General features: G+C 37.8%; 59 protein-coding genes and 4 non-coding genes across 89 annotated transcripts; 35 read left to right on the forward strand and 28 right to left on the reverse strand.

Moving 5' to 3' along the window:
• The first annotated feature begins 9,063 nt into the window (after window positions 1-9,063).
• On the forward strand, window positions 9,064-11,193 carry LOC6651602. The gene has a single exon (XM_002073250.3). It carries the CDS (start codon window positions 9,176-9,178, stop codon window positions 11,129-11,131), a length of 1,956 nt encoding a protein of 651 aa, XP_002073286.1. The 5' UTR covers window positions 9,064-9,175; the 3' UTR covers window positions 11,132-11,193.
• A 6,350-nt stretch (window positions 11,194-17,543) lies between these two features.
• On the reverse strand, window positions 17,544-36,116 carry LOC6651603 (pair-rule protein odd-paired). Its single transcript, XM_002073251.4, has 3 exons — window positions 34,981-36,116; window positions 18,753-18,922; window positions 17,544-18,622 (listed from the first exon to the last, which is right to left on the reverse strand). The coding sequence occupies exons 1-3, from the start codon at window positions 36,068-36,070 to the stop codon at window positions 17,858-17,860; spliced, it is 2,025 nt and encodes a 674-aa protein (XP_002073287.1). The 5' UTR covers window positions 36,071-36,116; the 3' UTR covers window positions 17,544-17,857.
• A 17,490-nt stretch (window positions 36,117-53,606) lies between these two features.
• LOC6651604 lies at window positions 53,607-54,222 on the forward strand. The gene has a single exon (XM_023180629.2). It carries the CDS (start codon window positions 53,716-53,718, stop codon window positions 54,094-54,096), a length of 381 nt encoding a protein of 126 aa, XP_023036397.1. The 5' UTR covers window positions 53,607-53,715; the 3' UTR covers window positions 54,097-54,222.
• Window positions 54,223-54,404: 182 nt separating this feature from the next.
• LOC6651605 lies at window positions 54,405-55,116 on the forward strand. Its single transcript, XM_023180587.2, has one exon. It carries the CDS (start codon window positions 54,510-54,512, stop codon window positions 54,999-55,001), a length of 492 nt encoding a protein of 163 aa, XP_023036355.1. The 5' UTR covers window positions 54,405-54,509; the 3' UTR covers window positions 55,002-55,116.
• Window positions 55,117-67,982: 12,866 nt separating this feature from the next.
• LOC6651606 lies at window positions 67,983-73,778 on the reverse strand. Its single transcript, XM_002073254.4, has 4 exons — window positions 73,454-73,778; window positions 71,966-72,063; window positions 68,626-69,017; window positions 67,983-68,560 (listed from the first exon to the last, which is right to left on the reverse strand). The coding sequence occupies exons 1-4, from the start codon at window positions 73,509-73,511 to the stop codon at window positions 68,443-68,445; spliced, it is 666 nt and encodes a 221-aa protein (XP_002073290.1). The 5' UTR covers window positions 73,512-73,778; the 3' UTR covers window positions 67,983-68,442.
• A 106-nt stretch (window positions 73,779-73,884) lies between these two features.
• Window positions 73,885-79,188, reverse strand: LOC6651607 (mitochondrial import inner membrane translocase subunit TIM44). Of its 3 annotated transcripts, XM_023180770.2 has the most exons (4): window positions 78,990-79,188; window positions 76,351-76,434; window positions 75,729-76,266; window positions 73,885-75,672 (listed from the first exon to the last, which is right to left on the reverse strand). In XM_023180770.2, the coding sequence occupies exons 1-4, from the start codon at window positions 79,074-79,076 to the stop codon at window positions 75,008-75,010; spliced, it is 1,374 nt and encodes a 457-aa protein (XP_023036538.1). In that variant the 5' UTR covers window positions 79,077-79,188; the 3' UTR covers window positions 73,885-75,007. The 3 variants fall into 3 exon arrangements, with proteins under 3 accessions (XP_023036538.1, XP_023036537.1, XP_015032099.1); XM_023180769.2 differs by having other exon boundaries at window positions 75,729-76,434; XM_015176613.3 differs by lacking the exon at window positions 78,990-79,188 and adding an exon at window positions 76,570-76,897 and having other exon boundaries at window positions 75,729-76,434.
• Window positions 77,014-79,624, forward strand: LOC6651608 (protein nanos). Its single transcript, XM_002073256.3, has 4 exons — window positions 77,014-77,333; window positions 77,409-77,853; window positions 77,981-78,378; window positions 78,436-79,624. The coding sequence occupies exons 1-4, from the start codon at window positions 77,277-77,279 to the stop codon at window positions 78,697-78,699; spliced, it is 1,164 nt and encodes a 387-aa protein (XP_002073292.2). The 5' UTR covers window positions 77,014-77,276; the 3' UTR covers window positions 78,700-79,624.
• On the reverse strand, window positions 79,522-81,647 carry LOC6651609 (28S rRNA (cytosine-C(5))-methyltransferase). Its single transcript, XM_002073257.4, has 4 exons — window positions 81,482-81,647; window positions 81,168-81,417; window positions 80,166-80,663; window positions 79,522-80,100 (listed from the first exon to the last, which is right to left on the reverse strand). The coding sequence occupies exons 1-4, from the start codon at window positions 81,602-81,604 to the stop codon at window positions 79,670-79,672; spliced, it is 1,302 nt and encodes a 433-aa protein (XP_002073293.2). The 5' UTR covers window positions 81,605-81,647; the 3' UTR covers window positions 79,522-79,669.
• On the reverse strand, window positions 80,688-81,174 carry LOC26529101. Its single transcript, XM_015176614.2, has one exon. The coding sequence runs from the start codon at window positions 81,117-81,119 to the stop codon at window positions 80,751-80,753; it is 369 nt and encodes a 122-aa protein (XP_015032100.1). The 5' UTR covers window positions 81,120-81,174; the 3' UTR covers window positions 80,688-80,750.
• A 466-nt stretch (window positions 81,648-82,113) lies between the features above and the next one.
• On the reverse strand, window positions 82,114-92,154 carry LOC6651682 (protein Skeletor, isoforms B/C). 2 transcript variants are annotated; one of them, XM_023180164.2, is made up of 8 exons: window positions 91,868-92,154; window positions 88,479-88,982; window positions 88,135-88,394; window positions 87,155-87,254; window positions 85,300-86,091; window positions 85,045-85,238; window positions 84,592-84,984; window positions 84,349-84,458 (listed from the first exon to the last, which is right to left on the reverse strand). In XM_023180164.2, exons 1-8 carry the CDS (start codon window positions 91,929-91,931, stop codon window positions 84,417-84,419), a joined length of 2,349 nt encoding a protein of 782 aa, XP_023035932.1. In that variant the 5' UTR covers window positions 91,932-92,154; the 3' UTR covers window positions 84,349-84,416. The 2 variants fall into 2 exon arrangements, with proteins under 2 accessions (XP_002073295.3, XP_023035932.1); XM_002073259.4 differs by having other exon boundaries at window positions 82,114-84,984; window positions 91,868-92,152.
• Window positions 92,155-99,301: 7,147 nt separating this feature from the next.
• LOC6651683 lies at window positions 99,302-100,174 on the reverse strand. The gene is made up of 2 exons (XM_002073260.3): window positions 100,061-100,174; window positions 99,302-100,003 (listed from the first exon to the last, which is right to left on the reverse strand). Exons 1-2 carry the CDS (start codon window positions 100,172-100,174, stop codon window positions 99,470-99,472), a joined length of 648 nt encoding a protein of 215 aa, XP_002073296.1. The 3' UTR covers window positions 99,302-99,469.
• Window positions 100,175-108,188: 8,014 nt separating this feature from the next.
• LOC6651685 (G protein-activated inward rectifier potassium channel 3) lies at window positions 108,189-129,434 on the forward strand. 5 transcript variants are annotated; one of them, XM_015176616.3, is made up of 6 exons: window positions 108,189-108,399; window positions 110,362-111,019; window positions 126,689-126,803; window positions 127,002-127,722; window positions 127,780-128,016; window positions 128,079-129,434. In XM_015176616.3, exons 2-6 carry the CDS (start codon window positions 110,610-110,612, stop codon window positions 128,561-128,563), a joined length of 1,968 nt encoding a protein of 655 aa, XP_015032102.1. In that variant the 5' UTR covers window positions 108,189-108,399; window positions 110,362-110,609; the 3' UTR covers window positions 128,564-129,434. The 5 variants fall into 5 exon arrangements, with proteins under 5 accessions (XP_015032102.1, XP_023036543.1, XP_015032101.1 ...); XM_023180775.2 differs by lacking the exons at window positions 108,189-108,399; window positions 110,362-111,019 and adding an exon at window positions 116,820-117,202; XM_015176615.3 differs by lacking the exons at window positions 108,189-108,399; window positions 110,362-111,019 and adding an exon at window positions 116,820-117,196.
• A 3,895-nt stretch (window positions 129,435-133,329) lies between these two features.
• On the reverse strand, window positions 133,330-167,034 carry LOC6651686 (segmentation protein cap'n'collar). Of its 2 annotated transcripts, XM_023180232.2 has the most exons (10): window positions 166,887-167,034; window positions 163,994-165,568; window positions 155,827-156,084; window positions 155,517-155,604; window positions 144,384-144,460; window positions 143,764-144,306; window positions 138,689-139,144; window positions 138,535-138,622; window positions 134,199-135,436; window positions 133,330-134,128 (listed from the first exon to the last, which is right to left on the reverse strand). In XM_023180232.2, exons 2-10 carry the CDS (start codon window positions 165,113-165,115, stop codon window positions 133,721-133,723), a joined length of 4,278 nt encoding a protein of 1,425 aa, XP_023036000.1. In that variant the 5' UTR covers window positions 165,116-165,568; window positions 166,887-167,034; the 3' UTR covers window positions 133,330-133,720. The 2 variants fall into 2 exon arrangements, with proteins under 2 accessions (XP_023036000.1, XP_023036001.1); XM_023180233.2 differs by lacking the exons at window positions 138,535-138,622; window positions 138,689-139,144; window positions 143,764-144,306; ... (3 more) ...; window positions 163,994-165,568; window positions 166,887-167,034 and adding an exon at window positions 137,103-137,521.
• LOC124460292 (transmembrane GTPase fzo) lies at window positions 148,316-150,596 on the reverse strand. Its single transcript, XM_047010824.1, has one exon. The coding sequence runs from the start codon at window positions 150,566-150,568 to the stop codon at window positions 148,442-148,444; it is 2,127 nt and encodes a 708-aa protein (XP_046866780.1). The 5' UTR covers window positions 150,569-150,596; the 3' UTR covers window positions 148,316-148,441.
• An 11,047-nt stretch (window positions 167,035-178,081) lies between the features above and the next one.
• On the reverse strand, window positions 178,082-196,863 carry LOC6651688 (endoplasmic reticulum aminopeptidase 2). Of its 3 annotated transcripts, XM_002073265.4 has the most exons (13): window positions 189,728-189,897; window positions 186,590-186,836; window positions 186,249-186,389; window positions 181,868-182,056; window positions 181,682-181,764; window positions 181,369-181,577; window positions 181,133-181,313; window positions 179,669-181,028; window positions 179,456-179,598; window positions 179,118-179,380; window positions 178,935-179,064; window positions 178,502-178,873; window positions 178,082-178,306 (listed from the first exon to the last, which is right to left on the reverse strand). In XM_002073265.4, the coding sequence occupies exons 2-13, from the start codon at window positions 186,630-186,632 to the stop codon at window positions 178,154-178,156; spliced, it is 3,267 nt and encodes a 1,088-aa protein (XP_002073301.1). In that variant the 5' UTR covers window positions 186,633-186,836; window positions 189,728-189,897; the 3' UTR covers window positions 178,082-178,153. The 3 variants fall into 3 exon arrangements, with proteins under 3 accessions (XP_002073301.1, XP_023036278.1, XP_015032104.1); XM_023180510.2 differs by lacking the exons at window positions 186,590-186,836; window positions 189,728-189,897 and adding an exon at window positions 196,467-196,863 and having other exon boundaries at window positions 181,868-182,008; XM_015176618.3 differs by lacking the exons at window positions 186,590-186,836; window positions 189,728-189,897 and adding an exon at window positions 196,467-196,863.
• Window positions 196,864-201,760: 4,897 nt separating this feature from the next.
• LOC6651689 (uncharacterized protein CG4449) lies at window positions 201,761-203,606 on the reverse strand. Of its 2 annotated transcripts, XM_002073266.4 has the most exons (6): window positions 203,400-203,606; window positions 202,775-203,322; window positions 202,605-202,711; window positions 202,348-202,526; window positions 202,047-202,281; window positions 201,761-201,966 (listed from the first exon to the last, which is right to left on the reverse strand). In XM_002073266.4, exons 1-6 carry the CDS (start codon window positions 203,458-203,460, stop codon window positions 201,876-201,878), a joined length of 1,221 nt encoding a protein of 406 aa, XP_002073302.1. In that variant the 5' UTR covers window positions 203,461-203,606; the 3' UTR covers window positions 201,761-201,875. The 2 variants fall into 2 exon arrangements, with proteins under 2 accessions (XP_002073302.1, XP_046865306.1); XM_047009350.1 differs by lacking the exons at window positions 201,761-201,966; window positions 202,047-202,281 and having other exon boundaries at window positions 202,356-202,526; window positions 202,609-202,711; window positions 203,400-203,605.
• Window positions 203,607-204,338: 732 nt separating this feature from the next.
• Window positions 204,339-207,640, forward strand: LOC6650767 (transcription elongation factor B polypeptide 3). Its single transcript, XM_002073267.4, has 6 exons — window positions 204,339-204,722; window positions 204,986-206,041; window positions 206,116-206,345; window positions 206,407-206,501; window positions 206,555-207,046; window positions 207,115-207,640. Exons 1-6 carry the CDS (start codon window positions 204,642-204,644, stop codon window positions 207,189-207,191), a joined length of 2,031 nt encoding a protein of 676 aa, XP_002073303.1. The 5' UTR covers window positions 204,339-204,641; the 3' UTR covers window positions 207,192-207,640.
• A 215-nt stretch (window positions 207,641-207,855) lies between these two features.
• On the reverse strand, window positions 207,856-210,593 carry LOC6650768 (transcription initiation factor TFIID subunit 5). The gene is made up of 5 exons (XM_002073268.4): window positions 210,316-210,593; window positions 208,942-210,248; window positions 208,574-208,874; window positions 208,168-208,514; window positions 207,856-208,110 (listed from the first exon to the last, which is right to left on the reverse strand). The coding sequence occupies exons 1-5, from the start codon at window positions 210,397-210,399 to the stop codon at window positions 207,966-207,968; spliced, it is 2,184 nt and encodes a 727-aa protein (XP_002073304.1). The 5' UTR covers window positions 210,400-210,593; the 3' UTR covers window positions 207,856-207,965.
• Window positions 210,594-210,693: 100 nt separating this feature from the next.
• Window positions 210,694-214,558, forward strand: LOC111519496 (activin receptor type-1-like). 2 transcript variants are annotated; one of them, XM_023180683.2, is made up of 3 exons: window positions 210,694-210,712; window positions 213,926-214,151; window positions 214,220-214,552. In XM_023180683.2, exons 1-3 carry the CDS (start codon window positions 210,705-210,707, stop codon window positions 214,367-214,369), a joined length of 384 nt encoding a protein of 127 aa, XP_023036451.2. In that variant the 5' UTR covers window positions 210,694-210,704; the 3' UTR covers window positions 214,370-214,552. The 2 variants fall into 2 exon arrangements, with proteins under 2 accessions (XP_023036451.2, XP_046866788.1); XM_047010832.1 differs by lacking the exon at window positions 210,694-210,712 and adding an exon at window positions 213,686-213,843 and having other exon boundaries at window positions 214,220-214,558.
• LOC6650769 lies at window positions 212,305-213,518 on the reverse strand. Its single transcript, XM_002073269.4, has 3 exons — window positions 213,403-213,518; window positions 213,113-213,334; window positions 212,305-213,052 (listed from the first exon to the last, which is right to left on the reverse strand). Exons 1-3 carry the CDS (start codon window positions 213,405-213,407, stop codon window positions 212,482-212,484), a joined length of 798 nt encoding a protein of 265 aa, XP_002073305.3. The 5' UTR covers window positions 213,408-213,518; the 3' UTR covers window positions 212,305-212,481.
• A 5,263-nt stretch (window positions 214,559-219,821) lies between the features above and the next one.
• Window positions 219,822-226,993, forward strand: LOC6650774 (bifunctional methylenetetrahydrofolate dehydrogenase/cyclohydrolase, mitochondrial). Of its 2 annotated transcripts, none has more exons than XM_002073274.4 (4): window positions 219,822-219,864; window positions 225,697-226,293; window positions 226,360-226,550; window positions 226,617-226,993. In XM_002073274.4, the coding sequence occupies exons 1-4, from the start codon at window positions 219,851-219,853 to the stop codon at window positions 226,745-226,747; spliced, it is 933 nt and encodes a 310-aa protein (XP_002073310.2). In that variant the 5' UTR covers window positions 219,822-219,850; the 3' UTR covers window positions 226,748-226,993. The 2 variants fall into 2 exon arrangements, with proteins under 2 accessions (XP_002073310.2, XP_046866794.1); XM_047010838.1 differs by lacking the exon at window positions 219,822-219,864 and adding an exon at window positions 220,568-220,645.
• Window positions 221,956-225,439, forward strand: LOC6650773 (nuclear factor NF-kappa-B p110 subunit). Its single transcript, XM_002073273.4, has 2 exons — window positions 221,956-223,125; window positions 223,193-225,439. Exons 1-2 carry the CDS (start codon window positions 222,274-222,276, stop codon window positions 225,128-225,130), a joined length of 2,790 nt encoding a protein of 929 aa, XP_002073309.1. The 5' UTR covers window positions 221,956-222,273; the 3' UTR covers window positions 225,131-225,439.
• Window positions 226,994-231,311: 4,318 nt separating the features above from the next.
• On the forward strand, window positions 231,312-232,390 carry LOC124459776. The gene is made up of 3 exons (XM_047009389.1): window positions 231,312-231,451; window positions 231,670-231,828; window positions 232,269-232,390. Exons 1-3 carry the CDS (start codon window positions 231,394-231,396, stop codon window positions 232,388-232,390), a joined length of 339 nt encoding a protein of 112 aa, XP_046865345.1. The 5' UTR covers window positions 231,312-231,393.
• Window positions 232,391-232,558: 168 nt separating this feature from the next.
• LOC6651659 (general transcriptional corepressor trfA) lies at window positions 232,559-240,110 on the forward strand. 5 transcript variants are annotated; one of them, XM_002073276.4, is made up of 9 exons: window positions 232,570-232,861; window positions 233,881-234,708; window positions 234,787-235,960; window positions 236,311-236,819; window positions 236,887-237,264; window positions 237,555-237,849; window positions 237,932-238,048; window positions 238,132-239,113; window positions 239,179-240,110. In XM_002073276.4, exons 2-9 carry the CDS (start codon window positions 234,006-234,008, stop codon window positions 239,734-239,736), a joined length of 4,716 nt encoding a protein of 1,571 aa, XP_002073312.1. In that variant the 5' UTR covers window positions 232,570-232,861; window positions 233,881-234,005; the 3' UTR covers window positions 239,737-240,110. The 5 variants fall into 5 exon arrangements, with proteins under 5 accessions (XP_023036249.1, XP_002073312.1, XP_046866799.1 ...); XM_047010843.1 differs by having other exon boundaries at window positions 236,887-237,204; XM_023180480.2 differs by having other exon boundaries at window positions 232,571-232,861; window positions 236,887-237,198.
• A 976-nt stretch (window positions 240,111-241,086) lies between these two features.
• LOC111519467 (ficolin-3) lies at window positions 241,087-242,311 on the forward strand. Its single transcript, XM_023180518.2, has 3 exons — window positions 241,087-241,098; window positions 241,167-241,530; window positions 241,596-242,311. The coding sequence occupies exons 1-3, from the start codon at window positions 241,093-241,095 to the stop codon at window positions 242,261-242,263; spliced, it is 1,038 nt and encodes a 345-aa protein (XP_023036286.2). The 5' UTR covers window positions 241,087-241,092; the 3' UTR covers window positions 242,264-242,311.
• Window positions 242,312-243,123: 812 nt separating this feature from the next.
• Window positions 243,124-252,818, forward strand: LOC6651661 (serine/threonine-protein kinase PAK 2). Its single transcript, XM_002073278.4, has 2 exons — window positions 243,124-245,876; window positions 252,699-252,818. The coding sequence occupies exon 1, from the start codon at window positions 243,936-243,938 to the stop codon at window positions 245,661-245,663; it is 1,728 nt and encodes a 575-aa protein (XP_002073314.3). The 5' UTR covers window positions 243,124-243,935; the 3' UTR covers window positions 245,664-245,876; window positions 252,699-252,818.
• Window positions 252,819-255,076: 2,258 nt separating this feature from the next.
• On the reverse strand, window positions 255,077-256,976 carry LOC6651662 (methionine synthase reductase). Of its 2 annotated transcripts, none has more exons than XM_047010857.1 (2): window positions 256,796-256,976; window positions 255,077-256,736 (listed from the first exon to the last, which is right to left on the reverse strand). In XM_047010857.1, exons 1-2 carry the CDS (start codon window positions 256,910-256,912, stop codon window positions 255,468-255,470), a joined length of 1,386 nt encoding a protein of 461 aa, XP_046866813.1. In that variant the 5' UTR covers window positions 256,913-256,976; the 3' UTR covers window positions 255,077-255,467. The 2 variants fall into 2 exon arrangements, with proteins under 2 accessions (XP_046866813.1, XP_023035958.1); XM_023180190.2 differs by having other exon boundaries at window positions 255,077-256,739.
• A 72-nt stretch (window positions 256,977-257,048) lies between these two features.
• On the forward strand, window positions 257,049-258,129 carry LOC6651663 (tetratricopeptide repeat protein 1). Its single transcript, XM_002073280.4, has 2 exons — window positions 257,049-257,660; window positions 257,730-258,129. The coding sequence occupies exons 1-2, from the start codon at window positions 257,116-257,118 to the stop codon at window positions 258,016-258,018; spliced, it is 834 nt and encodes a 277-aa protein (XP_002073316.1). The 5' UTR covers window positions 257,049-257,115; the 3' UTR covers window positions 258,019-258,129.
• Window positions 258,130-258,409: 280 nt separating this feature from the next.
• On the forward strand, window positions 258,410-262,926 carry LOC6651664 (protein CLEC16A homolog). 2 transcript variants are annotated; one of them, XM_023180843.2, is made up of 11 exons: window positions 258,410-258,711; window positions 258,799-258,938; window positions 259,011-259,302; window positions 259,366-259,452; window positions 259,523-260,307; window positions 260,783-260,785; window positions 260,879-260,995; window positions 261,059-261,520; window positions 261,577-262,147; window positions 262,215-262,418; window positions 262,473-262,926. In XM_023180843.2, the coding sequence occupies exons 1-11, from the start codon at window positions 258,506-258,508 to the stop codon at window positions 262,786-262,788; spliced, it is 3,183 nt and encodes a 1,060-aa protein (XP_023036611.1). In that variant the 5' UTR covers window positions 258,410-258,505; the 3' UTR covers window positions 262,789-262,926. The 2 variants fall into 2 exon arrangements, with proteins under 2 accessions (XP_023036611.1, XP_002073317.1); XM_002073281.4 differs by lacking the exon at window positions 260,783-260,785.
• Window positions 262,927-262,986: 60 nt separating this feature from the next.
• Window positions 262,987-263,516, forward strand: LOC6651665 (28S ribosomal protein S33, mitochondrial). Its single transcript, XM_002073282.3, has 2 exons — window positions 262,987-263,199; window positions 263,266-263,516. The coding sequence occupies exons 1-2, from the start codon at window positions 263,077-263,079 to the stop codon at window positions 263,485-263,487; spliced, it is 345 nt and encodes a 114-aa protein (XP_002073318.1). The 5' UTR covers window positions 262,987-263,076; the 3' UTR covers window positions 263,488-263,516.
• Window positions 263,485-264,691, reverse strand: LOC6651542. The gene is made up of 4 exons (XM_002073283.4): window positions 264,493-264,691; window positions 264,265-264,432; window positions 263,998-264,203; window positions 263,485-263,918 (listed from the first exon to the last, which is right to left on the reverse strand). The coding sequence occupies exons 1-4, from the start codon at window positions 264,599-264,601 to the stop codon at window positions 263,511-263,513; spliced, it is 891 nt and encodes a 296-aa protein (XP_002073319.2). The 5' UTR covers window positions 264,602-264,691; the 3' UTR covers window positions 263,485-263,510.
• A 57-nt stretch (window positions 264,692-264,748) lies between these two features.
• On the reverse strand, window positions 264,749-266,613 carry LOC6651543 (protein farnesyltransferase subunit beta). The gene is made up of 5 exons (XM_002073284.4): window positions 266,561-266,613; window positions 266,232-266,346; window positions 265,884-266,140; window positions 265,153-265,812; window positions 264,749-265,089 (listed from the first exon to the last, which is right to left on the reverse strand). The coding sequence occupies exons 2-5, from the start codon at window positions 266,328-266,330 to the stop codon at window positions 264,846-264,848; spliced, it is 1,260 nt and encodes a 419-aa protein (XP_002073320.1). The 5' UTR covers window positions 266,331-266,346; window positions 266,561-266,613; the 3' UTR covers window positions 264,749-264,845.
• Window positions 266,614-266,921: 308 nt separating this feature from the next.
• Window positions 266,922-270,398, forward strand: LOC6651544 (transcription termination factor 2). The gene is made up of 5 exons (XM_023179877.2): window positions 266,922-267,026; window positions 267,249-267,446; window positions 267,510-267,676; window positions 267,742-269,097; window positions 269,160-270,398. Exons 1-5 carry the CDS (start codon window positions 266,999-267,001, stop codon window positions 270,180-270,182), a joined length of 2,772 nt encoding a protein of 923 aa, XP_023035645.1. The 5' UTR covers window positions 266,922-266,998; the 3' UTR covers window positions 270,183-270,398.
• Window positions 270,399-270,443: 45 nt separating this feature from the next.
• Window positions 270,444-275,035, reverse strand: LOC6651545 (transketolase-like protein 2). The gene is made up of 4 exons (XM_002073286.3): window positions 274,987-275,035; window positions 274,070-274,472; window positions 270,853-272,451; window positions 270,444-270,794 (listed from the first exon to the last, which is right to left on the reverse strand). Exons 2-4 carry the CDS (start codon window positions 274,171-274,173, stop codon window positions 270,617-270,619), a joined length of 1,881 nt encoding a protein of 626 aa, XP_002073322.1. The 5' UTR covers window positions 274,174-274,472; window positions 274,987-275,035; the 3' UTR covers window positions 270,444-270,616.
• Trnay-gua lies at window positions 274,827-274,920 on the forward strand. The gene is made up of 2 exons: window positions 274,827-274,863; window positions 274,885-274,920. It is a non-coding gene; the product is annotated as a tRNA-Tyr (tRNA).
• A 297-nt stretch (window positions 275,036-275,332) lies between the features above and the next one.
• Window positions 275,333-275,426, reverse strand: Trnay-gua. Its single transcript has 2 exons — window positions 275,390-275,426; window positions 275,333-275,368 (listed from the first exon to the last, which is right to left on the reverse strand). It is a non-coding gene; the product is annotated as a tRNA-Tyr (tRNA).
• A 385-nt stretch (window positions 275,427-275,811) lies between these two features.
• Trnay-gua lies at window positions 275,812-275,905 on the forward strand. Its single transcript has 2 exons — window positions 275,812-275,848; window positions 275,870-275,905. It is a non-coding gene; the product is annotated as a tRNA-Tyr (tRNA).
• A 496-nt stretch (window positions 275,906-276,401) lies between these two features.
• LOC6651549 (peroxisomal N(1)-acetyl-spermine/spermidine oxidase) lies at window positions 276,402-279,675 on the reverse strand. The gene is made up of 6 exons (XM_002073287.4): window positions 279,265-279,675; window positions 277,974-278,379; window positions 277,406-277,904; window positions 277,063-277,344; window positions 276,877-276,997; window positions 276,402-276,818 (listed from the first exon to the last, which is right to left on the reverse strand). The coding sequence occupies exons 1-6, from the start codon at window positions 279,532-279,534 to the stop codon at window positions 276,636-276,638; spliced, it is 1,761 nt and encodes a 586-aa protein (XP_002073323.1). The 5' UTR covers window positions 279,535-279,675; the 3' UTR covers window positions 276,402-276,635.
• A 510-nt stretch (window positions 279,676-280,185) lies between these two features.
• Window positions 280,186-283,363, forward strand: LOC6651550 (Hermansky-Pudlak syndrome 5 protein homolog). The gene is made up of 4 exons (XM_002073288.4): window positions 280,186-280,618; window positions 280,692-281,189; window positions 281,255-282,753; window positions 282,815-283,363. The coding sequence occupies exons 1-4, from the start codon at window positions 280,535-280,537 to the stop codon at window positions 283,245-283,247; spliced, it is 2,514 nt and encodes an 837-aa protein (XP_002073324.1). The 5' UTR covers window positions 280,186-280,534; the 3' UTR covers window positions 283,248-283,363.
• A 242-nt stretch (window positions 283,364-283,605) lies between these two features.
• LOC6651551 (ATP-dependent RNA helicase bel) lies at window positions 283,606-288,837 on the forward strand. 2 transcript variants are annotated; one of them, XM_015176620.3, is made up of 5 exons: window positions 283,606-283,869; window positions 284,197-284,660; window positions 285,833-286,187; window positions 286,261-288,147; window positions 288,233-288,453. In XM_015176620.3, the coding sequence occupies exons 2-5, from the start codon at window positions 284,619-284,621 to the stop codon at window positions 288,364-288,366; spliced, it is 2,418 nt and encodes an 805-aa protein (XP_015032106.1). In that variant the 5' UTR covers window positions 283,606-283,869; window positions 284,197-284,618; the 3' UTR covers window positions 288,367-288,453. The 2 variants fall into 2 exon arrangements, with proteins under 2 accessions (XP_015032106.1, XP_002073325.1); XM_002073289.4 differs by having other exon boundaries at window positions 283,608-283,869; window positions 286,261-288,138; window positions 288,233-288,837.
• Window positions 288,838-289,795: 958 nt separating this feature from the next.
• On the forward strand, window positions 289,796-290,499 carry LOC26529062. The gene has a single exon (XM_015176621.3). The coding sequence runs from the start codon at window positions 290,257-290,259 to the stop codon at window positions 290,497-290,499; it is 243 nt and encodes an 80-aa protein (XP_015032107.1). The 5' UTR covers window positions 289,796-290,256.
• LOC6650983 (protein SYS1 homolog) lies at window positions 290,452-291,444 on the reverse strand. 2 transcript variants are annotated; one of them, XM_002073290.4, is made up of 4 exons: window positions 291,421-291,444; window positions 291,071-291,255; window positions 290,893-291,014; window positions 290,452-290,832 (listed from the first exon to the last, which is right to left on the reverse strand). In XM_002073290.4, the coding sequence occupies exons 2-4, from the start codon at window positions 291,233-291,235 to the stop codon at window positions 290,637-290,639; spliced, it is 483 nt and encodes a 160-aa protein (XP_002073326.1). In that variant the 5' UTR covers window positions 291,236-291,255; window positions 291,421-291,444; the 3' UTR covers window positions 290,452-290,636. The 2 variants fall into 2 exon arrangements, with proteins under 2 accessions (XP_002073326.1, XP_046866842.1); XM_047010886.1 differs by lacking the exon at window positions 291,421-291,444 and adding an exon at window positions 291,357-291,413.
• Window positions 291,445-291,486: 42 nt separating this feature from the next.
• Window positions 291,487-293,067, forward strand: LOC6650984 (dihydroorotate dehydrogenase (quinone), mitochondrial). The gene is made up of 3 exons (XM_002073291.4): window positions 291,487-291,614; window positions 291,711-291,798; window positions 291,857-293,067. The coding sequence occupies exons 2-3, from the start codon at window positions 291,775-291,777 to the stop codon at window positions 293,024-293,026; spliced, it is 1,194 nt and encodes a 397-aa protein (XP_002073327.1). The 5' UTR covers window positions 291,487-291,614; window positions 291,711-291,774; the 3' UTR covers window positions 293,027-293,067.
• On the reverse strand, window positions 293,058-293,499 carry LOC6650985 (SRA stem-loop-interacting RNA-binding protein, mitochondrial). The gene has a single exon (XM_002073292.4). The coding sequence runs from the start codon at window positions 293,373-293,375 to the stop codon at window positions 293,106-293,108; it is 270 nt and encodes an 89-aa protein (XP_002073328.1). The 5' UTR covers window positions 293,376-293,499; the 3' UTR covers window positions 293,058-293,105.
• A 179-nt stretch (window positions 293,500-293,678) lies between these two features.
• Window positions 293,679-296,288, forward strand: LOC6650986 (dual specificity mitogen-activated protein kinase kinase 4). The gene is made up of 5 exons (XM_002073293.4): window positions 293,679-294,010; window positions 294,223-295,070; window positions 295,140-295,280; window positions 295,358-295,443; window positions 295,571-296,288. The coding sequence occupies exons 1-5, from the start codon at window positions 293,980-293,982 to the stop codon at window positions 295,743-295,745; spliced, it is 1,281 nt and encodes a 426-aa protein (XP_002073329.1). The 5' UTR covers window positions 293,679-293,979; the 3' UTR covers window positions 295,746-296,288.
• Window positions 296,289-299,351: 3,063 nt separating this feature from the next.
• On the forward strand, window positions 299,352-301,301 carry LOC6650987 (probable cytochrome P450 313b1). Its single transcript, XM_002073294.4, has 7 exons — window positions 299,352-299,530; window positions 299,601-299,798; window positions 299,854-300,045; window positions 300,105-300,174; window positions 300,244-300,370; window positions 300,423-300,596; window positions 300,658-301,301. Exons 1-7 carry the CDS (start codon window positions 299,380-299,382, stop codon window positions 301,243-301,245), a joined length of 1,500 nt encoding a protein of 499 aa, XP_002073330.1. The 5' UTR covers window positions 299,352-299,379; the 3' UTR covers window positions 301,246-301,301.
• Window positions 301,302-302,026: 725 nt separating this feature from the next.
• Window positions 302,027-302,120, forward strand: Trnay-gua. The gene is made up of 2 exons: window positions 302,027-302,063; window positions 302,085-302,120. It is a non-coding gene; the product is annotated as a tRNA-Tyr (tRNA).
• A 7,460-nt stretch (window positions 302,121-309,580) lies between these two features.
• On the forward strand, window positions 309,581-311,134 carry LOC6650989 (putative odorant receptor 85e). The gene is made up of 3 exons (XM_002073295.2): window positions 309,581-310,368; window positions 310,433-310,973; window positions 311,035-311,134. Exons 1-3 carry the CDS (start codon window positions 309,581-309,583, stop codon window positions 311,107-311,109), a joined length of 1,404 nt encoding a protein of 467 aa, XP_002073331.1. The 3' UTR covers window positions 311,110-311,134.
• A 7,710-nt stretch (window positions 311,135-318,844) lies between these two features.
• LOC6650990 (serine-rich adhesin for platelets) lies at window positions 318,845-356,292 on the reverse strand. The gene is made up of 6 exons (XM_002073296.4): window positions 355,716-356,292; window positions 328,950-329,182; window positions 328,646-328,874; window positions 324,326-324,464; window positions 323,894-324,250; window positions 318,845-320,896 (listed from the first exon to the last, which is right to left on the reverse strand). Exons 1-6 carry the CDS (start codon window positions 356,173-356,175, stop codon window positions 319,504-319,506), a joined length of 2,811 nt encoding a protein of 936 aa, XP_002073332.3. The 5' UTR covers window positions 356,176-356,292; the 3' UTR covers window positions 318,845-319,503.
• Window positions 356,293-376,011: 19,719 nt separating this feature from the next.
• LOC6651264 lies at window positions 376,012-380,984 on the reverse strand. Its single transcript, XM_047010895.1, has 8 exons — window positions 380,866-380,984; window positions 380,315-380,807; window positions 378,881-380,260; window positions 377,573-378,824; window positions 376,915-377,508; window positions 376,710-376,852; window positions 376,529-376,637; window positions 376,012-376,465 (listed from the first exon to the last, which is right to left on the reverse strand). Coding segments are annotated over exons 1-8 (4,038 nt in total). The 5' UTR covers window positions 380,868-380,984; the 3' UTR covers window positions 376,012-376,400.
• A 270-nt stretch (window positions 380,985-381,254) lies between these two features.
• Window positions 381,255-384,610, forward strand: LOC6651265 (kinectin). Its single transcript, XM_002073300.4, has 3 exons — window positions 381,255-381,500; window positions 381,556-383,424; window positions 383,483-384,610. The coding sequence occupies exons 1-3, from the start codon at window positions 381,378-381,380 to the stop codon at window positions 384,503-384,505; spliced, it is 3,015 nt and encodes a 1,004-aa protein (XP_002073336.2). The 5' UTR covers window positions 381,255-381,377; the 3' UTR covers window positions 384,506-384,610.
• Window positions 384,611-384,839: 229 nt separating this feature from the next.
• On the forward strand, window positions 384,840-386,420 carry LOC6651266 (CCA tRNA nucleotidyltransferase 1, mitochondrial). The gene is made up of 2 exons (XM_002073301.4): window positions 384,840-386,008; window positions 386,064-386,420. Exons 1-2 carry the CDS (start codon window positions 384,908-384,910, stop codon window positions 386,394-386,396), a joined length of 1,434 nt encoding a protein of 477 aa, XP_002073337.1. The 5' UTR covers window positions 384,840-384,907; the 3' UTR covers window positions 386,397-386,420.
• A 26-nt stretch (window positions 386,421-386,446) lies between these two features.
• On the reverse strand, window positions 386,447-387,696 carry LOC6651267 (probable RNA methyltransferase CG1239). The gene is made up of 2 exons (XM_002073302.4): window positions 386,735-387,696; window positions 386,447-386,676 (listed from the first exon to the last, which is right to left on the reverse strand). Exons 1-2 carry the CDS (start codon window positions 387,482-387,484, stop codon window positions 386,494-386,496), a joined length of 933 nt encoding a protein of 310 aa, XP_002073338.1. The 5' UTR covers window positions 387,485-387,696; the 3' UTR covers window positions 386,447-386,493.
• Window positions 387,697-402,194: 14,498 nt separating this feature from the next.
• Window positions 402,195-405,363, forward strand: LOC6651268 (transcription factor castor). Its single transcript, XM_023180623.2, has 4 exons — window positions 402,195-403,178; window positions 403,534-404,227; window positions 404,302-404,687; window positions 404,752-405,363. The coding sequence occupies exons 1-4, from the start codon at window positions 402,246-402,248 to the stop codon at window positions 405,148-405,150; spliced, it is 2,412 nt and encodes an 803-aa protein (XP_023036391.1). The 5' UTR covers window positions 402,195-402,245; the 3' UTR covers window positions 405,151-405,363.
• A 1,175-nt stretch (window positions 405,364-406,538) lies between these two features.
• On the reverse strand, window positions 406,539-432,068 carry LOC6651269 (TBC1 domain family member 4). Of its 5 annotated transcripts, XM_015176622.3 has the most exons (10): window positions 431,974-432,068; window positions 431,019-431,318; window positions 422,081-422,599; window positions 411,166-411,941; window positions 410,924-411,070; window positions 409,731-410,618; window positions 409,518-409,660; window positions 408,850-409,442; window positions 408,212-408,781; window positions 406,539-408,146 (listed from the first exon to the last, which is right to left on the reverse strand). In XM_015176622.3, the coding sequence occupies exons 2-10, from the start codon at window positions 431,136-431,138 to the stop codon at window positions 407,067-407,069; spliced, it is 4,836 nt and encodes a 1,611-aa protein (XP_015032108.1). In that variant the 5' UTR covers window positions 431,139-431,318; window positions 431,974-432,068; the 3' UTR covers window positions 406,539-407,066. The 5 variants fall into 5 exon arrangements, with proteins under 5 accessions (XP_015032108.1, XP_023036624.1, XP_002073340.2 ...); XM_023180856.2 differs by lacking the exons at window positions 410,924-411,070; window positions 431,974-432,068; XM_002073304.4 differs by lacking the exons at window positions 422,081-422,599; window positions 431,019-431,318; window positions 431,974-432,068 and adding an exon at window positions 416,717-416,812 and having other exon boundaries at window positions 406,540-408,146.
• On the forward strand, window positions 426,296-427,925 carry LOC6651271 (serine/threonine-protein phosphatase 2A activator). The gene has a single exon (XM_002073306.4). It carries the CDS (start codon window positions 426,387-426,389, stop codon window positions 427,806-427,808), a length of 1,422 nt encoding a protein of 473 aa, XP_002073342.2. The 5' UTR covers window positions 426,296-426,386; the 3' UTR covers window positions 427,809-427,925.
• Window positions 432,069-435,942: 3,874 nt separating the features above from the next.
• Window positions 435,943-438,219, forward strand: LOC6651516 (ras-related protein Rab-23). Its single transcript, XM_002073307.4, has 3 exons — window positions 435,943-436,390; window positions 436,597-437,019; window positions 437,107-438,219. The coding sequence occupies exons 1-3, from the start codon at window positions 436,277-436,279 to the stop codon at window positions 437,386-437,388; spliced, it is 819 nt and encodes a 272-aa protein (XP_002073343.1). The 5' UTR covers window positions 435,943-436,276; the 3' UTR covers window positions 437,389-438,219.
• A 3,699-nt stretch (window positions 438,220-441,918) lies between these two features.
• LOC6651517 (RB1-inducible coiled-coil protein 1) lies at window positions 441,919-450,213 on the reverse strand. Of its 2 annotated transcripts, none has more exons than XM_002073308.4 (5): window positions 449,447-450,213; window positions 443,571-446,724; window positions 443,163-443,511; window positions 442,999-443,098; window positions 441,919-442,814 (listed from the first exon to the last, which is right to left on the reverse strand). In XM_002073308.4, the coding sequence occupies exons 2-5, from the start codon at window positions 446,501-446,503 to the stop codon at window positions 442,009-442,011; spliced, it is 4,188 nt and encodes a 1,395-aa protein (XP_002073344.2). In that variant the 5' UTR covers window positions 446,504-446,724; window positions 449,447-450,213; the 3' UTR covers window positions 441,919-442,008. The 2 variants fall into 2 exon arrangements, with proteins under 2 accessions (XP_002073344.2, XP_046866860.1); XM_047010904.1 differs by lacking the exon at window positions 449,447-450,213 and adding an exon at window positions 447,404-447,458.
• Window positions 450,214-450,387: 174 nt separating this feature from the next.
• Window positions 450,388-451,088, forward strand: LOC6651518 (coiled-coil domain-containing protein 12). The gene is made up of 2 exons (XM_002073309.3): window positions 450,388-450,601; window positions 450,677-451,088. The coding sequence occupies exons 1-2, from the start codon at window positions 450,468-450,470 to the stop codon at window positions 451,023-451,025; spliced, it is 483 nt and encodes a 160-aa protein (XP_002073345.1). The 5' UTR covers window positions 450,388-450,467; the 3' UTR covers window positions 451,026-451,088.
• On the reverse strand, window positions 451,016-452,747 carry LOC6651519 (spindle assembly abnormal protein 6 homolog). The gene is made up of 4 exons (XM_002073310.3): window positions 452,518-452,747; window positions 451,609-452,460; window positions 451,216-451,549; window positions 451,016-451,156 (listed from the first exon to the last, which is right to left on the reverse strand). Exons 1-4 carry the CDS (start codon window positions 452,686-452,688, stop codon window positions 451,104-451,106), a joined length of 1,410 nt encoding a protein of 469 aa, XP_002073346.1. The 5' UTR covers window positions 452,689-452,747; the 3' UTR covers window positions 451,016-451,103.
• Window positions 452,748-452,859: 112 nt separating this feature from the next.
• On the forward strand, window positions 452,860-454,851 carry LOC6651520 (hornerin). Its single transcript, XM_002073311.4, has 4 exons — window positions 452,860-452,902; window positions 452,977-454,007; window positions 454,069-454,317; window positions 454,377-454,851. The coding sequence occupies exons 1-4, from the start codon at window positions 452,897-452,899 to the stop codon at window positions 454,432-454,434; spliced, it is 1,344 nt and encodes a 447-aa protein (XP_002073347.1). The 5' UTR covers window positions 452,860-452,896; the 3' UTR covers window positions 454,435-454,851.
• A 200-nt stretch (window positions 454,852-455,051) lies between these two features.
• Window positions 455,052-457,382, forward strand: LOC6651521 (prostatic acid phosphatase). The gene is made up of 5 exons (XM_002073312.4): window positions 455,052-455,187; window positions 455,289-455,472; window positions 455,595-456,383; window positions 456,453-456,711; window positions 456,780-457,382. The coding sequence occupies exons 2-5, from the start codon at window positions 455,326-455,328 to the stop codon at window positions 456,887-456,889; spliced, it is 1,305 nt and encodes a 434-aa protein (XP_002073348.1). The 5' UTR covers window positions 455,052-455,187; window positions 455,289-455,325; the 3' UTR covers window positions 456,890-457,382.
• Window positions 457,383-457,626: 244 nt separating this feature from the next.
• LOC6651522 (protein artichoke) lies at window positions 457,627-466,032 on the reverse strand. Its single transcript, XM_002073313.3, has 7 exons — window positions 465,869-466,032; window positions 462,328-462,469; window positions 461,997-462,156; window positions 461,574-461,937; window positions 461,219-461,508; window positions 461,008-461,154; window positions 457,627-460,946 (listed from the first exon to the last, which is right to left on the reverse strand). Exons 2-7 carry the CDS (start codon window positions 462,462-462,464, stop codon window positions 457,851-457,853), a joined length of 4,194 nt encoding a protein of 1,397 aa, XP_002073349.1. The 5' UTR covers window positions 462,465-462,469; window positions 465,869-466,032; the 3' UTR covers window positions 457,627-457,850.
• Between the last annotated feature and the right edge of the window lie 22,318 nt (window positions 466,033-488,350).

Consider the following 488,350-nt stretch of genomic DNA (forward strand, 5'->3'; position numbering starts at 1 on the left):
CAATTGCAGCCCGCATCTTGTCAACCAGACTTCAACCTGACCTTTTCTCTGAAGTGGGCCGAGTGGAGGGTTTATCAAAGACCATGTGCTAATGACAACATAATTATGAGGTTCATGGTACGGTCAGGCAAAGTGAATTGAAGCAACGCCCACATAGTTATGACAGTGACAAGGACAGAACTTATCTATACATACATAAATATATATATCCTTATATCCTTGCTATAGAAAAGTATTCAAAAAAGAGGGTTGCTAATCAGGAGTGGAGAATGTCGTTTGCCAATTTTCGATGGTTGTTGGCTACCCTTGGCAAAAACTTTACGCATAATAAATTTTTCATTCGTTGTCATTAAATCATTGCAGCAGGACTTTTACAGAAGAAAGACGAAAAGGAATTTCCACCAAAAAAAAAGTGTGAGGGGATGAGAATAGAGGATGGAGGGGAAGGAGGAGACATAATGACAGGCAACATGCTGCAAATGTCAGAGCAGACAACGGAAACGGAAACGTATTGGCGCAGGAAAGTTGCGCCAAAGGATGTTGAAGAGAATTCCTAGCTAAGCTTCTCTTTTCTTTTCGGTTTTTGTCCATCTCACACTCTCTCTCCGCTCTTCTCTGTCTCTTTTCATATATAGTTTTGGCCAAGGAAACGGATGCGGGTGCGGCGGACAACTTAAAGATGAATGCCAAAAATGAAAAAAAATTATGAAAACTGCGACAAAAGTGTTGGGTGTTGGTATCGTAAATTATGCAAATCAAATATGTAAAATTTTCGCTTGTAGGTACAAGAATTTATTTATAAATTTGATTAAAAATGATAAATGCCAAAATGTTGGAAAACTGTCGCAGTAAACGGTGGCAAATGGAAAAATCAAAGGCAAATCACTTGCAGCAAATCATAAAAATGTTTCATTACGCCCAAATTTCAAATGCAGGAATCTCCCCCACCTAAGCCACGTGTCCTGTATTCCTTCTGCCACACGCCACACTTCATAAATTTTGCTACCGTTATGATTGCCCTATGGATGTTGACTTCCAAACAACAAGAACAACAACGAGGCGGATGTCCGCCCGCAACCCACCAAAAACGGAAGCTAAGCCTTGGCAAACGTAAAGAGAAAGAGGAAAAAAGCAAATACAAACATTATGGCAAAGAGAAATGCTACTGGAGGGTGATATTCCTTTCAGTGTGCTGAAGACATGGGACCCATAGACACATTGTAGCCAAAAACGATTCAGAGAATGAAATGGACTGGTGTATGGTGAATCCTGCGCATGCCGCAATCAAATCATCTGCCAAGTTTTATGATTTATTTAACTTTTTTAATTGACTTTTTCCGACACAGCCAAAGAAAAACCTGAGCGAGTGCCGCATTCACCCCTGCGTGTGAAAGGATAATGGTAGGTCTTCAAAGGAAGAAAACTTCACTTGCAGTCAGGAAGTGCGTCATTTTGATGATGGGTGTGCGGTGTGTGTGTTGGGTGTTCGGTGTTCGGTCTACGTGTGGCCATTGCCGGGTTGCGGAGATGTGGTGGGTGTGTTGCTTATGATGTTTTGGCGGGTGTTTGTTGCAAATCCGGTTTTAGTCTATTTATTTGAATGCCTATTTTTATGCTCATCCGGACGCTGACGCGTTTCACTTTCATTTTTTGAAAACAGGCAAAATATGTGTATGTACTTATGAATATACTTTTGATTTATGTTACGGTAATTGCTGATATAATGTTAGCTTGGGGATTTAAGTTGGGTGTTGTTTGTGAAAAAACCCAACGCATTGACTGTGAACTTACTATAAGCGGTTGGTTAAGTAACTTCTCCGCTAGGACTACCACTTATTGTTAGAGAAATGGTGTGAGAGGGGGGGAGGAAGGATATGGGAGTATTTTGTTTTTGGGAGTTTCTTATTTAGTTGGGAAATGCAAAACTTATTTACCCATTGCAAAGCACTTTCGTCGTGACAACTTACCTTTTAGTATCTTGTTAGATTGAAATAGCTTTGATAGTAGAGTCTTCATCTTTCGGATTCAAATAAATCCAAAATATGAGTCAGAGCCATAATTTTACCATTCATAATGGCTTATATCCACATCGCTTGAATGTATACCGTGAAGCAGGACTAATTTGACAGGTAACTAGCGCCAGACGTACAAAAAAACAGCAAACCAACGAAGGGAAAAAATAAAATAAAGGACCCATCACAAAGATCCACAAACTCACTTGTCAGTCTGTTGGGTCAAAACTTTCAATTTCTTAAGCACAATTCAAGACTGTTTGCAAAATATAATTTATGGGCCCAACAAAACCATTTGATGTATACATTTTGAACTTTGTTGAGACACAAAAATGATATTGATGGACATTTAACAAAACGACACCAGCTAAAAATTCTTCCCAGCACCATCCACACAGGTCCAGATCCTTCATTCAGGTGAGTCTGGATGCCCATGATGATTTGAGAGAGAGAGAGACAGAGGGAGAGAAAGAGGTAAAGAAACGCAATCTCAAATATACGACATTTTTCATATTTTATTTATTATTTAGAAAGGGTAAGCAGCATAAATCAAAAAACCGAAATGAGTACGACATAACAACACTAAAAACTTGACTCCAAGTCCACTCAACATCCACATCCATGTTGTCCAATGCAACAGCAGCCACAGCCACCAGCATAAAAAACCCAAAAAAAAAGACCAAAAACCAAAAAAATAAAACAGATTGAAACGAAAACAAACCTCAAAAAGTTCCCACATGTTCACAATTTTGTACATATTACGTTTTATGGCAACTGGGCAAAGGAGTAAAAAAAAAGTATATAAAAATGGGAAATATTGAAACCAACAAAAAAACCAAAGGCCAACAGATTTGCAACTAAAGCATAAAAATATCATTCATTGAACATAATACGTAGGGAATCGAAGTTGTTTTGAGGCGTTTTCTGCACTCGAAGAAAGTTTCCAAATTAACTATAATAATATTAATTCCAAGGACACTTTTTTAAAGTTAAGAAACAAACTTAAATTGAATTGAATGATTGAAATAATGTGCCGCTAATAATGGGAATATGACAAAAATTGTATACTTGAACACTTCGTCTGAGTCTATTCACATTTAATAAACTTTTAAATTGGCTTATCCTAATTCAATAACTTCCTTTTATCTTTAAAAGACTTTTTATAATGTATAATATTTAAACATTCATTTAAGATTTACCTGAAAATATTACTTGTGTCTTATTTTCCTTATTTCCTAAATGTATCTCAGTTTAAGTATCTAAAGTTGCTTTACTCAGTTCTTTATCAATTTACTTTGAATCTGAATTTCTTAGTTGCTGAAAATATTTACAAACAAATAAAGTTTCTTTAGGAATCAAAACCTTCTTCAGAGGAATCTAACAAACAAATAACCACAAATTTTAAAAATTATTCTTTAATTAACACTCTTTTTTTTCTTTCAGTGTTCTCAGCTAAATGACATAGAAGGGTACAAACAGGCGAAACAGTCAAATGTTGTGTTTGGTATTTTTTGCGTCACGCGGTTGTTCCACCTTGTTGTTACTGTTGTTGTTGTTGGTGGTGCTGGTGCTGGTGCTGGTGGTTATATTGGTGGTGTTTCACCAAGGATTGCGCCTGAGCACACGCCTGAATTGAATGCGATGTGGTTAGTGATCGAGAGATATCAGTGAAATGATCGCAATCTCAACACACAAAATTTGTGTTTGGCGCAGACATTTTTACTGTCCTCTGCCTTTGCCCTGGTCTCTTTGCTCCTGCTCCAGCTCCAGCTCCAGCTCCTTGCTGCTCCTGCTGCCCCATGACTCAGACGGTTGAGGGGGGGTTAAAAAAAATATATATAAAAGATGATGAAGATGAAGCAGCAGCAAATCTGCAAGCAATGCGACCCTCCCTCAACTCGCTTCCCCCTTCGGTCCTCTGTCTGGGCCAACGTCGTGTTGTCATAATGAATGGTGCAGCTTAAGTCATTTTATTTGGAAGCCGGAGAACTGGACTTGAGGATGGTTTGTCTTTTTCTTATATCTGTTTGGCTTTTTTCTTGTATTTTTTTTATAGTGCTGCTGGCGCCATGAAATATTAAATTACGCGCTGCTGTTTGTTTGTTTTTTTTTGTTGTTTTACCTCCAACTTGTGGTCAGTTTCAGTTTTACCCTCTCTCCGCATCACTCATTAGAGAGTGAGACACATTCCACATACGACATGTAGGTTCTGCGAAAATTAATAACTTCAAAATGTTTTTGGGTCATTAAAAAAGGGAATTCTTTCATTGATACGAAGTTCCAAAATTGTCAGAATCCAATTTTGGAAATTTTTAGAAAAATTAATAAGTTAATTATGCACAAACGACCTGTGATATGGAAATATTCGTTTTGGGCGCCAAAGCACTCTATGTGGCCGCTTTTATGACCCTTAGCTAATTATCAATGGGAAGGAGCAGGGTTTTATATGCCTCTTGGGGGCAAGCCCATTAAACAAGATTAAAGTTGATGACATTGTGTGTGGAAAAGGGACCACTTGAGATTTATACTTTGAGCTCTAGTTAACATTTATGGCTGCAATTGGTAAGTACATAAATACATACATATACATATGAAAATTATTATGCATAAACTTTTCCCTTATAAATATCAATAAAAAATCATCACACGAATATAATAATTCGTAGAAATGCCAAAAGTCTCAAAAAGAAAAAAAAGAGATGAAAAATATGAGCTTTACCCTTCTTTTTTTTTTGTATTTTGTTGTTTGCCATTATGAAATTTATAGTTGTGGTCTCTCGGCCTAGACCGCAGCTTTAGCAGCAGCAGGAGCAGCAAGCCTCTCCTCTGAGACCGAGTCGTGTGAGAATGTTGGCCATATGTGCCTTCAGTCAGTGTCCTCCTGATCTGGCGCGGCTTTCTGGCCCTGAGTTCAACTGCCAAAAACAAAACAACAAATAAAATAACAAACTCAACTACTACTACTACTGGCCAACTCTAATGCCGCCTGGCCAAACTTTTTGGTTTTGGTTTCTGTTTCTTTTTTATGCGAGCAACTTCCCTGGAAGTGGTTTAGGCCAAAAGCGATGAAAATATTTCTATATTCAAGTACAACGAGTTGTAGAGAGGGCACAACTTATCGCCAAACAAGATCAATATGCACGATATCAATAAGGCTTTTGGTGTTGTGCCAGCTGAACATAGCCAACCAGAACAATCATCATAAGAAGACCAACCAAACTTGGTACAGGACTTAACAAGAAAAAACATCAACTCGTGGATACCTACTTAATCAAGAAAGTATTTTTAAAGGGTTATAAATTCTGTGTTTAATCATTAACTTATACATAAACAGACTAAATAAATATAGAATTTAGGCGGTACTTCAATATTCGTTTTCGTTCGAAGTAAAAACAGGAAGTAGCTGATTACAATTTAAAAGTGTTTGGTCATTATTAATAATAAATCCATTTTTTATCTTTTTTATCTGCCAAATTAACAATAGGGGAAGTTTCTTCAGATTTTTCTGTTGATAGTTTAAACTTCTGGGATTCCCCTATTTACTCAGCAGACACGAAAAACGTTGGCTTCCAAAAATCGATTAATTTTTGATAAATTTTCACTATATGCGAATTGATTGTATAGAGATCGAAAATGTATAAAGTGACTTGATAGAGGCGTGTCTTTAAACTACAATTATTTTATACACACGCAGGTACACTATAAAGATATAAATCTGGTTTCAGTGTGAACAAATTTTATCGTCACATTAAACATTAGCTTAAGTCCACCCATAAGGTAACCCTTTATCCTCTCCACCTCAACCAGTTAACCTTACTTAATGGTAATAAGCCTTGCCACAGCTGTGCTTCAAGCTTGCCCCATTTTATGGCCGCACTCCTCCACACATGCTGTCATTTGTGGATGGCTCTGTGGGTTTTCGACTAATCGGCAAACAATTTGCCCAGAGAACAACAACAATAACTGTCTGTCAGTGCTAAGATTTGTCCCGCTTGTCAATATGATTAACCAGCTTTAATTTTGGTATTTCTTCTTTTTTTTTTCGCTTGGCGCGCGTTGCCAATATTAAAATTCGCAGAATTGAAGAAAACAAAACGAAAACAGTCGAAATGGGGGGAAGAAAAAAATGCAATGAGCTGCTACACAAAAATTTTGAATGCGAAACGATAAGGCAAGGAACGAGAACGCGGTGATGCCATAGGACGATTGGATTCGATTGGTTTCTGGCTTGCTTTTGGTTGGGCTTAGGTTGGCATTTGCATATTCGCGCGCGACTTGCACGTTTTACAACTGGCTAAAATGTTATCGATGAGCTGAGGAGCTATAGAGTCTCGAAGTCATGTTGACGACCTTTGTTTGTGTCTGTTTTGAATTGTTTTGTTTTTTTTTTCCTTCTTCATAGTTTTGTTGTCAAACAATTGTCACAACGTGTTGGCATTCACACGAACTTTATGTTAGCTGCAACACCTTAAGTACCCATACCATACAACCGGCCAAAGGGTTAAAGTTTGAGCGATTTTTAAATGCTGATTGGCTGCGCCCTACCGCATCGTTTCCCAGACTCATGTGTATGTAGTAATATAACAACAGTTGAAAGTCCTTTTGTGCAAAAAAGTAAACACTCATCAGGTTGAAGGGTCCTTCAATAACCAAGTTAATAATAATAATGATAATAATGAGCGCATCGTCTCCTCTGATCCCCAGCACAGCGGTTTCCATTGTTGTATTGTATTGCGTGTATGTGTGTGTGTGTGTGTGTGTGTGTGTGTGTGTGGAAGAGGAGACCCCTCTTTTTTTTCCAATACGTAACGCATTTATTGTATTCGTATTTATGGCACAGTTTTGTGTCTGTGTCTGGTTTCCTTTGACAAGCGGAATATCTTTTTTCTCGCGATCGGCGATCGGGCAATCGTTCTTATTGAATAGATCACTCAAGCGTAATGAATTATTGATGGACAGCAGCAAAGTATCATAAAGAAGGGGGCAAAGAGCCAATGATCCAAAGAGCACTGTAATCAGAGCTTTTTCTTTTGCCAGTTTGACTTAATGTGGCAGTATATAGTAGTCAATACTGCCAATGCAGTCAGCATTCTCTCCTCCACATCAAAGTTTTCGTTTTTATTTGGATTTTGTCAATGTCTGTGATATATTGTTTCGGTAGCATTTTGTTAAACGTGATCAATTTTTAATTACCCATCATCATCATCATCATCCATCGATACGTCGATCGATCCATCGAATCGATCGATTCGCCGTTGCGTATCAATCGAACCGCACTGCTAAAATGTAACCTGCAGACGTTTGTCGCATGTCATTCAACGATTTATGCCCCTGAGCGACTTTAATAAATGTGTCTTGCCGCTTTTGGCCTTTTTGTACTCCGGAGGCCCCCCTGGTTACTGCCGATTGAGGCTACTTTTGTCACTGGGCCGTGGCTCGGTCACTACCAACTTCGACTCGGTCTCTCGTTGCTGACTTGGTTAATATGGCGCCGGCTTTTTTCTCTCTGCCCTCCCTGTTTGTGTGTGTTGTGTGTGTGTGCGTAAAATGTTTAATTAGTTTTGTCTAATTAACACTTGACAACATGGTCACAACATGGGCATCAAGAAAGAAGCGTGCCACCAAAGGCGTGAAGATCAAAAGGTTGCGAATCGTCAAGAGGAATGTTCAAAATGTTTGGCTAAAAAGGGGAAACATTGTGAATTCATAAAAAAGGAAGAACTATGCATTGGAGTTGTAATAATTCTAATCGTAGTAGAATGTTAATTGGAGTTCTTTGATAATATTGAGAAAAACAGAGAAAATTAGCTAGTTAAAGATTATGATATATAGAGATAGAAATATGTCTATATTTTTCTTTCTAAATATCAGACTATATTTGATAAGTGACAGATATTATACATAAGTATTTCTGTGTATATGTATATATAGAGTATACTCTATCGATTAGTCACTGTATAACAGTGTTTTTGTCTACACATCCATTTACAAAAATTTGTATAAATTAAATATGTTGTTTTGAGATCTGTTAATGGGAATAGAAAAGTTTAAAGGTGTACATTTTCATGTAATTTGAAGACTTCTTAACTAATATTCAAAATATCAACGCAAATTTACAGGTTTTTTACAGGAATTTTTTTTTCGATTTGATAAATTTTAAATGTAATCCCCAAAAATATTGAAAAACTTTGTATTTTTAATGGCTTGATCATTTCTTTTGAAGCGCATCCTTATTTGGTAGCCACCCATGTTGAGTTTAACCAACAAAATGCTTGCCTGGCTTTGGTTTCGGCCCTGCCAAGAACAACATAATTTCCAGCAGCATCAGACAACTTAGACGCCCATTTTGCCACCAGAGTTAGTTAGGTCTGAGCACAGCCTAAGGGCTCTCTACTCTACTCTACTCTTAACTCTTTTGAGCCCTGAGAAGTTTTAAAGTCAACGCCCACAGCACACGCCAAAAAGAACCGAAAGAACAACGCGAAAAGAGGAGTATCAGCAGGCACGGCAACGGCAATAAGAGCAGCCAAGCTGGCTGCCAAAACTTGGCCACTTGAGTTCTTGCCACTGCTCCTCCTTTAGCTTCTCCGTCTCCATTCGCTCCTCCACCTTCTTCTCCTTCCTCGACTTCTTTTGGTTTTGGGGCCTTTATTTATTTTGGTACGCGCCCAGGCAACAAATTAAAAAGTAATTCACAAGCGCAGCATAATTAGCTGCTAAATGACACTAATGGAGGTGGGGCTCAGCCCCTCAGTTCCTTCAGTTCCTTGGATTCATGGCCCCAATTGAATGGCACTTGAATGCACTTCTTCTAGGCACTCGTTGTGTGTGGGCAACTTCACTTTACAGTTTCTTTTCTTTTGGTTTTGGGCTAATTGAGTTTTGGTGTTGGTTGTGGTTTCTTTTTTCTTCGTTTTTCTGGTAGTCCACATGGCTCCCTTGTGGCTGCCAAGATTTTCGAGTTGGAAAATTGATGGGCTTGATGAAAGCAAAAGGTCATTATTGTGATGAAAACTAAAAGAGCAATTTAGTTAGCCAAGTTATTTATGTCAAAATACACACACATACAAACACAAAATCATATAAAAAAGGCGAGTTGATTGGAAAAACGAATCGATAATTATACATGTCATACTTAATATTTACGCCAACAGAACAACATTATGAGCTCTTACTCAACAAAATCCTCCAAAAAGGAGTCTCATCTACAAAAATTTGCACGACTTGAAGGTCTTCAGGTGTCATCAAAATCTGAAAATTCAATACAATCTACGGAATCGGATAACCACGCTGACTGTGAAGACTATGAAGAAGATGCCCAAGATGATCCCTCAGTTGATTCAAAACTAATGCAATTGTGTTGGCAACGGGCTGATGATTTGGTTAGCAAGTTTCTGTCTTCCCGCAACGAGGAGAATTCGAGAAGTAGCAAAAGTAAATCGGCACCAAGAGTTTCCAGCGGCTCATCCAAGAACTCACATTCTACAGATGCCTCGAAGACCTACAGTGAAATCTATAGCGAAATCTACGAAGAATCGAGAGCACGTCAAGAGAAGGCCGAGAGCGTCTGTAAGTTTTACAACTTGCATAAAGAAGATCGAACTGAACGTTGGGTCAAGCAATTGGGTCAACCAGATCGAAATGATGACGAATTGTCTTCAGGTACAACTTCTTATAGTTCAAGTCATTTGACAGTTAACAAATCCGAATTGGATTTCGAAGAAGATATTGAGCAAGATGTTTTTAAAAAGAATAAAACGGCAACCATCTCGAAATCGGATTTAACAGAAGAAGAAGAAGTGGAAGTAATATCGAATTTTAAAATTGCATCAGAAGAGGAGTTAGAAGTTGTATCCCCAAAACAAGAGACAGCATCCAAAGTTCCCAATTCAGAATCGGATATTGAACTAGAATCTTTAATAGAAGAGGAAATGGAGGATGCATCCAAAAATGAAGAGACTACAGCCGACTTGGAGTCGGATTTTGAAGAAGAGATCGATGAGAATGCTTTGACAGAAAATGAAATGGATATTATTTGGAAATATGAACAAGCAGCATCCGATTCTGGTTCGGATTTCGAAAAAGAGCTCGATAGGGGAGCTTTAATAGACGAAGAAGTGGAAATTATAGCTCAATATAAAAGTATGCGGTCGACAAATGAGAGTAAAAAGTCCCGTTTCGAAACAGATTTTGAAAAACTTGAAGAAGCTGTGATAGAAGAAGAACTGGAAATTATGTCTCAATATAAAGATAATCCGATTTCCAGTAAAAGTTCTCATTGTCAAGAAATGAATCAAAGTTCTAAGTTCAGTTCAAGTGAATCATCTAATAGAACTTCGAACTATGCCAAGTCTAACCAGACTAACAACTATTGTTCGGACTCTATTTCCAATTGGAAGACTACCAAAACCTATCAAGATCGTGCTAATAGTCCTATCAGTTTTCGAAAAGAAACTAAAAATAAGTGTGATCAGACTTCTCTTGGAAAATCAACTGGAAATGTTGGTATACAATATCCCAGCGATAATGAATTATATAATCAAACAAAAATAACGAACAATCCATTGGGTTTAAGAATTCATAATGCCGATGAAGCTCTAATTGGTGTAACTCCTAATTATTTCAATGAGTCCATGATAATCCTGGATGATGATGCCGATTTCCTGAACCTAAGTCTAACCGATGATGAGAGTCAAATACATTGCAAATTAATGGCAGCCGCTTTAAGCAATAAGAAAAGTTCCACTAGTATAACGGGCAAATCTATAGATTCGAATGAATCAATCTCGACAGCCTCTATTGTGGCCAGCTATACACCAAGCGTATATTTCCATCGTCGATCCGACTCGGATTTGGCTGAAGAAAAAGAAAAGGGAAGCCCTACACCTGAAAAGGATTATGTGGCCTATTTGGCCGAAGCATCTTTAAGGGCTTGTTCAAAAGGGAGCTACAGCGACGAGGTCAGAATAAGGCCACGACTAAAACGTGAGGCAACTAAAAAGGCCGAAGAGTTATACACTTCAGAGATGCAATTACCCGCCGATCGTCAGAGTTTGGTCAAGGACTTTAATATGAAGCTAGAACGTCAGTTGAAAATTCTCAATGAGAGTTTTCAATGAGAACCACCATACTACATAATATGTAAATATATTTTCTATGCGACATTTCTCGCAAACAATAATAATTTGTTTATTGCACATGATTTTCAAACAATGGCGCAAAAACCACCAACGGGGAAGAGAAGAAAATAGGGTGAAGGCAAAGTCAATTGCATAAAGCGTTGTTTAAATTTATGGTCTACAGTTGGATGATTTAAATGCAGGTCGGCTGCAACCTCTTGAGGCTTTCAGCAGACTCTTGGCCCATAATCAGCTGCAGCAGCATCAGCAGCAACAGCAGCCGCCTTACAGTCTGGTCTGGTTGCGTCTATTCGAAGAGTATAAATCACATTTTACCATATTCCAAGTGTCTTGCTGAAGTCAGTCGGTCTCTGCCCCGTATTTTCGTCTTTCTTGTTGGCAATTCAAGTGGTTCTTTTGGTTCGGTTGTGGGCTGTGGGTTCTAGCATAATTAGCCTATTGGCTACTGTAGGTCTATCTCACTCTCGGCACTGCACATTCATTTTCTTCACACATACTAAAATATGCAGCGTGGTTTGCCCTTCCATTCTCTCCTCCCCTCCTTATATTTTGTTTACATAATCGATCAGCCTCAGAGAGATCAGCCTTAGCTTTGCCTTCTCGTCCACATTTATGCTTTGGTCCAATTGTGCAGTCTCGGGATGCATTTAATTGCTAACTAAACAACTATTTTATACAACAATTTCTTCTACAATTTCCCCAATTGGGTGAGAGCTGTACGCAAATATTGTTTTAAGGCACATCAACATATTTCACCTTTCTAACGAGCGAGCGAGAGAGGTAAACTTTTCTACCAGAAAGAAACAGAAATACAAGAACTAACTAGATTTTTTCTTTTCTTTTTCGTTTTGCCTTTTTTTATAATGAAGTGCGTCTGGATATGTTTATAATTTACGATATATCTACATGTACGTGATGCCAGAGAATGTGAAATACTCCATACATCTCGCTTTTTTCCTACAGTATCTCTGGTCGATTCTATGTATATGGATTGGGCAATATGTTGTTTGACCTTAATAGAGATTGGGTATAAATTATCTTTGTACAATTTATAGCCTAATAATGTGTCTAGTCAACATTTTAAAGACATCACATAGTTAATTTGATCTGACGGGCTTGTCATATTATCCGAGAAGAAAATCACATAGCTGGGAAGAACAATTTTCACTAGTCTTTAGGCGATCAGAGTAAAATAGTTACTATTTTACTTATAAAGTTCAATTTTGTGATCTTGCTTAACATATTCGAGTATGGGGAGGGAGCATTCCTTGATCCTCATTCATCCATCGATCAATTAGGGGGGAAAAAAAACCATTAAGTCGGTCAATCAAAGTCGGTATCTTTTAACACCTAGAATACAAAAGATGTGTGGTAAATTAAAAAGCCACGCAACTTAACTCTTCATTTATTTTAAAGAAAACAATAAACTGCTCCAACTTGCTCATCGCCAGACTTATTGGCACCTCACACACACATCGTCGATACTTAATGATCAGTTTTACACTTGGCTAATAGTTTTTTAATCAAAAATTTAACGCCACACACAAATTACAATAGACACAACACACCTTCCCATCATATGGTATGTTCCCTGATTGGGGATATTCGGGGGGAAGGCCACACGCAAAACCTTAATTACTTCTCCAAGTGCAATCCAAAAGAGAGAAAGATGATAAATCGTCACAGTGGAAAGTGCGTCTGCCGATTCCAAACTGTCTGGGGCATCATCTGCCTATAACTCTATATTGAGTTACGATCATTAACATTATCATATGTAGACGCATGAGTAAGGAAAGCCTAAACTACTACAACTTCCCAAGAAATTCCCTAGGACAACAACGGCAAGCAGAAAGGATTCTTTTGTAATTTCAATATTCAGCAGCAGCAGAAAATAAAATGGACAAACTAAATTAGCTCGATGAAGAGCATTTTAAGATGGGGATGGGAATCGGTAGACCAGATCGAGATGCAAATTTCACAGGAATCAAAAAGAGCAACAACAATCCCAAATACAAATAATAATAAAAAATAAAGTTTTATCCCAAGCTTAAAAGTCGTTGCGACCATTGTGACTTATGGACTGAGCATGAGGCCGAATGGAGTCTCTGTGGAGAATGTAGGGATTTTGTTTGGCCTTATGGTTACACTTGAAGAAAATTATCATCCATAAATATATCAAATAGAAATTTGAAAAAGTGTTTCTAAAATATTGAGATATTTTGTGAGAAAACAAACCTTGTTGTCTATGTTTGACAGTAATAAAAGCTCCGCGAGATAATCCAATACCATATAATAAACAGCATGGCCGTTTCAACGATTACCTTTTAGTCCAATTTATTTCAGTGTATCGTATTCCTCTGCTCTGGTGTGTCTTGTTTCGTTTGGCCCATGTGCAGACAGTTGTGAAATTATATTTGCGCATCGTCATGGCCATTGTATTATGGTGTAGGGGGGCCAAAAGGAGTGGGATGTGTGAGAGACATAGAGAAGGGATGAGCTTAAAAGAAGAGGACTGCATCTTCTGCATCTTCTCTCGATTTGTCAGGTCAGACGAATAGCTTAACTGGCCAAAAGGAGTCTGAGTTTGGTGCTGCTTTGGAGCAGGTTGTTGTTGCTGAATGTTGTTGGAAAAGGGCCTAGTCGCATGATACCAAAAATACCCATCGCATTGCCAACCATCATCGTCATCGTGCTATTCAAACAAATGATTTACAAAATGTTAAATGAATTATGCATTTTGCATATGGGCCTTTGCAAGTTCAGGCAATTTTTCATATTCATATTCTCGGCTTTCGAATACACATATATATATACATATATATTCCTTGTTGGTTTGGTTTGCTTGCTATGTTCCTTGGTTCGAACTGAGAGGCGATGGGCAGCAGACAATGTTGGCCCAGACCAACAAGCCGATTTTCCCTGGTGTTGGCTTTAATAAATTGGCGTGGGGTGCGCCTCGAGCTGTTGTTGTCGCAGTCTTGTTTAGTCCCCATCGACCATGTCCAATGTCAATGTCTGTGACTTAAGCAAATACAGCTAAAGGAAAGCAAAAACAAAACCACGCAAATATAATCAAGTCATATAAATTGAGTGCATTTTTCATAATAAATGAAGGGAATTGTCTAAATTATGCCTTGACGAGAAGGGGAAAACGAATAGGCAAAACAAGTATGGGACTTGATTTTGATTTGCAATAGATAAGTCGTGAGAAAATTCATATCTTGGCTTACATTTTGTTATTTCTAAGCCTATTTCCACCTTTTTCTCTTCTAAGAATTTTTAGGGCCAAGATACATTCACAAATTTGTATTCCATCTTCCATATAATAAGTCGATAGATAATATAAAAGTTATCGATCCAAAAGCGATTGATTTTGCAGATCTTTATCGCTTTTTCTGTTACCTATGTCAAAATTGGAGAAAAACTAAGTCGAGGCACCTTTAAACAAATCAAGCCACGACCACACATAACAAACTCAACAACTGACAACAGCAACAAAATGGCCAAAACGCCACAAAACAACAGCAACAACAACAAGAAACAAGAAAAGAGAGAAAGAAAAAACTTGTTGACACAAAACCTCTATACACCCCTTTGTCGCCTGTCTATCTGTTTGACTGTCTGTGTGTGTGTGTGTGTGTCTCTCCTGTCCTATTGAAACTCTCACAGTCTCTCTCGTTCTCTCGTGCGGCAGCATCTATTCTCCATGCCTCATGCCCCCTTACCCCACCCAATTCCCATTGCCCATTCACTTTGTGTATGTCGGCACAATTTAAGTTTCAATGAGCGACTATTTGTTGCAATTTAAACTGAACGCGTTTATAAATTGACGACGGAAACTGCTGTCGAGAGTCAAACTGCCAACTGCAAATGGAAATGGAGAATAGTGAATGGTGAATGGTGGTGGTGCTAGGTGGGCCACAAGAGGTGGATTGTGGTGGGTTTAGTTAGTTTTAAATTGGAACATACATACACACACACACACACACACACACACACGCTCGTGGCCCATTCTTCGTGAACTATTTAACTATGTAGTTTTGTGGGCTTGACATTTAAATTACATGAATTAATTTTGGTGGGCTTAATTCATTTTATTATTACAATTGCGGCTTTTGTGGTCTAACTAATTTTTGTGGTTGGCAGTTTATAATTGAACTTTTTCATAATTACAAAATCTGTTGGCCTGGAAATGAAAGTTGACTTCTAGTTGTACCTTTCCCCTATGAAGAACTAAAGCTTAGTCCACATATTGTACGATGATATCATCTCCAGTTGAGGAACCAGTTTTCTTTTCCTTTTTTTTAGCAAGGAAAATGCGAAATACAATTTAATTGCATGCCACAACATTTTTCTGACTGCTTTTCCTTACCTTACTAAAATTCAATTCCAGAAGAGAGATTCAGACCCCAAAAGATGTAGTTAAACCAAAGCCGAAAGCTGCTCCCCGACGCAAAGAAGCAAATTTTTTGGTTTTTTCTTTTTTTCTTTCCACATTTCTGTTTTCGTTCGACAGGCCTGAACAGGCAATATAATTTCTTTCGATTAATCCAATCGATTTCTATTCAATAAATCAAAATATGAATTCGTTATGCTCACACATATCTCCAGCTTGACTAGATTCTGTCTATGTGTGTGTGTGTGTGTGCTGGTGAGTTTGAGGCACGTAACAAATTGTTGGGTTAATTAAAAAAACATAAATCGTTTGATTTTTCTCCCCCCACTACTCCATCCAGCCATTGACAGGGCTATGTGTGTGTGTGTTAGTCTTGGTGTGTGGTGTGTTACAGGGAGGGGGGAAACACCCTTTCATCAACTAACTGAAATTTTCACATTTCGCCAAAACCCTTCCTACTGTTATGCTAATCTTAATTAACATCGCTTAGCCAAATTGAAACCTGATATGGAAAAAACTAAATATTTCGCCTGCCTCCGCATCAAAACCCATCAAAACAAATTAACAACAAACAAACCAAAAACAAAATAAAGGAAACTTTAAATATTCATGACGGAATTCCATCAAATCGACACACGAATCAACCAAAATCAACTCTAAATTTTATAATTAACAGATTAAAGTTGCAATTTTATTTGAATTTCAATTTGAAATGGCATTTCATTAGTGCCTTAATAGAATGGTAATTTAATTTTTAAGTCGGGTGGGGGTGTGGGAAACATTCACCGAAAAAGGAATTAAGGTCAAGGTTCGGATTTCGATTTTCAGTGAAGGTTTTTAAATAAATAAGGAAATTGCAACCGTTTTCCTTATTATTTCATAGCTAATCTTTCTGACTTAGTTCTTCGTACAATCATATTAAGTGACTTTTATCAATAATGAGATTGCCATTTAACTCTCATTACTTGGGAACCCCACCGAAAACCAGGTTCAATTTGCAATATTTATTCGCTAAGAACATTATATGTATTTTACCAATATTACCAATATTAAATAATATCTCAATAGACCCTTTAAGTCAATATTTTCTACTGAGAAAACAATTATAACTTTTGCCTTAAAAAGAAAGATTTTTCTTGACTATTCTTTCTATCTCTCTCTCTCTTTCTCTCTCTCTCTCTCTCTCTCTCTCTCTCTCTATGTCTCTCTTTCTTCATTTGAAGTAAATGTGATGCGCTGAGAAGTTACATCTTTATAAAGAAAATATCAATTCAAAATTTGGGTTTCTTTTTCATAGTTTTCAAATTTTATTTTTGTTTTCGTTTTTTTTGTGAGTTTTTTATTTTTGTTGTTGCTTTGCTTTTTATAGAGTGTATGTGTGGTGTGTGTTTGTTGTGTGTGTAAGTATACTTAAGCTTGAGAATTCTAAGGCCGAAATTGTATGGTACGTATATGAGTTGTTAATTTTAGTTTTTTCGTTTAAATTTAGCTTCATTTTAAGCCAATTTTTGTGTTTTTTTTTGTACTTGAAAGCTTTTTAGAGAATTTTTTCAATTTTTTAGGGTTTTTCTTTTTTGGTTTTTGGTTGTGTCCGTGTGTGTGTGTGTTGGTTTAAAAGTGAAGCAGCATTTTGAAAAAATTTGCTAAATCTTAATATTTAAATAGGCTTAAGTAAAATATGTTTACACTTATAATTCTTTAATGAATATTTTATACATTTATTTTGTAGTTTACAATTATAATTGTTGGGGTGTTCCTTTTCTTGTTTTATGTTTTAGTTATTTTACTGCATTTTAGTAATTACTTTTAACACTAAACAAAATACTAACATTTAAATAGCAAAAAAATTAGGCAATTTTGTTGTTAAATCTGAATTATTATATATTTTTTAAATACATCTTCATAATGATCGCAAGAAAAATTAATTGTTATTTAAAGTTTTTCGCTTTTGTTTTTAAGTTATGTTTATTTTTTAGTTGTTATTTTCTTCTTTTTTTTTCGTTTTTTACATTAACAGCAATTTTTCAATTATCAGGTAAAAAGTTTAAAGTATTTTCTTCAACTTTGAGAAATATTTGGTTTTCACATTGCGCCACTAGCGCCAAATTCTGCAGACGCTGACAGCAGAACCAATCCAATGAGGCGGAATCCTCGAGAGCAGGCGGCGGCGGCGGCTGATGAGGCGGAGGTGCTGCTGGGACAAGCGGCTGCGTTTGAGATGGCAGTGCTGATAGTGGTGGTGGGGGAGGAGGAGGCGGTGGTGGTGGGGGAAGTGGCGGCTCGGCTTCGGGCCACCAGTTCTCCCACTCTCAATATGCCGTCGCCGCACCAGGATGCATCAAATGATGATGATGATGATGGTGACCAAAGTGATTCAATGGATTCATGGCTGCTTCGGCGGCAGAGGTGGTTGGCGCCGCCGTGTGATACCAATCGCTGGGTGGATGATGCTGGGCCGCCGGATGATAGAGCAAATGATGATTGTGATGCAGCATCGAGGCAGAGGCTGCTGCTGCTGCTCCCGGTGAAGTGGCAGCTGCTGCTGCTGCTGCCGCCTGATGATGATGGTGATGATGATGATGATGCGAGGGCGGTGGTCCCAAGGGCGGTGGCAAATAGGCCGACGAGGCGGCCATTAGCTGCAAGGCAGGTGATGATTTCGATTCGCTTTGATGGGAAGGTAAATGCTGATGTTGTTGCTGATGCTGTTGTTGTTGTTGAAGCTGTTGCTGCTGCTGTTGTTGTTGCTGCTGCTGTTGCTGCTGCTGCTGTTGCTGTTGTTGCAGCAAGTGCGAAGCACTACTACTGGCCGTACTGCTGCTACCACTACTCGAGGCCCCCAAGTGTACACTATGCATGGGATTTGGTTCTGATTTAATGGAGTGCGGCGACGATTTAATGCCACTGCCACCACTGAGGCTGCTGACGCCACTGCTGCTGCCGGCACTGCCATCCAGGCGATTCGACGAAGGCGGCGTCTGGGCACCGCCGGTAATGATACTCGAACTGGAGCTTTCCTCTCCCTCACTATCATAGCCATGGGATGGTGATTTCTCATCAATGTTGCCATGCACCTGAAGAAAACGAAGCAAAAATAGGAGAGAAAAAGATTGTTTTATTGAAATGTTGGCAGATTTAAGTTGCATTCGCAGAAGACTTTCTATTTAAAGGTATGTGTGAAGATGATATTCGTTTTCAACCTACCTTCATATGCTTGCGCAGCGATGAGGGATGTGTATAGGACTTATCACAGCCATTGATGCGACAGTTGTAGGGCTTATCCGATGTGTGTACATGCGAATGCTTCTTGCGATCCGATGAATTGGCAAATCGACGATCGCAGCCTTCATGCTCGCACTTAAAGGGTTTCTCGCCTACAAAAAAAGAAGAAAACAAAATGGTTAAAAAACATAATACTATAACATCTCCTCCCTTCGTCTCACCTATAAACAATCTCTCTCACACACACACAAGAATCAATGGCTATAAACGAGATTATTTATGTGCCATGCATAAAATATATATAACAAACAACTAACAGGCCAAGAGAGATGCAGGGATATGGTGAGGGCAGGGCAACGAAATATAAAAGATGACCATTTATGCTCTTACAATATTATTTTTTATGAACTGCCCTGCCCCATACACACACGCAAACTCACACACACACACACTTTAATAAAGGTGGGAAAATGTCTAGGCTCGTTTTTATAGTGAAAAAAACGAAAATAGTCGTATAAATTATGCGGGATCAAGTCGTCCCCATTGTTTTCGAAATCGAACAAAGATCGGCATGGGGAACGCTCAAACAGAACACAAAATTCACCTGTGTCCCCCGAACCGAATGTTGATTGTCCTTTTTTGTTTTCCAAAAAGGTTAAAGTGTGTGCGTAACACCTTTTTGACCAACCAACAATAAAGGCCAACAGCAACAACAACCTTCCATGGGTTAAATATTAAAGGTTAAGGCCATTTGAAGTGATATTTTATGGCTTATTAGAAAATTATTTGTTAAGCCAAAGGGTGCCCATGCAGTCGGTAAAATCCTTGTTTTCAGATGTAAAGAGATAATATCCAAAAGAGATAAAACATAAATTATCTATATAAATATGTGAAGCAAAGGAATCTCAGATTAACCTATAATTTGCCAAAGAAAAAGGATATGAAAAACCAAATATTTATGGAAACTTCTTTAAGAAAATTACGCTTAGCCGAAAAACTGAACAAGTTCTACAAGTTCCCACAAAATAAAAACGAAAAGAAAATAAAAATCCGCCATCAATTTCAATAACCGACACTGCAAAAGCCATTCAAAACTTCTTTTCACAAAACGAAAAGCGGAGAAATATCTTGAGTTAAGTCCATTTAGCATATGGCATTTATGTCGCAGATAAGCCTCCATTATATACACCATGGCACACATTCACATCTTTATGACAATTGCGACTAAGCGGCTCAGTGGTAGATGGGACAACAGTCAACAGCCAACAGAAAACAGGCAACAGGCAGGCAGTGGCAACCCACACAACAAGCCAGACCAAAACTGACAACGACCAAAATGATCATAATCACGATCATGCTTGCTGATCATGATCATCATGACAATAATCGAACATTTTCACACCTCGAGCTTAAAGAGAGAGAAAAGCTATAGCATCAGAGGGGGGCTTTTGTATATATACAAATATACTTATATATACATACATATCAAGAAAAGACATACAGACAGCGCTTAACAAGTTTCATGCTATTCTATATACACACATATATGTAATTTAATACTAATTTATGTGCTTTATTATCATCATATTTGAATAAGGTTTTTGTTTGCCTTGTTTTTTTTTTGTTTCTCTTCTGTAAGTAATAACTCAAACAATATTCGATTTTCTATTAATTTGTCAAAAACGAACTCATAAATATGCATTATAGCTCCACAGTGAAGTGTGTGTGAAAGACAAGAGACAGACCCCAGAGACAGAGGCATTCTCAATTATTTTGACAAGGGGAATTATTTTTGAACGCAAAACAAGCGAAACGAATTCATTTCGGTATGCTATGAATTTGTTGTATTTTTTTTTTCTTCAATTTTTCGAATTTATTTTTCGATTGCTAGGTGGGGAGAAGTTTTGCTAGTACACTACACGTCAAGGTGTCAGCTTATCGCTTGATATTGTATGATAATCAAAGATAAATCATAAAGCGGCGCCAAAAATCTACATGGTGCGAGTGTCTGGCGTGTCGAAAGGTTAAAACCAATCGCTCATTAGTTACTTAAAGAGGCAAAGGTCAGACGACAAATGTGAAGAAGCAATCAAGCAATGGTTCGTTTGACTCTAGCAATTCTATATTTTAATTATTTTCGTAGCTCTTTAAAGGCTAATTAGTTGTTAGGCAGCTGATAAACATATATTTTGTTGCTCACATCATGTGGCCGACCTGATCAGACCTGGCGCTGGGTTTTATCCAGGCGGCGTCTTATCATTCTTATCATTCTGGCGGCAGGAGCAGCTTGTTTTTATGACAATACTACCTTGTATTTCTCCTCTCTCTACCGATCTAGCTCTCTCCCTTTTCTGTGCTCTATGGATACCTATGTGTGTATATGTATGTATCCCACATACCACATATCCACACATCCATCTACAAACATGCATCTCCATCTCCCAGGGCGTTGCGGTCTAAACTCAGCGGGACAAAAAGCAACAACAACATCGGCGACGCGGCACGCGCTGTGGCACAGTCAGAGACCAACCGACAAAAAGCAAAAAAAAAACAAAAAATACAAAAAATATCACAAGAGACACAACCATAAAGGGTTTGTGTCCTAACTAAAATGCACTAAAGCACATGGAAAAAAAGGACATGCATAATTTTCACATTTTAAATTTTTGTAAACGAAAAAAAATGTTTTATTGCTTTAAGTTTTATGTGTTTTTTTTTCTTTTGACCCAAGAAAATGTTTCTAGCCCATTTATAAAATGTCAATTTCAGTTGAACACCCCCACCCAAAAAAAAAAACGATAGAAAAAAACATAAGGCAACATAAAAGACATCCAGGGCTTCGGATTCTGCCATTGGCATATACATACATACATACATATACCCTTTTTACCCTGGCAAGTCGCCACCATAAGACCTTCCTGCTACACTTTACTCCTTCTCCACATCGTTCACTCTCTGCCTTTTGCACAAATCCCATTTAGGCTGTGCGAATCGACAAACTTATTTAAATATTTCAATAAAGTAAATCCCAGGACCTCTCTCATCGTCGTTCCTTGGAAGTATATAAAAAGTTTCAAGGCAAAGACGGCACACGAGAAGCTTTCAAAATAGGCATTTGCATAAATTTGAGAAACGTTTGGTTTTTTTTCCAATGATTTTTTTTGTTTAAAGCCTAAAATAATTGTTAATTTTGAAACGTTTTGGAATTGAAACAGTAGTATGCGAGCAACTGTCATGGCGGCTGGTCTGGTCTGTGTAGGGTGGTTCTTAGTATACTTTTGGGGGTTGTTGGTGTGGTTGGCATTGCTTTGTAATCTGTTTTCTCTATGTTTTTGATGTGCGTGGGCTACAGCCAAGAAAGTTGTATGTACATAGGTCTTAATATATACCAAAGTTTATTTATATATACATATATATATATGTATACTTGCGTATATATACAAGTTTTGGCTTTTTATGTAACTCTGGTCTCGTTCTCTCCCTTAAGCTCTTTTTCTCTCTCTCTCTCTCTCTCTTAGTAAAGCTTGCTGTCATTTGCAGACAACACGGTCGAGTCGAGTGTCGAGCCGATGATGCCGCCGACGGGTTTTTTTTTCTTCTCTATATTGTTACGGGGTCTCCAACATTTGTCGTTGTCCTTTCGTCCGTATCGTCGTCTGTGAATGTTTGTATTTGTTGTATTTTTGGGTGGTTATTTTGGGGCGTTGTTTGATTATTTTTTTCTACTTTCCTTTTGGCGGGTGTAAGGTAAAGGGACTTTGGCAAATATTTCTCTTTTTGGGCGTATCCTCTCCTCTTACAAATACAAAATTTGAGTCTACTACATATTTCATAAGTGCTTCAGCTGAGAAGGGAGGGGAAGATGATGAGGAGTTTATATACATATGCAATATGTTTTTTGTTTATTATCAGGCCATGTCAAAGAGGATTTAGAAAGTGGTAATTAAATAGAGTTAGGCTCAAAAATATAATATACTTGAGGAGAAATACCCAATTTTAAATGTTTTAAGCGAGTTTGAAGGCCAAACATTATATTACGAAGTATTCCAAGTACCATGGTAGGCAACGAATTAAGTATGGCTTTTTGCTTTAGTATAAACCAAAACCAAAATGGAAGGATCTGACCAAAAAGTAAATTGCATTTTTGAAGCCAACTCTGGACAAGGAAGCAACAGCAGAGCTTTATCATGTCTACTCTTTTTCACCCGTTTACTCACTCCTTATGGGTTCGTTCATTCTGTCTTTGTGCTGGATCTGAAACGCAAATTAAGCATCCATTGACAGTCGCTGATTAATTGAACTGAATCAGGTTTTTAATTTTCAGCCAGCAGAAAAAAATCACACACACACACTCACAGCAAAAGAAGCAGAAAAAAACATATTTTATATGGCAATGTCGCTGAATGACAGTGGCATATTAAATGCATTTTAAAAATGGAATAAAAATGAAATTATTAAAAGACATTCGCGCCTTTGTTAGCAGAGAGAAACCGAGAGAGAGAGAGAGGGAGAGGAATACCTATAGAAAGAGAAGCACAGAAGAAGGAAGAGAGAGATGGAATACGCTTGAATGATTTAATTGCTGCTAAATAATTACCCTGCTAAATATTTATTGCCCGCTTGAGAGGACAAACTCGCCCTTAGCCCTCAGCAAGGACAAATGAATAGTGAGAGAAAGAAAGAAAAAGAAAGAGATGAAATGAGAGGGAAGCAAAATGGGGATGAGGATGAGCGGATGAGACTGTAGCAGGGGCATCATCATCGCTCATGTGTCAACAACATGCAATGCGATATGATTATTATTATCTAACAATACAATAACAAACAGCAGCTACTTTTTGCCTGCCTGCCTCACTCACTCTCTCCCCGTCTGTCTGTCTGTCTGTCTATCCTTCTCTTTCACTCTTTTGGCTTGTCGGCACTCTCGAAAAATCCTGAACTAAAACCAAAACTGCATGGCATTGTATCTATATCTGTGACTGTGTCTGTTTGTTTGCTATACTTTTTGTCGCTTCTTCCCATTGAGTTCTTTTGAGTCCTTTTGTTCCACGATTGCATGAAGTAAAGCCGGAAAAAAGCCAAACCCCGATTTCCTGGCGGTTTACATTTCAATGGGCAATTTTTGTCTCTCTCCCCTTAGGGTATTGGTTTTTTCCTTTTTCTTTTCCCTCTTGCTTGCAAATAGAGGGGGCAGTGACTGCTCTTGATGATAGGTAAACCATCGGTGAGACAGTAAAAAGCAGGTGAAGGTATTATAAGAAGGTCACGTGACAGTTTTGAAGATTAGCCAACAGCAATACAAAATAGGAAATGCCTATAGAAAGATTTTTATTTTTATATATAAAAAAAGAATTTTTGATACCTTAATGATTGTTTAATTTTAATAAATTGAAATGAATACTTAGAAAACAAAATGCATAAACTGTGGAGATTCTTTGTTTATTAATGCTTACTAATAATGTACAGTTAGGTAAAATTTTCTGTTAATTTGTATCTTTTATCACCTATGCCCAATTTTTCCTTTTTACAATATTCCAAAGTAGTTCCCTGAAATCTTTTTCAGTTTTGCCTTTGAATATTTATAACGTTTGTCTGCATTTGATGACCAAATTAATGGCAGACAACTTCTTCTCCATCATCTACATTGACTGCAACTGGCATCATAATAAGAATAATAATAATAACAATAATGATAATAAAATAATAATTTAAATGCAATGAATTCTGCTTGTCAACAGCAAAAGCAACTCTCAGTCCCCGGCCAGAGTCAGCTTCAGCATTATCCTCATCATCATAATCATCGTCGTCGTTCTCATCGTCAGTTTTGAGAATTTTGCACCCCTTAAAAAAAGGAATGGTTACCTATTTTGGGTCGCCTTTCTATTATTCATTGTTTTGTATTTGTTTTTGTTTGACAAAAACCATCGTTGAGTGAATTGCGCAACGACGTTTTGTGATGATTTATGATTTTTGCATCCCTCCCCTAGAAAGATGATGATGATGTTGATGATGCTGACCCATACCCCTCAACGAAATTCACAGTCCCAGTCATTGCCCTGACACAATCTTCACATAATTTTTGCTATTTGTTTGCCAGCTCTGGCACTCCGTTTTGCGCCTGTCAAGTGATACGTTAATAATTGACATTGGGGTCAGTTTTTCAAAGTCTGCGGTTTATTGTAGCCAAAATATTTAAGTAGCGAACCGTCTTTATGTATATATATCTACCTCAAATTGTATATAGATATATGACAATACAGTAAACCAAATTTTACACTTGACTGAAGTTTGCGTTTCTAGGGTTTGAGTTGGATTTGTGAGGCTAATGAGTTTGCCAGCGAAGGAATGGCTGTAAGTGATGATCAAATGGGACAAAGAGTCAGTTAAACGGATTTTAAAACCATTCATTTTAAGCTCCGTTTATAGCTTTAAAAATCGTAAAAACCTTTCTATAATATGAATTATTCTTCTGTTTATTCCTTTAGAACCTCCAACATCATCTTGCTTATGCCGCACATGGCGTATACGCAATATACCACATACATATCAATATAGTAATGCTCGGTGTGTATGTATCTACACACAGACAACTAGCAGAGCTATTAGTAAAACAATGACAGCAACAGCCTTGCTGTACATGAATACAAGATCCATACATGGAGCCCAGTTTTGTCTGCTAGCTCTATGCATTTTGCTATGCTGTGTGTGTGTTTTTTTTATGTGTTCCTTTTTTTTGCCCCATTCCGCCACCTCCACCTCATTTGTACAAATTTTTCGACAAGTTTGCCAGGCCAACGTACAACTAACGCCTTTAACATATTCGAGGTGTGTTTGTATATACAAACTCGTACATTTTCTCTACCTACATGAGAGAACTCAAGCCAACGACTTGCATTCAAATTGCATTTACTGCCAAGCAGAGAAAAACTTTTCCAGACTACGACGACGATGACGACGACTACAAGGACTGACAAGGGAAACCCAGTTAGAGTCTGATTCAGACTGGTAACATGTATGTAAATCTGATGTACATTAGTAAGGGTTGGGCTTAGTTATGAATGTTTGTTTAAAACATCAAATTTGCTGAACCAATCATTAACATTAACTATATGATTTTTATTGGCATTAAAATAACGATAAAAGTAGAGTTTTAAACTTTACACATTATTTCGTTGGGTATTAATCTATTAAAAGTTTTCAAAGTAAAAAGAAAACTGATAGGAATTAGCATAGTCATGTGTATGTTAATTGATTAGTTAGTGGCAAGAATCGAAGTATATGGAATACATTTTTCCAAAACGCACTCGAATGACAAACGAAGCGTAGACAATAAGTAAAAGTAGGATTAAGCCTATTGTCTAGACCCAAAATGCATACAAACAAGGCATTGGCGTTGGATGGGTGAGGGGAAAAATGTTGTAACTGTAGCTCTAAGGATTAGCCAAAAGACCTTAGCTCAGAGAGCAGCTGAGAACCTCATGAATGAACGAAGTTCTTGTAGGAATTGCAAACACTTCTCTTTTTTTCTTTGCCCTAGTAGAAGGCCAGGCCAATCCACAACAAAGCCGTTAGGGCCGGCATTGGGATTGTTGGTGTTGTTTGTCATAGTTGTTTGTCGGCCTACACTCTCAAAGAGGTGTTGCTTTGTGATATGAAAGGGAACAGCAGATATAGATATTTGTAGGTATTGTAAGAAACACATGTATCTACATACATCTTGCCCATTGAGGCATTCACACTGATTTTTTGCTTTTTAGCGCTCCTTAAGATTTTAATCTGTCCCCTCTTATCTGAAGGAGGTTGCCGCTTGTCGATCATTCCGTATTTTTCACCGATTTCGCTGAGTTCTATCATGTAGAAAATCTTCTCGGTTGTTTGTCAGGAAATTAAAATGTCATCAAGATTGTCATCATTTGGTTATACGATGTGACAACAACCGAAATTGAGATTCGGTTTGACTTTGTCTTTCTCTCTTATCTCAAATGGCTTGTTCATGCTTAAATGTTGTCAAATTTAACAAGATTTTGATGGTTTAATGATAAATATCTTTCCGATAGTTGAGAGTGAGTGAAATTCTATAACTTGTGATTAAAATGATTAGGATCTTGTACTTAAAAAATATTGCCTAATGAACACATCAAAATATCTAACAAAAATTGCATTTATGTAAATACAAGCTATGAAACAAAAAAGTATCAATTTTAAATATACATATTTATCACACCCTGAGAACATGGAGAGTAAAAGTATCACATCTCCCATATTTGTATGTATAAGTGTATGATTTGGTCTTTATATCGATTTACAGTTGAATAAACCCTCCAGCCAAAACAGTTCGTTTTCTTGGTTTGATTTTGGTGCGAAATTTGAGCATGCTGAGAAAATGAGTGGAAGTGGAACGCGTGTATCCAAAGGAGACACAATACAAAGTACACGGTAGCTGGCCAAAACGAGGCTATGCGTCATAGGGCCTCTCACCCGCCATCTCTATGTCTCTTTATGTGTCTGTGTGTAATTTTAGCCAAATAAAAACTTACATAGTTGGCCGCAACTGTCACCGCATTTGACAGCCGCTTGTCATCTATGGCAACTACAATGTGCCTCTAATTACTTTCGACAATGTTTTTACAATAAATTGCGTTTGCCATTTGGGTTAAAATCACAATCACAATTTTATGCTTAAATAAATGCCGAGGCGTTGGTGTGTTACAAATTTATCCAGCCAAATGCAAAAGCAAAGGCAAAAAAAAAACGCAACCAAAAAGAACAACAACATCAACAACAACAACAGAAAAGATACAGATACATAAGCTGATTTGACAAGCACACGCTTATAGATGGGGGATCATACAACCGATCATATATTATTATATATCTCTCTTTCACTCTCTGTCTTTTCTGTTTTGTTTTTGGCCTTAAATATTTTTAATATGAATGATGAAAACATTCTGGTTTCTGCTCAAAAATATTTATATACGCTTTGATATACAAAGAGTTTGTTGACTATGGTTATAGATTTTGCATAATTATAATGCTTAAATTGCTTTATAATTACTAAATAAATACATTTTTAATATACATAAAGTTAGTCAAAAGAGTCTTAAAGGTAAAACGAATCCATGAACTTTGGTTTACTCAGAGTTCTGTTTGGATAGAATATCATCTTTTGTCTTGTAAATAAGTTTGTCATAAAAGATTAATCTACATATGAAAGTTATACCAAATATTTTAAGCAAACTCATTTTTCTCGTGTAATTTGTGCTTAAATCTTGATTATTTTATCTATTAAAGAGCATTCCCTGTTCACTTTTCATTCTTTATATGGCATTCCTGTTTCTGAGAGTCTTTAATTTTATTTCTGTTTCTGTTTTTTTTCTGCTTTATGTCGTTGTCTTTTTACGCTTCTTTTTGGCTGTTTAACATTTTTGCCCATATGAATAATGATTTCATTTTTCCCATAAGCTAATTTATACAAGTGGGGCAAAATGCTGGACACTGGCAGAGTTGGGGCCCTTGCCGCGATTTAGAGGATTAGTCTCAGGCCTTGGCTTTTCATAATTCTCAAAAAAATACAAAAAAAAACAGAAAAACAGAGAAACTGAGAAAAAAAACAGTCAGAAGACGACCCAGAGCTCTGGGTCTACCCCGAAGACCAGAAACTTGCTCCTATCTACCTGTGAGTCGCCTCTCCAGGCTGGGGCATCGTGCATATAAAAAATATGCAAGATGACAGTTTAATTTTATGGTTTGTCTGCTGCTGATCAGTTCTTTATGCGTTGAAATTTTATTTTATATATGTATGTATCCCCTCTGCCCCCTGCTCCATTCGCCAGTTTCCTCTGTCTCCATTGCTCTCCTCAGTTCACACTCGTTTTGCTCCTTTTTTTGTTTGGAGGATATCAAAGGAATTTTTTCGAGAACGTGGCTACTTTTTCTGTGTTGGAGTTAAGGAATTTAATTAATTTAACCGCGACGACTCCTATGACAAATGGGGCGTGGCCTAAGCGCTTAGGAATTGAAAATTGCCGAATTGTGTTTTTTTTTTTTGCCACAAAAATATTTCAAATGTGTGCTAACGGAAAGAAGCAAGTAAAAACAAGAGAACCAAAAAAAAAAAAGAATGGCTGATATAAACCATTCATTTATTTAAAGCAGCTTATGTCATAGAGAGAAAAAGAGCAGGAGGGAGAGATCCCCGATCCCTGTTCCATATCCATCAGTTCTTGTATTATGCAACAACTAAACAAAATGGCTACACTTAGCTAATAGATCCACTTGGCTGAAGCTACGCCACAGAAAAGGGTTGTGTCAAAACTAACCCCTGCAGTGTTTCCTACTTTTTTTCTTCTTGTTATAAAATGAAATGAAATTATAATACCTCACACACACACACACACATACTTATAGTACACTCTGTGTATATAAAATTGTTTTGACATTTTTCAAAATGCATGACATAGTTTTTTTTGTGAATAGAACGAAAGAGAATGCAATCAACCCCTCGTTTAGTTTAAGTAGCGTAACGCTACGTAACGGGTGGATTTTATCTATTATGTAGAAGGACTTACTTAGACAGGAACCGCGACAGGGTGAAACAGTGAGAAAGAGAGCGAAGGAAGGGTGCTATAGTTCTCTAAACTGGAGGGTGGGCACTCTAATTATAATGGGTGCATTTGCTAGATTATTAATGAATATGCATATGGATAGACACATATGTATGGGTGGGACTCTGGTAAGGAGTGTGGGGAAGCTATACACGATGTTAGAATGAATATCCAGCTTAAAATTCATAATTTAAAATACAAAATTCAAGAAACTTAATATGCTAAATGAGTAATTAGAACTAATAGCATTGTGTTGATAAAGCCTTATATTTAATCAAATGTGTTATTAAAGTTTTGAGTTCATTTTTTTAAAGAGTTTATGAAATTTAACACAAAGAACTAAATAATATGCAATAATTCTAGAAGAATAGTGCCTTTTTAATATTTAAGAAATTAAATAAAAGTTTAAAATGGAAAATTGTAAGTTTTTGCACTTCAACGAGTTCTACATTACTTTATTCTCATTCACATTTCACTTGCAGCACTTCTATAGGTAAAAGTTCAACAAATCCAGAGCAACTTTGAGCAAGTATTGGGCCCCCTGGGCCAATAAATTTTGCAACCACATTTAAGCTGTCAAATACTTTTGGTGGGGAACTTTTTTTCTTTCTTACTTTTGGTCACGCAATAAATCTGCAATCATATATTTTTACATTTTTTGCACTTTTTTCTTGTACCTTAAGTGAGTGTGACGAATGCAGAACATCATGTTCGAAAATTCCATCAAAATTTTGTGTTTTTTTTTTTGACAAACAAGCCCACACGACGGGGCAGGCTAATTAAAATGACACCAAAAATTTCCACAATTTTAATGTTAAAATGTATTTGTCATTAGCATCTCAGTTAAGGCGAATAGATATGGCCAACAGATAGACAGAGAGCAACAAACAAACAAAAAGAGAGATAGAGAGAGAGAGAGAGAGCGAAAGGGAACGAACGAGAACTGTGAGCGTAACTAATTGATTTTCAGTTTGGAAGGAGAGCACACACCACATGAGGCATCTCGCCAGGACGAGGACACAGCTACGACCAGGACCCGATACCCAGGACCAGTGTTAGTACTGATGTGCTCAGGTAGTATAGGTAATCAGTTTGAACACATCGCAGGTTTTTTTTCTTTTTTGCTTCTACCCCATTGTTCTGGCCAATACAAATTCTGAGAAGTAAACAGTCAAACAAAAAGTTATTTTTGTTCGACTGTCTCAGTTCAATTTTGTTGTTTTCGCTGTTTGAAAATCGTTGAACCCGCAATAAAGTCATCAATCATTGACATTTTGCCAAAAAAAAAAAAGGAAAACAACCCAAAAACAACTCACACATTTCTCAATGTTTGAGTTCTGGTATTTTGAAAAATTATGCTTTTGGCGCCAAGTTAGCAACACGATGAATGCTAATATGAGATATTAAAAAACTTTTTTTAATAGTAGTACTTAAAATATTTCTAATGTCATCGTGGAATTTACCACATTGCAGTTGAGTTTCTAACGAGAACTCATGAATGCTTCTTGTGGATATTGGGAAATATTAAACCCATCTTCACTAGGCTAGACATTATAATGAGGAAATATCAGATGTATACACTCAGTTAGCTGTTAACTAAGAAGCATCAGTCTTGGTAACTGTAAACTAACCATAAGCAGATATGTGTTTAGCCAAAAGAAACAACATTAAATCATCTAGAAAATGAGTACAAAAAAAAGGAGTCGAGAAATGCTATAAAACGTGACGCTCTAGGAAGTGGAAGAAGTGAATCAGAGTCCATAAAAGACTCATTAAAAAAACACTTGCACCCAATTAAACCAAGTAGAGAGAAGTGGGAATAAAATGGCATAGCTCTTGGTAAGTACAGCAAGCTAATCAAACACGGCTCCTCCGCCGCCGCCATCATCATCATCATCATCGTTGTCGTCGTGGTCGACCCCAGGACACAATGTTGAATGCTGAACTTTACCCGAGCATAATTGCACAACAACAACAGCAGCAGCAGCAGCAGGAGTAGGAGCAACAACAAAAAAAGCAAAAGTGGCAACGAGTGGCCGTTTCTGCTGCACTTGTTTCTCTAGCCAACGAAAGGAGCAACATAAACATAATGAGGCATGCTCCGCAAAGTATTCACCGACTGAAAACTAACCACAAAGTTGTTGCCAACAGCAGCAGCAGTCACATCCTCCATTTTGTTTTTACTGGACTTTGTGGCCTGTGTTGTAGGTGTTAATGAATAAAGTTGTTTGTGGTCTCTAGCCAAAGTGAAAAAAAAGACAAAAACATAAAGTGTAGAAACCAACAATAACCACATACAATGATAAACGCCATTCATCCACAGCATGGACGACAGCGGCAACAACAACAACAACAGCAGCAAATAAACTGAGCCTGGTCATCCAGGCAAAGTGTCATCATCTGAATCCCCAACAGCACGAAGCATGCAACAGCAACAGCAGAGGCAACAACAACAACAATGAAGCAGACAAACGTTGATTGTATTTTGTGTACATGAAGCTCTCCATTGAAGAGACATTCTGGTTTATTGCAGACTAACATTTTTTTTTATATCAAAAGCAGGAAACAAGTGCAAAAGTTAATACAGAAAATAAAGACAGGACTAGAGATAGGAATAAAGGTAAAAGTTTTAAAAGAAAATGTTAGCTTTCAACAATTGTTTGAGGTCACTTCAATCACTCTCCCATTCATGGACCGCCTTTTCACCCCACAGGGAAAACTTGTGAATGAAAAAATTTGGCATAAAAAAATAAGCTGCATATTAATGATAATGATGCGTTCTTTTATGGTTTAATAGCTCATCCATGCTTGGCTCATTAAGAACCGGAATGGGCAAACATTAAAATCAATTAAACCGACAGCAACCAACAGCAACATCATCAACAAAACAAGACATAATAATTGCTTTAAAATTGCTCTACTCGTTTTAATAAAAAAAAGCTTTCAAAAAACGACAGGCCAAAACAATTGAAGAGCTAACAAAATGAGAAAGACCACAACAGAATTGAGTTGGCCCCTGTACAACAGGGCGTATGATTTGTGGCGGGAGCCAGAAGGCAGAAGGAGAGAAGAGCCATTATCCTGGTTTGGCAGGCCTTCGTTTATTAAAAGCCATAGCCAGCGAATGGACAAGTATCAGGAGCGCAAAACAGAAGCAGGAGGAGAAGAAGAATCTATGCTAGACAGCACGTACTACGCATCATAATAAAAAGAGAGAGATAGATAAATGAAAAGAGGAAGAGAAAGAGATAGCACGAGAGTGTAAGCCAATTCACAAAATGGCGTTTTTGGTATATTTTACGCATTTTGTTTTGCTTTAATTTTAGCTTTCCATTTTCCGCTTTTCCTCCCTATCTCTCCATGTCTCTCCGTCCTTCGCTCTGTTGTTATTTTTTCCTGCGTGGGCTTTAACAAGTTTTTCATTTTGTTGCTGCTGCTGTTGTCGTTGTTGTTGTTGTTGTTGGGGATTTGTGGCATAGCCGTAAATAGTCGTATTTTATATAAATTGAATTAAAATGTTTGAGTTGCTTTTTAGTCAAAAGCTGTTTAAAATGTTTAATAACACAGCCAGCAGAATTTACATTACGTTAAGCCGCACTTTCAATACCCTCTTGAATACCAAGCTATTATAGATTATTAATAGCTAGTATTTTATTTTATGAAACACAAATTAACATGCTCATAAACAAATATATTCTCTCCCACTCGAAGTTTTAAAAAATACTCATTCTTCAAATGTTTTTTGTATATACATCTCTAGAATGAAATTCTGATTATATTTTGGTCTTTAATGAGCTTGAAATTTCTTTTGCCTACTCATTGAATGGTAATTAAAATGTTTCAATGTATTTCTTTTTTTTCCTATTTTTCTTTTTGGCAGCCGCCATTTTTGACTAATTTCATTTGTTTTGTTCTCTTTGGTTGTTTTTGTGTTGCTTAGATTTGTTGTTCATTGGAATGATAAGGCAAAAATATGATTTTTGATTGGTCGATTTACAAATTACAAGACTCGGAGATGAGATTTTGGTTTCTTTATGTGAAATGTTTTCTTCCTTTTTTTGAACTAACCGACGATGCGAACTACACAACTTCATTAGAGTTTCGGGCCTTTAACCTCTGCCAACCACTTGACTTGAGCTCCTTCCCTTGCCCTGGTTGCCCTTTCGTTCCTTCTGAGGGGGTTTTTCCACTTATATAAATCAAAATTCAATCAGCATCCTCTCTCTAGTTGGGTGTTTATTTTTGTTTTTCTCTATTACATTGACACAAACACACAACACATACTCTTAAGCACACTCACACACACACACATACCCAGTGTGTTGACACGTGTCAAAACTTCCGTTTGTAATCGCACGGAAATACTTCTTGCCACTTCGTGAATTGCACTCCAAAAATCCTCAGAAAATCAAAAACTGGGGTAAAATCAAAACCAAAAAAACAAACCCAAATCGAAAAACAACCAACAGAGCAAAAGGGACAGAAAGGCCAAGAGACTGAAAGAGAAAGAGTGGCAATGAGATCTGGATCTAAGCCATGGTACATTAAACTTTTGATTTAGTTTATGCAAAAATCGTTGGGTTTGCTTATGCGCAAGTTATTTATGAGCTGGTTTCGGTATTTCGGGTGTTTAGATAGATAGGCCATTAAGAGGACGAGATGGCAATGAAGTTGGGATGAGAATGGAGTTTAAGCTGGAGAGTTTCGGTGGGAGCCAAAAACAGAAACCAGAATTGTTTTTATGGGTTGACAAGGTGAGAGTAAAAGTGTATATAAAAGATTTAAATGTATCTCAAAATTGGCTCATTTTTCAAATGTTTTCTTACTTAGAAAGAAGGAGATCCTAACTAATTTGGACAACAGTTTTAATATAAAAACATTTGCAAACTATCTACATAAATATATTACATTTTTATTTATTTATATATACCGAAATATGTATATAACGAAATTTCTGATATGATAATGCCCAGATTCTAGTTTTATATATTTATTTCGTAAAAAAATATATGGGGAAGAAATTCTGGTATTCTATATGTATTATTTACCCAATTTAGACATTTTATAGTTTATAACAAAACCTTAATTAAGATTTAAATTAAGAGGAAAGAACATAATTTTCATAGTTTTTGAGTTTTGAAAATGGTGTTATAATTGGAATTGAAGATATTCCTTATTCTGGATTGAAAATATTTAATTTAGAGTACAACAAAAATACTTGTTAGGATATTCCAAATACTTTTATAACATATTTTATGTTGTATAGGATAAACTCTAGTACAAAGAACATAAAGTTAAGAGAGATTTGTGTTATCCAAAAGTCAAAGACGAAGTTAAAGTCAAGCTGGAGTTAAGTCTTAGGGCTAGGACAAATAACTTTAAAGAGATTATGCTGGACAACTGTTTGAAAGGGTTTTCACAGATGATGTCAGGTAAGCGGCTAAGCCAGGTATACAAGGTGCGTAGCGTGGGTGTGGACATGGCTGGGCGTTGCACCGACTTTGGCAGCTCCCGCCTCTTTTTCAGGGATTTACCCGAAAACAATGAAGGGTTAAACCCAATTCCATATCGACTGACTGTTCTGTGGATGTAACTGACTGACTTACCCGTATGCGTTCGCTTGTGTATTTTAAGATTCTCGCTGCGTGCAAACACCTTGCCGCAACCGGGATGTGGACAGGCAAACGGTTTCTCTCCGGTATGGACGCGTATGTGATTGACCAATTTGTATTTGGCCTTGAACGGACGACCATTGCGCGAGCAACCAATCCAGAAGCAAGCATGAGTGGTGCATTCGGGTCCACCGACATGCTCCACCGTCAAATGGGTGACAATCTCATGCATGGAGTGAAAGATTTTATTGCAAGTCTTGCGACTGGCCGTCTGTATCAAGCCCGGCTGATCGGGATCGATCCACAGACACTGCATTTCCTGTTTAATGCCCGACGAGGCGGAGGCCGGCTGATGACGCATATATCGCAGAAAGGCACCAGCACCAGCTGGATGCATTGCGGCTGCCGCTGACATGGCATGATGCGGATGATGTGCCGCTGCAGCGGCGGCCACGTGATGGTGGGCAGCAGCCGCATGTACCGACGGGAAGTTGGTATGATGTTGATACGGATGTGTGGCATAATCGTGGGCCATACCCATGCGCATCTGATGCTGATGATGATGCGCTGCAGCCGCCGCATGATGATGACTATGAAACGGATGTTGGCCAAAAGTCGAACTCAATTCGGCTGCCTGTGTGGGAAAGCTGGAGAAGAGCATAGAATCGGCAGCCGCAGCAGCGGCGGCAGCATTTGTCGGCTGAGTTCCGCCAGTTACGGCGGCAGCAGCAGCAGTATAGTCCGTATCCCGTCGACCCAGAAGGAAATCCCGTGAGGCGTAGGAATTGAAGTGACCATAGGTGGAGTTCTGATAAGCGGCAGATGAGGACAGGACTGTGGAATCGGAGATCCCGGTGACCTCCAGTTGGCTTTGGGTTTGTTGCTGCTGTTGCTGTTGTTGTTGCTGCTGCTGTTGTTGCTGTTGCTGCTGCTGCTGTTGTTGCTGTTGTTGTTGCTGCTGCTGTTGCTGTTGCTGCTGGTCATTGCCATTCAATTCATGTTGCTGCTGATGATTGGGCGACATGCGTAGCCCATAGCTGGCCAAATGATGCTGCGTTGGCTCTATAAAGGCATTCATCATCATTTTGGAAAATTGGTTTGAAGTTTTTCAAGTTTTTTGTTTGGATTAGAAGTTTTTATTTTTGGAATTTATATAACTTTTGTTTGTTTTAGGCCAAAGCCCATCACCACTTCACGTCACTAAGCTTCTTCAATGATTTTTCTTTTTCTCTGTTGATATATTACAAATATTTTTGTATGTTATAATATTTAATATGTTAGAATTTTTCTATATAATTTTTAATTTGTTTGGACACACGCGCGCGCTTTTCCGTCGTTAGTTTTTCCCTACTTTAGTCTTTGACTCCCGCACAGCAAGACTTTACGTTCCAAGATGCGCAGCAGGACTGAAAATTGTTCGAAATTTCAATCAAGCAGCTCAAGCGTCAAGCAGCAAGCAGCGGGCGCTCCTGAAATTCTAACTTCGATCGGTTGTTTGTGTGTGTGCGTGTGTGTATGGCAGTGTTCACATATCCACCTTCTTTCCCTGTTACCGGCGGACTGAATTGCCCAAGTGAGAACGAGTCGGCTATCTGGGCATACCTCGAGAAATTCACCTCACTGTGGTGTATTCCTCTTACCCACACGATTGGGCTCTATCTATGTGAATTTCACATAAGTGCAACAGAGCTGGCCTATAGAAAATGGCTGCCCTCGTGCCATCTCTACGCTAAGTGTGAGCAGAACAGCTAGTGTTTGGCTTGTGGAAATCCAATTGGATTTCGATGGAAACCGGTTTTGTTTCAATTTCGTATACGAATTATTTTTTTTGTCTTGTTTCCCTTGGTATTGGTGGTGGGCGTCATGCGCCTGTGCCTTGTGGCCCGAAAGCCCTCATTGGATGTTGGTTTTCCGTTTTGGTTTTATTTTTCTTCGTTTTAACCAACCAAATTGAAAGAGCTTTTTCGCTTGCTACTCGAAAATGCACAAATTTTTCATAGTCACTTTTGTTGATTTCTGTGTTTGTTTTACATTTTTCTCGCCTTCCCATTTTCATGTTGGCTGTCAGTTTTATCAAATTAGTTGTTTATTTTATTGATTTTAATGATATTAGCCATGCCTTTTGGTTTTGGCTCATTGTTTATTTGATTTGAAATGAAAAACGTTTGCGTAATGAAGACATAAATTTTCATTAACCTCTGCTCTCGGCTTTATTGGGAATATGTTTTCTATTCAATTTATGGAATTTGAAATAATCAAAACAATAGGGAAACTGATTGGCATCATGTGGGAATTAATCGAATTGTCTTAAAATATTAGCATTGCAATGGTTTCAAAGTTGTTTATAATTCCAAATCTGCATAGGCATAAGCAATTTAATAACTACTTTGTTAAAACCTATTTATATGGATCATACGGAATCATATTAAAGTCGAAAAGAGAATAGATCTTGTATAGATTTTCACTAAAGGTTTAATAGTTTGTCATAAAACAATATGAATTTATTTAAACATTTCAAATTCAACCCACAATTAATATATCAAGCTTTTAATATCTTTCAATGAGTCCATATACATAGATGAGAACTCATAATATTGGGAACAGCAACTAAATTGTTGGCAATTTTAAAATGCAATTAAAAATTGTGACATTAAAGTGTCAATGGCCAATGGCCATCGGAATAAAACAAGTTGCAATCGAGAGAGACTATTAAAATGTCAAAACAACCCGGCCCCGGGTCTGCCATTTTGGGAATTGGCCAAAGAACCATAAAAAACCAAATTGTTGCCCATCCCGCAGAGCATCAACAACAAATGTCATTCGAAATGAAGCCATTGCTCCACATAGCCAGGAGGGGAGTCGGAATCTGGTCGGTGCTGGAGATGGAGACAAAGTTGGAGTTGGTTGTTTGCTGTTTGGAGTAGCCAGCTTTCGCCACATGATCAAAATGCTGATGATAATGATGGCAATGAGGATGATGATGGAGATGCCAAGTGGATTTCTAGCACATCGCATAAATAATGCATTCGAGAGGCACTTGAGAAAAATTAGAAAAACTGCAAAGAATACTTTTCTTCCATTCTCCTGCAGATTCCCCCCGCTTCCGCAAACAACAAGCAACAAATTAGAAATGTAAAATCAGAAAATAAACATTAGAAAGATGGCCCAGCAGGTTACTTAACTGAAAAACTAAAACAGATGCATACTGGTCTAATCGACCAAAATATGCCAGAGGAATATGGCCAAGACATGAGGTTAATCAGAGTGGGCGTGTACCATTGCCCGCCCATAATGGACTCGTGTCAAAGTCGAACCTAGAACCTGGAATGCTACCTTGCCTCGCTTTGCCTCGTCTTTGGCACATGCCGTGCTCACAGCGGTGGACAGGTCTGCGCCTGGGGTTTTGCTCAAGTGTCGCTTTGGGTATACACGAAACCAACCAAACGACCGACCAACCAACCAACCAACCAACCTAATACACAAAATGAATATGAATCAAGTGAATGAGAGAAAGAGAAGTAAAAGCGTGGGAGTATTTCGGCAACAAGTAAGTGTAATTGATCTAAACAGTGCGCGCCTTAACTATGAGAAATTGTCTAGAATGTTAACATTATTTCGACGACTATTCCCATCAAACATCAACAAAATTCTTTACTTGGAAATGATCGTAGTAATTTAATAAAGAAGTAGAAGAATCTACAGAAGATCTTCTACTAACTCTTTTGGATTTTTATTTAAAATACATTTTGTTAGGGTTGGCTGATTGTGAATTCAATGAATTATTTAATAAAAAACTATGTAACTCGTATAAAATTGTTCATGACTTGAAGCAAACATGAATTTAACTGAAACAGGTAACGGCCAAAAAGTCAACCTTGCAAATTTTAACCATAATTGAGAAAGCCACAAGCAAAAAATATATACAAAGGGAAATTGCATATATTTAAGTGCTAATCCGGGGCGTGATAATACGCAACAGTGCCGGAAAATGTGAGGATTGCAAAACGCAGCTTATAAAGTCAATTTTTTTATGACCATCATTGGCAACCGGAACAGCACGGACATCGGGACAGAAGAACACGCACGTTGCGCACACACAGAGCAAGGATCGGGCCCAAATACAGGAATTTCACGGCAATGGTTGAAAAGGAAAAAAACATTTTGGGAAAATTATATGCATCATAAACATTTTGCTGGAGTTTTTCCTAGCAAAATGACAAAAGGCATTCATATACGATTTCCTTTTTCTCTTCTGTACCTTTTTTTTCAAACGAATCATAAACCCAAAAAAAAAAGTGTGTGGGCGAACGAGAAAGAGGGAGTGAGGCAGGATGAGAGACAAGGTCGTGGCAATCATAAATATTGACATGTCATAAAAATCAAGGTGAAGATACAACACCAGCAACTAACATCCTCACATCCTTTTTCCGCAAAGCACTTTTCCATTGAATATCCTCTCGCCTCGTATATCGTTGTATATCTCTCTAAAGGGACCTTGAAAGTTTTATGACGAGCAGTTAGTAGAGATATCGGCTGATTTTTGCAGGTATATCACAGAGTCAAGCCGTTTGGCCAAGTCAGTCAACTTTTCTTCATCTTCGATATGTGTTGTTCTTGTTGTTGTTGGTTTTTTCTCTCGTTTTTGGGCACTGGTTTGATTTATGAGCTGTTAGTCCAACCGATTCAGTTTTCATTCGAATTTCTGACTGCAACGAACTGTTCAAACTGTTCGAACTGTGACTGTGGCATTCTCGTTTTTCTTTCTATTCTCGGATTGTAAATTATGCAGATGCCCCTTAGGTGACGTCCTCAATATCTCTCGAGTCAAGTTGTTTTTGTGGGCGTTTCATGTCCAGAGATTCACCTCTGTGTTTACCTGCGTTTACTATGCCCAGGTAGAGTGGCCGGGGGCGTAACAGTTCTTTGCCCTAAAACTGCACTTTAACTCTTTTGAGACCAATTATATGCCTATGTTTGACCACTTCTGGTTAAATAGTTTAGTTTTCATTACACAGCCATATGACTGTGACTTTTTACCCGAAAAAAATAAACAAACCTAAAGAGAGCGAGAGAGAGAGAGAGAGAGAAAGAGCGACCAAGGTAAAGGATTCTCTAACAAATGGCTAATATTTTTATGCTCCGAATTCCCAGCAAATTGTAGCAAAAAAAAAATCATTGCCTTCAAAATAATTACAACAAACTTTGGGTTTATTTATAGTTCCATAAAAAACATTTCATATTTCTAGGTCCACATATTCAAGGTAAAATTTAGAAGCCACATGACTTACATGACTTACAATGATTACTTAAAGATGCATTGCATTTAGTTAGATTGGGAGAGGGAAGTTTCCCCCATTTCTCTTCCCATGCTAATAATGAGCATTAGGAGTAAAAACAACAAAAACTACAACAACTGAGAGCCATTATACAAAATATTCGTTTTAACCTTTACCTTAAGTTGACTCCCTTTTGTAAAAATCTTCAATGTCCTTCACTCTACAACCCTGAAAACAGTTCTAAAAAAACTCCCGTGTGAGATTCTATGAAACAAAACCTGCTACAAATTATGAATGCTTATTTTTGATTTTAATGAATTTCAAAATTCCATAAATTTAAAAAGATTTTGGTTTTTTGTACATTTTTTTAACTAGTAACAAGGCGAATTTCGAATATAAATGTTTGCTATAATTGATATTCAACATTTGCAAAGTAAATAATATATAATAATTGAATAACTGATGTACAACATTTGCAGGGTAAATAATATGCAATTTGTGTCTACATTTATGGCCACCAATTTCTATAAATCTTTTTGTTTAATGTATTTGCAGAAATGTAAATTTATGTGCAAGGTCGTGGATGGCTGGCAGCAAATTTTGTTCTCTATGTGGCGCTACTTTTAATTAATTGTTAATTATGGAGTCCTCCCTTCCTTTTTGGCTAGATGAACGCAAAAAAGAGCTCTGGCTCCCAGTCCTTCTCTGCTCTGCCCCTTTGCCACCGTTGTGCAGTTGCCGCCACCGCCCACCCAGTCCCCGCTGGGCATGGTTACATGTACACAGAAGCGTTAATTAAATTTCTGTTTGGCTTTGGTCTTTTCTTTTCGCTTGTTCGTTGGTTGGTTGGTTGGTTGGTTCGTTCGTTGGTTCATTTTATTATTATTATTATTATTATTTTCGCAAAAATGCAACGAAACGTCGCAGTAATCGTAGTACGTAGTAAATAAATACTCATTTAATTTATGGTTTTAATTTTTATGGCTACAACACACACACATACACACACACACAGGGAGAGAACTTGAAGAAGGAGAAGCCGGAGAGGAGTTTGGAGTTGGAGTCGAAGTTATAGTCGGGTGGAGAGCAGACAATTTAGTAGTTTGGCATAGCCGTCCATGGGATGGGAAATTTAATAACTTTGTTTATGCGCAACACTAAATCATAACTAATGAGCGCGACTTTTCGACTGGGAACTGGCAAACATTTCGAGCTTCTACAAGGAGCTGGTGGCACTGGCGCTGAAGCAGGAGTAGGAGCGGAAGATAAAAATGGATTCCGAGTTGCAGTTGGCTGAATGCAGCTGCTGCTGCTGTTGCCTAACCTCAATGACAAGCCAAAACTATTTGATTTACCACGGGGCAACAAAAGGCACAAGCCACTAATTTGAGTTGAACACCTACAAGGACATGGACAGGATGAGCAAGAATGCCCGAAACAAAAATGAGTGCTAGATCCATAAAATAAAGTTGAAAACTCTATGTTGAGCTGAAAACACGGACCCGAAACAGACCACCAACTGATTTGCTGAAGGCAAATTGCATTCGCTCTGCAGGAGGGAGACACAAAGAAGACACACATTCAGAGGGAAAGAGAGAGAGAGAGAGAGAGTGAGAGTAATAGAAAGGTCCTTTGCCATGCTTCACTTTGATTCAGCATATCATTGCCAACGTCTCATTGTTGACAGCACTACATGATCCCCAATGATAAGAATCCATATTGATTTGGTTTCCCCCTTGCTTTCCCTAAGGAAAACCTTTTTGAATCCACCGCTAGCCAACAAAAATTATGCTTTAAACTTATCTCCGATTACATCTCGTATTATCTATCAACCTCAATCTCTGGCGGCTAAGACAAAGCTAAGAAAAATCAAATGCACATTCTTGTCCAGCAGACAAAATGTCATAGAACCTACAAAATTTACATAATATTCAATCCTGCCCTCCCTCTAACATAACAATAAAGGCCATGATAAATGTTATGACCAATTAATAATTTGGTAACTCTGCTTAGCAACTCGCATTTAGTGGCGACACAAAAAGGGTTAAACAAAAAGGGTTAAACAAAAATTTTAAGAGACAGAAAAATGATTAAAAATTGGCCTATGAATTTTCTACTTGATTTATAAAACGAAGTGGTAGTTTACAAAAGATCGAAAGAATGAAATATACATATGTATATATGAACACTGTAATGAAAATTACCAATTTCTTGAAGTTGTTAAGTTGTTTTACCAACAGTTCTAGTCCGAATTGTCATCAGCAAATGTCTTGGCTAATAAAATGGTTAGAGAGATAAACACCTTAAGATATTGTGACATGGATACTGGGATTATTGGGAGACATAATTTGTAATCAATAAAACATGATTGGATGGCTAAAGGTGGAGATTAGCCCTTTAAGATAGCGGGCTCAGCTGCAGTAATCAAAAATCAACTTTAACCACAAGAACAACAACCAGCGGCAAGTGTAAACACGTGGATAAACTGAAACTGAAACTGAGGTCGAGGTCGAGACCGAGACCGAGACGGAGAATGAGGATGAGTTTGAGGTCTTATCAGGAACAAAATAAAACCAACAAAATGTAAAACAAGAAGGAAAAAGGTCTCCTGGTCTCTTGGTCTCTCGGGGTGTTTATCCAGCGGCACTCCCAGTGGGAGACTGAAAGACTGACCTGGCCTGGCCATCTCTCCTTCTCTTTCTCCGTAACCATGTCAGTCATTCCCATTTACGGTTCTCGTACTCGAAAATCCAACTAATTAAGTTTTAACGGCACTTGCTAAATGGCTCTTTCTAGTTTTCGGCCTTCACTTGTTCTTGTATTTGGACGTATGTATGTGTGTTTGGGTCCTTAGGGGCGTGTGCAAAAACAGTTTGCTATGTTTGATTTCAAAATAGGATTAAATTGATTTCTCGCTACTCGACAAACAGTTGTTCCCCGTAGCAATTGTTACCTGGATATGTTTATGTTTACAGGATAAGGGTCTTTTGTAGGTGTGATGAGGTCAGCAGTTTTCCCATAGATCAATGTCAATAGATTGAAATGTTCCATGAAATGAGTTAAATTTAAAATAATGTAATTGAAATTGGCTACAACTGAACATTATCCACAACAACTACTTTTGGTTCTCCTAATATTAGAAGGCAAAAAGTGCAGGATTAGAAATGTAGAGTTATACGCACTTGAAAGACTCAGAAAGGACGAAAACTTAAAATAACTCATTGAACTCATTCAAAGATATTAATGAACACCCCTCTTATAGAGAATGTCTTAAGAGTCCTTGAAAAACGACATTTGTATACGAGATCAATAGATATTCTTGAAAAATATAGATACTTTTTAAAATTATTCCTCAGTTCAGTATATAAAGAATATGCGCAACTCCTTCGAACCGTTTTGGTTTCTGATCATCTTACTTCTCTCTACTTACCATCCATTTGACCAAAGTTCATGGGCTTGCAGCAATTTTTTACTTCATTGCCTAAATATTTATGCGCTTTTAAAAATGCTTAACTTTTGTATTTTTATTTTCAATTTTAGTTTGGTATTTTTTTTTGCTAGCAAATATTTTTGAAAAAGTACAATGGAAAAGAGCGAAGCAAAATGTGTCAATGGCAGCAGAGTGTAGAAGGAAGGACCCTCATTAGTGTAAGAACTGAGCAAAGAACAAGGAAAAGGACTTCAAAAAGAAGAAGAAGAACAAGCTATTCAACAATGCCCCTCTATTCTTGGTCCAGGGGCGTGTCAACTCACTGAACAATTACGCATAAAGTAAGAAATGAGGGCATGGCAAAGGTAAAACGGGGAGGTTGGGTGGGTTAGGTAAAGAAGGACTTTTCTTCAAGTCAAAAGGTCCTTATACACACACACACACACACACAAACACAAATACAAGATGCTGACATTTACTTGACTTTTATGAACGCGAAATGGAAATTTGATATTTGGCCGGAAGTTGGACAACAATTGGCTGCAAGCGGGACCCTACATACATCTATCCAAAAAGCAAGGGCAACTCCTCCTTCTCCTCCTTCAACAATGAAGGAGTCGAAGGTGTGTAATTATTGCGGTGCTGCATTTCGACTTCGAAGTCAGAAGAAGCCAAAAAGAGTCCAAGTCAACCGGCGACAACTTCTGTTTGAAAAGCGCGCCAGAAACTTTCTCACGCTCCATTTGACTCGGATTCTGCCGTGTTCATAATTATATAGGAATACAATATTGAAGACTTTTCGACTGCGACAGGCAGTTGGCAGCAGCTTTTCAGTGGCAAATGCGCAATTTTTGCCGTTGCACATTTCTTATCGACTGAATTTGTTGTGCATTTTCATTGAAAAGTGTTCAAGTGGAAGTCGTTAGGCTTTTCTACAAAATTGTACAAAAAAGAAACCCATTCGAAAAAACGCTCCATCAAGCTCAAGAGGCCGACAAACGCTTTTGCCTTTAACACTTTCCGTTCGCTGAAGTGTCGAAAAGGGCTACGAATCAGAACAAAAAAGAAGTTACAACATTTCAAGTTGGCTTTCAAGGATCTTCGAAACTCATTGCCATTCTTCTCAGAACAAGGAGCCAAAAAAAAAAAGTATCAACAGACATAAACATACAATTTTGGTTACACGAATAAAACTATTTTTCATTTATCTTAAATTTGAAATTATCTATTATTAAAGACCTAAAATGTTAATTAAAATCGTGTTTTTGTTTGTCTTTGAAGAATGTAATCATAGCATAGTAGTTCCATGCGGATATCAGCAATGTTTTTGGAAAATTTTGAGTTATTGGCTTAAAATAAAAATAAGAATTTTGAATTAATGTTTGGTCAATGTTTTAATATTCTAAGTCCTGGTATTCTGCGTATTTTCAACCGATTTTAAAATGCTATTACAAATTTTTGAGGAAAATTAATAATGTATCCATCAGGGTTTTTTTCGACAAGTGCCCAAAATTGACTTTTTTGTATGTTTTAAAGCAAGTTAAAAGATTAGATCAGATTTTCCAATAGAATGTAAAGATATAAATTTGAAAAATGGTAGTTTGGTGACTTGGAATTTTAACAAAAATAGTTCGGAAAAAAATAAGTTTTGGCGAGTTGAATACGTAATATATCAGTAATATTATTAGATATTTATAGTTGTAAATTTGACTTGGTTTATAGTAAATATTGGGATTTTCATAAAATAATTTAGAATTTGCTTTGCTGACAATTTTTTTGAGAAACTTGATATTAAATTTATCAAAAGTTAATTTTTATTAATATAATAAAGTATTAATATTTCTTTTCTTTCATTTTGAGCGAAAAGTCAACCATATGTTTGTCACAGGATAATTAGGAGATTCCATAAATGTTAGTGACTGACTGACATCAATACCAATAAATGTTTTCGTCCTCCCAGATGAGGAAATGTGTCATAAATTAATAATAAAATTGTATAATCACATAGTGCGTAAAATGTATATAAATTTGTGTGTAATCGTAATTCCATCTAATAGAATTTAATTTTCCCAACACACACAGAGACACACATTCACACCCTCAACAATTTGAGGTGGCAAAAGGGCCAAAGTGTGCTCTAAGTAAATGCTATTAGGGCAAAAGCATATGGCACTTGAATGATTTTTATTGTTTTAACGCATTAGAGAAGCAGCCTCTGCTGCTGATGATGCTGATAATGATGATGATGATGATAATGATGATGATGATGATGTTGCGGCTGCTTGTAGACAAACCCCAAAATGCCCTTTGGCATACAAAGGCCACCCACTTAAGTGCGAACAACAACAATTTATATTAGATGTGTATGGGGAAATCCACCCTCAAAATGGGCCAAAAAGGGAAATGGGAAATGGCAATGAATTGAAATTGATACACCCCCAAAATTTTAACGCCGCATTGAGAGAATCAACGGGGGAGCAAGAGCAACAGCAGCAACAGCAAAAGCAACAGCAACATGATGTCGTGTGTCGTTGTCGTGGGTGCCGAACATATCCGTGCCAAGAGATGTTGCCTTGCAATTGGTCCTTTTTGTGGGAGTAAAGGACTCCCCGCTTGGTCTAGGCGTCAGCATCATCATTGGCGGCATTTAACCCACCGAAAGAGAGACAGAGAGTGAGAAAGCGACAGAGAGAGAAAGACAGAGTTTAATTCAATCAAATTCAATTGTGGAGTAGAAAGGGAGCCCATAGCCTCATCTCATGTTCTATCGTTGGCTACAGTGCGTCATCTTTCGTATCAATATGGCCCGACAGGAAATTTAATTACCTCCCCGCCTCAGCCCCTTCGCCCTTTTAACCAGGCTCACAGTTTTCCTATGTTGTCGACAGAAAGCCTTTTTAAAATCCAATAAAGTGTCACACAATTAAGTGACACGGATATCCTGCAGAGGCAGAGAATATCCTGCAGTTCGTTCCATTGAGGGTGACGGAATTATCTGTTTGCCTTTCAGCTTTTATCTCCTTTACGCATTTCATGGAATTTCGTTTGTTGAAACTCAATTAGTTGGCAATGTTGTTTTCATTATTGCAAATTAAACACGACTGATACCAATTGAGGAAATGAGTAAAAGGGATTAAGGCAGAAGTCCACGAACTAATGGAAAATGTTGGAATAATCCACAAAATTAAGAAACAAACTAAAAGAAGAGACTAATTCCTAAGTGAATCACCCTTTTTGTTACGATTAAGGATTCTTTGTAATAACCTATTTCTCAAATGATCATAATGAAATATTTGTTAACCATAAATTGATTTCAAACAATGCCCGAACAATTACAAAAACCCATCGGATGACTTTACGCCCCATCGAAAGAAGAAGGAATACATAGGCCAACCGACAGACAAATAGATGATAAACAGGTGTTTTTCAATTCACACAATTCCTGATAAATGTATTATTGGCCAACAAACATTTTTCAAACTGCACAAAGACTTCCACTTCATGTGTGCCAGGATGAAGTCTGTTAATTAATTTTTGAAAAGAAAAACGTTACCCACGTACAAGCCAGACCAGGCAACAGCAGCAGCCGAAACGACGAGGATCATCACTGTGGATGGGAACACATTTTAGGATGAGGGAGCTGCCTCTTATTTTTTTATTTTTGTTAAATGGTAGGCAATATTTTAAACTTAATTAATCAAGCGTGGCCAGCAGCTAAAAAGTTAACTGCCACGCCCCATGATTGATGTGCCAGCGAGCCAAGAGTTGTTTGCCGAGTTAAAAGTCTTGGGCCATGTTTTCTCAGTGTGGTCATGTTCATGCGGCAAGGTGCCAAACGGAGGGCGGACAGTTTGTTGGTTTTAGGGCAACTTGTAGGTAGCTTTATTAGTCCAACGAAAAAGGGCGGCGGCGTCTTATCAATTACAACTTTGTTAGGGTCTAATTGCTACCCTCATACAAGGAGTAAAAAACAAACTCTCTAAATGCTGACAAGATAAGGCAACAAATTGCCTAAAGATAGCACGAGAATAATCAAAGGTAATGGGGGTTCCGGTTTTGTAATGTGACACCTTCGTGTGAAAATTTATAGCAATCTAGACGGAAAGAGAGAGAGAGACGGACAGAAAGAGATGGAGAGTGAAAGAGAGTTTCTACAATATGGCAAATTACTTTAATTCATCAAATTGAGAAAAAACGAAATGAAAACTCACTCGCCCGCCCCCCACACACACACACCCATACAAACACACAGACATATGAGTAAAGAAATAAACAATCTATTAGACAACCCGTCGTTATTGACGTATTACAAGGCGTCATGCAAGCCCGGACCCCAGTTCCCAGTTCTCAGTTTCCAGTTGCCCGTTCCCAGTTACTGCAGAGAGACACAGAGACTCGTGCCTTCTCAAGGGATAATACTCGTAGTTAAAGCTCTTGTCTTATGTAAATGCCACATCCAGATATGAATGTAAGTAGTTGGAAAACAAAAAAGAACCAACTCAATGGACAAATGAACCATGGCAAATTTTTTTTTATTTGTTTTTCTTGTGTTGCTCTTTTTCATATTGCGTTTTTTTTCTCATTTTTGTTTTTGTTTTGGAGTTGATTAAGTGGCCAAAGCTGATGACAAATTGGGTCTGTTTTTATTATGTCTTTTTTTTTTAAATTGGTCTTGTAGACCACTTGAACTCGGCTCTTGATGTGCTTAACCCAATAAGTGGGTGGGATGTGTGTATAATACTTGCATAAATATTAGAGTGAAAATTGTAGGGAATTTAAACATTCTTAAGACATTTTCTAAACGAGAAAACGTAGATACATTATTCCTTAGTTTTGTAATTAACTATGAAAAGTTCGAAAATAAAAAATTAATTTTAAAGCATTTCTTAGTTAAAAGAAGATGGAATAAATATTCTTTCTGTGTTTTCGGAAACATTTCCAAAATTTTAGAGTAATATTTATTTTAGAAGTAAAATAAATGAAACGTGGACAAAGTATTAGCCTTTCATATCCCATTCCAAGTAGCGTATCACCTTAACCCTTATAGCCAATTTCAATTTCAATTACTTTTTGCCCATATTGCAATTTTATCCCCTCCTAGTCCCCAAAATGCCACAAAACGCAATCAAAAGGCCACCCTCATTTTGACTAATTTATTTGATTTTGTTGACATGGAGAACAGAGGACTCACAGAGTGGGAAAGAGATGATTGTCCCATTGCTACTTTTTGTTTAATCAAAAGCAATTGTTCATTTCAAGTTTGATTGCAATTGTGGTTTTTGCGGTTACTTTGGTTACATTGAGAGCTAAACAGAACCATGTGTAACCATGATAGAATTTCAAATTGGTTTGAGTTTAGTATGGTAATTTTTGATTGTGATTTTGGGGGTAAAACCTATTAAATGCTCTAAACTACTTCATTAATATTTTCATCATTAAGAACTGAGTTCCCTCTCAAGCGAACCAAACTGAAATCAGTTTTATCATAACACTTAAGCTGACCTAAAGACATGACAAAAAATGGATAAAACCGAGACAAGACATGAACAGAGAAGATGAGAGAAAAAAAAAACGAAAATTATGATTAATAAAAGAGACGATGAGGGTTTTAGGAACAGCTTTGAGGAGTTTTAATTACGATAATCGAATACTCTTACAAACCAAGGAAACCTCAAAAACCCAAATTAAACAATTTTCTAAATTACCTTACCTTTTCTTAATATTTTGTTGAGTTTCTTAATATGCAGTAATCCCGATTCAAATTTCAAAATTATTTCCAAAGCAAAACTTCCTTAAATGACATTATACCCGATTGCATTTTGTTAGAGCATCTTTAGGCCTCTTCAAAAACCCTAAATGAACAAATCAAAAGAGGAAAAAAAGGTTCGAAAAAAACGTTGTCATTAATTTACGCATAAAATTTTATAATTTATGACAATATGAGGTGTAGCTGGAGCGCCAGGGCAACAAATTCAAAAATGAACTCAAACTGGAACTGGTTGAAGTTGGAGTCGGAGTTGGAGCTGAAGCTGAAGCTGGACACTTGGGGCAGATTGGGAGAGATGAAAAATATGAAATTGGTATCAAGGGAATACATGTTTGCATTTGTATTGGAAATTCTCTTGCCGGAGCGACTTTTATAATTATGTCTACGCATAAAAATCACATAAATTTGTGCATAAATGCAACAATAGCAACAATAACAAGATCTATATACATATATAATATATGATGGCGCTTAACATTTTCAACATCTCTCAGTGTAGAGGCAGGAGACGATAAAGATCGTTATTTGAAATATTATAAACCTGATCAAGTGCTCGGCTTATGAATGAAATTAATGCATTTATCTGAAATTTTCGTTTTTGTTAATACATTTTTAATGCAACTTTGTTTTTTTTTTTTTTTGTGGGCCCGTTGAGTTTAAATCTGTTAGCGTCATTAATTAAATTCCTACATATTTTGTCTTTTGGTGTTTTTATTATTTATTATATATGTCGGCGCCATATAGCGCCAGTAAGTGAGTTAGTTTTATTTTTTTCCTTTGGTTGCAGCTAAAAAGAACAAGAGTTTGTTAAATAAAAGAGGGGAAACTCGTTTAAAAAATACCCCATAATAAGATGGGATAATATATAGCTTGAGTTTAAGTTTCTTAATCCTAATACACACTTTTTTTAGAGCCCACAAAAAACAAAAAGATTAATCAGACTTAAGTAGAGTACAAGCAAAGATTGAAATGGGAATATGGATTATTTCTGTCATTAATACTAGAACTTAACATTCTTTAACTCTACTAACCAAACAAAAAAGACTTTTTTACCATTCTCTGTTGTTGTTGTTGTTTTCTTCAGTTTGAGTAAAGTTATTTATCATTTCGGCTGTATAATTTTTCATGCCGTGAAACTTTCAGCCACACGCACCAGAAATGAAGAGCCAGCCCTTTGGGGCAAGAATATATATATTTTTGCTTTGCTTTTTGACATTTATTTTACTCTGGGAAAAAAGAGCCAAAAAACAATAAAAAACAAAAAATAAAACAGAAAACAAAAATATGTGTAGCACAAACACCAAGAGCAAAACCAACACATGAACGTGCGATATTATTAATTTTATTCGTTCATTTGAGCGTCTGAGCGCATTCGCATGTGTGTAGGAGTGGAAAGGAAAGGCTACAAAGGAAGAGGGGAGGACGGGGACCAAGAGGATGTTTTGGGCCACCTTTGCGTGTCCATTGGTTATAACTCAAGTTATGCATTGAGGAGTCGCCCGACAGACTATGCTGCACGTTGAAATAAATATAAATGTCATAACTTGGCGGAGAAGAGCATGGAAGTGCTGGACTCTTTGTTTTATATCTTTTTGTTTTGTTTTGTGAATCTGAAATCAAATGAATCATCATCATCATCAGATGAGAATGCGCCGGCATACTGGGTGGCAAATATTCGTTTAGTTTGTTTAGCGTCCATTCTTTTGCAAAAATTACTTAAAAGTTCTATTCAAGGAAAATTTGCCTAATTGTCGGACTCCTAAGATTTTAAATCATCTTACAACAATGGATATGGAATGGAATATATGGTACGATATCTTAAAAACGTAATACAAAAGTCTTTCTAATTGTTTTGCACCTTTCAAAAAAAGGATAATTTGAGCGCCCTGAAGTATGCTACAGTTATGTGTAATTTCAGGTCTAACCATCTGCTTCACCAAAGAAACCAAATTCAATATTTCCTATTTAAAATTTAATTTAGAAAGATTGACCCTCCCACTCCTATCCCCCTTTACCTCTTTTCCCTCCCAATTTTTGCTCTCACTCTCGCAGCGGGCAGCCTGCAACTGCGGAAATGCTGAAACAGCGAAATTTCACGCCTTCTTTAACAGAATATATTAAAAATGAAGAAGAGAAACAAATAATACAGTATTACAAAAGTAGTTTCAAATCTCTATGAAAACATGGCAACGCCACACACCCAGAAAAAAAAATAACCGAAAAATTTGAAGCGGGGCAAAAGTAAAAACTGTGAAGTGAAGAGTCAAATCAAAGACCAGCCATGGGGGGTCAAAGAGCAGAGCAGAGGGCGCGAGTGCAGGCTTAGACTCAATCACAAACACACACACACACACACACAGGCACACATCTGTGATACTTTTTAGGCCGCTGACAAACCGACAACAGCAACAAATGCCATAATAATAGTTGCCAAAAGCAATTAGACAAACTAATAAAAGGGAAAACCCCACAAAAAAAATACAAAAGCCGCATGCAACATAATGAAAGCATACAAGAGCAAGCAGGATGGGATGATGGGAATGCATATAAAGGTCTCGGCTCAATGCCAAACCCCCAATGGCGTTTTGATTCCGAAAACCAATGGTGCAAGCGAGATAGCTATATGGTGCTGTGTCTGTGTGTGTGTGTGTGTGGTGAACTGCAGTTTGTTCTGTTTCACCTGGTGAGAGAGAAGTCAATCCTACGAAGTTGCGCCCTTTCGGCAATGAAAAAGTGTTGCTTTGTTGAGTCTTGGGCATATCGAAAGCATTCATATGACTGGTCTGGTAATTGCGTTTAGAAGTGCGTGTACTTCAGATACTTACTTTTGTTTGTCGGCCTTTTTTTTTGCTGCTTTTTTTTGGCCGTTACAAATATGTTTTCAAAGCAAAGTCATGCCCAACTATTCCATTCATACATCTCATATTAAGGTCTTGTTTTGCTTGAACCTTTCTAATGTCGAACAACAAAAAGAAAGAATATGAGTTTCTTTTCAAGAGGCTATTTCGAGGCCTAAATTGATATGCCTCAGTTGGCACTGAAGAGAGTGGAAATATTTGAACTGAAAAAAAGAGTTTAGTTAATGGGGGGTCCGCACAAATCTAAATATGAAAGAGAAATTGTAGGTATGCCATTAATAAAACAAAATCATTTTCAAGCTTGGACAAATACATTTTCAAACAAAATTTTCAAAACCTATTTGTGAAAACCCATGATAGCAGTCCTGTAAACAAATTTAGCCTGATGTCCAAAGAGGAGTTAAATTTTTACTTCAATCTGTCTGTAATTATAATTTTTAATTGAATTAAAAGCAGAAAGAAAAAGGTTGGTTGGAGTACCACCAAACAAAAGGGCAACAATAAAAGGAATAATAATAAAAATGACATGGAAATGAGTTGCAAACAAATTACATCGCAAAAATGAGCTCCAGCGGTGACAAATTACAAGGAAAACAACGGTCGCGATGAGAAATGATGACAGCAAAAAGTAAATGCCAGTAAGATGGCGAATGAGTGAGGAAGAAGGGATAGCGGTGGCAAAACAAAAGGACTACACACGAATTTATTTAAAAAGGAAAGCTGCAAAAAATACTGCTCGACATTTTTGCAATACATCCAGCTGAGTTCACCAAATAACTTTGATTGCATAATTGTGAATGAAAGTGAGCAGAAACCAGATGACACTTCCGTCTCTCCATTTGCACCTTGGCACGAGCTGTTGTGTTGCTGCCCATTATCTCAGTCCTTCCTTTCTAGTTCTTCCTCCTTGTAGGCACACTTTAAAGCCCAAAAGGAGGAATATTTGCCAACTGTTTTCACTTCCGTTGTTATAAACATCCAACAAATTTGGTCTATTTGCTGCTGATGCATTCATTCATCGTAGTCATATACTTGACCTATGGCATCCTATGCCCCCGCTGTCAGTTCCACACTCCTGCGGTGCTTTTTTTTTTGTTGCCTTTTGTTGGACCATTTTGGTTATTGGGTTTTACGCTCGGCTTTGCATCTGTTTGCATTTTCAACACAAAATGGACGATATGTTTTCCATTTGATTATTGCGCATTAGCAGGATATTTTGTTAGGGGTTTGTGATTTTCCCAAACGGACTCTGTTAATAAAGACATTTTGCACCCAAATGAACTAAGTAACGTTGGAGTTTGTATGTAACAAACAACATCAAATTTACTTACGGGAATAGCTTAGTAAAATATTTTGATAAAATATAAAATATAAGTATATAAATCCCCGTTGGCTATTATGTCGCCTTTGCATAAGATGTGGAGTCCCTCCACACCAAAGAAAAGATATTCAACTCCGATTCTACCGCTTTGCATACATCAAGGATTCATTCCACCATGCGAGGAGAAGGAGGAGAGTGCAAATATGACCCTTATTCTGGCCTGGGAGTATGGACGAAATTGGTTGCAGCAACGAGATGAGTTTCTACGGAACAAAAAGCATATCGAATCCAAGAAGTATGTTCAGCCAGATATAGCTTGGTGGTTGAGGCAAAGAAAACGTACCTCCTTCAATCCACGTGAGAAATATTTAGAAGAGAAGAAATTAAATTTCAATAAAAATATGAATTTAAGCTCCTTTGCGGAATCCAAAAAAAGGCGTGCTCTACAAGGCTCTTAAGGATGATAATAATTAATTGATTTATTGGTTCTACATTTGTATATGTATATTTATGGGTAAAGTTTTTAACTTACCTTTCCAATGTATAAATATTTGATGAATAATTATAATATATGTATATTTGAATGTTTAATATGTTAGCTTTATAATATAAGGATTCTATTAGGGTTTGGGACGTCGAATCTTTTGGGAGGTTCACAATCGATAAATAATAGCGAATATAAAATAAAGATACCTTCATTTTAATAATCTAATATCTTATATTCAATGAAAGCATTGATAAAAATTTTAATCAAAGTAACTTCACAATTACTGTCAAATACATATACTACATATCTACACTATCAACTACTCAAACTTAAAACCGAAGAAAAAAAAAAAAAAAAAAAACAACATACTTTTAAAGCCTAAATATGCAGGATCGTAGAGTATGGACTAAGAGCACTCCATTCAAACACTCACCCATTGGAATATTTCCCAAAAACCCAAGGCGATATTTTCTTGGACCCTCCTGTGACAAAGACGAAGCCAGAATTGGACTGCTTCTCGGCTGGGAATATGGTAACCAATGGTTACGCAACCGGAATGAATTCCTTTCGAAATTATCGAAAAGCACGGAAGAAACTTTTATCAAGCCTGATTTTAACTGGTGGTTAAAAAACCGGAAAAGCACGAAAGAAACTTTTATCAAGCCTGATTTTAAATGGTGGTTAAAAAACCGGCATCTAGGACAAAATCATTGGCAAAGGAATATTACCATTCATATATCATCGCATCACAAAAATATGTGTTTGTCAGCATTCGATGAGGCTCGAAAAAGACGTCAATTGGCCATGCAGAGGAAAAGTGAATTCAATTTTTTTCTAAGAAGTATTCCAGAAACTTACGAATTATTAAGGAGATAACTTATACATATGTTACTATTCAATTCCTTTTTAAAACTACCTTAGTTGTACCTATTATAGATTGTACGACTATCTGAATAGTAGATAAATATATGGTGGGATATCTAAATAATAAGCTCGAATAAGTGTGTCTTTTCCGTGGCATTAAAATCTTTTAAACAAAAACTTACATATATTAATGTATTTGTCAATATTTTTAAGTGAAATTAGATTGGAATTGCTTCCCTTGTTATGTTGTGACCTTTTCTGATATAGTTCTAAGATCGCTTTATTCATTATTGTACTTTTGAATAACTCATTCCTTATTTTAGAATCGAGAATATTTTTGTGATCGAATGGACTTAGAAGTACTTGGAATCCAATGAACTGCAAATTATACCCAACCAAACAACTTTGATCATTTGTTTTCTGTTGTTTTTTACATACTCTGTAATAAAAACACTAAGAGAAGGGTATATGCGTTTTCAAATAGTATTTGTGATAACTTTAGGTTCGTTATAGCCAGCTAGAATTCCAAATAAATTGTTGGAAAAGCAAACAATTTTTTAACCATAGGTCATAAATTAGTTTTACTATTTAAGTGAAGATTTGCTTTTGTTATAGGGTAAATTGAGGTCGACTTAGGATAGTAATACCCTACCGAATGCTCTGTTGTTCTTTGTTTTGTATTTCGCACTCTAAAGAGGGGATGGAAACAAAGAGTGAGAGAGAGAGAGAGGTCCTAGTAAGATCCTTCTATCAAGTTAAACAAACAAAAGCGCAGCAAGCCTGCGTTTAGGCAAATACCAAATATGTCATGCGATTTTAAACAATGGAACCAATAACCAACCCAAGTCATATAGCACATGAGTTTGTTCTGTTCATTCCTCGTCATAGTTGACGTTTTCCAAAGTCATCATCATCATCAATGTCGTCCGCCGTCGTCCGTAGAGTCGTTCGGAAACCGTATAAGTGAACAATTGGCCTGGCCCCGACTCGATGGCAAAGCCCTGTGGTTATTTTTCTTTTAATATGCACTTCCGCTTCATTAACTAAATCAAATAACGCGTTATGACTACTACATATATGAGTAGGTATATACATACACACATATACATATGTACATAGTAGTATTATTAAATTTCTGCGTTTGGCTTTTTTTCGGCTTTCGGTTGTGCAATTTGGCGCGCAATTTGAAAAAAAGGGGCGTTACTTTTAGGCCTGCTGCAAATTGCGCAGTTCAGACAATATTTCTTCTTTTTATAGAGTTTTTGTTTGTATAACAAACTTTTACCTTTGGCCCCGTTTACTTGGCGTTTTTTTCCATTACAAAAATTACAAAAACTCATTAGTGTTAATTTTTGTGTGGTTTTGTTTATATGTGAACCCTTTTTTCTTGAATCGGTTTCATAATTTATGGCCATTTGTTAAACGTTTGCCACATCACACAGTGAGAATGGGTCCCCAGTGGATAGGCATGAGTTTCAATTTCCATTCATAATTTCTTTGAAAGCTTGAATTTAATTAAAAGATGATAAAAGTATCCCTAGTCGGATATGAGGAACACTTTAAAGCAATTTAATTCATTAAAGTTTTTTATTCTTCGATTATTGTGTTCTTGCTAACTTTAAGTTTTATTGCCAATTTTATTACTTTCACCACTTATAAAAGAAAATGACGAAAATTATTATTTTTATGCGCAATTTTTTGATTATTTATTACCTTTTCTCCATATGACGCGCGGCCATCAACATTATAATTGTTAATAATATTTTCCACTTATTATATGCCATTAATTTTGCCCTCTCCCTCTCTCTCTCGCTCTCTCTCCTTCTCTTTTCTTGTAGTTAACTAGAAAATTCACTCTACAGTTTTTCCTTCACAGTTTGAGTTGCTTTTTCTTCTGTGCATAAATTAATACACTTAATATAATAAAAGAAAACCAAAAAAACAATGGAAAATATGGAGTGTGGAGAAAGGGTTTCCGCTGTGATGTGTACAATTTATGATTAAACATTAAAAATAGGTGGCATGAAAATAGTTTGGAAAAGCGTTGCAAATTGCCAGTTAGCGCCAAAATGAATTGTGGAGAGCCCAATTCAATGATTAATAAACTAAGATTTTAATTAATTCTGGGTGACAAATCGCTAACCACTGTATTCTAATCATTGACAAACGTATAAAACTGCATTTTACTGCCCAAATTTAGAGCCATGAGGACTCGAATGTGACCGCAAAATTAATTGCGTTTGCTGGTTGAAATGCAAACCAAAATGGCTGCCTACAACTAAAAGGGAAAACGGAAATGAGATTTTGTGTTTGTGTGTGTGTGTGTGTGCTGAATAAAACCAGATGCTGATTATATAGATAATTAATAATGCTAATGAATCGTGCAACTTGCATTCGAATCCAAAACTTCATAATGCAGCAGCAGCCGCAACAGCAAAAAAAAAAGGTAAAATTTCAACGGCTCCTGATACATAAAAGCCAATTAATTATTTTTATGGCTGAACGAAAAAAAAAGCAGCAACAACAACAAAATAAATAAATAAATATGTACAACAAATATTGCCAACAGAAGCTGCAGACTCTTTGGGAATTGAAGTTGCAAGTTGGAGACTGGATAATAAAAAATTATGGCCACGATTTGGCGCACTAACCAGACACTGACCAAAAGGAAATTACTCGTACATACATACACTAAAGTCCATCGCTTCCACAAAATGCACAAGGAACAACACGTGGGGAGGGGAGGGAGAGGTTCCAGGGCCCCAAAAAGATGGCGCCTTGCTGTGTACAAAATTGATCAGTGGATTCCCTGCCGTTTGAACTATGACGCGATATGTCATCATATTTCCTCATTGCAGTTCTGTATGCTGTCCTCTGGCAAAAGAACAGAAATCGAAGGTAGATATTATTGCTTGTCTCTTGCAAAATTTCCCACTTTGTCAAAGACGTTTTACATACATTCTGCGCATGTTTGCTGCAATTCTGCATAAAGGCACAAAAAATTCGCATTCTTTTTCATATTTGGAAGCCAAAATTGTGTGTGTAATCTACTCTGATCCCTACACACAATGGCCACATAACTTTTATTAGGCTGCTGCATGTGTTGAGTTTTTATTTTTGGACTGGCGCCCATTTGCCCCAATGGGACTTAATTTATGCCTCTGGCTGTGTGTTTGTGACCATTTCGTTGAGCATTTTTTATTGGGCATCTCATATTTATGAAATATGGCGGCTATTTTGGCTGCCGTCAGATATTTGGAGCCCTTTTGTTACTAACAAATTCTCCAAATAATTAAACAAACCACAAGAAATACTTGAGACAACTAGTCACTCAACTTGCTTATAGATTGTAGCTGCAAATCTTATAATTAGTTAGATTTAAGGCAAATAAATCTTTGCTTAGCTCTCTTCATTTCTCTCTTCTTTGCTCTCTCTTTCTTTCATTAAAATGGCTTAGTTCATTAAAAAAAAAGAACTTTATTACCCTCATAGCACAGAGTAAATCAATTTTGATTTACCTCAAGCACCAAACAATATATCAATACGTTGAACTACTATACCCTCCTCCCACTTGCTGCCACTGCCACCAAATGGGGCATGTACATACATATATGTTTCTACTGGCCCTGCCATAGTTGACCAACGAATCGTTCCATCATTCTAAAAAGTGTTGATGATGGAAAATGTCCCACTGCGAGCAAAACCCCGAAACAACAGCAAACACTATATAGAAGAGAAATACAAAAATTCGGAAAATAAATGAAAGAATGGGGAGCAGGGGGGTTTGAACATAAAAGCATATAGAATAGAAGAAAGAGCCCACAACAACAATAAACGCTAATAATGCTTAATCAATGTTACACTTTACAATAAAGAAACAAAATGGAAGTGTCTGTCTGTGAAGGGCCCCCCCGCAACAAGACAAAGCAACACAAAAAACTTCAACTTCAACTTCATTTGTGCAATGATTTATGATTCTTTCATTACCGAAAAGAGAAACAAAATTTAACCGAAAGAAAAAACAATTCACACCTGTGAAATTGAGTTGAGGCCAAATGTAATTGTAATTGAAATTTCGAATTGTTTTTGTTATATATGTAGTATCTCAATATGTTTAAGTGTTGCAAGCAACAAAATCGATTTCTAAAGTTCCAACTTATTGAACGAATCGCTGAAAAGGGGCAAAACAATGCGCGGAATTTGTTTCGTACAAATTTGTTTTCATTTATAGAAAAGATTTTGGTACAATAATCATTTATCTTATTGGTTTTCATTTTGATTGTAAACATTTAATTTTTTTTTTTTTTTTGGGAAGTTCATAAATTTTCCACATATCAAAAGATGTGCGAGTTGGTTCATTACGATTGAATACCTTTTAATGGGCAACACATGGAGAGAAATGCTCTAATGATTATATAACTGACAAATATAAACTTTAAACCATAAATAATTTAAAACTTTCTGCAATTACTTCTGACAGTTTTTGTATTAAAACCAAAAATTATAAATTATTTAAATCTGAGTAATGTTTTGACATTTACGAAGAAACTAATTTTTTAACCAATTTTTAAGAAAATCGTAATGTATATTCATATATTCATCATCAATAATTTGACAAAAAAAAACCGATTTTTAGCCTTTAAAAGTTTTTAATCCTATGATGAAAATAAGTCACTGCTTTTGAAATCCTTTGAAGAATGATCCAGAAAGAACAGCCACTTTGCCAAAAGTCTCAAACAAATCTCTCATAAATTCAACTAAATAATTCTTAAAAGTATAACTCTGAGAATATGTAGTTAGGGATTTTAAACAATTTTAAAAATCTATGTTATTTTAATCTTTCTGAAATGAGATATTTAAATTTGCATTAACAGTTTTACTAATTGTTAACTTAACTTGCGAAAAGAATTTTAATGCATACATCATCCGAACTGTCCAAAATCTAGTCGAATTTGTTTTTTAAATTTTTCAATGTTTTGACAGCAGTTTGAAAATCTGTTTCAAATCGGTTAAAAATTGTCCAAAGTTTGATAAAATCAAGAACTTTGACCAAAACTATATATATTTCAATAATGGTAAGTGTGAAAAAGTATTCATAAACAAGTCTTTGAAATTATAAGTTGACTTTAAAAAACAATGATAGGTAAATTTTTAATCATTAAGCTGTTTTTAAATCTGGAATCACATGTGGTGAAGGCCTTTTCTTATATTTCTAATGTGGAAGGGGAAAGATTTTGGCATTCTTCATTTTTTGAATAGTTTCTTGGTAATGATTTCTTTATTGAAGGACATTTGATTATGGAAAAGCATTGTTATCCCATGTCTTTTGTTTCGTCTCGCACACGACGCACTTCTTGACAACAAAAAGCGTTTTCATCACCATGCCACATGTCAATCCACAGGCTCTCAGAGACTCACTCGTTGGCCTTTGGAGATCGCGGCTGTTGGCTATTGGCATGATTTTTGTGAGTGAAAGAAGTGCGCCCAGCACGAGTTAAAATTTAATTTAGTGAAAATAATTTGCTTAGTTGTGCTGCTGAATTTCATAATTGTCAAAATGAGTTCTACACTTAACCACACATCTACACTCTAATGAGCCGCCGCAGCGCCAAAAAAGAAAGAGAGATGAACAAAAAAAAATTATAACCGAAAACTCAGCCAACACATTTGCATATTGGAAAATTATAGCCCTCGATCCTTGACTTTGACTTTGGGCTTCTGCTTCTGCCTCAAATTCCAGATCCAGATGCTTCTGCGGTTGCGCGCGGCCTATGGTGCATGGTGAGGGCGCAATGGGAGGGCCCAAACCAAACCATTGACGATGTCGATGACGACGACGACGACCGACCCCCAAGCGACCTCCAGCCGTGAGGACCTCAACTTGTAACTGGCAGGCAAATAAAAAAAAAAATGAAAAAATTAAACCAAATACAACCAAGCAAACAAAAAAAAAAAGAGTGCATGAACAAAATGCATTGGTCGGTCTCATGATGAGCTGTAAAACACGCGTTTTCATAATGTTATTAAAAGGCAGCGAAGGAGTTGCAATAGGGTGAGGAGAAGTGGCCCAACCAGCCGACCAACTACCATTTGACATGCCAAAAAACACTTCTGTCACAGCAGCCAAATCACTAGGGGGTGGGATAGTCGACCGCAAAAAGCGTGCCTGAAACTGGGACTGCTCCTGCTTGAGCTCTTGCCACATCGCTGTGTAATTGTAGTAGGTACATAGTATATACATACATACATACATACATACATATATAATGCCACCAAGGTAATCTTCTCGTAAATTCATAAGCTGCCCTTCACACCGTATGCACTGTGGCACTTTTTTTAACTTCGAGAGTAAAACCTGATACTTATTTCAAATCAAGATTAGCTAAACGGTAGCTGGGACAATGGCATTTATGAATATACAATTTCAATTTATAAGTTAGATCTAATCTTTGGTTGGAATAGGATAATAAAAGTGTTATTAAAATATATATCACTTGAGTTTGCACATTGAAACTGGATTTGTTTAAATTTATAGTAACAAATTGCAAATTTATAGCATTTCAAATCGACCAAACACAATTTTCCTCTGTTTTGAGTTTAGTATAAGTGACAAATATTTTTGGGTAGACCTATTTATTACTTTTAAATGTTTGTTTATTAATCGTTTAACGCTTCCAATTATAATCAGAACTTTACTCTACAATGCTAATTTTTAAATTTGGCGCGTTGTAAAAAAAAATATGGGGCAAAAGTCGATATGCAATCCGAGCAAAAGTCGATAAGTTATTGGCGCAACCGCCAAGTTGTTATCGATTAACATGGAAAACTATCGACTATTCGATAATTTAAAAATTTACCCGCACAAAAGTATGCTACACACTTCGCCTGGAGTTTTATATTTTTCAGCCGTTCAAATTTTATGTCTTTGCTTTTATCCAGGTGAATGGTTGCTGCCCTGGCTAAATTGAGATTTTATGACGTGTATCCCAACGTGAACAGCATAGTTTTCAATGATTTTTTTGACATGTGTTTGGAAAACTTAATTATTTCTGTTTTTTAAATTTTTATTCTCTCTGTATGTTTTTATGATCATTATAATAAAATACTTTTATATTTCTATCTATATTATTATTGTTTTGTATTATTGTATTATGTTCATCAAAGCATAAATTAGTTCAGCTAAAAGGTAACACGACATTCTTTGACTGTTAGGCGTTACGAAGTTCGTCGGGTTTGCTAGTATTACGGATGAAAAGTCTACAAATAGCTGTGAGAAAATGTGTGGCGAAATTATCTTAGAGTTCTTCGTTTATGAACAATCATATGGCCACAATCAGAGGATATTGACCACTAAATACATAGTGAACGAAAGGAACATTTTGGAATACTGCACCAAATGTTTTACAGAGGGACATTGGGAAATGTAATTGTGGCTGAGATGTTGATAGGACTGACAGCTTAAGCGTTCTCGGTATATCATTTTCTCTAAACAATGTGAAGAGAATTAAGTTAATGTTACATGAAGTAAGCGATTTAACCCTTTTGGAATTGAGGTAGTAAAACGAGAATCTTAAAATCAACACTCATCTATAGCTCAGGAAACAAAACTTGAGTTACAACCAAATTTAAAGGAGTAGACGAAGTAAAAGTTCTATAATACTGCGCCAAATATTTGCAGAGTGATATTTGGTGGCCACTTTAGATCCATGGAAATAAAAAAGGGCAAACTTGATTATGTCTCATGTGGAAAGCTTAAGTGATCACACATTAATCCAGTCGGATGATCCACAACGACCGTTGGTCAATTTGATTACTGATCTTCAATGTTAAATATAGTAGTCATTACAAAAAATCTGGCAAGGACATGCTTGGAACTTAATAAATCGATGGCTGGCCAAGACATTAGAGGCCTCAGTAGCCATGGCTACAAACTGTTGGCTTAAACTTTGTAAGTTTAAGTTAACTCTACAAATAAATAAATAAAATTAGAATTGTTTTAGGAAAAAAATTCTAAACAATTTAGTTTGTTGACTTTCGTCGTGATCCTAATAATATCTAGTAGTTAGTTGAAGGTAGTTAGCAAAAATCAATTAAAATTATTTAAAAACAAGTGTATTAAAATGTATAATTCAAGAAAGAAAATTTTAGTTTCAATACTAAAGATCTCATATAGAACTATGAGAGACTTTATTGTGCCCAGAGAAGTCTATATGACTTTCAGTAGTAAAAACCAAGCAAAAGACGCATCTATTATGAAGTAAGCGATTTTACCCTTTTGGAATTAAGGAACTTATACCAGAAACATAGAATCAACACTCATCTATAGTTCAGAAAATAAAACGTGTGTTATGTAATTGTGGCTGACATGTTGATAGGACTGACAGCTCAGGTGTTATCCATATTTTTTCCTCTGACTAATGTGGACAAATTTGAACAATCATACCATTAAGTCTAGGAGCAGTAGCAACAAACTAGTAGCCACTTTAGATCCATGGAAATAAAAAAGTGCAAACTTGATTATGTCTCATGTGGAAAGCTTAAGTGATCACACATTAATGGCTGGCCAAGACATTAGAGTCGGCGCAGTTGGGATTAATAGAAATAAAAAAGAATCAACACTCATCTATAGCTCAGGAAAAAAAAATTTAGGTACAACCAAATTTAAACGAGTAGACGAAGTAAAACTTCTAGAATACTGCGACAAATGTTTTGCCGAGTGACATTTAGAAATGTAATTGTGGCTGACATGTTGATTGGACTGGCAGCTCAATTATTTATGTAAAAAAATTAATATATATGCACCGAAAACCATATTACCGAAGACTTTGACCAGTACAATAATCCAAAATATGGTTATTGGGGATTGCATACATGTATCAAGTTATAAAGAAATGGAAGTATAATGAATAAGTAAAATATTTTATTCGCCAGGCGTTCAAATGCCGATGTCAGTCACATCTCCAATTTAGAATTCAATATATTATTATTGGAATTTGAGAACTTTAATGTAAAAAATAGGGAATAGGTTTATTCATTTAAGTCCCAATAAGTAGTCACAATTAGACGTTGTGTGGGAAAATAAGGAAAATTGTTTAAACGAAGAACGTTTAAAAAGCTTATGGCGCTGTTGGAATGTGGACTGAAGGGAGTTAAAACGTTAATGTGTTAAAGTGGGGAATAAGAAAAAAAGGAAAAATAAATGATCCTATCCAAACGATTTTGAGAAATAGAATGAGCGTTAGCTCTCCATGAGCCTCCATTTATACCCGTTTTAAGAGGTAAATGTCAGAGCTAACTAGGTTTTATTGTCAGGGTGGCATTTTTCGTTTATCGATTATATACCAATCGATAAAAACTTGTGAATTATCGCAGTGTTGTAAAAGACAAATTGCATCGGTTTGAAGTTTACTTTGCAACACTTTCAATTCCAATATCGTTGGAAGCAGCATAAATAGAGCTTATAAACACCACTCTTTGCAGTCCTCGGTAGATGAGTTGTCTAAGTGGCCCTGTCATTTAGTAACTGAACAACGAGGATCCGGGTTCGAATCCCAGGCTAGTGTATGGATGTAGTTTTCGTCTAATTTTAAGCCGAAGGCCGTAGTTGCAGTGCTTGTAAAATATAGTTAGGTTGATAGTTTACAACTATATCCTATACTTTAATAATAATAATAATAAAACACACCTCAATTTAAAGAACTTTAGACCAACTAGTCTGTCTCCTTATAATGGAATCAGATTTTAAAATTCTAAATGCGAATTGCTGAAAAGTTTATCGTGTTTTTATTTTTCAACTGCCGCCATTTGATGAACAAAAATCCCGAAATTTCAAATGAAGTCGGGACTTATCGTGCGTCGAGTTTTTTTTGCCGCCAGCAGGTTAAATTTGTTGGTCGAGAAGTGTTTGAACAGTTTCCGTTTTCAACTGATATTTGTTTTAAAAAGCTTCAAAAAACAGGTTCCCAAACAAGAATACCTCCTTAATTTAGTGTTACAATTGTAACGTCTAATATTAAATGGATGGTCTTCCAGTAGATTTCGTAGATTTTTTCTATAATATCATTCAGGTCGAAATGCCACATATAATTGGCCTGATAAATTTGCGATGAATGGAAGCTTTTTAAAGGCTCTTTATTGTAGAAAATAGTTCTTGATCAAAAAGAACTACATACCTTAGAAATACCTTTTCTGATTATTTTCATTGACTTATTAAACAATATTCAATACGAAAAATGTGGTTTTAAGATTTTTTGTAGAAAACTAATTTATTTTTTCTTAATTGTTAAAACATTATTTGGTTTGCCAAATAATACTTAATGTTTTAGTTTATGCTTCTAAAAAGCGCTGGTTTCTGCTCCATTTTATTTTTCACAATTTGAAGAACAACTTTGCATTGAGTGAGTGAGCTGGAGTCCTTTAACCCTTTATTGCCTTTATATGTTACAGTGAAATATTATTTTTAAAGTAGTGTTTTTATTAATTTGGAATTACCAACTAAACGTCTTTTTTCTTGTGTATTAATACATATTTATTAATATCTATGTCTATATCTACTAATCTACTTTCTCTTTACCATATTCTGACAGATAAATGTCAAAGCCAACAGAATCGCTACAACCAATAAGATTGGCGCTATATACAGTTTGGCAAAAAAGTGTTTCCACTCAGGGAAAACATTTCAATTTTTTACTTTAAAGCGAAAAAAAACAGTAAGAATGTATTTATCCAATTTTTATACCATACACCCATAGGGTGAAATGGTATATTAAAGTCGCCAAAATGTATGTAACAGGCAGAAGGAAGCTTCTCCGACCCCACAAGGTATATATATTCTTGATCAGGATGAACAACCGAGTCGATCTAGCCATGTCCGTCTGTCCGTCCGTCTGTCCGTCTGTCCGTCCGTCCGTCTGTCCGTCTGTCCGTATGAACACCTAGATCTCGGAGACTATAAGAGCTAGAGCCACCAAATTTGGTATGTAGACTCGTGTAGTATGTAGAGTGATCAAGTTTATTTCAAATTTTTGCCACGCCCCTTTCCGCCCCCGCAATTTAAAAAAAGCGTTTATCTCAAAAACTATTCCAGCTAGAGCCACCATATTTGGTATGTATATTCGCTTAGTAAATGCACACTTTTTGTATGTATGAAAATTTTGCCACGCCCTTTTCCGCCCCCGTAATTTCAAAAACTTGATTATCTCCCGTATTTTTTTACCTTATGCAACCAAATTTGGCACACTTAAATCATCAAAATCGGACAAAAAACAGTCGATTTATGCATATAAACGTTTTTCCATAAGGCCGGAGTTGGCCCTTGGCTGGTGTTGGCGCTAGGGTGCTCGTATGATTGAGTGAGCGAGATACTAAGATATGCTTCTAAGAAGCATGTGAAAATGCATTTGTTTAATATATTTTAAATACTTGCTTTACTGGTGTATGGTATACCAAAGTCGGCGAGACGACTTACTACCTTCATTTTTTAATGAAAATAGGTAAACTAAACTAAAAACTAAAAAAAATAAACAAAATATGTTTCCATTCACAAAAGAAATTAACAAAAACAAACTGCCAAGAAAGTGTTTACACATCTAGATCGAAAGCTATGACAGCTTCAATTTTTTGCATGATTTCATTGTTAGTTGGTACAATTACTTCCGTAATAGGAATATTTCCCAAAAATAAGAATGCCAGGCATACGGCTACCATTTGATATGACCCAGTCGGTTATTACAATCACACATTGGGTAAAATTGCCACAGAGATTGACAAAATGTTTTTGATTTCTCGGAAAACTGTATATAATATACTAAACCGTGCCAAAAAAGATAGAAGAATTGAGCGGATTGTGCTAAGAAAAATTGACAAAAAACCAACCAAAAACCAATACAAAATGAAGTAAGTAAGTCGTCTCGCCGACTTAGGTATACCATACACCAGTAAAGCAAGTATTTAAAATATATTAAACAAATGCATTTTCACATAACTCGACTGTTTTTTGTCCGATTTGGTATTTTGCTGGATATACAAATGTAGGTATCAAATTTAAGTGTGCCAAATTTGATTGTATAAGGTAGAAAAATACGGGATATAATCGAGTTTTTCAAATTAAACGGGGGCGAAAAGAGGCGTGGCAAATTCTTTTTACATACATACACCAAATATGGTGTCTTTAGCTAGTAAAGTTTTTGAGATAAACGCTTTTTTTAAATTGCGGGAGCGGAAAGGGGCGTGGCAAAAATTTGAAATAAACTTGATCACTCTACATACTACACGAGTCTACATACCAAATTTGGTCGTTCTAGGTGTTATAGTCTCCGAGATCTAGGTGTTCATAAGGACAGACGGATGGGCGGACAGACGGACTTCGCTAGATCGACTCGGTTGTTCATCCTGATCAAGAATATATATACTTCGGAGAAGCTTCCTTCTGCCTGTTACATACATTTTGACGACTTTAATATACCATTACACCCTATGGGTGATTGGTATAAAAAAATTGTGTTCTCATCGAATGTGCTTCCCAAAACTAAACAACAAGAAGCAGCCTTATGTTTGAACATTGCCACCCATTCTGCAATTTCACAAATTGATCACTTGGGTATATTGTGCGCCACAAAATTCGATGCAGATAAAATTAAAGTGCACGAATATAATAAAAAATGTTTTGGGACCATGTTTTCTGGAAGTTGATGTCAGTGTTTGCAAGTCTCTTGTTAAGTTAAAAAGAAAATTTAGTTCCTTAAAATTTGTATATGTGTTTTCTAGTATAACTAATCTGTATTGTGTTTGTCCAGTCTTGTTTGTAGTCTTATCTTACTTTGCGATCTCGTTTCTCTATTTTCCATCACTTTTTATCATATTTAAGGCACCTCTTAAAATTCCACAATTCTGCGAAACACGATGGCTATCCATTGAATCTGCACTTTCCAGAATTTTGCATCAGTGGATTGAACTTAAGCTACACTTTAGTCTTGCAGCAACAAAAGAAAAATGTTTCAAGGCGCAAAGCTTGCATAATATATTTTTCATAATACTTGGCACCATTCAAATGTCAAATCTTGGCTCTTTTCATACAAAAAAAAAGAATCTCTAGAGCAATATCACAGAAACTTAAAAACTAAATTGGCTTTGTCAATTACACATCTAGTTGTAGACTATAATATACGTTATATATGTAATATGACCTTTTGTTGTGTGGTTAGTGTGCATTATGTAGTTAATTGGGAATGCACTTGAATCCGACAGATCAGATCAGCACAGGTAGCTGATGATCGTGTCTGGAATTGTGTAAAATTTATGGCATTCATTAGATGAACTCATTCATTCAATCAATATGCGCTAAATTAACGGTTTTGTCAAGTGCAATTCTAAGTGAACTTAAGCGTAATTGTATCTCCTTCGCTCCTGTCACTGCCATCTGCTCTCCTCTCTTACTCCTCCGCCACTTAACCCACTACGCACGCGTCGTTGTTGGTGTTGTGGTTGGGGCGTACACGTGATAATCGGTATCGTCAATACCCTCTTCATCCACATCTCGATTGACCAGTCTCTCGCGCATACCATATCGTTGTCTGAAAGCGATGAAATGATTATTTAATTAGCAATTTTTTCACTTGCTAAGTAAAATAAAACTCACTCTAAATGCGAACGCCAAATAACCAAACCAGCATACAGGCCAACCGATGCCAAGGCCAAGACCACCAAAATAATGCTGAGCAACATGTGGCTTTCGCTAATTGCACTAGAATCAACGTCCAGAGGTGTCATTTCAATATTCTCCGCCGTAAAGCTCTCAGTTTCTAGTTCCTGAAGACCATGACCCTTGAAGCGCTCTTCCATCTCCTCGGAATCCTTGCTTTCGTCACTATCTTCGTCACCGGATTCCAGAATTTCGACATCATATTTATAGTTTTGGGCCAGCACTAAATTCGTGGCAGTATTTAATTGATCCTCATCGCGATGTGGATAGGCATGTTGTGGTTGCAATTCAGTTGAACTGGAAGCAATATCTGAAACCGAGTCAATATCCTGTAACGGAAATAAAAATACAATTTCAAATTGCAATTAGTCACGTAATGAGAAAGCGACGGCCAAACCGTTATTACTTATTAACTAACACAACGCATGTCATCGAAAACCGCTTTTTATAATTATATTTAGTTTGGCACGTGATTATAGAAACACTCATCTGTATTTGTACATATATTCGTTGCTTTATTATGGATTTTACACATTCTCTAGCGTGGGGGGAGCTAAATTAGATGATTGTTTGCAAAAACTTTTTTTAAATGATCTTTTGGCTTACAATATTATTAACCCATACCGAATTAAGATCTATGTATGTATGTACATGGATGAGTCAGATAATTTTGAATTACTTCAACTGAAACTGCTAAATTGCATTACGCATGGTGCGAACGAAAAGTAGGGGAGAGGGCCCAGTTGTGACTCAGGCCCAGTTGTGACATTCCCAAATATTTTTGAAATGCGGTATTGAATGACAGTTTGAGCCCTGTAAATCATGTTTGTTAGACGTTCTGCAGTTTTTGGACAGACCCCAACGTTAATAATCGTATTGTATATACGCGTACCAAACATCGTTTTGAAAATCGTGCGAAAAAGTTGTTTTCCATTTTTTTCAAAGTACCAAAATTTTGTGAAATCAACAGTGAAAAGGTGAGTGCAATGCATCAAAGTATTGTATTTGCCGTATATTTTGTGATTCTATAAAAATTTATGTGATTATGTAGTGTATATAAAAAATATAGATATAAACTTTAAACTATAAAAAGGCCCGGTTATGACTTAGCTGGGGTGCCCAGTTATGTCCCATTTTTTTTTGCACTCGGATTATGTAAAATTGTCAAATTCCAACATTTTTGTTGTTGTTTAACAACAAGGAAAGGAAATTTACATATTGAGACCAGTTTGTCCAAGAATATTCTGGAAGATCTCCATCGGGAATGTTCATTCGAAGTGCGCTAATATGCAAGCAAGTTATTTCACTTGCAAAAACTGCGAAAGTCACATGGACGACGAGGGCTTAAAATCGTTCTCATTTATGGCCATTTTCTTTTGGGTTTTTCATTGTTTTTGGCTTTGAAGCCCTTCATAATAAGTAAACCATTAAATCACAACAATTCGTGTGACATTCCTTTCATATTTTCTTATTTTCAGTGAATTTCTTAAGTTGAGTCATAACTGGGCCACTTTTTTTTAAAGTTAAAAAAAGTTATCCAAATTAAATCTGTTTCAAAATTTTTTGAGTAACTCAAATAAACATACATTCTTTGGAAAAAAGTTGCGTTTGGTTAATATTTAAATGTTAAATTTCTTAATTTTTCATTTTCCCGAACTGAAGAAAAAATTTCGAGGTTTTTCAAAACCCGGGTCATAACTGGGCCCTCTCCCCTACCTATATAGTCAAACTTATATAGATAAGTCAATATAGATTGATTTCTATGTGTTCATCGTATTCTTAAAAATTTCGCTTTAATGCGGTTTTTACGGTGCATATCTTCTTACTGTAACTCATGGAATGCCGAGGGAAACACCCAAGATTAGGGAAAACCCCAGAAATTAAAGATAACCAAAGAATGAGAAGAAGACAACTGTTCGACTAGATCTTGATATACTTTAAAATTTTGTTAAGAGTAAAGTAACTAACTAAAATAATTCCTTAATTCAAATCTTAATTCTGACTTCACCATATCTTTAACTTCAAATAATGTTTACAAAAGTAATTGAAAAAAATATAAACTTTTTAGGAACAGCATTTTTCGAAATGATTTGGCTGGTCCGACTTAACCCGACGTTCTCAGTGCATATTTCGATAAACGAAAAAATAAACAAAAGAGATTATTTTAATCTTGAACGGTCAATTACTGTTTACACTAAATTAATCCGTTGTTTAATTTTTTATATAAGTATTTAAAAACGGATTACTAACCCACATCTGCCACTAATCAGCATTTTGTTAAGCAAGCACTCGTTGTAAAATGGCTTAAATGGCATGAAAAACATTTAGCTTTCATTATTATTATAATTATTATTATTATTATTATTGTTGTTTGCTCTTCTTATCCGAAGCAGACAACGAGAGCAAGGTCGGAAACTTGAATTGCATAATGCCCAGTAAAGTATTTTCTGGAAATGCAAATAAGCTTTAGTGAAATCTGATTTGTAAACCTTTTGACTTGGACTCTAATTTGAACTGATCTCAACTGAACTGAACTGAACTCAACTGTATAGCATATATACATATGTAGTATTTCTGAAAGGCATTATAGTAATTAAATACAGCTACCTTTTCGCTTTTGTCTAATTGAAAGCAAAACAGATCTCGAGTGTATGGAATCTCGACATTGAGACGTCACAGTTTAAGAAATTACCTAGAACTCCAACTGACTCATCGTACCACCCATAACCCAATCTGATCACTTAAAACCTCCCCCTCCAACCAGTTGTTGTTCTTGTTGTCTCTCTCAGTTATAAGACCGATTTTTTTTATGGAATTTCGTGACTAAGCTGCTTAAAAACCCTCGCTTGGGGTTTCTTTTTTCATTTTCATTTTTAGTTAATTTTTTATGCAAATGTTTTTAGGGGGCACTACTGAAAATTTTATTGCGTGAGTTTGGTAGCCTTAAAAGGTAAAACTCTGCGCGTGTCTTTCTTGCGTTTTTGCATTTAATCAAAGTGAAAATAAATAAATTTGAAAATTTCCGGTTCTGTTTTAAAAATAAACGAAAAACTGCATTTTGACGACGCCAGACAACGGATCGTTTTGAAGCGTTGAGGCGCGGGGTGAGCTGAGCTGAAGATGGTGTGAGGTGGTGCGGTTCAGAAACTTGACTTTCGTCTTGTCTTGGACTGTTGTTGGCTCATATTTCATTACTTAGTGCGTCAGAGTTGTCAAGCCGGGCTTTGTCCGTTGTCCCAGTTTGGTTTACCCTTCTCTTTGAAAGTACATTACTTACCTCCTTCAACTTCTCGACAGCTGTTTTATTCGCAACGGCATTCAAATCACTTAACTCCGTATCAATTTTATCCAAATCCTTAAGGGGATTGGCATGAGCTACAAGAGAGAGGAAGAGAAAAAACGAGAATAACAAAATTAAGCCAATTAAGCAGAAATTTAGTCTTGCTACATAATTTCGCTGGAAAGATAAGATTTCTTTACAAATATTTATTTAAGAATTTTCAACTACCACCTAAAAAACAAAAGGGGAAGCTCAACAAAAGGCCAATGACAATATTTATCTTCTAGCGATAAGTTTAATTATTTCTTTCACGGAATCTGTGAAACTCAGACAACTGAAAAGTCTGTGCTGGCTGTAGGAGAGACTTATCAGACAAAACAAACCGCAAAACCAGTTCATCAGATACAGATACAGAGACAGAGATACATATGTACATATATACATACATATATACTGATGCTTGGCCAAACACTAAACACATTTCTAATGCCAAAAGCTTATTGCCATGCGTCGCACATAAAAATTGGAATTTTTTTCTGCTTTTGTTTTTGTTTTTTTCGTTGTCAGCCAAAAATTCCATTTCAGCTTTAAGGTTGTCCTATAAACCCACCGTCATTAAGTCATTGCCTGCTGTCTTGCATTTCATTGCAATTTGACATTCAATAAGTCAGTCAAGATTCATTCACTACGTGTTGACAGGGAGAAAGAGATTGGGGAGACCAAACATTAAGCCTGGCAACAAAAGACGGGTATTAGAAGCCACTGACATGTGCCAAAAGTTTTGCTTATCAGAGAAATAAAAACCCGCACACGCAGTGATATCAAATTTAATCATATCTTTGACATTGCTTTTGGTGACCAAAATCTTATCGGTTGAAGGTATGAATTCGTATATATGAAGATAGATACATTCGGCGCACATCTTATGCGAACCTTGGGCTGTCATTATAGAAAACACATATTTATGCGTCATAAAGTTGGTTAACAAACCGGACAGGTCCATCTGGACCTCTCGCTGACCAGGCCAGGTCCAAGCCAGGCCACTTAACATTTAAACAGTTAAGGCAAAAGGTAAGGGTAAACTGCCTATCCAAGTGGTTGTCTGTCCATCAGTCAGTCTCTCCTCTTGGTCTTCTCCAGCTGCGTTCGAAACTAGTTTCGCCCGCCATCAGTGGTAATGTCTCTACGTAGAAAAATAAATATTGAGACGCGGCTTTGCTTGGCTTTTGTACCCTGTACTTAAAAAAATTAAAGGAATATCAAAGTCTTGGAAATAAAACACCTAGGATATGTTCTAGATATTTCTAGTATTCTGACCTCTTTAAAGACGTAGTTTCCACCTTTTATGCCGCTCCCATAAAAACCTAGTCTAATCCATCTCTCTCTATACACGATGTTGTTTTGTGTGTGTTTCAATAGTAGTTGTTGTTTTCATTGAATTGTTTTCTAGATGTCATTGTTGTTGTTTTTATTGTAGATACTTACTGCATATAACCAGAAGCAGCATAAAGCCAAAGATTTGTATACTTTTGCTAGTACGCATTTTTACAAAAAATAATTTTCCTTTGCTTATCACAATTATCACTCCTTATCACTAGCGGAAATTTAAACTTTAATGTCGACTACCTCGTCAGTAGATACGATATATATTTGATGAATAAGCGTTGGGAATTTACTATCACTTCGGAATTCTAAAAAAGTTAGCGGCTTTATAATATAAAAACCAAACGATCCGCTTGGCACTTGTGTTTGCGACGAGCTTTGCTTTCAGACTGAACTGAGTCAACGGCGCACACATCGAAGTAAGTTATCCGAAAAGCTTTGCATTTGGTTAAGAATAAACAAAAAAATTACGATCAAGTCAAACAATGTGATTTAACTATAACAATTAATTACAGGAATGTAAAAGTAATTGCTTAATTTACAGTTTTCCTCATGAAAAATTTAATTTTAAATACAATTTGGAATAATTACACAAAGAACAATATAATTTTTAAATCGTTTGGAGTTGCCGCTTTCTTTACCAACAGTTTGTTAACTGGTTCTGTTAAAGCTTTTCGTTAAACTCTTATACAAATTGTCTGTTAACAATATGTCGTTAGCTAAAACAAAAACAATGCCGTATTTCAACAATTTTGAATATTATCTTAATAGTTAACCAATTTGTGTTTATAACTGACTGATTTTTCCATGTTGGGGGGTTTTACATTTTCAAAAAATTTCTTTGTTTTTTAAAATAATTTTTATTTGCATGTAGCATTTTGGATTGTGGTCATCGTAAATGTATGTAAATGAGTGATTTTGTTTTTATTGTAGGCCAGTGTCTTAATTGTTGTGTATGTGTGTGTACAGTAAATTTGCCATGGCCCAAGCTTCGCTCTAACAATTTACGTATTTACAATTGAATCTTAAGTTTTTATCTAAACACCAACTTTATACTCAACAATTTATCTTAAGTGATATACTAATTATGTTTATAGATAGATATATGTTTGCATTCAAAGCTTCAACATTTAAATTTGGGCCAAAACTCAAGAACGGCCCACAAAACACCAAAATTGCCATGCCAAAAAGCGAGCACCGCCTGATCCGTGTCATGCGTAAACACATATACTCACAGCTTACAAAGTAGGTAAAAATATACAACATATCGTATATATGTACATATACAAAGATGACGGATGAACGAAGTGCGTTTGGAATTGGGCATGGCGGTGAGTAACCTGGCAACCGAATCAGCGAATCCCCAGTGGAAGTCAGTCAGACAGTCTTAGCTGCTGCATCACAGATGAGCAAGAGAAACCGACCAGCAGCTTCGCTTCGGACTGACACCGCACTGTGGATGCGCCACCACTAGTATGTGACTAGCAATTGATAAAAACATTCAAGAATAAGTAGCGTGAGGCAGCGAAACTTTCTGTACACAACGGAAAAACCTACGCAAGGGTCGAGAATCGTTGGGTGAATTGTATGCGTGTGTATATGTGTGTGAGATGAAAAACTTAAACATACATTGATTCAATTGGTATGCAGGGCGATCTAAACGAATTGTTCTTGACTGTTGGCCGATAGCTCCATCAGACGCCATGCAGCCTTGGGATTTAGTTCGTTCCGATCGCGACACAATACCCACACATAATGCACTCGCATCACTTTCTCCGGATCGCCCTCGACCACTTGGGCTTTCTGGTCGCGTACACACATTATCTGCTGAGCCTGGAACGTGATAATCAGCACAGGTCCTTGTTCCATAACCTTGCCCATGGCCAATTCAATATTCTCAATATCAAGAATTTTTGAGTCCAAATATAGGCCGGTCTTTTTCGCATTCAATATGGGCGTGGAAATGATGCTGTATGTGCTCTCAAAACACCAATCCTTGAGGATATCCAAATCGCCTCGTACAATCGCCTCCAAGATGTTTGGTATGATGTCCGTTTCGCAATCGTGTAAAAACTCCTTTTGATCGAAGTTTGGATCGATTTTCACCAGCTCCGTCATCGTTTCGGACAATTCTGTCTTTGAAAAGATGCCGCCCATCACGTCCGACACCTTCTCGGTGAGGAGGCGGGATGCGCGTATCACTGGATTCTCAGACTCATCGTATTTAAGTTTCCAGTCCATTACTTTGTTCACGTACGTATTGTTGTTCTTGAAGTTCTCCCACGACTGATAAAACTTGGAGTCCTTATGCAGCTCCATGCCTGCGAATAGAGATTAGTAAAAATGATTTTGTTTTTTAACTGCACGTGCCACTTACCAGTCGCTTCTGTGTTTGCTTCCACTACTCGGTCACAGTCCGTCATATCGACCTGAACCCGCTTTCGCAGCTTCGCTGGCGCCCGATACACACGATTATCTATGCTCGTCGTATCCATTTCCTTCTTAATCAATTTCGTTGTGTCCGAAATGGCTTGGAATGCACCGGACTGCCCCAGTTTGCCGCCCGTGTCTGATATGGTGTCGCTAACTCCCTTAGCAGTCTTTGACAGCTCCTCACTGACCTTTTTGGCCAAATCCGATTTGGAAGCATCGTCGATGACATCGCCCACCTTCTCCTTGATGGCTCCCAATTGCTCCTTCAGCAAGCTAGATGACTTTTGAGCTTCGGATTCCACTATATTAAACTTTTGCCGCGCCGATTTCAGGGCATCTGACTGCTCCAGCTTTTGAGCCTCCTCCCGGAACTTCTTGATGCTCTCCTTCATCTCTTTGTTTTTGTCCATTTCCGTTCGTACATTGTCAATGAATTGTGAGAAGAACCCGGGCCTGCGTCCAGGCGTGCTGTAATAGCGTTGCTGCGGGTTGGAGAGGCAGTGTTGGTGCAGTTGATGAGGATGATGGGGATCAAGCCGAATTAGCCAAAGAAGACGCAGGCTTACCGGCTGCTGTTGGGGCACGTTATACGTCGCATATTGGCACGTAAAGAGGCAGGCTCGCTCTCGCGCAAAGGCAGCCAATTTGTACTGAAATAGACGAGATGGAAACAAGTGAGCGGCGGGGGCCAAAATTTAACCTCTAAGCAAATGCAAACACAAGCACGTGAATTCCTATCTGTTAACCCATCGTTGTCGGCGCAGTGTATGCATGAATGAACATACCATTGTAAGGATTTTACACGTTAAGAGGATATTTCTTCGGTCTTTTGCTGCAGTCGTTTGCCTGAAAAACTCGCGTCAGAAGCTTTGAAATTTATGTAATTCCTTTGCTGCTGCTTGCTGCTCGCTCTTGGACCACGCACGTCAGCCACGGTCAGCTGTTCGCGGAGTATATGTGTAGTGCTGGTAGGCGGCCGCTTTTTTCAGTGGTGGTTAAGGCATGTGGCTGTGAGCGCGCAATTCGAATTCGAGTAATTGTAATGCGTGTTTATTGATGGGGGCGGGAGCGTTATTTATAATGTGCAGGATGATGTCAACAACAAGTGAGCTGTATTTTCTGTTCGTATTTATTTACTAATTGAAAAAAAGTTGCCAGCCTGCTCAGGAATTTAGCAAAGCAACTGTCTGGCAACACCCAGAGAAAACGAAGTTGAACCGTTACTCGGAATTATTGACGAAGTTCATTTCAATTCCATAACTTTAGTAGCTGTCAATCAGTTGGTCGTATTTCTTGGAATTTTGTGTCTGCAATTTGGCGTCCTTGAAATTAAGTTTTGTAAATTTGTGTTCAACCCAAAGAAGTAACGCTAATACTTCAGAAACTCCCCCAATCCCATTTCCACTTGATTTTGAGGAGCGCTTTTACAAATTGCGCAGCACAAAGTCAGACGCGCAGTAACGGGACTTTTTTTGATAAATTTCTCTTTGAAATGTTTCGCAGCAGTAGCAGCAGCCTGGAAGGCAACGCAGCCGCAACAACAACAAGCGTAAGTTGACCGCCATTACAAAATTTCCCAATTCGGGGAAATCTATTTTTTTTATCGCCTTTTTTAATATTTTAGGACAATTTTGGCGCCTCAGCGACGGGTTTTAATGCTAGAAACGGTGGTGCTGGAGGTAATCTCAACTTGTTGGGCCTACAAGACATGTATTTGGACACGGTCGGTGGTAATATACCAATTGTGCCAACACCGCCGCCCACCCCTTTAACCCCAGAGTCTCCAGCTCCATTCGGATCGCAGGCTGCAACTCAGTTTCCCTTGCTGACGGATAATGCCAATGTTAATGCGATGAATGCTGCCACTGCAGCCAACACACTGTTATTTCAACGCCAATATCATTACCATTTACTGATTCAACAGCAACAACAACAATTGGCCTTGGCGCAGCATCAGTTGGCCCTTGCTGCTTCGGCGGCAGCGGCCAATGCTGCAACGAATCATCAGCAAAAAGACGAGATAGCACGCTCTTTAAAGATATTCGCTCAGCTGACAACGAACACGGCAGGTGAGTGTGAGTGGGAGAGAAGATGTTAGTGGGAGAACAAAGAAAGAAAAACCGTTACTTCAGTACAGTCGACAGAAACTTGAGGGCGCAAAGGTCAATGACATATTTCGTTACTCTTTTATTACAGAGCATGCCGCTGGTTCTACCCAGGATGTAATGCAAGAGTTTGCATTGAATGGATATGTCAGCGATGATTTAAATCGCTTTCAATCGGTCCAGTCTCCCCAATTGCAACAGCGGCATTTGACGCCCACCTTTACAGCCGCATCAGGCAGTGCCGGAGCCAATATGGCTGCTGCCACAGCAAATGCATTTCCTATGACAACTGCCAATTGGCTATACAACTACCGTGAGCAGTTGAACAGTGTGTGGCGCAACATGTCCTATATGCCAGCAGCTACAATGGCTGCCGTGCAGAACCAGGTGAATGCCGTACAGGGTGCTTTGAATGTGCCTATTCAACTGTCGGAGCCAATGCGCAATCCCAATCCTACCAAGATGAACAAGCGTTATAAAACCAAAGAGGTGAGTGAAAATTATAGAAGAATTTGCAGATTTTATGGCACTGAGAAACCTTTACAGATTAGCCGCCATTGCGTCTTCTGTGAGAACAACAATGAACCCGAGGCAGTGATCTACAGTCATACTGTGCGCGATAGTTTTAATCGTGTGCTATGCCCCAAATTGCGCACATACGTGTGCCCCATATGTGGGGCATCAGGTGATTCTGCGCATACCATTAAATACTGCCCAAAGAAACCTATTATAACCATGGAAGATGCCATCAAAGCGGAGTCCTTTCGTCTGGCCAAAAGCAGCTACTACAATCAACAAATGAAAGTATAAGAGGCAATCTCAAGAAAAGCGAGACCAAGACTCTGGCAGTCTCATCTCGATTACTTCCAACTGAATTTTTTTTTTTTTTTTAATTTAAAGACCTTATATATGCGCCTTATAGCGCCCGGCGCGTTCGATTTGATCAAGTTTTCGAAACTTGTCTAAGCAAGTCAATCGGAGTGAATTGATTCAGTTCACTTAAACTTAAATTTCATATAATATTGATATATATATGTATGTGTTCACCTCGTCTCTTTTGGGTAAGAAACTATGTAATATTTTGATCGAGGAATACTTACAATATCGTAATACTTGTATAGTCGTTGTGGCCTATTCAAACATCTTATAATCCGAAAATATTTTGGTGTACAAAATTTCGCCAACATATTTTTTTTTTTTTGAAACAATAAGCCAAAAAAAAATTTCCACTGGCCTTTTTATATATATCCCACTGATGTATTTAACAATGATATAATTTCTGTTTATTTATATATACATATATAAATATGTATATGTATGATTTTTTTTAGTATTTAATTTAATATTTTTTTTTTTCGAAAATAACACTGAATTTGTAATTTAGTTTGAAATTTTGCTAAAGGAAAGAGCAAAGAACACTTTCGAGGGCAACAAATTCTTTGTACAAGTTTTTAAATATTTGACATTCGTTATCAAGAAACAAACAATCAAGCAAAAATGTTAATAAACCAATCGGATTTTTTTTTTAATTCGTGTATATTTTGATAATATACAATTTTTATTATATTTATTTAATCATTTTCATTCAAACACATTCCAAGTAAATCAAAAATGTTCATTTTATTACATTAGTTCATTTTGTATTATTTTTTTTATTTAAACGCAAAAATTATGAAGTTGAAAAAATGCAATCGATACAAAAAGTTCGAAATAAAGATATAATTTCCAAATCTTATATAGATAATGTTGTTTTGTATTTAAATTGAAAAATGACAAATTTTTAATCTTCATCGCCTTCCCGACGTTTTTCAAAGAGGGCCAAAAAGATGCCGTCTGTAAGATCTGAATCGGGTCGGCAATATAAACATTTTTTGCCAATGTTAGCAATCTCACTGTCGCCGACACTTTGCCACTTGTTGCGCAAGGCCTTCTTGCCGCTAAGCAATTTAAAGGATGGATTCACTTGCAGGCAAAATTGGACTACTTTCTCGTTCTCCTCCTGCCACAATGAGCAAGTGCAGTATGCAATGCGTTTAACATTGGGAAAAGCCCTCATGGCATGTGAAAGAATCTTGGCCTGCAGTCCGGCTAGTTTGAACAAACGATCATCATCCTTCTGCTCATCAACGACACTAATGCGATTTTGCATGCCATTGCCAGAGCAGCTGGGATCGACCAGTATATACTCAACATCAGGACAAGAATTGGAATCTAAAGGAACAGTGTATAAATCTATCAAACAAGTGGGTTCAATGGCCATTTCAAATTTTACTTACCCATGGTCAAAGCATCACCCAAGATAGGAGTTACTATCTTACAGCCAGCCGCATCTGTAATGTTACACAATGTTTTGTATCGGTCCCCTGACTGTTCCACTGCATAAATGCGTCCCTTATTTTCCATTACATTGCACAAGTGGACAGTTTTCATGCCCGGAGCAGCACACATATCCAGTACCGTAGAACCAGGTGGCGGGTCTAGCAACTCGGCCGCCAGGCATGTGCCTTTGCTTTGCAAGATAAACTTCTTCGAGCGTACAAAATCCTGGGATGCCCAATAGTAAGCAGTTTTCGGGTGGAATATTAAAACACTTGCAACATTTATGTCTGTCATAAACTCATCCTCTTCCAATGACTTAATGGCTGCTAAGAAATCGGGATAGCTTGCGTCCGCTGGCAACTCCTTACGCCGCCATTGCTCACTGGCCAAGTACTCCAATGCGTCAGCGATGCTGAGCAGATTCGTGTTGATGCGCACATAACGAGGTTTGAAAACTACAATGAAATGAAAGATTTCGGTTTAACAGAGTCTCTGAGAAATTTGTCATTTTATTCTTGTTTTTCTGCTCTTAAATAACTAAATTATTGTTCCTTCTTAGACTCATCCTGCTCTCCTTCCAATGGAGGAGGATCTTTTTCGCGAATGGCTTTAAATACATACATTGCCACTATGGCGTTGGCGACCAGAACGGCCGTCAGCACTGAATAACAATTCACTTCGAAAACTGTCAAATTTGGAAAAGATTCTTGTAGCCAATTCTGTACACCGTAGAATCCAAGGAACGGCAGTGTGAACATTAACACACTGTAAGCCAGCAGCCAGAGAAATACCTCAAAACTATTGTCCTCAGCTTGTGGCTGGGGCTGAGCGACATAAGTGTCTGCTACCTCATTTTCCTTCTCCAACAAGGAATTTTCTGCTTGCTGTTTCTTATTTTTGTTTTTGCCCATTCTATATTTGACAATTACTCTTCTAACCGGCTAATACTGTAAACCTGCCTTCTTCCTTGGTGAGTGCTCCAGTAAGGGCTTGCTGCAGTTTCTCCTTGAAGCGGCGCACTGTCTGTACGGGTTTGCTCTCGCCGTTTAGCTGCTTGCGTCCAAAGATTAGCTCAGTCACTAGAACTTTTGCAAGCGATGGGTCCAAATTGGGATTCTCTGTCAGTAGACCGGTGTCTTCAATGGCCTGGTCTACGGCACCCCGATTATCGCTGTAATGTTTCAGAACCGCTTGCAGACTTCGAACACGCTGCATGACGTAGAGATAGAATAAACATAGGGTTTCTTTCATACTTGTGGTTTTTTAAGCTTACCGCATGCCTTTCCTCGAATATCAAAGATTTGATGGACTTTTGTTTCTCCAATGCAGTTCTCAATATTTTTGCAGTGGCCCGGTATTGGGTTGGAACTTTTACAGAATGATTAAATTTACTCATAATGCGTCACGTGTGTTTGAATTAGAGCTGGGAAATAAATGGAACCAGTGCTGTTGGTTTAGCAATTTAGTTGGTAGATCTAGCCAATTTTACAAAAGCCACAAATCTATCATTTGTAAAAAATTGCTAAAAAATGTATTTCCAAAACGTTTCTGTTGCATGCTATGCATATTAAATATTTAATTAAGTACATTTATTTGTTTAAGATCAAATAATAAATGTATGAGCAAATATTTAAACAATTCTAGCATATATTTTATTTAAAATATATTTTTTATAAAGAAAAATATAGCTAAATTGGCAACAATAACCAAATTTAGGCATCTCTGAATGGAACTAGTGAATTGCGATAAGCCGATAGAAATTTTTAGGTATCGATAGATCGAATGTTTGTTTCGATTAACGAAATTTCAATGAATTTGAAATGACCGTTACATAGTTTTATTTGTGTTAAAAATCGAAATTAAAGGAACCAATGTTCCTACAATAAATAGTTCACTGCAAAGATATAAAAATAATTTTGTCACATTTCATGTTGGTTTTATTTCGATCGACAACTACTAAAATGCATTTTAAACATAAGTACATATGGTATGATTTTATCTTATCTAATATATATTGAAAAACACACAATTTAAGAAGCCTACAGACTAATTGTAAAATACAGAATTTAATTGATGATGATGTGATTATATGTAGAGATGGTGACGGTGAGTTCACTTTGATTATCAGTTAGTTACTCGCTCGCTGGCTTGCTGACTTACATGCTATTTGAATAATTGAGCTATTCACGTGCCTCTGTTAATGTTGTCGGATGTGAGCAAATGCAACTTGGTCGAAATGGGTCGCAGTGATGATGACGATGACGAGTAGAGCGGCAATGGTGATGAGTGAGTGGTTCTTCCGCTGATGCTAGTGGTACTACTGGTGCTGGTGCTAGTGCTGCTGCTGCCTATGGTTCGGCTAAAGGGCACTGGATTGGAATATTCTGTCACTGGCGGTCCTGTTTTTTCTGTGGTTAAGAACTCCTCGGGCAATTCGCCACGATAGGCCCCAAATTGCGGTGTAGTCCGTATCAACTGCTCCAACGGCGAGATGCCATAGTTTGTGTGACGCAGTAGCTCCGAGTCGCGGGCATCCAACTTTGGTGGTAGAACTAGACTGCTATCGACTACAGATTTGCCATCGAACGTGTATACGGCTCCGCTGGGCAGGCTGGCATGGGGAATTTTACGATTATCCGGCGGGAGGTAATATGTATCGATACGTTCTGCAGCTGCGGCTACTTTATCATCCGTTTCCATGTCATCTCCAATTGCAGAATCCTTTCCCATTAGATCGTCTTCGTCTTCAAATAGGCTAGCAATTTCATCATCATACTCGAGGGATGACACTTTCTGTGTAGATGACGATGTGGGTACTTTTACAGTGCTTTGCGTTTCATCTTGGACATCTATTTCAAGACGGTGCTCCAATTCATCCTCCGCCTCGTCGTCAAATAATTCCTCAAGTGTGGGCTTTCGTAATTCGGCTGCTGAAGGCAAAGCATGCTCCAATGCCGAAGAGGGTAATCTAAGCGCTGAGGCCGTGGCGTCTCCTATCTTCTCCTGTTGACCCACCTGTTTTATAATTACACCTGTGCTATTGGTGCTATCCAAGGGTGAAGGAATGAACATGGGTTCGAAGCTCTGCGGCTCGCCACCTTGCTGGGCGGTGAGGAAAAGTGTATCTGTCTCCATGACTTCATCTATTTCTGTGCCTGGATCTTCCCGTCTATGAGCCACTTGTTTGATCACCTCCGGTGGCAGCTGGACACCATCATTGCGCATAATTGGACGAAAACCGCTCTCCACAACAACGGAATCGGGTTTGAACCCATGATTAATAGCCGGCTGCATACTGGCAATATCCTGCAATGATGGCTCACTTTGCAAAGGACGTTTTATAATCAGCGGCAACGCTGTTGTTGTTGTCGTTGTTGGTGACTTGAGTTCTGAATTAGAATGAGACTTGGAATAGCTGGTACTCTGCAGAGAGCCTTGAGGCTCCAGATCCACATAAGGAACTGGTACTGGGACGGGCTTGGGTTTTCTCTCTCGTTCGGCCATATCTGTCTTTCGTTGACCCGCTGATCCCAGTTCTGTGGGTTGGCCAAGCAGCAACACCGATGCGGCTATAGGTTGAATGGGAAAGGGTTTCTCCTTGAGGAAAGGCTTCAGCAAACTGGGAACTGGTTTGCGATAGTGATTGACTATCAACGAGGACGACGGAAGAATGGGCCCTGGTACAATGGGATGGCGTACATTCGGATGTGGATGTTGCTGGGGCAGAATTGGGCGCGAGGCGGGCACCTTCTTGATGGGTCCTGGATAGGGACGACGACCTGGTAGCTTTACCGGGTGAAAGATGGGGGCATTTTGGGGCGGGCGCAAATAGTCGGAAAGTCCAATCGTTTTCTGAGCAAGCTGGGCTGGAAGATTGCTAGTTAGATTGTGATTGTGATGTTGGTGATGATGGTGCAATGCATAAGTGAAATGTGGATGGTGCAAGTGGGGGCGATTTAAGCGCAAATGAGAATTAAGATTGGTGTCAAGAGGTGCTGCGAATATGGGTAGTTTCGGATGAATGGATGATGTGGATGATGCGGATGCGGATGCAAGTGATTTATGCGAATGTGTTTCGCCATGCAAAATCTCTGGAGGTGGCCTGGCGTTGGCCAGCAGTGGTTTAGTCGGTATGCGAGAGCCATTGTTGTTGTTGTTGCGGTTGATCTGGTTATCTTTTGGACCTGGACTCGACTGCGATTGGTTCCTTAGTATGCTCTCCTCGAGAGCCTCAGCAGCGCGGATGCCATCTGAAATCAGTTTGGTTATTTCCGAAGATTTTGTTATTTCAAAACTCAGTTTAGGCGGTGTTCCATTCATATTGTGATTCTTAATCAAATCGGTTTGGTGCTTCAATAAAAAACTATTATCGTTGGGGCTGACCTTGGTTTCGTGGCGTATCGTTTCGGCGGCATAATTCTCGTTGACCGGCGCCGGCTCAGCTCCAGCCAGGCGTACCTCATGCCGCTCGGAAGCAGCTGCAGCATTGTCGCCATCGCACGAGTCGTGCACATGGATCTTCCAGCCCAGGTAGCGATGTGTAAAGCAATGATAGTAAACTGTATCCGGTGTATTCCGATCCGGTGTCCAACTAATCACACCCGGCTCACCGGCATCGCATTTAAGGGTCAGAGTACGTTGATAAGCTCCAAAGGATTGATAATCATCGGCCGGTGGTCCTTCAACATCGGGTGTCCAGTTACAGAGACGACCAACACCAGTTGGGGTCACCTGTCCGGAACGAGATCGATGCACACCGGCAAAGATGCGAACGGCCTACAACAAATCAAATGGAGTATTTCACAACTTATATCATTGGATCAGTGTCCTCCTCACCTTCTTCTCTTCTTCACGTTTATGCTCGTAGCCACCGACTGGATCATCGCTAATGTAGAATGGATGATATTTGGCTGGTATATCGGGATTATTGCCACCCTCCACTACAAAGGTGTAGGTCTTGCCACGCACAACATGAAGCTCGGGAATGAGCAGACCATTGATGTACCACGAAATACCCCAACCGACGTGACCTGCCGTCAAGGGAAATTTGTGAATTTGTAATGTCTATGCCTTACATCATACAAAACTTACCAGTGATGGCTGGATATCCATGCTTGCCTCCAGTTGGGCCCATCTGAGCATAGAATACTCCATCTTCGGGCTCATGGCATTGGATGGCTGGAATATCCCAGGCGCCATCGCTGTTAACTGGCTTTGGTGTTGGCACAGGACGACGTTGGGTGATAATAGCCGTCTCTTGACGTTTCTGGGGAGCGGGGGGTTGGGGAGTTCGATGCAAAGCTTGTGGACGATTATCATAGAATTCCTCTTCGGGCTCAGCAGAGCTGGGACGTCCTGCAGGTGGATATCCTGCACCACCTGTAGAGCTCTGCTGCTGTGGAGCATCATCCTCATCTTCAGCCGAATTACCACTCGACTTGGCACCCTCTGGTAGTGGGCAATTCCATTTGGGTTGGCGGCCAAACTCAATCTGATGCAAATGCTTATTATAGAACGAATGGAACGAGACCTCACGATAATCATTAAGTGGCCCAATAGCCCAGACCACAGATTCCGGTTCGTTCACAGAAATGGGCAAGTCAAGACGATCAGTGGCGGCTAGAGATCGCTGATAGGTGACAATAGAGTAGCCATTCACCATGGCGGCGTTGAGCAAACGTATCGAATTAGTCTTCTCTGCTATTTTGGTATCCGGACAAGCACCTCTTCCACCCGAGCATTGAGCTTTGCCATCCAAATAGTAGTCCTGGGCAAAGCCATTTCCAGTCTCGGGATCCACCCAGGCAACAACAGCATCGGCTCCTATCATCTGGCTAATGTTCTTGTTTGGCGAGATGCCAAAGGACATGTAGTTATTGGGTTCTGCGATGGAGGCGGGCAAAAGGAGACGCATGAGGAGGAGAATGGAGTTATAGAAGGAATGCAGTAAACAGAAATTCCACACACAGTAATCAACGAAAGTTGCTCGACCCATTTCTAGACATGTTAACCCCAAAATGGGTGGTGAGTAAACGGGTTATCATAGCATTTTTTTTTTTTTGTTGTTGTTTCAGATGAAGAATGTGTGCCGGTGCCAGCACGAACCCGACCGAACCAGCCTCGGCCAGTGGCTGTTGGCATTCTTAGCGGTTAGCAAGCAAATTGGCAGCCACAAACGCGTGCTCTTAGATGGCCATGCCTAAGATGCCCATGCACCATGATTGCTGAAGATGATTGCAGCAGAAGATGGTACAGCAGCCGGCACACATTGTCCGTAATTGCGCTCTTGGTCTGCGAGTTGCGCAATAAACCAGTCGTCATCATAATTCGCAACTTGTTATTCTGCTAACGATGCCGATGCTGATCGGTCAATTTGGCTGCTAACTGGATTTTAAAGCGAGTGTCTCTGATTGTGGTGTGTGTGAGTGTGTGTCTCTCTCTCTACTCCTTAATTATTATTATAAACTGTATTCGATAAAATGTCAAAGCATTATAAATCAATATAAAATCTACCGATCATTGCAACCAACTCAAATTTGAAGTATTTCCAGATGACTAGAGAACTTGTTCTCTCAACTAAGTCAACCAAGTTGCCTATAAATATATTATGTTATACAGATAAACAACTATATAGAAAAAGATCAGAAAAACAAAATGAAATCGTTCTAAGAGACTATGGAACTTCTTTTCATAACTATTTCATAAAGCAGATCTTTTAGATCAAAAAGGATGATAAAATTTCTAATTTCAATTCGTTTATTACCCTAATTGATATCGTGAACTTCCCCTACAATTAACTAATCAACTTTTTGGTCTTGATCTATCAATAATTTAAGTTTTGACATTAATTTTAGTTAACACCTTTGTCTAAAATCACACATTTGCACAACGCTAAGTGGAATTAGTGGACGGCTTCCGCACAAAATTAGCGTTTTGAGGAACTTACCCAATTTGGCCACCAATTGCACCACAATACTCTCACCGGCCACTGCCCAGCGTACCTCAAAAGCCAGATCATCGTAGAGCACCTCACAGTTAAGTTTGGACTGAAAAACAATTGTTGTTTGGGGGGAGTTGGTTTTTGAAAATTGGATAAGGTGTTGTATTTGGAAAGGGTATACGGATGCATGTATATGTCAGTGTGTGTGGGTGTGTGTATGTTGGTGTATTTGTGTATGTGTGTGTTTGTGATAGGGGTTAATTATATATTAAGCCAAAAAGTAAAATTTTATTTTTGTAATACCCAAAATGTTGAAATTTTGTTCTGTTTTGCTGTAATCGAAAATTTTGCCTTTATTTGGAAAAGTAATTTTTTATGGTTTTCTTGTATGAATCATATACAAAATGAAAATGTTTTTTTCAAAATTTATTGGAACCAAAGTAGATTGTTAGTTTTATTCAGGATAGTTGTATGTTTCATGTGTGTGTATGTTTGTGCATGTGTGTTTGTTTATGTGTGTGTATGTGTGTTTATGTGTGTGTGTGTGAAAGGATTGCTTATTGGATTTTGTGTATGGTTTCTTTTTGTGGCAGGATATCGTATTAGGCTTGGGATATCATTGGGAATTGTTTTTGTGGGGCCCCGTTGAAGAATATTTGCACACATTTCATTTTGTATAGACTAAATTTGAATAGAGAGCATAAAGCAATTTTCAAAGACAACAAAACACAAAACTCAAAACGAGGTGAGTAGATTACAAACAAAATTATATTTAAATTCGAAGAAAATTCGCAATTTATTCTTAGTGTCTAAATAGTGATATCAGAGAGAAAGAGAGATAAATATTTGTTGTGGCTTAGTTTGGTTTAGTCCAGCCCACAAAATAAATAATTAATCGTTTTTTGTTTTTGGGTAACACAATATATATAAATAAAAATGATTTAGCGTTGTAGTTCGCTTAGAATATGATTTAGCGGCTTCTTTACCTGTGGACTAATGCCCAGCATTTTCAATGAGGGTGGCACATTGAGATCTGCCGGCAGGCTAACATGTCCAAAATCAACAGTGAATGCCTCACACCAAACACCAAAATGCCCAATATCAAAAATGGTCAAATCCTCTGGCAATGTGAGCACAATTGTTTTGCGATCATAACGACGCAATGGATTCTCTTTGCCATTCTCATCGGGAATGCGTAGGCCTTCGGGTGTTGGACGTTGTCCACGACCCACCCAGAATTTGGCATCTATTCAAGTCAGAGAACGAGAGAGAAAGAGAGAGAGAGATGGTAGATAGAATGCAAATGATTACTTTTGCATTGTATACCCACCTGGTGCCTGGCCATCGTAACTGAAATTTGGCACCAACAATGTCTGAGCATCCACTATGACAATGTTATCCGAAGACACACCATGAACACCTCTCAAGCCGTTAATCTTTTGGGGACGTGGAAAATCCAAATTACTGGGTATGGAGACATCACCAAAATTAACAGCGAATTCATCGCACCACACTGAAAACCATTTAATGTCTCGCAAAGTTTTGCCCTCTGGCAGCGAGAGTGTCACATCCTTGTTCCGATAGCGACGTGTCAATGATGCAGTGCCACCGCGTTCGTCCCTCAGGCGTAGACCACCCTCGTTGCTTGGCTTGCCTGTGCTACCCACATAGAAATAGGCAGCCGGGGCTTCACCATCGTAGTTGAATTTCTTAATAAAAATCGTGCGCGAATCGACGGCATAGACATCGCCGGAAACACCATGATGCAGACGTGTCAGTGAGCCAATCTTAGTGCCATAATATGGATACGCTGCCTGGCAATGTGACTGCAGTGCTGTGGGAGAGTCAACGGGTGAGTGAGCAAATAGCATGTAGTTTAAATCTTAGCAAAAAACAAAAAAAAAAACAATAACAAAAACAAAAGACTTAGGCAACAAACTTGACTCATTGTCAGAGGCAAGATCAAGTAATAAAAAGAGAAACAAATCTCCAAGCACCACTTAAGTAGCCCCCAAGCCACTTAATTATTTATTCGCATACAATTTACATACACTCGAAAACAAAATCAACAACAACAATAACAAAAAATACAATCACATCACGTCATATTCTTTCGATGATTTCCAAAATCTAATCTTTGCCTTTTAATCATTACGAAAAATTTGATCAGAACTTTAGTTTTTAGCTCTTCCAAACAAACAGGAAGTTTATTTCGGACGGAAAACCAAATTGTGCTTAATAAACACAAAGAACTTCTGGTCCAAATACAATAACAATTAAAAGTTTGTGAAGCATGTAATCCAAAAAAAAAAACAAAATAAACAAAATAAACAAAGGCTAACATCAAATGTGCCAATGCTTATTTTCTATACAAAAAAAAAGAGATAAGCTGATCAACATTTAAAAAGAATTAAGCAATAAAAAAAAACTAAAGCATACATAATCATAATACTCTGCATTTGCCATTCTAAACAAACTGGTTTGTTTTTTTTTTCTTTCTAAACTCCATTTGTAGCCAAAAGTTGTCAAATTTGACAAGAGCTCTGCATTATTTTTAAATTTGCTCTCCTTTTTGGCTTCATAATTATGTGATTTGATTTACATTCAATAAAAAAGCATTCACCGGTTCTCATCCATTATTATTTAATAAGGTCATATTGAAATTTGTCAACATCTAGATCAAGTTAAGTCATGGATTGTGGTTAAAATAGATTTGCAGAGAAGTTATAACCAATAAAGGCATCTTTTTTTTAGCCTTTTTTCAATAGAATAAATTTGTTTGTTGTGTATTTTGAATTGAATTTGTCTTATAGTTTGAATCATCTATTTAACTTAAATAAGTCTCTATTCTCCTTGATCTTGGCCTTTTCCCGTGAGGGAATAAAACAAATTTATAATTTAAAAAATAAAAAGGCAAGAAAATACTAAGAAAACTTTTTATAACTGCTATTTTGAGATTTCTTTATATTTTTTAAAGCATTGAATACATACATAAATACATTCAAAAGCCCAATATGATTCATTCGGGTTTTGAAAGGTCTGACAACTCACTTAACTTATTTGAACGAGTTCCTAAAACAAAGTATTTCATATTCGGGAAACGAATAGAATTACTTCTTAGATTTGTAGGTGGTGAGTCTATGAATTCTCACGACTCAATGAAACTAGGACGAGTTGTGCTTGGCATTCTTTTTTCACATTGAATACATATGCACCGATAACACTAAATAGACGGATATGAGTATAAAGTCTCGGATTGAGTCTGAGTTATGTTATTTCCTAAATTCCAATTGTCTAGCAAATTTAATAAGGTCCTCTGCTCTCTGTGATATTTTCTGTAGGTACTACACATAAATATGTAGATATAGATATAGACCAATTTGAATTTAATATTCAAACTTGAGATAGGAAAACGTCCGTCAGTTAAATAAATTACAACTCCAAATCTTTAACTAACATATACTCAAAATATTTCTGTGGATTACCATCTATATAAAAATCCCTTGGGCGTTATTATTTAAATTTTATAGATTATTTAAAGTCAGCAAAAAAAAAAAAAGGTTCAATTGGCCACTACTTCACCTTCGGCACTAAAAACAAATAATAAAAAAAAGCAAATTTGTTCAAATTCAATTAATTTTTTTTTGTTTTATTTTTATTAGTTTTTTTATGCAGAGGCCATAAACACGTTTAGGCGGCTGCCATGGCCTGCAATTTTTCGGGCTATGTGTGTTGGCCATGGCTGTTGCTGCTCCAAATATTGGACAACGAGTCTTTCTTGTCTACGGATACGCATATTCATTGAGTTTAGACAAAAATACATATATAATATGTGTACTACATATATTTGCCAAACGTTTTTACAAAAGAATTTCCGTTTGCCGGCTGTGTTGGCGTTTGAATTGAACAATTGTTGACTTTTGAGAAATGCAAACCAGCTGATGTGTGTGTTTTTTTTTGTATTTTATTTTAAAACTGAATTAACTAACCAAGTAAATAAATTGTGATGGCATGCAAAATGCCAAAGGTGTAATTAAAACCTAACAGATTCAACAGGCAAAGTCGGATAGAGACAGTCACAATCGTGTGTCTTATTAATGATGATCGGGCTAAAAGTCATTAGGTGAGGCGAACTGGTTGGCAAATCAATACGATAGATGGATTGATAGACTGATAGCTGGGTATATAGTGAAGCCTAGTTGTTTGGTATTTTGTTATTTTTGCAAAAAAAAAAAGTCTTCAACCTACAGACCTACTTTCACGGTGCCAAGGAAAAACGAAGAAACAACTAACTGACGATACGGCCAAACAGATTTTCCATTCCACATTTCGTATCATCAAGGAAACAGCTGCAGTCGGTTCACACAAAATTTATGCTAATCTGTAATGGAAATGCTAATGCAGTCAGTCAAACAGTCAAACAGTCAAACATTCAGTCAGTCAGTTGGTCAGTTCAACGTTGGATAGTTCAACGGTCAGAGCAAATCATAAACTGCTGAATATTCATTTGGCTTACTCCACATTCAACATTAACAAAAGATGATATATATTCGGTATGTCATTGAACGCGCGGGGGACTCATATTGTTTGCCACTAATCTAGTTTCTAGTTTTTGCTGTTGTCTTTTTCTGTCTCTATTTTGGCCCTCTTCGATTTGCATCACAATGGGCCGCCCAGACTCATAAATCTTGGCCAAGTTGCGTTTTCTATGGTACTTACAGCATAAAGCGGCCAATAGGCCAAATAGCAGCAGCCAAGGTTTATCCTTCAATGGCAGCGACATTGCTGGCAATTTGCTTTGCTATACAGAGATGTAAATATATTTTCTATTTCTGTTAGGACACTAGGGAGATGACGAACTTCACTACACCAAAAATCATCCGCAACACTCGACACACACTCTCCAAGCACAAACACGCGTCTCTCGCAATTACAATACAATAATATTTGGTTTAAAAGTTTTTCAATCGTTAAATTTATATTTGGTGGGTGTTTTTTCGTTTTCTTTATTTATTTTTTTTCTTAACGCTTTCAACCAAACGCACCGACTACCAAAACCGCACTGAACGACAATAAAGCTGCGTCTGCGCCTTGTGCCCAAGAGTTGGAAGAGTTGAAAACTTTGACGTCGACGCCAGCTGCGCATTGGGGCTGGTTTTTCAGTTTGTTTGCTGTTTGGACTTGTTGTTGTTGCTATGGCTTTTGGCTTATAAGTGTTCAATTGTTGTTGTTGATGTTGTTGTTGCTGCTGTTTCTATTGCTTGAAGCCCGTCTCATCAGCGTCGGCAATAATTATCATCATAGTCACAGCCGCCGCCGCCGCAGCAGCAGCAGCACCCAAAGAGTCATTAAATGTTATGCTAAAATTTTTTTCTTTTCTTGTTTTTTGCACATCTTTTTACCTACATATGTGGTTTATATACATATATAAATCTTTGGTAATATTTGCGTAGCTCTGGACATATATGTATGTACATTTTCAAAATGATTTATCAAACTATCCAATGGTAACTAAGCAAGAAATAGTTATAAGTTCTAAGCAAAGAATAAAAACTAGCCAACAACTATAATTTGTTTTTAATTTTGGCCATCTTTTAAGCTACATTTCCACACGACAGCTAATAACAATTATTTTATAATTTTCGTTATTAAAGTCCTTAGAATGGAGAGGGAAGAGAAAGAAATTGTCCTTATTGCCACTATTCTAATTATCTTAGTGATCTTCAACAAAAATATATCCACAAATATCATTATTATTTACCACAAAAAAGGTAAGCTAACTTATGGCAACGAGTTCAATTTACTAAACGACTTTATTAACTTATACATTTTTTTTTTAAATAGTAAAAGAGAACAATATTTAAAAAGTATTAGCTGATAGTGAGATCAACAAAAATGTATCCACAAAGTACAGTAAAGTAAGATAAAAAGAAAGAGTATTTAAAGCCAATTTCAAGTCAATGAAATGATTAGAATTAATTTCTTAATTTCTTGCTTACATTTTTTCAAATCTTTATTTTTGAAAAATGGTCTTTTGGAAACATTTTTAACTATGTAAACTAAAGGAGGTTGAGTTAATTGGATTTGTTTTTGACAATTTTCCCAACTTATGAACGTAAAAAGCGTAGATATATAGCTTGATCGAGTTGGTTTTAAACTAAAGTCTGACCTCAATTTAGATTTCTGTTTGTATGACCTAGTATTTCAAAAGCATCTGATAAGCAATTTACTTCCTGCAAGGGAATATACCTTATGGGTACCCTAACACCAAGCAACAAATAGGTAAAAGACTTAGACCATTATCTCATTTGCTTCATTTGAGGCCCTTCAATCTAAATAATTGTTTTTTGCTATCCCTGCGATTCGATAACCCAATCGAGGGTCAATTAATTTGATGTGATAGATGGATGGATGGATGGTTGGATGGAGGTGAAAGAAAGCAGCTCTGATTTGGCAATTCGTGATCGGTTTCCAAGTTCACTGCTGGTGGTCGTGTTGCCCTGCGGCCCTGGCTGCAACATCTACTGCAATACATAACTTTCTCGTGAATGGACAGAAAAACAAACCAAAAAAAGAAAGAAACAAAGGGTTGTCAAAAGGTCAGGTAACAACTAACTGTTAACTATTTTGTTGGCTAGTTTAGCTTACATAATTCAATTAAATTGAAACATTATGAATGATACACAAATTGTGTATGTTGGATAAAAAAACACACATACCCCTTTCCACTCAGGGGTTAATTTAGGGGACATGCTTTTGTTCTGGGGCCTTGAAACTTCCTATATATGATTTGTTGACTTTTTTTTTGGGGGGGTATTGTGTGTATCATATAATCTTTCTTTTCAAACACCTACAAAAGCCAAGTAGAGACAATGGTAAATGTTGATGATGATTTTGTTTTCATTTTTTTGTTTTTTTGCGCATTCAAATTAAGTTTCAGTTTCAACAGATATTTGCGCATTGCTTAAATGGTCGTAAAATTGACGTTTATATACCCTATAGGTTTAGAGTATATTAATGCCATCAGTGTGTATGTAACTTACAAAGACTTTAATGTGGAAAGATGTTCCATTTTTGAATGAAACTCGAAAATAAAACAATTAAAAGTTAATTAGATCGAATGAGATGACATTCCCTTTACAAAGAATTCGTTTCAGTTTGAATAAAAAATAATTTGATTTTGGCTACGAAGTATCTTCAATGTCGGCGATTGCTTATTTAATATTTTCTTCGTGCTTTTGCATTTTATCTCCTTATGTTGGACGTCATCAGTCATGTAATTAACTATAAAGGAAAAACGCACATTTCATATATTTATGTACGTATGTATATATATAAATTGCAGAAAGTCATCATATTTTTTCAGCTCTCTTTTTCCCCAGGTTGCTTGCTGGCTTCTTTCACTTTGACTTTTAGCCATGACAAGGCAATGTTTCTTTTTATGAAATGCTTTCATAATCAACTACACTCACATACCTGCAAGCAATTTGTTGCTTTTGTCGGTGATGGCGACCACATTGCGTCCACATTGTGTCCATTGCGTGTGCTGACCACCACCGACCGGGTGGGCAAGATGGTGATGGGGTGCTCCCACTATATATGCTAACTCCTCCTCCTCCTCCTCCCCCCCCAATGTGCATTAAATTAGTTTTTAATTTTTCTCGGCTTTGACATTGAAGCAACTAGTTAGTTACCAACACTAATGGTAATATACAGACATTAATTAAATTTTAGACACAAGACTACTAGATTTGGTTGACCTGTTTGGGTTTTGATTGCGGTTCGACTTTTTGTTTTGGGTTTGGTCACTTTCGCATATATGCATCACTGGCTTTTTGTCTCTGGGGGCCATTAGATTTATGGCCCAAATGAGAGACGCATGCAAATGACGAGTTTTTTCTTTGTGTTTTGGGTAAGTTGATTGATCTGAAAATTATGCGCAGATCCCCCCACAACTTCATGATGAAGTTTTAACTCTGAAATAAGTCGTAAAAAGTCTTTATTATGTGAATACGTCTGACTTTGAGTATCTGAGTGCCGAGTCTTTCTGGGGGCGATTCTTGGGAAAGTATTTTAAAAACTATTAATGTCAAACTAATGGAGAGAATATAAACTTGAATTGAAATGATCTTCGTAGCGAAAGTTGTTTACGGGTCATTACAATGTTACAGCAATCAATGTAATTTCCTTTTCCTGTCTGGCGCACTTGCCTTTTGGTGTTATATGTATGTACATATGTATTTACTACAAAAAGTTACTACTATTTTCTTTCCTCTCACTTGAACTTATGCAGTTTGCATACATAAATTCATCAAGGTGGCATGTTTGGCTTTCAAACTTTCAAGACTTGTGTGTGTATTCGATGCTCTTTTTTTATTTTTCCTTACCCGCCTTAGCAATCAATTCTCATTCGCAATGCGTTAAGGTCAAATATATTGCACAAATCGCAAGAAAGGCCGGTCATAAAACTACACAAATAAAAAACCATCAGATTATATTTTATGACAAATAACTATTAAAAACCATAAGACCGAAATAAAACCAAGTAGAGGGTTTGGCTAAGTTTGAACAAACTAATATATTTATACCCTCAAAGATCTTATTGGCTTAAAGAAGAAGTTATTATAATTACTACACATATGGGTAGAATCTAGTTACATTAGCACCGACAGTTAATAATTGATTAAAAACTAAAGCATTCACTAGATAGAAATAAGAATAGGTTTGAGTTTTATTTGAATTTTGAAACTTGTGGCTTTTAAGATTAAATCATTTTACAAAAAAACTTGTTTATATAAAAGTTTACTTAAGGAAAGATTTGAGGAATACGTGGAATACCTTAGACAAAAAGAAAGTGATAGATTATAAAAGAATCTTCTATTATCTACCTAAAGATTACATTTCCACTCTATAGTTCTAAGTTTTGAGCTACGAGTTAATACACAAATTGAATGTACCTCTTTTCTGTTAGGGCATCAAAATTGGAAAGGCAACTTTGGCATAATTTATGACCGCAATGATCAAGCATCTTCTAATCACTTTGGGTTCCATCAGTAGCAGTTAAATTAAATTAAGATTCTACACAAAGCAAAACACAGTCAAAATGTTATCAGGTTGTTGTTCTTGTTGATTTCGCATGCTTTAAATTTTAATGAATTTAATTAGACACACACACACATACATTGTATACAAAAAAATGAGAAAAAAAGAAGAATGCTGATTTGGAAGAACCAAAGAGATGACCTTGGCCAGCGGCAGCAACTCTTTATGGGGGCGTCTTTGGTTGCACATTGTTTAAGACTTTATTGTTCAGTTAGCCGACTGGCTAACACCTCCAACTCCAACATTGGTTTTGGTCTTCAACATTAGATTCTTCGTCTTCATCTTTAGCTTCTTGCCTCTTGTCTCTTGCCTGTTGCATTTCAAGGGCATTGAATGAGCTTTGGCTGAGAGCTGATGGAATTGAATGGCCAATACTGACTATGTTAAGGCAGAAGTTGTTGTTGATGCTGATGCTGATGTCTGTTTGCCTGTGCAATGGTTTCCACTTAATTTGAATTTTCCACTCGGTTTTATGCTATATGCATTTGCAAATAATACCTGCCGTGTTTGCCTTATTTATGACCTATGCGCGTGTAATTAATCTTCACTAGAAGTTGTAATAAATGCGAATGCTAATACACACACACACACAAACACACACAAAACTGGCAAACAATTTGCCACATGCCATTAGTATTTTTTTTTTTGTGTGTTTTTTTGTTTTTAGCTAAGTGGCATAAATTTTTTGTTGTGGGTGGATTCTATAGGTCGAGGTGTTGACAACTTACCCTAATGGAATCTAGTTAAATAGTTAAACTAATTTGAAGATCAATTCCTTCACCCATAACACCCGACCCCTCTCTGGCTGATGGGCAAGAGACTCTGAAATTAGCCACAGACTAACAATACATCTTTTGGTTTTTGCATACACGATTGAGTAATCTCAGTTACAACAGCAAGAGACAAACGAAACGACCCACGCACAGAGACCGTAATTAACTTGGCTCTTACATACAAGTTTAAAGTGTGTACATATAATATTTAAGTTAGTTTTTGTTGTTGTTGTATCTAAGACAAAGTTAGTCTTATTTGTTAGACTCTTTAGATTCCCAAACATTATATAGACAGATGTACATATATCTATTAATTGCAAAATTTACCAAATCATTTCTTCTTCTTGGCCGTAAAAAGTTATGTTTTCATGTGACCAACATTTCTCGTATACATGCTTTAGGTTGCTATTTGTTTATACTTATGTTTATGAATTTCGGTGCAGGCACACAACGAGCAGACGACAAAGAGGCAGGTGTAACAGTCGAAACACGTGTCACACGCGACGGTACGGTCAGCGGAAATTAACTATTTGAAGAAAATTGCGTCACATTTTACTCATATCTGTTTGTAGTATTGGTAGTTGGAAACATTTCGCTTGCAAAATATAGACGTATATATTAATTGGTGCAGCAATATTTAGGCCATAGAATTTCTAATTGACCAGGGTCTTGCAATTCATATATTTTTTTTATCCAGTAAATTTCTAATGACAATAATAATTTAAAGTTCTTTTGAGTTAGGTTTGTCTTTTGGGGGATCTTTCAGAGCAGCAGTTTATATATAGTTAGTTGATTCAGATAATTTCAAATTTTTGAAATGAGCGCCACTCCAATGCATGCGGCTCATTTTGAGCACAGCTGACGCTGCCATCACATAATATTTCTAGCGATCTGGCAACACCTGTCGCCAGTTATTTTTCTTAAAATTTAAATTTGAATTTATTATTGGCGCCAATTGTTCGCTCTCAATTACCAAAACAAATCAATTTGTTTTTCATCTATAAAAAAATCTCTCGTCTTTATTTGCACATGCGCTCGATTTTTGTTGTTGTTGTTTTGTGTTATTGCTATTTTGAGTTTTTCGAGATGCTGGAAGAGATTGAGAGACTTGTTGCGTCTGCTGCGGCCTTTGTTTACTTGCATTTTTGTTTATTCAGTCAACACGATGCGCTCGTTCTAACAACATTAAGCGTGGCAATAAATGGAATTAATATGCAAAAAAACAACATACATCAATTCCATTAAAAATTTTGATATATTTACCTCTTGTCCCGGGTAAAGAAATAAATAAACCGGAAATTCGAACTTAATTTACTCTGACAGAGGCGTTAATGCAAACAAATTTGAACTTAAATGTCCAATCTATTTAAGTTCCAAATGAGAATAATTTAAATGGAATGGCTAAAGCAAATTGCTAATTATTTAATGTCTAAATGCTTCAAGTGGAAGTGACAGGCAATGCCGACGCCAATTGACCAAGTAAGTTAAACATTATATGTTGTAGTAAACAGATGATTATCGTCTCATCTATAACTTTATTGATTTGGATCAACCAAATAGAAAAAAAAACCCCAAAAATTATCATCATTGTGTACAGACGAACGTTTCCATTCACTATTTATTAAGCCATTTTGCAGTTTATTAAACTTTTATATAAATAAATGTATTACCAAAATTATTTGCTAGTTTACTCAAATTTCTCAATAAGCAAATTGAAATTAGATTGGTTGGCAACCGACAGAAGAAAATTTGGTTGGTTTCAAGCATTTTCCTTGTAGATTCAAAATTTTCACATTTTTTAATGAGACACACAAACATTTCTTTTATAAATGTCTAGGTCAATATCGAATATGAATGGCATAATTGTTTAAGCGTGGCAAATTAATAAAACCAGGCAGCTGTTTGCCAATTGGTTCTGCCACGTGGGGCAGGGGGCAGGGGGGTGGCCAATGACGTTTGATGTGAAATACGAAAAAAGCTTGCTACTTGGCCAATTCGTCAGCAAAGTTACAACAAAGTCATTGACAGCCGTCATTGCCATTGATATCATTTATACCATAAATTTATCACATCTTTTTTGGCCAAAGGTTGCTTTTGTCTCTTTGCTGTCAATCAGTTTGATAAACTTTAATTTCTCAACATGTCGTCTATGCAGAAAGTATTAGAAGTTATTAATATTTTCTTTTATTTATGATATATATAATATTTGGTATTGTCTAAAATGTCAACTGTTTGTCACCAAATACAAATCGTATCGTGAAATTGAAATGTCATGTGGTTTGTTTACGAGATTTATTTGGGCATGACAAACCGGCTTAAGTAAAATGCATATAACACGTAATTTTCCATTTTCAATTAGAAAATACATTATTGCAATATTTTGAATTTTAGTTTTGTTGTTGTTCTTGAGGTGGAAAATTTATAATTAAGAATCTGCTTGCTATTTTTAATTATTCTTAATCATGGTTTTGCCAGATCCACCATAGTAATAGACCCGATAGATATAGAAACCCGCAGCTGCATGCACCGCAATAACCGTACCAATTACCGATATAATATCTATATCCATATTGGTGATCAAAAAGAAATTCTTTAGCACAATGAACTTGAGGGCAAAGAACACAGAGATTGGAAATAGAACAATTAGCGAACCGTAAAACAACAGCATAAGAATAATTAAAATGGGTCCACGTTTTTGATCATTATTGGATATCAATTGATACGCTGATATATTCCATTCACTCCATATCTGTAGCTTCTCCTCCCGCTGGAATTCCAGACGTATTATATACACAATGACAAGGATGTGTACAGCAACAATTGTGCCTATGGCCGAGCCAATGTCTGCATTCACATCTTGAAAAGTCCTTGCAAAGAATAACTTAAGGCCAGCATAGATCAGGAGAGGTAACAGCATAAAAATGGCCACCAAATAAAGAAATTGCTGCATGCCATAAATGAATTGAAAGGCTCGTGATGTCTGTCGTGAAAGCGAAAGAATGGAATGGGAATAATGGACATTTGCATAATCACTTACCCTATTTCGTGTTGCCTTCTCCAAGTTGGGCAAATCTTGAGAGTGACCTGCTAAATTGGCCGTATCGTCATGGTGATTTCTATTCGCAGTCAGTTTTGGTAATCTGTTGAACATTTTCTCGTATGCCTCACCTTGGCTTTGACTCTAGGCACAAGGCTTGCCCTGATAACTTTCAAATGATTAGCTATCATCACGTGCAGATAGCTAAAAATATATATTTTACAATTTTTATATTTAAATAAATAACTAAACGGCGCCACAAACTTAATAAATGTATTAACTAAATGTGCATAAAGCGAGTGAGAACTTATAAAGATAGAATGAAGATTCCTAAGCAGAAATATCTGGTCCCATGACCACACGCCATATTCTTAGATCAAACATTTCAAGTCATAAGTATATACAATTTGTTAAGAACTCTTTTTATTAGATAAGATATATTGCATGTCCATAATTGTGGGCAACTTTTGCACGGCGCTCGATTTAATTAAGAGACAGACAACTGTCAAGCAAGATGGGGCAGACCAGCTGGAGAGGCAATCGGTGGTGTCCATGACCGTCCTGATAAAGCTCCCCCAAAACTCACTCAAGATAATGCATTTTATTCAACTGAATTTATTGTCCATGATTATATGGAGCTTCACTCTCTCTTTCTTTCTATTTCGTTCTGGTTATACATATGTAGTCAGCTGACTCTGGGTGTTCCCCCCTTGTGTACGCGTATGTTGTCTCGATTATATATATAGACGAGCATAAATCATAAGTCTCATTTTGTATATGGAATAATGACAATTATTTGTCATCTACTAAGAAACGTTTTTGCTTTATGTGTTTCGGTACAGTTTGGTATACTTTATTTTGATTTAATTCTTATCAAATGATTCATTAAACAATTTTGAAGAGTTTATTTCTAGAATTTTTTTAGCTTGGCTTGATAAAATGCTTTGATTCCCTCAGGAAACACTAGCGATAAGCTCAAGTTTGTGTAATTGGTTTTTTTTATATGTCGCACTTTAGTTTTTAATAAATATTCTCAAGGGGCTATTTTTAGGAAAACATTTAATAAAATAAATTTCTAGTAAAACTTATCTCAAAAGTTCTTGATCCTAATTAATTGTTGATGTAGTGAAAGATCTAACTTAAGGAACTCTGATAATGATGATTCATGATTGAACCTGACCCTTTAATTGCTATGACATGAAATTTACTTGTTTAGTCACACATTGAGAACATGTGCTTCAAATTTATGTGTGCTGTCATGTGTTTGAATTTGAATTGCATTTCGCAATCGAAACCCTTGAAAATCTAATAAAACTTGGTCAACTTTCAGGCCACTGAAAGTCCGCCAGGATATCACGTTATCAAGGTTCAAAGCGCAAAGACTGAAGCGGCTTAAGGACTTGACCTTAGCAATTGACAACAGAATAAAAACGGAAAGTGGACAACTCGGAAGTCAGTCAGTGTTCATATGCTTGAAAAAAGTCTTGTATGGCAAAACGTAGACAAAGTCAAGGCAATTACCATAATTGCAAGTTCCTGCTGGAGGAAGAGTCCTTCCAACCCGTTGCCGGTGTCAGTGCCATAGTCAGCAACGATGAGCAAACAGATGCAAAAATAAATAACTCCGTGGCAATGCAAATATACTCCCCCGGCCCCTGCTCCCAGGCCAATGGTCGGATATATGTATGTATGTATATATGCACTTACTTACGTATAATATTCCCTAGTTCAAGGGCAATTTCAATTGAGTCGCGCCAGAACGAGTTGAGGGAATTGAATTTAAAATAGTTCTTTCACATTAGATATTAGAGGGCAGATGAATGCGTTGGCCATCATCATCATCATCATCTGTGCATGCCACAATCACATGCCCCACAGCTACCGATTTAACTATACAAATTTATAAATGTGAGTTTAATAAGCAATTCTAGACTCACTTGTCGCAATGTCAACACAAAGGAAAAACCGATTTTCCTTTAATTGTTCTTGCCTAGCACTTGGTGCTCTTCACACCATTTAAAATATATTTACCTATATACAATTTATGGTATATACATATGTAGGTATATTGACCTGATTTATGTGCACTTGTATGTGCTTGGCATAATAAAAAAATTGTGTTTTTGTTTTGCTCGAGGCCTTAGCAGCTGTTAGAGATGTGCGGATGTCTTTTTTTTGTTTGGCCCATAGCCAAAAATCTTCCTCTAGACCATAAAGAGCTGACGAATACTGAATGGGAGAGAAGCAGCAACTATTGGACCTTTATAAATAGTTTGGCAGCAATTTGCAGTGATTGCCAATACAAGTAATTAATGGATTAACGATCTTATTGATGTTTTTGTAATAGTTTATTGTCGTTTATTTTGGATTACATCGCAACATTTTGTTTCATCAATAATATTTGCACCCAATGCCAAAACAAAACGATTTTCTTTATGTAATGATGAATTGCTAATTTTTACTATATCCAAAAGGAACTCAGATTTATGCCGAATAATTTTATTTGTATTAAACTCCTAGTATTTTCAAGAAATTCAACAAGTTTTATGAACACAATTGTGAAACAAAATACATATTAAAAGCCTTTATGGCTTTATCGAATGGGAATAGTTACACCTTTCATAAAAGTAGCTTACCCCTTGGATAGGTCTAAAATATTCCATAACAAAACAAACATGTAGATTATCAATAATAATCAGTGCCAAAATTATTTAGATAAACAACTAGATTAAGGGCAGAACAACATGTTTTTTGGCAAACAAAAATAGGGAAAGAAATGAATAGAGATAAAAGTAAAGATAAAGGAAAATAAAACTGTACAGACTTTGTTGATTCAATCATTTCAATTGTAAGAGCTTCTGTGTATATCCATCATGATGAGTTTACATTTAGATTTGCATTTTTTGAGACTTTTACAAGCCTCGTGGAGCACCCACACACACACACACACACTCAAACACTCACTCAGATGAATCATTGTGACGACGTTGCCGGGTCAGAGACACCAGTTTAACGCACTTTTGAGGCAGGTCGGATATATGGATACACGAATTCCGAGCAATCGACATAAATTTATTGTCAATCTGTTAGCACGCTCAACTTTGAACCGAAAGAAAAACACTATGGGAAAATACTATTTGCTGACCTCTATGGCTTGACCTTTGATGAGTCTAAATGGTCTAAAGCTCACATGCTCCTTGCGCCACCGTCCCCACCCCCCGCAAACGACAAATAAAACACGGTCAATAGACGTACAAATGAATGCTGGGACATGTGATGGATATAGATGGATTGAGAGTGCTCATTGTTTTGTTTGTGATGCTATTTGTGGGTGTTACTTGGATTTTGGCCATCAAATCTAATGATCTACCTAATGATGTCAACGAGAGATAAATGTATATTTGGCATAACGACTGCCGGGTAATTAAATGCAAGTAGCTTCTATTAATTTCTTCGACATGTGTTCTGACCTTGGGCTATAGTTCAGGTATAGTTAATCAAATGTATAAATAATCATTGTTTGCCTTTATTTAAAATCATGATTAATGCAGGCACGAGAAAAAGTTTTGGTAGATAGGATTTATTTACCTCAAGTCAGTCGCCCATGCTGAGGGAAATGATAATGGAGTAACCTGTCATAAATTGTGCTTGCTCTTGCCGTTTTGTTTCTATTTGCCGCAAATATTTACAAAAGACAGTGAAAAGATGAATACCCACACACACACTCACACACACTGGTGTAAAAAAAAGGCAAACTGCAAACAGATGAAAAGATATGATTATGGCAGTCGAAAGAAGAGACGACAGGCACGAGTCTGAATTTATGACAAGATTTGTGCTAGAGAATACCGGAAACTACGAGCGCCATTTCTATTTACATTTCAAAAGGTAAACATCGTAGTCTACATATTTGGTAAAGGATAAATCCTTCTGAGTTTTTTGAGATGATGGTAAAATTTTATATTTCGCAGAACTCTATACAGAAAAATTATATAAAATGTTTATTATTATATAAATAAATATTAATCTAATTGGGAATATGTATATTAGACTTATAGAAATTGCGCTTTAATTTTTATCTAACTGCATAAAAACATTGCATACCTTTCAGCGCCCTAAGAAGACTTACATCGAAGGACTAAACGAAATCTAACCGAATCAATTATAACCAATGGCTGAGAACTAAAGAACTTGTTTCTTTATATGTTGCATTTCGTTGTTATGTCCTTGCATTCAATTTTAATTGGATATGACATGCAAATAGGAATAAATAGCTAGAAGTTGGCCCAGTTTTACATACACTTTCATGCCAATGGCCGGAAGAAAGGTTAACGGCGCAACGTTGAAAGACGTCAGCATAAAGCCTGCCGCCTGTTGTCGTTGCAAGGTTATCCAACACCTGTTGTCTTGAATGTAATGCTGGGCACGCAATGCCAACGACATTGGCAAGACTCCTAACACGTGTGTGTGTGTGTGTGAGAGAGAGTGTGGAATGCAGCCTGCGGTCTTTAATGAACCTGACTTGGTCATTTGTATTTGTGATCCGTTTTACGTGCTCGTATTTATTTATTGGCTCGGTTTCTATATTTACGCCAATTTACTTATGAATTTATGTATTCATTTAGAACAAGGACTCAAACTGGCTTCAAGTTTCGTGTGGTTAAAAATAAACTTCTTCTCCATGGACAAATTGAACTGGGTCGCCGAAAGTATGCAACACTTTGGTTTCTATTTAAGCAGCTTTAAAATTTTTGGCGTGTGGCAGCTTCTATGGGTGTGTGCGTGTGTCCGTGTGTGTTAAGCATATGCACGTGCACGTAAATTTCATCCACGTGTCTGAGTGTGTGAGTGAGTATGTTACTGTGTTTTCGGGGTATGCAAATATCTACATTTATGTAGGTAGCTAGGTAACTTTCGTCAAGTGACAAAGCTTATTAAGCTCGATTTCATGCAAAATTTGTCGAGCACTTTGGAAAATTATTGAACAACTTACAGACTTTCTCACAAAGACGTGTGGCGTCCTTGAACGCTTAGCTACATGTGCCCAAGTATGCGGGTTGTTTGTGTGTGTGTGTGTGTGTGTGTGTGTGCAGCTTCAAATTCCATTCGCTAATTGCTTGGTCAACTTGACAAGCTATTGTTTACATTGTGTTTACATGAAGTTTAGCTTAGATTTATTTCTCAATTCCCTTTTTGCTATTGCCCCCTTTATATTTGTCGGCATATTTGCCCACTTAAGCTAGATATGTACATATGTATGTCTGTTTGATCTCACCATGTGATTCTCTCTAATCTGGATAGCTGCTTAGCTCAAAATTTTTTAATTGCCACTTGAAAACTGGTTCGTGAGTTTAGGTTCGCCTACAGATGTACGCACATTTTTATATCACTCACAAAAGGTATCACTGAAATAAGTAAATTATAAATAACTAAATTACAAATATTTCTATGCCTTTAAATATAAGACACTTTTTTATAAGATGTGTTTAAGAATTTAAAAGTTTATATGGATTGGTATGCATAATATTTTGGCCCGTTTCTGTCTATGGCAAAAGATTTTTGTGGCCCTAGAGTTCCCCAAGTGCATATTTTTTGTACTCTTACAGGTTTGTGGGCTTGTGCTTGTGATTTTGTCTCAATAATTATAACATAAGCATATTTTTATTCATTGAGGAAAAAAGTAAATTCTCGCATGTACCAGAAACATTAGTCAATAAGTCATTTTTATGAATAATGTAACTATTATGAAGATATATTTATCTATTATATGACAAACTGACGTCACAGTTCATTGCATGTCTGAGCACTTGGACATTCTAAGAAGAAATATCAAAGAAGCTAACTTCGGCTATGCCGAAGTTTATATACCCTTGCAGTATACTTGGCAATAATATTTTTCCTTTTTGAAATTTCTTTCCCTGCAACTCAATTCATCAATACACAAACAAAATATTATTTCTCTTTTTACCACAAGTTTTTCTTCTTCCATCATTTTCTAAGCAAAGCACGGCACGCATACACATACAGTTCATGTAGCGTTGCGTCTGTGTGTGTATGCGTGTGCTCTGTTGATTTGATGATGGCAGTAGTAGGCAGCAAGCAGCGCTGCCGGCAGCGTTTGAACCGATTTATATTGACTGTAACTTGTGTTCTATTTATCGGATCAGATTCAAATTTTGGGATCTGAGATTTTATATCTATTACTATCATATTGGTAAATTTCATGGGGATACTCCAATTTTTGCAAAAATGTTTCTTCTAGAGCTATATGATATAGTGGTCCGATCCCAAAGATTTTCATACTTTATCTCACCCGGGTAAAAAAAAGCTCCCAAAAAAAATTTCATCCCGATAGCTCTTAAGATGGCTGAGTAAAACGCGTACGCACCGACGGACAGACGGACAGACGGTCAGACGGACATGGCTATATCGACTTAGCTTCTCATGCTGATCAAGAATATATATACTTTATGCGGTCGGAAACGTCTCCTTCTGTGCGTTACAAACATCTGACCAATTTTATAATACCCTCTGCAAGGGTATAAAAATGCACACTGTTGTTTTTTTTAAGGTCTGTCACTTTCTGATTAAACTATCAGCATTTTCTTTTTGTTCGCTTGTAATTTACAAGCCGACGAGTTTAACACGAGCATTTCAATTTCAATTGAATTGTTCAATTCAGATTTTGTATTTACAACAATTGTGTCTATTAACTGTAATAGCTGTGTATGATGATGTATGGGAATTTATTCAATAAACAAATCTAATCCAATTAAAGCCATACTTACATGGGCTAAAGGCGTAGGTGTGCATACATACATACATACTTATAGTATAATTTATAAATGTTTATACATATTACGTATCGAACCCGACATATTCCATACTTTGCATAACATTTTGATTTATTATTTGTGCTTGTTAATAGGAGACACGTAGAGGAATATAGGAGGAATAAAAAAATTAATGAATCACGGCAGTTGTTAATGCCATTCAGAAAGTGTTTACATATATACAATAGGCAAGCTGAACTGAGAGCATGTGACACCGTGCACTTTGCACAATTCCGCGTAAATAATTACTGAAACTGACTAGTAAATCTGAGAAGAGTCCTAAAGTCATTTGCTTGGGGACAAGTTCTTCTCTCATCTTCTTATTTGCCTCCCCCCTCCCCCTTTTTGGAGGTGCATGACAATTTTATGATGAGTATTATTATCTGGCTTTATCAGCTGTCAATATTTTATCAACTTACAATGTTCCAATATAAATCATATTAAGTTGTCTCTGTAGGATTCTTTTTTTTTTTTGTGTTTTTTTGGGCAGATTTTTTTTGGTTGCAAGTGATGAATTTATGGTATTTGACTTCTGATTGGAATGGTGAAAAGTTTTATTTTTGCACGTAGCCCGCATGAGAGTTTGTTCAAAAACCATTGCATACTTCAAGGAGGTCCACGAGAGGATTTTAAATACTATCCTGTTAGCGGAAGCTTTAACATTTTCAAGGACCACCTGTTGGTCCATGAACTCGGTTTTCCTCTCTCTTTTATTTTCTCCATCTCTCTCGCTCTCTCTCTCTCTCTCTCTCTCGGTTTCTGAGAAGCGAAAGCTTTTGGCATTTGTTGCTGCTGCTGCTGTTGTTGCTGGCGTCAATATTGATGACTCTGTCAGTCGTTTAGTTGCCCGGCAGCGTTGGCGGCGTTCTGACAGATTTTAAATGCTGAAATAGACCCAACAACAGCAACAACAAGAAATGAGCAAAAAAAAAACGATGGCAAAACGACTTTGGCCGAGGCATTTACGAAGTTTCCGCCGACACAACTCGATAAAAATGTGTGCTAGAGATGACGCTAAAGCAGCAGCAGGCAACAGCAACAACAATTAAGCTACCGGTCGAGATTGTTGTTGCTGTTGTTGTTGCCGTTGCTGCTGCTCGCTCGCTTTTGGATAATAAAACTGGCAACGCGCACTCGACCGCCAAGTCAATTTGCAAACGCTGCTCATACGCTGCGGAGGCAAAAACACATACAAAAAAAGAAAAAAGACAAATATCCCCAAAAAAAAAAAATATAAAGAAAGAATACGAAAATATAAAAAACAACTAAAACAACAGCACACAAAACAAAATCCAAATCCAAAATCAAGAACAAAACAACAACAGCAACACTCTTCAACCTGAGGCTACAAGCAACGGGGCAACCGGGGCAAATAGTTGTCGTTTGTTCCCCACGCGCTTGCGTGTTGCTGCTGCTTTTCTCTGGCAATCCGTCCGCCAGTTGGCCCACTACCAGCGCCTCGCATCGGCGCTGCCTGCCTTCAGTCTTCAACTCGTGTCGTTCCTAGTAAGTCATTAGCTCGAAAATCCATATACGAAAAACGTTTCATTTCGGTATTCGAATTTCTGGAATTTTGAGAATTTTTGTTTTTGGCGGTGGCGTCTGAGTCAACGGACAGCGGATGTCGCGAATAAAACGCGCGCGCTTTGCCACACGTTTAACGGTTTTCAATTCGCACAGCAAAGCCCCAAATAAAACATAATCAAAACGAAAAACAACAACAAAATAAAGCAAAAACAAAAAATAATAAAATCAAAACCAACTCAAATTAAGAAAGTTTAATTATTATAATTTAATATCATTAGCCTGTGGGCAAGCAATTGCCTTTTTTTGTTTTGTTTTTGGTTTAATAATTTAGTGTTTGCCCAGTTTTTGTGATCTCACGTTCCATAAGTGAAAATTTTCATTCAAATAAAAAACGTATATATAGTATTCAAATTTCGAAAATCCTCAAGTTATCTTCCCATACCCAACTCAAAAAACCAGCGACATTTTGACTCTCTTCGTGTAGGTTTTGCCAATCATAGTTTATGTTTAACTTTATGATATGATGATGATGTTTTAATTTGCATAAAATTAACTAGCGGTCGCGGTAAAAAGCCGTCTCACACAATACAAACACAACAAAATATGGATATTATGGAAATGTTTCATTAAAAATAGACATAAAATTATCTTTCATCCATACTTTATGATCATAATTTTTAGTTTGTTCTATCTTGTTTTTGTATCGCTTTTGGTATTGCAATTTGTATAAACAATGTGGCAAAAAGTTTATTACTTGACATAACGTTTTTGTAAATATTTATAATGCCCATGGCGTTATATATTTAACAAATCCATATATATATACACACATATGTATATATATATTATATATATATATATATTTAATCTGCAAAATATGCGCAAAATATTGAAAAGAATATAACAAGTAAATGGACTGTGTGAGTGTGAATGAAAATCTCAACTGTGAACAGTTGGATATATTTAAAATTTTGATATAAATCACAAGGGAAATTCGTTTTCAATTAACTTTCTCTTAAGAGAACATTTTGGTCTATATAGCAGAAATCTATTCTATATTGTATGGGCTAAAAATAGTCTAAAAAATTCCAATTTCGATTTTTGAAAAAATGTAATTATTCCATCAAATTAACCAATGATTTTGTGTACTCTTTGGTTATATATATAAGAGTTAATCTTTTAAGAAGAAATATTGCAGTTAAATCAAAAATTCAAAAATTTAATATTGAACCTTTAAAATATATTTCTAATATATGAACTGGTTTAGTTTTCATTAAGTGCAAATCCTTTTACCAACAAGTTATTTTTGTAGTAAAATAAAAACCGAATGAGATTCGTAAAGAAGTAGCTTGGTTTAAATAATAAGCATTTGTAACTATTAAAAACGAATGCTATCACATAGAGTGGAGCAATTGCCCTATGACCTTTTGAAGAATGACATTTAAAAGAAAATTACTTTACTTGCAACTAATTTTCTTAACATTTAAACATCTCTGAATGACATTATGTTCCCCCAAGGCAAGATATTCCCTTAGTAAAATTCAAGACTTTATAGTTTCCCATCTGCTTTTGCAGGTGAGTGCCATTCGGTTCCCAGTACTATGGCCCCAGACATATCGTAATCATAAACTCATACACAAATCATAAAAATGAAAAAAAAATATTTCAATTAAATATATGCTAAATTGATTTTAAAACTCTGTTAAGTATCATAAAGACAATGAAAAATGTCGAGACTTTCGATGAAATGGAATTAGGGAAAAGTTTCACACAAAAATCATGCAAATCATTTGTGGGTGGTTTCGCTTTAATTATTTTTATCGGTGTGTGTGGGTGATCCAAATCAAATCAGATTCTTAGCATTATAATGATAATCAATTCTAACTTTAACTTGATTTTCTGGCTAATATTTCTATATATATGTATATGTTCGATTTGCAGAATTCAACGTGAACGCCAGCAAAATTGTCTCAATGATTGGCTCCTCGAGTATTGAGTTGCAACTGATGCCGAAAAGTGCGCCAAGTGATTTGCACAATTTCCCCTTATAACGAATACCTCAAATAATTCAAGTCAGTAAACGACTGTAAACATAACCAAAGTCAGCGAAAACGCTAAAAACAAAACACAAACAAACAAAATTCAACAGAAACTAGTTATTAACGCGTTAGTCATAGTTAAAGCCAAAAATGATAATGGACAGAAGCGATAATGTAAGCGAGAATGCCTGGACCAAACTGCTGCCAGAGGATAAGAGCAAAGGAGCTGTGATTGTCAAAATGACACAAAATAATAATGAGAATATCAAGGAGACGACACCACTTAATATTGACCATCTGACGGCCCAGGCAATAGCCGTAGCGGCAGGATTACCCACCAGCGGTGGTGGTGCTGCTGCTGGTGGTGCAGAAGGAGCTGCAACTGGCGACCAGGTCTACAATAGAACTGCTACCTATGCCTCGGGCATTAATAGCACCGGCGGCGAATCAAGTGGAAGTGGTACACAATTATCACGCAAAGAATCCATTCTGGGAACATTCCATAGACATATAAGAAGATCAATCAAGGCGGTTAGTGAATCGCCAGGACCACTAACAAGGTGAGTCAAAGACAATCCAGAAGGAGACTTTGAATTACGAATAAAGTTTCAAGATTACTAAACAAACATTTAAAATCCACATGAATCGAATGATTTTAGAAAGTTTTGTTGACTTTTCTATTAATAAGAAAACGTCATACGATGCCATTTAACTTTAAGATATTGGTTATAGTTTATTCATAGCATATCAATAGACAATAATAGATTTGAAATAGCTTTAGCAAATTGAAGGGAAACCTTTTAATTATTATTTGAATTAAAAACTAAGAAAGGGCAAAGATTCTCTTCTGTTGAGAGTTCCAACATCTTTACACATTCCATTGAGATTGCACACCCAAAAAAAAAAAAAAAATGAAAATAAATAAAAGAGAATTTTAAAAAATCCCCATTTAAAGTGAAGCTCATAAACCATATCGTTAATTTCTTTCCCTCCACGCACTTAGGCTAGGGTATATAAATAGCATTTCTAATCAAGTTGACTTAACGCTCTGACGCTCTCCGTCTCCAAGAATAATACTTAGTGTTAGCTATCAATATCTTGGCTTATCTCTTGTTGTGATATGCAAATGCCGAGACGATGACGATGCTCCATATATTGAGCGAATGGTAGAATCAGTAATCAGCAAGTACCCCGAAATCAATGTCCCGTCAGTGTCCCCCTCTGTTCTGTAGTAGTCTCTGTCAGCGTCATTCTAAGCAACAGAGAGATAGATAGAGATAGAGAGAGAGATAGAGAGAGAGAGAGCTGAGATAAAAGCTGTACAGTTGATTGGCTGAATGACAAAATTGAATTATTTTGATTTAAGCGCCGACGGTGGGTGGACAATTAAATATTATTTCCGCCTAGTGCTTCAGCATGTGCATAGCCTTAATTCGTATTAGATCTACAGATCTAACTTTATATACATATACAAATAAAAATACTACGCACATGATCTTTGGAATGGCCCTGAATGGCCTTTACTATGCCAACTTCAGTTGTTCTAAATATGCTCTTAAAATTTTTTGTATTTATGTGTGTATGCAGAATATTGGAGAATCGCTTGAAGTCAACGTCTTATTTGCACCTTGACATAAATTTACATAAACTGAGGCAACATTTTTAAGCAAAAACAAATATTCTGGCACAGCAAATACTTATGTCCATTCGAGGGTAGTTCAAGCTGTTTTCCAAAACAAAAATGTTTGTTTTTGTTAAGAAAAATTCAAAAGAGGGACTCTTTAGATAAAATATTTAGACTCAAGGGCAAAACCCGAAATCAGAGACAATTATATACCCGATGCCTTTTCCTTTCCCTCTCATTCTTTATTTATATTTGGTTAGGTTATCTATTTTACAATTGTAAGAATTGCCCTCGTTCTCGTTTAATATTTTCAATTTCGCAATTTATTTACTCATAACTTAATTAAAAACGTGTTAAATGCTCAACCGGCAGAATTCTCAATCTTTATCTTTATGTGGATATTTTTTGAGTTTAGTAGTGTTAGCTTTTGGTTTTTGGCCAGTAGCCAAACTGTAGGGGATTTCCTCAAAAATATGCTGACCAGTTCCTAAAGTGCTCATTGCCTGTTGCCTGTTGCCAAGACAAATTATTGTCCCAGTCCCCCACACTTTGCAATGAGGTCGCAAAATGCAAATTACTCATGGCCAGGGTTTCTATATATAGACCATTAAGTTGAGTTAGTCCCTATGGTATATACATATATTTATTGTCCATCGTTTCGCCCACTTTCTTCAGATTTCCACAATCAATTTGATTGTTGTTTGTCGGCGGGCACACAAGGCGTATGATTAATTTTCTAATTTCTATTTCAATTCATTTCCGCTGACAATTGAATCGGCAAACATCTATATGTATACCAAGAATAGATAGATACTCGAATAGGTTAACACAATGATTGTATTCTGCTATCAAATAAAGGTATAGTAAATTAATTTTGATTATTTTTAGTCTCATAAAAATAGGTAATCACGACGAAAGTAAAAAGGGTAAAATAGGATAGCGTTGTTTTTTTTTTGTTCCTTCTTGTTTGTTAATTATTTTTTAATAACTTGACTTGTATTTATTGCCAATTTCAAGTTCGAGGTGGAAATTAATGTGGCCCAAAAAGGGCTAGCAATGAATTGGCTAAAATAAGTCAGAGCTCATTTGAGTGAGGAAGCTTGCGAAAAAAATGAAAACTAATTTATTTTTATTAGCTAATTTCAATTAACTGTGAACAATGAATGCTGATTGACTTCAAAAGTACCCCTCAAGTGTCTTCTCGCCACCTGGCTTTCCCATCATCATGTGATTGGACTTTCTACGTCTCTCTCTCTCCCCTAATTAGTCTCTCTCTCCCTCTCTTTTTGTCGCTCCCCTGTCTCCCGGCCCGTGTGCAAAGGAGTCCAAGTGCTTTGCTGATAACTGTTAGAATATCAATTGATATTACCCGTTTCGAAAGGTTGTAAATTTTTTTTTTTTAATGCAAACTTAACAATATATGAGAGTTTAATTTGATCACATGCATTTTGGCAAACATTTTTCATGAAAGACGCTAACCAAATGTTCTTTTTTTTATGTTATACTACATATGCTCATACTAACATACATATATGGGATATATATCGGGATTTTGTGTCTTAATATCTCTACTAAGTAGACGTGCCTGATTTAATCATAATTAAGAAAACCAAATCGTGGCTTCTTACCATATACTAATGAAATGGCAGTTATAAATTAAGTTTTATTTACGCTAATTGGCAAAATCTTGCAGCTTCCCCCACTGTCTTTCTCTCTCTCTCTCTCTCTCTCTCTCTCCCTTTGCATCTCTCTCCGTCTCTCTCTCTCTTTGTTGCTTTTCGTCTTCCTGTCCCCACTGATTTCAGTTAAGTAAATTTAATATTTAATATTGCCATTTACGTTTTGCAATCGTAATAATTTATCAAGATAATCGAGTAAGTTACATGTTTATAATCATATTACGTATACGCAATGCAAGCTAATTGCCGCATGCCAAAATGAGTAATGCCCAACAAAGGGCTGAATATCAACGAAGTCTTCATACTCTTGCTTATATGTAGGGCAATTTATTAAGCCATTATAAACAAACGACTTTAAGCGAGTTCTTTCAGTTAAGTTTGGCTTTTATTAATAGTTGAGTTTATGAACTTTTTAAGACTTTTTAAAAATTTTGTTGATGTGACATGGAGAACATGTACATAAATATGTGAAAAATTTTGATAATTGAGAACAAGAATATACTGTTATTGCCACAAAGTAAATAAGCTGAAAGCACATACAAGTTGCTCTTAAGATGACAGTTATTTAATCAGTATAAAAAAAGGGACTCGAAATCTTTATGGGATATTTTTAAATATTTTAACTATCAAAGCCGTTTATAAATAATACTTAGCTTCGTTTATATACAATTTTGACGATCAAGTAAACTATTAATCTGCAAACAAAATGATTCCTATTAAAAATGAAGTAAGTAAGTCGTCTCGCCGACTTGGGTATACCATACACCAGGTGAAACAAATATTTAAAATTTCGAAAACCAAATGTATGTCTATTAAATTGTTTTAACATGCCTCATACGTTATGCTATCTCGCTCACTCTACAAACACACGAGCACTCTAGCGCCGCCACTAGCCAACGGCCAATTCTGCCCTAATGAATCGCGTAGCAAAATACGTTCATACGTATATTTTGTATGTTTCTAGTCCGATTTCAATCAAATTTGTTTGATAGATATAGATAAGATTTATTAGTCTGCCAAATTTGATCGCGATGGTCAAAAAATTGCAAGAGCCAATCGGTTTTTTCTAAATTATGAAGGGCGGAACAGGGCGTGGCAAAATTTTTAAATAGTCAATATCTGCGCGTCTATTAAGCTAGCTTACATACCAAATTTAATGTCGGTAGTTTTCATAGTTTTTAAGAAAATCAGAGTTATGAAAATTTCTGGGGCGGAAGGGGGCGTGGCAAAAAGTTGGAACAATTATTTTCTGCGCTCTAACTAAACAAGTATATAACCCAAATTTGATGTCTCTATCTGCCATAGTTTTTAAGAAAAACAGTTTTATGTAAATTCCGGGGGCGAAAGGGGGCGTGGCAAAAATTTGAAACAAACTCGATAAGCGTACATACTACACGAGACTGCATACCAAATTTCGTGGCTCTAGCTCTTATAGTCTCCGAGATCTAGGTGTTCATACGGACGGACGGACGGACGGACGGACGGACGGACAGACGGACATAGCTAGATCGACTCGGTTGTTGATCCTGATCAAGAATATATATACTTTGTGGGGTCGGAGATGCTTCCTTCTGCCTGTTACATACATTTTGGCGACATTAATATACCATTTCACCCTATGGGTATATGGTATAAAAAGGACAAACTTTTCTTAAATGGATGTCCTTTCTTATCGCTTACCCCGTATCATTAGATGGGATCTCTCTTTTAATAACATGAATTAAATAAAGTGTTAATTTCTTAAGTTAGCAAACATTAAAAGAATTTAAAAGTAACCTTTGTACAAAGAGAGTATTACCAAAACGAAAAAATGGCTGACAAAATGTTTTTTTTTTCTTTTCATTTGGGCGGCATGTGACAATGTCTTTTGGGATGAGACTTAAGGCTACTTTGTGTTTTCTTTTTTGGTTTTGTTCCCTGATTGCGAGTAAAATTTATCAGCAGTTGTATTTCATTTTAAACATTGTTGTTGGTGTTTTTGCTTTTACGCCGATGTCGTGTCGCTGGCCGTGTGCCGCCGTGGCTCTTATGTTTAGCAACATGTTGTTGTCACTCTGGCCCCAGCGCCTTGGTTGGCTTGGTTTGCCTTGCCTTGCCTTCGCCTTTGCCCATGTTGTTTGGTTTTTTGTTTTTGTTTTGCTGCTCTGCCGGCAGCGTCGCTTCGGCTCTACCACTTCAGACCTCAAAATAAAAAGCAACAATGCTGTCAACTGAGCAATTCAGTTTGGTTTCAGTCGTCTTCGCAGAAAGTAATACGTATACGTACACCTGTTGCTCTCAGTGATGTTTATTACCTTTGCCGCAGTTCTCCGTGTGCATTAATCTTCCTCTCGTGAGATCTTTTTCTCTCTCCATCTCACTGAGAGTGGCACGATCTCTCTCTGCGTCGCTTTTTATGTATCTCTCTGTCACTCTCCTCGTTGTGGCTATTTAAACGCATTTCTATGCAACGCGTTGGTTTAGTTGTAAATGCGACATCGTTGAAATAATTATACCAACAACAATAAAGTACTCTTAACAGTTATAAATAAATAATAAAAAAAAAACAACGTGTATCGCTCAACAACATTACTTAAATAGTTTCGCTCTGCCAGTTCAACGTTGGCAGTTCCATACGCTGTCTATATAATGCTCGTTTTTGTTTATTTCAAAATAAAAACCATTTTTGCCTTTCCAACCACAAAAAGAACGCATTTCTGATAAAAAGCAAAACGGCAAAAATAACAACCAACAAAAAAAAGTATATATAACAAAAAAATTTATAATAAAATCATTTTGTGATTCGAGCTCACAAAAAAAAACCGAAAAAACCGCGAAACTCGCCTCACAACATTATTACTAACCCTAACGATAACGTCACCAGCTCTGAGAGGTGCCCCGCTCTGTTGACAGTATTATACCCATATATTATATATGGCAAAACAAAACAAAACAAAATATATGTTTAACAACAACAAAAAAGTGTATATAAGTGCTCGAATCTTTTGTTTCTAAACACAAATTTCAATTATTATAATTGTAATTTTATTCAGTGAGTGTGTACATATATCTATATCTGTGTGTATTTTGTCGCTTCGCATCCGATATCAACGTCAACGTCTACGTCAACGTCAACGTCAAGGTTGCAACAGAGTACAGAGCAATCAGGAGCTGTGAGAGCAGCCAACCAATCGAGAGAAGGAGACCCCTTTGTCGCTTTTAGTAGCCGTTTTGTAGCCATTAACAAAAAACAGTTCGCAACAAACACAACAAAAATTTTGAAAAAATCAAATAAAAACCCCCCTAAAGCCCCCTCCTAACCCTAACGAAGAAGAAGGAGAAGGAGGAACGCAACGCAAGACGTGCATTTGGTACAGCATCAAAATTTGTACACAATTCCTTTTGGGCAATATGAAGCGTCTAATGACCTGGGAGCGTGATCTTGTCGATGCAATGTATGTGTAAGTCGCATACACACACATACACACAACACAACACACACACTGTTTGTGTAAGTGTGTGTCTGCTAAACGATTTCATTTATCAACTATGTACATATATATAAATAATTATATAGTTAGTAGTAGTTCAGGTTTTTTTTACTCAATTGCATTGTTTTGTAAGAAAAACAAAAAGCACGTGTACATTGATCTTGAGATGCTGTCGCTGCTTCAGCCACACAAACTTGTTTCAATTGCATTGAACTCGAAAAAAAATAACATTCATAACGATAACGAAACAAACAAACAAAACAAGAAATATATAAAAAAAATGAACTTTTAACAACAGAGCCGCACAAAACAGACAACCAATTTGTACAGTTGGTGGCATGCAACACATGCCAAAAATCTATATACAAATATGCACTAAATGCATCTAAATACATATGTATCTATGTATCTACAAATATAGACGCAAAGACATGTGGTATTATTATAATAAGCATAAGTATTTCAGCATGGCAACCACATTTCAGGCATAAGCCAACTCTTACACATGCATACGTACATCTGTTGTACATACATGCAAACTATGGTGTCCATTTATAAAGTGTCACATCGTAAATCTCCCTTAAAAGCCAGGTACAGTTTTGTGGAGTAAAAATATTCCAGCTTTTTCACTGAAATTAGAAAGGACCACGTAATTTTCGATTATTTTGAATTGGATAGTTAGATTCCATCACGTAAGCAAATTTTTTGGAAAATTAAGAGAATTATAAATTCTACCTAGCATAAAACTTCTTTATTTTATTGATCTATATGTTATTTTTGCTCGAGTCCAGTAGTTACATATATGAATAATTAATTGTTTCAAAAAACCTCTCAATTGTCAAATTGATATTTTTAAAAACAATGCAACTTCTATAAAAAATTTCAAAAACGCATTCCTGGAAGAAACGAAGTGCTAAAAAAATAACTGAGGATATATTTGGCATCAGTTGGAACTAAAATGTTTCAATTTTAACTTTTTTTGCAATTGATCTTAAACCGCGTTTGCATTATAAACTTTTCTCTCGCCTACTGCTTTAATGTGAAAAATTCATTACCAAATTGTTAATGTTTTGTTAATAGCAATTGTTTCTAATAGTAATTTAGAAATAATCATAAAAATCACTTACACAATCGTAAATTATTTAAAATTGAGTTATTATTATTGGCTGAAATATGTATAAAAATGCTTAAAGTATAGCTTAAAGGTATTTTAACTACCGAGATAAAAAGGAGCTAAGTAGTAGTTTGGAAAATGAGTTCATTAAAACAAATACTACAAAACGCATAATTTCTCACTCTCTCTGTCCCCATTATTTTGACCCACTACTGTAAATGTACATATGTACATACATACATACATATGAACTGTAACAGCTGTTACCGATGTTGCTGGTGTCAAACTGTTGCTCGCTCTGTTTATAAAAGACCAAGAGAGAAAAGGAGAGAGGGAGTGAGAACAGATGCAACTCATTTGCCACCAATGATGACTATGATGATATTTTCCCTCTGCTCTCCCACGCAAAACATTCTCTCTAGCATTGTTTTCTCATTCCCTGACTCATGTAAGTGACCTCCTAAGGAAGTTACCAAAATGAGAGAGAAGAGGGTGAAGGGTATTGCCTGACAAGTAGGCTCTCAGTTTTTTTTATAATTTTGTTGATTTTTTTTTATGGTGCTTGTGGAATTTAAATACCGGGTCTTTACCTTTATAAATAAATTAGAGGCCGCTTAGAAAGCTTAACGTGCATTTGGCTACCAATTTTGTTAAGACGTTTACTTAAAAATAATAATACATACAAACATATATATGTACATATGTATGTAGACATGCCGTTTGCACACTTATTTGTTTACACAATTTATTTAGTCGTCCCTATTTGTTTTCTTTATTTTAATTAATTGCTATAAAGACTTAATTAATGATTAAATAAACGCTCAACTTAAGTAAATTTCATTCATTTCTGCAAAAAATAATTGAATATAAAGGCATGTATATTTAAGTAGGTGTAAGGCCGGACGTTGCCATTTTAATTTGCATGTTTTAAAGTGAATAAATTACAATAATTATTGTTTGTCAGTTTCCGCATTGATTGCTTTAATGGTTTGTCCATAAATGCATTACACGCCCAAAAGATGGAATACAAACTGTGTTATTAATTGAATTTCAGCTTTTGTTCACAACTGTACCAAGAGTTTATAACACTTTGATATAGTACAAATAGGTAGGGTATGTTCATTTGAGCTATCAATAGGGAACAGACAAAGATATAGACGAAATTTTACTTCAAAGACGTGATTTTTAGATAGCCAACAAAAAATAAGGGAAGCTGGGAGCCTGAAACAGGAATAATGTGCTCCCTAAAATATGCAATAGACAGGCGAGTAGTTCTTTCTTTTACCACATTTGGACAAATTCTTGAAATGTACTACAGCAAAAACATGATCAACAACACATTTTTGCATTGAAGACAAGAGAAGACAAGATATAACAACAAATATAGTTTTTATAGCACACTTTTGGGGGTTCACTCCCCCATTTGATATTTCTAGTTACGCCTCTGCATTACTAGATTATTGTTTACACTAAGTCGTCTACAATGCTTCCAATAAATAATTGTTTTAGCAAAAATGAGCTACTCGGAAAAACAATAGGAAATACAACCGTTTAATTAAGTGAAAACTTTTGTACAGACTGTACTTGTTTGAGGTCTAAACTTCTTTCTGGTTTCGCTTGCTTTTTGTTTGATTGTTTTTTTTTGCGCTACAGCTTTCCTCTACCATTTTTGCGATGCAGAAAGCGTATAGTCATTAGTCTAACAATCGGCGCATGTTCATCATTTCTGACAATTTTTTCTACCATTTTGTTAAACCAGCTGACAAGTCGCTGTCGCTGTGGCTGTCGCTCTGGCTCTGTGTGTTGTCACATGGCCATAATATTTATTTACCTGGTTTATTTCTTTGCTCTTTGTGCTGGTTGTGTATCTACTTTTAAGTTTTATTTACAAGTGTGCCGCAATACAGGCAAAATACATTAGATTAGCAGCCCTAGGCCACAATGTCAGTTCCAAGTCCAGATCCCACTCCCAGTCATGATAAGGCCATAGTTGAGTTTTGTTGCCTCGATACTGCGCATTTAATTAGCACTTCTCTTTCTCTGTTTCTTCTGATATTGTGATACCTCTCACCTGAGAGGAAAGAGACATTCATATTCAATTCATGACTCATTTAAGCTGCCAATCGACACGCTTATTAAGCATGAGACCTCAGACCATGCTGGGCGGCAGATACAAATACATTTTACAGATACTTTCGTCTGTTTATGGTTATGATTATGTGTGGAAAGTTGGACAGCAAAAATTGTTCGCCGAATTGTGTTGTTGATAATTTCATATGCAAATATTGGCAAAATTCCATTGTGTATATACATACATACATACAGAAATCAGGGTCTCTCCCCGATTGAGACATCAGCATCTGTTTGGCATTTCACATTTTGTTACTTACACACTAATTGACTGACTAACTTTAGTATTTCTGGTGGAAACTTACTAGACACACACTCACATGTAGTATTAGCATCTTAGTTAAAAGGATTATCGGCACAAACATTTCTATATGTGGTAGCTTTATATTAGGTTGATAAAATCTTGCTAATTTGTTGCTAAATTCGTTCGCTTTGGTTTCTCTGTCGCGTGATCATAAAAATCAATATTATCATGGACCTTAAAATTGATAAGCAAGAATTAACGGAAGATATATTTAGTATACATATTAGATTATCAACATCAATTCAAGTCACCCGACATCAAATATATTAATTTTCAATTTATCTTAATTGTTAAAATTGATCTTTCAATGATATCATTTGTACGTATTAATAGATACAATGAAGTTAAGAAGTATTAAATGGTTTTCTTTATACAATCTTCCGGATATCATAAGAGAGTATCAATTTATGACAGATTATGAAAATACCTGATCAACGATCACGCATCTTGATTCTTCAAGTCTATGACTCGTAATGATAATGATATTTTCTTTATAAAAAACCATTTACATACATTCTGTGGAAAAAGAACTTGAAGTAATTTCCAGTTATTAACTAATATGTTTTCTATCTTATAGTTTACAACACTTTGTGTGTTCTCCGAAATGCTAAGCTCATTGCATATCATAAATTTTAAGAAATTCTAGCAAACATGTTTTTGGCAGGTCAACGATCTTAACTAAATACTCATTACAAGGCCCTCACGTAGCTTTTCCCACAAGTGGGTAAGTTACCTCTTTGTATCTTCACAACGAGAACAAGAATTAAACAATGTCAGTTGGCAAAAAAGTCCATAAAATGTCATGCGGCTACTGTCTGTTCATTTGGTTAGCTTATCGGAATGGCGTCTTAAAGTTGACTGTTTTTTTTAGTCATACATATGGACATAAGTATAGTTCTAGGCCATATCATACTTACTTTTAGCATACACAAAACACTATCAACACTTGGCTACAATTTTTAGCACATTCGTGTCCAGTTAAGCCAGATGCGTCAGGAATCTTATCACTTATCTTACCATTTGACGTCATTAAATTTACAAAAATTTGCCCGATACAATAAATCTTATCGACTTGTGGGTTCTTTTTTTGTTTTCTATGTAAAATTACTCACGGGGGTATTAAAATATAACAGACGGTATTTTCCATTACCATTCAATAATTGCTAAATGTTTTTTATGTAGATTATTTCAAGAGTTTGTGGCGCTTTTGCAAGAGAAAGCCACTTAAAGATTACCTCGATAAGGTATATCTATAGGATCCATATTTTGATGAATGATCATTGAGTTTTTGACTTTTTGGAGTGTTAATGGCTTTAAATGATTTCCTTTCTGCAGTTCTGATAACTAAACAAAATAGATCCACTTGTGTTTCCAACTGGCTATTTATAAATTCAATTCAAAAAACAAAAACGCGAAAGATCGGGCGGCATAAACCGGTTTAAGGAAGATCCAATAGATATATACAAATGCCATTATGTATGGGGGAAATCTTTTGTGCGTTTCGAAATAAACTTGACAATTTAAGCATAGAGAGCAGAAAAATATTCTACCAGACACTCCATGGATATGTATAGATGATAATTGACGCAAAATCTATTCAAAAACAAAAAAAATATATATATAAATCTTGGCCAACTGATTGGGAAATATTTTTGGCTTACACATAGGTAAATCCATCGGACACAATTGATGATAATATTGGTGATTATATCATATATTAATATTTTTCCATATCTACTACATACACAACGAAATTTCTGGGTTTAAGTACTTATTGTCTGTGGTGGTGTCAATGTATATAGAGAATAAAGTTAATGAGTTGATAAATAGGAACTATATATGTACATAGAAACATATGTAATTGGATGAAATGAACAACAAAAACAACACCCAACAAATTTTAAGCAATGCCAGAAAGGGTGACGGGGTTGGGGGTTGAGGGGGCATGCATTGGCTAATATCAACATTGAATTTTTGCCTCTACGAAGGCAAATTTCAATTTGCTCGCCGACAGTTGGCAAAAAGTTGCTCGATCGCTCAGTTCATTTGCAACTGCGGAAAAACTAGATAACACGAAATTTCAAAATACACATACATTAAAAAAAATTAATTTTTTTCCCTAAATATTGTTCTTGTTTTTTGTTTTTAGTCCAAAGACTATTGACCCTAGAAAAATGTTGAAAAATCGCCATTTAAATGACTTATTGGCTAGTTCGGCTCGTCGTCGTCTATTGCAGAAACATTGCTTGTGTTTTATTTTTATAACAATGACAAACTAGAACGAGAGAAACAAAAAAACAACAAAACTTACATAGAAACAGTATTTTACCAAGTGCAAGAAAGTGTTTTAATTTAAATTATAGAATATAACTAATATATACATACATAGTTCAAATCTCGATCTCGAATATGTCGGAATTACGAAGAAGTTTTAGTCGTCTGTCGATGATTGTCTATCGGGCGACACATTCAAGTGAACAATCCTGGCGAGAGGAGTTGTTAAGGTAATCAAATCGAATCCGTAGGATTCATATTATTCAAGTTGGGATGTTATTTTTAAACCTACAGGTCATATATTTCATGTTTCTTTGCTTTTAACTTTATTTAAACAACTGTTTATCAAGGTGTTTTTGTATACTTTAATTAAATGTACTGTTTAATTTGGATGCCAGTAAATGTAAATAATAAAAGCAAATGTATGTATTTAGCAATGTTTCCTATGGCTGTCCAGCAAAAAGGAATATATAATTGCGTAGCTATAAATATACATAGGTATATACATACATTGAATACATAACTACATACATACATGCATATATAAACGATCTATATATAACATTTTCTATGTAGTATAAGCCAAATGCAAGAATCTGCTGTTTTGATGCCATTTTTGTTAACAACAACACAGGGCCAAAGGTGGCATTAGCCAGAATTTACGACAACTTTCGCCATAATTTTGCAATGTACGATATATTTAATTAAATCTGCACTAGGCTTAATTTTCTTAATGACATTTGACATTTAAGTTTTTGGCACAATATCATAAGTTTGTTTGGCATAATCATACAGAAAATGGCATTCTGCATTTACAAGAATAACCTCATATTGGCTATATACTTGATGATTTAAACGATTCCAGCTGACTAAAGTCATACAGATTTTCTAATGGGACCTTTCATGCTCTATGACTGCTTGTTTATACATGACCATGGTCAACTAATATAATTATACACCTATCACACAGTGTAAAGTGCAATTAGAATTTACTAAATGGGCAATCAGCCAACAGAATACAAATACAAGAAAAAGAAATTTCATTTCAGACATGGATTTTGGCCAATTGCCTTCCAGCTAAAGTCCATTTTTGTCGGAGGTCAGTTATATTATATGCCTATGTGATTTCATTTTGGGTTTATCTGTAAGCTTGTTCTCTTATCTGGTTTATATGATTCTAAAAATCAGTTGCAGTGCAATAAAAGTATGTTCATGTAAGTCATGTTACTTATTTTAAGCTTTTCTAGCAATCTTAAATCCAAAATATTTTTGACAAATATCATAAATGATGTTTTCTAATGACTCAGTTGAAGCATTTCGAGTTAAGCCCCAGTTAGTCATATGGCAAATCTGTTGCAGTTGTCAGGGAACCAAAACAAACAAGTTAAGAAACGACGAGGAGAGGAGTGAACCGAAAAGCCAGTTTATTGATATGGACAACAAAACATTTGACTTTTTTTGCTCTCTCTGTTTCTGAATACTTAAACTAATGAACTCTAAAACACAAACATGTCTTGAGATTTCTAAGAAATTTTAACTTGCGGTGAGATAACGTCAGACAAGGTGACGAGATATATCTATGTTTATAATTTTATTGTTACCTGTAAATGAGTAAGAGCTTAAATGGAGCTCTGGGTTAAACATATTTCAAATTAATATATTATTTATTCATTCAGTTCAATAATATAAGCAATCGTTTTGAAGGGAAATTGTTAGGGGCAATTCGAAGCGTTTCTAGGTAAAATGACATTAACTATAGTTTAAAAATCGTCAAATCTTCTTATGTTCAATATCTCTAAGACGTTGGAGCTTGGAAATTTGGTATATAGTAGTATATTTTAAAGAAAAATTGAAAATCTGCCACACTATGGGTAACTAATATTTATTGTTTCATAAGAAGGTGTGTGCCTGTTGGAGTGAGTGAGATAGTGATGGAGATGGTTCCGGGATTCACCTTCTTTGAGGATTGAGTTGAATTCATATGAGTTTTTACTCATATTTAATGATAATCAAGCTTTTAAAGACTCTTTTGCATATGTAGGCAGAAAGAAAGGCGAACAGTTGACACAATGCTCGAGGAGAGAGAGAGAGAGAGAGAGAGAATGGAGCGAGGGCGAGGGGCAAAAACATTGATAATGCGCGTGTAAATGAAATGGAATAAAACAAAAGTGAAACAAAAACTGCAACAAAATGATATTGTTATTGTTGTGTTTCTTTGCCAAAGTGCAGAGGCAGTGAGAGTATATATTTTGTTTTTCTCGATTACAGTTACAATCCCATACTTTCCATACCCTAGAGAGTGACAGAGAGATGTAGGGGGGCGGTTTGTGTAAAGTGAGGCTGAAGCCTCAAGCCTGAGCTCTCTGATTCTAGCAAAAAATAATTTCTTTTCAGTGCCAATTTGACTCTTGGTCGTGATTAAACCTAGTGAAACCGAATTTCTATCTAACCCACTCAATCCCTCTCTTCCTTACCCCCTCTCTCTCTCACTATACATCGCGGTCTTTTGCCTAATCAAAGTTTTTACTAGTTCTACGCTTAGGCGATAACACATACGCGACGTTGCCAGACTGTGTTCAGAAAATTTTAAGAAAATAACAATTTCGAATGTTTACCTTGATCTTTAATGCTGTTACTCATTGGTTTTGTTTTTGTGCTGTGTTTTACCAGCATTTTAATTCAGGCTATGGTTTGGTATGATTAAAAAACAAATATAATATAGACAATATCTCTTGCTCGTTTTTGGGTTATCTATCGGTTTTGGTTATTTGGTAGTGCCACCTGATTACTTTTCGCTTTACGTTCTACCCACGCCAGACAGTGCGTCAAAGACTTTTGTTCTTTAAATACAACAAAATGAAAGCAGTTTATATTTCCTGTTTTTTTTTTCTTTTTTATTGATATAAAGTTTATCAATTCGCCACAAAAGCCTTTTTACTTATTTCAGACCAGCCATAAGTAGCTTTGTGATATAGCCTATAGCCTGATATAGACACTTGTATATGTATATGGGTTGATACGTTGAATGTTTTCTATATAATATTGAAATTTTTAAGGATTAAAAATCTAAACAAGTAATCAAAATTTACAGTGAAATTAATTTATAATTAAAATTGTCAAAAAACTAATTTGAATCCATTTAAAAACCCTCCAAAATGTTTTTTAATAGAAGACAAAGAGCCTTCATCTCTAATATTGATATTCTATTGAAATATTTTGTCAAGCTTCTTGGCTGTTATCAGCTGTCTTTGATAAGAGCATACTTCTAATTACATATGTACTTACATATTGATTTATGCAGGTCCGCATTTTGCCCACTGCAAGCAAGGCCCTCCTGGAAAAAGGGCTATGTGAAACAAAGACAACTATTTGTCAGCACAAGGAGATAAGGACATTTTAGCATAGATTTGATTTATATATTATATACATATATTAATATATCAGCCCTTTAGATTCCCATTTCTTCGAATCCAGCCCAGTGTCAATGAATGTAGTTAAAGAAATATATTTCGAAAACAAACAAAAGTTTCAAGGAATTGTGTTTTCTATGCCAACCTTATCTGCAGCAGCTAGAGTTATGTAGACACAAATATTGTCATTCACTGTCTAATGCACAATTTCGATTTTGTTTCAGGTATCGGCAGACACGCTTCAGCTCGCGGCGTGTACGAAAACGTGTGGTCTTCAAGCATGGCGAATGTAATGTGGTTCAGGGCAATGTGGCCAAAAGACGTCGTCGCTATCTACAGGTAAGAGCAGCGATTGTGGGTGTGCGACAGGAAGGAAATGAGGGCGCGGTAGTGCGTAGATACAAATTTAGCTGATTTAGTCTGCCACTTGCGTTTGCATAACGGCACAATTGGACAAGGCGTTTTAAATTTAGCACCATTATTATGCAAAGTGAATAAAACAGAGAACTAAAAGAGCTTTTGTCTCGCTTTCTATAGGATATCTTTACCACTCTGGTGGATGCACAGTGGCGCTGGACGCTGCTGGTATTTGCCGCCAGTTTTGTCATCTCATGGGCATTTTTTGCATTCATCTGGTGGATCATTGCGTATGCCCACAATGATTTGGAATACATTAATCTGAGCGAAACCCAGCCGGAACTGGTGGCCAATATGACGCATACAGTATGTGTGACCCAGGTGAAGAGCATGATGACGGCTTTCCTCTACTCGATTGAGACGCAGACAACAATTGGCTACGGCAATCGTTATGTGACCGAAGAGTGTCCCGAGGCCATATTTACCATGTGCATACAGTGCATCACTGGCGTCTTTATTCAAGCATTTATGGTGGGCATTGTGTTTGCCAAGTTATCGCGTCCCAAAAAACGTGCCCAGACGTTGCTCTTCTCGAGAAATTCGGTAATCTGCCATCGGGATGGTATGCCATGTCTGATGTTCCGAGTCGGTGATATGCGCAAGTCGCACATCATTGAGGCCCATATCCGTGCCCAGATTATCCGCAAGAAGGTGACCAAAGAAGGTGAGGTGTTGCCCTTCTATCAACAGGAGTTGCATGTGGGCGCTGATGGCGGTGAGGATCGATTGATGTTTATCTGGCCCACGACTATAGTGCATAAAATTGATCGGAATAGTCCGCTATATATGCTCTCCGCCACGGATATGCTCAAGGAACGCTTCGAAGTGGTCGTTATGTTGGGTGAGTTGATAGACAAGCCACCAAAGAGAGAAAGAAACTAACTATATATTCTTTTAGAGGGTGTTATCGAGTCCACTGGCATGACAACGCAGGCTCGTACCAGTTATTTGCCATCGGAGATACTGTGGGGCCATCGTTTCGTCAATGTGGTGTCGTTTCGCAAGGAAACTGGTGAATACGAGGTGGACTACACGCTCTTTAACAACACATACGATGTGGATACACCTCTGTGCAGTGCCAAGCAGTTGGACGATCTAAAGCTGGAGTACACAAAAAGTCCAAAAGGCAGTCTAGGTGAGTGCAATTAAAAGTGTTTATATATATGACTATGATTACTAATCCTGTAATGAATGCAGCTCCCTTTCCAGATCGTACACTGTCGGCCAGCATGTTCCAGCGCATTGCATCGGCCGCTTCGGTTGATCATTTGGATCCGGCCAGTGATGAATCGCTGGATTCGGGTCGTCTGCAAATCCGCTCCCATTCCATACCCAACGGCGTGCTGGCCAGCGAACTGGAGCCGTTGAATAACAACTCCAAGCACCCTGGGGCATCCTTTACTATGGGTGGCCTGACTATTACCACAACTGCGCCCAGCATACCAAACCTGACAAGTATTAACGAGAGAACCAATTCTGGTAATTCCATAAATAGCAGTGACTACAACAGCAACAACAATAGCCTCAGCACACTGGCCATTGCCGGTGCTAGTGGTGGTGGTGCCAGTGGTGCAGGTGGTGGCATAGCCATTGTACCCAGTTCGGCCAGCAGCCGTAAGCAAAATAATCCACGACGTCTAAGCATCAAGCAGGATCAGCTGCCCATTGATTCCATTTGTTGATATTATTAAATAACACTAATCTGAGTGAGGAAAAGTGAACCCAGGACCCCTCCCCCCGACGTGTGCCCTCTCCTCATTTTCCCCCCACGACCAGAAACTGATGTTGTATTTTATAAGTGTTAGGCTCCTAATTTCTAAACCAATTTCAAGTGAATGCTACAAAATAAGCTAGAAAGATTCCGAGGGAACTCAACTGTCATAGATCCTAGCGTGTGTGCGTATGTGCGTGTGTGTATGTGATCCTTTTTAAAATGCTGAAACGATTGCTATCCCCGCTTTTTTGATTGCATGGATGTGTTAATTAAGTTAATGAATGATTTTTACATTGTTAGTTTTTAGTTGTAATGAATTTATTAAAAATAAGCCTAAAAGTTGATATTATCACAAATTATGATGTGAACACACACCCAAACCAACACTTACACACACAAAAAATAAACACAAAAAAAAAACACAATATAAAGACCAAAATGCCGCAACATTTTCTAGCCAAATATCTGTAATTAGCTCGAGCTCAATGTAATCTAAACTTTAACAATTAGTAAAACAGATTCAGCACGTTTTTTAAAAGTATTTGTATTCCCCTTAATCCTCCAATTATGTATATCATATGTAGTTAAATATTTTAATTACTCAACGATCTAATAGATATTATTGCAAATTTTAAAGTAAACGGCACCACGATCACTTGTTACAAACAAGGCAAACTTGAGCTTCAATTAAAAACAAAAAATAAAAACAAAATGTGTGGACAATAAAATTGTATGAATATGTGAACGAACTAATTGATGTATTTTAAATTTTAAGTGTAATAATAATGAAGATTGTGAATATGAAAGACCGAAAATATATACAGAAATGCAAAAGAAAAGTATAACCTTGATAATTTCTTAAAAAGTTTCCAAGTTTCTAGATTTAAAATACTTTTTTAAGGACGTTTTGGATCACCAAAAATAAAAAAAATTAACGAATATTGTTAGGATTTCATAAATGATTGAAATCGATGGTCTTACCCCGTATCCTTCATCAGTTTGATCTTGAGTAAAAATGTTTGGAAAAATAAAAATACATATATATTATTAATATCATTTTACCTTTTCCTTTCCAATGCAAGAGATCAAAACAAATTAGCATTTAATTATGAGAAAAATATTTTAAGTACATAATCGGATTAGAAAATAGATAGTTTCCATCTGATCTATCGTAGTATTTTGCAACAAGGACTAGACAACTAGCAAAGGTAACTTGATTACCTATAATTTACTTGATCGCGATTATATTCTCTACTTAGATTATTAGTAGCGGTTTAAAGAAAATAAATAAATTTATAAGCTTAAATTTTTGGTTTTAGCTTATCAGATTTTTAAAGGTGACTCCGCAAAAAAATTCAACCGACTCATGGCGGCCCCAGTCACCCACGCTTCTTATATAGGCGACTGACGTTAGTTAGCATTATTCTGGGAATTGTTCAGTTACTTAACATTAACATTAACTTAACATTAATGTTAAGTTAAAGTTGAGTTAACATTAATGTTAAGTTAATATTATGTTAGGAAATGTTATGTTATACTGTAGTTTTCTACTCATTCACCAGGAACCAGGTAAGCTCACATCAAAATTTGCCATTAAAATTCTTTTCGTTCAAGTAACTACTTCCAATTCAGAATTCCATTAGATAATACAAGCCTAAAAACGGGATGTGAATTTAAACAGTAAAAATTAACCAATAAAGTCTTATATACTTTAAAGTGTAGAAATTAATTTCACCTTACAAAGAGTGAAAATTTCTTAGTTGAAATAAGACCAGAGGGCCGGGGCTAACTTCGACCGCGTCAAAGTTTGTATACCCTTGCAATTTTTTTTGGTAACTCTTTCCTTACCTTTATAGCCATCAAAGTGGAAAAACGTTTAAGCTAAAAGGGCTAATGTGTCCGAAAGAACGGCCAACAATCTTAGCATAGGAAATAACGAAGATATTGATCAAAGTCACTGTTTTCCACCGATCGTTCCTATGGGAGCTATATGATATAGCTACCCGATCTTTATCAAATTCAGCACAGTCATTAACAGATTTATTAAACTAACAAATGTTTAGTTTGAAAGCAATCGCGTCAAAAGTAACGAAGTTATTGACAAAAGTCACTGTTTTCGAAAGATCGTTCCTATGGGAGCTATGTATATGATATAGTCACCCGATCTTGATCAAATTTGGCATAATCGTTTATATGTATAACTAACTCACCAATATTAAATTTCATCACAATAGCTCAGAAAATAACGAAGTTATTAAGAAAAGTCACTGTTCGTGACTTTGCGGTTTGTATGGGAGCTATATGATATAGTGATCCGATCCGGCTGAATCCGAGATATACAACGCCTGCAGTATATACAAGCCTACATGCAAAATTTCAACTCTGTAGCTCTTACGGTCTAGGAGGAGTTTGCGTTGATCCAGACGGACGGACGGACGGACATGGCGATTTGAACTCGTCTCGTCGTGCTGATCAAGAATATATATACTTTATATGGTCAGAGATGCTTCCTTCTATGCGTTGCACACTTTTGACCAAAATTAATATACCCTTTTTGCAAGGGTATAAAAATGAATGAGGACTGCCGAAAGAATTAGACTTTTGAAATCATTTGTTCTTCAAATGTGCTAGATTATAATACATATAACCAGAGGGCCGTGCTAACTTCAACCGCGTCAAAGTTTGTATACCCTTGCAACTTTTATGGTAACTCTTTCCTTACGTATAGCCATCAAAGTGGAAAAATGTTTAAGCTAAAAAGGCTAATGTTTCCGAAAGCACAGGAAATAATGAACTGTTTTCAACCGATCGTTGGGAGCTATATGATATAGTCACCCGATCTTGATTAAATTAAGCACACTCATTTATATGTGTAATGAACTCACCAATATTAAATTTCACGACCTAAGCTCAGAAAATAACGGAATTATTGAGAAAAGTTACTGTTTGTGACTTTGACCTATATAGTTACCCGCCTACATACATACATGCAAAATTTCAGCTCTGTAGCTCTTACGGTCTAGGAGAAGTTTGCGCTGATCCAGACGGACTGACAGTCGGACGGACATGGCTATTTGAACTCGTCTTGTCGTGCTGATCAAGAATATATATACTTTATACGGCCGGAGATGCTTCCTTCTATGCGTTGCACACATCTGACCAAAATTAATATACCCTTTTTGCAAGGTTATAATGAAACATCTAGTTTTTACATTTTTTACAATTTTTTCTTTATTTTTGTTTTTTCTTCATTTTTTTCTGTTTTTTGCTGAGGAAAATTTTGTTTTTATCATTTTTAAAGCATATAAATTTTTGTCATATGAAACATACACAATTATAGAGCAACATACAATTATTTTTAGAAAGTTTTCATCCAAAGGTATGCTCGGACCTCATTATATCAATAGATCTCAATCGATTTCAAAAAGACTAACCACCAATGGGATTAATCTGGCTGAGCACACTTTAATTTTGATGCTTATTTAGTAAATATTATGTGTAAATGTATTTCCTTTTTATTTCTTGCTTAATATATTGGGAGGGGAAGTTATCAATTAGTACAATTTACAACAATTATTACTCTTTTCTTCTTTTTTTTGTGTTTTGAAACTTGTTATTCTGTTAGACTGCACATTGTTGTTTTTATTGGTTGATTTTGTTTTGAAATGTGCGCGAAATTCATTACAACGATTTTTAAATATATAGTACATATGCCTAGGCGTATTTAACAATATTGATCTGGATGTACACATATGCATATAGATTTATGTATGTATGTATATGTATGTATATATAATAGATAGATATATGTAATAGCATATATAATTTGATCTTTATGATAGTTGAACTCTTTATGCAATAGAACAATTCTAAGAATATTAAATATTAATATTTCTGCTTAGAAATTAAAAAAAGCCCTAACCAGGTGCTGGGCCCAGCGAGGACATCTGTAATTCTTAAGCCTTAATTTCCTTTTTTTTTCAATTTACCTTCTTTTTGTTTTTTGTTAACAGTTAGTTTGGTTTTCACTTCTTAAATAATATTATAGTTAATGTGACTAATTTTAAAATCTGTATTTACAAGGCTTAAGCGCTAACTTGAATCGAACTATGGTCTAATTTGTGTTTTCCCATATATTTTTTTTTTCTTTTTGTGGTTTTTTGGTTGATAAATGCCTTAATAGTTAAAAGACGATTTACAATTTGTGTACCGTTATATGGTATATCTCACACTTAAAAATAGTATACAGTTTTTGTTTTTTTTTATGGACCTACGGGCTAAAAATGTCTTACAGGCAACATATCATCAATGAAATGTCCAGCAATATCTTCGATCTTCTATTGACCTTTACAATAAGTGCTAGGGTACTAAACTAATGTAATTTTTACAAGCATCTTCTTATTTCTTTCCATTTTTTTTTTAAATATTATACAAAATATAATTATATATGCAAAGGTTTTAGCAATAAAAATATTGTTGGACGACGCGTTGATAAGTATTTCTCTCTGTGTATGTGGTGCTGGTAAACTGATTGTTGATTTAAAAAATTAACGAATCGAAAACGAAAAAGTAACTAAATTTTTAGAGCGCGTGTGTGTGTGTGTATCACAAGAAAGAATTAAGCTGATCTAGTAACAGTTGCGCAGACTCGAGAATTAATCGAAAAAAAAGAGCAAGAGCAAAAGCAAAATAATTAATTAATTACAAAATAAATAACAATCATGTTGACTAAGTAAAAGAAAAATTAAGAAGAAAATTTAATGTGCAGTTAGACGAAACGAAACGAATTCAATTGTTTCTGTTAATGCTTCCTCAGCGTTTGAGGGGAGCAACATATGTTGCCAGCAACATGTTGCAGACTTTCCATACCAGTCGATCGTACAATCGCCTTCAGCCACCACAGCTACAGCCACTGCAGAGAAACAAACAATGAAGAAGAATGAGGAAAGTCCACGAAACGGCAATACCGCTGAGTCGCTGCTCAGTAATACAAGTAACTGTTGTTGAAGAAATCGTAACGGTAATCGTACTGCTGCTGCTGCTGATGCTGCTGTTCGGAGCGATGTTGCTCGCTCTGGAAATTAGTCAACCAGCTCGTCGTTGCGGCAATTCGCAGCAGACACTTTCATTCCTTGTGATGCTGCTGCTGTTGGCCCGGTTGTTGTGGATGTGCCTGTTGTTGTTGTTGATGGAGATGATGATGATGCGGTGCCTGTTGCTGTTGAAGGTGCGGCGGCAGTCGTGATTGCTGCTGCTGCGACATGGCCACGCCATTGGCCACATGTTGCACTTGTCCTTGATGATGCTGACCATGACTATGCAACGGAGCCTGTGAAGGCCCATGCCCATTTAATCCACTGCCACTAGATGATGTTGGTGGTCCACCTGTTGCAGACACTGAACTGGATGCACTAGTTGAGGTGCTGTTGCTATCGGTTTTATCACGTGGCAACAAGTACACAGAACCATCGGCTGCCTGCTGCAGACTGTAGTCTGCTGGAGAGCAGGGATTGCCTTCGGGATCTCGTAGATACTGCAAGACAAGACAATGGTGAAATTATCCATGATAATCTTGAGAACCCTTTCAAGTGGTCATCACTTACCTGGAACACATGACGATGCAGCATGGCAAATTTATTGGAAATGCGTTTACGCTCGGCCTCCAGTTGATCGCGATCATTGTTCAATTGCGACTTGCGCTTCACCACTGCATGAACCTCATCCTCCAGTGTAAGAATCTGGTCCAACTTGCGTTTGCGACAATTCTGAGCGGCCACCTTGTTTTTGCCACGGCGACGAATGTCCCGGATGAGCGATAACTGATTCTCATTCAGATCATATTTGGAAAGACGCTCATTGAACTCATCCATTGGCAAATTAATAATTTCGGTCACAGGTATGGGTATGTTAATGGATCTGGCGCGCTTCTCGTCGCGCGTCAGATGCTCCTCTTCGGAGACGGCGCTACTGGCAGCAGCTGCAGCTCCCTTCGACATGTTTTTGGTTGCCGGCATCGTCTTCTTGTCACGGGCCTGAGGTCTGGGGAGCGATCCACTGCCCTGGGGCAACGAGTAAGTATGATTTAGTTGGACAATATCCTGAGAGGTACGAGGCGATGGCCTGGTCGCGTAATCTCCGGGGAAACTGTTGCTGGCACCCATGCCATAGGGTTGCTGATGATGAAATTCTTTGGACAGAGCTGGTCCCATAGCGCCAGCCTCGCCACTATTATGCTGCAAGGCAGCAGCTCCTGGTCCAGGATTTGTCATGCCCCCATAGCCGGCATCGTACTCGTACTTGATATTCTGGGCCGTCGTTGGCGCTGCTGGCGGCGCTGTAGGCGGCAGAGCACTTGGCGTTTGCTTGTGGGGATCTCGCTTGCCATATAGTTGATGCTTCTTCTGGGCCACCGGCGGCTGGCGGGTGGCTGTGCTAATGCGTGTATTGTTGTAACTAAAGTCATATGGTCCGCCGTATTTGCCCTGATGATAGTCCTGGGCTGAGTCACTGCCCTCACCCCACTCACCATCCGAGAGCGATGGAACACGCTCAGAGCCCATCGAACTGACGGCACTGTCACTGGATGAGTCCAAACGATCACCACTACCGCCCTGAGCGCCAGCTCCACCACCACTGGCTAATAAATCAGCAGTCATGCCCGTAGCACCGACAACTGAACCACCAGCGCTCATAGAGGCAACACCACCGACAGTTGCTGCATTAGCGCCGTTCGGATGATTACCACCAGCGGCCAGAGCTGTGCTGCCATGACCACCACCACTGGGCAATCCCAAAACAGATGAGTTGTTGCTGGTGCTATTGTCTACCATCCGACAGAAGCCTAGAAGCACAAGAGTAAAAGAGAGAAATGTATTAATACCAATTATATGATTGGTAGGGTAATCCTTATCAGAAATATTCATTCGATTGATTGTTAGTCAGCAAAAAAATGTATTAGTAGAAACACACGGTCGCAAAAGAGTGCCGAGTCATTTCTTATATTTCATTTCGCTTATCATATTCGTATTCGTGGGCCCTTATCTGACAGATAAAAACCGCCTCCGCCTTCAACCGCACGAATTCATTTTGCAATATTCTCACGACATAATGAAATGAGAGTAAGTTTTCATTTTGTTTTTTGGGTAAGACTTCTTCTTCATTTACGCAGTTCAGAGACGCAATATCAAAGTTTTGTCGAGCTTTATCTTATCACAAGAAATCAGTAAACCAAACGTGCCTTACTTTTCTTTTGGGGAAACCTGCTGCTTTCGTTTTTTTAAACAAAGTATAGGAAAGTTTATCATTGGTTTATACTTGAATAGTGATTAAGTAATTCGATTTATGCTATTTTTGATCGTTTCACTAAATTATCAAATATTACACAAGTTGAAAATATTTAGTTGTCCCTAAAATACTTAAAATCTAAACTGTAGGGTAACGTAATACATACTGATTGTTGGCTAATCACCGTCTACGCTGTGACAATTTAGGATTAAAAGCCACTTTTCATTTAATTAGGCAAATCGAATCGTAAGCTGATTAGGGAAGCCTATATAAATATATGTATAGTCAGAGGAATATATGTATATATAAGTACATCTATATGGACAAGGTCAAGCCCATAAACATTGATGACTGGGCAGAAATACAAATACATACAATATATAAACCTCATCTACACAATGTCGAGACGTTCGTTTGAGTTATCAGCGAGCGTGGCAAAGTGGCGAATGCATTAAATATGCCACGAATAACGGGAGATACGATAAAGCTTTAGTTCTAACTGTGCCAAAATCGGAGGTGGCTTACTGACACGTTTCACAGAATTGTTAGGTTTTGGCCAAAACGAAGAAACTAAAGTTATTTAAATAAATTTCGCAAAAACTATGTATGTATGTATATTTGTATGTATGAACATTCAACGTGCATTAGATATTCTAGACAGCTTTTCAGTTCTCATCTTACGCAAAGCTTTTTTTTTTTATTTCTTGTTCTTATTTGTATTTTATTTTGCTTAACGTTATTGTTTCGAAAATGATGACTCAGCAGTTTAAAAATAGTAAACAGCAAAAAGCAACGGCAAAAACTTGCTGAGCGCGCATTAGGTGGACAGCAGAAGAGAGAGAGCGGAGAGAGAGGGTCAATAGAGCTCCAAGTTACTGAGAGGGAGAGCGAGCAAATGTTCTTTCCGCTGATATCAGCAGCAGCAGCAACAAAAACAACAACAATAATTTGTGTGCCTGAAGGGAGGAGCGTGGGGGGCGAGGGCCGCCAAAAGAGATTGGAATGATCGCACCGTGCGGCATGACTAATGAAAAAAATTGTACTCGGCGGCAGCGGCGACGGCGACAGCGACGATTTCGGTTAGCGTAATATTTCTGATTTTTCTTTTGCCCATCATTGGGGGCTGAAAATAAAACACTACCGCCACCCACCCACAAGATAGATCCTCCCTCTGGCCACCTTCTATCTTAGCCCATATATTCCCATACATACATCACTCTCACCTGTTGATTTTATGGCGGTGGTATTGTCTATGAAAGGACGGAAATTCGTTTTGGTTTCGTTGGTTTGTGTTTCGGTTGGTTTTCGTTTTCAATTTTCCCAGCGGTTCGAGTTATTTTCTCGCATTTACACACACACACACACACACTTAAATGCACACATACACGCGCGTCATCAACTGTTCTAAATTCAAATTTCGTATTCGTGTTTGGCTCTAATTGAAATTGTATGCCAAATGCGTCATTATTTTATTAGGTTATTTATGCTAATTGTTTTAGTTAATAATAATGGCGGCTTTCGGACGCAATCGTTTTCCAATTAATTGGACTTTATTGTAACAATTATTTTCAAAAATTCTTTTTATTGTATTTTTAGGGTTATTTCTATTTCTGCGTCTAATATTTACTTTACTATCGACATCGATTGTTCGTATTGGAATGAGACTTTTTTTTAACGCTGTCTCGTGGCGGCGGCAGTGTCGCCAGAAATTGAGTGAGTGAGCGAACGAGTGAGTGGGTGAGATAAGCCACTCAAATTTAAACAAATACTGTGAAACCTCGATATGACGAATATGAAGGGAACATTTTTCGTTGTATCTTTTCTCAAGAGATGCTAAGCTATCGAATGCACTTTTTGGTATAGCTTCCTGTGCCTCAAGAGAAGTTCGGAGCTCTTCAATCATTTGTTTAGCTTTTTTTGGCAGTGATAACGCTCTCAACCTTTTTCATCCTCCTCAACAATGTCGACTGTATTTCTGTTCAAAACACATCGGTAATAAGAACCCGTAGTACTGACGTCATCAATTCGTATTGCCTTATTTTATTTTCGTTGCTTCGCTATGTAAAGACTTTCAGACTCAAAAATTGTTCGTTATAGTTATAAAGAATTCTTGTATGAAAAATCTCATAATATCAAGGTTTTTCAAAGTCACTTAAACAAAATTTCTTTATGTTAAGTTTTACGTTATATAGAAGTTTCTCTGTAGTACGATTTTTGTTGGTCTTTTATGATAATCATCGCAAATGAAAACGACAAAAAAACGATTCTTATTTGAGACGACGAGGCCGAACGAAATCCAAATGTTCTCTCCATTCATTCACTCAGAATTTTTTATTTTTTTTTTTTATGTTAAGTAGTTACCTGCGCACGCGCTTTGCCAGGTTTGTTTTGAGTCAGATTCTTGAGTGAAAGCTCAACAAAAGCTCAAAAAGTGTTGCGCATTTGACTTTGTTGATTATTTAAAATAAAAGCTTTTTAGCTTTTTTCAAAAACAAACCCCCCTTTAAAACCTATTCGATTGAGATGATTGAATCTGAGTTGAGAATTTTCTATAAAAAAATAGTTCTTGGCACTTTGTAACAACAATTCAAAGTCCAATCCTGTCTTGTGGAGACTCCCATTAAACCCCCCTAAAGATTATGTTATGGTACTTACTCTCATTCATGTCCATAAGATGTAAATCCTCATCAGTGAAAATGGAATTCATAAAACCATCCGTTTGATTAATGTCCGAAGAAGCGTTCTACAAATTAAATAAGGATTACATTATTAGAAAATTCCTCCAAATACATAAGATCGTAAAGCTTACCCCGTAGTACATAATGTCGTGTTCCATTTTATAAGCATTGCCGGCAACAGCAGCTGCTGCGGCAGCTCCAGCATCAGCCTCATGGCTAGAGTTGGTCAAGTGCATGCTCGACGATACAGCCGAACCCAAATTGTGGCCATAATGCGGCTGGCCAGTCGCAGATGAGCATATATCGCCCAGAGCGGAAGTTGGATGCAACATGGCCGCAGCGGCGGCTGCATGATGTCCATGATGATGGTGCGGCGGTGGTGGTGGTGGCGGCTGCAATGCACCACCATGTCCGTATTGAGTGGATGGATGCTGAGCGGTTGGGGCACCACTTGTTGGACTCTGATACGAATAGCTTGGATAATGAGGATATGGTGCCATATCCATATTGGGAATTGGACTAAAGTAAGTTGCAAAGTCCTGAAGACGTTCCATTGAGACACTGCGATTCAGTCGCGGCATGCGGCTCTGCAATTGAAAAGGAGAATGATTAATTTAAATTCTTGTTGTTGTTGATGTATTAACAAGGTGAGAAGGGTATTTCACAAAAAGTGAGAGAGCGACAGACTGGAGGAGCTGGAGCTGGAGCTGGGAATTATGAAATCTATATAAATAAGCGATCAATCATCAGTCGCAAGAGAGTTCGTTTCGGAATTCTGTAGAAATCAAACTGTTCAACAATAAAAGACAACACGAGGGGAGGGAAAAAAAAAACCAAAAACTCTAAATTCAAATTGCGCTACAAGTAAAAAGAAAAAAAAAATAACAAAATCTTGTCTCTGGGGGTAAGCCAAAAAACGTGCACAATGTATCAATCTGGCGATTTGAGTCGTCGTCGTCGTCGACGTTGTCGAAGCTGTTGCTGTTGTTATTATTGCTGGAGAGCCAAGATCGATCAACATGAAATTGAAATAAAATTCATATCTTTCAAATTGACAATTGGCTCAGCCAGCGGTCGTTCGTTGGATCGTTGCTGTAAAAAGGTTTCTGTAAATCTTTGCCATCGATGTACGTCTCTGTCAGTCGAGTCGGTCTGTCCGTATCTGTGGCTTTTGTGTGTATATATATGTACATATATCTTTCGGCTGATGATCGACAGGGCTGGCTATGGCAGGCAACGTGGCTAGTGGAGATCGTGCAACTGCGACTACAACTATGGCTTCATTAGGCTGTCTTTTGTTATTCTTAATTATCACACACACACCACAGACACAGCAAAGTTTATTTATTTATTTATACAACTAATTCCAGAAGAGCTTCAGAGACACTGCATACTCTCAGGCGTAGGCGTAGGAGGTGTCACTCACTCACTCACTCGCAACGAAGAAACGAAAAGTCAATTGATCAGTTTTCACTTGGCGTCTTCGTAAAACACCTCAAAAGCAATTAAGATCTACCTAAAAGATCCAAATGGACGCTGATGCACTTTGATACACAACGACGAAGCAGCAGCAGCAACAGCAACAACAGATGACATTGACATTGAGATAAAAATCAACCAAAAAAACGCGGACCGATCATTAAGTAGGTGTAAAACCAAATCGATCGAATAATATACGAAATAAAAAAGAAAAAACACGGCGCAAAATGCTGTTTGTTTCTTTCTTTTGCCGGCGGATGACTGACTCCTTAGCGCGTTGACGTTGAGTTGTCGTGTGATGCGTTTTCGGGCTTAAACGCGGACTCTCCGGCCTGATCGACTGGTCGGTCGGCACATTGACTGGCAGTAGCCAAAGATATAAGTACAAAAGAGGCAACAACATGTACATATGTATGGGTGAGAGGCTGAACAAACAGCATCAGTCTGTCAGTATGTGTGTGTGTGTGCATCTAATGAATGCTTTAACACGCTCCTGAGCAAACAGGTAAGACGACAACAAACGATGGCCAACGGAAAAAAAAATCAGGTAAACGGGCATTGGGCGTTTACTTAAGCCAGTTGCAGTCTATGTCGCCATGTATGTGTGTGTGTGTGTGTGTATGTAGACTTCATATATATAATTTCAATTGTCACTGTCTTGTCATTAACTTCTGGTGTTAGTTTTTGTCAGCCAACTTACTGGACATTGTGTTTTCATTACGTTTCACACGCAACAACCACAACGGCTTAGATACGGTAGCAAAAATCTCAGTATATACACACACACACACACATAGACAAGAATATATTCTCTCCAATATCTGTAGTAACAAACCGATTTCAGTCATAGTCCCGAGCTGGCTTTCATTCAAGAATCGGATTAACAATAGAAAAGAGTTAGAGAGGGAGCAATAAATCTCAAACAATTTGCATGTTTCTATTTCCAGTTTCAATTGTGTAACCAATAACTAAGTATAGGTTTAGGTTCTTAACCTTTCATTTCATTAGCGAACATGCACATTTAGATTCTCAACTCAGCGCAAAATAAAACAATACATTCTAAATTAAATTAGTTGTGATGTTAAGCCGAATCCGAATAGCCGACAAATCACTACAGAACGATTGTTTTAACACTAAACTTTCAGGAATTTCAAGATTTTGAATTCATAGCTAAACCTCAGAAAAAGTTCTACAACTCAAGAGCAAGGCAGACGTCAGAGGGGGAATCACAAAAGTTGATAGATTTTGTTATATGTTATGGCCAACGCGTAGCAACTAATATTTTTTTATGGTTGATTTGTTGTCATTAATTTGATTTATGTGTATCTCTGTGTGTGAGTGTGTGTGTGTGACAGGTGGAGGAGGGAGTGGAGGGGAGTTCATCATCTTGAAAACTGTTTACATAAAATTGAATTAAAAACGTACACAAGAAAAATCAACGACAAAAAAACGAGAATAAAAAAACAACAGAGAAGCTGTAAAATAATTAATAAAGTTTTTTCTTTTTTTTTTTTTGTTGTGCGCTGATTTTGCGCTAAGCTCTTTGCAAATATTTAAAATTCACATAATTAAAGCTGTACGCGGCGGCGATTAAGGCAAATGAGAGGCGGAGGGAAGGTTAGTGGCGAGTGGCGGGAGGGAAAGACTCGGAGGGGGAGACATTAAAATGTACTTTTTTTTGTTTGCTGCTGTTGTATGATTCGCGTAAGCTAAATGGAGATTTAATTGCAGGGGCTGCCACAGCTACCGCCTCGAAAGATGCAATCAAGCCGAGCTAAGAAGAAAGATTGGAGGGCTCTGCAGGGGAGCGATGCGGAGGGAAACGTCGCAAATGCCACCGAATTCAATAAACACTTGGCCACGCGGAAAAGTCAAGTGGCAGCGGCAGTAATCAAGGCAAGCGCCGTCACCAGCCACCAAGAGAAGCTTAAGCCTCTGTCCAAGCGACGTTTTTTTTTGTGATTGCAATTAGCAGCAGCAGCAGCAGCAGCAGCAGCGGCAAAAACAACCAAATACTCCCTAAGAGTGCAGAAAATTGCAAATTAAATGTTATCAGGAAGTTGCTACTTCACACATTACATAATGATCATAATGATGATGATCATCATGATGATTATCGCCCTGATCATCCTAGGCCTAGAGAGACTAAAGACTTTAAAGCTGCCGCTAGTCTCCCCCACCCCGAGTAGTCTGACTAATGACACTTTCTGTCTAACAACAATTGAAATCCCCAAAGGATGCGCAAACATAAGAAAAGGAAAGGATTTGTATTCTTTCTGCGAAAGACAAAAAGAGATCATCGGGCTCATTAAATGGCTTTGCAACCTGCCACAGCGTGGCAACAACCTGCTGTGCCACACGGACCACATCAAACGCAACGAAACGAAATGAAACGGTATTCCTAAGTCTCGAAGCTAATCCCTATCTTGGGTTGACCGCAGTTGTAGCTACCGGGTACAAAAGATTTTATGGTAATTGCCGCTGACTTCATGACTGCCATGTGAGGGTCGCCTCTAACCATCTCCCTCTCTTTCTCTCAATGTGTGTGTGTCGATCTTTTGTCATTCCTCTTGTTAGATGACTTTGGTTTGGTAGCCGCACTCAGGTCACAATTTGCATTTCATTCATACGAGAGAGATGCAGAGTTTTTGTAAGCCCATTTGTTTTTTCGTTTTGTTTCTGGCCAAGTTTAAAATGTTGCAACTAAAAAACCCGACATTCTTTTAACCAACCTGTTGGCTGCTAAGCAAACAAAACGCAGAAGAAGAATCTTGTTTCTTTTTTGAGATCTTCAGAGACCTGAAGAGGGAAGCAGGAGAATTCAAAATGGTGATTGGTTATATAGCAGAGGCATGACCCAAAAGAGGGGAAAATATCCAAATCAGATATTAACTTGTATTTCGATCAGTAAGTTAGACATATTTCAGATCCAACCGTCACCCTTTAGGTCTCTACATTCTCTTTATCATTTACCCTGGGAAGAATTCTGATTGCACGCCTCTGATGTAGGTATATTGAAAATTTCATTGCTCGCATTCGTCTCGAAACATTTTTGATGAGGCAGTTACAACAAAAGCCCAAAAGCCAGGCCAACAACAACCACAACTTGGTCTTGAATGACGAACTTAAAAGCGGATGGATGGATGGAATGGAATGGACCTGGGGGAACAGCATCGAGGAGATGCTGGGATGGTGAATGGACGCTGGCGGGGGGAGATGGGGTAGCGAGAGATAGGCCAGGCATGTACAACCCGATTTGAAGCTTTGTACAAATAACAAATATGAAATCAAAAAAAGAAAAAGAGAAGAAGACAAAAAATTATGAAAAGAACAACAACAATAAACACGAGAGCAGCCCAAGATCAAGTGCCTCGAGAACGGGCCAAAGTGAAGAGACGACAATAAAGAACAAGAAATAAAAAAGAAAAGGCAAAAAAATAAAAACTGAAAGAAAAAAAAACCGATCCAAGATGAGAAGAAAACACTCCAAAAAGACGTGCAAATGATCCTTGAATGGTTATATACTACATGGGTACAGCTAAGTGTAGGTCTGTATATACATATGTATCTCTACAGCAACGGCCAACGTGGATCAGATGGGAACGGATGCTCGGGGGCCCTTGAAATGGCAGAGCATCCGCAAGTTCAATAAAATGTTATATGTTCGTATGTATATGTATGTATATATAAGGATCGTATCATCATTATATTTATTGTGATGGCTTACCTGATGGTGTCCATGATGAAAACCGCCAGCAGTTGGTTGACGTTGAAAGGCGCTGGCGGTGCCGCTGCCCACACTCACACTCGGATAGTTGGCCTGGACGGCACGTTGGTGAGCCGCTGCTGCCGCAGCCGCATGATGGGCATGGGCATGATGATGATGCGTATGGGGATGTGGATGGCCGGCATGATGATGGCCATGGGGATGGTGATAGGGCGATGCCGTTGATTGCAACATCTCGTCTAGCTCCTTTTTGGCGTCCTCATCTAAATCAAACAAGGGCGAGCCCACAGAGTTTTGTAAATCCTCAAAATCGCTGACCGAGAAACTATTCTCGTCCCCGATATCACTAGTAGTCGGATCGTTGGTATTGCTTGAATTCCTTGGTTGTTTCGATGGAACTACAACGTTGCCGCTATCGTCCAATAATTCTTCACCAGTCTCGGAGACAATTCGTTGCTTCTGCGACTTTTGTCCCTGATTGCCACCGTTCAATGCTGCTGCAGCGGCCGCTTGAGATGTAGAGGCAATCGAATCGTCCGGTAGCTAAAGACAGTTTGAAAGAAATATAGATAGATACACAAAACTAAACCTAAGAGGACCAGGTGGTGGGCATGGCTTACCTCGTCTTCGAGAGGGAATTCCGATAGCTTCAAAACGTCGTTTAGCAACTCATCCAAAGGCAAACGAATGTATTCACCTGTAAGAAAGAAAAATTCACATTATTTCATATACGCATACAAAGATACTAACTCTCTTAGGATTATTAGCGGCTATGGCATTGTTACAATCGAAACTGTACTAAAAATATTTTGATCATTTAACAAAATGCCTCTTCATCCAAATCTTCTCTCCAGAGTACGATCAATTTTCTGCCTCAACTTTTACTAACATCAAATAGGATATTTCCCTCGAGATGGAAATAAGGTAAACAGCAAAACAGTAGCTGTTTGTTTTTTGTTTTTTCTTTTTTTCCTGTGGGAGTTTATCATGGCTATTGAAACGAAACGATCATCTGAACTACTCAGCTGCTCTTGCTGCTCATCATTAATCATAATCATAACCATAAACGTGAGATATTATATCTGACGGAAGCCTGGCCAAATGTATTTGCAATAAGCACATCACGAAATTCATAATTTATGATGAGTTTTGACAGTTTTAAGAGTCCTAAACACAAAATATTGGTGACTAAAGTTGAAGTTACCCCCTTTTCATAGTTATATCGTTTACAATAGATTTTGATTCCCATTAATATAAATATTGACTATAGATAAATATTTGCATTGGGAATTTCGGCAGAAAGGGCAAAAATGGGCACATTATCAGAAAATTACTACTTAACATCAACGAAACATAAAGAAAATTCCACGAAAAGGGAAAAGCCAAGTGGATAGAGAAAAACCAAGCCGTGGGCAAACATCTAGATAAAAACACAACAAAAAAAAAAGGGGGCGCAACTTCTTGGCCAAGAGTAAAAGGCATATGCATAGGTAAAGTGAGCGAGTGAGAGCAGCTCAAGTGCTGTGACGACGGCGACTACGACGACGACGACCTTTACGGGTCACTTGAGTAGGGTCAAAATTAGAATAAACAAAACGCGAGAGAGATGGAACAATTCCTTTCCGTTTTTTGTGGCCTGGCACCAAATCTAACTCCCTCGAATGTTATTCTTACGATTGGTTACAAAATACATTCCCATTCCCAATGCCAGTAACGTTCCCCCTTCCCCCCGTTATCCAATTTTACCAATTCTTCTCTCTATCTTTCTCTTCCCTTCCCTTGTTCCCGTTTTAATTCCAACCATTTTGTGTAGTAAGCCCAACAACTGCTCTTCTAGCCATGTTTTCGTTAGCCTGTTATTTTAGGTTCTTCTTGGCCGTCTGGCCTTTAATTTGTTCTTCTTTTTTTTTTTTTTTTTTTTTTGGTAACAGTTTGTGGTCCGGGTGGGTTGGGGTGAAGAGCTATGAAAAGGTGTTCAGAAATATGTATTTAAAAAAACAACATCAACTGAGTCCGGTAATTTGTACGTGAGTCCGTGTGTGTGTGTGTGTGTGGGTTGGCCGTTGTCCGGCTCAGTGAACTGTTTACTTATGGTTTTTGGGCTTGTTGTTTGTCTCTCATATTCATATATGTATCTCTCCCCCTCCCTCGACCTACCTCATTCCACCTTTTGGTAGTAGCTGTTGTTGTTTTGCTTGGCTTGACGCATTGTTGTAAAAGACAACAACAAAAAAATAATAATATTCGATTTATGTCTCTCTCCTCCTCTCTGTCTGCATTCTGTCACCAACAATTAGGCGACATGCATATGTCCCGGGGTAAGTTGTCCGTATGTTTGTACGTTTAATAATATTTCCGTGGTGGGTAAAAGGTGTTGATAGTTTCCTCTTTGTTGGCATGTCACGAGCTTTTTCATGATTTTTGCTTATCTTTAACCAGGAAGTTGTTTTTTATTCGGGTATGAAATAGAAGGAGTGTGGAGTGGGCTAATATGTATATAGGCAAAGCATAGAACAGCGTCGGGTTATCCAACTAAACTTGGGTTAAATGTTATAAACAATTTGTATAACTCGTTGGTATCAATTGGGATAGAAACTAACTCCGAGGTCTTCATGTTTTAAAAAGATTTCTTTGATTGAGTTCTGAAATTTACCATAAGCAAAGTTGAAAGAAAGAATACTTTGATTCATTGGGATTCTTTATTGGATCAATTTTACTTATTTCTGTGATGAGATAAGACATTGAGACTACTGAGCTTAAAAAGTTGTCCTAGAATATTTAACAAGCTGTGATTCTGAAGTACACAATGTTGAAAAACCAAGTTTAAGTTCAATTACTTTTCTTGAAATGAGAAGAATCGTTTCAAAACTTAATTTAACCAAACTAAATTTGGATATTTACGAAAACTCACTTACAAAACTGATCAATCATCATTACAAATCTATTAAAAAGAATTAGAATATACTAGAATATTTTACTCCCTAAGTAAAGATTGATTACAAAGCTATTAAGAATAAAAATAGACTAGAGTATTCCACTTACTGGCAGCCTTCAAAAATATCAAGTATACGTAATAAAAGTCACCCAAAAAAAAGGAGAGGAAAAACCCAAATTTATTGTCACCCACAATAGATGAAACTTTACCAACCTTTTTATGTGCAATTGCAATATAAAGTCACTATTGACAATAGCTCCGCGGTGGAGTGAAATAATTGTACAATATAATCCAAAATAGACGCCAAAAGTATGTTGGGGCTCTACTTTTTTTTTGTCGTTTAGTTTTGTATTTGTTGCTGTGGCCTTTTGTCAAAAGATTGAACACACACAGAAATTGTTGCAATAAAAATGTTGATTGTTGTTGATATTTATCCAACACTTTGACAATTATGTAACATTTGGACAGGCCAAATTGTGTATGTGTGTTGCAGAATCAACAATGGCAACGAAAACAACAAACACAAGGGTTTCCGCCGACGTTGCAGACAGACACGTCGGTTTTTTTTTATTTTTTGCACAATTTTGATTGTTTGAGATATCGAATAGGTCGGTTTGGTTTTATTGTTGTTGTTGTTTTGTTGTCTTTATTTTTGATTTCTTTGCGTTATTATTATTTTGCAATATTCAAGTGACTTGTTGAGAGGGGGGCATAGGCAGAGCGCGGCAAAGGCTTTTAGAATCGCACAATGGGCACTTAAGAGGGGCTTTTGTTGCTTAGTTTTTTTTTTTAGACTTTCACTTTTTTGTGTTGTAATTTTGGCTTTTTGGGGGGGTTTTTTTTTGGCAATTTCACACACAAGTTTTTTGTTTTTCTTTTTGGTTTTATGTTTAAAGTTCTTTTTGACCAACTACTTCACTTTGGCCGTCGTTCTTTTAGCAATGTGACTTGTAGTTCAATATCGAAGGTGACGATGACGATGACTGTGACTACTGGCAAAGTGTGTCCTGCTAAAGTGTGGAGAGCTGGCTAAGCATTTAGTTAGTTAGTTAGTTAGTAAGTATCCACGCCCACGTAGTAGCGGATGGCTATGCTTCTGCTTAAGTGCTGCGCGCGCGTCAGTCTTGGAGCGTTACTCGAGCGTTTATAAAAATTCAAATACGATTCTAAATTGCTGGCAGCGCCAATTGACTGACGACACACACACAAGCACAAGCACATGCACACACACACACACTGTGGCAGAGAGCGCAGCAGTCGTTGACGTCGACGTCGCAAACATAACAAAGGAAAAACAAAAGAGAAATGGCGTTGCCCAAGCCTGGCCTTAACTCAGTGCGCCATAGGAGCAAGCGAGATGACTATATATGTTTAGCATGCTGCTACCCTGGCAATGTGGCGCAAGCGCAGAAGCAGCGCAGCCAGCTGCTTGTGTGTCTGTGTGAGTGGGTGAGCCAGAGGCGGAGCCAACTGACTAGCCAGGCCTGAAGGTGTTTTCTCTCTCTCTCTCTCGCTCTCTGGTAGTGTTAACTGCCTTTTTTTGCTGCTTTTTCCAACATGGACGCTTTGTTGGCCGTTTGGGGTCTCGCTCTCAAAACTGGTTTTTCATTCTGCTTTTTATACTCAATTTAATTCTTGTACAGAAAATCTACAATCTAATCAAGTAATTTAAGTTTTAAGCAAACAACAAAAGTTAACAAAAGCGTAGGAAAACTTAACCAAATATAAAATATGTTCAAATTCTCAAATGTGGCCCATTAGATATGTTTCTTGAAATATCCTTAGACGCTCCGCTAGTTGTGTGCCCTGCGTTTGATGAAGTTTTAATGTACAATCATTTTTCTGCAACTTTTTCCATTGCTTTTCCGTTGTCTCCAGTTCGTCTTTGATAGTTTTGCCATTCTGTGCCAATTCGGTGAAGTAAACTCCCAAAGACTTCTTAAGATGTTGTTGCATCTGTTGGCCAATCGAACTGGCCGTTTGCTGGACCCTTCCGCGCAGACGTTTTTGTAAAAATCTCACATACTGAGATTTAAAACTGCACTCTTGTGCCAATCTTGACCAGCTGAGATTCTCATAGAAATAAATTGAGGAGACAACAGTGCCCAGGCCAAGGATAGATCGCCAGCCAAGAGTATAATATAGTATGCTGCCAAATACAAGAGTGGCCCCCATTGATGCATTATCAGATATTAACAAAACCTGCCTTTTCAGGCCATTGGTGGTTGCCTGGGTCATTGGCGGAGGCATAAGGATTTTACCTTGAATACGCTGCCAAATGGCAGAAATGCCCCACGAGAAGCGAAACTCAAGATCAGGCTGAAAATCGGATGACAGCCCTTGAAAATCCACAAAGTAGTTCACCTGGAATGGTGGTGGAGGAGAAGAAGAAACTTGTGCTTCTACCAACATTTCACTTTCCAGCTGGCTCACTTTCCGTTGCAGTCGAGCCGAAAGTTGCTCTAGTACTTGGCTCATCATCATTTGCTCCAAATGGTTACCAAGTGAGCTTTGGTAATGCCTCAGCTGGCGCATATCTTGGTGGTGCTGTTGGTGGTGGTGGTGTTGGCTTGAGTTTGGGAATGGCATGCGAAAGTCTTGCACCCAAGTGGTTAGCCGAGAGATCTGCTCGTTTAGCACCTGTACACCAAGTTGTTGCGCCGCTTCGGTTAGCTGTTCCACTTTCGAGTTGAGTTCTTGCTGCCGTTGCATGATTTGCAATTCCCGGCACTTTAAACTGGCTGCCAAAAGGGTTTTCCTTAGGAAACTTTCCATAGTTAATTCAGTTAGGTCCGACTGCAGATTCATTAAAATAATATCCAGTTCCTCGAGCATCTCTTGGGCGCTTAGGCAATGGTTTGCGAACTTTGTTCTCATGGCGGATTTTGCTGTTATGCAATTAGCAAACTCTTTTTCAAACTGCTGAAACTCCTCGAAACGGAGCTCAGTGTCTTGTGACAAGCTCTTTTTAACACCCAAACGAATTTGCAATGCTTCCAAAGCGGAGACATAAAAAATGCGTTGCATAGCCTCACCCACACCTCGTCCCTCGCCTCCTATTCCCACGCCCAGCAATTCAAGGCAACGTTCTGTATGCTGCTCTCTGACCAACTGTTCAATTTCTGGCTCTTGACTAGAGGCAACATCCCAGCGATTATTTAGTATAAAGAGATTTGGCTTCGATAGTTTCTGGCCCACATCCGTGAAGAACTGCTGCTCCACTCTAGACAGCGTCGACTCGGCATTTAGCACCAGGACAAAAACATCGGCATCTAAGCAATATCGATCAATACAATCATCCAATTGAGCCGTAACATCCACACCCGGAGTATCAATTAGCACCACATCATTCTGCAAAAGGTAGCCACAATTCCCCGTTTTAGGTAAGTTAACATGAAGTAAAGCTCGTGCATCAAGGCATTGCTTAGAATGGGCATTGGCAAATTGGTTCAGACATTGAATTTCCCATCTTTCGGAGTTACCATCAAGGCAAACATATGACATCGACTCCTCTGTGGCAGCCACTCGGCAGAAACAACTCGTTGTATGACCCATGGCACTTGGCAATATCCTTTGCTGCAACATGGCATTAATCACAGCAGATTTGCCATTCGAAGTCCGTCCAAAGAAAACAACTTTCAAGCATTTTCTCGCCAACACAGAAGCAATGCTCTCAATTCTACGGGAATAACTCTTCAAATGATCTAGAATTTGCTCCTTCTTATCGGAATCATAGAACTTAAAGTTCTCTTGCAGCATTCCAGTAATATTGTCTGCATGTTTGCCTAGATCTTGAAATAGATTCCTTAACTCTGACTTGGCTTTGACAAAATCAGCCAAATTGGTACAGTCAACACTCGTTTCTTGCATTATTTTTTACTTTTGCGGTATTTGTAAATATAAAAATATATATATTTTATCTTAATATGATTTTAAAAGTACTTTTAAAAAATATATTTCATGTGTCATTCAAAATATTTTATTTGTCAACTCAAATTGGAGTAAGTTACTGCCTTAAATTAAGTGACATTAACTTTTCAATGGGATTAAAAGGCTGTAATCTGTTTTAATTTCAATTTTTCATTGCTAATTTTAACGATTTTACCAATTTCAACTTAATTTCTTTAAATTTATATAATTTTCAATAATTTTGGCAAAACTAAAAGCCTAGCCAATTAGAGTTCCCCCATTCCCCCGCAAATACAAAAATACCAATTGACCCAAATAAAAAGCGCATTCAAATTTTCCCTTCGCATTAACAGCAACAAAAACAAATAAAGTTATTTACCCAAAAAAAATTAACACAATTACCGCAATCAAACCGAAATACATTGACCATTGAAAGAGCAGGCAATATGCACATTAATGGGCCACTGAACTAATAGACCAAGAGCGCGGCAAGTGGTGAACTTCAAAAATTCAACGGAGAGGCAGAGGAGAAACAAAAAAACAGACGAGCGACCGACCGGACCGTGTTCAAAAAATTAGCAGCATCATCAACATCAGCTGCCGCCGCCGACCGCTTGTTGGTGAATTGGATAGATGATAGGAGGAGGGAAAACACAGTAGGAAATATTTCGATTGGATGGACGAGAGAAATATATTGGAAACAAGCCAAAACTTGCTTTTTTTTTTGGGGGTTTCTTGAGTGATGCTCCTCCATATGCCCCCCTTCGTCCATTTCTATTACAACTTAATTAGTTTAAATTGTTGCCGACGCCATCGAGATGCTCAAAGCGTTTGCCATTGCCGCCGCCGCCGCCGCCATTATTCGTTAACCATAATGGAAGCTGCTGCTGCGGGAGTAAGAAGAAACTTGAGAAGTTTCCGGTGAAAGAAACAAAATGAAAGAAGAGGAATTGAAATATTTACATATCCATGCAAAACTAATCTCTAATCGAACTTGCAAGAGTTTTCACTTTTCTTTTTCTTAGCCAATTTCGAGAGCTGCTGTTAACTGGTCATGACATGAGCTTGCATTTAAAGGCAAAACTCAAATCTCAATCCGAGGAGAGCAACAATTATGACAGGACAGATCTGGCATGATAGTGTCAACAATGAAATTGCTGAAAATAAAAGGCAATTCGACTCTGGAGCTCTAGCTTGCTCTATTGTTGCCAATGGCCAAAGAGTTGAAACATTATTTTACATTTTTCTTTCTTTCTTTTTCACTTCTCTGGTGGCTAATGAGTTGCCACAAAATTCAGTAGTAACCCGATGAATGAACTTTATGAATGGGTCATGTTAACAAGAAACAAAAAACTTTCATAATCCTTTCTTAAAGCAACTACCAACTACTCTCATCTGGTCAAGCACTTGGCTTAGTAGTGGCCAATTAAATTATCATTTGAATTATGCAATTCTCAACTAGTTTTGCCCAAAAGAAAAAAAAACTAACGAAAACACTTGAAATCGATATGATTATGCAGCAAAATGTGTAAGTTTGTGTGTGCAGTCGCCTACATTCGCCCCATTTAGTTGTATTTCCCCCTTTCCCCCCTCTTTCTTTAGTCCTCTCTATCCAGCATGTAAAATTTTGTGTAAATTTGTAGTGTAATGCTGACCAAGTAGAATTTTAACAATTTCTATGCTCTCTGCCCCAGACAGAGACCCAGACGACAGCAGGGAGCATTGCATTGCATTGAGAAGGCAAAGGCCAGAGCACCAAATATACAGACAGAGAGACAGACAGTCAGTCAGACAGACAGATCCTCAAATAGGTGCGCCGCCGCCACCGGTTTAGCCGGCACCAGCTGTTTTATAATAATTTTCATCATCATCTCTTCTTTTTTTTATTGTTATTTCATTTTTTTTTTTCAACAAATTTTTAGTGCTGAGCAATGGCCGACAACAAGAAGGTCGCCTCCATATAGAACAACAAAATGAGACTATATTCTGATATGTATTCAAGGATATCGAAACAGGTTGTAATAGTGGGGGAAAAAACTTAAATGAACATTTCCAAAGGCTTCATTTGTTTCTACAGATTAATCCTTTATCAGAATTATCTTAAAGTAGTGAAATGGATGAAGTTAAATTGAAAGTCTATAGTTATTCTTATAATGAAGATGAAGTAAACTTTTGCTGCTTGAGCTAGTGTATGGGGCATTTTTAAGACTCTCAATGAAATTTGTTAATATTTTTTCAAACAATGATCAAATTTAGGAAATTTAGAAAAACATTCTTTAACTGTTTTCTATATATCGTGTGACTTTGCTTCACATGCTTTATGTTCTACTTATTAAGATCTGTTGATTTAATTCTAAATTCCCAGCAATCGCTACCATGTGATGTGGTGGTCAATAAACTTGCGTAGCTTGGCAGCCTTTACTGATTGCATAATGAAATTTAAGAAGCTATAACTATGAAATATCTATAACATAATTGAGAATAAGAGCATTTTTTTCTTTTTTTTTTTTTTGAAGGGGTTTTTTCTAGCCAAGTCATGGTCGAAAAGTTGTCAACGCGACAAGCTAAACAATATCTAAGCAAACTGAAATGGAGAAGAAGAAGAAAAAAAACCGACCAAAACAAATTGAAAAGTATCTCGAAATGTAATCAGATGCTAGAAACTGTACTGACAAACAAACAAACAGCATTGATTGGCGAGGAAGGCGACAGACAGCACCGAGAGGTTGAGAGAAGGGCAACATTTCGGTTGGTTAGGTTCCCGTCGTATACAACTTAATTATGACAATAGAAGAGAGAATCTCCCTCTCCCCCTCTCTCCCTCTCTCTGTCTCTCTCTCTCTCTGTAGCAAACGAATGACAAGGCGTTTAAATATGTCAGGACAATGTTAAGAGATGATCATAGAGAACAAACAGCTTCATTTTGCAGGCTGCTGCTGCCAAACGAAAGCAAACTGAAGGGAGAAGAAAAGTTAAAATTAATGAAATTTTTCACATATATAGAACAAAAGGATAAGAGTTTTTCCTTTTGGCTACGTACGTGCAAAGGACAAATATGCATTCAAGTAAATTCATTTGAAAGTACAGAAGAAAAATATATTAGAAATAATAATAGAAAGATTCTACCATCATATTTAAACATATTCCTCCATTGGCGATAGATTTCAACGAAAATGACTTTCATTTTAGTAGCTGAATCGGAACAATAGATATAATGCCGCCAAAGGTTCGATTCGTTCGTTCGTTCGTTCGTTACTTGGTTAGTTTTTGGTCTATGGGGAATTTGGATACGCGCCCAAACAAAAACCGTGTGAATGCGTGTCTCGAATACGATATTAATCTCGGTTCCCTGCCGCGCATCAATGGATTTTTAATAAATAGCCAAAAAAAAAGAAATAAATATCATGAAGAAGAAGAGAAATAAGTAAAATAATCATAAGCAGCATAAATGGCCTATGAATAGCTAACGAAGCTGCCTGCCACTGAAACAGAACTAAGGAAGGGGGCCAACGACGCAAAGGAGGAGTAGGAGAGGGAGGAGTGGCATGGTAGTCTGGTGGTAGATTTTGACACCCAACCAAAAATGTTTGCCTGGGATTGCTTTTACATTTAATGTCAACAGAGACTAGAGAAAGGGAAGACGACCAAATGAGCCGGTTCCGTAACAGCAAACATTATTAAGGCCCAAGGGGGTGGTGGTGGTTCTGGGTCTCGAATTTGCAGAGCCTTCTTATATACTCTATATATACATAAGTGTGTGTGTGAGTGTGTGTATGCATGTGGACTTATAGGCCAAAGTTGAAATATATATATATATATATAGCTGGCATTTTTTCAGTTTTTGGCAAATCATGTTTCGTTCATTTTTCAAAAGAAAAATGTTGCATGCGACGGCGGCGGCGGCAAAACAGCGGCAGCGGCTGCTACTTTTACTGCCACTGGCAGTGCCACCGCCATTGCCCATAGTCCGTCCGGGTCTCCAGGTCTCAGTCCCAGTCCCAGTCCCAATCGCAATCCCAAAGTCTTCTCCTTTACTTCTTCTACTTCAGTTTAATAATAAAAGTTCGTGTGCGTGTCAAAGTTTGTTTGAAAGGCAACCGTTTGGATATGAAATTGGGCGCGGTTCCAAGCAGCAGATTAGCAGCAGCAGCAGCAGCCGCCATCAAACTCATGGGGGCCCTTTATCGATGAACAGGGCTTAAGAGAGAGGGGTGGTGGGCAAGAGGAAAACGAAACGAAAAAGAAAGAAAAAAAATAAAGCTCATTTTTCTTTTAATTTTCGTGCCTGTCAACTCAAAATGCCTACATTCATTTATAAACGTCTCGAAAATACACGCACGCACGCACAGTTCATGCCATGAATGGCGGACGTCACCACCAGCCCCCCAAAAGCGATGCCCCCACTCCACCCCACCCCATCCCTCTAGCACGTCACTTTACTAATATCAGGATAATCCATTTTCGTTAATATCAGAGCTGCGCCATTTTTGGCAATGCGCCATCTTTGTTATCAACAGTAAATACTTATAATATAGAAATTTTTGTTGCCTGTCTAACTAACTTCTCCTAACTTGGTACATTTCGTTTATCTTTTCTCTTCCGTGTCTTGAGTGTCGAAAGTGAAATTGTCTTAGAGTGTGTATGAGCCCCCGCCAAGAGTTTATATCAAGTTATTATTATCCTCTAGATAAGATACCAACATGGTCTATCCAATGTCGAAAATAAATCTTTTCAAGTCTGCTTGTTTGCATGTACCAATTATATAGATAAAGTTCATAAACTTGTATACATATATTTGAGTTGTAATTATATGGAACCTCAAAAATGAACCACTCTCAGTGTACTCAAAATATTCACTGAAACGATCTAATTCATATTGCGTGATAAATGTCTTCATTTTCTTACTTACCAGTTTCATTATCAATAGTAAAGGGTATTCCATTCCATTCATTGGTAATATCATTCAAAGCATTTGCATCCTTTTCATTGATCTTGTTCTGTTTTGATAAAGAGAACAAATATTAAAGTTAAATATACTTTTGATAATCGATAAATGATTTCCACAACACGCCTTTTTTGTTTTTTTTTTACATACACATTAATGCGTGATAATCTCTAGATAAATAATTTTGGTAAATGCCACAAAGATTGTGGGGCCATCCACTCTATCAATGTGTAAATATTGTGAAATTCATTTAAAAGATCAGATTTTTACTTGCCATATCTTCTTGCTGAAGCTCTTCCAAAGCTTTCAGCTTCTCAATATCATCATTATCGTCTTTACTCTTGTCGGCATCTTGGGAAGCGGTTGAAGGATCGCCGGTGCTTGGCTTGCCATCCTCCAATGCATTGGCTTTAGCTGCATCAGATGCACCACTATTGCCACTGGCAAAGGAGGCATTGATAATCTTCTCCTGATCAAGACTAAAGCCCAAATCCACATCTTGCTTGTAGAGTACCTCAGCGATTTCACTTTCCTGCAAATTCAAAAGAGAGAGCAAAAATATGATAATTAGAAAAAGAAATATAAAATTGTTTACTGATAGTTTCAAAATCAATTGCGAGCATTATTCAAAATTTGAAAATATATATCGATATTTACTAGACATACTCCAAAGATAAACACGCGCATATTCTATTAATTTTGTTTTGCTTTCTTTTTACTCTTAAATAGTTTCTGATTATACTGGTATTAGTCACTTGGGGGAAACTAGAACGTATTACGGAATTTGTCATCCACATTAGCTAGTGCCTAAAGAGAGACTGAAAGTTACGTAGAAATTCAAGAGACAATTGTCCGTAGACCGTAGAGCATTCGTCGCCTGTCGTCGTCGTTTGTGTTTACTCTTACTGTTATTATAATTTCACATAAAAATATCTGTTTTGCTGATAACTTTTGTCTGTAGATAGATAAAATTACGTCAGTTAAGCTACGGGTGGGTGCTAAATAGGCGTGAGTTCAGATACAAATTTACACGTTTTTGCGATATGATAAACGCATATAAAGAATGAAACCAAAAACTGATCGACATGGATATTATTTACATAAAAAATATCTTTACAATCTATTCCTACTATTAAAAACTGTATTTGGGTAAGACCATGTTATTGAATTTATTGCGCATTCGCCCTGTTGAAACTCAAGAAAGCTTTAAAAACTATAAATTTAATGACCTTTGTCCCAAATAATTAAAATTTAAATCATTTGAAACAATTCATAATAGAAAATTCTTACAAAATGCGTAAGAAACAGTTGTAGAACTTTATATTTAATATTTTAGTTTACACCTTCAAATTTTATAAGTTCCTATATACCCTAGAAGTACCTTCACACGTGTCGAGTGCAAAAATTCATGTGAGTCTCATTTTATAGCAAAAAAAACTCTCTTAACAAACAGAGCGTTAACTTTATATACAAACGAATCGCTCCTATAACCATCAATATGCGACAGGCTTATCTATTGACAGTTAATTAAGAGTCCGTCGGTCACAGAGTAATACTATACATACGTATATATGCATATATTGATATTGTATTTATAACTAAGAACCATGAATCAGATTAAAGGTTCGAACACTCTCTTATGGCGTGTTTTGTTTATAGAAAAACAAAAAAAAAGAAACTCTTATCGGCAATATAAAGTAAAGCATATATACACACAAATGTATATTGTCTATAAATTTTGCTTAAGAGCTACCGGAATGTTCGAAAAGAGCTCAAGTGTTGTTACACTTGGCAAAATTATTGACTAAAGAGAACGAAATTTCAATAAATTGACTTCCTCTTTATTGAACATTCGAACATTGTGTGTTCAGTTCAGTTCAGTTTGGTTTTAGTTCAGACTTATAAAGACATTATTCGTCTGATGTTGAAAAATACAATATTTTGTTGTTTGTTTTTTGCAAATTCATGCAGCAAGATAGAGAAAGAGATAGAGGGAGGGAGAAAAAAAGTTCGTCCTCAAATTATAGCGTTAATGATGCATTATTAACGCTGGCCGTAACCACTTTAATCCTTTTGGCCGCCACCAGCAAGTCAACAACTTTTCTGATCTTCTTCCATCTCTCTTCGGGCACTGCAAAAATTTCGGGGCGTTGTCAAAATGAAATTTTATGGAAATTCTCAAGGGAACAGGTAAAAGAATGCGGTTTTTGGTTTTGGTTCTTTCGAGTTATAATCACAGGATAATGGACTGCATTAGTCAGTCAGTGGTCCGTCAGTGAGATGGCCTTTACGGTGCAAGAGAACATGTCTATAGGATGACACAACAGAACACAAAGATTGTGAATTGGAAGAGCGGATTGCCAGAGCTACTGGTAACAGGGACAAGTCCATGACCATTTAAAATGCCTTAATTAAAATGTTCATCGGCATGTTTCTTGTCTCATAAGTCTTTTTGTTGTTTAATTTTCACCGAATGTCAAACGAACGACATTTTTCGTTACTGAAAACGAAAAAAAAAAACAGTTTTCCTACAATTTTTTTTCTTTTCTTTTTTTTAATGAAATTGTACAACCCCCAAGTATTGTATGAGGCTTTCCTTAACTTTTCTGCTGGCATGTGAAAACAAAAAAAAAAGAGTAATCAATCATTGTGTGAGTGTGTGTGTGTGTGAGTGTATGTGTGTGTGTGTGTGGAACCACGCCTATCTCCTGGATTAGTCAGCAGAATATGGCGGCGGCATCATTGGTCTCTTGGCTTAGTTCGGCAAAAGGCAAAAGGGCCGCTGCTGCTGCTGCTGGAGTTGAGCCCAATCAATTGCTGCCGCGCAATGCTGACAGCGACGTTAGCAGCAGAAACGTCAGCAGCAGCAGCAGCAGCAACAACAACATCTCACCCCAGGCGAGGATGAGCTGCTCTTATTGCCCATATGTGTGTGTGTGTGTGTGTGTGTGTGTGTCTCTCTTTCTCTCCCCTTTCTCATGCTGAGAGTTGCGCATGTTCGGTAAAAATGAGCAATTAAAATGAGACAAGAAACCCCCTAAGAGAGGGGGCGGTAGGTAATTTCAACCCTATATAATTTTTTCTTTTATTTTTGAGGGTTGCAGCAAAGTTTTAACTAATAATTTCGATTGGAAAGTTAACTTTTAATTAAACTTTAAATCATTTTTGGTTTGCCAAAGAAGAGACAACAACAAATAATTCTCAGAACGGAATAGTGATTGATACAAATCTATGATAAGCTACGAAACTAATTAGTTTAAAGTTTAAAACTCTATAAAAAGAAATAATATCGTTTAAAAAGTAACTAAATGTTAATACTTTCGTTTTATCCATAGGAGAGAATAAACGTTTAAAACGTTAATCGATATATAAATCAGACTATAGATGATATTTACAGAAAAAGCGAAGCATAATACAATTGTTTTTGTTTTTAGTAAAATGTGATTAGCTAAATGTCTAACAATAAAACAGAAACCTAAATGAAACCTTATGATTACAATTGAAACGGGATGAATCAAAGAAAATTTTACAGTGTAGCCCGTGGGGTTACAAAATTGTTATCTCTTAAGGTTGTTTTTTTAGGCCCTTATCTTATACTTTAAAACGACTACGTGCCAAATGGGTCCTATAGCAACGTCAATTTTATAATTTATGTATATCAAAACTAAACAAAGAAGGCTATTTGAAAACTATATCAACATTGTAACTATCTATAACTACAAATTTATGACGTTTAATAGAAACACATGTAAAATATATTATCATTAAGTGTTTCTAAAGGTGTGTAAAATGACTCTTATAATGTTTGTCAACTCTTGTTGTGTTTAAAAAGAGTTCATTGACCCATATGCAAAATTTAAACTTGCAATTTTGATTTATTCCCTTTAGACATTTCCGGATCGAAATTTAGTGTGAGTGAAATGAATTTCACAACAAAACTGATGGCTATTAAAATACTTACATATATGAAAACAAATAACAACAACAAATCAACACAGTTCATGCCAACTGATATGACGCGACGATGGATGTATATATGTTTTTGAATCTAGGTATATAGGAATGTTTACCAATTGTTATCGTTGGTATTAATTTAGATTATTTTGTTGTTTAAGGCCATTTTGAGTTTTTTTTGGCGGGGGCAGCAAGGCAACGACCTTGAAAGCAGGACAATATATGTATATAGTAAGTACATATGTACCTATATCGGTCTTCATAGAATTTAAATGAAACTGAAACGAATGAGATGGCTTAGACGATCAATCAAAAGGGGGGCCGGTCATCAAAATATTGACACTTGCAACCATTTGTTGCAACAATTAGTCCACCACAAACTGAGCCGATTACTGGACAACCGCAAATGCTATGCGGCGGCGATGCAAACGTTATTTAGAAAGATAAATGGAGTTTTTGATCCTCAACGGATATTCTTCTTGGGCACACTGTAGGCGGTAAATCATAAGAAAAGAGTCAAGTGAAAGCAAGAAAGCGGCAATGTAGAAAGTGAAGAATATACATACATACATACAAAAAAGAAAAAAAGGAAAAGAAATGCAACAGGAAGACTGAGGTAAAGGCAGAAAGGCGCACTGGATAAGAGGGAAAGACTCAAACACGTCATTAATAAAGCCTCGCAAAAGATTTTGATGACACCTGAACTGACAGCAGCACGATCGTTTGCCGACTCTAAACGAGGAGTCCACAAAAATCACTTCAGTATTTGGGTAACTGTGGGATACCAAGAGACAGAAACAGGAGATGGGAACAGATTTTTAAAGGCAAGACAAGTGTGCGGCGTGTGTACATACATACATACATACATATATTAATCATTCAAGCCCCCCCTTTGGTTTTTAATGCCACCAACAAAGTCGACCACAAAACGTAAAGTGTCCCGAGAAGTGTGTGCACGAATACTGGCGTCCTGTGGCAATAATTTTTGCGGTTTTCCCTACTCCTTCCATTTACCACCAACATAATAACCGTTCATTTGTGTCATCCAAAATAGTTTATCAATGATTACACATTATGAATTATACGACGATTTGACGATTCAAATTAACAAGTCTGTCTACCCATAATCAATTTGACATCTGAACTGTATGTATGAGTGTGTGTGTGTGTGTGTATGTGTGTGGTTTTTTGCACACCACCCCACACAGTGTGCACTATTGTTGTCTCGTTCTGGCTTAGGTTCTTGGTATTAACCGTAATTAACGGTATTTAATTATGGAAATTAACAATCCAGCGAGCACTGTGAGAAAAAACAACACAACAAAAAAGTATCTTGCGAATTTAAGATACAATGTGTTTATGTATGTGTTTGTGTGTATAAGTTTTTCCCCTGCGTTTTTTTTCCTCCTTTCAGGGGGCAATTAAGTGCAAAAATGCAAAGTAATTATAGTCAAATGATTTTTCAATTTACAGTCTCTCTTTTTTCTTCTTCTTTTTTAAACACTTTAAGCAGCCATGTGAATAGAAAGTTTATACGAAATGATATTTTGAAATACGTAAGTCCAATAAACACATAGAAAGATATAATGTTGTGTACATAAGGAAATTGAACCGACCGCTAGGTATATATGCATATGCCTGTACTCCTCGTTTAGACACATTTTTGTTAAAGTTTTTTCTTGTTGGGGAATTTCAGTGTTCAAGTATTTATGATTTTAATAGAACGTATTCACTAGAAATCGTCATAACACAGACTGAAAATTGTTTTGCCTCATCGACTTGGTTTTGTAGGGCCCCACGAGGCATTCGTTTGTTAAGTCTGATTAGCTTGGTTGGCAATAAAATATTTGATTATTTTTTATTTTTTTTATTCAAAATTGATAAAGTTTTGTTTTTGTCTGTGCGCGATCAACCACACATGCCGAAAATGTTAAGAAATTTCTATATATGTATACGTAGTAGGTAAGTGAACTGATAAGGGCTGGGCATTTTTATATATAACATCTGTCTGACTTTTTTTTTTTTTTGTTTTTCTAACAAGTACTTGCCAATTGAAAATCTATAAAACCTAACTAAAAAAACAAATTGATAATATTCTTATCTATGAAGAACAAAATTCAAATCTAAAACTGTTAAAAAATTAATCGATAACAAAAAGAAGAGCTTAGAGCTTTTTCAAGAAAGAGCTTTCTTTAAAAGTCTGTACTTTACAGGTTGCGGCGAATTCCACTGACAACAGCGAATTCCACTGGTGAAGAGAATTTCTATTACAGAGAGAAAGATAGAGAGAGAGAGAGAGAGAGATGGAGAGCGCTGAATTGTGTTGTGGTGAATATAAAATGCCGGTAAACAGCTGTTTATCTGCTCAATGCATTTTGTTTCTCACCATCATAAAACGAGATGAAAAAAAATATATGAACTTGGAATGACTATGATAAGGTGAATTAATTTGATATGAAATATAATATTTCCTACAGAAAAAGAACCTTCGGAAACCTACAAATCAAGTGTAAAACGTAATGAAATAAAAAATTAAAACTTTTGTATACCCTACCAGTGAAAGATTTGCTAATAACCAAGGAACCAATTTGAGATTAATTGATATTAATACGTATGATATTATACCAGAGATCTCGCTTATATTTTTTTAAACATAATAAAGGCACGTAAATTAGTGTAAAAAAACCCATAAACTTTGAAATATGACAGGGTATTTTCTAGTTCACTTGGAACACTTTTTCGTTGATATTTTGTGAGTTTGTCATTTTGCTTTGTGTATCTTTGAGATACGCTTTGCTTACAATTAGCGAAGCTTGAGCAACCAGCATAAGGTAGACGACATTCAACGCATGTGTGTGTGTGTATGTGTGATGAGGTCACTCACGCACACACTAATACAGACTAAAGTTTCAACTCTACAATTAATACAGGTGCAAAAGCACTAGAAGCATAGTCTGATGATTAATGAAGTTAACCCAACCATCCATAAATGGTGCAGAGCAGTAGTCACATTTCAGTATACATATATACAATATGTAGGTATAATGGGCATTTCATTAAAAATGCAATCACAGAAAAATGTTATATGCAAATTAAGCAAAAACCAAAAGAAATCATTTGTCCATGTAAAAAGAAGCAACAACAACAGCATGAACATTGGAAAATGAATTGGAAAATGGCAAGAAAAGTGGCGACTCGAATGCGAATTGCATTTTATATACGATGACCCACTTGATTATGCAATGTGAATACGAAGAAATGCATAAAATAGATCATATAAATATATAAATACATATATAAAATGTATTTATGAATACATAATACATACATATATAGAGTAATATGTATACAATATGCTCAAGAACAAAAAATTTTAAATGGAAAAGATTTTGTCGTTGTCGTGACATGGACAAAAACAACAATAACAACACACACAAAAAAAAAATGTCGAAAATAAAACATTCTCTTAGTCACCTCAGCAGCCTCTCATACAAACAACAACAGCAACAACAAATTTCTGTGTGTATAGTATATGCAACTGTTTGCATATTTAAATTGCACATGATGATGACAACATTCAATTCGATTTGTTAAAAATAACATTAAAAATCAGTTCCAGAATGAGAGAGAGCCAGAGAGTGTGTTCAAATTTTTAATAAACATTTTCAAGTACACTTCGATGCACAGGCAAACATCAGACAAAAGGGGGAGAAGGGGGGATTCCCTCGATAATGTTTAAAAACCAAAATTGAATATTAAATGCTTTGGCTAAATTGATTATAATTTTTTTTTAATCTTTAGCCATTTAATGACCTAATTGCTTCACTTAATACATATGCATTTATGTTTCGTTAGCGAAAAATGAGAGAAAGTTATGCAAAAACGGTCAACACAAATCGCAAATTTCTAATAAATTGATTTCATATGGACTTTTTAAATACCCTGCAGTAGGCAAACCTCCAATAATTCAACGACACAAAGTTTATCGTATAGAAATACTAAATACTAACTTTTGAAAATATTTTCGATACACTCCTAATAAACATATATAAATTGATAACAATTCACCCACTTGGGCATAGTCACGATGAAACAGAAGCAATGTTTACTCTGATAATCCAAATTGATAAGCGAAAATTGTCAATCATTCCGTATGGATAGATAAATTTTTGTATGTGAAGCAGCAAAAACAATAGTAAACAAAGAAAAAAAACACTATGCTTAGCAGGAAAGACGGAAAGAACAAACTACCAAAACTACAAAATAAATTTGCAATTTGAATAGGTCAAAAGAGTTGAGACCCTCCATCCATTTGGCCAATCACTTGATATGTAAATATATTCTAGCAAACGACGATACGTGAATGTCTGTCTCTATATAGAGGTATTTGGTTATTTCTGGGCCATTGATGGGTAAAACTATATATAAAAATTGATTGTGAAACACAATTCTAGGGTTTGCTAGGGCTTAAAAATGATTACAGTTACCTCCTCCTCCTCCTCCTCATCCACCACCTCTTCCTTTATGTCGACGGCAACTTCCACCTCGTTGATAAAGGATTCGTTAGTGGTTAGACCCTCAACGGCACAGGCATTTGCAATTCCAGAACCAATGGCTCTATGAACTTCATTGTCTTCATTATCGTTCTCATCGTTGGCATCGTCACTGGTCTCACGAAATAGTCGATTGAGTAGCAGATCATCATCGTCGTCGTTGCCATCGGGACCAAATTGTTCAACAATTGAACTGCCGCCATTACTGGGATGCGGAGTACTGTCATTCAATGCATTGGCATCTTCTACCGCGGTCAAGCCACCGGCAAAACCATGCAATAAAGCTGCCAGATTGAGATCCAAATGAGTATTATTCGGTGATTGCTGTTGACCATCTTTAAGTGGCAAATTTGCATATGGTGTGGCCAAGGGAGGCAAATCATTAAAGTCCAAAAGATCGGCCAAATTTTGTTCTAAAATCGAACGTGTTTCCTGATTCGTAGATGATGGAAAACTGGGCACTTCCCCGAAACTAGAACCGCCAGCAAGTAAATTGTAACTGTGATTGTGACCAGTTGATAGCGATGCGGTATCTATGTGCAATTCACCCAAGGTGGAGCCACTCGTTGATCCCGTGCCAGGCACGCCAACGCCACCACCAGCCGAAGCACTTGAACCACCGACAACAGAATTGCCAGAGGCCCCACCGGTACGATTACTTTGCATATCCTGTAGAGCAGTTGTCTGGATGCTACTATTGCCAGTGGTATTGTGAAGATTCATCACCAAGGCGCTGGCATTGAATATTGTGGGCAATTTACCCTCACCAGATCCCCGGCCATCGTTGCTACCAATTTCATAGAAAGGTAAGAAATCCTCGATTCGTATTGGTGGATGGATATCTTTGCGATTACCATACGGATGTTGAGTCTCAATCATGGGCACTGTACGTAACATTTCCAGCTCCCAGTTACCATCGCCGCCATAATGAGACAATTCCAATTGTGATTCCCGATCCCAACGGCGGAGCAAATAGTCGGGATCAACATGCAGCAGGCTCAAGGCCAGAGCCAAATGAAGCATTTTCATGGCATACGATTTTTTGTTTGAGATCATTTTGTTGGCTGTTTCAGTTAATAATGATGATGATGATGATGATGGTGATGGTGATCTTGAGGTTACAAAATGTCTGGTTGTGTTTGTGTGTGTGGGTGTTGACAAGCTGCTACTGCATCACCGGCCCCCACCGCACTGCCAGCATCCGTCCAGCGGATCACAACGGTTGAGTCCGCTTCTCGCTGTGCGTTCAATGACGTTTCCTTGCGTTTTTCTTATTCAATTTTGCTGCGGCGCAACATTTGTTTAAATCGCAATTCTTTAGGCGGCAATGATGTCTCAACCGATCCGTCCCGTCTTCTTCTCCTCCACCGCCACCACCTCCTCCACTCTGCTGTTGATTTGTTCAAAGTTCTTGTTTTTCTTCTCGATAAATACATAAGTAGTATATATTCATCAAATATATAAATCTATATATATATTTCTACGTTGTCCTCGTTGGCTTTTGTTCTTCTGTAAGAGTAAGAGGAAGAGAAATATGAAATTAGTAAACATGGCAATTCAACTTATCTACATTATATATATTAGATGAAATGCTTGATGTATGGACAAACGAACGTGTTCATATTATTTTTTACCTTGATTATATTGGCATTGTCTAGATATATTCATACATATATGTATGTACCTATTCATATAAGGAAGCATAATTTTTGAAATTGTCAACAAGAGTTAAGTAGGCAAGAGCATACTTGATAAGTAGAAGTAATAAATTGTTAAACGGTTGCCAAATTCATACTATTCCATGGTTTTATGTGGTTTTTTAACAGTCTTCTGAGGATAATCAATAACCGCATTGGACATAAAGTAAAAGACAAGTTTTACAGACTGTTGGGGGCCCTATTAGAAACGTCAATATGCGGTTGAAGCCTTAATTACTTACATTTAGGTGCTTTACATTTAATAAGAAGACAATAAGAATGGTACACGAAGAACAATTTGCAGTGATATAGACCTTGTCAACCTGATCAGTCATTAGATGTATATATTTTCCATAGTCGCATTTTGGCGAGGGTATTAGAAACGCAATGCATAAACATTTAAAACCCCTTCGAGTCATGGTTATATGATACCGGAAATTTATTTGCATATCCAACAGAATTAAATAGTCTTGCAGTTCTTATTAACAAAGAAAAAAAAAACAACAAATTGAAGTTTTGAAGAAAATTATTGTTTAAAATGGATCAATAATAAAGAAATTCAACACTGTGGCAATTTGTTTGTTTATAGGACATTATACGTATATATATATGAATTAATATCTTATGCATACATACGCACTTTCCTATACCCGAAGACGATTATTTTCTAAAAACGCATTTAACATGAGCCCCATCGCTGCTGTCGCCCCCGCATTCAGCAACGCAACAAGGCGGCCAACTAACTTGGCTAACATTTTACAAAGGAACGACCCAGACATGGGCTTTGGCTTTGAACTTGAACTTGTTCAAGGTCTTTTTGTGCGCACACATTCTGTCCCAGCCCCATTCGCAGTTCAAGGACACAGACATGGCCCCAAGCGAAATGTGGAAAAAAAAGTGTTAGGAAAAAACTTTCTTTGTTAATATTTTTTATAAGAATTTTAAAAGCAAGTTCGATTAGCCGACCAGAGGAAGAGAAATATATGTACGTATACTAATGCAATTCAATTTTCAATGAGGCGAAAATGAATGTGAATGATTTTGTTTGAGTGTTTGTGTGTGTGTGTGTGTGTGGGTGAGAGTGATGAAATTTTGTATGTGCATGTGTGTTTGTGTTACAGTGCACTCACCTTTTTGGTTCTCCAACGAAAAATTCTTTCGATTTCTGCTGGTGTTGCTGTTGTTGCTGCTGCTGGTTGATGACTTTACCAACGTTAAAACTTGCGGCGCAGTAAATTGTTCTTGGTGTATTGGGTTTTTTTTGTTTGTTTGTTAATTTTTAATAAATATCTTTTTAATATTTTTCCACAATTAATGTGTACACTTGTTGCATTAAATTGCTTTTAAACTGATTTTTGTTATGAAAAACGAAAAAAACATTTTGTTAAATTTGTTGAACGTCCTTGAACTTGTTTAATATACTTTCGCTCTCTATCTCTCTTGCGCTATTCAAAAAGGCCTGTCTCTCTCTCTTTTTAATAATTAAATTATTTGCTGCATTTAATTTACAGTTTTTAATTTCGACAGCTGTTGCTTCTTCTTCTATGTCTGGCTACGCAGTTTACCTGTTTGCGTGTGTGTGTGTGTGTAAGTGCGTCTCTGTGCGTGTGGTGAAATCTTTAAAAAAATATATAATGATAATTTTTGCTAGTTTCTTTTTTTGTTATTTGCAATATTATTTTTTGTGGTTTGCCTTTACATTGTTTTTTTTCGTTTCTTTGTTTGCTTTGATCACCCGTTTCGGTTTCATCGTCTGACTCACATAAACACACAGACACGCTCGTACACACACACACACATATATATATATATATGAACATATACCAGCAAAACAACGCAAATGCTGATATTTTTTTTCTTCTTCACCTTTTCTTTGCTTTTCTCCCTGGCTTACACACAAATACACATGCAATAATTAATTTATGCATTTAATTAAACGCTAAAACGTTGGATTTTTATAGGACAAAACGAAAAGTATGAGATTTACTTTAGAAACTTCGAGAATAACGTAACAACAAATCGTTTGTATGTAATTATTGCTGCGCCGGTTTCGTATTCACAATTCGCTTTTGCTTTTGCGTTTCGCCGTTCGCACTTTGTATCACAAATATAAAATAGAAATTATCATTTTGATTTTTCTCTTCACACAATTTCGTGTTGTTGTAAGCAGCTTGCAACATGTCAAAGTCAGCTGAGCGCAACAAACATAGACAATAAGAGAGACAGAGTGAGTAAAAGAGAGAGAGCGCGCTTAAGGGAAAATCTAATTGCTGAATTCAACTAAAGCTCGGACTCTGTTGCTAGCTTGTTGGTTGTTGTTGTTGCTATTAATGCTGCTGGTTCATCCACCACCACAATGAATTGCATTTATTTAGTGGTGCATGCAACAAAAAAACCAAAACAGGAAAAACATTAGTTTATTAATTTGTTTGTTCCGCCAAAAACACGCACTCACTAACTAGCACACACACACACACACACACTAAACACATAGAAATATATTTCTTTGCTTTTCTTTCAGTTTCTTTTTCGCCACATACGCACAGCTACAATCACACACACAAACGTACGTATGTATGTATATGTTTTGGCACAAAGTCTAGTTAAAAAAACGTGTTTTTTTTTCTTTGTTTTTTATGTGTCAACCAAAGACAGTCTTTCTTTTCCGCTTTTTCCCTTATTCTACTTAATCTTTTTTGGCAAATTTTACCGCAACGTCCGTCTGTTCAGCGCGATGTTGATTATAGGAATGGAGATGACACTATCGGCATACCATCGTGTGCGGCTAAGACGAGCATTCTCACCAAAAAGCTTAAAGAGCTTTCGATAATTTCGATGACACCGCTGTGCTCTCGAACTTCGAACAACACAGAAAACCGCCAATATTTATTTAATTTAAATTTTTATTGAAAATATATAGCACACTTATGTATGTATATAAACGGCTTAAATAGCATGAATTAAACTTTTTTGACAAAATAGAAAATAAAGGAATTGTCTTTGTGATATATTATATTAGAAATAGTCTACCAAAAGTCTTTGTAAATTTTAGATAAATTTTTTCTGGATTTACTCCAAAACTGTTACTTACACTTATTGCACACTTAAAGAAATGGATCAATATAAACTGAATTGTTGGTAAATTACAATGTATTCTCTTTCATTTCTGAAATATTTGTTATTTTCAAAAATTGTTTGCTAAAAACAAAGTGTAATATAAATTTCTCGGTTAAGTTTTCGGTTTCGCTGAAATTTGAAAAATTACCAAAGCTGTTGTGGAAAGCTTTTACAGTAAAGCTTTTGTTGCCATGGTTCTATCTAGGCAATTATCGTGGACATTTTGAACAGATTCATATACTCGCAATTGATTTTTGTATTTCTTTTGCTACGCAAGTTTCTCTATACTATATTGTTAACTTACCAAAGTTGAGTAGTTGAACCCGTTGGCGGAATTGAATCCGAAATTGTAACTAATTTGAGTTTGTGTCGTGGCTGGCGTTGGTGGGGTATCCAGGGAAATCGATACAGGTGGTGACGACAATTTAGCTGGGGTTGAGGCAACAGTTGGTTTGATTATCTTCATGAACTTGGGTCCTCTAATTGGCACCTTTACAGTTTTCTTTGGATTAAACTGCGTTTTCATTTTCGACGACAATTCCTTTTCGTAGTCGGCATCAATGTCCTTGACCGGAGAAAGCGATTGCATACGTGGTAAATCTTCCAAATCAATCATTTTGATGGTTGTTTATACACATGCAACTGCAAAAGAATAGAATTTTATAGAGTATATGGTTAGGTAGAAAACATTAATTAGCATTTCGTTGTTGTTTTGTTTTGTTGGCCCACTCTGATTATCAGTTGCCATTATTGTACTTCTGAAATAGAAAGGTGAATCATTCGGTTTCCCTATATAGACATGTGACATATACATACTTTATGTCCTATTGTTGTGACTAATGACATCCTAACGATTGGCCTAACATTATTGCCTTAAAAACCAACAAGAAATCTAATACCGACTGTAAAATACTTTAATACAAAGCTAAGACTTTATGATAAACAAAAAACCTTCCATTTTTAGCAACAAAAGCTTTTCTAAAAAGTCTTGCATCCCTTCAGTAGAGTATCATATATTAATTATTTGTTATCATTTGCTTTGATAAGGGTTAAGTATCAGGTTAAGTATCCTAGTAAACACTGATAGGTCCGACTTGTGTGTAAAACTAAATATTGATAAGACAAAGTTCTTAAAATAGCAAATACATTTACTCTACACACTTTCAATATTATATCCTTTTACGAAAATTGAGCAAACAAAGTAATTTAAGGCAATAAGAGAACAAACATTAATCAGAACCACATTCGCCCAATTTTTTTTTTTTTTTTGCGTGAAAAATTGTACTTTTGATCTAGACTAATTTGCATGCATAGTTTTAATATCTATATTATAGAGATTTCTGTTTACATTTCTGGCATTGGGAATCATTTTTCACAGTGAAACCCACAAGCAAAGCTATAATTATATTGACGATAGTAAATTAAATGGAATCGTATTCGATATAGTATTGATTAAAACCTTATCTCGAGTTGATTGTAGAAGGCTCATAAGATTTTATTGCTATGCTTATGGTTGGTTCGTTTATACGAAGGGTGTACTGTATCTAATTGCGATTTTTAATTTCAATGCGACTCTCGGATATTGCATCAGAACGTGTTATATCTATTATATTATTAACTATAAATGACATTTGAACGACCAATATCATTAGCCACAGCTACCTAAGTATTAGCTAAAATATTTTTAGTCGTGGGCAAAAAAAGATGAATTTAATATATTCGCCACATGGCTAAACTAGTTGGCCTAGACCACCTTCGATGAATAGCTCACTCAAAAACCCTTAGTTTAGCAGTAGTTTTTACGATGACAGTTTATGGTAAGCTTAGTTAGAATCTAAATAAAATGTAAGTAGCCTACCTAAGTCAATGTAATTAAGTAGAGTTAATAGTTCGTGACATGAATCCACACAAAGTTTGAAGAGAGACTACCGACTCGCTAAATTGTTCAGGTCAGGTGAGAGATAAACCATAATAAAAAAGAAGAAATTGAGAAAAGTGAAAAGAAAGGCATAGAGATAGAGAGAGAGAGACAAAGATCATCACAGTGAGCTGAGAGATAAGATCTTTACATATGTTTTCAAATGTAGATACATAGATGGATAAACATAAGGCTAAACTTCCCAATATATGTCATCACGTTCAGGTATTCAATTATTTTAATTGCAAATCTGCCAATTGTGAAATTGTTTTCTGGCTAAAATTCATAGAGATTTTAGGCGATTGTTTCCGTCGCGAGACAAACAAAGAGTACAAGTATATGCGTAGCCTTTAGATGACAAAGAAACCTGTTTTCTCATATACCCTATAAATTAAGAGCATACTTTGAATCGCACAAAAAAACAGATGAGATAAATTGTCGTATTAATGATGTAGTTTTTAACTAACTTTTGTTATCCTCAAAGTGCTTCGAAATAATTACATCTTCTAAATAGAATTTAAACCATTTCTTTAAATTCGTAATATTAGTTTAAAGAGTATGCAAAATGTGGTCTTTCTCCTAATGTTTTAATTTCCCCATCTTGTTTTTATATTAAACGATTTCAGCTTTTGCCTCGCTCTTGACGCAAAAGCGCGAATTACAATTTAAATAAATGTGTTCGGACTGTGGGGTGAAGCAGGGGGCCAGAAAAAAAACCCATATCGGGTGAACAAAGTTCAAGATATATACCGAGTCTCTGGATATCAAACATCAACATGTTTGTATTGATTTAAGCAATTAGAACTAACTTCCCAAAGTCCAATGAGAGTAGGAGAGTGTGTCATGTATTTAATGTCTAGATTCTAGAATAATTGTTTTTTGAGAAATTTCAAATATATACATATGTCGTGTCATGCCATGGATACTTATTAGCACATCGACAATGGAGGGCTATTATACAAATAATCGAATATACATATATCCATGGTATGTGTGTGTATATGTATGTATGTGGGTGTGTGTATATCTTAATCAACAGAGCGTCAAAACATTGTGGCAATGAAGCGGAAATGAAAAACACGGAATTGTCTAACAGTTATTAAAAAAAATATATTTTATATACAATTTTTTTGGGAAAACTCAAACTACTATTATTAAATGTAAGAGAGACTGGCACATGGTCAGAAAAAAAATACATAGAGAAAAACAATTGCGAACGCTGCGAGTAATTACTTTAAGATGAAAACCATTTCTTTTAATTTTTTTTTTTGTTTGTTTAATTAAAATAAGTTTAAAAGAAAATGCCCTTAATGCGTACGGTCACATATTTTTATTTGCAATGAAATTAAGGTCTATTATTTTCACTTTGAGTAAACCATTTTATAAACTTTACCAAACATATTCACATTTAGACACAATTTTTGAACATTTTAAAGTTGTTTTCATCATATGAAAAACATATTTTTTTTAGTGTATAGTTAAGTATATACATTAATTTTAACACACACACACACGCACACACAGATACACCCGTTGGGCAAAATTCGTAAGAATAATAAATGTAAATATTTATTTATAACACAATTGTTGTTGCCATTTTGGCCACAGTTAAGGGACTCCAAAAACGTTTTTAATAATGATGATGATATACTTCATATGTATGTGTGTGTGTGTGTGTATGTGTAGATATTAATGCGAATACCAATACAAATACAAGCCGGCTAATTTATGCAAAAAAAACTGAAAAAACAGGCCATCTACATTTTCGGCATTTTATTTTGTAGTTTGTTTTTTGGTTTATTTTTTTTTCGCACAACGCAATTCTTATTTAAGTTATAGAAATAGAGAACTGGTTGTTGAAATAGAGCAAACAACATGCCAAAAAATATTCCTGGATTGCATAGTATAATAAAATAACAAAATATAGGGAAAACCGAAAGATAGAGAGACTAAGAGAGAAAGAACAGGAAGAGAATTTGTAGAGGGTGTTGATAGAGCTAGCGCTTACACCTAGAACTAACGAAGAGACACACACACACACACGCATAGAGAGACACACACACACAAACATTGAGGGGACACACGCGCGTAATTGTTGTTTGGAATGGGGTTGGGGGCTAATCGTGGGGTTTGCTTAAACGGCGCAATTTTTATTATTTTTTTATATTGTTCAATTAAACAATTTTCACTTTAACTATGAACTTTTAACTTGCACATTATCTACCATACATTGTATTTAGATAAATAGATAGATATACATACATATTCAATTGAAATTTCACTTGGAATATTTTTCTTTTTGGGCACTTTTTTACAGTTTTTCTGATTGACTTTCAAAAAGCCCGCCACTTTTACAGACACAGGGAGAGAAAGAGAGCAGAACGAGAGATAGAGAGCACAAATTTGTGATTAAGAGAGCTTTGTTTTGTATTTTCTTTTGCCAATATTGCGTATACGTCGGTTGGGATCGAGACACAGCTTGTCTAGTGAAAGAGCAAAATTGAAGAGCACAAAAATAGCGTGTAGTCGCTTTTAACGTATTCACTGAACGGTTGTTCAAAAAACACTGACAAACCAAAAGCCGAACGTTTAGCTGTTTGCCGTTCAGCGGCGTTCGCGAGGCCCCCAAAAACATGGCACGCTTGGTGATAAAAAGGCAAGCCATGCCAGCAGGGCATACATATAGAGATAGCGATTCGACGACAACAAGTGCACAAATGACGCTCATTCCCACTCTTTGTCTGTCTCTCTCTTCGTTGCCCTAGCAGTCTTAATCTAGCTCTCTCTCTATAGAAGAAGATTTGCCATTTGTTTCTCTGTAAATATATTTGTATGTATGTATTTAAGAAGAATTGTATATGCCTATACATATAGATATGGCACGCTCTACAATTTAGTTGTTTTTATGATTTGCTGAGAGGCCAACTTTATCAGGAAATACATACAAATACTTAAAAAGAATGCCGTTAGATCCTTTACTATAGCCAGTGGCTCATCATATCTTAAGCAAAGAGAGTGTTAAAGATAATTCTGATTTACCTATGTTATGGTCTTGCGCATCTGCTCATATTTATTCTAGTTCTATTCTCAGATTTATTTTTAACTCTTTTAGAATGATTGAGCAGTTTAAGCTTTATGTGAATTAAAATGAATCTGGGTCTTTTGAATCTAAGTTTAGTCTTTAAAGAGCTCACAAATTGCAGTTACCAAAAGTCTATAAAAAGGTTTTTTTCGAAATCACATAGATATACATAAGTTCCTTTTTAACATTGAAAAAAGTATTCCAACATTTTCAAACACCTAAAAGTAAGGTGAAGGATTTATTATTAACAATCATGTTGTGCCTTAGATCAATAAATTCTATTTTGATTTTGTGGAGTTCGTTTTTAAAACTGACCCTTTTATATCCTTGTAGATGGTTTTATGAAATTGATCAGACAGTGTGTAAAGCTGAGTCGATATAGCCGTCAACTAGAAAGCTACTGGAATAAGACTTGGTATTAATAGTCGGATTAACAATAAGTCGGATCGGACCACTATAACATATAGATGTCATATCAAGCGCTGGTTTTCAGCGTTCGAAAAGTCTACTTTATTGAAATGAATGTTGAATGAATGATATGAACTTTGGCCCTGTCATAAATATTTTTAATTTATGGTGCAAACAAAAGAGATTTGTAATTTTTGTATTGCCCCAAGCTCAGTCTAAGCTCTTTTTATAGTTTTTTGTAGTCTAAACATAATTGAAATAAACGCATATGAAAAAATCCTTAAATACAAACAGTTTTCGTAACCAAACTCATCCATAGAAAGCAATAGAAATCCATTAATATATTCAGCCTTTATCGACAATAAATAATGAGAAAATATATAAAAACACAATAATCTGATAGTATTGTCTAATCAGAGAACAATTGTATTGTACCTTCTATGATGCCCCATTAGTCATTTATGTTGAATGTAGTTTAATTGATAACATTACCAATTGATAGCTTAGTATATACCAAAAACCTCATTCACGTCAAACAAAAACAAAGTAAACAGATTTGTTGATGTATTTTTATTACATAGTTTTAGTAGGTAATCCATTTTTTTTCTTTTTTCATTAATATTCCCATTTGACTTAAATTATATAAATATCATTTTACCATACAATTAGATTTACGTCTTAAGAGTTGCTTTGCCTGTCTGCCTTTTCTCATACAATAAATGTTTCTACATACATAATTCTCCTACATTAATTATCATTTAGACATAATGTTGATCCAATATAGAATAGAAACTTAAGTAAAATAATTTCTATTTAATTAGGTTATATATTCCAATAGCAAATAAATAAATTTTATCTAATTAAAATTAACTAGGATTAAAACTAAAGGCCAAGTACTGTGTTTGGGGAGGGAGAAGGGAGCTAAAAATAATGAAATTTAACAAATATGTGGACGGATATGCATTGGATATAGAAAAAAAATCAATAACTTAATGGGTAGGCATACTGATATAAAGCTAAAAATATATATAGTTGATAAATCGGAGGCAAAATAAGAAATATTTACATGAAACGTAAGTTTTATTACTTCTTTTATAAATTTTATTTAAATATATTTCTAAGCCATTTCCCAATTTTGTGTTCTGTAAATCTTCCTAAATCTCTGATTGCTGCTTATCTTTTTCTTTTTTGTTTTTTTTTTTAAGTGTAAGAGTATCGAGAGTATACTGTATTCTTGTTTTTTGTCTTTTTTGGTTTTTTGTTTTTGTTTTTTTCTTGGTTTCTGGTTTATACATTTGTCGAAAACAGTAAAATCGCTCCAAAACTTGTTTCATTTTGTTTTGTTCAGTGATTTTGTTTTTGTTTTGTTTTTTTTCTTTTGGTTAGCTACTAAAGTTTGTTGCATTTCATTTGTATCTTGTTTTCACTGTTGTTGTACACAATATAATTGTATATATATATATATATATATATATATATATATATGTTTATGTGTGTCTGTAGGCATTTATGTATTTATATACTGGTATCTGAGCAGATTGACTTTGTTTGCAAAAAATGTACGAGTATCTTTGAGTTAGTCTTAGTGTTTAAGGAAATCAAAATAGATGACTAAATAAAATGCATAGTTTTAAACCGTGATTTGGACTGTTAATTACCCTTTACTTGCTTTAAGATTCAAGAAAGGTGATTACGTAAACGGTTTTAGTCATGATAAGCCTTTGTCAAATCATTTAGAGATCTATTTTTTTATATAGGAGATACCCAAAAGCAAACTCAATGAGATCAATTAAGTTTAATTCTGATTTTGATCAAATATTTAACATTGCAAATAATTTCAAAATTTTTCTAATACTTATAATTGTTGTTAATATTTTCTTCAAAATTAAGTATTTGCCCATTTGCCAATGCTAATTATAAATACAAATACATGACTAAGATATTTCATTGATTAAGATATAACCTTTTAGCCTATAAATTATAGGGTATGGCTATTGATCAACTAATTAGCATATATATCTATATATTTTTTTACATATGTCGGAGCTGGTTATATTTTTATTGAAGGTTTTCTATCTTATCTCACAATCGAAAGAGAAAAACCCATTGAAAGTTTTTAAAGTTAAAGAGAGCAAAACTGAAGAGAAGGAATGGCATAAAGTTGTGTTAAGACTTTTACTGATAAAATTTTGCCAAGTGAAAATGTATACAGACATAGTTATATATATGTACGTGTATATGTAAATGTCTGTATATACATACAAATATTGATTAAGACGAGGCTAGTCTAATCAGCAAACAATGTGGGGCTTATCAAAACTGTACGTAAATAGCAAGTCTCTTACTTTATATGTATATATAAATGTGTGTGTATATTATATATAATAAAGACAACCAGCCCAACAAACCGGCACCATTATCTGACAGACCAAAAAGCACTTCAATTCGGACAGAAATCTATGTATGTATGGCTTCTGTACGGGTTTCCTAAAAATCGAAAAAAAAAAAATGAAAAGAAAACACTTACAACTAGACATAGGATCGAAATTAACCCTTATCTATCTGGCTGATTTCATGACTACAGAACCGTTTACAAATAATAATTCATATATATTAATAAACCTTTAAAATTGTGACAAAAAGGGCTGGGCGGTAGGGTTGGGACAATTTTAAAGATTTCAATCAAATTAGTATACAAAATAATTTAGAATGTATATAAATTGTGTGCATAAATAAAAAGTGTCACTCCATTTAGTCCTATATAGATGTATGTATTATAAATATATATATACCTATGCATGTAAGTGTGTGTGTGTGTGTGGGTGTGTATGTACATATGTCCGGCTATGATTACACTCAAATGGCGCTAAACAAATTGCATAACTATATACAAATTACCATTCTAGGCCAAATGAGCGGGGCCAAACATAGAAGATTTCTATTTAGCATATTTTTTAGAGTTTAAGATTTCATTTTGCTTCTTTTTTTAAGATTTTTACTTGGACAAGGAAGAGTTTTGTGATATTTCAATACATATACATATATGTTGGTTGCTCACCAAATGAAACGACTGACCACGACGACTTGGGACTAAGACTAGAGTTATACATATAAAGATTCATATACATATATAGATATATATATGTATATTAAATTATTATGTATATGCTATACAGTTGCCTTTATAATAATAATAATATATATGTAGATATAACTGTATAAATTTTCTTTGCAATTTGGTTTTTTAAGTTTTTTGTGGTTTTTGGAAAAATATGTTTTCTTCTGTTTTCCTTATTTGCTAAATATTTCTCTTAGTTTTTTTATTTCTTTTTTTGTTTTGTTTACTAAATATGTTTTTTTGCTTGTTTGTTGTTGTTTTTTTTTTGTTTTTTTTTGTAAAATATACATACATATACAATATAATTATATATATATACACATACACATTAGATATATCTTTGTAATCAGTTGTAGATACATTTATAAGAAAAAAACGTCATTTGGTGTATTACTTTCATGTTTGTTTTACAATTAATTATAATAATAATTGGTTAACTAAATCAATAAATTTATATAATTATAGATTCGAGTTATTTTATTAGGAAAACAAAAGGATATACTTGGAGATCGCAGAAAACCCTGTCAATAAGTTATTTTAATCGCATAATGGCAAGTTTATGTATGGCAATGATATGGTAAATATTAATAATACATTTTTCTGTTTTTCTTTTTGTATTTTATGGCTTAAACATAATCCAGAATTTCAAATCAAATCTATATATGATAAAATTTCTGTTTGTTTTCCAAGGAACATAATTACAAAATGAGTTGAAAACGAGAGATACAGAATTAGTCCGTAAGCATTTGGATATTTATCGATGTGAATGTAAATTGCTTTCCACCCATTTATATAGCGATGTCTGTGATCGGGCCACCCATTCAACATTGGAAGCAACGCTGCTTAGCGTCATATTCAGAACCGACATTCCCGGACCGCGTCCGAATCGATGAACCAACGATTTTAGCTGGAAATAAATCAAATTGCATTAGTATAGGAAACATTATCAATATATTGCCGGAAATGCCTAGCAAAAATATATATTTAGATAGATACTTGGAATAATAATTTGACGAATATGCTCAAATCGACTCCTATTCCTTGCTAGTGCTTGACTTTTATTACCCACTGTAAATTGGTTTAATTTGCTTAATGTTTTTACCTCATCGTAATCGAACTTTGTGGCGCCATATTGCGTTATGGCCGATATCACTTTGGCGAAACTTATGGTACCAGCACCCAGACGTTTCTCCAGCTCAAACCATTTGGCCTGAAGAAAACGACAGGCCATGGCGCCTCCTGTGGGTGTGCCTGCAATGGCCTTAAGCACCTGAACGACCTCCTCGGTGGGCAGCATGGTTACGTGCGAGAGCAAACGATTTTGAAGCCAAGCATCTTTGGTTCTTCCCAAAGCCCGTAATAGTTGCATACGCTCCACAAAAGTCTCGGAGGTCCGTTGAAGGATGACAAATCGTTCCCAGCAATGTTGCCAATAAATATATTCACCCGAAAGAATCGAACCCGTATAGACCACCTGCAAGAGTTAATAATATTAGTTGAAATGACTTTTGGGACTTCTCTTCGATGGGGATTACCTCTCTTAGATTGGGTGCTATGGCCGAGCCATTGTAATACAGATATTGATTCAACATATTTTTAGCTTTCGATATGCTATCAATATCCTCCCACAATACCGAGGCCAGCAGCACTTCGGGGCGCATGAGTCTACAAAAACAAAACTTGTTAGCTTAAGGACTCAAGTTCTTTGTATATCTCACCTTGTGGCCACATCTCCTTCGTCTATCCAGCCGACTTTCTCCATAACCGTGGTTATTTTCATTTTAATGAATTCACTTAGCATCAGAAAACATTCCGAATACTTTAATATGCGTCGCCATTTCTCCAAATGACGCACTGCCAACGCCATGGGACCATAATGTCTTTCACTGGGCAAATATTGTATCATATTCATTGTAATCTCACAGGGCAATAGATTTGCATGGCACAAAGTAAAAGCATCTGAGAGTAGTCCAAGTCGATCCTTGAAAGTGAAAAGTAAATTCAATTTAATTAAATCGATTGTTCTAATTTCTAGTTAATGGATGTAATACTTTACCTCACTGCTAAACCGTTTGGGATTGTTGGCAAGCTCCTCGATTAGATTAGCATAGTTATCATCGTTATATACAACGCGATAGTAACCATTTTGTATGGCATTCACTTTAATCCACTTGACATTCTCTGGCACATTAAATGTAACTAATGGGCAAATAGGAAAAAATAATTAAAGTTAAAATATATGAGGTAGGGATTTGCGAATTCCACTCACCATCGACATTCTGCATCCAGAGAGTCTCACTCACATTATTGATATCGGTGACATAGGTAACCGGAAAGATCCATTTCATATGGGGCACAGCCTTGTGCTTATTCCCATGAGATGATGGTGCCACTGTGCTGGGTATATCAGTGGCATTTACTGTGGTCTTGTTATAGTTATTACCATCGTACGATTCATCGTGAATGGCCAGGAATTCGGCTGGCCTGAATGGACGCTGAGATATGGATATACTATTGCCCATTTTGGTGACAGTAAGCAGTGGGAAACCCGGCTGATGTGTCCACAGTGTCATCATGTCCTTGATATTCTTTGATCCGTTGGCTTTCTTAGTGCAAATGGTCCACAAATCTGTCGGTTCGGCAGTCTTAAAGCGATTCATCTTGAGGAAGCTACCCAAACATCCACGGAAACGATCCTCGCCTATGGCCGTGTGCAGCATGGAGAAGATGGCAGCTGTTTTCTGTACAAAGAACTCCTCGTTGTTGCCATCGTGACTGGTGCCATTCATGATGCTATCCCAACCCTGAATGGCATCGATATCTAGGGCAGCTGTGGCCATCTTAAGCAAATACATTTCACGCAGCGGCCAACTCTCTTGAAGCGGGGCCAACGCATGTATTCCCAGGTACTGGATAAGTCCTTCCCATAGCCAGACATCCTTTAGAACCTTACGTGAGGTAATTCCTCCAAAGAACTGACGGACCATAGCCTCGGCAATGCGCAAAGCACTAAACTGATATTGTTCCGAGGTAATCGACTTGGGATCTGTCAGAAAAGACGTCTTTAACGTCACCAGACCCAATGACGATATTAGATTCCGATCCAGCGAGGGCAAAGCCACAAAGTCCACTTTAGTCAGAGGATAACTGATGTCCAGCCAAGTTTGAAGATATTCCAAGACATCTCGTGAGGTGTGCAGAATAAACGAAGAGCGTGTTAGCAGATCTCTTGGAGCATAAAACGTATACGAGGGTGCTCGCTTGATGGATGAGCTGGTGGATTGTGATAATGCTGTAAGATTCGATGGCTTCCCATTGCTATGTCCATTGATAATCACAGGCAATGCCGTTGTCATCATGGCCAGGAGGCTAGCATTCTGTCGCGGCGTTAGATTCACATTCAACGAGTGGGTCAAGGCAGTGATATTACGGACCGGAGGATTTTTGCTCTTCATCTGAGTGAAATTGTTCAATTGGGCTGATTTCTTGCCTCCGGCTGCAGTGGCTGGTGCCACTGTGGTGGGTATATAGGCGGCGGAGGGTTGCAACGATTCCCTTTGGAAGTCACTTACCACCCAGGCAACAGCATCGGCTGGCAATGGCGGTGTCTCAATGAAGTCGTCACGCAACTGCAAAAGATTGGAAAATAATTCAATTAATAACTATTTATCCACAAAAGGAGGCAATAGTTTTTGGACAATTATCTCAAGTCCTTTCGCTGAGTGTAACTTACCAGACCTGTACCCATATAGAATCCTACATCCTCCGTGGTGTGAACTATAGAATTGGATAGGCCTATATGGAAACGATCACGGAATACGGAAACGCGAAACGGAGCCCGTACATGCGGCTCATCGAAACACGGAAAGGCCCTTCTTGCACCATTCGGTCTAAATACAGTAGCTGCCAGTAATCTGCAGACAAAGTTAACTTCATTAATAATCAACGGCAATGTCTGCAAATGCTTACCGTTCCAAGCCATTGGAGCTCTCATATTGATCCACATAGAAACCTTCCGGCTCGGGATTTAGTTTCGAATACCAACGCAAATTTAATGTATAATTGGATTTCTTTTTCAGCTTCTCTTTCACCTCAATATAAAGTTGCTGACGCGGCGGAAACTCCAATACCTTGATAATTTTCAATGCATAGCCCTTGGGTCCAGGGGTCACAAGTGCCTTTTGGCCATGAAAGAAATGCAAAAAATGAAATCAAATCGCAGTCAAGTGGGAGTCCGATAACACTAATTGGCATAATTTGCATGGCACTGCCACCAACTCACCTTCTCGGTGACATTCAAATCCTGAATGTGAAGCACAATGAAGTTGGTCTCCTTCTCCACATGCAGATCGATGGTTACTTGACCTATCGCCGGGCACCAAGGGGAATAAAAGAATGGAAAATCGCATTAGATGAGCTTTCTCTCTTAATTTGCATTCACCGTCAAACGGATGAATGAGGTGGGCACCTTTCACGTCCAGCGTCGTCAGATTGGGGTGTATTGTCACCATGTATCGCATGGGACGCACACTGGTTGGCAGCGTCTTCTCCAGCCAAGGGAAGGGCTCCCCATTTGTTGCAATCGGATTGAAGGGCTGTGTGTTGTTCTCTTCATCCGTTTCATGGCCAGATGTCGTTTTACCCGTACAGGAACAGTCTGCAATTATCACACACACAAACGCAATGAGCATTATGAAGCTATAGTCCGTCAGAACCGACATGAGAATGAGATGGAATGACTTTTGATTGGATTTGGGAATTGCGGCTAAGCACATTGAATCGATGCTTACATGTTCTTAAACCAAACTGAGTTTTACACCATTAACAAGAGGTAGAAAAATTAAAAAGATTAAAAACAATAAACTAGTTAGAAAATATATTAAATGTATAAGAAAACAAAAATAGCTGGCATAGAATCATTCAAATGCTGGGGACAAAGGGAATCATTTTGTTAGCATATCAAGGAGAAGGATTCTAAAATATATATTAAACTAAGGAGTCGTTCATAAACATAATGACTTTGATAAATATTTAACAATTGAATTACATATACTTGGAGAAACGATTAGACAAATAAGTGAAGATCTTCTGTATTATTTTAAAGATTTTTCAGTTATCAGAATAATTGATAACGAAAAGGCCTACGAATTGTTAAGGAAACCTTTGTTATTGTCATTACGATCATCCCTAAACTAAATTTTTTTATCCAAAAATATTACCGAACCCTTGCTTGATCAAAAAGAAATTCTATCGCTTCCTGTAAAGTTACAAGGACTTTAGAGATCTCTTATTAATTTCAGTCCAATAGCTAAACTTCCTAGGCCAGATCATTATAGGTAGAAACACCTAAACTAACTACTAAAATGTCCTTATCACAACGAATGTTTATAGATTGTTTTCTTCTTTATTTCTTCTTATTCAATATGAGGCTTAGCTTTAATTGTTTTTGTCCAAAAAGTACAAATGGAGAATATATACATACATATATCTGTTTACCAAAGAAACTCAAGTAAACATCCTGTTAATATTACATGAACGACTTCTTTAATAAAGATTATAAATACAATAAAAAATATATAGAAACTAATAACATCTAGGAATAAATCTACTTATTATGATAAGAGTCTTTGGATGGCAATGGCGGATCTACGAATGTAAAATGGCTGCGAAACTTCGCCCCACAAACTATACAATGAGCATTCCCTAATAAAGAATTTGTGAGCTACAAGGCATACTTTAAGGGGCAAAGTTTACCCATTTTCACAGTCCTAGATCCGCTTTAGTCTTGTAGTCGATATACATACATACATATACAATTTTAAATGTTTAATTACATTTATAAATGATATCAAAACGAATTTCTGTAAATGACATCAAATGCCTTTTTCAATGAATGATATTATTGTCTTCAATTGACTTTATAATGTCTTATGTAATGTACAATATCTAAAAAGACAATGTAAGGGTTTAAGAAGGAAATAAACTAAAGATTACATCAACATGCTGAGAAGTTTGATGGGTTTTGTTTATTGATTATATATAAGTACCAGCTAGAAGGTTTTTTGGGTTGAAGTATTTGTTACTCACATTTTTACCAATCAAACAAGCATTTATAGAGAAATTTGTTCATAGATATATACGCATATATAATTATTATATATATGTATATATATTTAGGTATTTAAAAAACATTTTGTTTTACCAAAAATAATCAAAGAAACAACAATATGAAAAGAAGTTGAAAAGAAAATTATACAAAGATATTTGTTGTTGTTTAGAGATATATATATATATAAGGACTTTGAATAGGTATAGCATATTATTAAATATATATGTATATATATTTATGTACTGAAGGTATGTAACTTATTAATTGTGACCAATTTGAACAATTTAAACCAACTTTAATTGGAGGTATAAAACATTAAGTTGTTAGTTTGCCTATTACTTTACATAGCAGGAAATGCAACAATAATTGAGTTGGAATTATGCATATCAGTCAACAGTGGGGAAATACAGACACACACACACACACACACACACATCCACATCCATGAAGACCTTGCTTGCTGCATAACAAATACAATTAGCCTGCAATGCCCCCTTAGGTATGCAACACAAGATATTTCATGTTTGCACTTTACATAATTTTGCAATTGAATAATATCCGTCTAGTCCAGACTCTCATCTCTCACCTTTCAAATGCCATCACTCTCTTGTCATGCGGTATCAGAGGATTGCATATCATCATCATCATCAAAGTGCCCTATAACAACAGCATCATGAAAGGTAAAAGCATCTTTCCATTTATAGACCCTTCCACTTCCCCATCCCCTGCCCTCCCCATCCATATAATGGCATGTCCTTTGGTTTGAGTTAATACTGTTAAAAGCATATTACATTCTGTGAGAGTAATGAGTATTAGGACAGCTTTGGCTGACGTTCAGCTGTGTGGCCTTGTCTATGTTTGCACCACAAAGGCATCAGACCAGATCCCTATGCTTTTCCCTGTGATTAGTTGGGTTACTCATCGTTAAAATTTGTCTCAATTAGTAGAATTTAAAAATAATACATGAAATTTATGTAAATTGCCTATAAAGTAGTCAGTCATTGAAATCAAGTATGAAGGTTTCAGCTGAGAGATAAATGTAATGTGTTTGGTTGTTCTGTAATCATTAGCTTTATCATCTAGATCGAAGTTGATACTTCTTTATAAAATTAAAAGCCTTATTGCATTTTTAATTCCAAAAATTCCTACTTAAAGTATTAAAAATCTAACACAGGCCAACATTTTTGAGGCAAAAAAATGTGTTTCAAGTTTAATAGATCCTTATAGTAATTTGGGGGTGCTGATCACGGCCCTGTACTAAGTTTTTTTTCATCACGTTAGGATTTAAAAAAAGACGTTGGAATTATTGACCACATTTGCAATATTTTGTAGTATATATAAACAAATTATTCTACTAAAAACATTATTATTTTATCCTATTAATATATAAGGTATGATTTAAAAGCAATTTACAAAATATCAAAGAGTAAAATGAGTAAAATTTGAATTAAGAAGTATTCCCTATAGAATACTAGACGAATTTGCAAGTTTTTAATTTTTTAAAGAATTATTGGAATCTTATGCATCTAACATATTGTTTATTAATAGGTAATGTTTGCAAGCCAGATCTATTTTGCTTGAACAGAAAATTTTAAAATCCGTTAAAAATATAGAAAAACAATTTTTAACTTTCTATAGTATACTTTTGGGTGCCTATTTTCGAATCCTATATCCCCTGATATCACAAAATCTGGATGTGATGGACAAAAACCGAGTTAAGTTAAGGTCACCAAAAATTATGTCGGCCTGTGTAATTATTTCGGTCTGACCACGATTTCAAGTTATTTTCAAACATAAATCACCTTAATTCCGAAAGATTTCCTGCTGGAAATGATTTTTTCTCATTAAGGGCTAGAATCCGTTTTAATATATAAAACTTAATAAAACTATAATTGAAATATTATTAACTAAAATCGAATGATTTGAACACGAGTAATATAACTTGAAATAGAATACGCAAATTGGTTTGTTTATTTATATTATATATAGGTAGATAAGTTGGGAAAATATTGAGACCTATTGGTCGAAATTAGAAACACGAGTAGACTTTAACGCTTAAGTTTCAGTCTAAAGAATATAACACACAAAACCTATAAAATAGCATAAGTCTCGCAATAGAGTTCGAGAGGTAAAATATAGTTTAAGTAGTTTTAAGCAGATTTCAAACGTTCTCAATGACTTAAGAGATCAATCCTTATATATACATTTAATATATAAAAGATGTTTCTTAAATTGTAATTTCGTCAAGGATAAATTAATAACTTTCTGCTTCAATAATGGACTCAATCCAACTATGAATCACTCGCTCAACTTAATATGTGAGTATATAAACAATAACAATGAGTACAAATCAGCAAAAACTTGCCACACAGACAGCCAGACAGACCGACAGACACATAGACAGACAGTCTCACTCACACATAGCCCCACAGTCACACAGACACAATTGCAAACATATCCGGCATTAAAAAAAAAGGATAAATAAATAAGTAAGATGCCCCATTCTACAAGCCGAACCCTTCGCGCTATATATTTCTTGTTATTTTATTTTATTTTACTTCTCTTTTTTTACGTTTTTGTTCGCCCTTCATTGTGGCGGAAAATCAAATAAAAATGGAAAGAAAAAGATTGCAAACCGAAATGCAAATATATACATATATATACCTATATATAAGTGTGAGTGTGTATGTGTGTGTGTGTGTGTGTGTGTAGGTTTGTATGTATGTACAATGCAACCTACCATTTTGCGGTCCAGCGTAGGCAATGATAATGGCTGTCAGGAGTAGGGATCCAAGGACGATACCGGCAACAAGAAGGGCCCGACGCTGCGAGCATACAGCGACTCCGGTGCGCGTCTGGCGGCCACCGCTCGATTCGCCACCTGGTAAAATGTAATTAAAATCAGTCATGATGAATGTCAACGAGACACACAGGAATAAAAGCAACAGGATGGAGGGACCATTGGGCAAATGGGAATACGAAAAAAACAAAAAAAGGATTGGTAAGTCATTTTATATTCAATATTTGATGATAAATTGTTTGCTTTGGCAATTGCAATTGCCTTTTTTCGTTCAAGTTTACCTGATAGAAATGCACAATCATCTAAGTCCGGATCATTGGTCATTTCGATACGCTCGCGACGCCAAATTTTCGAGCCTCTCTGACCACCGCCAACGACCGAAATCTTAACGGGGCCGATATCTCTTTGTCTTCCGGCCAATACGAAACGTTTTCAATTGCGTTCACAAAATGGAAACGCCGCGTTTTTTTCACAAAAATTTAATATTGATATTGAGAATTATGAAACGATTTGTCCTATCAGTGAACTCTACGGAAACACACGAAATCACAAAAAAAAATCAGATTTTCAGTCGTTAGCAATCACGTGACCAATTGATTGTGAACCCTTTCGAACCGTTCGACCTGTTCTGATTTAAACCTATGGTCACGTTTTCATGCATATTTCATTTCAGGTATCCAAATTCGCATCGACAAGCTGATAATCTCCTCTCTCAAATACTCATAATTTATGCAGTCACACACCAAACCCCTCTTAGCCCAAAAAACGAAAAGAAAAACCGTTCTGAGGGGCGAGATGGAAAAAAAAACAAAAATTCAAACAGATAATGTGAGAGTAAACTTTACTTTCCCCCTGATTTTTCTTTCCTTATTGCCGCAAAAAAAAATAAGAAAAAAAAGAAGAAAACTGACGAAATTTTGCTGTTGCCGCCCTTCCGGTCTTGGCACCGGCATATACACATACACACTCCCCCTTTCGACCCCACCATCAGCATCAGCTTCAGCTTCGTCTAGTCAGCCGGCAGTCCCCCTGTTGTTTCCTTCCTATCCCGTCAGTTCATTTGTGGACTATTTTGGCTGGGCTGGTTGTCTGCAGTCTTAAATTTTTGCCTCACAAATTCAATGTCGCATTGAGTTTTCCGAGCGAAAAGCGCTTTCAACGCCCAAAAATCAACCCCCCAAAATATATGTATGTCTGTATTGGGGTATATAATGTACACACATATATAGGTATATCTTGTTATGTATGTACTCTGTATGGCTTTGTCGGCTTTTATAGTTGCCCGTCTCTCTCTCGGTATCTGTGTGTGTGTGTGTGTCTGTGTGTGTTTTAGCCGGCTTTTGGTCCGAGTTTGTGTCTGCTTTTGAGCAGCACTTGAAATTGTTCAAGTTGTTGCTTGAAGCATCATTCGACCAATTATTTGCGGTTGAAACGAAGAAAATCAACCATGATTCATTCCAAATTAAATACTAAACCAAAAATTATTACCCAAGCTATCAGAATGATGATATCAGTTAAGAAATTTATTATTTAAATATAGATTATATATTTGGAATGCTTAATAAGTATTAAGAGATATTGCTTGTGTTCTCAATTACAAATTCATGTGCAAATCACAAGTAATTAAGCAATTTATGTTGCCTAATTTTATGGGCAGAGAGAGCGAGAGCTTTAAAAGGCTCCAAAATTTGTTAGAGGCCAATAAAAAATAATTAAATGTGAATCTGTATATAATCTAGATAATGTGGGTACGCATAAACAATTAATTAAGACGTTATGCTAAGTGCCTAATTTAAAAAAGGAGGGGCTAGCTAAAATAGGAGTTTGTTAGTTAAATGTGCTGCTTATTTGCCTTGCTTGTGCTTTGGTTTTCTTTTGTTTCTAAAACTTTGCACTTATGCCTTAAAGTATGCTACATTTTAGTAGCTTAATGTCAATGTCAATGATGGTTCGCGGCTCTACGAACACGTTTCATGGCAATTTTAGTTTTTATTTTCATTTTTTTTTTTCGTGACAATTTCCATTTATGGTGTTACCTCCCTCACACTTTTCGGTAGAAAAGCAACAATCGTGTTAATGTCAATGCATATGACAAGACTCTTTTCCATTTTTTGCTTTCTATAGGCATTGGAATTTGTTTACATTCTCATTTTGTGTTAGACTAACAAACAAAACATTTGAATTAAGCTAAGAAGCAACAATAACAACAAACTCAGCAGGCAGCCTTTTGCGGCATGCGGCCTAATCAGAGAGCCATAGAGAGCAAGTAGGAGGTGAGAAATGAAAGAGGCTTAGAGAGAGAGAGAGAAAGAGAGCGTGGGTGGGTGGAAAAGTGAAAGAGAAAATCTCTCAAACGCATATTGCAGCTGCTTTTGGAAGGACTTCAATTTGGAGAGAGTTTACTGCAAAAACGAGCCCTCACTCTCTCTCCATCTCTGCTCTCTCTCTCTCTCTCTCTGTTACTATTTCTTCCTCTCTGGTCTTTGACTGGAATCTGTGTTTTGAAAATGAAATGTCAAAATGCAAAACGAAAGCTCAACAGCACGGCACAGTGGCACAATTAACGCAACTTAAAACTTAAAATTATTATAAAATTATTTGTGGTTGAATATTTAAAACAACTTTTTAACAGTTTTTTCGTTTCTGGATTAAAACTTGACTTAATTTTTGATTGGCCTTTGTGGTTTATATTTTTGACGGACCCAGAAATTACAAAATTTTCAAAATTGTCCCTCAAAAGTATGCAACAAGCTATAAATTTGTTATTAGATTGTTTTGGTTTGCAGAAAGCACCACTTTTTGTCCAAAAAATAATGATTATTGGCTTTAAGAAGGAGCAAATTTTTCGCGGTTACCCATAATGGAATATTTTAGAACTAATCTTTAATGAGTTTTAAAACATTTTTGCAATGTAGAAGCAAAAGGTGAGAGAAATGGTGAAAAGTCTATAAAACTTGAAGTAATTTCACATTTCGAAACGTGTATCCACTGTGCCCTGTCAGCTGTGTATGTGTACATGTGTGTATCAGTGTGTAAGTGAATTTCCTTCTCTATGTCTTATGCGGCTTTTCTTTCATTTGGTCGCGGCATTTCGCTTTGCTTTGGACTCATCAAAATGCGCGTATATATGTGTGTCAATAGTGCGCTTTCCAGTCTTTTTTTTCTCATTTTTTCTTTTCTTTCAGTTTTTTATCCCCCTTTTTTATTTTATTTGCTACTGCTCCCCTTTTGGCATTTTTGCCACTTGACTGAATTGTGTGAGTTGTTCCTTTAAGTCCTGTGTGTTTTTATTTTGCTTTCAACTTTTGGGTCTAGTGATGGACAATTTTCAAAGGACATAAGCTTTTAAATTTGACAAAGGACATTTTTCTTAGTAAATTTTCTTTTGAACACGTTTTCTTATTCTTTTTTGCACTCACTTCAAACACTCGAACTCGAATTATCGTTATTAATTTACACAGTAAAAGCACAAAAGTTGCTTGATGAGGAGTGGAATGGATTACCGGGAGAGGGGGGCAAGGGGTCTTTAGGGATGGGGAACGGGCAGCACGCGACGCATTCGTTGTATGTGTGTGAGTGTGAAAACTTTTCTTTTCTTTTATTATATTTTTGGTTGTTGGTATATATTTTATTTTTGTTGTTTGTTTTTTGTCTTTTTTCCGAATATTTTATATGTGATTCGACGCTTCATTCAGTTTGTCACGCGCTTTTCGATGCGTTTAAATGCGCGTACATTTTCCAACTGAACTGGATGCTGTTTTTCATGGTTTTCTTTTCATATATAAAACTTCTCCCCCTAACTGTGAAAAGGCTTTTCTATTTCCAGCAACCACCCCCTTTGGCTGTCTTAACGAGATGTCGACTGTCCCTCCTCCACAAAGCCCTTCAACAAAATAAAGCAGCGCATGTCCACTCTCTCTCTCTGCAATTATCTCTCTCTCTCTCTCTGGTTCTTAGACTATTCGCTCACCTGCAAAAATGAAAATGAAATTTCTATGGATCCCTTGTGTGGCGAAACTTGTTTACAAAAAAAAAGAAAAAAAGTACTAGAAAAAATCAAATGAGAAACTGTTTAGTGAAGTGTTGCCAAGCAAACGCATAGCCACCCCTAAACACCCATCCAACTGTCGCCCCCTTTCCGCTCCCTTACCAGCCACCTTGGATATATCTACCCATCCGACCTAGCAAATGCAGTTCCTTTCGTTTCAGTTGTGTTTATCATGTGTTCAATCATTAAAACTTCGCCATTTAGGGGATGGCACTTGCTTTAACCATATATTTTGTTTGGCATTTGGCTTTCTATTGCCTACTTTCAGGCATTTTGCCTGCTAAAAATAAGTTAAGGATTTTAATTAGATTTTCGCACGTTGGCAAAAGTTGCCATGACAAAACACACTCCATCGTTAACAAACTAACATGCGAAAGGAAATAAAAGAAAACTTTTCTTTATGTTTTTTTTGCTTACACATATATCCAAAGAAGTCAAAGTTTGCAATCGGCAAAAGTCGTGTTGCGGTTGGCGGTTGGTTGTATCTCAAAACTTTTGAAATATATATTGAAAAGTTTGTCCTGTAAGATAACTGCAATGTCCTACTTTTATACACTCAAGTTTTTATATTAAGTTTGTAAATGCAATATAAGATTTTGTTGCCAGTTTCATTGCTAGTTGTTTGCAGTTTTCAAAAATCATTAACAACCAAATGCTTAGTTCGATTCTTGGACTTGGAATAGGCATGTACTTTAGGGCATCAGTGGGGACAATGATTGGAATAAAAATAAAAGTGCTTTGCAAGCTGTTTTCAGTTAACAACACAAAGTCGAGGCATACGTTTCATTTGTCAGCGTTAATTTCATTTCACAGGGTTTCCCTATTCAATTGTGATTGCCAAAGTCATCATCCCCTTGCTCCACACACATCAACCCCATGCACATTTGCGTCCCCCTTAGTATTTGCTGTCACATGCAAATTTACTGCCCACACTTGCCATAGGCCTTATACATACATACATCGATACTTGTCCATGTCACATTCACACGAATACATGCATGCATGCATACATATGTAAAATGTATTGAACAACCATCTATGACAAATTTACCCCCGCCCTCATTTCCACAGGGGCCACAAGTGGGCAAGCAACATTCTGGGCGCCAGAGATGAGTTGTCGACCCTGAACGAAATGTGGTGGTTGCGGTTAAATAATCGCTCTTTATGAACAATCAATAAATTTAAGCTGTGTCTCCATGTCAATGCGATTACTTGGCGGCATTTGCCCGAATATATATTGGACACTAAAGATGTGAAGAGCTCCCTTATTTCTTTTTCTATGAATTTTATATTAAGATTCACTTTTCTTTAAAGAAAAATCAAATTTACTAAAGCAGAGCCTAAAGAGATAAGCCTATTATGTAGCTGATATACGGAGATCCCGATAACTAGCTATTTGGGGGTTTAATATCTTAAACACAAATAATTATCTCTTTTGAAGGGAAATGAAGTGAAGTTTCCTTTTAACCACCTTTGAAAAAGATCTTGAATACGATTTAGTGTCTTAAAAACACATTAAAGGCAAATAAGTTGAACCAAAAATCTAAAATTTAAAGTTTTTACCTATAACCTCGTCCGCTTTTTATATGGGAGAAAGCGAAACACGTTGTTTGATATGGTTATATTTATTCTATCCAACTCTAAAATTATAAAAATTGTATCAGAGATCGAAAAATAGATCAGCAAAATTTTAAGATATGACTAAATATTTACTTGAATCTCTAAAAAAATGAGTTTTTGCTAGAAGGATACAAAAGAATGTCCTCCTTATTTCAACTATATGTAAATTATTTCTTACTTAAACCATAATTTTAAAATGCGTAAACACGTTACCCATGTAAATAATGCTGTAATGAACTTACAGCAGATAACATATAAAAACGAAGAATGTCTAGAACTGACTTCTACTTGGTCTATTGAGAATTATATCTGCCTAATAGATTGTTTCCTATATAATTTATCTTTCCATTAAATTAAATTTTCTATGACATATATGTATAATAAAAGTTATGAGTACTCCATAATACACCTAGACCTCGCTTTGCGTTGGGGATACGTTCCAAAAAAACACGACGCAAACTGAAACGACGCAAAGTGAATTAAGATTTTCTATAGGCAACCATGGAAAGATCAAAGATAGGTTCCCGGGCCATGAAAATACTACTTTTTAGAAAGAAAAATTTAACAAAGTAAACATTTAAAAACAAAAATGTTATTGCACTCATTCATTAAAAAAAAAAACTGTTTCCATTAAATCAAAATAACCTATTCAATTATTTATCTTTATGAGTTTTTAGTGGCTTCGTTCACCAAAAGTTTGTCCAGAGTTTGGTGAATAGCTTTTTTTTGTAAATTTAAATAAATTTCTTGGTAGCAGTTGATGTTTGCAGCTACCGCCTGGGATACCTTAAAACTTCTGTCATTGTCAGGATCGTTTTTTATGAAAATTCTCCATTGCTTCGTCAATCAAGCCCATCGCTTTTGAAATTTGTTTGGAGGTTAAACACTGTTCTACGAACATTTCTACTAAACCCCGAGTTTTGATAGCAAGACGCAATTATAAACAGAAGTACATAGGTAAGCTAGATGTCAATGTTGAAAAACGTAAAACTGCCAAAAATTCAAAGGCAATGTTGGTAAAAGTTGATATTGGCGTTGCCACAATAGCTGATTAAGAAAAAAAAACTTAAACACTCGAACTCAAAACAACGCAACAACGAGAATATAACGACGCACAGTGAAAATTAGTACTAATAAAGCAGCGACGCAACTTCGAAAAAATGCAAAACGAAACGACCTCGGTCTAGGTGTATTACAATATTTAATTATTATATTTAAAGGATTCCAAATATTTATATTCCAAATTTACCTTTTTCACGTCAGTTATTGATGTTATTATGACATATCCAACAAGTGACCAAATTAAAGGTGCGAAAAAGGACAAAAATTTAAAACAAACTTCATCTGCATATATACTACGCAAGTCTAGATAATAAATTTGATGGCTATAGCCTTCGAGATTAAGATATTTATGCAGGAAGATATTGCTATCCGCTGTTGACGTAGATCATGAATATATATCCAAGTATAAAAGATATAGAGTCCATAACGTGTCTGTTTAATGCTTGTTAGTAAGTTTAATATATAATTTCACTCTACGATGATTTAATATAATGAGTTTACAACTTTTTTTTCTTTAAATTAATAAACATTGACAGTGATTGCCGCTAAGGCAAATTATATAAAGTTTTTACATTTTTACATTTTATTAACACAGCATTAATTAATATTCAATTTGTCCAATGATGAATGCTTGAAAGTTGGCTAATTTTAAAGAGTTTTGTTATGCAACATAAAGCCAGATTACACACATTTAACCTTTAAGCCTTTTGCACACCCTTTTAATTTATAAAGCATTTGAAAGCTTTTAGCCACTAGAGAGAAACAGACACACACATACACACAACCAAATAGACCCACATCCTTTCAGTTTGATGAATTTACAATAATTTTAATTAATTGGCGGTCCGTGTTGAAGAAGCCACTTTAAGATGCCTCTGAAGCAAATAATGCAAATCGTATAGAATGTTAAAGGAGAAGCTCAACTCAAGAGCTGGCAATGGCAATCGATATGGAGTTTTTGCCATTTGGATCAATTGAAGCGGGCAAAACTAATTGTGCAGAAATTGAGAATGGTCCCTGGCAATGGAGCACAAAAAGAGGGAAGCAAAAACGGCAAAAAAAAGTAGGTACACATACAAGTGTGCTTGGCTTGGCATGGTCTCAAGTGGCGTTTCAACAAGTTTTTGAGGCCTGTAACCGCAATCCGGGTTTACCGCCTGCCTTTTGGGCAAAATAAACCATTTCCATTTAATTACTGAGCGCTGCCTGTTGTGAGCTGCATCCATGAAGGGATATGCCTTTGCCTTTGTAGTTGCATTTAATTGTGTTTCGCTTGCACCATTTGCAACAATTGCAATTGTTACTCTGGCTCCACTGCTCTACCCCGAAATGTTCGTAGTCGTCGTCGTCGTCGCTCTTGAAGGCTTCTTCAACGTAGTGATGTTTGTTGTTAGTCGCCTGCCAGTTGCCATTTTCCATTTACCCATTTGCATTCGCTTTCCGTTTCGGTAGCGAGAAACCCTTCATCTGGTCTACTCTCTTCCTGTACTCATCAACAGTTTGAAGTTGCTTGCCTGACCCAGAAACACATTTCCCCATTACATCTACCTCACTGACTCTTTCTCATACTCATCACTTTCACTCATATAGAGTGTGTCAGGATGTATACACACACACACACACACACTCATTCTGTCATACACATTTCCCAACGCTCTATGCTTCTTTGCCGCTTCAATTGTTTCTTGTAGCCCCATTTTTATCTAGCTGGAATACCCGGGACTTCTTTATTTGAGTCAAGCCTTGCGTTGCATCGCCTCGCCTCGCCTCGAGTGGCAGGAGGCGGGAAGAGAGAGAGAGAGAGCCCATTCAGCTTGCAATCAACATCCAACGCATCCTGCAATTATCAACATCAGCAAATTCCAGCAACATGCCAGCAGGCAGCCACCTTAAAAGTTAAACATTGCCTACAAATGTGGCTGAGTCAAGTGGTTACTCCACTTTATGCATCCTTAATTGCTCGGTTGCCGGTGACACGACACATCATGGCACTCTCCCTCTCTCGCTTTCTCTTTCCCTCTCGTACACACTTGTATATATGTATGTATGTCCTGTTCCCGTGACACTGATTTGGCATTGGGCATGGGGACATGGGCATCGGCATCGGCATTGCATCGTCTCCGCATCATCCACAATTGCCGGCGGCATGCCCAAGTGGCAGCGATTTGTATCACAGATAAAGTCAACATGATGTTGCATATATGTTTATATTTAACTTTCCAACACAATCTCAGATGAGACGCCAACAAGCGTTCATCAACGCAAAGTGAAGGAAAAGCATTTGTCTTAAAAATTTTGGTTTTCAATTTAAATTTAATATAAAATAACTTTAGAAAGGATTTGAAATGGTTTAGAAACGTAAAACTTGAGAAAGTCTGTTGGTTGTTTAGAAAAACTTTCGGAAAAGGATTTTCTATTTAACCTATCTTTTGTTTTTAATAGAAGATAGTTATAATGATATAAGGACACGTAAAATTTCAGATTTCTAGACTAGAATATTACCCTAAGACAACCAAATAAACAATGACTAAATAAAAATGGTTGCATTTTAAACGAAAAAGAATTTTCAATTTAATAATCTACATTTTTAGGGGTTTTCCCTTAAATATGATGAACTCATTATTGATATGAAATTAAAATTTCAACCCCCTTTTGGTGAGTGATGTTTTAAATTATAATTAATAATAAATTATTCCACCCATGAGACAATTTTCTGAGGTCAACATTAAGAAATACACCCACCCACACAAATACACACACACACACGCACAGAAATGTTGCCACAAGTGGGAAATACTTGAAATTTAGCATACGACAGAGAGGTCCTCGCCATCTGCCCCCTTCTAGGTTCTCCATTTGTGGCAGGGTGGACATCTGTCAGAGTCAGCAACATGCTGAAAATGCCGCCAAATTGCCGCAGGCCAACGGGAAGGAATACAAAGAAAAAAAGAAAAGAAAAAAAAAACAAAACACAAAAGAACTGTGACGTAAAAAACGGAAAATCTTGCCGAGAGATGTCATGGTAGGCCAGACAAAATGGGGTTGACATTCATTACGTTTACTTGCGGTCTGTGGGTTTGAGCCAACGTGGCGTATGAGCATATGACGAACGCTATTCCACAGCTTCCAGCAGGATAACGCGCATTTTAAATTTCTGCTGTGTTTTATTTTGTCTTTCACATTTCGCGTAATTAAGAAAAAAAAACAACAACAGCAACTTGATGAATAAAAGTGGCCCAAAGCGTAAGAAAGAAAGTAGTGAGGGATGGGATGGGGAGGGGAAATTATGCACAAGTGCACATCCTCTGCTAAAAGGATAATACTTTGATAATTTGAAGAGACGCCTCAAGTTAAAGCACCTTAAGGCAATTGCAATTGCTTAAGCAAACACATTTAAATTTCAATGTAAAGGGATTAAGGACACTTACCAAAGGTAACACCATTTGTTTGCTTCTCTTTATCCTTCTCCTTATCGCTCTTTTCGCCGCCCAATGGCTCCAGTTCGATGCCATCCGTTGTGGCCACTTTGTAATCGCGTTTCGACATATTGCCACAACAGAAGCCACAACATAACATTCGTCCTATCTTGTAGGCTTGTGGTTTAAGTGGCGCCGTCTTGGATGAAATTTCAATGGTTGGGGACAATGGGCGGGACTAGTGAGGGCCGCTCTAGTTCTCTAGATATGTTGTTTTCGTTAAGTATAAATAGATTTTGATAGAAGACTATATTATGTCGATTCGGTGAGTAGTTTTGATTGTGGCGTCTCGATTTTGTTTACTTCGAAAATTGGTCCAGTTGTTCACATATATGTATTTGTTCTTATTGTTGTTTGAAAATCTGTAATTAGGAATAAATATGTTAACAGTTTTAAACTAAAAAAATCGGTCTTAGATATTGATTTTTCAACAGTTTAAGAGGTAGAATATTGCTCTGGTTCCCTACTTTTTTGTTCTCCGGATCCAGGATCGATTGCTCTTGTTAGTTTAAACATTCAGGAGTATCCTTCACAGGATATTAAGAACTTAGTTCCATTATTTTAAGTAATATCCTTTCAACAAGCAATCACTTTTATATAGCAAATTATTTGTCTGGACTGTGAAATGAAGGGAACTTTGCTCTCTTAAAGGTCTTTTAAGTAAAAGAAACATTTTCGACCCAAACATTGTTTAAAGCCAAATCATAGAAAGAATTCATATGAAAAAGTATAAACTTGTTAAAAACAATTAATACATTTGCAGCATACTGCATACTTTACGGGGTAAGGTTCATTCATTTCACAGTCTTACATCTGCAGAATATATTGCTAAACGGAGCCAAATGTTTAAATATCTGCTTCACATTAAGAAGAAAGCATCCTCCTCGGTTGTTGCTTAACGGCAAGGTGCTACAAACAGAAGCAAAGGCAAAATACCTGGAAGTAGTCCTAGACAAAACATGCAGAATCAAATGGTCGAAACTAAACTGTCTGATAAATGGGAAAAGCAAATTTCCACTAAGATGCAAACTATATAGTGTCATAATAGCTCCTCCGTGGAGATATAGAGTCCAAATCTGGCTCCAGATTCTAAGAGAAAAAAGGTACAAACTTTTCAAAACAAAGTTCTGCGGCAGATGGTTGCCCATGGTTTATCTGAGGCGCCTCACTATACCATGATATTGACGTGGAAACGCTTCAAGATCAAATAAATCGCCACACCAGCAGGTACAATGACAGGCTGCAGACACATGCGAAACGGCTGGCTAGACCCCTTGCGAGCTAAAGAACCATCCACAGGCTGAAGAGAAGCCAAGCTTTGTTAAGATCATTTGTAAATTTATTGCTAGCTAAAATACAAAATAGAAAAAAACGAGTCTTACATCCGCCCAGAACCTAAGGCATCGAATCGTTTCATTATTTTACACAGATTACTTATTGCAACAGATGTTGCAATATATATTCCTTGCATTACTTTTTCCTTTTTTTCTCTCTTTTAATACTCAAAAGTTAGTAAAATTTTCAATGTTTACATGGGTGTGGTTCCTTAAATTGCAAAATATTAAGAATTTTCTTTGTCACCCCGGATATTCTGACCAAAAGTTTACTCGTATATTTTATTGTCAGTAACTTCTGGTTGTCCACACACACAACTCACAACACACAAATACACCCACATCAGGGCATCTGTTATTATTGTTGCATCTGCAACTGATGTTGTCGGCGACATTGTTGAAAGCCAAACAAAACGAAACTTTAATAATAGCACTCGGACTCCTCACTTCACTCTTCACCTCTGTCCTGCTCACTTCTTAACTTCTGCCAACGAGACTCTGCTGAGGGAGCAAGTGAAAGAGCTTTGTATGAAAGAAATATATAAAAAAAGGAGCAATGGCTAGCAACAACAATGACAGTGTCGTGAACTAAAAAACATTCGATAGCCTCAGGGATGGAAAATGCAAATGCACATCAGTTAGATGACTAGAACAGGGAGTTTGCAACATGACTTGGAGCCGGATACTACCAATAATTGCAGGGAACATGGCCACATCTTAAGGCAAACACACACAGACATAAGCTAGAGTATGAGTAATGGACACATCTATACATACATACATATATAGAGAAGCGTTTATTGAAGACCTTTTGCATCAGACCGCAGAATAGTTCAATGCACGCTCAGTTAAATGGAGCAGCCACGCGGAACACAGTATTAGAGTCGATGGAGTCGATGATGGTGATGGAGCTGTTGCCGGTGTGTTTTGTACGATGGATGGCCACTCCATTTGATGGCGGCACTTGAAACAAAAGCCGAGGCGAGGCAATTGTGTTTGCTGTTACTAAAAACGAGGCAGAAGCAAAACCAGAAAAAAACCAACACCAACACAACAAAAATAACCCACAATGTAATAAAAACTAGACGACGGGCCATTAACATCCAACTTGGGGTTAGGGGGTTATACCAAAAACAACAGCTCCAACAGCAAAAAAAAAAAAAGTAAAGACGTAAAGAAGTGGCAAAACAAAGTATACAAGCCACATAGAACAGCAAAAAGCCAAAATGAATAGAGCAAACAATACAAAATTGAAGTCACATGGTTAACGAATATTGGGATACCCTGGAAAATGAAATGATACTAAATAATTTAATACAAATATATGAGCAAACTTTTCGAGAAATTTAATAGAAATGGATATAAAATTTTAACCCAAAGCATTCAAAATAATCTCAAATATATTTGATTCTTATCGAAGAAAATCTATTAAGCATGACTATCCATATACCCCATATTAATAGGAATTCAAGGAGCGTTAGCGTCACGAGTAAAAAGTTTGTTTTTAACCTGGCCATAAAATAAACTGGTCAGGATTAATGGCAAAATGGCGTCAGTTTGTTTTTTGATTTTCTTTAGGTTTTGTATTGTTGTTGTAGTTGTTTATTTGTTAGCTTGTTGCGCCACAAAGCCAACAAAATGGAATAAAGTGTGTTAGCTGTTGCAACGAAGGCCAAAATCATTGCCAGGACTAAAATTTAAGGTAGAGTCATAGTCGAAAAAAAACCTGGCCACGTTTGGCTCGTTTTGGGTTTTTGTTCGTTACGTATACGACACGTGTGTCGTTTGTTTTCATTTTACCTGACTTCCGGTCTAAAGGACAAAAATGTATTTGTTAGCTGTCTTGTTAAGTGCATTTTTATAAGCTTTTTAAGCAAGTGTATGTGTTTGTGAATGTGTGTGTGTGTGTGTGTGTGTGTGTGTCTTTGCTGCAGCTTTTCCAACCAGAAAAACGTGCAAAATATGCATAATTAACATTTTGCATATAGCTAGAACCCGGATTAAGGTGTTTTTTTTTTTTTGTGTTTTCCTTTAAAACATGAGGCTTAGCCATTCTAAACACTTTGAGTGGTTGCCATGGTGTAAGATATTCTATTTTTAACCAAAGTTATCTCACAGTAAGAATCAACCTTTCATTCCCAAACTTTGACTAAGGCAGACACTAAAAAGAGTCATTAAAATCAAGTGTTTATTACATTCTAGAGCAAATTAACAAATTTAATACTTGATATCTTTCCGAGTGCCATATTTACACAGCATATCCCGCCTCTAGTGCCAATTCGAAGGTCAAAGCACAGAATACTATGCCATGGCAGCTGAAAGTGCTTAGGTGCTAAGGGGAGATAGGCCAATCAACATTGTGCATATTCGATTGATGGCAATCAAAGCTGAATTGAGAGTCCTCAGAGTGTCATTTGAAAAAAAGCAAAAACAAAAAATCCCTTAACCAGTCAGCTACGCAATAAATTGCCAAACCAAGGTCAGAGAGAAAAAAAGAGTGAAAATCCTGGCTAAAGGGTAGCGGGGTGTAAGTGGGAGGCAGGGTGACTTCGGGACTTTGTGTGCTTATCGTACGCACTTACATAGGTAAACGTTTTTGCAGGTGTCATGTTTTATTTTTAGCCTAAAATACCTAGCTAGCTAACTAGGTAGCTGGTGACCTCGTCCGGACATTGAGTGAATTTCTATTCGATCTGCACAACATACATATATGTTTAAATATTAATGGCCAACAATCAACATAAATAAATTATAAGAACATGTAACAGGAACTTTGCCGGGACGCAGGAAGTCAACGTTGTTGCTGTTGTTGTTGTGTCTGGTGCCCGGCAATTAACTTGTTTAAGGCTCTAAGTCAACATGACAAACACATTTGTCAATGTCAGTTGGTGGTGCAGTGGGAGTACATACAATATTTGATGGGAGTGTTCAAATACATACAGAAAGAACAAGTGTAAACAAAAAGCTAACGAAATATACAAATTTTACCTTGAAAATCCTTCGTTAACAAATGGTTTTGTTTGGGCGCCAAATGTACAAGTTGTATTTTTCTTTTTAATGTAGATTATTTATATTTTGAGGGACTTGTAGGTAGAATACGAACAAAAATAAATCCTTTAAAATATTTTGCAAGTTTAAATTAATTGTTTTCACTTTAAGCACACACGAAAATATCGCCAAAAAAACGAATTTCTTTAGAAATGTTCAACTCTAGACGTTTGGGATAAAACTTGTTTTTTTTGTATGTTGGTTTTTTGTTTTATATTCTCTTATATACTGTAAACGAAAAGCGAACAAAATGCGTCCATTTAGCACGAAGGATAAACTCTTTCTGTTTGCAAAATGGGGAAACAAAAGGAATTGAAAACAGAGAGAGAGAGAGAGAGACAGCGAGGACGAGAGAGAAATGTAGCTTATGCTCATGAAAAGCTTATGAAAAGTTCCTCTCGAAAAGTTTCATCTTCATCCTGTGTCAGAATTCGTGCAGCAAAATTCCACGGGAAACTGCACAAGGATAAGGGGAGGTAAAGAACGAGAGAGAAAGCGAGAAGATACAGTTGGTTTACAAGAGAGCAAAGATTGAGAGTTTGGTATGAGTCTCACACTATGAGTCACAAGGCAAAAATTCAAACCACCACCAAAACCACCCACCACCATCACCAGTACCACCCCTTTCCCCCATTTTAGCATCCTTTGTGGCGGCGACTGAGAAGATTTCATCCTACCTAATATAAACAACAATTTTGTTTTCTCTCCGTATGTGTGTGTGTGTGTGCGGTGGCTATAACATTATATGTTAGATAAACAAAATATTAAGGGTGCATGTAATGTGGTTAGGGGTACCTCGTATATACAATAGACACTTATAATCAATGTTACTGCAGAATAAGAATTTAGATTCCATCACATTAATAAGTTTTGAGAATTCTTTTATATTGTTGTTTTGGTTCTTACTAATAATATACAAATAATTAATACCAGTGGCAGTAAACAGAGAAAAAATGAAACAAATAATTTTTGAACAGGATTAAGTTTTTCTACGCATATCGATCATTTCATTGCCTTCCATATCCTGATTGACTGGTGTATCCTTGGGATCTAACAAATCACCATCAAAGCTGAAATAGACAATTTAATTTACTAAAACTGATATTGATTTGAAAATATCATTAGATAACGAAAATGATATATAACTTACAATAATTGTATATCCCTAACATTACAATTTAGTTCCTCAGAACACTGAATATATAGAATGTTAAAAGTATCCGTTTTTTTCATTGGTATAATTAGAGGATGTTTCATTCTATCCTCCTGGACTTTTAACTGGAATTTCTTTGGCTTTCTTGTCAGAGCCATTATGCTATTAGCATCAGCTATAAGTTTATTTATATTATTATTATTATTTATATTTGATTTAATTGCGCGCCCACCTAAAATGAGAATATATAAATTGAATTCTTAAAACAATTGAAATTTAATTATAAGCTGCTACTTACTTAAAATGTGAAAGTCTTTTAATCCAATACTATATGGCGATTCATGAGGTTTCAAGAAATGATCTTCCATATTTATAACCACATCATCCACACCCACATCATTCCGCTTGGCCACTTCTTGGAACATGTGTGTAAACTTTTGAAATTTTCGCATTTGATAAACTTGTATTTCGCCCAGCCTATAAAAATGAGAAGAATAAATATTTAGAATAAACTAATACTTGGCAATGAATTGTACAAAAATTAATTGATTTTACCAACTTAAACTGATATTGATCGAATAATTATCCATATCGGGATCAATTTGTGCAACATTAGACTCTACCGCAGTTTTAGGAGTATCCTCATCGGAATCCAAGTTAATCTGTGGTTGATATATATATGAGAAATTGTTTATTTTATATATTTTTAATTAATTTGGACTCACAAATCCTTCGATCCGAGGCATTACGGCAGAAACCAAGTCAATGCTATCAACAACCTTAGAACGCGCTGCTAACTCGGCTACTTGCCGACGATGTGAAGATTGTTGCGGAATTTGTAAGTCTACCTTTTCATTGGCATTTGCGTTTAGAGGTTTGCGGCCTCTTCTCCGCTGCTTTGGCGGCGACACATTAGGCACTCGTGTGGTTTCTGTGGTCTTGGATTTAGTATCAGCTTTACCCAAGGACGAACGTGTACGTCTGGCTACCGGAGCACTTTCATGTTCATTCGCTTGTTCCTTTGTATGGTTTTCCTCCATTTCCACGATCAACTGGGAGACGGGTGAGAGGGGGCGTGGTGCTGCAACTTCTTTAGCATCTTTGGGCAGCTTGGCATTTACACTTTTAGTGGTCTTCTTTGATTTTGTAACAGGCTTCGCAGCTTTGCCTCGCTTTTTGGACGTGGTCTGAGTATCGGCAGCATTAATAATATCATAATCTGCTTCCTGAGACAACGAGTCGTTGGGTAGACTTAATTGCTCTTTGGGAACTTCTGCGTTTGGTCAAGATTACAAACAGTTTTAGTGAAACAAAAAGCAAAACAAACCGTAAGTGAGACGGAATACCAACCTTGCACAGGAACCCGCCTGCTCAATACGCTGAAGACATCGCAATCATCATCATCTGACATTTTGATTTAAAGCCTCAAATATTTTTGAATGAATAGAAATTGTTGCCTATCTGAGCGCCAAATGTTTTAACAAAATAAAAAGGACGCGGAAAAAATCAGACCTTTATTTAGGGCGCCACTGAAATATAGATCTGGCAACGCTGGAAAATATGTTAAGGATGGAAGCACTGAAACAACTGTGACAGCAATGACAGTGATTACTAGTGAATAATATCTGTGAAAATTAATTTAAATTGACTCCACTAAAAAATTAACTTACATCATAGTATAAATAATAATAATTGGCAGAAAATTGTTCTTTAAATGTTTCATGTCAAACTTAATAGTTTTCGAGGTAAATTTATTATTTCAAAATCTGTGAACAGTGAGTTGGTTTTGTGATAGCAGTGACTTGCGCTTTTTACATAAATGCATTGCAAGTCCCTAACGCTGTCGGTTAGAGGTGGAGAAACATCGATGTTTGCTGCTATCGATGTTTTAGATGTTTTTAAGCAAAACATCGATGTTTTTAACGGTTCTTGCTTTAAATGAATATAATTCAGTAAATATTAAAACGAAAAACAAATGTTTTTTTTTCAAAAGAAGTATTACAAAATTTGAAAGAAGGAGATCATTTTATTAACGATATTTAAGTTCTTGCTGACAAACATTAGTTTGTCAATAAAAAATATAATATAGTATAGTTTCAAAAACTACCTTTTTTGGCGCTCATTAATGTCGATAGTAAATGGTGTAACTCGATAAAAAGTTTTGAGATCAGTGCCAGGATTTTCCATAATTAAATGCTAACTGGGAACTGGAACATTGGATAGGATTGGCGTATCGATATTATCTTTGCTAGAGGAGTACAAAGAAAACATCGATAGTCGTTGTATCGATGTTTTCTCCACATCATATGTGGCTGGTTCTCGGTAGTTGTTTTAACTAAATTTCTTTTGTAATGTGCTAGTAAATAGGAAGTAAAAACTCCTCGCCAGAGGAGAGGATCGTTGATGTGCATGTGAGTTTTCTGTTTCGTGTGTGTACGTGTGTACTTTGTCGAAAAGAAAACTTAACTTTGGGGGAAAAGTGTTGCATCCCTAACCCACATCCCCCCTCTCTGCAACGCCACGCTACGCAAATAAAAGAGTCAGACAGTTACAAAATACTCACCAAGAAAGTGTTCGGCAGTGGTAAATACAATGACGTCCACAAGCAATTTGTCGGATGTTGTGCGTCACTACCAACGGAGCATTGAACGACATGGACAGGATGAGAAAAGAGTAAGTTTTGTCGCCGTCTCGATTTCTATAACTTGTGTAATTACTTGCTCTATATGACAATGCCCCTATTCCAAAAAATTGCCAATTCTCATAGATCATTGTTTAAATGACCTTTCACTCTCTAAAGACAGACAGAGAGAGAGAGAAAGAGAGTGAGCACTTACAACTATGCAAACACCTGTCATTACACCTCTCTGCCTCTCTCATACTAATCTGGGTTACCCTTTTTATTTTTTCTACCTGTGTGTGTGTGTTTTTTCCAGCTTCTTCACTGTATCAGCAAACTGTTTAATTTGCCCATCAAATTTGAGCATCTTCAGGAAACAGGCATTGGAAAAACTGTAAATGCCCTGCGTAAAATCAATGGAGAAATTGGAGTGGCCGCCAAAACTCTAGTCACAAAATGGAAGGCTATGGTTGCTGCTCAAGAGGAGCCTAAAGAGCAATCACAGCAACCTGAGACGCCGACACCACCACTAGATTCAGATACAAATCGCCGATCTAGTGATGAAGATCAGGACCAGGAAAACAAAGGAAGCAATTCCACCAGTGGAGACGAAGTGCACCAGGAGCTACAACCGCTACCACCACCTCCACCCGAGCACCAAAAATCTGATCATCACCACAATCATAGTCATAGTGGCAAGACCAAGTCGAAACACGAAGGGCGAAGCTCAAAAAGTAAAGCGGAAAAGAATGGCCATCAGCATAGCAGTAGCAGCAGTAGCAGCCGAACTCACTCTAAGAGCAAGTCAGATCAGGATAGGAAACACAAAAGCAATCGGCATGACAAGTCAAAAGAGAGTCACAAGTCCAACAGAGAACATAAGCACGAGGAGAAATCCAATAGTGATAGCAAAGAAAAGCATAAGGAAAAAGAGCACGCCTCGAACCATAAGAGCTCCAGCAGCAGCAGCAGTAAGTCTAGTTCCCGGCATGAAAAACCTAAAGATCAGGTAGATCAGAAGTCAGAGAAAGACAAATCTTCTGCATCTGCATCAGCCAACAAGTCATCCAAGCGTAAACGCAGTCCCAATCGTCAAGATGATGGCACGCCGCCTTCAAAAGCGGCCAAAAACAAGTCAATAACAGAAGAAGATTCCCAAGATGGCTTTGACTCTAGTATGGGAGCGAATTTTGATGATGTTCTTGGTATGCTCAATTTACCAATGGGCTCATCAAGTAGCTCTAAGAAATCCTCAACCACCAGCACTAAGGCAAAGCCATCCTCCAAAGTACCAACAACAACAATGTCAACGGCAAGCAAATCCACTTCTTCCTCAACCGCATCATCTAGTGGAAGATCTACTGGCAATAGAGTAAGTTCCTGCAATATAAAAACTTATGCATTGCCTAACTTAAATCATTTGAATTTCTTGATGCGTCCGATTAGAAACCAGAGCTTCTGGCTCCCACAGCTAAACTGGAACCATTGGATCCCAGCATTGCCTTGGAATTGCCAACAATATCGAACAACTATAAGCCCATGCCGCTCAATCAAACAGTCATGGCTGTTGTTTTTAATCAGGGCGGTGGCGTACCCACATCATCTCATAAGTCTGGAGGCCGTTTCTTTAACGAATCTGAGGCTTTGGCTCAAGGCATTTCTTCCAAGACTATGCGGTTGGTATTAATCTTTGTCATTGGCTTGAATTTAGTTATGACATTTTGACTTATCATTCAGCACTAAGATCTATTCTGGAGTAAAAACTGGACAAATTCTACAAGTGCCCTCGTTATTTGATCTCTGCACGCGTGTGCTACAAAAGAATATTGATGGTAAGCTTAAAGCGGAAAATTTCTATCAGAATATTAATTTGTTTACTTCTTAGCATTGGAATACACTGGAGGTGTACCCTTTGAAGTCTTACGTCCAGTTTTGGAACGTGCCACACCACAGCAGCTGCTAAACTTTGAAGACTACAATCCCTATCTAATGGATGACAGTGAAGTTCTGTGGCAGCAGCATGTCCAACGACAATGTCGCAGTCAAAAACGCGAAGAGATGGAGACATGGCGCGAAATGTACCTTCGCTGTCAGGAGGAAAAGGAACGCAAGCTTAGCATTCTATCCGAGAGTATAAAGGCCTCACAAAAGCTTATCGAAGCACCTGTAAGAAAAACCCAATTGGCATTCGTTGACTCAATGGTGAAGCCACCGCGGAGTGTGCAACGCAAGCAAGATCAATTTGGTACCAGAGGCAAACTGATAGCCACGCCAGCAGCTCGTGTGGCAGCTCTTCAGAGTGTTACGCCCAATGCTGCAAAGGTGGGGGATGCACGTTTGCGTGTGCTGGCCGCTACACGTGATACGGCGCAAGTTGGTAAATGTTTATGCTAAAAGAAATTAATCTCGAAAAGAGAGTCTTATAAGTTATTTCTTATTTTCCAGGCGCTCCAATGCGTATTAAGAAAGCTCCCCTTATGGCAAAAACACTGCAGTTTATGCGCGGACGTCATAAACGTTAAAGTTAATTGTATAATTATACTGTATAGTCTTATACTCAATTTTGTTAATAATAATCGAACACACACACCAAGCCTCACACACACACACACTCTCATATGCAGTGTGTGTGTGCGTGTGTGATACTCAGTCTTTCTGTCCACCCAGTTTGTCTGTTTTACGGTGGTGTGTGCATGAGAAAAACCGAGATTTGCCGCTGTGACTAAACTTCTTGTGTTTTCGATACATTTATATACCATATATATGTATATATATATAAATATATATGCATATTTAAAATATTTATTCATTTTCGTTTAACATCATTTTTTATTTAAATGTTTGTTACTCCATTTAGTTTATAAAGGCTGAGAGAAAATTATGATTTATAAATAAGTTTGCCCTATCGAAAAAAAATTGTAATAAATTGTAATGCAATTGGTATATCAAAATTGCTTTAGTTTGCTGGATACATAAGTTTGTTTCGACATTTAGATTAAGTATTTCACACATCCTTTACTACATTATTGATATAATTTGTAGTTATTTTTATATAAGTTTGAATGTTCAGTGTCCTAGAGGGCTGTGCGAGTGTCCAAATTTAATTTTTATATAGTTAAACACTCGGATAACAAATGACTACATCACGCAGGGTGGGCGAAAGGAGGAAAGACAAAAACCAAGTTGTTTCAATTGATAGTAACAGTAATTAATAATATATTATATATTACACACAGACTTAATGCGAATAAATTATTTTCAAACAAAACGATCTAATTATCATCTTCCTATTTGTTTTACGTGCCAATGCAATAGAGCGTTCGACTTCGTCCATAGAACGCATTGACCAAACGTTGGCAGGAACTATTCATACTTAGGAGACGATTCGTTGTGGCGGAGGACGATGATGAATATGATGTTGATGAAGATGAGCTGTTGTCGCTGCAAGAAAACGATTTTAATTCATGGGGAACGAAAGATAAGTTCACTTACTATTACCCCAATGCCGTCAATTTTTTAATATCCCACAATCGTAGGCTGCCATCAGTGCAGACTGTGGCCAAATGTTGATTGTGTAGATTCCATGCTAACGAACTGACACTGGCGGAATGATCTTTGAGCTCGGCCAGCTGTATACCAGCTGCCAAATCAAAGATGCGCACTTTGGGTTCCTCACCAGCAGCAGCAAGCATTTTGCCATCAGGACTAAATGCTAAATTTGTCACTGCTTGACGACAATCGGAAAAGATACGCATAAGTTTTCCGCTTGTGGCACACCACAGACGCACCGAATGATCAGCCGATCCAGTGGCTATATAATTGCCATTGGGATGGAAAGCAATGCTCTGAAAAAGAATCGAAAACTGCATATAGAACTCAAATGCGATCAGAGGCATAAACTCACCTCCACATCCTGAGTGTGACCCGCATAAATAATTAGAGCATGCTCTCGTTCTAATGACCACAGACGAGCAGTTAGATCTTTTGATCCAGTTACCACATACTGACCAACAGGACTCTCATCCATGCACCATATGGGATAGTTGTGACTGCGATAGATGGCCGCACATTGAAGATTATGAGCACGCCAACAACGCAAAGTGGAATCCTTGGATACACTATAAAATAGCGGATAGTGGGCAGAGAAACGAGCATTGGTAACACCACGGGTGTGTCCACGTAACAGCAAACCTCCGAACTCATTACTAAAATTAACAAATATTATTTTTTAACTAAAATGTGAGACAGAAGAGACGGGAAAATTATATTTACTAGGAATTCTCGGCAAATTTACTTCGCTCCGCTTTGCAATAGTCCCGGCGATCTTCCTCACTGTATTTAGTGGAACTGACATCAACCAAATCCTCTTCCGGTTGCCCAGTACAATTGTTGAGCTCCCAAGAACATTCGGATTGCTGGTGAAGACGATAAAAACTTTTGCCCCGGCAACTATGCTCATTCAGTTGCCACAATTGCAGGGCGGAATTTTCAAAGCCAGCCAACATATGACATTCATTGCCATCCACATGGGCTGTGGTCAGTCCTCGTGACCGATCACTGATTTTTAAGAAACGCGGAAGTTCAACTTGAGTTTTGAGTACTTGATTTGTGGTGGCTCTTAACGTTAATAGGCAGTCTTCTATATTGGCTCTTGATGGTGGAACTGGCGCACCGATTCCTGGTTTCATTTCATCCTCAGCAACCTCTGTCTTTATATCAGCCTCCAATTTGACAATAGATTCTTCGGCAGAACGCTTTTTGCTGTTCTTTTGATCTTGACTTGATCTGCCGCGACTTTGGATATTACTTAACATTGCAGTAGTGCCTTCTGCACCACCACCATCGTCATCCCCGTCTAATGCGTCTTCCTCGTCCGCGCCTTCTAATCCAAGCAAGTGATCTTCACTAAACGCCCGCTGCTCGTTGTCTACGATTTGTACATGCAACCAGGTGTATATCAGATTCATTATGAGCACATGTCCACGCCTTTGCAGATATGCACACATTGTGTCCACCACCTGGGACGTTGTATGCATCTCATATTTCGAAGCCCGAAAATGTGCAACTGTAGCATCCGCCTCTGCCATCTCCAGTTTTGTGCAGCCGCTCAATATCTGTACTAGCTTCATAAAATATTCCAATTCCGCATCTCCCGTATCCTGAGCTTCGCGCGCAAATCGTATTTGACAGGCCAAATCGGGGGCTGAGCATCCATTAATCTTGGTAGGCAAAGGGGCATCGTACAAGTCAACGGGAGCCACCAAGTGCACATATTTCTTAAGAAAATCCACAGCCCCTTTTGGCTCTCGAGCCTTAAGCAGCTCCAAGTACAAATGGCACAACATTGGAGCATAAAAACGCTTCATTTCGTTCCTTAATGCTTCTGGCTGAGCCTCCACAAACTGCGAGAAACGACCAAATTGCTGATCCACTGTGTGTTGATTGTTGGTGATCACCTGGACATTGGAGTATGTGAAGGTGTTCCCACCATGCAAGTCCGCGTCTAGCATTTTGTTAACGACAAATTGATTTTTACTCTGCATCAGGAGAAAATCAGATCGGCGAAACCTTTCATTGCTCTGCAAAATTGAAAGTACAACAAGAAATGTAAAATCCCAAAGAATCTAACACGATGCAAGGACTTACTACATAATTCTTCTGTTTCAGCAGAATGCCCAATGCTTGTCGCAGATAATCATTTTTTGATGTTTTCGCATTTGGTAAACTCATGTTTTATGTACACATCTGCCCAAAACAAGTCTTGGACAAATATTTACTTTAACTATGGTTTTTGTTTTTTTAATAAATTACTTCCCAGCTCTTGCTGAGATTTATTTGGCCTCCCCGATCTTAAGAATAAACGCCAACGCCAATGTAATAATTGAGAATCACAAAATTGAAAGAATAGAAAAAAATTTTACAATTATATGTTTTGTCGATTTGTATATGTTGTTATCGATATTTTTCTTCGTTAGGGATGAAACTCTCCTCACTAATGATAAAAACATATGGTTGTTAGTTTTGATGATATATTAATGTTTTGGTTAGTAAATTATTAATCTATAAATCAATGTTAGCCAATCGTGCGAATGATGTTAATAATTTCTAAATGTTAATTGGCTCCTCTGCGAGGATCCGATAAACCACTAAATGTCGTTGTAGGTTCGGAAATTTATTTCTTATGAGCCTAAATTTGGTGCAGTTTAATAACAAGTGGGATATATGTATGTACATATCTTTTTTTACATAGCAGGTGTCACATACATCACATAAATCACTGTTGCTTCGATTTAATTGTTTTATTTCCAAACAATGGAAGGATTCTTTTTTGTGCAACCATGGAGCTGCCGAAACAAGGGAAATAATAAACAATAACCTCTATTTCTTTCAAAGCAAAAAGCATTATACTCAGATTCCCAGTCCGATTTAATTTTGGTATATAAATAATTAATCGCATCATTTATAGGCCAACTTGCTAAAATAAAGCTTCGTTCGCTCTAGCATTCTTTGCGGCAGCGTCCATTTGGTCGTTTTCTTGTATTTGGACGTGGCTTGGTATGTGATGCATATCAATACTGGTTAGAAATATTTAATTTTCTACTTTTTTCAAAATATCTTTAGCTATGCAGTTGTTGATGTGGTTTTTGCTTAAGGAATGAATGGACCCTAGGATGTCTGTTAGGATAACAAGTTTTGGAAAGTAATTTTCAATTGCAAAGTCTATTACCTTTGCTATAGCAATGCTAATGCTCTGCGGTCAACGTTGATCTCTTGGACCCTATATAAAAACTTTTAGCGGTGATTGAATTTTTGGTCATAAAGGCACAGCCCAAAAAGTCCTCTAACACTGAACCCTCTGTAAAGATAATTTCGTATCCTCCCTCACGAAGTGTGTTTATTTTCTCCCCCAGTAAAGCAGAAATAGTTTCCTTATTGGCAGATCTTTCATTAGAAATTAGTGTCAAATGTAAATACCTGTGATGATAATGTTAATAATTGCTATAGTATCGAATATCTCTTTATACTCAGTATACACTTTTCCATAGCTAGTGTTTCCAGCTATGAAATTATTAGACAACAAATTGGCTGCTGGAAGCCCAAAGGCAAAAATTTTGTCAATTTCTTTTGCTGTTGCAAATTTCATCCTGTATTCAGGTGGCGTTTCCGCAGCTATTTCCTTAAGTGGAGATTGGCATGGGTTTTTATGCTACTAATTGCTGCTTTGAATTAAGATGCGAACAATGAGCATAAGCATACTTAGGTCTGACAGAAGCTTTGAAGAAATTAAGGGCTTTGGATGGATGAGCATGAGCATGAGCGTTTTCAGCATATTTAATTAATTTAAAAGTATACTGCACCATATAGGGGGTGTCCACTGTTACAACTCGGAGGAAGCATCATACACATCGTACATCTGTAAACAGCTGTTTATAAATCGTTAAGAATATTGCCAGACTGTCAAAGTTTTTTGAATCTTCTAGAAAAATGGCAAAAAATGAATGATCAAATGGACACCCATCAAGAGGCTAAAGATTTGGCTTCCTTTGGTTGTATGTACATTAGTAGTGCATTATAGATTGTATTTATGCTCAAATGGCAAGGCATCTGAAACATCTACCAATAGCTGTCATACAAGTTATGTGAAGCATGACCTTTTTACTGAGATTATATCAAATACCTATGTTTTACACTGTGGATATAAAATTTATATTATAAATACATAAAAAGGCCAGAGTAAATGATCTTACATAATACTTTTAACTTAACTATAGATAGAAAGAGATACTTTAAGCTTATTAATGTCAAGTGGGACTACAGATCCTCGTCCATTTGTTCATCAGACTTGTTCAAGTTCACATTGCATGTGTTGTTGTTCTCAAAGAACTCTAGATCATCATCGTAATCATCGAGATCTTCGTTAGTTGTTGATTGCTGGTGGAGTTGTGACGGTTGTTGTTGTTGTTGTTCGGGCCGCTGCTTAGAAAGAACTGAAAGAGGCAATTGGTGAGCAGGGGGCTGCCATGGCACTAATGCAGTGCAGGGACGTGGAACTGATTTCATTAGCCATTCCGGCGGAATGCCAGCAGCTGCCACAGGTGGGGTGGCACTCTGTTTCAGTTCATCACAGATCACAATGCGATTAGCATTACGAAGTTTTTGCTCAAGCTCCATTGCCGCCAGTTGATATGCAGGATTTGGATGATGTGTTTTTCCAGTGCTAGTCGAGGGAATATCATCGGTAGCCAGACCACCGGTTACCGAGGCTACACTATTATTATTCCCACTCCCATTGACTCCAGATCCAACTTTTGATTCGCCAGAGATTTGCAATCCACTAAAATGTTGAGTGATTCGCTCTTCGGTAATTAACATTTTGGGAGGCCTGCAAAAGTATTAGCTGATTTGACCATTCAATATTTTGGATTTTGTTTCTCATACTTACATTACGGTTGCCAATTGCTCTAAGGATTTTCGTTTATGTGACTCAAAACCATAGTTGGTATTAGCGTTTGAGCCAAAGTGCATAATCCCGCCCACATCTGGTTGAGGGCACGCCCACGGCATTCCGTCCCAAGGAGTCGGTGGACGTGGGAAAAAAATTGCTTTGTTTTTGTTGTTTCCAGTAGAAGCTGCTGCTGCTGGATTGCCCGAACCGCTGTAGGACCTGCCAAAATATAACAGGGATAAAAATTATAGTTTCAACATAAAAATCATGTGCTTCATTTCACTTACTGCATTTTGAAGACAGCTGTGATTCTTGCGGATCCTTAATTACGCTCTATTCATTTAAATAAGTAAATCAAAACAAATTTGTTAATTTACTCGCTTGTTCTTCTTTTGTTTTCACGTCCCGAGTGCAGTGCTGCGAAGCGTGAGGAGATTAGTGTTGAAAAACTGGCGAATTTTTTGGTGGCCAGATTTGAAAGTTTAGCTTTTTTTTTTTGCTGTTGCTGTTGATTGAAATTTAATGGAAATACTTTAAAGTTTGCGTTAACATTTATTAAACTATTTCACTTGATTAACAAATCGAATGTTTGCGTCGGTGCATAGATTTGCAGGGGATTGGCTGCATAGATGGTCACCGGAAGATTCCACACCATGGTCTCTACAGGCAGCTCGGCTGGAGCCTTTAATTCACCCGACTCGAGATTGGGGCGACCGAAATCCATCATGGTGCTGGTGACAAATTCAAAATGAAGCCGCCACTTTACATTAATTTATTTTACTTTACTTTAATTTATTATTGTCTTTGCAGCATTGATTTGGAATGCTTTGAGGCCTTGCGCCGTACAGATATCTATGCGTTTGGTTTGGTCCTCTGGGAGGTGTGCCGCCGCACCATTTCTTGCGGCATTGCCGAGGAGTATAAAGTTCCCTTCTATGATGTGGTGCGGATGGATCCAAGTTTTGAGGATATGCGTAAAGTTGTTTGCATAGACAACTATAGACCCTCAATATCCAATCGCTGGAGTTCCGATTCGGTGAGTTTCTGAAAAAATCAAAAGTTTTCGTTTCCTATAATTTGGTTTTGTTTTTCCTTTCCTTTTAGCTCCTGGCTGGCATGTCCAAGCTAATGAAGGAATGCTGGCATCAGAATCCCAATGTTCGTTTGCCCGCCATGCGCATTAAAAAGACTATACACAAATTAGCTGCCACGGATGAGAAAATACGTTTAGATTTCGATGAGGTCTGCGTTTAGAGAGTTAGATTTAGTGGCATTAGCTAACTAATTAACGTAATTAGTTAGGATTGTAATTTAAGTCTTAATTTTTAGTGCATATGTATAAAGTGAAGAACAACTAAGTCTAGATGACATTAGGCTATCACCACCAGGATTTATGTTTCAAAAGTTTCATCCCACACACACACATAATTCTTTAATTTTGGACTTTATTAAGAATTGGGGCATAGCTTGGTCATGCCCTCAAATGTTTCATATGCAAAAAAAAAAACCTTGTTAAAATCAGAAAATTAAATTTTTATTTTTTTTTTTTTTGGGAACTTTAGTTTTGTTTTGGATGATTTAATCTCGACTTTTGTGCCTTGAAAATTGCCTTATGTGTAAAATCGAAAACAACTTGACTTTTTTTATATTATAAGGATTTATATAGTTTAAGTTTACACACATTCTCCCCCATTTTATCCATAAAAAGTGCCATTTGCATTTTGCGAATTGTAAAATCACTCTTTGACATCCTCACTTATTGGACTATGACTAGAATTACTATATATATAAGACGTCGATCGATCACATCTCCTACATAATTTACTCTTGTACATGTAAACAATAAGAATATTTTTTAAATAAGCCCGCTCTTCGTCTCAGTGAATTTCCCTGATAACCGAATTTGGTCACCGCATGTGCACTTAATTTAAAAATAATAAAATCCGGAAATAGAAAGACAATCCCAAGGGATTAATTAGTTTAAAAAGTAGAGAGTTTACATACAAAACAAAAAAAAACCCCAGAAATATACACACAAATTAATTAATAGGAAAACAAATGGAAAAACGTTTAAATATTTTTTTTTTTTAATTCAATGATTTTAAAATCATTGTCATTGATTAAGGAAAAGTAATTTGAAAATATCATTAAAGAAATCAGGATAACAGTCACAGGCCCGTTTACAATCGGGAGTCCAATTGATTTCCAATAGTTGCGGCTTCATTCGATCATCCTGCCATTTGAGCATTATGTCGGCGGCGATTGCAAGGAGCCAGACCACAGGGCGGTGGCGCCTCAGTTGAACACTGTAATAGTTGGCGAAGCATTTGACATATATCCTCCTCTATTTTGGACCAATCATGATCGGGATATTGTTGCTGCCAGAGCTCAAGGAACTCCTCACATTTCACATGATGCAATTCGGCCTCATCGGGACGATAATTCATCACGGTATAGTGCTTCTCGTAGTCGTCAAAGTGATCTAATGAGAACTCATGATTGGCGAAACGTAAGAAGAACTTGCGACAAACATATGCCTCCAGGAGATTGACCTTGGTCAACAAAATTACATAGCGTATATCGAATTTCACTTGCTTAAGACATTAAAGAGTTGGGAGTACTTCCAGACCATGTGGTTGCTGGTGATGTGTCGTTCCTGCTTGCTGGCGAGGACGCCGCGGCAATTGAGGGGGAGCCGGCGATTGAGTTGGGATGGATGTTTACTGCCGTTGGTCTGGCGGGTCGGGACGAAATTAGAGCTTCTTCCTTCAATTATAATGTAGGAGAAAAAATATTTAATTACAAACTTTCAATAATGAAATAAAAAAAAATTAAAATCATACACACCTCCGTAAACGTCAGGATGTCCTCAAGAGGCCCTCCGGCCTGTCAGGAACAGGTGCTGCCCGCTCCTTCACAGGTGGAGTTGGCGTGATATCATAAGTTGCGTAATAACTTCTGGCATACGCTGGCCAATCCATTGTATTGGCCACCTCATCAGACCCTACCAACTCCACCCGCTTCTGCCGTATACGCGAGTTCCACAAACGATGTTGTGGTACGACAAGCCACGGTAATTGGAACAACGAAACAAATTGCACTTTGTGCAATTTATTCTGTTCCCTTTAGCGCAGTCTGTGCGGTGTGCAATGATTCTGCCAATGGTTGTCGAATGGCACATAGCGCACAGACGCGCATTTTACCGTGGAGAAACCATACTCGCGGGAGTATGGTTTCCCCCTGCACCGCAGAGGAGCGCCTGTTCCTGTCCGTCGCAGGAGCTATTTCCGCTACCGGCGCTGGTTCAACAAAAACCACTGACTCTGCTTCTGGATTAAGAGGCAGAGGAACCAATGATCAGGCAGTGCCGGATCAACCACAACCAGTGGTGGTGTTGCCACCGGAACAAGAGCCTGCGACTCCTGTTGTTCGACCCGGGCCTGTGTATGTAAAAAAAAGAAAAAAAATTTATTTTTTAGTAATTGTAACTAAATTGAAATGTACTAAAATTTACTTACCCCTCGTGTATCCCGCATGGCTTCTTCCGCCAGACCAATAACTTTGTCTACCATGTCGGCATAGCGGTCCGTCTGGAATGAAAACAAAAAAAAAAGAATAAGAAAATTTATACACAATTGTTATAACCTTGCAAAAGTAAAAGGAAAAATGAATAAAATAAAGCTTGTGTCAAAACTTTTTGGACGAAAATTTGGTTCTATTGTTAAATTTTTGTATTTTGCAAATGAACCAAAGCTGAAATATAATTTTTTTTGTTTCAAAATAAAATATAATGTATGAGTTTAATAAATGTAATTTTTCATTTACATATTTATGTGTTAACAAAAAAGTTACACCTCTTAGAATATCTGAAATATATAAATTTTCACTTACATATCTTTTCATTATTTGACCGTTTTTAAAATGTGGCTGGGTCAAGTGTACGCCGCAAGTTTCATTTCCTTTTTCGGCCCATTCGCAGCATTCCCAAAATTTATAAATGCACAATATCCAATTCATTTAATTTATTTCCCAACTGACCAATGACTCTTAAAAGCTAATATGAAAACTAACTCTAATATAGCATCTAATACTAAATTATGATCACTAACATTAATTATTTTACTTAAATTATAATATTCCCTAGTGGCACTTAAAACTAATTTTCCAAAAACCTCTAACTTATTATTAGAAATATTCCCTAACCACATACACCTACTATTATCTAATTTTCCTAACTTTCTATTCATAGCATGTATTTTTTGTGTAAGACTTGTCAGGGACTTCTTCTACTTTGTATAATGGTGCCTCAAGTCGGCTGGAACACCAACCTCGCAAACTTCTATTATTGTAAGGTCTTCGATGTCCAGCGGCCTTGAGTACACGTGCCCTTTATGATTGAGCATTACATTTTGAAAATGAATGTAATCCCAAACAAATGGGACTGTTCCATTATTAGTATCGAAATAATTTCGCACTGAAACATTAATTTGATTGCCATCAGCAACAAAGCAAACCAAATTAGTGGATATGCGTGCATTTTTTATAAAACTACATATTTCTTTAATAATTTCAATTATTGTTTCTGCCGCCATAAATGTTTCCTTCGTAATCATCAGGTTCATGTAGATTATGGTTCTCTTGGAACCATCGAGGGACACGGCCATCATAGTCAACATTTTGACTATATTACCGCTCCTGGCTTTTTTTGAAGAGGTTCCGGCTTCCTCGATACCCTTTCCGGGATTAATTCGTACCTGTAATATTTAAAAAATATATTATTAATATAATGTTTAGACACTTTCCGAAGTCTCTCCAACTTACCAGGGGCGGCAAAAATAGCTCGTCGATGCTGATAAAAAAAGGCTCCCTTAGGAAAATCTCCAGCGAATTAAAATTTTCCACGATCCTTTGCTTGGCATTATTGGGGAATTTGCGGCAATATTTCACCAATTCTGCAATTCCATCGACAATTTTTTCCTCCGGAATCCTTTGGAGAACTTCGATTTCCTTTGGAAAAACGTTAAATTTTAAATTTGCCATTTTGCTCTGGGTTGTTGTTTGTTTTATTGTGGTTGGTTTTTTAATTTTTCTTTTACTTTATATACATATTTATCAATTTCAAAAAGCCCGACTTTTATCTCCGTTTTATTTGAATTTCAAATTAACTCCCATCTCAATTGCCCTCCCTTTCCCTTTTGTTACAACTTGAAAATTCTAAATTTTCCGAGGGACTCAAACTTTTCGTTTGTTTTCAAAGACACTTGTTATTTATTAAAGCATTATCAGGCAAACATCGCCCAATCTCAGAAGAAGTGGAAAACAAAAAATGGTTAGTAAATACATTGAAAATTTTTAAAATTTAATCAAACATTTTGCAAATAGCAGGCAGTGGCAGCCCACGTGTTAAAAAAGTAAAGATTTACACTACAATAGGCTAACTTAATTGTTTATTGTAGACTAATTTAATTGTTTATTGTTTAGATTCACCAGCCGATTTACATGGCATGTGGTATCGCTCATGATCTTCTCTACTCGATTTTCGTGCTCCAAATCAACACCGGTTATGGCGGATAGACGATCGGCTAGTCTCTCGTAATCCTCCAGTTGTTGGCGTGCCTGATCCAGTCGAAATGTCCAGGCGTGATCTACCAAATAAATAGCCTGCGGGTCGGTATGTGGCATTTCTTGAACGCACATGCTCCGCTTCTTCCGTAAAGACTTTGTGGGTAAATTCAATTAGACGCACATTTTATTTTTACAAGTTTCCTTCTACCAAATTATTTAATTTCAATTCGTCCAGCATGTTTTGAGCAGGAGCAAAAGAGACGTTTATTTCTTATAGAATATTTATTATTTATTATTATATGGGATATGTATTTGTTTTTAAAAATTGTTTTTAAATGATAATAATGTATAATTGCAAATGAGGTCATTTTAAATAATTGCAACGCATTTTCTGCGAAATCCATATATTTGTGTAAGCAGGAAGATCAATATTTTTGATAATAATTAGACATCTTAAAGATTTTCGGATTCTGCCGTGTTTTATGACATCTTCGAATCTCTCATAAACATTTTGTAAATATAGAATGAATTGAAAGTATTTAAAGTTGTTTTTTAATTGTAATGTATTTAATTGTTAAATTGCTTTTAAATAAACTATAACCCCAAATCTTGCTTAGTCGCTTCGTTTTTATTTAGTATCGCTTTAACTATTGTTGCTATTGCTTAATTGTTAAATTGCACCACAAAAAGTGAATACCCTACGAATACCCTTTCCAAACCACGCCGAACCGAACCGAGCGAACTGCAACTTTACTCACGAACTCAAACATGTTCGCGCGTTTACTTAAATGTTCGAGCGGTTTACTCACGCGTTTTAAATCGCGTGAGTAAACGCTAGCGTTTTTAGAAAAATTTGCAGTGCTGCTAAATTTTTTTGCTGGGTGTTTCCCAACACTAACCTATACTGAAGATACTGAGTCCAGTGGCGCTAAAGCGCTTTGGGAAAAATCCACATAAAATACCGCAACCGCAACTTGCATTATAAATAGGGCGGTAAGCTCAACTTTTAAAATATTACAAAGATTCATCCTCAAGTGGAAAAGTGTACCATTTACAAATAGCAAACTAAAATTTAAACAAGAAAGAGAAACATTTAATAATAATTTGGAAAAAAAAAATTAAATATAACATAATAAGTGCAATACAATATACAATTTACAGTGTTTTACAATGCGTTTTACAAGGTAAGCTGCTTTTATTTAAAGTTCCCAATCCTAAGTACAAATATGAGACTATGTTATTGCATAAATTGGAATTTTTGATAATGAATTCCTTAACAAAATTCATGAACGTTAACAAAACGAACTGAAAATAACACTTTTAAATTAGGTAATATAATTTCATTATACGGAACGAACATAAAAAAATGTTGATATAGACTCACAGATTGATGTTCAAAATGACACCAATTGACTTTCTTTCCACTCGCACTTTCCATTTGACTGTCTTATCAGGGCGAAAAAACATGTTTTTCAACTCAAAATCAATGCATTCTTAATGACGTTCACTCCAGACTGTTGTTTTTCTTTGACTAAGCAGTATTAAAAACAAATATCGCCAGTTACTACATGGCAACTGACTCAGTCTTATCAGCAGCATCCAACTACATATAAAGGTGTCTGAACAAATAGACCCCCAAGGGATCGGAATTGACGTCACTACATTACAGTGCAGCTAGTAATCCCAATCGGCAATTTCGTCATCCAATAACGGAAAATGAACAAATTGGGAAAAATAATTTTCAATTATTTCTAAATTTAGTTTAACCGTTACAGGTTATACATTGCACAAATTTTTAAGCTTTACTCGAATTAAAGCTTAGATGTATTCTTATGTAGATAAAAGCTATATAAATGTAGATAACCAATTTAAGATAAATAAATATATCACACGTGCATAAATTTCGATCAGTGCGGTTTCAAAATTGCCCATTTTTCCAACGAGACGTCACAAAAAAAAAATACGGTAAATTCTTCAGAGTAGCTGCAAAGAAAAACTAAAAAAAGGCGAACAAAGAAAATCTTAAGTGACAGGAAAAAAATATTTGCGTGGAAATTTAAAATTTGCCAGACTAAACAAGTGATGACACTTGCAACCCTTAATTTGTTTATGTTTTTTTTCCACTGATTTGCTATCAATCAAATGCATTACGAACTGATAAGACAAAACACGCTTTGGAACACCCCCACACCCTTTAGACACGGGAGGCTTGGCAACAAGATCTTTAGGGTGGTCAAGGTCTAGATTAAGACGTCTGCGAAATATGAGATGTGTTAGCTATAAATAAACAATTCAATTATTTTTATTTTTCCAAATTGCATTTCAATCAAATCAAATCCTACACTATGTGCAAGCCCTGGCAGCCACGGCGTCCATGTGTGGGTGTGAGTGTGTGCGTGAAGGTCAGATATCTATTAAGTTTGTGTGTGTGCTTGGCATTCTTTTCTGTTATATCAAGTGTGAAACTAGTCTCCAAATATCGTGATTAAGAATTTCAAGAAAATTTAATTCAACAATGTGGTCGCGAACATTCCGTACATTTATTATTGTTACAGCCAAAAGATATACAATTAAACGATACGCTAGGTTTGTATGATTTCCAGAAACAAAGTTTCAGATGTTTGCGAAAACAACAACAAAACAGTTTAATAGAGTTGTCAATGTAAATTGAAACTTGGTTTTTTATCGTTATATCGTGTATCATGAAAATAAGAATATTATTTTTTTCATCTCGAATTAATGCGCCAATTTTAAAATCCAAAAATAATAAATCTGGGACTACTATTTATATTTATAACCAACATATATCTACACAATTAAGCTGCATTCAGATTTTTGTATAATTAAGAAATTTAGTGATTGCAGTTCGATAAATAGATTCATCTCTTGTCGAATTTATATAATATGGCAACCCTGTACACGTGCTACAATGTGTGTTGAGTTAAAATATTTAAATTGTGACCGGTTTTTGATGGGTTGTTATCAATTTTACTTCAGTTTGTGTTGTTGTTAAAAAAGCTAACCCAACAAGCTCGCAACTCTTGAAATCTGGGAGCTTAAACCTGTTATCAATTGGCGGCTCTCTCACATTTACACATGCTCAGTTGGAATTGTGCACTTGAGAGTTAAAGTTCTACGCAGCGCAAAAGATCGAACGGAAAAAAGGCACCACTACATGTTTACTTATCTGCATATGTACATACATACACACGCTATATGTACATATGTATATAAAGTGAGGTTTTTATGTAAACAAATTATTGTTGAATTTCCAACGAACAACAACAACCACAACAAGCTAGCAAGCGGGTGAACCATTAACAAAAAAAAAAAATCACACGGCTGAAAAACCCATGAGTCATTTTGACGTGGCCGACGCACCACTACAGAGAAACTGAGATAATTTCGGCTTCCAGTCGGGCGGCTACCGATGTCTACATCGGGGAAGTACCTAAAACGAACACAACAAAGTTGAGATTGTTTGCGACCTGCTCACGATCGCATCATTTCCAATTAGACAGTCGACTGCAGTGGATGGATTTTACAACGCGGATTTATTTGCTACGCAATATTGAAGTTAACATTTAATCGAAATGAATCAATACTTCGACTTGGATAGGAGACAAAATGTTTCGTATCTGAATGATGCGTCAAGCACTAGTGGTTATAGCAGTGCCAATTCGCCGACATCTACGTCCATGTCACCAGCCCATTCACCGGAATCCACCACACTCCAAAACGAATTTGCCAATTTGGCTTTGCCCCCGGTTGAAAATTCACCACAATTTATGAATTTACCATACCATCAACAGCCCAGTCAGCTGATGCCAAATGGCAACATACCCAACGCGAGTTTCGGCAACATGTACATGGATCATCAATATTATACATCGGCCCCGCCTCCTGCGGCAACTGTTCAGCAGACAGCATTAAATTTCCAACATCCACAGCCAGGATCTGGGATGAAAAATGAATTTCCCGCGGTGCTTCAAATAGCCGAGCAACCTGTTGAAAAGTTTCGCTTTCGCTACAAAAGTGAGATGCATGGAACACATGGCTCTCTGAATGGAGCAAACTCAAAGCGTACCCCGAAAACATTTCCGGAAGTAATGTTGCTTAATTACACGGGACCAGCAGTAATTCGGTGCAGCCTCTTCCAAACGAACCTCGACAGTCCCCATTCGCATCAATTGGTGGTGCGCAAGGATGAGCGCGATGTCTGTGATCCGCATGACCTGCATGTGTCCCAGGAGCGTGGCTATGTTGCTCAGTTTATTAATATGGGCATAATACACACTGCTAAAAAATATATATTTGATGAACTGCTGAAGAAGAAGCAGGATCGTTTGGTCTTTCAAATGAATCGACGTGAGTTGTCCACAAAACAGATTCAGGAGTTGCATCAGGAAACAGAGCGTGAGGCCAAGGATATGAATCTAAATCAGGTATATTTCCCTATTTATTTTCCTACAACAAACATTTTAAGTATCTGTATTGTATTTTTTGTGGTAGGTGCGACTTTGTTTTGAGGCCTTTAAGATCGGGGAGAACAATACATGGACCCAGATAGCTGCCCCGGTCTTTAGTAATCCTATCAACAACCGAAAGTCTGCACAAACGGGAGAATTAAGAATTGTCCGCCTCAGCAAACCCACGGGCAGTGTTACCGGAAACGATGAGCTAATTCTGCTAGTCGAGAAGGTCAGCAAGAAGAACATTAAGGTGCGCTTCTTCGAGGAGAACGAAGATGGTGAAATTGTGTGGGAAGCATTTGCCAAATTCCGTGAATCTGATGTGCATCATCAGTATGCAATTGTGTGCCAGACGCCCGCATATAGGGACAAGGATGTGGACCACGAGGTTAATGTCAGCATTGAGCTAATCCGGCCATCCGATGATGAACGATCTTTTCCACCTCTGGGATTCCGTTATAAGCCTCGTGATGCTATTGTATCGCGTAAGCGACGACGCACTTGCTCCACAGCGACCACTAACAGCAGTGGCAGCTCTGGAACGGGTAGTGCAAATAATTCAATGGAGCTGCCTATAACACTGGCACAAGTGCAGCCAATGGCTATATCGCATCATGATCAGACAATTAGTCAGGAGTTTGGTAAAGAATCCCATCTGGAAGAGCTTATAAATTCGGTGCAATTTCGAAAATTGATCGAAACTGATTCTGAAGAGTTAGAGAAAATGTGCGATCCAGTCTTGGGTATGCTCGTTCAGGACGGATTTGGTAAATCAGAGATAATAGCGTCTACCGCTGCCGCTCTAGAGCCGACATCGAAATGCCTAGATGCAATTTTTAGAGCCTTTGAAACGGCACGCCACAGTCCACAGGTTTCGGAGAGCGCCAGAAAATATGTAGAGGAACTCTTTACAAACCATGCCCTTAAGAACGACAATCACGACACTCTTTTGCACGAAGTTATTAGCCAGAAACAGGATAATCTAAAACTGGCATTCAAGACATTGCAGGTGCTCAATTTCTTTGGCCTTCGCGACTTGGCCAGCACATCGATTAATGCGGATGGCGACAGTGGACTTCATATAGCTTGCCAGCAGGATCGGCCTCATTACATTCGACCTCTACTTAAGCTAGGCTGCAATCCCAATCAACAGAATCATGCCAATGACACGGCGCTTCATGTGGCCGTCAAAGAGGAGCGGATGAGCTGCATCGATAGCTTTCTGAATGGTGTGCCGCCCGTTAAATTGGATCTCACATTAAAAAATGACGACGGATTGAGTCCATTGCATATGGCAATTCGACAAAATAAATACGATATTGCCAAAAAATTGATCAATCATGATCGCTCTGCAATCAGTGTGGCAAACACCACCGATGGCAATAATGCCCTTCACATGGCCGTACTCGAACAAAGTGTGGAGCTACTAGTGCTCATATTGGATGCCCAAAATTCAACGCTCACCGATATACTCCAAGCCCGAAATGCAGCAGGTTACACGCCGCTGGAGCTGGCACGATGCAAGGCCAACGGACGTGTTGTCCAGTTACTGGAAAAAGTCTACCCAGATCGAGGTGAAACGACCATGACTTGGATACCGTTCAAAGTAAAAGAAGAGATCGATTCCTCTTCAGACGATAGCAGTGATACGGGGGGCCTTGAGATGAAGACCGAAGAAGATGTCGTTATCAAGACCGAAAATGATGACGACATAGACACAACGCCGCAAATGGAAACGGCAAATGCAAGGAATTTGAAAATTCTACTTAATAATAAAACCAGATTCGATAAATTAGCTGCCCAGCTCAACCAGCAAGACATTTGGAGGCAATTGGCGAAGAAAACGGAAATGGAGAAGTTCGTCTTTCTCTGGTCAAGTGCTGAGGGCATGCTAGATTATTTATACCATAAATCGAGCAGGGCAGAATTTGAAAGCTTTGCCCAGGCTCTCCACGAACAACTGGGAGTTCTTACATAAGACTAGCATAGTATTTTGATTGTTATATCTATACATTATAGCCCATATTTGCTCTAACCCGAACACAATTCTAACTAAATTAAGGACCTGGATATGTATTTATATACCATACATATCCACTGAAATATGTATTTTGTAATATACAAGTTGTTATTAAAACCCAATTAACACGCCATTTCTGTCCATATCCATGCATCTATCTCTTGATAAACAGTTTATTTCTTTTTTTTTTTTATAAGATACGAAAGAAGCAAATTTCCATATAAATCTTTGTGTATACAATAAATATTTGAGAAGTCTACTTATGTATATATGCATTTTATGAGTATCTTTTAGAAACAGGGGGATCCCAGCTAGAAAGCACGTTCTCCACTTTAACCACAAGTAAAGTGAATCACCCAACTTATAAATTGCATTTAGCAAGTGTGTGTGCGTGTGTGTGTGTTTGCAGGGGAATTACTCGACTGGGGTAATTCCCCTGGCAGTCGCCTTATCTATTTAAACGACATTCTTTACCAATGAAATTTGTTTTCATGCCTCTTCCGTTTTGCTCCTTTCTCTTACAGCAATATGGCTCAAATTATCGATGGCAAGGCAATGTCCAAGGAGATACGCCTCGAATTGCATCAAGAACTAAAGGAATTTGTGGCTGCTGGTAATCGATTACCCCATTTAACGGCCGTTATCGTTGGGGAAGATCCCGCCAGTCAGACCTATGTTCATAACAAGATGCTTGCCTGCAAAGAGGTGGGTATTTCCAGTGAGACCAAAATATTGCCCGAATCCACCACCCAGGATGAGTTGCTACAATTGATCAATCAATTGAATACTGATGAAAATGTGACAGGTGTACTGATCCAATTGCCAGTACCCGATCATATTGATGAGCGTACCATTTGCAATGCTGTCGCTGCCGAGAAGGATGTTGATGGCTTTCATGAGATCAACATTGGTCGTCTGGCCCTCGATATGGAAGGCACAATTCCAGCTACACCGCTGGGCGTTAAAACTCTTTTAGAACGCAGCAACATCGAGACCTTTGGCCGCAATGCGGTTGTTGTAGGTCGCTCCAAGAATGTTAGCCTTCCGATGGCGATGCTCCTGCACTCTGATGGCAGGCATAGCATCAAAGGTCTTGATTCTACAGTAACAATATGTCATAGGTTCGTTTTAATTTGAAATTCGCTTAATGGGAAAATTCTATAGTATATTCAAAAACCAACTAACAGATATACCCCGCCCAAGGAGCTAGCTAAATTTTGCCGCCAAGCAGATATCATTGTTGTTGCAGTGGGTAAACCAGGTTTGATCACAAAGGATATGATTAAGCCGGGAGCCTGTATCATTGATGTGGGCATCAATCGCATCAAGGACGAGAAAACGGGAAAATTTAAGTTAGTTGGCGATGTAGACTATGAAGGTGCGTCTAAAAAGTTTTCTCTATTATCAAATTCTTACAACTTTGGCATTTTAATTTTTTCCATAGAAGTGCGACAGGTTGCTGGACACATTACACCGGTTCCTGGCGGTGTTGGACCAATGACTGTGACAATGCTCATGCACAATACGCTCAAGGCGGCAAAGAAGCAAAATGCCACTCGACTATTAAATGTTTAAAAATCGTACATACAGGTGATATGTACAGGTACATATACGTACATACAGAAGCAGCAATAGCAGCAACAATCCCAAGCCCGTGGCTCTCTCGCAATAGTATTTTTTGTCCTATTATTTAAAGCCATACTAACCATTAGTTGATTAGATTAACCCAATTACCTATTATGACGATTTTATTAAATGCCACTAATTACTAATATCTATTGAAAGATACAATGAATAAAGCATTTTATATACATATGTAAATTCTCCGCTTTAATTAAACATTACGGGGAAAGAAAGTGTACTTGCATTTCTCACAGCTGTTTACATTTCTTCTTTTTCTTCTTCTTGGTCTTATAGCAAAACAGAGATGCCAACTTTTTAACTTTTGAATACATTAAAACGAAATTCTCCTGCAATTGCTTAAATTAAATTTTTATTTTAAAAAATAATAATAATATTTATTGTGATACAAGTTTTCTTTGTATAAACATTTCTTAGCAAGCTCAATATATTTTAAATAGTCTGTTAAATGTTAAAAACCGCCATGGCTCATCTAAGGGTTAAAATGTCAAGTGAATTTTGTTGCTCGACACGATGCAAACAAGTTTTACAAATTGTTTTTGGCAATGGATCAGTTGGAGAAATCTGCATAAACATTAATAATAAATTCAATGCCTCCATTCTTATAGTATGTGATGTCCACTTCGGTGTCGAAGCGTAAGATGGTCTCGAAGACAGTTCCATTGGCCTGCAAGTAATCGTTGTAATGCAAATCAAGAAAATTTATAAAAGATTTGCTTTCCACTTACCTCCACTTGAATCTTTTGGCCAGGCTTCAAGCCACTTTCGGGTAGAGAAATATTATATACTCACGACCATTTAGCTTGAGAGTCTCAGCATTTTGGCCAGGCAAGAATTGCAAAGGAATAATACCCATGCCAACCAAATTAGAGCGATGAATGCGCTCATATGTTCGCGGGTCATTCCCTCGAAGAAAGGCGGACGCTTAATGTAGGTTGAGTCGCCTACAATCTCTGAACATCCATCCATCCATGATGAATACGTCCTTCAAAGTTACGATTGCCCCGACAAGACACCAGCACAGACAAGATTGTTTTTCTCAATCGTGTTTACCACATTCTCATCCAAGGGACCCGAGTTGCCAATGCAAGTCATGCAGCCATAGCCGACAATATCGAAACAAAGAATGTAATTAGAAAAATTAATGACTACGAATTGAGTTCTACTAACCTGCAGAATGACACGAGCCGGCTTGAAGGAGACCTCCACATCATTTGAGCCCTGCTTTAAAGCAGGTGTCCAACCCAAGATGCTCTGTACATACATATTTCCCCCTACATCCATCGGACCACACAATCTTGACTTTCTTTAGGACCCTCTGCCATGTGAAAATCTAAAAGTAAAAAAGAAGAAATAAAAAATTAATTCAATATTTAAATCTAAAAGTAAAAAAGAAGAAATAAAAAATTAATTCAATATTTAAATCTAAAAGTAAAAAAGAAGAAATAAAAAATTAATTCAATACTTAAGTCTAAAAGTGAAATAAGAAGAAATAAAAAATATTAATTCAATACTTAAGTCTAAAAGTGAAATAAGATTAAATAAAAAATATTAATTAAAAGCCATAGAAGTGGCTGTTGGTATCCTGATCCTGCAATTGGGAAAGAAATGTTAATTAGAAATACAATTGAATTTGTATTTCATACAAACCTGGGTGTACGCCATAGGATCTTGTACGTTTCGATCTGGCATTCTTCCCAGATCGACAGCCATCGTCCTGGCGGGTCGAACACTTCCAGCTGCAGACTGGGCCCTCTGCGCATTTTCGACCGCCATCGTCCTGGCGGGTCGAACGCTTCCATCTGCAGACTGGGCACTGTACGCATTTTCCGCGTACAGCACCCAATCGGTTGTGTCGGCCACCTCCTGTGACCCGACCAACTTCGCCCGCATCTCCCGGATGAGAGCAAGGCACCGGTCATTGCTCCCGCACTGCTTCTTGTGCAACAGCATTCCTGTCCTGCCCTTCGGCCGGACAACATTACACTTGTGGCAAGTGTTGTTGCGCCGGTCGAGGCAATCCTGGCCGTGGTCCACGAAGGTCCTCACGCTTTTGAATCTGCGTCCGCACAAGGCACAGATCTGCCTCTGGGCGAAGAATATCCGGAAGGTATCCGCAGGCACCTTGTATATCGGTGGTGCTGGAACCTGTCCCAAAGGTTCCTGTGGTACAGGAAGCACAGGCAGTGGTTCCTCTACCACCGGGTCCTGTGCCAGAGGTTCCACAGGCAGTGGTTCCTCTACCACCGGGTCCTGTGGCAGAGGTTCCACTGCCTGTGCTTCCTGTACCACAGGAACCTGTTGCAGAGGTTCCACTGCCTGTGCTTCCTGTACCACAGGAACCTTTGGGACAGGTTCCACTTTCCGTGGTTCCGATACCACCGGTCCCAGTATAATGGGCTCCAGGATCACGGATTCCATGATCGCTGGATCCCCTGACACTGGATCCTGTGGCATTGGAACCTGCACCGACTGCACGGTTTCTGCCTTTGCCTTTGCCTTCCGCTCCTGTTGGGAGAAAGAAAAATTTGAAAAATTAGAATGGGAAACTTAAATAGAAACTTCGACTATGCCGAAGTTTTCATACCCTTGCAGTAATTTTGGAATTACGTTCACTGCAACGAACGGACAGACGGACATTATCGACTCAGCTTCTCAAGAATATATGTGTACTTTATGGGTTGGAAATTTACGTACCTCCGAAAATTGAAGCAGTGCTTCTCTGTTGAAACTCATCTGCTCCCTCAGAGTCGCAACGGCGCCCTCCGAAACTCCACGGAGCAATGCTATCACATTTGCAGCCTGGAAAAAGCACCAAAAATGAAAGAGCTTACAATGTGGAAATATCGAAATACTTACATTGCGGTTAGCCTCCAGTGCCAGTTTCATAACACGATTCGATTCCTCGGCCATCTGGAAAAAAAGATAGGAGTGTAGAAATAAAAAAAAAGATATAAATACAAAAAGAATTTATAACACAACTTGCCTTTCAATTTGTGCGCAAAAAATTAACCGTTAACCGTTACAATTTTCGGTAACGCCGCAAGTTGCAATTTGAACTTCAACTTTCCAACGAAATTGGAATATTGGAATTGGAATTGAAATTCAATTTGTTTACATATTTCATTTTCATTTAATTTTTTTCATTTCTTTTGACAACAACAATTACTCTTAAATGCTAACAAAAATACTAATTCTAAAACCCCATCTAACACTAAATTATTATCGCTTACATTTCTAATTTTTCCTAAATTAAAATATTCCCTAAAAGCGCTTAAAACTATTTTCCCAAACCCTTCTAATCTTATATTCGAAACATGCGACAAAGAGATGTGTCTGCTCTCGCCCAAGGATCCAAATTTCCTGTTTGCTTCATGAATCCTTTGGACGAGAGCTCGCAAGGATTTCTTCTCCACACGGTAGTACTGCTGCAGGTCCGCTGGAACACCGAAATCGCAAGTCTCTATTGCTGCGAGGTTTTCGATGTCCAGCGGCCTGAAGTATACCTGACACAATGTGTCATCCATGTGCCCGTCATGTTTGAGCATTACTTCATTGAAATGAAAGTAATCCCAAACAAAAGGGACTTTTCCGTTAGTAGTTAGGAAATAATTTCGCACTCTCACATTAATCGGATTGCCGTCAACAACAAAGCAAACCAAATTAGTGGATATGTGTGCATCTTTTATAAATTGTAACAATTTTTTGATTAACTCTATGATTGTCTCGGCGCTTACATATTCGTCCATGGTGTGTACGATGTTGCAATAAATAATGCTCCTTTTGGAGCCATCAAGCGCCACTGCCATCATTGTTAAAATTTTTACTATATTCCCAGGCCGCGCCTTTTTGGGTGATGGACCGTCTTCTTCTTCCTCTCCGGGAATACTTTTAATCTGTAATTGGAAGAAATTTTTTACATAGAATTATTAAATACATTTTTTTTTCTTTATTTCTTAAAACCTACCAAGGGGGGCAAAAATAGTTCGTCAATACTAATGAAGAAGGCCTTCTTCATGAATTCGCCAAGCGAATTGAAATTCTCCAGTATCCTTTCGTCCACATTTTCCTTGAATTTGGACGAATATTCTGCGAACTCCACAAGCCCTTCCTCAATTTTAGCAAAGGGAATTCTCCTCAACACCGCAATTTCGGAAAAAGAGACATTAAATTTTAAAGCTGCCATTTTCTTTGTTTACTTTCAATTGATCTTTTGTTTGATGGTTCATCATCTTTATCAATTTCAAAAAACCCGACTTTTCTCTCCCTTTTATTTGAATTTCAATTTTACTCCCATCTCAATTTCAAGTTTCAATTTCGAAATTCCTCCCATCTCAATTGAAAGTTCAATTCCAAACTTTTTTCCCATCTCAATTGAATAAGGAGAACAAAGCAGAAATGCGATAGCCAATGAAAAGGAATCAAAACAAAACCAACAACCAAAAGCTCTTCTTCTTGAAATTTTAGCAATTTTGTCAAATTTTTTTGTAAGAAAGAAGAAAATTTTACATTTTGATAAGTTTTCTCTTGTATTTATTGTAACAAATTTCAAATCTTTCCTATTTTTGCCGACAAGAACAATGGAGGATAATTCTTTGCCCTCGTTTGGACAGACTTTCTGGAAAATAGATAAACGAGGTAAAATAAGTAAAATAAAATGAATGACAGATTTTGCGCCAAAACCAAAGCGGCCAGTAAAATTTTCATCTGCGGAAATCTGGCCCTGGTTTCTGGAAAATATATAAAACGAGGCAAAATAAGGCATAAAATCTTCATTTCATTTATTTCCATGTTAATATTTTACGACATTTGAAACAGATTGAAATTAATGGATTTTATTCGTTTTTGCGCCACAGAATCTGCCAAAGGACTTCTTGCCCTTGTTTTGTGCTTCTTCACCGAGCCGGGCGTAAAAATCGGCGTTATCTTCGGTCCTCATCGTCCTCATCGTATCCCTTGTAGTACACAGAGAAACAGGAGTGCGAGGTTGGTGCATGAATACCAGGGATGGCACAGTAAAAGGACAGTTGGAAGCAGCACTTCCCCAACTGAACGAAATGTAATTGAGATTCAATCACAGACATTGTTAAAATTGTCCGTAAACCACCTGCCTAAATTTGCAGGAAACATTGGCTCCAAAACAAGGGCAGTCCCAGTTCCGTCATCGAAAAGGCTGAATTTTCGACGGCAAGGGAAATTCAAAACTATACTTTCACCGGGTTCAGTATTAGACGCTAGTCGTTCCTATTCTCCGCTGATTACACCCTCTACAAATCAATAGAAAATCTCAGTGGATAAACCCTGTAGTTAAAAGGAATACGGAGTATCAAAAGAATTTATTTAATTTATATATTTGCATTATTTTTAGTTGCAATACAATCTATTATGCTTTTGGCATTGTCTGCGAATTAGGATCCCCATAGCAAAAAATATCATAAATATCCTGAGATTTTAGGAGTTATTGATCTGCTTTCCTGGAAAAGAGTTCGTGAACCACAGCAACATCACCAGTGCCGAGAGAATGCTGGAGCCTTCAGTTTATTGCCCAGGACGATGTCCTCTCAGTCAAGGATGTAATTTGAATTGCATTTCATTTATAAATCAAAAAAGATCAGACAGCTGGTTAACAGAATTGTTGTCTGAGAATGTTTCTGTTAAGGAAATAGTGTTGGATAATACATTGAACGTGCAGTGTTACCATACCCTCGAAAGTAACGAGCCAAAGTATTTGCTTGACATTTCGTATCCCTTTCGCACACATCACACCAACGAACAACATTCTCCGTTTGAGCTGCATAAGTGGAAGGGAGACAACCCGCTGATTGGCATGCGTACTTTGCCTGGCCAGGGCAGAAACGAGTACAGCCAGCTTATACACGTCGTTTTGCCAAAAGCGTATCACAAGCAGCAATGGAAAAAATATAAATGTGAAAAAAAAATTTCGTGAAGCGAGAACGTTTGGAAAAAGTTGATAAAATCCCAAACGCAAGCCTACGCCATTGTCTAATTGTAGGATCTAATAATTGTTTATCGGAACGGTTTTTAATTGTGCGTATATTGTAACAGAATATCTACTTAATACAATTTACAGAAATTCTTGCGTGCTTCTAATAGTACATATGTATTTGTGTCTGTATGTGTGTGTAATACTTTCGCGCTGAAAACGTTTACCTACACACAAAAAACGAGAAAAGAAAGACGAAAAACGAAACTGTTCAAAAATATTCAACACTAGGAGAACATAGAAAAATGTGATTATTGTGTAAATAACTGAAAAAACACAGACACACACACATACAGTAATGTATATAAATGCTGGTCTCGTTTGAGTGTGTGTGTGTGTGTATGTGTGTGCATATTGTAAAGGCGCGATTATTGCCATCCAAAAAAAAATTCAATAAATGATAATTATGTAAAAAAAAACCCTGGAAGTGGCAACTCTGTAAATTCAAATATGAAAATACAAAGTGCATGTGCATATCTACGATAGAACTAATGAAATTCAGAGTTTTTCATGGCGAGAGCAAGAGATTTCGTCAGTTCGAAGAAGTCTATACTTTTTTTTGTCTTTTTTATTGCGCATCATTGTGAATGAGCAATAGAGTGCGCGCCTCGGTCCCTCTCGCTCTTTCCCTTGCGAGAATATATAACACACACACGCACAATGCTTGCCGGAAAGCGAATTGGCCTGGCGTACCCGCCCCCTACCCCCTATTCCATTCCTATAGGTTTTGAATTCAAATTTTTAATTTAAATTTGTTTTTTTTTTTTTTCTTTTTTGTTAACTAACTTAGTAACCTGGCGAATACTGAGTTATTGAAGCAACCCAAGTTGGCTGGATATTTCATTTCAAAAAAGAATTCAGAATTCGATCGAAATTTCAAATTTTTTTTTCAAATTATTCTTCCGCCAAAAAACCAGCAGCGAGTCTATTCTGAGAAAAGTCGGCCGCCGCCATTACCATTATCTAAAACCTATATCGACTCCGGGTTTCTTCCAATACGAAAAAGAGATTCTAATTTTGATTATTCTTGTTTTTATTCTTCCGTCAACAAACCACAAATCAGCGAGAGGACGGGCTTGAGAGGAGTCTAATCCCGCCGTATCCTGATTAAAGTGAGGCCGAAGGCGATTACCTGTCTGGCCAAATGCAGCTAAAGCCGGACTGGCTACGAGCAGCAGCATTAGCAGCATGGCACCAGCTCTCACAGCCGAGCCACTGAGTCCCAAGGAGAAGCTAACAAGCACTGCATCTCCAGCTGCCCGCAACGATAGCAGTGGATCAGCCATCGGAGATAGTGCATCATCAACGAGAAAACCATCGACACCAACGCCGGCAACGGCCACAACACGAGTCACTCGCTCGAAGAGTGCCAGCAGCACATCGATTGCCCAGGCGAACAATAATAATAGCAAAAGGAAGACCGCCAATAACAATCGGACCAGCAGTAATGATCCAATGGGCCTGAGTACAGCGCCCATACATGCCACCACCACAACAGCAACACCACAGCCGGCGGCATCGTCAAATACGGATGTTGTAGCATCTACCAGCCAAGATCATTCTCCGCCAACTGAGCAGAACAACAACGACAACAAGGATAACTCCACGGCGCAACTTTTGGCCGATCTGACGAGCGATTTTGAAGAGGCAATTTCGGCTGAGATTTGTCTTCGGAAAACATTGCCAGAGGTTAGCCTAAGTAAAGAGCCGACACCATCAGCAACTGGTGGAACAATAACATCCGATGCTGTGGCAGATGTCGTCGTCTCAACATCGTCGGGATCTGGGATTACACCGCCCATGTTGGGATTGTCCACAAGTATATCAGATGTTTCAACGCCGCCGCAATCATTTGAGGAGAAGCTGCTAAAGCAAGATGATAGTTTCGAAAGTATGTTTTTGTTTTTGTAGACATATTGAAATACCTGAGTATTCTCTGATATAAAATTGTTTATCTTTTATATGACAGAACGCCTTAGCCTCTTGGATGGGAGTTCTTCTGCCGACAAAATCGTGGAGGCTCCTGGTCCATCTGGATCTGTCCACTCAACAGCTACTGTTCAGCCAACAACGCCCAGTAAACAGCAGCAGACAGCGACAGTGGCAGCAGCTCCAATCCTCGCTTCGCCCCAGGGACGGCTTCATCTCACTCCGCAGAGCACTTCCAGTTCAATTAATTTTCTTAAAGATGGAGCTACTGCCGGCGTCCTCGAAGATCCGGATATTGAGGAAGTGCTAAAGGCCCTTAAAACCCTCGATGGTGGCCACGTAAATACCGATGCCATCTGTGATTTTAATTTCTTCAGTGAAGAATGGGAAGATCCCGGCGTGGCGCCATCAGCAGGTCCTTCTGTACCATCTCAAATACCAGCGAGCATTGAGCCAGTTGACTCGAAGCCGAGCTGCAGTAGCAATTCTCTAAGAACACAGTCGTGGGAAGAGAGTCACAAGGAGCTTCTTAAGACCCAGAGTTCGATTTCGCGTCAAATTGATTTCTTGTTACGTCGCATGGGCAAGTTCCAGGCTAGGCAAATGTGCCGTCACATTAGCGAGGAGGTTGCGGGAGTCTTTGAGTGGTCAGCACGTAGCTCCCATAAAGCGCCGAATCCTGTCCGAAGTTGTAAACTTAACGATCAAGAGGCGACCGTGCAGTCTATTGTCTCTGGAAGGCCCAGCAGCAACTTCTGGGAGGAACAAAAGAAAAATCCACTGCCCGCCACACAAATGAGCAATGTACATCGTCACATAGGGACAGCAGCGCGTCATCAGCAGATTTGCCATTCGACCAGTTGCAGTTCAGCTACATTGAGTTCGTCCTCCACCTGGTATAATAGCTCCAATACAGCGACGGTCCCCGCTAAGCGACCACGCAAGAATCAACAGAATCAAGATGCAACTACCGGACTAGTTATCACTGGAACAGAGCAATCTACAATTCCAGCTGCACCGCGTGCCGATGACATTGTGCCCAGTTTTGATACCTATGTGACTAATGAGCTTACCCATGTATCCGGTCTGCTTCATACCGAAATGCGAGAAGTTCAGAATGCCATCGATTCGGATGCAACGGAATCTAGCTCGGGCGGCGAATCAGCCGATGAAATGGTCACCTATAATAATCCACATCAGCAGTCCCTACCAATGTAAGTTTTGCGACCAATATTTATATATGTTTTTGTTAGTTGGGATATAGATAACGTTACACTTTCCGTTCAATTTTGATTGTTTTCATAGTTTCTAAGATAGATGAGCTGTCAGTTCGGTTGTAAATATATATATTTAGAGAATAAGTTTGCTGAATGTATCGATATCGATATCATAATGTTTTAAAGCTCATTCGATTTTCCCAACGTTCAACGTTAAAATGTAAACCAACTAACTAAAAACATTGGTTTTTTTTTTAAATTTAGGTATAAAAGTTTTGTAGCTTTCAGTTTTTAAAAGATTTTGCATTAATTATGACATTTTGCTATTTGTATTCTAATAACTTTAGAACGAGACGAGCAGTTTGGAGGTATTCCCGAGATCGAGCTGCAATTGCGCTGCGATGGTCATGGCTGTATGCGCAGCTGGCTGATTTGGATATGAAGATACGACAGCATAGCGATCTTTATATTGACCTTAATCAGAACAAAGGTGAAGTACAATTGGCACCAACTCCAATTACCCAGAAAAATCAAACATCTCCAGCGGCGAATGGGTATAAGGAGGATGCTGCCGCCTCAGGATCAGATTGGCTATGCAGTCGAGCCCGGCCGTTGGTGTTGTCTGAGTTTCGTAAGAGGAAACTGTTCCAGACAACCAATATGCATACGATATCCAAAAAGGCGGCCAGACCAAGCAATATTAAATGCGGTTGCCAATGGCCACAGGTGCCATGCACATTATGCACAGGACGAACGGATCCGACGGCCCCGCGCGAATTGGTCGAGACAATGATGCCGCAGAATCGAGTAGCTCTTGTGGATGCTGGTTACCATCCTGTACTCAGTTTTTCTGATGGTGAGTGTTTAACTTACTCATTCATAATTGTCCAATTGATTAATTAATATCTATATTTTTTTTGCAGATATATGCCAATCGGTCCACTTGGAGGCCATCGCCCGACAGCCGGATTGGCAATATCGTGTCATGCGTTGCCAACCAAAGGCCATTGTTAAGAGCATGTGGAAGGCAGAACGCGAGATGTTGGCCAGAATTGGAGGTGGTGGCAATTCGGGTGCCAATCGTCGACCCGGTGAAACAGGCAAGAGGCGATATGTTCGTCGTAAAGAGCGAAATAATAACTCAAATAAGGATACGACGGCATCATCATCATCAGCAGCAGCAGCAACAACGGCAGGAGGTGTCGGAGGAGGAGGGGCGGTGGACAGCGGAAATGGTACTGGTACTGCTACTACTACTTCTTCTTCTACTACGCCTACTACAACGCCACTTGTGGCCAACAGTAAATTATTGTAAACATGACAAATTCGATAATTGTTATTAACATAAAACAACAACAATTTTGCATCTTCTTTTCTTTTTCGTTGCATTTCGTTTCGTTTCACGACACGCCAACAACTCTAAACAATCCAACCTATCCACCTACCACCTCCTACCGACAAAAATTTTGCTTTTGTTTTGCGAAAAAATTCTTTGATTTTCGTTTCGTTTTGCCTACGTTTCGATTCGTTTCGTTTCGTCTTCTCCTACTTCTTACCAAACAAATCAAACAACCGCATGGTGGGGCTGCAGCTCTTGGCAAGAAGCAGCGGCATCACCCTAATGTTCTGTCGGCCAGTGACACTCGCCAACGCCATCACTACAACAGCAATCATCAGCAACAACAACCATACTCAGTGATCTCCAACAGCGGCAACGGCGCCAAAAAGCAACGAAAATCCGCATCTAGCAGTAATTCCACACAGAATCCAAACAACAATAATAACAGTCAGCAGCAAAATGGTGATAACAAATGCATAGGCGAGCAATGGGATCAGTCGCGTAATCGTCGCCATTCCTCACCCTCGCATGTCCATCGTAACGAAAGGTGAGCAAAAAACCAACTGATGACCGACTTTAACTTCAATTAAAATTCTTAATTTTATCCTATTGTCATTTATATATTCCAGATCCTCAGAAAGGCGTGTTCGACCTGTGTACGATATAGATAATATTGTCATACCCTATAGTATAGCCGCTCAAACACGAGTTGAGATTTTACCCTACAAAGAAATACCCACTCCCAAGTAAGTTTAATTCATTTTTTTTTTTTTTTTGTTTAGGGCTAAAACCAGGTTTTTTTTATCAATGATTTTTGTAATTCTTTTAGGTGGCGAATTGTAGATAGCGAGAATAACGATGTGAAGCAGTCGCCACAGCAGGAGTCAGAGGCGCCGAACGAATCGGCTCCGGAGAATACGATGCTGAATGGTAACTCCAAAATAGAGGAAAAGATGGAGAAACCATTACCAAAGGTCAATGGGATGAGGCGAAAGAATTCCTTACCGGAACCAGTGCCAGAAGTCAAGCACAATAATAACAACAACAATAACAATAATAATAAACTGGTCAATGGTAATGCAAAAAAGGAAAAGGGTAAAACCAAGGAGGACATACGATGTACGACGAAAAATGCCGGAAAAATGACTATTAACGGAGTAGTAGGTTCAGCAAAAGCTGAAATTAAATTAACCAATAATAAAGTGGAAACTGCAAAACAGAAAACACTGGAAACAACCTCAGTAAAAGAAGAGAAGGAGTCGGAGTCACTGTCTAAGCGGCCCAAGTTAGAGCTGAATAAATCCAAAGCAGCAGTATCGGAGCAACGGAGTGAGCATCAAGTTCAGGAGAAGAACGGTCAAAAAGACAACGATCATAAGAAGGATGAGGAAAAGGAAGCCCAAAATGATGATGAAGACGATGAAGAAGAAGATACATCCGATGAAGCGTACATTGTACGGCATGATCATGCGCTGATGGAAGAACGACGTCGCTTTGAGACGTATCTTAAATTTCCATGGAACTCACGTTCTCGGGCAAATCGAAGGACCGATAGTCGCGCGGAGTCCAGTGGAGCGAATACTCCAGATCCTGCCTCGCCAGCTCCCAATTTTGTCAGCGGCAGTGGAGCCCCAGGTGATGAAAGTATACCGTCCCCGCTTGCTCAACCAATGGGAGGCCATCCGCTGGATGGATTTAACGAAAGCACCGATATGATGAACAACATTGCCCGAAAACCACGTAGGCGCACAACTTCCAGCAAACTGAGAGAGCAACAGGATCGGCGCAGTGCTACACCCGACACAAGAGAAGTAAGAATTATAAATTAATTAATGATTTGCTTCTTTGCTAAACCATATTTTCTTTTGTTTTGCAGCCTCAGCCGCCTTCCCGTTTCGCGCCACTACACTTTCCACTCTCAGAAGAAGTCTACCAGCGAATGCTAGCGGAGACGTATGCGGAACCTAAACGGGTAACCCACTTTAAGCGGGCCAAAAGCAAGTCAGTATCGTCTAATTGTGACGGTAGCTCAACGGCTGGTGGGAGCAGCCGTCGCAGCAGTAAGGCCAAATCCGCGCCTATGGTCAGCAAAATAACACAATCACAGATGGTAAACGGTAATGATGCGCAACATCAAACGGCGGATGCAAATGGTATAAATGAAGAAGACGACGGCATCGATTATGAACCAGAGGATGATATCATGCTGGAGGAAGAAGATGACGATGATTATCCTAAACACCATTTGGCCCCATTTGATGAACCATTGCCACTGGACCAGGATGTGTACATTGATGCCTACCTTAGTGATCAAGATGCCCTAGAAAAAGATCTGGGACTGGCCGATGATCCATTTATGGAGGATGATCCCAATGATCCCGAATGGAAGGGCAGTCCCCTGGATCGTCGTGAGCGGGTGCGCAAGCGCTTCTAGATATAATATGAAATAGAATCCAAAGTAAATTCATTTCGCTTCTCTTTTTTTAATATTTCGGTAATTTTAAATGCAACACAGAGCAGAAGATAATAATTTTAACTTTGTTTTAAACGATTTGTTTTCTTTGTTGATACGAATTCTGAAATAGTCGAGAGAATTGGGATATTCCCAATTAGCAATACTTCTAAGTTATTTAGTTTTACATCTACACACACAGACACATACACACACCAACATCAACACCAACACCAACATTCTTACACACCCATACAGAAACTCGTAAATAATTCGATGTAAATAGGCGATATAAATGTAAATCGATGGTTAATATTAGAGATTATCAAGTAATACAGATAACTAACACAAACAGACTTTTAATGTATGTCTGTGTCTCTGTGTGTGTTTAATTGGTTAACAAGAAACAAAAAAACTCTCACTTGGACTACAAGTCAAAAGTGTGTGCTATAAATGAACGAAAATATTATATACATAGATATAAAAGAAAAAAAAATATATATATATATATATGAATATGTTTAGATATATATATAGGAGTTATAAATGAAGACGAGATGAGTTCATGTCACAGTGATATTGTGCTGCATGGTTGTGTTCGGTCACAAATATCTGTTGGATTATAATATCGAGCCAACGATAAACCATGTACTCGATATCCTATAAATATTTCGATTTTGAAATGTATTTTGCACCTGCACACAAACAACAACAATAATAACAAAAAAGGAAATCATAACTGTACATTTTGCCGCCAATTTAATATTATAGCGATTTAATAAAACCGTATTTTCTTATCATTAAAAAAAACAAAAAACAAATTAATTACCACTAAATGTAATACATATAAACAGAATTAAGCAAACAAACAAAATATATATATATATAAAAATATGTATTTAGTTGTGTTAGGCGTTTTCAATTCTTAATATAAAAGAAAAAAAAACAAACAACAGTTAAAATGTTTAGTGGCATCAAAATGTAGAATAGAAGGAAAACGATAGAGAGAATACGTATAAATTTTATTTTCGTTAATTTTTCTACAATTAAATCATATAAATTCATTGTCTATTTGTTCGCAAAACTTACAAAGCCGTTGATTATTGAAAGAAAAAAAAACCATAGAAAACTTTAATACAAAGATTAACTAAGGACAGAAACAAAAAATACAGAACTCTATATTCGTAAGCTAAGAAAAAAGAAACAATTAAAGAAAAGAAAAAAAACTATAAAAGAATACAACGAGTGTAATTTATTAGATGTGTTTTTAGGAGCACATCTGTTAATGCTTTGATGTCATTACCTTGTGTTCAGTTAGTAAGTGAACAACGCCCCAAGATGTTGGTAAGCAGCTATAGTACCAAGAATTTGTATTTATTTAATTTAATTTTCTAATGCATGATGAATGCCAGCTTTCGGTAATATTCCTGGTGATGCTATTAGGATCGTCCGGTTTGGGTGCACCACGACAGTCGAATGGTCCCATACTTCAGCAACTATCCTTGATCAGGCATAAGATCACCAATCTGGAATTTAATCTGTATCATGTTCTTAGCAAAGTGGTTTTTCTAACCGACGAGGATGTACATAACCCCCGAAGAGAGCAGCAAGAGCAGAAACAAAAATTGAATAATCAAGCTGTTACAGAGTCCTTAAAGCACATGGAATCATTGTTACAGCAGCTTGTCGCTTCTCAAATATGTTCAGAAAATCAGACTATTGTTCTTGGTTCAAACCATACAGAGAAGGAGAGAAATCGAAAGGAAGATCAAATGGGTAAATATATTTAAAAAGAAAAAACGAAACTATTTAAAAGGTGGCTTCCACTAAATGATTTTCAGTTTTCATCAGCCAACCCGCCAAAGCTGATTGCTCCGAGTTGGACCATGACAGCTTGGATGGTATTTACACATTTCTGGAGCCTGAACTAAATGAAATTGAAAGAGATTTTAATCAACGCTTTTGTGTTTTTGCAACGGATGGACCAGCTTGGACAGTTATTCAAAATCGGGGATATAAAAGTTATGAAAATTTCAATCGCAGTTGGGATCAATATCGAGCAGGTTTTGGAAATTTAACAAAAGATTTTTGGTTTGGTAACGAATTTCTTCACAAGATTCTCTATGGTAATGACCATTTGTTACGCATTGAACTGGAAGATCAAGAGGGTCAACAGGCGTGGGCAGAGTATGGTCTATTTAGGCTGGACAGTGAGGTGTACAACTATCAGTTGACCATCGATGAGTTTCAAGGGACACTGCCTGATGCGCTGGAATATCACAATAAAATGTATTTTAGCACTTTTGACCATGGCACCAGTAAGGGAGTATCCTGTGCTGTAAATGCAAGCAGTGGCTGGTGGTTTGATAGTTGCCAGGAATCGAATCTCAATGGAGATCCGCGGACAGGAGGAATTATGTGGTCGAATTGGCTGGATATAAAACGGAGTCGAATGCTTATACGTCCACGACACGATACGTTGGAGGATAATGACATAGACGATGATTAGTATACATATGTATATCTGTAGATTTTTGAGATTCTTAAATTCTAAGAGCAAAAAGTAATAAATGCTTAAATTTTTAAATCTTATAGTTTTAAAACCGTTATTTTCGATTGCCATCAAATGCAGTGGATGAGAAATTAAAACAAAAAATAGGCAATGTTTTGTTTGATTTCTACATGGGATATTATATATTTAAAATTTAAACAAGAACATCTTGAATGTATATCGACCTATCGATATCGCGTCGATTAATGTGTTTGTGCTACAATATGTTCGCTGGCATAAGCCAACTCTAGAGCTGGAAAAACATCGATGTTTGCAAACAACGTCAAACATCGATGTTTCGATGCTTGCGCGGTATTTTTAAAATCATTTTTATACCAAATTAGTTGAAATAAATAAAAATCATTTAATGTTGTTGAAAGAAAAAATTATTTTGTTTTGTATACCACCATGGTCCAACGTTGCTTACAAGCAACTTTCTGTAGCCCTTTCTTCTTTTAAAATTAATATACAAAAAAAGATTAAGAAAGAAAACAAATTTTTTCATTCCACAGGGAAAAACTTGAAGTTGAAAGGGTCAAAAACAAAACTTTGTTTACGACACTAGATTTCAAAGATATTATTTGGCCTGCCGTGCTAAATAATTGTTCCGATACGCAGGAAATTTGTTGGCCATTTTTTTTAAAACTTCTCTGTCCGATGAATAACCCTAAAGAAACTTTGTAAAGAAGATAATATTAACTGTCAATTAGTAAGACCCACTTTCCGAAAAAAGGAAGAAAAAACATCGATAGTGCTGGCCAAGCATCGATGTTTTATAAAAATACAAAACCATCGATGTATCGATAGCACCATTTCATTGTTGTTGTTGGTTTCAAGTTGGGCGGACGAGTGCAGCGCTACTGCAGGGAGAAAAGTATAAAGAAGAAAGAAAAAAAACGTCCGAAGAATCTGTTTTACTTACAAAAGAAATATCTGCACTTAAGCAGCGAGTAAATTAAATTGATTAAACTAGTATCGCATGTGTTCTGCATTTGCTGCAACGATGGAACAAAGAAACGGTTAATATTTAAGAAAGGAGTTTTTTGCGGCACAGCAGCAGCAGTAACAAAAACAACGGCCACTCCTTTTGTGTCCGACTCCCCGAGATGGTGATGTGGTGTGTGTGTGCGCGTGTGAGTTCGTGTGCGTTTGTAATTGAAAAATTGTGATTACTGCATAAATTAAGCTTGCGCCGTGGAATTGTTAATAATTAAGAAAGTGAGCGAGCAATAAAAAGTGAAAATTCATAGATTTTTTTTCTTCTTGCCTTGCTGACTGACTACAGCTACAGTTAGAGATAAGAAGAGCTCACGAATAGAAATACATATATAGATACACACATACATACACAAGAACAACAACAACAAACACAGAACCAGACTAGAGCGGTGTGTCTGTGTGACTGTGTGTGTGTGTGTGTGCGTGTGAATGTGTTTATGACTCACGGGCAGGGCCAGTGAGTAGCAACAAAAGTAAAACGGGCTACCTACGGCAACAAAAACAAGAAGAAACACATAGAAAATACAAATCGTATCGCTGCCGCTTCGATAGAATTTCCCAAGTTGAGCGTAACTAATCGCCTTTAAAAAGAAAATTCCAACGTATACAAAGAAAAAGAAGACGAGCAAAAATGAGTTTCACAAAGTGGTTTAAAAAGAAGGAGCAAATCTCCGAGATTGGGGCACCAACAAATTTTCAACGACATTTTCATGTGTCGCGCAACCAAGAGACGGGCGACTTGGAGGGATTGCCTGCCCCATGGGTGCGGTTAATGAACACACAGATCACCCGCGATGAGCAAGATAAGAATCCGGATGCCGCATACCATGCTGTCAAGTACTATAATTACTCTATTAAAAAGAAAGAAAATGAAGTATTTAAGCCCTTCATTACCGAGGATGTCATACACGAGGAGTCCAAAGAGATTGAGAACTATGTCAATTACAAGAACAAGCACAAGTCGCAGGATCCTGAGAAATCGGATGATGATGGCAGCTCAACGGCCACCGAAAGCAGCAGTGGATGCAGTTCCTCCTCCACTGGCAACAGTAATAGCAGCAGTATCAATGATAGCAGCCAACAGTCGCCCCTGCGCATCGATACCCTGGACGAGGTGATCCAAGAACTGCAATCGAGTCTTGAGCGGCGCGAGACGCTAAAGGCTCTAAAGATGGTGTCAGCCGATACCGGCAATCTGCAAGAGCCGCCACCGGTTCCACCTAAAAAGTCAACACACACAATGCCACCAAAGCCGCAGCTTAAGCCAAAGCCACAAGTAACGCAAAAATTCTCGCGAAGTTCCGACCTTCGACGTGATAACGGCGACGATGACAATGAGCATGCCCACAAAATCAATACGGATACGATCATAATTAAACCAGCCACGGCACCCGAATCGGCGACAGATGATAATCCCGATGAGACTATTCTGCGTCGATCTAAAGAAAAGCGGGCCCAGAAGACCGATTCCGAGATTTATGATGAGTTGCGTGCCATTTGCAATCCAGAGGATCCTCGGGAACGTTACAAGACCACCCAGGAGGTGGGAAAGGGTGCTTCCGGCATTGTGTTCATTGCCGGGGATCTGCAAAACGAGTCACAGGTTGCGGTCAAGACAATCGAGATGAAAAATCAGTCCTCCAAGGATCTCATACTCACAGAAATCCGTGTTCTCAAGGATTTCAATCACAAGAACCTGGTGAATTTCCTCGATGCATATCTGCTAGAACCAGAGGATCAGCTCTGGGTGGTGATGGAGTACATGGATGGTGGCCCACTGACTGATGTTGTTACGGAGACGGTAATGAAGGAACGTCAAATTGCCTGCGTCTGCCGGGAGGTGCTCTACGCGATTAGCTTTCTGCATGCCAAGGGCATTATCCATCGGGACATTAAGTCGGACAATGTATTACTGGGCATGGATGGTTGTGTCAAGGTCACCGATTTCGGTTTCTGTGCCAATATCGAGGGCGATGAAAAGCGTCAAACTATGGTGGGCACTCCATATTGGATGGCTCCCGAAGTGGTAACACGAAAGAAGTATGGCAAAAAAGTGGACATCTGGTCCATTGGCATAATGGCCATTGAAATGATTGAAGGTCAACCACCATATCTGTATGAGACGCCGCTGAGAGCCCTCTACTTGATTGCTGCCAATGGTCGGCCCGATATAAAGAGTTGGGACAAGTTGAGTCCCAGTCTGCAAGATTTTCTCGATCGTTGTCTGCAGGTGGAGGTGGATCGGAGAGCCACTGCTGATGAGCTGTTAAAGCATCCGTTCCTCAACGATTGCAGTGAGGTTAAGGCTCTGGTGCCCAACATTAAGGCCGCCAAGAAAGTGCTCCGTCGCAATGTATAGTTAATGTGCAATCATCGAGCGGCTAGGCTGCTTTATCCATGAGTTAAGGTGTCTGTATATCAACATGTGTGTGTATATTTGCGATTGGTGGAAGTGGAAGAGTAAAGTGGATGAGATTCTCTATGTACATTTGATTTCGTTTTGGAACTGGAACAGAATGCTGATTTGTAGTCGTCGTCATAGTGGTGGAATTTAGTCGATAAAGGTTTAATGGTAAGTCCCTAAAAAACTAATAATTTATTTAAGTATTTAGTAGGGGTAGAGTACATACAAGTCGATGCAGTGGCTTATTTACTTGGATTTTGTAATTTTTTCACAAAATCGAAGCCAGTTTCTGATGGGGAGACTGTGATGGGTCTACATGTTTTTTCATCTAATGTCTGTTTGATCCACATTTTAAATAGATGAATGAATAGATTTGGTGAAGGGCATGGGAGTATTTTTAAACTGAAACGTGTCAAATAGTCAAATGACATGATATTTTCCCGCCCCATATCTTTGACTAAAATTTAACGACTCTTACTTTGTAATCAGTTGTGTATGGCTATGACCGGGTCTGGTTAACTTTGCCAATAGATTAAATTCGATTCGATCAAGGTCTTTGGCATTGTGTTTTTGTTTTTATTTTTGTTGGCCGTTTGAGATACTAAATAAAAAAACAATATAAAGAAACTGATTGTGCGAAAAATAAGAGTGTCTTAATCGCAATCGTTGGGATGTACAAAGCAGCAAATATACAGTGAAACCTCGATATAACGAATCTGAGGGGGATCGCAAAATTATTCGTTATATCTATTGATTCGCTATAGGTACTGAAATGTAAAACCTTAGTCCTTTCAAGGGACTTAACAAAAAATTCGTTATATTGGGTTTTTCGTTATAACGAAGTTCGTTATATCGAGGTTTCACTGTACATACATATGTATGTATATATGTACATGTAGTTAAAAATTAAGTAACAAAACTGTTTTATGTTAATGTCAATTGTATCTATTTCATTTGGATTAAATACAGTGAAAACTCACTTGACCGACATCTTCCTTCATGTGGTGGATAATTCTGCCTTGCATAAACAATTTCTCGCTTAACCATTATTGAGCAATAAATCTTTTTCTCTTAGAAAGAAGAAATTTAGGGAAATTTTCGATTTCCAAAAGATATATAAAGGTGCTCAAATTTAGGTACCGCCATTCAAAATCTACACCCACATTCACACAAATACGCAATTGGATGTCCGTCCACAAGAATTTTCACTTTACTTTTTGCAATTGCCGTTTTTTTTTGCCTGTTTACCTATTAATGTTACTACATACATCTGTCTCATTCATTTCGCTTACCTAACAATAATACACATACATATGTACATACATAAATAGTTAGTAGCATTGTATTGTAAATCGAAAAAAAAAGAAAAAATTGAAGTCTCACAAATACACATACACGCGAACCTTGTTGATCATGATGATGATGATGATGATCGTGATCATGACGAAGAAGAGGCACGCCATTTAACACACATACACATACAAACACGCCCGTTCGTTCGCATTTCCTGTGTCGGGGAAGCAAACTACTTGAAATATCGCTTTGTCTGGCCAAAACACACATGTACATACAGTGGCTCACAGCTTATTCGACCCACCTCATATTTCAAACTTTAAAGCAACATAACTTTTTTTGCAGTGGTGATATTAACAAAAATTAAATGCAGTTATGATTGTTAATGTTTAAACTTAAGAAAACAATCTTCATTTATTATATATTATTTCAATTTTACGATAGGGTTAACAAAAACTAAAAAAAAAGAACAATTCTATGTCACAGCTTATTCGACCCAACTAATTTAAAGGGTCACTATTCTAGATGTAAGTCATATTTTTAATATTTCAATATTTGGTGTGGCCTCCCTTCTGTTCTACAACAGCTTTCAGCCGGTTTGGAACTGATGCAACCAGTTTTCGGGTAATTTCCGAGCCAATTTTGGCCCATTCCTCAATAAGGGCAGTTTTTAGCTCATTTTTGTTTTTTATTTGCCTCTTTCGGATATTATTGTCCAAAATTGCCCACAAATTTTCAATCACGTTGAGATCTGGTGACTGTGCCGGTGGTTTGATGACGTGAGGGCAATTCCAAATTAACCAGGTTTGCACAATGCCGGAAGTGTGCTTTGGATCATTATCCTGGTAGTACCGGAAATTCTCTTTTATTCCAAGACTCTCTGCACTTTGGACCAAATTTTTCTTAAGAACATCTAGATAAATATCCTTTGTCATGGTTGTTTCAATAAACTCAAGTCTCCCGACACCCGCTGAGGACATGCAGGCCCAAACCATAACGCTGCCACCGCCATGTTTTACGGTTGGTTTTAAATTTTTGTCATGGAGCTCAGTATTTGCTCTTCGCCAGACATAGGGTCGTCCATCAGAGCCAAAAATGTTGAATTTGGACTCATCAGCGAAAATAACTTGCTCCCAAAAGATATTGTCCTTGCTTATATGCTCCTTTGCAAATCGAAAGCGGCATTCTCGGTTGGTCTTACTTATAAAGGGCTTCTTTCTAGCGATTCTCCCGTGTAGATCGTTATTCCTGAGAACTCTGCGTATGGTTTCAGCAGAACACGTTTTACCAATTGTTTCCTCCATCTCAACAGCTAGTTTTGGAGCCGAAATCTTTGGGTTTTCGTGAATTTTACGGACAATAATCCGTTCATCTGTCGCACTTAATATTTTGTTTGGAGCCTTTCTCCCTTTATTTTCGACTCTGTTTTCCTGGACGAAACGGTTTATAATTCCTTTAACAGTGGACTCGGGAATGTCCACAAACTCAGCTATTTTCCTTCGAGAATGTCCTTCTTTGAAATGTTTAAGGACCAATTCCCGTTTTTCCATCGATGTACGCTTTCCCATGGCTCTAAAACGTGCTTTGTCGGAAAAAATCGAATGAAAAGTGCAAAATCTACTTACGGACATAACAACTAAAGCAAACGTCAAAAAATAACCGTTATTCTAAGAAATGAATGATCGCAGCTGTTGAATAAAGTCATTGGGTCGAATAAGCTGTGACATAGAATTGTTATTTTTTTTTAGTTTTTGTTAACCCTATCGTAAAATTGAAATAATATATAATAAATGTTGATTGTTTTCTTAAGTTTAAACATTAACAATCATAACTGCATTTAATTTTTGTTAATATCACCACTGCAAAAAAAGTTATGTTGCTTTAAAGTTTGAAATATGAGGTGGGTCGAATAAGCTGTGAGCCACTGTATATACATACATACATGATAATAATGAAATCAACAACAACACACAAAAAAGTTACCAAAAAAAAAAAGAAGGAAAACTTAAATTTACACAAACACAAATACCCACATTGAGTATTAAAAAATAAAGGTTGCTACACATACGCTTATCATTTACTTCTTTTTATTTTGGTGTTAAAAGTACCTCTAGGAGGCCAGAGATATCAACAACAAATTCCTAGAACATTTCTATTTGATATTTTTGCCTGGCATTTTCATTATGATAAGGCGATAAACGATCTGCATTGACAAAGTTAAAGAGAGGAAGAGTGGCGGAGAGAGAGTGTGTGTGATCGAGAGAGTTTTTACGTGGGTGTCGCTTTGCAAGTATGTATGTATGCATATGAATGTATCTTTGCCTTTGTCTCCATCTTCTCCCAATCGCCCTCCACTTATTGAATTTAATTGCCTGTGCAGTGACAGGGACGGACAATACAGCTATTTTTATTCTCACACTCTCTCACTCACTCTCTCCCTTTCTTATTTCTCTGTCTGCCGCCCTTCATATGTACATATGTACATATATTCACATGTATATGTATGTATATATCATTCACTACTCCTACTCCTACCGGATCTCTGGCTCTTTATTTGTTTATATTAACAGCAAATACTTTTGCTTTCCGTTATGGTGGTTTTCATTACAGTAATTCAAGTTTTTGTTTTGATGGGTAACCCACTTAAAACATTTTTGCATATCCTAATGGACTAATAGTTCAAAAAATTTTAAATATTTTTTGGAAAAATACATATGTTCATATGTTATTTATATTTTTAGATGTAATTGCAAATGTTATTTGCGTGAAATTTGCACGATTTTTACTGGAGCTAACAATATTATTTTACAAAATTGTAAAAAATAATTCTATATAAAATTGATATAATCGTTTGTCTTTATGAATACAATTTATTCACCTTCAAGTTTATCTATTCTTAAAAGACAGATTGCAAATACAATACATATATAAATTAGGGCACCACAAAAGTTAGTTAGTTAGTAGTTTTAATGACTTTTTGCAAGAATTTGTTTTCTTTTCCTATTTCACAATAACTGTCCGCCCCAAAGAGCTTTCACTGTGTTTCACTTTTCTTGTTGCATGTTCTTTTACTTGCTGCAGCTTCTACTGGGAGTGGCGCCGCCGCCATTGGGTCGCATGTGTGTGTGTGTGTGAAGGGGCCAAAGTACAATTTCACGCGTGCTCCAAACTATGCATGTCTGTATCTATCAGTTTAGTTTTGGTGTGAAAGGCATCTGCTAGCTAACAAAATGACATTGGTTAGTATCGCCCCAAAAAGCCAGAAATGACTAAACCTTAACCCATCAGCCCCTTCCCCCCACCATTTATTAGTTCGATTTCGAATGGAGAGGCGCCTTCCAAAATGATAATTTCACCTTGCGCAAAGGTTTTTTTCTACGTTGTTTTGTTTTGGCTTTGTTTCGTTTATTGAACCACAAACATACGAATTGAGTTTGAGGTTGGATGAGGGGAGGGGACTATGCGGAATTTTAGATGATTCATTCACTTATTATATGACGATTTTGTTGGTTCGTGTTTTTAGCTCTTTTTTCAAAATAAACATTGAAGGGAGGTAGCTTAGTTAGCAACGGGAATGGGATGAGAGAGAGACTCGTATCGAGACTGTGTGACATTCTGCATATGTATGTTTCACGCAACAGAGAGAGAGAGCATGAGTAGAGTAAAGCAAATTTTTTTTGGTAATATAATTATGTATATACTTGAAGTAATATTACAAAGAACACAAATTTTGCGACACAGTCATCCGTTGTATTTATTACACACTATGAGTATGTGTGTGCGTGTGTGTGTGTGTGTGTCAGTCACACATATGTGTATATGCAATTACATTGGAAAAGATATCATAAACGCGAGGGTGGTTTAATGACTCATGAAGCGCTTTGGAGGGTACGGGCCGAAGGAGTCACGAACGCCAGATTTTTAAGGGACGGCAAATATTACTTTAAAATGTATGTAGATAGTGTGGAAATATCATTTCTTTGATTTAGTTAAATTAGTCAATAGTTTTAAAGAGCTCTTAAAGTGTTTATTATATTTCAAAATATAAAATATAAGTCCGGCCTTTCGCCCTTTACCACACTGTGTCAAAATAATTAAAATGCAATTTGACCTTTTCAAATTCTCAACCTTCTCTTCAATTTTCAACTCTGTTTTCCTTGATTGATCAAAAAATAATTGGTTTTAGTTTTTGTGGAGGGTAAACTTGAATCACCCCTCGTTTTCCACACACATGCTTTACACATGACACAATGGCGGACGACGACGACGATGATGATCCAAAATTAACTGTGTGTAGATTCTTAATAGGAAATCTAGAGCAATGCTAGTTGTCATTTGCATAATGCAGCCGAGAGGAGCCGGATTAGAGGCATAAAGAGGCCAATATGGGTGGGGTAATGTTGTCAAGATAACTGTTTTATTTTTCATCAGCGCATTTTCATTTTTTGTCAACGGAAATTTTCTGGGGGAAAACAATATGCAAACCCTTGAATGTCACAACTAAATGCATGTTGTTAAAAAATACAACAAATTTAAGCTTGACTTTGTTGCGGGTGAGAGGATCGAGCGATGACTACTTATAGGAGTATGAGCATGGGTATGAGTGTGTGTGTGTGTGTGTATGTGTAGTGTACTTCACATGCTGATAAATATAAACAATTATTGTGGCGATAATTGACGTACTTCTATCCCCCCTCTCTCACTCTCTGTGTCTCTCGATGCCGTAGTAATAACGCAACGACAACTCGTTTATTCTCGCCCGATTCTCTTCCACATAGTTTAGTATGCGTCGCATTGACCAATGAAATGAAATGGAAATATAAAAATATATATGTATACAGAATAATAAAATTATAATTAAGAGGGAGGGAGACTGAGTTGAAATGGTAATGAAATCGAAATTATGCAGATAGCCAAATTGAGACTATCATAAAATTGCACTAATAATGCACTAGAATCGAAAATAAATAAATAACACAAACATTAGAAATCGAAATATTCAAATTTGATCTTTTACAGATCTACCAAGAAAAAGAGTATATGTACATACATATGTGGATATGTCTGTAATTCGATCGAAATATATTCTTCCCCCACGTAACATTGGTTTTTTTCCGCATTTCATTGCGTTTTGTTTTTGTATGAGTCTTGAAATCTAAATTTAACAATATCTAAAGCACTGATAACAAAGTCTTAACTGTTGATAACGACAAAAAAAACAAAAAAAAAAAAAACTATATTAGATGATTAATGCATAATTTGTTTCGCATATGTACTTCTATTGCTTGAAAGAATAAAGATTATTGTTCCACGTTTTGGGGAATTTTTCTTTGATTTATGTGCAAATAAAATACAATTTAAATAAAATTAACTATAGCGGTAGCATGTTGCATAATTAAAGATTGTTTTGCAGGTTCTTTCAATTAATATTTCTCATTTCCCATGATGAAGAGCAATTGAAATATGTTTGATGTGTTTATTTCCCTTGAGAGCTTCTTGAAAGCGATTTTATTTCTAATTATATATGATAAGGGCAATATATGGAAAAGCATGTGGACTACGCCAATGTGTGGACAATTAGTAAAGGTCAAAAAGGTTAATAATAAGCCAATTAAAATAAACAATATTTTAACCATAAATGATATATTTTTTGCCATTTTAATAAACTTATTCTCTTTGATCTCCCTTTTATTGCAGTGCCCTCGACTAGATGATGGAGATGATCTTGCTAATATCTATTTCTTCTCTAATATATGGCCAAAATGTTGAGGAACTATCGTTTAGATTACTCTTAGGCTAATGCGTTTTCCGCTTTTAGTATATGTATATTTTACATTATTTACAGAAAAAGAACAATGTATTTAGTAGATCCTTGCGCTAAGACTGTGGTGGCACTATTTTATATCCGCGTCGCATGGCACACATATGATATAAAGAAAAAAACATAATTGTATGTACCAACTGTGTATACATACTAAATTATATATATAAATATTGTATTATTATTAAAATTGTATTTGTCAATAAGTTGGATTAATGTTTATATCTATGTATAACCATAAATAATTGTGATTTAAGCGATTTTATCAATGCTTGCATTAAGCAAATCTACATAAAATTCGTCTGTAGTAGTCTCTTAAGTGCAAATCATGCAATATTTGTTGTAAATAACCAAAAAAAAAAAAAACGAAAAACAGAAACAAATACAAAACAAGCAAACAAATAACTGAAAGAAGAGCAAGATGATTAAGAAACAAAAATTATGAATAATAATAATGAAAACAAAACTAAACATGCTAGATGTAGCGAGTGAAAATGAGTGTAACAAGTGCCATTAGGACTAGCAGCGAGCGAAAACAAAAACAAAATTCAATAGAAAACCACACTTTTTCCACAATCCGATTTAAACAAGATTTAGATATAAATATATAGAAATATTTGTATGAATTACAATTAATTTAACAGATAAATCCAAGCACATCCGTTGACTAAATGTTCAAGAATTCCATTTTTAAATTTAGTACAAACATAAGACTAAATAATTGCATACAAGTATTCCCCCTTTGTTCTCTAATCCAATCTACTAATTATAAAATGCGCCTGTTAATTAACTTGTGTGTCAAAATCTATATTGATAACCATTATAAAGAAGAGAATATACCCATATATATATATATGTATGTATAGTATATATATATATATATATATAAGTATGCATAACGCCAGACCTAGTCCCAACGGGAATTTTGCGCTTTGCCAAAATACATACAAATCAACAACAAATAGAAGAAAGAGATCATTTGTAATATGTGGAATTTCGATAGTTTGGAATTTTTAATAGTTTGTTTAGTTCAAATATATTTTGCATATACGTACCATACTCTTTCCCCCCACAGAATGTAAAACTAGTCCCGTGATTCCTTTTTAATTATATTTATGTATGTATAAATTTCAAACGTACAATTGCAAGTTTCTCTACAAAATCTATTCTCTTTTATGTATTTTGTGGAATGATATTGATTTTATTGAACGAAAGAGATAAACAGATTCATTATGCCTTTTAAAAAAAAAAAATTAATTGATGTAGGGAAAATTTGTAGCAGATTTGATTTTAACATAACGCACAACGAATCGTGAGTGGGAAAGAGTATTTGGTAGTCATTTTCGGTGCTACCGAATGCTAAGCCTTCTTTTTATCCTGTTAAATATATATACATACATATATAATTATATATGTGAAAGTATGCCGTAGCTTAGTAGTCACAAGTGAGGGTTTTACTTTACTCGTTTCCACAGATATTATGCAATACGGTTTAGTAGTCCATTGGTAGTAGTTAAAAATTTTTTTTTTTATTTTCACATAAACTATGCAAAAATTTATACAAAATACATACAGATATAATGAAATGACAAAAGAAAAAAAACACAATTTAGACAGAGCTTACTTGATTTTATAAATTATGTATGTATTTCCACATGATTTCAAAAACTAATGGCAACGAAATTGCAAAACGGAAAAGTATTCGTGTAGCAGTACTATTTACTATATTGAAACCGAGACATACCCGATTTAACATAATCCCAAGCGCATTTAAAAATGATAACAATTTACGTACATATTATTATTAAATCTATATATATATATAAATATATATTAGATGAAAATCAACTGAAACTAAAGTCTTCAAAAATGAAATGGAAAAGGTAGCAAAAATTTTTTATACGCAACTTTTATTGCAAACTTGTAAAAACGAGAAAAGTCAACATTGATCCAAACTTATAATAATTATACAACATACGAAAAGAATTGGCGCTATTTCAATTAAAAACAAAACAAAAAAACCAACTTAAATGTAGTTAAAATACGCAAACAAAAAATTGTGCGAAATAAACATAAAATATCGTAATTGAGACGATATCGTAAACGTATTTATGTATATATCTTATATATATATATATATATATTTCAAGTAGATAACTACTAACGATAATTACTTAAATTTGTGGCTTTTTGTTCTGTTCTATGCACAAAAAAATTCCACCATAAGTTTTAATTTTATGCTCACGTTTCAATATATTTTTGCTTCTGTGTGTTTTTCTACATTTATTACACGTATTAAGTTGCCTATAATAATTATTAGTTAATTTTTATTTCGCAAATTATATCACATACAAAACAAAACAAAACATTATATGTACTTTATACATGAAATGAAACAATATGTTTACGGCATTATATTTTAGTTGTAGCCTTATATAAGTAACACATGATCGATCGATCAACTGTTTCACAGTTGTGTATGTAAAACCCTTAAATTAGTTACTTTTAGCCCCTCATGCCACACCCCCCTGCACTGTAATTTTTATTTTGTGTTGTTAAATATATCGTTATTTACTTATTCGACCAAAGGCATACAAATTCATGATATTTAAATGGAACATATAGACAAACACTCTGATTGAAGTCTATAGCCAGATATCTTCACGATATTTGCCCTGCTGGCGTAGCTCTTTAAGTCGTTCTGCGCTCTGTGTCTCATCCAAGTGAAGAACTTTTTGTAGACATTTGCTCAATGCTTGGCCAATGGATTGGGATATTTTGGCTCCATCAGCACATACGTACAGAACTGTTTCCGGTTCGAGTATAAGCTCCACGAGCTCTTCGGCATCTTCTTCCAACAATTGCTGCACATATGTGGGTGAATCTCCACGGGAATAGCACATGCGTAAGCGTTGCAGCACTAAAGGGGATGAGGATTCTTGCCAAGCCAGAAGTTGATCTCTCTTAAGTACGGCCTGTGCTGTCCTTGCCCCAACATATAACCAAGTCTTCCCCACATTTGCCTGCCGATTATGAAATTCCTTGTGCTCCAGAAAGCCAAGGAAGGGTGCCAATCCTGTTCCTATGGCAATAAGTATTTGATTTTTATTAAGATCCTCAGTGGTATAACGAAAAGCATTGCTAAGGCGTGGGTAAATAAAAATTTTAGATTCTCTCTGCTGGGATTTGCTTTCAAGCATACTAGTTGCGACGCCTGGATTAACAGGTAATATGGAATAAATGATTTTCAAGCCACCTTCACAGCTGGGACTATTGGCTATGGAGTAAGGACGTGGCAAGAGGCGTGGTAAATGTTCTACAAGCAGCGCCAAACTTGGTTGGCAAATACCACAAATTTGCATTAAATCAAGAAAACCTAAGCCACGCTCTAATATGAGTTCATTATAAAAGGACGTCCCTTGCTTTGACGAAAGACTATTCAAAAAACCACGTTCCCTTTCATCAGTGGTATACTCGGCCAAAGAGCTAAGAAATTGCTTTTTAAGTATCCCATTAAGGGACAGACAGTGGGTGAAAATCTCACGTACACTTGACGAATTCGGAATGTGCTCTGGCAATTTGGCAGATTTTTTAACTAATTTCGAAGCAAGCTTTATATGACAAACGTCATCCGCTTGACCACTAAGATGTAAACGTTGCAAAAGCGCATCCACTACTTTATTCTCATTATGTGGTAAAATGGCAATAGTGTCGCCCGGTTCATAAGAGAATGCTGCATCCGGGTCCAGTTGAAGTGTAAGTTCTACTACATGCTTTGTATCTGTCTGTGGATCAGCTTTCACGACGACTTGGCTATTTGTTATGGCAACGGATGTGGGTGCAGCGCCAATACGGGCAAAGGGATACTTAACATTAGCAAATCGCATCTGAGCCGGCTGAGCACATGTCGTTATCTGCTGATTTTGATAATGTAAGTAAAAACCAAAGATTCTTCTCATATAGTTTTGTTTACCTTTTCTGTGCTGTCATAGCAGATCTCCAGATTGAGTTCCAACCGCTTGGCTGGCACGCAATCGTTTAAAATATAGTCTCCAATGTCCACATTTAAAGGCGATGTGCTGGCTACCATAATTACAGCAATTTAAAAATTTAAAACAAATGAAATAAGAATGCTTTAAACCGTTTCAAGTATCCGCACTAGAATAATCGATTAATTCAGATGAATGTATCCCACCAGGGCTGCAAATACGGGGATAAACATATGATTTGAGGTAAACACAAAGAAATTTCGAGCACACTTTTGTTAAAAATTTAAATTAGGCTCGGATAAGGATGGCAGACAAAGCCCACAGTGACGAAGAATTCCACGATGCTCTCAGTGAGCCTACCACAGAGTCAGAGAGCATAAAATCAAGACAAACGCCAAGCGAAGAGGAGCTTGACGAGATTGTTGAAAAGCACAGTTCGCTGCGGTTAGATGATGATGCAGATGGTGATTCACAGGAGCAGGAAAATGAGAAAGACACTAATGATGATGTTGCTCCAAAGGCAGATGAACCAGATGCCGAACTGGACATTGAACAGTTGCGTGAACTGGAGAAGGAACTTAGCCCTGAACAACTTGCCGCCAACAAAGAGAAGGCAGATAAACTAAAACTCGAGGGCAATGAAATGTTTAAAAATGATGATCCGCAGCGGGCAATTGAAATTTATACAGAAGCTTTAAACATCTGCCCTTCAGATGGCATTAAGGAGCGTGCCATTCTTTTTGGCAATAGAGCGGCGTCCAAAATAAAGCTTGAGGCATACAAATCGGCAATTGATGATTGCACAAAGGCCATTGACTTGTGGCCAGAGTATGTGAGAGCTTTATTAAGGTGTGTATGGATGCCGATGAAGTATAAATTCTAAAACCTATCCAAACATTTGTTTCTTATCTTTTGCAGGCGAGCCAAATTGTACGAGAAGGAGGATAAGCCAGACGAGGCACTGGCGGATTATAAACGTGTATATGAACTGGATCCTGGCCAGCGTGATGCACAAGAGGCTCAGATTCGTCTTCCACCTATAATTAATGAGCGGAACGAAAAATTAAAAACCGAAATGATGTCTAGTCTGAAGGATTTGGGCAATATGATATTGAAACCTTTCGGTTTATCTACACAGAATTTCCAAATGCAACAGGATCCCAGCACTGGTTCATATTCAATTAATTTTAATCAAAAACCCAGCTAGCTTTAAACTTACGAATATTCTGTTAATAATGTGAAAGGGAAATACAAGAAATATGAAAATCCATTTAACCGTTAACAAGGACACAAATAATAGAAAACAAGTCCTCCAGCAGTTGTTTTTTTCATATTTTTTTTAAATACAAAACCTAAACGAAATCAAAATATTGGTTAAATCGTTATTTTTTCCCAAAATTTTACCACTAATTAATATATAAATGCATAAAACCATAATTTAAAAAAATTATTTAAACGGAAATATTTTTCCGTTTTGTTGTTGTCACGCCAAAACCAGTATAAAGTAAAAAAAGCCCACTATAAAATAAATAGATCCCAGTATAACGATATTCGTGATTCACGAGAGAGGAGGAGCAACAGCTGACTTTGGCACTGTAGTTTGTCTATGTGTTTGTGTTTAGTAGTGGAGAAGAAAAACATTTTCTAAATTGACTAAATCGCAATTTGACTGGCGACCTCGAGTTCCTCAAATTATGTTTCGCAGCCGTAGCTGGTTTGGCGGACCCTGGGGTGGCCGCCCCAAAAATCGCCTGTCGCTGGATCATCTAAAATACCTATACAGCATTCTGGAAAAAAATACTACCGTGTCAGAGAACAATCGTGGTCTTTTGGTGGAATCGTTGCGTTGCATAGCCGAGATCCTAATCTGGGGAGATCAGCATGATTCCCTTGTATTTGAGTAAGTAGAGGATGTCGGAACACATCAGTTCACAATAAACAATTAAGAATTGCTAATACATATACAAACAATTCTTGATCCTGCTAGCTTCTTCCTGGAGAAAAACATGCTCTCGTACTTTTTACATATAATGCGCCAAAAAAGTGGAGGCTCTAGCTTTGTATGCGTTCAGCTGCTTCAAACTCTCAACATCCTTTTCGAAAACATACGCAACGAAACATCTCTATGTGGGTGACGGTCTCGAATGGGTGTGGCATATGTGGTTATCCTCATGACGTCCTTTGGTTTTCCTCTTTCAGATTACCTACTGAGCAATAATCATGTGAACTCGATTATGGTGCACAAATTCGACTTTTCCGACGAGGACGTGATGGGCTACTATATACTCTTTTTGAAAACGCTTAGTCTTAAGCTAAACACACATACGATACATTTTTTTTATAATGAGCATACGAATGATTTCCCTCTTTATACGGAAGCTATTAAATTCTTTAATCATCCCGAGTCCATGGTGCGTATAGCTGTCCGTACAATCTCTCTAAATGTGTACAAAGTGCAAAACTCAAGCATGTTGCGTTTTATAAGGGATAAGTAAGTACATATGTACACACTTCTAACGAGAACTGGTCGTAATCCTTTGATGTCTATTTTCAGAACGGCAGCACCCTATTTCAGCAATTTGGTTTGGTTCATTGGAAAACACATTCTAGAATTGGATAGTTGTGTACGCACGGATATCGAGTAAGCTTTGTACTTCAGCCCTCTGCAGGATACACTGCTTATCCACTGCTTTGGTCTCGTATCTTTTCAGTCATCAATCGAACCAAAAGTTATCTAATCTAGTTGCCGAGCATTTAGATCATTTACATTATTTGAGCGATATTCTATTGCTGGACATCAAGGACCTAAACGCTGTGCTGACAGAACATTTGCTACACAAGCTTTTTGTGCCGTTGTATATATTTTCATTGACGCCAGCACCGCCCCCTCCCTCCCTGGCTGTTGTCACTCAAAATTTGGCAGCAGTGCTGAATCGCAATGTAAACATTGACATACAGGAAATGAACAATCCGCGAGTGAGCTCGATTGTGGCTTTGTATCTGTTGTCTTTGGTTTTCTTGGTGGTGACACATGCCCCACTAGTGCATGCCCTGGCATGGGTCATCCTCAATGGCGATCACAGTGTGTTTAAGGAAGGTGCTGCCGAGATTCTAAACTCATATGTAGAACATCGGGAGGTTGTAGTGCCAGGATTTGCTGAGCCAAACGAAAGCCTTGAACAAGCTTTAGACACGGTCACCGGACAATCGTCCTCAAGCTATAACCTGAGTGAAGACAGCGGCGTAGAATCTGCCACAGTCAATGAATTGGAAACCCATCTACACACAGATGTGGAATTAGCGGAGGCAGCCAGGATGCGTAACATAACCGACGAAGAGAAACAAAAACAATTGCTTCAACAATCAACATCTTCATCATCGTCGGCAATTGCCAAACCATTTCTGGATACAGTTCTTCAGGCACTTGACTGTACTGAAAATGACTATTTGGCCCTCCTGTCTCTATGTCTAATCTACGCTATGTCTCATAATCGAGGTGAGCCAGGATCTTTCATAAATCGAAAATGTCTAGAGTCCTGCATAGTAGAGATGTATTGTTCTACAGTATAGACTTCTTCTTGTCCGTTGTACCTTTAGATGTTAATTATGTCGTACATTATATGTAATGAGCTATCTTAGGTGTCGTCATTCATGTAAATTTAATTTTATTATTCACTATTGCAAACATCTCTGGGATAATTGTTTTAATTGTGATTTTATAAATGTTTCCTTTCAATTATTGTACAAAAGATCATCTCATCAATAGGTTTATTTCCTTTCATAAAATCGCAATTGTCCCATATGTATGTTTGCTGATTAATACTCATTATATGTAAGTGTCACTCATGCAGGACTCTGGCTGGGTGTATATTGGTTCATTATCGAAATCTTGTAATTTTTAATGCATTTTCACCTAATATCCTTAATGTCCATATCAATTGCTTTTTTCTGTGGCACCACCTGTCTTCCAGATGGTATGTAATTTTTCAATTTTTTCAACTAATATGTCTGCATTGAAGCTTTAAAGGCGCTAATGTCTAATCAAATTGTTTGTTCCTCCCACACAGGTATAAAAAACGAATGGTTTGACCAGGTACTATCCAAGTCTACACGAGGTTCCTTTAGCTACAAGACAGCACTGATTGAACAATTGCTGAACATCATTACACAATCGAGCCAGCCGTGTATGTAGCTTATTTATGTTAGACATCACTGCCATTGGTTAAAGCTTAATTTCATTTTTTTAGCCTGCCGCATTCGCTTGATTACTGTGGAGATTGCATTAGAGCTGCTGGTTACATTCACCAAACCCATTTTGGATGAGGCACGATGCATCACAACATCGCAGCAGGAGCTTCTTTTCAGTGCCCGAAATCAGTCGATGATTGTACTTCGAAATTTCTATAAATCGGAGGATATCTTTCTCGATCTCTTTGAGGACGAGTACAATGAGATGCGAAAGGCACAATTAAATGTGGAGTTTTTGTGCATGGACTCGACAATCTTGCTTCCCCCTACTGGTACACCATTAACGGGAATCAATTTTACACGTCGCCTGCCGTGCGGGGAAGTGGAGAAGGCCCGTCGTGCTATACGTGTGTATTTCCTATTACGAAGAACGTGCCAAAAATTCTTAAATGAGAAAGAATCCTTGCTGCCGTTGACCAATGTAGTCAATCTGGTGCAGGTGGAGAATGTTTTAGATTTGAGTGAGTTGCGATGATTGTGTCAAACAAAGCAGTTGCTAATTTTTATGCGTATTTAGATAATAGTGACCTGATTGCATGCACTGTGGTGTCCAAGGATAATGCGAAACAAAGAAGATTCCTAGTTATTGATTCTTTGCAACTTATTCTTGTGGAACCAGATTCAAAACTCTTGGGTTGGGGCGTGGCTAAATTTGTTGGCTTCCTACAGGATGTAGAGGTGCAGGGAGATAAGGATGACTCTCGCTGTTTGCACATCACTGTCCATCGTGGCGGTGTCACCCACAATCGAACTCCACTACTCTCGGCCAAATTCCTTTTCGATGATCATATACGCTGCATGGCTGCCAAACAGCGTCTCACCAAGGGACGCAGTAAAGCTCGGCAGAAGAAAATGTACCAAATAGCTCAGCTAATCGAAATTCCCGGACAAATGGACTCTCCGATGTTTGCTGTGTGCGGCACGGGAGGTACAAACTCAAGCGGCAGCAGCAGTTCGCGAAGTAGTCATCATCGTTCAATATTCTCTACGGCTAATCGTGTGCCAGGATTTGCAGCCGTTTTACGCACTAGCCACAATAGTGCTGGAGTGAGTCGTACTCAAATTGCCCAAAATCGTTCTATTGAGGGGTGAGCATGATCAAATGTTTTTCTTCTTCACTGCTTCACTAATTTATATAATTAATGATTTTTTCAGCATTCGCAATGAAAGCTCAGGACGCTCCCGTCGTCGTAGTCCGAATGGCAGCTCTTCAAACACATTAAGAACGGATGTGGATAGGGATCGATCGCCAAGCGTAAGTGTCGGCAGTCATAGCTCATCACAGTCACGTGAAAACTCTCAGCCAAGAAGTGGTGGAACTCGATCCCGCGAAAGTAGTCCTCGAATGCCTAGGCCAAGGTATGAAAATATGAGTTTTTCAGTTTTGTTTTTTTGCTGACTATCTGTTTGCAGGTCAGAAGAAATACCACTGGAGGATTTCCAACATTCGCGCAATAATAGTCCACACTCGCGAGGCAATCCTTCGCCATCCTCACGCTCTCATACTCCCTCTCGTTTGCTACACTATGAGCAAATCTCTGTACATAGTGGATCACCACGTGCGGAAGCAGCATCGCTTACGGGCACGAATGCATTGTTAAGCCAACTAAATGGTGTAACCGTTGCCAAAGAAGTCCTGCCTGTCCATAGCTCCGAGGAAACCTCTTTTATAGCCAACGATAGCGAAGGCGCCGAGTCCAGGCGCAAGGGGGCAATAGAAACAGTTTAAAATCTTAGACTTTTACATTTTATTAGTATTATAAAGACACTAGAGGTTTACTTGTTGTTTAATTTTTATGTCGAGTGGTTTGTACCCCTTAATACACATATTTTTAACAAATTAAAGTTTCACTTGACGAATTTCAAACGGACCGCCTTTCGATTACCCTACACACCAATTATCAGTTATCGATAACTAAATCAGCTGTTTCGAAGTGTTTTGTTCGTCTGACATAACCGCAAAACTTAATAATCTTTTTAATAATAGTTCCTGTTCCTTTATAAGACTTCACTTTCAATGTCCTCCTACAAATACAGTGAGCTTATAAAGTTGGGCACTCAATATGCCCGACGCATGAACTACTTGTCCAATCGCATTTTCGGAGAGGTTGCACGAACAACAAACGAGAAGTCGATGAAGGTGTGATCCAAATACATGGACAATGCTATTCAAAATCTACTAAAAACGTCAAATGTCTTGTTCCAGGTGGTTCGCATGTTTGCAGAGGAGCCCATACAGAAGCGCGACTACGTTGTCAACTGGTATCCTCGTCACGTGGAGACACATCTCCTTATGAAAAATCTTAGGGATTATGGACTGTTTCGTGATGAGCATCAAGATTTCAAAGAGGAGATGAAACGATTGCGCAAGCTGCGTGGCAAGGCACCACCCAAGAAAGGAGAAGGAAAGCGAGCATCCAAAAAATAGGCAATAATAAACAACATTTTTATTCAAGACTCGTTTGTTTTCGAAGATTGGGATTGCGTCAACAATTTAGCATTACCTGCAAACACCACTTCATCATTTTGCCGACAATCATATTCGACGGTGGAGATTTTCCGTGCATTAATCAATCTGACAGTGACTACAGTTTCCTGCTCAATGCGACAGGGCTTTAGAAATTTAAAGGACTGTTCCAACACAACTGTTCCTGGTCCGGGTAACTTGGAACCTATAATTCCAGCAACTACTGCGTTGAGTAAAGCCCCATGAACGCGTCGTTGCTCCACGGGAACATCCTTGCTGTGTATATAATTGTAGTCACCTGTGAATTTTGCAAACTCTTCCAGGTCTTTTTGAGTGAATCGCTTAACGACTTGAACCTGTTGCAGGTGGTGAATCAGACGTCGGATTATTTGCTGCTGGAACATTATGTAGTCGAACTATTTCTGTGCGTCGGCCAAAATCCTCAAGATAAAGTAGACAAAGGTTAACGACACGTTTGTCCTGAGATTTTAAACGCCACTCTTGAACACACTTAAGTACTGCTGGCGTCAACAGTTGCGTCTTTTCGACCAATCCGGCATTAAGTAACTGGTAGAAGAGTGCCAGGCTATGAATCACGATTTCCGTGTGGTCTGTGCGAAGAAACAAGCCAATTACTATGTCAAGTTGATCTCTAAGAAACTCGGACACCTTGTTATCTAGTAAAAGAAAAGGTTTAAAACTTCTCGACAATTTATATTGAATAGTTTAATAGTTTACCCAAGCAAATATTGCATAGAGCAGCGATCCCGTGAAGCTGCAAATTTTGATTGGGAGTTTCCAACGATGCTACAAATACATCTAAAGCATCGGCTGCATGCAAATGGGGCCAATTGATTGGATCGTAGGCGAAGTTTGCTAAATTGGCAGTGACTTGTTCTTGGGCTTCTGAAAAGGAGAAGTTGTAATTAAGAGAAGGACCCACGAAAATCCGGATTAAGGTCTCACCCACGTTTGTTGTTGTGTAATATTCATCAACCAGATGGCCAATATACTCTCGCCTATCTATGCCCTGGGCCGGCGTTCTTCTTTTTAAATGCCGCTGACTTGAAAACATTTATTGTTTGTTTTTGTTTTGAAGGTGAGTGGTCGGACCAAGACTAGACAATCGATTGCCCGTTGTTGCTATCGAATTGAATTTGGCGCCACTTGGTTTTTCTTTCAGAATATTGAATTTAATTACTCTGAAGAAATGGGACAAATGTAAATTTGGAAAAGTCATTTATTAATAAAAATTTAGTTTACAGAATTTCATTTTGGGTGTTAAATTGCTAATCAATTCTTTTTCGGTGTTGCTTTGTTTATCTGTCCTCCTCATCATCCATTTTCCAGGTACTATCGTTCCCATCAGAATCCGGTTCAGTTGTGTTCGAAAAGTGACTGAGAGCAGCTGCCACCGACTTCGGTGGTATGTTAAACAATGGATGGGTGGGCAGAAGTTCGTTGATCAAGTCTCCCAGAACTTGCGGACTCATTGCGGATTCAGAGTGCTGTGCTATGGATACACCGCTAAGAGTGTAGCAAGTGTGGTAGAGATCTTGGGGTCTGCAATGGGAAAGATAAATAGGGTTTAATTCATTGTCGATATGTATAGGTCAAACCACCTACTTTCCAGGCTTATCAATAAGGCCACCGTTTTGCTTTTGGCAACAAAGTAAAATATATTCTTGCAGGGCCTCCACATCGAATAGGGTGTGCTCCATGCCAGGCATTGTCGCTTGTGTAATGGGAATAGTGGCACCCACCCAGAAAGAATAGCAGCCGTCGACCAATTTATTGGTGCGTCCCTGAAAGCCGCCCTCATAGCTCATCTGGCGCCGCAATGTCCATCGGAGCAGTGCATTTTTGTTACATTTGTGTGCCTCGTTGAGCAGAGCAAGGCCAGCAATGCCGCAAAAAGTGTAGCCGCCATGCGCCTCAAGATCGGGAGCACCACCAAATCCGCCTTCATATGTCTGGCAACTTGCTATCCAATCACCAGTGCCAGCAAATAATTCCTTCAAAACAAGCTGGGGCAGATTTAACAACTTGGCGCAGGAAATGGCACAGTAGGCACCTCGCACATCCGTTTCTCCATCCACGTGCAGACGAAAAGAGCCATCCGCTTCGCGTACACTGAACAGAAACTGTGTCAGCGATTCCCTGTCGATGGCACGATAGGCACTTTGGCTGCCAATGATACACAGACTGTTGACGGCAGCGTATGTAGGTGCCAAGTGGGCGTATTGGCCCGGCCCGCCACCGAACCCGCCTGTGGGTGCTCGGCATCTGTAACATCGAATCAAAACAGTTCGATTATTAATAGATTGCTGGTGGCTAATGAAATTCAAATGACATACTTAATAAGGAACTGTATGACATGGTCGAGCGTCTCCTCATCAAATGTGAAACTCAGCAGCTGCGCCGCTTGTAAAATCCAATAGATACACCATGCACGGCTACTGTCCAAGCACTCATAATTCGAGGGAAGACTGCGTAGCATTACATCCAGATAGTGCTGGTGTTCAATGCGGTTTAGCTGAGTGAGGCGAGGGTTAAGGAATTGCATCTGCTCGAATCGGTCGAAGCATTTCTCCACGGAACTTTCCGTTTTTTGCTGTAAATGAGTCAATGCGAAATTACTTTTTATAATTACATATCTCTATGATTGCAGTATAGGGTTGGAAGTTGTATGTTCTATTACTCACCTGTTCTCTGGACGTAATTGTGGCCACCTTTTCATCGTCAAACTTGCAGCCTTTTAGATGCTGGAAATTTCGAAACAGAAGCTCGTCTTCGGGCCACATGTTATTTGGCTCGTTGCTGTCAATAAGCGCAAAATTAAAAAATTAAAATAAATAAAACATTCACTGGCCAACATGGGATTTTACCCAATCAGCTTTAAAACGTTATCAAAATTATGCAAAAATTAACCACTGAAAATGAAAAGAGTTAAGTTTAAATAATTAGGTATGGTACACTTTTCGTGTGCATTAACCTTAAGAAGAATTAAGCAAAATTTAATTTAAAAAAGCACCTATTAGCAATAAACTTGTTGCTTAGTGTAACTACTATAACCTGACAAGAAAATTCGATATTAAAGACATACCCAATTATCGGATATGTTTGTCGATAACATATCGATAGGTGTCATCACTGATCTTGTAGTAGAGCTGGAAAAAATTCGATGTTTCGATGTTTGCCCGGTATTTTTAAAATCATTAATTTATTTCGCGAGTTTAATGTTTTTAAATTCTTCGTTCATATGGAACGCTGGATTAGTAAAATCCAATTTCCAAAAAAAAAGGAAAAACATCGATAGTGAGACCAAACATCGATGTTTTATAAAAATACAAAAACATCGATGTATCGATAGTACCATCGATGTTATTTCCAGCTCTAGCTTGCAGCTCACCTCTATGCGCTTTCGTTGGCGCGGACATACTTTAAAGAAATTTCATCACAAATTTGTAAAATGGAACCCAATTCGCAGATTATGGAATGTAAGTAAACAATTGAAACAATTGTTCTAATTGTTTTTATCATGTACGTAAGTAAAATCGATACATACATTAGAATGTACATATATAAATACATTTGTACACATTTTGGTAACTTAAATATTGGCGATCAAATTTAAAACTATACACATGTATGTATGTACATATGTATATTATTTACTTAAATATTGGCGATCTGTTTAAAAACTCTGCATATATATATAGGTGTTGACTTGACTTGTGATCAACCAACAATAGATTTAACTGAAGAAGGATCGGTCTCGCCGTCTGTTTCTTTCTGTGGATCCTTGCCACACTTTGGCAATACGCAAACATGCTTCAACATGTCGAAAACTGATGTTGCCGCCAACATAAAAAATGAAGTGCTTGATTCAGATTGGGATGATGATGACTTGGAAAGTGGCAAGTGCACTTTAAGACAACAAAATAACCGCTTAAGTCTTAAACTTATCGTTTATTAAATAGATTGCTACTCCCTTGAATTTGCGGGAATTACAGAAAAAGATACCAACGATGAACTAAGTAATGATTTCCTTAATGGGGACTTTAATGACGTTACCCTGGCAAGTCGTAAGGTAAAAGGCGCAGCTGATTATTCCCATTTGAAAAACACAATAATGGATTGTTTAAAGGTAGATATGAAGATATGTAAATCTCTTTGATCTTGTAGTCTGTAGTTTTATTTTTCATAATCTAGGTGCTGCACGAGCCAGTAGAACCAAGCCCAGAAGAGATTGCTGAACAGCCTGTAGCTTTATTGGTTCCCTTATTGAAACACCAGCAGCGTGGACTTAAATGGTTGCAATATCGAGAAAAGCAGGCGGTTCGAGGAGGAATCCTTGCCGACGATATGGGTTTGGGAAAGACCCTAAGTATGATTTCGTTAATGCTCTCTACAATACAGGAGACCCGGGAGAAGGAGGATATTAAACGTAAGGCGCTGGAGACTGAGTGGAATAGGCAATTTTATAGCCTGCAAGTTGAACAGAAGAAGCCCATCTTTTCGCTATTTAGTTACGACGACGAGGACCAAACGGCTGAAAATAAACAGCCAACTAATTCATTCCAAATGGAAGCAAGGCCGCTATTTAAAACCGAATCGGTTCAAGAAGAAGAAAAACCTGTGGCTCCAATGAAGGATATGGAAACTACCGATAATGATAGTGATAGTGACATAGGTCCATATGGACGGGCTGGAACCCTGGTAATTTGTCCAATGAGCGTAATGCAGCAATGGGCTAACGAAGCAACCAGCAAGGTAACCGATAATTACATTAAAATCCTTATATATCATGGTCCAAATCGGCGAAATATCGATCTGGAGACCCTTCTTAGCTATGATATGGTAATAACATCTTACCACACAATAGCAAAAGAGCGCAAAAGATTATATGACTCGTCGTTACTCTTCGCCGTCAAATGGCATCGGGTGATACTTGATGAAGCCCATGTTATTCGAAACCGAGCAACTGCCTGTTGCAGTGCCGTTTGTGCCTTAGATGCAAAATGCCATTGGGCACTGACTGGAACTCCGGTACATAACAAGGCAATCGATGTTCTCGCATTGTTATCTTTCTTGAAAGTGCCTAATTTTAAATCACTGCAACAATGTAAAGATTATTTAAATCAGGGCATAAAAGCCCATTGTAGATTACATGCCATTATAAAACCGTTAATGTTGCGCCGTACGAAGTCAGAGTTGCAGCAATCCGGTGAAATGCCATCGCTCCCCGAGTTAATTATTGAAGTCATTCAAGTCACACTGTCGGATGCAGAATTAGTAGTGTATCAAATTTTATCGTCAATCTCGCAATCTATATTTGAACAATACCTACGTCAACGGCGGGAGGGAAACCCTGATCTGAACTACTATTGTAACGATAAAACTCCTGTATTTATGCCTAAAATATTTGAAGCGGTTTATAGTGAATTATATGGACGATTCCTTAAATCAATGGGCTATACCGCAGGTTTTAAAGTCAAAGGCATCGTGATTTTGGTACTACTCCTGCGTCTGCGTCAGTTTTGCTGTCATCCTGGACTTATGGTTCAAGTAAGTAAAATTCAAGCAAATATTTTCCTTTATTTTACTGTTACGTTATCCGATTTGCATAGATGATTTGCGACACCTTGAATACCGAAGATTTTAACAAGATGAACGATGATATCGACGAAATGGTTGGTCATCTAAAAACGGATATCTTAGCTGAGTTGGACAATTACAATCCCAATGAGTCTCAAGCTCAGTCAGAATCTCTATTTAAAATCAAAAAAGAAGAGAAACCATTTTTTAAGCAAGAGTTAAAAATGAAACATGAAGATGACAACTACAATTACAAGATTGAGGAAAAGTCTCAGTTTAAATTCCTAATAAAGAAGGAAGAAAAACCATCAGTTAAGCAAGAGATAAAAATTGATTATGAAGATCAGAACGGCAATCTCAAGCTTGAAGAAGAAAAGAAATGCCTTACCTTTTTGAAAATGGATCAAACGGAAAAACAGGAGCCAAACAATGAAGCAACACCCACCGATCTAAACGTTGTTTTGCCTGATGAGGGTACAGCTGCCAAATTGTTGCGGCCTAACAATCCTATTTTTCAATTTTCCAATCTCTCGTCAAAAATGAAACTTATCTCGGCCAAGCTGCAGCAAGTGCTCAATGAAACTAATGACAAAGTAATTGTAGTCTCACAGTGGACAAGTTTCTTGGATGTTATTAAAAAACATTTGGATAGCCTCTCTTGGGAGACGCTTGCTTTTAATGGAAAAATGAGTTTTAAAGATCGTCAACTTGTTCTTGACGAGTTCAATGACACGAATAATTCGAAACGAGTACTTCTTCTATCTCTCACCGCTGGCGGTGTTGGACTAAATCTAAATGTTGCTAATCATTTGCTGCTAATTGATCTTCACTGGAATCCCCAACTGGAGAAACAGGCTCAGGATCGCATATATCGTTATGGCCAGCACAAGAAGACTTACATCTATCGGTTTATGTGCGTGGACACAATTGAGCAGCGTATTCAAGCACTTCAGGATTATAAATTAGAGTTGGCCAAAATGGTGATCAATGGAGGGCGTTTGCCTAACAGTGGTCGCCTTACACTTCAAGAGCTCAAAAAGCTTTTCGGACTCTAGTAAATTAACTTCCAATTTCTAAGTCATATTCGATATGGTTTCCAATGAAATAATTTTTTTTTATTTTTAGTTATCCTATAGATTGCTTTTTAACATTTATGCCAAATATTTTGTTTTCCAATAACAGCTTTAGCATAAAAATTTAGAAAGTAGCCAAATATTAGCTTTAAAATTGAAAATGAAGATATTAACATATATGATTTTAAGCCCCCGTTTTCTGTATTCTGTTAATGCAATACAATAAGAATAAAAATGAATATATTTTGTTTATAAAAAGATTTTAATTTTGTCCTCATCATATGATTCGAATAGGCATGTGGAGGCAAAGTGTAACAAATTACATCAATGATTTGGAAAATTTTCCTGTATAAATGGATCAAACTTAATTATATGTGCATGTAAGCTATGGAAATACAAAAATTCATTCCATGTTTCTACTTCTTCAAGATGGCTTTGGCGGCAGTAACAATGTTGCGGGCGGAGATGCCGAACATATCGATAAGAACGGCTGGAGGTCCTGAACGTGGAACAGTTGGCACATAAAGATGCTTGACCACAAAGTTACGGTGCTCAGCCAAAGCGCTGAGAACAGCCTCACCCAAACCGCCTTGCCTGTGAAATAGCATTAGATTTAATTACAATTTTCAATGAAGTAGTACTAAATACTTACTGGTAGTGATCCTCCACAACAACAATGCGTCCGCCACATTGCTTGCCATGCTCCACAATTAAATCAACATCCAGAGGCTTCACAGTGAAGGGATCAATCACACGAGCGGTAATACACTCCTTTTCTAGCTGCTCAGCAGCTGCCAAGGCCTCGTAGAGAGTGATGCCGGCACCAATGAAGAGAACCTCATCGGAGGGCTTCTGGCGCACTACCTTGCCACGACCAATGGTAAAGGGTTCGTCATTGTTGTAAATGACACTGGTGTTGGGGCGTGATGTACGAATGAAGCAAACACCTTTTGTGTTTGCAGCCAGCTCAACGGCACGCTCTGTGCTCACAGCATCCGATGGATAGAAGATCGTGCTGCCAGGAATAGTACGGAACATGGCTACATCTTCGAGACCCATCTGGGATGGACCATCCTCACCAATACTGCAACCACAGTGGGAGCCGACAAAGTTCACATTAGTCTGAGAAATTGCGCCCATGCGAATCTGGTCGAAGGCACGGGTAAAGAATGTTGCAAACGTGGATACAAATGCAACAGTACGGCGACGGCAAGCGGTTCCAATGGCCACACCCACAAGATTCTGCTCGGCAATAAAGCACTCAATGTAACGCTCTGGGAAAGCATTTCTCAGCTTATCGGAGAAAGTGGAGTTCTTGGTATCGCCATCAAGAGCAATCACTCGGTCATTATCAGCCCCGATCTTAGCCAGAGCAGTGCCATAGGCCAATCGAGTGGCCACGGAATCGCCCAATTTGTAATTGGGAGGAGTGCAGAGCTTTACATTGCTAATATCGACCTCGGGGGCCAGGCCAGTCTTGCCAACCTTCTTGGGAGTCAGTTTGACATTGGGATTAACGATCAGTCCTTGGAGATGCTTGATAACTGTATCAGCCTTGGCGCCCAGAGGCTTACCGTGCCAGTTGTCTAGATCCTCAATTTGGGGGAAGTCCTTGCCCTTGAATGTCTTAGCAATAATTGCCGTGGGCTTGTTCTTGGTATTGGCGGCACAATGGAAGGCCTTGCACAACTCATCGACGTCATGACCGTCCACTACCAAAGCATTGAATCCAAAAGCTTCCAAACGATCTCTGTACACGTCCAGTTTATGTTGCAATGATGTAGGCTCAGACTGACCCAGGCGGTTGACATCAAAGATGACACACAAGTTATCCAACCCATAGTGGCCAGCAAAGTGCAGAGACTCCCACACAGATCCCTCAGCGGATTCACCATCGCCCACAACCACATAGGTGCGATAATCGGCCTTGTCAAAGTTCTTGCCCACATAGGCCATGCCGGCTCCGACAGCCACACCTTGACCCAAAGAACCGGTGCCCACGTCAATGAAATTCAAACGTGGTGTAGGATGTCCTTCCAAATCGCTGTCGATCTTACGCAGATTCTTAAGGTCCTCAATGGGGAACAAACCAGCCTCAGCCCAGGCAGCATACAAAATGGGAGCAGCATGACCCTTGGAAAGGATAAAACGATCGCTTGAGGGATCACGTGGATGCTTTACATTGAGACGTAGCTGCTGGAAGAACAACACCGACATAATCTCAGCCAGCGAGGCGCATGATGTTGGATGACTGCAATACAAATGAAAATAAATATTTAAATTTAATATAAGTATGTATGTATGTATTATAAAGACCTAATCATTCATAATTAGGATGGATTCGAAATTCGCTGACATAGAAAATTCTATAGACAAATGTACATACATAGATATGTGTGTACATATGTACATATGTATATTGAACTTGGATCACATTCACATACATACATATGTATGTATGTATGTATGTATATTTATGTCTCCTGGTACAAACAAGAAATCAAATGAAGAAAGTTTATTTAGATTTCCTGGCACAACTCCAACCGCAAAATGTTTGCAACTCTAGACAAAATAAAGGGCTCGTCTTACCCCTAAGCAAATCTACATACATACATACATAAATACATACATGGGTATAAATATATTTTTCGTATCGCACATACACATACATATGTAGAAAGATTTGTGTACAAATATAGATACGAATATTTGTTCAAGTACCACTCAAATATACATACATATATGTATGTTCATATATATGTACGTACATATGTATGTATATGTATATAAACAGATCATTGTATGTACGTAACATAACGCTAACCGGTTTCCTTTATTATACCATCTCATTCATTTGCATAAACAAATCCCACAAATATCAAATTTTAAAAGTATTCAAATGTCCATCGTCTATCCGAATCCCATATTACACGCAGCTTTTGCATGGTTATGAATTTCTCCTTGCCAAGTGGTACCAAGTACTAATGAAGGTGATCAAATCTCAAGTCTCGCGTCATTGCCGGCATTTTTATCAATGTTTCACTGATTTTCGATTAACATGTGGTATGTAAGACACTTCAGCTGGTCACCTCTAAGGATGTCCAGTCTGTCATGGCATGAGTAATCAGATCACCAGAGGTCATATATAGAACAGTCTTTATCTCACATCAGAGGCGGTGAACGCCGAAAAATGGAAAAACTATACCAGGCTGGTGATAAAATTGTTGCTTATCTCTTCTTACTATCCCCGTCTCTGTCTGCCTCACATCATTTTCTCAGTTTATAATCAATCTAGGCTTATCTTTAGCTTAATTACACAAACTTGTAAAAAAAAAAAAAAGTTCATCAAATGTTCCCATTCAAATACAGCAGCCGTTATGTCAGAGTTGCCAGCTTGCTTGCCGCCGCTATCGCTGTGTATTTGACCGGTTTGTGTGCGTGTGTGTTTTTGAATGGAGGGGGGTGAAGGAAAAAAGCCACGCATAAAACGCTCAATACAAAATAAAAAACAATGAATGTAACAAATGAAAGTCGGTAAAAAATATAAGTGTCATTTCTAAAGGTCAGTGAAGGTCATTGAAAAAACAAATTAAGCAATTAAAAAGACTGAAACGAAGTTTATCAGCAAACGACGACACAAAACACACATACACATGTACAAACACACCACTATATAAATGTAGACACATATTGTTGAAGGCACCCTCAAAGTTTTTAAAACGGCGATGCATTGAAGCAAAACACGTGGCTTGGAACACTTCTACTAAACTCTGGAGGTCACCTTTACAGCAACAAGTGCAAGGTGCACCACTTTAAAATTTGAATTCAAATTTTTTACATTCACAATTTGGTTTTATTTGTTTGCTTACCCTGATTTTGAGGCCTCGGTGGACACAATCGAGTGTATACGCAATTTATGAGCCAAATCCTTCAGATCCTGGACAGTTTTTGCTTCAGGCTTATGGTACGACATTCTCGTTTTATTTAATATTGTTGTTGGAAGTAAGTTAAAGTTCTTTTTGTTAGCTATCCAAAAGGCAAAACTCGTATGATTGCAAACGAGAGAAAATAAAACTGCCGTTTTGAGGACTTAAAATTTGGTGGTGGCAAATTTAGAGCTGTATTGAACGAACCACTGCAGCCGGCGTCTGAGAACAAACTAAACTCTCTGCCGGTGCTGGGGCTGCTTTTCTGTATTCCCTCAATTTTGGGGCCGCCTTTGGAGTCGTTGTTATCTCTCTATCGCTGGATTTTCGTTGGAATAGGTTCGTGCTGAAACGAGATAGGCATATACTATGTACAATACACTGGCTCCATCACATAATCGAACAAAGCAACATCTTAAGTAATAACGAAAATTAACATCATTTATACGTCAAGTCTAAAAGCTCTCATCCAAATCAAATCGAATGAAATTGGCTTTCGTTATTGCAATTTATTGTAATTTGAATTCTGTTACTGTTAATGAGTGATCGTAATGTGATCAGTAAACGATATTCGTTTATTAAAATTTCTTTAAAACTGGAAAGAATACCCCAATTAAAAAAACTGTTGAACGTTTCTCTTTTGACTCCCTCCCCGCTCTTGACGTAGACCAAAGTTGACAATGACGACGGAAAGCTTTAACCTTCGATAGCTCAGTTGGTAGAGCGGTGGACTGTAGTTGGCCAGACATGCAATAGAAATCCATAGGTCGCTGGTTCAAATCCGGCTCGAAGGAATTTTTTGTTTCACTTTTTTCCAAAAGACTTTCATATTCGTACATATTTATGCTTAAATTACCTACCGTTTGGAATATTTCTTCGATTTTCTTAACTTTCAATTTTGATTTATTTATATATATGAATGTGTATTTTTTCCAGAAATTTAATTTTTACTAGGAATTAACAATATGTGCACTTTTCTACAAATTTCTATCTCGACTGAAAGTAAAGCAGAATCGAACTAGATCGAAATTTGAATGACTTATCTTGATAAAAAACCAAAAACAAAACATCAATTGTGCTTTAAAATATGTATTTTTTGAATAGGTTATCTGTTCTGCCACCCTATTGATGAATTATATTTACAATTATATGTTATGCATTTAAAAAAGAAATTTAAAAATTAAATTAAAAAATTTACAAAAAAAATCCTTCGAGCCGGATTTGAACCAGCGACCTATGGATATCTATTGCATGTTTCACCAACTACAGTCCACCGCTCTACCAACTGAGCTATCGAAGGTTAACAACCTCCAGCGCTATTGTCAAATTTGTGAATCAGGGAAATTTCATACTTGGGAGTCACGAAATGGACTAAAAATTCGTTTTACCTACATACATACTTATGATATTAATAACGTCTTGAAACTAGTTCTTGATTAATGGTAAATTGCCAAGCCGAAAAAACTTTCAATAAAATACTTTAACAAAATTTCAAAATCATTATTGTTTAATCACCCCAAAAGTGCATCGAAATGCAAATAAATGGTATAAGTTATAGTTTTTCAGAAAGATATCATAAAAATACCTGAAATACTGGGTTTTCTACGATTACAATGTTTCAGCCAAATTTGAAAATCTCCAAATCACTGGAAATCAAAATTGACAATGACGCTGGCTGTTGTCAACCTTCGATAGCTCAGTTGGTAGAGCGGTGGACTGTAGTTGGTGAAACATGCAATAGATATCCATAGGTCGCTGGTTCAAATCCGGCTCGAAGGATTTTTTTGTTTTTGAATTTCATTAATTTTAGTCGTTAGTATTATGTTTTCTACACAGAGAGAAGATTATTTTATTTAGCGTGTTTTTTTATTCTCTTTATGCGCACAAGTTTTAATAATCTGATATAAATACAAAATAAATAGATAGCTACTTTATTACGAATGTATAAATTTTAACTGCTGCCCCAGATAGGTTGTCTTAAAAATTTTAACTAATCCATAATTTAGTTAGCAAAATAGTTAACGTTAACAACATTATATATTAAAATGTACAATTATCTCATTCCGCTTTTGTTCTACAAGTTTCTTTTTGGTACTTCTGCATCTAACTTAACGTGAATTCTGATTTTATTTAATTATGAATTTATAAAAATAGGCATATATGTATTTATGCGTTATTATATGTTAATTAAGACTAAACAATTAATAGTTACTTTAATTTTGTGCACATCTCATATTCGTGTTTAACTCAAATACAGTGATTGCTGTTTTGAGTGTACAGTTTGTCAGCTCAGCTTTATTATGACGAGAAAAAAAATATAATTTTAGTACTATACAAATTGTGGATAACAACAAAATATTGTAAACAAATGCTCCAAATAATACATTAAAAAAAACTTTACAGCTTATTACAGAAATGAAATATCACTAGCTAAAAAAGCAATACAAAATGACCTTAAATTAAGCAAAATAAATCAAAAATAAATTATAATACAGAATCTGTTTGATGTTCAGTCCAAGGCAATGCCCTGTATCCAGGCGCTTAAGTCGCTGCCATCCGATTCCATAATAATCTCATCGGGCTCATCATTGGCCAACAAATACTGGGCCGCCGTTCGCCCACTTAAATAGGCGCCGTGTACGGTGGAGTAAAAACTGGAATGCGTATGCTCACCGGCAAACACAATGGCGGGCTGACAAAATTAGAAAGATTAGTTTTTTTGAGCTTTTAATGCTGGTAAACCTATGTACCTTCATAGCATGTGGAGTGGCATACAAAGGCTGAGCCAAATTCTCAATATCTTCTTGGGTTGCTCCAACAGGAATCGAGGTGTAAGCTCCGCCAGTATAGGCCTGGCTTTTCCAACTCGTGCTAAGTAAGCAAAATATGTATATATTGTGCACATACATCTAACTTGTTGTAAAGAAATCACATACCATACACAACGCTTTGGCTTGGGCACATGTGGATCTCGCAGGAAAGTTCTTAAAATTTCCGTGCACTTCTCCGCTACCGCATCGTGAGAAAGTGTTTCCATATACTCTGCCTCGCGGCCAGACACCCAGCCCAACAGCAGCGTATCTGTCATCTTAGCAAAGGAGTATATCTTCTTGAACCAATTCTTACTGAGATAGGCTTCGCTGGCCAGCTCGTCTTCGCTGGCATGCGATTGCTGTTTGTCGTCATCCCACAGCAACATTACTTCCGATATGTCTGCACTGTTATGAAAGAGCATTAAACAAGTTAATGGAATTTAAGATAATAAAATTGATAACTCACATGAAATTCACAGGACGCTCGTACTCTAAAAATATTTTGTCCACGGTACCGAACATGAGATTTTCAATAGATTCCTGTTTGTAATGGGGCAATTCCGGATCAAAGAGGGTCTTGTGTGCATGCTTGAGTACACCCAGGGGTATTGTGCATATCACATGGGCAGCATGAAAAACTCGCCCGTCCTCACAATCTACGCGTACATTACCCGCAGGATAATCACAACTGCTGCCATTTGATTCCACAGATGCCTCACGCATTGCATTGCTTCCCGTTGGCACCTCCGTCACAGTCTTCTCCGAGTCATCGGAATCCTCGTTCTCAGAATTTTCATCGACTGTTTCCAGTCCAGTAAATGTCTTTTTTCGCTTCCAGTGTATTTTTTTTACAGGGCACTTGGTTATTATTGACTGCTTCGGTATCTGTTCACTTAGTGGTCGCAGTATAGAGCTATATCCGGAGGGCAAAACAATATTACCCCCTTGCAGTTCCGTATAGCTTCCTAAAAAATGGGCAAAACGAAAATCAGGGATAAGATTTGCGACAATTTATATATTTTAAGACCACTCACCTAACTCCAGGAGATCCACATCGTTCATATTATTACAGCCTGTAATACATGTCTCTCGTTTAAGCAAACAATTAAATATCAATTGTTTTAATTGTTTTTCCTTAGGATCTTGAACTGAATTCAAATAAATCTCAATTTCATAGTTAATATGCTCGCCGACGCTATGTATATCTGGGGGTGGACTATATTGACAAAGGAAATATTCATCGCAACGTCGAAGAAAGCAGACATAAGCCTCATAGATTTCCTGCAGTATGCTGAAAGGAACTTGATGACCTTCTTCGGTGGTGGCCACCACTTTGTGGGGCTTTGGTACGTTCACAACGCTGACTAGACCATGTTGAACCGCAATTTCGAAAATGGGATTACCTAGGACACCATGTATCCAATTGGCGCCCAGTTCAACCTATAAGAAAGTAGAATTTAGTTAACTGTTTAAAGGAATTGCAGTACTTCATCCAATTAGATTATATATTGAAAGTAAATCTCGAAATTTTAGGTACAATTTCATAAAGAGGTACATATTTTCGTTTGTATTTGGAAAAGAAAATTGTGTTGTACAGTGTAATCGAAACGAAATCACTTAAGTTCGTCTGGGAGAGTCGAAATGACGAAATGATAATGCCTTTTCTTTAAATAGATAAATGCTTTTTGAAATACCTTTCTATTAGATAAGAACTGACCTAGAACTTAGTATGTTATTAGTGTAAAATAGGTCTATATGCTAATTAAAAAACGGAACTTTATATGAAATTGTTTACGTGATCATAGGCCAGTCGTTGCATTAATCATTATATGGCTTATTTAAACCCAATCTTATCTAGAAATTGTTTGAAAATTGTATAACAATTGTGGAGAAATTGTGTAAACTGGAGCATGAAAGTTGCTTTGCTGGGAAACAAACTGACAATGACAAGAAAACCCAGCTAAAAAGCCAAAACAAAGCCAAACATTTAAGCAAGGACATAAAAACAGTAATAAGATGAGGGAGGGGAACAGCATAGGTGAAATTTAAAACTATTTATAAATAGCTAAAGCCGGAACAGGAAACACTTTCAATTTTTAAACGCATCAATACATGTACATACATGGAAATGTGTATGAGTGCGTGTGTGTTAACTAAACAGCTGTGAACGGGAAAAATCTATAATCCAAATCCAACATTTGTAAAATAAATACATTGGTGGCGACTGACACTGCCGGAATATGAACAGGGCACCACCACATCTAGCAACATTAAATATTGGATTCACACATTTCTTGCGATTTCTAACATTACATAACTCTATACCTTTTGATTGTTCTCAAGCGGTATGGACACAATACGCCCGCCCACGCGCCCTCGAGCCTCCACAATCAGAAAATCATCGCATCCATTTTGTAGCAAATGATTGGCAGCCGAAAGACCAGCCATGCCAGCTCCAATGATCAAAACCCTAACATTGCTTAAGTTGGAGGTGGACGACGCATTGCTACCAGAAGTTGCTGAGCCGAATCCCAACATTAAACCTTCTTCCGTTGGCGAAGGTGCTGGCGTAGTTGGCTCCTCCTTATCACCCATTGCACGCTCACTTTTGACTATGATTAATCTCTTTATTGTTTATCGTATTTGGCAAAAACATTTATTTACTCCTCATTGCACTTTTCACGGACCGTGTTTTGACATTTCCATCAAACAGTTGTTAAAAGCGGGGGCGGAGGGTAATCAACAGCTGTTGGTAAAGAGGTTGCCAGAATGCTCAAGTGCTGTTCGCGAATCTTATCGATAAGCGATGATTGTTCGGTTGACTTGTTATCTGTTTTTAAAACGCGAGCGGTTTACTCACGCGACTTAAAACGTTTTTTTTTTTTCACCTGTTTTTTGGACCTCAGGGGTGGTTATTGTTTTAAGGGATAAATTTGAATAATTTAAAATGTTTTGCCTAGCTATTTTTTATCTACACTAGAAATAAGTAGAAAATTATTTATATGGCAAAACAACCTTTACCGATTATAATAAAATTCGCACACCATGTGCAGTTCGATCTAACTTGAGAGATAGGATAGTTTAAATCTCAAATTATAGTCGCAATTTTAATTTTTCAATTCGTATAATATATAATATATGTATTAATATAATTCATAACCATAACATATATACATATATGCATGCAGTAAATAAAAATATACATATCATAAAATATGTTCACTGGGTTCAGCGTTTCACCCAATACACCCACACCCGTTTCACAGACCAAGCATTGCACCTCAAAAGCATTGTTGTGTTTTGTAAAAGAAAAATAATAATAAATTTTGTTTAACGGAGTGCGCTTTTAAATGGTTTTTCTAAATCGTAGCCATTTGTTCATGTGCGGAATTAATTAATTTATATTTATACACTTTGCGGATACTCCTACGAATGCACGAATTCGCGACAACAACAAAATCAAGATAGAGAAAAACGAAAAAAACATTGGAAATCCATGGAATAAAGCAAAATGTGATTTATAGTTTAAATTGTAATTTAAGGAAAATAAAATCATTAAAACATTCCATTTAAACGTTGAAAGCTGCTTGACAAGATGACTGAATCGTATTGCCTAACAAACTTTATTGATTTTTCGCTGTCCTTGTCGCTCCCATTGAAGCATGCCAATCGCATCAGGGTATGTAATTTGATTCCTTTTTGCGGTTAATACCAATTTTCACTTTCGTTCTCATTCTTTCGTTACTCTTTAGTACACTTGCTTTGACGTTTCAGCCAGTTATATTATATTTGGGGCCACATCTGGATCGCTATATCTATTCAACCGTAAAGGTAAATTCTTACATCTCATTCCGAACAAACATGGAGCCATCACTCATCTGAGCATATCCGTGAACAACAAGTATGTGGCATTTGCCACCCAAAAGTCCTTGATTTGCGTCTACGCAGTCAACTTGTCGTCGCAGACTTCGCCCCAGGTAATAGTCACGCATTTGGATCAGGCACAGGTTACTTGCATTCATTGGACGCAGGATGAAAAGCAATTCTACTACGGTGACACCCGAGGACAAGTCAATCTTGTCCTGCTGTCTTCCTTCATTGGACACAATTTGCTACTAAATATGAGTGTACATCCTTTACTCTATCTCGACTCACCGATTGTTCAAATAGATGATTTTGAGTCCTTACTTTTAGTGTCCAATGCCACTAAATGTATTCTATGCAATACAGAGTACGAAGAGTATAAACAGGTAAGATGCTAAATTTTTGCCTCTCGGTTTGTTATTGATATACAAGCTTGTTTTTGTTTTTGCAGATTGGCAACCGACCACGAGATGGAGCGTATGGCGCTTGCTTTTTCATATCGCCCCAGGAGTCGTTGCAGCCATCGCGCATTTATTGCGCCCGTCCTGGTACACGGATATGGGAGGTGGACTTTGAGGGCGAGGTCATACAGACGCATCAGTTCAAAAATGCTCTGGCCATGGCTCCTGCTAAAATTCATAAACCCGTTTTCGAAACAGAGACCGAACTTGAATCCAACGATGAACTACTGGAGCATCAGCCGCAGCAGTTGCAATTCGCCAAGATTCAACGGCTGGGCAGGGATTTCCTGTTGGCCTTTACCGAGCTTGGTCTTTACATCTTTGACATGCGCCATTCTTCGATTGTGTTGTGGTGCAATCAATTTGAGAGAATTGTCGATTGCCGTGTATCAAAATCTTTAGAGATTTTTGTCTTCACCCAAACGGGGTCACTCTACAGTGTACAGCTGCAGACTTTACAGGCCACGGCTATAGACCTGATGCAGTCTAAACACATGCAGATGCAGTGCGCCAATTTGCTGCGACAACATGTTAAATATTTTGCAGATAAAGCCAAGGAGAACTATGACCTGAAGTTGCTCAATCATCTCAAGCAGCTGCTTATCGAAAGGCAGGAATATGAATTGCTCAATGATATATCAGTGATATTTGATGCTATTGCCCAATGTACCGCCAGCAGTGGATCGGATGCCCAGAGCTCTGGCGGTAGCTCGACAGCTACCACCACTGAGCGCAGCCTAAGCGGGAGTGGAGGTGGTAATGGTGCCAGCCAGATGCCAACTCCACGAGGCGTCTATGTTCTGGAGAATGCCTTCTGCGATAATCGAAAACCCACAGCTAAAACAGGTTCCGGCCACATAAAGGATGCATTGCTCACTGTTACTGGAAAATTCGGCAAAAACATCATCAAGTACAAGTTTAACATATTTGCCGAGGAGCAGCAACAATTGGTCCGAGAGTTAATTCCGGCCAGCGAGCGATCGCTACCATTTAAGGATATCAAGGCTTTGTATGAATCGAACGATGATGATCAGGAGATAGTTAGCCGTCGAAGCAGTAGCAGCAAACATCCTCTTCCTCCATCGCACTTAATCAGTCCCGAGGAGAAAACCATATACAATTTATATTTGATTTACAAGAGCGCCAAGTTTAGTCGGACACATTGCGTGGAACGCTATCGCGCCGTCTTCGATGAATATGCGGCCAACGAGTTGATTTGTCTGCTTGGCAAGCTTGCTCTAGTAATGGTAGAAAATGGCGAGACTATGGATCAGGCTGAACGCAATTGCTTGGAGATGTATTTCAACTATCTGAATCCAGAACTCATTTGGGAAATGGATGATGCGACCAGAGATTACATAGCCAATGGTTTTGTTCAGCTCAATGCGGATCCCGATATTGTGCGCTGTGATCATTGCTCCTTTCCACTTAGATTTGATAATGCGTGTGTGTATCACGAAATTGGCACAGTTCTGCTTAGATACTTTTGGTGGGTTGTTAATAAAGTAAAACATGAGTACATGTAGATAATTTAAATATTTTTTCAATAGGTCTCGAAACGAACAACTTAAATGTTTTGATGTGGTCCAGGCTGTGCCCGCTCTGCTAGACGTCCTGGCTAAATTCTATCTGGCTGAACAAAATATGGATAAGGTTCTGCCCATTGTACTTAACTATGGGCAGCCAGAACTACTCCTTGACTTGGGTAGGCAGTTTAACGTCACCGGGTGGACGAAATGTTTCGAACAGTTTGTCGAATTGCAACGCGGACGTCTTCAATGTGTGAATTGCGAACGTGTGACCAGCGTCGAGCACGAACAACTGACACGGCATTTCTTTTACACATGGGACTGCTTTCTTAATATCGCACTGGACCACTTGGATACAATGGATACTTTGGCTCTGATTTTTAAGTGGAGCTCTTACATTCCAAACGATGCAATCGACAGAGAGTTCTACACAAGATGCCTCATCAAAGGATAGACAGTCTGATGGGCCACGTCAAGGACGAGGTAACCTGCTTACACGATTTAGAACAGGGTTTAGTTAATAAAAAGTCTATATAGCCATATATCCACATATATATATATATATATATATTATACATTATATATAATCTATTATTTATTCCAATTATGTATGTATGTATGTATGTATTGTAATCTCAACCAAGCTCACAAGAAGCTGAAGCCAATACCAAAAGCATTTATTTCCCATATGTTCCATATAACTATATGTCACTTTGTTTGTGCAATAAACAAGTAAAAATCTGTATCATTTGATTTTCCTATCAAAAGCGATCTAACACAAACGCTTGGACTAAAAATTATACAACACAACATAGCGACACAATATATTCATTTTGGCTAGATTTATACAAAATTTCAACTGCAAAACAACATTTCTCTTCCATTAGAAAAATAACAGCATTAAAATAACATTAGACGATAATTTTGCGGCTCAAAGACGAAATTTATTTAACTAATCAAGTTTCCCTAGGTTCAAAACTTCAAATTGCCGCCGCCCCTGGCATCGCTGCCTATGTTCATCTCTGCTCGATAATTTTTTGATCGACGGATTCTACGCCCCAGGGATGGAACAGATGGTAAGTTGTAAAAAATAACAGGTTCGCACTGAGGGTTTGTTGGGTACTGCTGGGAAGGAATATTTTTATAATCACGTTTTTAAGTACTATGCTATATTACTTTAAAAAACCTGATTTCGTACGCGAAATTACCTCATTATCACCTTTATTTTATTACATTACCTTCGTGTCATTTTGATTTAACTTTACAATGTGTCGGACTAAAAATAATAGCAGTCAGGTGGGGTCGGGTCAATGTTCACTGGGATATTCTTCTATGGATGGAATTTGCCGTTTCGCCGTAAAAACTAACCTTATATAAATACTTCCTCCCATCCCTATTTTTAGACACGCGTCTGAAGCTGAAAAAACGCGATACGCGAAACGCGTCGGAAAATTTGTTGTAATTTTCAATTTTATTGTAATTACAATTACGGACCGCTTGTAATTGTCGTGGCACTGGCATAATCAGCAGGCCAAGTGAATATATATAAAGTTTCAGTTTTAAATTGAACGAACAAAAACTCAGTGAGAAAAAAAGTACATCTTTCCCTTTCCGAATTTCGCATAAGAACGTAGTAGCTTGTGGAACCTAAGAAGTCGGGAAAACTAAAGAAAAACGTATAGATACTAAGTGCAGTAGCAGCAACAAGACAACTATTTAATAAAAGTGCATATATACGAAGAATAAAGGCAATTTTCATATCAGCAATTGTGAAATTTTCCTAAACGGAAAGCGAGAAAAAACAAGCAACTGATTGGAGGATAATATGAGTAATGCTATCCAAAATGGCACAGGTCTAGAGCAGCAAGTAAGTAGAGTGCGATTATACATATACATATATGTATGTGTGACCATGTATATGTGTGTATGGCTAGAAATTTATTGATTTCATAACACACTCGCAGACACACACACACACACATGCAGACGCACACACGTTGTAATTTCTTTTCTATGATTTTTCTTCTTTTTACACCCCTTGTGCTACCAATTTTATATTGCAACAGTGCTGAGAAATTGGCCGGCAAAAAAGAAATGAGAAAATGAGGGAAATACTCTTTATAATTGTAGATATGGAATTCTGCATAGAATTTTATAGTTTATACGTATAAATATGTAAAATTTGCAGTGCCCTTTATTTCATTTTTTTTTTACAAATTGTGCCAAACCGGGACTTTAAAAATTTTTAACTAATTTTGACAGTTGGTAGTTAGCCAACACTGCCCGACAGCTCTCTCTCTTTTTTCGCTCTTGCTTTGACTCCATTCGTGCCATTTGCGCGCACATGTGGAACGTATGTTTTTTTCCTTTTGTTCTTTTTCTTCTCACTAATACTATGAAACTTTTTTTTTTTGTTCTCACAAATACAATTAGAAATTTTTTTGGTGGTTATATGGGCATCACTAAATTTCTTTATAGATTGGCAGCACTTTCATTGAAAAACACTCGGTGAAATGCAAAAATAACAATCCAAAGTATAGGAAAGGCAAACAAAGAAAGCACATGGCATACATTTTCTTATTCCTCTCAAATAATAATAATTTTTTTATATCTAACTGTGGTTACACATCATACAACAAAGCATACATACATATGTATGTATGTATGTATGTATGTATATCTATGCAAGCACACACACATTCATACATATACAAATCTGAGCTTTGAAAGAGCAAAGAACAAGAAATAGCACATGTTGCTAAGCGGGGAATAAGCTAAGCTTCGCGAATAAACGTCTTAGAGGGGTATGGATGACAGTAGCGGAGCGGGTACAGAATGAAAGAGGCACCATTTGACTGACCGAAAACTTGTTATTACAAGCCCACGATAGTCTAGGTAAAGAAGGGTGACAGGGGACGTAAGAGTCGTAAAAATTCGTTGAACTTGAGATACACTCACATCATTTGTATTTGGTGTTTTAAGGTTTATTAAACCTTTTTGGCATTTTTGCTTTGCTTTGTTATTTTTTGTTTCTTACAGGTTGCTGGTCTGGACTTGAATGGCGGTTCAGCTGACTATAGCGGCCCCATAACAAGCAAGACTTCCACTAATTCGGTCTCCGGTGGTGTTTATGTGCCCCCGCATCTTCGTGGTGGTGGTGGCAACAACAACGCTGATTTAGATAATCAGGGCCAAGGACAGGGCTTTGAATCAAGAGCTGCTCCCCAGCGTCAGGATAGTAGGGATCAGCAACAGCGTGGTGGTGAATATCGCAGAGGAGGAGGCAATCGTAGTTATAATAATCGCCAAAGCGGCGACTACGGAAGTTTTGGCAACGGCGGAGGCGGTCGACGAGGTGGCGGCGGCAACGGCCGTTACGAAGATAATTATAACGGTAAGCCCATACATATTTTCTCTTTGAAAAAATTCGAATCTTTTCTACTGGTGTCTTATTTCATTATATATAGGAGATTACGACTCGCGTCGCGGTGGTGACTGGAATCGCAGCGGTGGTGGAGGTAGAAACTTCGGGGACCGACGTGGCCCTTCGTTCAGGGGAGGTCCCGGCAACGGCGGTGGTGGTGGCGGTGGCGCCGGCGGCAGTAACACCGCCCTTAACGAGCAGGGCGAAGATGGACAGCAGCAACAACCACGTAATGATCGCTGGCAAGAGCCAGAACGTTCAGTTGGATACGATGGCGGATCTGTGGATGGTGGTCAACCCGGTGGCGGTAATAACAGAAGCTTCAACAATCGCGGGGAGCGCGGAGGCGGCGGTGGATATAATAGCCGCTGGAAGGAGGGCGGAGGCGGCAACGCCGATTACACAAAATTGGGCGCCCGAGATGAGCGCCTGGAACAGGAGCTGTTCGGCGTCGGTAACACCGGTATCAATTTTGACAAATACGAGGATATACCCGTGGAGGCGACGGGCCAGAATGTGCCGCCGAACATCACATCGTTCGATGATGTGCAGCTGACGGAAATTATTCGCAACAATGTGAATTTAGCGCGTTATGACAAACCGACACCGGTGCAAAAGTACGCCATACCGATCATTATTAGCGGCCGGGATCTAATGGCCTGTGCCCAGACCGGCTCTGGTAAGACAGCGGCTTTCCTGTTGCCCATTCTTAATCAAATGTACGAGCATGGGATTTCGTCGCCGCCTCAGAGCAATCGTCAGTACAGCCGTCGGAAGCAATATCCGTTGGGTCTGGTGCTGGCACCAACCCGCGAGCTGGCTACTCAAATCTTTGAGGAGGCTAAGAAGTTCGCTTACCGTTCCCGGATGCGTCCTGCAGTTCTGTACGGCGGTAACAATACTAGCGAGCAGATGCGAGAACTAGACCGCGGATGCCATTTAATTGTGGCCACTCCGGGTCGCCTGGAGGACATGATTACACGCGGCAAGGTGGGCCTAGAGAATATCCGATTCCTGGTACTGGATGAAGCCGATCGCATGTTAGACATGGGTTTCGAGCCTCAAATCCGGCGCATTGTCGAGCAATTGAATATGCCGCCTACTGGCCAGCGCCAGACACTCATGTTCTCGGCCACATTCCCCAAACAAATACAGGAGCTGGCCAGCGATTTCCTCAGCAATTATATTTTCCTTGCAGTCGGCCGTGTTGGCTCTACATCGGAGAATATTACGCAGACCATTCTTTGGGTTTACGAGCAGGACAAACGGTCCTATCTCCTGGATCTGTTGTCGTCAATTCGCGATGGGCCCGAGTATTGCAAGGACAATTTAACGCTGATCTTCGTGGAGACCAAAAAGGGGGCTGACTCTTTGGAGGAGTTCCTCTATCAGTGCAATCACCCGGTGACAAGCATTCATGGCGATCGTACCCAGAAAGAGCGTGAGGAGGCATTGCGTTGCTTCCGCTCGGGCGATTGCCCCATTCTGGTGGCTACCGCAGTGGCTGCCCGTGGCCTGGACATTCCACATGTTAAGCATGTCATTAATTTCGATCTGCCATCTGATGTGGAGGAGTATGTGCATCGCATTGGCCGTACCGGCCGCATGGGTAATCTCGGCGTGGCCACGTCGTTCTTCAACGAAAAGAATCGCAACATTTGCTCCGATCTGCTAGAATTGCTTATTGAGACCAAACAGGAAATTCCCAATTTCCTCGAAGATATGCTCAGCTCGGATCGTGGACATGGCGGTGCCAAGCGTCGTGGTGGCGGCGGCGGCGGAGCCCGTTATGGTGGAGGCTTCGGCTCCCGCGATTATCGTCAAAGCTCTGGCGGCGGAGGAGGTGGTCGCAGTGGCGGACCCAGCCGTAGTGGCGCTCCTGGCGGAGGTGGTAACTACCGTAGCAATGGCAATTCGTATGGTAAGTTTGGTGAGTGGCCAATAATATCGAAATACACACAGAACAACTCTCTCTTGACGTTGATAACGTTTTCTGTTTTGTGGTTTATTTTTAGGAGGCAACTCAGGCGGTGGCGGTTACTACGGCAGCGGAGGCGGCGGTGGAGGAGGTGGCGGCGGCTCTTATGGAGGCTCCTATGGCGGCGGAGCGTCGCACTCCAACAACGGACCCGATTGGTGGGGTCAATGAGCAAGGGCCCATCATCCCCAGGGCCATCAACGGGCTGTGTACGCCAAGCATTCGCAATCGCATCAGCAGTCGCCGTCGCATTATAGCAACTTTCGCAATTAACTAAGATTGGAAGAGGATTGTAAGTGTGGAGTAGAGGAAGAATACCAAGAAACCTAAGATGAAGAGAAGGTGGCAACGAAATCGAGAACGCAATCAGTTGAACCGATGATGATAAACAACTATATATTATATATCCGTATATATACATACATATATATTGATATATATACTATATAGAAGTAGTAAATGTGAAAGAGAAACTGTCTGTGCGCAGCGCAACACAACAAAATACATACACTAACCATCAACCTATCCAATCCCACTCCGCCCCAATTCAATACCACAACACAATCCGTAATGCTCCCTCCATCCACCATCCACACTCATCCATAACAATAGTAACTATTAAAATAAATTGTTTAAAATTAATTGCAAAAAGTATAAAATATATACTATATATAAGTCTAATTCTACCCCATGGCACACACACACGACGTATAGTTTATATTAAATAGGCGTACCCAGCCAGCAAGCCAGCAGAGCCCCTCTCTCGCCTCCCATCCCATCCCATAAAACCTCCTCATCCTAAGAGAAGGAAACAGATTTATAAAACAATTTCAATTTACTTACAATGGAAAATGCAAAAAAACCCACACCCACACGTATACACTCACACACACACAAACACATATTACAAATATGCTAAACCACAAATATTTAGAATATTTAAGCAAAATGAGAAATTTTTTGAATTTTTGTCTATAAGTTACAACCAATAACAAAAGAACAACACACGTCTCACATACGTTTATTAATTAAATCTTTTTCTTTAAATACAAACACTAATTACGAATAGTGAAGAAAAAACGAGAGATAATAGAAGCGCAGAAAACAAAATAACAAAAAAAAAGATATGTGAAAAGGAAAAGAAAACCTTCAATTTCAATTTGATGATTTTAAAAAACATAACTAATAAAGATATATATTAATATATATTATGTACTATATGAAAAGGGCAGAAAAAAAAAAACAAAAACAAAATACAACAGAAGTAATTAAAACAGAATGAAAAGAAAAAACAACAAAAAAAAACATAAAGTTTGCTAAAAATAAATCAAATAATTTAGCAAATGGAAAAACTTTGTTTCAATGTCGCGTCGAAAATTAAACACTTTAAAAAGTTTGTTTCTGCGAATGGAAAAGTTTGATATTTGAATGTCTGATTTCAAATTGTTTTTCGTTTAAATCTTGATGCTAGTGAGTCTCTGGCCTGCAACCTATTCCATACGAATCATATGCAGTCCGAAAGTTTCCCTTGCAGCACTTACTGATATTGCTCGTTTTAAGTGGTTGACAAATAAACAAAGTAGTTAATTGAAAATTCCATCATGCCGCCGAGAGTCTAACAACGTATGTAAATTTGAGTTCTCTCTCGGCATTGAAAGCTCGCCAGACCTCCAGTGGCCGGGCACAGCCCCAAACAAAGAACGATCCCGGTCCGCTTCAGCGTTAATTAGATTAGATTAGACAAACCAGATTGGGTTAGTGCTCTGAGTGTGTGAATAAGTTGAGATAGAGGATCGGGGGTTGCGTTGGCTTATTTGTTCGCCTTAATGTTGAACAACGTAAATAGATAAGTTTACTTGTTTGCGGGGCTTCAAAGCGACATCTTTTTAAGTTAAACGTGAAAGTCAATCGAATACACCTGAAGCCACACCTTGCCAAAAAATACATAAATTTGTTCGTTGTTTAATTTAACCAGCAGCAGCAGCAGCAGCAGCAACTGTGTCAATTTCCAGGCCTTTATTTCACACAACTCGATCATCCGTTGACCTCTTAGTTTGCAATATGCAGAAGAAGGCGAATGTTACGAAATGCTGGACTTTAATTTTGCTCTTTTCGCTGATCATCACATTTGCTGTTGCCTTTTCCTATTGGTTTTTTGTGCCGCGGCAAGTAGATTTTTGGTCACTGATCTACAATGAGACCGAACGCGATTTATCACCGGAGATATCCATGCCATCGAATTTGATACCGGTGGAATTAAAATTGAAAAATAAGCCGCCATTTATATATCAAATCTTACACTAATATACAATTACAACTCTATACACATATACTATGTAATTTTAGGTTAAACTATTTAATAAATTATAAACAGGATAGATGTTAGGGAAATGAGTGGCATTACAATATGATGGGACTCGGAATTTGCTTTTTAAGCACCATCAGACGTCCGATTTTTGATTGAGAGCCGCATAGCCCACAGGGATTTCTTTCATTTCGGTTTGGAGACACAGGAATTCGCCGCCAATGCACATTATGGTAGCGGTTATAACGTTGAGCAGCCACCACGAGGCATTAGCCGGGAATGAGCGATTATACCACCAGCATACCAATAAATGTAGTACGTGGAAGGTGCAGCTAAACGAAACGACAAAGGAGACAATGAAAACAGAAAATGTATGGCTATTTAGTTAATACCTAAAGTCCAGACAAAGTTTGGCCCTCCGCACAATGCACCACAGAGCCAACGAAGCCACAAACGCATTCAGGACAAAAGCGCATATCACTAGCCTTCCGCCTAGATCGTAAATGTGAATTTCCTATGTAAATTTGTGATAAGTTTCATGTGGAAATCTATTAACAATTAAACACTCACATGGTATTCAAAGAGATGGTCTAATGAATAATTGTCACCTGCCAATTTGTTGGCCACAAATACGAGCAGGCCCAATGTGAAATAAACGCAGAATTGCATGGATACTATCTGCGACGTCAGCAACGTGGGATCCCATTGCGTGTTGCGAAATGTGCCGCCTTTCATCTTTTTCAATATCGAATAGTCTACAAGATAGATTATTGGTTAATATTTTTAGTTCATAAATACTTTGTGCTCCAAATATTTTTCATTATTTATATTTTTCAATACTGGTTATGAAGAATACCATAAACAAATGTATTTGCAATTAGATATCGCTTTTTTGTAATTTACATAATTAACTTTTTTACATTGCTATGCTTTTTTTGTTTTCAAATTCCAATTTTTTTTCATCAAAAATAAATAATAACAATACCTGACTCACATTTACCAAGAATGGTCACACTAGAATTTAGCTTCTTTCCGCATTGACAGCTTTTTCCGGCTTAGTTATCTGCTGCAAATCTTAGCTCAAAATTGTCATTGTCATATTGGTCCAGGTCAGGTAATTTGCGCTTTATAAATCACACAATTTAACAATTAACAGTTTTACACAAAAATATGTAACTAATAAATGAATACATACGCAAAAATTGCCTAGAATCTTGAGGACTTAGTGATAAAGCAGTGCAACGGATGGTGATCGCTATAAACGTTTGGCCAAGATGTTTAGTAGAACACAAAAATTGGTAAGTTGTCAACATTTAACTATGTGTTTTGCAATTATTTAACAACATTTTTATCTAGGGGCGCCTGCGCTCTTTGGGTATTGTAACGGCGGGTGCCACAGCAGTTGTTGTGGGTTTGACGGCGTATAATAATCAAAATCATCTTTTTCGCACATTTGTGATGCCGGCCGTGCGTTTCCTTCCTGCAGAGGCAAGCCACAAACTAGCAGTGATGGCGTGCAAATATAGGCTGTACCCGACATCGGAGTATCAGGACGATCTTAACTTGCACACCAAGTTCTTTGGTCGCCTGTTGGGCAACCCCATTGGCATTGCTGCTGGTTTCGATAAAAATGGAGAGGCAATTGGCGGATTGCGTGACCTGGGCTTTGGCTTTATTGAGGTTGGTACGGTAACTCCACACGCACAGGAAGGAAATCCTAAGCCTCGGGTTTTTCGTCTAAACGAGGATAAGGCGATAATCAATAGATATGGGTTCAATAGCGAGGGTCATCAAGCCGTTTACAATCGTTTAAAAGAGTTACGTGAGAAGGAGGACTTCAATGGCATTGTAGGTGTCAATTTGGGACGTAATCGCAACACTAGAAGCCCCGTTAGTGACTATGTGGAAGGCGTAAAAGTGTTTGGACCCGTTTCAGACTATCTCGTAGTAAATGTTAGCAGTCCAAACACCAAAGGTCTGAGAGATATGCAGGGAAAAGAGAAACTATCTGAGTTGTTAGAGGCAGTCAACAGTGCACGTGCGCAGCTAGAAAAAAACAAGAATGTACCAATCCTGCTAAAACTCTCTCCTGATTTGCATCCTTCCGATATGCAAGACATTGCCTCGGTGATAAAGAAAAAAAATACACGTGTGGATGGTCTTATTGTAAGTAATACGACAGTGACCCGGGAGAATCTTCAGGATTTACAGTTAGCAAAAGAGAATGGCGGCTTAAGCGGTCAACCCCTTCGTACTCGCTCCACCGAAATGATTGCTCAAATGTATGTTTTAACTAACGGCAAAGTCCCCATTGTCGGTGTCGGTGGCGTGTCATCTGGCCAAGATGCCTTTGAGAAGATCGAAGCAGGTGCTTCATACGTACAACTCTACACTGCTCTTGTCTATGAAGGTCCAGGTCTTGTAGAAGACATTAAAGAGGATCTGTCAAGTCTCATCAAGCAGAAGGGATTTTCAAATGTACAGGATGTGGTAGGCACCAATGCAAGAATGTATCTGCGCAAGTGAATCAATTTCGAAATACAGTAAAAAATCAATATTACATTTAATTATTTGGTGTATTTATTGTATTTTTGGTAAAGCTTCATTAAGGACTCTCGTTTGCTCTTTGAACATTAAGCACTCTTCCCTCTAGAAAGTGTGTATTCTGATTACTCGCCGTGTTGAAGGCTTCCCGGTGGCTGAAGACGACGAATCCATAGTGTTTGGAAAGACCGAGTTGTTTGTCGAATACAACTTCAGCGTTGGCCACGTGGCCGTAACGGGAAAAGTAACTCTTCAGCTCCTTGCTACTAATTGTCCAAGGTAAGTTTCCTACAAATAATTTGTAGGTGCTTCGGGCGAGATTGCTGGACATGATTACGATTATCAGTGTTGTCGACTATAGGCAGGAAAACGCCAAAACACGTGCAATTGCCAAAACTAAAAGGGCTAAAAAAAAAAACAATTGCATGTAATAATAAATTGAATTGAGGCTTTATTCCCCTAGAATATTTCTTTATTGTTTACATGCCAATTAAAAATGAAAAAGAACAATTTTAAACATTAAAATTTCGAATGTTCTTCAGAATTGGCTTAAAAATGGCTAGATGGCCAACACTAAAGATGACCATAATGGTTTCCAAGGTGACCGTTCACACCGCATGCAAAAATACCAATTTTCTGAACCTGAATACTACACATTTCAAGTAATTTATGTAAATGTAAAACGAAAGTGCAAGAAAAAGCGCATAAATGTGCATTTCAATGTTGCAAAAGTAGTGAACGTGTTGGTCGGCCAGCCGAACAAGAAAGAGCCAAACAACGGGTAGCAAACGATAAGATATCCACAGTTTAGCTACAGCTTTGTTGTTATTGTTGGGCGCGGTGCCTATACGAAAAGACAAAGCAAAGGCGAAGGCGGAACATCAATAATCATTTTTCAAGCCAGCAGCGGCTAGGTTAAGCAAGGATCACTTACAATGGCCGAGCGACCGAAAAATTTATTTGCAAGTGAGTAATACTTAATCATTTAAATGCTCAACTGCCCACGCACAACACTCACACTAACACATACACATGCACACGCACATATCTAAATATTACACACACTAACACCTCGCGCACGACACAACTACAAATCTATGTATAAACGCAGACTACTGACGCATAAATAGGGAAAAAGTAGAAATTGATAAGCAAAATTTTATAATCTTTTATTACAGCTGGACCTAGTCGGTCTCGGATTCCACCTGATCAGCTCAATCTGAACAACCTCAGCATACGCCATCCACCATCATCAACGTCGTCAACCTCATCGGGTTCCACATCTTCGGGCTCCAGTTCCTCATCGCAACATAATAATGTGGCGCTGCGCTTTAGTGCTCCGCAACCTCTGCCTCCACAGCCGCCCGTCGTTTCAAGCAATGCGCCAGTGTCGAGCAGCAACAGCAGTAGCTCAACGGCCACGGATCGTCATCGGGAGCGAATACGGCAGCAGGCCTGCGGTAAATTGCAGTTCGGAGAGGGTCCAGCAAACACACATCAATTTACGTCCGATGATCTCGAGGATTTGGGTGAGATTGGACGCGGAGCCTTTGGTGCTGTCAACAAGATGATATTCAAAAAACTTGATAAAGTAATGGCCGTGAAACGTATACGCTCTACGGTGGATGAGAGGGAACAGAAACAATTGCTAATGGATCTCGAGGTTGTCATGAAGTCCAATGAATGCATCTACATTGTGCAGTTTTATGGCGCTCTCTTCAAGGAGGGCGATTGCTGGATATGCATGGAGCTAATGGACACCTCTCTAGACAAGTTCTACAAGTACATTTACGAGAGGAAACAACGTCATATCCCAGAGTCCATATTGGCCAAGATTACGGTGGCCACAGTGAATGCCCTAAACTATCTAAAGGAAGAGCTGAAGATCATTCATAGAGATGTAAAACCTAGCAATATATTGTTGCATCGCCGCGGGGACATTAAGTTGTGCGATTTTGGCATCTCTGGCCAGCTGGTAGACTCGATAGCTAAAACCAAGGATGCGGGCTGCAGGCCTTACATGGCTGTAAGTTTAAATACATACTTGATTAAATCAAATATCAATTTAAATCTAACTTTCATTCCCATTTAACAGCCGGAGCGTATTGATCCCGAGCGGGCCAAGGGTTACGATGTGCGCAGTGATGTCTGGTCGCTGGGAATCACATTGATGGAAGTGGCCACTGGCACGTTTCCCTATCGCAAGTGGGACTCGGTCTTTGAACAGCTGTGTCAGGTACGGTGCCGCAAACACAAATACCGTATAAGTTAATTTTGTAATGAATTCATTGTTTCTTTTTGCTTTGTAATTAGGTTGTGCAAGGTGATCCACCGCGTTTGCAGACCTCCTACAACGGCATGGAATTCTCCAGTGAGTTTGTAGAATTTGTCAACACTTGGTAAGTTTCCCAAAAAACAATGTATATGTGTTTAGAGATAGATCATAAATTTATTACAAAAACAAATTTAGGATTTTGTAGTTGTTAGTTAAATGGATTTCTTTCTTATTTTTCGTTTGCTCTGCAGCCTGATCAAAAAAGAGAGTGATCGACCAAAATATAGTCGACTGCTGGAGATGGACTTTATACGTCGAGGTGAGAACAGTCACACCGATGTTGCCGTCTATGTGGCCGATGTACTGGAATCGATGGAGAGCGATGGCATCACACAGTTCACGGCCAATCAGCCGGCGGAGAGCTAATTCACTCACCAGATACGGCAAAACGAGTCATAAATAAAATAAACTATTAAAATACCCCAAACCAATAAGAAAAATCAAACTAAAAAGAAAAAAAAAAAAACAAATAATAATGGAAAACATATATTGTTGTCTACTCTGTAGCATTTGTAGTAAACGTAGCTTATATTTTGTTAATGGAAGCAAAGTAAACACAAAAATAACCGAAATGAAAGTGAAAATGTGTAAAAAAAAAACCAATTAAAAATTATATATATATATTTATATATATTATACAACAAGTTTGTATTTTAATAAGTGTAAGTTGTGTGCGATATACTTGTGAGAAGAAAATTTGTAAACAAATTTTGAAAATGAATTGTTTAGCGAAATGACTTATAGTCGATTGATGCGATTGCGAGATATGTATGTATATCAGACTAATTGATCGATAATATGAATAAAACTTTTAATGTTTAGTCAGTACTAGCATTTTAAATTGATTCATTTATTTATCATTGTTGATTATGATAATGCATTTTACAATAAATCAACTGAGAAATCCAAGCAATATTTGTAACAATTTTTATGTAGAATGAAGGCCCAATGTTAACTACAAACAAAAAGAATGAATATAATAATTATAAACACACACAAAAACAACCAACGCCATCAAATAGTTAAATAATAATCATCACAAACAAAAACAAGCAACAAAAAATAACAATAATTTGTATTGATCGGTTTTTGTAAAGGATTATATTTTTCTATATTATAATTTGCAAAATGAAAAATGATTGTGAAAAGCTTTAAACAATTACCAACTGGTGGAGTGTTTTATTTTTTTGCAAATTGTAGTTGAAATTATTACAAGTGAATACACAAAAAATAATCCCCACAATAATAATTAGTCACACACAACACGACACGTTTTTTATGCTTAGTATTTAGAGTGTAAGAAATAAAATAAAATATTTAGTAAAACAAGAGACATGAGAAAGTTAAATCCGTAAATCACGTGAAGCAAGTGAAAATAAATGTATTGTGCCTAAGTATAAAAAAAATTATATAAAATTATAAATGAAAAACAAGCATAAAAGAAAAAAAAGCAACTTAAACTTACATCCAATCAAAACTCATTAAACAATTTCATATTTATTGATAGTTTAAAACAAACAAAAAAAAAAAAACAAAAAAACAACAAAAGAAAACGCAATAAATTATAAAGAAAAAGCAACAATTATACAGATTAGATTGTTTAGGGTTCCTTACACTAGCTTATACATGCATACACAAGGCTATGCCACGCCCATACCAGATAATTGCACCGTCTATATCCCCGTCGACAAAATGAGAAAAACAAAGGAAAAAAAGCATGACCATGCCAATGTTTTTTGATTAACAATTTTTATGCAAGCGCCAATGTGAAAGCGAAAGTTTATTTTGTATACATATACATACCAGATTTATATACATAAATATATAAAAAAAACGTATATATAGTATGTTTGTAAAAATTTGCATATAATCTACACGAAGATTTGCAACACTCAAATAGTAATTTGCTTGTAAAATTTCTTTAGCATTTCATTTGATTTTTGCAATAATTCCCACGACAGGAAACCTACAACAATTTAAATTGTTGAATTAAGTGCTTTTAAAACTTAAGTATATACATGCACGATTAAAAATTTAGCCAGCAAAGGCAATTAAAATGAGTTGAATTTGCGTAAAATTTGGTATTTGAATTTTCCCATGGATAATGCTCTATGAAAACTTACAAGTCAAGGTAGTAGATCAAGTTTCATATATGTACATGTATTCTATGGTCAGTATATAGACTAAGGAGCAGTTTGATATCCATTACTTGTTGATTTTGAGAAATTTTTCTTTTGTATGTTTTCTATGACACGATTTTCCAAAAACATTTTTCTTGTTTGCTAGTTTTCTAGAAGTAAACTTACACTTTATGCTATTACCTTAACACAAATACACACGATATATATATTACTTGTGCAAAATATCTAAAAAAAAAACAAGCTAGTTTTCGACAAAATTAAATATAGTCAGTCGTTAATTGTACAACAAACTGAGGGAATGCCAGGAAATAATGCAATCGTTGAATTGTGCGAGTCGTCATATTTTTTCGACAATAAAAGCTGTATGTATAATTAAAGCAAACAAGTTGTAAAAGTGAAATACCATTTAAATACATGGTGAAATGATGTATATAGAAGCGGCATATAGTATATACAATATATTTCTGCTATAAAAAGTATAAACTATCTACTTACAATTAGGTTCCAAAACTCTCAATTGAAATTCAAAAAAGAAAAAAAAAGAACACCAACCCAATTGGCTTCCAATGATTTAATATGGCCTTTCGCAAAATAACAAAAAGATTATAAAAAAAAACAACAAATAAACAACAAAAATGTTATCCAAATGACAAAACAGCAAACGCAACGTCCATAAACAAAACATTTTCAAAGTTTTTTAAACCATTTTGCTTACAGGGTGCAAAATTTTTTTTCTATCGTAACTAAATAAACAATGGAAAGATGACTATTTAGGAATTAGGAATTTTAGGGAGACCAGCCTCTATAAGCTCAGACAAATTGTGAGTGGAATGCTATACATACACACATTCATATGTACTTACTACAATCTAATCATATTCACTTGATAGTCAGTAAAATATCTAGACTCTATGTACAAGTTTCATCTGAAATCCTGCATCGCATATGGATGAGCACTAGATTATGTTCCACTAAGTAGCTATAAACAAGAAAAAATACCCAAATATCCCGGCTTTAATCTGTCGCTAAAAACAAAACAAAAAGAAACAATAAATAAAGTGAAATGAAAACACCATAAACTAAATAAAAACAAAAATTCAAAAGAATTACAAATTGTATTGTTAAAGAAAACAAAAAAAAAAAAAAAAAAACAATTAAGCTTAAACAAATTGTAAGGGATAAGAAACAAAAAGAAAACAATTAGCAAATAAAATCATAATTAAAACTTTAACCAAGTGATACTTATCAATGATACGTCTACATAATTGACCCAAGTCATGGGACGTGCACGTCTTTCAAAGAATGACGTATACGCCACATAGTGTTGATACAATCATTAACCAATGCCTAATCATAAATACCTTCTACTCAAGCCGAACTATGTGTGCCTTAACTATGCGCTATATTCATTGAAGGTATATTACGTTTTTGATCAATGTGGTTACGGGCTTACTGTTTGTTTTTGATCCCATCTTTTAGTATCTACAAATTGCGGGAATTATTATATTTCTAGAGTATATTGAATGCAACCTACTCGTATTTGTACAAACTTCTTCCAAACATGTCTATTGCATATTATAGATTCGCATCATTTGGATACGAACGCGACTTGCATGGCGATGTATAATTTAACGTAGATTTTCGAACGTGGCAGGCATGGAAAGAGCCACATTAAGGGCCTGGCCACAAATGCGTAAACGTCGAAATCTATTTTGTGTATACGTACATATACAAAACTCAATGGACAGCAGGTTTGACTACGTTGGGTGAAGTAGACAGGTCTCAGTCTTAATTCGAACGCGCTAAGCTTTAAACAATTATTATTTTATTGACGAGGGGTGACGATCAGGTTCGACGACATGCTGGCCTATATATTGGTCAGCTGGCTAGTGCTTGCATGGATATATTTTCTATGGACACGAAGGCGCTACTATAAGATAGCTTGCCAGCTCAAAGGACCGATTGGCTGGCCATTGATTGGTATGGGCTTACAGATGATGAATCCAGAAAGTAAGTGAAAAGATCCGTCGGTCGAGTTAATCAATTTCACTTCATTTCAGTTAATTTCTTTCTATGTTAGCCTTTCTTCCGTATATGAATGAACTTTCTCATAGGTATAAGGTTCCATTTATATCCTGGATGGGTATTAATTGTTTTCTTTATGTCAACGACCCACAAACTGTGGAGCAAATCTTTAATTCAACCCATTGTACCAATAAAGGAGAATTCTATCGCTTCATGAGCTCAGCCATTGGCGATGGCCTATTCACATCCAGTTGTAAGTGATCGATTTTTTGGCGATCTATACAGTTCGATTTAACAAATGTTTATAGCTCCACGTTGGCACAAGCATCGACGCTTAATAAATCCAGCTTTTGGACGTCAGATTTTGTGCAATTTTTTACCCATTTTCAATTCCGAGGCGGATGTTTTATTAGATAAACTGGATGTAGAAGGTGTGCAACGCGGTAAAAGCTTGGAGATATATCAAATCTTAAAAAAAATTGTTCTAGAAGCCGCGTGCCGTAAGTTATACATTAAGGTTTCTATATGTTGCAGCTAAATAATGATGTATAATTTGCAGAGACAACAATGGGCAAAAAAATGAACTTTCAGCACGATGGTTCTATGGCCATCTTTGAGGCCTACAATGGGTTAGTATTGCTTCCAAATATTATGCCTCCTCCTGAAGAACTAAGGATAATATAATTTGGCTTATATAGGTTAACAGAGGTATGTGTAAAACGAATGCTGTCGCCATGGCTCTATCCGGAAGTCATCTATCGACGGTCACGTCTGTTTGCACAACAGCAGAAGGTTGTTGGTGTACTCTTTGGTTTTGTTGGACAGGCAAGTATTAGTCGCACTTTTAATAATACCTACTAACATATTATTCACGCAGCTTTTGGAGCCTATAGTTTCGGTTGTTGCCCGCGAAGCGAACAAAGAGCAAATGCATCAACAATCTAGAGTTAAATCAAAGTCAATTTTTATCGAGCAAGTGAGGGAGCATGTCGAACGTGGCCAATTGAGCTGGCAAGATGTTAGAGATGAGGCTAATGTGACAATTGCAGCGGTAAGATATTTATATTAAAAACAATTGCATAGTCCTTACAACGCCATTTGAATGCCCTTAGACTTTTGAGACAACTTCGACGGCTCTTTACTTTACCATACTTTGCCTGGCCATGCATCCTGTCTATCAGGAAAGGCTGCACGAAGAACTTCTGGCCGAGCTTCCACCATTTGGAAACATTACCATGGAACATTTGGACCAGCTTACGTATACGGAGATGGTTATCAATGAGGCCATGCGATTGTTTGCTCCGGTTCCCATGGTAATTAGAAGCGCTGCCCAGGATATTCAGCTCCGACGCGACGATGGTGAATTCCTAATACCACGCGGCACTCAAATTGGCATCGACATCTATAACATGCAGCGAAGTGAACAGGTTTGGGGCCCAATGGCACGTACCTATAATCCTGAAGCACACTTTGGCCCCGATGCACCTCCGCGTCATGCGTTTGCCTTTGTGCCATTTACCAAAGGGCTGAGAATGTGTATTGGTTATCGTTATGCCCAAATGCTTATGAAATTGATTTTGGCAAAAATCTTTCGCAGCTATCGCATTACCACAGCAGCCAAACTTGACGAACTCTTGGTAAAAGGCAATATATCGCTTAAGCTTAAGGATTATCCCCTGTGTCAGGTGCAACGTAGATAGTAGTCGCAATTCCCACCAATATCACTAAGCATTAAACTATTTTCTGTCACTTTATCTATACAGTAATTTTTCAATTAAAAATGTAATTTTTGTTGCATCTTCTTCGTTGTAAATTGAATTTGTTTCACTTTTCGCCAAGAGTTTCTCTTGTGCTTCTGACGCAAATTGCAAAACTAGCAAATGGCCAACCCTCCAAGTTTTACAGCATACGTTGCGTGTACCTAACGTAATTGATTGAATTGATGAAGGAGAGGTCCTGGGACCAAGCCCATGCCAGGGATGCAAGTCCAAGGTGGTTAACTGTGTAAACTTTTGCTAGCCTTTTCAATTCTAGGAGTATATATTTACAATTAGATAGAAGACTGTAGGGAAGTGGGTAGAATTCCTGATTGAAGTGAATAATTCTGCATATTCATCAAGTTCATTTAAACAACAGAAAAGACCGCATTGATTTTTTTCTGTTTTAATAAAACCGACTTGGCCTTCATCATCTACATTTTACATTCTAGCCAAATAAAATAAAATGACTAAAACTCTGTGTGGATTGTATTAAGTACACATAGTTTAATAATGTTTCTGTATTTATCGTATACATTATCTTAGTCTGTCTTGTTTTACTCAATTTATAGTCGGCGAAGATTAGATAAGATGTAATAAATAATAAAGTCTCTTGAATCTGTTTCGTCAAAGTAACATCTAAATTATCATTGCATACTATGCGGCTTCGATGAGAAAAAAAACAGCTGTTATCAAAACTGACAAACGCGCACTCGTCGATCACCCTTCGATAGCTCAGTTGGTAGAGCGGTGGACTGTAGTTGGTGTAATATGCAATAGAAATCCATAGGTCGCTGGTTCAAATCCGGCTCGAAGGATTTTTTTAAAATTTATTTTTGTTTTTAATTTGTTTTCACCACTTTCTTTTTGCTTTTTTTTTTTTAATAGAGCGAGATGTCTTTGTTGCTTACCGTGTAGTTTTATTTCATTAAAGTTTGATTTTTCAGTGTAAAGTCAATTTTTAAAAGCATTTTAAATCCCTCTTTAGCATTTTTTTAATACCTCACTTTAGGTAGCTGCACAGAAAGATGAAAAATTCAAAAGACTCGCCGTTTAACTGAATAGTACATCGTAATAAAGTAATAAGCCACTCTGATTTCATACCGTTAACCGGGATAGTTGCACAAGGACAGAGGAAGAGAAGTGGCTTGGAGCTTGTCTAATCATAACATTAATCTAATACTCGTGTTTAGTGCGGCCTGGAGGGCATCCAACTTAATAATAGCTTCCAAGCGCTTTGCAATAAGTAATTAAATCATTTACAACAAATCAAACGCCACGGAGAGCGAATAGGAAAGAAAATAAGCAGAGAGAGAGAGAAAGCATTGGCCGATGGTTGGAAGAAAACCAAAAACTGGGACTCTGGGATTGTGGACCAAGCAAATAACTAGCCAGCCAAGACTTCTGCTCTATCTCTCTCTTGTTTGGGTTTTGCTGGTCTGGCTTATTATTAATGAGTAAAAGTTTTTTGCAAGTTTTCAATTAGTTATGCGTCCGTCTACTTGTTTGCCAGTTGGCCACCCTGATGCCGCACTTAGCGCTCACTTTACGTATAATCAAGACAAACGTTGGCTCATAATAAAATATTTAGGTATATTTTTTTTTGCTTGCCCAAGTTGCCTTAATTGACTGTTTGTTACCAGTTATTCGTAGAAATAAATATACATGTGTATGTATGTATTCCAAGCCAGAAGCTATTCTTGCATCTGCTATGGCTGATTCTTTTCATTGAGAATGCTACATACATATATCCAACGATAATTTGAGTCGACAAGCCTGCATAATTTGATTAATTGAATAGCCAAGTTGAAGGAGCAAACTGATATCCCCACACTAATAACCATTTCATTCATATTATGTTCGTTCCACTTTTGCAGCATTCAATTGGATCTGGTCTCGTTTCCTCTGCGAACAATTTGTTCGCCAACGGCTTAGTTAGTAGAGTACATTTACCATACGTTTTACGTTTGTCCTTGCATTTGTAAACTGATTTTAATGAGTGCAATTCTGCATCTGACAAAATTGCTCGCTAATTGGATGTGGGATTATAAATCAGCAGCAAATGGAACTAAAACTATGAATTGATGACTTGGCATTTGTTGTTATGGGTAAATTGCCAATTTGGAACGGATTTTAAAACTCTTACCATATGGAGTCCGCCATTTGACTGAAGAGAAGCTTTTTATATACTTATTATGGCCAATTACCTTAAATGAACTTTGATTTTGTTATAACACATATGAAAAATCTTTGAGTTACCAAGTGCAGGCACTTGTTGCTACTTAAAAACTTAAATAATAAACCAATGAAACCATTTCAGTAAAAGCAAAAGCAATGATCCACGAAATGTCATACTGACATCTGCAATGAAATTTGGTAATATGCTCGAATCTGCAAAATACATTTCTCAAGTGATTAGTACAGTTTTCTGAAAAGCTTGACTCCGCATTTTTAAAGCCATATAAACAAAATGTGCAGAGGTCGATAAAGTTGAATTAAACAGGACCTTTTCAGCTCTCAAAGAAAAGTGGCCGAATGAATTTAATAAAACTTGCCAACAAAAATACTATTTCCAAACAAAGAAAAAGGTATTTAGGGTCTGTGGAACTCTTCTTTTGCATTGTGCAATAATACAATAAAAAAGTGTTTCTGTCCAAAGAGAAACCAAAAATATTTTTAGAAGCTTTCGATTATTGGGATGTGCAGTTCTCAGTTTTGTACGATATTCCAGTAACATTTGACTTGATACTAGATGTTCTTGTGTCAAGAAAAGACGAATGGACATCACACTGTTGATGCTTTTGGTCATACAGTTCTTCATTTTATATATTTTGATATACATACATAAAATGGACTTCGTAACGAAATAATCCTGAAATTTGTTCTATATAAGTATAAGACAGGCAGAAAACTCATTTAAATTCCGGTATTGATGATATTTTTTCCGTTTTATTTGTTTTAAAGTAAAACTCATAATCTCTGGTTTTGTTACATTTAGATAAATAGATACACATACAGTGTACTTATGGTATATAGTGTATATATGTGTGTATGTATATGTGCAGTGACGTAGAGAGGGGAATGTTGAGGTTCTTGGCGACTTCTTATCTCATAGCTGGAGCTCCAAACGTTGCCCGCAGTTGAGAATTTTGTTATTTTATGAATTAGAAAACATAAAAGGGGGCTAAATATTCTCTCTACAGCCCTGTTTATCTACGTACATTCGTATGTATGTATGTGTATATGTATGTATATGTGCGTGCGCGTTAATTACAGTTAAACATTTAGCAAGGCGCCCGCATGTGCGTTAACTGACAGGGAGAGAGCTAACTAATAAACAAAGCATTCTTCTAAGCCGGCGGTGTGATGCGATGTAGGTAAACCGCATTAACACGCAGCTGCTGCTGCTCCTGCTGCTCCTGCCTTCATATTGTAAAAGTAGTCCTGTTCCAGCCGCATTGCCATTACACACAGTTGCTGCATATTGTCGGCGTAATTAAGTTTACTCTCCTTTTACAAGACCCAAAAGCAAATTCTGGCCACATTAACTGGCAAACAAAACCGCAATGCCAAATGTGTTGGCGACCAGTCAAAGACGAGAAATCCTGTCAGAGTCAGAATCGAAGGGGGAAACAAACGGCGTGTGGTCTTCCTTCATCAATGTGTTAATGCTAATTGTTATTGTAGTTTAACCTGCTACTGCTAGTTAAGGTTAAGGGTGCAGGGTGCTGCTAGTCGGATGGGGAAACTTAAACTGCCTGCCGCTTACCTCAAATTGAATTAGACTCATGTGTGGTCTGCCAGTTGAGACAGTTTCCAACTTCCAAACTCAATTTGGCAGCTCAAAAAAGTTTTCCTAGCTGCACTTGCAAAAAACCTACTGCCAAAAAACGACAGAAAACATTAAACCAAAAAGGGGGAAGAACCAGCTTCAACTTTGGTGCGCAAAACGAAAAAAAACCAAATGAATGTGTTTTACGAACTGCGTGATTTATTGCTTGAATATTTTGCACAGTGTAAAAGAACTGAGCTATTTTTGCACGCCAAATAAAATCAGAGCGGAATTGTATTAAAAAGTTTGCTTTTTTGGCAGCCTTACGCCAAATTGTTAAACAAAACGACCCATCAAAGTTAGCAAAGTGAGTGGATAGAACGCCTGAAATGGAAGTGAAAAGCAGTGTTTGAATTTTTCTAAACGAATTGCTACATACATATGTACATATGTATAAATGTATGGTCTGATCTTTGTCAAACTAAACATTGTTGTGATACTCTTTAAACTTAGTAGACAAGTTACTCTATCGCTTAACTTTTTCACGGTCAAATTGTCTTTGATCTGTTTAACAAAAAGTAAATAAATAAGTGTAGAGTTTTGAGAACAGAATCTTAACACTAATTATTCCCCTTCTACTACTTTAGAAACAATCTAGGAATTCGATTGGAAAATAAAATTTCCATAACAGTGTAAGAAATGCCTCGCTAACATTATTCTTAAAATTAAAGTCCATCTACTTAAAAATGCACTGTTTTTTTTTTTTACTATCGCCGTATGCCATAATAATAACTGGAAATGTGTTTTATGTCATCTTCGTGTCCTTTGTGTCCTACTCTCCGTCTCTCTCTTTCTCTCTTCTCGATGCGCTTTTTATGTGAGTGAAGAAAAAGTTTTTCGCTTGTTGTTTGACAAATTGTTTTTCTTTGCTTTTTTTTTGTTTTCTTCAATGTCTAAAGGAAATAAAGGGCAACATTCAACTGTAAACTGTAATCGGGAAACCGGAGAGACTCACACAGAGTAGAATGTGGAGTCGTGGCCACCGATGCCATCAATGTGTAATGAATGTGGGCGGGATGAATTGGATGGAGAGAAAAGTTTAAAACGCGAACACCGAGAATCAGAAACAATAGCAGACAGAGGCGTTACTGGCAACGAGGCGAGGCGACTGGAGGGCAGTTCCTGATGGGTCCTCTCCATATCCCATCGTTGTGGCCCTTTGGTGTCCAGTCCCTGTTCGTGTTGCCGTGTCAGTTAACAAACTTTTTGCCGTTTGCCGTCGCCTGCGGCTGCAATGGCGCATAAATTAGCAAACATGAAGCGGGCCAAGCGCGTGACTGTTGTCTCTGAGGCAGAAGGAGGCGAATGGTCCAGCCACCCATGACCCTTTTGATCTCTTTCACAGCAAACCAGAATGAGTAACTGATTGACTATCTATACATATATATCCATATATGTATGTGTGTGTGTGTGTGGGGGAATTTTCATTCGTTATACCGCTGCAAATTAGTCATGTCCATGTGGTCCACTAAGGATATTGTCCCTTGCTCCATTTGCTGCCCCTTTCATTTGCAATTAAAGCGCTTGCCTTCTGCCCAAAAAAATTCACTAGAGCAATTAATTAAAAACTTTGCAGCACGATGCAATTGGAGCAAGAGAAGAGTGCAACATGAATGACTATAGTGTCCTCCATATAGACGTCGGGATACGCCCGGGTGCATGGCTGTGGTTTTTTGGTTACCATTGCCACTGTCACTGCCAATGGATATGACTGAGCGGGGACACAAAGCTCTAAAAATATTTTTTCAGCTGACTAAAATTTCGTGCAAATGATTTTAGTCTCTTATTTTTATACGTGTGTCATTTAATTAAAAACTACGAATTCATTGCAGGTGTGAATGAGCCAACAGTATAGAAATAAATAAATTTTTTAGTAGCGGATTACGAGCAACTAACTATCAAATTTTCAACTGAATATTTCATTCAGTAAAGTAAACTATATTCAAATGAGTATTGTTTGAATTGGGAGGATTAAAAAAGTTATGATTGTTGAAAAAAGCCACAAATTCCAATAAATAAATAATATTGTATGATAAATCATAATTAGACTACTTTAACCTTACAAAATTATCTAATTATAACAAAAATGGAAATCAGTAAAACATAAGAACATTAATTTTTGTTGTGTTGTTATTTTTCATTATTATTTGTCAGGAAGCTAGGGAACTCGTTTTTATGCTTTTTTAAGAAATCTCTCTTATTATTATTAGGATGTAGTCTTTTAAGTCTATTTAATTTGAGCGTATTAAGTATACGACGTATGTGCCAGCAATTAGAAGGAGCAGCCCCCAGAAGTATGCAACAAAAATAAACAATAAAGCACCCATTGAAGCTTGCGAATTTCCATTCGGTTGTTGCTTGTTCTCCTTTTTTGTCTTGTTGTTTGCTTCGTTTCATTTTTTTTTTTTAAGGTTCTTTGTAATTTGTATTAAAATTATGCAGATTAAATGTGGCAGCAGCCAAGTGACATTAAATTCGCATAAGGCGAGGCAGCGGCAAGAACAACAATAATAATAACAACATTGTGGCGAGAAACAAGATGTCTAAATAATAAAAAGCATCTTGGAGTTGTTTTTGGCTTGCGTCGCACAAGTTGATTGAATAAATCACAGCAGGTAAATTTTACTCGACATGCGTGTGAGAACAACAGACATCAACCCCGACCCTGACCCCGATACCGATCAGGATCCGCACGCCTCACACACATACATACATACATATATAAATATAAAACTGACTGCGGCATGCAAAATTTATATACAAGTCCTCAGACTTGTTCTTAACCTCACAGTCTTCAAGCTAACAGTGTAAAGTTTGCTGTTGCTGTATTTGCTTTTTTTGTCTGTCAGTGTGTGTGGGGTGCTTTTTTTTATAACCCGGCAACAATTTGGCCAAGTAGCTGTAAAGCAAGTGAGATAACTCAGACATAAACTTGGTCGAGCGGCCCTTGGTGTCATTGTCCTGCCCCTGGTTTGGGTTCGTATTTTTGGGCATGACTCTAGCTCTGCTGTTGATGCTTTTTCATGCCTCATTATGCCAACAGTGTGTAACAATTTGGTGAGGCAGCCTCTGAAATAAATTCAATCCCGGCCCTGGGCAGAAGAGTAACCGAAAAAAATAAAGAATTAAATTAGTTTGCATTTGTATTTGATGCGCGCACTTAAAGTTACAAGGATCCCTTTTTATTCCTTTCTGCCACAGTTTAGTATGAGCAGAGTAGGTATACAAGTTTTATTTTAGCTAACTGATTGCTTGGGGATTAGTTTTAATAAAAGAATTGAAAATGAACCGTGTAACGTGTAAGGCAAATTTTGTCTCTGCTTCTCTTTTACACTTTACATAAAAAATTTAATTAAAAATAAATGTTTGAAAGTTAAGTTATGCCCTTTTCTCACTAAAGCAACAAATGTTAGTCAAATTTGACGATATCCTGTTCATATTATATGAAAGTTTTTCTCAATCATATACAGCTGGTACAGTTGCGGAATCTAAATAATATAATCTATGAAAATTGCCTTTTAAATGTATCAAATGACAAGTCCAATATCAAAACCATCCTGCGAACTGCCACAAGGCGTTCATATTTAATTATCGTGGGAATTAAAAATCTATTTTGCAAGACAGAAATCATTTTGTATACTAGTAATGTGTATAAATATGAGAGTAGAACTCTAAACCTTGAACTTGCAGAAAATATCTGCGTCATTTGCGACCTTCGATTTTAAAAACCAAAGGGTTTTTCCTAGTACTATCCTATTAAATATGCTAGTTAGAAGAATTAAAATAATGGTCGATTGATTTAAGTTCTATAAATATTTGCCACAATTGTAACCTTGAAACTGTATAGAAAGTAAGCAAAGGAATTTAAACGCCCACATGAATGCATTCTAAATGAGTTATACCCAAGCAAAGACACACGATTCAATTGTCTGCACTTGCAGTTGATTGAAAGTAATATTGATTTGAGATATGAAAGCCAGAGACCTTAATCTGACTACAATGAAGGAATAGATATATTCTGTATAGAATAGAATGAGACTGGAAAAGAGTCAGAAAACTAAAAGGACTTGTTTCTTATGTTATTCAATTTGGTCTACATCATCATGGTTTTCTATTATAATTTAAATATTTTTAATTTTGAAATTGATGTACGCTAATACAATGTTATTTGAACCCCTTCGTGCAATTTTTGCTCATTGTTAACGAGTTTTGTTTCGTTTTTGTGTAGAATTTTGAAATATTAATTAACCATCTCGTTAGCAACAATAATGAAATGTCAAATCGGATTCACGCCTTTTCGACGCCTTGGCATAATTAAGACTAAAAACGCTACAATTTAAGTGAGAAACTTTTAAAAGCTCATTAATGCATAAATTTTGTAGAGCCTTTAAATAGACGTGTCAGGGCCAACAGCTAATTAGTTGGGTTCTTAACCATAAGTCAACAATGGCAAGTCTTCAGTTCCATGGTGGCATTTCTGAGGACTTCAGCTATGATACTGAACTGGATGAGCCGCGTGAGCCACATCTTTTTCGGTTTCACATGATATTACAACTGATGTTTGGAATGAAACCATCACCAAAAATGCCAAAATTTATGCCCACTTGGGCACAGTCCGTGTTTAGTGTTGTGGCGAAAACCTACTGTGTTCTAGTAATCTTTAGCTCACTTCATTTGGGTGTTCTGTTTACTAAGACAACGTTGGATGCTCTGCCCACCGGTGAACTGCAACGCATTACAGATGCACTCACAATGACAATTATTTACTACTTCACAGCCTATTCGACCACTTATTGGTGCGTAAGATCGCGGCGGCTGCATGAGTATTTACAACAAATCAATCAGGAGTATCGTCATCATTCCCTGGCTGGGGTAAGCTTCGTCAATAGTTATGCCGCCTACAATATCTCGAGAAATTTCACTGTGATCTGGATCGGTGCCTGTCTGGGTGGTGTGATATTCTGGGGAATTACACCCTTGGTGCTTGGCTCACATATTCTTCCGTTATCATGTTGGTATCCATTCGATGCTCTGGCTCCGAAAACATATCCTTGGATTTATGCCACACAGCTTTATGGTCAGGTTTTAGTGGGAGTTGTATTTGGAATAGGCGGATCTCTATTTGTGACTTTATCCTTGCTGCTGTTGGCCCAATTTGATGTCCTTTACTGTAGTCTCAAGAATCTAGATGCGCATGCAATGCTACTTTCAGGCCAGAATGCAAAATTCCTAGGGTGAGTATGGATTCTATGAGTGGATTAGATTGGTTCCATACTGTCTGTTCATTATGTTTAATAGTGCTTTGCAGAAAAAATTGCTACTGGATCCAAGTAATTGCGAGCTAAATCAATATGCCTTATTAAAGGAGCATCCGACAGATTTGTTTCCGCTGACTCTTGCCAAGCAGAGATCAAGACCGGATTCCGCCCTTCGTCACGGTTTTATTCAGTGCATATTGCTACATCGCTTTATCTTACGATGCGCTGCCGAGTTGGAGAATCTCTTTAGCCCATATTGCCTGGTGAAATCCCTGCAGATCACTTTACAATTATGTTTGCTGGTTTTCGTCGGTGTCTCCGGACAGCATGATTTACTTGGTATTATCAATCAAATTCAATACTTTTCTTTGACTCTGTTCGAGCTTTTGATGTTCACCTATTGCGGGGAGTTACTCCGTCGTCATAGCGTTCGGGCGGGAGAGGCTTATTGGAGAGGTGACTGGTGGAAGGATGCTCATCATATACGACAGGATGTACTTATCTTTCTCATAAATAGTCGGCGGGCTGTACAAGTTACAGCTGGAAAGTTTTATGTAATGGATGTCAATCGATTGAGATCCGTAAGCAGCTTATTCCATTTTCACATTTAGGCCGCTAATCTTTAACCTGTTTAAATTTCAGGTTATAACTCAAGCATTTAGCTTTCTAACTCTGCTCCAAAAATTGGCCGCAAAGAAGACCGAGACGGAAAATTAGTCCTGCTCCTACCGTTACCGTTACCCCCGACATACACATTGTTTATCTGTGTGTTAATATTTATTTTGCTCATTAAAAACAAAGTCGAGTAAAATGCAAATAATATTTGCGTTTCCGCGTTTTTCTGTTTGCTTAACATTTTACAGCGACAGCTGTGATTCCTTTTTTGCCAAACGTGTTCCTTTCGCATTCGAAATATCTTATCGCCCTGGGCCTGCCACTGATAAAAACTCCAAGTTCTGGGAAACCTATCTCAAGCAGATATAGGGAAAGTATGCATATCGAATTGTTGATGCCCTTAACAATGCCATTTAGCTTGGGGTGAATTAGTGTCATAGAAAAGTCTCTATGCCTGTTTTGCCTTGGCAGACATGGGACCATAAACAACACGTTCGTCTATCTTTTGGGTAAACTTTTCAAGATTTGAGAACAGCCTAAAAGTCGTCTTTAATTTTGCGATATACGCACACATAAAACGTATGGTAAAGTTTTCAACTCATTTGCGCTTTGCATTTTTCATTGTGCCAAAGACACACACGCACACACACATACACACATATACACCTACTTACATACAGACACATTTCAACGGTACAAAGTTTTCTTTGGTGACTTGGCATAATTTGGTTTGGCGCCCGTAAGCATGCTACGTGTGTGTATTTATAGTGACTCATTTGTTTCAGTTTTTGTTGCCTATTTTTCCGGGGTCCGTTCAGATTATTACCTTCTTGCTCTTTTCACATTGTACTTTGTATTTCCATTTTGCTACAGTTCGTTTCGGAAATGCCTTTTACTTTCCTTTTTTTTTTGTTTTCCGCTTCTCCTCGATGCTAACTACCTTTATGCGTGTCTGCTTGGAGAAACCAGCAGGAATCAGGACATTTATATAATATGATATTTGATAAGAATAGTGCACAGCAAAAGCTGACAGAGCTTTAGATAAATGTGTTTGCTTGGGATTCTTTTTTTCCAATGGCCATGCTTCTGCTGTGTAGAATAGAGTTAATGTCATGGCAACGTGAATGGAATGAATATGAAGACTTGAACACATTAGCGGCTCCCAAACAGACAAGAATTGCTCAATTTAAGAGCAAGCCTGAAAGAAAATTACATTTAATAGCAAGTTGAATTGTTTTCCAATTGTAGACCTCAATTTATGCAAACGAAATTCGTCCAAGAACTTGCTAGAAAATTAGCTGGAATAGAATAAATTTAAAGGTTTAAAGTAAAATTTTTAATGTTGGTCTATTCAACGGCAGTAAGTTAGAATAGCTTTGTAAACTATTTCAACATTAATATATGTATGTATGGAGAAGGACACCCTAGTCAGTGAATTGTTAAAGAAGTGAATGCGAAAATAAAAACTTTGTTGGCCCGCATAACACTGACATGGCCCAGCCACAGGCATGTTGTCCGCCTGCCACTCACTGCCTGAACCATCACCCCTAACCAGTCGTCCTACCACCTACCAATCCGATCTGTCGACAACTTTGAAGTAGTCTACTGAAATTAAATTAACACAAAGGCATGCCGTGTCAACTTTTTCGGCAGTCAGCTGGCGGCATTTTAATTGAAAGCAATCAATATGACAAAGAACCGGCGGCATTCTACAAATCTCGACACCAAAATGTTCCTAGGAATTGGCATTAAAAGTCTACACAAAAAAATTTTAAACCAAAACAAATAAAACAATGTTTATTGTTGTAACGATTTTTATATACGTTATCATTAAAATTAATTAGTTAATTTAAATTGAAGTACATATGGAAAAGTTTGTAAACTCTTAATCAAATGGCAAAAAGAACTTGAGGGTGAGCTAGTAAATAAGTGATAACTGGACTTAAAGTTGTCCTAAAACTAAACGTGTTTTAATCAAATTAACAGTTTTACGGTTAGTGAAAAGTAATTTGATTAAATTTTTAAACTTTCGTTCACGAAATTATATAAACAATTGCCTAAAAGTCTATTGTTAATTTACCTATAAAGCCTTTGCAGGTTGTCACCTGTTTCAATTATTGCCTAGCAGTGTCCTTAAGAAAATCTGCCATCTGACACATAATTGAATCAATAAGATGGAAGGAAGAAAGCTGAAAAGGTATTGTCATATATTTAAGTAATTTGATTACTGGGCTGATTATTATTCAATTTCTCCCTCTCTTAGTTGGAGTCCATAAATGAATTGTGAATTTTACAAGTTAATTGTCTTTGGATTGTGGATACCATATCAAATAGTTTAATGCCAGCAGCTTGGTTCTGTTATGACATAGAAATTAGAAGGAAATCACCAGGTGGTTCAGTTCAGATTTCTGACTGCGGGCAGCACAAAGGAGTTGACATGCAAGGACATTGTTGAATCAAAGCCACAACTCCAACTACAACAACAACAAAGACCAATATGTGTTTGTATAATTTGCTGCTAGTTCTGTCAAATAAATAGAATTAGGTGTTTGTTGGATGTGTGTTTCTGGTCCTTCTCATATATCAAATGCATTGAAATTAGATGGCTTTCAATGTCATCTGCTTTAACACCTTGCCAGTTGATTTTGAAATGTCATAATTCGAACGTATTTCAAAGGGGGAAGTTAAAGCTACATTAATGTTCTCACTTTACTGTTTCTCACAATGGTAAATCCCAATCGTAGTGGCCATTAAATGTGCAACACGCAACATTTGGCTATAAATCATTGCAATCGAATCCGAGTTTTCATAGCAGGTGCAGCAGCGAATAACATATACACAAACAAACATGGATACCTGTAAATGCATGTGAATGAACAGTATTGTTTTCCCACATATGTACCTACCTATAAAATGTCCATTTGCCCATCCACTGGGTAGCCAAATGCAGTGTGTGTGTGCCAACCACTTGATACCCTGCAATATGGTCTATCATTCCATTGGCTAATTTAACAACTGCACTCTGCAAATTGAAAGAAACATTTTTCAACTTTAGTTGGCCAAACTTTGATACTTACTTTTCCATTAAGTTAACACTTCATCAATTTCCAAGGTGTTTATCTAGGCCAGCACTTTATGTTTTGTAATCCCTTTCATCGGCTGCATTGTTGGCCGGTAAAAAATATTTCACGGCAACTGTGGCTTGCGTTTCCTTTGTTATGGCCATTGATATGTCCGAGCAATAAACAAGTAAAGCATTCATGTACGGACTTTTTGTTTTGCCGATTTAAATGGCAACTTTTGCTGCACCCCAACTAGCATTTTCCACTTTCCCAACCTCTCACTCGGCTCTGTCGTCTCTGTCTTTCTGTTTCTGTTTCTGCATTAACAGACAGTGAAATAAATATTTTCAATACTGAAAAACCCCATTAAGAGAAAGTCCATGCATGTTTGCTTTGCGGGTTCAATTTTTTTTTCTGTCTTCCCAACTCCAGTCCCGATTCAATCCTATCGCTTTTAAATGTCAACATTGAAAAGCGCACTCGAGTTTCCGTTTTTCTTTTTTTAAGTTGGTTACATTTTAACCATTTAACTGGTCTTGGCGTACTTGGCCAAAAAATATCAAGTTGCTGTTTATAACTTTTTCGCTTTTCTGATGAGAGTGGCCAAAAGATAGGGCGGCGTTTTTAACGGCCGCATCAGCTGCCACGCCTCCTATTCTTTGGCACTTTATGAGCTCTTAAAGCTGCAAATAAAATTAAGAGACGCTGAGTAGTCGCAATTTTTGACTTTACTTACTTTTTTTTTCTTTTACTGCTTTCGTCCTAAAGTTTTTGCCACTTTGTTTTTTGGGGCCATTTTGTGGCCTGTTGAAAAAAGGTCCCTAAAAATTTGCTTTGCTGTGGGCATTAGTGTGCATTAATTTTTCAAGTACTTTGAAATGATGATCATTTAACTAATAAATAACGTTTCTGGGCGAATAATTTTCCATCAAGGCCATTTCATTCATTGCCATTCAGGATTCATGAGTCGCCCACAGCATTGCATTGACAGTCTGAGCCATGCGAATTGCGCAACGTGGGCAGATGTTGTGGGTGTAATCAATTCAATTGCATTTTCATTTCTCTAGAGATATACATTTTCATAGAGAAATCTATTTTTGGACTACATTGCGCACATTCATGTGTTTGAGTTGTAAGTGATGTTGAGTGTTTGGCAAATTGTCTTGCTATTTTTTATTTAGTCGTCTTCATTGATTTCGTTTAAATGTTTATAAAATTCTCAACAATTTATTTGTAGACTAATTGGCCCGCTTTCCCTATATAATTTGACTGTTGAACTGCTGGTGTCAATTCTGAAGAAGATTCAAATTATTGTGCGGGGGCACAGAAAACTGAAGTAAGTAGGTCGCCGTTTCGATTTCGGTATACCATGCATCAAGTAAAAATAACTAAGGACCAAATGAAAAGGCCATCTCGCTCATGGTCAACTTTCCTTATGGCCCACTTAGTGAATAACGTTTATATGCTTAACTTGGCTAGTTTTAATCCAATTTCAAAATTAGTTTTCAAGGTTTAAGTGCAAAGTAAAGACATAAACTTTATAAATTGACAATAAATGATGGAATTATTAGATTGCAAAGTAAAGATTATTTCAGAATTATTCAGAAACTTTGCAAATAAATCATGCTAATTCTACCTATTTTCCTCAGACTTTAGTTTAAACGAACTTTGATCTGTTACATTAATTTGAGCGACTTTAACGTACTCTTCTCATTCTCTGGTTGCAAGGTATACAAACCTCAATTTCGTTGGAATGTTTAATTGAGTAAAACATCAAATGGAAATAAAATGCGTTGGCTGTAATCGATGCTATCATCACATTCAGCTGTTGACCTGTTGAATAGCCATTAAACAGATGTGTTCCATGGGTTTTTGTTTTTTGATTTAATGCACATTTAATACAAATCATAAACATTCTGAAAACATTTAAAAACAAATAAAATGTATATCAATATTTTGGATTTTGTGTTATCATTAAGCAATTATTACTAATATGTTATACATATTTCAATTAACTAGATTGTGTGTCTTTGACTTAGGATTACGACTAGCATAGTACACACACACACACATACACACATTTTTAATATATGGGGAAATTGGGAAGGGGTGGAGGGGGGATATGTCGTTTTGATACCTATGTATAAGTACATATTTATTTTGAGTTAAATGTGATTTGACAACTATTTGAACATTTTAAGTTTAATTTTTGTTTTTATCTTTTGATTGGGCAATTTATTAAATTCATTTTGTAAAAATGTTCCATCAAGTGTTGAATTGCATGGAAACCTGGTTTTTTGTTTACCCTATTTAATTAGTTTGTTAGTTTGATTGGTTGGTTTGCTTAATTGGTGGTATACATAGATACATACATACACTTACATTTATAATTAATATGAACTAAAAATTAAACCATCTGTCAGCCACTTTACTAATCACATACTTGGTTTTGTTGTTTAATATAATCTAATCAGAATTGGGCTAGACAATTATTCATCTCTAAATACACAATAAAATTAAATGCCCCATGGGTATTATTGTTGTTATTTTTTTGTTTTGTTTTCTACATTTCATACATGGATTTCTATAATTGATTTCTATATACATCGAACATATATTGATAGCACCTAAGCATACACAGATTTTAACTACTTAGTTCGTATTATCTATTGTTTATCTATATTTACAATATATTCATTTTGTTTTTTAATTAGCTATCGGTAAAAGCGTTTTGTCACCATGCTCCCCTTCTTGACTTAGTTTTACCACATGTATCTAATATATTTCTTTTAAGACAATGTGCTATACATATAGCCTAAGCCAAGTAAAATGTTTGTTGTGATTTGTTTTGCTTGTTTTTATCTCAACTACATTACATTTTCAGCCTACATACATACATACATATATTTAGCTTTACGAGTTGGTTTTAAATTCGTATATTTATCAAATAGTTTATTGTGCCAGACAATATTCATGAGTATTTTTTTTATAGTCAACAACATATTAGCTAACGTTTTCCGTTTGGCTTATTTATACAAGTGCCAAAAAACTTTATTTCACAAATTTGAAAACCAATAACTTGGAGGGGGGGTCAATTGGAATACAATGGAGATAGAGACTGCAACAGACAGTGCGGGGACAAAATGAAGACAAGTTGGTAACTTTCTAATAAGACACAATAATGCCTGCAAAAGTTCTCAATAACTGTCAAAGTTGATATAAATAAAATTCCCTGCAGACATTCTTGTATATAAATACGACTTATTGAGTTTTAAGACTGGCATTGAGAGGACTTCCAGTTAACTTCATTTTTCTCATTGTCATATTTAAATCGTATCCTCTTTAAGGATATATGTATATATAGAGAAGTAAAAATCATGCTATTTACTTTAACTTTTAACTTTTGGTGTAGTGTATACAAAATGCAAAGGTTTTTTTTTTGTTTTTTCAAATTTACTTGTAAAAAGCATATGTCTATATAGTATACAGCGGAAGAGGAAGTGGAAGGGGAAGCTTGCTTTTGTTGTTTGCCCTGCAGACGACTATTAAAGTTCAATGAAGTTTCTTGTGAGAGTGACACTTTTCGACTCACCAAACCGAACTGCCTACCGACCTGTTCCTGCCCCTGACCCCGGCTCTGATGTAGCCGTTTCTGTCCTCCTCAATGTTGGCGCTTCAATGAAGTGGAAAAAATATTTCCGCTGGCGATAAAATAGCTATAAATTTTCAAGTGCCAACGGCAGTGTTGGCTCGAATAGAGCGGTGGGGGGTTAAATATGTAGGAGACGGAGGAGACGAGCACTTTGGCTGCTTGCTGAAAATTTGTCAAAAAATGTGTGTTTTGTCTTCCTTTTGAGGCTCGGTTAGCGTTCCAAATTGCTCAACATTTTCTGTGTGAGGTGTCATCGAGCGAGGCTTTTGAGTGGGTGTCACTAATGGCGTCATTACCTATCTATCTGTCTGTCTCATTCTGGTGTTCATCGTTGTTCAGGTCTTGCATTACTTTGTGGAAACTCTCAGCCAAATGGCTTTCATTATTGTTGTTGTTGTTGTTGTTGTCAGTATTGTTCTAGTTCCTTCTGGAATTGTTGTTGTTGCTGTTGTTGTACTTTGATGTGCTCTAAGCAGCTGCTTATTTTAGACCCATTCCCATTCCCTATTGCCACAAAGCAACTTCGGCCTCCGCCTTGAAGTTAAGGTTGATGGTTCAACTTCTTACGTGACCAGCTGAAATTTTTCATTTGCCCACAAAAATAAAACCAAATGAATGAACTTTTCAAATAAAAATAGCAATCTGCCTGTCGACCACAACAGCAGCAACAACAAAAGTCAAAAATCTCTGGGATTTGTGTACGTGGCATTCGGTTTAATGATTTTTTTTTTTTTTTTACCCACCATGAAAATGTTATTTTTGCGGTTACAAAATTTGACATAAATTTAATGTATAATTGCAAATTGCCAAACGAATGTTCTCACTTATTGATTGCAATTTGTTTAATCAGATTTGGTTTAGCCAATGTCAAAATATTTATTATTTGTATTGAACATAAATATTTAATCAATGGCCATAACCAGATTTGAAAAAGAAGAGACTTTCTCTGGAACGACAAATTAAAATAATAATTGCAAAATGAAATTTATATAACATTTTGATGGGATTGAGGCCATAGATAAACGAGCTGATATTGCATTCTATATAGACTTATATCTATAAACCTTGTAGAAAAGTTTAATTGAGAAAAATCTATGTTCAAAACGAAAATCGTGCACTGCAAAACGGAGTCGGTTTTCTCTTATATTAGCATTTAATATTTAACTAATCATCTGGCACTAACATAATATTTTAGATAATCTAATCTTATATACTTAATTTTCTTTACTAGTAAGTTTACTGTACTTCCATTTAAAGATTCAAAACATTCTTCCACAGTCGAAGCACAAACTCGTGCGTGTTGTGGGCTATGTTGTCTTGGTATGCCATGAAAAGTGCCGGGCATATTGTGGGTGAAGGGAGATTAAACTATTCCAGCACTTGACCAGAGCCACCAGAGTGTTCTCAATGGCATGCAAATTGAATTTTGAAATTAATTAGAGACACATAAGCACTTAAGCCTCTGGGCCAAACACATTTATAGAACCCCAGAAATCTTCACAGATATGTGTGGGCATGATTGGGACGAGTATCAACAGATTGCGCATACGACACGTTATGCGGTGAACCGCAGGTCAAGGGGTTCTCCGATACCGATTTGTCTCATTTTATGTTGCCCACTGCCCCGCCTCTTTTGAGAACACCACGATGACCTGTTGTTGTTGTTGTGGTTCTTGTACCAGCAACCATTTCCGTTCCGGGTTGTGTTCTGGCATCCTGAAAATCTACACTGGCACATTTTTGAGGCTTTGCCTTCAGTTTGCCCGGTTTGACGGGTGTTTGCTATCTGCTTGGCCGCCAGGCGCTTGTGGTGGAGTAACGGCAGAGCAGAACCTTCTTGAATGCCTGCCTAAAGACCTTATTGAAAATGGTGTAGAATATGGGATTGACCATTGAGCTGGCATAACCTAACCAGGTTACCACATCGAACACCCAGTGGCTAATGCGTTCCTCACACTCCCCACAGACAGTGGGCAACAGGTTGAGCACGAAAAACGGAGACCATAGTATGACGAATGTGAAGAAAACCACACCAAGTACCTTGGTGGCCTTTTGCTCAAGTCGTATGATTCGTCCATGGCGTGATGAATTCCTTGAAATCACACTGGAATTTCTCGAGTGATGGGAACGTACTGTCTGCTGTCGCTGTAACATGCAAGGTGATGACGAGGCGCCTCTGTTCTTGCTCCCGTTACCATCTCCACCACCGCCTGTCCCGCTTCCACTGTGGTAGTTCATGTTCTGATGACTTCTTAGCGTGGCTGAGCGCCTTAGTGGGGTGGACGATGTAGAAGTGGTTGCCGTTTTTGTGGGCGTAAGAAGTAACGAGGTGCGAACACCACCAAAGCTACTTCCTCGCCGTCGATGACGGCTCGCGTCCCATGTGACTACTGAGGCAGTCTTGGATATGCTGAGCTTACGCCTTCCAGGGCAAGGTGTTCCTGGAGCAGCTAGAAAGCCACTGCTATCGCTTTGCACCGTTAGCGAACTGCCACTAACGCCTTGATGATGAGCAGAATGCGGACTGAGGGTTGACCCGCCCATGGGTTGGTTTCCACCGGCACCACCAGACCCAGTGCCTCCTGAACCACATGCACTTACACTAGATGTCAGAGCCTTTTTATTACCACTGCTGCACAGGAGCAGCTCCATTTCACTTGGTGAACTGCTGACAACAGTTGTTGTTGTTGTTGTCACCTTAAAGGCTGTCGATATTATCTTAACCTCTGCCGTCTTTACGCAATTCTGCAACGGCCGATCTCCAAAATACGGACATGTGCACACCGATGGCAATTGCAAATAGTCGGATTGCGGATGTGTTTGACCTCCGCTAACCTGACACTGTTTAGACTGTTGTTGCTCCAGCTCCGTGTCCGAGTGACAAGCCTTGCTAATCGATGTCGATTTCGATAGTTGCTCATTATGTGTAGTCGTGGGCTCCTCGTCATCCTCTTCATCATTGTCCAGGCTCTCTGGGAGTGTTGTGTGACGCGTGTAGAGAGCATTTTTGGGCAAACTATTGTGACGCTTGTGCCGTCTAAGTGAGGATGTGGGTGTATCTTGTTCTTCGTCAGCCTCATCATTGCCCGCTCGTTTTTCACGTCCAGATACGGCTGACGAGGCACGTCTACGTTTCTTGTAGGCTCGCAGACGTTGTGACAACTGCGAAAGGGTTCTAAAGGGAAAAAGAAAACAAAAATGACTTTACATTTTCAAATATCAATCATTAATCCATTCAAATTGAAAAAAAAGAAACAAACGGCAGCTTAAATGCTTTACTCGTTGCCTTATACATACATATGTACATATTTAAGCGATTCTACTAAAATAATCAAAAGAATATAACAATTTTAATAGCAGCGTTTTTATTATGTATAGATCTGTTTTTAATTTGCCGCTAGCTAAAATTGCTCTAGTTTATAAATAATTCATTTCATTCGTTTTTAATATAGGTATATGTCTACAAAAAAAATCTCAATATTCTTGGCTCGCGTTTATGTCTCATACCAGTTTTCGAGTTGGCATGCATTTTTTAATTAAAATTGCTCAACGAATTGGTAAAACAGAATGCCAAATACAACACCCAAAAGTATGCCGACCAAACAAACTTACCCATGCACACACACACACATACACACAAACACAAACTCACAGCCACAAGCAGCAGAAGCAGAAGCAACAACAACAATAACATTCTCCTCAGAACCACACGCTTTGTGGTCACCTGTTTCTTGTTGTTTTTGTGCTGTTGGTTGTTGTTTTTTCTTTTTTGCATAGAAGTAGGCAACATTTTTTTTGTTTTGGTTTTGGCTTACACTAAATGCGCTTTGTGGTTGCCCGCTGTGTGTTTTACCGTTGTGTTTCACAACAAAACGTGGCTGTATATATGTGTGTTTTTTTTTTGTTTCTTTTTTCTTAAGGTTGTTTCTTTTTAGTTGTTGTTGTTGCTGCTGCTGCTGCTGCTACTACTGTTGCTGCCCGTCAGTTCTTCAGCTCATTTCGCATTCATTTTAATAAAGCGCATAAATTTTCACATTGGCTTTGCGGTTTTTTTGTTCTTGCCGCCATTTAGCTTTGCATGCAAATTCACACCGACTTCATTTGCCCAAGACGCTGGCATTGTCAGTTGGGTTATGGATGAAAATGTCGGTTGTGGGTGTCTTAAAGTATCTGCTAATGAAGATGTTGGGCCAACTGCCGAGTGTGAAAGCATTGAGCGCGTGGGGGGGAAGGGAAATTGAAAAGAGGAAGGTCTTAGCTCATTATGCAGTCTCCGCGTTTTTGATTTGTTTGCAAGGGACGTGCGCATAAATTGTGATGCGTTGAGACATGACTAAGGAGACGAGGCTGTCAGGCAGCTTCCTTTACTCCGTTGCCTTCCTTCGATATCATCATTGTGCAGTAAAAAGACAAAGACTCACTGACACTGAGTTCGTTATTGTGTTTCAGCCACAAAGGAATTAAACATCTGCCAAACTCATCTAGTCGGCATTGCCGTAAGGAAACTTGAAGGCACAGCTTTTGCTGATTGTAATGGAACCAACATACATACACACAAGAGTCTATGTGTGTGTGTATATACATACATATATATTGTATTTGGAGGGTTTTATGTCAACGCCAAGAGCCAACATCATTTGTTAAATTCTTTTGGCCTGTCAAAAATGCATGAGACGACAAATTGTCAAACAATTAAAAGTCGCTCTAGCATCCGAGTCAGCTTGGCCTCGTTTCCGTCTGCGTCTCGAATCGGGCTTAAATGGAGAGCCAATTTTGGCAAGGCGCGTACAAAAAGCTAAAGCCGAAATCCATTTTATTGATTGCGCAAATTCGTTCAACTGTCGAACAAACGGCCAAATATGATGGCACAATGGGCAGCCGAAAAATGGCATCAACTAAAAAAAAAATGAACAAAAAAAAACACGAAAAGAGCATAGTCAGAATATGGCCATATACATAAACGGAATGGGGCCAATGATGAAAGCTTTAAGCCAACCAACTTTCATATATACATAGTCCATAAAGAGTGGATTTTATAAAGCAAACTAGGTTATCGAAGAGTTATAAATTTTACTCTATTGAATATTTGCACATTTGAAATCAAGAGAAATTGAACAAAATTGAAAATCTTTATATACATGTAGGTTTCTTGTTTTTTTAAATTATCAAATTTCCACCTCACTTACTCTTTTACTAATTTCTCAAACTCATTGCCCTGTTTCATTATTATATTAAAAAAAAAATCAAGGCCAAAATTCCATGCTTTTTATAATTTCAATTTTTTGCCTTTTAATTGAATTTCTCTTAGCAGCTCTTATCCCAAAACATAAGCCAGTCAACTAAAATTAGAAAATTAATGAAAAACACATTTACCCAAAAGGCCGTGGTAGTGGCAGCGGCAGAGACAGCGGCAGCAGCTCAGTTTGCGTCGCAGTCGCTGCTGCTGGTTCTACTGGCGCCAAAATCACTTGAGCAGCTCAAATGCCATTTAAAATGCGAACGAAAAAAAACAAAAAAAGAAAAAAAATAAAGAAAATGAAGAAAAGGGAAACGTAAACGTTAAAAAAAATTAATTATTACGAAAAATTTCACAACAAGTCAAAGAACGGAAGGACAATAAAAGGCGATGCCGCAAAAAAGGAGCATTAGGAAATGTATATATATATATATATATATCTAAGAAAAGAAAAACAGAAAAATAAACGAGGCACAAAGCAAAGAATAAGAGACGATTGCAAGGTAAGTCCCTTTCCTTTTGGCTTTTGGTGTGGTCAGGACATGGCAACAAAAAGGTTTCCAAGTATGTATGGCAGAAGAAAGGATCTCGCTGACAAAAAAAAAAAAGACGGTTTGCTGGTCCTCCTCAGCTGTTTGTCCTTTTGTCAGGTGAAGAAATCGTTCATGTTGGTTAACATTTTAGCAAGCTTTATTCGGAATTGCTTTACCAGGACCTAGTAACGGTATCTCAGCATCATCTTGAATTTGTTGTTCAGCTTTAAGTTAACTTGGCCAAACAGTGTATACACAATCTATCAATTAAATCTTAACAATTTATCTAATAGATGAATTTAATCAGGCAACCTTTTTCAGTATGCCCATCAGGTTGTCGACGAACTTGAACTGACTTTCGAAATATTTAATGGGCTTTTGGAATTTAGCATAGTTAACTTACCCATCGCTCTGTTCGCCGCCCAAGCGACTGCTGGCCAGTGAATTCCGTGTGCTCTCGCGCTCTATTCCCAGCGTTGTGGTCGAAAGTCCCAGAGTTGTCTGGCCCTGTCTACTTTTAGGCGAGATCTGCTGATGATAGACACCTCCTGGCAAATGCTGCTGCTGCTGCTGCTGATGGCAAGCATAGCGTTGTGGACTGCAGGGGAATTGCAAATGATTTGATATGGAAAATTCGGATTTAGTGGGCGAGCCAGTGGTGGATGAGGAAGCCACCGACTCTAGACCTCGTGATAGCTTTAACATTTCAGCACCAAATTGATGTAGTGCCGTCATAGTAGTGGGCGTGGGCTCCTTAATGCTGTAAAGGGAAAACATGCAAATTATATTACCAAAATATTCTGTGATCTGGGCTTTTTGTTGTTCGGCTAGTCACCTTGAGTCAGGTAGCCAGAGTTCGTGATTGTCCAATGTGCTTAGATCCGTATCCGTTGAATTTGCCGAGTGGGCATGCAGCACTGATGAGGCGTGACTTTGGCCTGGTTTCAGTAGACGGCGCCAGGTGCAGCGTCGCTCTGTGTGAACGGAAGAGTTAATACAGGCAAGTTGCCATTAAATTGCAGTCTGTGTAAGGTTTAGTTTAGGCAAAGCTCAAATGGGCTAATAAATTCGCACGAACAGACAAAAAGGATACACAACGAATCCTGCATCAATGCGACGTGCCAGCGCGTTGCCATTAAATGCCATAGTTCTACGGCAAGAGATTTAGCTTAAAATAACTGCATCCAAGTATAAAACAATCACACATTGCCACACACACACACACACACACACACACACACACACACACACACACACACACACACACACACACACACATTTACACACCCTCATTGGACGATCTGATTACGGATATAAGAAACCACAACCGCGTTATTGTTGGCGGCGACTTCAACGCGTGGGCGGTAGAGTGGGGCAGCCCCTTTACCAATGCAAGAGGGCGTGTACTTTTAGAGACGTTTGCTGCCGCAGACGTTGTCCTATTAAACAGCGGCTCCCAATTTACGTTCAGGCGCGCAGGAATGGGATCAATTATAAATCTCACTTTCACCAGCAGCGGCCTTTATCCATCGTCGTCATGGAAAATAAGCGATACTTATACTGCAAGTGACCACGAGGCCATCGTTTTTGCAGTGGAAGAACCTGGCCGCCCACCAAATGCTAATGATACTCAAGATAAAAAATATAAGATAAACACGCTTAACTTGCAGGAATTTACAGCGGCACTCAATAGCTGCGACTGGGAACAGGATGAAGCAGAGGTTATGGCTCACCGTATCTCCAAAATGGTCGAGAGAGCATGCGATGCGGGCATGCAGCAATGTGGTGCATACACAAGGCACCACAAGTCTGTATATTGGTGGAATCAAAACATCAGCGATCTGCGAAAAAAGTGTCTTGCAGCCAGGAGACGATACCAAAGGGCTAGACGCCGTGATGCTGAAAACTGGCCACAGCTGCAGCACGAATTTAGCTCGGTAAGGACGACATTAAAGCACACTATTTGGGCAACTAAGAGGGAAATTTTTCTAAGACTATGTGACTCAGCAGAGCAAGACCCCTGGGGGAAGGCGTATAAAATCGTCGTAAAGCGCATATATGCAAATAGAAATCACACACCTTTAGAAGCGGAGCAACTTAGCTCCATAGTCACAGAATTATTCCCGCGTAAGGATAACTCACTCCATAGTAGACGTCCCGCCACACCAGCTGCAGGAAGTTATGTCACTGAACCTGTGTCAATACAGGAAATCGTGGCCGCAACAAGCCAACTAAAGCCGAGTAAGGCACCAGGACCAGATGCCATCCCCAACCGGGCCCTCAAACTGGCAATGGCGCTGCGCCCAGACTCATTTTATGAGACATACAATAAATGCCTAGATGAAGGAGTTTTCCCCACGATCTGGAAACGGCAAAAATTGGTTCTGATCCCGAAACCAGGGAAACCCGCAGGAACGGCCTCATCTTACAGGCCCATCTGCCTGGTGGATACTATGGGGAAAGTTCTAGAGGGTCTTATATGTACCCGGCTTCACAGAGCTATAAATGCCGGAGGGGACCTATCATCCAATCAATTTGGATTTCGCAAAGCCAAATCGACGGTCGACGCCATTGGCAAGGTTGTCAGTATAGCCGCGGCAGCCATAGAAGGCACTCGATGGAAGCTTGGGACGAAGGAGTACTGTCTGATTGTCACGCTAGATGTTAAAAATGCTTTCAATACTGCAGACTGGGGATGTATTTTGGATGCATTATATAACTTTGGAGTCCCAGAGTATCTACGCGCAATTATCTGGAGCTACTTCGAGGACAGGCAACTGTGCTTCAGCACAACAAACGGCCAATCATCATACTCGGTTTCCGCAGGGGTACCCCAAGGCTCCGTTTTGGGGCCGCTGTTGTGGAACATTATGTATGACGGGATCCTTCGCTTGAACCTGCCGGCTGGCTGCGAAACCGTTGGATATGCTGACGATGTAGCTCTGGTCATAGTGGCAAAAGAAGTCGCGAAAGCGGAGGCGTTGGCGAACGAGGCGATCTTGCTCATCACAGAGTGGCTGCGTTCGGTGGGCCTACAACTAGCAGCGCACAAAACGGAGCTTGTCCTAATAAGCAGCAGGAAACGGGTCGAGACGGTCGCTCTATCATATGCTCGAAGCGGGCTATTCGGTACCTTGGAGTTTGGCTGGATACGCGGCTATGCTTTCGAGAACATCTGGAGCATGTGCACGCAAAGGCTCTGGAGTCAGCGAGGGCTTTAGCGAGAATCATGCTGAACACCCGCGGCCCCAGACAAGAAAGAAGACTGCTACTCTCTAGCGTTACAACATCCATCATTCTCTACGCGGCACAGGTATGGGCAGATGCAGTAAAGACAGAGAGCTATACCAGAGGTATCCGGGCAGCATATCGTCTCAGCGCGCTCAGGGTATGTTGCGGTTTCAGGACCATCTCCGACGACGCCGCACTGGTTATTGCGGGAATGGTTCCGATCGAGCTACAGATAGAGGAAGCTCGACTAGTAGCATCTTCGCTTGAGGATGGGCCATCTAGGAGGGAGAAGAGGGCTGACGCTAGAAGGAGAAGTATAGCCACCTGGCAGCAGAGGTGGGATCAATCCTCCAAGGGGCGTTGGACCCACAGAATGATTTCAGATGTACGTGCGTGGATTGGTAGGCAACACGGTGCCGTAAATTTCCATCTTACGCAATTCATCAGTGGGCATGGATGTTTTAGGTATTACCTACACCGTTTCGGACACGACGCATCCCCCTTCTGCCCGTCCTGCGGGGACGGCGTCATTGAAGATGCAGAGCATGTAATGTTTGAATGCAATCGCTTCTCTGGCGAACGGGAAGTGCTATTCCAAGAAGTGGGTACCACCCTTACAGTTGATAACCTGATAGAGGAGATGATCTCGAGTCCACGTAAGTGGGATGCGGTAAACTCCTTCGCAGCTAACGCGATGCGCGATCTGCGATTAGCCGAACGCCGGAGGGCAGGGGTGGAGGTACGGCATTAAAAACAACTCGACTGCTGTGAAGCATTACCTTTCGGCCGTCCCGCAGCAGTTCTTGTCATTTTTCTTGTATATTACTGTAGTGTACGTATTGTATCTTAATGTATTGTACGTATACTGTATGTTGCCTCACTGTTATATGTAAATAATTTGTTAAATAAATAGAATTAAAAAAAAAAAAAAAAAAAAACATTTACACACCCATCTGCAGTCCACTAACACCAATACAGCTGCAAATACTACAAACACTCAAGCGAAAACCGGATGCCGCAATGCGCCGTGGAATGTTAGAGTGTCCTGATTCTCGTGTGATTGCCTCTCAAATGCTCTGCAATGCGAGAGATTTGTCTGCAGTCGAGAAAAAAGCCATTAAATATGCTTACTTTTTTATCAATTTGGTACATTTGTGCCGAAACAATGCTCAAAGGGAAATGCAAACTTTAAAAAATCTAAAATTCAAACTCCTAGTAGACACTAAACCATTTCCAATAAAGGACTCTACTTGGTTTTCCATAAAATAGTGTAATGCTTGGTCCTTGCTGATTCCAAGAGTATTTGCATATGGAAATCACCAAATTTTTATTCACGAAATGCCCTAAAAGTTTCAAAAAAAAAAAGCTGAAAAGCTCTTTAAAGGACTTTCACATAGAATTACAAGCCATTTACGTTGATGGCTCTCAATGTAGGGCAACACAGAAATTAGCTATCTACACATCCATATGCACTGGGGACTAACAGTAGTGCATCAGGATCAAGAAATCTATTCTACCCCTCGTCCATGTGTGTGAGTGTTTTTTCTCCTGTTCAATGTCGATGGCAATGTCCGTTGTATGTGCATTGCTGCGGCTTGGGCAAGTTTGGTACCAAACATTCTACTATGCTGCCTATATATGTAGATAGAGGATTGTTTACATAGTTTCCTGCCCTACTTCCTGCCTGCTGGCTCCTGGTTTTCGTGTGTTTTTTGGGTGTCATTTAAAGTTTTGATCATAAAAAGCAAAAAGTGCAGTCAAAAAAAAAGAGAGAGACACAAATCTAATTTTTCGTTTTGGTTTTTTGCTTAGACAAACCGAAAATCATATAAAACTCTGACAGCTGTGTTGGCCCTGGGAGTGCCAAAAAGTCCATTACCGACGCCCACTTGGGTATTATTAAAATGGGAAAAGTTGCACTTACCCAAGGCAGGACCTTGTCCAAGCCATCCGCTGGCCCAACCCGGTGTCCCGGCAGCCGTCTGTTGGCCACCGCCCAAATTTTGACGCTGCCTGGCCAACAATCGTACGGTAAGACAATAGGTGAGTAGCATCACGCCCAGCGGAATGTAAAAGCACACAATGGAGCCGACCAGCTTGTAAACCGGATCGGGTATCTGGCATGTTCCATTCACAAGCACCGAGGCATGATTCTGGCAAGAAAAAAGATAATAGAAAGTTAGTAGTTAGAGTTGTGGCAAGTGGCAAGTTTTTCGAACTGAACTTACCTTTGAATACATTAGACTCAGTGGCAGGCTCATGGCAATGCTGAGCAGCCAGACAAATACAATCTTTAGGGTAACCCGTCGTCTTGTTTTATTTCGTCCAAATCGCATTGGATAACGCAGCGACAAATATCGGTCCACAGAGATGGTACATAAATGCATTATGCTTGCCGTACAGAACAATACATCCAGACATATCCAGGTCAAACAATGCTCCGAGCCCAAAGGAAAATAGCCTGGCAAACCGAATGAAAAAGAGTGACCAGAAGGCCACAACGAATATTAGTCGAGTTAATAAATATTCAACGCCTGACTTATGTCCACATTTGGTAAATGCAATATAGGTATATGATATTGTAGTACCTGGACAACAATGCAGTTGCCCTGGGTGAGCAAAACGTTGGCCACAGCGGGATACAAGTCGCACCCACTAACCAACTGTCGCTCGGCCATTTTATTTGATTTTCCTTGTATATTTCTTATTTCGTGCGATGCTCATATTTCGTTCACCCACCTACACCTCATCCCCAAAGATACTTATGCAACATACATACATTTCCCAAGCAGCGTTCGCATATGAGATGTTGGCTATAGTTTTGCGCAGCTGTTGGATGCCATAACTCAGCTATGTAGGTCCTAACGGCTGGCAGTCATCCTCATAAAAAGTATTGTGGATGCTGAAAATGCCATGCCCGGAGCTCCGGAGGAGAAGAAGGAGTTGTGTCTAGTGGGAAGTGACTGATACGTACTTTCTTATTGTGTCGACCAGTAAATGGGTGAGTGGGATTGTGTGCTGGCGCGTGTAAGCGGGATTTGGGACTGAAATCTGAACAAGAGCATGAATATCGTATTGCCATTGGGTAACTGAGTTTACTTAGCACACACACACACACAAACACACAATCACACATATTGAAACCAGGAAACGAAAATGGATTTGCTTTCTTGTCATTCTTTAATGAAACATTTTTTTTTAAATGCAAAACTTATTATTGATTGAACATAGCTTATAATTGAAGAATTTATATTATTTATTTTGAATTATTACTGCTAAAACTTGTATATTTCGTATTTATATTCATTGTCTTTTAACCAGTGAGAACTCTTTGTATTCATTACCAAAATATCCATTACCATATTTAATATTAAATCTGGCCTAAAAGCTTTTCAAATTTACTGTGTCAGAAAAAGAAAATGAGGCAACAAACTGTTGCACAGACACTCATAAAGCACTGTTTATGGCCAGAGAACATTTGTCAAGCATTCAGGCTCAATTCCAGTTAAGTAGGTGTAGGTCTAAGTAAAGTCCTACCTCCCATCGACCCCATAAAGCTCTCAAATTGCAATAATGTCCGCCCCCTGCCTATATCATGAATGGTGATTCAGTAGCTCCTCCTGCTTTCCCCTATTCCTTATAATCAAACTTTCTTTCCTCTGTCCTTCAATATTGTCCATTGACTCACACAGAATGTTACAAATGACACGGTCATTGCGCTCAGCTAAAAGTAGGCCAGTCCCAGACGATTTGTGCCCAGGCTAAAGTGTCAATAAGATCAATTTTAGGCCCCTTTTCAAGGGGGAGGGATTTGGGTAAATGGGATGGCAGTGATGGAAATTTGTTTAAGAAAAATGGCAAAAGGGAACAAGTTAAATTAAATTAAACCTGGCATTGGACTGCGAAAGAATAAAAAAAAAGAAGAAAATATAAGGCAAATGTAAAGCAAGTTTTTTGTTTAAAAGCAATGCTGGGGGAAGGAACAGGAAAGTCGTGGCGGATGCGAATGTGGAACCTAAGTTTCGGTTTTTTTTTTTTGTGTGCTGCCTCTGTCGTTGTTTTTTTGGTTTTCCTTTCTGGATTTCCCTTCATTTAATGGGAAAGTTCTTCTTCGGCCAGGCACAGACACACATAAAGCGAAGGACAAGCTGAGGTTCTGAGGTCTGCCATAGGGCAATGCTTTTATTTGTATTTTATTTTTTTTTTTTTGTATTTTGGCTCTTGTTTTTTTTTTTTGTCTTGCTTTGTTTTGTTTTGTTCGCTTACAAAACATTTCAACTTACAAATGCGAAACAAATTTCCAACAAAAGCAGAAAAGTTTCCTTGCCTCTTGTCTTCAGTTTTAGGGCAAATAAATTTTTAGCTGATTTCTTTTGTGAGGAGATTTTGTTTTGCATACTTCGAGGGGCACGGCAAGGAACTGCGAGTTCAAGAGCAAGAGTTGGGGGAAAAGGCATAGGAAGTTAGCCGAGTCGAGCCGAGACTCGTCATAAAACTAAACTTAAACACAAATAAGTAGCGGGCAGATGAAGGGGAACGAAAATGACTTGGTAAAAGCGTTGAAACTTATTTAATTTGTTGTAAGTTTTAGTGGGTCGCAAAAAAAGAAAGCTTAGAAGGAAATGCCAAACTGGTAAAATTCTAAAAAAGCGTTCGGAGGCGAAACACATGGCGGACGGAAGCAGCCTTGCTTCTACTAATGATTCGGTTATTTGCCAAATGAAGTGAGAGCGCGAGATAGAGACAAACAGGAAGTGAGAGATGAGAAATCGACCAAAAATCGTTTGTACATGTACATATACGTTTATATATGGCTGGGTATATATTGACACGCCCCCTCCTTATGATAACATAAGCTTTTGTATGCCATCAGAGCAATAGGAACAAAAGCAACAACAATACGCAAATATTTGTATATTTTTTTCTGCGTTGGTAAACTAAAGCAAACAAACAAGCGGCCAGTCAGCAGCGAAACAACGAACAAAAAGGCAATATCGGGTAAAAGTGTATGATTTATGAATGAAAGGACTTTCCACTATACCCGACCATCGATTTTAGTGAAAGTGCAAAGCCTTTTTGGTTGTGTGCTGTATTATGGGAGAGGGAACTCTTTTGTTGCCTCTGGCTTGGCATCGATTTCAATTCTGGTTTCGATTTTGGTATCCAGCATCCACATTCAGCAGATTCACATCAATTAAATCTAAGCTAATTCTGTTTGCTCGGACAATGGCGGAAAGGGTTTTTGTGTGTTTGCCTTCCTGATCGGCTAAGTGGCTTTGCTTTACTCAATGAATATTAGTTTATGAAAGTTTGCCAGAAGACAAATAATATTGCCTTCTATATTTCATGGAAAAGGATGTAAACCATAGAAATCGAAATTCAGAATCGAAATCTTTACAAGCAAAAAAAACCCTTTCACTTAAATAAACTTTTGCAAGAACTTCTTCAGTGTCTCCAACCAAATTGATTCCTTGTCATAACTCTTTTACCCTCCAATTGTGTAAATGAAAATTTGCTGGAAAAACATTGCAAATAATCCTGAAAAAAAAACACATCAACATAAAGCACAAACCAATCAAAAAAGTGAAATATCAAATGTCTGTCAGCAAATAAAACTCACACATAAACATATACACAAATACACAAAATCTAAATGATTTGTGTCAATAAAAAAAAGGGCGAGCGATAATAAAATGCAAATATAAAGGTGAAAAAAGGAGCAAAAGGAAAAAAAGAAACGAGAATTTTTACGCCAACTTGTAAATTGCTGTGATTATAAAATAAGCCAACCCAATTTGTTGCTGTTTGCCACAAACCAGCAACAATAACAATTTCAATAACAAATCAAAGAGATGTGTGAGAAGCAGAAGAAAAAGAAGCAGAAATAAATAAAAGAATTATGGCGCATTTGGTGGTGGGAACGTGGCAAATTCTATTTCCTTTTCGTATTGCGTTTGGCATGTGACAGTGACAGCCACTTACAAGAGCCGACAACAGCAACAGCAACAGCCATAGCAGGAGCAACACGTAAAGGGGCTCCTGTTCTCATTCACTCGCTCCTCCCGCACTCCCAGTTCATACATTTTCCTTTTCGTCCCCTTTTGTAGGGCTCTTGCCATAGCTTTTGCCTTTCAATACCCCGTGTGGTGCATTGATGTTTAATAGACAGTTGACAGGTATACCAACGATAGAAGGACATGGCGAGGGGACACGAGAGAGAGAGAGAGAAATGGTGTGGAGTTCTATTTATGCCCGAAGACAACAGTTGGGTGTTGTGTGAGGTGTGGTACAAAAACACAATTCCAATTATCTCTCAGATTTTAGCCGCCTAATAATCAATCATTTAAAGTATTGCCTGCTTTTGAGCGCTTGCTTTAAATTTCTCGCATAATTGGCTTGACTGCTGTCTTCATGTGTGTGTCAGTGTCGTCTGTATGTGTGTGTTTGTGTGTGCTTGTGTGTGTGTGTGTGTGTGAGGATGCGTATGAGCTTATAAGCCACCCGCGGCGCTTGTTGACACGTTGTCACCTCTGCTGTCATCCAAATTTATGAGGGGCGCCGAAATTGGCAGAGCTGCTCTGTTGTTAGCCATCTAACGGAATGCTTTTGACGGATCCAACTCGTAACAGTTTTTGACTTTTGGCCCGTTTGCATGCAAATATCGTTTTCATTTTCATTTTATTTTTTTCCTTTTTTTACCCGTGACACGTTGACACATTTGCATGAATTCGCATATGTTTATGCATATGTATACATTTAGTTATATGTATTTACATGTGTGTATACATATATGTATGTGTGTTGGTAGATACAAATGTACACCTACATATATACATGTTGTTCTTATTTATATTCTTGTTCCTCTGACCCTTGTGAGATGTATGTTTTTGAGGTTGCTCAGCTTGTTTTTATACCCCAACAGAGGATGTTAATTTGAGAGTTTGGTTTTTTTGTTGGGACATTTAGTGGAGCTAATATACTTACTCACGAGATAGCATATGCTATGATGAGGCCAACAATTTAATAGACCAACACTTGTCTAAATTTAAAATATTTGTATGCTTGGTGCATGGTATACCAAAGTCGGCGAGACGACTTACTTACTCAATAAATGAAAGATATACTTTAATGCAATATTTAATTGTCATAGATAGACATACACTTGTATGGACCCTTTTCACATTGACTTTTTTATGAGGTATCATCTCATCCACAGTTTAAAAAATCATAAATTTGAAGTTTAAATAAAAAAAACGATGCAAAATGTCCATCAGAATGTTTTTGCAGCTGCTGTTGCTAGTTGTAAATGTTGTTGTTAACTTTGCTTGTTGCTGGTTACTGTTGGTTGTTCGGGGCATTGGTTCTGATGTTGCTATTTGTGGGGTCAAATATTTACATTGACAGCACACAAAAAGTGACAACATGTGACAATGGCAGGGGTAAAGGGCATACGATGTAACTTAAAAATTGCATCATGAACTTTAATGGTTAAATTGATCAAAAGCTTCAATTCACATATACAAAGTCTATGGTAAATGTTTTGAATATGGATTAATTTGATAAACACTCTAAAGTAAATACATATATTAATAATAATCAATATTAATTAAGCTGAATTTATTTTCTTTTATCCACTTCTTCTATTTACATATGCAGTGAAATTCAATTTTGGCTGTAGTCCTTAGAAAGGCAATGCAATTTCCGTTGGCATTAGTTTTTTTTCCAACAATTCGTGTGTCATGTCATTGGCTATGGACCAGACATTCCTGTCCTAGTTTAAGTCTATCCTATAAGTCCATAGCTTTGAGCTATAAACTTCCAAGACTTCCTTTGCCAAAGGAGAATAGAGACGGGGCACTTCAAACTGGGATAAAGTCGGCAATGGAAGCTATTAACATGCATATGATAGACACTTCCGCATAACTTGCTGGGGAGTAAAAAACAAGGAAGTGGAACCCAAAACGGAACATGCGGTGACTACGTGCATAAGGCAAAAGACTACAATCAACTAACGTACTAACACACCCCAACACATACACACACACACACACACACACTCTTACATATGTACACCTAAACACATGCTGGTGAAGGCATAGAAAAAAGAAAAGTATACTGGAAAACTTGGATAGCTTGTTGTTGGCCGAATTGTTGGTGTTGGTGTTAACATGGTTTATCCTTTTGACGGGTTCATCATCATCATCATTATCAACAGGAACATCATCGACATCATCAGTTAACGGACATCTGGCAGATAGAGTAAATAACCGTAGGGTAAAAATCTGCCTGCCATGCATAAAGTAAACTATTTAATGGTCTTTCGATTTGGATCGTTGTGCCATAAACGCATTTGCCTCAATTGCCCACAGCTCGGGGCTCAAGCGGAAATCGAAAACTGTTCTTGGCAGAATGGCCAGTATGGTGGTGGTTGACATTGTGTGGATTGAATGATGGTGATGGTGGGTTCTATCGAGGCCAAGAATGGTTAGTGGTGTTGCCTTTTTGCCTCGACAACCTGTCTGTGTGTGTGTGTGTGTGTGTGTGCCTCCTTGTGTCGACTTTGAACTCATTTGCTTTGCGCAATTTGCCTTGACAGGTGGCATCTTCATTTTATTTTTGTCCTCCCTTCTTGTTGGCATCGCCTCCTTTGACTTTTGATTTCGTTTCAAGTTCTTGACATTCATGCAGGTGAGGCAAGCTAAGCAAGCTGGCAATAATGCAAATGACTTTTGCTTTCGTGTGACCCACAAGGATGTGCTTACTAGAGCAGCCGAGAAGGTGCTTTCACGTTTGCCTTTTCCTTTGTTGAAGAGGCAAAAGTCAGACAATATATGCTATTGATCAGTCCAATTTGCGCAGATCGTCTCTACTTGCTAAGTACCAAATCTAAAATCGCATCCAAATAACTATGTAGCATATCAAGGATTACCTCTAGAGATAAAAGGGTATTTCACAGCTTCGGTTATTTGTTAATTTTTTCGTTGGTGTCGCTGACACTTTTATTTTTAGAAGCAAGCAAGAAGGAAAGTTTTCTTTTTTTCCTTTATATGTTTATTACTTTGGGACAGCTTTGTTTGATGTCTGCCAGGGCCGAGGTACAAAGCGTCGTATGCGTAATGTGTGCTAAAGGGAAGGCTTAACTGATGGTCTTGGCTTTGGACAAAAGTAGAAACAATGACAAAAGAAGGAATTTAAAGCGAAGAAATGATAAGAGAGAGGGAGAGAAAGAGAGAAAGTAAAACCAATGCATATTCTGTTTGACAATACTGGGCAAAAGATTTATTAGACTCATTTGCATTCGAAAAAGGTTTCCATATGCGTGAATATGACTTCAAATTGATATCTGATTTACTTATGTATTCAGGTAAGGATTTCATTTTGAATGGAAAGAACTAGACAAAGTCTTATCTAACAGAAATATCCGTCCATTCATGGCAAATGTTTAAATCTTTAATTCAATTAAAACTAAGTTTAGATCACATGAGAAATGCAATCAATGGATATGGAAATTAATCTATATTCAACTTTCAAGTCATCTAATATAATATATTGCTTTCAATTTCATAATCAAATATTTTCCTCTATTGGAATTTTGTATCCCATATCAAAATTTTGCCAACTGCTTATCTTTATCCATATGCTACATATTATTATTTGGCATAACTTTAATTTTCGCTTACCCAGCGGAAGCTCATCTTTGTCTCAGCTTTGTTCCCTTGCCCATTGACAGCTGTCAGCTTAGAGCAACAACTTTCATACTATATATGCAGTATCCCATTTGTCTCTTCTTGGAATCTACTACACACTACACTCCAGCATTTCTCCAGTATATCCCAAGGCACACATTAAATATTTGTTCTCGTTCATATGTATATGTGTGTACATCTCTACAAAAAATCACTCGCTACTTTTAGAGAGTCCAGACAGGAGGCAAAATAAGAGAGAAGAACATACATACCTACATAAAAACAAAATTCAATTAAATTTCGAACAAGTTTTATATCAACACATTTCTATTTTAATGGATTCCATGGCATATTAAATATGTATGTAAGTTTCACTGCCAATATCAATGCATTGGCAATCACTGGCCAGATAGAATAAGCCACCACCTTGAAGTAGAAACAGATTCTGGCTAAATTCCCAAAGGTAGGCCTACTGAAATTTTCATTTTCACACTTCAGCAATTTTGAAGTCCGGATAAAGAGAATAAGGGAAATGGATAATATGCCATACATCTATTTGAATATTAATGCTCTTTAACAACTTTGTCATAAGAACTTTAAAGTTAAATTGAAAATAATATAAAATATTCATGTATATAGGAATAGCAAACTGACGATGAACTAAATTTTGCAGTTATTTGAGACTTACTCTGTTTATGTAATCTTTTCATTAACACAAATGTAATTGTTGTGGCTTTTAATGACTGTCTCGTAAAAGTATATCATCTTTCGCCCCTAGGCAATCTATCCACTTATACACAAGCTCGCATTTCATTTCCATGTCTCTTTTAATATTTACACAGTTTCTTTTTCTTTACTTTATTTCGTTTTATTGCTATTACTGTATTTGTGTACTGTTAACGCTTCGCTTAACTTAAACACCTAGCTAGGCATGTCTCCCCCACTTATTCCCTATTCCCTTACATCATCATTCGTCGTCCCCATCGTTCATTCAATTTTTTTTTTTTTGTTTTGGGTTTAGCTAGAGGCATCTTTTGCCCCAGCAATTGACATTCCCCTTATGAGGCACATAAAGCGTCGAATGCTTCGATTTTGCTTTCTATCACCGCTCGTTCACTTTCATTCACCATTCAGAAATCATCATTAACTTGAGCACTCTATTTTCATTTTCACGTATACTTCGTTTCTATTCTAGGATTCATTAAACTCCCTAACTCTGTGGAAGCTTACACAAATTGCTTTGTTTCCGTTGCTTCATTACATGATGCTTTAACGATTCATTATGCTCATTGTTTGTCTATTACGAGAGCTTTTCTTCTAGTCCTTACTTTTTCTTTTTGTTGTTCTTGTTGGTGTTGGTTTTATTGTTGTTGGCTCTGTTGCCTGGCGTGTGTACGCTTTAAATGTCGGCAAAAGTTTGTGTTTTTTTTTTCAAATAGATTACAAAGCACTTGTAATACCTTTTTGGCTCTTGTTACTGTTGTTTGTGCATTGCAAAGTTATTGCAACTTTGTTGAACTAGCCCTTCTCGAAAACTTTATTGATGAGCATTCAGCATTTCAGTTACACTTAAAGTTGCAGTAGAGAATATTCTTTTCTTACAATGTTTCGCGAGAAACTTGGAAGGCGAACTTAGAATTCAAACTGATTGAAAATGCAATGAGAAAATTTGTTGCATCTTTTAGGCGCAAACGGAAGAAGTTGTGGAAATGAGATGAAAATTTATATTAAGAATTAACAAACAAATTCTAGAAGAAAGTGCTTATAGTTTAAGTTTCAAGAAATCCAAATGTTGCTGAAATACTTTTCTACGAGTAAATATTTATGTATGTAATGTAACGATCCTTTTCGTCCTTCGGGATATTTACAATTATCTCTTGGGCTAGGTTCGGCACAACAAAATTTATTTTGTGCCCCGGTGAAATTAGAACAGGTTTGTTTATTGATTTGTCTTGGTGGTATGTTTATTTACGATTGTTTATGGGCTTGGTTGGATATGACAAGTTTCCTTTAGAGGAGTCCCGACCTCTTTCCTGGTGTTTCGGTAACAGGATATATCCTTGTACCTTCCAATATGCTGGGAATTGTCCTGGAGCAGTTTGACCTTACTCGATTCTTGCATAAACACGGTGTCTTAGTCCTATTCCAAGGACTTGCTGGTTACAGGATAATTTGAGAGGTTACTCGTAAGGCCGTCTCAAATTATTCTGACTTTTCTTGATCCTTTCACTTGTTTGTTTCACTAGTCTGAGCTTTTAAGGTTACTCGTAAGGCCTTAAAAACTCCCTTGATTGATCATGACTTGTAGACTTGAGTCAATTAGTTCCACGTCTAAACTAAGACTGCCTTCTAAACTAAGACTCCCGGCTCTGTCGAGCGTGGTCCCTTAAATATATCCCGAGATGCCCATAGGGCGCTGGCTGCGGCGTCGTGCTGTTGGCAGCGGCGTTGGGACCGTGTCAGAAGTGGGTCGCCTCTTCCGGCGAATTCTGCTTACCGGCAATATTCGAAGAATGGCTATGCTAAAAAGTGCGGCGTTGGGATCGTGTCAGAAGTGGGTCGCCTCTTCCGGCGAATTCTGCTTACCGGCAATATTCAAAGAATGGCTAGGCTAAACAAATGCTATGGGTCGCGATGCACGCGTGCTGTGTGCACTCGTTTAATTTCCCCTGCAATGCACTTTCATACGTATATCGTATCTATCAGATAGAGGGCTTCCCCATCGTTCATCCCTCCCCCTTCGGTTCGTATATTCCCCTATGCAATCCACAAACCATTATCGTTTCATATAATGCATGCATGCCCCCCACGCATCTTCCCGCTTGTACGAAATTTCCAGCGGTCGCATGTGGTTCGATCGAAATCATGGGATCGAGCCATGTTGGACTTGGTTGCCCATCGCATGTGTGTGTATATCGGTTTCTTGCATTATGCTTCCCACGCATCTTCCCGCTTGTACGAAATCACCGGCGGTTGCGTGTGGTTCGACTGGCCACGTTTGATCGTATGCCACTTATACTGAATCGGTTCGATCCATCAGCAGCGGGTTCGGTCGTATATCGTACGTTTGGTTTGTGTCTCGGCTGTATCTTGTATCTGGTGCATCCTTTGCACCGCTTGATTGTGTTGTTGCTGGCTTGTTGTGTGGGATATTATAGTTAATTATAATGTTCCTCACACTCCCCCCCTTCTTCGGGAGTGATTTGCCCTCCCCTGTCCCTTGTACCTTGTGTTTGTTTTCTGTATGTGTATTGCTTTCTCGCTGCCATGTCATCAGAGTCGTCCTTACTCATTGTTCATCTAGTTTCTTGCCATCTGTTTGTTCACATATTTGTTGTTTCATCTGGCTGATGTGTGCTTGCCTGGTTTTTCCTGTTTCTTTGTGCCGTAATTTACATATAACTGGAGACAAAAAACCAGTCACTTCATATGGGCCTCCAAATCTTGGTGCCAATTTTGCTGCAAATCCTTCGGCCGCATTCGAGAGATGGTGTTCTTTTGCCCATACTGTGGTTCCAATTGTTGGTCTCCACTCTCTCCTCCTTAGGTTATAGTGACGTGCCTGATCTTGTGCCGCCGTCTCCAGATTACGTCTTATTAGCTCGAACAGCTCTTGCACTTGTTTTGCCTTCGACTCTGGTGGTACGCTTTGCTTTCCTGTGCCTGTCGTGACACTATCGTATATCGCGCCTGGCATTCTAGGTTCACGTCCTTGTATCACATATGCTGGCGTAAATCCAGTTGACTCTGATTGACTAGTATTTACAGCCAGTGTTATTTCCGGCCAGCTCTCATCCCAATTCCGTTGATTTTCACCGGTAAACTGAGCAATCATTGTTTTCACTGTTCTGTTTGCCCTTTCGGTTGGGTTTTCTTGTGGTGTGTATGGTGCTGTTAATTGGTGTTGGCATCCCCATTCCTCTAGCATTTTCTTAAACGTTCTGCTAGTGAATTGGACCCCATTGTCCGTTATTACCACTTTAGGAACTCCAAATCTCGACAGAATCCTTTCCCTAAAGGCCTTGATTAGATTCTCCGCAGTTGCCTTTCGCATGGGTATCAGTTCTGTCCATTTTGAAAATCGGTCAATGATTACTAGTAACATTGAGTTTCCATGTTTCGACCGTGGTAAGGGTCCGACGAAATCAGCGCAAACGGTGGCCCATGGTTCATCCGGTATTTGCGTCAGCATTTTCCCTGCTGCTTGCTGTTGATTGGGTTTGTATTGTTGACACGTTGTACACTTTCCCACGAATTTCTTGATATCTCGTTGCATTCCTGGCCAATAATATCTTGACGCAGTTCTAGCAATCGTTCGCCTGTTTCCTGTATGCCCTGCCGTTATGGAAGTGTGGTTTTCTTCCATCACTTGGTTCCGTAGTGTCTTGGGCACACACAATTTCCATGATATTACTTCTTCTTGGCCTGCTCTATGCGGAATATTCCTGTACACCTGGCTGTTTTCTACCATGTAATCTGGATATTTCTGTGGTTGTTGTTGTATTTTCTTTATTATATGTTGGATCCACTCACATTCTTTGTTTGCTTGTCGTAATCGGGCGCCATTGTCTACTATTCTTTTGCACCCTTCCATCGGTTGTCTTGATAGTGCATCAGCGACAATGTTTAATTTACCCTTTCGATATGCTATTTCGAAATCGTATTGTTGTAATTCCAGTGCCCATCGAGCTATGCGGCCCGTGGGGCTCTCTATACTATTCAACCACTTCAACGCCATGTGGTCTGTCACCACCTTAAATCGGTATCCCTCGAGATATGGTCTCAGCTTGCGTACTGCCCACACTATTGCTAGGCATTCCTTTTCTGTTGCCGAATAGTTCTTCTCCGCTTGATTCAACTCTCTCGACAGATATGAAACCACTCTTTCCCCCTCCTCGGTGTTTTGTACTAGTATGGCCCCTAATCCTATGTTGCTTGCATCTGTCTGGAGTACGAACATTTTTGTGAAGTCTGGGCATGCCAATACTGAGTCACTCGTGAGTTTTTCCTTCACCGATTCGAATGCTGCCTGATGCTCTTCACTCCAATGCCATTTGGTTTTTTTCTTGAGCAGTGCGTTTAACGGGTGTGTTATCATAGCAAAATTTGGTACGAATCGTCTGTACCACGAAGCCACTCCTAGATATTGCCGTAATTCTTTTGTGCACGTGGGCGGCTTCAATTGAGCTATTGCTGCCACCTTGTCTGGGTCCGTTGCAATACCGTTTTCTGTTACCAAGTGGCCTAGAAACTTTAGCTCTTGTCTAAAGAATTGGCACTTTTCAGCATTTATTCTTAAGTTTGCTTCTTTCAATCTCCTGAACACTTCTTGCAGGTGGTCCATGTGTTCTTTGATTGTTTTGCTTACTACTACTATGTCATCTTGGTAGGCGAACGCGTTTGGTATCATTTCTGGGCCAATGACTTGGTCCAGAGCCCGTTGGAACGTTGCTGATGCGGAGTGTAACCCGAATGGCATCACTTTCCATTGGAATAAACCTTTCCCTGGGACTGTGAATGCTGTCATTGGCCTGCTGTTTTCTTCCAACGGAATTTGCCAATAGCCGTCCTTCAGGTCTAGGCTGCTTATAAATTTCGCTTCACGTAGTTGGTTTAAGATGTAATCGATGCGGGGCATTGGGTAGGCATCTTTTATAGATTTTGCGTTAATCTGTCTAAAATCTACGCATAATCTCCATTTGCCCGTCTGCTTCTTTTTCACCATCACTATGGGTGAGCTATATGGGCTTTGTGATGGTTCGATGCATCCCATTGTCAACAGTTCATCGACCTTTGTGTTGATTTCTCCCTGTATTTTTGGATTTTTTGGGTAATACCTTTGTTTTATTGGTATATCATCCTTCATTGTGATCCTGTGTATCCCTACTTTTGATGATCCCTTGATTTTCTCCAATTCCATCAGTTCGTGTTCTAGAAACCTTTGTATTTCTGTTTGCTCTTCCTTCTGTGTCACCACGATCGATATGCGTTCGGTCATCCTGTCCTGCATCCTCTTCACCGTTGGAATTTTTATCCTGTGGCCTCCGCATGCTATTTCGGTATTCATCAGCCTTAAGAAATTCCATCCTAAGATTATAGCATCCATTCCGTCTGGCATGATGAGAAATGTTATGTTCATTTCTTTGTTTCCGAATCGAACGTATCCTGTCCATTGCTCGTTGATGTCTCTCACCTTCCCGTCCGCCATGTATACTTGCTTGTTCGTGGTCTCTCGGTCTCCTTTCTTTTCCACCGTTTCCAACATTTGTTTGCTGATAAAACTGCTCGTGGCTCCGGAGTCAATTGTCGCTTTTATCTGGACTCCTGCTACTTCGATAATTGCTGACAATTGATCCTCTTCCTCTATTAGTTGGCCTATTAGTGGTGAGGAGCTTGTTGGCTGGGTCCCTGCTCGCCCCTGATAGGCTGGAACCGCCTTTCGTTTCCCGAACTCCAACAACACTCTTTTGTTCTTTTCCCAATCCTTCCACACTGCCAACAGAAATTGAGTCTCTGATTGTTGCACTCCCTTGCCCAGTGTCCGGCTCCCCCGCATCTGCGGCATGCCTGGTTTGGGTTCAAGACTCTTCCCTCTTGGATGTTTTTATTTTCTTGGGTTGGTCTTAAATTGTTCTCCATGCTGTTGTTTTGGCATCTTCGGCACTGTGTGACTGGTGGCCCGTAATTTCCTCCTCTATGGCTTGATTGGTTGTTGTGTGTTCTTTGAGCATTGTTTGGGCGATGGAAATCTGATCGTTCTTGTTCAAGCATCTCATGTTCTTCCGCCAACTGCATCAGCTCATCTAGGTTTCTGACTCTGTGCGGCCGAACGAATATCCTCAAATCTGGAGTGCAATTTTCTAATATAACCTCCAATTGCTCGTACTCTGGTATTTTAAGGGGTCTCATCATTGTTTGCATGTCGACCATATAGTCCTTGAAATACTCGTTTCTGTTTTGTTTGCGATTTTTCACTTGATCAGCCAATTTGTTGAAGAATCCTCTTGGCAGGAAGTATTTCTTGAAGCCCTCAACGAATTCCTTCCACGATCGCCACTGCTTATTGTTTGCGAGGTACCATTTGAGTGCTTTGTCTTTCAGTAGTTCTGGCATTGCTCTTGGGATCATGTCCAGCTCGATGCCATACATGTCTGCTGACCACTCGATTTGTTCTATAAATTCTAGCGGTCTGGAATTGCCATCGAATCTGAAAGTCCACTCCCTCACTTGTTTTGCCACCTTGGCGTATTCGGTGGTCCTGTTTGTTGTGTGCGGTGCCGCGTTCTTGGGGTCTATCGTTTGTCTCCTTAAGTCCCTCTTTGTGTCGGTGCCGTCTAATGCTCCTTCGCTTCCCCATCTTGGTGGTGCAAATGGAGGAATCGCTAGCGTAGCGATATTTATTTTTTTGAACTCCTCGGCCTCCTTGTTCTCACCATTCTCGCCTGACTGTGCTGCGCTTGTTTCTGGTTTTTGCTTGGACATTTTTGTGAACTTGAGTTCTAATCTTCTTATCTCCTCTCCCCACTCTGGATCAGACTCGTGGTTGTCTATCCATTCGCCGAGTTGTTTTCTCATCTCCTCTACCGTGCCGTTCATGTTGACTCCGATCCTTTGGCCTGTTTGTATCAGATCCTCCTTCTTCATGTGGTACATCCATCCTTTCCCCATTTTGATGTTTTCTTTTCAATTTTCAAACTTTTGTCTTGTTTAAAATTTCATCAGTATAGCACGTTGGGCGCCAGTTGTAACGATCCTTTTCGTCCTTCGGGATATTTACAATTATCTCTTGGGCTAGGTTCGGCACAACAAAATTTATTTTGTGCCCCGGTGAAATTAGAACAGGTTTGTTTATTGATTTGTCTTGGTGGTATGTTTATTTACGATTGTTTATGGGCTTGGTTGGATATGACAAGTTTCCTTTAGAGGAGTCCCGACCTCTTTCCTGGTGTTTCGGTAACAGGATATATCCTTGTACCTTCCAATATGCTGGGAATTGTCCTGGAGCAGTTTGACCTTACTCGATTCTTGCATAAACACGGTGTCTTAGTCCTATTCCAAGGACTTGCTGGTTACAGGATAATTTGAGAGGTTACTCGTAAGGCCGTCTCAAATTATTCTGACTTTTCTTGATCCTTTCACTTGTTTGTTTCACTAGTCTGAGCTTTTAAGGTTACTCGTAAGGCCTTAAAAACTCCCTTGATTGATCATGACTTGTAGACTTGAGTCAATTAGTTCCACGTCTAAACTAAGACTGCCTTCTAAACTAAGACTCCCGGCTCTGTCGAGCGTGGTCCCTTAAATATATCCCGAGATGCCCATAGGGCGCTGGCTGCGGCGTCGTGCTGTTGGCAGCGGCGTTGGGACCGTGTCAGAAGTGGGTCGCCTCTTCCGGCGAATTCTGCTTACCGGCAATATTCGAAGAATGGCTATGCTAAAAAGTGCGGCGTTGGGATCGTGTCAGAAGTGGGTCGCCTCTTCCGGCGAATTCTGCTTACCGGCAATATTCAAAGAATGGCTAGGCTAAACAAATGCTATGGGTCGCGATGCACGCGTGCTGTGTGCACTCGTTTAATTTCCCCTGCAATGCACTTTCATACGTATATCGTATCTATCAGATAGAGGGCTTCCCCATCGTTCATCCCTCCCCCTTCGGTTCGTATATTCCCCTATGCAATCCACAAACCATTATCGTTTCATATAATGCATGCATGCCCCCCACGCATCTTCCCGCTTGTACGAAATTTCCAGCGGTCGCATGTGGTTCGATCGAAATCATGGGATCGAGCCATGTTGGACTTGGTTGCCCATCGCATGTGTGTGTATATCGGTTTCTTGCATTATGCTTCCCACGCATCTTCCCGCTTGTACGAAATCACCGGCGGTTGCGTGTGGTTCGACTGGCCACGTTTGATCGTATGCCACTTATACTGAATCGGTTCGATCCATCAGCAGCGGGTTCGGTCGTATATCGTACGTTTGGTTTGTGTCTCGGCTGTATCTTGTATCTGGTGCATCCTTTGCACCGCTTGATTGTGTTGTTGCTGGCTTGTTGTGTGGGATATTATAGTTAATTATAATGTTCCTCACAGTAAATAATAAAACAACTTTTTAAACGTCAATTACCCAACCATTTTTGATGTGTTGTGTAGTATTTTTGTAACTTTGACACAACAATTTAAAACTGTTTAAGTTAATTTTAGTTCTTCTCACTTGCGGTTGCCCAACTGAGTTGTTGTCCAATCAAATTATGATGAAACTTTTTAAAAACAAACCCATCCGTTCAATAAAAACAAAAATGCTCTTTTTTTTTTGTGTCCCTACCCCAATCCTATATCACTTTCAAGGTCATTAGCCATGCAATCAATACATATAACCCAAATCGAGTTCACTAGAAGAAGACACGACCTGTCACCAGAGAGTTCCCAACAGTTGCCAGCAGCGGTTGCGACCAGTTCATTTAGCATATTTCCTAACCAATTTGTAGAGGAGGCAACAACAACAACAAGAACAATAACAATAGCAAAAACAACAACAATGCACAAAGATATTACAAACTTTTCTTTATGGACATAAAAGGTTTCGCTCGTTTGCCCAAAAAACAGGATATTTTGTTCTTCATCCTAACGTCCTTTTTTTTGCGGTGGGTGGGGTGAGGGTGGGGAAGGCCATAATAAAATAAAATTACAAGATGTCGACGCTGGCGAATTGAGCATGTGAGCCATGTATGTATGGTCTACCGCCGCTTATGCGTCTCCATCTCCATCTCCGTATTCAGTTCCGCCTGGCATATTTCATCTTTATGGTTTTGTTTTTCTTTGGTCGCACACATATTTTTAAGACATTTATGCGAAGGCCACAAGACATTGATAAGTACATTCTATTCTCTGGAGTCATATGCAGATGCTATGGATTTCATGACCATCAGGCAAAGTGACTGTATTATAAATTTCTCAAAATGCAATTTCAAATTATTATAGGACTACATAATATAGTTACTTTATTTCATTGTGAACTTTCAGAAACTATTACTGACAATAATATTAGAATATTTATTAAGTTGAAAGCCTCTTTGGAATAGGGAATTTTATATGCCTCTCAATAAGAACTTTGGCCAACTATTGACAACTTTTAGTTTGACTTTATTGCAAGAAAACCGATGACCAAGAAAAATCCCGCTTCACATAAAATAAAAATCAAATTTACTCTATACATACATACATACATGTGTGCATAGATGCTGCCAACTTTTTGAATGTGTTTTGTTCTTGGTTTTTTGTTGCATGTTATTGTCTGTTTATGTTGCATGTTTTCTGTTAGCCAAAAGGAACTGAAATACCATTTTAAAAGCCGAAAGTCAAAACCACAAAATGCTTGTGACTTGTTGTTATTGTTGTTGTTGTGTGAAAGCTTTTCCATCTGAGTGCAAGTGGTAAGTGCAATGTGTGTGTAGAATTTAATATACTCTCGCTTGTCGCTTTCATGGAAACAAAAAACTTTTCGCATAATTTTCACAATCAAGGCACACACAGGACTAAATTCACATACACACATACATACATATGGGGAAAAAAGTCGTGCAAAAGATGGAACGTCGGCGGAGCGGGGGTGGGTCCAAATCTTAATATCCTTCCACTTCAACCACTTTCAGCAACTTTTACCAACTGTTTGTGTCAGGCTCTCCCAACCAACCAGCCATTGTATTTGTGTTCTCGTTCTGCCACCAGAAAATTGCACAAGAAGGATATGTGTATTAGTCATTTCATGCCTGCCCAAATCTTTCAGCAGTCCAAAGCGTTGGCGGCGTTTGCGTCTTTTTTGGATTCACGTTAAAAATAGTCTAATAGGAACTTTTGCACAAGGACACAAAAACTTTGCCCTTCAATGGCAATTATATTTAGATTTATGCATAATTTAAATTGCCCTGCCATTACAACTTTCGCCCTCATACTGAGTATTTGTAGCTAGGTAAGGTAGGTTAAATCAGTCAGCATTTACTTAACTTGATATAGATTTACCATCATTCTAATATAAGTTAGCAAGATTTCTTTTGTAATTCAAAGCTTTAAATATTTACAGGGTATTTCCAAGCCGTATTTCGGACAAGTTTTTTTCTTATTGTGGGCGAAATGATTTAATTTTGTGATTATAAATTCAAAGCCAATAATCTAAAATTTCAATTCTATGCTAAGAGTATAGAAATTGTAAAAAAGAAAAAACTTTTTTGTGATTAGATCAATTTGTTATATTCTATTGAATATGGGTATGGCAAAATGTTATTGCTAAAAGTAGACAATTCAAATATATAGTAGATACCACTTACTTGATAATTTAATAAGTAAGCTAAAAAAAAATTGCTGACATGTGTCAGTTTCAATGTTTGTATTTTCATCCAGTGCAAATTTTTTGTTTGCTTGGAAAACTTTCCCCTCCGACTCAAACGCATTTTGCTGACATGGGCAGTTAGATAAACAAATGTAAATGAAAATTACAATTTATGCATAGGGTGCCCTGTTTTCATATACCAAACACAATATCCTATTTTATTTTCTTCATGTCTATGCCATTTTTGTATCTATTATCGACATACTTAAACACATATATGCATATACATACGTTTATGAAATTTCCTTTTTAGTGTCTGTTGTAATATGAATAGACAATGGAAATAGAAAAGCTTTATTTTAAGTGAAATTAAACTTGTGCTAATTGAGTTTTCTGAAAGTCCAATAATATTTTAGCTCAATTCTGATGCATATTTTGAAATCAATAGCAAGGATTTTAAAGTTTGGTTCGTTTAAATTAATCCCATTTGAAATATGAATTGGTATTTAGTTGCTCTTCTTTCATCTAACAATAAGATTTAAACAAAAGGCAGCTTACCAGACAATTTTTGCAAAAATATAAATATGTAAAATTTAAGTTTTATTTGAATAGAAAACGTTTAGGGATTAATTTTGGTTTGACCAACAGAAATAATAATTAAACTGCTATCTCATTTTTTTTTTCTGTACTTTAAGTCTCTTTGACTTAGTGATTGCGTTTTAGTTCTTACTTATTTCTTAAAATATTTAATCTTAATTCTTTAAATGGTATTCAGCATTCAAAGTCTGCTGAAACATCCACCTGGCCAGGGAATGTGAAGGAGGCATCGTGGCATAGCCAAGGCTTTGTTTATATGTACTAAGTGACAGGATATTAAATGATAACGGCCAAGAAAACAGCGCTAAAGAAAATCTATGGACTACCTCAGAGTTACCTTGACGTAGACAGGTAAAATGCAAAGCAATTTTGAGTGGGTGAGTTGGTGGAGTAAGTACTAGAAAAGGGATTGGGTGGGCTACTTTGGCAATTTAACGCCACTAATCGAGTGACTTGATGGGAATAATTCCAATTTGGCTATGTCGCGTCGTCGTCGTCGCGAAACCGTTAAATATTTATAAGCAAGTCTTTGAAATTATAGAAAACAGCTGAAGGCCTAAACGTGCTTGGCATTTTATTTGAGCATAATGTTATATAATTTTCGGTCGCTATGCTGTCTATAATTATTTATAATTCACGTGCCGTGTAGTCGAGTAGAGGCAGAAGGAGCAGCAGCACCAGATGCTAAGCCAAATACTGGATACTCATATCTACATAGGTACTTATATACATACATATATAACGCATACGCCGCGTTGTCAGTCAAGGGGCAAGCACGTGCAAGGTCGCCGCGTTTGTTGACTGAGCAAAAGGACGAAGAATTAGACCGAGTATAGGAAGAGGCAGACAAGAAGAACAAAAAGCCGAGAAGGAGAAGAAGCTTGTCACGCAAATGCGTCGCTTGTTGTCGCCTGACCCTCAGCTTGTCAGTGACAAAACAAGAGATACAAATACGATATGATGTTTCATTTGAATTTGTCCTACGTGGGCGTTACCCGAAAATGAAATATGACTTGACAATTCCGCAATGCTGTCGTTCAACAGTTGCTCTTCTTTTTGCCCCAGCTGTTTTATTGGCCTTGTTGGTACCGCTTCTTCTCTTATTGTTGTTGTTGTTTGGCGTTGCTTCAAATGCTAAACTAGTTGACCAACTTTTAGGATCGTTAATCAAGTTAAAACCAAAGAGTGAAACTGGATCCAAGCTTGGACTTGCTGTCAGTGCCAAAGCTTGATAAATGGAGAGTGGCAATGCGGTAGTAGGAATAGTATTAGTAAGCCTTGTATTGAATCAAGCCTAGATCTCGAAATGCAGATTTGATGGCCATTTAAATAAGAAGAAAAAACAACTATTTGAATAAAAAGTTATATCGTCCAGTGTTACGATACATTTAATATCGTCGTTTTCAATATGTATGCACACTAACTGACATGAGTTGATTGATTGTCTTAAATGTCCTTGACATTTTGTTAAACCCTTTAATTTGCATATCCTTTAATGTTTCAATTTAATTCAATGGTTTTCATCCAACTGAATGAAGCAAATTTTGTTTGGCTATACTTTAGCCAAATGCAAACCAAGTTGACAATTCAATGAGCATGCTGATAAAAGGAGATCCGCATTCGTTTTTCTTTTGCTTCTTCTTCTCTGTATTTTCTTTCTTCCTTCCTATCCTTTGTTAACGTCTTTCATGCGCTTAAGGCTGCACGTGAACGTGGCGTATATAAAAAAGAGAAAAAAAAAACTGTAGCACGCTTTCTAGATACGCTGCAGTGGGTCTTCTTCCTTGCTATGACTTGTGGCAATTTTCGCACACTTTGCAATGTCAGCGAAGGGATGAGGGGAGTGTGGACGGGAAGGGGGAGGGGGAGGCACATAAATTACATGCCACTTACTTTGCGCTTCGCCCAATGCCGGCAAAATGAACTTGCGGCCACTTAAGCTGAAAGATTGCTGCGACATAGCTGGGTTAAGTGGGGTGGTGGCTCATAAGAGATGACAAGTGGCAGCTAGCAACAATTGTAATGCAAAGTGCTTACTTAACTGAGCCAAATTAAATATTAAATTGACAACATCCCACAAATAGCGGCAACTATAAAATATGCATTCTTCAATCCATTAGCAGGCAAGTAGACAAACACAGAAAACAAATAAAAAAAAAAAGCAAACGGCTTGTCCTTCAGAGAGTAAGCCAAAAGGGAGGGAACGGGGCAGTGGCAGGTGGTAAGAATTGCATGCCAACAATCAATGGATAAATAATTACACAGTCATTGCTTGGCCACCAATAAAAATTCACATGCAATGAGCACAGACAAATGTCTAAATAACATTCACTTTGGCCCAAAGTAATTTCATGTATTCCTATTCTAAAAGTGGAAAATTTTTTAGAATTGCTAGGCAAATTCAAAATGATTATGTGATGAGAACTTTATCCATTCATTCATTCAGTTACCACATAATGTATTAATTTTCCTATTATATGCCAGTTTGTCGAGCTTTCCGGCCTTAAAGACAAACAGTGTCTGGTACCTTTCACCTCTTAACCATATCTATTGCACAGTCTCAATTGTTTTGGCATTGACTGCCAAGGTAAGTCCAAGTAAGAGTCTCGGTCTTGGACTTGGTTTTGACTTGGCTCTTTTCTTTGTCCTCGGTCTCAGTTTTGTGCATTTCTGCATACGATATCAGGTGAAGGTGCAAGTGGCGTGTACTAACTACTACTACTACTGCAACTACTTTGTGGTTGGCTCTCTGGGGCACTGCAGTGTTTATTTTCTGGCAAATGTCAGTTTGTTTCTATGTACATTTATATTTTATATCTGTATGCGTTACCCTTCTTTTCCCTATCTCTTGTCTTCTAAAACTTAGTTCCATTTAGCCTTCAAGCCAATTGCAATTTATAAAATTGATCGTTTTAAGTCAAACATTATTAGACTAATGGCTTTTTCTATTTTGTATATTTTTTGTTTTTGTTTTCTGTTATATCAAATGAAAAGTACATACATATGTGTGTATAGGGTTCATATCGATTAAAAGGCTTGAATAGGTTCTTCCAATTGGCAAACAGATATGTTTGAGCATAACATTTTAATACATGCTAAATAGTTATATCAGATAAATTTATAGCTAACCAAATCGATTTAACATTTTATAGCATATTGCTTTCCTCTAGATAAGATCCCAAATACCGCCCACAACACTTAATTTACTTCACATGAGCACATTTCATTTCTAAATACTTCATTATATGGATGTATTATGGAAGGAAGGAATGCAAATTGGAATCCCTTTTCAACCCTTACAGTGAACTCTGTGAAGCACTTTCCCCTTGCCTTGTATATGTATGTACATATATAGCGTAACAAAACGACTTCCGCTTGATTTACAACTACATTTGTAAGTAGTAGACACAAAACACTTAACAGCTAAAAAGGACTTTGCATAAGTAATCAGGCAGACACACGCGCTAACTGGAACGTCGCGTCTTAACTCTGAACATATGCATAATACTATGTATATGTATATGTATGTATATGTATATGTCTAGATAGGCAACTTTAAGATGGCGCGAAAGGAATAATCGTAAGTACTAGAAAACCGGAAGAGAGAAGCTAAAACTAAAGCGTTGTCAGCGGTGTTCAGCCAAGCGAAAACTGGATTTGGCCTGGCCCTGGCTTTTCACACATAACTGCACACACGCATTCCCAGACATCATGAAAGGATACACACATACACAAGAAACGCATATATATATATCTAGTGAGGGAATGCGAACGAATGAGAGACAACTTGATTGATGTGCGGGTGCAAAACAAGAGCACATGCTCCTTTTTACTGACCACAGAGGCATAGAGAAAAAAGAAACCAACAAAAAATTCCCACACTGATTGGCAAAAAGGGTTTGGCCACAACCACGGTCACGCTCCAGTTCTACCTACGTCATATAATGGTATTTTAAAAAACAACAAGAACCATTGCCACATGGGTTACAGGGCAATATGGTGGCAACTTCATTACGTTACTTCTGTGCGACTTGTGAGCTTTGTTGCCTACTGACCAAAAATTAATTGGCTGCTCTGTGTTAGCCGACAGCTGCCATTTTCTGGCTGCCATTTACTATGCGCAGACATGTCAATTTTCTCAGTCCAAATGAAAGCAGCCACCATCTGCCAGCCAGCCTCCCACTGATTGCGAGTGCCTCCGTGTGGCACAGGTAGCTTAAAGATTTATGATAAAGCCAACTAGGTCCTGAATGAGCGCAAAGCCCGCCGAAATAAGAAAGAGCAGATGAGGATGAAAACTTTATCAAACTTTTGCTTTGACTTTGACTTTGGTATTGGCTCATTGCGGCTCGTTTATCTATGAAATGAATGAATCTGATTGCCAATGGCCCCCAAAAACCCAAAAGCCGAATGTTACGAATGTTCTGAATAATGCCTTCAGCTTCATTTCGCAGATTTCTACCTTAAAGCAAACCAAGAGATGGCAATGTAATAGAAATGAAAGAATTTTTCAATCATAATAATAATTTTCTGTTACTCAATTTCGTTTACAGTCAAAATATATAATAGAACTATCTAAATAAACTAATTGTAAGATTTTTAAGCAAGAGGATCGTATTAAAAATAAAATTGGCTAATTTGTAAACATATTTCAACGATTTGGCATTGAGTATTTGGGAGCGAATTCAAAGTGGGGAAAATTGTTCTGACTTTGCTTTTGTTTTGTTTTGGCCCTCCATCCACCAAGTCCCCCAGCGGATGAATTACGATGTCTCTCCACTCAGCTCCTAGCCCTGCCTAGGTAAGTGTGTGCGTGTCGCAGCTTATGCTCTAGCTTAAGCGCTTAAAATGCTTTTTGACAACGGCAACAACAACACGAACAACAATAACAACAACAACAACATAAACAAAAACCAAAACAGAGCAGGAGAAGCAACCAGAATGATAAATTTGTTTTGCTCCCACTTTTCATTGCTGTTTTTGTTGATGTTGTTGTTGTTGTTGTAGTTGAATTTTTCATTTGTTGTTTTATTTTTTAGCTAAGCCACGAGCTGCCTAGCTGCTATTTCTATCTTAAGTACAGTTATCTGTCCATTTTTGTCCCTAGTACTAGTCTCATTCCATCTTTGTATAAGTATGTGGTGTCTGTGTAAAATTTCATAGTCTACTTTTTGGGGCACAAGAAGGCAGTAAAAATCGCAGCCTCGCCAATTTGCGCTCAATTAATTTTGATGTATTTTTGCTTTTGCATACTTTTTCCTTTTTGTTTTTTGGTTGAGGTTGATGTTTCTTTTTTTTTCATTTTTCTCTCTTTCTCTCTCTCACTCACTTTTTGCGGCTGTCTTTGTGTTTATCATCATCCGTCGTCCTCCGTTTAATTTATTAAGCTGCAAAACATTTTGCATATCGTTTTACATTAACTTAAAAAATTCAACGCACCAGAGGACCCAAAAACGTTTCAATGTAATTCAATTTGCTGCTATTTTGCCTTCATTGCTGGTGGCATTATTCCCCATTGGGAGAAGGTCAGAGCCAGGAGGGACGAGTCAGAGACGCTGGCAATGGGGCGTGGGGCTTGTCAGTACAGATGTCTGGCCACCGTCACGTCGCGTATTTTGATGCCTTTGAATTAATTGCGTTTACAGTTATTAATTAACTGGCATTTTATGCAGATTTTTCAATCGAATTAATTATGCAATAATTATGTAATCATAATTTACGCATTTCCATTTATGTACATTTACATACTGCACCAGCGCATTGCACGCCGGAAATATACCAGGACCCTGGAGTTTTAATTGAATTCTTCGCCCCCATGGTCAGTAAGTAACTTGTATGTTAATGTCACTTGATATTAATTAGATAAATACTTGTATGGTTGAATTGTTAAGCAAGATGAGTACCATATTTTTTAATTATTTAAACAAATTTATTTCTATGGAACTTTATAGTCATTGAATGTCAATTTCGATTATTCTCCATTGGAAACTATTTATCTATTACGTTGTCAATTTCGTAAGATATGTACAAGAGTTGAGTGGAAGAGAAGTTTATTTGTGCTTAATCCTTTACGTTTCTTTTCTATAACTTTCTTTTTTGTTGTTGTCGTTCAACCTCGTTCACCCACATACACTTAAGTTTATTTCGGAAAGGATCTCTTGACAACATTCAAATCCTGCCAACGTTTTTATTTGGCTTTTGCTAGAGCCAAAACTTGAGTGGATCTGCAGACTGGAATATTTTTCACACTTGATATAGCAAGCAGCCATTTGCTTGCACTGCACCACACCACACCACACCTTCGATGCTTTCACCATTTTGCCATTTTGAGTGCCAAGTGTATGAGGTTGTTTGTGCCTGTCTGCCTGAATGTGTGCCAGGTGTGTAGTATACATATGATGTTTGTTTGAATGTGGGTGTGCGTCTGAGCTCCTTGTTTGTGTGTGTAATGGCTCCCCAAAGCGCACAAACAAACGAAATTGTCATCATCGTTGTGCAAGTGCAACAGCTGGTGCAGAGAAAGGAAAGTCAGAAAAAGCTGCTGCTACCTACTCCTGCGACTGCTGCTGCTGCTCATCCGCAGTAGAAGACGCCTCAAAGCTATATTTTGCCTTGTTCGTTTGCAGCACCTAATGCAATATTTATGCTGCACTGCCTCGACTGATGGCAAAGCTGCTAAAAACGCTTCCGTTTTTGCCTTTGCTATTGTTTTTTGCTTCTCAAAGCCAACGACGCGCTTATTAAATTGTCTTCCCGGCTTTGTATATAACAGTCATTCTCTATCTCTCTCTCTCTCTCTCTCTCTCTGTCTCTCTTTTAGTTTGCCATCTCAGTCACTAACCGAGTATAAGTTTGATCAAAATATGCGGTGTGCATAGTATCCTCTTATTTCTTTTTCTTCTCTGTATTACCAGGGCAACAACTTCATTATATTTGTCGAGCCAGAACACACACAGACACTCACACACACACACACACAGATACTAAGCTTTGGTCATGGTTCACCTTAAGCATGCCTTGTGGTTGGCTTGTCCTTATTGATTGCAGGCAAACTGCACATTTGTGCATTACAATGGTCTGATAGGTAAAAGGCTTTTGTTCGCATTATTTTATCATATTACAGGCAGGAGTGAGCTTAATCTATCTACTGATAATTCTGTCTTGCATTGAAATTATTAAATTTCGTTCACTTTATTGATGAGTTTCGATTGCATTGACTTTCAATTTTTGACTAGTTTTAGTTTTAATTATGTTAAATTGGATCGAAATCAAAGTAGGTGTATCATACACGCAACAAAACCTAGGAGCAAAGTCTTTTGTGATTATCCTCATTGAATTTCTATTCATTTTTTTTCTATTATAAAGCTTCTCAAATATTTTATCACTCACCTTTCACCAGCGTAAGAATGCCCAGAGGCATGACAAGAACAGCCACCATGAGATCCGTGATGGCCAGCGACATTAGAAAATAGTTTGTTACATTTTGTAAGCGACGCTCCCAGGCAATCGCCAGGCAGACAAGAATATTACCAGCTGCCGTGCCCAAGACCAGGACAAGAGCCAGTAGTGCCCAATAGTTGTTGGCGTCGAAGGGAGGCTCCTCCGTCGTTAAGGCTGGCAATGTGCTGACAATGCTGATGTTGACATCGGTTGCATTCCACTTGCTTAGCTGATAATCACTGAAATTGCCAAATGGCTGCCTCTTCTCTTGCTTCGCCTCCTGCCACACCAGTAGATTCTGCAGCTGCTCCACGCTCGATTCCAGACTGCTCCAATCTAAATCACTGTCACTTTCGCCGCCTCCGCTATCGTTGTAGGAACCAAACGATGTATAGACATCCTCTTCCATGTTCCCAGCTAAACGCAGACAATTATTTCTTTTGTGTTCGTTCTCTACTCGGATTGCTCTGTTTGCACTTGTTGTAATGGTTTCCAATGTGAAAGCCTCATGCTAATTAGCCTGCGCATATGCAACAAAAACGCAAAAAAAAAATTCCCAGAAAACAAGTTGCACGCGCCAATTCAAATTGCGAATGTAAAATACCGGAAACTTTAGCTGCGGAAATAACTGTTGGACGGGAGGGGTGTGGGTAAAAATATATGTAGGAAAATTCCAAAAGTAGGCAAACAGACGACAAACTAGAAGTGCTAGTGATTCACGTATTGGATCGTTTATATTTCTGATGGTGTTGCTTGCTCAGGGTATTCCGAGAACGATGGCAACCAACCGGATATTGGTGGCAAACATTTTATGGCACAAAATTGCCGGAAGTTGGTGCTGCAAAAGAGAAAGAGAAACCAAATGAAATGAGAATGTGAATATGAAGGAAAACTATATCATAATTTGGAAAATTTTTTGTAAAAAAACTATAAATGCTGTCAACGATGTAAATTAGTTGATTGGTTAGTTAGTCAGTAATGAATAGGGATTCCCGGAGAGAAGGAAAATAACCCAATCTTCATTCGTTGTATTCAAAATATGAACTGATTTTATTTACTAAAGTGTTGTGTGTACATGAACTCTTAAAACTAGGAGGCGACAATTGTTCTGAAAAATACTTATTCTAATGACCCACGCTCTTCGGGGTTGAAAATTGTTTATATTTCATGCTCAGCATTGGCCACTTGATACCGCGACGCTGTTGTAATCTTAAGTGTTTTCCACACAGTGTGGATGCATGTTTTGGTTTTAAGCAATAATTGTCATATAAATCTTTATGACTTATTTTTGTGTTATGTTTTTGTTTCGTTTTGTATATTTCTTGGTGCATCTGATTTGGTGAAGCCATTTCAGATGAACACGATGTTTAATCTTAAACAGTAATCAAGGCAGAAACTTAAAATAACTCAAGTGTAAACTACCAACTTTCAATTAAAAGAATGTATAGCTACTACCAACATAAACTATCTGATACTATCTAGGTTTAATAGGGTCGATTTAGCATTATATACTAACCTTTCAAAGGTATCAAAAATGTTGTAAAAGGTAAAATAAAAAGTGCTTATGTTGCCGTCTTTTTTGGGATACTTGTTGGTAAACTCGTTGGCACGTTTAGTTAGTCGAGATATAGATTACCTGCATATGGGTGTAATAAAATGATTTCTCTTGTTTGTCTTGATGACATGTGTCACGTAAAGGTAACAGTCCACTAGCACATTTCGACTGTATAGTATTTAACTATTTCAGGCATTGAGTGCAAAATTTTCAGTAAAGTAGTCGTAAGTAGATCTGTTTATTTACTGTGGCCTAATGGCATTTATTTTAATCATGTTACCTTGACAATCAGTACGCTTAATTCAGACCGTCTATGTTCAGCTAAAAGTCATAATAAAGCTATATTTATAAATTATAATTAATGGGAGGCAATAAATTAGCCACATTCCTAACCATCACTCTGCGTTTACGTTCTGGTCGATTTACGTTGCGCTGGGGAAATAAATTGAGGACATAATTGTATTTGATTTTCCAGAGACTAACTGGAGAAGAATATACATACTATATAGTATATAAAAGCTATATACAAACATACATACATATGTATATGAAATGGGTTTGAATAATCGAAAACCAAATCGAAATTGATATTGATAAGCAACAATAACAGAAAATCAAATCAATTTCCCTTTTGGCGTATGTCACAAACATGGATAATTAATTGAGACATATTTCACGCCGAAACATAGACAACATATCCATACGAGAGTCAAATCCAGGTAGGGTCAGAGTAACATTGCTTGAATATTAACCAAAAACCAGCAATAAAATGAAATGAAATGAAATTTATTCGCACAAACAAAAGCAAAGTCCACTAAAACAATGTACAAACCGCAAAGGCATAGTTAAGTGTGGGTTTTGGGATGGCGACCCACTGTCATGGGGAGTACACAGGCAAGTGCCCTTATTTTGTTTGCTTGGTGGGCTACTTTTGAGGCTGACCAGTTTAGGTTTGGGTCGATTGGTCAGTATATACATGGCCATGGATAAGCCGCAACAACAATACGAGGAAAACAATGTACAAAACATTGAGCAGGGAAAAGCAGAGTCAAAGCCAGAGTAAACCGAGCAGTAGCAGTTAGAAAAAGGACCTCAACTCGACAACACCTTGTTGACTTTACGAGTGGCTGGTCGACCTGATCCGTTCATGTCCCCTACAGCCGTCCATGGTGCCTACTCCATGGTGCCAGACCTCCTGCCTGAACAGCTGTCTGCACATTCTGTCAAATGTTCAAGTGTCAATGCTGTTGTTAATTAATTTTCCTGACTGACTGATGCATGCCAATAGATAAGAGGACTCTACAATACTCCAGGCTTGACCCTTGTCCAAGCGGCTGCCTTGATAAACTGTTTGTTCGACATTGTTTTTGCTATTCCTATTGCTGCTACTGCTGCTGCTGCTGCTGCTGCTGCAGTCGGCTAATGACAGTCAAACAGCTACTTCACTGGGACTTGGTTGTGTTTGTGTGTGTTTAAGTATTTGTAAGTGCTTAAATTTTCACAATTGCAACAGTTCTAGTTTTGCGGTCACTTTAACACAACATTCATTCATATGGACTGGTCTGTTGAAGGCTCAACAGCAAATACTTCAAACGCAAGGACTTTGAATTGCCATCCAAACATCAATGAGAGGCTCTTGCAAAAACTTACAAATTTACATGTAAATAATATATTTGTAATCAGTAAAGCTTAAAAATACTTGTAGAAATTAATCAAACCAATTGATACATTGATTTAACAAGTAGTTTATTGAATTGATTATGTTTGTAAATATAATTAAATAACTTTCTTTGAGCTGCAAAAAGCAATGATAGGTGAATGAGACTTGAAAGGTTTTTCTATTTACACAACAATTTTCAAGAATGATTATTTATGATTCAATTGCTTTAAAGATATAGACGAAAGCAACAAAATGAAGTAAATAGTATTCAATAGTAGAATAAAAGGTATCAATTGGTCGTATCCCATCGTATCAAATCCATAAATAAATGGCATGTCAGCATAGCAGAATATCGAGTTCTGAGGGAACCCATAATTATTCTTTTCTTTTTTTTTTTTTGCGTTTCCTGACCGGACCGGACCATCACCAATGGAGGCCATTTGGACATGAATTGCACAAATGCCACAAATAACATTGGCTTGGGGTTGTTACAACAGAAAGAAAGAGAACCTATAGAGCCTATATATATAAAAATATATGTGTATATGAATATATATGTATATATAGAGTCAGGCTGTATCAAATAAAAAGCAGCGCACCATTAGTCATATTAATCCCAGCAGAGTCATTAAGTCGTAAACCTGCTGAAGGTAGAAAAACTGAAAGCCAAAGGCGGGCTTCGTGGCAAGTTGAATGAAAGTGAGGTTTTTCTTCTTTATTTTATTTTATTTTGTTTGCTGTTTGTCTGCCACTTCATTGATATACATAAAGCGAATATGTAGGTCAATTTCGGCTCTTTGCCGCCTGTCCTCAGAGTCAATACACGTTAATAAATAAAGCCTCTTTCAGATGTCTCAGGTTAAATATTTCATTTCGATAATGTGTTTTTAAGAATGGCCCAGAGAGGCAGAGCATAAGAATGTTGGAAACATGTGTGAAGTGCTTAAGAAAAATTAAAGAGTGAAATTTAAGCAAACGTAATTAATATCAACACATCAATTCCTATGCCATGCTATCTCTGCCATCTCTCTATCTATCCAGGTATCTATTTCACATTGTTTGCTGTATTTTCCCATGAAAACCAAGTTTAAACCTTCAATCCGATCTGCATTTCATCTCAATTCCCAGTAGAGGATGGTTCATTCGCTTTGCCATTGCCCAAAGGATAAGTGCAACTAATCGCAAGCTCATTGCTCATCCTCTACTTTACTCTTCGGCACATCTTTTATCTGCAGGGTAATCTGCCAGTCACACGCAAAACACACGTTCACCCACCCACACACACAGAAAAGGAAATCCCACACATCCACACCTTTATATATATACACACACACAAGCATGCATAGAACACTTAGAGTACATTACGCATACGCCACGTAAGGCCGATCTGAGCCTGGCCCTGGCCCTGGTCGTGGCTAATGTGCGGATGACTGACTGCCATTGCCTACAGGGCAAAAAACACAATGAGAGTTACAAGTACAACAAATGCTGTATAAATATTTGTTTAAAAATATCTCTCGCATGTCAACGGCAAGCGGCAACTGGGGAATTCTAGAGAAATTTTAGGGAAAGGGAAAAACTGTGAGTAATGGAAAATCAGGTGCTTTACCTTACATTTTGCTTCTTGTCGTTTTCTTTCTCATTCCCTTTCCACTTCTTTTCTGTTTTCTTTTCGTGTATTTGTCTCGACAGGTTTGGCATACACTTTGATTTAATTTTACGTTTGTATTATTTATTTATTTATATTTTTAGTGAAGCGATCAAAGAAAGAGTCTTAAACATTTTGAGGCCATTGAAACACGACTTTGGCTTTGTGAGCAAACAAAGACACTGGCATTTGCAACCTACTTAGTTTTGAATTCAAATTCAATCAATTCTGGTAAAAATTTATCATAATGTTATTCAGTGAACTATTAACGAGGCATAAATTCTAGGCCCCAGTTGGTCTAGCTTCTTGGGCCATACTCAAGCCACCAACCTCATAGCCTTAACATCTCAAACCATTCGTAGGTATATAAGTATATATATTTTTGTTTGCATGTAGTTATATACTATACTTAGATCTACTTTTGCCCGCTGATGTAATGCTTAATATGTATGTATGATGTCTCTAACTAGACTTTTCCGGTTTGTCAAAAGTTATTCACCGACTAACCGCGCCCAAGCTAAAAAACACAAAGTAACCAGCGATTAATCACAGTTACATTTATAGTAACATTTACCATTACTGTTGCGTTTTTACGCAGTTAAAGCATTCGAGGCATAAACCACCATTGAGTAACTCCTACCTATGTACATACCTAACTACCTGCCAACTGTTTAGCTAAAACGGAAGAAGGAAAAGGTGACAAGAGAAATGTTTCAGAAGTAGGAGCAACTTGCCACATTTGACAAATATTTACATGCTCTGTATGAAAGGCATTTTGGGTATTATAACTTTGTACTAAAGTTTGCACTATGCATTAGTTGCCCAACAGAGGCGGAGGCCGACAGTTGAGAAACTCTATAAGAGTTCACCTGAGACTTGCATAAGCAATGTGAAAGTAACTCCAAGATCGCAGGAACATGCAACGTTATTTTAACACTATACTGTCACTTACAGTTTCGGAAGTTTGGCAAACTTTTTATCTGACTAGAATATGCGTATATAGTTAGATTACTTTACCATTTCAAATAATTTCATGTCAGATTAGGTATTCAATAGTTATAGGAAAGTCTTGTCGAGGTTAATGGAACTTCATTGTCTACCATTTTCATTCATAGAATATTTTGCAGTCATCCATTTATCACATGATGCTCCTTGGCCGCTTGGATTGGCCCCTGTGACTGTTGCTTTTTCCTGGTCCACCTCAAACCAAAACCAGCCATCCACCATAGTTGTCACAGTAAGTTGGCACTTAAATTGTTAGCTAAATTTACACATGCACTCAGGCATTGAGTCAACAACGAGAGGAGAGACATCAAACAATGCTCTCGAAATTGCTCAAAGGATTCCCTCTTTCCCTTTTGGTTCTGCTTCTGTTTCTGGTTTGGGGCGTGACTGACTGGCTTGACTGATTGTGGGCGGCAACTCTAACACTTATCGTTCATTATTATCTATTGCCGACGTTTCCGTTTCCTGCCGCACTCTTTCTTTCATGGTGGCTTCTCTTATTTGACGTTGCCTCAACAAGGCCACACACACACACACAGACACACACACACCCACACACATACACATAGTTAATTGATTTCTTTTCTGTTTCTATTTTCTACTCAAGCCGTGACCAAAAAAGTGTACGACAAAACCCGTGGCCAGGACAATGTTACGTTAGTTGGGTTCTCCTCTCTCGATGCTTGTTATAATTTACACTATGCTACATTGTGTCGGCTAAAGGAGTGAAGAGCGGGTGAATGTAACCGACATCGACATTACGAGCCGCGACCCTTGAGCTTAACTTGGCTTACAGCTTGGGCTATAAATTAAATTCTTATGCGAGAGGGCAGGCAATTAAGACAAGCCAATGCAGAAGAGAATGTGCTACATAGACAAAGAATCTATGTGTATGAATGAATGAGAAGAAGTAGAAGGCAGAGGGGTTAGGAGTGACGGGTGGACGCCCATCTTGGGACGGTCCAAGAATGTATATACATATGTTTGTATGTATGAATGTATGTATTTGTGTTCTTGTTTGTAAGCTATAGAGTAAGAGTAATGAGTCGTGTGGTTCATTGGCAATTTCATTAGACTGTCAAGCCAGACCCGCCTCCAGGGCCTCCGATATCACAAACAGTCGCTGATGCAATTAGGCAGCTAGCTAAACTAATTATCCAAAGTCATCCAGCTGATCGAAACAAGCTTTCATCCCCTACTTTTAACTACTTTCCGGTTCTCTTAATGACCCTCTAGAAATGTGCGATTTAAAGTGACATTGTTTAGACAACATGGGCAAAAGGATAGAAATACTCGTAGGTATTATTGTCAGTAACAGCTTGGGCCATCTCCGTCGCCACATGACACTGTTAAATATATATATATATATATATATATGTTAGCTAAGCTCATTTAATGGCAGCCTAATTGTGGAGCAATTACACGGGAAACTGACAATGGCAAAACAATTAGACCGACTAAGGACTTGTTTGGGCAATGGGGCGTGGCCCAGACATAGACACAGACGGGCATGCCGAGTTGGGCAAAAGTCAAATCAGAGGCAGGCAACATAAGCAAATCATATAAATTATGGCGAATGGCAAAAATCGTTGACTGCTTTTATCATGAAAGGCAAACAAGATGATGAAGATAAATCAGAAGGAGGCAAAGAAAAAAGATACATACATATATATATATATATATAGATATATGTATGCCAACATATATATATATATATATAGATATATGTATGTATGACATACATTTGTGCATATATGGGAGAAAACCCAAATCAAATTGAGATTTATGAGCGCAACGATGTGTGTCTAGGTCAGTCCCAGTTGTTATCTTTCTTGTTGTTGCTGTCCCCCTGCAGACAGCTGGCTTCAATGTTTCATGTTGTCTTCGTCCTGCAATCTTTTGTATTACTTCTTTGCCTACTTTTTCGGGTTTCACACCTGCTCGTTGCTCACAGCAAAGGATGGAAAAGTTTGACTGGTTATTTTGTTTTTGTTTTTTTTTTTGGCGGGGAGGGCGGTTCGCATCGTGAAAGCCAAAATAATTTCAGCACATATAATTTATTATATTGATTTGGTCAACAACAATAGCTTTGCGAGTTTTATTGTGTGAAACAACCAACAGATACTCTTTCTTTACAAAGAGGAAATGTCATTCATGTAGGCTTGGAAATTTATTAACATAATGTTAATAAAATTGTATTACTTCCTTTTTTGCCTTCTGCGCAAATAACAAGGGAATAATCGCTCCAACTGTTGACCGCACTTCCTAGAAATTTTTCCATGTTTTCTGACATGAAAGGGGATACATAAATGTCGCAGTAAATTCTGGTGACACATTTAGCTATTTGCGTGCATCAATTATATACACAACTTGCTTTATGACCGCCCCCCCAGCTCACCCGTTTTGGGGCCCACTCTAGTCTGCCTGATTCTCGAATTCGATTTATGCCATAAATTGGCAGCTGCCGTTTTCAGGTTATGGGGGTGGGGTAGGGCAATAAAAATAAGCGGCCATAAAATTCAATTATGGCCACAACAAGTGCAAACAAACACCAATGCCACACACCAGAGACCTTTCACCAATCTCCTTTCTCCTTTCTGGCAATCATTGCAATCAATTGTGCTTGCATCCATGGGTTTTGAAGCAGCGCGATGAAGCATCGTTCCCACATTGGATGCAGTCAAATGGTTTGTCTCGTTTCCTGGCTTGCCCATGCAACCGCACATGCCCCCACATAAACACCCACACACGTACACACACACACCACACACATATTATACGCTCCACACAAACGACATGCGGAGCGACAATTCGGTTATTTTAAGCAGTGTGTGGCGCTCGTCCTCCACTTTTTTGGGCCCCATCAGGATGCTTTGTAACATTTTTGGTTACTTTCTAACTACAACAACAATGTGCACAGTTTGTCATACGTAGTCTACACACATACATCCACACGCTTTGATGATATATGTATATGTGAAGAGCACTTTTCCCGTATACATTCAAACTTGCAGAATTTGAAATTTACGAGATTCATTGATGTGCAAAAAAAATACATAAAAAAAATACCGGCTAAATGCCCAATAGCAAATTTATGAGTTGCATTTATTCTAAATATATGCATAAGAAAAATTTAAAATAACTGCTCACAAAATGCAAATAAATAGTTGGTAAAATCAAAAAATATTTGCAAAACAAGTCAAAATTTAAATTTCGAGAGCAAAATTTATACCTGTTGCTGATGTTAAGAGAGCTGTTAAAACATTAACCAACAATCTGCCAGAGTTTTTAACCTAGACTAGAATTATATCCTTCCTCAACTATAATATTCAATTTTTGAATTCGCAACAAAACTATATTGAATATGAAACTATATTTAATATGAAGTGGTATATGTATGTAAATATATCAAACTGAAAAAAGCGTTTTTTTAAATTTAAATTTTTTATAAATGTTGAAAACATAAATTATGATTGATGATAGATACTGATAGTATATTTGATTTATAGAAGCAAAAAATACCTATATATGTATATGGCTTAAAGCCGAATAGACGTATATATACGTATACAATATATAAATTTCAAATGGCAACAATTTACAATTCAAATCAAGCAATTTGCCTTCTTTTGGTAGTAAGAAATAATTGGGCAGTAACTATTCACAGACATACAATTTTAAATTTAAACAATAGTTTTTATAGCAAAATAATAAATGCCCAAGTTCATGGAGACAAAGGTTTCAATTTGCACACTTCATGTTATAATAATAGAAACGAAATCAAATATTCATTGCATAGTTTTGGGCAAATGAAATTGTTCTACCACATTATTTGAGTACCATACTACATACATACATGCATATGTATGTGCTTAGCAGGGCTTTTAATTAACTTTGCAGCTCCTAAACTAGCTCACACTTATATACATACATATATACGTATGTACATTTGATACAGATGGATAATAGAAATAATAAAACCTCTCATGTTCATGCAATTTTCCCACTGGGCGCTTCACTTTACTGTACTGTGTGTGTGTTTGTGTTTATGTAGAGCAGTAGCAAAAGGGCAGAGGGAGGTGTTAGGATCAAAATGGTCATAAAAACAACGTCAGAAATCTACGCAATCGAGCTGGGTGATAAAAATACAAATGATAATAACTACGAGCCAACAATAAAACCAACGCCAATGACAAACACGAACAACAATAACCACAAACAATAGCCACAGCACAAAACAAAAAACTATATCAATAGTTAGTGAATATCAATATTGTACAAATCGGTGAATTTCTATTGATCTATTTTAAAATTGTATGCCTAAAAATTATTATTGCAACGTGATCTATTAAAATGCACTAAAACCCACTTGGCCTGGTACTTACTTTTTTTAAATTATTTTTATCAGGATCATTTTTTTTTGCTAACATTGGCCAATATAATACGTTTTAAATTACAGAATAACGGACTCAAAATATTAACTTTTTTGAGATTTTCAATGAAATATTGCAAATACTGTTTTATGGTTTTACTTGCATATTAAAAAGATTAATTTCGACCGAAAATTAAATGTATACATGAGGAGTTTTTGCGAAAATTGGCTAAAATATTAATATTTGAAATTTTAATTCAAATTAAAAGATTGCTCTCCAAAAAAGTAAAGACATGAATTTTGAAAATCGCTAAAAAATGACTTAATTACAGGTTTGTAAATTTATTGGTTTTCGTAGAGTTTGAAGAAACTGACCACTAAAAAGTTTTGAACAACAATATATTCCATTAAAAAATTATATGAAAAATTCATGTCCATTTGTCTGTTTCATGTCATTTTAAAATATTGGTTGGAAATTGGCTAAATTACAGTGTAAAAGAAAAAGGCAAATTAACAAAAAATTTATGTTCAAATTTCTAAATAAAAATGAGCAGCGTTTTTTGTTGTATTAATTGATATAGGCCCAGCGCTGCCCAAATCCGACACGGGGGTGTACCTGAGGTTAATTCCAATTGAGGGTCTACTTTTTGTCATAACCGTTTATAAGCTAGTTTAACCAACTATCTCTTCCTCTCTGTCTCTTCATTTAATTTGACGGTTTGTGCAATTATTTTAATGACTTCTTTATTGGTCCTGTGCGAGTATGTATACGAGTGTGTGGGGGAATTGGGGCGATCTATTGGGATATACTTATGCATTGTCTAATGGCAGCATTTTATGGCTTTTTAATGAGCCTAAAATGTGCGGGGGCCATAAATCAAAACGAAAGATGGGGGAACAACTTAACACTTTGTCCTTATGCACACACGAGCACAGTCAGTATGCATATGTATTTGTGGTGTGTGTGTGTATATAGACATGTGAGGAATATCGCATTAGAGTGGAGCTTATCAGTAACTCACCATCAGCATAGTATAGCTGGCATGGCTCCCTCATCCTGAATGTCATTAAATCCTATCAATTTTCCTGGCACAGTAACAAATTTAAATATTTATGCTCTGGCTTAAGCGGCCAACAATAACAAAAAAACACCAACAACAACAACAGCAACATCAACAACAAAAGGCAGCTTAAGAAAAGGTTCAAAAATTGCCAATAAAAAAATACAAAAAAAAAAAAAAAATGGAAAATGGGTATATGGCTTAGGGAGCATATTATTGAACCCATGAGCGCCCAAGCACTTAATTGAGGCTATCAATATGTATATGTATATATCGTATTGCTGATCCCAGGTTTGAATTTGAAAGGGTATTCAAAGTCAGGCACGTTCAAACTAAACTCCTTACTATTTTTATGTAGTAAGTACATGGTATAACTTTATAACCATCTGTAGTTCTTAGTTTATGCCTTAGTTTTGTCTGCTATTCTGCCCTGTGTTGGCAGTTTCTTGCACTTAACTATTTTTGTTTCACCAGCCGACTAATTAATTTTAGTTTTCAACTGTTAACAACTTTTTAAGTCAAACTAGTAAAGTTTTTACTTCATTATGCACTTTTAGGTTTCGCATAGTTAATAACGAAGAATTTCTATGCAAACTTAAGTTAAGTAACAATGCTTAGGAACATGAAAGCTATTCAGGAACAAAACTATTTGACAAGTAAGGCTTTGAGAGATATTAAATGTATCATAATTTCAGATAATTAAACTCACTTAAAAACTATTTTTAAACTCAAAATATAAATAAGAGATCAATCTTATATTTAACTTGCTTTAAGCATTACAAAAAATGTTCATCATTTTAGTTTCACGTATTGGTATTCGTAGAGTTGGCATAAAGTAAAGTTCCTCGTGTAGCATTCATTCTTTGGTAAGGCATCTTCTTTCTTACGTTATACATTCATAAATTTTACAGTGTCTGCGGCATGTCAGTGGGAGACACTTTTCAAATGGTTGCCATCCAGCCAAAAACAAGAAAAATCTGTCAACGGCACTTTTCACTTTCCCTAGCATGCCGCCTGCCCTTCCCCCCTTGCCACTCACCCCATCCCCGCCGACTCTGACGAACATCTCTTCAGTATGCTCTGCTGTTTTATGCCACTAAATATGCCAAAGCGCGCGTAAATTGATTTAAACACGGCGACAACGACGAGACATCAAGGATGCTTCTGTTAGGTAGTGTGTATGGCAATGGATATGGGTTTAGGTATATGCCGGGAGGGCAGGAGAACGGGGAAACAATATATATATGTATGTATGTATGTAAGTGTTTGGCTCATGCACTTATGTTGGCAGGATATGGCAGAGCTATTACTTTAAGAGTTTTCTTTTTTCTTTTTTTGGTATGTATGTATGTATGTATGTATGTCTTTAGTTGATGGTGAATGCCGCAAGGCTCATAGCTAATTATTCCGCTTATTTACTGGTCCCATTGCTCTTGTTGTCGTTGTTGTTGTCGTTTAGCATTAAAGTTTAAATATTTGCGCATGGCAATTCCTCGAAGGAGGCAAAAGCATTTCGATTCTTGGTATTTTCTTGCAAAATATTATAATAGGAATTAACAGAATTGAACGCACTGAGACGAATGCGTCTAAAAGTAAGTAAAATAAAATTTCTATTTACAACTGATTACCAAATCGTGAAGCCAAGACACATCATAAATTTTGTTTCATGTGCCTTAAACATTATATTTTCTGTTTAAATAAAAAGCTCATAACAAATTTATAACATTACATAAACATATTGAACTCTTCTGCAAAAAAAAAATCGCTCATAAGAGTACTTTTCCACTAATATTTATCACATATTTCAAAATTAATCCTTTATAAACTACTAAAATTATATGCAAATTTAATTCTAGTACATTGGTTTTTCCCTCACCTGCATTACTATCTTTATTAAAGGCCAAACCACGAAACAATGAACGTCAAACAAAATTATAATCAGCTTCAGCTCTGCGGATCATGCCAAGGCCATAAATCCTAGGAAAAATAATAATAATGCTATAATGGCTAAAACAAAAAACATATACAATAATAAAAAAAAAAACATTGTTTGCCCTCAACTAGTCAGTTTCAGTTAGCTATTATTATTATTATGAATTTTTACCTATATTTCAATATGGAATAAAAGGATTGGGTCCTTTACGTCACGACCATATCGAATAAAACTTATTATGATTCGGAAGCACCGCTAAATATTCTTCAGTTAGTCATCATCTTGGACGTTTGATTATTATTATTAACACGTGACGTGAAATGGGGCTAATTCAAGCGAAAATTTAATTAAAAATTGTTCTCTTAATAACGAGCGAAAGGTGAGAGAAAAGGAGAGAGGACAAAAAAAAAGGGCAAGAAAGGGGAAGTGCGTGCCAAAGAAAAAGTATGAGAAGTAGTTAAAGGCAAATTGTAGGCGTGGCAAATGCAAGAGCCAAGTAAACGTGACATGAACCTCTGATGGGTTTGGGCCTTGCTTTAGTATGAACTCGGACATTGTCCTCCTCCGTATGACTTTGCCCGTTTTGGTTACGCCTGTAAATTGTTCGATGGCCGTTTATTTCTTTTCGCCTATTTTTCTTCTGTTCTTCTGTGTGGTTCCTCTTGTTGCTGTCGCTACCAAGGAATTTCCACGTTTTATGACCGTTTCTGTTTTTTTGCTTCCTTTTTCTTTTTTAATTGTGAGACGCGCGCGAGAATCGTTGTGTAATGGATAAGGAACATGCCGCTTGGCCATGTTGTCTCTTGACAATGGCCATAGAATGAAGATTCATGGGAATCTGAGTTGTCGTGAGAAGGATATTTGGATGACCGCGAGATGATGAAAAATTGAACAATGATTCTGCAATTTTATTGATGACCTTTGCTGAACCATTAATTGTTTAATTTATTGAGCCACAAATGAGTTTTATGAAGTTTATGCCATATCATTTTGTTTATGGTCGGTCCTCGGCAAGAATGAACGTGATAATTGATTTTATATACATTTGTTAATGGCAAAAAAGAGTGATTAACTTGCAATAAAGTGTACTTTAAATACAAAATCAGTTTTACAAACGAAATCCTTTCGTTTCTTGTTGTAATGTATTATTTGAAGCTTTCAAGAGTTCAATCAAGAGTAATACTTTTTAGAGGGCTTCAACTGTCATTTCATATTGAAATAACAATAGAGATTGCTTTCCAATCCACAGAAAGTAAAATCAAAAATTCCAAAAATATTAAAAACAAACTCTTAACTCAATTACAAATACCATAGAAATACAAATTGAAAGCAAGGCCAAAGAAAAACAAAGGAAAACAAATGGAAGAGTGAGAAAAGTCGAAATGCATTTAGTAAGTTGCTAAAAACCCCACTCTATTGCAAGGGTTTAGAGCTCCTGGCTACGGCTTCCTTTTCCTCCGGCTTCTCCTTGTGCTGCTTACCTTCATCCACACTCGAATCTAAAATCCTCAACGAGTTCGGCACATGAAATAAATTGCTTTGGTTTGTCGCTGCTGCAGAATGAATTTCCTGCATTTTCCACCATTTTCTGTGCTTACTTTTATTATGCCATTATTATTGTTATTTGGGCATTTAACTCGAATTTAGTTTTTACTCTTGTACTCATTGTTATTGTTGGTTGGGCTTGTTGTTGACATGGCACGGCATTGTGGCGCAGCTTAAGGATGCCGAGTCTAGGTTTAAGACCTTGTCTGGCTTTTGCCTCGAATTTATTGCAATTACTTTGAGAAAATACCAAATTTCACACGCAATTGACGTCGCAAAAGCGTTGCAAGCGGATTACGCTATGCTCTAACGAGTTAGAGAGCCAGAAGGATGAATGAAATATGAAAAATAATTGCAAGCAAAAACCATTTCTAATATATAGTCGGGTATTTCCTTTGGCAGTGCATCAAGTTCAAACAATAGTGGAATACATATGGGTATATGGTTGTTACCTGTTCTGTATGAGTGTTGCGTATACGCCACGTTGTCAGATTTAAAATGTTTCGAAAATTCTTTTTTTTCTTGATTTGAATATAATTATTTTTTGCCAAATTCATCGATTTTTATCACTTTATTTTGTACATGTTTATTGCACTTAAAACGTTCAATTCGTCCGAAATTGGTTGAAAAACAATTTGTATGTTTTTCAAAAAACGTAACCGTCACTTGTTGTTCACGCTAAAGCCGCCGCTACCGCTTTATTTGGGCCAGGCCAACAACGTTACCGCTGACTAGAACCGTTAACGTATGACGCCGAACAGGAACTGAATGTGCGACAAAAGCGCCAACCAGACAAGACAAACACGAAACCAACAGCCAACAGCCGACAATCGACGACGACGATGGCAATAGAAATACAAATGCGGCTTCCAGTTGCAACCATTTCCAGTGCCATGGGCCAGGTGGGTGGCCAATATTTTGTTGTTGTTATTTCACTGATAACAATGTCCAGCTGTTGGAACACAGGCAACAGCTGACGATGCCAAAGATAAAGTTGGAGAACCTAAAAGATAAGCTATACCCAATCCACTTTGACTGTTATGAATTTATAATTAAAGTACTAACAAAAATAACATAAATCAAAATTTATATAACTATATAATAATAGTTTGAGTATAAACTTATATAAATGGATGTTATTTAATAACATACTGAAATGTGGTAATATATTTATATATATGTAAGACATAAGTTTCCTTTTCTGCAAAATGAAACTCCAAGTTTAAGTCAGTTGTTACCATTTCTACTACTATTTGTTACCAAGATTATCTACTACTCTTTTAGTGATTTAGATTGCGCATGCGCCAACCCAATCCCACTACCCTCAACCTCCAATCAGAACTGGAAAGGTCACCCAGCCAGCCTTCTGGCCAGAAAACGAACTGTTGCTCATATTCGATTATCCTGGCCCTCAGACTGTCCATAGGCCAGTTGCTGGGGCCATCAAGCAAACACTTTACATGCAGTTTTTACACGCTTCACGTTTAAATCTCACATATGAAAACACTTTAGGGCTTGCACCTGGACCTTCACCTGGTTAAGGTGCCGTCAATATCAAAAGCAATTTCTGCACGACAGCGTCGACTGCTCCCCAAAAAGTGCTTTTGGTTTTTTGCTGAGTGGTTCTTGGATAACGTCCTGTTTGTTTGTTGTGTGTTTCATCTGACTTGCGGCCGATGAGTTGGGCTAAAAAAGTAGATTGCATTTGCCGCCGGCACAACAGCAGACGTTGTTGGCCAAATTGAAGTAGCATGTTGATATATCGAATACCTCATCGAGTGGTCGGCTCATCTATCTATTATTTTACATACCTTTATAGGTATTTAGGCTGTAAGCAAGATAGTGAGAGAAAACGAGAAAACGAAAATTCTGCCATGCATAAACCGCTCGAAAGCATCGATGCATTTCCGTTGATAAATCAAATTACAAATATTTATTTTTTTTCCTATCCACATAAACGATAAACTTACCACGGCACGTGCCAATTGCAGAAAGAATATCCAATGCATATATGTAGTCACTCTAATATTTGATTTCAATTTTGAATATTCATTATTTTTTATTTATCTTTTCATTTCCGTTTGCATTAGATTTACATCAATGCGCTCTAAATATTTAAGACCATTAAAGTTAGACGACAATGTTTAATTCCACAATTGCCACAAAAAAAAAGAGCAAGACTTTCAGTTAACTAATGGAGAACTATGAAATATAATATCCAAGTATATTATCAATTTTAAAATAACTGAAAATTAGCGAACATTTGACGTTTGACTAGGTACAACCATAATCTCATACCAAAATATAGACATCAGATATCGATATGGGAAATTAATGATTCGCATTTCCATTTGATCCATTCAGATTGTGCCAGAAGCGACTTTACCCAACCTTAAGAAATATTAAGCCATCGTCATCCACCCCAATCAAGACTTTAACTTTTAAAAGCCATTCAAATTTTAGCAGTTTAATTATGCCAAAGGACCTAACTCACACACACACACACACTATCGCATACATACATACATATATAAATGTATATGTATATATATTGAAATTTGTCTGGATAGTTGTGCGGATGTCTGTATCCACATTTACCGCACTGACCACAAATGAGAAACCGTCTTTGGTCAACCAAAAAGCCGTTCAGTTGCCCACACACACTCACACTCGCCAACACACACACACACACACTTACAAATCAAACCCTTTTCAATGCAAAAACGAGAACTAATTTGAATAATTTATTTTCGCCGAGAGAACCGGCAGCAAAAACATCAACAACAACAAAAACAACACCAAGCTTCATTCATTAAAACGAATGGCAAAGCAAAAATTTTGAAAAGAACATAAATGTAAAGGGTAAGGAGATATGTTGGTAAGTAACTCAGTGATACCTGAAGACCAGGTTAACTTAGTGAAGCAAATTTCTCTCTCCTCATGTATGATTTTATTTGTTGTTTTAATTAACATGAGTCCTGGGATACAAAGCATTTGGGAATTGGAAACTTTTTAGGAATGCGTTACGGTTGCAATTTCAATGCAAAACTAATTTTGAGTATGCGGTCCAGCTGTGAGTTTTAATCAACCGCAAATGCAATGAGCCTTGTGGCTATTGTTAATTAGCATTTGTAGAATGGGGGTGGGGAGAAGGATATAATTATATGCGTTTGTTTTATTTGAATGCGATTATGAGGTCAGTGTATTTGATTTCTGTGTGCCAATCTAAGCTGCATAATATAATTTTGTTTAATAAAATCAATTTTCATACCCTTGATGAGAGTTTTCCCAATTGAAATGTTTTTATTTTCAGAGTTTGCACTCGAATTGGTCTTTTTATATTATAATTTGTACGTCAACTTCCTTTTAAATGTTGACAGACTTCATCTCTAAAACCTTTTTATTCAGATCCACAAGTTTAAATGTTTAAAAATGGATTTTTAAGGGTAAGAGAAATTCGACACAATTGATATTAGAATGTCGCTCTAGTTATTTCTATTCAATTAAAAAACGAAAACAAAAGGAAAAATGTCACATGACATTTGAACTTTTTATATCAGAGGTCAGTCCACTCTAAATGCTTTTTATATCGAATTATTTTATTAATAATCGATGTACATACATACACTGGCAATGCGGTAGCTCGAATTTTATCAAATAAATATATGGTAAACTAATCGATTAATGGTAAACGCAATTTAAGCAAATAAAATTTTGAAGCTACAGCAATTGAAACAATAGACTTTGGTCAGCTTTAACTATATGCAAATGACAAAAAATGATGTGTCTACATTATAATAATATGCACAGATCTGCCACAATTGTGAAAAAAGGGTAAAAACCGCATTAAATTTTGATATGGGTCTATTTATGTATTTGCCTGGCACATGAGACACTCTCTAAAGTTAAGTTGGGCCCAAAACAAATTTTGTGACTCTTGTGTCTGCGCAATGCAAATGTAAAGTGCTTGGGCAATGTCTGAGGTATTCTTAACCAGCTCCAAAATGGATTTGTCGACACCCAACACTGAGAACTTTTTAAATATGCATGAGCACCTTTTCGGTACTTTTGCTGGCATACACGGCGCATACTTGATAACAGAAATCTCATTTAAAGGCCACACAAAACGAAGCAACATACGAGTTAGGGAGGGAGCCAAGAAGTAGAAAAAATGGAATATAGAGCAAAAGAGGCGAGAAAGAGATATTACAGTAGGTATGCATTATTTTTAATTAAAGTTTTTTTTTCATTTTTGGTTTTTTATTTTTTAAATATTTAATTAGATTTATTTCAGCACTTGTCCAGGTGCAAAGCAAACCATGAAAAGCTTACCAAAGTCATGCCACATCGTTGCAGGACACCATTCTTGCACCGCATCCTGGAAGCGCTTGTGCAAATGTGTGCACAAAATTAAGATGTTTACCTTTGTAATGAGCTGGCAAGTTGGCTGTTTGATGTCTCTGCCAACTGGCAGTATCAACATCGTTATCATCAACAACGCCATCAATCATGTCTTAGCCAAGCAGATACTTATGCCATTCCAATTGGCATACTCAAAATAGCCATAGATGCCGAGCATAGGCAACCCAATACCTATCTTAGCTGGTTATTAGTCTTCTTTTATATACCAAACCGATGTTCAATTGTTTTTATTCGAACGATTGTTGTCGCCATCAAGCAAATTGAAATTCAGCTACAGGTGAAACATTTTCTTGGCGAACGCTGCGTGGGTCCGTAGAACTAACGAAACTCCGCCTCACCCTCCGTTCTTGCCATCCTTTTGTAGCTGTCCTGGTGATTGGCATGCATGAGCTGCATTTGACAGTGGGCGTAGTGTCCTGCTGCTATCAACCCAATTCTTTTAGTAGCAACAACGACGGAGCCACATTACTTTCATCGTATTCCATATAGAATACCCTTTAAGAGTGTGGCAATGTGCGTGAGCTGATCAAAAGGCTTGACGCATTTGTAATGAATGTCAGTTGGTGTTTTGTTAATTTTAAATGCTTTTCCTGCCACACAGACTGCCACAGAGACATGGCGATGAATTCCGTTTGCTGACTGACGCACACCTGCCGCTTTCGAGTACTGAAAATGTCTGTTGATTTAATTTTCTTTTTGTATTTATTTATGTTTGGGTGCTTGTGAGTGTGCGTGTGTGTGTGTGTATGTTATACTTTTAAAAAATTGCTACACACAAAGCAAACGTGCAAAATGTGTTAAAAAGTCGCATGCGGAGTGAAGGCGGGGCCAGCTTCGTATCATCAATGTTGCTGCTGATGTTTCGTTTGTTTGCCATTTTCTTTTTGAAGTCTCCAGTGACACAAAGACACACATACACACCCACACACACACAATAACACACACAACCCACACATAACCAAAAGCTTGTAAATTTGTAAGAAAATGGAAATTAAATGAACTTGAAATTGTAAGCAGCTCATAGGTTCGGATTAGACTTGTGTCTTTGTTATACAGTAATCTTTTCATCTTTTGTGATGTTTTATTTCAAAATGTAACTAAATTGTAGTTTCTCTTTTGCAAAATATTGTGAATACATAAAGTAAACTTAAGATTTCAACAGTAATTATAGGATAACAAATAGTTCGGTCATAATTTTCTTACATAAATACAGTTTTCATTTGTTACTTTAATACGAGATAATAAAACAAAAATTTCTATAAACATTGGGACTTCATATACTTATACCTATAGTTTTAACATCAATAAACACTACACAAAACAAAAAAAAAAAATAAATTAATAAACATTACACATTTCCAACTAACTCTGTGTACGACTAGAGTTATGTGTGTATGATATGAAACTTTGTTATGCTGATTATGAATTTGCAATTAAATTCGAATAAACATAATTACGCCGACGATATCAAGCATATTTGTTATGGAATAGTATGTGCCTAAAAATAAAAAGGAATATATTAATGCATATGTTAGAAAACGGCAGGAGGCAAAGAATTTACCATTTTCAATTTCAATCATTTCACCGTGTCGTAGGACGACCGACTCTGATTCCCTGCCATCACCAAATATGGTCTCGATGGCGAACTGCCCATACTGTACAATAAATTTCTAAATTGACAAATAATAAAACATAATTTTAGAATAAAAACAGAACGACTGCAACAATTATGAATGTCATACCATTGTTGTTGTTTTGGAACGTTTCTTGTCGCGCTTCTGATGCGGTTTGAATCGCATATACCCTAAGCTAGTCTTTTCAGCGGTGTTGTAAAATGCATAGTCAATACCTTCCAAATTTTTGAAGACCAAATCTTTTACTGTTGCTGCAAGCGAAAGAAGAGGATGTTGAAAATGCAGCTATTACGAATTATATTGAATTACTTACAGGCATGATTATCGAGACTATTTAATTGATTAGTAGTGTCTAGAGTTTCTGAACCATGTAGCCATGATGTAAACTGGTTAGCCGATCGATCGACATTTGATGTTCCATTTGGTAAATCAAGCTGTGGATCTGATTGTGTCGCAACTTCCACATTTTTTGATGTGCCGTGATGAACTTCAGGAACAGAATTTCCTGCATCCGGTTGTTTTGGTGTAGTTTTCTTTCCCTTTTTTCTTTTGATTGGACCACTTGATGGCGCTGGCTCAGAATAGTTATCCTCTTGGTCAGAAAACGGAGCTACGCCTAAGCTGATAATGCTTGGAGACTGTATCGGCGCATTCGATGATTGATTACTATTCTTTTGGTTCATAACTGGAGGCTCCACACTACAAGGTGTGCTAGAGCACAACGGTGGTCTGGTCATAATGCAATCGCTTTCTGTCTCTTTGCTACGATTTTTCGGTTTAGTGATTTTAGTGGTTTTGGCTTTTATAATATGTTCTTGAAAAGAACACCGGACGAAAGTGAGATCTTTGATGGTATGGCAAAAGTTATTTCGCAACGGCACCTGACCTCGCTTTGATCTGCGAATGGCTGTAAAGAGACAAAGTTTTAATACTTAATAAACGGCTCCTGAACGGATCGCAGTTGTACTTACATGTATCATGTTGCTCAGTTGGATTTTGCATAAAGTTTGTCATCATTGTTCCGTTCAAAGGTATATTAATCTTAAGCTTATCCAATTGCCTTTCAAGTTTTGTTTTATTTTTTTTGGCTCGTGGCGCCGGCGCCAACGGTTTTTTGAATATCACCGCATCGTTTTTCGTTGTCGCCTTTGCCTGTTGTTCCCGTTGACTTTTACAACGCTGCAGTGCTTCACGTGCAGCTTTGCTTGTGCTAGGCTGATCGTCATCAAGCAGCAGATCATTCTCTAGATTCGGTTGTGGTGGAGGACTATCCATTCGAAGAGCTTCCATATGTTCAATTTGCACATCCTCAGTGGCGTTGTCTGCAAGAGACACACCCTGATTTTCCGACACCAGTTTCTTCTGCGATGTCGATGAATTCGACGATTTCTTCTTAGACGCCGACCCCTTGGTTTTCTCCTTATTTGTAGTATTCTGTATTTTAGTTTTGCTCATGCGTTTTGGCATTTGTTTTTCAAAGTCAGGAGATTTCGGTTCCAATTGTGATCGATCCGGAGACTGTGCCATCAGTTCATCTAGACTACGGACACGAATAGAGTTTGAATTATTGTGTGTTGTTTGCAACTCATTTTCATCTTTGCTATTGTTAGGTAAATCTTCTATTTCCGGATCCTTGTTTCGTGATGACTTAGATAGACAAGAAGTGTGGGCCTTCCCATTTTCTTTTTGTTGGTTTAAATTATTCTTATTAGGGCTGCTCGAATGAGATGCAGATAACCCATGCGGAGAGTGAGCTTCGTTTTGATGATGTTGACTTGTTATGTGCCCCAATTCTTCATCGTCGTCATCACCATTATTGGAGTCTGGTGGAGGAGCTACTGCTCTACTAGCATCAGCAGGTTCATTTCTGTCAGCTTGAACCTGCTGTTCTGTTTGAAGTATTGGTAATGTCTCCTGTTCTGGGACCGTCTTGTTTGTGGATTTCTCTCGCCTTTTATGGGATAAGCGATTTTGGTTCTCAGCTTTTTGCAAAGATTGCGAACCTACAACAGTAGTAATAATGTTCGCATCTTCGTCGCTTTCAGGCCCTGACATAGAGTCTCTACAACTCAAACTCGTTCTTCTTTGCTTTTCTGGGGATGAAGAGTAGTCCTCAGTCTCTGATTCCCCTTTGGTATAAAGGCTCCGCTTGGAAGTGCTTCGTGACTTGATACGTTCTTGCATGGTTTTCTCAAGAGCCATATAGTTTTCCAGTTCTTTGGTCTAAAATAGATTAATTTGTATTAAATTGGATTATAACGTGACTTATTTAAACTTACTATGGGTTGCTTTTGACGTCGTGACCGTGAACGGGACGAAATACGTCTCGGTTTCTGTTGAAGAGCTGTAGGTGGTGGACCCATTGATGTGGAAACATTAACCGTTACTTCCTTAACCTGAGTTTTATCGCTGAGCAAATCTTCGGATTTACTAGCATCTAGATTCCTACGCATTATCTCAAAACGTATACCTTCTTCTAAGGCCGCTTGCTGCTCCAAATTTTGCTTTCGATGTCCATTCAAGGGATAAATGAGGCCCAATGAATTTCGTTTTCGCAGATCTAGAATCTCATAGTTACTCATCCGGACCAATTCGCCTGCAAATTTTTCTCCATTGATGGGCGTACAGGGTGCCTTATTTAAAACTGACGCAAGTGTTGCCTTTCGATGGCGTCGATCAGAATTGGTTCGATGTAGATTCAGTAGCTGCATGGAATTTTCCTGATTTTCGGTAGGTTTGCGGTAATTGGCATTAAGCTTGCGTTTTTGTCTAGTCGTATTGCCTCCGGGTGGGGCTAGATTAAGAGGTGCAGTCCTGTCGCTTCCTTCGTCGCTGTCATCGTCAGTCAAAATATCGATATCTTCCACTTTTTGCTGACTCGTAGTTTGAATGCTGCGACTGATAACGTCAATTGGCTCTAAGTCAGCCCCACAATCGGGAGCATCCTTTTTAAGAGCGGGCACCTTTTGTTGACTTGATGTTTGAATACTCCGACTGTCTGTGTCAACCGGTTCGTCCTTATTCAAATGTTTGTCAATCGCTACATCTGCTCTAGGGCTTTGAGTATTGATAGGAATAACTACTAGGGGTAGGCTAGTATGTCGGGATAGATTCTGTATGATTTCGCCAAGTTGCTGGGACTGACTGCCAGTCATGGACAGTTCTTGTGGTTGTGTTTCCGGCACTACTACCTCCACCTCCGGCTGTGACAATGGGAGAGGCTGACGGCGACGGGGTGCTGGAACTGGAGGCGTATCAGGCACCACCATATCAGTATTTACGCGCCGCAGTCGCACCATTGGCGTTTTTATTGATGTCTGCTTTGCACACCTCAAAGATGTCGCGTTGAGGTTTGAACTTGACCGGCTAAGCCTTGTCTCAGCAAGGTTGCTCTCCTTTTCAATGGTATAAGTTCGCCGCTTAACTGCACTTTGCGGTGAACACGGACAACAAGATCCCTGGGTAAGATTCGGATTAAAAGATTTTGTAAACGTGGCTTCCACTTCGCGGCGAAATTGGGCAAGGTTTGTAAACATATTATTTGGATCACTTTCTGCCTCAGGGACCCGCTCACTATTGGGTACTGCCTCGTGATGAAGTTCATTCTGGGTTGGTGACTGCTTTTTGTTTTCAACTGGCGTACTGCTCGTTGTTGGAATCTAATTAGAAAAATCAATTAACTTATGCTTGAAATAATTTAAACATTTACTTACAAAAGCCGGCGAACTGGGGATAGGCGCATCTAACGCAGCATTGTCAAACTCTTTAAGCAGCTGACGACGACCACAGCTTTGGGAGCGCCTCCTGATAGCAACACGACGCAAACGATCTGAACCAGGCACCTTGCTGGCACTACGCCGTGATGGGGAGATGCTAACGGCTCTGGGCGGCTGTAAGGGTGGTTCAGTATCACAAGGTACAGCTGCTGGTACGTCCGAAGCGGGCGCTGACTCCTGCAGATGCGTTTTGTTTGGTTTTTGTGCATCTAGTGCTTCTGTTGGTTTCGGCTCCTCGGGTTTTTTTATCAGAGGCACATCGAAACTCAAATCAATTGAGAAATCTCCAAAGAGACGCACATTGTCTTGCTTTGGTACCTCATCCGCCTTGCGCTTCAAATATTCGGCTAGTCTATCCGCATCCGTAATAGGTTCAGCTAATATCGCTTCCAGCTCTGGTGAAGCGTTCATCTTTTTCTTATTTTTGGGCCTTGGGTTTTCAATTCCAGATAACTGAAGCTCAAATTAGATTTATTATTTATACTCACATCTTATCTGCACTGCAAACATGTAAGCCAAATGCGTTTAATATTTGTTTTTCATAGGGCTTGGCCTTTTAAATCTTAAAACAATCTTATTTAAAATGTCGGCCCCCGACGCTATTAAAAAAATGTTGCCAGATGGTTTCGAATTGGCGCCACTTAACAGAGGTTTCAAACCGACTTAACAGAGTAAGGGTAGTTATGGTTCCGGTTCGATTTGAGTGACTTATTTTGCGGCATAATTAAAAAATTAAATACCTGGCGCCATATGTCAGAAGCTGATTTTTCAATAGTCTATATCTATATAGATAGTTTCTTTTCTGACGCGTAGTCAAATATGCATTGGTTTTGAAAAATTGTCTGCCAGGAACTAGTTCAGGATTTAGTGCACAGGTCTTCCTGCTTCCGTTATCGACGCTCAAATGTAGAGGAACGGCAGCGCCTGCGCTTTTAATTTTGTTTTGTTTTAATTTATAGTTTTGTTAACCTGTTGTTAGGCGCGTTGGCGACGTCGTACGATGAATATGAATACTCCGGGCGTCAGCCTGTTTCAGGGCGGTGAGACACTAAAGGTTAATTCGACTTTGGACCGTTTAGAAGAAGAAGAGGCGCTTCAGGACCAGAAGCGTCGCGAAGAAGAGGTAAGTAAACTGATGGAATGTCATCCGTTCTCTCACCCCGAATGGACAATTTCAGTTGGGAAATCTGCTGGAAAATGCCTTCGATGACTTAGACGATGATGATAGTACAGTCGACTCGACAACCAATTTTCATTCGAACTTGCTGCCGGAGCAGCCGCTGCCAACATTGCCTTCACATCATGTGGAACACCAAATCCAGAACTATGCCAGCGCCCAGCATAATATTCGTCACGAAAGTGAAATGGAAATACATAAGTTAAAAATGATGCTAGAGTCAAAAACTCATGAGTTGAATAACGTCAATAAAGTGGCTTCTGAAGCTCACAAGAAAATTGATGAATACCAGAAGCGTTTGACCATTGCCCAGGCAGAGCTAGACAGAGCTCTGCGAGAGAAGCAGAACACGCATGAACTTTTGGTAGAAGCCAAGGAACGCTGTTCTAACCAAGACAACAATCTTGAAAAATTGCGGGGCGATAAGAAATCGTTAGAGCTGGAAAACACTCGTCTAGTGGGCCAATTGGAGACAGCCCAAAGCATGTTGGGTGATGTCCAGCGTAAGTACGACATGGTAGAGCGAGATCTACATAAACGTGAAGAGCGTCATGCTGACATACGTATTAAACAAATGGAGGAACAACACCGTGCCAAATTGGAACTGATGCAACAACAGCTCTGCGGCGTTACTGATCAGTTGGATAAAACGAAACAGGATTTGGAGCAAATGCAAACGCGCTACCAAGCCCTGCAGGCCAACCACGAGACAATGGTGTTGGAGAAGGCGGCGAGGATCAATGAACTTAACGGGGCACTAGATGTCGCTCAGCGGCGATGTAATCAACTATCCAGTAAGCCCAACTTTGAGGCAGAGTCTGTCCGTCAGAAACAATGTATAGCGGAACTGCATTCTCAGGTGGCTACAATGGAAAAGACAATTGCTACTCTAAATGAACGAGTTAATGGCACTACGGCGGAATTAGATCTGATGGATACTCTGTTGCAGCAGCACCATACCGAAGACATTACAACTGGCCGACTAAGTCAGGGTCAGGATTCTAGACTGGTGGGCAGTACTCCGCTCAACCCCACTGATCGTATCGGCCATATAAAACAGGAGCTCTATCGGGCACTGGGAAATCTGAAAAACAAGCGAGAGGAAGTGCGAAAACTAGAGAAACAGGTTGAAGAACGCAACCAGGAGTTGCGGCAGCAACGGGAGCAGGAGAATCATTCCCTCGTTCAGCTGGCCACGCTGAGAGAGGAAAAGGCGCGTCTAGAGAATCGCCTTAAGTTGATGCATCAGGAATTATCGGAGGCACAGAACAAATCATTAAACAAATCACGCCTGCAAAGCGAACTAGAGACTTTAACCAACGAGCGGGATGCCCTTAAGCAACAAGCGCGGCAAATTGATGAACAACTAAAGAATGTCGAAGTCGATTTGGAGGAGCTAAAGCAGGAACATGATAGCCTTAAACGAAACTATGAACAACTTAATGAGGAAAATCGACAATTGCGAACACGAACCTCTGACAACACGCGCATGGAGTTAGAACGACACAAGATTCTGCTTAAAAACGCTCAAGGAGAGGTGGAACGGTTAAAGAAACTTTATGCCGAGATTTCCAATGACAAGGAATCGCTTAACTATCAACTTCGCAAGCTTCAGGAATCTGACAATCTTAAGGAAATGCAGGACTTGCGGCAACAGTTGGCCAGCCTTCAACGCGGTATGCAGTTAGCTGAAGTCAAATCAGAGGAACTTTCCAAGATATTGGAAACCGAGAGACTCTGCCATGAACGAGAATTACAGACTCTGCGAGAAAAATCGGATCGAGAGAAACGTGAGGAGGCGAAAGCAGCAGCCAAAGAAAGTTCCGACAAATGTAGCCGATGCATTGAGCATTTGGCGGAGATTACAAAGGTAAGCAAACAAAAAAGTCCACTAAAGTCTCTTGATAGCCAACGTGCTTGTTTTCCAGGTCGAAATTCAAATGTTAAAACTGCAAAACGTTAACACGATGCAAGCCAAGGAACTAAAAGATCTGTCACTAGAGCTAGAGCAGTCCAAGGCATTGCAAAGCGAACTGGAAGAAAAGATTGAGCTGTCCATTGAACAGGAGCGCATCATTAATGAACTAAAGATCAAAGCCAAACAGTTTGAGGAGTATATCAACCAACAGGCAGCTGAAACATCGGAAAAGAAGCAATCCAGTCCCAAAACACCAGCATCGGGTTCCTCACCTGGAGGGGAATTTAAAGATGAACCCTTTAAACTTATTTCCCCAGACCTAACTCAGGAACGCATCAAACGCATTGAGCAGCGTGTGCGGGACGAGATGGCCAAGCTGTTTGCCAACGAACTGAAGCGGTTTACATCCAGACTGCATCAAACCGAGGAGAAATCCCTTTGCCTGCAGCGGGAGTACAATTTAATCTGCGGCGAGCTACAGCAGCGGCAAACGGAAGTGGAACTGCTTAAGCAAACCATTCTCGCCGAACGTGAAAATATTGAGGAATTGCTGGAAGCCAAAGAGAGCAAACAGAAGGCAATGCTGCAAAAGTGTCGAACTGAACTGCAAGCCAAGAATCAACGAATTGCCGAGCTTTTACGGGAACTGGACGAACAGCATGCAAGTATCGGGTCAGAGCGTCAGTCCATGAAAACAGTGATGGCCCAATGGGAGGCTCAAAAGCAATCTGTTGATCAGGTGGAACAACAGTGGCGTGACCAGTTAAAACTATTGCAAAGTACACATGAGGAGGCAATGAGGGCCGCCCAACAACGATATCAAAGTGCAAAACGAACGGCACAGAATTATAAGCTTTATGCCGAGGACAAAGAGGCGCACATGAAGCGCGAGTATGAGCGCATTAAGCACGAATACGAATTGTCTCTGGCCAAGATTGAGCTCACAATGAATCAACGACTAGAAAGAAAGATTCGCGAGCCACCGCAGCGCGACAAAGAGAATCAGCCTAGTAATAACAATAAGAATAGGTAGTCTACCTGTACGTTGTCATGAGTTAATTGTTTATATCGTTCAACTACTGCCAAATTTATTTTTATCATAAATATATACGAAAACATTCCCCATATCAAATCAAAATATCAATTCTGTTCGATAGATAATGTTTTGAAAAAGTTTCTTGTTCACTGCATTCTGAAATATTTACCTGATGGTGGCCATAACTGATGTTAGACTGCTTCTAACTAATGTCAGAACTAACTAAACTAAACTATATTCTCGTTAATTAGGAAAGCACTGATTTTAAATTTCTTACTGGCGCAAATTAACGATAACAGATTTTGGCAAAACTCGAGAACTAGTTCAATTGCTGGAACTAACAGTTTTGGGATTTGTTTGACAACAGCTGTTCGTGTGTCGGGATTGGAAATTATTCAAATGCTTGGCATACGCAACGCCATCTCCAAGCTGCGTACAATAACACGTGCTCCTGCATCTTTAGTAGTCCAACGATCCATTGCCTGCCGGATGCCGACTGCGTCATCGTCTGCATCAACCAACATTGACCAGGTTGTAGCCCAGCTGGGGAAGCCGCCCAAGATGAGGGAAGAGCCGGCATTTAAAAAAGTCGACAGTCCGGAGTTTCATAGCATCTTCACACCTGAATTGGAGCAGCTGGTATCCCTTTTTAAGAAGTATAACTTTGAGCTTAGGATTGCTGGTGGTGCTGTGCGTGACATTCTCATGAGTATCAAACCGAAGGACATTGACTTGGCAACTACGGCTACGCCGGACCAAATGAAAGAAATGTTTACCAAGGAGGACGTGCGTATGATCAATGCCAAGGGAGAGAAGCATGGAACCATCACTCCTCGCATCAACAACAAAGAGAACTTTGAGGTGACAACATTGCGGATTGATGTGCGCACCGATGGACGACATGCGGATGTGGTATTCACGACAGACTGGCAGCTGGATGCCAATCGACGGGATTTAACCATCAATTCCATGTTCCTCGGTTTCGATGGCACTGTCTATGATTACTTCTATGGTTATGAAGATCTACAGGAGCGTCGTATACGCTTCGTAGGCGATGCAAATATCCGAATCAAAGAGGACTATTTACGGGTTCTACGTTATTTTAGATTTTATGGAAGAATCGCTAATGATGCAAATAGTCATGATACAGAAACTTTGTTGGCCGTTAAAGATAATGCCGCAGGCCTAGGCAGAATTAGCGGAGAGCGAATTTGGTCAGAGCTACAAAAGATAGTTGTGGGCAACTATGGGCGCGAGCTATTACTAGAGATGAACCGGTGTCAACTTTTGGAATACTGTGGACTTCCTTCCCATCCCGAATTGCAGGAGTTTGAGCGACTTTGCGGCGACTTGGAACAGTTTGAGCCTCCCAATCATCCAATTTTGTATATGACAGGGCTATTACACACCGTCGAGGACGCCATGAAACTGCATGAACGCTTGAAACTGTCTGCATATGAACGAGACTTGGCTCTGTTTATCACTCAGCAGCGGGACCGTGTAAATATTAGTATTAGTTTCATAAATATTACCTAAATATTAATTTTCTTCTCAGGTGGATAAGGAATATAGCTGTCTGCGTGATTATCAGAAGCTTTGCCTGCAACCCTACGCTAAGCGTGACTATGTTGAGCAGTTGCTCAAGTATTCTAACAAACTGGAACTTCACCGACAGCTAAAGTCATGGGCAACACCAAGTTTTCCGATAAATGGTAATACACTTAAGGGATCAGGCCTTGTGGGCCAGAAGCTTGGGCTTGCGCTGACCCAATTACGCCTTCTATGGGCAGACAGTGATTTTAAGCTAACGTCCGAGCAGTTAATGGAGAAGCTGCCAGAGATCATAGATCAACTACAGACGCCTCCAAAAAAACCACGGATTGAATAATATTCTCACTTCTCCTCATCATCATTGTTATATGTATTTCATAGGGTAAAGATGGTTTTTTTTTTTTTTTTTTTTTGTAAATACACCAATGTATATTTCAAGAATCATTTTCAACCAAACGTTTTGTAAAAATCTGTATCGGTCGCTTAAAGCCGCTCTCACAATGGTCAGGTACGCCCATTAGTTCCATAGTTGCAAATCCGACTTCAGGGCTGAGAAGATATTCCGTAAACTTTTCGGGCTTTAATTCAATGGCATTGTAATTTTCCCGAATTTTTTCCTAAACAAACAAATACTTTAGTCAAATTTTTGAACCAAATAATTTCATTTTTACTCACCGATAGCTTTTTTCGCCTTTTATATGTGTCGAAGGACTGTGGTTCCAGTATGAGCTTGCCTCCAGGTCGTAATTGAAGAAACATGCGGCGAAATGCCTGCTTTAAGCCTGCATCACAGAAATTGAGATGTATCCACTTAGTCACTGAGAGACAAAGAATCACATCAAATTGCGGGCGCTCTATTTCTAATAAAACATCATCCTCAAGTACATAGTTGCCGTGCAGGAATCTCAGATTGTATGGAAATCTAGATCCAGGAGGATTTTGACGTTTCAGCGAGCCAATGGCCATTTGGGCGTCGTTAACAAGGCTCCGATCGATGTCCAGGCCAACAAGCGTCTTTACATTGAACTTTTTCGCAATCTCTATGGATAAATGACCCGAATTGCAGCCAATATCTAGCAATTGCTTGTCTTGAAAGAGTTCTGGTTGCGTGGCTAACACATCCAAACGGATATCATGGAAATCTTTATCTAATATACGCTTTCCATAATAGTGTTTGTAATTGCCATACATGAAGTTTTGATCTTTGTTTTGCCTGGGCTTCTGCTTCTCAAGATGCAGTCTCTTCTTGGGGCTCTGTGGTGGTGGGAGAGTTGAGTTGGAAACGGAGGATGCGGATGTCAAGGGGTCTAACATATTGGGAACATTATGTTTCAGTCTTTTTGCATCATCCCCTTCATCTTTATCGGTTGCCTTACGCTTCTCCGTAAACTTTGCCGGCAAGTTGTTATTGTTTTCTACTTCCATATTCAGAAACGAATCTAAACGTTTAAGAAATTGGATGCTTTGTCGAAGGCAAACACCCTGCTTTTTTGGTGGGTGACACAGATACTGTATTCGTTAAAAAGTCACTCACAATTATTAATTATTATTTGTTAATTACTATGTATTATTTAAAAAACTAAAAATTAACTTTTCCGCTTTCACGTTTCGAAAAGTCAGCTGTTGTTTTACTACTGTGGGTGAGTCGATTAATACTCAAAAAAGCGGTACTTATCAACAACTTTACTTTAATTTCCACTGCAGAGGTCGCCACTGTTTCACGCTTTTTGATCATTTTCGATAATTGTACTTTAAAATCCGCAGAAGGCGCCACGGAATCGCGCTGCAGAGGGCGCCACTGTTTTTATGTTTTCAAAATTATTGGCGGGCTTTGAATATGCAAATTATCAATACATCACCCTCCCTCAATTGTGCATGAAATGCAAAGCAAATCAATCGATTCATAGCATTAATTATATGTATATCAACCTCCTGGCAAAAATGCCTGCTGCAACTGTTTCTATCTGCTAGTTGCTAGTTGGGAATGGTTTTATTTTGCAAAATTTGCATAACAAAGCTAGGCTAATGAAAGCAAAATATGTGTATAGGGATTGGTAAATTTAAGTCCATGCCATTGTTTGTAATATCCGTTAAATGCCCTCGTCTACTTTTCAACGAAATGTGAGACTTTAGCGGTTGGAGGAGTAGCGCGTGCCGCCTATTGACCCCTTTTCGGGTGTGTGGAAGGGCAACGGCAAAGGCAGCAAATTATACCAACTCTGCGTGCATGGACCAGTGGTCAGTTGAAGTGGATGACAAGGGTTGCAGCATCATACTTGATAAGGTGACCGGCGCGTGTCACATTTGGTATGGCATTTAATAACTTGAAATGTTGCAGGCTGCTACATTTGAGTAGCCGCTGTGACTAGTTAAATATTATAAATAGATATTTTTTTAGTTTCTTTTTTCATAATTTATGCCTTAAATCTTCAAATTTTATTTATGATTTTTAAAATGCCACTTTTTCCCATAAACCTTTTGAGGCACAATAACCCAAAGTACTCATTAACCGGCAGGAGATAAATTTCATCAAAATAATTCTTAAAAACCCCTTGAAAAAGAAAAGGCCTTTCAGAAGACATTTCCCAGAGAAAAACTGGCTCGAATATGCAAGAAATTTAATTTAAATAAAATTTCGGTTCCTTTGGCAGAGCGAAAGGGTTGTGTCTGTGCACCATATGACCATCATCATAATAAACCAGTTTCTAGTTTTCCAACAAAAGGATGCAACATCTATTAAAACTTCAAATGACTTGTCGTTTTTTTTTTTTGTTTTTGTTTTTGCTATGCTGCAGCTTCCGCACGTCCACAACGTCCACATCCTTTGATGGATGGGTCACGCACACACACACACATAAAAAAACATCCGAAAGAAGCATCACGCGGCATAGGAAATTCAAAACCCGTTTACCTTACCATGCATTGCATTGAGGTATTGAGGTAACCAAAGCTGCAGAGCGTCCAACATTTAATCTGCTGCACATGCGCAGTTCTCGGTATAAAAATTAGAAGGGATTTGTTTGGTCAGATCCAAACGTAAAATTTAAACACCCTAAGGGTCGGCAAAAGCATAGTTGACAACGGTCCACGGTCCAGCCGAACTTTGGTAATTCAATTCATTCGGTTTCGGGGGTAGCAAAAGGGGTTAACAATTGCCCAATGCCCGCACGCATTGTAACTTTATAATTTTGGGTCAGCATGTTGGTCCTCTTCTCCCAATTTCCATTCAACAATTTTTTTACGTTTTATATATGCAAATGTAGCATCAAATTATTTTATTGTAAACTGTGGATAAGTGAAAACTCTGTCCAGATTTTTCTGAATAGAAATTTTTAATTAAGGTTTCTGATACAGTAGATTTTTTTTTAAGTTTTACTTTGGGGTGGAATTTACATAGTCATAACTAAGTATAAACATATTCTGTAGAGATCTCAAACAGAATGTTTCAGTTGTTTAGGACATATGTCGGCATTTTCCATTTTTAGTAGGTCATTTTTTAATCCAATTCATTTTAAGTTGCTAAAATCTAACAATAAGCAGAAACAATTTTAGCAACAGTAACCAGCAAATTTTTCATAAGATGTTTTAAATATATCATAGGAATATAATAGATAGTTTCTGTCAGTCTAGGTCCGTGACTGTTGGACCTCATTTGGGTCATAAATTCAGCTTAATGCGACATTGACCCACAAAACCGGGCTACAGTCGAGACCTTAAACCTTCTTAAAGTAAAAGTCTTCACGGGTGAATGGATTTACCAGTTCAAGCTGATATAACAAAGAAAATACCCATCGATGACGAACTCTTAACCTACCCCGCGCAGTTTGGGTCAATGAAAAATCGTTTCCAATTTTGAGGCAAAAATCATTAAATTCGTCACAAAAAATATCTTAAAATCTAAAAAAGAAGACGAAAAAAGGGGAAATGAAAGAAAAATTCTATAGGCAAGGGTTGCAGAAGGAGACCTTTGGCAACAAATCTTTCTTTGTTTGCATTTCACCTCCGAGAGTAATTTACTGTGAACCCGATGCGTCTAAGAATGAGGATGAGGATGCCGATGGCTATCTCCTTCGGCTTGGGGGTTGTAGACCGTCTGTAGATCAGCAAAAATGACATCATAAGACGTGACACATTTGAACTCAGCATCAGGACCTAAAAGGACCTCTTGCATTATGTGTGTTTCTTTTTTTATTTTTTGCACCCTTTGATACCTGGGCAAAGATTTCGGTTATTTGATCGCTCGTAAATTTCGTTTTCGCTTGATTTTGTTGTTGTTCTTCTTCTTCTTAATGATCAGAATCGCAATCCTTCGACGATTTTTTCGCACTGTGGGAATTTTTTGCTTGCAATATTTGCGGAAGGAAGCGAGTTTTTGATCGATGACTGTATAGGGTCTCAATAATAGGGTTAAAGGGGCGGTAATTCTTCCTTCGATTTATTAAACTAGGCAAAAGGTAAAGGAAACTGAAAATGGGAAAACTTTGTGGAAATTCGAGACAGTAATTTTCCAAAAGCTTAACTACTTAATTATATACAATAAGCTGTTGCTTTCTGTGCATTTTCACACAGTTTTCCCGAGGAAAACCAGTTTATTTTTAATCGCATCGTGGTCAACCCTTTTGACCACAGCAATTGCATATACAGTTTTCCCTTGATTCTCCAAATTTTGTTGTTGTTTGTTTTCTGACGCGTGTCCAAAAAAGTTAACCCCTTTTGTAGGAAAAAAAAAACAGACCGCTTGACCATTACCCATGGACATGGGATGGGCATGAATCCAGTTTTAGAATTGTTGTTTCTTTGTTTTGGCCTATACCTGTCAGCAGATCCTTTGGGCTATATGGCACGCGTGTGTGATTAGCAGTAGTTAAGAAGTCGACTGTGGTCAGTTATGGCAAGTTGATTTAACATCTTAATGGGCAATTCATACAGAGGACAACACACATGCATACATACATATATTTAGATACATACACACACACACATTCACTCACTTACTCAGTCAAACCAGCAGTTGGTATATCCTGCTGGATGGACGTTTATCAACCCTTTTTTTATGTTTGTTTTTGTGCCATTCAGCTTTATGTTTTTGTTAGAAATTTTGTGATTTGAAAATTTTATAAATGCTACATTTTGGCAAAGGTTTCATCTCTCTCACTCTCTCTGTCTCTGTCTTTGACACGGCCATTATTGGGAAAGGGGTAGACTTTTACAATACAAAGGATATAAAGGATGCTGTGCGTTCAATTGTTGAGGACACTAAAAAGCGTTACGTGTTCGAAAATTCGCCACTGCCACTGACCTTCCATTTGCCCGCTTAAAATTTCATTTGGCATAGGCGAAAGAGAAAGAGTGAGCAAAAATAAAATGGGAAAGAGTTTCCTTAAAGAGAATTGTGTTCTCTTAAATAGCAAAAATTATTAAACATTCCCCAAATCCCAAGCCAAAAAAGTTTTGGCATTTTCAAGGACATCTTTCGGCTCTGTCATAAAACGATCAATCATCGATCTATTGTCAATATGTTTCAAGACATAAAACTTCATCGCTTGACTTTAGAAATTAATGATCTTTGTCAAAGAAAACAAGAAATCTGAAAAAAAGGACACGAATGTTTAATTATTTTGCAGTTTTTTTTCCTTTCAGAGGCTTGACTATACATAGCTTAATAATTATGAAGAATTTAACAATGAATATGTTTTACCTATGACTATAAATTTAAAAGCCTGTCGATAGAATTGGCAAACTTCGACTACACATAAATTTTAAAACTATTTAACTATCCACATCTGGATAGAGATAATTCTGGTTGACGCCATTGGTTTCTCAGAAATTTTCACAAACATTTCATCCATATTTTAATTTGATTTCCTAAATCACTATTTTGTCGGAATTCAAAATTCATTTCTCACACTGATTGCAATCACCTTCTGATGCCAGAATCTAATATTATTTACAAAGCGTAAATAACAAACTGCAAATGCCGCTGCATAAATTTATTTTTACATAAATGGAAAACATTTTCACTACGTTGCAAATTTTCCGCGGCAAATGTAACCCAAATGATGCACATCAGATACGCAGTTTTTGCTCAACCATAATTTGCATAATTTTGGCATTTTCAATTAAGCAGGAGTCCTGGCACTGCGGCATACAGGATATCTGCCAATGAGTAGGGGTTGGATTCGGATGCACAGCTTTGGATTTTTGACTTGTGCCAATGTTATGCAAATTCTTGAAGATGAAGTAACAACACGACTTTGCCTTGAAATGCCTTTGATTTCATTTTGATGTTTTGTTGTTTGGCATTAACCGTGTTAAATGTTAATTTTCCTCAAGTGGCAAATATTTTCGGGTCCAAGACGTTGCAAGGAAATCTTGTGTTTGGGCAACTTAATTGAATCCAATGAAATATTCATGAGCTGCACATTTATTATTGATGTTGTGTGAAGTTGATTGGAAATGTGCAAATACTTGGTCTGTGGCTGGATAAAATATGGAATTTAAACTTTGTGCTGAAGAAGAAAATATTTAGCTAACATTAAATCTTAATTTTGATTTAGTTGCAGATTTTTAGAAGGTCGAATTGAACATCACAAACATTATTTGTCTTACAATTAGATAAGTCAGGATACATAAGACCCTCCCACCCGAACTCCTAGAGCCCTTAACTAAAAATTACCAGTACAGGGAATTGTAAAAACTTCTTACTACAATTTTTTGCTCATATTGACCAGGTTTTTTATTAGAACTATTTGTTTAAAACACCAGAAACTAAACAACCAAAATGGACATCTATTTAACTATCTACACTGACCTTTATGAAAAGGTACATATCATTTGCTTGCTTCGTTTAAAATTTTTCTTCCATTAGCTAATACTTTCAAGTGTTTTCTCATAAATGCCTTTGCCTTCTCTGTATTTGTATTATATAGATTTTAACTCCCACTTATCAAAATACGCAATCTGCCCAAACAACAAATTTACCTCAATGCAATCTTCGATCTCAAAATCTTTTGAATACCAAAGAAAATTGTTGAAAATTTGCAACCCTTTTTCACTATCCTGGTCTTTGAATTTATTAATTTCCCATGCTTGTGAGTTGTTGTTGTTTATGCAATTTGCTGTATCAAATGTCATGAAAATAGCAACAGTCCCTTCCAAAGGATTACGTCATGAATTTTTGATGCAGCTCAGGCAAATGAATGCAGTTTTCCATTTTCGCTAGTTTTTCTTTTTCGCAAGCTATGTACTTGAATGAAAGGAACCCTTTTGCTCAAACAGGCAGAAAACCGTAAAACACTTCTTTTCTTTGCATGAGCAAAAAAAAAATGGAAAAATTTGCAAGGGTAACTACATGCGCGGCATAACCCTTTGCTGGTTGCCCCAAGACGGTGAGCAACTTTCACATAAATCTTGCTAACGCATTTCTTTTCCTGCAGCTGACATCATTAGTACGGCATTTGTCATTTCGATTTCCTTTTCCGAAAAGGATTGCCGTGAAAATGTATACTTTTTTTGATGGTTTTTCTTGCAAAGAAATTTGAAACTTTCAATGAGGAAATCATTACAACCCCTTTGGGCCAAAAAAATGATCGATTGCCATAGTTTGGCAAAGAAAGTGCCAAAGAAAGTTGCAGTGAAAGGTTTGCAATTAATCAGGAAAAAATTGAGAAATTCCTAGATCAGATTACAAGGTGAGAACATTGATTTTTGTGACAAAAATCTAGCGAATTTATTTTTTTATTTTAAAGCCACCCCTAAATGCCAGGCAAATGACCAATGCAACTTGACCTATTGGCCAGCTAACTGTCAACAGAGACGCCATGTCCTTGCATTTATAATCCTATTTATTGCATTATTAGCAAAACGTAAACCAAGTCGAATATAAACAGCTCAATAAGGTTTCTTTTCTTATTTTATGTTATGTTGGTGAGAAATTTCCCAGGCAAATGGCAAATGAAATGAAATGAAACTTTAACTTAAGGGCAAAACTAACCCCCAAGACAAATGCATTCGAGGGCCAGCTGATCTGTCGCTTCGATCATCATCATCATCATCAATATCATTTAACCTAATGGACCCTGACCTAGCCCGACAGAGCTAAGCTGTGGCAAAAGTACCTTTATGCCTGACTAGAGCCAAAATTTTCAATTTTTTTTCTTTGCTATTTTTCTTTAATTTCCGCAAAAGGTAAATTGTAAGCAGGGAAACTTCTGTACTTTAAGGGGTTGTTTTTTTTTTTTGCAGAAGTTCTTGTCTTGGGCAATTTTTATGCTCGACTGTCTAAACAAATATAAATTAAAGTTGAAATTGCAAAGATTTAAACGAACTATATCCATGTTTGCCTAGGTCTCTAAGCCTATATTCGTAAAAGTTTTTTAAGTATTGCCTCGAAACTCAATTTACATGGATATGGAAATACCTGGTAAATACTCGTTTAATTGTCATATTACGTGACAATCATGCCACGCCCCATTCTGGCACTCAATTTACATAAATTTTGCAAGTCATTTTCACACAGACGACTGACCTAGGACATTTGCATGCATACACCCAAGGGCGGAAGGACGAGTGCCAGTGTGCCTTGATTGAGATTTAAATGAGTTGCGATGACAGCTAAAGGTCACAACATTAAGTCAGAGTGGGTGGAAATTACATTTTAAAGGGGCTGAATGGGTAAAGTTATTTAGCAGCTACATTTAATCTCATCATCATCATTATGAATATGCATTTAGTCACTATCTAACTAACAACCTTGTCAACTAACATTAAATTAAAAATCGGAGATGTTGATGGGAACCTTTTTTACTCCAATTATCAATTGTTTTGCCTTTTCACGTTGTGTGAGAAACCCAATCAAGCTGCAAAAGTGCTTTGATCATGATATCCTGTCCTTGGGTATCGTGTTGGCGTTGCTCGGCTCATTGCGCAACTGCCAAAACCGAAATACAAAATACTGCGTAAAACATTTTCCCCAACAAAAAAAAAAAACCTAAAAGAAATCACAAATTTTTGTATTGAAAATTCCTAAAAATAAAAAGAAAAGGAAACGAAAGGAAACCAATTCGAGATCCACCCTCAATCCAAATGTTGGTTGTACACATAACAAGATGTTCTCTACGAAAGCATTTGTCTAAGCATGCTGCGTAATCCTTTTTGTAAGGACACGTCTCAATGTATGTGTGTATCTGTCTATGTGCGCTTGTGTTTGTATGTGTGGGTTTTAAAAGGATTGTGCTGTAGGGAAGAAAAACGTTGCCTGAAATTTAGGACAAATGCCGACATCGGCATATCTCCGGCCGGTGCGCAATTTTCAGTCAGGCAGGCAGGCAGCTGATGATGATCGCCCATCTAAAAAAAAGGATGCCCAAAAGGATGCCAAATGGGGCGCCGCGTTGTGCTGTTTGTTGTGACGATGTAATAAGATTATAATTTCATATTTTTCGGTTTTCTTACAGAAGAGTTCACAGAACTTGAACAGCTGACCCTTAGCAAGGAATTAGATTTGCAACGAAAGGAAAAAGAGGAAAATAGATTGACACGGGGTTGCGAATTGAAAATCAAACTTAGAAGAAAGTCCTTGCAAATGCAACCCTTTTTCACTAGTAATTACGAAAATTGCAAAACATTTTGAGTTACTTTTTCGTACCTACCTAAGAAACAATTTTTACTTTCTTCTATTAACAACAATTTCAACATAACCAAAGGGTAAATATTTCCCGAATATACGAAAAAAGTATCCTATAACATTGCAAAGAATCATTAATTTTAATATTGTCATTAGTTTTTCAGTTGTCTAACCCTAAAAATGGAAACTTTATAAAATGTCTTGAAAAATCATTAAAAAACTCGTGAGAAAATCCTTAAATTGGTAACTTGAGACAACGTTAATGATTTTTTTTGTGCAATTTTCCTAGACAACTTTAAGAAATTCATAAAGATCATCAATCAAATTGGGCAGCTGCTGAAAAGGCAAATATTTATGATAAATTATTGGCCAAGATTCTCTCTTCTTGTTTTGAAGAAAAGCGTGAAAATTGCCAAGATGAAATGTTCAAAAAAACTACTATGGAAAAATAAGTGTTAAAGTTCACAAAATCGAATAGAAATTCAGCTGCCTCAAAAAAATATAACTACTGATCGCTTAGCAACCCCTGATGGTTCATCTCGTTAATAAATTATGCATATTTTTGCCATTAACGAACGAGAAACTGATGCTCGAAAACGCATTTAACAAATATTTGCATAATTTTGGCACAGGCGACTTTCCAATGAGGTGTTCGCCAGGCAGGCAGAGAAGGAGTCAGTGTTATGCAAATGGACCTGCAACACCGGAGAGGGTGATCGAAACGAAGAAGGAGGAGGGTTCGACTGCGCACGCGCGCCATGTGGAAATTTATGCAAATCACGAAAGGAAATCCATCGAACAAATCGATTTGGCGAAGGGCGGAAGTTAAGGTCGATTGATTTTGAATGTGGGACCAAGCAAGGATGGAGGAAAGGGATAGAGAGCGAGCGAGTTGGTTTGTCACTTGGTTGGCGAATTGGGATTGAAGTGGATTTACCAATTGTTGCCATAATTGAGTGACATGGATAACACAGAGCCAGGGCTAAAGCCAGAGCCAGAATGAGGAACCATGTTCCATGTCCCAGGCTATTGATTACAAAAAAGGTTCCTCCACGTTAAAATGGCAACTGGCAAATGAAAATGAAAATCTGCATGAAAATGCAGACAAAAGCCCATACACATCTATAGTATAAAGACGATTCGGAGTCGAGGCTTGTTTTATTTCTGTTTCTATTTCCATTCAAATTTATATTTCCATTTATTCTTCTATGCTTTTGCATTGTGAATTTGCATATGAGAATTTTCTACATTCAGTTATAAATAAATGTAATTCGAAATGGAAAACTTTGTTTTTTGATTCCTACTCCCGAAGAGGCCTTCTCTCTCTCTCGCCCTTTGAGAAAAGGATAACAATCGCTTTGCCCATAAAGCGACAATTATTATTTCAGGACTATGTATAGTAGTAGGAAATGTTGGGCAATGGCATTCAGGAATTAGCATTACACTAGAAAATCCTTTGGCTAGCAAATTGGATGACATCTCTCAATTAGCCTAGTGACACTGACAATGCTGGGGACGACTTTATGGGAATTTAAGTGGTCTTCAAGCTAAGTTAGTAATTGTAGAAATAACTCTAAGCTAAAAAATGTATATAGTGATGCCATCAACGTGAGAAAATCTTTGAGAATGTCTCCTGAACTTATCTCCATCTTCCTAATTACGTCAATTGCCTATGGCACATCTATTCTATTCTGTCCTTCCTCACAATTTCCTCAATTTCCTAACAATTTATGCTAAAAAGTAAACAAAAAACGTTTGAATATTCAATCCGAAGGGGCGCTTTAGTGGGCATGGCACACCCTGAGCAAGAAAATGTATAGACAATTTTCCTTTTTTCTTCCTTTTTATGTGATCTTTTGTTTTGGGATGCGTTTAGCCGCAGATTTATTGCCTCAACTAAATCCCAACTTCTACCCTCGAACATTGAATCGAGATATTCTATTCTTTGTAGAATATCGATGATATTTCAATTTATTCATAGGGAACTTCTGGCACTTTGTTTGTCCAACTTTACTGACCCTTAACGAATGCCTTGGGTTGGTCTTTTAAATAAATCTAGGAATTGGAATAATGACCACACCGAATGCTAATAGAATCTTCATCCTCAAATATTTTGTCAACAGATCTTAGGGATGCTGCTTAATTTGAGTGCAAGGCAAAGTCATTTTGTATGGTAATGCAAATGTGTGAAGTGGCAATTGCTTGTGTCTTCTTAGGGATACTTTTTGTGTCTTTGACTGACCAGTTGGACATTGAGCTTGGACACGCGCTTAAGTCATTAAATATTTTTGTGTCGGTCAAGAACCAGTTCTAGGTAAATTAAAGAAGGGTTATTGATGCCAAAGTGTTGAATAATGGTCAGTCATTAGGTCAGTTGGCCACGCGACTGTTTATGGGCTTGACCCTTTCTTCTTTCCGTTTAATAAGGAGGAGAAAATAAACGACGAATTTTAGGTTTAATGATACAAGTGGATGAACCCTTGCTTTGATTTCTTCATCAAAATAACTGCCTGCGAATTTCTTGAGAAATGTCCGTTAATGGGAAAACACGTTTGGGTTCAACAAAATGGCTGACCTCTTGTCAAGGAGCTTCCCAGGCGGGACATACCCCATGTTAAACATGTTGTAGACAAAATAGGAAGATAATTTGAATGCATGACCGCAAGGGAACCCTTTGAACCCCGACTTGGTCGCCATTGTCCCGTTTGTCCAACTTACTTCATGCCCGACTGCCACCCCAGGAGGTGAAGCTCAAACTGGATAAGCAGCAGCCGTTAGGAGACACCCAATACCCAGGCCGAAGCCAGAACGATGATGCTGCCGCTTTTGTATTTTCATATTGACCAGATCCCGCAATGGACCGCCATATGGCGCGCATATCCTGCAAAGGGTTTCATCCTTTTTTTTTGCTGTTGAAAATTTTCTTCGCGGCCTTTCTGAAAATTAATGCCGATGTCCAAACCGGTTTGCCGTTGTGTGATTTTCATTTTTGATTCGTGGCCGTGAGTCCGGTCCGGTTTTAGGCAAGGACCGCTTCTTGTGCGACCCTTCAACCCTTTTGTTTTGGGATGCTTCCGAAAAGGATGCGCAAAAGCGAATAAAATTGCAGCTTTCGGTTTATTGTGCGGCCTCTGACCTGGAGTACAAGGTTTTAGATGGGAAACATTTTTCTTAAGATTTTTTTTTATAATTTTCTTAAAGAAAAAAACCAAAATAACCGTTATAAATTGTCAGTGGGAGAGTGATAACATTTACTTCAAATAAAGCAAACCTTTTGGTTAAGGTTAACTGACCATTCATTTGCGTCTTATTATCTTGGCCACGCGTTCACCTTACGGCTCACTTATAACCACCATTTAAGGAAAAGGGCTGAATAACCTGTTTGACTGCTTGACCAGTGATTATACTTTATGTGTGGAACACACGCGCCGACCATTGGTCAAGGTGTTGTTACCTGACACACTCCTTGGGCCTAAGCCACTCCTTGTAGATAATCTGCGACTTCACGCTTGTGTCTACATTGATGTCAAAAGATTATGAAAGGACATTTACGAATGGATAAAGATCCTATTAGCATTTGCTGTGGTCATTGATATCCTGGGCATTCGTTAAGGGTCAGTAAAGTTGGGCAAACAATGTGGCAGAAGTTCTCTATGAATATATTGAAATATCATCGATATTGTAGAAAGAATAGAATATCTCGATTCAATGTTCGAGGGTAGAAGTTGGGATTTAGTTGAGGCAATAAATCTGCGGCTAAACGCATCCCAAAACAAAAGATCACACAAAAAGGAAGAAAAATGGAAAATTATCTATACATTTTCTTGCTCAGGGTGTGCCATGCCCACTGAAGCGCCCCTTCGGATTGAATATTCAAACGTTTTTTGTTTACTTTTTAGCATAAATTGTTAGGAAATTGAGGAAATTGTGAGGAAGGACAGAATAGAATAGATGTGCCATAGGCAATTGACGTAATTAGGAAGATGGAGATAAGTTCACGAGACATTCTCAAAGATTTTCTCACGTTGATGGCATCACTGTATACAGTTTTTAGTTTAGAGTTCTTTTTACAATTACTAACTTTGCTTGAAGACCACTTAAATTCCCATAAAGTCGTCCCCAGCATTGTCAGTGTCACTAGGCTAATTGAGAGATGTCATCCAATTTGCTAGCCAAAGGATTTTCTAGTGTAATGCTAATTCCTGAATGCCATTGCCCAACATTTCCTACTACTACACATAGTCCTGAAATAATAATTGTCGCTTTATGGGCAAAGCGATTGTTATCCTTTGAGAGATGGAGAGAGAGAGAAGGCCTCTTCGGGAGTAGGAATCAAAAAACAACTCTCAACAATGACCAAAATATACGTACAAAAGTTTTCCATTTCGAATTACATTTATTTATAACTGAATGTAGAAAATTCTCATATGCAAATTCACAATGCAAAAGCATAGAAGAATAAATGGAAATATAAATTTGAATGGAAATAGAAACAGGAATAAAACAAGCCTTGACTCCGAATCGTCTTTATACTATAGATGTGTATGGGCTTTTGTCTGCATTTTCATGCAGATTTTCATTTTCATTTGCCAGTTGCCATTTTAACGTGGATGAACCTTTTTTGTAATCAATAGCCTGGGACATGGAACATCATTCTGGCTGTGCTACGTCTCTGGCTTTAGCCCTGGGTCTGTGTTATCCATGTCACTCAATTATGGCAACAATTGGTAAATCCACTTCAATCCCAATTCGCCAACCAAGTGACAAACCAACTCGCTCGCTCTCTATCCCTTTCCTCCATCCTTGCTTGGTCCCACATTCAAAATCAATCGACCTCAACTTCCGCCCTTCGCCAAATCGATTTGTTCGATGGATTTCCTTTCGTGATTTGCATAAATTTCCACATGGCGCGCGTGCGCAGTCGAACCCTCCTCCTTCTTCGTTTCGATCACCCTCTCCGGTGTTGCAGGTCCATTTGCATAACACTGGCTGCCTCTGATCCAGATCCTGCCTGCTCGCCCTCTCTCGCCTCGGGTCGTTGCTGCGCCTGTGCCAAAATTATGCAAATTTCTTCGACTTGCCAATATTTTACAACAATAATTTATGCAAATTACATTGCAAAGGATTTTCGGAGTTTGCGTAACGGATGTTACATGACGGGTTTCATTTTATTGTTGGCGAAGGGTTTGCTGCTGTTGAAAATTTCTGCAAATGTTTTTTTTATATGCAAATTTTTTTTTAGCTCAGCTCAAGAAAATTTTTGCCATTTTTAATTGAGTTTTTTTGCGCGATTGTAATGTAGATTTTTTTGTTCGATTGTGATTTTAATTTTAAAAACTTTTGCAATAGGAAGGAAATATATATACCTATATATATTTTTTTTGCATTTGAATGGATTTTATTCGATTATCTTAAAGACGAGCAGCTGCTCCAGATTTACTTTTGGGCTCTTTTTCTTTGCTGGGCGCGCAAATTGGAGTTTTTAAGGTTTATTGGTTGCAAAAAGAATTTGCATAAGGATTCGCTGAATGAATCAAGGATGCGGGTTATACATTTTGTAAGGTTTGATTATATTTATGGAAATGCGATTGAGTGAACAAATTTTAAAATTGTTTTCTGTTTGTTAGACGATGTGAGAAAGTCTTTTGAATGCCTTCTCATAACTGATAAATGTTAAAGTACATATGTATATATGTATTCAATGGTTTTAAACAGTTTGCTGCAGATTGAACTAAGACATTTTATATTTCATTTAATTAATTAAAGTTCTACTTTTTAGCATAATCAATGTTTAGATTATGTATTTTAGTATAGTCGGTTGAGAATCCCAAATATTTTGCTGTCTATTTTTTTTTTGCAACTAAATTCCTTTACTCTTGATCATATCCTTCTCTCTCTCTCTCTTTCTCTGTCACACTTTGCTAGAGAGGGGAAATTCCTGGACAATCATTCGCTCTTCCAATGACATTTTTTACCTAAAAAACACGAATTTCTATATAAATTTACATGAATGGTGGCATTTTATTGGTCGAGAAAAACTAGCAAAAAAAAAGGAAGCAAACCGGGCAGGAAACTGAAAATAAGTTACGCAAGGGCAATATAGAGTTTTCCCGAAACACATTTTTCCCAAATGGAAGGGTCGCTAAAAAACTAAGGGTTGGAGTTCAACTCACCACCGACCAAATGTGAGGACCTGGGCTATTTTTTAAGAGAGAGCGGAAAACGAAAAAACGGAGAGCCAGAGTTCTTGGCAGATCGGTTTTTTAAGAGACGAAAGAGAGGGTTGCTGCTCGGATTGGGTTATTGGAGAAACCTTTTTGCGTAATTTTTGCTATATTAGCCAGAGACAGCGGAAGAGTTGGAACAGTTTGAACTGCGCAGCCGAACTTTGAGGATCGCTGAGCTATTCGAAACTAAGCGATCGTGCGATCGAGATTAATTGTCGTGTTGAGACGTGAAGTGAAAATAAAGAAAATCGTTTCAATAAGAAAATTATAAAAAAGAAAACGAACTAAATTTGTGTTGTGCCCTCATCGAAAAAGAAAAAATCAAAGTGCAAATATGTCGAATCAAATGGAATTTATTATGCAGCTTTATATGATGAATTTGTTGCAGCAGCAGCAACAACAGCAACAGCAATTTCAACAACAGCTAACAGGATATACATCATATACACAGAAAGAGGATATCACCAGCAGCACATGCCTGCAACAGCAACAGCAACAACAGCAGCAACAACTCAAAACAAGAACGCAAAAACGCATTAACTCGCAAAACACGAACTGTAGTAGTAGCCGTAGTTGTAGTCCCAATCCCAATAGTAATTTGATTTCGTTACATCAACAACAACAACAACAACCACACATATTTACAACGCAAACAACTACACCCACAACCCCTAACACCTACAACAACAACAACGACACAAACACTATGAATTTCACTAACCAATTGCCACAAATGTTGCTAAGCACATTGCCCTTAACGCAATACATGTTGCAGCAACAACAACAGCAACAGCAGCAGCAACATTTGTTGACAACCTCAAATCTCCTATTAACACCTAACACACCCAGTTCCCGCTCCATACAACAACAACAATTGGGACAATTATCCAATTTGCAAACATTAAACACTGAGCAAATTACAACAAATAATTTTCTACAATCCTCCACAGTGACATCAACGCCAAACGAGCAAGCAGCGCAACATGTTGCCAACGATATCTTAGCAACATCGACAACAACAATAGCCTCAGCAGTTTCGGCCGTCACACTTAAATATGAGAAAAATGAAGATCAAGTGGATGAAGAAATAGAAGAAGTAGTAGATAATAATGATGAGGATGATGATGATGATGAAGACGATGAGAAACCTTTGTCCAGTTACAATAGTTGCAGCTCATCGGGCAATGGTAGCTCTGAAAAGTTGATGCAGTTGTCGGGAGTACAGCCTCTGGAGAGCACTATCGATAGTATTGATTCTCCAAGCATGGTAAGTTCACTTTCGTTTTTAAAGTCATAAATTGAATTAAATAATTATCTTATTTAATAATAAGATCCCACGCTTTTTGGGGACATCTATGTATGAAATTTGAGCCTTTCCACTTACATAGGAGTATAAGCAATAATTCGTGATTCAAAAACATTTTTGTTATTGTTCTTTTTTATGCAAAAGTAAATATAAGTAAAAAAGAAAGAAAAAAATCTCGATTCCAATGAAAACAAACAGCTGTGTCGGCATTGCGTGGGTTTGATTCCCCACCAACAGCTGCCGTTGGGCACCAAGCAGTCTGCCAACATATAGTTTAATATAGTTCCCCGATCTCTTTATCTCCCTGCTCCCGCAGTACACTCCCATCAAGCAGCCGGCCGACTCTTCATACAGCATCACGCCCGTTGAGATGGAACATACACCAAATACCCCAATTGCCCAGACCCAGTCGAACTCTATGCTGACCCCACCATCCAGTGATCAAAGCAAAGGCGTTGTCCAAAGTTTGTCCACAGCCAGCAGTTTGGATGCCTTTCTGCAGAACGAGGAGAATTTGAAGAATCTGCGCAAGGTCTCATCGTATTTGGAGTGCGAGAACGTTTTGTGTAGACAGGAGAATTTACGTGAGCATTTCCATTGCCACGATGAGCCCTGTCAGGGTAAGATCCTTAGCAAAAAAGACGATATCATTCGGCATTTGAAGTGGCACAAGAAACGCAAAGAGAGTCTTAAGCTGGGATTCGCAAGATTCTCCTCGTCTGACGACTGCGCCCCATCCTATGGAGCCGGCTGTGCATACAACTGGAAGCAGACGCATTACCATTGCATCTACGAACACTGCCCCAAGGTCTATGTGAGCACCAGTGATGTCCAGATGCATGCGAATTTCCACCGTAAGGACTCGGAGATAGTCAATGAGGGTTTCCGACGTTTTCGCGCCCACGAAAACTGCCGCATTGAGGATTGTCCCTTCTATGGCAAGAAGATATCGCATTATCATTGCTGTCGCGAGGGCTGCAATCACACATTCAAAAACAAGGCCGATATGGGTAAGACATACTCTTTGATAGCTAAATAAAATTACTTATTGCTTACCATCTATCTATCCTCCTCCATCCCTCAGACAAACACAAGACCTATCATCTTAAAGACCATCAGCTGAAAATGGATGGCTTTAAGAAAATACTCAAGACCGAAGCCTGTCCCTTCGAAGACTGCAAATTCTCGACTGTGTGCAATCATATCCATTGCGTACGTGAGAACTGCAACTTTATCCTGCACTCCAGTAGCCAGATGATCAGCCATAAGCGTAAGCATGATCGTCAGGATGGAGAGCAGGCGTACCAACAGTTCAAATCCAAGTCGGACGTGGAAGAAACATCACTAGATGCCACACCGACACCGCAGCTGCCTCAACCTCCACCCACCAGCAATAATTCCACGCCTCTGTCCTCCCTCTCTGCCGAGCATTTCCTGGCCCGCAAGCGTGGCAGGCCACCCAAGAAAATTGTAAGTACAGAATAATTAATTAATAATTATCATGATTAGCTAATTATCTCTTAACTATCTACAGCAACTGCCTGCCGATACACAACAGCCAGAGGTTAAACGTTTGAAAGTCGAAGATGATGTTAGTAATCCTGCCTTGCCAGTTGCAAATCCACTGGCACCCTCGAATGGAGTATTCCCCAATCTGCTGCCCAATTTCAATGCTGCTGCTGCCGCCGCTGCTGCGACCGGAGCAGATGCAACGGCTCCAAATTTCCAACTAACCCATCTGATGGCACTCTTCCAGTTGCAGAATCCGCTCTTCTATCAGAATCTGTATCCTGGTATGCCTCAGAATGCGTCCATGTTGGGGAATCTGGCGGCCTTTAGTGCTGCCGCTGCTGCCGCGGCGGGAGCAGGAGCGATGCCAGGTGGACAGCAACCCAAAACCGAGTTTAATATTAAGCCTGAGTTCAAGGAGTAGAAATCGGAACGTAGTCCTGCCGTCTTAACTAGATGATAAGGGTAGCTTGCATTTTTATAGTTGACCTACTGACGTTGAACAGTTTTAATGGACATTGGCCAGGCACGCGCTCTAAGCAGGTTTCCGGGTCCGGGTTTTTGATTAGGTAGTTGCGGCAGGACCAAATACGTTTCATTCTGACTTGACTCAAAATCCATTTAAAAGCAAACTCAGTGACATTTTTTTCTTAAAACTTTTCAAGTTTTTTGTCTATATAAATTGCCATTGAATTTGCTTTTTGCAATATTTTCTAATTATTAATTATCTATATATATTTTTTTTCATTTGAGTGCCCCATTGATTTCAAAAATTTCCAGCTTTCATAATAAACAAGAAAAATAATTGAATTTTAGTTCAACTAAAAACTGTGATGTTTTCCTTAAAAAAAATCGCTTTTTTCGATTGCCTGTAACAAATTAGGATTCGTTTAGAATTAAATTTAAGGACTTAGGAGACTTTTGTTAAATATTCTTGTGATATAAGCATAAATAAAACTAATTATATAAGACCTAATGCTGTTTTGTAGCTCTGCAACATTCCAATAAATACATTTAAATGCAATAATTATAAATTAAAAATAAATTAAGTCTTGTCTCTTATAAACCAGGTTAAGAAACAGATTTTTAAATACAAGAAACAACAATTTCAAATATAAATTGCGTTCTTAGTAAATGATGATTATGTTTTTAATTTGTTTTTTTCTTTATTTAATATTAAAGAATATTGAAATCCCAACGAAATTTCTTTTTATTCGTAGAAAGTTTTGTTCTGATTAATTAAAATGCTTCTTTAAATGGAAACAACAATTGCCACACAGAATTTCAAATAATTATTATTGATTTTATTATGGGTTTCTTATAATTTTTGTATGAATTTAATATTATTTCTCTAAACACAAATCAGCTACACAAACTCTGGGCGCTCCCTAGACATACATATAAAGATAGTGAGACAGATACAAGTAGAGACAGCCCAGCTAAGCAAAAACTTACTTAACACAGAAGCAATTATTTTTTGGGTTTTTTTTGCGTATTTTTTGCAATTTTGTTTCATATAATATTTATGTATTATAAACATAAACAATCAAATGTAATCCAAGTCCCGGTAATTTAATAAAATGAACTTTAAAATTATTATATTTCAACTATTGTTACTGGATCTACGAAAGAACAATATACATTTAAGCAAATGAATGACATTGGAATTGGTTTTATACATTTTAGTTTTTCCCGCTTTCACAATTATTGTAGAAATGTACAAATACATATGTTTAAAATTATGCTGTAATTTAAAAACTAATCCACTAAAACTAAGAGAAACATAAAAAATCAAAAATCAAATAAATTCTAAATTCATTACAAATTAATTTAACATTAAACAATCGAAAACTAAGAACAAACTACTCATACTCATTAAAGCGTCAGATTTTTGTTGTTGTATCATTTGTATTTAAGGGGGATCTGCCTAGGGTTATAAGCATTTGATTTTGATATACATATATATGTATATATATATATATATATATATGGTAGCCAAATTTAAAAAACATTGCAATAGCATTTATCCATTTCACTTGACTATATAAATATAATAGATATATCTTATTTAGGATCAGTTTATAACGATTTGGGTAACTTTTCAGAGCGATATATGGCAACATTTTGTGCGCGCATTGACACAATTTGTAAACAAAATGTTTTAAAGGTTTGTTTTGTTTTGTTTTTGTATGTTATAAGTTGTTGATGTTGTAAGTAAGTATCTAAGCCGCAACAGAGGAGTTGTGCATTAGGGGCGTTAAGCGAGCGATAACTTTATGCATGCTCAGAGGATTGCCCGGAATAGAATCCACGCAGAAATTTACTGATAAATCAGAACCGTTAGCTGCGACCGGTGGCTGCAGTCGCTACAGGCGGCGGCGGTGCCAATTCAACAGGAACAGGTGCAACAACCACACTTGACTCTGTGCTATTCTGGGAGACAGCTCCCAGGGATATAGCTCGCATCTGATGCACGGGACGTATCGATAAGGACTTTAGCTGTGTTGTGCCCTTGAAACTGACATTGACATCGCCTCCCACCATACTAAGCGGGTGCATGGCTTGCTCATCCTGGCCATGGGCCATTGTGGCTGTTGTCATAGTGGGCGGCACTTGCTCGAGAGGTGCTGCAGATGGAGCCGTGGTGATGGCTATAGAACTGCTGCCATAGGCTTGGCGCACAGCCAACGGTGACAGAGCTGGTGGTGTTGTTTTATAGCCCATGCGACTGAATATACTTCCGCCACTGCTATTGCTAGCCGTGCTGGGCGGACTGAGGGGTGTGCCCACACCTGAGTCCACTTCCAGCGGGCTCTTGATATTAGCCACATATTTGTCGACATGTTCGGGCAGCTTTAGTTCATCAAGTTTGGTTTGCATTACGGTGCGAGCACTGGCATTGTCTAGCAAACGATTGGGCCGTGATGGAGCTGACGGAGTAGGTGAGACCGATGGCACCGTTGACTCTGGCATAAGAATTGTTGTTGCTGTTGTTGTTGCAGTCGCATGGCCATTGAGGTTATTGATACGTTGTTGCTGCTGCTGGCGCAGTTGTTCAAAAAAAGGTGTCTTCTCCTTCTTCGTTTTTTGTGGCGAACCATGTTCGTCTCTTTCGGTCAGCTCTTCGAGCACCTTGAGTGGAAACCCCAAGTGACTATTGACTGAAATTGATTTGCCAATCTTGCGTTCGGTAAAGATGGGCTTTCGCCGTTGTCGTTCTAGGTCATCCAGCTGCTGTAGCATGCGTCTCACTTCACTAGGCAATTCCAGATCCGGATTATGTTCTACCAGTTGTCCAATGTAGCGGCCAAGAGTTTGAATAGTCAGCTCCAGCGATTGTACTTGCGATTGCAACGATGAGATTTGTGTTTGCTGAGATGACCGAGTGGTCTCCAACTGAGCAATCGACGATTGAGCAAACTAGAATAATATGCATTTAAATTAAGCATATAAGTAATTAAGAGACAAATAATAAGGTAACTAACCTGCAACTGCTGTTCCAAGTGTTGATTTTGTGCCTTTTCTCTATTCAGCATTTCCAGGTGATGATTGGTGGTAGTAATCTCCTCCTGCAGGACATTATACTCCACATTGTATTCAGCCAACTGCTTGCCAATGTCCATTGTAAAGACTAGCTTCATGATTTGCTCCATGCAGCCTGCCTCCATTTTGGGGACCACCGTTTTCAGGTAATCCATAATCTCCTCAAAGTTATCCTTCGCCAACAACTGTTGCTTGTGCACGGACAGCAGAGCAATGGCAAACTTAAAGATCACATCGGAGGACTCGAGGAAAAGCAAATCGAAAACACGGGCCACAAAACCCAACGGGAATTGAGAACTGAAGACAGTAAGAATCCAAGGAGCTGCATACAAAGTGGGGGACACGTCGTTTTGATCCAGCCACACATATAGATCCGGCAAATGATCCTTAACCAGACGAGAGAGCTGATACAACTGCAATTGGAACTTTTTCATATCTGGCAGATATTTAGTCCGCATGTTGCGACGGAACATCAGATGTTTAAGCAATTGGAAGGCATTGGCTTCATCACACTGAAAATAAAGAAAAACAACTAAGTAATCGGCTTGGATATGGAAAATTGAGAATGACTTCAACTTACATGCAACAGCAGTACACCACAGATGAATCCCAGACCCTGACAGTAGCCCAGCTCTGGATCAAGTATGGAGTAGGCCTTTAACAGATTGAATAGCGACAACTGACCCAGACCCAATGGATCTTTATAAAACTGATGATTGGGAAATGTTCTGCCCAGATCTATAAATATAGCATGCTGATGTTCTGTGAGATGCTTTAGCAGCGTGTGATACGGCGTATTGAAGTTGGGGAAACGTTTTGTGTCCACCGGAGCCGTGTTCATGGAATGCTGCTCGGCCAGGAAGGTCCAAACATCGCCACGCTTAGACCGCGGAACCCCTGTACGTATGGCATGTGCCAAGACTTTGGGATCTTTCTTATTGCCAATTTGCATGGAATTGCGTTCAATGATTTGCTCCCATCGTTCGATTAGCTGTTTGTCGCATGGAACAATCTCCTCGTAGTCCAGTTTGATGCGTTTCAATTCATTCTCATTCTGACGAGCCTGTAGCATGGCATTTTCCGTTTCCATGCGATTCAGCATGATCGTCTGACGAATGGCGGTTCGCCATAGTTCTCTCAACTCGGCCGCATCACGTTTCCCCCTTTTGGCGGCTGCAATGAAGTGTAAGGAGAGAAATTAAATGTTAATTTGAGAATTCATCAAAAGAATGAGCTGAGAATAATTACGTTTACGCATTGGTGATAGAAACTCAGTGGGTGCCTCGCTGTCTAGTCCTTTGGATGGTGTTACCACACTGTTAAGTATGGCCTGACGCCAGGATCCCTGATGTGTCTCGGCCTCCTTTGGACTATTGCCCACCTTTATGAAGCTAAAAAAACACGAAAAGTTTCACATTAGAAATTGCTTATTGCAGCAAAAACTGCCATTTCATCACTTACATATCCATCATGGGACTCTTTAGCTGCTCGGCTGTGGGCTTGTTATTCGGACTGGCTCCCACCGTGTTTGACCGGGAACGGAAACCCTCTGGCGGTGACGCAGTACCCAAAGGCTCCGCCGATCCCTCTCGTATTTCACGCAGATTATGCGGCGGCACAGCAATGTCATCTTTAGATGGCTTTCGTTTCAGGAGATTATCAAACGAATTGGTGAGCGAACGTTTTGCCTTCATAAAAATGGTGCTACCGCCCAGATACTGGTTGAGGAACTCCGAACGATTCTCGGCCGTGTCATGGACATGACGCTGCTGACGCGACTCACAATGGGCACGCAACAGCATCATGAGGAATTGATTCTGCTCGGCCACTGGCGAGTTGGTCTTCTCGGATCCACAAAACTTGGCCCACACAATGTCCTGCTCTTCGTCCGAGAGCGTCTCAATGCGACGCAAGATCATGGCCTGAGTTTTCTTCTCCGACAAACCCTCAACATCGTTGCAAAGCTTGTGATACCAGAGCATGGGGCAATGCTCGCAGCTAAAGATCTGTGTTTCCTGCTTCTTCTTTTGCTCGGCGCATGTATCGAAAGCCTGGGCAATGGCTGCCACAATGTCGTCACACACATTCTCCGATTGGCATTTGAATACGTAGCCAATGTAACCCTCATTGTTAAGCTCACGGCAAATGATACCAAAATGATCCAATGATTTCTGGCCATGCACACAGCTAGCCACATCCTTAAAGTCCTTGTACAGCAGCACTTGCTTGCGATCCGGCGAGATCAGTCGGAGATCGGAGCGACCCACCAAAAAGACCATAGTGCGATTCTGTTCTGCATAAGGCGGAATGCATCCCTGCGAGGCAGAACGATCCCTTTGCTTGGGTATACTGTAATTACGGAAATAGAATAAGTCTCTACTTGGCTTTTGGGACAGCAGGGTCAGTGTCAGGGCATGCAAAATATATTCGTGGAGGTGCTTGCAAAAAAGAAAGGTAAATAATAAAGAAGCCAACCAAACAAAAAAGGCGAAACAAATCAATCAATCAATTAGTTCAGTGCGCTGCATATCGAATTCAAATCGAACATTAGGATGAAAACAAAATAATAGGATCTAAAGCTTTGTACGCCAATATTGGGGAACGAAAAGAACGAACTACACATGCGTCAGGATTTGGGCTGGGACGCCACTTACTTATCGAGCGCATAATTGGGATGCAGCTGACTAGGGTTAGTCGATGATGATGCCGCAGCCACGCCCTGTTCCCTTGGGGGCGTTGGCTGTTTGTTTACAATGACATTCGGCACTTCCTGTTGGCTATCCTCAGAACCGGCGCCGCCGCTTTAAGAGGTGGCAAGATGAAGAACATTTTGAGCAAAACTCACAACATCAGTCAGGGCGGGGGGAATAGAATCAAGGGGACATTTGCTACTTACAGTTCCTTGTGGCCCAACTCAATTTGGCTTTGCCCGCGAAGCAGAGTTCGTTTCTCTGGCGATTTATTCTCCTTGTTCTCCTCAAGAGGACGTGGAGATGCTCCGTCTTCGGCGCCTGTCAGCTGTAGTTCAACCTGTGGCTTTGCTTGAGATTCTTCCAGTGGGTTTTGTTGCGTTTGCTGCTCCTGTTCCTCATCCTCCTCTTTAAGCTCGTGACTCCTAAATATGCTTCCATTCTTGGCCTCAATGCCCACACCTCCTTCGCTGCTCAGCGACATTTTGCGGTTCTGCAAAAGTCGCAGCCTTTGGGCATCATATGCTTTGAATTTGGGCAAAGCATCATCGATAAAGGTATTGGGTACGCGTTTCTGGGACACGCGAATCTTGCCCACATACATGACCTCAAAGAAGTGCGTGTGATTTGGGGAAATATCGGCCAACAGCGAGAGATTACTCTGTGCCGAATTGGACGTGGGAATGTTCACCGTCCCAGAAGAGTTGCTCAAGCCGTGTGTATACGATTTGGATGCTTTCATCTTAGAGCTAACTGGATTTGGACTAGGATCGTGCTGGGCATTGCGCATGGCCTCGCTCATCTTTAGATTTGTGGCTGGTGTGGCATGAATTCCATTGAGGCCGCCATTGGAGGCGTTATGGCCACCACCACCAGCTCCTCCTCCACCACCGGCGCCACCAATTAGGGTCTGCGGTATGCTACCCACAGAACCGCCGAGCGTATGCGCAGGATCACGCATCTGATGCATTAGCTCGGCCATCTGCAATATTTCCACAGGGAAAAACACATTAGTAATCAAATTTATAATCATGGGGTAGGAGAGAAAGTTTCCAGCATGCAGAGTATGAGTAAGAGTTAGTGTCATTCAACTGTTTACGGTCTGATGGACCTTAGCAACGATATGGCCCCCCGCCCCATTTGCATTTTCTGTCCTGACCCTGAGTTTTAATACCTTTGTCTTCGGTTTATGACAATTTTTACGACTCTGTCACTTAAGGGATGGCCATCCCAAGAAGGATGCTTGAAAAAGTGAAGTTTTTGTTACGAATTTCCGTTCATAATTCAGGCAACAATTCCATCGTGGCGACAAAAAGTCGTATTCCGTTGACGGACATTTCACATTGAACAAGTGGCTATGAAAAGTTGTTTCCTTTCTTTATTTTTTTTTTGTTATGAGATTCATAAATAATTACAAGAAGCGTCTGAGTTCCTAGAATTTGCAACAATAAGTTTAAACAAGACTCGGCTAAAATTTCTAATCTAATCTAATGCTAAGGATGCTTGAAAAAGTGAAGTTTTTGTTACGAATTTCCGTTCATAATTCAGGCAACAATTCCATCGTGGCGACAAAAAGTCGTATTCCGTTGACGGACATTTCACATTGAACAAGTGGCTATGAAAAGTTGTTTCCTTTCTTTATTTTTTTTTTGTTATGAGATTCATAAATAATTACAAGAAGCGTCTGAGTTCCTAGAATTTGCAACAATAAGTTTAAACAAGACTCGGCTAAAATTTCTAATCTAATCTAATCTATTACTTAAAGAATGGCCTTTAGTGCATGATCACTGTGTCTTGTTCATGAGCAGACATCGTGTCTGGTTTTATCTATTAATTCTCTGAAAATTGCATAGAATGGCAATGCATCATACACATCATCAGCTGTTTGGGCACGATGATGATGATGATGATTCCTCGGTCTCTCTCTCTCTCTCTCTGAATAATGGAGAGGGAGAGGCTATTCGTTTTGTCGGCTGCCCTGTGTGCTCCAATTCGTAGCATTGAAATGATGCCAAAAATGATTTCAACAATTGCCAACAAGTTAAAAGTCCAATGTCATCGTTCTCCCCTTGCACTCCCCCTTTTTCATAGTTCTTACAGATGCGTTGAATGTACAACAAGAACAATCTAATTACCATTTATCAGCAGTTTAAGGCAAAAATAACTAAGGAATAGATATCTGTATATATCTATACATATATATATATATATGTATATGCCGGCCATACTCAGCATGAGGGAGAAACTTTGCTTCCTAAATTGATTTAAATGTTTTGATAATTGTATGTATGTATTGAGATGCTGCTACATCTTGATCAGCCGTTGGCCGAGTGATCGCCGTGACGTCATTTGCAGACAACATCCCAACCAATGACAAATAAATATATAAATTATCATATATATTTGTATATATCTATTAATCTATGATGGGGGGCACGCTTGACAACGAGTGTTTACCATTGTATAGCCTGAGCAATATCTTTGGCATTAATATTTTGGAACAGATACAGAAATAATACAGACACCGAAACAAAAACAGAAACCGAAACAAGCACAACATACATAAATAATATGGAAATGCTCACAGGAATTCAATTCGGCGTCACGTTCACGTTCGCCTCGCACATTTTTTTTATAACTTTTTGCTTTTTCCCTCATTTACGTGCTTGCCACTTTTTATGGTTGTTGTTTTTTGTTGCATTACTGCATTTTGGTTGTTTTTTTTTTTCTCTCTCTCATCGATATCAAAACACAAAGTCAAATGTATTCAAAAAACACAACAAACATATACACAAAACTCGCAAAAATCCCTATGACTAAAAAATATAATAAACAAAGAGCTAACAATAATCGTGCAGATGTTTGTATACCCTTTCAAACTTAATTTCGTCAGAAAGTATTTATAGACAATTTCAGTTTTAAACATCAAACTCACAATTTGATTTGAAACTCTATTCAAAACTGATCGCCTTTAGTAAGTTTAGCTACTTCCTTCAGCCATATAGAGTCTATATTATAGACTGTAACGGGGCATCGCTTTGGCGATGAAATCTTCTAAGCAAAACTAATATACTCACTTTTCTTGTTAGAGTATAGAAATGAAAAATAAAAAACAATATTGCGAGAAATTTTCACGCATTAATACCAGAAAACAAACAAAAACAAAAATACCCTTCATGTTGCCCTTTTTTCTGCTGCCGTCACATTGTCTGTTGCGGGTCCTTGATTTCCACAAACTGAACTGTAATATTTATTATATTGTTTATTGTGGAAAAAAACTACAGAAAATTGAATTGCAAACAGATTCGACTGATGGCTTTAACAAAGAGTCGAATTTTTTATACTCTTAATGTTTAAAAGTTCGGTTTGGAATAGCTTAATTTTTTAAGTTGTCAATATTTTCTTAGAAACTTCAACCCTATCTCTCATATGATTACTTTTATTTTACACCAATTTTGTTCTCAATAAACATAAAAATTTCCGTTTCTTATTTATGAAATTTCCTACTACCACAAGGGATGGTGGTTTTTTTTTTTGGACCATCAAATTTTCTCCATTTAATTTATGACTTCTTCATGACTGTGGCATTTCTTGCCACATTTAACAAACATTTATTTCATATTCTCTTATCAGAGCGGGAGGAAAAAAAGTTGCCCTTGTACATATTGCAAATATCTGTCACATTTAACTTGTTCAACATATAGCATACATATATTTTTATATCCACATATATAGTATATAAGTGAACTACAATTTTGATGTTTTGTGTCAGCAGTTTTTCGGTTTTTATAGCATTCAGTGCGGTCATATTGCAATTCACTGGCCGCTTTATTGCTTTTTATGCAACTCGAAATGTGTCTGGTGTATTCTGAATACGAAAAACAACAAAAATATCGTCACTTGCATTTTAAAAAGCAACAGAGGGAACACTCCCCAGTTTGTTGATCTTCCCCCGAACCGCTTGAAAGATTAAACTTGACCCCCGCAACGTCTTACTCCTACCTCAACAAGATTCTAAGCATATGACTATGAGAAAATGTATCCATTGGATTTGTTTACAATATTTTTCGTTTTAGCTTAAGGTCAAGATTTCAATGCATGCGCAATTTAGTTTGCCAAAATTGTACGATTTCGTTCCGTCCAATTTGTAATAAATTAAACAAATTTGTTTATAATGTTAATAATGTGTTTATGCATAGCACAGAAAATTGCAATGTTTATAATTATGACAATGAGATTTACTAGCATATCAATTCAAAAAACTGTTTGCATGCCAAATGATTAGAAAATAAAATTAAATAGATTTCTTTTGTTATCGGAAAATTTTGTATTTTTTTTTTATGGACAAGCAAAAGTTGTGCAATTAACTTTAATGTGATATTTTAGCATGCAGCTTAAACTGTAATTTTGTCTGTTTTTTTTTTTGTTAAACTTTTATTATGGGTTCTTCCCCTGCTACTTTCTAGCAATTTCTATCCTCTTAAATAGTAGTTGTTAATAATATTTCATTAGCTGTGCAATTTGTGACCGGTTTTTGAGTTCTATTCATGTGGATTAAATGTTCAATTTAGTTATAGCCAAAGACTAGTAACTAACTAACGAACTTTAGAGGTCAATCGATATTTTATTGCCAATGGCAAAATGAAAGCCCAATAGAAAGAATTTATGTATTTTAATTTGATTTCCTGGCCAGAAAATTGTGGTCCAAAGTTTTAAACGAATTTCCACATGCTAAATAAAGGTTCTAACTTTTGTTTGCCTTCCTTGTTAAAGCTTTTAGTTTAAAAAAAAAATGAAACTTCTATTGAATGTTCCCACTTGAACACTTTTAGCCCTCAACTCACTTCAGGTTCTCGAGAAAACTTTCCATGCCCACCAAAAGTCAGTGGGAAAAGGGCAAACAAAAAAATGTTTTCCAAAAATTTTACGCTCTTTTAAACACCATGGCCATGGTCAAGTGCAACAGCAACAATGACTGGGCAACTTTTTCTGCCGCTTTTTGCCTATTGGCCAAAAGCGAATTCCTGTCCAATAATAAAATAAAGCGTCAGCTTCTGGCACGTGCAAGAAAAATTTCATTTAAGTCAACGGGAAAGTAGAATAAATAGAGGATGAGCAAGAGGCAAAAGGCAATTTAAAAAAAAACGAAGTCACTTTATATGTTAATACAATGTAAATAGGATTCATGTTGTTTGTTTTTTTGCCTGCTTGCTGTCTTTTCCATCTATTTGCATGGGAATTGAACTAAGGGAGAGATTGCAAAACGAATCTAAATATATATTATTTATTAAAAAACAATGTGGGGCCACTTCAAGGGTAAAACAATTAACAACGAAATGGATGTGGAAATGGAAACCAAGGTTAGATACTCACATAGGAATAGAGAGAAATGCAAGAGATAGAGAGAGAGAGAGAGAGAGAGAGACAGAGAGAAAATGTTAACCGGAATAACCATCGTTCTAGTAAAGAAAAGGAAAAATTGTTAACTTGGCCTAAACGTTGGCAATTAAGTGTGTAAAACAAAAAGAAAAGAACAAAAGCAATGCATGCATAACACACAATGTTACATAAGTTGCTATACACATAAGAGAGACATCACAGAGTAAATAAATAACAACAATAGACAAATTACACAAGCGGCAAGCAGTCAGTCAGTCAGGCAGGCATCAACAAAATTGAAATCAATTTAATATTCGAGTTCCGACTATGTGGGAAATCGGTAACTCTTTCTATATATTCTACATATGTAGTACATACGGCACGACTCTTATTGAGTACGGATGCATCGCTGACCGATGCCGTCAGTATGGTATCCCGATGAAATGGCACAGTAAACATTCTCAAAGAGAAACTCTTACAGTATTAATTTGTTTATTGATTTGTTTCAGTTATGTTTTTTTTTTGTTTTTGTTTGTTCTTTATACGGTTACGACAACTTACTTTTGCAAATGCCTTTAAATGCCGTTGCAAAAATTGTTAACTTGTTTATATATCACACGTCAGAAAGCACAATCTAAGTACTTTAGTTTCAACTAGAAAACTATCACAATTTTTCCATTTTGATTTTAGTTGTTTTTCATAATTTATTGACCACTGGATATAAAAGAAAATTCAAGGAAAATTTTAATTTCACATTGATTAATTTGATAGACACTATTAAATGTTAATTTTTTTTTTTGTTGCCACCGCTCGTTAGATGAATTTCATTTGAAATGACCGCTAAGACTAAGTCATTACAAACAAAAAACAAAACATTTTAGCCAGCAAATGCTTGCGATCGGCAAAAGTATTTTCGAATTTCGAATCAGCTGTTGGCAAATAGTGACAAGGTTAAAGTTCTTTTTGTTGTTGTTGTTGTTGTGTTTACAGGCAATACATTTACATCTCTATACAGATATACTTGTGCTGGTATATATACCAATGTAGGTACATTTCCATCTCAATTTTGGCCAGTGCTAATTGATACCTTTTATTTACTTTTACGTGGCCAATTGCCGCTTAATTTGCAGTTAAAATTTCAAGCATCTGGCAAGTGTTTACTTTGCATTAAGAGTTTAAAGACTTTTGAACAATTAACTATGATGAGAAACCAGAATTTCAATAAAATAGAAATTCAACTCAATTGATTTGTTTGTGCTATGCTTAAGACCTTTTCATTGGGCAAAGAATTGTCAAGCAAGGCAAAAATAAACATATATATGTGTATTTAAAGATATTCCCATGTATATAGTATATAAGAGAAATATGTATATACATATATACAAATACTAAGTAAATATATAAATTGCCATTTGTGAAGCTGTATTTTTTTGTGCTTTTGTCTGCGACACGTTTTAGTAACTGATTTATTTTGAATTCACATAGATATTCGTTTTTATTTATATTTATATTTATGTGTATATATATTCACTCTGTTTTGTTATTTTGTTTAGCACTTTATATTAGGGTGTTTTTTTTTTTTGCAAATACACAATAAACAAGTTTGTTTTTGTTTTCGTTTTTTTGCTTTCGCTAAGTTGGCTAATTTGTTGCTGCCACAGTTGTTGGCACTTACGCACCCGGCATTTCTTTTATATATTTTACATCTATTTTTTTTATTGCTATATGCAATAGACCATAGATATATGTATGTATCTATGTACATATATATCGGTTTGTGTGTCTTTTCTTCAACTTTCTGGTTAGCTCTCACTGACTTTGAAGCGAAACGCGCACGCGATTCAATTGCCGTCAGACAACTGACGACGGATCCCAACGCCGACAACCGTCAAGTGAGTAAATCGCTGAGCGTTGCGACAATACCAGCAACAATAACAACAAACAGCAACAACAACAATAATAAACAACAACTATTAAAGCGACCTGCGCATGCGAATTTCAAGAAGACATTGGGAGGAAGAACTCTTAACCAATTGCTCATCAATTTGGGGTGCAAAAATTCTCAGCGAGAGAACCAGACAGAGAGAAAGCGACCAATAGAGATGGCAAAACAATTGGGCAACACGGCGTAAACACAACATAGATCATAAATTAAATCGAATGTGATTGTAAACCATGGTAAAGTCAACATATGCCCCAAAAATATAATGATTAAAATGTCATGGCTAAAGTGCAAGTGATAGGCCAGAATATTCTATATCACAAACTCATTCTTTATATATACTAAAAGAGAAAAGTTAGGAAAATGTAGTTAACAAATCGAATTTTCTATAATTTCATTGAATTCGAAAACAAAACTAAATAAAACTCTGTTAAAAGGTTTTTCTTTTTGTTGAATTTAAGAAAGGAAATCGTCAGTTAAAAGCTCTTTAAAGGCTCACTTTCTTTGGCCCGTTTTTTACCGATAAACTAATCAGTAGATAATTAAATCTTTCTATAGTTTGCTCAGATCCAATTTGAAACCTAAAAATCAACTAAATGCTGAAAGTAGCCAAGGTAAGGGCATAGACATATAAAACGTAGAAAGTTTCACACAAAAGCGATAGCAAGGACAAAGTTCAATCTAATCATCCTGGCATAAAATGCTTTTTCCTGCCTAAATGTGCGACAAATTCAATTTGTCGGCCCTGCAGTCAGTGGGGGCTTTTAGGTTGAAAGGATGTACGAAACGGATACGTTAGAATGTTTGTTGGATGCAGGTAGATGGCAGGCAGGCACTTTGCATGCTAGTGCTGGCAACAAACAAAACTGAAAGCCAATTATCAGACAGCAAACCGGGTAAAGTAAGTAAAACGTCGATAAATTAAAAGCGAGTGAGTGAGAGAGAGAGAGAAAGATAGAGAGACAGAGAGAGGATTTCAATATACGATATCAATTTCAAAAGTAACTTTGTGCCAATGTTGCTGACCAAAAAAAAACCAGCAGACGACATGCCCAAGCAATGGCAACAAAATCTCATGAAGGACATCGAGTGCAAAGTTGCTGGCACAACACGTTCAAAAAGTAGATGCAGACAGGACAAAATGCTGGGATATGTTAAAATTCTTTTAGTGTATTTCGGTGTGGGTGTTTTATACGATTTCCGTTTTGGCTAGAAAAAGCGCTCTCGAACGTGTACGAGAAAATGTCCAAAGGATGCAAAATGTGCCAACATTTTGAGATGTGGCATGCACTCGATTAGTTTTTGTTGTTCAACAACATCATGTCGTTTGTTGCCACACACTGAAAATGGCATTTGCTTTTCATTGACAAGGAGCAAAATAAACCTAAGGTTTAAATTGCTTTCACGACCAGGCAAATGACAGCTTAGGTCATGCGTCATTTAACTAGCAAAAGGACCAGCAGCACTTGCTGGCTTGTGATGGACCAAGGCAAAGAGCATTGCTTTAAACATTTATGAGCTTATGATGTTGTTAAAGGTCCCAGGCCGTGGGCTCGTGGCCCCAGCTGCTGTCCAACGCCACAAAGTATACCATGATTATCTCATACCTTACAATTAGCATTACGTTTTGCTTTCCCTTTTTCGTATTTCGTTTTTTTTTCATGCGGTTTAATGGTTGGATTTTCTAATGGTTTCCCTTTTTGCGCTGGTCGAAACAGACTACAGCTGAGAGGAGAGTGAGGCAATGTGTTTTAACTCCCACTTTTTCGGGAGGACATTTATCTCCACGCCTAATGGCATCAATTAGTGTTGAAATTGGTGGACTGTGTATCCAACTGGACAGCTGTCCAGCCAGGCAATTATGTTGATTGGAATTGCCACTTTTGTCGTAATCGCTTCATTTAATTTTTAATCTACACATTCCATTTGATTGACATGCAACAGAATGAGTTTAAAGTGAATAGCAATGTTTATGATATAAACTGGCTTAGAATGAAGAGTTTGTTATTTTGAAAATTACCCATACGACAGGTTGTCCGAAATATATTTTGGCATAAATTAGATTTTTAGTTCAAATAGGTTAACTTGAATGGTAGGTAACAAATTTTAAGTTAACGCTTTATATTTTTAGTCGCAAAATCCCAACAGTGACCCAGATTGGTAAAGCCAAGTCATAAGTCAATATACATATATGGCGAAAAAAAAAAGTGTGTTAAAAACTTCAGAATAAAGGTAATACACACGCACACTCATACCCCGGCACACATACACACACGCACACCCTGACGACCCTATCACCATCAAGAGGACTCAACATCAATGCCAAAAAGCAGACTAAAAGGGGGCTATCTTATGGGGAGAGGAGAGTGAAATGGCAATTTGCCGTTGCTTAAAATGTTTTTGACATGCAATGAACATGGCAACGAGACCAACACACACACATACACACGCAAAAGGTTTCGCAATTACTTTCAAATTAAGTGGAAAACGCTGAATGGAAAAGCGCATATAAAAGACAAAAAACACAAAGAAAGAACTCAAAAACTAATACAAAATAAAGCCAAACAATTTATCGTAAATGAAGCGCAACAAAAGCAAACACAAACCCCAAAAAGATTACAAAAAAAAAAAAAAAAAAAAAAATGCATTTACTCTCTATTGTTTTTTATTTTGGTGCTCACTCTTTTATGCATTATGCAATGTAGAAACTGAAAAATCTGCTAAAATGAACATTAATTTTTCATGAGGTTCCAACCTCATAGCCCACTCCCACTCCCGCATACACACACACACACACACAATTGTTTTCGCATAAAAAGGGGTCATGATCCGACGAGAATAGCTTGCAATATGTACATACATATGTACATATATAGCTGGCTGTAAAAACAAAAGTCAATTCTTGCATGCGGCCTGCCCATTCCTGGGGCGGAAGGTCAGTGGTTGGAGCAGCTCCAATTTAGTTGATTTTAGACTCCTCTCGGTTTTTTTCTGTTTTAATTAGAAATGCAAACGGAAGTCGTTTTATAGCATGCTGGGCAGCTCAAACAGTTCTCTGGTGGAGCTCAGTTCGTTAGAGGCGAAACCCGACACGCCTGTTGTGGGCGCTCTGATAAGGAAACGCAAACAAAAAACACAAGCAAAAAACACCAAAGCCTTCAGAAGTTTCAATACCCTGGAAAATTGATGCTTACTCTGATCGTATAAGATAGCTTTAAGGCTGGAGGATACTCAGTCAGACACTATTTTTTCTTTACTCTAGCAACACTTACAATAAATTTGAGATCCTTGGACGATATGTTTCGTTATTATTTTTGGTATGTAGTTCTTCGATCGAACATAAAAAGTTATCCCTTTATTGTTATAGGAATCAAGAATAAGTAAAAATGCAGATGAAGGATTTTTTATTGCAAATTAGCGAAAATTTTCCAAAAAAGGGTAACAAAAATTGGGCCCAGAGCATGGAAAATATTTTATGTGTAGTAAACTTGATTTTAAGAGCGCTGGATTTAATGTTAATTAAGTTTGGTATGCATGCATTTTGATATTCATTTTTATTATAGACATTTGCTTATTATTCATTCAACAATGCCCAAAAATACTTTTAAGCCTTTGAAGTATTTTAGTTTCAATTTGAAATTGTTGAAACTTTGCTAAACATTTGCATATGAATGGAATTGAAAAAGACTGCACAATTTCCACATTTCAAAAGGGAAATTCCAGCTGACAGACAAAAACCGACACAGTGTCTACTAAAGTTTTATGACAACTTTTTCCATCCATCATTAAGTTTGGCTTACCTCCTCAATGGTCTCACACTCAAAAAGATAGATGTGTAGCAATGGATCCTTTGGATCTTTCAACAAATAAACCAATCCGGTGATGGGTCCTTGAAATTCCATAAAGTTCTGTGGCTGTTCCGCAGTGCTATTGCCATCAGGATTTGCGGCTGCTGCTGCCGCTGCAGCTGCTGCAGCCTGCTGCTGTTGATAAGCAGCCGCAGCACTGGACGAAAGTGAGCCATACGATGTGGATGTGGTTAGTGTGTGACGCAGTCCGTTTGCGGTTAAAGTGCTGCTGCTGCTGCTGCTGCCGCCACTGCCTGTTGCCAGAGTGGAGGATGAAGATGATGAGGCTGAATTGCCTGTTGCCTGACCAGCATTTGATTTTAACTGAAGAAAGCCATTGCCAATGCTCTTGGCTTGCGGCTTGTGGATAATGCGGCACATGCCAACGATATGCTTCAGTGGATGGCTAAATTGCAGCTCAAAGTCCGAATTATACGATTCCAATTTGCCATGCTCAATGCCAACCGATAGCTGCAATAGAAAACAAGAAGACACAAACAAAATTAGAAAATTGGAAAAATTTGTAGTTTAGTTGAATTTTTACTCTTTAAAACAACAAGAAAATTTATTTGTTAGTTATTAAACCATTGAATTTTTTCTCTCTCTCTTTCTCCCTCTTTGTCTCTTTTGTTTAAACACAAACAAAAAAGGGGCAATAAAAAGATAATGACTGCATCTGCATGGCATTTAATAATTTGCCTGAGTTTCCACTAAACGAAGCAGATTAACAATATTAAATTCTTCTTAATCAGTTTACATGCATGGGAGCACAAGTACAAACGGTTCCCGCTTAGAACGGGACAGCACTAGACACCGGAGCGACAATAGCAACATGACAGCCAGGGCAACATGGCGGCTGCTCCATTTCCGGCAATGTTCTCCTGTTCTCATTGCTTTCTATTTCCATTCTTGCTTTTTGTTCTTGGCCCCTTTTTCCCCATCCCCACCCCCCCTTTTGGATGTATGTATATTAACAACTGAAGCCAGGGAGTGGTGTTGTCAAATAGGGGAATTCAGTTGAATGTGGCCGGAATTGAAGGAAGAAATGGGGGCAGGAGCTGTTTTTACTATTGGGTGTGTCGTTGTTGTGGCGGAAAACAGGTCGTTGGATTTTAGTGTATACGAGTTTGTTGGGGCTTGTTATCGCTTTAGTTTTATTTTTTTTGTTTTCTTTTTTTTTGCTGCCCGAAGAAGAAGGAAAATAAAATTTATGTTTTTCTTCCAATTTAGTTTCTGGGTGTGGTGGTAGATCTTCTTAGTCCTAACTAAGAATGTTAACAGGTAGGGTTAAGTAAACTATTGATTTATTTTCTAACAAAAATATAGAAAATACGCAATACCGAATAAAATGTATAGAATGAAAAACTAGTATGTATATACATTTATACAATCTCACTAATTGAAGTTCCGTGCAACTCAAAAACTGAACTGAACTGAACTGGAAAAACTTTCCAAAAGTCGCCCTCTTACAGTAAAAAACCAGAGGGACGGGGCTAACTTTGACCGCGTCAAAGTTTGTATACCCTTGCAAGTTTTTTGTGTAAAAGGTCTGATGCTTGCGAAAGAACGGCTTAGGAAATAACGAAGTTATTGATCAAAGTCACTGTTCACCACCGATTGTTCCTATGGGAGCTATAAGATATAGTTACCCGATCTTAATCAAATTTGGCACAGTCATTAATAGTTATGCTAAACTGAGATATATTAATTTTTATGACAATTGCTTCAAAAGTAACGAAGTTATTCCTAGGGGAGCTATATGATATAGTCACCTGATCTTGATCAAATTTGGCACAGACGTTTACAGGCGTAATAAACTCTCTAATATTAAATTCCACGACAATTGCTCTGAAAATTACGAAGTTATTGAGAAAAGTCACTGTTCGTGACTTTGCCATTTGTATGGGAGCTATATGATATAGTGGTCCGATCCGGCTGAATCCGAGATATACAACGCCTGCAGTATATACAAGCCTACATGCAAAATTTCAGATCTGTAGCTCTAACGGTCTAGGAGGAGTTTGCGTTGATCCAGACGGACGGACAGACGGACGGACGGACGGACACGACTATTTGAACTCGTCTCGTCATGCTGATCAAGAATATATATACTTTATATGGTCGGAGATGCTTCCTTCTATGCGTTGCACACTTCTGACCAAAATTAATATACCCTTTTTGCAAGGGTATAAAAAAGTTGAAAAGTTTTTAGCACAAATTAAATTAAAATCAAACTAAAGTGCTAGTGGGTGGTGAGCTAGTGGGCGTGTCTATTCGATGGGCGTCAGCTTGAAAACTAAAGAGCAAGAAAAACAGAAAACTTTCATGAAATACAAAACCAAAAAATAAAAACCATTGCTAGAAAGAGTATTGCAATTTTTCATAGTGGTAACAGTTATATACTCTTATGTCTGTAACTTTTAAACTTATTTCAGTACTTATGTATATATGGTACCTACAAAATGAATTAGAGAAGTCATAAAGAATCTGGAGATAAAATTCTCTTGACTTTCAGTTGATAAAATTTAATTCAAACTTAATGATTCATCAAGAATCTCGACTATTTGATGTAAATCGATAAAGTAAAGGGTATCAAAATGTTGTAATTAATAAGTTAAAAAGGAAACGAAACGAGATAGAGGGACATAGCGAGTGCAAGGCTAGAAGAAGAGCAAGATGGCCTAATGAGGCTGCCAGGCAACCGACAATCATTAAGGCGCCCAAGTTTCAGTTCACCTTTTGACATTTCAAAATAAATTAAATTAAAAAGCAGAAAACGTTTCGGCACGTGAGCCAGGCTATCCGCATATGTCAATTTAGTTTTAATTAATTTTCCATTGACACTTGACGAAGGATCCGCTACCCATGGTGATGGCTTTTGCTCTTTTGTCCTATTGTGTAAGCGTTGGCGGAGCCTTTGTTGATGGGCCAGGTGAGTGACAAATGGCAAAAAAAAAAGGCATCCATTGATTTAATTTTCATTCCGTATGTCTCATTCAATGTCAAATGGTTAAATTGTTCATTGTACTCCCATTTTTATTCTGTTTGCATAAGTTTAACCTAATGAATTTTTGTCGTACTAACAAACAATACAAAGCAAACACATAAAAAAAAGTGGTTTTGCTGCACTTTTCTACTATTTTATGTACACACCGCGAAGTTGTTAATACAAAAAGATGTGCGGCACACAATGCGTATACGTAATTTCCTTGAAAAGAATTGCCCACTTGACCTGTTTAAGCTGCAAGTAAAGCTTAGCTTGGGTATATTAACTTTAATCAAGCATATGTAACAAATAGTAAATAAAATTTCCTATTTAACATCATCTAAAAATCATCTAACAGAAATAAAAAAGTGACGATTTCATGACTTTTTGCTGGACATTCATAAAAAGTTATTCGCCCATCTCTCCAAAGTTAGCGCCACTTGGGAACAGCTGGGTCAAAAGAAAAAAAAAAAGATTATTTATTATGGCTGATATAGAATCGCAGTCAAGCCGTCACACAGTCCAGTCGTAATGGTCAGCCTCGCGTGTTATTACACAGTGATTTATACATTTTAACCGTTTTTGTATTTTTTGCTGTTCTTCTCATTTCATTTCAGTTTCATGTGCCAGCTGCCGTTTGTTGTTGTTGTTGTTGTTGCTCAATAAATTGTCTACAATTGCTCATTACATTATTGTTTTTGTTGCTGTTGCTGTTGCTGCTGCTATTGCTGGCGCATTGTAACCATATAATTTGCATTAACTGCCTTTTGCTTTTACTGCTACTGACGTCTTAATAACAACTTGCTGCTGTTGGGTTCAAAAAATATAAGCCAAAGGGTCAAAAACTGAATCTTACTTACTGCAGGTTCTATAAATTCCACTTGATAGTGGTAATTATCTATACTAAGTACACATTTCCAAAGTTGAGGCAGGTTTCTGCTTAGTTCTGTTTTATAAACCATTCACTAATCTATCACATTTAATAGACATATAATATAAAAGTCTACATAAAATATAAACCGTATGCAATTAGACTTAATTTAAACAATTTGCTTGGCTATCGATTTCTGTGACCCGTAACCAAAACGTATTTAAGGGCTAATAAGTAATCCAATCTTAACAGATCTTATTAACTATAACAATGCTTAGTCAGAAGTCTAGTCAAACTAGCTTCGTTTCCCCATTCGTTAGTTTTAATTTCAATTTCAAACTGACAAAAAAACAAACTGTTGACACAAGAAAACTCAAATAAATACCGAATTTTCCACTATAATGAAGAAAATTTCTCAAACAGATATTAAAAGAGACTCTGAAAAAAGTCCCCGCTTGAGTAAGCTAGCCAATTTTTTCGCTCAATCTAATTTTGGTGCAGTGACTCGGGTTCGGAAGCTGTCGGATGTAGAGGTATGGAAGAGATCGGTGGGCTATCACAAATTGATTGCATACATCAACAATACCAGCTCGGTGATCCAGGGAATAAGGCAGAGCGATGATTATCCAGTGAGCGAGACCATGTCACGTCTGCTTACTATATTTGATAAGCTTGAAAATCTATTAGCTGCCAATCCACCAATATATATGGCGGGTTCAATCAAAGGCAGTCTGGATAAGGATCGACGTGGAAATCCGGCTTATCGCAATTGGTCACGTCACATGCTCCGTGATATATTTCCAATTCTTGAGCAGGCGGTGTCCAACAAGAACTGCATTCACATCAATGAACTGGGTCAATATCTGTGTGAATCATTTGGCAACTCAACAAGAATGTCCTATGGAACGGGACATGAATTGAGCTTCCTCTTTTTTCTATGTGCGCTATTTGAGGCTGAGATTCTTGACGAGGATGACTTGGCAGCTTCGGCTCTATTGCTCTTTGATCGATACTTGAAGTTTGTAAGGCGCCTGCAAGTGCTGTATAACTTGTATGCAGCGGGTCGGCATGGAGCGTACTCCCTGGATGACTTTCAGTTTGTCCCGTTTTTGTGGGGCTGTGCCCAATTGAGCTACAATGCACCATTCGTTCCCAATCGCATGCTCGATGCTGATGTGGTCAGCGAGTACAAGAAGGATTATATGCTAATGGGGTGTGTGGGCCACATATCAGACACCAAAGATGGCACTTTTGCAATGCATTCCTCGCAGTTGTGGTGCATTGCATCATTGTCATCATGGAATGAGCTGTATGGCGGCCTTCTGGACATGTACGACAAAGTGGTGCTCAGGCAATTTGATCTGATGCAATTGGCTCGTTTTGGTCAATTGATTTCCTTTGACAAAGTCAAACCAGGCGCAGTACTAATCCAAGCCCAGCTTGGTGTTATGTCGCCGCTGCAGCAAAAGATACTTGAGGGCGAAGACGACGTGGAAGAAGAACAGAATTGGGAGAACGCAGAGCCCACCAAAAAGAGTATAAGGAAAAACAAGAAGAAACCCCTGCTTGAGAGCTCACCACCAAAAAGCCACAGTGCCATATCCAGTGGGGTCAGGTGCAGCTCTCTTAGTGATATTTGCGTATATCTACGCAAGATAACCGACATGGAATCATGTCCAATTGAGGCATCGTACAAGGAACCGATTGCGGGTCATTCTGATGATCAGAGAGTTATTGTTTCTGTTTCCACTCCAAGAGTACAAGAAACAATATTTAAATTTCATACCCGTTTGGTCGAACCCTCAGATAATGAATCCGATTAAAATACACACCACTTACAGTCGAGACAATCAAAAACTATAAGCTTAAATTGTTTAGGTTTGGCTCACAATATCCAAATTAGTTTTCACAATTAAAGCGGAGTCCTTGTTCTAAGTATACATATATGTGTCGTAGGTTATCTGTCTCTCTTTCTTTAGGGATGGAAATGCAGGCCAAGTAGGAATGTCAAACATAAATCCAAAAATCACCAGACCACAAAACGGAGACCCGTCAAATGCAAAAACATCAGCCAAATGGAATTGAGTGGGTTGCCAGAACCTCATCATTCAGCATCCCAACAACCATCTACTACATATGTATATCAACCATCTAAACATTCAGCTTCGCCAAGTTTGAGAACGAGAGAGAGAGTGAGAAAGAGAGAAGAGGCAAATGTAACGCATACGCCGGGTAAGCCAAAGCAACACTTGAGAGCAAACTCTCGCGATGATGAAGTGTGAAACCATTTATGCCACTGGGACACGACTGAAGGGAGCCGCAATTCAAGTGACTCGACCAGAAGCGGATTACCAACGGGACTTGAGTGACTTACAAACGGACGGATGGCTGGTCGGAGTTGCGCAAGGAGGTGAGGGACGAGAACGCAAACTAAAGCAAAAATGAAAATACAAAGCGTTCTATTGATTTTTTTGCTGTTTTTATTTCCTTCTCCCTTCTCGTCATTCAAAGCAACTTCCTGACTGCCAATGTGACGTCAATGGGAGCCACAGCACACGCCAACGTCATAGGCGCTGATTGTTGGGAGGCATTTAGTGGGCGTGCCTCTCTCTGGCATAACTCTGAAAGGTCTAATTTGAATTTAAAATTAAATTTAGTTCATACAACTTGCGGATCTTTAGCCACTCTCCCTTGCGTTACTCGGGAAAACTAATAAATTTCACCCCCACTTTCCGAAGGGGAAAGCTCATCAATCTTGTTTGACTAATTGCTAACCAATATATGGGTGGATATATACGTAAAAATATATTTTTATCCACTTGCACTCAACTTTGTTTGCCATGTCCATTGAAGTGTCACCAAAGTTGACATAAAAGTTGGATGATGCCACAGCGCAATTGTTGTTAATGTTTCCCCGAGTAGGGAAGCAAGAGAAGGGATAAGGCAGCTTGTTATAATTTTCATGCGCTATTTAACATAATAAAGCAATAAGCTGCCACAGAAGAATGAAGAGCTTGGGCAAATATTTTTTTCGTTTTTTTTTTATGCCTGTCACACATACATTTTCTCTCTCTTCTTTTCTCCATTGTCATCTTTGCCGCACTCTCCCATCAGTCGTCTATTTCTCTTTGGTTCTCTGACTATATGTACATATGTACTTATCATTTATGTTTCCCTGTCACTTTGGGTGCGTGTTTGTTTTGCCTCAATTTACATGCAACAGCGAGTGGCAAGGGAGAGACAAAACTAACAAACCAACTACCTACTGTATCATATTAAAAAAAAGAGTCTACAGGCTTATATAAATATTTAAATGGGCAAATATGAAGCAAACTACGATCTGGTTTGGTCTGAACAAGTGTCGGAACTGCATAATAAGCGGCGAAGTAGACAAAAGGAGAGACGGGGAGAGGGGGAATTGAAAATAAAAATTGCATGCGCCTATTGCATATAATTATGTCTGATTTGAGAAAGTAACTAACAGTAAAACAACTGAAATAAAATGTATATATGCTCCATAATCTTTGGGCCATTCCTCCAAGTAGAATATTACCAAACTCAACCTACTAAATATAAGCTTAGTCCTAGGTTTTAAGCTAACTTGATTGCCAAGATGCTTGGGACACAGCTTTAATGTTTTTTTTTTCTTTTTGCGGACTTTCAACTTTTATTTCAATGAGCATCAACAACAATTGCCAATGACAGGGCAAGCAGCGCATGTAATTCCCACAAGATGCTCAAGCTTGGCCACTGGCACGTAAAAGGATTCATTTTAATGCCAGAGAAGCCACCTGAGCAAATCTGCAGGCAAAAACACAAAATGAACAGCCAAAAACAAATGGTTAAGGGACCAAATAACCAAACAACCAACCAAAAGGATCCCGGCAAAGACTTTAGCATAACCTTCGCAACGCTCGAAAGTTCAACAGCGGAACACAGAAAAAAAAATCAAACCCCAGAGCATTGTTAGCTCATACAAAGTTAAAAAGGACGGACCCACACACATACACCCACACACACACACACACCCACACACACATACATATGCTGATGGGCGACTAATTGCGGACTTTGCTAAAATTAATTTCAAGCTCCAAATAATATTAGCCCAGGGACCGCAGACGATGGATTGCGCGGGGCTGAGAAAATGGAAGTTGCCGCCGCACGTGCCCATTGGCAACGCGTCGTATGCGTTATGTGTATGTATATACCTTGCGTAGGTGTCTCAGTCAATGGGCGTCGGAGTGTGTGTCTGTGTGTGTGTTTGATGGTTTCTGTGCCAATTAGTTTTGGGGGGCCACCGTTAACTGTGATTTTCTTCCGTCATCAAGAAATACTTTATTTTTGGAATACATTTATCTGACTATCACATATCCCACACCTGCTAACAGCTTGCTAATCAGTATAATTATTCTTTATGGAGCGCAAAATTATTAATAAAAATTTCATTCCCACTTGATTTGTTTGGCCATTGTGTGTGTTTGTGTGTGGGTGTGTGTGGGTGTACATGGGTGTGACAGAAAGAGTGTTTGTGAATGAAGTTTCAGTTGCCGAAAATAATTGATTTATTGAGCCGTAATAATTGCAAATTGCTTTTAATTGTTTGTGCCAAAGGCTGTCATGATATGTATATACAATGTATATTATACATACATACATATATAGATAGACAGATAGATAGTTACATATATTGTATTATCTACCTCAAATTGGATTAACAAGGAATCCTCTTCTGGTTGTCAGTTGATTGCGAGTCACTGACCGACATGGAGAGGTAGCACATGGATAGATAACATTTAATGGCAGGAATAGGAATGGGTAATAGAATTTTTGGATTTTCACTTAATTTAATTATTGTAATTAATTGGACAGAAAGCAAATTAAATTTATATGATCCTACTTGGAACCATAAAGGCTTTTAACTACTAATACACACAAAGCAGGAGTTTAGTTTTATTCAATTACTAAACGTCAACTTCCATATCAGTCTTAGATTTATATTTTCAATTTATTTCTGAAGCAGCTAAATTTACCTTTGTGTAGCTCTCCGTTGAACGTATGTCATTGATGGTCCATGGTAACATAGATGCCGAGTAACGAGGATCGACAGACGCACTGCCGCGATATGTTAGCGAAACCAAACGCGTTTTCATTTTGCCTTGATTTGTTTTTTCTTTTGTATTTTTTTTTTTTAATAGATATTTTGTTCAAACGATGTTTGACAATTGTTACAAATTCAGTTATTGCACATTGAAAATAGTTCCGGTTTTTTTTTTTTTCTGCTGCTTGTTAATTGCTTTTTAATCGGTTTTTACAGTTATTCAATGTTTTATCTGCAGGAAAACAAAATTGAAATCAATATTTAATGAACGTGCGGGAAGGGCAATCGTCGGCCTCTGTTTTTGTTTTTGGGAGTTTGTGACATGGTGTAAGGGTCCTCTCAATGAGTCACCAGCGGGTGGAAGGGATTCTAGGTCTTGGCCAATGACCACCTGACTGCGCCCCTGTTGGGGCTTGCTTGTGATATGTGTTCATAGGCGGTTAGTTATTTAAAGTGCTCATCAGACAAGCACCTGCAAATAAGTTTGAAGCAAAACTTACTATCAATATTGATTTTTTCGTCTTTATTTTACTTTATTCATTCGCATTCGCAAAGGCAAGAAACGAGCTTTTTTTTTCTTTTCTTTTTGCATGCGCGCCTGCTTGGCAATTGGAATGTTGGGAGGCAGGGCAAAAGGACGAGAGGACGAACCACCCCATCAACAACTAATACTAATACCGCCACACCACATCACACACTACACCATAGCATGCCAGACACCACCTGAGAGGCGGAGAGAGTGTGAGAGAGACTCACCCCAAAAAAACAAAAAAGAAAAAGGCAATGCTGGAATTTACTTTTGCATAAACATTTTACTTTTCTATGGTTTCCACTGTGAGCTCTCGGAAATAGTTTGTGCCTACAATGACTACCGTCGACGCACATACATTACTGCCCTCACACACATTGAAACGCACACACTGACATCTCGCGTGAGATTTGCAATGGCGACAAATGGAAAATACTTTCTCCGTAACCGAAAACAAATATGTTTAAACCTCCACAAAGCACTGAATCGAAATTCTTATGGGGGGCTCGCACACCCGACATCCCAATGCGAGTTCAAAGCGCAATTTGGTCACACTATGTAGCGGAGGTCCTTAAGCATAAAAATGCAAAACCTTTGGAGCTGTTATGCGCATTTTCTACAGCGCATGGTAGCCAATAATGTCAATCATGCCCACTGTACTAACCAAATAAGGGGGATGATTTTAGATAGAGTTAAAAGCGCCAATTTTAAAAACCATAAACAAAGTAATTTTTTTTCGAATTCAGGATAATAATTTGAAAAAGTTGTTCTCATCCTAGTTTGGACCGTTACGAGGACCCAGTTCAAGGTCAATGGTAAACGGTAGGGGATGATCTTGATAAGAGAATTTTTTGTAGGCCCTTAAAATTGTAAATGGAAATATACAAACATATGTATGTACATATGTACATTATGTATGTACATACACGTATCAGCCTATGCATCTACCCAAATAAAGCTAGTTATATTTATATGCATTAATTTACACTATTAGTTGTCAAGTTTAATTTTTAAAGTAAACACTCAAACGCCGCACTACCAATATTTGAAATTGCAATTAACACACGCGATTTATGAATGATTGGGCGACTTATTTCGCTGAAATTGCACATTTTAATGATTTGTTGACCCGAATCGTTTTTCAGTGTAAATAAACAAATTGAATTTCAATTAAACAAATGCGCGTCGTTTGCTCGAACAGCTGTTATTTGTGTGGGATAGCTTCCAGTGTTGCGAAGCCGGCAGCATTGGTGGTGTTGGCAAACAGTTTTCTATTTCGAACCAATGATGCCAACATCGAACCGATTTCAGACCAGAAGGAGACGTGGCCGCGCGAAGTTTAAATACCCTTGCAAGTTTTATCTAAAAAGTGGAATGTTTCTCTGTAATATCTTTTGCAAGTGTTTCAATTTTAATTAAAAGCTATAAAATAACAAACAAATAATGTGAATATATATGAACATTCAAATTGAAATAGAGAATTTTAAAACTATCTGAGTTAGTATCACAACTAATCCCATTGGCGAGCGTCTACTGTACCAGTTTCTCCAGGTGTAAGCGGCTCGATGGTCTCTGGTTGACTTCAGTCTGAACAGAAACGCGGTAAGCAACAGGTGCTGCGATCGGTGTATCTTGTAGCTTGTTTTTTTGTGTCTTTGGTTTTGTAGGTATTTTTTGCGCTATACGTTATTTATTTCTCCTATTCTCTCGCTCGCTCGATCGTTCGCTCACTCTTTGGCGCCCTAGCCATCAAAGAGTCGAGGAGACTTTCACTACGGGGTCAGATTCGAAGCCAAAGCTCCAAGCCCCGTCTCCGTCTCAAGATTTAATTAATGCGCTTCGCACGCGTTGTCTTTGCCTGCAAACGGAGTGTCGCAGTCGCAGTGTAAGCCAAGCCAAGTCTTTTTTTTACAACCTGCGCGACTCTTCTCGGGGTTTTGGAACTTTGTGAGTTTTAAGTTTCGCGTTGATTTTCGCAGACATACGTTTTTTTGTTGTTTTGTTTTAACATTTCAACTTCCATTCGTTGCTAGTTTCTCACCAAAAACAAAAAAAGAGACACAAAGCTATAAAAAAGCACCTATGAACACTAAAAAAAAGACTGACTTTTGTCGTCAATGAAACCGCGCGACTCTTGATTGTACCGTTAGTGTGACTATTTAAACATAATTTTAATAATGAGGAATTTGCGCTCATAATTGATTTAAGTAGCGCAACAACAACAACAGCAGCAACATTTGCATAATTTTCTACACACACACACATAAATATTTTTATGTGTGTGTGTAGTAGCAAGTGGAGCTGGAAAATTCGCTGCACTTCAGTTGCAACAAGTGAGTGTCTCTTTGTGTGTGTGTGCCAGTGTGTGTATCTGTGTGTTGTTGTTCTGTACTTAAATGGACAAGTTAGAATCCACATTCCACACAACAATGGCCAAATGGCCATGGCTAAGAAGGAAATGGCCGAGAAAAACGGCAACTTATCTATTAGTTTGTGAGCAAATTTCAAAATAATTGCACACATTCTAACAACAATTTTATCTCGCAGACAAGAAGATTTTCTGCTCAATTCAACAAAATAAAGTAGTGGAAAAAGAATAGCAATTGATGGGCATTATTTGTAATTTGTTCTCACTCACACGGACACACACATAAGCTGAGATACATTCACATAGATACAGTAGCTTTGTGCTTGTATGCAGTCCAAACAGCGCATGCGTGCAGTTTGTTCTTTTATTTATCTATCTATAAGCATCCCACACATCAACATACTAAAAAAACATTTAGATTTGTGCCAACCTCGCTTGGCCTACACATATGCTTATTGATCTAAATCTTGGAGTATATCACCGCTGGCCTTAATTAGCATAACAATAGACCAACAGAAAAACCGAAGGCATAAATAGTAATAACCTCAAGCTGGAGCAAAAGAAGAATGTGGGCACCCAAAGCAAAAGAGTCACAATATAATTAGAACGAGCGAAAGGCATCAAAGTGCCACACAGTGGGTTACAGAAGAACCAAAAGAAGAAGGAGAACAAGACAAATGCCAAAGGTGACTCCCAGGTGTGATAAAAGGTGAAATGGAAAATGCAAAATGCAAAAGACCAAATGCGGTGTGACCACTACCGATTGCCGATTGCCAATTTCCAATTGAGAAATGCAATTCAAAGAAATTCTGCATAATGTTATTAATGATTGGAATAACTCTCTGGACAATGAATAATGTTTCATTCATTCAAAGTTGGCGTTCTCTATAAACAGTTATAAACTTTTTTGTTGACCTTGATACCATGCAAAATCGAAAAACTGAGACTCGTTGAGTAACCTGGCAAATAACTTGCACAATTCGTCATCATCGTCAAGAGTATTAGAAACCTATTACAAATCGAATAAAACCCCGGTTTTATGACTTTAGTCAGTTGATTTATGTCTAAAAATAACCCAATTGTCGATAGAATAGATACAGAATAGATGAAAAGAATACAATTTGTTGCATTCTATAAAATCTAAAGATTAATTTAAATTGCAAATTTGTAAAATACAGGGCAAAGAAATTATATATTTTGAGCATATCTTTTGTTAGTCTGTTTGTTTTGTGTTTATGATTTTCAGTTATTAATTATAATTTTTAAGGTGAAAAAAATTCATATTTGACCACTAATTTGATTAAAAAATTTGTATAAATTTAGCCATCAGGTCGAGTGTTTGTTTGAGGTAACAAGAAGTTATTTAATTTGCATATCTATTGTTTATTTCCATTTCTATTATTATGACGGTTAATTGAATAAAACTCAATTCTATTCTTAGCAAAGCAATCCCACGTATTTCTCCCCATGTCCGTCCGCCCACAAAGATGCCAAGGCAAATAGTGTATATAGTAAGTGCCACTTGAAATTTTACATTTCAAAAGAATTCATAAGCACGCGCTAATGCTAATACCATGCCACAGAATCACCTATCTATGTTCCCTTCCCTTTTCTCCCACCTCTTCTAGTCTTGGCATATTTACCTGTATGGGACGTACCTCTGGTGGGGCACCTGTTGTAAAAAACGTAACCGGCTGCTCATGCGTGTTCACGTTGCGTCTTATTAGAAGTCGCAGTCCGTTGACCAAACAGGAAAGCCAAAGAAAAAAGACCAAAAACACAAAAAAAGAAGCAACAAAAGTTACGAATGAAGACAGAAAAAACAAACACACACACACAACGTAAACGACGGCTTTGAAAACCGGTTAATGTGAAAATGAAAGAAAAACTCATTTTTGTATTTTTTCCTTATGGATAATGTTGTTTTTTCGATGTGTTCGAAAGGTAGTAAAGTCGTCGTCGCATGATGATAATGTTCGTTTTTCTTTCTTTTCAGAGAGTTACACTCTTCGAATTTGGTGAAATCAATGCGTAGAAAGTGAATCCATCCATTGACATTACGCAAAAAGTTTTTTTTTTTGGGAGGAAAAGTGAAAAGTGTTGTGGAAAATACCAATTGACAAATCCAAAAAGAGAAAAAAACTCAAAACTTTAGATTGATTGTGATTGCCGTTGCGTGCAGGAGCGGAGCAGAGATTGCTGGCTTTAATTGCCAGCTGGATTTTGGAGAGACCAACATCGGGCCACCTGCTGCCGGCTAAATAGACCAGAGATCAGTGCGAGCGGCCAACGTATGCGGCTAATCCAAACAGCAACGGGCGGTACTGCTGCGACTGTTCTATTGGGAGAGTCGCAGTACAACTATACCAACATGCGTGAAGATGACATCGAGTTGGCCATTAAGGTGGTAAGTTAGCAGCAGCTGCCTTCATTAGAATGATGAATGTGAGTGGCATGAAGTTCAAATGGGTATTGGAATAGAAATAATGATGATAGATGTAGCACCAAGTGATAAATAATCACGAAACCGTTTTCATATAGACCACACAGTTCTAGACATGAGAAAAGATTTAAATTATTAATTGTTAATATCTTTTCTTCGTTGATCATTAGGTCATCGTAGGCAATGGAGGCGTTGGTAAATCTTCAATGATTCAACGCTACTGCAAAGGAATTTTTACCAAGGATTACAAAAAGACCATTGGAGTGGATTTTTTAGAGCGGCAGATTGAAATCGATGGCGAGGATGTTCGCATTATGCTGTGGGACACAGCCGGGCAGGAGGAATTCGATTGTATAACAAAAGCATACTATAGGGGAGCACAAGCATCCGTGTTGGTCTTCTCCACCACAGATCGTGCTTCATTCGAGGCAATAAAAGACTGGAAGCGAAAGGTTGAGAACGAATGCAATGAGATACCCACAGTGATTGTGCAAAACAAGATAGATCTCATTGAGCAGGCTGTGGTCACTGCCGATGAGGTGGAGACTCTGGCTAAGATGTTAAATTGTCGTCTAATACGAACCTCTGTTAAGGTAAGTCCCCTCCCCGTCACCCAAAGAAAGATGAAAACAGTCGATGACTTGTAATTTTTTGTTTTTTTTCGTGTTTCTCAACTACAGGAAGACATCAATGTGGCTTCCGTGTTTAGATATTTGGCCACCAAATGTCATCAGCTGATGACACAGAGCTATGACCAAGCATCTGGTGGCACGGGTAACCAACAGCAATCGTCCACCCATCCGCCCTACAGTAGCACGCCCACAATTAGTGCATTTAGTCCAACATTCACCAAGTCGAGCAGCGGCACAATTGTGTTGCGTCCGGCTAAAAAGGGGAGCGGCAGCGGTTCAAGTGCGGCGCGAAAGCGCAAAATTGTGCTCAAAAAGTGCGGTATATTGTGATGAGGTGATCGACGGGAGCAGCGAACGGGATGTTGGCAATTAATAACTGGAGCATATTTAACGCTTAATTATTTTAAGAGCCTAATGAAGTCGTAGCCATGACGTAGCCAGGCAGCCAAGCGTTGGATGCAACCACAGTCACTAGTCGTGCACAGACTCTGCATGATGTGGCCTAGACAAGCTGCTGCAACTACAGAGAGCATAAGCAAACCTAAACATTTAGAAATGTCCGATATAGCCGGACATCTAAATACTCTTGGATATTCTAAAGAAATACCATTTCTCAAATATCACAATACCCCCTTTCATTAAAGGGTACTCATCAAAATATACACAAAACAACGGAGAAGAATTATTAATATGCATTAATTAAATGCACATACTGAAAATTTTAGCCTAATTAGCAGATAGATAAAGCAACATTGTATGTATTTATGCCCACTTATGATTAACGGAGACTGATGCAGCATTGCTTCTTATATCGTATTTGTATGTACATATATACTCGTATCGTACCCACTCATCTATCTATCTATATATATTTGTATGTATACAACTAGTCTATAAGCATTGCCCTCTTGCCTAACACAAAAAAAATATAATAATAACCGACCAATTCTAAAGGCTTTTTGGCACGCTAACCACGCCCATATATCATGTGAAATCCTTTCACCAATTAGCCTTGGCAAAATGTGCAATTAATTTATTCGACTTATATAATTATTAACTAATTGCTAGGCATGTCAATGCGCTATTATGTAGACCACTTAATAAAATTTTAATCGTATCCGAAATGTTTTGGCGAAAGGCAAAAATAAAAATACTTTAAATTTCAGCCCTGCAAGAATATAAGAATATAAAAATAAATGCTAATATTATTTTACAGAATATACCATGAAATTAATTATCTAGTAAAACGTTCAAGACGAACGAAGCACCTTAAATCAAAAGTTGTTTAAGCTATCAATCTTTTGCAAGAACGGATTGACTGAAATGATATATGTTTATACATACATACAGTGGCGGCAATTTATTTGAGTACATTTTTTTTTGACCTTAAATTCTGATTTCATTCGATTGTTACTTAATGTTGGTGAAAAGTTTTGATATGTTAATTTATAACGTTCAATTGGTTATTCTATTGAGATGATGTTCTGTAAATTTCGTGGGCATATCTCCAATGGTTTTTTTTTTAAATGGGTTTTGATAAAAAGCCCCAAATTCGGACCCGGCAAAAAAAAAAAGACACATTTTCAAAACTTGTAAAGTTGATCGTACACCTTTGGACTCAAAGAAAAAGTTTTAGATCTAGTAAAACTAAGATAAACTGCATACCACAAATTTTCAATTTGGCCCCAGGGTCCATTTTGGAGCCATTTGAAAAATTCAATTTTGTATGGAATTTTTTGGTCTCTCTGCTTGACGTCACTTTACGCCACTAACACACACTAAAGTATAACAACACTTGAACTATGAAAGATATTGAATTAAATTTCCTGTCGAATGAGATATTGCTCATCAAAATCGGATTAAAAATAGATAGACTTCGTTGCCTTACAAAAAAGGTGTTTTTTTCTGTTTCTGTGTTTTCAACAGCCCAACTATTTCCCTCTCTTTCTTTTGATGCAAAACGCCGTTAAGTAGGTAAAAGGGTTCATGAGACAGGTACTCCCACATTCGCCAACAGGCAAGCAATCAGATGATGCAGTAGGTAAAAAGTCATAAAATTGTTTAAATAGTTTTTATTGAAAATAACAAAACTACTTAAGATAACTTACACTTAATTAGTACTACTTAATATTTAGTCGGGTATCCTCCATTTTTTAGTACTGCTAAGCATCTCCGTGGCATACTTTCTACTAATGCCCTGCATCTGTCCTGCGGAATTCCATTCCAAGCCTTTTGGATTTCGGCCCACAAAGCTTGTAGATTGGGTGGCTTTAAGCCACTAATTTTCTGCTCAACATCAGCCCACAAATGTTCAATGGGATTCAAATCAGGAGATTGGGCCGGCCATTTCAATACAGTAACGTTCCTTGCTTCGAGGCAACCCTTGACTAGCCGAGAAGTGTGCTTGGGATCGTTGTCGTGCATAAAACGCCACCTTAAAGGAAGGTTTTCTTCTGCATAAGGAACCATTATGTCTGAAATTATGTCTTTGTAGACATGTTGATCCATCCTAGTCTCTATTCTGTGAATAGGTCCAACTCCGTACCAGGAAAACGATGCCCAGACCATTACATTTCCGCCACCGTGCTTTATTGTCTTTATCGTGTACCGTGGGTGGTATTCCATGCAAGGTGGGCGCCACACATATCGTTTTCCATCAGAGCCATGTCTACAAAACTTGGATTCATCACTCCAAAGAACGTTCTTCCAGAATGCCATGGGTTTATTCACATGGTTCCTTGCAAATTTCTTTCGGGCTTTTACATTTTTTTTCGACACTAACGGTTTACGTTGCGCTATGCATCCACGTAAATTGCTCTCATTAAGCCGATATCTTATTGATCGCTCTGAAAGATGGATCCCATAATGTGTTGCCATATTCTTTTGTATAGTCCTGGAGCTGTGGAAAGGGTTCATTTGGGACGCTCTCTTTATTAACTCATCTTCCCTTTTGGTGGTTTTTCTCACGTTTTTTTTTCCGTCTTTAACATTCTTAGTGGTACCTAACTTCTGAATATGGCTAAGAGCTTTATAAATCTTAGTTCTAGAACACTTAAGAATACTAGCTATCTTTAAAATAGAGAATCCAGAAGACTTCAAATTTTGAATGATCTCTCGCTCGACTTCAGTACACCACGAACCACCAGCCATTGTCATAAGAGAAAGGGAATCGTCGGCTGGATCGGAAACAATCAACTCTAATCACAGGTACGCAGTCGCAGAACAGGGAAGTGGGTGGCGCAGCACAATGTAGGCAGGTCGGCAAGTGTTGTTATACTTTAGTGTGTGTTAGTGGCGTAAAGTGACGTCAAGCAGAGAGACCAAAAAATTCCATACAAAATTGAATTTTTCAAATGGCTCCAAAATGGACCCTGGGGCCAAATTGAAAATTTGTGGTATGCAGTTTATCTTAGTTTTACTAGATCTAAAACTTTTTCTTTGAGTCCAAAGGTGTACGATCAACTTTACAAATTTTGAAAATGTGTCTTTTTTTTTTTGCCGGGTCCGAATTTGGGGGCTTTTTATCAAAACACATTTAAAAAAAAAACCATTGGAGATATGCCCACGAAATTTACAGAACATCATCTCAATAGAATAACCAATTGAACGTTATAAATTAACATATCAAAACTTTTCACCAACATTAAGTAACAATCGAATGAAATCAGAATTTAAGGTCAAAAAAAAATGTACTCAAATAAATTGCCGCCACTGTATATGTATATTGATACATTCCATAGGGGGAATAGCATTTTTTAGTATAACCAAACGAAGAAATCTAATTAAAAAATTACCATTTTAAATGTTGACAGTTTTTATTTTATTTTGTTTACCACTTCTTATTCTTTTTTTTTTAAGCTTGACATTTGATTTTTTTTTGTTTTTTATTGTTTTTCTCATTTCCTTGTTTAAATTGAAATTTTTTAAAGTAAAATTTGTTTCTATTTACAGTTATGCGTTCATTAAATTGTTCTCTCTTCGCAGCGAACACAGTAAATCATTTTATTTGTATATATCATTAGTTTTTGTTGTTAGTGATAAAGGCAAAATTATTCGTCGTTTTTTATATTTCATTTTTTTTTATATACATAAAAGTAAAAAAAAAATAGAATAGAAAAAAAATTAATGAAAAGGGGGGAAAGAGAGTGTCTGTCTGTCTGTCTGTGTGTCGTGAGTAGTGTTTACATGTTGGTAGGCGGGGCTCTACGCCCAATCAAATTAAGTGTATGCCCAATTTTTTTTGTTAAATTCCTATAAAAAATAGAATTTTGTATACATATTTTATTCTAAATTTACTTGCTACAAAGAAAAGTGACTTGAAAATAAGACAACTTTCTTGGCACTTAACACAATGAAAATGTTGAAAATTGGAAAAATAAATTGACCAAAATAAGAATTAGTTAAAAATATATATGTTGTAGATACATTTTGATTATAAAGTAACTTTTTAAAGTACATCATTTTTATTTAAAATAAAAATTTTCAAAATTTCTTTCCTTGTAGTGTCTGTGTATGCGTGTTTGGGTTGGGTGTGAGTGTATGTGAATTGGTGGGTGAGAGTGTGTGCGAGAGGGTAGTTGTGGGACATTTTAAATTGTTAACTCATTCTCAGGAGTATTTTTTAGTTTTCTGTTTCATGAATAATATTTTATTTTTTGTCGAGTTTAACTACATTAGAATTTGTATTGTAGTTTTTGCATTTAAATATTGTTTTATTTTTATGTTACGGCTGCAGTTTGTAAATTTTAAATTATTTAAGTATTTAACTTGTTTGTGTTGTAGTTGTTGTTGTTGATGCTGCTGTGGTTAATGCCCTATCAGATCATTGGGAGTTTGATTGGACTCTAATAGAATAAAAGATTTGTTAGCCTAGGGATACACCCTCCGCATATAAGTAGGTATATTGTTTATATATATATTTATGTATATATAACTTCCAATTGTCGTACACTATTCGGAAATGGTAAAATCAGCTTCATCCTTACCCTCCAGAGAGCGATACTCATCGGAATCCTCGCTAATGGTTGCCGTACCAATCGACATTGGTAGCATTGGTGCTGTGCTTATCATAGGTTCCGTATCCAGACTGACTATTGATATAGTGCTAGCAGTCGTTGTTATTGCGGTTGCTGATGTTGTTGCGGTTGCTGTGGGGGGCACATATATGGTAACAGGTTCTTCTCCATCATTTCCTACACTTAACGTAGCTGCATTTGTATTTGAAGTTAGAGTTGTGTCTAAATCGGCCACAGGCTCCACTTGAGCGGCTGCCTCCTCATGTGGTTGTTGTGGATCTTGATGTTGTAGTGTTAAGGGTTGTGTTATTATATCAGCAGAGGCCAACAGTAGATCCAATTTCAGTTTGCTCGATGCCGTTGGCTGCTCTGTTATCACAGACTGTGCTTGAGTTCCTGGTGGTGATGGTGCCGCCGCTGTTGTTATTGTGGATGTGGTTGATGACATTGTTGTTGCCATTTCTGCTGCTGCAGCTGCTGTGGATGATGTTGCATTCACTGTTGTGCCGCTAGCAGCAATCAGTTCGTTCTCCTCACTGACACTTATGTAACGACAGCTCTCACTTAGCAACGAGGCCGATTCATCGTCCTCCTCATTGACACTGGTTATGCTCACTGTGCGCTCTTTGATACTCTGATACACACTGCTCCCGACACTGCCAGGTGCATCTGTGACATCTCTGGGCCATGATGTCAAAGTTGTCAGTTGCAGAGGTTTAATGGCAACAGTTGAGTTTATAGCTGAAATGGATAAAGCACAATTCAGGTATTACATATAGAAACTGGGATCGACAGAAACAAAAATCATGTATTATATGGACCACCGGAAGTATTAACGAAATGACTCTAAATTTCTTTGGATACATAAACAGCAATTCCAAAATGTTTAAGATTTTACATTTCGCAGATTATCGTTGTTACTCACATTCTAAACGCTCGCGGCGCTGAGGATTTCGAGATGGTAATGGCGCAAGTTTGATGCGATAAAATTTCGAGCCCTTGCTGACGCGATAGCGATTTTCATTCTACATCAAAAAGAGATAAATACATAGTGAGATAAAACCAAATAATAATTTATAGGAGTAATACCTTTCGAGCCTGACAATACTCCTTGTCAATCACCCGTCCAATGGCATAGTAGGGTAAAGGAATTTGATTTAACTCTGCCACTGCCAGTGATGGAGGCGATTCTGTACCAGTTGGACCGGCTGCGATTTGCTGGGTAGGGGGAGCGACTAGCTGAAGGCTGGCCAAACTATCAGCATGGACAAAGTACAAGGTAAGCGAGTCTTGGACGACCATGAACTGGCCATGACGTATGCTCCATACAACAAATACATAATCACCCTTGCCACAGCCCTCCAGTGCAATATATCGATGTCCGGAACTGGACTTGGATCGAGCCATAGCAGTGTTCGATGGCGGATCATAAATCGAACTAAAACGAGTAAATTTTTTATAAGTGACAACCAAAGCAAAATTTGATTCAGTGCATACCTGCGTAGAGCAGCCACACTTTGCTCCATTGCCATGCGTTTGGTCTTCTCCTGGCAGAGCTCCTCCTCCAGCCGGTTCTTGTCTCGATCCAGATATTCAATTTTCTCCTTGAGCCAACTGTTGCCCCCATCCTCATTTGTGATCATCTCCAGACGGGTTTTCAGCTGATAGGTCTCCTGCATGACTACCTTATTTTGTTCTCGAAGCTGATCGAGCTGGCGCTCCCTGTCTGCCAACATATCTTTCAGTATACCCACATTGAGCATAACAGATTCGGAGTTAATAGGAAGAAGACGCGACTGCCAGAGCGAACGCTCGGCGTCGATGGCCTCCGTAATGGCACGTTCGCGCTGTGCAATCAGCTCCTGTCGCTGCTGTGCCAACAACTGATCCACATCGACACCGGTTGCGGCACCGGCACTGGTCACACTGGCACTGCTTGTCGGCCGTTCCAACTTCTCCAAACTGCAGTCAGATGGTGAACGTTCCATTGATGTCATCAATTTGAAGCGGCAACGCAGCGATTCCAACTCAGTTTTGTGCTCATGGATAAGTTGCTCCCTTGCCTGGGCTACTGCAGCTAATTTATCACGTTCGGCCAGCTCCAATTGACGCCGCAGATCCTCTAGTTGCTCTTGAGCCGCGCGTTCTCGCTCCTCGCTCTGCATGCGTAGGAGATTCAATTTGTCGTGCAGCAGCAGCAGCTCCGACTGGAGTTCATCTTGATAGCTGGCGGCATCCTGACGAAAAGTATTTAAATTGACGCGAGCCTGAGCCACGCCCGCAAGAGCCAATTTGGACATCTTCTCAAAGTCACTTCGGATTTGGGCAGCGCTGTTTGCATTATCCTCTGTCAATGTGCTGGCACTGAGCATGAGCAATTGATCGGTTGCCGTGCTACGGGCCATTTGCTCCAATATCCCGCTGGTGGAGGTGCCCACACATTTGGATGTTGTGGTCAGTTTTTCGAATTCCGTTTCTGTGTCCGTTTCACAGTCGGAGGCAGAGGCCTGTGCCATGGCTTGCAGTTCGGCCAAACGAGGTGCAGCTAAGGGAGGCTCTATCTCGTTTGCGGGTTCGGTTGTGGGGTCTTCATCCAATTCCACCTGTTTAATTTCACCGGAACGATTGACAAAGAATTGTATCACAGATTTCATATCCGGCAACTGCAGCTGGGCAGCCAACTCGGGCAGTTGCACGGAGAGCAGTTCAATATCAGATCTGCTCAACGGCGGGAGGCGCGTATCAAAACTTAGGGGATGCTCATTAGCAAAGGCCGGCGGCATGTCGCCCAAACCGGGAAAGAGGATATTAAGAAAGTGCCCATCAAAGCTGGCATTGAACTCCTTACGGCGATTCAGTTCCTCGCTATGGATGCGATTAAAGTCCACAGAGAGACGTGATGCCCACTGACGGAATTCGTCAGAGAAGATTTTACGTCGGACCACCTCTGCCACGGCGGCGACATATGTACTGGGAGCCCGATGGATCTGTTCAATGATGCCAATATGTCGTTCTGCCCGCCTCAAACAGCGGTGATAGAAAAGCAGACGATTGTCAAACTCGCTCATGCCGTTCTCTATCCATACAATGCGTCGCAGACGCATATGGAGATTTCGGCCCAGTTCATCCTTGGAGTTGGCTATGCAACGGCAATACTCGCGAATTTTTAAATGATTTTCCAGCATCACCTGCAACTGAGAGCGATGCGACAAACAGAGATCGGGCAATACGGAATTGTCGCGCAAATTTTGGGCACGAGCCTCGTTCTGCTGCAGGGCAATGGCTTGCTCCTTTTGGTCCTGCACCATTTTCGCAATCTTGAACTTGAACTCTTCGAGGCGGCAGAGGCGTTCACCCAAGCCCTTTATCTCCTTGACTTCGCTTTGCTTGGCCAATTTGATGATTTGCTGCACTTCTTCCTTTAACTTTTCATAGATTTCGGCACTGAACGTGTTTAGGCCTTGAATGCACTCATCGGACATGACTTGGAGTGCATTGTGATTGCCCTTCGAGTTAATCCACTGCAGCAGATTCAGACTGTGGCGTCGAGCAATTGATGAGCTGGTGGTAGAGGTTTGCGATGTTCGTTCCTGTTGCTCGGCTTGCTGTTCAGACGACACTGCTGCTACTTCTGCCGCCTGGTCAACATCGTCGTCACCCATTTTAAGCTTTTTATTAGGTGAATCCGCTTGAGAAGATTCGCTTAGAGCCACAGCCTGTTCTTGCCCCTGTTGCTGCTGCTGCTGTTGTTGAGCAAATACATCATCATTATATAGCAGCTCATCAAAACCATGAAAATCCGCCTCAGCCAGATTCATTAATCCTGGCAGTATGGTAATCCTGGCCAGCTGTTTGAGATCATCAGGGAAATTTCGTAACAACTCCTGATAGCTTTCCCTCTTTTCCAAATGTCGTTCGAACGATTGACGAAAGTTGCGGAAACGTTCACTAAACTCATTTGTCAAGTCCTCCATGTTGGCCACCACAGCTGACCATCCCTGCTGTTGCAGGTGTTGCTCGTGAACCAGGCGCTCGCACAGAGTTTCCTCCTTACGGGCCAACTCTCTCATATGCTGCGCTAGATGGGCCCTCTGGCGCACTGTCTCCAGCACCGCTGGCAGTCTGTGGCTCTCTTCCACTTGGCGACGCAGTTCGGTATCCGCATCATTGTTGGCTACTGTCGGCGCCAAACGTTCATCGCCAGTAAGAAACATATATATGGGATTCGTGTCGGTACCGGCCGAGTAGCACGAGACCTGGGTGGAGTGAGTCAGCATCTCGCCTCCGCTAACAAGCAGTACAATATTGGCCGCGGATATACCATGATGACGCTGAATGGTCTCTTTCAGATTCTCCACCGACGAGAGGGCGACAGTCATGTCGAAGCTAAGCATTCGACCGACGTCCACATGGAATACGTACAGCATCATGGAGACGTTTCACACCTTGCTGCAGTTTAACTCCCTAATGATACCCTCCAGCTGCTGCTGCACCTCCTCCGCTGGGCCTTCTCCACCGCAACACTTCACTTCAGGGTCGTGTCCTTTCTTTTGTTTTGGCAGTGCTTCAAATGAAATATACGTATATATGTTGCTTCATCTGTGTTTATAGATGTGTGTGTGTGTCCGCTTCTTTGTTTGTTGCGGTTATGCTAAAAACAGAGAGAGGGAGAGAGAACAGGTCAGTTAACAGTCTCTGTTAAGAGTTTATTATAGAAAAGTGCTACAACAGCGTTATTAAATTTACTTATTTATAAATCTATTAATAATAATATCAATTTATGCAACATTCTTAACATAACAAATTAGTTGTAAATTTAATTGCATTCTTATCAGTTGTCAAAACCTCTGATCAATTATTGCTAACAATAAAAATGGAGTTGGCACTGTGCCATCACTGTTGCTGTTAATGATTTTTGGATTCTGTTAAGTTAAATTCTTTAAACAGCTGTTAGACATTGTGGCGCTAATCTATCTCTTTCTCTCTCTTACTTTAGAAAGAGAAGCCCGGAAGGGGGGCCAGTTCAAATGTTAATGACTAACTGGGCCATTTTCAAGTCGCAATAAACAAAATAGCGGTTGCGATTTCAAAGCTTTTTTTATAGAATTTGTTTACAATTTGTCTGGGGCAAAAACGAATTTGTTTTTGTGCTAGTGTAAAAGTGTTTTGATAAGCCACCGACGCCGCCAACGCCAATTAAAAATAGTAAACGCCGCTGACTTAATGTAAATCGCACTTTACACGCGCTCACAAATACACCAAAAAACGTACAATAACACATATAAAAAAATATACATACATATGTATAAATAAATGTATTATCAACGCACCTCGATTTTTAAACACGTCTAGACTAGCGGGCGGAGCAAAAGCAACTGTGTAAGACAAAAAGAACTCTGCACGTGTAAGATCGAGCTCATATGGATGTGCGTGTATGTGTGTGTGTGTACATATCTATGAGAGAAATCGAGATTAAAAGAGAGTGATAGAGAGGGGAGAGGAAAAGAGGACGTTAGAGCACATGTGTTTGTTTTTGCATTTACCTGACTTAATGTCCTTTTTTACCTAACAAATAATATTTTAAAAACAAAACTCGAGGAAATTTTCCAAAGACATTTCAACGAAAGCTGATGAAATACCTGGAAAGGTTTGGCTAATGACTGACCTTTAAGGATTTAAGGGATCTCGTTGAAACTCCGTTTTACAACTTTTGGTGAAATACCCGATGCAAAGCGCGAATGACCGCGACCAAACGATTAATCATCATAGAAATGCAATAATCTCTCCACCCGCCTTCTACCCCATGGGTTTCACCTGACGTTATACACGTCAACAACTCAACAGATAAGAACTTCGTAATGCAATTAAATTTAATATTAAACTAAAGTCTATGTAATTAAACGCATTTCGTGGACATAAATCAAATTGACAGACAGTGATAACTGCTGAGGATATTTTTTTGTACGGCCAGAGATCAATAAATATGCATACAGTCGTTCAAATAACTATACCTACACAAAAAAATAAGGGTCTATTCCTACCAGCTAGTATCTGTAGCTGTACCTTAACTTCATTGATAGACTGTAGCCCTGAACCTTGCTTTAGATCCCGATCCCAAACTCGAACCCCCAACACAGACCGCCAACTGATTACATCGAATGTTAACGACAGCAGCCGCCGAGCAATGTTTATCAGCATTGTGGGGTGCCCCCCCACCGTGCAGTACGCAGCGCCCAGAACATCATACAATGAAAATGTGAAAGTAAAGAGGGTTTGGGGGAGGAGTATGAGGGGCGTTAATTAGAAATGTCACTTCTTGTGTGAGTTTGTCGTTTTTTCTTTTCTCCTCTTGCTGTCGCTTTTTGGTTGCGTTTTTATTAATGTTAGGCCATAAAGTGTGAATCAAATGAAGCAAAACGCCATAAAAACTTCAGCTGCAGTTGTTTGTTTTCGTTTTGTTCAACTTAATGTTAATGTTTAATGGCAGTAAATAAGTTAACTAACCAAAATATAAACACAAACTTAAGGCGAGGCCAACTCAAATAGACTTCAAGGCACAAATAGTAAAATTGCAATAACAAAAGCAAAAGACAAATGAGCGATAAGGAAATTGGCCATGACGTCATTCATTTATCTTAAAAACACAACAATTGATTATACACAAGCAACAGCTGATGCACTGACCAGAGATTCTCATACAATCACAATTACAGGTTACAATTTAAAAGCTTCAAAATTTCTAGAAACAACCAAGTGAAAGATCTTTTATCATAAATAGAAGACGAGTTTAAAAATCGGAAAATTAGCGACCCTTGTGATAGGGCTTGGAAACATATTAGGTACAGCAATAGAGTTACATATGTACATACATATGTACATTTAATAATCGTACGATAAAACAGATATATATTTTTTTTTTACTTTTTCAATAACCCTTGCTTTTGATGCGTTTAAAAAAAATAGGTATTCAATAATTTATTTCAAACCCCGGCAATAAACTTCTCCAATACAAGGCATAGAAATATAATTTCTTTATGTATGCAAATTGTTGCAATGAATTGTAATTTAACTCTAGCAGGCGGTATCAGAGAAGACAATAGCAACAACAAACATAACGACAACAACACAACAGAGTAAAAAGAAAATGGCAGCAGGTGTACCTGTAAATGTAACTGCACCATGCACCACTAAGGAGCGGTGATATGGGGTAGCAAATGTGAAAGGATGGTGGTGGTATCCGCCGTAATCAAAAATTTGTGCAGCAAAAAGGGCGTCATCGTTTGTGTTTTTTTTTTACTTATTTTAAAGCGTATTAGTGTGTGAGAATAAAACTATAACTAACGGTTAATTAAGTAGACAGCGTACACACTTACCTTGTAATCTTTAATCAATTTTCACAATGGAGCCTCCACGTACATATGTATGTATATGTATGTGTGTGTTGGTGTATTGCAATGTGTGTCCGTGTGTGTTTTGGTTTTAATCAATTGAAAACGCGCACGAACACAATCGCTGCAAATTATTTACATCAGCTGGGCTTCGTGTGTGTGTGTGTGTGTGTGTGGAGGGCTGTGTGAGATTGTGCCTGTGTGTGTGTACAGCAGCAGCGACGTCAACAACAATAGCTGGCCCCCAAACTTTGCTTTTTTTTTGCTTGTTTTGAATGGTTTTTTCTGGCTGCTCCAACTTCTTCAAATTGTAATAAATATTATTTATGTTTTATTGCATGTTTTTTGGACGCAGTTTCCGCTCCTATTGATGTTTGCCTTCCTATTCCTTATGCTTTTGTTAAATTAAAAGCTATTTTCGTTGCGTATTAAATAAGTATGTATGTAAAACTAAAAATCATTTGCCCAGCCAGCGTTTAGTTCATTTAATATGTTATTCATGCAAAAACAATTTTTCGCCTTCTTCTTTGCGCCTCCGTCTCGCCTCTCGCTTGCCCCTTCGTAATCTATTTCTTTGTCTATCACAATTGCGTTGTTGTTGCTGCATTTGGCAGGCATTTAAATCGCGTCAATTTTTTTCGCCATTCGCACGACGGGCATTTACCCGTTTTTATTTGTTATTATTCCATCTAATTCACTCACGCATATTGTTTAATTTCTTAAATTTCTAATTAAATTATACCATATAAAAAATTAAATAACGCACTTCTGCTCTGTTTGTGTGTGTTGTTGTCAGTGGCTGAGCCAGTGTTGTGAAAATATTTGGTAGTTTAGCAACACAGAAACACAATCAGGGCTGCATCAGATTTAAACTCTGTACCAGCTTACAGCCTGTCAGTGTGACCGTTTTTTTGTAGAATTTGGGATTTATCTCTACATCAAATGTGGGCATACTGGAGCGCACATTTGGTTTGTTGTTTACATTTTTGCAATTTTACAATTACTAATGGAGAATAACAATAATAATTTGGGCAAACTGACAGAGGAGTCTTTAAAGCGCAAAGAACGATTGCAAAAACTCCGCGAGCAAGCACAAAACAAAACAACCGATGGGGCTTCGCAGGCTGAGCAACTTCCAAAGTAAGCGCATAGACTCCACTCTCATCAAATAACAGTTGTTGTTTACCAGTTTTAAAATATTTTCGTTTATTCCAGACCGATATTTCGCAGCTATAGGCCACAAAATGAAAGCACTGAGGGTGAGGTGTTACCGCAAGAACCTACGGGGAATATCGAGACTGCCGTTGAGTCTCAGCTAAATTTATTGCAACAGCCGATGATAATTGATGAAATTGACATTACTAATTTGGCACCCCGAAAACCTGATTGGGATCTTAAACGAGATGCTAGCAAGAAATTGGAGCGTCTAGAAAGACGCACACAGAAGGCCATTGCCGAGCTAATACGCGAGAGACTGAAAATGAATCAGATTGAGGACATTAGCCAGGCAGTAAATGTGGCTACGGCTCATGTTAACGAACAAGTGCACGAGGATTATGACTAGAGCCCAACAATATAAAGTATAATTAAATAGTACAACAATAAATAAGACTATAAACGAAACGAACAGCTACAACGATATCTATTTGCGATTCTCCTTTCCTGACGACAGACGATGCTTCAAAGTGAGGATTTCTGTAAATGGAATTGTATTAAGAATAATTTTCTTACTCCTAGTAAATTATTGATCTTACGATTTGAGTATTTCTGTTCTAGCCCCTGGGCAAAATGTCGCATGGACTCCAACTGTTGGGGAATCTCTTCTCTTAGCTGTTTAATGGTAATCCTTCCCTGTCTGACCTCCTCTTCGCGTAAAGCCAGCAGTTTCTCTTTCTCCGTGATGGCCTTCTCCTGCTGCAATGCAACTTCTGTGCGCCAGGCAACGGTTCTCTTTTGATTGAGCAGTTCTTGATTTTGTTTAACAATGATTTGATTAGCTTTAGCTATCTCCATAGAGGCCATTTCCAGAGCTTGACGTTTGGTGTGCAGGATTTTTTTCTCGGCTTCCAATTCGGCAGACATGTTGGCCTGATATGGAGAAATAAACTAGTAATTATTACGAAGATATTTTAAAAGTTTTTGATTACCTTTTCCTTGTTACCCTTTTGTATTTGCTCCTGGAGTTCTGTAGTGTGCTGTTTAAGATCCTCGATTTTGTATTCCAATTTACGCTCCTGCTTTTTAGCAGTGTTTATATCCAATTGCAGTTTATCATTTTGTTCTTTAAGTGTGCAAATCCGGGATTTGCAGCAATTTAGTTCCTCGGTCAATGTTTGAGTGCGCTTCTCGGTCTGTTCTTGCAGTGATTTTAAATCAATCTTATCCTGTTGGGCCCTGTCAAGTTGGGTTTGCAGGTTTGAAATACTTCGACGATTGCGCTCCTGATCATGACTACGTTGCTCGTTTAATTTCGCAAGCTTGTCTTGCATTTGCTGCAGCTCCAACGCATGTTTTTCGCCCAGGATGCGTGTATTCTCGCCCAGAGCTTCACGTAGTTGGCTATTATCTGCCCCCAATTGCTCCAAATGAACACGCTGGGATGATATTTCCATTTTCATTTGTTGTGCATTTTGTTCCAGCAAAAAATATTTTTTATAGGACGCGTCCAGCATTAAATTTATATAAAAGAGTACCGTGTTCAGCGATGCCGAACGGCAGGGCAGGCATAAGTGAATAAGATTTTTAAATGATCTGACCTCAACGAATTGTAAATAAAAATTCTCGACCTGGCCATCATTGCTAGACGCTGAATCTCTCGGGTTGAGATGTAATTCCAATTTGCCAGCCTGGCAATCCTTCAGCATTCGCACCACATTATCCATAAACCCTCCAAATGTCACATTTAGCGACTGATCTTGTTTCAGTTGCTGAAAGGATCCTGTATCCACTGTCGTGATATACATCCGCCTCTGATCGCATTTCTCGGCCAATCTCAATTGCTGGCGGAATAAAAACATGTCAGTGGAACGCTTGGGTAGTAGACTTACTGTACTTACCATTACTTCCTTGAAATCCATTCGTTCGGCGTACAGTAAACAAGCTTTCTTGGTGCGCATCATTTCACCAGGGAAGTTGACCATAATCTCCGCACTGGGCATTATGTTGATCACGTTCTTCTTGTAATCCATATTGACGAAATAGCTATCTTCATTGTTGGGCGGCCACATTTCATTCAAACAATTTAAATTAAAATTACAAATTGTCAGTGGCTTGGGCTGTTAAGTTAACATAATTGTCAGTAACATACATAGCTATTTTCCTGTAGATAGTTATCTACATATGTATCTAGAAGAAAATATTAGAGCTCGACAAGCTATCGATGTATTGCCGGCTCTAGAAAAAGTCGAAGAAAAATTAAAATAATAATAAAAATACATGTCTGTGAGTATACGCCCTGTAGCTGATACAAATATTGATCAATCTATTTGTAATGCCAATAAATGCTTTGCTTGCAGACCGCCAAAGTCTTTGTGGGCAGCCTGCCCCCTGGCTGCAAACCAGACGAGCTGAGACGCCTTTTTTCAAACTATGGAGCAGTCGTGGAGTGCGATGTAATGAATCGATGTGGTTTTGTTCACTTGGAGAACACAGAGATGGCTGATGCTGCCATAGCTGCTCTTAATGGAATTGAATTTAAGGGGCAAAACATTGTCGTCGAACCGGGCCGACCAAAAGAACGAGGCAGAAAGGGAGTTGGAGTGGCAACGGGGCCGGGAGCCGGTAATCGAGGAGGACGACGACCAATGCAACAGGGTCATGGTCATGGGGGGGAAACAAATAAAGGTCCTCTGGAATCAAGATCTACTCATCGTGGAGGTGGTGGTGGTGGTCAACCCAATTTTGGTAGAGCTTCTGGTGGCAGAGGAGGAGGATCCGGCGATTCGAGGGAATCCATTTCAAACGGCAACAATTTTGGGCCCATACGGAACGACCGAAACTATAGTCAACAGAGAAATGCACCGTACAGAAAAGGGTCATCACAGCAACAGAGTCACCACAGCGAAGGTTCGGCACAGGGATTTAAAAACAGATTCAGTGCAGGAGGCAGCGGTGGAACTGCAGGTTCAAATAGATTTGCAGGCACTAGTGGAGGCAATGGAGGTTTTAACAACAGTCCCGGTAATCGATTTGGCGGTCACAATCAACAATACCAGCAATGGGACAACAATTCGGGATCACACAGCAATGCAGTGCAAGGGGGACGAAGGAATTTCAAACACAGCCCATCCAGTGGATTTAGTGGCAATAATCAACAAAATGACTCCCAAAGTGGGCATTCAGGTTCTGGTGGGAGCAGCAACGGCAATCAACGAGGTGGCGGCTTAGGTCCATCGGCTAATGTAAGACAAGATCGTCGTGGTTTTGCATTACCCGCTGATCATCATCATCAGCAACAACAACAGCCAGTTTCCTTTGGTGGGAACCAGTCAGGCCGTTTTGGCAATGGCCTAGGTCCAATGCGATCAGACAATCCAGTTATGAATAGGTAAGTAATGACAACTACAATATCACTTTGCTCTTGACTCACCATATTGATGTTTATCTAGCGGTAATCACCAAGGCGGAAGGCCTGGATTTAGTCCGAATCGTGGAAATTTCGGTGGACGTGGTGGGTTTAATGCTCGTTCCTCCAACAATGAACGTGGCATGTCTCAAAATCAAGGACCTGGCGGCGGTTTTAATAAGCGTGGTAGCCATCCACATAGTCAGAATCAGAATGCTTTGACCGCATATCAAGCGGAGTTTCCTCCTTTGGGCCCCAGCCATGGGCCTAGGGGTAGTGGACAGCGAAATCGGTTTGTTAATTTTTATATTTTCAATGTTTGGTCAATTCAATTCGAATGTTTCTTTTCAGTTTCAGTGGACCCAGACAAGGATCAGGACCAAACATGGGCGGGAATCGTAGATTTTAAAGATGCAAAAATGGGATTACTTAAATAGCCGAAAATTGTTTTCCAATTATTTTAAGTTCGGCATTATACATAATTTGTCAAGTTTTTAGTTGAGTATAGTACCCCTGTTCTCCCACAAATTTTACCCATAATCTTACTTATATTTTTGTCGTCATATCAATTCATTGAGTCCCACACATTTATTGTTAATTGTAGTTAAGATTGTTTTCAATATTTAATGCAATACTTAATGAGATAATTTGATTCATGTGCAACTAGTTCTTTTTTTTTTTATTAGAACCGACAATTTAAACAATTTGGAATTCTTTTCCCTTAGAAAGGACACCCGTTGCATATCTATGCCATCCTGTTCTCACTTAATAAAATTACATATAATAAAAATATTGCCAAGAAGCTAACGAACAAAATTAAACGAAATAGTAAAAACAAGCAGTTTTAATTATGTAGAGCTATATTATTTTAAGCCATAATAATTTAAATATGATCAATTTGAAAAAAAAAGATTGTTTTAAATGTTCTGTATAGCGGGTATTGTCAAGTCGAATTATTACTATCCATGTAGATAGCTTTCTACATGTAGAATTGAGTGACCAATTCAGCAAAGTTTTTCTGATTGTTGTTGTTGTCGTTTGGAATTGTATAAATATAAACAAAAGCTATGTTGCTGGCTCTTGTTTAAACTTAGTTTTGGCACAGTTGTACATACATATAAAAAAACCAACTCACGATAAAACCACCAGTCTTGCGCTTGAGGTAGGCTCTTTAACGCCCCAACAGCCGATAGTTTTGCCTCCAATATTTTTGTACTTTTAATAACTAACTAAACTCCACATGCTCTCCATTTCCCCAATTAGTCGTTGTCGGAGTCTTGTGACGGTGGTGGCTATCAAAATGTGGAATCAACTTGCTTTAATCTTGGTTCTCTTGATTTGTGTTCTTTTGCTGGGCATAGGAAATGCCCTTCATGCCAAACCATATGCTGATACGGAAGTTTATAGAGGAGAAACTCTGCCAGGGGATTTGAAGTTTGTGCATGTGGTAGGTAGCAGTTGTAGTTGTTGTTGTTGTTGTTATTAATCAAAAACAAAAGAAAAAAGCTTTGCCACCTATACAAACAAACACAAACTATTACAACATTGATATGGATAAATATTTTGCAGATATTTCGCCACGGCGACAGAACGCCTGTTGATCCATATCCTACAGACCCCTACAATGATTTAAAATTCTGGTCCACTGGTTGGGGACAATTGACCAATAAAGGCAAAATGCAACACTACGAGCTTGGCAAATGGCTACGGAATCGGTATGGATCACTTTTAAGTGCCAAATATACGGCGGATGAGATCTATATACAGTCGACCGATGTGGATCGTACACTGATGAGTGCCCAATCTAACTTGGCAGGATTATACAAACCTAAAGGTGCGGATGTATGGAACCCAAATATACCTTGGCAACCTATTCCAGTGCACACTGCACCGGAGAATAATGATTATATACTGGCGGCAAAAGCCTCTTGCCCCACCTATGACTATGAGATGGCTGCCCTGGAGGCTTCCGCTGAATTTCAAGCCCTATATAGTCGCTTCCACGATCTGTTCACGTATTTGAGTGAAAATAGCGGTCGACAAGTTAAAACCTTCACAGATGCTTCGTACTTAAACAATACTCTATTCATCGAGAGTCTGAATAACCTGAAACTTCCAGTGTGGACGGAAAAGGTATATGGCTCGGAAGAGTTTACTTATGCCTCAAACCTCGCATTTGCCGCCATGACTTACACACGCAAATTGGCCAGACTGAAAGTTGGTCCTTTGTTAAAGGATATTTTTGACCGATTCGATCATAAAGTCTCGGGTAATTTAACGCCCGACCGTTCAGCTTGGATATATAGCGCTCATGACACAACCATTGCCAATACCTTAAATGCACTTAAGCTGTTTGAGGTAATTATATTAAGAATTAGTCAATGAGATGATTCAACACTAATGATAATGATTAATTAATCAACACAGTTGCACAGTCCTCCATACGCTGCCTGCATTATGATGGAGCTTCGATTAGACGATAACAATACACCTTTGGTCTCAATCTTCTACAAGAACACGACAGCAGAACCCTTGCCTTTGGTCATACCTGGTTGTGGGGTGTCTTGTCCGTTGAGCAAGCTTCGTAGCTTATATCAAGATGTCTTGCCAGGAGACTGGCATAGTGAGTGCAAGCGCACTACCATGATGATGACCTACGAGGAAGCTAATCTAAGTGCGGCCACGGGTAAGTTTTTTTTTTTACTACTAACTTGAAATCATTCGTAATACTCTTTACTTTCAATTTAATGCCAGGTATTCTAATCTTGATTGTCGCTTGTCTTCTTTGTGCCAGTTATGGACTGATGATCTATTATCGTCGTCGCAATTACAAGTTATATACCTCATACGCTCAAATGGCTTAGCCGCGTTGTTGTGCTTCTTTTTTTCTAAGAACTTTCTTAAATCTCCGATTTTATAGCCACTGCATGTATATAATATCTCATTTTGTCTGATTCAAAACTCTAGCCGTTGTGATTCCAATTTTATTGTTGTTTGGAATTGAAAATTATATACAATTCTTTATCCATTTATAAAGGATGCTACCCTAATAATCGATTGATCATATATGGTTAAGAAGCATTGAAATGACATCTATTTCTTCTTTTTTTTAATAATCTTTTTCTTTGCATTTGTTAAAAAAGTTGATCTGCAAATTGCATTTGTTAAGTTTAATTTTTGAAGATTAATGGAAAACAAAGACTGTGAATGGCGATCCTGAAGTTACATACATATATATATATATACATGGAATACATATACAATATACACACATATACATTTTTTATGAAGTCATCTTGTTGTATAAGAATTTATTGTATTAAACGAGCTCAAACTAAGCTAACAAAAAAAAAAAAATAATTCGTTTATTTAATGACAGATGTGTACAATGATAATGTACACCAATTTCAATTTGCTGACTATGACTGGACTACAAGTATGTATTTAACCTATTTGAATTCTATGTTAACTATATTTTTGTACCCAGTAAATTCAGTTAGACAATTTAGAAATTCAGGCTTTTTTTGTCAAAAATTTTTTTTTTTGTAATTTTATATTTAAATTTGTATATTAAACTAATATTTGTTTATTGCATTCTGCACTTAATTATGTTACGATAGACATATAGTTAGAGTTATAGTTACAGTTAGTATGTATTAAGTCTATGTACAACGAAAGCTGATAATGACGATTATGTAGAACCTGTTTGAAAACTCTTCCGCTGTTTCGCGGCTGACTGACTGACTAACTAACTGAGAGTAAGAACTGGGTGTGGGATAGATGATAAAGATTCGACTACCAAGATGCCTATATATGTATCTTCTTCTATCTATAGGCCTTGTCGTCCGAGTAAATGATATAGGGTTGATGTTGATGCTGCTGGTGTTGTGTTATACTCTCTGCCCCATCACCCACTCCTGTCCCTGCGCCGCTGAAGTACGACATGCGGGACATGGTTGAGTAGGCGGCAGCAGCAGCAGCTGCTGCCTGTTGCTGATGCTGTTGTTGCTGCCGCTGCTGGGCCAGACTTTGGGTGGACTGATGGATAGAAGCTGCTTTGTGCGGCAAGGTGGCATAGCTAGGTTGGTAGGGAGGCACAGAATAGAGTGCAGCTCCAGCTCCTGGATTCTTATAGTTATATGCCGCATTATGGGCACCCAGTTGCATTCCAGAAGGAATGCCAATCATGGCTGCATTTTGCTGATACTCCACATTGCTCATCCGCAGCCTGATAATGCAAATAATAATAATGAGAATGGCTATAAAAGCAACCACTCCACCAACAATGCCAATGATGAGGGTATCATCATTGCTGATAATAGGCGACTGGGCTTTCATTAGCGGTGCCTTGGTCTTAATTTTTAATGTGGGCGGATGTGTGGGCTCTAGGCTCCAGATGATCATTGGTTCTTCGGTGGTGGTTGAACTGCTGCGTGTGACCAGCTGACTGGATGCTGAGGACTTGTGGAACAGTGGCGATGTGGGACGGGAAGTTGATGAGGTCATGCGTCGGGGATCACAGGTCAGCTCATCGTCACCCACCTCGATGAGTTTGCGATTGGCCAAATAGGGCGGCGCTTGGCACCTCAGCTCCGACATGCCGGAGCTGGGTAGCCAACGTCGCAGGGCTCTGGCATTGCAGTCGCACACTATTGGATTGCTGTCCAGACCCTGCAATTGTAGACTGGCTCGACGATCTTCCAGGGCGTTAAGGAATTGGGGCACCAGCACGGTGATCTTAGAGCCATCCACGTTGAGCTTAAGCTGTGAGGATCTGGGTACCGGAAATAGAAGCGCTGGTGGCAGTGCACTGAGTGATGTATTCTGTAGTTTTATGGTCAATTCGTTGCTTTTAAGTCCAGCCAATGTGCCTGACGATATCGACTTTAATCGCTCGCCTCTTATGCCAAGGCTGCTCAATCGTGGATGCTTCAGTGGTTGGATTTGCTCACTGCCGATGCTCGAGTCCTTCACTTCAATGTCCAGCATTTCCAATCCAGGCAGCAATTCGAGTATACCTTGCAGGTCAAGATAACCCAGCAATGGTAAATCGTAGGCTTCCAGAGTGCCCAAATTGGGCAGTTGCTTAAAGGCATTCTTTTCAATCCTAGAGCACTGTTTCAGGTGATTTAGGCGAAGAGATCGCAACATCTCTAGTTGACCGAAATTTGACTGGGAAATTATCTCGAAACTATTGTTAGATACATCCAGATTTTGAAGTACCTGCAATTGGGGCCAAGCTCGCGATATCTCGTCCAGAGTTTGTAAGTTATTGCTAGATAAATCTAAAGTTTCCAATAGGGTGACTCGTTGGAATATCTCTGGTTTGATGGTATTCAATTTGTTGTGTGATAGGTTTAGATACTGCAGGAAAGGAGTCTCTAGAAGATCCAATTGCTCAATTCCCGTACCAGCTAGATTTAATTCCCTTACTGTCTTTGGTTCATTCAAGACATTGTGGACAGCTTGATTGGACAGTGGATTAAATGATAGATCTATACTTTTGATATTAACCATAATGCTATCATCTTTGGGCAATTCCCTAATGCGGTTGTGACTCAAATCCACAGAGGATACAAAGAAATACTGACGCTGCAAGGCATTCAATGGAGCATATTCGAAGCGGTTGTGAGCCAAATTAATATTTTCCAGCATTTGAAGTTTGGCACGCTCAAAGACTCCATCGGACAATTCGGTCAGACGGTTATTCTCGAGATTGAGGCTCTCCAAACGCACAAGTCCTTCGAAAGTGCGCTCTCCGATGCGATCTAAACTGTTGTGGGATAAGTCCAGAACCTGCAACTGTGTGGAGTTATGGAAGGCCATCTCACTGACCATATCCAGTTGATTCTGAGCGAGGAGCAGTACACGCAAACGTGGCAGCCGGGCAAAGTCTAGTTCTTCAATTGTCTTGAGTTGATTATCGGATAGATCCACATATTCGAGATATTGCAGCGAGGTGATAAGTTCCGCCGGGAAGAAGGAGAATTTGTTGTGGGCAGCATGAATTTCACGTAAGCGGGGATGTATACGGAACGACGAAGGGAACAAATAGCTCAATTGGTTATATGAAATATCGAGCTCTTCTATTCCTGTACCCGTATTAAAGAATTCACCCTTGAATGCCGTCAATTCGTTGCCATGTAAATCCAATTTCTTCAATTGCATCACATTCACAAAGGCCCCGGACCGTATTGATCCAATGCGATTATTGGACAGATCGATGGAACTAATATTCCATAGATTCACAAAGCTGCCATCCTGCAACTCTTGAAGCTGATTGTCATTCAAATATATATGTTTGAGGTCCTGTAGATTAGCCAGTAGATCGCCACTTAGTTGCCGAATATTACAATGACTGAGATCAATGATCTGAAGACGGGACAATGGCTTAAGAAGGGCTCCAGTCAGGGTGGTCAAGTGATTGCCACTTAGATTCAGACTTTGCAAGTTCTCCAATTCCTCCAGAATGTTACTAGGCACCTCCGTCAAGCTATTACCACTCAGATCGAGGCTTCGAAGTTCCGGCAGTGACAATGGTGTTCCGCCCAAGCCCGTAAGACGATTCTGTGACAATTTCAATGCCATCAGTGTACTTTCCAAGCCCACAAAAGTATCCGCATTGACCACGGCAAGAGAGTTCCCTGATAAATCCAATGTATGCAGACTGCTAAACATTTGAAAGCTGCCCGGAGGTAATTCACGGATAACATTTCGTGACAATGACAAAGTCGTGATATCTCCTGCCTGAAGAGAGCCCAAGATTTCAGCTGATAGTGCTGCGACACGATTATAATCCATTTGAAGATTGGTAAGTTGCGTCAGACGACCCAAAGCACTGCCTGGAACCAGCAGAATATTGTTATCCCGAATGATGAACGTTTGCAAGCTCTCCAGGCCTTCAAGAGCATCATCCTCAATCTGTAACCATAAACAAATTGTAGATTATTATCCAGAGAGATTGTCCCTAACATTCTCTTACCGTTCTCAGTGAATTGAGACTTAAATCCAAGAACTTTAGAGATCTAAGATCACGAAAAGCTCCAGAAGGTATACTGGTTATGCTATTTCTGCTCAAGTCCAAGCTCTCCAGAGTCCGCACCACTTGCAAGTGGGTGTAATCCAATTGCTTAATTAAAATGAAAATGATTTACTTTGTAAATTTGAGGATTTACGACTTCTATCAATCATACCTGTAACATATTGGATGATAGATTTAGGGACTTTAATCCGGAAATTGCTGCCAGGGCCACTGTGGGAAACTGATTAATGAAATTCTCGGACAGATCTAGTTTCTGTAATGTGGGCAGCTTCTCAAAGACATCACTATTCAGATTCGTTATGCGATTGCCAGCCAATTTGATTTCACGAATTTTCTGCAGTCCCTTGAAGGCTTGGCTATCAATATTACGTAGAAAATTGTAACGCAAATCAATAATCTCCAACTGTGGCTGTGAGCCAAAGGACTCCTGCATAAGGGTACCTATACCAAATAGTTGGCATTTACAATAAATACACTCTCAAAAACTGATCACTTTTCGCACTTACCAATTTGATTCTGACGCAAGGATAGATGTCGTAGTGAACTTGGTCCATTCAGTGAATTGGATGGAACAGCGGTTAGACTATTACGATCTACATAGAATTCTTTCAAGTCAACACAACCCTTGAGTAGACCCTCCTCAATAAGTTTAATCTTATTGCCAGAGAGGTCTAAGAGACGCAAGTTCTTTAGAGAATGCAGTTCAGCCGTGGAGAATATTGGATTCAGATTATCGCCCAACAAATTGTTGGCCAAACGCAGTTCATTCAGGACATCCTTGAGACTATCGAAAGCCTTTTCGGGTATGCGTCTTATAAGATTGTTGGATAGATCAAGTTCTTCAATGGGTAACTTAAGTTGGCCAAAGGTCTGGAAGAGGATTTTAATTGCTGAGTTCTTGGGATTCCTTGCGGTTGCAGTTTTCTCACCTGTGCTGGTAAAACTTGTTGGCCACTGTAACGTTGCGTATACGCCACAATGGGAGCTCCATATGGTAACTGGGGGGCATCGCCATGAAAGACAACACGATCACAATCCATGGCCACTGCACCAAGTTGGCCAGTTGCAGCAAAAGGCACCACATTGCACCTGTAATTGTCGTCAGTTGCCAACAAACAAAGCCAAACGAATCAGAAATCAGCAACACAAATTGCAATGCAATTAGCGGATATTAAAATAATACATGGCCACAAGCGGAAATTCGTTGTCTCCGTTGCCGCTGTGGCCACGATGCTCAGGTGAGGGGGGGTCTTTACTCACCTGCATGGCAGACGTAAGGCTGGACTGAGCTCCGGACATGGACGCCAGGCCAGACAGTGCTGGGTCAAGTGGGAAAGACAGCAAAATAACAACAGCAAAAGCCGCCCCTCGTTTGGCAGCTGTTTCCACGTTTTCATTTTCACTGCAATTGAAGATTGTATTTTGCTTTTCATTTGTAATTTTTGCATTTTTTCTCGTTTACCCGCCACCAAAACACTGATTAAATGACTGACTGTCGAAATGAATGACTGAAACTTGTTTCACCAAAAAATTGTGTCTCAATTTCAATGCGAATCAAAGTCAAAGGCACCTGCCACGCTCATACTTGGCCCAAGTTTTGGTATTGTATTTGTATCGTATTTGGTCATTTCCTCTTTTATCGTATATACACATGTATTTAATCTTCGGTTAGAACATTTAATTTGCATAGCATACGAGACTTTTTGGTCGAGACCACATATTTCTGTCTTCGAAGCTGCGGAGCCAACAAGTTAAAGAAACAGAATCTATGTATTTACTTAGCCATCTGTTGGTTGTTGTTGTAGCTTTCGATATGCGATGAGAGAGAAGGTCTCATCGGCAAAAGAATGAATACTATAATCAGCAAAGCTAACAAACTTGGGATACAAACACATACCAACAAAAATATGCTAGATATTTATCTAACAAAGAGACAAAAAGATCACAATGTTTTTATTTATTTTTGTAGAATTATGACCGATTCAATTGGAATTCCGAATTCGTATTCACACTCCACAACAATCCAAGCGTTTGCTATCAAAATTTCAATTCCGATCTCACAATTTAATCTTCTCTTTTATTTCCAGTACTTACAATTAAATTGTTAATTGAAAATCACTTTACTCGTATAATAAAATTTTTATTGAATATAACACAACTCATTAGATTAGTAGAAATCCAAGAGAAAGGCATTTTAGACAGGTTCAGTTAATATAAGAGACATGAGTGACATTCTTCTTCAACTACGTTGTATTTTTGTGTTCATAGGATATTATAAAATTGCTCAAATGTAACGCAGGATAAGGCGTTTCCGACCCTATATAGTACATTCTTGATCAGCGTGAGAAGGCTAGGCTATATAGCCATGACTGTCTTAGTACTTCACATTTTTTTTATGCCTAATTGAGATCAAATTTAACTATTCCCCTATCGGAACACCATAACATTTAGCTGCCATAGCGATTAAAAAGCTTCCATTGGCGATCAATATCTCACTAGCAACACAGGAAAATCCTATTAAACTAGGCTAAGTCAGAAATTGCTCATAATACATTTGGAAAACAAAACTTATTCAAGGTAAGATAGTTCCTTTAAAAAAGGGATTATAATTTTAAAAAGGATTAATGATTTTAAAAAGGCCTCTCACATCAAGGGTATATATAATTCGGTATACCAAAACTTAACTTCTTTCTCGTTTAATTGAATGTTTCAAAATAAACCAAAGCAATTATTTTCATTTGCTCGTATTTTGATAAATTAAACAACAAAATTGTTGTAGTTTTCAACATGTTTTGGTAAAGCGAGGCAATTAACAGAAAAATAAATTGAAAGTCAAATCTTTTGAAATAAAGAGTAATTTAGTTTATTAATAAAATAAAAGAGTATTGCAAACTGTTTAAAGATTATAATTTTAATGCCATGGAGTAAACCTAACTATCAAAGAAGCTAACTTCGGCTATGCCCTCTGCAAGGGTATAAAAAGACTATTTTACATCAATTGGGGATGTGAAAATCATATGGATAGATACATTTTCGCCAAAACATGCTTCTGGTCGTTTTTCAAATATTTTCTGAATACATTGTGAACCGATTTGCTTCTCTTTCTAGGTAATTTAAATACATTAATTGGTATTAATCTATTACGTTCAAAATCATCAAGCAATTGAAGTTGCCCCAAAAGTGACATTTTTGAAAATGTTTTAAAATTACCAATCTTTGTGTTGCCATTTCCAAAATTTAATTGTTGTTTAAAGGCGCAAGACGAATTGTTGGGTCTATTGTAAGGTTCTCAGAACTATTTAAGAAGCTTTGATGTATTTTTTATTTACTATTCAAATTCCATCAATCGAAATGGTCATTACACAAATTTTGTAGATCAATTAAGCTTTGTAGGTCACATGCAAACATATCTAATTTCTGAAACCAATTTGCAAATGAATGATTCATTGAAATAATTATGAAGAATTAATCCTCCACTTGTGTCCCACTTATTGTTAGAGAACATCGGCGTCCGGGGTAATTCGTTCGAGCCAACTCTTTGATATTGCCAATTCACGCCTGTATACAGATTCTTGACTTCTTCACCACCCGCGCCCCTCCCCCTCAGCAGCCAGCTTAGTACCGTTGCCTCAATTGTTGTTATTCGTGCTCACCCAGACACCAAAAAGCTTTGGGTTTTTGAATCTTTTTATGTAGGTACATAGCCAGGTAGGTCTATCTATCTTTCTTTCTTTTTTTTTTTTGCGTTAGGTGTGCTATTTGCTCTACGGTCCATAGGCGAAAGCAAATAGTAAAACGTTATTTGGTCAATTTTCGAAACTCCGACTGCGCCCCATAATGTTTGCACAGAGATCTCTTGCGCATACATATACATATAGGAATAGATATGGTGGATATGTAAATTTATATTGGCCATAAAACGTCGACCAAAAGACAAAAAAAAAATTGCATTTCAACATCTCTTTTAACAACAGAAACAAAAACCAAAGAAAAATGGGCTTTGATTCGCCTCTTTTACTCATTAAAATGCATATGCGATATGCGATTCGATTAACGAAAACAACTTCAAGGTCTCCTATATGTATGTATATATCTCATGTATGCATGTATCTTGCCCCATGTGGATGAATTGGTGGGGGGGCCAAAGGGGTTTGGCTGGCATTGGGTGTCCACTTCTTGTTTTCCACACACACACACACACACACACACTTGCACGATCATTATTTTTGATGGGAAATATGTTAATTCAAGCTGATATTTCTTTCTTGTAACCTGTTTCTTTAGATTTTGTTTCTTTTGATTTATATTTATGGTTTGTGTAACGTTTTGGCTTACAATTTGATGGGTATTTTTTGAGGGTTTTATTTTGTTTCTTAAATTGCACTTGGGAATTTCTTTTGTTTACACACAAACACACACACACTAACTCACACAAATTTTCATAAACATTTTCGGTGTATTACATTAGTTTTCGTTTGTAACTAGCATAAAGAAAGCATAGAATCTGATTTTCCCAAGAGAAATGCTTTTAAAGGGGAAAAACAGAAGAAGTTATTACACACACACACACATACACACAAAGACAGATGTATGTATATAGAAAAAAAATGCAGACAAACAAGTAAACTTTGTTTATGGGGCGGTAGGTGCACAGAGGGGGCGGGGTGATTATAATTAAGCTGAGCTACCACAAGACAACAACAGCTACTACTACTACAACAAAAAACAATAACAACAACAGCAACAACAACAAGTACAAGTACAAGTTGCCTGCGCATGCGCAGCGACGACGTTCACTAACGTTTTCTTGTTGTTGCCTTCTTTAGGTGCTTATTTCTTCTGCTTGGTCTTTTTTGCAGTTCTGCCACAGCCGATATGATCTCCGATCCGGTCCGGTTTCGGTTTGGACGGGATACGCGTTCTTTTTCGGTTCCGGTCTCTCTTCTAGGTCTGCTCTACTTGAGCTTCGCGGCGCAACTGAAGCTGGCTGGAGCTCGGCTGGGCATCGAGCCAACTTTTTGCAGGTGAAACTGGTTTTCTGGGTACTAAAAGTTGACGAGGTACTAAAAATTCCAAGACCAAGCCGCCAAGCCACCGCAAGATGCAGATGCTCTCTCTTTCTCCAAGACAGCAGTCAGTTCGTGAATGAGTTTACATTGTTTGGTAAAAGTTTTTCTGTCTGTTTCTTTTTCTCTCTTTGTGCTATTCTTTTGGATGTGCCGCAGAAAGTTGTATTGTATTGCCCCTGGTTTGGCCCTTGTCTCGTCGTCATCATCATCTTCTACCTGTTTTCGTTTCTTTTGATCGCTTTGAGCCGATTGTAAATGTGAGCAAGTGCGCCAATTCAAGCTAATGGGGTTAAGTCTTCAATATAAAACGCTTTAAACAAATTGACAAACAAGAGTTTACTTTCCTTCTTTGCAAATTGTTTGGCGTGGCCAACTAATTAACCAGTGAGAGAAAAAGACAACTTAATGGTAGTAACAATTGTTAAAGATGATGATGATGATAACGATGATCATCATCATTATTCATCGCGGCACGCATATATGATGATGATGGAGCTGAAGCTGAAGCTGAGGCTGAAGTTGACTCTCTACATAGTTGATACTGGAGGTTGTTCACACCAGACTTACCACAAGTATGTGCATAACTATGTGGTTATAATTTTTATGTTTAGGCATGCATGTTAACAGCTTGAATATATACTCATACACTTGTACTAAGTACATACATTCATATTGTGGGCAGCACAAAATTTCTTTTTAGCATTCAGCGCAAATATAAACAAAAAACAAGCGAAAAAGTAAGAAATACTTTCCATTTTCATGTGAGTTGAGCCACAAATGGTCCACAAATTGTACAAAATAAGATGAGTTACTATTATACTAGAGCATAAAGCGTACCAAAAAGTAAATCGCACATAATATAGAAAAATATGAAAATGAAAATACAACCACAACCACAACAAACATTGACGTGCCGCATGCCATGTCTAACCATATAAATCAAATCGTTCAGCTGATAAATTATGTCTAAAGCTCAACACTTGACTGGCTTTGGATATAGACAGACATTCGCACACCCATTACAAAAAGAGAGCAACCAAAAGACAAAGATTGTGTGCAATTTTTGAGAAGAAGAAAAAGGAAAAATCTCAAAACAATCACACAACTACAGCCTACATATGAGTATCTGTATATGTACATACGTATGTATCTCATCCTCACCCACTTTAACAAAGGGGAAATGTATCTTTCTCGACGATGTTACAACAGGGTTTTACATTCATTCAGTCTCAGGCTCATTTGTTGATTCAATTTGCATAAATGCCAAAATGCTTTATGCCCAGACTAGAAATCATAAAAGACTCTTTTGCCTTTCGCCCAAATCAAATGTGTTTGGGAGTGAAGTATGTTGATTGTTGTAGGTTGATGGGTTGGTGGGTTGTTGGAGTGATGAACCACTTATATCTGGCATATACATACTTACTACTTAGTACATATATCTTTCACTTGCATAAGATTTTGTCGCAATGGTGGGACTTTTCTTTTTCTTCAACATACATTTGATACCTTTTTTTAACTCATTAAAACATTATTAATTGCTCGCTTGAGCTATAAGTAGTATCTCTTTAAAAGAACAAATTAAAAGAGCCAGTTGTGACTAGTCGAATGTGGAATATTCTATTATCAATGGGAAAGCGAAACTATTTAGAAAAAACGAAGACAGTTTTACTAATTAATGAGATTGAATAGATTGTATTATTTAAAGAGATAACATGACTGAAAATTAAGATAAGTTATGCTCCATTTCGATTACTCATGATTGAGAATGGCATGAAACCTAATTATTATTTATACCTTCTGGTCTCATCTGGATATCTATAAACTTGGTCACAGGCATAAATCGTAAACACAGAAATGGCACCTCGGTCTCCTCTTGTGTATTAACATAAAAGTGAGTCTTAGAGAAGGTAACTTTAATTGTGGGTGTAATATTGTTTTTACTACCCATTGCCAGTCAAAAATAGAATGAATGTTAAACAGTCTAGAATGCTTCAAATGCTTCTTGAATTATAATAAATTCTTTGTGTACCTACTGAATGTGCAGAAGCTTAAATAATAATTATATTGGCATTAAAGACGACATGAAATATATATACCTATATATATATACTTATGTATGTATATTCTTTCACTTTATGGATAATAAACAATTTCGAAATTAGCATAATTTTATGGACGAGATAAAATGTAGAGAATATCACGAAACAACCTTAAAATAAATGTATGTGAATAAGATGGGAATGAGCCCTGCAAAAGGTTAAGACAATTTCTTTGCCACTCTTGCTTACCCACTCTTTGGCTTAATTCACTTTCCATTTATGTGATCTCAGCATTATAATGATTTTTTTTTGTCATGCTGTTGAGTTCTTTATTATAGGATGCGTTAAATGTAGACAAGATGATAGCTTGTCAACATTTTGCCTACACTTTTCAGTTCCAATAAAGATTAATGTCTTTGTACACAGGCCATAAATTATTGTTTAGATCTGACACAAATGCAGAGTCCACTTCCTTGCCACCTTAGCCCATTGGGGAGTGATACATACCTAACCACACACATATATGTAAAGTGTATGTGTGAGAGAGGGAGAGTGTGTGTGTTTGTGTGTGGTTTATTGGCTAAGGGCAAACCTAATCAATTATACAAAACAAAACGGAACCGAATGGTATGTCAACATAATAGACTAAAGTACCGGCTCATTGTCCTTGATCCTTCTACTGCTAGCAACGTTCAAGTAGCCTCATAGTCCTGGGCCCCTTTTTTTTGTTTTGGTTATATGGCTCGTTCATCACAAAACGGCATGTAACGGTCTTTCAGTTAGTCAACCGCTGGGGATTATATCCATTTTACTTGCGGGATTTCTATTTTGATAAATTATTTAAACATAAAACTTGTACCGACTCTTTCCCACTCTCCCTCTCCCTCTCTCTCCTTCTTTCTCGCACTTTATGCCTCCTATACTGACATATATTTAACGGACAGAACTTCAGAAATTCTGTGTGGATATTCAATCAAATTAGGCGGCAAGTGACAGTAAACATAAACATTAAACCATAACGATGTTGAGTTTGGTTTATTGATTGAGTTTCACATCGTCTTAAAGAGCATCAGAAGAAGTGGAAAGTGGACAGAAATACAATTTGATTCGAGTATATTTGCATAACTTCAATCGAATATCCTATATGTACTCATATTGATATTATTTTTCTTTGTATTCATTAATATGAGTATATGCTATGCCATTGAGATACGTGTGTCAACATATATTGTATTCTACACAATAATATAATAAATGAAATGTTTATTTTTATCGCACCTTTACGCATCATAAATTTATTTTGGGATAAATTCCATTCACATACGATTTTATTTAAATTCAATTTAATTTTCACCTAAAATAAAATGGGCAAAAATGTATGGAAAAAATTCAGAAGTGGGAGAAGACTATTTTTTGCATCACCGGAGGCAATCAAATTTACGCTTGAAAAATATAACAGAAACAAAAATAGTAAGGTTTCTCCTTGTTAGTTTTTTTTTGTGTGTCTTTGTTGCTTACCCATATCAAGTATACGCAACATGTGCAGCTGAAGGTTCATACAAACATGCAGCACACACACATACATACATACATATATAGAGATTACCTGGTTGTGGCAAAAAGGAGAAGGAGTCGAAGATTTTATGCAATCAAGTGTGTTAATTGCACCATAATTGGGCAAATGCACGCGAGCATGATTAATGCACTTGCAGTTGCCATATTGACATATGCACTTCTCTGACGCCTATCAGGAACACAAACAAACCCACACATAACCTGGAGGAGGAGGCAAAGGAGGATAATATAGTAGCATAGGCTGGGTTGCCATTGATGATATGTTTCCATTTGATTAGTCATACATAAATCGTAATAAAATTCGCAAATAGAAACACACATATAGGCAATATATGAAAGTATATATACATCGGTGCATATTTTAATTGGTTTCCCCTTTCCATATCAAGTTGATTTAAAAGCAAAAGGGTCTGAAACGGTCATTAAAAACGAAAACCGCATTGGAACTAGTTTCGCATTGAATTCATATTACAACCAAATAAAAATTCACTTATTTGCATACAGCAGTCAAGGATCGGTGAGAAATATCTCATAATACGTATTTCAGAAAATACGTATAGAAATATTTATCAATCATTATTGATTAAAAACCCAAATACTTTTAACTACAACTTTACTTTGTACCTAAGAAATTATTTAACAAATAACAAATCGTTTTGCTAATTCTAGGAAAAGAAAATTTTCTCATAATTCTCTGAAAAGAAATCAATAATCAAATGCATTTTCAAATCAAACAAGACCGTTTTGGCACTTGAATGTTTTATTATAAATTAATTTGATTTTGATGTGTGATAATCTGATATACTTACTCTCTCCTTTTTGAGTCATCCTGCCAATGATGTGTGCACCTGCAAAAGGCAATCTGAATTGTTAAACAAAATCAAATAAATTAAAAATCCCAAAAACCAAAATACACAAAGCTAACAAAAACACACAAACTCAAAAATTGGTATGAGTTAACCAAGTCAAAAGGGTTCAGAACCAGAGCGGGTAGCCTAATTCAGGTTCAGGCAACCGTTGCCAATGTTAGGTCTGGCTGATTACAGGTGAGGATAGGTGGGTGGGAGAGGGTGAAGCGAATGCGTTGAGTAATCTGTGTTTCGTAACAGTTAATTAAAACTTTTTTTTTTTTGGATTTGGCGGCTAAACAACAACATCTAAGCGTACAACCGCAAACAAAGACGAAATTAGTGCCGAATAGGCGTGGTTCCTTTCTTCCTTCCTACAGTTTCGGTTTTTTGCTGCTTGAGTGGCTTTTGATTTGATTTTGTTGCGAGTACTTGAATTTAAAACTTTTCTGCACAAGACTTTTATTGAATTTGAATGCAATTAATTTTGTTAAATATCAAAGTATTGGTATTAGCATGGATGACGTCACGCTGGGGCTATATATAAAGGTATAAAATGTTGGGTGAAGGTCATCAAAAGGTTGTTTCGATGTCTGTCACACTACAAAAACAACATACACATACACAAACACACAACCATAGGCACACACCCATGTCAACATTTTTTTTCTTAGTTCAGATTTCAGTTGAATTTGGTTTTTCTATGTTGTTATTGAATATTCCATTCGGCAGTCAACCGTCTTTTGTGGCAAATAATTGAAATATTATATCGTATAACTTAGAGAATGGTCTACCTGTAAAAGTCCTTAGTGTGCGTGTGTATGTGTGTACGTGAGGTTTTAGGTCTCGATAACATCAGTGCTTAAAGACACCAAAGAGCAAAAAATGTAAAACTCTGTTAAATATATATATTTATACCCTTGCAAAAATGGTATATTAATTTTGGTCAAAAGTGTGCAACGCATAGAAGGAAGCATCTCCGACCATATAAAGTATATATATTCTTGATCAGCACGACGAGACGAGTTCAAATCGCCATGTCCGTCCGTCCGTCCGTCCGTCCGTCCGTCCGTCCGTCCGTCCGTCTGGATCAACGCAAACTCCTCCTAGACCGTTGGAGCTACAGAGCTGAAATTTTGCATGTAGGCTTGTATATACTGCAGGCGTTGTATCTCGGATTCAGCCGGATCGGACCACTATATCATATAGCTCCCATACAAATGCCAAAGTCACGAACAGTGACTTTTCTCAATAACTTCGTTATTTTTTTAGCTATTGTCGTGAAATTTAATATTGGTGAGTTAATTACATATATGAACGACTGTGCCAAATTCGATCAAGATCGGATGACTATATCATATAGCTCCCATAGGAACGATCTTTCGAAAACAGTGACTTTTGTCAATAACTTCGTTACTTTTGACGCGATTGCTTTCAAATTAAACATTTGTTAGTTTAATATATCTGTTAATGACTGTGCCGAATTTGATAAAGATCGGGTTACTATATCATATAGCTCCCATAGGAACGATCGGTGGAAAACAGTGACTTTGATCAATATCTTCGTTATTTCCTATGCTAAGATTGTAGGCTTTCTTTCGCAAAGATTAGCCTTTTTGGATAAAACGTTTTTCTATTTTGACGGCTATAGGTGAGGAAAGAGTTACCAAAAAAGTTGCAAGGGTATACAAACTTTGACGCGGTCGAAGTTAACCCCGGCCCTCTGGTTTTTTTTGCTTTTCTCCCATTTGCATATTTAATGCCAAAAGAATATTTTTCATACTCATTTTTTTGTTCAGTTCTTATGCATATTTAAAATCAGGTTACGTGTACATACATATATAGGTCCATATATATATATCTGTGGGATTTTGTGTGTGTATGCAAACAAAACTTTATCAAAGCTGACACATTTTTGGTTCAAAAGATTTCGGCATCAACTTCTACTGTGCCCTGTGCCTCTTCAACGAGGTGTGAAATTGAAATTTGTTACGACCTTGTTGCATATCAATAAGTATTCTAATCAATAAAAGTTTGGGGGTGTCAAAATTGCATTGACTTTTCAGCTTTTCGGTTGCTGTTTCATTGGCAACAGCTGTGACTAACATACGGCTGAACAACAGGGCGTATGTGTAATGTTTATCTAGAATAGATGCAAAATGATAAAGATGTCGTCCTACATATTGCGATGCGAAATGTTTAATGTTGGAAAACAATGGGTGTAGCACTTATTTTATTTCTTTTTAGCTTTCGCCTTTATTTATAGCTTGATGGCTTTTCAATTGTTTGCTCTACAACTTGTGGCAAATATTGGAATTGGAATTGATATAAATTAAAATCTATTGATTAATGGGCCAGACAAACAGCTGCCTACAATGAACGCATTCAAAAGGAAACAATACATACCTGCGCTTAAGTAAGTACACTGCCAAAAAAGAAAAGCACAATAACTTCAAATCATTTAAGGTCTATCAATGATTTATATGTCCCCACCTGGCAGAGAATCACAATAAATTTGTTTCCAGTGCACAGTTCTATGCATATTCATAATACTGTGACTTTATTGTCTGCGTGGATTCTTGTGTGTGTGTGTGTGTGTGTGATATATGCAAATGAATGCGATTTAGCATAACATAAATTATTGAACATTATGCGGCTTACAAACGCATAATTGAATTAATAATGATATGGGTTTGGAATTATCAAATTAGTTGGTCGGAATTTAAACAACGGAAGTTAGTTAGTTAATATGTATGCAGATTTCAGATAAACGGATGTTTATTACAGTAAATTACAGACAGTCTTTATTAAATTACAACTAATTTCACTTAGGCTAAAGACTACCGCAAGAAACCCAAAACGACAAATTGTTGACGCCATCTCAAATTCTGTGTAATGTGAAATCCTTGAAAATTAACATGCAAATGAACTGAAAAATGCGTAGGCAGCGCTTACTTGAAATATGTATTTTTAGCCAATTTCATGAATATGTAACAAGAGTTTTCAATAAAAAGCTGTTGATGTTAGTCTGCCCATCGTCCCCCACCCTCCCCTTACTCCACAAAAAAAAGTATAAGTCAGCGATTTAAAGTGAATTGAAGAGACAAAAAAAAACTTCAATGCTTTCCTTGTCTGTCTTCACTTTAAACGGCCCCCTGACTCTCACACACATACACACCTACACGCAGACAGAGCCGCAGCTGGGCACCTGTCGTCGGTGTGTCGCACGAATACCAGCGAAATTAACTTGTGAGTGACTTTTTACACAACTCAGGAAGCCAAACGATGCGCTGACGCTGGTAAGTAGGCAATACATTTTGCAAAAATTTCTGCACAGGGAAAAAATGTCATGAGAACTTTTCATCTTTTGAATTTTCAACACTATTCCAATTATGTTGAGCAATAGATGACTATGCAGATTTTAAGATAAATCTAAGCTCGGCAAAACAAAAGTTGTTTAAACTCTAAAACAAAAGTTAATGAAATTGTTTCAATTTATTGTGGGTTTTCTTGCAGTGTTTAATCTACTTCTGTCTTCTATAAAGAAAACACTTCTTTCAAGAGTACTCGGTAAGTATACCCATATATATATGTACATATATGTATATGTTTGTTTGTATATATGTATGTATGTATGCCACTTATGTAACTTTTGGTTAAGGTAGTAAACTTGTCTACGCTGCTGCGTGACATGTGCAAATCTCTACTTACATGCTTACCCACATTCCTTGTTTGACGTTGTAGTTGATCAAACAAACACAATTTACTCAAACGCAAGCAAGTGAGCAAAATCATTATTTTTGTGTGTTTTTTTTTTTTCTTGCTTTCCTGGGTTTCTTAACAATTTCCTGAACTGCACAGAACCCAACGAGAAACTGTGAAACAGTTAAAGTTCATAAACTTAACCCATGATAAACGAGTTTGCTTGTTGTGGTTGCTTCTGCGTCCGTTCAACTGTCGAGTCATTTGGTCGACCCACATTAATAAGCATAAATTCTGTCTGGGATGCGCGTCCTCTACGCATTTGAGTTTTAGTGTATGCTCAGTTGGCCGCGAACGAATTACATTAGCAGTAGCAGTGCCGCAGCATATTTGAAGCATATTAATTTAATATGGCGGCATCGTTGTCATTGTGCCTTGAGGGCGCAACTGTACGCTGGGAAAGCTCGTTTGCCTGTGATTGTGTGAACATTTGCACAATGAGCGCCGCACCTCATTTGTCCTCTACATTTAAAGGATCAAACATTGAGCTGGAGCTACTCTATGCTCTGATAAGGTTTGCTTACCTCCCCCAATTATAGTATATATAAATTCTTCAACCTTACCTTAGACTCTGGAAAAAAAAATAAAAAGACAATGCAAAGGAGAAGAAGTGGTTTCATAGAGAAGGGTTTGACATGAGCTCCGAAAAAAATGGCATTAAAATGGCGGTCCCGTCTACATTATATTTCTTGACCTGAGACAGCATAAATTGCCCTCGTTTTTTTGTCTTTTGTATTATATCAAGGTCATGATGGTAATGCAACATAAAGTCCTAGCTTAATTATAAAAATTTTTAATCACTTGTAATGTTATTGTCATAATTATTATTTGCATTATTAACTAACATTTTGCACTGATGAAGCAAAAAAGTTTTGAAAAAGTCTTCCAGCAAACACTTTTACTAATTATCTCTAAGAGTATTTAGACTTCGGATTGACAGCTTGAAAGTGGGGTTCTTTTGTGTGCGTGCGTGTGTGTGATTGTCTCTTTTTTCTTATATTTTTGACGCGGCTTTAAACGTTCCTCTTTTCTGTCTCAATTACATTACATTATTCTGCCTTGAATTGCCATATTGTCTGGATAAAGCGACTTAGTCTAGAGGTTTATGTCAAGTGTTTGCCTGGGCTTTTTTGTGTTGGTCTCGTTGGTTACCTTTACCATATACATACACACCATACCATATAAACTTCATAGGGAAAGCATGCAATGATTTTGTGTTTGCTTCTCAGTTTTTCATAACCCATTTTCGTGCTTCAGACCCGGCTCAAATCGTGCAACCCCGACTTCTTTAGATTTTCATTGTTGTGAATTGTAGCGTAATTTGTTTAATATTATCCTTTAAATTTTCTAAAAAAAAAAAAGCAAAAAATGCACCCTTCTAAAGAAAGTTGTTTTTTTTCTCATTTCTTTTTTTTTTTTTTGCCTGCCAAGAAAATTGCTTAGCTGCTCGTTATTAGAAAACAGAATGTAGGGAAAGAAAGAAAAAAAGATTCCTGCTTGCTGCCAGATTGAAGGGGATTGAGTTGAATCCCCCAGATTCATGCTCAACTTAATTTGATGTGAAGGGAATGGGACGCGCACGATGCGATGCGGACGGGTTGGCTTCAGTTCAGAAGGATGCTTCATCATCAAGAGTAAACAAATAAGCATAAACTCTTAATTTGTCTGGCGTTTGGCCAAAAAACTTTGCCTCAATAATTTTCTAATGGTGAAATCTAAGATTTACGATATATTTTTTTTAAATAAATAAGCAAAAAAAAAAAAGGGATCACAGCAAACGCAAAACGAAAAAACTCTTTTGGCTCGTTGTTGCTTCCTGTCATTAAAGATGTCTTATTTAGATTCACATTGAATGTAAAGTATAATAAATCTGTCAGCAAGTTAAAAAAAAACTTTAAATGACATTCTAAGATCTTAAGGAAATGTGTAACTAACGAAGGGAATTTTGCTTCCCTATTTGAGTTATTTTTGATTCCCCCTACCCAACTGCCCTTAAGGCTTCTTAGCCATGGCCAAGGATAAAGTTTTTATTGCCGGGCAATTGAAGTTTGCATCTTACATGCCGCAAGCTCTAGAATCATGATGATGATGGTAAAGCTCTCTTGTTCCCCGAAGTGTTGTCACCATTGTGGTAACAAGTCAAGCTTACCTACATACATACATACATATATAGTTACATATGTATGTATATTGTTGCCTGCAATGATTTTCCGGAAAGAAAATAGAATCTGGCTTATATACCCTTACCAAATGAGTTGGCCGACATGACTTAACATCCTGATTTAAAAACTTTAATTGTGGCGTGCCAAATTTAACTCAACAAATATAAAGTTAACTACTTGAAAATGAAAATAATTTTTTAATTAAATTATAAAGTTTTTCAACTCTTGAAAATCCTCTTTTTTTATTTGTAATTAAACTAATTTATCAAATCACATTTTCTTAGACCACAACGATGTTGAAAATGGGTTTCCTTTCTTGTTTCCGGCATTTGAAGTGGCATTAAATTGTGGCTTAGAGAAAATGTCGTTGCTAACAAGAGAACAACTTGACTTAAGTCTCTGTCTATCTCAGTTTTTGGTTTATATTTGTAAAGCATTCTGCTTACATTACCAAATCAAATCAAAGTTGTGGTTGTGAACAAATTCTACATATGTTTTACATGTACAAGCTCTTGGGAAAACTGTTCTCTTTTCTCTTGTCTTTTCTTTTATTTTAAATTCAAAAACTTTGCACTTTCAATTTGTTAAAATGCATGCAAATAACGACTGACAGACACAATCAGAAATTGTTTTACCTACGAATAACACACACACACGCACACACAAGTAAATATTGCCCATGGTATACACTGAGAAAAGAACAGCAACTACAGATAGATAGTCGATTAGTTAGGGTTCATAAAGGATGTTCTTAAAAATAAGCAAATTACTTTCAGTGTAGTCTCAGATGTGGTTTTTTGTGGCAGTAGCCAATACCAATTGATACGCTGTGGCTGGCACATGAGTCTGTTAGCTTGATTAGATTGTTTAGCCGGCGGGACTGTTGATAAATGGCGGCAGTTTTAAAATATATGCGCCTCTTTTGTGTGTGTGTTTGTGTGTGTGTGTGTGTCTGCCATTTAGATGATTTAAGAGTTCAAAGTTCAAACCGAATCCATCGGGGAGAGTCCTGCATTTGCAGCAACAAGTTGCTCCAATCAACTCTGGCGACAGTAACAAAAGTCACGTAGACACATAATTAACGTTAGTGTCGGGGATTCAGAAAGGTTTATGTTTATGCTTGTGCACACTTTTGAAAAATTAACTGCTCCATAAGGTTCTCTATACCTTCATATTTCATCGACACATGCGGGAAAAAAGTTTCAACTCAGACTCTAGCTATTTTTGATTTGCTCCTTCCTCGCGTTTTTTACGGTCTCTCTTTTTCTAGGGGCTTTTTTTTTTGTTACGTTTTGTTTTGTTTTACTCTGCTTCGGATTTTACGAGCAGCTGTCTAATGTTTCAGCGAAAAGTAAGAGAAACTTTATGCTTTATGGAAATTTAACTTAACTTGGCCTAATGAGGCCCCAAAAAGAAGAAACAAAAAAAAAAACAATACGTAAACAAACACGCAGCCGTCGCATATTTTAATAAAGTTCTTTAGTCGACTTAGGGAAACTTATGTTTGCATTTTATTAGTCATAAATTGAAGTTGAACCTGGCTCTGCCAGCAAGGTGTTCGATGTGTCACCTGAGACCGATGATATTTTATGGCTTGACCTCAGCCTGTGGCCTTATGTAAGAGAAAATGTTCGTTGTTTGGTTTTTTGGAAAACTATGCAAGAATTTTATTGAATTCAAAATGCAAAAACCCTCACATTTGGTATGTTGGAAAATGCGGTTAGCTGAGATTAAAGTATGGCTGGTAGCACACACAAGCACACACAAGCACACACAAGCACACACAAGCACACACACACACATATATACACACGATAGCTTTGAACAAAGCGAACGCAAATCCAATTTGTGTGCCGCGTCAACCCTAAAAGTATGCAATGGATTTTAATGGCCAGGCTCCAGTAGAAAAAAATACAAAATAAAACAAAACACTCATGCATAAAGTGCGTGTGTGTGTATGTGTGTGTGTGGGTTTATGTCACATAACCCAATTAATAACTATGAAACTCTAGTCTGCTTGTTAAAAACAGTATATATTATTGAAAAATTATGATTTAAATGCTTAAAATATGTTCTTGATGTAAATTTTAAAGACTTCACCTTCATTTGTTTGAAACATTTGTTCTTTCTTCTATTGAGGCATTTGACATTTGACAAAGAACTGCCAATCATTTTGCATGTCCATTCACTAGTTTTCACTGTATGCACGCTAACCTAATTGGGAGTGTTTTTCCTGTCTCCTTTATGGTAACAAAATATGTCGCTATATGTACATATATACATATATCAGGTGTTTCTATGCGACCAACCAGCTGAATGACATGTCTCTCTTAAAACGCAGGACGCGCAACAGGATATCCTGTTGGAAATGAAATTTTTTTGCAGCAGCAACAACAATGCTGGCAGGAACGTTGGTCATCAATCAAATGTGATCAAAAATGTCCTGTCAGTCGTCTGACGAGCTGTTTAGTGTTTTATCGGTATATATGTATGTATGTGTGTGTGTATCTGGTATATTCATTATGTTCCCCCGCTGAGAATTTTCAGCATTAAGTTGACAAGCAAATTATGTTTTGAGAAATAGGAGGCAAAACACTGATAACGACAGGGATAGGTCGTGATGGTGGTGCTGGTGCTGGTGGTGGGCGATGGAGCATTAAAAGAGGGACAAGCGAGGATTAACGTTGATTAAATGTGGGTCATCAACAGCAATGACAATGACACTGACCCATGGCTGGCGAATAGTTAATAATGACCAGCTGGTGTCCAAGTGAATGGAATTTGCCCTGCTCTTCGTAATGATAATGAATGGATCTGCTATAGGATTTAGGTATATATATACATATATAGTTAAGAAAATGATTGATTTAATACTGAATGCAGTTTTAGTTTAAAGTAAGAGAGACTAGGGAGATGACAAGTGCTTTGAGTTGCTTCATTCTGTACTAAAAAGCCCACATTAAGCCATTAAAATGGACTGCAAAATGGAACAAATTGAGTTAAATTATTTCGTTATGTTCTTGTAAGACATTTCTTTTTGTTGAGTTATTAACTCTGCCATAGACTAGCAGCTGCTTCTAAGTGAGTGAAGACATTTGGTTCATACCCAACCAAAATTGGCTTAAGAAAATTTTCAATTCAATTTTCACATTGCGGCAACCTGAGGCACGTGCCACCTATTATATTCATATTAGATTGTTTACGAATAACCAAATGAAAACATAGAGCAGAAAATTCAACAAAAAAGAAGAGAGTAGACTGGAACTCAAAGCGCAGGCGTCAAATAAAAGTAGTAAACTAAATGGAAACACGGCAACACTGGCCAAGGGAAGAACGGTTTGAATTTCATTTAACTTTTTTTTGAAATCACTCGGCTTTGTTTTCGAAAAACTCAAAGAATTTTAAAATGATTCGTTCTAGTTCTAGGAAAATTGATGGATTTTCTCATTTCTTATAAATTGCCAACTATTTGTTTATAATTTATTAGATATCCCATACAACTTGGCAAACGTACCTATAGTACACTTCTCCATGACCTTCGTTTTGGCTGTTTCGGGGCCGCCGGCCAGCCTCAACAACGGTCTGTGCCAGTGCCAGAGCCAGTTCAACGGCAAACTCGCGCGCGAACAGTTCGAAAAATAAGTTAGCCTCGCATCGCTTCGCTTGTGGCAAAGAAGTTTAAAGAATTTGCTAAAATAAATATTCTGAATACTAATATGCCGGCGGCAAATAAAAAAATAAAATTAGCAACGTAATTGAATTTAAAAATACAAAAAAAAATTAAACAAAAAAAGCGTTAAACCGAACAAAAACAAGATAGATATTGAATTGAATTTTCTTTTAATATAAACACTGAAACCATAAACTACAAATTTTAAATGTGGCAATTTAAATTTAGCTTGTGTGTTTTGAGTAAAACTAATAAACAGCATAAACAAAAACACAAAAACAAACAGTGAAAAGTGTGAAAATTTATATGCAATATATAGATAATACCAACAAAAATATTAGAATAAATTTTACATACATATATAAATTGTAGAAAAAGTACAATTTAGGTAAGCTGTCTGAGTGTGTGTGTGTGTCTGTTTGTGTGAAAATATGATAAATTATCTGAAAAACTAATCAGTTTTTCCATGCCATTTGCTTTATTCAATTGCAAAAATTTACTTTGCTCTTCAAAAAAAGGAAAAAAAAAAAACACAAACAGTGCTCTTGGCGTTTTTAAAATTAATTGCCAACGTCTATCTTTAAGTTGGTAACTAATATTAGCTTAAGCCACCTATTCCCCGTTTCCCTAGAGTTTGGTGCAAAGTTTTACTTTTTGTTCGTCAAACTAATAGAAAATAATTCATTTAATGCTTTCAACTTGTGTCAATTGACACAACTTTCGTCCGTTTTTCATTATACTCGAAAAGTTTGTCGCAGAATGCAAATTATTTGCAGAGTTTAATCAAGCATTTTGGGCAAAAATTCACTTCCCCCTTTCTCAACTAGTTGTTATGGTTGTGCTTTCACTCAATTTAATCGTTTCATTAGAGAGTTAAAAGGATCCTAAAGGGATAACCAACAATCAGTATGCCTAAATGCACATCATATAAATCTGATTCTTGGAATCAGCTCAAACTAAATCGAGCAGAACATGTTTAAGAATAGTCTTGAAGCTGACGTCCATGATTTCTGATAGCAAAACAAGTCAAATGAAGAAGCAATTGAGCGAATTTAATGGCGAATTCAAATGTTTATGTTAAAAAATGAAATTATGTATAGGTAAACTAAATAATATACATAAATGTATTTATATTTTTCCAATAACGGACTTCTTAAATGATGAAAATTAACTGCTTGTGACCAATATTTTTAACCGATTATCAAAAAACCATTCCTTTTTGAGACTTTATTTGAAAATTGTTTTGAATATATTCTTTTATATTAAGAAGACTTAGATTAAATCCATTATAATTGTGCCTTAATCAACTGTCTTTATATTTCGAAGCGAATTTATTAATATTTAACCGATTTTAACTTATTCTAAACTTATATTTTAATTGAAGTAAAAATTAATAGAGGGGAGCTGCAACTCTTAAAACAAATCGATCTAACAATTCGAAAGAAAGTTAGAAAACATGTTTTAAAAAAAATAATTCAAGTAATTCTATCAGTAATAAAAGTTTTAATTCATAAAGTCTTCAATTTGTTCAGCTGTTTATGATAATAACTGACAATATATTCGTTTTGCAGTCCTCGGTCGATGAGTTGTCTAAGTGAACCAGTCATTTAGTCAACTGAACAACCAGGATCCGGGTTGGAATCCCAGGCTAGTGTATGGATGTAGTTTTCGTCTAAGCCGAAGGCCTTAGTTGCCAGTGCTTGTAAAATATAGTTAGGTTGATAGTTTATAACTAAGATCCTATACTTTAATAATAATAATATTCATTTTATAAGGACAATTAAAAGAGGTTTAACTTATAGTCTAATATTTTACTAAATTTTGATAAAAACATTTATTTAACATTCACAATTTTGCTTAAGATATATCCTAAATATTCTGTTTTCTGATTGTAAGAAGAGACAATTTCTACAAGCTTTTTATTATTTTGGTTCCAAAACGATCGCTTAATGGATGCAAGAGGATTTTTCAATAGTAAATATAATGCTTATCACATTTTATAGATCTCAAAAGAATAAAATGTGTAAAAGCTTCATTTATTCAATAATTTATTCATTACTTTTCCTGGCCAAGTGAACAAATATTTTGTGATATATATTTTCTGCAGCTACAACATTATTTCATTCCTCTTTTTTTTATGTTAATGTCAGATGACTGCCAAGATTTTTTGCCATCATTTACATAATGAGATTGCTTCGATGTGGTTAAAGTTTTAATTTAGTAATTATACAACCTGTCAGGGCATTTAATCATTTTGTTTCTTCCTTAAAATTTTTTATACGATTGTTTGTTCTTGTATGTTTCGTTTCGTTCGTTGGATGTTTATGGGGAGAATTGTAAATTACAAATTTGTTCTATTTGATTTACCAAAAAATTATAATGATGTGTTTATAATTTGGGTTTGCCTTTTTTATGGTTTTCGGATCTCATAAATCAATCAAGAGCTTGTGGCAAAACGTTTTGTTAGTCGCTAAATATTTAATGTCAACTATGATTTAGAAAACCGGAGAGTAAGCAAGCCTTTTTGCGGTTTTGAGGGCATGTCAGTGGTTGGCATGAATAAATGGCAGCATTTTGGTTTAATTTGTGTAACTTACCACACATGTAACATGCACACACTCACTCACACACACACACCCAAATATTGTACAAACACACGCACACGCGGAAGATAATGGTCAGCTGGGCAAACCAAAATCCTTTCAACTCGAATTGCTTTTAGTCAGTGGGAACGATGATGAATACTTGTAAGAAGGCTCTCTTCCTTGTCACATTAGGAAGTATTAGGGGAACAACAAAAACTGGGAGAAAAGTGTTGTCGATGGCCATTAGTTCAAGTTCAATTTGATGTTATCGTTGTTGTTGGGCCTCGGAAGAGATTCAAGCAGGCGTAAACTAAGTTTTCGATGGGGAATCTTTAAACGAATGCGAGAATAAGTAAATGCCGTGTCCATGTCCTGTCATCATATCCTGTTTGGTTTGGTCTCCTGTCATGCATCAAAACATTTAATTAAATTGGAAACGAAGGAGCGACATTCGCTCGATCCGGGGGAGCAAAAAGAATCCGTCAAAGGAAAAGTCCCTCTTGGCCACACATTCTCTCATTGCTCATTGTGGTACGGATGACGGGGGAGAGCCAACTGGACAACAAACTGACAGTTGTACTATCTTTGCTCCGTATGAATTTAAATGAAGGTTGTCCTAAACAACTCGGTGAATCATCATGTGCATATTTTAGGGATTTCCAAGCACTCAATTTTTGCAGCTCCATTCAACCTTGCACTGTCCTGCTCCCACACTGTTGGCCCCCTGAACTCCCTGCACAGGATGGTGCAGCATCTGATGTTAACTATAAAGATGCAGCGGGGGTAAGGTGCCAACCTTATTGGATGCCCAACGTCTCGTTCTCTTCTTTGGCTTTGTTACTCAATTTACACATAATTGCAATAAATTGAATGAGCCAGCGGGACAGGCCCAGCCAGGGACAGGCGTACAAATTTATTATTGTCCAACAATTTCAACGTTTCAACGCTCCCGCAAACCTTTAAGGAGGGTAAAGTGCCATAGAGTATAGTATATATATATATATGTATGTATGTATGTATGTATGGGGGCAAATGCAAGCGAGCGATTGCTCTATCGGACTCTCGGACTTTCTCTTTTGTATGGTAGTCAATTTCGATTCCCACTGAATTTTGTATGCGCAATGTGGCATAAGACATAAATATATTCTTTGATAAACTCGAACCGATAAGATAAGACATTCTCCCCTCGAAGTGTACGAATTTGTGTTGTTGTGTGCGTGTTTGTCTATATTTATGTCTCTCTGTATTACAATGCTAGCAATTTGTGTACAACAGGTCGTATGAGTGCTGCAACTACAAGTATTTAGGTAGCTCACATAAAGTGTAAGGGCTTTTAGCAGAGTTTTTTATCGCTTTAAATGGCACATAATACTTAGCCATGGTCAATTCACAAAAGGAAGAAGAAACTTGTTTGCCTTTCCTTTCTTTCTTTTCCTCTTTATACTTTTATTAATATGTATTTCATTTCACTGTGATTTTAAATCTATAATCTTCTTTCACACAACTAATGGGAACACGTAAAGCTTTGAACCTCACGTACTTTATAGATTATAACAGATGCAGCCGTGATGGGGACAAAAACTGTAATGTCCAGATATATATTTTAAGTATAAAGAATATTTTAGTTAAAGTTTAACAGAGATCTGAAAATACAAAAAGTGAATTTCAAAAGGCTTTCACTTCAGTCAGAGTCTTTCCCACAATTTATTTTTGTTTTAAATATTTTGCATACACAAGTACAAGAACGATGCGCTTGATAGTGCTTAAACAATTAAACAATTAAATCCGTAAACATATAAACAATGAAAATATGTAGCTATATTTACCAAACACATTGCCATACCGACCGACTTGTCATGCCTTCTGTGCAATTCTTTAATATTTGCCTCCGTCTAGAGATCTATGAGGGCAAACAGAAAAAAATAAAAGAGAATTTATGTGTATATTGTAATGGAGGGAGTGTGTGTGTGTGTGTGTGTGTGTGCGTTTGTTCTTATCACCCTGTTTATATGTATATTTACGCAAATTGTTTAAATTTTGGTTAGGTGTGAAAGAAAAACACATACTCGTTTATAAATTTTCTCATTTTAGAAATTTCCCCCCCATTTTTTACTCAAGCTCATTAAACAATCATTTTGATGAATTTTACACATACATACATACATTGAATTGTATACATACATATATGGAGGTACTTATATATTTATTTATATATGTATTTGTTTGCCTCATTTCTATAAAACCAAGCAACAAAAACCAAACCAACACAACAAAAAAAAAAAAGAAGCATGTGGCCAATTTGCAGCCTCATTTTATTTAAATGTGTGTGCGGGCATGTGCATAAGCTTGTGTGAATGTGTGTGGGCTGCCACTGTGTGTGTGTGGAAATTAAAAATTCTATATGTGTTTCAGAGTTTAGATGCTTGGTAATTACAATGCAAGTTCATTTCCATTGGTCATGTTCCTTGAAATAAATAAATACACACAAACACACATACACACACATATAAAAACCCATGTATTAAAGTAAATGAAAAAAATAAAAGTTAAACATTTTATTCTACTTACTTTCGCTATCACAGACCAAGTCTTGGGTCTTCATCGCATTTTTGTATTAAATTGTTTTAGAACTTTTTTTTCTCTCTCGCCCCTTTTCGTTCTGTCGCTCTCTGTTTGTGGCAGTGAGGCGGGGAGGGGGGGTTGGCATCAGGAAGTGAAACAGTATGCGTGTGTGCATGTGGGTGTGGGTTGGCTAAAAGTAGACCAGCATGCCACTGGACCTGGGTAACACTCCTATGTGCTCCCACTTCTTATTGACATACATATGTTGTGGCACACATAGACCCAAGTTGTTTCTACAATGGGGCAACTGCCACATACACACACAGAAAGAAATTTACTTTTACTTAGTTTTTTTTTCACTTTTTTTGCCTATGCACTGTGTGCACACCCTGTACTTGACTTGTCAAATACAACAAAAGTAAGAGAAAAATATATATAACTACAATAGAGAGAAAGAGAGAGACGGAGAGAAGGAGAAAGAACAAAAAAATGTATTTTTTCATCTACCTACTCACTTAATATATAATTTATAAACTTAACATCTTAAAGGCATTGTGATATTTATATTTTATAAATTAAAAGCTTTTTGATTTGACTTATGTTGACTTTGCTTAGAATATCGAACTCTATAATGCTTTATTTTATACACATTCGACTTTGATTTTATAAACATTTGAATGACATTTAATGTCATCGTTTTACATCGTTTATCAAAGAATCAACAAAATACAAAGACATATAATAGATGGATCAAAATGTAAACTGACTTTTTATAGCAACTTGGCAACTTTTGTATAGAAACATTTTCCTAAGGGCATAACTACACACTTTTTTTTGTTTTTTATTTCGGGCTATGTTTAGCCGCGTGTGAATTGCAAGATAAAGTTTTTCTTTTGCTTTAACACGAAAATAATAAAAGAAACAAATGGATGAAAAAGCATTGGCAACAACAAAGACAAATAGACAAAGGCAATAGACGCCCAGGCTAGGCCGAGGCCCAGACCCAGGCCGCATCAGGCCAAGACAAGCCAAGCCAAGCCGAGGCATGCCACGCCGAGAGGCAGACAAATTCATTTAAAGTTTACAGCTTTTCACCACGACAATGAAAATTTGTTGGCTAGTACATACAGCTGGGCGTATACGTAATCTGCCCCGCATAGAATGCCAATAGCCAGTGACTTTATCATAGCCAAAAGCCAACAGGACCAATGGAACGTGACAGTTTGGCGATTTTTCAAGTTCAACAAAAATGAAATCTAATTTTTTGCGATTATTGCAGAAAACGCAATTTGAACAGCCATCAGTCAAGCGAACCAAGAAAAAAACAAAAAAGGCCAAAGTGAAAAATCAAATGGAGTGAGTAAAAACTCTACTCACTTAGGTGGGGGGGCAGGACAGAATGGGGTAGGGATGGCACATTTTGCTATTTTGGCAAATATTTGCGAGCACACTGTTGGTATATATTTTCGTCACTTTGACGGGGAGGAACTGAGTCACTGACTCACTGAATGGCTAGCTGGTTGGCTGGCTGGCAGTGTGTCTGGTGCCTGGTGCCCGGTGCGGTCGAGCTGCCAATTATAGCCAACATTCCGTTTGAAGTTTGTTTACTTTTCATTAAGACTGCATCGCTGTCGTTCGTCTTTCCAATTGCAACCAACGCCCACCGTTCCCGCCCATTGACTTTGCCTTTTGCCTGTTAATAATTTTTGTTGTTACTTTTGGCATATGTTTTGTGTGCTCAGTTATTTGTAATCGAAGCGAGAGCGTAGACAACTTACCGATAATTGATTTTTGCTTGAATTTTCCCATTGTTTGTTTAAAGAATGCAACACGCCTTCTCTGTTACTCTCTTTCTCTCTCTCTCTGCCCCAGAGTCTTTGAGTTTTTAATAAATGCAAAAAAAAATAATTTGTTTACTTCACTTTATATACCGTGAAGACGGATGGCGAGGGGGGGCTCTTGAAATATTTATTTGTGACATTACAAAAAGTATGACCCATAAAATTGACAATAATCATAAAGCCCTGCCGTCCATTTTGCTCAACTTTAAGTGGCTCAACTGTCAGACACAATTGTCTCAATCTGTCAATGGCAGAAGAAACTTGAAGTACGACCAGGTCAGCCATCATTTCGTTGACATCCTCTCATCCTTATCATCGGTCCCCCCACTTGACTTGGTTCTCTCGTTTCATCATCGAGCGAAAAGTTTAACAGTTATTTTCAAGGAGAACGACCAAAAAAAAAAAACAAAGAATAAAACAATTTTCTATCAGTTTGGTCGTTTAACGCGAGTCACGAAACTCTTAAAGCCACAGGTAAATCTAGCTCAGGGGACAGATAAAATGTAACTGCTCAGAGAATTGGATTTTGAGAAATGAATTACTTTTGTGTGTTCTCTTGCTCCATTTTGTTTTTAGCCCACGATATCTTAAGTGGTTTTTGTCCTATTCAGCCATTGACAAGCTTAATTGGAAAAGCTAAAGATTAGATTGAAGGTGCCAGAAAAGGACTAGAACCAATGAGAAAAAGAGGGAAAGTCATTTTCAAATATTCAAAATATGTCATTTAATTTTTTTAGACTTAAATGCACATTTTTGCTCTATGGAAAATCAACTATTGTCAACAATTCTTGGGAAATTAAGTCGTTTAATTAGTGAAAAATAATACGTAGCTTAAAATAGATTCTTTGTGCATTGTGTTCTCCTTTTCTATGCCATGACAACTTTCACATTCTCTACTATTGAGTATTCTTTTGCTAATAGCTTTTTAGCAACTGTTTTTAATTGATTTTGATCAGCTTTTAACTTTTAATTATGTAAAACGCCTTTGAACTTTCTTGTCCAAGAAAATTTACGTAAATAAATTTTAAAGTTTCTGTTTCTGTTTCTAATGGGCATTTTCAGGCTTCATTAACAAGCAGGCAAACAATTTTGTTTCAAAAGGATCTCTAAGTGGGTGGATGAGTATCTATGTATCTAAAAAAAGATGCCTATTGTGGTAAATAAGAGGAC

The sequence above is a fragment of the Drosophila willistoni genome, chromosome 3R, assembly GCF_018902025.1.
Source record: "Drosophila willistoni isolate 14030-0811.24 chromosome 3R, UCI_dwil_1.1, whole genome shotgun sequence".
NCBI classification, from domain to species: domain Eukaryota; kingdom Metazoa; phylum Arthropoda; class Insecta; order Diptera; family Drosophilidae; genus Drosophila; species Drosophila willistoni.

Coding starts and splice junctions, on each gene's coding strand:
- LOC6651604 (XM_023180629.2), top strand. CDS start 53,716: ATGTCGCCTTTGCATAAGATGTGGAGTCCCTCCACACCAAAGAAAAGA.
- LOC6651544 (XM_023179877.2), top strand. CDS start 266,999: ATGGAACCCAATTCGCAGATTATGGAAT. Junction 267,447..267,509: donor TGATGATGACTTGGAAAGTG/GCAAGTGCACTT, acceptor TTTATTAAATAG/ATTGCTACTCCCTTGAATTT. Junction 269,098..269,159: donor ATCCTGGACTTATGGTTCAA/GTAAGTAAAATT, acceptor CGATTTGCATAG/ATGATTTGCGACACCTTGAA.
- LOC6651608 (XM_002073256.3), top strand. CDS start 77,277: ATGTTTCGCAGCAGTAGCAGCAGCCTGGAAGGCAACGCAGCCGCAACA. Junction 77,334..77,408: donor CAGCCGCAACAACAACAAGC/GTAAGTTGACCG, acceptor TTAATATTTTAG/GACAATTTTGGCGCCTCAGC. Junction 78,379..78,435: donor AGCGTTATAAAACCAAAGAG/GTGAGTGAAAAT, acceptor AAACCTTTACAG/ATTAGCCGCCATTGCGTCTT.
- LOC6650983 (XM_002073290.4), bottom strand. CDS start 291,235: ATGAAAGGCGGCACATTTCGCAACACGCAATGGGATCCCACGTTGCTG. Junction 291,015..291,070: donor ACCATCTCTTTGAATACCAT/GTGAGTGTTTAA, acceptor AAATTTACATAG/GAAATTCACATTTACGATCT. Junction 290,833..290,892: donor AAACTTTGTCTGGACTTTAG/GTATTAACTAAA, acceptor CGTTTCGTTTAG/CTGCACCTTCCACGTACTAC.
- LOC6651664 (XM_023180843.2), top strand. CDS start 258,506: ATGTTTCGCAGCCGTAGCTGGTTTGGCGGACCCTGGGGTGGCCGCCCC. Junction 259,303..259,365: donor TTGCGTTTTATAAGGGATAA/GTAAGTACATAT, acceptor GTCTATTTTCAG/AACGGCAGCACCCTATTTCA. Junction 262,148..262,214: donor CAAAATCGTTCTATTGAGGG/GTGAGCATGATC, acceptor TGATTTTTTCAG/CATTCGCAATGAAAGCTCAG.
- LOC6650990 (XM_002073296.4), bottom strand. CDS start 356,175: ATGGAAGAGGATGTCTATACATCGTTTGGTTCCTACAACGATAGCGGA. Junction 328,875..328,949: donor TGAGTCTAATGTATTCAAAG/GTAAGTTCAGTT, acceptor TTTTCTTGCCAG/AATCATGCCTCGGTGCTTGT. Junction 320,897..323,893: donor GGCGGCGAACAGAGCGATGG/GTAAGTTAACTA, acceptor TTTTCCCTTTAG/AACCCTTTCGCAGTTGTCAC.
- LOC6650987 (XM_002073294.4), top strand. CDS start 299,380: ATGCTGGCCTATATATTGGTCAGCTGGCTAGTGCTTGCATGGATATAT. Junction 299,531..299,600: donor ACAGATGATGAATCCAGAAA/GTAAGTGAAAAG, acceptor TTTCTATGTTAG/CCTTTCTTCCGTATATGAAT. Junction 299,799..299,853: donor TGGCCTATTCACATCCAGTT/GTAAGTGATCGA, acceptor AAATGTTTATAG/CTCCACGTTGGCACAAGCAT.
- LOC6651545 (XM_002073286.3), bottom strand. CDS start 274,173: ATGTCGTACCATAAGCCTGAAGCAAAAACTGTCCAGGATCTGAAGGAT. Junction 272,452..274,069: donor ACCGAGGCCTCAAAATCAGG/GTAAGCAAACAA, acceptor TTTGTATTGCAG/TCATCCAACATCATGCGCCT. Junction 270,795..270,852: donor GTTGTGGAGGATCACTACCA/GTAAGTATTTAG, acceptor GCTATTTCACAG/GCAAGGCGGTTTGGGTGAGG.
- LOC124459776 (XM_047009389.1), top strand. CDS start 231,394: ATGGAGGATAATTCTTTGCCCTCGTTTGGACAGACTTTCTGGAAAATA. Junction 231,452..231,669: donor CTGGAAAATAGATAAACGAG/GTAAAATAAGTA, acceptor TTTGCGCCACAG/AATCTGCCAAAGGACTTCTT. Junction 231,829..232,268: donor TGAATACCAGGGATGGCACA/GTAAAAGGACAG, acceptor CTGAGATTTTAG/GAGTTATTGATCTGCTTTCC.
- LOC6651686 (XM_023180232.2), bottom strand. CDS start 165,115: ATGATCTCAAACAAAAAATCGTATGCCATGAAAATGCTTCATTTGGCT. Junction 156,085..163,993: donor ATGAGGAGGAGGAGGAGGAG/GTAACTGTAATC, acceptor TTGAATTTGCAG/GAAAGTGAAATCGCTGAGGT. Junction 144,461..155,516: donor TACTATTGATAATGAAACTG/GTAAGTAAGAAA, acceptor TCTTTCTTACAG/GTGAATACATTCGTTTGCCT.
- LOC6651688 (XM_015176618.3), bottom strand. CDS start 196,614: ATGTTATGTTGTGGCTTCTGTTGTGGCAATATGTCGAAACGCGATTAC. Junction 181,314..181,368: donor AGCTCCAATGGCTTGGAACG/GTAAGCATTTGC, acceptor CTTTGTCTGCAG/ATTACTGGCAGCTACTGTAT. Junction 179,065..179,117: donor GAAGGAGATGTGGCCACAAG/GTGAGATATACA, acceptor TTGTTTTTGTAG/ACTCATGCGCCCCGAAGTGC.
- LOC6651271 (XM_002073306.4), top strand. CDS start 426,387: ATGAAGAAAATTTCTCAAACAGATATTAAAAGAGACTCTGAAAAAAGT.
- LOC6650768 (XM_002073268.4), bottom strand. CDS start 210,399: ATGAGTTTACCAAATGCGAAAACATCAAAAAATGATTATCTGCGACAA. Junction 210,249..210,315: donor TGAAACAGAAGAATTATGTA/GTAAGTCCTTGC, acceptor TCAATTTTGCAG/AGCAATGAAAGGTTTCGCCG. Junction 208,875..208,941: donor AAATTTGCCGAGAATTCCTA/GTAAATATAATT, acceptor TGTTAATTTTAG/TAATGAGTTCGGAGGTTTGC.
- LOC6650986 (XM_002073293.4), top strand. CDS start 293,980: ATGGCCGAGCGACCGAAAAATTTATTTGCAA. Junction 295,071..295,139: donor GCTGCAGGCCTTACATGGCT/GTAAGTTTAAAT, acceptor CCCATTTAACAG/CCGGAGCGTATTGATCCCGA. Junction 295,281..295,357: donor TCTTTGAACAGCTGTGTCAG/GTACGGTGCCGC, acceptor CTTTGTAATTAG/GTTGTGCAAGGTGATCCACC.
- LOC6651517 (XM_002073308.4), bottom strand. CDS start 446,503: ATGATGCTGTACGTATTCCATGTGGACGTCGGTCGAATGCTTAGCTTC. Junction 443,512..443,570: donor AGTGTGGCTGCTCTACGCAG/GTATGCACTGAA, acceptor TACTCGTTTTAG/TTCGATTTATGATCCGCCAT. Junction 442,815..442,998: donor GCGCCGCGAGCGTTTAGAAT/GTGAGTAACAAC, acceptor TATCCATTTCAG/CTATAAACTCAACTGTTGCC.
- LOC6651549 (XM_002073287.4), bottom strand. CDS start 279,534: ATGGGTGATAAGGAGGAGCCAACTACGCCAGCACCTTCGCCAACGGAA. Junction 278,380..279,264: donor CGCTTGAGAACAATCAAAAG/GTATAGAGTTAT, acceptor ACTTTCTTATAG/GTTGAACTGGGCGCCAATTG. Junction 277,905..277,973: donor TGTGGATCTCCTGGAGTTAG/GTGAGTGGTCTT, acceptor CCCATTTTTTAG/GAAGCTATACGGAACTGCAA.
- LOC6650989 (XM_002073295.2), top strand. CDS start 309,581: ATGGCAAGTCTTCAGTTCCATGGTGGCATTTCTGAGGACTTCAGCTAT. Junction 310,369..310,432: donor CAGAATGCAAAATTCCTAGG/GTGAGTATGGAT, acceptor TATGTTTAATAG/TGCTTTGCAGAAAAAATTGC. Junction 310,974..311,034: donor ATGTCAATCGATTGAGATCC/GTAAGCAGCTTA, acceptor TTTAAATTTCAG/GTTATAACTCAAGCATTTAG.
- LOC6650773 (XM_002073273.4), top strand. CDS start 222,274: ATGAATCAATACTTCGACTTGGATAGGAGACAAAATGTTTCGTATCTG. Junction 223,126..223,192: donor AGGATATGAATCTAAATCAG/GTATATTTCCCT, acceptor TTTTTGTGGTAG/GTGCGACTTTGTTTTGAGGC.
- LOC6651661 (XM_002073278.4), top strand. CDS start 243,936: ATGAGTTTCACAAAGTGGTTTAAAAAGAAGGAGCAAATCTCCGAGATT.
- LOC6651682 (XM_002073259.4), bottom strand. CDS start 91,931: ATGTCGCTGCCATTGAAGGATAAACCTTGGCTGCTGCTATTTGGCCTA. Junction 88,983..91,867: donor CCTATTGGCCGCTTTATGCT/GTAAGTACCATA, acceptor ACTCTCCCACAG/CACTGCAGTCACATTGCCAG. Junction 86,092..87,154: donor GCAATTGGTGGCCAAATTGG/GTAAGTTCCTCA, acceptor CCTCCATCGCAG/AACCCAATAACTACATGTCC.
- LOC6651689 (XM_002073266.4), bottom strand. CDS start 203,460: ATGTCAGATGATGATGATTGCGATGTCTTCAGCGTATTGAGCAGGCGG. Junction 203,323..203,399: donor CAGGCGGGTTCCTGTGCAAG/GTTGGTATTCCG, acceptor GACCAAACGCAG/AAGTTCCCAAAGAGCAATTA. Junction 201,967..202,046: donor GTTAGGGATATACAATTATT/GTAAGTTATATA, acceptor TGTCTATTTCAG/CTTTGATGGTGATTTGTTAG.
- LOC6651609 (XM_002073257.4), bottom strand. CDS start 81,604: ATGAGTAAATTTAATCATTCTGTAAAAGTTCCAACCCAATACCGGGCC. Junction 81,418..81,481: donor TATTCGAGGAAAGGCATGCG/GTAAGCTTAAAA, acceptor TACGTCATGCAG/CGTGTTCGAAGTCTGCAAGC. Junction 80,664..81,167: donor AGCACTCACCAAGGAAGAAG/GCAGGTTTACAG, acceptor ATTTCATTGTAG/TTTTCAAACCTCGTTATGTG.
- LOC6651659 (XM_002073276.4), top strand. CDS start 234,006: ATGGCACCAGCTCTCACAGCCGAGCCACTGAGTCCCAAGGAGAAGCTA. Junction 234,709..234,786: donor GCAAGATGATAGTTTCGAAA/GTATGTTTTTGT, acceptor TTTATATGACAG/AACGCCTTAGCCTCTTGGAT. Junction 237,850..237,931: donor CATGTCCATCGTAACGAAAG/GTGAGCAAAAAA, acceptor TATATATTCCAG/ATCCTCAGAAAGGCGTGTTC.
- LOC111519496 (XM_047010832.1), top strand. CDS start 213,701: ATGTTTGCGTCGGTGCATAGATTTGCAGGGGATTGGCTGCATAGATGG. Junction 213,844..213,925: donor GGCGACCGAAATCCATCATG/GTGCTGGTGACA, acceptor TTGTCTTTGCAG/CATTGATTTGGAATGCTTTG. Junction 214,152..214,219: donor ATCGCTGGAGTTCCGATTCG/GTGAGTTTCTGA, acceptor CTTTCCTTTTAG/CTCCTGGCTGGCATGTCCAA.
- LOC6650985 (XM_002073292.4), bottom strand. CDS start 293,375: ATGTCCAGCAATCTCGCCCGAAGCACCTACAAATTATTTGTAGGAAAC.
- LOC6651520 (XM_002073311.4), top strand. Junction 454,008..454,068: donor GACAATCCAGTTATGAATAG/GTAAGTAATGAC, acceptor ATGTTTATCTAG/CGGTAATCACCAAGGCGGAA. Junction 454,318..454,376: donor GGTAGTGGACAGCGAAATCG/GTTTGTTAATTT, acceptor GTTTCTTTTCAG/TTTCAGTGGACCCAGACAAG.
- LOC6650984 (XM_002073291.4), top strand. CDS start 291,775: ATGTTTAGTAGAACACAAAAATTG. Junction 291,799..291,856: donor TTAGTAGAACACAAAAATTG/GTAAGTTGTCAA, acceptor ATTTTTATCTAG/GGGCGCCTGCGCTCTTTGGG.
- LOC26529062 (XM_015176621.3), top strand. CDS start 290,257: ATGCAGAAGAAGGCGAATGTTACGAAATGCTGGACTTTAATTTTGCTC.
- LOC6651662 (XM_023180190.2), bottom strand. CDS start 256,912: ATGGTAGCCAGCACATCGCCTTTAAATGTGGACATTGGAGACTATATT. Junction 256,740..256,795: donor GCTATGACAGCACAGAAAAG/GTAAACAAAACT, acceptor TATCAAAATCAG/CAGATAACGACATGTGCTCA.
- LOC26529101 (XM_015176614.2), bottom strand. CDS start 81,119: ATGGGCAAAAACAAAAATAAGAAACAGCAAGCAGAAAATTCCTTGTTG.
- LOC6651683 (XM_002073260.3), bottom strand. CDS start 100,174: ATGTTCAACAGATTACCAAAACTGACTGCGAATAGAAATCACCATGAC. Junction 100,004..100,060: donor AGAAGGCAACACGAAATAGG/GTAAGTGATTAT, acceptor CTTTCACGACAG/ACATCACGAGCCTTTCAATT.
- LOC6651550 (XM_002073288.4), top strand. CDS start 280,535: ATGACTGAATCGTATTGCCTAACAAACTTTATTGATTTTTCGCTGTCC. Junction 280,619..280,691: donor AGCATGCCAATCGCATCAGG/GTATGTAATTTG, acceptor GTTACTCTTTAG/TACACTTGCTTTGACGTTTC. Junction 282,754..282,814: donor GTTCTGCTTAGATACTTTTG/GTGGGTTGTTAA, acceptor TTTTTTCAATAG/GTCTCGAAACGAACAACTTA.
- LOC6651266 (XM_002073301.4), top strand. CDS start 384,908: ATGCTTGGCATACGCAACGCCATCTCCAAGCTGCGTACAATAACACGT. Junction 386,009..386,063: donor TCACTCAGCAGCGGGACCGT/GTAAATATTAGT, acceptor TTTTCTTCTCAG/GTGGATAAGGAATATAGCTG.
- LOC6651268 (XM_023180623.2), top strand. CDS start 402,246: ATGTCGAATCAAATGGAATTTATTATGCAGCTTTATATGATGAATTTG. Junction 404,228..404,301: donor CAAAAACAAGGCCGATATGG/GTAAGACATACT, acceptor TCCATCCCTCAG/ACAAACACAAGACCTATCAT. Junction 404,688..404,751: donor GCAGGCCACCCAAGAAAATT/GTAAGTACAGAA, acceptor AACTATCTACAG/CAACTGCCTGCCGATACACA.
- LOC6651551 (XM_015176620.3), top strand. CDS start 284,619: ATGAGTAATGCTATCCAAAATGGCACAGGTCTAGAGCAGCAA. Junction 284,661..285,832: donor GCACAGGTCTAGAGCAGCAA/GTAAGTAGAGTG, acceptor TGTTTCTTACAG/GTTGCTGGTCTGGACTTGAA. Junction 286,188..286,260: donor TTACGAAGATAATTATAACG/GTAAGCCCATAC, acceptor CATTATATATAG/GAGATTACGACTCGCGTCGC.
- LOC6651607 (XM_023180769.2), bottom strand. CDS start 79,076: ATGTTGGCGAAATTTTGTACACCAAAATATTTTCGGATTATAAGATGT. Junction 76,435..78,989: donor TATACAAGTATTACGATATT/GTAAGTATTCCT, acceptor CGTCTATTTCAG/TACAAATTGGCTGCCTTTGC. Junction 75,673..75,728: donor AGCAAACACAGAAGCGACTG/GTAAGTGGCACG, acceptor CTCTATTCGCAG/GCATGGAGCTGCATAAGGAC.
- LOC6651602 (XM_002073250.3), top strand. CDS start 9,176: ATGAGCTCTTACTCAACAAAATCCTCCAAAAAGGAGTCTCATCTACAA.
- LOC6651685 (XM_015176616.3), top strand. CDS start 110,610: ATGATAATGGACAGAAGCGATAATGTAAGCGAGAATGCCTGGACCAAA. Junction 127,723..127,779: donor CGAAGTGGTCGTTATGTTGG/GTGAGTTGATAG, acceptor ATATTCTTTTAG/AGGGTGTTATCGAGTCCACT. Junction 128,017..128,078: donor AAGTCCAAAAGGCAGTCTAG/GTGAGTGCAATT, acceptor TAATGAATGCAG/CTCCCTTTCCAGATCGTACA.
- LOC6651542 (XM_002073283.4), bottom strand. CDS start 264,601: ATGTTTTCAAGTCAGCGGCATTTAAAAAGAAGAACGCCGGCCCAGGGC. Junction 264,204..264,264: donor TCTATGCAATATTTGCTTGG/GTAAACTATTAA, acceptor TTCTTTTACTAG/ATAACAAGGTGTCCGAGTTT. Junction 263,919..263,997: donor TAAAATCTCAGGACAAACGT/GTCGTTAACCTT, acceptor ATGTTCCAGCAG/CAAATAATCCGACGTCTGAT.
- LOC6651267 (XM_002073302.4), bottom strand. CDS start 387,484: ATGGAAGTAGAAAACAATAACAACTTGCCGGCAAAGTTTACGGAGAAG. Junction 386,677..386,734: donor AAAGGCGAAAAAAGCTATCG/GTGAGTAAAAAT, acceptor TTGTTTGTTTAG/GAAAAAATTCGGGAAAATTA.
- LOC6650774 (XM_002073274.4), top strand. Junction 226,294..226,359: donor ACAGTAACAATATGTCATAG/GTTCGTTTTAAT, acceptor ACCAACTAACAG/ATATACCCCGCCCAAGGAGC. Junction 226,551..226,616: donor TGGCGATGTAGACTATGAAG/GTGCGTCTAAAA, acceptor TTTTTTCCATAG/AAGTGCGACAGGTTGCTGGA.
- LOC6651603 (XM_002073251.4), bottom strand. CDS start 36,070: ATGATGATGAATGCCTTTATAGAGCCAACGCAGCATCATTTGGCCAGC. Junction 18,923..34,980: donor ACACAAGCGAACGCATACGG/GTAAGTCAGTCA, acceptor CTTTTTTTGTAG/GCGAGAAACCCTTTAAGTGC. Junction 18,623..18,752: donor CGCTGCGCAAGCATATGAAG/GTAGGTTGAAAA, acceptor CGTTTTCTTCAG/GTGCATGGCAACATTGATGA.
- LOC6651264 (XM_047010895.1), bottom strand. Junction 380,261..380,314: donor TCCCCAGTTCGCCGGCTTTT/GTAAGTAAATGT, acceptor TTTTCTAATTAG/ATTCCAACAACGAGCAGTAC. Junction 376,466..376,528: donor AATGATTGAAATTGAAAATG/GTAAATTCTTTG, acceptor TTTTATTTTTAG/GCACATACTATTCCATAACA.
- LOC6651518 (XM_002073309.3), top strand. CDS start 450,468: ATGGAGAATAACAATAATAATTTGGGCAAACTGACAGAGGAGTCTTTA. Junction 450,602..450,676: donor CAGGCTGAGCAACTTCCAAA/GTAAGCGCATAG, acceptor CGTTTATTCCAG/ACCGATATTTCGCAGCTATA.
- LOC6651606 (XM_002073254.4), bottom strand. CDS start 73,511: ATGCGTACTAGCAAAAGTATACAAATCTTTGGCTTTATGCTGCTTCTG. Junction 72,064..73,453: donor GCTGCTTCTGGTTATATGCA/GTAAGTATCTAC, acceptor TCTCTCTTGTAG/CTCATGCCAATCCCCTTAAG. Junction 68,561..68,625: donor ATTTGGCGTTCGCATTTAGA/GTGAGTTTTATT, acceptor CATCGCTTTCAG/ACAACGATATGGTATGCGCG.
- LOC6651265 (XM_002073300.4), top strand. CDS start 381,378: ATGAATATGAATACTCCGGGCGTCAGCCTGTTTCAGGGCGGTGAGACA. Junction 381,501..381,555: donor AGAAGCGTCGCGAAGAAGAG/GTAAGTAAACTG, acceptor GGACAATTTCAG/TTGGGAAATCTGCTGGAAAA. Junction 383,425..383,482: donor ATTTGGCGGAGATTACAAAG/GTAAGCAAACAA, acceptor CTTGTTTTCCAG/GTCGAAATTCAAATGTTAAA.
- LOC6651269 (XM_015176622.3), bottom strand. CDS start 431,138: ATGAAAACGCGTTTGGTTTCGCTAACATATCGCGGCAGTGCGTCTGTC. Junction 422,600..431,018: donor CAACGGAGAGCTACACAAAG/GTAAATTTAGCT, acceptor TTTCTATTGCAG/CTATCGGTTGGCATTGAGCA. Junction 409,443..409,517: donor TCTATCACCAATGCGTAAAC/GTAATTATTCTC, acceptor ACTTCATTGCAG/CCGCCAAAAGGGGGAAACGT.
- LOC6651605 (XM_023180587.2), top strand. CDS start 54,510: ATGCAGGATCGTAGAGTATGGACTAAGAGCACTCCATTCAAACACTCA.
- LOC6651665 (XM_002073282.3), top strand. CDS start 263,077: ATGTCCTCCTACAAATACAGTGAGCTTATAAAGTTGGGCACTCAATAT. Junction 263,200..263,265: donor CAAACGAGAAGTCGATGAAG/GTGTGATCCAAA, acceptor GTCTTGTTCCAG/GTGGTTCGCATGTTTGCAGA.
- LOC6651543 (XM_002073284.4), bottom strand. CDS start 266,330: ATGTGGCCCGAAGACGAGCTTCTGTTTCGAAATTTCCAGCATCTAAAA. Junction 265,813..265,883: donor GTCATACAGTTCCTTATTAA/GTATGTCATTTG, acceptor TCGATGTTACAG/ATGCCGAGCACCCACAGGCG. Junction 265,090..265,152: donor CTTATTGATAAGCCTGGAAA/GTAGGTGGTTTG, acceptor TTCCCATTGCAG/ACCCCAAGATCTCTACCACA.
- LOC6651516 (XM_002073307.4), top strand. CDS start 436,277: ATGCGGCTAATCCAAACAGCAACGGGCGGTACTGCTGCGACTGTTCTA. Junction 436,391..436,596: donor TCGAGTTGGCCATTAAGGTG/GTAAGTTAGCAG, acceptor GTTGATCATTAG/GTCATCGTAGGCAATGGAGG. Junction 437,020..437,106: donor TAATACGAACCTCTGTTAAG/GTAAGTCCCCTC, acceptor TCTCAACTACAG/GAAGACATCAATGTGGCTTC.
- LOC124460292 (XM_047010824.1), bottom strand. CDS start 150,568: ATGCAAGAAACGAGTGTTGACTGTACCAATTTGGCTGATTTTGTCAAA.
- LOC111519467 (XM_023180518.2), top strand. Junction 241,531..241,595: donor TCGAAAGGAAGATCAAATGG/GTAAATATATTT, acceptor AATGATTTTCAG/TTTTCATCAGCCAACCCGCC.
- LOC6651663 (XM_002073280.4), top strand. CDS start 257,116: ATGGCAGACAAAGCCCACAGTGACGAAGAATTCCACGATGCTCTCAGT. Junction 257,661..257,729: donor TATGTGAGAGCTTTATTAAG/GTGTGTATGGAT, acceptor TATCTTTTGCAG/GCGAGCCAAATTGTACGAGA.
- LOC6651521 (XM_002073312.4), top strand. CDS start 455,326: ATGTGGAATCAACTTGCTTTAATCTTGGTTCTCTTGATTTGTGTTCTT. Junction 455,473..455,594: donor ATTTGAAGTTTGTGCATGTG/GTAGGTAGCAGT, acceptor AATATTTTGCAG/ATATTTCGCCACGGCGACAG. Junction 456,384..456,452: donor ATGCACTTAAGCTGTTTGAG/GTAATTATATTA, acceptor TAATCAACACAG/TTGCACAGTCCTCCATACGC.
- LOC6650767 (XM_002073267.4), top strand. CDS start 204,642: ATGACGTCCACAAGCAATTTGTCGGATGTTGTGCGTCACTACCAACGG. Junction 206,346..206,406: donor ATTTCTTCCAAGACTATGCG/GTTGGTATTAAT, acceptor CTTATCATTCAG/CACTAAGATCTATTCTGGAG. Junction 206,502..206,554: donor GCTACAAAAGAATATTGATG/GTAAGCTTAAAG, acceptor TTTACTTCTTAG/CATTGGAATACACTGGAGGT.
- LOC6650769 (XM_002073269.4), bottom strand. Junction 213,053..213,112: donor GAGCAATTGGCAACCGTAAT/GTAAGTATGAGA, acceptor ATACTTTTGCAG/GCCTCCCAAAATGTTAATTA.
- LOC6651522 (XM_002073313.3), bottom strand. CDS start 462,464: ATGAAAACGTGGAAACAGCTGCCAAACGAGGGGCGGCTTTTGCTGTTG. Junction 461,509..461,573: donor CTTGCGTCAGAATCAAATTG/GTAAGTGCGAAA, acceptor TATTTGGTATAG/GTACCCTTATGCAGGAGTCC. Junction 460,947..461,007: donor GTCTCAATTCACTGAGAACG/GTAAGAGAATGT, acceptor TTATGGTTACAG/ATTGAGGATGATGCTCTTGA.
- LOC6651519 (XM_002073310.3), bottom strand. CDS start 452,688: ATGTGGCCGCCCAACAATGAAGATAGCTATTTCGTCAATATGGATTAC. Junction 451,550..451,608: donor AAAAGGGTAACAAGGAAAAG/GTAATCAAAAAC, acceptor TCTCCATATCAG/GCCAACATGTCTGCCGAATT. Junction 451,157..451,215: donor AGAACAGAAATACTCAAATC/GTAAGATCAATA, acceptor TTCCATTTACAG/AAATCCTCACTTTGAAGCAT.